The 576,716-nt window shown below is 39.0% G+C and overlaps 2 protein-coding genes and 1 pseudogene across 3 annotated transcripts; 1 reads left to right on the plus strand and 2 right to left on the minus strand.

Moving 5' to 3' along the window:
* Nucleotides 1–12,083: 12,083 nt before the first annotated feature.
* Nucleotides 12,084–12,452, minus strand: LOC149187175 (uncharacterized). Its single transcript, XM_089409582.1, has one exon. The coding sequence runs from the start codon at nucleotides 12,450–12,452 to the stop codon at nucleotides 12,084–12,086; it is 369 nt and encodes a 122-aa protein (XP_089265708.1).
* A 97,095-nt stretch (nucleotides 12,453–109,547) lies between these two features.
* LOC149187176 (uncharacterized) lies at nucleotides 109,548–469,026 on the minus strand. 2 transcript variants are annotated; one of them, XM_089411302.1, is made up of 5 exons: nucleotides 468,442–469,026; nucleotides 468,100–468,342; nucleotides 298,675–298,740; nucleotides 297,789–297,825; nucleotides 109,990–110,111 (listed from the first exon to the last, which is right to left on the minus strand). In XM_089411302.1, exons 1-4 carry the CDS (start codon nucleotides 468,622–468,624, stop codon nucleotides 297,811–297,813), a joined length of 507 nt encoding a protein of 168 aa, XP_089267428.1. In that variant the 5' UTR covers nucleotides 468,625–469,026; the 3' UTR covers nucleotides 109,990–110,111; nucleotides 297,789–297,810. The 2 variants fall into 2 exon arrangements, with proteins under 2 accessions (XP_089267427.1, XP_089267428.1); XM_089411301.1 differs by lacking the exon at nucleotides 297,789–297,825 and having other exon boundaries at nucleotides 109,548–110,111; nucleotides 468,442–469,022.
* LOC149187177 (uncharacterized) lies at nucleotides 338,413–339,091 on the plus strand (annotated as a pseudogene).
* Nucleotides 469,027–576,716: the final 107,690 nt, after the last annotated feature.

Raw genomic sequence — 576,716 nt, forward strand, 5'->3', positions numbered from 1 at the left:
TTTCTACTACTCCTTGGTTTTTTGTCACTTGATTATCCAAAAACTGAGATAGTAGGGGCCTATGCTTCTTACTACTAGTTTCCCTATTATTTTTTTGTACAAAAGTATTGAAAGAGCCAAGATTATGTATTTTGCTCCCTTCAACACCAAACCTATTACCAACAGTCAAACCATTGTTACCTAGATTGTTTATGGCCTAGAAAATGAGTTGCATAATTTGTTGTTGTACTTGGGCTATATGTTTCTCCCTTTGTATTAGCATATTGGTCCTTTGGTGTTGTGATTGAATTAGTGCATGCAACAGATCAATAGGATCTTGTTCTCCTTATCCACCCTTGTCACCCATAGTTTAACAATGGGTGATCCTCTTTCTTCTTACTGTAATGTTTCTTGTATCTTAAAAAAGCACACAAGGCTCATTCACTCACAAGATGGTAGGATGCACAACTCTGATACCACTATTGTATCATAAGGAGATTTTTTCCCTTATGGTTCAATTTTTCTAAGCTTTCCAATAAATCAAAAAAAGATCATGTAAAAATAATGTACATTCAAATAACATTAAGTATCCTTCTATGTATGCATGAATACAAAGATTTCAATTCAGAAACAATATGATGCTTCAACCAAATCATAATAAATTAGGGTTATCAACCCAATGAACAATATATTCATTCAACTAATAATTTCATCAATATTATGTTGTCAATGTTCAATAGATCAACTCTCTAGCTATAACTGACACAAATTATATTGAATTATGTGGACACTAAAATAATTAATAACTCGTTTATTTAAATATTGTTGCATTGTGTCTAACATATTCCCTGTCAAGAGCGTTTATGATAGTGCCTCTCTCCAAGCTTCCTTGTGTTGGCCTTGTTGTAACAAATTCACTAGGGAAATGATTGTCCCTTTCTGACTTGAGCTTATGCTATGGAACTACATACCCCTAAAGGATATACCTATTTCATTGAGAACTCTTCAGTGAATACCCTATTGTTATTCCTTTCTCATTGTTCCCATTCTAATGATACACTTCCCTTAAAATACCAATAAGGACTCATCCTTCTTCTAGTAATCCTAGGTCACACTTTCTACCATCGAACTAGCTGACTCATTGGTGTAAGCATATATCGATTTCCCTATAATGTTATTTGTTGTGCTAGAAGGGATTTATTTCCACCAATCGAATATATGGGTTGTCACTGAATGGCCTTCCAAGATCCCTGCAATCTCAAATAGGTAAAAAAATGGGATCAATTGCTTCCCTAAGTAGCCTTAAGGAGGAAAACGAAATGCCCTAATTACCTCAACGAATCTCCTGTCTAACTGAGGAAAGCTCTAATAGATCAAAATTCGAAAGTTGGAAATGCTGATTTGAGACCACAAAGTTCAAACAAATAAGAACAACCACGAAACCAATGGTGATATAGGAAAAAGTGTTTGGGAGATGTAAATGATAATTGAAAATGGAAGAAAAAGAGTGGCAATGTCAATGGTTTCAATAAATCTAAATTATGCCCATTATGCCTAGATGAGTTTGTTCTTTTGAACAAGGTGAGGTTCATTAAAGACTACCAATTATCAGGCTCATCGGATTTCTTGAAATGGACTGAAAGAATAAGAAACATGTTAGAATTCAGATGATGGTAGAAATGTCTGGCCTAGAATTTTATTCAATATAATAGAATAGAAAGAGGTGCAACAATGGTTCACTTATAGTTATTTTCCCACCATGATCGTTTCTTAATCATCGTTGCACCACCCCACTAAATATCCATTCTGGGAAAAGAGATATGGAAATTGATTTAGGATAGTGGCTCTTAGCATCGGTGCTTGCAATGGTTCAGTTAGTGGTCATGTGGTGCATGGATTAGTTATCTCCAACTTTATCTTTCCCACATATGAAATACAATATGCTCTTGCATTTTAGTAAGGTGGAATTTTCATAGTATGTATCTATCTTGGGATTAAAAATAGATTTGCATTAATGTATTGTTTTATTCATAGAAAAAATATGACCAATTCGGGATCAATCAGTTACATCAGGTAGAAACTCTCCATGAGAATTATTTTTGGAACTATAAAATCCATGGCAAGCTACGAATATCAATCTAAAAAAGATAAGAAAAACAAAAACATAGACAAAGTTGCTTCTCAGGAAACCAACTCAACCAAATGATATAGAGATTCGTGATCCAAGCATGAGGGAAAATGTGTGGCTCAGCACCTTTGAAAACATAAAGGACGTGGCATGAACTTATGACAAGGTTGCATACAAGTTCGAAGGGTCACAAGAAAAACTAAATTTCCCAAACAAGTTGCACCAAATCCATTGAAATGCTCATCACCCTTGTTGCTCCTAGTAAGCAATGGAATCACAACATTTCAATGCAACAAGATATTCAAATCTAGTCGTGAACGCCTCATTTCCTATAAGCCTAATCTTCTAGCATACTCTAGGTCTATCTTCACTACTTTGTATAGAGCAGTGTCTAGCAATATCGCTCTCTAATCCCTTATTGTGACAACCCACTTCTAATTTTGTTCTTATTGGCTATGATTACCAATTATTATACTAGTTCTAATAATTATTTCCAAGCGGAAAAAACCTCAATCTTTCATTGAAAAAAAAAACAGTTACATATGCATATTTTTGATATGCATCAGTGCCTCAAAAATGGGATCATGAGTCAAAGAAAACATATAGGTTCAAAAACACAAAGCACAAAACAAAGCATGTGATAACCAAAAGGTCCAAAAGACCAACAAGACCACCAGGAGAGGAATATAGGAATAAAGAAACCAACATCAAGTAGTGCATGCCTAGATTGAATCCACATGTTTTAATAATTGAGATGTCTTATATGAGTAAAAGATATATATATATATATATATATATATATATATATATATGATATATATATATTTGTGTTGTTTTACAATTAAAATGGCAATAAAAACAAAAATTCTTAGATCTATAGAAATGCTTAGGGCATTTCCCCTATTAGAAAAATATTAAAGGGCTAATCAACCACCCAACAATTGAATATAATAATAGCCAATAGAAAGAGAGCTTAAAAGAGATCAATCAAGCTATAACTTACCCATGTTTGTCTAAATATTTTACTTTGGATTGTCTTTATTCTAACATTATCTTAATCTTGACATTATAGTTATTGATTTTTTCTTTTTTTTTTAGGTTAAGCAGGTGGGACCACCCATGGGGGATTTAAACCAGTGATCTATTGCAAAGAGTGCCTTAACAACACAACCATTCATCATCAATCCAAATCCCTATGGGCTAAAACTGGCTTCCATCATTAATTTGTTTCCATAATGTTTAAACTTCCACAAATGTCACTCATCCCAGTACTACTGCCCAAGCATCCTTAACTACATAGTTTTGATGGGATCCAGTGTATTAACACTAATATGATCACACCCTATGCTTATTTTTTTTATTAGGCAGGTGAAACTACCCATGCTTTTTTAACTAGTGAATTTAACATCAATTGACTTAACATTACATATAATCACCATCTATTGAAAGCTTCATGGGCGAGTTATTGTTATTATAATAATAACATTCCCTATGAGAAGAAAAGTATCGAATGTAGCGATAGGGCAACAATGAAATCTGCGGTGAGTAGTAGCAAAATAGTACTCGGTGATACTCCCACACTTATATGGACACTCCTTGACATTAAAATGGAAATGATTATGCAAATGGAATAAAAGTTACATATATTGAAAAACTTAGCTCAACCTATGTTTTCCAATTTAGAAAGTCCCACATAAAAAAAATATTTAATGTGAGGATTTATGCATTATTGTTATTATAATAACAACATTCCCTATGAGAAGAGAAGTGTCAAATGTAGCGATGAGTGGACAACAAAGTTTATGGTGAGTAGTGATAGTGAAATGTGCAATATGTAGTAGCAAAAATGTACTAGGTGATACTCCCACACTTATTAGGTGACCGTGACACAAACACTCCTTGACATTGAAATGGAAATGATTACACAAATAAAATAAAATTTACATACATTGAAAAACTTAGCTCAAGTTATGTTTTCCAATTTAGAAAGTCGCACATAAAAATATTTGATGAGAGGATTTATACATTATTGTTATTAAAATAATAACATTCCCTATGAGAAGAAAGACATCAAATGTAGTGATGGAGGAAAACAACAATGAAATGTGAGATGAGTAGTAGCAGAAAAGTACTATGGGTCGGGTGACAGTGACAATGAAATGTGAGATGACTAGTAGCAAAAAAGTACTCTTGTTATTCCCACACTTATCAGGTGATTATGACAAGAACACTCCTTGATATTGAAATGGAAATGATTATACAAATAAAATAAAATTTACATACATTAAAAAAATTAACTCAACCTATGTTTTCCAATTTAGAAAGTCCCACATATAAAAATATTTGATGAGAGAATTTATACTAATATAATGTTATTATGAGAAATATAAATAAAGAAGAGCAAAGTACACAAAAACACTTGAAATTCAATAAAAATTAAAATAATAATTATCTTATTATTATTTATCTGAATAAAAAAATATTTCTTATATCAAATATTAACATTATTTATGTAAATAAAAAAGTGTTCCCTATATCAAATATTAACAACAATGTAAAAAATATATAATCAAATTGTAATTCCTATTACATGAAATAATAAAAATATTGAACTATTGTGATAAGCATATCAAAGTGCATGTGGTGCTAATTAACCATGAATCACATTGAATAAAAAAATGGAAAATATTGAGAAGAGAGATCTAAATAGTAAACAGTGTACGAGATAATAAGCATATCAAAGTGTACGAGATAATAAATATATCAAATGGCAAGTGGTGTTCATCAACCATAAATCACATTGAATAAAAATAGAAAATATTGATAAGAGAGATCTAAATAATAAACAATGTACTAGATATATGATCAAATTGTAATAATGCTGAGTGAGTCATAAATTTATCATTATTATTCTGAAATTAAAAAAATAAAAATAAAAAATACCAATAAGAAGGATCTAAATAGTTTAAAAACAGAAATCAAACTTTAAATAATGTTGGGTCAGCCATAAATTTATCATTATTGTTTCAGTTATATGAAATTAAAAAAATAAAAAATATTGATGGAAAGGATCTAAATATTGGATACTTCCTCTTTTTTATTGACTTAAAACCGTTATCATAGCACGTTTAACAACGTTTCTTTTTAAAGTATAAATTACATCACAAAACATAGAATCCGGAAACGGCTACTTGGATTCTTCCCGCAGACACATTTTCTACACAAAGCACAGTGGCTACATATTCCAAGGTTCTCATTAAACACGGTGTTGAAGGTTTGGTCACTGCCAGTAGAAATAATAATAAATTTAATATAAAATGTTCATTTCCAAGAATGTTTGCGTGCACATCCAAAAATGCATATTTTGTGGGCTCATGCACTAAATTACTCCACCTCATATAGGCCTGTGTTATTCAGTCCTTTGTTATAGGACGCACTATTTCAATTATTTGTAATATGGTGAAATGTATTAATAGTATTAGGTATCGAAAAATATATGTATCAATAAAATTGAATGGGAAAATTGTCGTATTGTTAATACTATCAATTGTCCCAAAAGGTACAAAGAGAGGTCGATAGGATTATTAAATTGGAATTGTTAAACTTTTCTAGAAGAGTTAATTGGTTTGTGAAATCTTGTTTTTTTGGACTGGATCATTGTGCAATTACTTTTCAGGAACACATTGAATGTCTTATTTCATTTTAGAGTAAGTTAATTACCCAAAATCAAGAGGTTAAGTTAATTACCCAAAATCAAGAAACCTCTATAGATGGCCAAGCATATACGAAGAATACATCTCATTCATATGCAATACTAAATCCATCTTTTCTTTTCTCTGAGTAAAATTTCAAAAGCATGAACACATGCCATTTCATATGCACAATAAACCCAACTTCTGAAATTTCAATGCTTGGATGCATCCCATTCATATGCTACAGTAAACCCATATTTTCCTTAAATTTCAATCCATAAACACATCCATTCATGAGCCATAACAGAACCACAAAAAACAAAACCCAACCCTGCAATGCCAGAGCATTATCCCCATTTAAAAGCAAAGAAGTAGCAAATATAAACGAAGTGCACTAATCTCCACTTGGCAGTGAGATTGGTATTCTACTGCAAACATGTAAAACAAATTTTGAATCTGAATGCAAACAGAGTCATTCCTGCATGTTATTCATTAGCATCTTGTTTATTACTTGACTTTATAATGATTTGGCAGATGTGTTGATGAAAAAAGTGATACATTTAAATGAACAATGTGGTATTTTAGCTGACATTTGAAATGGAATCAACATGTCTCTGTTGTTGGGCATTAGACTTGGCACTGTTAAACAAATAAAAGTAGCCTTGAAACCAGATCTGGAACAGAGCTATTCATCACGGGATGATCTGGAAGAAGCTTGAACTCAGTTTTATAGTGATTGCAAAGACGTACATTTTTAATTCCACAGAGAAGGACCCATGTTGGCGAGACAGACAGGCAGGCCTACCGTTTATGGATCACTTGGTAATTGCCCATTTCTAAAACACTAATTGTAGAAGAGCGTCAAGTTGATTTCCAACAGTCAAGTTGAAGGGTGGAAAAATGTCCACTCTACTATTGGCATTTATAAATGCCGAGAAAAATAATGTGACAGACATCAATAAATATTGATCATTCATGCCAGAAACGAAGAGCTACAATCAGGTAACAGTGACGGAAGAATGCAATACAAGAACTTGAAGTTGCAAGGCAACTCATGCCATAAATGATAAAATAATATAAAGATGACATGAAAAACGTTGTGACCTCAGTAAGACGGGAAAAAGATTTGAATTACCTTCTGGCTGGAGGGAATGCCTTTGAGATAAGGTGAGCTCAATACCTGCAAAACAAGGCACAGGTTCAAAAGGATTATAAAGGATTATAGCAAAGCTTTGTAAATTTTATCGCTACAGAAGAAGAAACCCTAACTGATCAAATCTCCAAAGAAATTTGAACCAAAGAATCTACTTTTTGTTTTAATTGTCCTGTGTAAAGGAACGAGAAAATGTGAGGTAAGCGATGGAGAAGCCTGGCGACTAAGAGGAAACATGGCCACAAGAATGACCTGGTTCACTTCCGGGGTAAGGAGAAATTGTTGCCGCCACAGTTGCACTGTGGAAGCCATCGACAGTATAGACCTGTAGCTTTCCCCTGCAAAGAAGGGGAAAAGAAAGTACCAATCATCCATGCATAATAAATTACAGATCATCTGCAAACTCTTAATAAGTGACTAAATGTTGCCACATTAAATTTAAGAAACCTAACAAGTATCTCCTTTTAATTACCTTAGAACTTTACGAATAGGGAAAACAAGGTTTTCATCTGGTTATTTCTTACTCATCAATAAATGAATTCATTACCAAAATGTACTGGAAAGTGGCAATAAATAGATGAAACCATGATGGAACTTAATCTACTTTATTGGCACTGAAACCCACACTATTTGGCATAAAGAAAGGTATTGGAAAACACATGTGGGTATGTTAAATTTTAGTACCAGCAAAAATATCAATTAGTGGGGTAGACAGTATGAGAGGCCAAAATCTGACAAGGGTCCCAGAGAAAGCAGTCACAACAATTAACACAAACAACGAAGTTTCAAATCAAAGCACAGGCACCGGATGGAAATCAGACAAAACAAAAAATCCACAACTTAAACTAATTTGGGAAGCAGATGAATATAGGATAAATATGGTTGTTTTAATAAAAAAAGATAAATATGGTTGATCAATCCAACAGACCAATAACAAATACCAGCAAATGGGAGGAATGATATGATAGATCATAGAACCAATCAGCATGAACAACATTAACAAACATTCAAAATATGCAAGGTGTCAGAGGACAAAGATAACTGATCAGACCAACAGTTCCATGAGACAGGATCTTGCAACAAGGGCACAACAAATGATGATGAATATCGCTTGTCCTAGCAGCACATTAGAAGCTCTCAATTTAGTGTCTACTCATTCATGGCTATATCATCAATACCTGGTATGCATGGAGGTCTTTAGTCAGTTTTTCAGTTCTTTAACAAACATTCAAAATATGCAAGGTGTTAGAGGACAAATATAACTGATCAGACCAATAGTTCCATGAGACAGGATCTTGCAACAAGGGCACAGCAAATGATGATGAATATCGCTTGTCCTAGCAACACATTAGAAGCTCTCAATTTAGTGTCTACTCATTCATGGCTATATCATCAATACCTGGTATGCATGGAGGTCTTTAGTAAGTTTTTCAGTTCTTCTGTCGCAGTCAATATTTTTGTAAGGTTGAGAGTTGTAGCCACAAGTCAGGGTAATTCATGGAGTTCTTTCAAGTTTCAAGCACCTATGTATGTGACTATTTTTCTGATTAATGTCTATTAAAAAATGCTTTACTGATCTCTTGAATGAATATATGTGAGAGATGAATTTTGCAAGCCTAAGGAACTGAACTACGGTACAAGCCTAAGGAACTGAACTATGGTACAATGTAAAATATTACAAAAAAATTATACAAATGAAATAGCAATATAGATACAGAACTAAAATTCTATAGCAATATAGATATAGAATTTATCTCAGGTAAGAAATTACATAATAAGTGCGTCATAGCAAAATGAAGAAGATAAATCATTCAAGAATTACCTATAAGATTGAGTAGAGGCGTGAAGGCTTTTTGTAGAATGTGAATCATTCCATGAGTGGAGGAGGCGTGGAGGTTTCTTTGTTGATGTGAATGACATACTTGCTGACACTCATAATGTATCACTTTTAGAACCTTCATTGAAGAATATGGGGCTCCAAAGACTTGCCAAAACCATTTTAATTTTTACGATGCAACTGAAGGAGTGGTTCTTGTCTCAGAAAACTATTGCAACATTGTTCCATCAGGTTTCACAAAAGATAAATTCAAAGTTCATGGTATATGAGAAGAAATAAAGAAGAAATTGTAGCATATTACATTGAAGAAAGTGGAAAATGCTCCATGGCAATCCAACAGCCTGCAGAAGAGCTATGTGAAATATAAAACAGAACATTTAATTACTACCTTGAGTTAAACATCCTCATTTCATAAATATAGAAAGATGCTTATTAACGGATGTAAGTATGACACTTGCTGAAAGCTCCATTTTCATCTTTACTCTTCACCCTTTTTGAGGTATCAGTAACTCCAAATACTTGCCAAAACCTGAGTGTTTCATCTGTTGCAGCTAATGCAACTGTGTACCCATCAGGGCTATGAAGAGGTAAGGCATAAGAAGGATCATGAGGACAAATCCATTCATAAAACGAAAGATGAATGCATAAGGACTCATAAAAATAAATCAATTTCCATACCTGTGCGAGATGAAGAACTCGAGAAGTATGACTTGTAAGTTCAGTAATCTTCACCTCATATGGGTTCTTCCATAAGGTTAACTGGTTCTGACTAAATCCATGTGAACTCAGTAACTCACGTTCATGCCTATTCCAGAGTAATGAACAAACTTGGGAATGAGTGTCTATGGTATTTAAGCAAGCACCTGTGTGAGTATTCCAAAACTTTATAGACCTGTCTGCACTCCCTCCACCACATGCTAAAAGATTGCTTTGGAAGGGGCACCATGCCAAGGCCTTGATTGTTGCACAGTGTTCATCTAAGCGGTGGAGATATTGAGAGGTAGAATTATGGGATGCCATGCTCTGATCCCAAATGCACAGTAGATTGTCATTCCCCCCACTTGCAAGTTGTTGGCCAGAAAGAGACCATTTCAATCCACAAACCTCCTAGTCATGCCCTCTGTATGTTTGAACAATGTGCTCTCGCATACGAACATCATGATGGATTATGATCCCATCCCGTCCTCCTATCGTAAGAATAGGACCATTCCAAGCAAGGGCACCAACACGTGCATGATGACCTTTCAATGTTCTTAACTGCAATTTTATCCATGTCAAAATTTGGAGTTTTCCATTACATTGGAATGAAAAAACCTTGAAGAGATAAGGAGATTTTATTTACCTGTTTATCATATGAAGAGTCCCATAGTTGTATAACAGAATTATTCAACCCAATGGCAATGTGCCTCCCATCAGGTGCCCAGCTGACACTAGTAACAGGGCCTTCTTCAACGTCTGCAATCAGAAGCTCCAATATAGAACTATTTGAAGCATTCCACAGGTATACAGTATTGCCAAGGGCTATGGACAACACATTGTTCAAACTCCAGTCTAGTAGGTTCAAGTAATAATCATCCACAAGGTCTGGTGCATCCAGAGTTCTATCTGCAGACTATAATCAACATGGATAAGTTAAAATATTAAGAAAAAAAAGGTAAATGGCCCTCCTCCTTGCGTCACATAATTGACTAGCCCTAAGATGTTACAAATAATAGCCTGCACTTGGCATAAAGGTTGATTCCTTCTCTAGACAGATTTGAATCGCTTCATCGTAATCTTCAGGTACAACAAAGGGCAATGTCGAACAAGAACCGACGTGGCCGGTGTAGTAGGGAAAATCGTGGTACGGCGTTGAATCACTGTGGTCGATGCAATGAGTATTCAAATCTTTTGACCATGGACTATCAATCTGCAGATTCTCTTCACACAAAAGGCTTTCAGTGGAACTATCCATTTTAATTGTCAATATTGTATCGGTTGCCGACAAATTTCTTAATGCCTTTGCAATGGAAAACAACTGGACCAAGGTGTTTCAGTTCAATGATAATAAAAAAACAGCTCGACGTTTGCTTGCTTTGAGCCTTCTGCCTTCTAGCTGAAGAATATGACAAGCTTTTGCTCAAAATTAAAGAATATGCAGCCAGAATGTATTTAAGCTTCAAATTAGGAAATCCAAGCAGATCCAACTGAAACTTTTCAGTTCTTGTAATTGTCTCTACAATCTGTCCAAACATTTACTCTTTTAGAACAAAACCGCAGATTCTTAACCCTTAACCCGCAAACTAAAGCATTCGCAATCCTGCTAGCTGGTTTTAGGTTCAAAAGACTACAGGCGATCAAAGCTTAAAGGTAAAACACAAGACAGCGTGCACTCCAAAATTTACCGAAAAGAAAATCTATTTCCTTAAAACGCAAAAAGGTAAATCCAGGATTAAAGACTGAAGAATCAAAAAACTCGCGAAGCCCAGCGACACAAAAATTACCTCATATGGCGTTAAGTTCTCCTTTCATTTAAAGATCGAAATCCCACAGCGAATATTTGCTGCCTGATGTATAGGCGACTGCCCTACCGCATGGTAGGAACAGAGAATGAAAGATTTGGCTATCGAACTGTACAGAATTGCAGTGCGAATGGCATCCTTTATTACTCACTCAGTCTGGATCCACGGAGCTCCAAATAACGAAAGCCCCAAATACTATTCTGTTTGACTGGACTCCACGGGTATATTTAGAATGCAAAAGCAGGTAAATATCAATGGCTGGGTTTAAAGTTTCATTCACGAAAAGTATTTTTCAGTGCTGATATAGTTTGTAAATATTTTTAAAAATTGGATTGGGGTGTGGTAGCAAATTCAGCATTAAGTGAAAAAGTATAAAGAGACTGTAAACAATCCACCAAATGGACTATTACTGCATTAAAAAACACAAGCCATTTTGTACAATCTAAAAGGGCTTAAGGGTTTGGGTTTCTTACACAAGTAAACATCAACGGAAGATCCGGTTCTCAAAGCATTATATATAATGGAATATGATAGTGACCCTTTTTCTGGCCTTCTTCATGCTCGCACACATAAAGAAAAATGTCGACTTCAAAAGCTGCAACGTTGTCCTGCGGTGGAACAAAATTGGACAACCCAGTTCCGGAAATAGGATCTGCCTAAGATTTCCCCCAGTGGCTATCTGATCAGAGTTTTTGCATAACAGGGCCAGGTACTTTATGCGCCCTCTACTTTATAACCCATATACAATTTGCGCCCCACCCCTAAACCCTGGAAAACCTTGTTTTACCCACACTTAGGTCATTTTTTTCCTGAGAATATACACATCAATTTCTTCATACGCATACTCCGGATGCAAATCCTCATGGGGTACTTTCTCCACAGTGAAATAATTAGGACAAATCTGCCAAAAAAGCTGATGGGCTTCTGGAGATCGTATCTGATAACCTAATAGAATTACAGTATTCGCTCCAGAAAGGGCATTCATGGTGGAAATCAAAGGCTCCACAGTATTCTCCAAATAAACAACATCCGTGACAACAATGAAATCAAATGGAGGCTTCAGTACCTGAATCTGCTTCTCGTTGTTCCAATAGAGCTGAGAAATCTTCACTCTTCCAATGCCGGATCCTGAGAATATACACATCAGTTTCTTCATACGCATACTCCGGATGCAAATCCTCATGGGGTATTTTCTCCACAGTGAAATAATTAGGACAAATCTGCCAAAAAAGTTGATGGGCTTCTGGAGATCGTATCTGATAACCTAATAGATTACAGTATTCGCTCCAGAAAGGGCATTCATGGTGGAAATCAAAAGCTCCACAGTATTCTCCAAATAAACAACATCCGCGACACAATGAAATCAAATGGAGGCTTCAGTCCCTGAATCTGCTTCTCGTTGTTCCAATAGAGCTGAGAAATCTTCACTCTTCCAACGCCGGATCCCGGTTTTCCGGCCGAGGCGAGGGAGGTCGCCACCGTGTTTTTCTTCACGTTGCGTTTGAGGGCGGGCAGAACGGGGGCGATGTCGGTCAAGACCACGTCGAGGCTGAGCAGGGCACAGAAAGCATGCCTGGGTGTGAGTAGAGGCTGGCCCGAGTGACTGTAGGCCATGGCACCGACATCGCCCAAGTTAATGCAGACAGTTCCAGAATGAGCAGAAACGAATAATTGAAGGAGACCATGATGAATATCTTGAAAATGTGCACAAATGTCAGTGGAAAGCAGAAGGGTGGCGCTTGTTCTCCGAAATTGTTGAGAATAAACAGAAATTGCCCGACACATATGAACAATTTCCCGCTGAATGTGGACGCCAAGTGTCAACGTTAGAAACAAAAGGACGATGAAAGTCTCTTTCAAAGGAAGGCCTATCGGCCTAAATATAATAAATTTTTGAATTAATTAATTTTATTTTTTTTAAAGGTTATGCAATCGGTAAAACCTTTCAAATTTCACAAGTGATTTTGTTTTGAAATTTATGTTTAATTTTATATATCTAGTTAAAAAAAATATAATTTTTATAATAATAAAAAAGTATTCTATTTATTCAAAATAATAAATTTAAAAACTCTACTCTATTTTATGTAAAAAAAACATGTATGTCTTGCGTTGTGTTTTTTTTTAGGATGCCCTTTTTCTTTCAGCTGCGTTCTTTTTTTGAGGATGCATTTTTTCTTTCAGCTTCCTCACTTCCCCATGGCCCCTTCGGAGTTTAATTTAGAGGGTACACGTTTTTCTATTGCGCCTCATCTTAACATTGTTGCTTTGGCTTTTTCCAGTCTCGTTACCTCCCTGGTTGCCCCTCGAGACCATCTTGTAATCTCCAAGTTTGTTAAAAAACTTGAGGACATCCCTGAAATTGTTTTACTTCCAGCGTTGCCTCAAAGAGATGCTCTATCTTTATCTAAGAAGGGTCTGGTTGGGCACTTCACAGGCCTATGGCCCTCTCCAAAAACAGTGCAAAAATGGGTTGAAAGAAACTCGTCTCCTTCAACTCAAGGAAAAATATCCATTCGCTTTTGTGGTAGAGGCTATTTTACCTTCTATTTTGAATCCAGAGAAGATAGAGATCTCATATTTAGAAATAGGCCATACTTCATGGATACTAGAGACCTATACTTGAACAGATGGACATCGAACTTCGACCCCATGCTTGATGTTCCTAATGTTGTTCTAGTTTTGGTTTGCCTCCCTTGCCTCCCTCTTCATTGTTGGGGAGATGAATTTTTCAAAGCAATAGACAATGCATTTGGAAAATATATAGACCAAAGTAAACCAAAAGAAAATACGCACTCCTGTGCTCGAATATGTGTGGAAGTAGACTTAAGAAAGGGTCTACCAGAAGCAGTGAAGATCAAGGTAGATAATTGGGCTCACATACAATAATTGGACTACGAGAAGCTTCCTTTCAAATGTAAGGTATGTCATGAATACGATCATTTTGCAAATAAATGTTCAAAGAAAGAAGTAGAAGAAACAATTGAAACTCAAGACCCTCATTGGGAAACTGTCAAACGAAAAAAATATAGAACCAAGCCTTCAAAGTCATCATTTCCTTCCTCATCAACTCCCCCTCCTTGGGATGTCCCTCCACCCTCCTCCTCACTCTCCCATCCTCCAGACTCCAATCCCTTTGCCTCTCTAGCTCCCCCTCTCGAATCCTCCCCCGCTAGAGAGGATGCTCCCCCTCTCCCCCTTGAATCCTTGGTCTCCCCTCCTCCCTCACATCTTCCCCCACTTCTCCCTCACCCTACTTCCCCTGGTCCCCCCTTGAGCCCCCTTCCTCCTCCCTTTGAAAGGATTCTAACAATAAATCAATCCAAGGAATCTCTCTTTCCTTTAGACAGTCATAAGAAGCCAGGAAGGAAAACCAATAAGGAAATAAGAGACAAAGCAACAATAAAATAAATGGCCATGGGGACCCAATAACCAATGGAAACATACGCAGAAAAGGGTATTGGAAACAAAGAAAAACCATATCAGACAGTTCGAGGGAAAGACCCCTCTGTTCCATCCCAAAGAAAATAATGTATTTGGTCTCCTAGAACTGTAGAGGCCTCAGACATCCCTCAAAAATCAATATAGAAAAAGATCTTATTAAATCTGAATGTCCAAACTTCTTCCTAATTCAGGAGACCAAGTCATCTGAACAAGAAATGAATCAGATAATCCAAAAAACAAAACATTATGAAGGAACAACAATAAATGCAATAGGTGCTTCTGGCAGTATTTACACATTGTGGAAACAATCCTCTTGGGAACTTATATGTCAGTTCAAAGAGCAACACTGGATAAAGACTGAATTCAAAAATAAGATCTTCGGATATCAAATTAGTATCTTCAACATCTATGCTCCCACTCATTTCAGAGACAAGGAACAATGTTGGCAATCCTTGGTTGATTGCTTAAACTTAGAATCCAATAAAAAACTTATAGTTGGAGGAGATCTAAATTTGATTTTGAACGTAGATGAAAAACAAGGAGGCAATTTTCAGGCAAACCCTTTTAGAGATAAGCTCAAAAACATCATAGAAGCTCATAGTCTAATGGACATAGTGCCTAAAAATGGTAAATTCACTTGGAGCAACAAAAGATTAGGTTCGCGCAACATCAAAGAGAGATTGGATAGGTTTTTAATTCAAGACAACATTATTTCAAATTATAACTCGGTGATTTCAAAAATCATCCCATCGGCAGCTTCAAACCATAAGCCCATATTAAATTTGAGGACAGTGAAAATCTGGGCTCTCTCCCTTGATATAATCCACTTTGGGCCAACTTCGAAGAAGTTATAACGTTGGTCTCCTCAACCTAGAATCAAAGCATTAATGGCTCCCCAAGCTTCGTTTGGGAATCAAAGTTAAAGAATGTCAGAAAAAATCTAAAGGATTGGGTTCGATTGCATTATAAAGAACCACACCAAAAGAAATTTGAGCTACAAATGGAGTTAGAACATGTCCAGAAGAGCATGGAGGAAGGAGAAGTTACAAAAGAAAAACAATTAAAAGAAAAAGAAATACATTGGGAAATATATAAGAATAACATAAATGAGGAAGAGACTTGGAGGTTAAAGTCCAAAAACTTATGGATACAGGCCAATGATAAGAACACAGCCTTCTTCCACAATACCACCAAAATGATAATGGTCAAAAACCACATAGAGTCAATCAAAGGAGAAGGGGATGTTGAAATAAAGGGGCAGGAAGAAATAAAAAAGGAAGCACATCAACACTTTAAAAGTTTTCTTTCAGCTGATCTTGGGACTTCAAATTATGAATATTTCATAAAACATATTCCTAAATTAATTTCAAAGGAGACAAACTCAGTTCTCACCAAACAAGTGGAAGAAGAGGAACTTCAGTCTACCATTTGGAATCTACAACCAGATAAAGCATCAGGTCCTGATGGCTTCTCCATTGCATTCTATCACTCATTCTGGTTGCTCATTAAAAAGGACCTTCTAAAGATGATTTGATGGGTCTTTAGAAAAAATAAAATAGGTGGCAATACCAACTCCACCTATCTGGCCCTTATCCCTAAAGAATCTAAACCCTCCTCCTTTCATCACTTTAGACCTATATCTCTATGCAACTCTTCCTACAAAATTATCTCCAAGGTTTTAGCAAATAGGATTAAGCCTCTCCTTCCCAAATTGATTTCTGAAAATCAAGGAGGCTTTGTCCCAAATAGGAAAATTGTTGATAACATTATGCTTGTCCAAGAATCTATTCACTCCATCTTGTCTAGAAATGAACAAGGCTTCATTTTGAAACTCGATATGGCTAATGCTTTTGATAGAGTCAACCTCTCCTTTCTAATTGTTGTCCTTCAAAATTTTGGCTTTGCCTCAGATTTCGTTGATCTCATAAAAGCTTGCATTCTAGGCCCCTGGATTGCCCCCCTTATTAATGGAAGACCAGGAAGTTTCTTTCAAAGCTCAAGAGGTTTAAGACAAGGTTGTTTGTTATCTCCTTTCCTCTACATCATCATGGTTGAATCTCTTAGTAGGAATTTAGAGCACAGCAAACAAAGTGGCACCATCACCAACATCTATTTCAGCAGAGGAGTCAAGAGCATAAACCACTCCCAATTTGCCGATGACACCTTATTCTTGGGGGGAGCCTCATGTATTATTGCAAAAAGATTCAAAAACATTTTGGACAGATTCTTGGAGGCCTCTAGTTTCCTCCTAAATAATGCTAAAAGTAGCATTTATGGATGGAATACCCCTGCAAGAACTCTTCAGTGCATTTCTCAAATTTTCAGAGTTCCTTTCAAAACAAATTGGAGTCATTTCAAACACTTGGGTCTGCCTATCTCAAAAGATGTTTTGAAGTCAGAGATTTGGCATTCTTCCATAGACAAAATGAAAAAGAAAATTCAAAATTGGGGTATGCTTTGGCTCAATCTAGCAGGGAGAATCACATTGATTAAATTTGTCTTATCAACCCTTCCTCTTTATCAATTTGTTGTCATACAAGCTCTTGTAGGAATACAAAATCAAATAGAGCTAATTATAAGAAAATTATTGTGGCAAGGGGGCAAAACAGAGACCAAGAAATTCAGCCTAGTAAATTGGAAACAAGTCACTGCCCCATATGAGAATGGAGGCATTTCTATTTGACTTCCTGGTTTAATGAACATCGCCTTTGGAGAAAATATCATATGGAGATTCATAATAGGCGAGACCACTTGGTGGAAGCAGGTTCTGGAGGTGAATTATTTGAATTCCTCTCGACAATATCTTCTCACAGAACAAAAATTCCCATCAAACCTTGCACTCAAATCTGGAAATTACTAAAAAAAGCTATGCCTCTAGTTAAAGAAAACACATCCAGAATTCCAGGTGGTGGACAGGACATAAATTTTTGGAGAGATAGCATCATGGGTAAATCCCCACTCTCCGACCTTCAAGGCATTCTTCCTCTCAAGACTTGGATGATAAATAAAGGAATCTACTCTCTTGCTCAAATCTCAAATTGGAATCAACAAGACAACTCTTGGAATGGTTGGTCCCCTTCGGCCTTTCCACCTGATCTTGGTAATGAATGGAATCTACTCCTTACTCATGTCAAGGGAGCAACACCAATTAGTCTTGGCGAGCAAGATAAATTCAAATGGAACCCATGAGGTAGGGAATTTTCTATAAAATGAGGTTATGTGAAGCTCCAAGAAGATTATGGCAATTCAGAATGGCCTCTCCAAAAATAGTTTGGAAGATTGTGAGGCTTCCTAAAATAAAACTTTTTATTTGGACTATGCTAAAAGGAAAGATCCTAACTGCATAAAATCTCAAGAAAAAATGAATTCATGGTCCCTCAAGGTGCCCCCTGTGTCAAAGAGAGGAAGAAACAATCCAACACCTATTCATAAGTTGCAAATTCACTGAAGAATGTTGACTCTTGTTGGTCAACCCGATCGAGGTCATCATCAATTTAAATATCGCCCTCTCATAATTTTATGCTAAATGGAAAACAAGTTATCCCTACTCTTTAAAAAATAAGAATTTGATAAAGAGATTTTGGAGAAGTCTTCCATCATTCTTATGTTGGCAGATATGGCTTGCTCGAAATAAACAAATATTTCAAAATATAAAGTCGGAAGTTAGGAAAATTTTGGCCAAAACATGGAGTTTGGCATTTGAATTATTTTTTGCAAAAGGAGCAAAGAATTTGGATGATAGTCTCCTCCAACATGAAGAGAAAATTTGGCTTAAATTTGTTTTAGACAAACCTCAAAACATGGTCAGCTCTCCCAAAATTACCCCCTTCAAGTCCAATGACTAGAAAATTCGTTTGAATGAAAGGGACTTGTTGATATGGTTAAAATCCCTTAAGAGACCATGCCTCTTTTTTTATGGATCTTCAAAGTCTAATCCAGGTAACGCAGGTGTTGGAGGTTACATCATTGATCAGGAGAATGTAAACGTGATCTCCTTTGAGTGTGGCCCTAGTATAGATAAAAACAACAAAGCGGAAGTGTATGGGTTTTTGTTGGGCTCCCAAATCCTCAACGAAAAAAATTATATGAACCCAGTCATCATTGGGGACTCTTCAATCCTAATTCAAAAAATGGTTAAGAACTCAAAGCCAAAAAATGTTGATCTCAATTAAATCATATCCAGAATCCAACACCATCTCAAAAATATAGGAAATGTATCTTACTATCATGTTCTTAAAGAGAACAATAAGATTGTTGACAAGCATGCAAATAATGATTGTGTCAGACCTCAAGGAGAAGTAAGAATTAACAATGATATTTACTCCAAATTCATTCCCTATTCCCTCCCTCTCCTCCCTTCCTATGCTTTCTTATCCCGTGATTAGTAAAAATCTCTCTCAGTTCTCATCCTTTCTTTCAAAGGTCAGTGTCAAAATTGCTATGAAACCCTAATTAGTCAAAGCACCTCTCTCAAAGTTGATTTGTATCCTTCCTCGATCTCACTCTCTCAAAGTTGATTTGTATCCTTCCTCGATCTCATTTCTCTGCCAGTTGTGCTTCTCAAAGCCATCGGAATTATTACTTCAAAGACTCTCGGGCTTCTCACTTGACTCATGTATCCTTTATTTTCCCTCTCACTCCTCCATTTCCTTGTGCTGCCCTCTTTCTCCCATTATCCTGATCTACTTCTCCTTTCCTCTTTGACAACCCCTCTTTTGTTCATCCTTCCCTTATCCTTGCTCCCCTAGTCCTTCTACTCCACTAATTCCCTCAATATGGATCTCACTGAGTTGTATCCCAAGGCCCAGTCATGCCCGCATTGCAAATCTCACAAAGTTGTATTGGAACATATTCGATCCATGCACAATCAATGGAAGGACAGATGCAAAACTGAAATGGGGTATCTATATCACCAGTGTAATGAACACGCGAAATCTATTAGGCAACTTAGCAATAGATGTGCACATCTTGAAAATGCACTCAATGCTCTGCAAGAAATGGTATCTAAAAAACCAAGAGAAAGCTCCAACTCAATGGACTGTTGCAGCAAGAATCAACAGATCGAGGAGAAGTCAGTTAACAAAGGATAAGAGGAAAGTCAACTCCATGAATCACCAGGACACGCTCTGCACATCGACAGAAAGCAATCCTTGTCTCAGAAATATACTCTCTTTCAATTTTAGATATGCTCTGTAAATGTATTTTGATTCTACAGTAGTTTGTAAGAACTTTTAAGTTAAATGGAGTAGGAAAACTAGGAATATTTGAAGCAAATGTAAAAGTTGGAAAAGAAGGATAGGGTTTTTTTCCTCTCCTTCTTCCCTTAGTGTTTCAACCTCCATGTACTTGGGAGTTCTTCTCCCTCTTTTTTGAAATGAATATAATATACCCAATCTTATATAAAAACATTATATATATTTATCTATCTATATATCTATATATATATATATATATATATATATATATAAATTCTAAATCTTTTTTATTTTTTTAATTAAAAATTTACCAACAAATTATCACTCAACTTAAAATACAATTTTTTTTAATCATTAAAAAAAATGAAATTAAAAAAAAAAAAAAAAAACAAATACACAACATTAAATAACTATTTATTTAAAACTTTTTTGGCTCTGGACTGCGGCTGCGAGGATGAACCATGGTGGAACCCTAGCTAGGGTTTCGGATCAGGGTCCCCGTTTCATGGCGGTTGGCACCTGGAGCTTCACAGAAACGACAGCTCTGACCGCCTGAACACCGACAGCGGTTTCGATTTCCACGGGATACCTTTTGTCTTTCTCTGCCGCGGTCCCCTCCCCGTTTACCTTCTGGCACTGACCTCCGTTCTTCCCGCTGGACGGTTCCCGTCTCGTTCACGGACTCAGGCTCTACACTCCGACAGCTACAATGGGCGAAGAGGATATAGTGGATTATGAAGCGGACCCCATGCCCCATCAGGAAATCTGGGCACACACTAGCAGACCGTGCTTAATACCGAGGAGTGTCGCGCTCAGGGTCGAGACAGGTGCTTCTTCGCGGCACCCGCACTTGCCGCTCAAAGGAAAGGAAAAATCCCCTGAGTATACTCTCGCAGACGCTACCCCGCTGGATTGCCCGCCGTTATCTCCTGCTACCCTTCAGATTTTGGGTTCTTGTTTCCAATCCTCGCCATCTCTGGACGCTCCGCTTCAGCTCCACAACAGACCTGACTTCCCTCCGCCCCCGCCTCCTCCGCCCCCTTCTAGCTCCCACTCCCTCTCAGTCTCCTTTATGCCGCAGACCCAACGGCTCCCCCCCCACTCCTCCCTTCCCTTTCTCCCGGGTACTTCTACCTCGGCTCCCCGTTCCCCTATTCGGTCAGGCTGTTTCACTACGCCGTTGATACCTGCTCGCTCTGCGGGTTCCGCTCAACACAGCTCCTCGGACCCGTGCCGCAGACTTCTGAAGGAGACCCCCTTTGGCAAGCGCTCTGAGAAGGTAAAGAAAGGCAGATGCCTACGTGCTATTGATGCTGATTTCAGTGTTATCTTTGGGCCTGAAGCTCCGCTGCCAGACGTGATGGACGCCTCTCGCAAAGTCCTGGTGGGTCGGGTTCGTGGGCGCACCTACACGGCCGAACGATTAAAGCTCTGGGTGGAGGAGATTTGGGGTTCACTGCTTAAGGATTTACCAGAAGTCATGGTCCTCACCCGGGGCTGGTTTGCTTTGCACTTCAATCGGCCTGATCTCAATTATCACTCAACTTAAAATACAATTTTTTTTAATCATTAAAAAAAATGAAATTAAAAAAAAAAAAAAAAAGCAAATACACAACATTAAATAACTATTTATTTAAAACTAAATAATATAATCTATATTAAATAAAATATGTATATAGAAAATTCCTATTTTGCATTTATATTAAATATTTCTTATAGTTATAAATTGTATTTTAAAAAAATATGCAAGTTTATGCATATGTACAATACAATAACACTCATAAGTGCTGGCTATAATTTCCTTTATAATTTAAATATTATTATAACTCTAATCTAATTAATTATTACTTTCCTAAACATATGTCTTCGTAATTAAGAAAGATGGAATGGAACCAACTATGTGTTTATAATCTTTACCATTATTTAACCTTTACTAAAAATTATAAAATTTTCACTTAAATTAAAAATTATAAATTTTTCACCTAAATTAAAAAACACTAGGACAAATTCTTATTAATAATCTTCTAAAGATATTGAAATTCTTATATTTTTAAAAAACTTTGTTTAAATATCCATGTATTCTATCTAATCAAAATGGAAAATTTCGGTGATTAAATTACTATTTAGATATTGTACATATAATGGTGTTAAAATAATCACTGAATTATGGTTTAGCTTAGTTGTTTTGAAGTGTTAGTGTTTGCACTTCTTTTATGATTTTGAAGTTTTTATGGAGCTAGATAATGTTGGAAATGAATAATTTTATTTTTATATTTTATAATTCTAAAATATTTCAAAATATGTTAAAATTAAATTTATTAACAATATGTATTGATCTCAATTAATTAGTGACAATTAATTAATGACATGATTACTTTTAGAAAAATTCTAAAAGTGTAAAGCTGTGTAAAGGTGTTTATACTTTTAACAATAACAAGTCCATAGAAATGCATAAGGTGTGTAAAGGTATTTTTAATTTGAACAGTAACAAGAATAAAAAAGAATGCAACAACCTTAGTATGCCTGTTTAGCTATGGCTAAAATGTAATAAATAAATTTACATAAAAACAAAAAATAATATTGAAATTAAAATAGTGCAATATTAGTTTGAGAAAAGAACTTCAAATAATGTAATAAAATATATATGAGAAGAGCAGAAAATATAATAACTATTATGAAATCAGTTTACAAAAAGATAGTTGAACGCCTTAGAATTCAACCTCTTAAAGGGAGTAACCTCCTTTACATTACACGAATGAACAATTCTTGGATGATTCAAATGACAAGACCTCATTTCTATATATAGGAGTCTAAGGGGTCATAATATAATCAGAGCCGGCATAACAACAGTAATGTAAGGGCACAATAATAACAATAGTGGGTTTCTATGGCACACAATAGTAACAATATGGGACTACATGGGTACAACAATATAATAAGGGGGTTTTACTAATAACAATATGGGGTTACACTAGTAGTATAGGGGCCTAACATGCACCTCTCCTTCAAAAATTGTTGTTCTCAACGCTTAAGTAGTTTTTTATGCTTCTGTATAAAATTCTTGTCCTCCCATGTGGAATCTTCAGCAGGTAAGTTCTTCCACTTGATGAGATAATCTGAAATTGATCGATTTCGTAGCTGTCGGGTTCTTGTTTCTGTGACTGCTCCAGGTTCCAATATGATTTTTCCTTCCTCTTCAAGTTCTGGCAATATTGTTTCAATTGGGATCTTCTGTAAATTTTGAATGAGTAGCCATACTTTTTCATCCTTCTTCCATTCATCCCTTGCGTCGTTTATCCCATCTAGTTGGATAATAGAAATATCGCAAACCAATGCTTCCACATACTCATCCTTTCTTGATAGTGCATCTGCAACAAAAAATTTCTTGAAGTGTCTTCCCATTGGGTAAGGTTGCCATTTCTTAAGTCCATGTAGTATTGCCAACATTTCCTTCTCATAAATAGCTTGCTTGAGATGTAGCCGTAAAAATACCCAATCGCCTACGTCAAAACTTTTTTCACTGTGATGTTGATCTACTTGTTGTTTCATTCGATTCTGCACCAAATTGGTGTTATCCTTTAAAAGTTGGAGAACTTGTTTTTGATGCTCGATGTGATATTTCACTGCTTGAACATTTTTCTTCTTGATATTTCATTCTATCTTGAGAGTTTGAGGAGTGGTCATTTCTTCCATTGCTTTACAAGATATGGTCGGATTCATTTCTTCTTTCTCTGGGAATGGGTCCTGGTGTATATCCTCTTCTTTTGATGTTTCTTGATCCTTTTCTTCCTCCTCTTCATACTTTATGTAAAATTATTTATTCTCAGCACACTTATGACCTTTAGTGCATTTTCTATCACAATTGTAACAAATCCCTTTTTCTCTTTTTTCTTCCAATTGTTGTGGTGTAAAGCCTTGTAGGTTGTGGAAGGCTAGGAGAATAAACATTTCCATAATTATAGTCATGAGTGGTGGGATTCCTTGTTTCCATAATTTCGCTTTCAATTTTTCTTGCCAACTCGAATGCCTCCTCCAATGAATCAGATTCCCAAAACCGAACCTCATGTTCAATGTTATCCTTTAATGTCCCTATGAAGACATCAATCCTTTGCATCTCTGGAATATAATTTACCCTTCTATTCAATTTTTGAAAGTCCTCAATGTGCTCTTCCATTGAACCCTTTTATTTGAGATTTATCAATTAGCTAAAGAAGGAGTTTCTCTCTATATCCTCATAATGTGCTATCATTTCCTCCATAAAAATTGACCACGTAACAAGTGGTTTACGAGAACAAAGGCCTTTATACCATAAAAATTGATCCGGTTCTAAATATGAAGATGCAATACATACCTTTTGTAATAATGGTACACCATGTAGATCAAAATAATGCTCCATCTGACGTATCCAATTTACCGGATCCTTGCCATCAAACTTCCTCATATCGCCTTTTCTTGACTTTAGGAGCTTGATCTTGAAACGACTATAACTCTGTAATTTCGGTTCTTCTAGTTCTGAAATTGCGACTTGCAGTAGCCCTCTGCGTCCTCTTTCGAGTGCCACCAGTTTGATTGAATTTAGATTCTCCAAGAAAGAGTTATGCACAATCTCCCAAGATGACCTGATTATATACCTTTTCAAAAGAGCGAACTTGTATGAAGTGCCACGTGTCACTGTTTTGACCTTCGGGTCTAAAAAATATACATAGGAAACTACAATCCATCCTCTTTCTATAACTTCTTACGAAATTTCAATTTGATGCTCAAAACAGAAGTTATGATGATTTTCCCGAGGTCACCTATTTGGAATGAAATTTGGGAGTCTGCAAAAAGGCAAACTTCCTCAGATCATATCTCTGCAAATATAGTGCGAAAAGCTCTGAATTTCGGACTCGAGGCTCAAAATGATTTCGTCTCAAATGGGTTTTTTTTTAGCTTCTGAAACGTCGCAAAAAAAAAGTTATAGCGAAAATGCCACAATGACCTATTTGGAGCAGCGAAACCCTAGAATCCAAAGCTCCGATACCAAATGTTATGAAACCAATTCACAAAAAGATAGAAAAAATAGTTGAACGCCTTAGAATTCAGCCTCTTCGAGGGGGCAACCTCCTTTGCATTACACAAATGAACAATTCTTGGATGATTCAAATGACAAGACCTCCTTTCTATATATAGGAGTCTAAGGGGTCATAATATAACTAGAGCCGATATAACAACAATAATGTAAGGGCACAATAATAACAATAGTGGGCTTATATGGCGCACAATAGTAACAATATGGATATTACATGGGTACAACAATATAATAAGGGGGTTCTACTAATAACAATAAGGGGTTACACTAGTAGTATAGGGGTTTAACAATAACAAACAAAATTTGTATTGTTAAACAAAAATTGAAAGATTAATACTATATATAATATGTTTTTGTTATATTAAACATTAATAAATATGTCAAAAATATAAGCAAATTGCAAATAATACTCTATGAATGGTCATGGAATAAAAAGATATTAATAAGAAAGATCTAAATAATGAACACTCTAATGAATTTATCCCTGTAGTTTTTATTTTATGAAATTAAAAAAAAATTAAAATATCGATAATAAGAATCTAGAAAGCAGAATTCCCTTTTATGGTAATAAATTACCGTACAAAACATAACAGAAACAGAAACTTCGATCTTTGTACTCGAATCATTGACCAGATACTCCTGAGTGTTGCATTAAATGCGGTGTTGGAGGCTTCGCCACTACCCACCGGCCACCCTATTAACAATAAATTTAATATAAGATTTTCATTTCCAAAATTCACCATCTTCGTAAACTTCTAAAACAAAGCCAAAACATTTTATGACACTGTATTGCATAACATCGTTCTACGCAACGTGGCAACGCAACCAAAAAACTTTAACAACTTTGAGATGTGAAAATCCTAAAGCTTAAAAGACTGAGTTGAAACCCAGAAATTTAAACAAACGAAAACCATCAAAGAATTGCTATTCGGTAGATAGAAATGCCGATTGAGATCCGTTCATGGCAGAACATCGTTCAACTGCACTGTGCAACGCGGCAATGTAATGGAAAACTTTAGCAGCAGCACCGACAGCTCAAAATTCGAAAGCTGAAAACGCGGAGTTGAAACCCCACGACCATGAAGCCAGCGGTGTTATAAACATCAGTGCTTCGCAGATGTTAATTCACAGCGGAGAGGAATGGTGGTGAGGTCGACACTTTCAATAAATCCAAACTGGCCCTTTCATTGGAGCAAGGCGTGGTTGACTGTAAAGGCTCTCAATCGACAGGCTGGCCGGATTTCTTGATGCAGACTGAAAGAATAAGACAAAATATACGACTTGGGGTGATGGAACAAATGTCAGGCCTGGAATGTATGTTCCATGAAGTTGAAATGCCCGGCCTGGAATGTTTGTGCCATAAAGTTGAAGAGCAAGAGGTGCAACCGATTATAGATGAAATGTCCGCCCTTGAATGTCTGTTCCATGAAGTTGAAGAGCAAGAGGTGCAACAACATTATAAAATCATTACAGCGAATAAATAAAATAAAATGCATTCAGTTTTCTAATTTTTTTAATTTTAATTTTTATTAAAAATATATATTATTTTAAAATAAAATAAAATATTATAAATCTAAAATCTATAAACAAATCATCACTCAAATGAAACTATAATTTTAAAAAAATCATTAAATTTGAAATGAAATTAAAAAAAAAAAAAAACAAAACAGAAAAAACAAAAATACATACCCACATACCTATCTATTAAAAATTAAATATTAAAATTTTTATATATAACATGTCCTATATTAAATGCATTAGATATATGAAGCATTGGTTTAAAAATTTTCATTTAAAATATATGTAATTTATATCCTAAATTATTTTTCAGAATAATACTCATGATATTCCGTGAATATTCTGGTTACTATAAATTCATTCTAAGATTCAAATATTAATGTAACCTTAATCCAATCTATCATTACATTCCTCAAGTTATTTTAAAGAGCGGAAGGACCAACTGCCTGTTTATAATCTTTATCATTATTTAACATTTAATTATTAATAATATTTCAGAGATATTATATTAGATTGAACCACTGTTACAATTCATCGGTTTTAAATTTTGATTTAAATTTGCATGTGTCCAAAAAAATACTAGTACTGATAAGCGCCTTAAAAGATAATCTTGGTTTCGTTGTTTTGAGTGGCCGTGTTTCGTACTGTTGTCTTTATTTTTAAAATAGTTTGGAAATATTACATATAGTGAAGTCAAAAAAGTCAAGTTGATTTTAAAAACATTCAGTTTTAATTTTTTAAAAATTTTGCTGGAATTTATTGAAATCACATGCTTGATGGGTAACTCTACACAATCACAGTGCCCTATGATTTTTCAAAGTGCTAAATCTATATATGCAGTCAAAAAACCAGTATAAATAACAAGAATTAATATTTCACCTCAATTTTATCAAAAAACCAAAAATCCGAAAAATCGCACTCAAAACAACTCCCAAATTTTTAACCGTCCCAAATCGGCCATAGTAAAGTTCAAATTTCTAAATATTCCAAAATCCGCCAGAGTGAAGTTCGTTAATCCCAACGACCCCGTGTCGCGTTCAAACGTGGGAAAAATCCAAATCGTAGCATGTGCAAACTAGGCACACGGTCTCGAAAAGTAAAAGCCGTAGTCTTTAACGCGACTTTTTGAAAGCCTTTCCGGCGATTTTTTCCGGTGAAAATCCGGCAGTAATTTATTGAAATCCAAGTTTGATAACTAGTTTTTGCACAATGAAAGCGTCCCAGGGGTTTTTCAGGGTGCTGAATCCGAATATGCAGTTAAAAAACCATTTTAACTGCAACAAATCATGATTTCATCTCAATTTCTTCCGCCGGATTCCGTCACCGGAATCTCAAAAAGTCCCATTATAGACAACTCCAAAGTAAAATAAGATAATAAAATATAAAAATATCAGTGACCACCATCGTTCAAAATCTTCCAAAGTCCATGCAAGCCGAAGTGGAGTAACGGCAGGCCACCGAAACAGCGGAAGAAAAGATAGTGAACGAAGAGGAGTAGTCGGGAAGGAAATTACATTTTTGTCTCATGTTAAGTTGAAATTGAACGACACATTTTCCAATTTGTACTTTATTTTGGAATTATATATATATATATATATATATATTTTTTTTTTTTTTTTGAAGTGATATTTCATATTTCATATGTTATTTTTTTTCAAATGAAAAATTGATTTTTTAATAGAGATGCATGTTTATTTTTATTGTTGTAGATCACTCAATATTTTATGTAACCAAACTATTTGCCAATTTGTTATTGTTGCTATTACATATTTACCTTATGTTAATGAGAAAGACAATGGGTTGTTTCTTGGATGTCCATAAAATCACACCTAAAACAAGACATTTCCATGAAATCACACTTGAAACAAGATGGAAAACATACCCTAAAATACTTTATCGTCCTTGTTACCTTCAAATTCCTTGTGAATATATCTGCCCAAAAAATCATTAATAGTGCTAGAGTATATTTCAAAATTCTTTATCCAGTTTTGCTAATAATAGTCTTTTGAATACTACAAGAGCCTACAAATCAAAATGAAAACATACATAACATGTAGTCTAGTGGCACTGAGATACATAATACTACGAAGAAATCTTTGAAATGAAGTTGGATTTACATTGGATCCCATAACCTCTTTTCAAGATTTCATGTTGCAATTGGAGGTGGTGTTGATTTGCAATTCATCATACTAAACCTCTTCAACACATCCCTTGGCTACTTCACTTGAAAAACAAAAATAATTAAGTTCACTTGAAACTAAAAAATAATTAAATAACTTCAGTGCCAAGGAAATGACTCATTAACCCAAAATTAGAAATTTCAAATTCTTGCTTAATGCGTGATTTTGTTTTGTGGAAATCATATCATAAATATATAGATGGACAATTATAATTTGATCTTGTTCATTCACCTTTGTATAAAATGTAGGCTCACTACTATATATGTTAAATCTTGAACTACTTATCATATATGAATTAATCCTTCTATATCTATTGAAACTTGTAAGTGAGAAACCATGTTCTAAGAATAGCAGTGACGTCTAAAGACATTGTTTGTGCTAAATGTAACAGCCCTAGTTAAAAATCCATGTAAAATATATAAGACCACGATTGATGGAACACTCATTCCAAGCTTAATATTGCGCAAGACATCCTAGTGTGAGTGTTCATTTTAGTTATTATGGCTAAAGGGAAAAGGCATTGGCAAAGGCTTTGGAAAATCAAAATGACATTTTTGGGATATTTATTTATGAGAATAATGGAAATTAGGAGAAAAGGAAGGTGAAAGGTCACAGGTTTCATGTAAGGAGGAAAATGAAGGAAAATAATGGAAATTGAAGAAATAAAGGCCGCATTGATAAAAAGGCTTCTAAGGATAATCTAGGTGGATCTCCAGACACTAGTGGCATGAAAAATGCTCAAAATTCAAAGTGGCAGAAAGTCGATTAACTTGACATCAAATCAAAGTGCTCATCACCCTGATTCCAATGGTGCGAACGACACTCCAATCCGAATCCGTATGAAGAAGATAGAAGCAGTCAAAGTTTGGAGTTGAATTACCCATGTGGCAGGCTTAAGGAGGGCGCAATTTGGCAAGAATCAGGCACCAGAATTCGGCCAGTTTTCCAGGCGAATTGTGGGTCAATTAATTTGTCTAATATCGCCTAAGGTTCTGGAAAATTTCTAAGTGGGTGGTGGTTATAAAAAGTATATATAAAAATATGGAGCGAGCGGCCATGACCCCGTCGCCCCGTAACTGCCACAACAAATTATATTTAAAAAAAGGGGCAAGCGGCCATGACCCTGCCGCCCCGGAACTGCTACAACAAATTATATTTAAAAAAAGGGGCAGGCAGCCATGACCCCGCCACCCCCGCAACCACCTTAAAAGAATGATAAGGGCGGGCGGCCATGCCCCGTCATCCCCATAACCATCATAACAATATAACTTTGGGGGGCGGGCAGTCAACCCCACCTCCCCCTCCAAAGCCTCCACCTTACCATATGTGTGAACAATCAACGGAAGATGGGGGCGCGGACCACCAAAACAGCGGACCCGCCGCCCATAATTAAAAAACAATAAAATTGTGTTATGTTTAATTTGGAGGGGATGGATTTGATCCCCCAACCCCTCCTCAACAAATTTCCATGTTTTTCATTGCACCCAATGGTCCTCCTTTGGTTTATACACCCACCAATTTATATTTAAACACTTATGCATAATGCGGCAGGGAGGAGAGATCGCACACGTATTTTGAGGTAGATGAATTGTAGGTGGTGGAACTGTGAGCAGGCCTGTGACAAGGGGTGAAACCTTGCCTGAGCACATTTTCTAGGGGGTCAGTTTTGGTCCAGTGTCAGAATTGGGCAAGTTTATATCGATTTTACACCTCTCGGCAATAGGAACTCAATGGTGATGCCAATTTCTGCAACAGAACTCTCCATTTTTCGGCCATTTTCCAGATTGGAGGTATAAGACTCTTTTTTGTAAATGTTGATTGTACTTCTTCTTTCTCATGCCACTTAATGAATGAAGGTCTCCCCATTGATTGAGCAAGGCCCAGAGACGTAGTCCAAATTGGATGAACTCTGTTATCAAGTCTCTTGTCCTCTTTCATGCTTTTATGTGTTTCTCCTCTTCTCTCATGTGCACATTAAATTTCTATGGTTAAGCTGCAATTTATCCATGTAATTATTTAATACATCTAAAAGCAAAAGATCCTGGATCAGAGGATTAGTTGGCAAGCTTGGTCAATGTAACCTTTTTTCAGTTTAGTTTTGGAGCTCTCTCATTATTTTCTCTCTCCCTCACTCACTCTTGGACATTTATAGTTTTCTTGGAGCACTTTGGCATTGGAGGAAGAAAGGCAAAAGCAGGCAAGAAGAAGGAAGGAGCAAGAAAGGAAGAGCAGGAATATTTGCAAGTATTAATTTGCATGGGTGATTTCCTTACTAGATTTTGCATGCATGGTATTACATGTGGTTCTTTTCTTTCATGGCATGGGTTTTTCCAGGTGTGACAGTGTTTTCAGCCTAGCCTTGCCATTTCTGGATAGCCTTGATGAGATGGGTTCTCATACTTCGATTGAGATGAATTGTTGGATGGATTCGAAGCTAAGTGGGGTGGATCTCCAAAATCACAAACACATGGCCTAGTGGTCCCTGAACCAAACTATAGATCATGGTAAAGCCACTGGCCTAGTAACCCCTGAGCCAGACTGTGGGTTGCGATAAAGCCAAGATTGTGTGCCTCGATGGGCCTAGGAATCCTTGCCAGTGAATGGCGGGATATACAGTAAATCCAAGAGGTGGATTGCTCTTTGTTGGGCCTAATATTATCGAGATGGGATGTACAATAAAGCCTGGAGAGTGGGTCTCGGTGTAGGGCTTAATGATCCGTGGATCAGACTATGGATTACGATAAAGCATGAGAGACTATGAGGCACTAAAATTCCTCACGGTGCAGGTAGAGAACTCTAGTAGAATCCATGCTTGTTTGGTTCTTTTTGGTTGGTTATGAGTCCCACATTCATGCTTCAATTATGGCATGGGGGTGATTGGTTGAAGAGAGATTTGTCTCAACCAATCTATGGTTGGGTGGAACGTGGTAGTCCCATCCCTGGTTGGTTTCTACATCCATTAATGAGAAATTCATTCCCTTGGTTTTTCATGGGTAAATGTATTGTTTTATATGTGGATCCTATGGCTGATGTATTCATGGTGTTTTTGCTGTTATTATGTTGGTTAAGTATATGAATTATGACAGTAGCTATGTATGGCTCTCATCATGTTTTTACTTGTAAATGAATGAACAATGTATCTATGACCTAATAGATGATAATGCAGCAAATGATATGAGGGAACAATGCTTCATAGAGATTCTCATATAAGTATGAGACCCCTATGCTTAAATCTGTTGTTTACACCTGTAGATTACATATTTGTGACATGTTTGACGAAATGTATGTCATGGCTAGTAGAGGTTTGGTTAAGGGCTTGTTCAAGTATTTTCATTTGCATCATTGTTTCCTTGTTATCTTTCTATTCTGAAGGTGTCATTGAATTCTGGGAAGTGACCTAAGCTCTGGGCCTGAAAAAGTGGCTAAAATACCGGGGGCACTAGCACAACATTGAGCAAAATAGTCCCTGGATGTTGGCATGCCTTTTCATAAGAGCATACAGAGCCTCCTGGACATTGTCAGAGCGTCCAGAGGTCAAGTGGCCTAAAACCTCAATGGGACCCAGGGGCTGGTTACCAGAAGTATTGGAATGGTTCTTAAGGGTCATGTAGCTAATGTGGAAGTTATTTATGATGTGTTTCAGTTGATTCCATTTCCTTAACGTCACCTAGGAGGTTGAATCCAATCATAGTAACCTCTCATCACATGTTTACCCCAGTTGGCAAACTACTTGGGTAGATGTGGGAGGAGGGTGTTACAAAGTGGTATCAGAGCATGGTTCACCCCTTGGACTAGATGGATTGTGTTTTGGTCATGCATTCATGTCAGTTGCATAGGTGTTTCTTATGCTTGTAGTCCATGTGCTTGTTGTATTTGCATGGTGTTTATCATGGTTGTAGTGATGTTGCTATGTGAAGGTTGATGGTGTTATTGTGGGATGTATCATCATGAGTATATAGTTGTATATGAATTTTTTATGCAGGGCAGTGTCTATATGTGGTTATGCATGCATTTTCATGGTGAAAGTTGTTGTACATGAGGTCGTTGTATGAAATTAGGTTATCATGATATTGTTGGTTGTTATGATGATGATGTGTTGGCTGATATAGAGCAGGAGATGCATAGCATTAAAGAGAAGTTGCAGCATTAGACCTCGAGGCAAGAGCATGTCGTCCTATAGGTTGTATGTTGGGCATGCAGGTATGTAGGTTAAGGATTTTTATATGCATTATGGTTATGTGTATTCCTTTCACTCTATTGATGTTATGGTTACATGATACATGCTAGTTGATTAGTGTAGTTATATGGACATGTGTCGGATAGTCACGAATGATAGTAACCTATGGTTGTATGCATTTCTATTGTTGTTTTATGTTAGATAACTTGACATTTATGTTATATGTTGTTGTTGAGTATGTTATAGGTTAACATGTTGTTGTTATATGATAGTTAGCTTGATGATTAGGTTATATGTTGTTGATGAGCATGATATATAACTTGTTGTTTTTAAATGCTAGTAACTTGATGATTAGGGTTATTACATTAATATATTGATGTTATATGTATCATACTAATTTGGATTGGTTTATGCAAATAGTTAGGGTTATGACATTCAGGTATCAATTAATATGTTGTGATATTATGTCATACTAATCTAAACTCACTATGTAGATGTTATTATTATGTATGAATGATAATTGTTTATGATTTTATGATGTGAACATGTTAGCTTGTGACTATTATGGATATCATGCCTTGTTTATGTTTGAGATGATATGTTGTGAAGTTATATCATTCTAATATAGCTTGATTGTGTAGACAAGATAGCCTCCCCTGAGATACATGAAGGTATGAGTTTTCTTATGTCGTATACTTGGTTCTTGAATGTTTGATTATGTTATTTATTTGGTGTTGAGTGTTTGGTGTCTATTATGTCATCTAGTTGATTTATATAACATGGTACATTTGTAAGTTGGTTGAATTTTTGATGAATTTCATAATATGAGTATGTGTTCAAATGATCTTGTTTTAAGATGATTGTACTAACACATATGTGTTGAGACAGTTGATATGTACTTGAGTGTAGTAGGTGACAGTTGTAGCATTATGTCTAATGACTATGAGTTGACTATGGATTATGACATGATTGTTAGTATTGATAAAGGGGTTCATTTCAAATTGATAGATATGATTGTCTTGATATTTGGAACATGTAGCTGACATTTGTAAACAGTTGCAAGAAACGAGCTTGGTATTAGCGTGACAAGGTAACAATTGATGTGTTTATATAACTAACAGTTGGGTGATGTGACAATACATAGTAAGCCTTGATTGCAACAAGGTAAAATGGTAAAAGAAAGGAAATGGGAAAGAATTCCTTTGGCTATGTTTGGAAACCCTAATTCCAAACAATTGAGTGCTTTGCATACCATAAATTTTCTTAACCTTGATTTCCTCTAACAGTATGTGGGTATGTGCTATATTCACGGACATGTATTTGGTAGGTATAATAGCTAGTGTCTAGTTATAGCTAGGTATGTCAAAGGAATTGGAGTCCCTTGAGAGATGGCATGGATGTGTTCAGTTGCAAGACATCATGCTTGACACAACAAGGTAAGGTAACAATGTATTTTTATGTTTATTTATGCACCGACAGTTTTGTGTTGATGTCAGTATGATGCAGGAGTTGCATGGCAAGAGAGGTTGCCATGAAATCTTGAAGAAGGCTCGGGTTGAGCTTTCCTTGGGAACCATGGGAGTGAGTTGTGGTGTTTGTTGCTAGTCTTGTGCTTTTGGTCTTTTGTGATTGTTGTGCCTGATTTCTAATTTTGATTGTGTCTAGTGCATCATCATGTGATCCAGGTGGATATTGGTGGCCACCAACCAATTCCACTTAGACCCCCACCATTGTTTCTTTCAGTTTTTCAGTTTCCTTAATTGTAGCACAGTTTACTATTTTTAGCAGTTTTTCAGGTCCAGAAATTCCGGAGCCGTTTTGAGGCCCTAAACGATGTTTTTTGGGAAACATGGGTCCATGGAATAATGTTGCTCTTCCCAAAGTTGTATTCCTCGAATAGATATTTCTAACGAGGTATTGTGCGCGTCAAACAAAGATCATATGCCAAAGTTACAACCCCGAGAAGTTGATGTACCAATTTACCCAAAACAGGGCCCATAGTTTGGCACTTCATCTCCTAGGGTTAGGTTTTTGGATGTTTAGGGTTTTCCATTGTTTCTCAACAATAAATAGGCCTTCGAGCCTCATTGTAAGATGGTTTAGAGGCATGTAGCCGCTACATCTCTTCTTAGAGATAAGCTACCATCGCCCCAGCTAGTTTATTTACATTTCTATTTGTAAGCATATTTCAGTATTTTACAGTAATTAAATGAAGTATTGTTTCTATTGCATCTTTGTATGTATGGTTATATCTGTAATTTGTTGCGTTCCTGTTTAAATTTGGATCATCATGCCACTTTTTTTGCAGTGTCGTATTATTATTGATTTTCATGATTTTCTTCTTGTTTGTTTCTTATCTTGCCTCTTATGTTTTGAGTCTTGAAATTGGTTTGGAAAAGAGGAAAGTTAGTAGATCTCGGGGTGAGCTGAATGAAATCCAACGTAAGACTCAGATGAAGTTGGTGCATGTATAAGGGTCAATGAAGGAAAGAGTATGACAGTTAGTTGGATTGGTTGGGTCCATTGGGGTAAATGGACAATGGCAGGACAGTCATGAGAAAGGTAATAGGAAAGGTGAAGTAAATGGATCTGAGGCATCAAATGCCTTGGCTATGTTGGGAACGATTGTTCTCAATGTTGTGCATGGTGTGCACAGATAAAGGGAGTTCTCTTAACCTTGACCTTATGATATCTAGTAATTATGTTATGATCATGATTATGTTGATGTCTATATATGTATACATGTATGTATGTATGTATGTCATGTCTGACAGGGTCATCATGGATCATGATTGTTTTATGCTAATGTTTATATGTTCATATGTTTGTATGTATGTCGTTGACTAACTAGATCATTATTATTTTATGTTGATATTTATATGTATGTATGTGTATGTATACATATCGTTGTCTAACATGATCATGATTGTTTATGCTAATGTTTATGTATATGTATGTATGTATCCATGTATCTATGTCACTGTTTGATAGGGTCATCAGGGATCATTCTTGTGGAATAATCATTGCTTAAGTAGGTGAATTACATGAAGAGGTTCATGGTCTTACAAGGAATCAATTGGGAGGATGAGCCCTGAAAAATATATGAGGTCAGTATCATGTGCTTATGAGTTGATATTATATTATGTCTATGTCATTGATATGCTGTACTGAGGGATACATCAGCGAAATGGAAGCAGTGTGGTCTGCGGCATGCTGGGACAAGCATGGATAAGACACTAGAAGCAAGGTTGCTTGGTAGAGACAGTGTGGTTTTGGATGTGTGGTACTACTATTGTGCATATGTTTTATATGTTGTACATGTTGCATCTATGATGTTGTGCGCATGTGGTGTGGTGTATATATATAATGTGTACATGTTGTTTATGTAATGTTATGTACATGGTGGTGCAGATAGTGTTGTACAAATTCAGCGACCTCGCTCCCTTCCCCCTGATAACTTCATCGAGGAGACCCGCCTTCAGCGACCTCGCTCCCTTCCCTCTGATAACTTCATCGACCTTGCCTGCCTTCAGCGACCTTGCGACCCTTACGAACGAACTGCCTTCAAGGAATAATCTATGATGATGCGGCCATTTGCAGTGTTGGGTATAGATGGTGCTATGTACATGTTGGATATGCGGTGTTGTGTACATATTATACAATGTGGATGATGGATATGTGGTGTTGTGTGTTAGTGTTACTGCTTTCACACAGCCATCAGTGATCAAAATTTATCTTTTTCATTTCATATTAGGTGTCCCATTCTGATGAGCTGCACTCCATTAGGTCATTGATCAACTAATGGTAGTGTTTCATTTCACTTGTCCCTCATGCTATATACCTGCTAGCCTATTTCACATATTTTTTCAGTCATTCATAGTCATTCCCGTTCACTTCATTTACAAAAATTAGTCTTAGACTTTAGTTTCACTAGGTCTTAGGGTTTTCACTATGGTCATTCAAAAGAAGTAATAAATGTCAACAGACACATGAGGGGGTAAATAAAGTTCAACAAATCATAAATTTCCTTTTTGTAAGATAAATAAAGACAGATCATTTGTATTTTATTATTTTATTTCCATGTAATTTGATGTAATTTTATGGTTCCTATATGTAATAAGTATTATTCAGCTGCTCCTGGTCATCTTGCCAATTCCTGCCACTGCAAAAGCAAAACATCAAAGCATCAGTTCATCAAATTGCCAAAGAAAAAGGTCAAACTTCAAAACAAAAAAACAGAGCATTTGAAAAGGTCATCAAAACTTTTAAAAAGTGGGTTTTGAAAGGAGGAAAATTTAAATGAAAAGGTATATAAAGAAAAATCATGGTAGAAAGCCATTTCATTGTGAAAAGGTCAAGTGGAGAGAAAAAATCATGATTTCTGAGCAAAAGAGGGAGAAAAATTGAAATTTGAAGAAAATTGGCAGGCGTTGCGCATTGGGAGGCTGGCGCTACACATCAGGCCAGCGTTGCACATCAGAGGAGTTTTTCCAGTGTAATTTTACATTGGCGCTACGCATATAACTGGCGCTGTGCACTTGTCTACAAAGCTTCAAAATGGTTCAAATCAACCTAATTCACTTCAAATCTCTCAATGGCCCTCTAATCAAGTAAGTTAAGCTCCCTTCCTAGCTAAACAAGGGTTTCTCATTAATTATGGTGATTGTTATCTCTTAAGAAACTAAACCCTAGCTATCCTCTACACTCTCTCATACATTTGCAAAGGGTATTTATTTTCCATTGTGATTTGCAAAAGGTTTTAGTTTTCTGTTGTTTTGATTCCCTAATCCATTTTCTATAAACCCTAATCCTCCATAGAGATGCATGTTTATTTTTATTGTTGTAGATCACTCAATATTCTATGTAACCAAATTATTTGCCAATTTGTTATTGTTGCTATTACATATTCACTTTATGTTAATGAGAGAGACAATGGGTTGTTTCTTGGATGTCCATAAAATCACACCTAAAACAAGATATGTCCATGAAATCACACTTGAAATAAGATGGAAAACATACCCTAAAATACTTTATCGTCCTTGTTACCTTCAAAATCCTTGTGAATATATCCGCCCAAAAAATCATTAATAGTGCTAGAGTATATTTCAAAATTCTTTATCCAATTTTGCTAATAATAGTCTTTTGAATACTACAAGAGCCTACAAATCAAAATGAAAACATACATAACATGTAGTCTAGTGGCACTAAGATACATAATACTACGAAGAAATCTCTGAAATGAAGTTGGATTTACATTGGATCCCATAACCTCTTTTCAAGCTTTCATGTTGCAATTGGAGGTGGTGTTGATTTGCAATTCATCATACTAAACCTCTTCAACACATCCCTTGGCTACTTCACTTGAAACACAAAAATAATTAAGTTCACTTGAAACTCAAAAATAATTAAATAACTTCAATGCCAAGGAAATGACTCATTAACCCAAAATTAGTAATTTCAAATTCTTGCTTAATGCCTGATTTTGTCTTTTCGGAAATCATATCATAAATATATAGATGGACAATTATAATTTGATCTTGTTCATTCACCTTTGTAGGCTCACTACTATATATGTTAAATCTTGAACTACTTATCATATATGAATTAATCCTTCTATATCTATTGAAACTTGTAAGTGAGAAACCATGTTCTAAGAATAGCAGTGATGTTTAAAGACATTGTTTGTGCTAAATGTAACAACGCTAGTTAAAAATCCATGTAAAATATATAAGACCACGATTGATGGAACACTCATTCCAAGCTGAATATTGCGCAAGACATCCTAGTGTGGGTGTTCATTTCAATTATTATGGCTAAAGGGAAAAGGCATTGGCAAAGGCTTTGGAAAATCAAAATGACATTTTTGGGATATTTATTTATGAGAATAATGGAAATTAGGAGAAAAGGAAGGTGAAAGGTCACAGGTTGCATGTAAGGAGGAAAATGAAGGAAAATAATGGAAATTGAAGAAATAAAGGCCGCATTGATAAAAAGGCTTCTAAGGATAATCTAGGTGGATCTCCAGACACTAATGGCATGAAAAATACTCAAAATTCAAAGTGGCAGAAAGTTGATTAACTTGACATCAAATCAAAGTGCTTGTCGCCCTGATTCCAATGGTGCGAACAACACTCCAATCCGAATCCGTATGAAGAAGATAGAAGCAGACAAAGTTTGGAGTTGGATTACCCATGTGGCAGGCTTAAGGAGGGCGCAATTTGACAAGAATCCGGCAACAGAATTCGGCCAGTTTTCCAAGCGAATTGTGGGTCCATTAATTTGTCTAATATCGCCTAAGGTTCTGGAAAATTTCTAAGTGGGTGGTGGTTATAAAAATATATATATAAAATATGGGGCGAGCGGCCATGACCCTGTCACCCTGAAACTGCCACAACAAATTATATTTAAAAAAAAGGGGCAGGCGGCCATGACCCTGCCGCCCCGGACTGCTACAACAAATTATATTTAAAAAAAGGGGTAGGCAGCCATGACCCCGCCACCCCCGCAACCACCTTAAAAGAATGATAAGGGCGGGCGGCCATGACCCCGACATCCCCATAACCATCATAACAATATAACTTTGAGGGGCGGGTAGTCAACCCCACCTCCCCCTCCAAAGCCTCCACCTTACCATATGTGCGAACAATCGGCGAAATATGGGGGTGCGGACCACCAAAACAGCGGACCCGTCGCCCATAATTAAAAAACAATAAAATTGTGTTATGTTTAATTTGGAGGGGCTGGATTTGATCCCGCGACCCCTCCTCAACAAATTTCCATGTTTTTCATTGCACCCAATGGTCCTCCTTTGGTTTATACGCCCACCAATTTATATTTAAACACTTATGCATAATGCGGCAAAGAGGAGAGAGCGCACACGTATTTTGAGGCAGATGAATTGTAGTTGGCGAAACTGTGAGCAGGCCTGTGACAAGGGGCGAAACCTTGCCTGAGCACATTTTCCAGGTGGTCAGTTTTGGTCCAATGTTAGAATTGGGCAAGTTTATATCGATTTTACACCTCTTGGCAATAGGAACTCAATGGTGATGCCAGTTTCTGCAACAAAACTCTCCATTTTTCGGCCATTTTCCAGATTGGAGGTATAAGAATCCTTTTTGTAAATGTTGATTGTACTTCTTCTTTCTCATGCCACTTAATGAATGAAGGTCTCCCCATTGATTGAGCAGGGCCCAGAGACGTATTCCAAATTGGATGAACTCTGTTATCAAGTCTCTTGTCTTCTTTCATGCTTTTATGTGTTTCTCCTCTTCTCTCATGTGCACATTAAATTTCTATGGTTAAGCTGCAATTTATCCATGTAATTCTTTAATACATCTAAAAGAAAAAGATCCTGGATCAGAGGATCAATTGGCAGGCTTGGTCAATGTAACCTTTTTTCAGTTTAGTTTTGGAGCTTTCTCATTATTTCTCTCTCTCTCTCTCACTCTTGGACATTTAGAGTTTTCTTGGAGCACTTTGACATTGGAGGAAGAAAGGAAAAAGCAGGCAAGAAGAAGGAAGGAGCAAGAAAGGAAGAGCAGGAATATTTGCAAGTATTAATTTGCATGGGTGATTTCCTTACTAGATTTTGCATGCATGGTATTACATGTGGTTCTTTTCTTTCATGGCATAGGTTTTTCCAGGTGTGACAGTGTTTTTAGCCTAGCCTTGCCATTTCTGGATAGCCTTGATGAGATGGGTTCTCATACTTCGATTGAGATGAATTGTTGGATGGATTCGAAGCTAAGTGGGGTGGATCTCCAAAATCACAAACACATGGCCTAGTGGTCCCTGAACCAGACTGTAGATCATGGTAAAGCCACTGGCCTAGTAACCCCTGAGCCAGACTGTGGGTTGCAGTAAAGCCAGGATTGTGTGCCTCGATGGGCCTAGGAATCCTTACCGGTGAATGGCGGGATATACAGTAAATCCAAGAGGTGGATTTCTCTTTGTTGTGCCTAATAGTCTCGAGATGGGATGTACAATAAAGCCTGGAGAGTGGGTCTCAGTGTAGGGCCTAATGATCCCTGGATTAGACTATTGATTACGATAAAGCATGAGAGACTATGAGGCACTAAAATTCCTCACGGTGCAGGTAGAGAACTTTGGTAGAATCCATGCTTGTTTGGTTCTTTTTGGTTGGTTATGAGTCCCACATTCATTCTTCAAATATGGCATGGGGGTGATTGGCTGAAGAGAGACTTGTCTCAACCAATCTATGGTTGGGTGGTACGTGGTAGTCCCATCCCTGGTTGGTTTCTACATCCATTAATGAGAAATTCATTCCCTTGGTTTTTCATGGGTAAATGTACTGCTTTATATGTGGATCCTATGGCTGATGTATTCATGGTGTTTTTGTTGTTATTATGTTGGTTAAGTATATGAATTATGACAGTAGCTATGTATGGCTCTCGTCATGCTTTTACTTGTAAATGAATGAACAATGTATCTATGACCTAATAGATGATAATGCAGCAAATGATATGAGGGAACAATGCTTCATAGAGATTCTCATATAAGTATGAAACCCCTATGCTTAAATCTATCGTTTACACCTGTAGATTACATATTTGTGACATGTTTGACGAAATGTATGTCATGGCTTGTCGAGGTTTGGTTGAGGGCTTGTTCAAGTATTTTCATTTGCATCATTGTTTCCTTGTTATCTTTCTATTCTGAATGTGTCATTGAATTCTGGGAAGTGACCTAGGCTCTGGGCCTGAAAAAGTGGCTCAAATCCCAGGGACACCAACACAACATTGAGAAAAATAGTCCCTGGATGTTGGCATGCCTTTTCATAAGAGCATACAGAGCCTCCTGGACATTGTCAGGCCCATAGCATGGGAGCATCTAGAGGTCAAGTTGCCTAAAATATCAGTGGGACCCAAGGGTTGGTTACCAGAAGTGTTGGAATGGTTCTTAGGGGTCATGTAGCTAATGTGGAAGTTCTTTATGATGTGTTTCGGTTGATTCCATTTCCTTAATGTCACCTAGGAGGTTGAATCCAATCATAGTAGCCTCTCATCACATGTTTACCCCAGTTGGCCAACTACTTGGCTAGATGTGGGAGGAGGGTGTTACAAAGTGGTATCAGAGCATGGTTCACCCCTTGGACTGGATGGATTGTGTTTTGGTCATGCATTCATGTCAGTTGCATAGGTTTTTCTTATGCTTGTAGTCCATGTGCTTGTTGTATTTGCATGGTGTTTATCATGGTTGTAGTGATGTTGCTATGTGAAGGTTGATGGTGTTATTGTGGGATGTATCATCGTGAGTATATGGTTGTATATGAATTTTTTATGCAGGGCAATGTCTATATGTTGTTATGCATGCATTTTCATGGTGAAAGTTGTTTTGCATGAGGTTTTTGTATGAAATTAGGTTATCATGATGTTGTTGGTTGTTATGATGATGATGTGTTGGCTGATATAGAGCAAGAGATGCGTAGCATTAAAGTGAAGTTGCATCATTAGACCTCGAGGCAAGAGCATGTCGTCCTATAGGTTGTATGTTGGGCATGTAGGTATGTAGGTTAAGGATTTTTATATGCATTATGGTTATGTGTATTCCTTTCACTCTATTGATGTTATGGTTACATGATACATGCTAGTTGATTAGTGTAGTTATATGGACATGTGTCGGATAGTCACGAATGATAGTAACCTATGGTTGTATGCATTGCTATTGCTGTTTTATGTTAGATAACTTAATATTTATGTTATATGTTGTTTTTTAGTATGTTATAGGTTAACCTGTTGTTGTTATATGATAGTTAGCTTGATGATTAGGTTATATGTTGTTGATGAGCATGATATATAACTTCTTGTTGTTAAATGCTAGTAACTTGATGATTAGGTTTATTACATTAATTTATTGATGTTATATGTATCATACTAATTTGGATTGGTTTATGCAAATAGTTAGGGTTATGACATTCAGGTATCAATTAATATGTTGTGATATTATGTCATACTAATCTAAACTCACTATGCAGATGTGATTATTATGTATGAATGATAATTGTTTATGATTTTATGATGTGAACATGTTAGCTTGTGACTATTATGGATATCATGCCTTGTTTATGTTTGAGATGATATGTTGTGAAGTTATATCATTCTAATATAGCTTGATTGTGTAGACAAGATAGCCTCCCCTGAGATACATGAAGGTATGAGTTTTCTTATGTCGTATACTTGGTGCTCGAATGTTTGATTATGTTATTTATTTGGTGTTGAGTGTTTGGTGTCTATTATGTCATCTAGTTGATTTATATAACATGGTACATTTGTAAGTTGGCTGAGTGTTTGATGAATTTCATAATAGGAGTATGTGTTCAAATGATCTTGTTTTAAGATGATTGTACTAACACATATGTGTTGAGACAGTTGATACGTACTTGAGTGTAGTAGGTGACAGTTGTAGCATTATGCCTAATGACTATGAGTTGACTATGGATTATGACATGATTGTTAGTCTTGATAAAGGGGCTCATTTCAAATTGATAGATATGATTGTCTTGATATTTGGAACATGTGGCTGGCATTTGTAAACAGTTGTAGGAAACAAGGTTGGTATTAGCGTGACAAGGTAACAATTGATGTGTTTATATAACTAACAGTTGGGTGATGTGACAATACATAGTAAGCCTTGATTGCAACAAGGTAAAATGGTAAAAGAAAGGAAATGGGAAAGAATTCCTTTGGCTATGTTTGGAAACCCTAATTCCAAACAATTGAGTGCTTTGCATACCAGAAATTTTCTTAACCTTGATTTCCTCTAACATTATGTGGGTATGTGCTATATTCACGGACATGTATTTGGTAGGTATAATAGCTAGTGTCTAGTTATAGCTAGGTCTGTCAAAGGAATTGGAGTCCCTTGAGAGATGGCATGGATGTGTTCAGTTGCAAGACAACATGCTTGACACAACAAGGTAAGGTAACAATGTATTTTTATGTTTATTTATGCACTGACAGTTTTGTGTTGATGGCAGTATGATGCCGGAGTTACATGGCAAGAGAGGTTGCCATGAAATCTTGAAGAAGGCTTGGGTTCAGCTTTCCTGTTATAGACAATTTTGTGCCTTACAGCAACAAGCATGAATTGTCAATAATCCAAGGGATCCAAAGTTCCCTAAACATGATGTTCCTACCCCTAGAGGAACAAGGTCAGCAAACCAACAGCTCTCAGATCAGTTCTCCACCTGAAAACACTCAAAAACAAGCAATCCTGAAATCAAAGCAGGTGCTCCACTAGGCTTCTGCGCTGAAACACAACTGCTCCATGGTGTACCTACGTTGCAAAGCAGGCAGAACAAAGCCCACCTACGTTGGGCGAGTTTGGACATGTGGCACAGTGTGTCATTGCTTTGGAATCTTCCAAAAATGACACTTGGATCAGGTATTTCGCCTTGTGATGAGTCAAAGGCTTTGTTTCTCCAAGTGGAAGCAAGGTTCACCAAGTGGACTCAAGAACTGAAGATCAACTAAAGATTAACTGAAGAGAGAGAGGACACAAGGCAGCTACACATCAGTTGCAAGCTGACTCATCCTTTCTCAGTTCATCTATATATTGAGCTCTCTCCTATGAGCTCAGGAGGCTGGAATTTTGTGCAAAGTAATGATATGCTGTTGGTTTCATCATTGAGCTATTGGGTGATTGTTTGAGAGAGGTGAAGAAGAGCAATTCTTTCTACTGGGAGGTGTTGCTGGGTTGGAGCCTGCAATGGTTGTAATCCTCTCAGAACCTTTATTTCTTCATTAATAAAAGCTATTGAGGTTCTTCTATGTGCTCTTGTTTCAATTATGTATTGTGATGATTGCATGTTTGGTTTACACTAATCCATGAACCAGTTATGATTGCATGCCTCTTGTAGTTTCCTTCTTTGTCATTGTGCAGGATCTCATTACAGCTGGGCGAGCAGAAGGACAAAGAGCTAGGAGCAAGCGGCCAAAGAGAAGAGTTTGGATTCGACATTAAGCGCAAGGCAACGGTTAGTGCTCTCTCCATCCTCTTTTGCTTTCATAAAGAAGTAAACCTTCAGTAGTTTGTTTTACAGTTGTTGCTAAGGAACTGTCACCCTTAGAGTGGGTTAGGGTCATCCAAGTCGGATACTTTTCCCTACAACATTTCCTTGGGAACCATGGGATTGAGTTGTGGTGTTTGTTGCTAGTCTTGTGCTTTGGGTCTTTTGTGATTGTTGTGCTTGATTTCTAATTTTGGTTGTGTCTAGTGCATCATCATGTGATCCAGGTGGATATTGGTGGCCACCCGCCAATTCCACTTAGACCCTCACCATTTTTTCTTTCAGTTTTTCAGTTTCTTTAATTGTAGCACAGTTTACTATTTTTAGCAGTTTTTCAGGTCCTAAACTTCCAGAGCCATTTTGATGCCCTAAACGGCGTTTTTTTGGAAACATGGGTCCATGGACTGATGTTGCTCTTCCCAAAGTTGTATTCCTCGGATAGATATTTCTAACGAGGTATTGTGCACGTCAAACAAAGATCATATGCAAAGTTACAACCCCGAGAAGTTGATGTACCAATTTACCCAAAACAGGGCCCATAGTTTGGCGCTTCATCTCCTAGGGTTAGTTTTTTGGATGTTTAGGGTTTTCCATTGTTTCTCAACAATAAATAGGCCTTCGAGCCTCATTGTAAGACGGTTCAGAGGCATGTATTCGCTACATCTCTTCTTAGAGATAAGCTACCATCACCCCAACTAGTTTATTTACATTTCTATTTGTAAGCATATTTCAGTATTTTACAGTAATTAAATGAAGTATTGTTTCTACTGCATCTTTGTATGTATGGTTATATTTGTAATTTGTTGCGTTCCTATTTAAATCTGGATCATCATGCCACTTTGTTTGCAGTGTCGTATTGTTATTGATTTTCATGATTTTCTTCTTGTTTGTTTCTTATCTTGTCTCTTATGTTTTGAGTCTTGGAAATTGGTTTGGAAAAGAGGAAAGTTAGTAGATCTCGGGGAGAGCTGAATGAAATCCAACGTAAGACCCAGATGAAGTTGGTGCATGTATAAGGGTCAATCAAGGAAAGAGTATGACAGTTAGTTGGATTGGTTGGGTCCATTGGGGTAAATGGACAATGGCAGGACAATCATGAGAAAGGTAATAGGAAAGGTGAAGTAAATGGATTTGAGGCTTCAAATGCCTTGGCTATGTTGGGAACGATTGTTCTCAATGGTGTGCACAGATAAAGGGAGTTCTCTTAACCTTGAGCTTATGAAATCTAGTAATTATGTTATGATCATGATTATGTTGACGTCTATATATGCATACATGTATGTATGTATGTATGTATGTATGTCATGTCTGACAGGGTCATCATGGATCATGATTGTTTTATGCTAATGTTTATATGTACATATGTATGTATGTATGTCATTGACTAACTAGATCATTTTTATTTTATGTTGATATTTATATGTATGTATGTCGTTGACTAACTAGATCATTATTATTTTATGTTGATATTTATATGTATGTATGTGTATGTATACATATTGTTGTCTAACATGATCATGATTGTTTATGTTAATGTTTATGTATATGTATGTATGTATCCATGTATCTATGTCACTGTTTGACGGGGTCATCAGGGATCATTCTTGTGAAATAATCATTGCTTAAGTAGGTGAAGTACATGAAGAGGTTCATGGTCTTACAAGGAATCAATTGGAAGGATGAGCCCTGAAAATATATATGAGGTCAGTATCATGTTCTTATGAGTTGATATTATATTATGTATATGTCATTGATAGGCTATACTGAGGGATACATTAGCGAAATGGAAGCAGTGTGGTTTGTGGCATGATGGGACAAGCATGGATAAGACACTAGAAGCAAGGTTGCTTGGAAGAGACAGTGTGGTTTTGGATGTGTGGTACTACTATTGTGCATATGTTGTATATGTTGTACATGTTTCATCTATGATGTTGTGCGCATGCGGTGTGGTGTATATATAGTGTGTGTACATGTTGTTTATGTAACGTTATGTACAAGGTGGTGCAGATAGTGTTGTACGAATATTGCATTTGCAGTGCTGGGTATAGATGGTGCTATGTACATGTTGGATATGCGGCGTTGTGTACATATTATACTATGTGGATGATGGATATGCGATGTTGTGTGTTAGTGTCAGTGCTTTCACACTGCCATCAGTGATCAAAATTTATCTTTTGCATTTCATATTAGGTGTCCCATTCTGATGAGCTGCACTCCATTAGGTCATTGATCAACTGATGGTAGTGTTTCATTTCACTTGTCCCTCATGCTATATACCTGCTAGCCTATTTCACATATTTTTTCAGTCATTCATAGTCATTCCCGTTCACTTCATTTACAAAAATCAGTCTTAGACTTTAGTTTCACTAGGTCTTAGGGTTTTCACCATGGTCATTCAAAAGCAGTAATAAATGTCAACAAACACATGAGGGGGTAAATAAATTTCAACAAATCATAAATTTCCTTTTTGTAAGATAAATAAAGACAGAGCATTTGTATTTTATTGTTTTATTTCCATGTAATTTGATGTAATTTTATGGTTCCTATATGTAATAAGTATTATTCAGCTGCTCCTGGTCATCTTGCTAATTCCTGCCACTACAAAAGCAAAACATCAAAGCATCAGTTCATCAAATTGCCAAGGAAAAAGGTCAAACTTCAAAACAGAAAAACAGAGCATTTGAAAAGGTCATCAAAACTTTTAAAAAGTGGGTTTTGAAAGGAGGAAAATTTAAATGAAAAGGTATATAAAGAAAAATCATGGTAGAAATCCATTTCATTGTGAAAAGGTCAAGTGGAGAGCAAAAATCACGATTTCTGAGCAAAAGAGGGAGAAAAAATGAAATTTGAAGAAAATTGGCAGGCGTTGCGCATTGGGAGGCTAGCGCTGCACATCAGGCCAGCGTTGCGCATCAGAGGAGTTTTTCCAGTGTAATTTTACACTGGCGCTACGCATATAACTAGCGCTACGCACCTGTTAGGTGGCGCTATGCACTTGTCTACAAAGCTTCAAAATGGTTCAAATCAACCTAATTCACTTCAAATCTCTCAATGGCCCTCTGATCAAGTAAGTTAAGCTCCCTTCCTAGCTAAACAAGGGTTTCTCATTAATTATGGTGATTATTATCTCTTAAGAAACTAAACCCTAGCTATCCTCTACATTCTCTCATACATTTGCAAAGGGTATTTATTTTCCATTGTGATTTGCAAAAGGTTTTAGTTTTCTGCTGTTTTGATTCCCTAATCCATTTTCTCTAAAACCTAATCCTCCATATATGAACTTCTCTACACACTATTTTCATAAACCCTAGACCCTACATACAAAACCCTCCAAACCCTAATCCCATTAATCTCTTCATTCATCTCACCTATTTCCTTTTTTTGAAAAATCTCTTCATACTCATTTTCATTCACCCCATTCCTTTATTCGCCATCAGTATTCATAGTCATCAAAACCAATGGAGAGGGATAGTGATTATGACATGGAGGAAGATACCCTTAGTGACAGTTCTAGGGAAAGGAATTTGCAGCAGAGGAAGCCTCAAAAAGGGGGTAAGATTATCAGGGAGGAGCCCATTAGTATGAAGGAATTACTTGCTTATCCACTAGCCATCTCATGCTTTAAACATCAGTCATGTTTTGAGTTTTGTGAAATGGTTGAGAGGGTTAATTTCCATCATGAATTAGCAAGGTTGTTTAGAACAAATCTGGACAACAATGTAGTAAATCTTGTTGGAGTCACATTTACTTTGTCACCTACTATTATCTCAGAGGCTACAGGCATTCCAGATGTAGGTGAGAAATGGAACAAAAGACAGAACATTGACCGGGAGTACTATGGGCCTTATAATAAGGCTAAATACCATAGCGAAATCAGCAGAGTGTTTCCTTTCAAATTTTTGGAGGACGGGTTTGCTTCACTGATGAAGGTCATCGTCAAGTATTTTACTTATGAGGGTAGGTTCTCCAGATTGTATGCTTATCATATTAGATTGTTGATGCACTTTACTATGGTGAGAATGATGAATATCCCCTACTTCATATGAAAAAACATAGAGAATATGGCACTTTTTGCAAAGAAGAAACCCTACCCACAACAACTCAACAACATTTATCATTTCTTTTTAATTAAAATTGTTGTTTTACATCAGCTAAATCAGTTCGGAATGCCATGGGAAACCTTCATTTCTCATGAAGTATTCAAATGCCTCAAATATTTTCATCAATGCATCAGGAGGAAGGTGGACCTTCGAGACAACAAAAGATTCAAGAAACTGAAACTGTGGGGATACCTGTGTTTTTGACTTATGAAAGAGGCACTAGGATGCTCTTTGCAGCTGCCAAGCGAGTCCTATCTCCACCTAGAGTGGAAGGGGCTTTGCCTTCTTCTCCAGCTAAACAGGTACAGGTTGGGCAACAACAGAAGGGCAGAGATAAAGGAAAGAAATATATGCATGAGGATGATCCTAGTGATGGACAAGAGAGAGATTTTGTCCTTGTTGACCATGAGGAGACACACGAAGTGAATGTCATGGACTTGGGACCTCAAAATCCAAGGAGTGTCAAATATTTGATCATAAAGGAGCAAAAGGCTTACATTCAAGCCCTATCAGTGAATTTGGAAAGAGAAAAATGGATCATCAATTACCTTGAGTAGGAAAACAAACAATTAACTGACAAGCAGGTTATCATGGAGTTGCAAATGCTTAGAGAAGAGAGGCAAGAAGCAAAGAAGGCAAAGGTCAAGATGACCTCTATTGAAAAAGAAATTGAAGATGACCGAGAAACTTGGTTAGAGAGGGTGAACATTCACCTTGAGAAGTTGCTAGAGAAGGCCAATAAAGAAAAGAAAATGCTTCCCCATATGGCTTATCATTATTTGACCTAGAATAGGATATGCAACACAGGAAATTGTGGTATATGCGCAGCGCCACTGGTGTTGCGCACTTGATTGGTGCATCCATAGGAGAAAACTTATAGATCTGGATTCAACATCAAGAGGACATTAATCCCTTAAAGTTTCATCTCATTTGGAGCAAAAATGGGTCACCTAAACAGCAAAAAACACTAAAAAATTGCCCTCTTTGCCACTTTTTGCACCCACAAGAAGCAGTTTTGGGAGAATTCATTTTTGAAGGGGCAAATGACCTCCAAATTAGGAAATTCAAGATGTTTCAGAAACTAAACAGACAGAGCTTTCCAACAAGCTATCTTGGGTTTGATTTGGTGGAGTATAAGACCTTCAAAAGTAGGCTAGAGGTGGCATTGCGCATACAGGAGATGGCACTACGCATATAGCTGATTTTGCCAATTTTTCCCAGAACTCTGAAATTTTCCCTAGTTTGATTGCCAGTTGACTTTTTCTCTAATCCTTGGTAAATTTATGATTGTAAATTATGTAATGCAATGTAAATATGAATGTAAAATGACTTGAGGGGGTAGATACATCAATTAAAAGTGGTTTGGAAGTGAATGTATTAGTTTCCTTGGTTTTAGAGGCAAGCTGTTCCACTGCCTATTTTCTTGTTCCTAGTTTAGATGTGGTTGAAACAACTCCTGATCTCTTGGATTCGACCCCTGATGGCTAGCTCAGGTGGTTTTCTTGCCTATATTATGTACTTTCTTAGTCATTTGTAAAGGTTGGACTCTTTTGGAAGTGGTGCACACATTCTATACTTGTATCAGCAGATTGGAAAGGAATAAAACCAGGTTTTGCAGCTATTTTTGTGGGATTCTTGTGATACTGTGTTTTTGTATTGTTTCTTCTTCTGTAATAAGTTATTCTTATGTGTTATATGTTTCAAAACCTTTTCCATTCTTCTAAACTAAATGAATCAAGAGAAATAGGCAAAATACATTGTTAACAATGCTTTGCCTTGGGAATGCATTTAGTTCTTAATGTTTTCAGCAATTTGAAGAGGATTCATGGTCTCCACATGCCCTCCCCAACCCCTCAGAAGTCTTGAACTAACCATCTCACTCGATTAATAGTGCATAAACACTTATCTATCTCGCCCCACAGAACATGTCTGCATCCCTGATTTGATTTCCCAGACCTAAGCTGCCTGCTCCATTTGATCCAGCAACCAAACCTTCAAAATCAAACAAAAACCCTAGAGCTACTATACCTAGCCTAAAATCTATCCTTATTTCAGTCATCTCAATTGAGATTGACAAGGATAGAGCCCTCTCCCGACCTAGTATGGCTAGCTACCAGGTTAAGCGTGGTTTGTGGTTATCCTAAGATTGCCTCTCTTCAGCCTAAGGTCGATCTAGGCTCTAACATAGTGGCGACTATGCTGGGAAACGTAGTTTTATGTTCCTCATCAAAATGTATCAAGTTCAGATCTGATTGTTGATGGTGGATAACGATCAGACACTGGAAGGCTGAAATCATTCACCTGGCGACTCCGGTGTCGAAGAATCCCACGGTTCAGAATTTTTATGCCATCTCTACTCTTCAAGAATCAGTAACCTAAAGAATTTCTTGGTGAATTCATTGTTATCAAAATGGATTCACTGGATCAAAGGTATGCTCCCATGAGCTGAGATCACATTCCATGTTTCCCAAATAAAATTCCTAAGGTAGATTGGCAAAGGAATTTGCCTATGTTTAAATATGATGATAGGAATGATGCTGCTTTACATCTGGTTAGATTTCACATGCATATTCACAAGTTGAAGGTTGATTTTCCTGAAGATTGCTTGATGAAGATATTCATGGCCACTCTGGAAGGTGAAGCCCGATCTTGGTATGAAAGTTTGCCACCTGCTAGTATTTACTGTTTAAAATATTTTCATACCATATTCTTTGAAAGGTATGAAGAATCTTGTCCATCCTTAATATTAGTTCAGAACTGTTGCAAACATGTTTATAGTTTTATTGAAAGTCTTGAGAAAGTTTCTGAAGATGATGAGATCACAGAAGCCTTGTATGAAAATCCATTTCACCAGCATAAAGAGAGATTAGAGGATACTTGTCAAGATGCTCAGGAAACTTTGCAGCAGGATCAAGATCTTAGTACAATGGAAAATGATGAAAGAGAAGGTCTTATTTTAGATCTGCTCATAGCAGAAGACAGTATGCAGGAAAATCAAGTTTCAATTTCAGATTGTGATAAAGTCAAGTTGGCTATTCCAGATCTAGATTTAGATCGTGATGATGAAGAAGATTCAGATCGTGATGATGAAGAAATCATTGCAACCTTCTTTGATTTTTCCCTTCAACAACAGTCTCAAAGAGCCAGTCACTTCATTACACAAGATCATAGTCAAGATACTGTAGCTTCTTCTTTGCTTGAAGATGAAGGAATTTTGCATCTTGATAGTCAACACGAATCACATGAAATAAATCAACAGTCTGAGGAAAATTTATATACTCCTTTGCTTGAAATTAATGAAGATATTCAACAACCTTGTGAATCTTTAGGAGGGAAAGAAGACAATTACTATTTTAGCAAAAGGGAACAAAAAGTACTTTCTCCTCTATCTGAAGATGAGATAGATCAACTCCTGAAAGGTCAGGTTACAGCCCAAGCTAATGCAGGTTTGCAGTGTTCGCATCGTCAAGAAGGTGTAAGTGAAGCTTCTTCCACTTTTGAAAGTGAGGACAATCTTGAAATTAGACTTATAGATCAACGAACAGATATTGTTTTCCTTCATGAAAATGATAAGGCTGTCATGTTTGATAATCTTGAAGATTGTTTTCTATTTAAGAAAGGCTTAGACTATGAAATTGAGGAGTATGAGCCTAAGAGAGACAGTATGCCAGAATTCAAGTCAGAATTTCTCATGGTCAAGGAATTTACTATCAATCAACAACCAACTGTTCTTTCAGATCAGAATGAAGGGAGTACTTGTATTTTTGCTGCTGGATCTCAACACAAGCTAGTGCTTTAGGATTTTCAAGATCCCTTCAGCATTCTTTTGAAAGCATTAGAGAAGATAAATGTTGCCTGGTTCGTTAGCATAAGCCTTAGTTTCAATTGTTATTTTGAGTTGCCTACATGTACATCACTCTACCTGCTCGAGGAAAGTGAGAGCAGGCTTTCAGTAAGTAGCCATTTTCTGGATTGGTTACATTGGAAGGCTCATTTCACATGATTGTACATATTTCATCAATGGGCAAGTGGTTGTCATCATGACTTGAAAGCCCTCAAATCTTGATGGTCTGCTACCATTAAAAAGCTCAGTAAGTACCTTGTTTTAGTTAAGTAAGTCTTGAGTCAATTTTAAGATAGTTTCAATAATTTCAAGTTAGTTTCAGAGTCAGTTTGTGTCGTCAAGTCATCAATTTTGAGTCATGCATTTCAGTTTGAGTTTTTGACTCCATGCCCAATGGATAAGGCTACTTGGTCTACGGTGTTCTTGGCACCTCCAAGGAGCTACCATCCCCATTGGAGCCAATGTTAGTGTCAGTGATTTCACACTGCCATCAGTGATCAAAATTTATCTTTTGCATTTCATATTAGGTGTCCCATTCTGATGAGCTACACTCCATTAGGTCATTGATCAACTGACGGTAGGGTTTCATTTCACTTGTCCCTCATGCTATATACCTGCTGGCCTATTTCACATATTTTTTCAGTCATTCATAGTCATTCCCATTCACTTCATTTACAAAAATCAGTGTTAGACTTTAGTTTCACTAGGTCTTAGGGTTTTCACCATGGTCATTCAAAAGAAGTAATAAATGTCAGCAGACACATGAGGGGGTAAATAAAGTTCAACAAATCATAAATTTCATATTTGTAAGCTAAATAAAGCTCTTTAACCTAAATAAAGCTCCTTAACCTCAAAACTTGTTTTGAGGTAAAACAGAGCATTTGTATTTTATTGTTTTATTTCCATGTAATTTGATGTAATTTTATGGTTCCTATATGTAATAAGTATTATTTAGCTGCTCCTAGTCATCTTGCCAATTCCTGCCACTACAAAAGCAAAACATCAAAGCATCAGTTCATCAAATTGCCAAGGAAAAAGGTCAAACTTCAAAATAGAAGAATAGAACATTTGAAAAGCTCATCAAAACTTTTAAAAAGTGGGTTTTGAAAGGAGGAAAATTTAAATGAAAATGTATATAAAGAAAAATCATGGTAGAAAGCCATTTCATTTTGAAAAGGTCAAGTGGAGAGCAAAAATCGCGATTTCTAAGCAAAAGAGGGAGAAAATTGAAATTTGAAGAAAATTGGCAGGCGTTATGCATTGGGAGGTTGGCGCTGACATCAGGCTAGCACTGCCCATCAAAGGAGTTTTGCCAGTGTAATTTTACACTGGCACTACGCATATAACTAGTGCTGCACACTTGTCTACAAAGCTTCAAAACAGTTCAAATCAACCTAATTCACTTCAAATCTCTCAATGGCCCTCTGATCAAGTAAGTTAAGCTCCCTTCCTAGATGAACAAGGGTTTCTCATTAGTTATGGTGATTGTTATCTCTTAAGAAACTAAACCCTAGCTATCCTCTACACTCTCTCATACATTTGCAAAGGGTATTTATTTTCCATTGTGATTTGCAAAAGGTTTTAGTTTTCTGTTGTTTTGATTCCCTAATCCATTTTCTCTAAACCCTAATCCTCCATATATGAACTCCTCTACACACTATTTTCACAAACCCTAGACCCTACATACAAAACCCTTCAAACCCTAATCCCATTCATCTCTTCATTCATCTCACCTATTTCCTTTTTTTTTTAAATCTCTTCATACTCATTTTCATTCACCCCATTCCTTTATTCACCATCATTATTCATAGTCATCAAAACCAATGGAGAGGGATAGTGATTATGACATGGAGGAAGATAGCCTTAGTGACAGTTCTAGGGAAAGGAATTTGCGACAAAGGAAGCCTCACAAAGGGCGTAATATTATCAGGGAGGAGCCCATTAGTATGAAGGAATTACTTGCTTATCCACTAGCCATCTCATGCTTTAAACATTAGTCATGTTTTGAGTTTTGTGAAATGGTTGAGAGGGTTAAGTTCCATTATGAATTAGCAAGGTTGTTTGTAACAAATCTGGACAACAATGTAGTAAATCTTGCTGGAGTCACATTTACTTTGTCACCTACTATTATCTCAAGGCTATAGGCATTCCAGATGTATGTGAGAAACGGAACAAAAGACAACACATTGACCGGGAGTACTATGAGCCTTATATTAAGGCTAAATACCATAGCAAAATCAACAGAGTGTTTCCTTTCAAATTTTTGGAGGATAGGTTTGCTTCACTGATGAAGGTCATCATCAAGTATTTTACTTATGAGGGTAGGTTCTCCAGATTGTATGCTTATCATATTAGATTGTTGATGCACTTTAACAGGGTGAGAATGATGAATATCCCCTACTTCATATGCAAAAACATAGAGAAGATGACACTTTTTGCAAAGAAGAAACCCTACCCACAGCAGCTCAATAGCATTTATCATTTCTCTTTAATTAAAATTGTTGTTTACATCAGCTAAATCAGTTGGGAATGCCATGGGAAACCTTCATTTCTCATGAAGTGTTCAAAGGCCCTCAAGTATTTTCATCAGTGCATCAGGATGAAGGTGGACCTTCGGGACAGCAAAAGGTTCAAGAAACTGAAACTGTGGGGATACCTTTGTTTTTGACTTATGAAAGAGGCACTAGGATGCTCTTTGCAGCTGCCAAGCGAGTACTATCTCCACCTAGAGTGGAAGGGGCTTTGTCTTCTTCTCCAGCTAAAAAGGTACAGGTTGAGCAGCAACAGAAGGGCAGAGATAAAGGAAAGAAAAAGATGCATGAGAATGATTCTAGGGATGGACAAGAGAGAGATTTTGTCCTTTTTGACCATGAGGAGACACACGGAGTGAATGTCATGGACTTAGGTGCTCAAAATGCAAGGAGTGTCAAAGATTTGATTATCAAGGAGCAAAAGGCTGACATTCAAGCCCTATCAGTGAATTTGGAAAGAGCAAAATGGATCATCAATTACCTTGAGCAGGAAAACAAACAATTAACTGAAAAGCAGGTTATCATGGAGTTGCAAATGCTTAGAGAAGAGAGGCAAGAGGCAAAGAAGCAAAAAGGTCAAGATGACCTCCATTGAACAAGAAATTGAAGGTGACCGAGAAACTTGGTTAGAGAGGGTGAACATTCACCTTGAGAAGTTGCTAGAGAAGGCCAATAAAGAAAATAAAATGCTTCGCCATATGGCTTATCATTATTTGACCCGGAATAGGATATGCAACATAGGAAATTATGGTATATGCGCAGCACCACTGGCGTTACGGACTTGATTGGTGCATCCATAGGAGAAATGGCTTATAGATCTAGATTCAGCATCAAGAGGACATTAATCCCTAAAAGTTTCATCTTATTTGGAGCAAAACTGGGTCACCTAAAGGGAAAAAAACACTAAAAAATTACCCTCTCTGCCACATTTTTCACCCACAGGAAGCAATCTTGGGAGAATTCATTTTTGAAGGGGCAAATGACCTCCATTTTAGGAAATTCAAGATGTTTCAGAAACTAGACAGATAGAGCTTTATAACAAGCTATGTTGGGTCTGATTAGGTGGAGTATAAGACCTTAAAAATTAGGCTAGAGGTGGCACTACGCATACAGGAGATGGCGCTGCACATATAGTTGATTTTGCCAATTTTGCCTAGAACTCCAAAATTTTTCCTAGTTTGACTACCAGTTGACTTTTTCTCTCATACTTAGTAAATTTATGATTGTAAATGATGTAATGCAATGTAAGTATGAATGTAAAATGACTTGAGGGGGTAGATACATCAGTTAAGAGTGGTTTGGAAGTAAATGTATTAGTTTCCTTGGTTTTAGAGGCAAGCTGTTCCGATGTCTATTTTCTTGTTCCTAGTTTAGATGTGGGTGAAACAGCTCCTGATCTCTTGGATTCGACCCCTGATGGCTAGATCAGGTGGTTTTCTTGCCTATATTATGTACTTTCTTAGTCATTTGTAAAGGTTGGACTCTTTTGGAAGTGGTGCACACATTCTATACTTGTATTAGCAGATTGACAAGGAATAAAACCAGGTTTTGTGGCTATTTTTGTGGGATTCTTGTGATACTGTGTTTTTGTATTGTTTCTTATTCTGTAATAAGTTATTCTTATGTGTTATATGTTTCAAAACCTTTTCCATTCTTCTAAACTAAATTAATCAAGAGAAATAGACAAAATACATTGTTAACAGTGCTTTGCCTTGGGAATGCATTTAGTTCTTAATGTTTTCAGTAGTTTGAAGAGGATTCATGGTCTCCACATGCCATCCTCAACCCCTAAGCAGTCTTAAACTAACCATCTCACTTGATTACTAGTGCATAAACACTTATCTATCTCACCCCACAGAACATGCCTGCATCCCTGATTTGATTTCCTGGACCTAAGCTGTCTGCTCCATTTTATCCAGCAACCAAACCTTCAAAATCAAACAAACACCCTAGAGCTACTATACCTAGCCTAAAATCTATCCTTATTTCAGTAATCTCAACTAAGATTGACAAGGAGAGAGCCCTCTCTCGACCTGGTAGGGCTAGCTACCAGGTTAAGCGTGGTTTGTGGTTATCTTAAGATTGCCTCCCTTCAGCCTGATCTAGGCTCTAACAGTGTGTACATATGGTGTTGTCTGCATGTTGGATATGCAGTGTTGTGTACATCGGGCACTATGTACATATTGTATATGCAGTCCTATGTACATATGGTGTTGTGTGCATGTTGTACATTGGTACTATGTACATATGGTGTTGTGTGCATTATTGTACATGTGGTGCTGTGTGCATGTGGTGCTATGTACATGTTGTACATTTGGTGTTGTGTGTGGGTGGTGTTGTGTACATGTTATGCAAATCGTGTTTTGTACATGTGGTGTCATGTACATGTCATGCATGTGATGTTGTGCACGTCTAGCATTGCGTACATGTTATATAGGTGGTATGATGTACATGTGGCATTGTGTACACATTATGCAGGTGGTGTCGTGTACATGTGATGTGCACGTTGTGCAGGTGTTGCTTTGTACAGGTGGTAATGTGTACGTGTTGTACATATGGTACTAGTGTACATGTGTATTGTGTCCATGTCGTACATGTTGTGTTGTGGACATGTGGTACTATGTATGTGCATTGTGTAGTCATGGTATCATGACATGTGTATTTGTTGTTGTACTCTGTGCACGTAGATGTATTGTGTGGTGGTGTACATTGGGTGTAGGCACATGTATTGTGTTGTGTTGTACATTAGGTGTAGGTGTATGTATTGTGTGGTGGTGTACACCGGGTGCAGGTGCATGTATTGTGTTGTGTTGTACACTGGGTGTAGGTGTATGTGCTGTGTGTCAGGTGTAGAAGAATGTATTGCATGGTGTTGTATGTCATGTGTAGTTGTATGTGTGTGATGTACACTATGTGTATGTGCACATGGTTGAGGAGAAGGCACTACGTGTTTGTCGGGTGTGGCAACCAATATGATGTGCGTACAAAATAAGGACAAAGGTAGAAGCTAAGGATTGATTAAAGGATAAGTATCAGTATTTTATTTCAGTTTTATTATGCATGAGATTTATTATTATGGTCTATGATGATTACATGCGATCTATGATTCTGGTTTATGATGGTTACATGTGATTTATGATTTTGATCTATGATGGTTGTATTTTGAGCTAACCTAATGTGATATCTTTATACATGATGATTTGGTCAAAGATTCTAGTTTAACTTGTTGTGATAGGAAGCGAACAAAATTGCAAGTATACCTTATTGATGGGCCACCAATGAGGTATGATTTGAAGCTATTTCAATTTAGTTTGAACTGAATAGAAATTATGTGTTTGATACAAGAAAGCATGAAATTCCTGGTTGGGTGTTTGAAACTAACGAAAAACATTAGCAGCAATAGCAAAAGGAATTGGAATAGGCAATAGTATGTTAGTAAAGCACTTCAGGAGTAGGGCCATTATGGTACACTGGTACCCAATAGTGTCCATTGATTTCCATGAGCATATTATGATTGGTATGATGGTTTTGACGCAAGGATATGACTTGGTTTTGTATCTTCTGATGTGAGGAAGCCTTGCCAAGGGATGGATTTCCCGGGATGGGGGTTCCAATGGAACTAGGAAGGTGTGGGACTGCACGGAACGGGGGTGACCGGATTTCCTGAGGGACTATGTAGCAGAGAAGGGGAGGTCGAGGATGGATTTTTTTTGGTCATTATCATTTCTAGATGGAATCAAATGCACATTGGGAGTGCACCCGGAATAATGAGTAATTGTTTGTTGAGAGGAAAAATGGTGCAGGATTATATCATTAGACATTAGATGTAGTTTGACTATGGCAGTGGATTTTGGACTTCCTGAGAAGGAGGTGAATCCTAGTATTACCTTGAGGGTGGAGGTGTGAGCCTATGGATTCCCTTATTGTGGATGTAGGCATCGTATCCTTTTATTTGTTGGTTGAGAAAATGTGCATATGTGTATATGTGTGTATTATTGTAAATATTGTATCGAGTTGGATTTATAAATCTCCATAGACAGTATGATTATTTGTTGGGTGAAGAAAAAGTGCATGAGTATATGCGATTATTATTGTAAATACCATAATGAGTTGTGTTATAAAGCTCCAGTAAATAGTATGATTGCCATGTTTCAGCAGTGGTCATTGTAAATACTGCAACGATTTGTGTTATAAAGCTCCATGGGAAGTATGTTTTGTTTTCATCAGTCGTGTTGATTATAGGTGTCATTGAACACAGAGCTCATTATTTCCCCAAGGGGAAGGGTTCTGTAACATCCTTAGTTAAAAATCCATGTAAAAATATATAAGACCACAATTGATGGGACACTTATTCCAAGCTGAATGTTGGGAAAGACATCCTAGTGTGGGTGTTCATTTCAGTTATTATGGATAAAGGAAATTGGCAAAGGCTTTGGAAAAGAAAAATGACATTTTGCTTTTCTTATTTATGAAAATAATGGAAATTAGGAGAAAGGGAAGGTGAAAGGTCACAGGTTGCATGTGAGGAGGAAAATGAAGGAAAATAATGGAAATTGAAGAAATAAAGGCCTCATTGATAAAAAGGCTTCTGAGGATCAGTTGGCAAGCTTGGTCAGTGTAACCTTTTGTCACTTCTGTTTTGGAGCTCTCTCATTATTTTCTCTCTCTCTCTCTCTATCTCTCTCTCTCTCTCACTCATGGACACTTAGAGTTTTCTTGGAGCACTTTGGCATTGGAGCAAGAAAGGAAAAAGAAGGCAAGAAGAAGGAAGGAGAAAGCAAGGAAGAGAAGGAATCTTTGCAGGTATTGATTTTCATGGGTGATTTTGTTGCTATATTTGGCATGCATGGTATTGCATGTGGTTCTTTTCTGTCATGGAATGGTTTTTTCTAGGTGTGACAGTGTTTTCAACCTAGCCTTTCCATTTTTGGATAGCCTTGATGAGATGGGTTCTCATAATTCACTTGAGTTGGATTGTCGGATGGATTTGAAGTTGAGTGGGGTGGGTCTCCAAATTGACAAACACATGGGCTAGTGGTCCCTAAACCAGACTATGGATCAAAGTAAAGCCACTGGCCTAGTAACCCCTGAGCTAGACTGTGGGTTACGGTAAAGCCAGGATTGTGTGCCTCGTTGGGCCTAGGAATCCTTGTTGGTGAATAGAGGGATATACGGTAAAGCCAAGAGGTGGATTTCTCACCGTTAGGCCTAGTAGTCCCAGGATGGGATGTACAATAAAGCTTGGAGAGTGGGTCTCATTGTAGGGCCTAGTGATCCCTGGATTTGGACTATGGATTACAGTAAATCCTGAGAGACAAGGAAGAACTAAAATTCCTCACTGTGTAGGTGGAGAAATCTGGTAGAATCCACGCTTGTTTGGTTCTTTTTGGTTGGTTATGAGTCCCATATTCATGCTTGGAATATGGGACGGAGTGATTGTCTAAAGAGAAATTTGATTCAGCCAGTTTATCATCGGGTGGAACGTGGTATTCCCATCCCTGGTTGGTTTCTACATTCATTAGTGAGAATTCCATTCCCTTGGATTTTCATGGGTAAATGTATTGGTTTATATGTGGATCCTATGGCTGATGTATTCACGATGTTTCTATTGTTATTATGTTGGTTATGTATATGTTTTATGACAATAGCTATTTATGGCTCTCATCATGTTGTTACTTGTAAATGAATGAACTATGTATCTATGACCTAATAGATGATAATGCAATAAATGATAAGAGGGAACGATGATTCATAGAATTTCTTAGATAAGTATGAGACCCCTATGCTTAAATCTATTGTTTACATCTGTTGATTACATATTTGTGACTTGTTTGATGAAATGTCTGTCATGGTTAGTAGATGTCTAGTTAAGGGCTTATTCAAGTATTTGCATTTGCATCATTGTTTCCTTGTTATATTTTTGTTCTAAAGGTGAAATTCAATTATGGGTAGTCACCTAGGCTCTGGGCCTAAAAATGTGGCTCAAATCCTGGGTATGTTGGCACAGCACTAAGAAAAATAATCCTAGACTCTCGCATGCCTTGTCATGAGAGCGTTGACAGCCTCCTGGACGTTGTCAGGCCCATAACATGGGAGTGTTTGAGGTCAAGTAGGCTAAAACCTCAATGGGTCCCAGGGGTTGGTTACCAGAAGTGTTGGGATGGTTCTTAGGGGTCCTGTAGCTGATGTGGAAGGTTTTATGATGTGTTTCCGTCGATTTCATTTCCTTTAGGGCACCTAGGAGGTTGAATCTAATCATAGTAGCCTCTCGTCACATGTTTACCCCGGTTGGCCAGTTACCTGGGTAGATGTGGGAAGAGGGTGTTACACTAAAGCATTATAAGTGACCTCCATTAGAACACAAATGATCTCCAATATTCTTCATACCCCACAATAGTGATAGATCTGAAAGATCATCTATACATATGTTTGAATATGGACCTAACTAACCACCATGGAACCACTTTCCACAAAAAGTGGAACTTGAATCTATATGTGGACATGATCAACCATATTCCAACAAGGCTAGGTTACAAGGAACCCAAGGTTCCAATACCCATCGTAAAATCAAATTAGAGGCAAAGAAATTTACATAACGCACTCCTCAATTTTTTCAAACTACAAGGTGATCAAACACAATACAATAACACTTCTATAAGACTATTGAAAAACACTACCACCATCGTCGCATCAAACTATGTATTAAAACATTATCAAATGCAACCATCAATCCAGTTTCCAATTTTGTTTTTCCAAAACATAGTCCCATTTGATTAGTTGACTAGACAACAAGACATCATGGGTCAACTATGTTGGAGAATGTAACTAGTTTTGGTCTTGACAATTTTTACTATTATGTATTTTATATAAAAATAAAATAAAATAAAATAAAAAGAAAAACTATTATTATTTTATCTAGATAAGCTTCTTCTTCATGCTTTTGGCTTTTTGAGTCAAAAGAGTCAAAGTCCTATTTGGACCTATTGTAAAGAAAAAGGAAAAATATTTTTAAATATGTAATTTTGGGTCAAAAACCCCTCTAGATAACAAGTTGGCCTACATGTCAAGTCATCCCTGCCCCAATGGACATGTTTATTCGCACCCCTCTGGACTATATATATAGAGGAAAGATGGAGCTCATTTGGATACAAACACACTTGATGAATTGTGGTATGAAATATCACAGAGAGAGAAGAGAAGAAGTGGAGGGACAAAGTCTAACTAAAAGGATTTCTTCTTGAGCTAGGATTTGTGGATGATCTGCCTTGGTATATCTATTGTTGCTAGTCTCTTACTGATGGATCTGCTAGAAAGAAGGAAGGATTGAATTTGCATCTATAGGTGGAATTTTTCTATGGTTATGGGTCTTGGATATCTTATTTGATTTGATTCTATAAGAAGAGTATTTTTGGGTTTTCTCCTTGGAGGGGTTTTTCCTTGGCTTGGGGCCTATATCTTGTGTTCTTTTGTTTATGTGATCTTCATTTTCACTTTATGGTAATTATTTGATGAAATAATCAAAATAAATATTAATTAAAAAGAGCAAACTAAATTCACAAGAAATTAATATGGAAAGAAAAATATAAACTGAACTATAGGCCTCCTGATTTTCCAAGTTGATCAATCTATGTTAATCCATCAGTTACATTTATCAAGCATCAAATACTACTAAAATATGCAATAGTGCTCAAGTACATCTCTAAATAACTCAACCAAACATAGTTTAGCAAGGCTTGATCCAGTCATCTGTCTTGTTGGTGACACAGTCAACTACTAGTCAAACTAATGACCAGCTTGACAACAACTCAATTGAGCTAATAAGAGGCCATGAGTTGGGTTTAGATACAAATAAATTCAATTCCTTCCCCATTAACAATTTGAGGGAACAATACACTAAAAATAAAGTAGAAACAATAATTGAGTTAAAACTCTAGTTGACAAGCATCCTAGTTAAAACTCCGACCAATTGTCATTTCCAGTTGAAGCATAATTAACCACACTAGGTGAATTAATAGCAAGAAAGAGGAACATTATACAACTATATAGTTGATGATACACAAAAATATGCATTCTTCAAGCATCTATTCAAAATTTTCCACAATCATTCATTAATCCAAACACAATTTATCTTGATAGTAAACACTAGCCCATGATTTTTCATTTCTTGTCTTCTCTAGAAATATTTGACAACATACTAGAAAATGTATAAGAATTTTGATTCTTGAGTAAATTTCTTGGATTCATATAAAGGTGATAATGTGACATAGATTTCTATTTTTTCATAACATAAAATATCAAATCAGACTCTAATTCACTTGTAGGAATAAAAAAACCCTGCATATCAACAACAATGTCATCTGTAATAACATTCTCAACTTTATGCATGGTAGGAACAACCATCTCATCAATATCCTCAACACACTTTGTAAGGGTTTTCTCTTCTAGGAACTCAATGTAAACTCTGCCTACAACAACAAATAACACTTTCCTAGACTAAATAAATCCAGATGTAGGTAGTCAAGTAGTAGTAATAGAAGTATATCTAATACAAGTTCTAGATGTTTGTATCTCAAGGGAATTAGGAATAACAATGCCATGTCCATTCTTCCCAAGTCCTCCTTTGATCTTGCTCAATGGTCAGGATCATCTTGCTCAGTGGTCAGGATCCAATACCTGTAGTTTGGTTTTCAAAGATAGGAAAAACATCATTAATAGTCAATAAATATTGAGATGAAATAGAAACACGAAAATTAGTTTTCTTAAAAACATTTAGACTTTAGCTAAGATTATCAATAGGTGAGATTGGAAACACAATAGTTTTCTGACAACCCTTTTTTCTAATCCCTCTTGTAAATGCTACTATGAATTGTGATTCATGTAACTAATGTGGAAATGTACCACATTGATTGGTTGAGAAAGTGGAAAAGGATTCATAGGACCGAGGAGGAGGAGTTGCTTGTAAACTCAAGCCAATGTATTTATTTCACCACCTATCTCCCTAATGGATTTATGGCACCGTTGGTGCAACATTGAATTTAGGGAATAGGCTCCCTAAGTGAAGGATGAGCACGCGGTCTCAATTCTCATAGAGACGTGGGCATGGTCAACACATGTGACTTATGAGAGGAGAAGCCCAATGTGATACAAGTTGTGAGAAAGGAGAAAAATATTAAAGATTATTCATTTAATTGAAAAGAGAGACTGGGTAGTAGTTGAGCAAGGAAGAAGGGTCATTGAGAAAAGGAACAAGGAGATGCGTAAAAGAAGAGAATGCATAGCATGAATGGGAAACATATTGAATATGCCAGGAAGAGATAACATGTGAAAGCCTTTGTTTTGTTGAGAGGTTATTACCTATGTTTCATGAGTCCTATGAGTGTTCTTATGTATTAATTGGCCAGAAGAGAGTTCGGTGGAGTTGAGACATTTAATTTTTATCCAGGGTTTATAAACCAATTAAGTACTTGCTCACAAATTTGATAAGCACCTGAGTAGTGGCTAGCCTTGGGGCTAAGAAACCACTGGGATACTAGTTGGGGTTGATAAACTACTTGACAAGTTGAGATACCCAAGAATTAGTTGAAAGGTATGGTAAATCCCTGAGTGGCTAGACTTGGGGTTAATAAACCACTTAAGTACTTGCTCATTAAGCTAATAAATCTCCTGGAAGTGGAATCCTGCACTACTAATCCAGTCAATATCCCTCCCTTTATACATATATATTCATTCTCATAGAACTGATATGAAACTCTCTAAGCCTTGGATGAACCCTTTTGGTTGATATTCAACTAAACATAGAGTCATTATGGTGTTATTACTGGGGGCTGATGAGAAATCACCTAATAATTTTACTCTGCCTCTTACCATCTGTTGATTAGATGTTGGTGAGAGTACTCAGGGGTGGTCAACTACAAGAAAGATTATAGTGTAGTTGACCTACAATTGGGTGGAGAGTTGAAGTCCCTCCCTTAGTTAAGCTGAATAGTTAAGTGTATTTACTTGTACTTATGTTGCATTATGAATGTTGAATGTTATTGTTATGGGTTATAACTATAAATGTAATTGCATTTCTTATGGAGGAATGGTGTTATTCTTGTTTACTTGTAATGAGTTTTATGTGTGATTACTTTCATAGTTTGGAAGGGATTTGTAGATCCCTTATGATTGTTGATAAAATCTTGAATGCATGGACACTCACCTAGTATGTATAGCTAAATTGTTGAATTCAACTAATTGTCACTATGTGTGACTTCTATTGTTGATACACATGAAAAATATGGATATATGTTACTTATATACTAGTAGAGGTTTGTGGTCGATGTGTATGTATCAGTAAATTTGATGTAGCCTATTGATAAGCACGATTATAGTTTTATTTCCCTAATGTGGCTAATTATGTTTAATGACTGAGATGTTGTTGAGGAGATGCGAGATTTATCCTTGTTATGTTAATAGTGCAGAGCATCACTTGCCACTCATAATTTCTTCGTAAGCCATTGGATTTTGTAAGTCTTTAAGCCCGGTCGTCACTGAACAAAGCGATTGTCCTTAGGATCATGAATAAGTCTTGAATGTCTCCCAGAAGACGAAGATATTCACGTCCCACAGAATAAAGATGTGTCTCCACAAGATAGGAACTTGGTTTTTAATGACCAACTCATGGATTGATGGGAGTGAAAAATAGAAAATTTCCCATTACTTGTCATAGGTATTCATGTCACACCACACCAAGGTTGATGACTAGCTTTAAGGAGAAGTGGGTGTTGTCAACAGAGGGCGCAAGATAGGAAAATGCTTGTCACCTACGGTTGAGATTTATATTGCGCTATGGAGAAAGGTAATTGATGTGCCTCCCATGTGGATGCATTGGCGCTATTGATGGAGGGAAGGACGAAAATTTCTCCCCCATTGTTAAATTGGAAAATGTTAACTCGTATGAGGTCCGGGAGTCTAGGTATTTGGAAGGAACAACAAGTGTTACATCGTTGTGGGTCCATATTTTGGATGGTTCGAATATAGTTGAATGCGGGAGTTAATGGGACCATATAAGACATATCTTGCATGGGGCCCTCTAATGGAATAAGGACATAGACTAGATGGGCGTTAGTTTGGAGGTTTGGATTTCCAAGGTATTTCCACGCGAAAAGTCATTCGAATGTTGAACTTCCCTACATCTGGATATAACGTGAAGTGTTGACATAACATGCTAAGAGACTACACTTGTGGGACCCTTGGTTTAGCAGATGAGTCACATGCCATGTGGACTTAGCCATGGCCACGTTGAGAACAATGTGGAACCACCTAGGTAAGGTGGGGGTGCCACACGAGTGTCACATGGCATGTCCTTGCCAACATGGAAGAGAATGTGCAACCACCTAGGTAATTTGGGGGTGCCACGCGAGTGTCACGTGGCATGTCCTTGCCAACGTGGAAGGGTTTTAATATTGAACCTTAAATGACTATAACTTTTGATCCAGGTATTATATTTTGATAAAATTTATATCATCAGAAAACTCTTGACAAGCTAAACGTGATGGTGTTTTCCAAAGTATATTCTGCTAACTTTGGGAAAGGAGGAATTTTATAACCCCATTTCTATAACGAGACCTTGGAGGTCAGGTTAGAACAAAGTAACACCTCCCACTAGTCTTGGGAATTCCAAAGGGGTGGGAGGGACCATTAAAGAGTCCTACCAGAGCATCCAGGTTCAACATGGACTGGATGGGCTTAAGACTGGTGAAATGAAAAGTGAAGGTTCTTCACTGGACATTCGGATATATGATTTGGAGATTTATTACAATGTGGCAATGGAGTGCCCAAGTTTAGCACTTGGGTTGAAGAGGTCTAGAAGGATGAAACATGAACTTTATCATAAAGTGTAGTAATTATGTTGATTGTATTCTATGGGCTATGCTTAGCATTTAATTGTGGACATCATGTTGTATGCAAGTATTGATTTTGATGTAACTATTATTTTCTAACAATTATACTAACCTAAAATGTGATGTCTCAGGTAGCCTCACAACCATATGCTTATGGAATATTTTCCAAGGTGATAATGAGCATGTTTTATTTGTATTGTGGATTGGCTAACAGTTATATGTGTATGAAAACACATAAGAAGACACTAGGGATGAATAATAGGATTAAGCAGCATGATGTTGATAAATTCCAGCATTGTTAGGAAGAAGAGTCAGTTGGAAAGAGGATAGAGAAAGACTCTAGAATGGATGGACACCATTAGAAGAATAAGAGATGAGTTGATAAGTTACAAGGTTGGAGATGAAAGGATTTTTATGTCTTAGGAGAAGCAATCAGAAGTAAATTCCATCATATTGCATAGTTTTTCAGACTTGCAAATGTGGATGCAACATGATTTAGGTGTCAGCCACCTAGGAAGAGATAAAGACAAGAAAAATCCATTAGGACTTGGAAGGCATGAATTACATTTTGATGGTGTTGAAGGAGTAGATTCAAGAAAAGGCTTAGAAAGGAAAGCGAGGATATAGTGAGAGGGTAAAATACACTAAGTACTCTAGAGAGGAGTTCAAAAAGCCATGAAAGATCATATAGTGTGGTAACTAAGAGACATTCCCAACAAAAAAGGAAAGGAAAATATTTCATGCCAGAATATTTTAAGAAGGAAAAACCTCCTACATTCGATGGAGAAGTGAAGAAGGTCAAAGAAGTAGAGTCATGGCTACTTGGAATGAAGAAATTTTTAGGGTGCATGACTATTCTAAAAATATGAAGGTGAGAGTAGCCACCTTCAACATGAGAGGCAAGGTTGATATCTGATGGGAAGACCTAATGAATGTTAAGAAAATTCTGTAGGAGGATCCATATTAGAGGAGCTTTGAGAGATACTTTTAGGATAAGTGCATATCTAAAAGGCACTATGGCAACAAGGCCAAATAATTTTATGAAAACAAGCTAAGGCAGCTAACAGTTGATGAATATATAACTGTATTCTTAGAGTTGTTAAGGTACGTGCCCTACCTCATGGGCAAGAATGAAAGTATTCAAATGTGTCTTAGTGGGTAGCCATAAGAATTCATGAATAAAGTAGAGTTTGATAAGCTATAACCTCTAAATGATGCTATTAGGAAATGAAGTAGTACTACAAGCAATCCAAGCACAAGTCTGAGCAAAAGGTTGATTTTGGAAAGCAAGAGGCAAGCCCAAGTATAAAGGAAAAGGGTAGAAAATTGTAAGATGTTAGCAAGGTGGAAGTGTGAGGTTCACCGATTCTGCAAGAGGTGATTTTCAAGTAAAACCCACTACTACTAATTAGGACCAGCTCCCTTTGTCTACAAGAGAGGAAACATATGGGTTTAAGAGAAAACCCATAGTGTTGGAAATGTGGGGAAGACCACTTATGGAGGTATTGTCCTCAGCTACAAATGAACTGTCTAATACTATACAATGTGAAAAAAGTAGAGACATTAAATGATATGGCTTTGGGAATTCAACACATCTATGTAGTGTTGGATAATATGTAGGCCGATCTCCAAGCTTTAGTGATTGAAATGGAAGGTACAATTACTAACCATTTTTTTCTAGTATGGTTGACCTTGGCTCCAATTTTAGTTATGTAAGTCCACAAGCTGCAAAAAGTGTGTTGCAAATCACAACCCGTGAGAGGGCATGGTTGGTCCAGTTGACCACGGGGACTAAGAAGCGAGTTGAACATGTGGAAAATTCATGCCTAGTCATGCTAAACAACATGCCCTTGACTGCAAATCTAAACCTATTACCGTTGAGCTTGTATGACGTACTGGTCAGGATGGACTAGCTAGCAGCCCACAAAACCAAGGTTAATTGCTACAAGTCGATAAAGTATCTCAATGAGGAAAGAGAAAAGATGACATTACACGGAAAGGGGAAGCTCATAATTGTTTGGAAAACCATTACACTACAATTGAAGAGGTGCAATAAGAAGGGGTGTGAATTCTTTATTATTCAAGTGATCAATGAATTCGAGGTTGATAAGGATAGAGTTGAAGAGCACCCAATAGTAAAATAATGCAGTGATGTGTTCCTTGAGGAAATCCCAAAATTGTAACTGAGGGAAATTTACTTTACAATTAAATCATTGATGGGATCAGTGCTAGTATCTAAACATCCATATCAAATGAGTACAATAGAACTAGTAGAGTTGAAACTACAATTAAAGATATGTTGGACAAAGGATACATCACACCCAGTGTATCACCCTAGGGAGCACTTGCATTACTTGCAATGAAGAAGGATGGAAAATTAAGGTTGTGTATAGAGTATAGACAACTCGATAAAGCCACAATCAAGAACAAATGTCTCCTACCAAGGATTGATGATCTGTTTGACCAACTAAGGGGAGCTACAATCTTCACAAAGATCGATTTAAGGTCTTAGAATCATCAAGTAGGCATCAAAGTTGAAGATCCACAAAATGACATTTAGAACCAAGTTTGGGCACTATGAGTTTTTAGTTATGCCATTTGGGCTCACAAACGCCCCAAAAACCTTCATGTTTTTATAGAAGAATGTTTTAAGTCCATATTTGGACAATTTTGTGCTAGTTTCTATCAATGACGTCTTGGTCTATTCAAAAACCAAGGATGAGCATGAAAGCCATTTAGCAGCAATATTGCAAGTGCTAAGAGAGCAGAAGTTCTATTATTATTTGGGACATATTGTTTCCAACGAAGGAATAGTAGTGGATCCAGAGAATATAAAAGCCATTATGGAGTGGGCCCCTACTCCTTATAATGTGACAGAGGTAAGACCCTTCATGGTTTTGGTTGGGTACCATCTGAGATTCATCCACAATTTCTCAAGGATTGGGCATCCAATCACAGTGTTACAAAAAAAGGAGTTAAAATCTAGTGGACACTATAATGTTCAGTCAACATTAAGAAATTGAAATATTTTCCCATGCATGCACCAATATTAAGGATAACAGACCCAGAGAAGGATTATGTAGTGTGGGCGAGTGCCTGCAATGAAGGGATCAATGGAGTCCTTATGCAAGAAGGGAAATTTGTATGATATGAGTCAAGAAAGATAAATTAGCACAAGCGCAATTATGTCACCCATGATCTGGAATTAGCATCTATAGTGCATGTGCTAAGAATGTGGAGGCATTACTTGCTCAGAAGAAAATTCATATTGATGTCATGCACTAGTAGAAAAGCATAAATTAGCGACTAAAAAGACTACTAAAATCACATATAAATGACTATGTTTGGTCTCGTGGCCATTAGTGCCTAACTTATAATATCTTATCTATTTGACCAATTTAGTCATATTTAACTTAGTCATTAACTGACTATCTCAATTTTATCGTCTAGTATCATATTTATTTTGAATTTGTCATTAGTTGCCGCATTTAATGATCAAACACAACCAAATATACTCTACGTGATCACTGGAGGAAACCAATTAACGACCAAAGAAATATGACCATAATATTGGTCGTGAGATAAGATATTATAAATTAGCCACTAATAGTCATTTATATGCATATTTTAGTCATCGTTACAAACCAATTAATGACTAACGAAATATTACTAAAATGTTGGTTGCAAGATAAGATACTATAAATTAGCCACTAATAATCATTTATATGCAAATTTTAGTCATCATTCATAGTCACAAATTTGTCATTTACAACAGTCATTTATCTGTTTTTTATAGTTTCATACTCATTATATAAATGACTAATTTAGTAGTGTATATTCATTTCATTAACTTTCATTAATAATCATTATAAATGTATATTCATTTTATTTGTTTTCATTATTAATCAATATAAACTACTAATTTAGTAATTTTTTATTCATTTTATTTGTATTCATTATTAATCGTCATTAACTAATTACTATGATTTTGCAACTCTATTAAAAAATAGTGTACAATATTCATGCTCATATAATATGAAAACACATGTGAATCATGCAAAATCTCATAGGTTGATTACAAAACTAAAAAATATCAAGTACAATCAACTAATTTCAAGCACAAATTTTATTATATGAATTGTCAAGTATTACAATATATGTTTCCAACAAAATATTAATTGGGCTACAATTTACATATGAAATATTGTTTAATCACTTCAAAGCATTATCACTGTGTTGTTAATGCATTACGCATATGTCCCTCCACCTTTTAAATCATTCAATCGTTTGCCTCTAAAAATCATGTAATTGATAGCCTCCACCATTCGAGAATGTTGAGGACTACAAGCTCCATTCTTTGAATAGTATGGGGCTGGAAGATGAATCTGAGCCCTTTGATATGCAACCAATAGATATTCATCTAAATATTAATAATGTTATGTCATCTACTTTTTTAATTAAAATATCTACAAAAAATCTTATCACTATTTGCTATATAATGAGACTACAAAAATTCCTTTACAAAACATGAAAATTTTCACAGGAACAATGAATACAAACAAAATATGCATACCTGGGTAGTTCATGTTCTAGAATACCTTTTAACATAGATATCTATGCACAAACTAAAACAAGAAGATAAAATCAGCCATTTCGAAATAAAATACCTCCTTTAACAATTAATATGATGAAACATATACAAGCCATTGAAAAAAATGGTTTTTTAAAGCAAATGTCGTGAGAAAATAAGTCCTATCGCTTAAGGCATCAAATTTTGAAATAAAAAATGTGCCACAATGCCACATCATGTGAAAACAAAATAGTCATGAGGAAAGTACCATCTATTATAGAAAGCATAAAATAGAAAGACCAGTTGGTCTGCACAAACATAGAAGAATTTCAAGCCATAGTCAAGGTCATAATAGAACCCAATAATGGGTATCTTCATCTTTGAGACTTGGCAATAGAAAGAAAAAAAGGATCAATATCTTCTAGGAAGATACCATAAATAAATAGATTAACTTCCTACAATATAATCAATCCATCAAATTATAATAACATTAATTAAGCACAATGACTAAAAGCATTCACTATACATGTTCCCGTTGGGTGGGTTGTTGTTGATAGTATGAAGTATTGTGAGGTTACTATAAAAATTCAAAAAATAAATAGAATCATGGCCCTTATCGGTAGTTTAAAGTTCATATACCACACAATCTTTTATTCAAACAAAGAGATTTCTAAAATAATAAAAAGGGGCTTAACATGGCTCTGTTGTGGCTATTGTTGAAATTGTACATAATTTTGTGCTAGTTATGCATAATAATATCCATAAGGTTGTTGAGAATGTTTTCCAACCACATATTTGATTAAAAGAATCAAACATTATTCCATATGTCTGCATATGATCTTTAATTCATAAATTCTTCAAGATATAGCCATAAATTAGGGCACTTCATACTACTTTGGATCTCAGCCTTTAGGAATTTCTTAGAGCATTGATAATACACCAATATATATGTTACAAGTAAAAGATTTGAATAAATAAGCCTACAAAAGCATTTTAGGGTGAAAAGAAATATTGGGTACTTAATCAACAAATGCTAATACAACAACAATGTTTTCATTTAGGATATAACATTTCAATCAAGGCTTCAAAAACATTTCCAGAGTGATTATCCTCTCATAGAGCAGGTCAGGTTAAACTAATTGATCAAGCTAAATATATGCTACTTAAAAAAATCGTTGTTGTCTCCAACTCATATGCGTTCAAAATTTTCTAGGAATCCTTCCAAGGGAGGGAAAAATGAGATCAAACCCTTCTTGAAATGGCTCAAACTGAAAATCCTTTAAAAATAGCAACATACCAAACCATTTTTATGGCACTGCAATCAAATAGTAACATAAGCTTTTACACGAAACAGTCCAGATGCAACCACACCATTCATCGATGAAAGTGGGCCCAATATAAATGAATCATCAACAAAATAAAAGTAGTGAATAGATACAACAAGTAGCAAGGATGAAATGAAAAACCATGAAGCAAGTATATACACAGAGGTTAACTATGGGTTCCATCATAGGTTTGCAAAATTAACACTTACTATATGTATATGTATCTATTTGTGTTGGGAGCTCCTTTGTGTCACCTTCAAAATGTTCTTGAACATAAAATAGAACGAAATATATGTTGGAAAATTATTGAATCTATAAAAAGCATGATATGAATGATGCATAATAACAAAGGGTGTCATCATATCACTCTCCGGGGCAAAGAAAAACATTAATAGTTTTTGAATAAACTATTCAATAAGGCAGTGCCCGGCTAAGCACATCTAAGTCAAAAGCGGAGGAAACAAATGTAATTTCAAGACCTTTTGTACCAAATCTACTAGCCCTTTGAACCTACATCAAAACAACACTCTTAGTTTTATATCTTAAAATTAGAATAAAAGATTATAAATATCTTAATACAAAGTACAAACATTTTTTGATGCTATATATGTAAGTATACCCTATGCAAGTATCTGCAGAATATGGCATGCCGTATTTAACAACAATATTTACATGTTGAATGTCGATTCCTCTGCCAACCAAATCAGCGCCAACTAATATATGTTGGCAATATTTTCATTGATGGAAAAGAAGAATTGAAGCAATGCAAGGAGCAGCAAGAAGCAGCAAGGCAAGGATAAGCAATAAGCAGTAAGGCAAGGAGCAGTAGCAATGCAAGGAGCAACAACAATACAAGGAGCGGCATTGATGCTAGGAGCAGTAAGCAACAAAAGAAGGCAAAGGAGTAGAAGGACGAGGAGTTATGAAACATTGAAATGTTTTGATAATGTTGTAGAGATTTATATATTAAAGAATTTTTTGTGATGTAAAATTGTTGATTGAGCTTCATTTTTGTGATGCAAAGGCAAGATTCCAATGCAAAGGCAAAGATGTTGCAAATATTGTTGTGATACATTAATGATAAATATTGTTGTTTGATATTGGCATTAGGTTGATGCATTCAATCATTACATGTGGCTTAAATTAATGTTGGATGGATTATTTATTTTTGTGCTCTAATATTCAAGATATGAAGAATTTGGAAATGAATGAATGGAAGGCAAAGAGTCAAGCCTATTCACCTCATATTCCTATGTGGGATACAAACAACCAACAAGCTATCTTTATAAAATAGGTGATTTTGGAAAGCATTGTGAGGTTAGAGAATGGGAGAATGTGAGAGAGTTGATTGAGCTATTATACATTAGTTACCTGGAACATTTGAAGTGTATGTGATGTAGATTTGAAGGGAAGAATGGGAAAAAATGAAGAGGGAGACGTGCAGAATTTATGACCAGATAAACCCACACATTGTTGTTTTTTATTTGCATCAGGGGATGGTATTCCCCTTTCAAGTTGTGGCTTGATAAATATCAAGTTGTAGTTGGTTGAGGTAGGAGCCTCCTGTGGGTTGTAGCCTACAGAAAACATATAGGAGTTGGAGCTTCCTTGCATGTTACATCTTGCGAAAAATTGAGGTAGCAGCCTCCTATAGGTTGGAGCCTACATAAAATCAGATGTAATAAGGAGTATGAGCTTGCCTTTGCATCACAACAATAATAAAATTATGGTTTTCTCCCTTTATGGGTTTGCACATATATCTGGTGTGAATATGTGTTATTATTTAGTGTTGATATGATGTTTTGGTTTGCTTGTTAATTGTTTTTCATATATTCAATTTGTTGGTCATCATTTGTTAAGTTGCTCATGTAATGTTTCAGTTACTGAGATTAATGAAAAGAATTTTAGTGTCCATGAATATACTAAACTAATTCATCCCCACAACCCTCTCAGTTTAGTTAAGTTTTCATCAATTGGTGTCAGAGTGGGTTCGTTCTATATAAGTCTAACAACCTGAAGGTAGATTTGGTTGAGTCATGGACGATCAAAGTGTACGTGTGTGGAGTACAACAAAATTTCATGAATGGAGAGATAAGGTAAAACCTGAACTAATAACTTGCGGGTCTAGTGTATGGAAACTTGTATGTGATGGTTAATGCAAAGGTTCTCCATATTTTCTAGAACAACAGTGGAATGTTAATGCAAAATGTGTCATGTATAACAATATTCATAATAAGGATCTTGATACAATAATGGATTTAACTTCTGTAAAAGAAATCTTGGATAGACTACAGCACATGCATGAAGAGGCTAGCATCAATAATGTAGAGAACGTAAAAAGAAAGAGGAAAGGGAAAAAACCAAGTCAAAAGGAAAGTGTTTAATTAAATGAAACCTCTACTTGTGTGAATGTGCCTAACTCTCATGAAGAAAAAAAATACGAAAATCAAGCTAGGCTTGACTTATCATTGGCTAGTATAGAAAGATTGAAGAATGGAAACAAAGATTTGAAGAAACTGGTGCATATATGTAATGAGAAGAGCATGAGTACAAGGAGGAGAGTGTTAGCTTGAGGACACAACTTGAAGAAGCAAAGAGACTAGAAGAGGTGATGAGCAATAAAATCAAGGAGAGAGACCTACAGTGTAAAGGATTAGAAGTTGAGGTTGATTCAAATAGAAATAAGTTAGAATAAAATAATAGGTTGTGTAAGCGGTTAGAAGATGACCTTTCCTCGATGAAGAACTTAGAAAAGGAAGACATTAAAGATGATAATGAAGCTTTCCTAAAAGGACTTGTAGGAGAAGGGACAAGCACCATGATTAATAAAGAAGAAAACAAAAACAAGCAACAACATCAAAAGCAAATGAATGAGATGAAGAAAGGGTTCACTACAAGAAGATCATTCTATCCTAAAAATGAGTTGAACAAATTCAGAAGATCTCAAAGGAGATTCTTTGCTCCTGGGAAAAATATCAAGTGTTTTTCTTGTCATGAACGAGGACATGTCCAGCAGAATGTAAGACCAAGAAAATAAAGTTGTATTAGCAAAAGATACATCAAATGAGAAGACTCCCTCAAACAAGCAAACAAAAAGGACAGTCATTCACAGGTACACAAAACACTTCCATGGTTATTTTTATTTGTTCAATGAATTTGGACATAGATCCATTGAATGTAAATTGTATGGAAAAAAGAGCACAAGAGTTCACACACCATTTCTGCCATATCTTGGTCAAAAAAGGTGTTATTTATGTAGAAATCTTGGACACAAAGCCAAATACTGCAAACTACCAAATACCCTAAAGAACTCTAGATAGATTATGAAAGATACCAAACACTAGATCAAATAGAAATGCACAGAGTAGAAAGCAACCTACTAAAGTGTGGAAGAGGAAGAATAAAGAACAACCATTGACCTAGCTTGGTCTCAAGGGGAGTTGCTCAAAGAAGCAAAGAAAAAGCTAATCAATGGTAGAGCAGTTGTATCTTAGGGGAGAGCAACCCTTAGAATGTCTTGAAAGAGACAATAGATGTGACAATACTTGTGTATGAAGTGTGGTGGAGATGATTTATATGTGGAATAACAAAACAATGAAACAAGGTTACTTTCTTATTTGAAGTACTTAAAAAGAATTAAAGCAAGACTCTACTAATAGATAATGTTATTTCAAAAGTCTTGCATCTCTTTTAGATGAAGTAAATAATATGGCCATTTACCAATGAAAGCACATTGACATGGGGATCGTGAAGTAAACAAATATATATATAGAGGCAACAATGAAATCAATGTTGTTCAGATATGATATTATCAATCACATGGGGAGTGGCATATTGAAACCATGACACCTTGACAAATGAAAAGATATATTTCACATCCCAAATCGAAATTATTGGACAACTAAAATCGAAAAAAAACTAATAGCATGACCATAGTCCTTCAATGAAAATTGCACAACAGAGGGTAACAATGATTTTGGAGCATTGCCACTAAAAAGAAGAGGAGGTGATTATTTTCATTAACCACCTTAAAAAGGGTTGATATTGTATTGGTAGCAGCATTTTGAGAAAACTAATTCTGGTAGCAGTGCTGCAAGGCAGCATTGAGCTAAAATTACAAGCAACATTCCAAGCATTAACGCAAAATTCCAAGTATTAACGCAGTGGTATTCCAAGCAGTATTCTACAAGCATCATTCCAAGTAGTATTCCAAGGAGCATTCCAAACATTAACGCAAAATTCTAAGTATTAACGCAGTGGTATTCCAAGCAGTATTCTACAAGCAGTGTTCCAAGGAGCATTCCAAGCATTAACGCAACATTTCCAAGTATAACAAAGCATTCATGTGTATTATAAGCATTGTTCACAACATTCATGTGTTCCAAGCATTTATGGTATTAACGCAACCTTCATGCATATTGTAACAAAGTGTTATATAAGGAGCATTGATGGAGCATTGGCACAAAACATTGGTGGTAGTGCTGATAAAAGTCGTTGGAACGAAGTGTTAATGGAATGAAAAAAGTGTGAGACCAAGCATTGATGAACCAAGCATGAGTTTGTAGTCAGGCATTGATGGAATCACATACAAAAAAAATTATGGTTTGTGCCCTAGCAACATCGAGATTATAGGGTATGATTAGATGGTTTTTGTACAAGATTAATGGACAAGAATGAACTTCGTATGCTATCAATGATAAAGTGTAGTAGAGGGAATACTCATCTGACAGGTAACGCATGACAGAAATGCATGGAAGCTACCAGAAGATAGAAGGCCACAAAATATTATGGTGCTTTGACAGATTATTATGTGTTACAGTGTGTTGAATGGGATTCTGGGTGCGTTCATATGGGACACATTACAATACAATATTCATTATTCATATGACAGTGCTCTAGACATCATGTTGGTAGCATTGATTGTTGGGAATTTCTGATAATTCCAAACAAAAACTGAACAGAGAATGATGCTCTGTTTTATCACAGGATCTTAACACAGGGAAGCTAAAATTGTTTTCTAAAGAACAGAGTCTTACACACACATAAAAACTTTGTATTTATTAATAAGACTGAGTTTACAAGATTCTTCCTCTAACAGAGGGATTACAACAAGACACTTCAGTTCCAGTTCCAAAAAAAAATTACTCTATCTCTCCAGAAAATCTTACACTGCTGTGTGTAAAAATTTTCTTTACATTCATGCTGCTGCATATTCCATTACAAAAAAAAACTTACACGCTCCTGCGTTTTTCACATTACACATCATCATGAAACAGGGCATACCATTACATATTCAACGAACAACTTACATTCACGCTGCTGCGTGTATATTTCATTTCATGTTTTACAAAACAAAACAGGGGAATACTTCACCTTCGCGCTGCTACGTGCTTCCCTTGCCATATGCAATGAATAATAATAAAAAACATAACAATACTATATCCTATGCCCATACTTCCCGTGAATTAAAAAACTAATATAATTAAAAGCTTTTACCAACGTTTACCATTCACATTAAATTTCATTAATGTTTCTTTTCTAACAAAGCTGGCGGTCAACGAGAATTGCACTTCATGTCAATTCATGGTGCAGGCATGTATCAACCGTTGATCTCATTGGACGGTTGATAAACCATATCGCACGGCCTTTTCTGCTGAAGTTTACACTTCGAGAAAAAACCTGTTTTGAAACATTGCTCATCCACGTGTCCGCTATTGATTTTAATCGCTGCCCTCTGGAGAATACCACTGCTCGGTGAAAACCGGTGCGGGAAAAGACTGGCGGTTTCCTGGAAAAGTTTTACGGTTGCCGTTTAATGGTCGCTGCAGTTGGAATTACATTTCAACGCTCCCCTTTAATTTCAACTGCTAGGTTATCAGTCATACCCAGACATTTCCTCAAAAATTCAAAACTTTTCTGCCCCAATGGTTTGGTCAGAATGTCTGCAATCTGCTCCTGAGTTCTGCAGTGTTGTAAAACAATTTCTCCATTGTTTACCAATTCCCTGATTTAATGAAACTTTGTGTCAATGTGTTTGATTCTCTTATGAAACACAACATTCTTGGATAATGCAATAGCTGAACTATTGTCACAAAAAATCACAGTTCCTTTTGCTTGTTCTTGGCATAAACTCCTTAACATCCTTCTCATCCAAACTGCTTGACATGCTGCTGCTGTAGCTACCACATATTTTTCCTCTGCTGTAGACAACACTACAATAGGTTGTTTTTTAGAAGCCCATGAAATGGCTCCTGAACCCATGTGCAAAACATAACCGGATGTGCTTTTCCAATCATCTACACTTCCAACCCAATCACTATCAGTGTATCCAATTAAATCTAAACATTCTGAAGTAGTATATAAAATGCCAAACCTTTTAGTACCTTTAACATACCTCAAAATCCTTTTTGCTGCCTGCCAATGTGCTTCTTTTGGCCTCTCCATGAATCTGGAAATTAAACTAACAGCATGCATTATATCCAGCCTAGTTGCAGTCAAATACATGAGGCTTCCAACTATGCTCTTATACAAACTAGGATCAAAATCCTTGCTGTTGTCCTCTTTGCTGAGTTTTAATCCCATCACTGTTGGAGTGATTGTTGCTTTGCTCTCCTGTATATTAAATCTTTCCAACACTTCATTAACATATTTTTCTTGTGAGATGAAAATCCCATTTCCATTTTGTTCTACTTCTATTCCTAAAAAGTATCACAGCAAACCCATGTCAGTCATTTCAAATTCTTCTTTCATGAATGTTTTGAAATTTTCAATAAGGTAATCATCATTACCTGTGAAAATAATATCATCAACATATAACACAACAATTAGAATTTTACCATCCTTTTCTTTGATGTATAGGGTGGGTTCTCCCTCACATTTTTCAAATCCATTTTCTAGTAGATAGGAATCTATCCTACTGTACCATGCTCTTGGTGCTTGCTTCAGCCCATAAAGAGCTTTATTCAATCTGCACACTTTGTGCTCTTGGCCTTTCTTTTCATATCCCAGAGGTTGTTCAATGTAAACCTCTTCCATTAACACTCCATTTAGGAATGCTGACTTCACATCCATTTGGTAAACTTTCCACTTGTTTTGTGCTACTATGGACAACACTACTCTCACGGTTTCCATTCTAGCAACTGGTGTGAAATTTTCCTCATAGTCTCTCCCATACTGCTGCTTATATCCTTTGACAACAAGTCTTGTCTTGTGTCTTTCTATTTTACCTTCAGCATTACTCTTGGTCTTGTAAACCCATTTAACTCCAATGACTTCCTTTCCTTTTGGTCGTTCAACTAAATCCCATGTCTTGTTTCTTTCTATGGCATTAATCTCCTCATCCATAGCTTCTATCCATTTCCTATCCTTAATTGCTTCTTCGAAATGAACAGGGTCATCAACATAACAATATAAAGCAAATAAAGAGTTCATACCTTCATTTGTTGCCTCTTGTTCATAAATATCACTTAAATTTCTGAACTTCTTACCTCTTTCATTTGGTGTACAAGTGCTTGAAGAAGCACTTGAATTTCCTCCTTGTGGTGTGCTTGGAGAAGCACTTTCATTTCTCCTCAAGGGTGTCTGTTGCTACCCTTGTGTTGGTGTTGTTGTTTGGGGATGTATTTCAGCCACCTCCTCATCATGAGACAAAGAGTTTTTAACATTTACTGTTTTCTCTATGCTTCCATCCCAAGCTTCCTCCTCAATGAACTGAACATCTCTACTCATAATAAGCTTCTTGGTGGATGGGTTATACAACCTATAAGCTTTGGATTCCTCACTGTATCCAATGAAAATACATTTCTCCCCTTTGCTGTTCAACTTCTTCCTTAACTGGTCTGGAATGTTCGCATAAGCCACACATCCAAAAACTTTCATGTGGGTGACTCCTTGCTTTGTCCCACTCCATGCTTCTTCCGACACTCTATTCATGACTACTTTTGTAGGGAATCTATTCAAAATGTACGCTGCATAGTGTACAGCTTCAGCCCAATAATCATTTGGCAAATGCTTTGCCTTTAACATGCTCCTTGCCATATCCATGATTGTCCTATTCTTCCTTTCGGAAACTCCATTTTGCTGCAGAGTGTACCTAGTGGTAAACTACTTATGAATTCCATTTTCTCTACAAAAACGTAGAAATTCTTTGGAGATATACTCACCTCCTCTATTAGTTCTTAAAACTTTGATATGTAGCCCGCTTTGGTTTTCTACAAGTTCTTTGAAATCGCAGAATCTTTCAAACACTTCACTTTTGTTTTTCAGAAAATAAACCCAAGTTTTTCTAGTAAAATCATCAATGAATGTTAGTATATAGTGGCTGCCTGCAAGTGATGGAGTTTGCATCGGTCCACATAAATCTGAGTGGACAATCTCTAAGGGTGCTTTTTCCCTTATGCTTTTCCCAAATGGAAAACTTTCTCTGTGTTGTTTCCCTAAGATACAACTTTCACAAAGGTTGTCTGGTTTCTCTATCAATGGTAATCCTCTTACCATTCCTTTTCTATTCAACAAGTTAAGACCTCCAAAATTGAGATGTCCAAATCTCAAGTGCCACAACCAATTTTCATCTTTTGGTTCGCTTTGGAAAGCCTCTTGTGTCACTGCTGCTATTTCTTCTTTATTTTTCAAATCTACTTTCATTCTGAGAGGGAACATCCTGTTCCTTGTCATCTTCACTTCAGCAATACATCGTTTGCTGGGTGCTCTATCCATGATGGTGCATACATCATTCAAAAAGAAAACATTGTAACTCTTTTGAGTAAGCTATCCAATACTTAAGAGGTTACATTTCATTCCAGGAACATAATAAACATCTTCTATGGTTTTCTTTTTACCTTTCTTTGTTAAGACATTTACTTCTCCTTTTCCCATAACAGAAACTTTATTATCAATCCCTAGTGTGACTTGTGATTTCACACTCTAATCTAACATAGAAAACAGGGCTATGTTTCCTGTCATATGGTTACTGCAACAGGAGTCTAGAACCATACATCTTCACTCTTTTCTTCAGCCATATTACAATCTATAAACAAATTATTTTGGCTGATATTTTCTCCAGTGAAATTTGCACTAGTTCTATTATTCATATCATGCTGCTTCTTCCTACATTCATTTGCATAATGCCCATATTTTTTACAATAGTGACATTGGACATTGGATTTATCATACTTTTGTCTTTGAGCATGATGTTGTCCACTTTGTTGGCTGCTGCCTTGGCCTTGGTTCTAATTTGGATTGCTACCTCTTCCTTGAGCATTTGCTGAACTATTTCTTCCACCTCTGTTTTGGCTTCTGCCTCTTCTTCTCTTGTTTCCTCTGCCTTGACCTCTTCCAAAGAACATCTGGGTCTTAAAGGCATGTTGTAGAGATGAGTTTTCATTTCTACTCAATCTCTGCTCATGTGTTATTAGTGATGCATGTAGTTCATCAACTGAGAAGTTTGTGAGATCCTTTGTCTCTTCTATGGTAGTGACAATCACATCGAACCTTGAAGGTAGGATCCTCAATAGTTTCTCCACAATCCTCCTTTATTCAAGAATCTCTCCATGAGACCTTACCTGTGTGACCAGACCAATCACATGTGTGAAGAATGAGTCAATATTATCTGACTCCTTTATGCAAAGATTCTCAAAATCTCTTCTCAGCAATTGTAGTTTTGTTGTTTTCACTTTCTCCATGCCTTGATAGGCTGTCTTGAGAGTTTCCCATGCTTCTTTGGATCTCTTAGCTGCTGCTATCCTTGAAAACACACTCTCATGCACTGCTTGATACAAAAAGTAGAGGGCTTTAGAATCCTTCTTCTTATTGCTCTTCAACAGATCTTTCTCTGCCTGAGTTAAATTATTAAACTCATTTGCATCTGCTGGTTCTTCAAAACCATCCTCAACAAATTCCCATAAGTCCTGGTAAGCAAGCAAAGCTTTCATGGTTATTGCCCAATAATCATAGTTTTTCCCATTAAACTGTGGGAGCTGGGTATTACAAATACCCATGCTAGTGCTGGCTCCAGCCATTCTTGCACTCTTAAATATGCTTCAAAATACTTGATTGTGTATTTAAAAGCGTTGATTGTCCTCAACAGTAGCACAAGAACTATCTTGAGAAATACTTTGGATTCTTTCTTGATTGAGTCTTCACTCTGCTGGAGAAGCTGTTGCAGCAAGAAATCCTTCCTTTAGCTTCTTTGACACCTTCAAAGAGCCTGGACAAGCTCTGATACCATGTTGGGAATTTCTGATAATTCCAAACAAAAACTGAACAGAGAATGATGCTCTGTTTTATCACAGGATCTTAACACAGGGAAGCTAAAATTGTTTTCTGAAGAACAGAGTTTTACACACACATAAAAACTTTGTATTCATTAATAATACTGAGTTTACAAGATTCTTCCTCTGACAGAGGGATTACAACAGGACACTTCAGTTCCAGTTCCAAAAAAAACTTACTCTATCTCTCCAGAAAATCTTACACTGCTGTGTGTAATTTTTTTTTTTACATTCATGCTGCTGCATATTCCATTACAAGAAAAAACTTACACACCACTGCGTTTTTCACATTACACGTCATCATGAAACAGGGCATACCATTACATATTCAACGAACAGCTTACATTCACTGTGTTGCGTGTATATTTCATTTCATGTTTTACAAAACAACCTTCGCGTTGCTGCGTGCTTCCCTTGCCCTATGCAATGAATAATAAAAAAAAAAAACATAACAATACTATATCCTATGCCCATACTTCCCGTGAATTAAAAAACTAATATAATTAAAAGCTTTTACCAACGTTTACCATTCACATTAAATTTCATTAATGTTTCTTTTCTGACAAAGCTGGCGGTCAACGAGAATTGCACTTCACGTCAAGTCATGGTGCAGGCATGTATCAACCGTTGATCTCATCGGACGGTTGACAAACCATATCGCGCGGCCTTTTCTGCTGAAGTTTACGCTCCGGGAAAAAACCTGTTTTGCAAAACTGCTCATCCACGTGTCCGCTGTTGATTGTAATCGCTGCCCTCCGGAGAATACCACTGCTCAGTGAAAAGCGGTGCGGGAAAAGACTGGTGGTTTCCTGGAAAAGTTTTACGGTCGCCGTTTAACGGTCGCTGCAATTGTAATTACATTTCAACATTGATTACAATTGACAGGGTTCAATTCATTAGTTGATGATGCATAGCGTTATAATACAATTTTCGAGCGTTTCAGAGGGTTGTAGTTTGGGGAGATAGTGTTCAAAGGTTGAACAGGCTCAATACTTGATTGGAAACATTACTATTAAGCGTTACCTATTGGAGAACGTTAGAATTTCCAAACTTTACAATTGGGGAGCGTTATTTTAGAAGTAGAAGCATTATTGGTTTATGCGATATCTTGTGGAGGATGCTGACAGAATTCAGAATCGTTATATGGCTCACGTGATTGTATGGTTTACAATTACTCACGTGAACATATTTTTATCAAACGTTTACGATGTGAAATACCACTCAAAGGAGATAGAGGTCACAACGTGCGTATTCCATTAACTGTATTGACCAAGGTATCTCTCTTACTATTGTATGGAAATTCCGAAGGTGACGTTATATATACTGCTTAGGCTATATATTAGAACATCGTTGATATTTATATGCAGCAATATATATCCATATTGTCGACACAAGATTTTAATAGGTGGTTAGAAATGATTTTTTAAAGAAACCCTGTGGTAATTGATAAGAGAAAATTTGGAGCACCCAGCATTGCGATAACACCCAACTATTAAATCAATTGAATCAGAAATTGAGAGTAAATGCTAAGTTGCACTTTCTAACGTTGAACGTAAGCCTTATTCGAAAACCTTGGATATTCAATTTGGAACCCAAATCTTGAGTGTTTCATGAACGATTGGTTTATTTTCATATTTAGGATAAGTGAATTTGAATGGATTATATGGGGAAGCTCTCACATAAAGATGAATAAATGAAATCTTATTCCATTAGTGGAAGGAGAGATAATGAATGATGACAGAGAATGTGTCGGAAAAACCATTACCTCGTTGGGGCTGAGGTTCCTTGAATAAAGAGGCTAAATCTCTCTTATTTTGAAGTCCTATGTTTGCTTGAGAACGAGCTATTTGTTTTAAAGGGACGAGTTGTTGTAGATTTGGGTTGAGTTTATTGGGGTAGAGCTTCTCAATGTGGAAAATAGGTCAAATATTCTTATTAGTTATTACTTTATTACTAATGTTTAAGGATATCAAAAAAAATCAATCAGAGTCTCTGAAATTTTTTAGAATATGAAATGGTGTTTTCAACCGAGTTAATAAGCCAACATAATTATGAAGAAAAATACATATAAAAAAAATTAAACAAATAAAACACAGTTACTGTGTGAGCTAAAAACTGTTGTAAATCTCATATATTAATTGAACCTTTAACTACATTCTTATATAGTAAAATTGTTACTAAAATGATTATCAATCAACTCTGAAACAAATCTAGTGACACTACTTCTAGCACTTATCACCCTAACAATTTGTTGCTCTAATTTTGCAGAGAACACAAAATGTGTTGACTAATTTGTTAGCAATTTATATAACTAATTAAACATTATTCCTTACACTCCTCCTTAATGATTAATAAGGATTTACTATCTTATCTCGTAGTGCCAAAAATTGAGTTTTTGCAACTGCTTTGGTGAAGATATCTACTAGCTAACGTTGAGTATTTATATGCTTCAATTCAATATCCTTCTTACGCACCAAATCTCTAATGAAGTGATATTTCATGTCAAAATGCTTTGTCCTGTTGTGATGAACTGGATTCTTTGCTAACTTGATGTCACTTACATTATCACAATAAATCACTGTAGGCTGAATTTGTTTTTCTCCAATTTCTTACAAAAAAAACTTGAGCCAAAGATCTTATATCCCTGCTGAGGTAACTACAACATACTCCACTTCTGTGGATGAGAGGGCAACAATGCTTTGTTTTTTTGAGCTCCATGTAATCAAACCAAAACAAAAGAGAAACAATTTCCAGATGTGGACTTACAGTGATCAATACTACCTCCCCAATCTGAATCACTAAATCCAACAATATTGAACTTTTCAGAAGAGTAGTAATGAATACCAAAATTTAGAGTGCCTTTCACATACCTTAAAATTCTCTTGGTTGCCTTCATATGTATTTTAGATGGATTTGTCATATACCTTGAAACAGGGAAAATTTTAAGAACCACCCTAAATTTATATGTATGATAAATGGGCTAATCCCCATGATACATAGGAAAAATGGGAGGCGATTTTATCAATAATATAATATGTATATATAATTTTTTTGGCAAATCTCTCACCAGATTATATTATCTTGTACAGTGAATGAGAATCTTTCACTGAATTATAAAATCTTGTAAGATCTTGGCAAATCTTTTACTGAATAATAAAACATTGTGAAGTCTTGGCGAATGTTTTGTTAAAGTATGAAACCATCTATGATAATAAGAGAACATATTCATTAAACTGTAATATACTAACATACATGTTTGAAAAAATGAAACATAATTTTCTCTTCCTACAAACAATGTTCCAAGTATCAGTGGCCGTGTTTGTCAAGGTTCTTACAATACACTCTTTCATATCCTTCTATTAGTTTTGATAATATTCCACAACAAAGTTCTTGTAAGTGTTGATATTGAAAACGAGTTCTGTCAAGGTAGGAGAGATTAATCTTTTCTCTACAACTTTTGTCATGCTACCACTTTTTTCAAGTTATCAAATTTCTTTCTTATTCCATAGACTCCAACTGCGAGATAAAAAAAAACACATCAAGTTTGTTTACTCCAACATGCCAACAAGTAGCAAGCCCCAACTATATTATATAAGAAAGTATTAGGTATCACAAAGGCTTGAAGGGGATCTAATTGAAAGAAGTGACCATTGTGAGAATCCTTTCAATCAATAGAAGAATATATAAACGTAGATTTATTACTATTTTAATTGGAAATCTTCAATTAAATAATAAAATTTAATTACGTCTCTCCCAATCTAAATTGTTTATTAGAATAATTCACTACCTTCATAAGTCTCGCATTTTTTAATAGAATTGTAACATGTAGATTAATTTCTTTTTTGGTGAACAATATCCACCTTTTAGGAAAATATGGTGCAGTGGCTCCAACCCCTACAAATAATTAGGACAAACTAAGAATAGCACAGAAGATGAAAGGTTGTACAAACCAATTTATTTTTCAAACAACTAATCCAACATCAATACCTAAACTTTTTCATGAAGATATCATATTAAGAATGTTTGAAAAATGATGAGAAATCTTCTACGAGGGTGATGCGGTAGGAAAATATGGTGCAGTGGCTCCAACCCCTATAGATCATTAGGACAAACTAAGAATAGCACAGAAGATGAAAGGTTGTACAAACCAACTTATTTTTCAAACAACTAATCCAACATCGGTACCTAAACTTTTTCATGAAAATATCATATTGAGAATGTTTGAAAAATGGTGAGAAATCTTCTACGAGGGTGATGTGGAAAGAGTGATAAGTTTTCATTGTTTTGATTTTTTTTTGTTAAATCAGAAAAAAGTTAAAAACCAATATTAATGGAGATATTGGTATTTCTTATTAAATTTTGTGAAGTGACTAAATGTAGCTTTAACCATTCACCTTAAGATGTTTTTACAATATAATTTCCTAAGTCTATTTAATATCTTCATTATCATAAAAACCAACCTATATCCATCTTAACTCCACATCTACCACTCTTAGGAGGATGAAATCTATTTATCCCTCTAAGCACTTGGTAGACCCAAAATTAAGATGGATCTAAGATGATGGAATTTCCCCTTTAAATAGTGTAAGCTCACATGAATACCATGGTATTACCATGGGTCAATACCATGGGTTATCATAAACCTGGTGCTTAAAAATTACTATTAGTAATTTATAAAAATTAATAAAATTAATAGTTGATTTTTATTTTATTTTTTATTTTAACCAAGTTAAAATGTTTAACATACATTAAATTACAACATCCTTTTTTACTCTTCATCCACCAAGCCCCGAGAGGGATCAAATATTTTTTCACTCTATGCTAGTTTGCATATCACGATATTTGATACCTCTTGGGACTTAGTAGATCTAGAGTAAAGATGGATCTATGTTGGTTTAATTCCCCCATTTAAATAGGCTACATTCCACGTGAATACCATGGGTCAATACCATGTGTCATTTTTATTTTTATTAATACTAATATTAGGGTTAATAATGTTTTTTTTGCATGGTATTAATACTAATCTATCCCATGGTATTTGGTCCATAGTATTTTGCCCATACCTTTCATCTAAATATAACGCATTTTTTCAGTGTTCGTAAATATAAGGTGACTAATGGAGTAAATATAAAAAAATATTTTATTTGTATTTTTATTAATTTACCATACATCTTTTACAAATATGGTATTTTCCCATAGGATTCACTTAAATAAAGCCTCTTTTTTGAGCCTTCATAAATAGAAAGAGAGTTATGGACTAAATATAAAAAGAGGTTTTATATTTACCATACATCTAGTTTATTTTTATTTTTATTTATTTACCATACCTTTTGAGTAAGTATAAAAATAGGTTTTATTTATTTACCATACCTCCACTTTATTTATCTTTTTATTTGTTTACACCCTTGTATGTATATAAGATGACTTGTGGAGTAAATATAAAAAATGTTTTATTTATTTACCATACCTCTCATTTATTTATATTTTTATTAATTTACCATACCTCTTTTATAAATATGGTATTTGGCCCATAGGATTCACTTAAATAAAACATATTCTTGAAAATTAGGGCGAATGGAAGGTTGTAACTTCTAATTTCAAGGGCTAAATTTACATTTTTTACCCTCTCCCTTAATATAAGGTGGGCTATTTGAGATGATTTGTAAAAATGTATTATGATACAAAATATTTGCCCACTAAAAATTTAAAACCCCTTAATTTCTCCTAAGGGCGAACATTCGCCCCTAAAATTTTCTATGCCTTGAAACAAGTGAAACTGAGTATGTAATATCAAGCCTTGTGTGGGTTAGAAATATCAAGCTCCCCACAATACTTCTGTAAGTTTTCTCATCAACTAAATCAGCACCATCATCTTTACATAACACCTTTCCATGAGCACTTAGAGTAGGGGATGGATTACAATCAAGCATATCAAATTTATTTAGCATATCATGTGCATACTTTGTCTAACAAATGAAAATCTTATCCTTACTTTGATAAACCTCCATTCCTAGAAAATATTTCATGATGCCTAGATCTTTCATCTCAAATTCATTCATCATAGCAACTTTGAATTTATCATTCATCTTAGAACTACTACCCATATAAAATAGATCATCAACATACAAACTTATGATTTGAATATCAATACCTTCTTGTTTGTAGTAAAGGATAGGATCACCCTTACTTCTCTGGAAACCATTTTCCTGAAAGTATCCATCAATCCTAGCATACCACGCTCTTGGCACTTGCTTGAGGCCATACGAATCCTTCTTCAACTTGTAGACATTATTCTCCTTTCCTTCCACTTCAAAACCTTGTGGTTGCTCCACATATACTTCCTCTTCTAAGTATCCATTCAAGAAGGCACTTTTCACGTCCATACGATGTATGCTCCACTTTTTTCTTAGCTGCTAATGAAATCAACATTCAAACGGTCTCCTGTCTTGCCACTGGTGCAAATGTCTCTTCATAATCAATTCCATACTTCTGTGTGAATCCTTTAGCAACTAATCTTGCTTTGTGTCTTGCAACACTCCTATCACTGTTAAATTTAGTCTTATAGACCCATTTGGTTCTAATATTTTTCTTGTCATGTAGAAGCTCTGTCAACTTCCAAGTGTCATTCCTTTGAATGGAATCCTTCTCTTCTCGCATGGCTTGCATACAAACCTCATTAAAACATGCATCTTCAAAACATGATGGTTCAAGATCAGCCTTGGCTAATGAAGCAAAATTGACTATCTCACCTATTGGGATTTCTTCATGTGCTTGATTTGCACTCTTCTGATAAATATCACTCAATCTTCTTACCTTCCTTGTAGAACTTGGAGAATAAGTTGGACTTGAACATGATGTTCAAGAAATTGATGAAGCGTTGCTTGGTGGAGTCAACCCACTAGTTACAGAAACATTAGTTGGATTCTCATGATCAATATCAACAATTATATCATCATTCAAAACAGATTTTGTCTTATCAACATGGCCTTTTTAATGACCATAAACTCCCCCTTCATCCAAAATTACATCTCTTGAGACAATAAGCTTGTTAGTTAGAGGATTATACAATTTATAACCCTTGCTTGTCTCACTATATCCAATAAAAATACATAAATCACTCTTTGCATCTAACTTTTTTCTATTCTGATCAGATACATGCACATAAGCCAAACAACCAAAAACTTTGAAATGATTAACATTAGGCCTTTTTTCAGACCAGGCTTCATAAGGAGTCATATTTTCCAGTGCATTGGTTGGGCTACGGTTGAGAATGTACATTGTTGTAGCAACTGCATCTCCCCAATAAGAATTGCTCAACCCCTTAGTTTGTAACATGCATCTTGCCATTTCAACCACAATACGATTCTTTCTTTCAGTTATGCCATTCTGTTGGGGTGTGTATGTTGTAGTATGTTGCCTCCTTATGCCATTCATATCACAATAACTCTGGAATTATTTTGAGCAGAATTCTCCTCCATGGTTAGTCTGCAAACATTTGATCTTGCACCCTTTCTCATTTTCTACAAGGGCTTTGAAATTCTTGAATGTATCTAGAGCTTCACTTTTGGCCTTCAAAAAATATACCCAACAATTTCGTGAGTAATCATCAATAAAAGTGATGAAATATGATGACTTACCCAAACTCTTAGTCTGCATAGGACCACATATGTCTGAATGAACAAGCTGAAGTGGGTGATGAGCTCTCCATGCAGTTCCCTTTGGAAACCTTTCCCTTGCATGCTTTCCTTTAACACATCCTTCACAAACCTCCTTATGCTCTTTTACCTTGGGAAAATGAGAAACTAATGTATGTGAGGTTAGAAACTTCAAACTGTGAAAATTTAAATGCCCATACCTGAGATGTCATAACCGACTTGAATCCTCATAAGCCATATTTGCAAGATTGATGTTATGTTCATCAAACCTTAAGGGAAGAATCCAATTTCTTGTCATAAGCACAACAATGATCACCCTATTTCCCTTATTCTTATCATAGATAGTACATATCTTATTTTCAAAGCCTACTTTCTCACGTAGTTGACCAACACTCAACAAATTATGCTTCAATTGTGGAGTATAATAAATGTCATGAATACTCTTTATACCTTCTTTTGTTTGGACTTCCATAGCTCCTTTGGCAGCAACCTCCAATGATTTATCATCACCAAGCTGGATCTTGAATTTGAAACTTCCATCCTTTGTTGAAAACAACTTCTCATTCCCTTTCATATGGTTAGAGCATCCAAAATCTAGGTACCAAACTTCTTTATTACTATTTTCACCTTTGGCATAAGATAAAAATAAGTGATATGGAGGATACTCACCACTTTCTTGAGCATAATTAGCATTTTTAGCTTCTTTCAATCTGCATTCTTTTTCAAAGTGGCCATACCTGTTACGAACATTTCTCTTATCAAATCTACCTCTACCTCTTCCTTTGAAACTACCTCTTCCTTTGAAACTACCTCTTCCACTTGAGCCACCTCTTCTTCTACCTCTTGAAGAATTTTGGCTTTGCCATTTACCTTGACCTTGATTGATTTTGGCACTGTTGTTGCTTGCATCTTCATTCTTTGTAATTTATAATTTAGAGGAAAAAGCTTTCTCTACACCTTCAAAAGTGTCATTCAATCTTTCTTCATGAGATATCAAAGACCCAACCAATTGATCAAACTGTAGTTTTGTCAAATCCTTACTTTCTTTCGTGATTATGGCAATATGATTCCACTATGTGTTAAATATATCAATACTTTTTTAAATAAAACTTCATTACTTACAGTTTCTCCAAGTGTAGTCATTTTATTGACCACATCTTTGACTCTCACACAATAGTCACTCACACTTTAAGCTTCTTGCATCTTCAAATTCTCGAACTCTCGCTTCGATGTCTGAAGCTTCACCACCTTAACTTGATCACTACCTTGGTACGTTGAGTCTCCCACACATCTTTGGTTGATATTCTTGGAAATAAGCTCTTATCAAGAGCTATCTGAATGTGAAACAAAGCTTAAGAATTCTTCTTCCTTGCTTCCTTTCTTGTTGTTCTTTCATTGGCTGTAAAGGCATTCCAATCAGTTGGCTCCTCATATCCTGATTCAACAATCTACCACAAATCTTTTCCAATAAAAAAGGTTAGCATCTTAATGCACTAATAATCATAATCATTCCCATCAAATTCTGGAACTGGCATCTGGTTAGAATTCGATATGATTAACTTTGGCAAAATTCCAACAACAAAAATTTAACCCAAAACAATTTTACCTGCTTCGATACCACTCTTAGAATATGAAATGGCTTTTTTAACCCAGTTGATAAGCCAACATAACTATGAAGAAAAATACATATGAAAAATAAATAAAAATAAAAAAATTAAACAAATAAAACATAGTTATTGTGAGAGCTAAAAACTGATGTAAATCTCATATATTAATTGAACCATTAACTACATTCTTATATAGTAAAATTGTTACTAAAATGATTATCAATCAACTCTAAAACAAATCTACTTATACTACAGCTAATTTCCAGCAGTGACCACCCCTAACAATTTGCTGCCCTAATTAATTTCGCAGATAACACAAAATCTGCGGACTAATTTGTCAGTTATTTATATAACTAGTTAATCATTGTTCCCAACAAACCTGTAGAATGTTACCGTAATGACAGAATTAAGCTATGTAGAAAAACGCCAGACTTGTGGAAGGATGCGAGAGACTAACAATTCATACAAACTAAGTTATTATCAATCATGGCATCGACAACATGCAAAAAGTTCTCTGATAACACCAGCGAATTCATCGTGGATTGGGTGGAGAATGTTGATATATATAATTTATAAGCTTCGTACAATGTATGGTTAGGTTGCATCATGATGGTTCATAATTTATAAGCTGAGATCAGAGTGTTACATATAAGATATAAAATTACATGTTCATGTTGATATGGAGCATTCATATCCTGGAAGTTATATGAATATATATCTGGTTGGTTGATACGTTATGCAAACTAATATTCTTCATAATTGATGTCGGGCTCACAAAGCTCCGCGAAGGCATTTAGGCTGTGGCCTCTTCCATATCGCAGATGCGGCAGGTGGTGAAGCGCCTAAGACTGGAAGAAGAAGAAGGGATGTTTTTGGAGTGTCGGTGTTCGTCACGTGTTTCACGTCTCCTCACTCCCATTTACTGTGAATTTGATGACTGATCCTGTAAGAATTTTGTAGCAGGTAGCAGACTAGTTCTTGGTATTTTCTCATCTACTGATTGGACTGCCTTAATGTTCACACCACAATTTTTGTGAAGACGCTCGCCACATTTGCTGAGGCAATTGTAGTCATTGTTCCTTACTGTTGGAATCAATCTGGCATGTGATCCCTGGTATTCTTGGCTCTCCCTATCGTAGGACTTTGTGAAGTGGGTAATTGCCATCAAACCATAGGATCTGGAGTTCTACGCAGCAGTGTTCGGCCAACCATCAACGCCAACATTAATTTGGAGACTTCTACTTCATTGGTATGCCAATTGCAGTTATGATGACATTTGTATGAATTATTGAGGACAGATTAGATTCTACAGGAGTTTGCAAAGGGTCACTAACTAATCAACATTTAGAGGGAGACTTTGTGCACAAGCATTAAAATCTCAATCTACAGTCCTAAATCCTGATCTTGTGAAAAGGACTTGGCTTAGTATCTATATTGTTGGAATTGCTTATCCAGAATCTTTTGGACCTTTTATATTTATTACTGAAAGTGCAATGTCTACATCCCCATAGATAGTACACCTTCAAAAGAACTAATCCTCTAGTCGATAATGGTGATAGCCATAGCCATGCCTTTGTATTGTGCTCTTTCTATGCTTTCAGAATATATGATTGAGAATGGTTAGACAAAGTGTTTTTCCAATATAAATGAAGTTGGGTGGCCTTCTTATATTTTATTAACTATTCTATAGTAGTGTTGGTCAATTTATTTTAAGCGCACGCATCCCAATCAAAGAGGTTCCACTCAATTCACTTTGTTATCATTTTGGTGTGGATTACATATGATAGGGGAACCTTTAGCATACATGTGTTCTTTGCAGTGCTCAATATAATGCATTTCACATGCATGTCATGCTTTCCCTACAAAGTGTTCTCTCAACAATGTTCTTGCAATATTTTACAGAGTGTTCTCACAATAGTATTTTGGAGCGCTCTTACAATGTTAAAAATTTATGAAACGTATATGGAGCAATGTTTATATGTCATATGGAGCAGCATTCATTCAATATGGAGGAGCCCTAATAAGCCATATAGAGTGCCATTCATTCAATGATAGTGTCAACATTTTTTATGCATAACAATACATTGTAGGTTAGAGAGCCTTAATGCAATGATGACAGCTACACTACGGACTCTTTTACTAGCTACAAGACATATGTAACCCCCTTGCCATTGATTTCAAAGGGGGAGGTAATCAGAGGCAAAGGAGCATTGAAGGAATAGGAGAAGCAAGGAGTAGCAATGCAAGGAGCAACAAGAAGCAACAAGGCAAAGAGCAGCATCAATGCAAGGAGCAGCAATAAGCATCGAGGCAAGGAGCAGCAGCGATGCAAGGAGCAACAATAAGCAGCAAGGCAAGGAGCAGAAAGCAGCAAAAGAAGGCAAAGGAGCAACAAGAAGTAGCAACACTGCAAAAAGCAAGAGCAACAAAAGAAGGCAAAGGAGCAGAAGGAGGAGGAGTTGTGATATATTGAAATGTTTTGATAATGTTGTAGAGATTGCTATATTGAAGAATTTGTTGTGATGTAAAATTGTTGATTGAGTTGAATTGTTGTGGTGCAAAGGCAAGACTCCAACGCAAACTCAAAGGTGTTGCAAATATTGTTGTGATGCATTAATGATAAATATTGTTATTTGATGTTGGCATTAGGTTGATGCATTCAGTCATTACATGTGGCTGAAATTAATAATGGATGGATTATTTATTTTTGTTCTTTAATATTCAAGATATGAAGAATTTGGAAACAAATGAGTAGAAGGCAAAGAGTCAAGCCTATTCACCTCATATTCCTATGTGGGATACAAACAACCAGCAAACTATCTTCAAAAAATATGTGATTTTGGAAGGCATTGTGAGGTTAGAGAATGGGAGAATGTGAGAGAGCTGATTGAGCTATTATACATTAGTTACTTGGCACATTTGAAGTGTATGTGATGCAGATTTGAAGGGAAGAATGGGCAGAAATGAAGAAGGAGACATGCAGAATTTATGACCAGATAAACCAACACATTGTTGTTTCTTTTTTGTCTCAGGGGATGGTAGTCCCCTTTCAAGTTGTGGCTTGATAAATATCCAGTTGGAGTTGGTTGAGGTAGGAGTCTCCTGTGGGTTGTAGTCTACAGAAAACATATGGGAGTTGGAGCTTCCTTGCATGTTGCAACTTGCAGAAAATTGAGGTAGAAGCCTCCTGTAGGTTGGAACCTATAGAAAATCAGATGTAATAAAGAGTAGGAGTTTGCCTTTGCATCACAACAATAATAAAATCGTGGTTTTATCCCTTTATGGGTTTCCACATATATCTGGTGTCAATATGTGTTATTATTATGTGTTGATATAATATTTTGGTTTGCTTATTAATTGTTGTTCACATATTCAATGTATTGGTCATCATTTGTGAAGTTGCTCATGTAATGTTTCAGTTAATGAGATTAATGAAAATAATTTTAGTGTCCATGAATATACTAAACGAATTCACCCTTCCCGACCCTGCCCTCCCCCCTCTTCAGTTTAGTCAAGTTTTCATCAATATCCTCTTATGAAACTCCTTGAAACCTTTGTATCTTGTCAATATGCACATAGAGAGTTATCATGAATTATTGATCACTTAATATGTCACAACAAATCAATGAAAATAATTATAATTAATAGCCTAATAAAGAGGAAACTTTATCAAAAGCATGAAATAAGATAGGTTTAGCCATAAGGATGAAAGCTAAAATTTTAAATTCATGGATATCAAAATATGGTGTAACAAATTAATGAGTTCTTAATATGATAAAACTAATATATCAATAGGGCTACCTACTAAATATATGATTGTTATAATGATATTAAAATAATTTTTAAATTATGTCTAGATTTGGTGGTTAATTGAAGTTGGTATGCCCCCCATCCAAGTACAAATTACACTTGTGACATGTTTGGCAAACTGGGCACTAACAAGATACCCAGAATCTCATATTCTCATTCAAGTGCTCGATGGTGAAACAATGTTTTTGAACATTTAACCCCAAAGGGTGGCCCAAGTACTCATGATCTATGAGATCTCTCCCAAGTTCAACTCTCTACACGCCATGGGTTCAACTCTCTCGATCATTAAGGGTCAGTCATGCTTCCATACTCAGGAAGCTTATGCTTATATATATATATATATATATATATATATATATATATATATATATATATATATATATCTCTATATATATATATATATATATATATATATGGGGAGTAAAATTATTGGGAAAAACAAAATATCATGTATATAAATTATGCTATCTCCCCATTGCCCCAAGGTCCCCCACACTCTCAACCTTGGGAGCATCCGAGGGGACCTACAAATTCTTGATACATAGAAAGTGGAAATTCAAGGAGCCATTCTTCAATCTTCCCAAAATCATCCTTGCAAAATTAGGTAAGGATTTGCATTCTCTCAACAGCCCCAACTGGATCAAAGGCCAGAAGCCCAAAGTTGAGGGGCTAAATAAGTCCTAATTTGAACGTAAAGGTCGGGTACAACCACTCATTAAATAGGATTGAATGTCAACCTTACCTTTTATCCATTTATTATGGATTCCCTTAATGATTTTGAGGTAGAAATAAAAGTAGATAGAAGAATTATTCAACACCAAAAGTATAAATAGAGGTAAGATGTTGGGGAGAATAACATGGCTCTTCCTACATACCAAAAGATAAAAGGGAAATTAGAGGTAGAGAGTAAGATGAGGAAATACTACAAAGAAAATCACTTCTCATCATAAAAGTAGAGGTCATGATTTAGATGTAGTGTAGGCAAGCTAGCCCTGCCATCGTCAATCCTTGTGTACTAATTCAAAACCTTCTATTTTAAAATGGCAAGCTATGTTGGAACTCAAATTAGTTACATTAATTCCAAAATTTCCCGTAAGGCTTGATAAATTAAAGAAGTCTAACACAAGCCACTCTAAAATAATACAAATACAAATAAGAGTTTCGTATTCCATTAGTTAAAGTTTTGAGAAATAAAAGAAATTTAAAAATTTAAAACCATACTAAAGCATTTAAGGCCATGCAAAATCAGTACACCTTAGTGTAACCAAATATAGTAATCTATCAGCATAATAAAACATAATTAACAATCATCAAACCCCAACAGATTTCTTTGGTTGGTTTGACCCTATATGCTGAAGCATAATGTCTAGGGAAGTCATGGGATCCATTTCCATTGAGTCCTACAGAGCTAACAACCACATTGTGGCCTTTAGTTAACACCACCAAGAATCTAGAAACTAGGGATGAGGAGTGAATATGGAACTAGCTAAGAAACAAGCTTCCTTGCTCTAAAGGTTCAAATGCAAGAAATACAATGGTGCTAAACCAAAACAAAATAGTAAATATTATGAAAATACATGAAAATATACACACCTTTCTTCCTGTATCATCCCAGAATGAATTCATATGGAAGGAAAGTTAGACTCTACAAGTAGCTTGTTTAGCTCCCTATATTAACAAATATCACCACTTTGTTGAAGTGTAGCACATCGAGAAAATCATTCAATTTACAATTATTTTCCAGCTCACTCAACTTGATGTAGTGTTGAAACACTTACAAGATGGAAGTATTAAAAATTTTCAGTACAATAAATGATTGATAACAACGTAAATTTGATTTGCATAGTACACTTGTAAATAAACACCTGAACTAGTCCATGAAGTGTCAACTTTACCACATCAACAATGTATATCTCCATAGGCTATAAATGGAAACAAATGTCAGGGCAACATTAGGTGAGGTGTTGCGATGAGGAGCCAAAAGTGCCACAACACTTGTTTCTCCTTGATCCAAGCATAACATATGTGGAATGAAAAGGACTTAAATGTTCAACTCGCAGCATTGTGGTCCAACATATTATCTCTGAGTTCCTAATTTAATACTTTACTACTACAATGAATTAATTATTTGTATTGTTGTTACAAAATCTAGTAATTGAGGCCACATGTAGCCATATCTCCATCACATGTGCAATGGCCACCATTATAAAATGCAACCTTGCATTCCCCCTAATGCAACTCCATTCTTGAGAATGCAAAGAGAAGCCCAAAGTAACAAGAAACCCAAACATCAAATATTTATATTACAATAATAACAAATCTTAGATTCTTCACAATTGACAGACAACAAGAAAAATAACTACGAATTAAGAACATGCTACTTAAAAGGAATTTTTAAACACAAACATTGGCATCTATATAAATTTGTCCAAAACCTAATAAATATGTCTAATTATATGTGCATAAATAAGCTAGAGAATTTAAATAATGTTTTCTAAAACAAATAGAAACACTAAACTCAATTGCATGTGACTAATAAAACTAATGTGCATGTAACTAAGAAAATTGAACACATTAATCATCACCCACTAACTAGCTTCCTTGATAAGGAAAGAACATGATGTCAGTTAACATGAAATCAATTGGACAAAATACTTTACATCTTGCATAAATCTTTTGCAGACATGCCAAATTTCCTTGCTCAGTGTGGTTGGGAACATCATAACTTGCTTATTATGAAGGGTCATCTTGAAAATATCTCAGACATCTTTATGCATGTCTACACAAGAAGTAATGTCAAATATAGCAGCATAAGTACTTGGATGTATAAAAATATAATAACTAATATAGCGTGACAAAAAAGGTATATCAAAACATGTTTAAAATAGTGGTTATCTAGCATACCGAGAGATTCTAGAATTATTTCACATTCATCCATAATAAAATGTTGAACATTTTTTAGATTCAAATATTTCTCTTTTATTACAGTGTCCTTCCAAGGGTTCCAACAACTATATGGGGGCATTCATTTTTTAGTAATGATTTATGCTTTTAAAAAATTTCACCCCTGTAGAATACAACCACTTTCAAGTCTGTCAAGTAGGTGATAAACCTCTCGAATTCATGGCATATCTACAAAACAAAAATTCAGAACTCCCAATCAAGATATATATATATATATATATATATATATATATATATATATACCATGCATGGGTAATTAAGCAATAAACCATTAGTGAAGTCAATGTGAAAACCTTTTTTCAGAAAGCTATTAAATCATATATATTCTTCAAAATACCTGATATGTCAATTCTCTAGAGTGACACAAGATAAGAGAAACAAATTTTCCTACAATAGGTTCAATCTCCTGCAATGTTGAAAGTACAAAAACAATAGTCTTCCCCATTCCAGACTTTACTTGGAAAATTAGATCCATCCCAAGGATTTCCTGGGGAATACACTTGTGTTGTACTAAGAGAACCAAACAAAATAAAGTTACATTGTCCGTTAGGGCTTATATGACATTCATTATTGTTTGATGCAGAATTCTTTAAGATAGCCATCATTATGCTCCAACTTGGTGCAAGTAAATTACTTGCACACATCATCAAATGAACTTTTTAGATCATATAAAACATCAACTTACAAATATTTTCCACAAAGCCTTTAAAAAGGATTTATTTCTTATTTTGATACACCAAAATGTTGAGTACATTTCGTATGTAGAACACTTCAATATATTACATTCACAACACCAAACACCAACTCTTTCTACAAAATTAAATAAATTTATATTTCCTATCTTTACGATGTTCGGCACAAAAAACACAACAAGAGTTCTAACAATAGAGCACATTATACCAAATTAGAGGCCTAAAAAATTGGTACGATATGTTACTTTAAATTCATTCTAAACAAAAGAGAGAAATTGTTACAACATTTCCACTATAACACATCTATCTTTGGCATAGAGCAACAATTTATGGAGATTTATTTTCCTATTACACTTAAGGAATAGTTTTGATTAGAGACCCAAAATATTTATTATTGAGGTTGAGAAAGGAATACAAAAGAAATAACAATAAACAATGCAATCTCCAGTCAATTTAGAAGGGTTTTATGGCAACATATTATTTGTGAAATTTAAATTATAAATTTAGTTTAATTAAACTACATTGATTTAAACACAATCTAAAATTTTTAGTAAGCAACACTTTCATTTGCCAAACTATCGTCAAAACAATATTCAAAGATAGCATGAAATCGTTTGTTGGAAATGCACAAATCTATACTGATGTACATAATATTGTATTCATAGCGCACCCATCTCCTTGGATTACATTGTGATTAAATCAACACAAGGCCTCTTTTCAAACTCACTCTCTTAACTAGAACTTAACAAGTATTTTAAATATAGTTCCATACAAAATTTATCATAAATGAGAATCTAATAATTCTTAAACAACCTTATCGAAAATGAGATAAGTTTGGAGAATCTCCATGACATGGTTCCTTGCTTTAGGTTTCATAAATCAAGTTGCATAAATATCTTCATGTGATCATTCTTGCGCAGTTTTGCCACTCTATTCTATTTGGATAAGGATGAGCTATCATCTCACCGCATCCTATCTTCAAATTTGTATACTTTGTATAGTTTGGTTTGACTAGAAATAAAGATTTCACCAACCATAACAACTAAAATTATCTCTGAGGATTATTATTTGTATGCTTTGTATAGTTTGGTTTGAATAGAAACAAAGTTTTCACTAACCATAACATCTAAAATTATCTTTAAGGATTGAATCCACAGGTGTCATTTATAAGTCAACATTTCGAGTCACAAACCGGACTCATCACCAGGACATGATTGTCGAGAGAAGGAAGCGGAAAATGAATGAATGAACAAATTGAGAAAAATACTAATAAGAAAGGAGAAAAAAAAAGGAGAAGGAATAAGTCGACAATTAGGAAATTAAAAGAGAATACTGAAAAGAAAGAAATAGAAGAGTAAAAAAATATAAATAAAGAATATAGAAAAGAAATAAAAAAGGGAGCAAGAGAAAGGTAAAAAATAGAAAAAAGAAAAAAGAAATAGTAATAAAATAAACAAAAATAATATAAAAGTAAAATAAAAAAACAATAAAATAATAAAAGTAAAATGCAATAAAATAATAAAACAAGGAAAAAGAGAACTCAATAATAATTTAAGTAAAATAGAGTAAATTAGGTGAAACAAGATTAAATAGACAAAAGAAAAGTAAATAAATTAAATTAAAAATAAAATAATAAAGAATAAAATATAATTATAAATGAAAAATCAAAGAAAAAAGAGGGAAAATGGAGGGGAGAGGGAAGTAGGAAAGTAATGAGAGAGGAAGAAGGAACAAACTGAAGAAAAGGAAAGAGAAATAAAGAAAGGGAGGAAGAAAAAAAGAAAAAGAAGGGGGGTGGGAACGAAGGGGAAGCTCAAAGCATGAGAAACAAGAAGAGAAAGGGGAAAATGGTGTTAAACGTGAGAGAGTAAATGAGTCAAGTTGTTACTAACCTCAACACCCCTATTCCTGTTTAGATTGTTGGGATGTTTGATGATCTATAAATCATTTCTAAACATATGCTTGAAATAGTGATCTTCTTTCATGATGATTTCAGTATCTTCCAGGCACAAGTGATGTTTAGTTTTGAATGAGTATTCAGCCAAGGCAGAGGGGTGATGTTTAGTTTTGAATGAGTGTTCAGCCAAGGCAGAGGGGTGAATTCTTTCTTTCTTTATGTCTGCCCTGTGTTCCTTGAGTCTTATTTTGAATGAATGACTAGTCTCTCCAAAGTAGCATTTTCCACAAGATAAGTTAATCTTATAAACCCCTTTGCACTGAAATTGGTCAGCCTTATCCTTAACAAATCTCATTTTATGACAGATGGTTTCCAAGGGCTTGAATGATGTAACAAAATATTTTCTTTTAAAATTATCTTTGTAGATAGTTGAAAATGTTTTAACCTTTCAAAGCACTAGATTGACTAGGAATTTTATTTGTTTTATTCTTTGTAGCAACCAAAGAATTTATATATGCATCGAGAGAGAGAAAATTACATCGCTAATCCTAACAACTTGGAAGTCCAATGCTTATTCTTTCATAAATTTTGTTATCAAACAGGGATATACTTTTCTTTATTTCTTTACATTGACTTACAATTTGAATTCTGAGTGAATTTTTCCTTATGCCCTTTTTTATCTATGCAATAATTTGAGTCTTATTTGGTATTTCCATAGCCCTTAATTCATTTCCAGTATGGTCACTTAAATACTTGATATCTGGTTTTCCTTAGTAATCTTATAACTCAACTCATCTTTAACTTTTTCTATGGCTAGTTTAGCTTTAATGAGTAGATCCTTTTGCTCTACAATGACACCAACACATCCCCATATAGTTTTCACTTCTTATAATATTTCATCCCATATAAGTCACTTTCCTATGTTAAAGGCACATCTCCTTTCAATTTTCTTTTCAATTTTTCTATATCTTCGAATGCTCAATATTTGTTAGCTTTTGGGTTGTTTATATTTTCTTCTACAAACCTTATTGATTATTTCCTCATGTTGACATTGAATAATCTTCTAATTTTTTCTCATTTCCATTTCGGTTAGCTTAAAGTGTGAAAAAAGTATTAGCTAGCTTCTCTAAAGGATCTTGGGGAGTCTGGACATCTCTAGAAATGAAAGAGGAAGCTATGCAAACATGGATTTTTTGCAATGCTCCAGATCTTGAATATTCTTTTGTGATTTTACAATCTCATTATTCCTCTCCACAAGTTTTGTTAGTAACTCCTCTTTCTCTTTCTATACTTGGAGGATTTTGAAGGTCTGAACATGTTATGACATTGGCATTTTCAGCTTCCTTTTTAAGACTTGTGTTTCTACCTCCTACTCCTATTGGATAGTTTTAATGGCTTCCATGTCTGCAAGGTCAACTCCTAGTTTTACTATTAGTTCCTTGTATTTCTCCAGCTACAATTGTTTGGCTCTAAAGCTGACATTTTCCTGCTTCAATTGATATGAAACTTTATGAAGCAATTTCTTCTCTTTTGAAAAAGTCAATTATTAAGATCATAATAAATCATTTTTCCAGTTTTACTATGTAAATTAATTTTGTCAGGCAAAGGGATGTGATTTAGTCTAGGCCATCTTGAATGGATTGAGTAGTAGGATAGATAAGTGATAAGCTCAACTGATTCCTCTACACATCCATTGTTGATAGTAGTTTGGTTTGATATTCCCAAGTTGATTGTGACCAAAATTGGGTTCTTAGATTTTCCTCTACCTTTTTACTCTTTTCCCACAATTCTTGATATTTCCCTTGCAGAACTTCTATTTCTGATGGAGAAGTCTTTGTAAACCTTAGAATCACTTCACTAGATGGTTGTGTTGGAAAATCCAGATTTGAGAACTTCATTTGAAAGGTTGGCTCATGAGAAGGTGGGTGTCTCAATTGAATATCTAGGATATCCACCTATGTTTCCTCTTCAATTCTAGATATCTTCCCTTCATGATGATCTCTCATTTCAATTTTAGGTTGCTCTAACCTGTCTCTTTTTAAACTTTTCTCCTTCAACATAGGAGTCTCCATAGTTATGTTATGTTGTTCCTCTGTTTCTCCTACAACTTTCCCTTGAAACATTCGACCACCCATTTAAAATTCTTTGTTTTCCAATTTCTCCATATCTGGTCTACTATCATGAATATAGGGTCTTGAACCAATTTTAACTCTTTTATCTGAAATTACATGGTGAGGATCATAATGCCAAATGCTCCCTTTGTTAAAATTCATTTCATTCAATAGATTATCCACTTGCTCCAAAGCTTGTATGGTGTTGATGATGAACGGTCCCACTGTTTTCTTGAGCTTGAAAGTGTGTTCCTTGTGCCTAGACATGAAATGAACTTGATCTACATGGAGACTTTGCCTTATGAACTCCAAAGAAAAAACCCTCATAGGCAAGAAAATTGGAAGCTAATAAGGTGGAAGTTCTAGACCATACAACCTGATCTCTATATAATTTTCAAACACAACCCAGTCTCCTACCCTTATGTCAGGACTAAGCCATAGACATTTTTTAATTTTAGGCAGGATTCTAGGTGGAGGATGATCATTTAAAATAGTAAAGATAATGGACATGAAAGTAGAAAGGTATAGAGAAAAGCCTTGCTTTTGATTTTTTCTTCTAATAGTACCAATCCAAGAAAGAATGGATTGTGGTTGTTTTTTCATATTAAGAGTATTCAGGTTTAGATGAATGGACTTTTGCACAAGCAAGTATAAAAATAGATGTACAAGGTAAGAGGAGTATATGAAATATTTAATGTCCTAAAAATTCTTGATCTAGAAGTTGTTGGATTGGGGAAGATATGATGGAATGCCCATAATAATTCCAAATTTCATCATTAAACCAAGAAACCCCAAGGCATTTTCATCTACAGTTTCAACCTTGTCTTCCCCAAGTACACATAGGGTAGTAGATAGAGTTTGTTGGCCAACTTATGAAAAGAGTGTGAGAGGATAATTAATAGCCAGCTGGGGAATTGACGCATTTGAAGGCATTTCCTTAGCAGGCCTTCCTTGTCACTTTGAGGTGTAGACTTATAAATCTAGAATAAGGTTTCATCTGTGAATTGTTGTATGTTTTCAATGATTGGGAAATGAAAGGAATTTCGGATTAACTCTGAGGTTACTTGAATAACATTGTGTCCTTGTTTGGAAACGATGGAGTGTCTCTGAGGAATATAGGCAAAGCTAAGCCAACTTATAAATTCGGGAAAATTATAGACTGGAGGGACAATAATAGAAAATAACCCTGACTGAACAACATTAAACAAATCATTTGACCAACTAAAAATGTATAGGGCTCACTCTCGTAAAAAAAAGTAGGTCGAAAGGGAATTGAGTATCATAATGTTTGATTATTGGTCTATTAGAGGCATATTATCAAAATTCTAAGACTCTTTGCAATGCAATTGTTTTCTTTTAACCATTTTGAACAAAAAAAGTAAACATCAATTGTAGGGGAGGGAAGGAACATAGCTACCCGACTATTATTGTGCAAATTAAAGCTGACTTGGAAGCTTGGAAGTCACTTTGGATGATTCAAAAAACTGAGTTGTCGACCTGATCACTATCTGGTTGCAAAAAAACTTTGTTGCTTTCTTTTCCTGGCATACAAAAACCCTTTTTCATTTGAAAAATTGGTTCGTTTTGTTTTTAAATGGCTTGGTTGGGTGACGTCATGCTATCGTGGCATTGACGTGGATAGCCACATCAACGTCCGTTGAGGGTAATGTCGAATCCTCAGTGGTGTTGATTGTTGATTGGCCAAGCTTGCTTGGTGATGTATTGATCACGTTCTAGAATTCTGAAAACCAAAAACGATTTTGCAAACCCCCTAGTGGTTTCAAGCTGGGTAGGGGGGGTCCACATTTAACCTCCGTTGTCAATTGATTGATGGTTTTTTTAATTAAAACCACTGAACACAGATTCCCTCCTCCCTTTAAACTTCAATGGGGCAAGGGGATCCGCAATATGTCAGATATGATCTCTTGTACACGCGTTGCTGGATCTGAGCTACAATAAGCACCCCATTTAACTTTAATCTTTTTGGCTTACAACGACCCACTTTTACATAGTTTAGCATTATGAACTATACATGCTTCAATGAGATATAGATTTTTTTATTCAAGATAAGGGGGATATAAGCCAACAAAATGACCATGAACAATAACAATAACAATTTTGAGTTGATGGTAGGTGAGGATGATGAAGTTACCAGAAGTTGAAACTGAGGACATCATGATGTGGTGGTTTTCAATATGTCAAAAGGTGCTAATTCTTAACTGGATATAGATAGATGACTAAAACTTAAGAGAGGCCCTCCCTTAAAAACATGCCTTCAATGTACTTAGGATATAATTAATCAATATGTAATTTAGAAGGTTGCATCGTTCACAATGATGAATGGCATGTCATCTCGCACCCAAGGTAAGGGAATATGGAATTTAATGTTACTAATAAGAGACATGACTAATGTGAGTGGCAGAGATATGAATGGCACATTACATCGATTATAAGGTGGCTCTCAAGGGTTGCTGGCTATCGACCGGAAGAGATGAATAGGAGAAAATTTTCTCCTAGGGGTCACCCACTTTTGGTGGGTAACAAGATCTACTTATATGAGTTTGGGGCAACAAGGTGGGAACCACTGTTTGTAGCATGTTTAATTTGATATCGCTGTTGGAAGGTGGTTGACCATTGTAAGTCTATTAATTGTTTGTTGAACCAATCCTATCTTATAATGGTTGCCTATGGAGTCTATTGTTGCTTGGGTTCTTTACTATAGTACTTGTGTATTAAATAAAGAGCATCATTATTTCATAGATTAATTAATATTGCAATGTTGTTATGAAATACAATTCTTTCATGGTTTAAAGAAAGCCCTAGCTTAGAATTGCACCATAAGGGTAATCTCCCCAAGAGGGATATTACACAATAACCCTCCTAGGGAGTGTACCCCTGTTATGTGAGCCCAAAACCCCCCTCTTAGGAGGACACCTTAATTGAATTATATATAAATACAACTCACACTCTCATTTGTATTTTTGCATTTTGTATTCTTGTTGATCTAGCATACAAAGTTGTAAAACTAAGGATAGTTTTTGTTTTGGTGTATATCTTGTCATTATTAAGTTCCTCTTAGGCACACTTGTCATATATGTTTTAACTGCACCTATCCTTAATTCTTGCACTCTCTTTCTAGCATAAAAGACATATCTCTCTCTACCACACTTGTGAGGAGAATATTTCAAATCTTACACAAGATTGGTTCCATTGATTTTCTTATTAACCCTTATAGATCCCAACAAACTGAAGTAATTACAATGTCTTGTTAAATAACTAGCAACCAAACTCACAATATCTCTCTTTTATGGGAAAATTGCACTTGCATCATTTGTTGAAAGATGTTTGGGAACGACAAAAATGGATCCTTGAAGAGATGTTATTGGCAATTCTTTGCAATATAACTCATAATCAGGTACAACCACACTTCACAAGACAATTTCCTATCGTTGAGTTGGCAAGAGCAATAACATCAAGTTCTTGTAACCCATGAGATGTAGATCAGTTGGTTTATGTGGGGTTTAGTCCCCATCAAATCACTAGTTTAAATCTAATGGGGAGCGATTGAGGGTGAGAGCCATCCAACAATGAAGTTGGCCCAGCCTAGCAAGGAAAAAGAAAAAACATGATCTTGTAAATAATTTTTTTTTTTAATTAAAATGACTTTATAATCTTCTACCCATTCATGACACTTAGTCCAGACAACTTTTTATAGAAAATTCTAACCAAGGTAAATGAACTTGCAATTTTCCATCATCTCTTTCAACTTGGCTTTTAGAAATTAAAACTTTATTGCAGTTCAATTTTTTCAATGTGCTAGCTACAAGGTAAAGCAAGATTGCAGCATAATGAGTTATGGTACCAATGAGTAGGCGATGAGATCTGAGAATCTCAACTTTGAGCTAAAGCAGTAAATAACCAGTGCTATATTTACCTCAATCTATTTAAGAGGGCAACAGAAATTAACAGGAATAATATAGCAAGCCGTTGCAGTTGATAACCATTAATATTCCATGCATGTTCACAGCCTACTCGTGTAAATTCTAATAACACTAAAATAAAGGATCAATCGTCCAAATCAATAAAATAGCCACATAAATCATTTCTTTGCTCATCCATAACATGCTATATGTGTGCACGTCTTTGACTGTAGAGTAAGAGCAAGAGAAGCAAAGTTGGTGAGTTTGCCATTTTAAAATGGACTATCTGATATTGTGATTAGAGTACAGTGACATAAAAGACTAAGCATTGAGGATTTTGAATAGAATAGAAAATGCCGCCTCTTGGTGATTTGTCTATAGAACTGCTCTCTAGCTTTAGTGGTCTTCATGAAGCATAAAACTATGTTAAAGCAGTATATTATAATGATAACAAAAATTAATAAAAGGATATGATCATATCAACAATGAACTATGACTAGGTGGAAGTAAAATTGGTTGCACCTAACATCGTTGTTAGTTCCCGTCTTATCATCTTTAAGTAAGAGTCCAATGCCTTCTTATTTTCAAGTTACAAGTCCTTTCATACTTTTGATACATAGGCCCTTTTAGAGTAGAAGATATGACCACATAATAAAACACGTGATATAACATGGATACATATTAGTTCCCGTCTTAGTGTCTGCTATAAGCTAAGACACTTATGACATGGATATCCTACAAAATTACTATTATTCGTTTGCTTATTTTAGGTACGATAGAATAAACCCTTTATACTCCACGTTCAAGAGAAAAAAATATAATATAAATAATTTGAAGAAAAGGCTATTCAAGAAGTTCATGTCATGATGTAACCTGGTGAGTACGAACATCTGGTTTTTTCCAGAAATGAAATTTCAAATAGGCTAGTCGCAATCTTGTTTATAAGGTTTGAGCACCATTGTTTTAGTATGGCACATGTATACAGTTATACAAAACAATGAGAAGGCTATCTTGGGCAATCATTGCTATTGCCAATTCCCGATTTAAAAATGACTGCTTTGGTATGAGGTTCATTAAAGGTAAGCAGAAAGGAAATTAAAGGGAGAACCATTCTAGAATTTGTTCCTTCCTTAGAGACTGGTTTGTTGCCAACTTGATCAGAGTTGGAGAAAAGAAAAGTCTTGCCTCATTGAACAAAAGGAAAAGACATATCATGAAGAAGAAATAAAGTGCGTGCATACAGGCAGTCCAGTTCAATCTCCCTACTTGCACTTTTCTATTTTCATTTAAGCTACAGGTTCATACTGGACTGGAGATGTCTTACTCCCTCCCTTACTCTATTTATACATGTTAAAAGTTGTAACTTACAGTTCCACTAAAAGGGAACTATTCTGGAATTCATTCCCTTCCTAGAGACTCGTTTGTTGCCAAATTGTTCATAGCTGGAAAAAATGAAAGTCCTGCCTCTCAATGAACTAAAAGGAAAATGCATACCATGAAGATGAAATAAAATAAGTGTGTACATTCAGGCAGTCAATTTCAATCTTCCTACTTCCTCTTTTCAATTTTCATTTAAGCGAGAAGAGATGCCCCACTCACTCCCTTACTATATTTATACATGAAATGTCATAATTTACAGTTCTGCTGATCCTTAAGTTTTGGTCATTTGTTACATCAATATATTTTCTTTCTTTTCTTCTATCTCTAGCTATTTATGAATGGCTTCAATCACAGTGTTCCTGCTACATAGTAGACAGCCAAAGAAGATGACCATGGTTTGATTTTCAAGAATTAAAGGCGTTCCCAAATTTCATATTACATGAAATCTCAAAGAACTGGATAAAGTGATCCCATCTGTAGGCTGCAAAGTTCACAAAAATTAGGTTGCAGGCCGTGATGCACTGTATGAACTATAGCCATTGTCCCCATGGAACTTGAAAGTCTTGCCACCTTTTCTTATGTAAGCAATTGCAGACCAAACCAAACGAAGCAGTAAAATGGTAACAAACACTACACTTCCAAGTGTGCACAACACCTGAAAACAAAGCCAACAATTTGCAGTAAATAAGACAGTGAACAATCCATTCAATTTAATCTTTTCAATGGCTAATTTCTTTTTTCTGAAAAATAAATCATTTATTTACAGACAAATATTTACATCAGCAAATGAAAGGGCAGAAGGGTATGGATAATGGAACTTATATCCCCTCAACAATAGTAAAGTTGAAATAAAATCAGAATAAGCTATTGCATCTAGAGACTTTGCATCCTTACTCAACAACGAACCTTTGGGAAATGACTACATATGTACTACATCCTGCCACATCGTATAGCAAGCAGTCAAAGAACTTACCTCATTATGAAAAATCAACCTACAATAGATCTTGTAGAGTTTTATAGAGCAAAGATCCTCAAACAATGCCAAACGCCTATGAATTCTTCCAGGAAGAGGAGCATACCGCACACTATGAAGCCAACAAACCCACCCATTCTCTGAAAAGTGGAAACCAAACACACGTTGAGGACAAGGGATAGGACATGACTCTGATGCAAAATGGAATATAGCCTTTGAGAATCATATCACAGTAAGTGACAACCAAAGCTCCACCCCCAATCCCACCAAAATGGTCCTGGCATCACAACTTCATTTTATACACATCCTCCTAAAACGATGACCCCAACAAACTCTGTGATAGCATGTCAGTTTGAGAGGAGAAAAACATACTCATGTGCCAAAGTATGTCAATCCTTTCAAGAACATGCCACTGAGTCCCATGGATTCTGCCAAAAGAGGATGCCTTTCCTGGTCAAGAAACAGGCTAGTTCCTTGGGACATGTGTATCATGCCCAGGGATAATGGTGGGCTAGGTTTGATTGACATGGCTACCCAAGGAAGCACCCTTGCTTCAATGGATATAGTATCAATTACAACCCAGATGAATTCAAGGTTCTCAAAATGTGGATGAAAGCAAATACTCACAAGCTTAGTTGTATGAAAAACACATCTAAAATGAGTAAAATACACCTATCATCTTGAAATGGAAAGGAGTTAATTCAATTTCCACGAGTACCCATAACATTAAAGAAAAACATGTTAGATGACATAATTGTAATTGGCAATTAATTAGTGAAGGTCTTGTTACTTCACAGATTAGCAGCCTTGACAAGATCACGATCAAGGTGCTAAAGGGGAAGCACACAGAAGATATACCCACTGTCATCTCAGCACTATCTCCCCACACTTTAGGCCAACTCCTAGAAAGCCATGGGGGGTGTCCCAAATATACACACTTAAACAAGTTAGAGAGATCAATGCCTGAAAACACCTATGTATGACAAAGGTTATGAATTAATAAAACAAGTAGTATATCTGGTGTATGAATAAGTACAACCAAAAATACAAACCAGCACTTGAAATCCCACTCAAATTGTCTCCAAAAACCTATGTATGATGAAGGTTATTAATTAATAAAACAAGTAGTAAATCTGGTGTATGAATAAGTACAACAAAAAATACAAACCAGCACTTGAATTCCCACTCAAATATCACAGGAAATGATTACCTTTGATTCTCAAGAGTGAGGATAAGTCACATACACCAAGAAAGATGATTATCTTTTGATTACCACTTGATAATATGCTCTCATCTGGACAAGCTTGTTGCTGTCCTGCACTTACAGATTTGCAAAATGACAAAAAATGCAGAAAAATCTAGATTTGGAGTGTGGAAACACACTAGGATGAAAGATGTTTGGGTGTTTTTGCTTGACCACTCACTTAAGAGTGAAATAACAGCCCATCAATGAAAATATTCAAGTAAATAAAAAGCTACAGAAATCTGGAATCAAACTTGCATAGAAAATAGGGCTAATCTCCCTAGGGTTAAGCCCAAAAATCTCCCAATCAAAGTAAAACGATCCCATCACTTTGGGAGGTATAAATCACTTCCAAATATGAATAATATGTGTTGACCTCTACTGGTCAACTACCCATGCAGTACACCACCCTTTTCTTGGCAAAAAAGGGCAGCACCTGATCGACATATCCGTGCCATCCAGCAGTCATCAGCAGCTTGATCAATCTAATTGTAAACCCAGTCTGCATATATGAATTGTAAATAATCTTAGCAGACATGAGTCATGTATGTAAATTGCCTAGGTGGACCTAACTTTCTAGTGGTAATCTACGTCCCGGAAGGTTTTTCGTCTCACCGATCCATGGATCGGCAGAGTTTTCCTTCAAACCTGACCCCAAAGCCGGGATGGATTTTGTCATTAGAACTTTAGGAGAATCCTAGTGTGTTGATCTGCTAGATTATAGTTGTGTCGCAGAACTGGGTGTTTTGTGAGGGTCTGTATTAAGTGGGTTTGTCCCCTTGAGATGTAAATTGTAAAAAGTCATCATGAAATGTGTCTTGAGGGTTGAAAATGTTTTAAATCCCCTCGTGAGTCCTAAGTCCTAGGTCCTAGGTGATGTTTCCAAAGGCTTAGTTCGATGATCCATTTAAAAAATGAAATAAAATAATAAAATAAATAAAAATTAAGAAATTTAAAAATTAAAAAATAATAATAATAATAATAATAAATAATAAAAAATTTAAAAAATGAAATAAAAAAAAAATAATAAAAAAAAAAAATTTAATAAAAAATAAAAAAATTTAAGTGAATAAATCGACGGATGAGATCAAGAGATGTCTTGATCCTCATCAACGGTCGAGATCATTTCTACATGGATCATTCGAACTAGCCGTTGGGATCATTTCCTTTATATAGGGTCTTAGGTGGTCATTTCAGATCATTCGATCTGTGAGTCTAAGACTGAAGAAGCTCTCTTGTAAATCTGTTTCTGGTTAATAAAAGAAGACTTTGGGGTCCATATCTTGCTGGTGTTACTCTCTTAAAATGCTGTGAGATTGTTTCATTTTCTGCGTATGTTATTTTCCGCTGTTAATAATAGCTTTTTGTAGAGTATTGTGAGCACAGGTATCTTGTTCACTTTCTGGGGTTTGAGTGCTGTTAGGGTTTCTGAAGTAATGGCAGGTATCTCCATTACTGTTTGAGATCTAGCAGCATTTTTGCCCTCTTTATTGATGGTTGTTTTGAGCTGTGCAGAAAACATCATTGAAGGAAATTCTGTGGGCGTTCGGGGAAGTTCTCGGCTGAACCAGCCAACCCCCGCAAGCATTTTTTGCTGAGCCCAGTTGGATTTGATCCTGGGTCTATCATTCGGTTTATTTTTCTGAATCTGCATGAGAGATTTTCTGAAGTTTTTCACAGTGACAATCTGAAATTTCTGTTCTTTAAATATTTTCCGTGCTTATTGCCAGATCTGGCTGTTAAGGGGCCAAATCTGTACATTAATAAACTGTTCTAGGGTTTTAATTTTTCTGATCTAGGGTTTCAAATTTCAAGATTCTTGTTTTGTACAGTTTTTATTAGGGCTTAGGGTTTTTAGGTTAGCTTCTGGCATACTCCATCTTAAGTTCTCTTTCTCTTGCAGGTTACAGATAAAATCTACAAAAAATAAATAAATAAATAAATTTTGCAGGGTCATTCTTTCGTTGTCCAAAGAGCTATCTTTCCACGCTGCTGTTAGTCATCCTGTGGGCATTTGCCATTTCAAACGACGCGGGGTTACGGTGCCTCTTTTCTCCTGCGGCTATGACGAAGCTATCACATCCATTCAAAACAAAATCGATCGACCTTTTAAAACTGATGAGGATGCGTGCAAATTGAGGTCGTTCCAATTCAAATCGGATGCAGCATTCACCTCCGCCGTCTAAATCGCACCTGCAAATGCACAAAGAAAAATTCTTCGACTCATGCACTGCATCAAGGTCCCTGTAACATCCGAGCTCTGTCGGGTTTCCTTTCAGAATTTCGGCAGGTTTTTCTCGGCCCGCATTGTCTCTTCAGAATTTACGCAGGTAAGATCTCGTCATTTGGCTTTATGTTTCATCCTTAGGGTCGATTCAAAGCAACCATCGATCACTGCATCCAGCATCGTGCCCATTTCTCAACGACGGAACAGGTAAATCGAATTTTTATTGTGCATATTCTCTGCATGGTTAAGTCTGCGGCTAGGGAAAAGTTGTTCCAGGTTCCACTTTCACTGCGTTTCGATTTTCTCTGTCACGTAATTGAGGGTGAGGGTATTATTTTTAAAACAATATGCATTGATATCCTTCCTGCAGTTAGTATCAGGTAAATGAATTGGTGTTTTATGGTCATCTATTCAGGGTCGCGCTCCTTCCTCCGGCGGTTGAGACGTCATAGTTTCAGCGTTTATTCTGGTCTTTCGATATGTTCCCTTTTACGTAGTTTTAATATTTTTGTTTTAGATTCGTTTTAGGGTTTGATTTAGGCTAGCGTAGATTTTATTTTTAATTAGATTTCAATTCGTTTTATTTTAGTAACGTATTTAGATTTTAGTCTTTTTAAATAGTTTCATATAAATTCATAAAAAATCAAATAAAAAATGCATTTGTTGTTTAGGATTTAGTTAGAATTTAACTTAATTTTAAGTTTTTTAAGTTTTTTTTTTTTTTTTTAATAAATCGTTTTCTTTTGTTTAGATTTAAATTTTATGAAAAATAAAAAATCTAAAAAGATTTATTTATAATTCTTAGATTTAGTTTTATTTTTAAAATGATTTAGTTTTATTTTTAAAATAGTTTAGTTTTAGATTAACTTTTTAGGTTTCATTTTTTAGATTTATTTAAAAAAAAAAAAAAAAATTGAAAAAATTATAAATTAAAAAAAAAAAAAAAATATATATATATATATATATATATATATATATATATATATATATATATATTTGGTGGAAAATTTTTGCCTGTTTCAGTTGTTTATCATGTTATATATTTCATGCTGAATTTTCAAGTCGAGATACGAATACGATATCTGGTTAAAGATTTATGACTCGTGGTGGTTTAAAGCATTCATCTTTTTTTTTAATTTTCAGTTGTTGGATATCGTTTTGGTCATTGTGATTTAGCTGATATCTTTTGATGACAAATGATTGCTGTTTATGGTTTATGTTTCTATATCATTTAAACAAGTAATCATTTTGACAACAGTCTCATAAGGCACTGATCTGCTAACTAATCAAATCATTTTAGTGCTTATCTTAATCGTGTCTTGTGTCTCCCAACCAACTGGTCGACAGTTGGTCTCATCATCTCACAGGGACTACCCCCCTTAGCCGCGGGAGACAGGCTTAAACGGAGGGACCGGGGATCAGAGTGACAGCCCCCGGTCTGAGGGTTGTCGTGTCAATCCGCGTGACAACATTTTTTGGCGCCGTTGCCGGGGACATTGTTTTCTCGGCGTTTCATCATCTTTTCATCATTCATCGTTCATCTGTCTATCATTCATTTGAGCCGGCAACGCCAACATTTTTTGGCGCCGTTGCCGGGGATACTTTGTTCTCGGTGTTTCAACGACAATCATCCTTCTCTTTTTTATCTTTTCATCTGGCCCGGCAACGCCAACATTTTTTGGCGCCGTTGCCGGGGACAGAGTTTTTTCTGTTCCTGGAGTTTCATCGACATTCATCTTCTCATCTCTCATCTCTCAGTTGAGCTGGCAGATTCATATTTTTGGCATCTTTTCATCCCATCTCAGCAGAATCTCTTGGGTTTGTTTCTTGTTTGGGTGGCGACTCCATTTTCTTATTTTTTCCCAGACAAGAAGCCTACCGCATATCTGTTTGTTGATTACTTCTTGGATCTTAGAATCAAATTCATTGTTCAAGTGGCGACTCCACTTCTTTCATCTCTTGATTTTCTTGAGCAGAGATCTAGTTCTATCATTCATCTAATCCCTTATCATTCATCATGGATTATTCATTTAAGCCATGTCGTTTTACTGAACGTCTCCATGATTTTCCGGAAGATGCCATTCCTAAGTTACCTATGTTCTCGGGTGGTGATCCAATCGATGTTAGAAGGCATCTAGTCTTGTTCACTCGCATCATGATCATATACTGTAGATCCCCTCAGTTTAATCACGAAGATATCAAAATGCGCCTATTTGTCCTTTCTTTAGAAGATGATGCTTTGAATTGGTTTAACAATTTTCCAAAGGAATCTTTCACTTCTTTAGAAGACATTGTCGATGCTTTTAAAAATAGATATGGTTATCCAAATAGCTTGCCTTCTGCCTCTAAAATTGTGCAACAGAATGAAAGTAATTTGATAAGCGGTCCAGCTGAAAGATCCCAAGACGATTCATCATGTCAGAATGTGTCATCCACTGGAAATATTGCAGATCAAGTTCATGATAGTGAAAATTCAGGGACAAATGACAATGAAAAAGAAGAGCAAAAGCAAATTTTATGAGATCTAATGATGCTGGTAAGAAATATGGAAATCAATCAAACTAATTATGTCAACGATGTGAAAACTTTATGCACCCATCTGGAAAAACGTAACAGGGAGATTGAGGTCACGCAAAGTCACCATGCTAAGGAAATTGAGGCCATGAAAACTAAATATGAAACAGAAATTAGAAGCATGCAAAGCAAGATGTCAGTCTTAGAGGAAAATATGGTGACCATGAAAGCTGATCATGATAGGGAAATTGACTCTATGCAAAACAAGTTACTAACTATGGAAGAGGAAATGACTATCATGACGTTCAATCATAATAATCAGTTGACTGACATACAAGCGAATCATAAAGAATAAATAAATTTCATGCAGCATTACTTGATGGACATAAAGGAAAAGAACAATAAAATGATAAAAGACATGGAAGAACATCATGCCAAACAAATCGGTGATATAAAGGTTGAACACTATAGACAGATGGATGCCATTAGAATACAGGTTCAAAGGTTTCAGCAATTGGAAGATGAAAGAAACCAGGTGACATCAATAGATCAGGAGTCTTCTCATTTGCTGCAACAAGCTCCATCTTATTATGAGGAGGTTATTGATTCGATTGAAAGATGGTTAATTGAAGGTGATCCGGATAGACTTAAGAATGATAAAGATCAGATGCGGGCTAAAGAAAGACATATCACGCATACTTCATCTGATAGTTTTGAAACAGAAAGTTCCAGGTCATCAGTAAGTCAACCTGCCAGAAGGAAGAAGCGCAAAAGAAAGAAAATGAGAAGAAGATTTGATGCATCAGACGGCCGTGAGCAGCTTGATTTTCGGATAAGAAAGAGTCCTACCATATGCAAAATTGGACATGGCACATCCGACAAGCAGCTGACAGATTTGCCTGAAAGCAGGCAAATGCTCAGTATGCACTATATTGAACACATCTGATGCCATGGGGCATTTTTGTATCGTATTTCTAACCCTACTCCTTGTTTTTTCCGCATTTTCGTTTCTGCTTTAGATAGTTAATAAATGAAGAGCTTTTATCTTTATTGTGCTTAATGTATATGATGATTTTGGATGGACGCTACTTATTTTTGTGTTGTATGGATGCAGATTCTGGATTCTCACATTCCTGCAAGCAGCAACGTGTCCCCAAGTAGAGCCAGATGTTGACCTCTACTGGTCAACTACCCATGCAGTACACCACCCTTTTCTTGGCAAAAAGGGGCAGCACCTGATCGACATATCCGTGCCATCCAGCAGTCATCAGCAGCTTGATCAATCTAATTGTAAACCCAGTCTGCATATATGAATTGTAAATAATCTTAGCAGACATGAGTCATGTATGTAAATTGCCTAGGTGGACCTAACTTTCTAGTGGTAATCTACGTCCCTGAAGGTTTTTCGTCTCACCGATCCATGGATCGGCAGAGTTTTCCTTCAAACCTGACCCCAAAGCCGGGATGGATTTTGTCATTAGAACTTTAGGAGAATCCTAGTGTGTTGATCTGCTAGATTATAGTTGTGTCGCAGAACTGGGTGTTTTGTGAGGGTCTGTATTAAGTGGGTTTGTCCCCTTGAGATGTAAATTGTAAAAAGTCATCATGAAATGTGTCTTGAGGGTTGAAAATGTTTTAAATCCCCTCGTGAGTCCTAAGTCCTAGGTCCTAGGTGATGTTTCCAAAGGCTTAGTTCGATGATCCATTTAAAAAATGAAATAAAATAATAAAATAAATAAAAATTAAGAAATTTAAAAATTAAAAAAAAATAAAAATAATAATAAATAATAAAAAATTTAAAAATTGAAATAAATAAAAAATTAAAAAAATTAAAAAAAAATTAATAAAAAATTAAAAAATTTAAGTGAATAAATCGACGGATGAGATCAAGAGATGTCTTGATCCTCATCAACGGTCGAGATCATTTCTACATGGATCATTCGAACTAGCCGTTGGGATCATTTCCTTTATATAGGGTCTTAGGTGGTCATTTCAGATCATTCGATCTGTGAGTCCAAGACTGAAGAAGCTCTCTTGTAAATTTGTTTCTGGTTAATAAAAGAAGACTTTGGGGTCCATATCTTGCTGGTGTTACTTTCTTAAAATGCTGTGAGATTGTTTCATTTTCTGCATATGTTATTTTCAGCTGTTAATAATAGCTTTTTGTAGAGTATTGTGGGCACAAGTATCTTGTTCACTTGCTGGGGTTTGAGTGCTGTTAGGGTTTCTGAAGTAATGGCAGGTATCTCCATTACTGTTTGAGATCTAGCAGCATTTTTGCCCTCTTTATTGATGGTTGTTTTGAGCTGTGCAGAAAACATCATTGAAGGAAATTCTGTGGGCGTTCGGGGAAGTTCTCGGCTGAACCAGCCAACTCCCGCAAGCATTTTTTGCTGAGCCCAGTTGGATTTGATCCTGGGTCTATCATTCGGTTTGTTTTTCTGAATCTGCATGAGAGATTTTCTGAAGTTTTTCACAGTGACAATCTGAAATTTCTGTTCTTTAAATATTTTCCGTGCTTATTGCCAGATCTCGCTGTTAAGGGGCCAAATCTGTACATTAATAAACTATTCTAGGGTTTTAATTTTTCTGATCTAGGGTTTCAAATTTCAAGATTCTTGTTTTGTACAGTTTTTATTAGGGCTTAGGGTTTTTAGGTTAGCTTCTGGCATACTCCATCTTAAGTTCTCTTTCTCTTGCAGGTTACAGATAAAATCTATTAAAAAAAAATAAAAAATTGCAGGGTCATTCTTTTGTTGTCCAAAGAGCTATCTTTCCACGCTGCTGTTAGTCATCCTGTGGGCATTTTCCATTTCAAATGACGCGGGGTTACAGTGCCTCTTTTATCCTGCGGCTACGACGAAGCTATCACATCCATTCAAAACAAAATCGATCGACCTTTTAAAACTGATGAGGATGCGTGCAAATTGAGGTCGTTCCAATTCAAATCGGATGCAGCATTCACCTCCACCGTCTAAATCGCACCTGCAAATGCACAAAGAAAAATTCTTCGACTCACGCACTGCATCAAGGTCCCTGTAACATCCGAGCTCTGTCGGGTTTCCTTTCAGAATTTCGGCAGGTTTTTCTCGGCCTGCATTGTCTCTTCAGAATTTACGCAGGTAAGATCTCGTCATTTGGCTTTATGTTTCATCCTTAGAGTCGATTCAAAGCAACCATCGATCACTGCATCCAGCATCGTGCCCATTTCTCAACGACGGAACAGGTAAATCGAATTTTTATTGTGCATATTCTCTGCATGGTTAAGTCTGCGGCTAGGGAAAAGTTGTTCCAGGTTCCACTTTCACTGCGTTTCGATTTTCTCTGTCACGTAATTGAGGGTGAGGGTATTATTTTTAAAAATATATGCATTGATATCCTTCCTGCAGTTAGTATCAGGTAAATGAATTGGTGTTTTATGGTCATCTGTTCAGGGTCGCGCTCCTTCCTCCGGCGGCTGAGACGTCATAGTTTCAACGTTTATTCTGGTCTTTCGATATGTTCCCTTTTATGTAGTTTTAATATTTTTGTTTTAGATTCGTTTTAGGGTTTGATTTAGGCTAGCGTAGATTTTATTTTTAATTAGATTTCAATTCGTTTTATTTTAGTAACGTATTTAGATTTTAGTCTTTTTTAAATAGTTTCATATAAATTCATAAAAAATCAAATAAAAAATGCATTTGTTGTTTAGGCTTTAGTTAGAATTTAACTTAATTTTAAATTTTTTAAGTTTTTTTTTTTTTTTTTTTTTTTAATAAATCGTTTTCTTTTGTTTAGATTTAAATTTTATGAAAAATAAAAAATCTAAAAAGATTTATTTATAATTCTTAGATTTAGTTTTATTTTTAAAATGATTTAGTTTTATTTTTAAAATAGTTTAGTTTTAGATTAACTTTTTAGGTTTCATTTTTTAGATTTATTCCAAAAAAAAAAAATTTGAAAAAATTATAATTAAAAAAAAGAAAAAAAAAAAAAAAAATTGGTGGAAAATTTTTGCCTGTTTCAGTTGTTTATCATGTTATATATTTCATGCTGAATTTTCAAGTCGAGATACGAATACGATATCTGGTTAAAGATTTATGACTCGTGGTGGTTTAAAGCATTCATCTTTTTTTAAAATTTTCAGTTGCTGGATATCGATTTGGTCATTGTGATTTAGCTGATATCTTTTGATGACAAATGATTGCTGTTTATGGTTTATGTTTCTATATCATTTAAACAAGTAATCATTTTGACAACAGTCTCATAAGGCACTGATCTGCTAACTAATCAAATCATTTTAGTGCTTATCTTAATCGTGTCTCGTGTCTCCCAACCAACTGGTCGACAGTTGGTCTCATCATCTCACAGGGACTACCCCCCTTAGCCGCGGGAGACAGGCTTAAACGTAGGGATCGGGGATCAGAGTGACAGCCCCCGGTCTGAGGGTTGTCGTGTCAATCCGCGCGACAACAATATGCACTTAAAACAATTCCAAAATGAAACCACATTTAAGTAGCGTTAGAGACAACCTTTCACCACCAAACCCTAGGCTAAGGTTTTCACCAATCCTTGAAAGAGCATTGCTGTAATTAATTTCCAAAATTGAAAAAACACCTTAAACACCCTCAAAACAATGTTAGATCAATTTTTTAAACACAAATAAAGAGGACCAAATTTCTCCTTGGGCCAATTGATCAATAATTTAAGCACAATTCCCAACTCCAAGACATCGAGCTTTTAGTTGCAATTTAAGCTTGAACTAGATAAATATTTTTAGAATTTTATATTTTTTCTATTCTTTTGTATTTTTTGAACTTGCGGAAAAATAAATGACAAGAATTAAAAGTTTGAAAAAAAAAATTTAGTTGTTGTGATTAGGGCTTAAGTGCCTTATCTAGACTAGGACAATTAGAGTTAAAATGAATGCCCCTTGTAAAGTTGGTTATCCAATGCTTGTGGATTAGGGCAACAGGATAGAACCCTAGAAAATAAATTAGCCCCTTATGTAATCAAGACAAGTTATGAAACTAAGGCCCCACTAGAAGGGATCCCTCCAAAGGAGAAAGCCTTCAACCACAAGATCAACTATGGCATGAAATAAGACCATTGCTAAGGAACCCTCGAGGATATGGCCTAACAAGGAGGATTAATGATTACCTCAAACCAATAAGGAGAGAGTGAAAGAACAAACCCTTGATGTCTCCTTCCATGTGACAATGTTTCCCTTCAATGGATCAATCTTAGTAGACTTGTAGTATTATTGTATTATCACATTAATGCCCTTGAAAATGTAGAAGAATAACAAAGAAACATTACCTCCAATAGTCAACACCAATACTTTGTTGGGCAATTTAATTGCTTAAAATGACAACATTAAAATGTCGATCTGGGGTCCATAGACTTCGAGATGCAAACACAGGAAATGCAGGGTTAAAGCCCTAATCTATCGTACTCTAATACCGACAATCAAACAATCAAACTTCACACTTGCAGGAAATTAACACTAGAGGAATCTATCACTAGAATGCAAAACAACTAATCCTATGAGGGTTATCAATCACAGTTCTTGTGATCTTTCTAAAGTAGCTTATTAGTTATTTAGATCCTTCAATGACTATTTCTGGTAGTGGCTGCAGGAAATTAAAGTAATAAAAAGCAATCTAAAAAATGCACTCTTAAATAAATACACACTAATTTTGAAAACCAGTTACCAGTCATCGCCCTAAATCTCCTTGTAAAGTTCAGGATGCGATCTTTCACTCTATGGTTCAGTGTTCTTGCTATCAAAAAGAAGGTTAGATCTAAGAATCAAAGCATTCTAGTGATTGTTTCTAATCACACAAAATTGTGTATTATAAGTATGAAGTAGAGCATCCACAATAAGATCATCAAATACTACTTGAATAGAGCATTAAAACTAGAGTATTGAAACTATAATAAAAATTTATATCAGTCCTCTTGACCTGAACTTATAAAGACTCGAAACATAATTCTTTTCTCAAAGCATTATTGTACCTGTAACAACCACTGATTTAATTTGAGAGGCTATGTAATATCCCAAATTTTGATTTTCATTATTAGAGATGAGTCTTGGGAGAGGACGCAATTCTGCAATTGGGACTTAGGAGGAAAAGGTAAAATTTGCAACTCTAGTGGAATATGGGGCCCACATGAAGTGCGCACTTGGGGAAGAAGGAATTTGAATTCCTTGAGGCAAATCGAATTGGTGGAGGGACCCACAAGGAATGCATGGCCAACAATTATAAGAGGAAGGAATGAGGGAGCAATAGGGGTCTTTTGTCTATTTGAAAATCGAAATTGCCTGTGTTGTTCAGCTGAACCAACATTGCGTTGTTTAGCACAAGAGCTTCCCAAGGAGAAAAGCTCAACCTTTCTTCGGTGGACTTCGAGTGCCACCCAAGGAAGGCTTTCCTTCACCACCGAGACCAGAAGAAGCATCAGTTGCAGGTCATACGCATTTCTGGAGCATAACACACAGTCCAGGAGCCACCACTACGCAGAGGGAGAATTCATTGGTCATTTGTAGAGCAGGGTTGTAGGGAAATTGTCCGGAGAAGCTACAAGAGCATCCTTTCACCATTTTCAGGAGTGTAGAGGGTAGCTACATACAAGAGGGTCATCCCATATGCAACTCTCATTTCATCACATGCAGGACTGTGTCATCTCCTCCATGACTGCGTAGTCATTAGAGTGAGATTTGTTGGGGCAGCATTATCCCAAGGATTTTGGAGTTGGGGATCTGGGAGATCATTTGGAGGGCCATTTGAGGAGGATTGTTGGATTTGGGAGTGCAGAGATTGACAAGATCAGTCACAGCAACAAAATTCGTATTTGGCGGAGGGCCAAGTTGTGAAGGGTCAATTTATGAAGGTTGGAACCAAGGGAAACCTTTTCTGGGTTTTTTTGGGTTTTGGGCAAGGATCATAATCCCAAATTCATAGAATTTTCTGGGCATTCTAGAGTGGGCAAATCAGGGGGTGAAGTCAGGCAGCAATGCAGTTTTGGAGTAGCAGCGAAGTTTTCTGGAGGAGTTGATTATTGTAGCCGTTGGGCTTTCTTGTACTCATAGCCTAGTGCTTGTAGCTTGCCTTGTGCAAGCCCAGGTGCTCTTTCTCCAATTCATTTGTACCACAACAAATATTATTAATAAAATTTGGCTAGTTTGGGGATTTGCAGAAATTTCTGGTTTATGTGTGTGCATTTCTGAAATTTTCTGTGTTATTTAGTTTTGCATGTCCTTGTTATCATTGTAAAATTTCCACTAGGAATATTACAAGCTAGCTATAATCATTTCAATTTCATATTGAACCACAGTGAATCAGACCAAAAAAATGAGCTGTGTGAAGGTGTATGAATAGGTGAGTGAACTGGAATGTTACAACAAATGACACCAATTGCATGAGTGATAAATTAAGATGTTTACATAGGTATTCAAGCCACAACTAAGCTGCAATTGAACAACATTGAACAGAAATACAAGGGGGCGAATTGCAAACAGAATAGAGGAATTATAAAACAAAGCTGATCGATGCATAATGATGAAACCAAACCACAAGAATTTATGATTGCTGAGCCAAGTTAAATGACATTTAATTGGTTATGAGCCGGGTTTGAAATTGCATTGACCAAACACATCAGAATTGAAATTGCACAACCAACTAAAATTGAAAAGCAATTGAAATCAAAACATTTGCAACTAATATATTGGAAATGAAAACAATAGGACATTACCTAGATCAAGGGGCCCTTCTTGACTTGGGAAATGTGTGGAAAACTAACTCAGATTCAAAGGACTCGAATGTTTAAACTTTAAGCAAAGAATAAATTTCATTGATGAAGAAATTTCAGATTACAAAGGGGAAGACTCGGCACTCTGACATTGTTGATATTTCTAGGGCAAACAAGCTAAAACAATTTTCTTCAACAGTGTAATATTCCTAATTAGCCATGGCTAATTGGAATATTCGAGTTTGCTCAATTTTTTCCTTCTATAGTTATTTATGAATAAAAAGGTGAGGAAGGAGGACATAACTCACTTTTAGAATAGAAAGTCACTTCCTAGTAGCACAACGTTGTGACTTAAAGGGGAGCCAAGGGGGCCAAAGGGGGACGCAGAGATGGAGCCCACACAGACACTTGGAGGGACTGCGCAGGAGGAAAGAAACACGTGGCAAGAGGGGAATTACGTTGGAGGAGGTGAGCCTTGGGATTGAGAGAGGCAAAGGCTATAAAAGAGAGAGAATCCCCTTCATTTTGATCATTCAGTTATAAGCATTTGTGATAGTCATTTCGACTTAGAGCACGCTGGCTGTTTAGCTAGTCTGCAGCACTGTTTAGTGCATTGAGTGTCTCCGTTCGGAGATCTCACCCTTAGCCCCGAGGGACTTCGAGTGCCTGCTCGGGCAAGGTATTTCCATTGGCATTTCAACAGTAGTTTCATCAACATTTCAGTAGCAGTTTCATCAGCGTTTTGGAGGACTGCGCAGCACTGAGAGAGGGACACAGTTCTTTCTGGCAGGAGTCTGAGTTGAGGGTTTGCAGTAGGATTTGTGCTGAGAGATAGAGCAGGGGATCAGCCCTTGCATATTGGAGAGTTCTGGCAGAGGTTTCAGGCAGATTTCTGGAGGGTATCATTCAGTGGCAGCGCAGAGCATTGAGGGACTGTGCAGAACCCCAAGGGGGTGATTTTCGGGGGTCGGCCATTCCAGGAGAGCTTTTTGGGTTTTTCTGGGTTTCTTGAGTAGAGTCTGATTCTAGAGTTTCAGCCTTTTCTGAGGAGGGGAGCAGCCCCAAATCCTCATTTGATTTCTAGCAGCAGCAGCACGACAGTTCTCCAGCAGCTTGGACGCAGTTCAGAGAGGGGCCATTCCTTTGCTATTCTGAGTGTATATCTTCACTTGCCTTGTGCAAGTCGAGGTGCCATCTTTCTGATCACCTCCTGTACTCATTCTATTACTTAGTATAATAAAATGGCTTAGCATTTCTCTCTGCATTTCTTAAGTATCTGCTTATGGTTATATTGTTCTATGTTGCACCATTGTTATTTGCATCTCTTTGAGCATTCTCGGCTATTATACCACTTGTGTGTTCTCCTATACTCTTAGACAGAGTCTGGAAAGGGCCAAGTAGCCTCTGGAGCTCGTCCTCTTTTCAGAGGCGACATATCTGGTAAATACCCTCCCAGTCCATCTCTGGTTGGAGTTTGCTTGTGTTTGAGGAATATTCCTGGTAAGGGATATTACAGTGGTATCAGAGCATAGATCTGGCTCAGCCTGTGGAGCTAGCAATCTATGACACCGGGGGAAAAACCTTACATCTGTTACAAAGGTCAGAGATACAGAGACACTGGGCATAGATCGGAGAACACTTACGGAGAGGGAGACTGTGTTCCGGAGGTGGACGCAGAATAGGAGGAGCCTGTGGTGAACGCAGGACAGGAGGAGCCTGTGGTGGACGCAGAGCAGGAGGATCAAATGGCAAATGATGACGGGAAGACATTTGCGAATATGCTCCTCAAATCAGTGCAGGATCTGTCAAGGCAGATTGAGGTGATGGGGCAGAGATTCACGGCAGTAGAGGCCAGACAAGCATGAGAGCCCACAGGTTTTCCAGGTTGGTGAGGGGTCTGGCGCATCCCACCGTTTGCCGGAGCAGCGTGATACTGCGCAGCAGGTGGCCTCACATGCCCCTACACGCTCTACCATGCCCACTTTCTTAGGAGCCGACACGGGGGCCGTAGCCCAATAGGAGGCAGAGCCCGGGCATATGGGCGATTATTTTGTAGAGTACTAGGCCTATGGGCAGGAGTTCAGGGAAGCCCTCTCATTCAGAGATTTTGTTCAGCTCCAACGGGATAGTAGACCCCGCGACCATCACAGAGGGTACCGACATTACCATGATGGTGACACCCACTGTGCAGCGAGTAGATTCCACTTGCCTACGTTTGATGGTTCATCAAACAATTCGGCAAAGTCTTGGGTGGAGAAGCTGGACATTTATTTCCAGCTTAACCAGATGTCGGAGACAGAGGCCATCAAGGTGGCAACATTGCATTTGGATGGTGAGGCCCAGGATTGGTGGTTTCATGGGATGGTTACACTCGGGCACTCCACAGTGACGACATATGCCGAGTTTACCAGGAGATTGATGGAGCAATTTGATCAGAGGGATCCAGAGCAGCATTTTGTTGAGCTGACAAGGCTCAAACAGACAGGGAGCCCAGAGACCTACATTGCAGATTTCTTGAGGGTCTCTGTGATGGTGCCAGACCTATCCACGACACGGAGGGTCTATATGTATGTTGAGGGGTTAGCAGAGCCACTTCAGGGTCTAGTCCGATCCACTAGACCAGCCACACTCCAGGACGCTATTAGCAGGACCCGAGACTTACAGGATGTCTTACCCAGGACCCGGACACCTTACCCCCAGAGACAGACTTTTCAGTCTAAGGGGAAGGATGTGAGGATTCCACCTCCAAAGGGGAATCCAGGACGAGTACAGCTTGATGACGATGCCAGGAGGGAGCTGAAGAAGAAGCGGTTGTGCTTCACCTGTCAGGAGCCATGGGCACCAGGACATAGATGTGCTGCTGGCAAAGCACACTTTATTGAGGTCTTCTCCGAGAGCAATGGAGAAGAGGATGATGAGGATGATGTGGAGGCAGGAGATAGCCATGCCGTACAGGGACCTTTGCCACCTCCACTGCCAACAGCAGGTGGTGCATCTTTTGCACCCACCGGAGGGGCCCTTGCAGCGTTGCGAGGAGTTCCCAAGTATCTGACGCTACGCATACGGGGGACAGTACGTGGCCAGCGAGTATCAGTTTTGGTTGACAGTGGGGCAACCCACAACTTCATCGATGTACAGATGGTTGAGCGGAGAGGTATACAGACAAAGAGCTTCGATGGGTTTTCAGTCTTGGTCCCAGGAGATCAGACCATGACGTGTGCTCGTTATGTTCTTGAGCTTTCAGTGACGATGGGCACCTACACACTGACTGACCACTTTTTTGTGGTCGATATTCCGGACACCAACATGATACTGGGTGTTCAGTGGCTTATCACTCTAGGGAAGGTCACGACGGATTGGAAGACCCTAGAGATGGAGTGGGATGATGAGTAGACAGGGAGGCATGAGAAGATACAGGGACAACACACATATCCACCACAGACTGTTTCGGCTCATCAGATGGAGGCAGTCTTCCGGAAGGGAGACATAGAGTAGGTAGTAGAGTTGCGTGCATCAGAGGTAGGGACTACAGGGCAGACGGTACATCCAGAGATACATCCCATCCTTGATCGCTATGCCATAGTGTTTGGGGAGATTCCACCAGGACAGCCACAGGATTGGGGGTTTGAGCAGACCATCGAGCTTGAGCAGAGCATACAGGCAGTGATTACCACCACCTATAGGCACCCCAAGGCCTATTGGGATGAGATAGAGCGAGCTATTCAGGAGTTGTTGGCTCTTGGGTACATTCGACCGAGCACGAGTCCTTTTGCTTTTTCCGTGGTGTTGGTGAAGAAGAAGGACAGTACATTGAGGATGTGCATTGACTACAGGGCCTTGAACAAGAAGACCCTGAAGAACAGGTACCCCATACCCAGGATCGATGAGTTGATGGACGAGTTGAGAGGAGCATGGTTCTTCTCAAAGATTGATTTGAGATCTGGGTACCATCAAATTCGCGTGAGGGAGTAGGACATTCCCAAGACCGGCTTCAGGTGTCACTATGGGCACTTTGAGTTTTTGGTGATGCCCTTTGGGCTAACCAATGCCCCCGCTACATTTCAGTCCTGCATGAATCACATCTTCCACAGTCACTTGAGGAATTTTGTGTTGGTATTCTTTGATGATATTCTCATTTACAGCAGGACCTGGGAGGAGCATCTCCAGCACGTTGAGACAGTATTGCGTATCTTACAGGAGCAGCAGTTCTATGCCAAACTATCCAAGTGAGAGTTTGGGTTGACGAAGATGTGGTATCTGGGACACATCATAGGGGTGGACAGAGTGAGAGTCCACGAGGAGAAGATTAGGGCCATCAGAGAATGGCCGAAGCCGAGAAATGTGACAGAACTCCGGGGATTCATTGGCATTTGTACTTACTACCGAAAGTTTGTCAAGAGTTTCTCCCAGCTTTCTGCACCCCTGACAGATTTGACGAGGAAGGGGGCTTTCAGTTGGTCGGATACAGCGCAGCGAGCCTTTGACAAGCTCAAGGAGGTTATGAGCAGCTGCCCAATGCTTGCATTGCCAGATTTCACGAAGCCATTTGTTTTGGAGTGTGACACGTCGGGAGAGGGGATCGACGCAGTATTGATGCAGGGAGGTCACCCTATAGCCTATGAGAGCCGGAAGCTCCTTCCACACGAGAGGTTGTATCCCATATACGACAAGGAGATGCTGGCCATCATGCATGCATTGGCCAAGTTCCGGCAGTATTTGGTAGGTAACAGGTTCAGGGTGAGGACTGATCACAACAGCCTCAGATTCTTTTTGGAGCAGAAGCAGCTACAGGAGAGGCAGCAGAAGTGGATCAGTAAGATCCAAGCATATGACTTTGACATTGAGTATGTCAATGGTAAGAACAACGTGGTAGCAGATGCCCTTTCACATAGACCAGCCACGTTATCTCTTATGAGCTTAGATACAGACTGGAGGGCTCGACTCTTAGTAGAGTACTCCAAGGACAGGTTTGCATGTGAGGTGTTGGATGGGCAGGTGGCAGATGACAAGTATCGGGTGATCGATGAGATCATCTATTACAGGGATCAGATCTTCTTCATTGAGGGATCTCAGCTCAAGAAGAAGGAACTCCAGGCATCACATGATTCACCATTGGCAAGCCATCAGGGGTTTACCAAAACCTACAGGGCCATTAGAGAGAGGTTCTCATGGAAGGGCCTCAAGGAGGACGTGCTCCAGCATATCAGGGAGTGCAATGTTTGCTAGAGGAACAAGGGAGAGATGAGCCATCCCACGGGATTATTGCAGCCTCTCCATCCTGAAAGGGAAGTGGAAGAGTATTTTGATGGACTTCATCACAGGGTTGCCCATGGTACAGGGCAAGGATTATATCTTTGTCGTCGTTGATCGACTAACGAAGTACGCACATTTTTTTGCCATATCCGCACACTATATAGCAGCACAGGTGGTCGAGCTGTTCTTCAGAGATATCTTCAAGCTACATGGTCTTCCTAAGACCATCGTCGGTGATAGGGACAGCCGCTTCATAGGCGGGTTTTGGCAGGAGCTTTTCCGGTTGGTGGGGACGGAGTTGACACCAAGTACCAGTGATCACCCACAGATGAACGGGCAGACAAAGATAGTTAGCAAGTAGCTGGAGGGCTACTTGCATAACTATGTCAGTGGGTAGTAGCGAGCATGGCTGAAGTGGCTGCATTTGGGGGAGTACTACTACAACACTTCCCATCACATGTCCATTGGTATGTCACCATTTTATGCCTTATATGGATATCATCATTTATCTTTTGCTGACGTGATGTTTAGTGATAGAAAGGCTCCTAGAGCCAAGATTTGGATCTAAGAGAGTCAGGATATCCTCCGAGCTCTCAAGGATAATATGGCTACAACGCAGAACCAACAGAAGCTGTATGCCGATAGGGGTCGGGTGGAGAGATAGTTTGAGGTAGGGGACATGGTCTACCTACAATTACAGCCCTACTGACAGCCGTCACTGAAGCAGAAGGGGGATGATAAGCTCAAGCCCCGCTTTTATGGGCCATACAGGGTGATACGCAGGATTGGACAGGTTGCATATGAGTTGGAGCTGCCCCAAGGCAGCAAGATTCATAACGTTTTTCATGTATCATGCTTGAAGAAGGCATTGGGGCAGCAGGTGATAGTGACAGATGAGCTACCACACATGGATGATGAGGGGCATTTGGTATTCCAGGCAGAGGCTATCATTGATACCAGGGAGGGGCAGCTGCGGAGCAGGATAGTCTGGAAATTCTTGGTGAGGTGGAAGAATTTGCCGGATGAGGATGCCACTTGGGAGAGTGAGAAAATATTGCAGCATCCATCACTTCAGTTGCTTGAGGACAAGCAACATTTTGCCAGGGGAGACTGTAATATTCTTAATTAGCCATGGCTAATTGGAATATTCGATTTTGCTCAATTTTTGCCTTCTATAGTTATTTATGAATAAAAAGGTGAGGAAGGAGGACATAACTCACTTTTAGAATAGAAAGTCACTTCCTAGTAGCACAATGTTGTGACTTAAACGGGAGCCAAGGGGGCCAAAGGGGGACGCAGAGATGGAGCCCACGTAGACACTTGGAGGGACCGCGTAGGAGGAAAGAAACACGTGGCAAGAGGGGAATTACGTTGGAGGAGGTGAGCCTTGGGATTGAGAGAGGCAAAGGCTATAAAAGAGAAAGAATCCCCCTCATGTTGATCATTCAGTTATAAGTATTTGTGATAGTCATTTCGACTTAGAGCACGTTGGCTGTTTAGTGCATTGAGTGTCTCCGTTCAGAGATCTCACCCTTAGCCCCGAGGGACTTCGAGTGCCTGCTCGGGCAAGGCATTTCCATTGGCATTTCAGCAGCAGTTTCATTAGCGTTTTGGAGGACTGTGCAACACTGAGAGAGGGACGCAATTCTTTCTGGCAGGAGTCTGAGTTGAGGGTTTGCAGTAGGATTTGTGCTAAGAGATAGAGCAGGGGATCAACCCTTGCATATTGGAGAGTTCTGGCAGAGGTTTCAGGAAAATTTATGGAGGGTATCATTCAGTGGCAGCATAGAGCAATGAGGGACTGCGCAGAACCCCAAGGGGGTGATTTTCGGGGGTTAGCCATTCCAGGAGAGCTTTCTAGGTTTTTCTGGGTTTCTTGAGTAGAGTCCGATTCCAGAGTTTCAGACTTTTCTAAGGAGGGGAGTAGCCCCAAATCCTCATTTGGTTTCTAGCAACAGCAGCACGGCAGTTCTCCAGCAGCTTGGACACAGTTCAAAGAGGGGCCATTCCTTTGCTATTCTGAGTGTATATCTTCATTTGCCTTGTGCAAGTCGAGGTGCCATCTTTCTGATCACCTCCTGTACTCATTCTATTACTCAGTATAATAAAATGGCTTAGCATTTCTCTCTGCATTTCTTGAGTATTTGCTTATGGTTATATTGTTATATGTTGCACCATTGTTATTTGCATCTCTTTGAGCATTCTCGGCTATTATACCACTTGTGTGTTCTCCTATACTCTTAGACAGAGTCTGGAAAGGGCCAGGTAGCCTCTGGATCTCGTCCTCTTTTCAGAGGCGACATATCTGGTAAATGCCCTCCCAGTCCATCTCTGGTTGGAGTTTGCTTTTGTTTGAGGAATATTCCTGATAAGGGATATTACAAACAGATAACTACTTCCAATGAATAATATGCATTAATAACATCCATACAGCATTCAATATTATTAAGCAGTTATACAGAAGAAAATTTCAACCATTAAACATGAAAGAGTAATAAAGATAACCTTGAGATAAGAGACAGAAAATTTAGGCCCGAGTCCAGGGTAAAACCCACAAGGGGATAACCTAGAAATCTTTCCTTATGAGAGAGAGAGTTCAATACATCCAGAAACACAACATCAAGATAACATCTAACCAGAGACAAAAGCTTCCAAGCCTCTCCTCCTTCCTTCTGAAATTTTGTCCCCCTCTTTCTTCGTCTTCTTCGTTGGAACAGAGATAATCACATCACAAGTTGATGTGTCAAATGAGGAGAGGTCTCTTATTTATAGACTTTGCAAGCGGGTCAAATAGGTGCCTCCAAGGGGCCCAACCGACTTTAATAATAGGAGGCTGACTTGAGCAATTTAGGAGGCATAATATAAATTCATTTTTTCTATTTTGTCACATGATGAAAATATTGACCATAGCTACCATATTTCTAGTACTCGCTCTTAGACAGGGAGGTGTTTTCATTCTCTTTCAAGATCAATCTCCTCGACCAAACCATAGGTCTCCCAGTAAGCACCTAAGGGAGAGATCAGATGTACAAGTCTCTCTCTCTCTCTATCAAGATCAATCTCCTCGACCAATCCATAGGTCTCTCAGCAACTACCCAAGGGAACTTTCCAACCATATGCAAAGGTTGCACAGGGTCCATCTCTCCAACCATAAACAAGGTCTCTTCGTCCACGACCCAAGGGAGGAATCCCTATCTCAATCCCCAACTATACAGTCTCTCGGTCCATGACCTAAGGGAGATTACTCATCCTTCCCGACCAAACTCATTGGCCTCTCAGTCAATGACTCAAGGAAGAAACTCGAGATCAATCTCCTTGACCAATCCATAGGTCTCTCAGCAACAACCTAAGGGAGAAATCACAAAATCAGTGTCCCTGACCAAAATGGTCTCCCGGTCAAAGCCTGACGGATCACTTCAGACCTCAGAATCAAACTCCCCTACCAGACCCACTGGCCTCTCGATTAACTGACCTAAGGGAGTGACAATCTCCCCAACCGTAACCATGGTCTCTCATACAATGCTAAAGGAATATTCTCATGATGCTATCAATCAGTGATCCCTCTCCAAGAGGGGTTCTCAACCATTTCAGACTTCTCAGAGAAGCAAACATCAACATCCTACTCAACAACAAAAAAGTAGCCATGGTGTATTTCAACACTCGATCAATCATTCCAACAGACAACAATAGGTTAACAACCAACTATGTTTTAGCTTCAGTCATAGCTTCTCACAAAAGCAGTCATTAGAATATGCAACAAGTAGTTCAACGAGTCAATTAGACAATCAACTAGGTCAACAACAGAGACTTGTAGCTTCTTCAAATCTTTCATCACAGAGATGTTCATGGACTTGCAGTACATTATGCCAAATTGCAACAAGGATTTCACCAGGCTCATGCCTTTATGAAAATAGCTCCCTCTTACACAGAACATAGAAGTACTTAGCCCTTGTCAAAAACATATCATCAATACATAGCAGAAAAATCACGAGCTCATATTTAGCATATTTGGATCAACATCATTCTTCAAGACATCTAGCCAACTTCATCTTGGAAGTCACAACTGACTTCTTTTCGTCATAGATCAAAACATGCTTCAATCAAGTTGATCTTGTCTGCTCCCTCTAAGTCCAAAGCCCATCCAATCACGAGTCTTCTTGTCACTTTGTTCTTCCATCTTTTCAATGATTGCCACAACCTTGACAAACTTCATCATGTACCTGCAATCCTTACTAGGAGGCCATGGAAGAACGAATACAACCAAACAAGATCTACAAGGACAAGAAGAAAAACAACATCAGTAATGAAAAAATAAAAGAAATACAAGATACTTATCTTTTGAGAACATGTCAGCTCCCTCTTAATCTTTAGCCTTCTTGCATCCAACTTGCAAATCAACCTCATCATCAAGATGTCAAATCTTCTAGGAGCTAGGGTTTCTTCTTTCAAGCAGAAGCAATTAATTCATAAGCCCTAGGATTTCATTTCTAACCCTATTTGTCTAGATAGGGTTTGCAATTCATATAGCTAAGGTTTTGACTCTAAATCCTAAAATTTCTTCAAGCTTAGTCTAGGGTTTTACTCATTCGTGCATTCTTTTCCAACCTCATCATTCCTTTTGTTCAATATCAGCATTATGAAAGATCAGTCCTAGGTTTTATCCCACAAATCCTAGGGCTCCCTTGTTAGGGTTTACAAATCCAAAAACATTTCACTTCCAAACCCTATATTTTGCAGTCTCCTCAAATTTCAATTGCTCAACAATAATCTGATTAGACTTCAGGCTTTGAAGGGGAGTTTCAACCTATTATGTGACTCAACAATTTTGCATATACTCCAAAGCTAGCAATGAGCAGTATTTCCTTTCGCAAAATCATGCATATCTTAATCAAATATTCATGTAAGAAACCTCCAGGCCTTATTTAATGCTTGAGATTGTTGAGATTTTTTTGTTTTAGATAAAATGGGAAAGAATCCCAGTGTGTGACAACAATAGATATCTGTTGCTGGATTAGCTCCAGGTTGTTGGGAGAAAATTAATGCTTCCTAAATTTGATGTGAGAGGCAGTTAGATTCTCCCTGCTATAAAAGAGGTGGTCATACGGATCGCTGGGTGGGTGAGTGTGAGAGTTTTATTGATGTAATCTCCTGTTTAATTAATAAGATTGTCGATGCCTTAGTTTGGTGGACGTAGCCCAGATTGGTTGGGTGAACCACGTTAAAAAGTTGTGTTCCTGTGCATGATTTTAATTGCTGTGTTTATGTTTTATTGTTAGCTGTGCATCTGATCTCCAACAATTGGTATCAGAGCAATGTTGGAGGCCTGGCGCAGCGGAGGAGGTCGTTTTTTGTAGCAGAACTGAAGTGCGTTTGAGAGCTGATCTGGTGCTGGTGCGTTATAGTTGCTGTTGAGTGCGCGCGCCTGAGTAAAGTCAAGCTAAGCGTGGAACGTCTCCAATCCTGGTGCGTTAATGTTCAGCGTGGAGCTGTGTGGCGTAATCAGCGCGGGCGTTTGTCTGTGGACTCTCAGAGGCGCGAGGCGTTTGGTGTTTCAAACTCTGCGATCTGCCATCGGATACTTCTCCGCCCGAAACAGCGATTGTATGCGGAACCGAACAGTTGGATATCAGTGTAAAGGACGCCCGGTTTAGAGAACTTCGTTTTGTGGGAAGCCTGCGGAAGCGTGGATTCTGTATTGGCGTATTACCTGATTGCTGGAGCCGTCCATTGCCCTGCGCGCTGGTAAAACACTCTTTTGCTGTGAGTTTACAGCGTGGGTATGTATTTGAAACAACATGGATTTATATTTTAAAAAATGGCGTGGATAGATCAAATACATGCGCTGTGTTTTACATATATATGTTAACATAAAAGGTTGAAACGCATATGATATATACCATGTTACAAACCATATGTTACACATATTGTATAAACCATGTTAACGTAATGGAAAGTGTGAACATTTGTTAATGGTGGATTAATATTAAAGTGGGTGAAAGCATATGGTGGAGTAGTTTTTTTTGGTGGAGTGGATCAATCCTTACATTGGTGATTCGAACTTTTTTATAAATTGCAGAATTGGTACATTGTGATTCACACAGCAGAATATTGTTTTTTGTTTTATTTAAAGGCAAAGACAGAAAGGCATAGGCAGTTGGTTTTGCTAATTGCTGGTATTTAATCACAAACTTCATTAAAAGTTGGTTTTTTGGAGATTATTGTTTTTTGATTGATACAAATGGCGAAAACTCAAAGTGCCCGGTTCGAAATCGAGAAGTTTAATGGGAAAAATAATTTCGAGATCTGGAAGGTAAAAATGCATGATCTGCTGGTACAGCAGGGCGTGGCAAAGGCATTGTTGGGCAGGTCTAAACTGCCTTCCCCCGTGACAGATGATGAGTGGAGTGAATTGGATGGCAGAGCCTTGAGCGGAATTCGGTTGTGTTTGGCTGATGATGTTTTATTTAACATCGTGTCAGAGAAGACTGCAGCTGGTTTGTGGACGAAGTTGGAGAAGCTGTATATGACGAAATCCTTGACAAATCAGATTCTCCTGAAACGACAACTTTACGGTTTGCGGATGAAAGAAGGTACCTCAATCACTGATCACCTGAATGTTTTTAATACCTTACTGGTGCAATTAGACAGTCTAGATGTGAAATTTGATTCAGAGGATAAGGCAATAACTCTATTGTGTTCATTGCCTGAATCCTGGGATCACTTTGTTACTTCCATAAGCTTTAGTACAGCAGACATTCTTGAGTTTGACGATGTTGTTGGAGCCTTGTTGTCTGAGGAGACGAGGAAGAGGTCGAATGCAGACACCTCTACGTCAGAGGTAATGATGGCCAGAGGTCGCTCAAGAGAGAGACACTCCGGGGCAAAGCATAGCGACTCTCGTTCAAAGTCCAAAGGAAAGAAGACAAAGGTGAAATGCTGGCATTGTGGCAAGGCTGGACATCTGAAAAAGGATTGCTGGAAGCGGAAGCAGGCTGCTAAAGAAGGCTCTTCAACAGAAAAGAAGGAAGCCAACACCACAGATACAGGTTCAGTATCTAGTTCAGGTATGAGTGATGAGATATTGTCTGTTAATGTATCAAAACATGATCAACATTGGTTGTTAGATTCCGGGGCATCTAACCACATGTGTATTCATAAAGATTGGTTTAAGACATATAGATCAGTTGATGATGGAGTCGTGTACATGGGTAATGATGTCACTTGCAGTATTGTTGGAATAGGAAGTATACAACTGCAAATGTTAGATGGCACAACCAAATTGTTAACTGATGTGAGACATGTACCAGTTCTAAGAAAAAATCTAATTTCATTAGGAGCACTGGATATGAATGGATATAAAACTGTAATTCAAGGTGGAGTTATGAAAATCTATAAAGGTATTTTACTAGTGATGAAGGCTAAGAAGGTAGGAAATCTTTTTCAATTAGAAGGTAGAACTGAGTCAAATCATGTGTCGGTGTCTGAACAGGACAGTAGTTCCATTCGCCTATGGCATCAAAGGTTGGGCCATATGAGCGAACGAGGGTTAAAAATTTTGGCTGACCGCAAGTTACTTCCTAATCTAAGATCTGGAAAGTTAGATTTCTGTAAACATTGTCTGTTTGGTAAACAAAGTAAGCAAAAGTTTAAAACAGGCAAACATACTAGTAAAGGCATACTTGATTATATCCATTCAGATGTTTGGGGTCCAGCCCCTACAGTGTCATATGGTGGCTCGTCATATTTTGTATCGTTTATTGATGACTTTTCTAGAAAAGTGTGGGTCTACATGTTGAAAAGGAAGTCTGATGTTTTTACAGTTTTCAAGCAATTTAGAGCATTGGTAGAAAACAGCACTGGTAGAACTATAATATGTTTAAGAACTGATGACAATGGTGGTGAGTTTTCCTCCAAGGAGTTTGACAGCTATTGCAAGGATGCAGGGATCGAGAGACATAAGACCACGGTTTATACTCCTCAGCAGAATGGAGTTGCTGAACGCATGAACATGACTCTTCTAGAGAGAGCAAGGTGTATGCTGAGTAACGCCGGGTTGCAAAAGGAGTTGTGGACGGAAGCAGTGGCAACAGCTTGTTATGTGATAAACCGATCTCCATCAACAGCGATAGGCTGCAAGGTTCCGCAAGAGGTATGGAAAGGACACCCTTGTGACTATTCTAAACTCAGAGTGTTTGGTTGTGATGCATATGCTCTAGTGCCTAAACATCAGCGAACTAAATTAGATCCAAAGTCTAAAAGGTATATCTTTGTTGGGCATGGTGATGGAACAAAGGGATATAGATTGTGGGATCCTACTACCCGCAAAATCATCATCAACAGAGATGTAAAGTTTAATGAATCCTCTCTTGTACAGTTAGATGTAGATAGTAGATTGAAACATGATGATGTATTTGATTTCCAGCACATTCAGTTTGACAGCATTTCTAATGATAGTCATAACGACCATAGTTCAGATTCTAGTCATGAACAGGTTTCAGAATCAGATTATGAACAGGGTTCAGATGGAGGTCATGAACAGGTCTCAGATGGCGATCATGAAGAAGTTCCTACAGATGATAGACAGCCAATTGTGGAAGCACCAGAAACATTCTTAAGGAGGTCTACAAGGATCAAACGCCCTCCGAGAAGGTATGATGATCATGTTACTTCAGTTGTTTTGACCACTAATGATGATGAACCTTTGTGTTATCAGGAAGCTGTAGAAGGTTCAAATAGTGACAAGTGGAAAGCAGCCATGAAGGACGAAATGATGGCCTTAGGTAAGAATGGCACGTGGGATCTGGTTGAACTTCCCAAAGGCAGGAAAACTGTGGGATGTAAATGGGTTTTCAAGGTAAAACGGGGTGTGAATGATACGGAAGACAGGTACAAAGCGAGGCTGGTTGCAAAAGGGTTTTCTCAGAAAGCCGGTATTGACTTTCATGAGATTTTTTCGCCAGTGGTTAAAATTGTTTCAATTAGAATTGTGTTAGCATTAGTGGCTTTGCTTGATTTAGAGTTGCAGTAGTTAGATGTTAAGACTGCATTTCTACATGGTGATTTAGATGAGGAAATACATATGGAACAACCGGAAGGGTTTGTTCAGCATCGCAATGAGAAATTTGTCTGCAGGCTCAAGAAGTCATTATATGGCCTGAAGCAGTCGCCTCGGCAGTGGTATAAGAAGTTTGATTCTTTCATGTTGAGTCAGAAATATGTAAGAAGTGAATATGATCATTGTGTTTACTTTAAGCAGTTAAATAATGGCATGTTCATTATCTTAGTGTTGTATGTTGATGATATGCTTTTAGCAAGCAAAAGCATTGAAGAAATCAACAGGTTGAAGACTCAGATGGCAAGGACGTTTGATATGAAAGATCTAGGAGCAGCAAGACAGATTTTGTGCATGGAGATTTTCAGAGACAGGAGTAATGGTAAGCTGTGGCTATCACAACAGAAGTATGTTGAGAAAATACTTTTGAGGTTTGGTATGAATAATGTGAAGCCTATGTCAGTCCCTTCAGCTTCCCATTTCAAGCTTTCTTCCAGTTTATGTCCTAATACAGATGAAGAAAAGGATTATATGTCTCGAATTCCGTATGCCAATGTAGTAGGATGTTTGATGTATGCGATGGTGTGTACGCGACCAGATATTTCACATGCAGTTGGGGTTGTCAGCAGGTATATGGCAAATCCGGGTAAAGAACACTGGTCAGCAGTAAAATGGGTGCTTCGGTATTTGACAGGCACAAGTAGTTATTGTATAACTTACAATAAGAGTAGTGAATCTGTTTGCGGATATGTTGATTCTGATTTTGCAGGAGATTTGGATAAGAGAAGGTCAACTTCAGGATATGTTTTTACTCTTGCAGGTGGAGCTATTAGCTGGATGTCAAAGCTACAAAACATTGTTGCTTTATCCACTACTGAAGCAGAATACATTGCTGCTTCGCATGCTTGCAAAGAGGCGGTTTGGTTGAAAGGTTTGCTTGGTGAGTTTGGTAGGTTACAGGACAACATCAGGTTACTTTGTGATAGTCAAAGTGCAATACATTTGGCTAAGAATCCGGCCTATCATAGTAAATCAAAGCATATTCCAATTAAGTACCATTTTGTAAGACAGGTTATCACTGAAAGGGGCGTTTCTCTTGAAAAGGTGCATACAAAGGAAAACTGTGCAGACATGTTCACGAAACCAGTTTTGTTAGAGAAGCTACGTTGGTGTTTGGCTTCTCTTGGCTTGCAGAAAAGATAAAAATAATAAACAAACAGGGCATCAGGCTAATTGTTGTCAAGGTGGAGATTGTTGAGATTTTTCTGTTTTAGATAAAATAGGAAAGAATCCCAGTGTGTGACAACAATAGATATCTGTTGCTGGATTAGCTCCAGGTTGTTGGGAGAAAATTAATGCTTCCTAAATTTGATGTGAGAGGCAGTTAGATTCTCCCTGCTATAAAAGAGGTGGTCATACGGATCGCTGGGTGGGTGAGTGTGAGAGTTTTATTGATGTAATCTCCTGTTTAATTAATAAGATTGCCGATGCCTTAGTTTGGTGGACGTAGCCCAGATTGGTTGGGTGAACCACGTTAAAAAGTTGTGTTCCTGTGCATGATTTTAATTGATGTGTTTATGTTTTATTGTTAGCTGTGCATCTGATCTCCAACAGAGATTTCACAGTAATGTTCTGACATTATTTGCAGACTTGAAACTTACCATTCATTATTGTTGATTTCTCCAATGGATAGAACAAACCACAAAGGGACACTAGACATATGTCAGTGCCTTCAAACATTTTACATACTCTGGATTTACAACTTCTATTCTTCTTAGAGAGAATATATATCAGATTAGTCAGGTCGACTTCAGTGCATTTCGACTAGGTCTTTTATGTATAGAAAGGAGTTCATCAACCATCAACAAAAGATCAATCTTGGATCATGCTTCAGAGATGCAAATCATAGTAATCACAACAATATCAGACTTTCGGTCTACCACAGGATCATAATCATGTTTCACACTTGATCTTCTTATACTCATCAAATATATGCCTTCAAGATTGCTTCAAACCTCACACTTTTCCTTCACTTCAGGAGAACAACATTTTTAGATGATAATGCTTTACAAAGGTCAAAAGGTACTGGAGATTTCTTTCCTCTGAGGAGTAATGTCAGCTTCTTACAATGTGTTTCGTTAAGCATATAGCAATCTCCTTTTTATGTATAGAAACATTCTCGGTTCATGAACTTATGTCACAGGGATGAGCTCAGATTACTTTGTCTACAAATGTACCATTTCAAATGCCACAAAGATGAGGTTCGATACAAACTTCAGACAGACTTCATATATTGGACACTTGATAGTAACCATGGACTTCTAGGTTCAACCCAAAATTCTTGTCAAGAACATAATGATCACAGGCTTTGTTCCACAGATTCATAGCTCAGACTGTCGCCTTAGACCTAGATCAGAGAAGGGCAACATACGAGCCTTGTTCCATAGATGGTTTAGAAAACTTTGTCACTAAAATTTTCACAGAGAGAAGAAACTCAGGTTTCTTGGATCTTAACACAGAGCAGAAAATCGGATGCCTATCATAGAGAAAAGAGTAAAGCTCAGATCTCCTCTCCATTGCTCAGACTACTGGACATGCAGAGATGGACTAGGACTTATTAGCCTTTGGATGCCACCATATACTTATGCACAGAAAACAAACAGACCTTGACCTTGTTATTTTTCTCAGAGATAAATAGGTTTGGACTAGAACAAAACTAGGTGTCAGTCATCATTCTTTAGATTGGATACGAGTCAAAACCTCATAGATATAACAATACCACAGTGACTTTGAGTCCATGGATGTAGCTTGGATATCATAACTTGAATTTTATAGAGGGGTAACGTAACTTGTGTTCTTCTTCAATTTTGGATCACTGAACCTTCCACAAAGGTTTGGACTCACATGCTCGGACTTGATACATTTCCTAGATTGATTTCATATTTGCATAAAAATACTACCACAGAAAATTTGGATCACTTACCTCAGAAATTTCAGATGAATAGAGGAAAGTCGGATGCCATAGGGATCTCAGATACCTCCTCATAATTCACATAGTTCCATAGTGTAATGTATCATAGACTTCACACTCCTTCCACAGAAACAAAATACCTCAGGTCAGCAAGGTTTGAACAGAAAAATAGGTGCCTTAGATCTTCAAATTTCCACATAAACTAGATGTCCCGGGTCTGCAAGAGGATAGTTGATTTTGCCTTCTATGCGGTCTTGATCACAGAAATAATTTTGCTCAGAGGTAACTCGGACCTCATCAACAAAGATTAGATTAGAGATAACTTGATGGGTTCACAACAAATATTCTCAGCCTCATTTCCATATCAGCTTGAGTGAGGGCAGAACGAGAGATATGATGCCACTGTACTCACATATTTCCACAAAAAAATTGACACATAACTTGCATAAAGGCACCACAGAGCTGCTTGCACAGACCTTTGGCTCTTACTGAACTTCGGCCTAAGTCACAGCAGGTTCAGATCTTATCACTCTTCCACATAGATAATTCACTCGACCACCATCATTTATCTAAAGCAGTTGTCACAAGGGTTTGGTTTGTCATTACAGAGGAACTCAGATCATCAGAATTTTAACCCAGAATTCGAATCATACTTGACATTACAAAAACACAGAACTCGGATTATGTTCCTCAAATCATAGTGAACTTGAATCACACCACACAGTTAGGAAGGAGGATATTATCACAGTTGCTTGGACTAGTTCACTACCTTCAGACCTCTTTCACAGACCTCAGGACTTCAGACTTGAATCATGCCTCAACCTCAATAACTTCTTAATTCGGATCAGCAATGGCCCTTCTTAGATAAAACTTGGATTACTTTCACCACAAAGAGAATTTGGGCTTGGTGATAATTTTAATTTGAGAGAGCTCGAACCATCATTATTTAGATTATCAGTATAGGTCTCCAAACTTGAATTAACTAGCAACAGACCTCGTCCTCAATCTAGCAGTAAATCTCAGAATCTCGGTCTTCTTGCACACAGGAATTTTTCGTCCTTCTTTCACATAGATGATTACAAAACTTGGTTTCTTGGGTTCATAAAATTCGACTTTGTTAATTTTAGTTAACAATGGTATGTTCTATGCTTTGCATAACTACTTCAATGTTCCTTTAGTAGCCCAATGACAATTTCCAATTTAGTTTTCCAATAGAAATCACATTAACCATAAATCACATTGACAGTAACTATAGATAGACCATGAATAACAAAATGCAGAGACAAGCTAAGACAAGAGAACACCAGATTTGGAAAATGCCAAGGAAAAACCCCAAGATGGGGAAAACCCTTTGATCAATTCTTCTTATTATTATATCAAAATGTTCAGCAGAGAGAGAGAGTACAATAAAGTCAAAATTGACTTACCAAATGATAATCAAAGAAGCCCTGTCAAATCTGAAATTTTCTTGCAACAGTCAATAGCCCTAACCAGAAAGTCAACGTTGGTCAAAACAGCAACAAACTGTCCTCAATGCAGCTCAGTCATACTCGAAAAGAGGAATTTAGTACAATAATCATCTCCATCAAATGAGCTGTCCAAAGCGGAATTGGACCTAGTTGCCAATTTTAACACTCCCTCTCAACGAGGGAGAATTCCCCCTGTCAAGCCATCCATCATCATGCCATCTTGTACCATCTCTGCATCTCATCTCTACTTTGTTGAACACTGATATAGATAATGAAGAAGAATCGATCGAGAGTGATTCACAAGACCTTGCCACTCTCCACTGACAAAAGTCAATCCAGGGTTAGAACCCCAATCAAATTTGATCCCAGATCAAGTTTTTGAACACCATGCATCCTAGACATAGGAAGTACGATAGTACACGATGTGTCCATCTGTAGTGTTATGGTCCCTATCCACTTTTCCGAACTCATTGACTAGATGAGAGGTACTTCTCATGAGTCCCGGAGTACATGGGTAGGATGTATGTTGGGACATCCGCAGGAGAAGGTGAACCAATCACCCCTACACTCATGTGTCATCAATCAGAGGGGAAGTTGAACCACTCACCCTACACACATGTCAACCATCATGGGGTATCACAGGGGAAGGTGAACCACTAACCCTGTACACAACGCACCTATAGGGGAAGGTGAACCACTCACCTGATGGTCATTCATAGCTCCAAGAAGTACCCCAAGCCCCCAGGAGCTCCCAGAGCTCTATGTCCAACCCAAGCTGGACACTCATGGGAGGGTCCTTCCACAACTCCAAGTCTCTCTCGAAAGGCTAAGAATCTGACTTCCCCCAGGGCTTTGTGAGGATGTTTGCAACCTGCTCATCAGTCCTGATGTGTTGGAGCCTTATTACTCCCTGTTGTACCATATCCCGAATAAAGTGGTACCTAAGTCACCTGACACGGGGATTCGGGATTCGTAGGGTATGGGGTTCAAGTGTCAGATTTGGACACGTTGACCCCCCAGAATAGGACACGTAGGATTCGTTATATATTATTTTATTAAAATATATATATTTAATATATATATATATATATATATATATATATATTATTAATTAGGTATTTCTCACACAAATTCTAATTAACGATACAAATTCATTGATTTCAAACATAGATCTTCATCTATAGCATGCATAGTACATACAAAATTCAAATACATGTTAGTGGTTACATAAATCATGATTCATAAATGAAAGACAACTTACAACTACAAGATAGTAAGATAAAGACACTGACAGCTGTAGTTTTCTCATTAAGTCATCATTAAGGCTGATCTCATCATTTAATTGACTGTTATATACTTGGCAATAAACTGCAGCAGTCTGATCTCTTGTTGACAGTGGACTAACATTGGTATATCTTAAAGTCTGGTGCATTCATTAGTCCTTCATTGGTTTTCTCATGCATTATTGTGTCATGTTGAAAATATATTGGACAGCAGATTGCATTGATTCTTGAAGATAGCCTTGTTGGATTACTATTTGTCCCTCTCTCATTTCTTCACTAGTTGAATTGCACATTTCTTCTCTCTTGCATTTCATTACATGATTAGCTTATCCTATTGATTGTGCTTAAGAAATCTTGAAGACTTCTCTTGTTCTACTTGATAATCTGGTAAGTAAAAGAGAAATCCTAATAAAGCACACATAGGCAACAGGGAAGTATTGCTATCACCGTTTTATTATTTGAATCCTGATTGACAAATGGTATTTGGTTAAATTAGATACAAGCACTTTTCACATTTGCAGTTTCATTAAAGCAGATCCTAATTGTGATCTCCTCTTGCATTTCTCTCTTGATAGCTTGTTGTATCTCATCCATCCTTGTCATCTCTCATTGATTTGTGAGCTTTTCTAATTCACTTGCAGGTTGCATTATTACTTGCTTCTTTCAAATACATTTGTGCACATCCTTTCTGCAAGTATGTTTATCTAGTAGGTTTGTAAACGTTTGTAACAAATGACTAGGACTTTGAACCTTCAAAATATTTGTGTAGGAACTATGTCAAAACCTTACAATATGGTACAAAGCAATAGTAAATTTCCCATTTTTTTCATTTTGCATCTTCAAGAATGGCTTGCAGAGTGAAGATATGTCCTGCAGAATTGGGACATGTTGTGTCCTAACGGGATTCGTACGAATCCCATTAGGACACGACGTGTCCCCTTTTGGGATTCGAATCCCCAGCGAATCATGTCCGATTCGCAGGATTCGGACACGTGGCCCCTATATAACGAATCCGGTTACTTAGAGTGGTACTTGATATCAATGTGCTTGGAGCAGTCGTGGAACACAAGATTCTTTTAAAGGAGAATCCCACTCTGGTTGTTGCAATAGATCACGATGGTATCCAGCACATGCTCACATAGCTCACTAAAAAGCTTCCTCAACCAAACAACTTCACAGCAGGCCAAACTAGCAGTAATATATTCGGCCTCGGCCGTGCATAGAGAAATCGATTTCTTCTTCCTGCTCATCCAAGAAATCGAAGCAGATCCCAATAAGAAGCAACATCCTGATGTGCTCTTTCTATCTACCACATTGCCAGCCGAGTCATCATTAGAATATCTATGTAGTCTCAAATTCCCAGCAGTGTATCTCAGCCCATAGTTGATTGTGCCACAGAGATGTCTCAAGAAATTCTTAGCAGCAATCCAATGCAGTGTTGAAAATATCGGTATCGGCAAAATATCGGCGAGGGTCCAGAAAATATCTTATCGGCAATATCGGCAAAAATATCGGCAAAATATCGGCAAATATCGGCAAGCATAAAAAATAATTTTTTCAAATTTTTAAATATAGCTAATATTTTGCCGATATTTTCAAAATATCGCGATATTTTGCTGATATTTTCCGATATTTGCTGATATTTTGAAAATATCGCGATATTTTCAAAACAGAAAATATCGCGATATTTTCTCGGCGATATATCGTTTTGCCGAAAATATCGCGATATTTCCGAATATCGCCGATATTATCAACAGTGATCCAATGTATGTGATGAGGCTCAACCATAAATTGACTCAAAGTATTTACAGCGAAGCATATGTCCGGACGGCAGTTTACCAAGAACATCAAGTCCTCCACAAGTTGTTGATACTCGGAAGGGTTTGCCAATTCAGGCCTAGCAGCACTTCCACATAGATTCTTGAAGTTGAGTTCCATCGGAGTAGACATAGACTTGCAATCGACCATCCCACATCTCTTTAGAAGCTTCACAATATATTTTACTTGTAAAGAAAAATCTCTCCTGGCTTTTGCTAGACCTCCAAGCCTAGGAAGTAATGCATCAGTCCTACGTCCTTCATCTCGAACTTGAAAGAAAACTCCCTCTTGCATTGATAAATGAGAGGGTCCGCACCAATCAGAAAGAGATCATCAACATAAAGGACCAAAATGAGAGGCATGCCATTTTCAACCTTGAAGTATGGTTTGGATCAGCATAGCTCCTTATAAATCCCAACTTCATAAGATAATTGTCAATCCACTCACACCAAGCCCTAGGGGCTTGCTTCAATCCATAGAGGGATTTCTTCAACCTGCATACATGTGTCCTTCGATCTTGTACTTCCAAGTAAACTTCCTCCTTAAGCGAGCCATGCAAGAAAGTAGTCTTGGCATCCTTTTGATGTAGGCTCCATCCTTGGTTGGCACCGAGATAAATAATAGATCAGATAGTGGTATATTGCGAAACCAATGCAAATATCTCGTCATAGTCCACTCCCTTTTGAGAGAAGCCATGAGCAACGAACCTAGCCTTGATTTTTCAGCACTTCCATCAGCTCCATGTTTAATTTTGTAAATCCATTTTGAGGTGACGACAGACTTGTCCTTGGGTCTACGCACCATGTCCCAAACATCATTCTTCATGATCGATTCATATTCCTCATTCATTGCATCCTTCCATACTTGGTATTTTACAACTTCTTCAAATGTGCATGGTTCATCTTGAACGATAGTACTCATAGCAGCGAAGTACCCTTGATCAGTGTTGTAGGAAATGCCCCCCCCCCAAGGATCTAAACTGGGATTCGCGTCCCATATGGATCCGTGGGGGATCCGCAGTTCGGAAATCCAGAACCGCGGATCAGGTCAGAAAACATGGTTCCTAGAATTTCAGAACCATGCCAACCTGATTCGCAGATGGGGGTGGGTTTAGGTTGAGTTAGGGAAATGAGAGATGGGGATAAAGCTCATTTCCCCCTCTCATTTCCTCACTCTTGTATTTTTGGAGAGCTTGGATAAGAGAGGAGAAAGAGAGGAGAAGAGAGGCTTGAGGAGAGCTTGGAGGAGTGAAGGAGGAGGAGCTAGGGGCAATGAAGGAGGAGGAGCTTGGAGGAGTAAAGAAGGGCTTCCATTCTTGTCATTGTTGTTTGTATTTTTTCTCCTCCCTCTCCTACTCTTTCCCATTCTTTCTTCTTGCTCATTTCATTTCAGGTTGTCCATCTATATTCATATTCCAAAATGTTGTTCTTTTGGCTTCTATGTATCATTCCACTTTTGGTTTTCATGATGGAAAGGGGGAGTAGGAATAGAAAGGAAGAAGAACAAGAGGATAGTGGTCCCCATATGAGTAACCCAATGTATGATGAGGAGGAAGGGGATGAAGAGAACACTGAAATGCTAGAGGGGAAAGTTGCATTGACACCCTTGTGGAATTTTGTGACCAAACTAGAAGGACGAAAAGGTGGTGGAAGCTACAAGTTTGTTTGCCGTCATGGTTTTCATGGAGGAAGACCATATAGCAGTTCATATACTCGTGTGAGGTGGCATCTTTGTGGGGTGTTGGGCAGTGATGACAAAAAGGGTGTCGTGGGCATAGCAATTTGCCCAAAGGTTCCAGCTGAACAAAGAAGAAAATACATCCAAATAGAGGAGGTTGCACAACAGAAATACAAGAAACAAAAAACTCATTATGAATCAAGTGCAACCTCTAGATTTGGTAGCTCATCTCCTCATGCTACTTTTGCAACCTCTAAAAGTAGAAGAACAATAGGGAATTTCCTGTTGCTAGGAGGGATGATGTGGATGGAAAGATAGTCCAGTTTCTTTGTGCTTGCGGTGTACCATTTGTTGAAAAGTGTAACTAGGTTCGGTCTTCATAATGACATGTAATTGTGATTTTATGTAAAGAGATGTAAAGAAAACTCAAAAATATAGTAATGCTTGCATCATGGGTTTCATGAGCAAGAGAGTTTATTTTATCTAGATGGCTCCCATTGAGAGCCTTAGGATTTATCACTAGAAACAGAGAATTAATGTTATGTATGAAGAGCTCTTCTTGAGCATGTGTAAATTGTATATAAGTCTATGTAGCCCTCCAACGACAAGCACATAGTCCTCTCTTCATGTCGGCTTCAAGATAAGGTGACAAACTCATGTCGGCTCACCCTATGGAGACACACCTATTCATAAGTATAGGTCGACTTAATATGATGGAAAAACCACTATAAATAGGCACCTCGGCCTATTCCCCAAACACAAAATTTCAGTCATCTCTCTCTAAAGTTTTCGGATGGGAAAAACAGAAAGAAGGTTTGGATATCCAGTCTAGAATTCGCATATACTTCTGAGATTTTCGGTGGATAAGACTGAAAGGCAGTTTGGATCTCCACATAGAAGACAGTTCAGATGTCATTCTATATTTCGAATGGGTAGTAACATATGAGATGATAGTTTGGGATGGCAGAGTGTTGAAGGGAAATCGGATCCCTCTAAAGCTCGAATCACAAAGGCAACAAGACTAAAGCTTGGATCACAGTAGCAGTAATCTCAGTTAAGAAGTTCGGATCTATGAAGTGGATATAATCATAGTATAGATGCTACCTTGCAGTACCTTTGTCTCGGTGTTACATCAAGTGCAGTAAGGTATCATTGATGACATAACAGTTCGTTGTTGGTAATACTATTGTGATAAGGTATTATCTCTGTGATAAGGGCTCATAAAGGAAACAGTATTGTCAAGGCAGTGATGAAGATCTCAGTATCAAGGCAATGATGAAGATCTCGGTGGAAGAGGAGTCAAGAAGAGGATTGACTAGAGAACATGTGTCTTGGTCTTGGAGTGACTAGTAGGTCAAGGGTCATGGTCTTGGTATTTGTCAATTGGAATCTCTATAAGAATAATTTTTGTGGGTTTTCCTCTCAACGAGTGAGAGGTTTTGGCCCTGGCTCATAGCCTACATGCTGTGTCTCTTGTCTATTTATGTTTATGCATTGGTTGTTATTTGATGAAGAAGAAAACTAATAATCTAACAAGAAGAAGATCCTAATCTAAAGAAGTAAAAAGCATTCACAAGTAGTCACTAATAGAAGAGAAATCACCTAATGCCAATGCCCTAGATTTCTCAACACCATTCAATGTGCTTCACTCTCCCCATTGGCATGATATTGTTAAGGCCATCAATGAAACCCCAAAAGGATACAAGAGCCCCAACTATGATAAAGCTAGAACATTGTTATTAGAAAGAGAAAAAGCAAAGGCTCAAAGAGCTTTGACACGTTTTACAAATGAGTGAGTGGATTGTGGGGTATCCATTGTATCAGATAGGTACACAAATGTAAGAAACCAACATTTGATAAATGTTCTTGGTGTTTCTGCTAGTGGTGCAGTGTTTATTACATGCCATGACTCCATCAGTGCAACTTCCCAAAACATTGCAAATCTCTTATTGCAATCAATCGAAGATGTTAGTCCTAATAATGTGGTTCAAGTGATCACTGATAATGCAACAAATTGTAAGGCAGCAAGAAAAATTATTGAGCATACTCATCCACACATCTTTTGGCCTGGGTGTTTGGTGCACACATTGAACCTTTTGAAGCATGATATTGTGAAGCATAAAGAATGTGGATGGATTAATAAGCTTTACAAGAGAGGGAAGCAACTCATTAAATTTATCACAGGGCATACAAAGGTAAACTACTTTTATGGCACTTACTCCAAGTTGCAGTGGTTTAAACTTGCAAAAACAAGATTTGCAATTTATTACCTCACCTTTAGGCGGCTAGTGAAGGTGAGACAAGCTTTAACTAATATGGTGACTTGTGAATCATGCGAGGAAATTAACATTGATAGAGATGGTGCTAATGTAACCAAGGACACTATTCTTGACAATTACTTTTGGTCACAGATAAAATATGTTTTGCAATTCACCAAACCAATTTATTACATGATCAAGTTTGCAGATTCAAATCAGCCAATAATTGGGGAGGTGTATGAGAAAATGGATAGAGATATCACCTTGTACAATTATATTCATGCAGAGGTGGAAAAACGATGGGATATGCTAAACATTCCACTACATGCCTTAGCATATGTTCTGACTGTTTAATTTCCATGACCTTGGGTCTAGGTTAGAGTCTTAAAATCATTGACACTACCAAACCAAAAATCTCAACCATAAAATACTTTGCACAGCGGAAATATAAAGCAGTAAATCACATATGCACAATATACACAGTTTTAAACAAAATTGTACAATAATGTACAATCACCAATCTTCGTTATATTAATCCAAATATGATAAATACAACAGTCTATGGTTATAAGATACAATGACAAACTTGGTTGTAGCACTTCTATGTTGTATCTTGTCCTATAGGTCCGTCGCACCCATACTGCTCACTAGTAGTGCCTTAGTCCATCAAGGCATCTACACATCGAGACTCCAAGAGGGTTGCCTCCTATCACAGCTGCAAGTCACGTCTACTACAATGAATACAGGCTCATCAACTGTTCTCTGGGTAGGACTAATTCCGAGCTCCAATCTGCCAGGCAAGCAACTACTTTCATCCATCAAAGTGATGTAATTCGGCACCAAAACTTCACCCAAACATGCACCAACAAAGTCCTTGTCTGCTGCTCTACGACTACTTTGGGTAGCTAACTCATTGCCCTCCAACCAGCGCTATGACACCCAATCCTGTCATTGTTGATTCTGCTCCTAGGAAAGACTCTTCTCCTCGGAAGACCCTCCACTTGGCATCAACAGACTGCTAGAATCACGATCCAATTCTGGTCAATACTTTGACTCAACACACATCAATTTCTGCTCCAAGTCTGTTGTTCTTTTGCTGCCCTTGACTGTCACTGGTTAGGGCATATTTTGCAGGTTGCAACAGCCACTAACCAACCCCTGAACAACCCTCAAACAACCCTCATTAAATGTGGCCTAGCCTTGGGATAACCCTCCTCTACCACGTTGTTGTTGTAGGCTTGAACCAGCCCACTGAAACCTCCCTTCACACACCTAGCTATGGTGTTATGGCTTGCGACCTAGCACACAACAATCCTGTAGCAAACGACCAACAAAATGATAGAGATCTATCTCTAAAACATTGCCCAACAGACCTTCCTTTACCCTTACTTAACTCGGCCTCCTTGCAAGACAAAACAGGACCTAAAACAGTCACCACGAAGCTCTCACACTACCTCTTCTCCACGTTGTCTTGTCCTCTATCTGTGGTCAAATCAAGCTAGGAAATCCGAGCTCTCTTTGTCCTCCAACGAGTTACTCTTTGATGTATATGTCTTGATCTTTTTGGATAATTCAAATGACTCCATATCACTTCATATTTATACACATATGAAGGTTCAACATCACATTTGAAGTGACACATCCATTGGCTCTCAAGTTGGCCTACTTGACAACCAATAATTACTAGTCAACTTCAAAAATTCATATCTCTCTAACGAAAACTCGGATTCAGATGATTTTCGATGCGTTGGAATCGTCTTTACGAGCACTATCATCCTCATCCATCACATGTCGTGAATCCATCATGGTTTTACCCCAAAACACGATGAGTTCCAAAACCCCACACTTGGGTTCCAAGCCTGCAAGCTGCCCTTGTGGTGCTTTGCCCTCCAAACCTTGAACCTCGAGGCTTCAAGTACCTCCCAAGCTACACAAATCAACACTCCCTCTTAGCGAGGGAGGTAATTCCAAGACTAGGCAGTGTTTCATCATGGTCATCACTGCTCGCAACACTTGCCCAACTCTTGGTGCTCACAATCACAACAATCCCTGTACAGTGAACTACGCCCTTCTCGGAAGTGTCGTTGTCACTGTTGGAAGCAATTTGCTTCTTCTTCTTATCCTGTAACGTCTTCCACTCTTTCCATGATTCCTTCTTGGCAGTTGTAGGAGCACCCTTGCTCACCACTAACCATGCGCTCTTCTTGGGTTGCAGAGTCTCCCTCTGAATCTACAAGCTCCCTCTCAAAATAGACTCCCTTTGAGTCTCTAGAACCTGGACCTTCTCTGGAAAGTGTACCTTCTTCTCGGGAACCTGTACCTGTTCCACCTGCTTCTTTCCATGATCCACAAGCTTGGTCGTCAACCTGTAGAGACCATGCTCTCTAACTACGAGTACAATCCCATCGGACTTAGAGCCTCTGAGCCTGAGTCTTGCCTTTCTATCCTAGAACAGCACCTCAAACCCTTCTTCTCCATCATCGAGACGGAGAACACATTATAGTTGAGTCCTGATACAAACAGTACATCTTAGACCCGCATCATACATCCTGTCTCCATCCTGAATGGCACCACACCCGATCCTCAGATCTCCAACTGACTCTTGTCGCCCAACACCATGTGCAACTTCGAGTCCCATCCAGCTAGAGTCTCAAAAATATCCTGTGACCTTGTCATATGCTTTGTCACACCACTTTCCACGTACCATCCATCCTCTTTGATAGTACTCTGTGAGAAATGAGAAATCATAGCAAAATCCTCCTCTTCATCTTCCAATCTTCTAGCGAGCTCATCCATCTCTGCTTTATTGGCAATAAGGGCAGCCTGCTTCCCTTTTCTTTTCTCATCATCTCCCTTTTTCTTCATAAATTTCAACGAAAAATGACCCATCTCACCACAGTTGAAACCCTTGACTTTACTCAAGTCTTTCTTGTGCTTACTCTTCATTCGTGATGCAAGTACCACGTCATCATCTGAAGCTTTCTACTTCGGCTAAAGATCCTCGTCTCGCATCTCTTCCTTAATGAAGTCATCCCACAGCCTATCCCAGTCTAGTAGCTTCTCCCTGGCAATGATTCCTTTGATGAAGGGCTTCCATTCCTCAGTGAACCCTTTCAAGGCAATCCTTACCATATCTCCATTTGACACCGATGGCAGCAAGCTCATCTTTGACCTGAGACAATCTCGTCAGATACAAGGCCGCGCTTTCACCCTTTGACATCTTGGTGGACTTCAACTTATCCCCCAAAATACCAATAACCAGTTCTCATTATTATTCTGGAACAAATTCTGAAGGGACACCCACATCTCGTGTGCGGTGTTCTTCCTGGACAAATGAGGTATTAAGGCATCCCTCACACCATCAAGGATGATCAATCTCGCCCTCGCATCCAAATCTTCCCATATTTCTAGCTCCTTAGGGTCAGTTGGCTTCTTGATTTCTTTCTCGACAAAATCCCAGATCCTGTTGACTTGCAAGATCAACTTGATCATTTCCTTCCATGGACTATAGTTGGACAACCCGTCCAATCTTTCCTCATATCGAATACCTGCCTGCAACTTCAACATTGTAGTGAACCCTTCACTCACAATGTGACCAACTCCCTCTCACGTTGTACTTTGTTGCACACAACTCTGATTTACTTACTTCCAAAGTATCTCAGACATGCTCTAATACCATATTGAATTTCCACGACCTTGGGTCTAGGTTAGAGTCTTAAAATCACTGACGCTACCAAACCAAGAATCTCAACCATAAACTACTTTGCACAGTGGAAATATAAAGCAGTAAATCACATATGCACAATATACACAGTTTTAAACAAATTGTACAATAATGTACAATCACCAATCTTCGTTATATTAATCCAAATCTGATAAATACAACAGTCTATGATTACAAGATACAATGACAAACTTGGTTGCAGCACTTCTATGTCGTATCTTGTCCTGTCGGTTCATCGCACCCGTATTGCTCACTAGTAGTGCCTTAGTCCATCAAGGCATCTACACATCGAGACTCCAAGAGGGTTGCCTCCTATCACTGCTACAAGTCACGTCTGCTACAATGAACACGGGCTCATCAACGGTAGGCCTAATTCCCGAGCTCCAATCTGCCAGGCTAGCAACAACTTTCGTCCATCAAAGCTCTACAATTCGGCACCAAAGCTTCACCCAAACACACACCAACAAAATCCTTCTTGTCTGCTGCTCTACGGCTACTTTGGGTAGCCAACTCACTACCCTCCAACCAGCTCTATGACACCCAATCTTGTCACTGCTGAATCTGCTCCTAGGAAATATTCTTCTCCTCCTTGGAAGACCCTCCACTTGGCATCAATAGGCTACTAGAATCACGATCCAATTCTGGTCAATACTTTGACCCAACACACATCAATTTCTGCTCCAAGTCTGTTGTCCTTTTGTTGCCCTTGACTGTCACTGGTTAGGGCATATTTTGCAGGCTGCAACAGCCACTAACCAACCCCTGAACAGCCCTCAAAAAACCCTCATTAAATGCGGCCTAGCCTTGGGATAACCCTCCTCTACCATGTTGTTGTTGTAGGCTTGAACCAGCCCACTGAAACCTCTCTTCACACACCTAGTTGTGGTGCTATGGCCTGCGGCCTAGCACACAGCAATCCTATAGCCAACTACCAGCAGAATGATAGGGATCTGTCCCTAAAACGTTTTCCAACAGACTTGCATTTGCCCTTACTTAACTCGACCTCCCTGCAAGACAAAACAGAACCTAAAACAGTCACCAAGAAGCTCCCACGTTGCCTCTTCTCCACGCCATCTTGCCCTCTATCTGCAACCCAATCAAGCTAGGAAATCTGAGCTCTCTTTCTCCTCCAATGAGTTCCTCTTTGATGTATATGTATTGCTCTTTTTGGATGATTCAAATGACTCCATATCACTTCATATTTATACACATATGAAGGCTCAACGTCACATTTGAAGTGACACATCCATTGGCTCTCAAGTCGGCCTACTTGACAACCAATAATTACTAGTCAACTTCAAAAATTCATATCTCTCTAACAACAACTCGGATTCAGACGATTTTCGATGCGTTGGAATCATCTTTCCGAGCACTATCACCCTCATCCATGACATGCCGTGAATCCATCATTGTTTTACCACAAAATATGATGGGTGCCAAAACCCCACACTTGGGTTCCAAGCCCACAAGCTGCAGTTGTGGTGCTTTGCCCTCCAAACCTTGAACCCTGGGGCTTGTAGTACCTCCCAAGCTACACAAATCAACACTGACACCTAGATACTATCATCCATCATGGCTTTCAACACCAATGCCTGGGGGAGAGTAGGATAAAACCACACCTAGATCTAGAGGTTCTAAATGGTTATATGAAAGAATTGGATAAATTAGTCCCTGATGAGGAGTTTGCCATGCTACAAAAACATTTGAGCAACTATACGCTTAGCACTGGTCCATTTGGGAGCATGCATGCAATTAGAGATCAAGAGAATTTTTCTTCTCTTGAGTGGTGGAACATGCATGGAGGTGCTACTCCACTTCTACAAACTTTAGCATTACGGGTGCTATCATAGGTGGTAAACACTTCTTCTGCAAAGAGGTGTTGGAGCTCTTATTCTTTAATCCACAATGTTAAAAAGAACAGGTTGAGTTTAGACCGGGCAGAGAGCTTGCTTTATGTTCACTACAACTTGCGATTATTGTCCCATTACTGTGATGATGCAAAGACCAATAAAGACCTTAAGATTTGGGACAGAAATCCAGAGGAGCCCAATTTGGAGGATGGAGTGTTGCGATTAGAGCAATTGGAGGATGCTCTTATCCAGAATTGATGATGATCGAGTTGAGATGTCACCCCCATCGGTTAGTTTTTATAGCATCGGATATTTTCTAGCACAAAATTTGGTGGAGAGGTTAGCATACATGAGATCTTCAAAATCCAGAAAATCGTTTCTGGAAATTCCGCCTAGAAGTGTCTCAATTAGATTATTAATCGATTTTTAAATATTCCCTAAGTTTAAACTTAGGGAATATGGTTAATTAATCAGTATTAATTGAGATAAGGTGAGAATCATCTAGAAACTCACATGGATCAATCCAAAGATGATCCTAGCTGTAACGACCTATCTATAAATATAGAGAACGCAAGAATAATAGCAGGGATACGATGCATGCATATGATAGCTACATATGCATGTGTCGCATACACCGCACTAGTATTTATATACTAAATTCACTGTAAGTATTAAATATCATGACACTTCTTCAAATGGAGGTTCTACTCATCCATTAACATCCATATTGCTTAATGTATCATGATTAATGGGTAAAATATTAAAAGAGGGCTATATAATTTATATATTTCAAATTATTAATAAAAATAAATTATATTAATTAATAAAATGATTTAAAATATATATCTATATATAAGAAATTAATATAATGTTATAATCTTGATATTAAAAGTACTTTAATAAATCATAAAGAAATAAACTTAATTAACTTATAAATGAAATACTTATATATACGTGACCATAACAGAGTTATAGAGGAGATGCGACATGGAAGGTGTCACCCAAAGATTAAGCGGTGGGCTGCTGGTGGAAGAGCAGCCACCGCCAAGAAACTTGATAAAAACCACCGAGCAGAATGTTAGAGGGCATCGGGCAAGGAAGGTAGAGAATGGAGGAAGGGAAAACTGAAGGAGGAAGGACATCATAAACTGAAATTATCCACAGGAAGAGTGCAGATTGTTTTGGGGTTCTGGGCACGAGGGAACAGTCAGCTTAAACTCAGAAGCTTACTGGATTGAGTAGCCAGGTTCTGCTCAGTTTGGCTTGGTGGATTCGGTCTTTTGGGTAACTGAAGCAGGGAGTTGGAGGCATCTTCAACCGCAGGGGCACAGGTAGGTACCTCAGCAATTCTGTTAGTTGATTTTGTAAGATTTCAAGAAATTGTTTACAGGTTCATGATATAAACTCCTTTACTGTATTTACATCTATTTTACGGTCTTTACATTTGGTATCAGAGCCAGGTTAAAACCCTTTGACCTTATAGGGCTTACACCCACCTGCATTTTCCTGAATTTTGACTTGAATAATGGTATACAATGGTATTATTGTTTGTAAATTCTTCACTGTAAATGTAAAAACCGTAAAACAGATGTAAATACAGTAAAGGAGTTTATACCATGAACCTGTAAACAGTTTCCTGAAATCTTACAAAATCAACTAACAGAACTGTTGAGGTACCTACCTGTGCCCCTGCGGTTGAAGATGCCTCCAGCTCCCTGCTTTAGTTACCCAAAAGACCGAATCCACCGAGCCAAACTGAGTAGAACCTGGCTACTCAGTCCAGTAAGCTTCTGAGTTGAAGTCGACTGTTCCCCCTTGCCCAGAACCTCAGAACAATCTGTGCTCTTCCTGTGGATAATTTCAGTTTATGATGTCCTTCCTCTTTCAGTTTTCCCTTCCTCCGTTCTTTACCTTCCTTGCCCGATGCCCTCTAACATTCTGCTCGGTGGTTTTTATCAAGTTTCTTGGCGGTGGCCGCTCTTCCACCAGCAGCCCACTGCTTAATCTTCAGGTGACACCTTCCACGTCACGTCTCCTCTATAACTCTGCTATGGTCATGTATATATAAGTATTTCATTTATAATTTAACTAAGTATATTTCTTTATGATTTATTAAAGTACTTTTAATATTAAGATTATAACATTATATTAATTTCTTATATATATATATATATATATATATATATATATATATATATTTAAATCATTTTATTAATTAATATACTTTAGTTTTATTAATAATCTGAAATATATAATTTATATAGCCCTCTTTTAGTATTTTACCCATTAATCATGATACATTAAGCAATATGGGTGTTAATGGATGAGTAGAACCTCCATTCGAAGAAGTGTCATGATATTTAATACCTACAGTTAATTTAGTATATAAATACTAGTGCGATGTATGCGACACATGCATATGTAGCTATCATATGCATGCATCGTATCCCTGCTATTATTCTTGTGTTCTCTATATTTATAGATAGGTTGTTACATACACTCCCCCTTCAGAAAACTTCGTCCCGAAGTTAGAGTTTTTTTTTTTTTTTAATCTAATTACTTATGATAGAAATTAGTACATTCTTTTTAGGATTGTAAATCGAGGTTAAATTTTTATTTAATGTAAGGATACTATAAAAATGGTGTTTTGAATACTTTTAGGTTTATGATTTTTATGGTCATGCCTTGCCTTAATCAGGTTCCCAAGCTATTCTAAAATCATCTTATCCTTCCTAATCTCTTATGCTCCCATCCTATCTGTCCTCTACTAGAGTATGCCATGGCGTCAGTTTTACTGACCTAACCATTCATAAACTCTAAGGATGACAGCGTCGGTTATACCGACCTGATTCTTAGTAGGCATCCGGCAGTCATCATCTCATTTCTAGGGGAGCGTGATTCGCACAGTCCTCCCATGACTCTAGGGTTCAGAGGATAAATGGTGGGCAATACCTCCACCCCTCCCAATAGAATTAGGGTTAATACCCTATCATAGAATCTCTTTGAGCCTTAATTGTTCTGAGGTTCTGTCATCACGTGGTCATTTTGGTAACAGATATTATCTGCAATCATAAACACTTGCCCATGCGTTTATAAAATGTGCATTAGCATATTCAAAAATATCTTATGTATAATTTACATATATTAACTACAGTATAACCTATTTTGCCATATTCTATTCATGTCATTGAATTTCATATTAAAATATAATTATTCTTTGATTTCTATCTCATCAATCATATTGATATGCATAATTAAAACAGAATTATGATATCTTAATTCCCATCAAAAGCAAAATCACTTAAATATTTTAAACTTTACTTTGACAACTATGATTTAGTAAGATCAATAACATATTCCGTCTTGGTATCCATGTACCAACGAAATTTAAACAGATATTATGTCATAAAAATTCACGTTTATATATGATCATTCAAAATGGTTCTGAGTCTCTGATTTGCAGTAAAGTAAATATATACAAAACATAGTTTAAAGTTCTTCAAAATTGACACAGATTAGGGTATTTTTGACATATGTTCTTTGTATCTTCCCAAGTAGCTGATCCAGGACTATACTTGTCCCACTGGACCTTAACTTGGTCTACTAGACAATTCCTGAGCTGTCGAACCCTACGTTCCAGTATACATAATGGTTCGACCGATATGATTCCCTCGTCCGATACCTGCAGTTCCTTCCATTGAAGGTTATGAGATTGATCAGCTATATAATGTCTTAATACAGATACATGAAACAAATGAATTTTATGCAAGTGAGGTGGCAGTGCCAGATGATAGGCGACAAGTCCAACTTTTTCCATGACTTTAAATGGTCTAATAAATCGGGGTGATAACTTTGTCCCTTTTCCGAATTGAATAGTACTTTTATTTGGTTTGATGCGGATGAAAACCTGATTCCCTACTTCATACTTCCTATCTGTTCTGTGAGCATCAGCATAACTCTTTTGTCTATCTTGCGCTTCCTTTAACCGTTGTCTAATTTGTCTTACCTGCTCTACCATTTCTTGGATTAACTCTGGTCCTATTATCACTCGATCTTCTAACCTGTCCCAACGGTGTTCTGCAAGGTCTGCCGTATAACGCTTCAAATGGAGGCATTCCAATCGAAATGTGGTAACTATTATTGTATGAGAATTTGACTAAGGATAAGTAATTTTCCCAGTGTGATTGTTGATCCATAACATACATTCTCAACATATCTTCAAATACTTGATTTACCCTTTCTGTTTGCCCATCAGTCTTAGGATGATAAGCAGTGCTCAAATTTAGTTGAGTTCCTAAGGCTGACTGCATGCAAGTCCAGAATCTTGAAGTGAATCGTGAATCTCTATCGGATATAATCTTCTTAGGTACTCCATGAAATCTGATAATTTCATTTATGAATACTCGCGCTACGTCAGCAACTTCGTAAGTATCTCTTACGGGAATGAAATGGGCGCTTTTTGTTAATTTATCCACTACTACCAGAATGGCATTGTGTCTTTGAGAAGTAAGAGGTAGCCCAGTGATAAAATCCATAGAAATAATCTCCCATTTGGTCATAGGAATGTCGTGAGGTTGTAAGAGACCCGCTGGATGACAATGATCTGCTTTTACTTGTTGACATTCCAAACATTTTGCAACAAATTGAATGATATCACGTTTCATGCCCGACCAGAAGAAGATTTTTTTAGTATCCGAATACATTTTCGTTACTCCAGGATGTGCACAATATACTGCTCTATGGGCTTCTTTAAGGATAGTGTCTCGAAGATCCTTATTATCAGGAATATACATCCTTCCATGGAATCGTAAGATTCTATCATCTTCTAGTTCATATCCTTCAAACTTAGATTCTTTTGGATTTTTACCCTCAAAACCAAATCTCACCTTTAAATACCAGCTATCTTTTATGAGATATTCTAGTACTCGTTGCCTTAAGTCTACTTTGATTGGTACGAGAGAGAATATCCGTGGTCTTCTGCTTATAGCATTTGCTACTACATTTTCTTTTCCCTTAATATATGATATTCCAAAGTCATATTCACTTAGGAATTCACTCCATCGTCTTTGTCTAGCATTTAAGTCTCTTTGGGTGAACAAATATTCTAGACTTTGATGATTGCTTTTAAGCGTAAAACTTCGCCCTACTAGATAGTGTCTCCAAATCTTTAAAGCTAGTACTACAGTGGCTAACTCTAAATCGTGAGTAGCATAGAGTTTTTCATGAGGTTTTAACTTTCTGGAGGCATATGCTATTACTCCTCTATCCTGCATCAATACTGCACCTAACCCTTGTTTGGATGCATCAGTACATACCATAAAATCTTTGTCCATATCAGGGACTCTTAAGATTGGTGCACTGGTCAGTAGTCTTTTGAGTTCAGAGAATGCTTTATTACATTCCTCAGTCCATTCATACTTAACACCTTTACGCTGAAGGGTTGTAATCGGCTTTGCAATTTTGGAGAATCCCTCCACAAATCTTCGGTAGTAACTGGCTAAACCCATAAAGCTTCGTACTTCATGTGCATTTTTTGGTATTGGCCATTCCATGATTGCTTTTACCTTTTTAGGGTCTACTGAAATCCATTCACCTGATATGATATGACCTAAGTAATGAATATTTTCCTGAAAGAATGAACACTTGAATAATTTTCCATACAACTGATGTTTTCTAAGGCAGGATAACACTATCTGCAAATGATCTTCATACTCTTTCTTATTCTTGGAATAGATGAGAATATCATCTAAAAAGACTTGTACAAATTGATCAAGATATTCGCAGAAAACACTGTTCATAAGATTCATGAATACTATTGGTGCATTTGAATCCAAATGGTACCACAGTCAATTCATAATGTCCAAAACGTGTCCGGAATGTGGTCTTAGAAATATTGCTTTCAGAAATCCTTAGCTGATGATAACCTGATCGAAGATCAATTTTTGAAAAGACAACATCTCCCTTCATTTGATCAAAAAGATCATCGATTCGAGGCATAGGATATCGATTCTTTACTGTAGCTTGATTCAAGTCTCGATAATCTATGCATAATCTTAAGGATCCATCTTTCTTCTTGACAAAAATTACAGGAGCACCCCAGGGTGATATACTGGGTCGAATATGTCCTATATCCAATAGTTCCTTCAATTGAATTTGCAATAGTATGGTGTCTTACTACTAAACTAGGGGCACAGGTAGTGAAGAATTTAAAAATAGTAATACCATTGTATACCATTATTCAAGTCAAAATTCAGGAAAACGCAAGTGGGTGTAAGGCCTGTAAGGTCAAAGGGTTTTAACCTGGCTCTGATACCAAATGTAAAGACCGTAAAACAGATGTAAATACAATAAAGGAGTTTATATTATGAACCTGTAAACAATTTCCTGAAATTTTACAAAATCAACTAACAGAACTGCTGAGGTACCTACCTATGCCCCTGTGGTTGAAGATGCCTCCAGCTCCCTCCTTCGGTTACCCAAAAGACCGAATCCACCAAGCCAAACTGAGCAGAACCTGACTACTCAGTCCAGTAAGCTTCTGAGTTGAAGCCGACTATTCCCCCGTGCCCAAAACCTCAGAACAATCCGCGCTCTTCCTGTGGATAATTTCAGTTTATGATGTCCTTCCTCCTTCAGTTTTCCTTCCTCCGTTCTTTACCTTCCTTGCCCAATGCCCTCTAACATTCTGCTTGGTGGTTTTTATCAAGTTTCTTGGCGGTGGCCGCTCTTCCACCAACAGCCCACCGCTTAATCTTCGGGTGACACCTTCCATGTCACGTCTCCTCTATAACTCTGTTATGGTCACGTATATATAAGTATTTCATTTATAATTTAATTAAGTATATTTCTTTATGATTGATTAAAGTAATTTTAATATTAAGATTATAACATTATAATAATTTCTTATATATATATATATATATATATATATATATATATAGATTAATCATTTTATTAATTAATATAATTTATTTTTATTAATAATCTGAAATATATAATTTATATAGCCCTCTTTTAGTATTTTACCCATTAATCATGATACATTAAGCAATATGGGTGTTAATGGATGAGTAGAACCTCCATTCGAAGAAGTGTCATGATATTTAATACTTACAGTTAATTTAGTATAGAAATACTAGTGCGGTGTATGCGACACATGCATATGTAGTTATCATATGCCTATATCGTATCCCTGCTATTATTCTTGCGTTCTCTATATTTATAGATAGGTCGTTACACTAGCCATTGAGTAAGTTTTAATCTTGGTCGTTGGTGCTCCAACAGTGGATTATAAGAGGAGATCGATGTGGTGATAGAGAATACACTAGTGCAAATACTTAGTTGCCCAGGCAGTTCGATTTTCTCAGCAGCAGCCGCTCAGCAAAGAAGATAGAGCCAGAGGGTGAGTAGCAGGTAGAAGAGGAGGACAGCAGCATTCTGGGAGCAAGGTTTCCAGTCCCGGGAAGAGGCAAAGGAAGGAAGGCCGAAATTCTCAAAGGGCCAACATACGCTCTGCGCAGAGAGTGACGCAGGGAGTTCAACGCAGAGGCTAGGGAGGCAATTTTGGAGGCAGAAAATAGTTGTGGGGTGAGAGAAAATTACCAGGATAATTTTGCCAGTATTTTCCTTAGATTAGATTTCCAGTTAACCATCTAAATTATTGTATTCAGAATTGTTTCTGAAGAATAATAATAAAACCCTCATTTGTTGCACTGGCTTTCCCACATTGGGTTTTTCCAGGAACAATTGTCCAAAAATAACTGTCAAAATTCTTCTGTGTGTGCTAGAATTTCTCAGTTTTCAGTATTTTATTTTCTGCAGTAATTTTATGGTGAAAATTGCAATTGTGATTTTATTCGTTGTTTGTCGTAGCAAATAATTTGCATAATTAAATTTTTTGTTAGAAGAATAATTCCCAGTTGTTGCAATAGATAAAAATTTCACATGGTATCAGAGCTCAATTGATCATCCGAAGAGCTAAGGAAAACGAAGGAAAGGAATTTCGCTGCTCAGCAAGGGCAGCAAGCCAAAATTCCCACAGGTAGCGCAATATTTTGCTAAGGGGTCGAGTTGCTTAAGGAAAGACCGATTTTTTCTGAGGGGCAAAAAAATTTGATCCTTCCAAATCGAGTGATTCCAAAGGCAAAGGGAGAAACTCAGTACCTTCGTTGGGTTTGATCTCTAGCTAGACGCAAAGGGTTTTGAAGCAGTTTGCTAGAGCAGAGCCAGCATCGGGGTGGAAAAAAGGAATAACATACTATAAATTTTTTAGCATAACCATGACAGAAGTAACATTTAGGAGACTTCAAATTTTTCTTCTAGATTGGAAGACGAAATTGCTTGCTTAGTAAGATCAACTTCACAAGGAGTCTGGTATATATACAATGGAACATCAACTCACATGATAGGGGTTAGAGAATATTTCTCTAGCTACAAAGAGGAGCAGATGGACTTCCAGATTACTATGGGAAACAGAACGAAATGTACTCCAGTAGGGAGAGGTACCATAGATTTTCAGAGGGAGTCAGGAGCAAGCACCAACGCTACAGATGTATTGCATGTGCCAGGATTGGGTATGAACTTGATTTCAGTATCCCAGTTACAAGATAAGGGGTATGATATTCACTTCGTAGGGAAGAAAGTGTATGTCAAACACCCAAGCTGGAAAAAGGTAAGACAGATTGGAGTTCGAAGTAACAGATTGTACTAGTTACAGATTGATTCTCCAATGGCACTAATAGGCAGTGACAGTAGTAGTGGGAAGGAGCTGAATGAGTTATGGCATAGGAGAATGGGACATCTACACCATGGAGCACTCAGGATGCTCAGAGAAACGGTAACAGGGGTTCCAAAACTTGGCACGGAACACGATGATGTGTGCAGAGGATGCGTACTTGGGAAGTATGCTAAGGCAGCATTTCCAAGAAGTGACAACAGAGTTGATGGCGTGTTAGGACTCATACATTCAGATATTTGCGGCCCGATGTCCACTAGAGCTCTCAGCGGTGCCGAATATTTCGTCACCTTTATTGATGACCATTCCAGGAAAACCTGGATCTACTTCTTGAAGACCAAAGATGAGGTCTTCAATCGTTTCAAAGAGTTTAAAGCTCTTGTGGAGAATGCAACAGGGAAGAAGATCAAGGTGCTTCGCTCAGATAATGGTGGAGAATATATTGATAAGGACTTCATAGATTTCTGTGCAAAGGAAGGCATCAAGAGAGAATGGACAGCTCCATATAATCCACAACAGAATGGTGTAGTAGAGCAGAAAAACATAACCATTGTTGGAGTTGCAAAGGCTATGTTATATGACCAGGATCTACCTAGATTTCTATGGGCAAAAACATCTAACACGACAATATATATTCAAAACAGGACTCCTCATAGAGCATTGGGGAAGAAAACGCCAAAAGGAGTCTTCACAGGGAAGAAACCAGGAGTTAACCACTTCAGAATTTTTGGCAGGATTACTTATTGCCACGTGTCAGATGATAAACGTACCAAATTGGATCAGAGTGCAGAGAAGGGGTTCTTTGTCGGGTACAGTGAAACCTCAAAGGCATACATAATCGACATTCCTAGCAATAGGAAGATTGTAGTAAGGCAATACGTGAAGTTCATGGAGGACTGAGCTTTCAGGGGATCTCGTGAGATGCCTACAGGTGATCAGAAATTAGAATCAATCAGCAAAAGATCCTTTGGTCCAGCAATAGGGGTAGCCACAGCGGCAGCTAGTGGGACAGGAAGGAGGACAATCACAAGGATCGAGTACTGTGACCAGTACCAGTGTTTCCTCCATTGCAGGAAATCCATGGAGTTCTCAGCAGATGGAGCAGTAGAGGCAAGATGAGGAGGAGTTGGTTGAACCTCCCACAACTAGTGGTTGAGCACAGAGAGGTTCGTCAGACATTAAGAGATGCAGAGGAGTTTATTGGAACTCCTAGGACGAACAAAAGACAATGCAGACAACCTGATAGATACCAAGCATTGGTGGCTCAGGTTGCAGAACCTTCCAGCTTTCAGGAGGCCGCACAGCATCAAGTGTGGGTAGATGCCATGGTAGAAGAGTATAGCTCTATCATGACGAATGATGTTTGGGAGGTAGTGCCAAGGCCAGAAGACAAATCAATTGTAGGTTCTAGATGGATCTATAAGATCAAATATGCGACAGGCGGCAGCGTGGAAAAGTACAAGGCTAGGTTCGTGGCAAAGGGGTATGCACAAAAAGAAAGGATAGATTATGAAGAGACGTTCGTCCTAGTTGCCAGATACACTTCTATTTGATTAGTTATATCCTTGGCAGCTCAGATGGGATGGCAGATTCACTAGATGGACGTCAAGACAACCTTCTTGAATGGGGTGATAGAGGAAGAAGTGTACATAGAACAGCCAGAGGGCTTTGAGACTCATGAGAGGCACACTCATGTGTGCAGATTGAAGAAAGCTCTATACGGACTCAAGCAGGCTCCCATGGCATGGTACGGTAGGATTGACAACTACTTGCAATAGACGGGATTCGTCAAGAGTGATGTAGATCCCAACCTTTACTATTTTATGGTAGAGGGTGAGCCACTCATTCTAGTTTTGTGTGTGGATGATCTCTTTTAGACATGATCATGAGGGCTCATAAAGGACTGTAAGAGGAACCTAGAAGCAGAATTTGACATGAAGGATTTGGGGTTGATGCACTATTTCCTAGGATTGGAAGGGTGGTAGAAGGACGAGGAGATCTTCCTTAGGCAAGGAAGATACGGAACAGATATTCTGAAGAGGTTCAGAATGCAGGATTGCAGACCCATGTCTACGTCCATGATCACCAACTAGAATAAGATAAATGCATCAGATGACAAGGATGTTGATCCCACCTTGTATAGACAACTTATTGGGTCTCTCATGTATTTGGTCAACATTAGGCCAGATATCTGCTTTGCAATCAATACCCTAAGTCAGTTCACTATAGAGCCAAACAGGGTACATTAGGCAGCAGCGAGGCATATTCTGAGGTATGTTCACGGCACAGTCAAGTATGGGTTGATACATACTCGAGGGGATGACGTCAGACTTTGTGGGTACATACATGTAGATTAGGCAGTGAATTCAGTGGACAGGAAAAGTACCTGTTGTCGCGCAGATTGGCGCGACAACGCTCGGACCGGGGGCTGTCACTCTGATCCCCGATCCCTCCGTTTGAGCCTGTCTCCCGCGGCTAAGGGGGGTAGACCCTGCGAGATAGTGAAGACCAACTGCCAAACAGTTGGGTGGGAGACACGATACACGATATGATAAGCACTAGATGGATTTAGAGATTTAATAGACCAGTGCCTCGTGGAGTTAATGTTTAAATGATTACTTTTTAAATGATGTAGAAACATGGACCATGAATAGCAATCATCTATTATCAGCTAAGACACAATGCTCTCAGAATGACAAAAACGATATCCAGCAGCTAAAAATTTGAAAAGATGAATACTTTAAACCACCACGAGAATCATAAACCATCAACCAGATATCAATTTCACATCTCGGCTTGAAAACTTTAGATCTCAGCAATAAAGATATAACGCGAAAGCTCCTGAGACTTGCAAAAATAATTTCCCACAAAATTTTTATTTTTCAAAAAAATTTTAAATCTTTTTCCAATTTTTTATTTTTCAATATTATGGAAATTAAAAAATCAAAAAAGGTTAAAATTCTAAAACTAAATTCTAATCATTAAAAAATAAAACTAAAAATATATTTTTTCAGTTTTTATTTTTTTTATTCAAAAATAAAAAAAAATAAAATAAAACAAAAATGAAAAGCTAATTAAAGCTAAATCTAAAAATCTAAAATCTATATACTATACAAAAATATAAACCTAAGCCTAAATTATAAACATTTTTTTTTTGATCTTTTATAAAAACTAACTATATAAAAAATAAAAAGAACTTTAAACTAAACTAAAACAATAAATTAAAATCTAATTAAGATCTACGCTAGCCCTTTTATTTTTTATATTAGAAAAATCTAAAAAAAAAAACGATCTATGTGGAAATTTAAAATCTAACATTTATAAATTTTAAACTTAAAATCTAAAAAGTAAAACTAAAACAATAAACCTAAATTAAACATACGATGCCTAAGTCTAAACTAAAAAAAAAGAAACGAAACTTAAAAACTATACATCGTAACCTACACAGCAATGCATATACCGTAAAACTCAAAACTGTTGAACGTGAGCCAAACGAAAATTCCAGTGTGTGAAACATAAGCCCACGACCAGGAAAAGCGTGCTTGGAAACGATGATACTCAGTCAGCCAGAGGCAAGCGACGGCGGCAGAAAAAAAAGATTTGAAATCGATTACAGGTTACACAAGCTCCTGAAAGATATTACCTTGCCCAGCGACGTGTTGATAGCAGACAACAGTGAATGAAGAGGCGTGAATCGATAGCTGATACGCAGGTCAACAGCGTGGATAAAGGCACATTCGTTTTTTAAAAAGAAAAATGTTCATCGTTTGTCCAGAAATCTGAGGGTTTTGAGCGATTAGATCTGTTATCTCACTCCTCGTGAATTTGCTTGACCCATCCGTGTGTGAATGGGGATCATACACCAATGAAAATCCACTGTTTGTCTGACTGATGAAAGACTTATGATCGAAATTTTGCTGAGGCCCTTTGCTCGGAGGTTTTGGCGCGCTCTTTATTACCAGCCAAGAGTTCTGACGACAGCTAAGGATTTTTCAGGGTCACAAAATTTTTTCCAACGGCCTCTACATATTTAACTTGGAGCTATCAATACCTTCTACGCAAAAATGCTCACTGTCGTCACACAGGAATGATGGCTCTAAACAGTGAAACACGCCGTCATTTACACATTCTCGATAGATCAAACTATTGCAATTACGTTGAAACTCTTTGTGCGCAGGCAAAGAAAGGCTTCCATACGCCCCCACGGCTAAATCAGAAATAGGAGTATTGGCGCATAATAGTCATTTTAAGCTGCTGGTCAAGAAATGAGAAACTGCCCCAGAAGTAAGCCGGTATCTGCAATTGCAAAAAGACAAAACCCTAATGAAAACTGAACAAAATCAAAAAAATTAAAAAATAAAACCCTAGGTCAGCCTAATAATTTACAGATTATGGCCCCTGAAATGCCAGATTTAGCTATAACAGCAGTAATATTTCAAAGAAACAGAAATTTGAACTTGGGTGTAAGCAGAAAGAAAATCTCTCATGTAAAACAGGAAATAAAACTCTTAATGATTAACCCAGGGCCAAAATCAGCTGGGCTCTGCAAAGAAAAGCCTGTGGGAGTCGGCTGGTTCAGCCTAGAACTTCCCCAAACGCCCACGATTTCCTTCAGAAAGGTTGTCCTGCACATCTCAAGCAACCATTAGCAAAGAGAGAGAGAATGCTGCTAGATCTCAGGAAATAATGGAGATACCTGCCATTATCCCAGAAACCCTAGCAACACTCAAACCCTAGCAAGTGAACAAGATACCTGTGCTCACAATACTCTAAAAACAAGCTATAACTAATGGCTGAAAACTGAAATATGCGGAAAATTAAAACAATCTCACAGCAATCCCAGAGAGTAACACCAGCACGATTTAGACCCCAAAGTCTTCTTTTATTAACCAGAAATCAGATTACAAGAGAGTTTTTCTCAGTCCAGACTCACAGCTCAGATGAATTGGAATGACCCCCTAAGACCCTATATAAAGGAAATGATCCTAACGGCTAGTTCGAGTGATCCATGTGGAAATGATCTCGACCGTTGATGAGGATCAAGACATCTCTTGATCTCATCCGTCGATTTATTCACTTAAAATATTATTATTTTATTAGTTAGGGTTTTTGCTTGATTTTTTTAATTTTTTATTATTTTTCATTATTTTATTATTTTTATTCATTTTTTAATTTTTTAATTCATTTTAAAATGGATCACTGAACTAAACCTTCGGAAACATCACCTAGGACCTAGGACTTAGGACTCATGAGGGGATTTAAAACATTTCTCGACCCTCAGGACACATTACATCATGACTTTTACAAAATTACATCTTAAGGGACAAACCCATTTAATACAGACCCTTACAAAACACCCAGCTCTGCGACACAACGATAATCTAGCAGATCAACACACTAGGATTCTCCTAAAGTTCAAAGGACAAAATCAATCCCGGCTTTGGGGTCAGGTTTGAAGGAAAACTCTGTCGATCCGTGGATCGGTGAGACAAAAAACCTTCCGGGACGTAGATTATCATCAGAAAGTTAGGTCCACCTAGGCAAATTACATACATGACTTCATGTCTGCTAAGATTATTTACAGTTAATACATGCAGACTGGGTTTACAATCAAAAAGATCAAACTGCTGATGATGGCAGGATGGCACGGACATGCTGCTGAGGAGCTACCCCTCTCTGCCAACAGAAAGGAGGTGTACTGCATGGGCAGTTGATCAGTAGTGGTCAACATCTGGCTCTACTTGGGGACACGTTGCTGCACTGGTAGGAATGTGAGAATCCAGAATTTGCATCCATAGAACACACAAATGAAAATAAGTAGCGTCCATTCCAAAGTCATCATATACATTAAGTACAGGAAAGATAAAAGCTCTTCATTTATTGACTATCTAATAACATGAAAAGTAAATCTAATCCCAAAAGCAGAAATGAAATGCTGAAAAGACAAGGAGTAGGGACAGAAATACAATACAAAAGATGCCCCACGGCATCAGATGTGTTCAATATAGTGCATACTAAGCATTTGCCTGCTTTCAGGCAAATCTGTCGGCTGCTTGTCGGATGTGCCATGTCCCATTTTGCATATGGTAGGACTCCTTCCTATCCGAAAATCAAGCTGCTCGCGACCGTCTGATGCGTCAAATCTTCTTCTCATTTTCTTCCTCTTGCGCTTTTTCTTTCTGGCAGGATGAATTACTAATGAGCTGGAACTTTCTGTCTCGAAACTATTAGATGAAGTACGCGTGATATGTCTCTCTTTAGCCCGCATCTGATCTTTATCATTCTTAAGTCCATCCTCGATCAACCATCTTTCAACTGAACTAATAACTTCCTCATAATAAGATGGATCTTGTTGCAACAAATCAGAAGGCTCCTGATCTATTGATGTTATCTGTTTTCTTTCATTTTCCAATTGCTGAAATTTTTGAACCTGTATTCTAATGGCATCCATCTGTCTAGAGTGTTCAACCTTTATAGCACTAATTTGTATGGCATGATGTTCTTCCATGTCTTTTATTACTTTAACATTTTCTTCCTTTATGTTCATCAAGCAATGCTGCATGGAATTTATTTCTTCTTTATGATTCGCTTGCATGTTTCCAATTTCCGTTTCATGTTTAGTTTTCATGGCCTCAATTTCCTTAGCATGCTGATTTTGCGTGTCCTCAATCTCCTTATTACGTTTTTCCAGATGGGTGCGTAAAGTTTTAACATCATTGATAAGATTAGTTTGGTTGCTTTCCAGATTTTTCACCAGCATCTTTAAATCTTGTATTATTTGCTTTTGCTCCTCCTTTTCATTGTCATTTATCCCTGATTTTTCACTATGATGATCTGCAATATTTTCGGTGGATGACACATTCTGACCTTGACATCTTTCTTCAACAGCTGAATTACTTTCTTTCTGTTCAACAATTTTAGAAGTAGAAGGCAAGTTGTTTGGACTATCATATCTATCTTTAAAAGCATTGAGAATGTCTTGTAAAGAAGTGAAAAAATCATTAGGAAAGTTATTAAACCAATTCAAAGCATCACCCTCTAAAGAACGGACAAATAGACGCATCTTGAAATCTTCATTATTATATTGAGGAAATCTACAGTATAAGATCATTACACAAGTAAACATGTTTAAATGCCTTTTAACAGCGACCGAATCATCACCCGAGAACTTAAGTAATTTACCAATGGCCTCTTTCAGAAGATCATGGAGATTATCAGTAAAATGACATGGTTTAAATGAATAATCCATGATGAACAATAAGGGATCAGATGGATGATAGAACTAGCTCTTTGCTCAAGAAAATCAAAAGATGAAAGAAGTGGAGTCGCCACTTGAACAATAAAACTGATTCTAAGATCCAAGAAGTAACCAACAAACAGATATGCGGGAGGCTTCTTGTCTGGGAAAAATATATAAAAAATGGAGTCGCCACCCAAACAAGAAACACACCGAAGAGATGCTGCTGATATGTGATGAAAAGATGCCAAAATATTGAATCTGCCAGCTCAAATGAGAGATGAGAAGATGAGAAGATGAATGTCGATGAAACTCCAGGAACAGAAAAACTTTGTCCCCGACAACGGCGCCAAAAATGTTGTCGCGCAGATTGGCACGACAACGCTCGGACCGGGGGCTGTCACTCTGATCCCCGATCCCTCCGTTTGAGCCTGTCTCCCGCGGCTAAGGGGGGTAGACCCTGCGAGATAGTGAAGACCAACTGCCAAACAGTTGGGTGGGAGACACGATACACGATATGATAAGCACTAGATGGATTTAGAGATTTAATAGACCAGTGCCTCGTGGAGTTAATGTTTAAATGATGTAGAAACATGGACCATGAACAGCAATCATCTATCATCAGCTAAGACACAATGCTCTCAGAATGACAAAAACGATATCCAGCAGCTAAAAATTTGAAAAGATGAATACTTTAAATCACCACGAGAATCATAAACCATCAACCAGATATCAATTTCACATCTCGGCTTGAAAACTTTAGATCTCAGCAATAAAGATATAACGCGAAAGCTCCTGAGACTTGCAAAAATAATTTCCCACAAAAATTTTATTTTTCAAAAAAAAATTAAATCTTTTTCCAATTTTTTATTTTTCAATATTATGGAAATTAAAAAATCAAAAAAGGTTTCCCGGATGCGAGTGATTAAGAGACGCGAGCAAGACACACGCCATCACGTGGCCGGGTGTCACGACCTCAATGAATGGCGGTACCACGCGTTAGGGGCTTTTAATGGAGTTGAGGGCAATGAAGTGAAGGCATTAATGCCTGTCTTCTCGGCTCGAGGGAGGCAGTTGGGAAACAGGGTGATGGAGGAGTTTAAGCTGGGGAGGATGGCACGTCCGCGAGAGTATGGTGAGTCTGGTAGGGAGACCCTCCTCTGCGCAAGCAGCAATGTGAATGCAGAGTCGAGGGGTGAGACTGTTGTCTGTGAGCACGCTGTTTGTGAGACCGCTCTCCATCGCTGGAGTGTGAACTGGTGCTATATGCTGAATTTCCTGTTACTGATTCTTGTTGTTCGAGAGGTGAATTTGCTCCGTCATTTGGCTCGAGGGGCGGATTCAGGTAATTGGAACTGGTTCTGGAAGTGGGTTCTTGGAGCTAGTTCTTGGAGCTGGCTCTCGAAGCTGGTTCTTGGAGCTAGTTCCTGGAGCTCGGGCGCGTTGCGGCAGTGGACTCTTGAGGCCGGAGTCAGAGCGTGGTAGTGGAATTCGCTCTTATTACTGGGAGCTGCTCTGGCCCTGGTGAAAGCTCAAAGTATTGAAATTGAAAGGAAATTAAGGATGCCGAGGGATAGGCCAAGAATGGGTAGCCGGAGGGGAGGAATTCAGGGCCGAGCGCCGCCGAGAGACGACCATTACTCCCCTTCTTCATCCATAGAAGTCACCTCGCAGCCCCGATGGTTCCAGGACAGCAACGATGAAGTTGGAGGGCAGAAGGAAAGCAGCCCTATTGATGAAGATAGCCAGAGAGAGCTTCCCATGCTCAGGTATCGCCTCCCCTGTCCGCATGTCAATTCCTCTTTGATTGTAACAATTGCTGTGGAACCTGGTATCGAGCCTCAGTCGGATAGGCAGCGTTCCAGTAGAGACGACTCCCCTGTCGCTTGCCTTCCGGTTGACGCAGAAATTGGTTGGGACCAGCCCGAGCGCATTCCAGGGCCGGGTTGGTCGGTTCCTTGTCACGCGGGTGGGCTGAGACTGGAGCGCCCTGGCCCCAATTTGGACCCTGAAGCTGGCCCTTCGGTGCGCGCGGCTACTCCTCTGCCTGGTCCGAGTAAGGGTTGGTTGACACCTCGTCATGAGGGTGAGCAGAGACTGGAGCGCCCTGGCCCCAATTTGGATCCTGAAGCTGGCCCCTCGGTGCGTGCAGCTACTCCTCTGTCTGGTCCGAGTAAGCCTGCCCGAAACGACAGTCCTCATAAGATCATTTAGCTCTCGGATTCGGAGAATACGCTCCACTTCGGCTGCCGAATAGCAGAGGAGCTCCAGTCTACTGATGAAGAATGAAATTGTCATGGTAACTTCTGTTTTGTATGGGATTTTCAGGTGCAATTCGGTTATATTGTCAATGTGTCGGCTTTATTGTTCAAATGTCGCATGTAAATGTCCAAGTGTCAAGTGTCTTTGTCCAGTTGTTTGTGTCTTTGTCTGGGTCAGCAAAAGGCCCTGGTGTGTTTGTGTTCATCAAATGTTCAGTCCAGCTATGGACAGTCTTTCAATGTTATGTAACAGTGTCAGCGGTGGAACAGCAACTTACCCAATTTTGAATACATTCAATTTGGGTGCTGTAAAATGGGCAAGGCCAGGGCGTATACGAAAATCTACTTAAGCCTTGCCCTTTGTACACTTTTTTGTATATTTGCTTTGTAAGATAATAGAATTAGTCAAATTTAGAAAAAAAAAAAAAAATCAAAAAAGGTTAAAATTCTAAAACTAAATTCTAATCATTAAAAAATAAAACTAAAAATATATTTTTTCATTTTTTATTTTTTTTATTCAAAAGTAAAAAAAAAAAAAAATAAAACAAAAATGAAAAGCTAATTAAAGCTAAATCTAAAAATCTAAAATCTATATACTATACAAAAATATAAACCTAAGCCTAAATTATAAACATTTTTTTTTTTGATCTTTTATAAAAACTAACTATATAAAAAATAAAAAGAACTTTAAACTAAACTAAAACAATAAATTAAAATCTAATTAAGATCTACGCTAGCCCTTTTATTTTTTGTTTATTTTTTATATTAGAAAAATCTAAAAAATAAAATCTAACATTTATAAATTTTAAACTTAAAATCTAAAAAGTAAAACTAAAACAATAAACCTAAATTAAACATACGATGCCTAAGTCTAAACTAAAAAAAAAGAAACGAAAATTAAAAAAACTATACATCGTAACCTACACAGCAATGCATATACCGTAAAACTCAAAACTGTTGAACGTGAGCCAAACGAAAATTCCAGTGTGTGAAACATAAGCCCACGACCAGGAAAAGCGTGCTTGGAAACGATGATACTCAGTCAGCCAGAGGCAAGCGACAGCGGCAGAAAAAAAATATTTGAAATCGATTACAGGTTACACAAGCTCCTGAAAGATATTACCTTGCCCAGCGACGTGTTGATAGCAGACAACAGCGAATGAAGAGGTGTGAATCGATAGCTGATACGCAGGTCAACAGCGTGGATAAAGGCACATTCGTTTTTTAAAAAGAAAAATGTTCATCGTTTGTCCAGAAATCTGAGGGTTTTGAGCGATTAGATCTGTTATCTCACTCCTCGTGAATTTGCTTGACCCATCCGTGTGTGAATGGGGATCATACACCAATGAAAATCCACTGTTTGTCTGACTGATGAAAGACTTATGATCGAAATTTTGCTGAGGCCCTTTGCTCGGAGGTTTTGGCGCGCTCTTTATTACCAGCCAAGAGTTCTGACGGCAGCTAAGGATTTTTCAGGGTCACAAAATTTTTTCCAACGGCCTCTACATATTTAACTTGCAGCTATCAATACCTTCTACGCAAAAATGCTCACTGCCATCACACAGGAATGATGGCTCTAAACAGTGAAACACGCCATCATTTACACATTCTCGATAGATCAAACTATTGCAGTTACGTTGAAACTCTTTGTGCGCAGGCAAAGAAAGGCTTCCATATGCCCCCACGGCTAAATCAGAAATAGGAGTATTGGCGCATAATAGTCATTTTAAGCTGCTGGTCAAGAAATGAGAAACTGCCCCAGAAGTAAGCCGGTATCTGCAATTGCAAAAAGACAAAACCCTAATGAAAACTGAACAAAATCAAAAAAATTAAAAAATAAAACCCTAGGTCAGCCTAATAATTTACAGATTATGGCCCCTGAAATGCCAGATTTAGCTATAACAGCAGTAATATTTCAAAGAAACAGAAATTTGAACTTTGCTGTAAGCAGAAAGAAAATCTCTCATGTAAAACAGGAAATAAAACTCTTAATGATTAACCCAGGGCCAAAATCAGCTGGGCTCTGCAAAGAAAAGCATGTGGGAGTCGGCTGGTTCAGCCTAGAACTTCCCCAAACGCCCACGATTTCCTTCAGAAAGGTTGTCCTGCACATCTCAAGCAACCATCAACAAAGAGAGAGAGAATGCTGCTAGATCTCAGGAAATAATGGAGATACCTGCCATTATCCCAGAAACCCTAGCAACACTCAAACCCTAGCAAGTGAACAAGATACCTGTGCTCACAATACTCTAAAAACAAGCTATAACTAATGGCTGAAAACTGAAATATGCGGAAAATTAAAACAATCTCACAGCAATCCCAGAGAGTAACACCAGCACGATTTAGACCCCAAAGTCTTCTTTTATTAACCAGAAATCAGATTACAAGAGAGTTTTTCTCAGTCTAGACTCACAGCTCAGATGAATTGGAATGACCCCCTAAGACCCTATATAAAGGAAATGATCCTAACGGCTAGTTCGAGTGATCCATGTGGAAATGATCTCGACCGTTGATGAGGATCAAGACATCTCTTGATCTCATCCGTCGATTTATTCACTTAAAATATTATTATTTTATTAGTTAGGGTTTTTGCTTGATTTTTTTAATTTTTTATTATTTTTCATTATTTTATTATTTTTATTCATTTTTTAATTTTTTAATTCATTTTAAAATGGATCACTAAACTAAACCTTCGGAAACATCACCTAGGACCTAGGACTTAGGACTCATGAGGGGATTTAAAACATTTCTCGACCCTCAGGACACATTACATCATGACTTTTACAAAATTACATCTTAAGGGACAAACCCATTTAATACAGACCCTTACAAAACACCCAGCTCTGCGACACAACGATAATCTAGCAGATCAACACACTAGGATTCTCCTAAAGTTCAAATGACAAAATCAATCCCGGCTTTGGGGTCAGGTTTGAAGGAAAACTCTGCCGATCCGTGGATCGGTGAGACAAAAAACCTTCCGGGACGTAGATTATCATCAGAAAGTTAGGTCCACCTAGGCAAATTACATACATGACTTCATGTCTGCTAAGATTATTTACAGTTAATACATGCAGACTGGGTTTACAATCAAAAAGATCAAACTGCTGATGATGGCAGGATGGCACGGACATGCTGCTGAGGAGCTACCCCTCTCTGCCAACAGAAAGGAGGTGTACTGCATGGGCAGTTGACCAGTAGTGGTCAACAGTACCTTTGGGTACTACTTCAGTGTTGGATCAAGGATGGTTTCTAGGTGTAGTAGAAAGCAGAAGTCAGTAGCATTGAGCTCTGTAGAAGTAGCATATATGGCAGCCAACACTGCTACGAAGCTATATGGCTTAAGAAGCTGCTAGTAAACTCGTTTAGGCAGAGAATGTAGGCAACCAGTGTCTACTATCATAATCAGAGTTGCATAAAGCTCTTTGAGAATCCAGTGTTTCATGACAGGTCGAAGCACATCGATATTCGGATGTTATTTCATCAGAGACTATATACGTGGAGCAGTCCAGCTATAGTATGTTCCCACAGAAGAACAGGTTGCAAATATATTCACGAAAGCTCTAGGGAGAGCTAAGTTCGTCTATTTTAGAGAACAGATGGGTATGGTGGAGAACCCGTTTCAGTAGCAGGACAAATTACCTTGGATGACTCTCAGTTGCAGCAGCAACAAATGAGAGGGATTTGCAGTGCAGATGCAGTGTATGGCAGTGTCAGCAGCAGCACAGATGCAACGTATATCAAAGTTGCGTAGTGGTTGGTAGGCAGTAGCAACCAGACTTCAGCAATGTCACAGGAGATGATGCAGAGACAGGGTATGCAGTAGCACTAGAACACATTCCTCGCTAAGAGGGAGTGTTAGTTTTTGTAGCATCAGATGTGTTCTAGCCATGAAATTGGTGGAGAGACTAGAATACATGAGATCTCCAAAACCCAAAAATCATTTCTGTAAATTCCACCTAGAAGTGTCTCAATTAGATTATTAACCGATTTTTAAATATTTCCTAAGTTTAAACTTAGGGAATATGGTTAATTAATCATTATTAATTGAAATAAGGTGAGAATAATCTAGAAACTCACACAAATTGATCCAGAGATGATCCTAGCCATTGATTAAGTTTTAATCTTGGTCGTTGATGCTCCAACAATGGATTATAAGAGGAGATTGATGTGGTGATATGGAGAACACACTAGTGTAGATACTTAGTTTCCTAGGCAGTTCGATTTTCTCAGCAGCAGCAGAGAAGATAGAGCCAAAGGGTGAGTAGTAGGTTGAAGAGGAGGGCAACAACTTTCTAGGAGGAAGGTTTCCAGTCCCCGGAAGAGGAAAAGGAAGGAAGGCTGAAATTCTCAGAGGGCCAGCATAACCTCTACGCAGATGTTGACGTAGGGAGCTCAGCGAAGAATCTATGGAGGCAATTTTGGAGGCAAAAAATAGTTGTGGGGTGAGAGAAAATTCTCACGATAATTTTGCAAGTATTTTTTTCAGATTAACTTGTCAGTTGAGCATCTAAATTATTGTACTCAGAATGGTTGTTGAAGAATAATAATAAAGCCCTCATCTGCTGCACCGGTTTTCCCACATTGGGTTTTTCCGGGGACAATTGTCCAAATATAACTGTGTCAAAATTCTTGTGTGTGCTAGAATTTCTCAGTTTTCAGTATTTTATTTTCCGCAGTGTTTTTATGGTGAAAATTATGGTTGTGATTTTATTCGTTGTTTGTCATAGCAAATAAACTGCATAATTAAATTTTAATTTAGAAGAATAATTTCCAGTTGCTGCAATAGATAAAAATTTCACACCATCCGGTCCCTTTAATCTAGGTGGATATTGGTGGCCACCCGCCTATTGCACCTAGACCTCCAGTCGGTTTCATCTGTTTCCTTGTTTATTGCAGCATTTACTATTTTTAGCAGTTTTTCGGGTCTTGAACTTCCGGAGCAGTTTTGAGCCCCTAAATGCATTTTTTTGAGGTCCACAACAGGCCCATAGCCATAGGCAAGGGCCTGCCACAAATCTTGTAGTACTCAGAGAGATATTTCCAACAAGGTATCATACACGCCAAACAGAGATAATATGACCAAGTTACAACCCCGGGAAGTTGGATGCCCAACTAACCCCAATGAGGCCCAAAAACTCTTAGCGTTCCATCTCCTAGGGTTAGGGTTTTGGTTGTCTAAGGTTCTCCCTTGTTGTTCAATAATAAATAGGCCCTTGAACCTCATTGTAACACAATTCAGAGGCATGTAGCCATCACATCTCTTCTCAGAGATAAGCTACCATCACCCGAGCTAGTTTATTTCCATTTTTGTTTGTAAGCATATTTCAGTATTTGATATTATTGAAATGAAGTGTTATTTCTGCTGCATCTCTGTATTTATGATTATATATGTGATTTGTTGTGTTCCTGTTTAAGTTCGGATCACCCTTGGTTCCCAGGTTTTATGCCTGAACACCAACAACAGGGGCTTCATCTTCATCAGTTCCACTGCCACAACTTCCAGAGCCACTATCTTCTTCATTGCCACTACATGGAGGCTCACGTCCTATTCGTGGCGGAAGGAGGAGAGATTAGTAGATATATTCACAGTTTACTACTTTGGTCATAGATTAGACTCGTAGTCTTGTTGTGAATTTGAATTTTTTTGTCCTACTCTTCCTAGTTCAGTGTGTACTTGAGTCTTGGTGGTGGCTAAGTGGCCTATTTTGTAAACATTATTATTTGAATTTTGGACATGACTCATGTTGACAATTGCTCACTTGCTAGATAAGTTACTTGCATGTTTGATGATTTTATCTTCTAAATGTTTATGTTTTATGATATGCTTAAAAATTTGATGTATGTTTGTAATTGCTAGAATCTAGATGGTTAATGCTCGAATAATTAATCATTGACATACAATGTAATCATGGATGCCATATCTATCTTGATTTATGTAAAAATATGCATGTTTTCATGTATTTTATAACTAATTTGGTATTTGGGATGTTTTTTTTAATATAAATGAAAAAATTTATAATATATATATGTATATAGTAGATGCTTCTAAGACACTTCACTTCCTAGATTTTTGAGAAATGATGCTTCCGCGTCCCCACTTCGTGCAACGTTGCCCTAGATACCTATTCAACTTCTTACTTTCATGAAATGTCCCTCTTGGAGCAGTTTGTCTTTCAACATCTTTGAGAGTATCTTTGAGCCATAAAGGTTGTTTCCTTGAGGTAGATGGATCTCCAAGAGGGGGATCAATAGGATCCATTGGACCATCAACATCGGGCATAGGCTCATCCATCAGAGATTCATCTTGTTTTTTGGCAGCATCATCATCATCCTTCCTTGGAATAGGGAGATCTTTGGCTTTCCCAAGGGCAGTGTCTTCATCAAAGGTGACATCACGACTTACTTCCACATCTCTTTGACCAGGCACATAGATTCTATATGCCTTTGAATTTTCACTGTAGCCAACAAATATACCTTTCTTCCCAAAAGCTTCCAACTTATTTCTTTTCTCTTTAGGGACATGAAAATTGTCAGGCTAGGAAGTAACTCCTCAAATGTAATCGTGTTATTCATTCAGGTAGTTCATTATTATATACAATAGGGAGTGATTGTTCAGTTCATCTCCCGATGGCTCTTCATTTCCTTTATTATGTATTTACACTAATTACAGTTGTTCACCCAATCCCTATGATTAGGTGTCAACATTCCCCCCCTTAATCTGAAGGGATGTTGGTGAGTCCAAGCATCGTTCTAAATTTTTCAAGCTTTTCTCTTCCAAGCGCTTTGGTGAAGATGTCTGCAATTTGCTCATTAGTGAAACAATGGCGAAGATGGATTGTTTTGGCCTCAACATGATGTCGAACCAGATGATATTTTGTATTGATGTGCTTAGTTCGATCATGGAACTTTGGGTTCTTGGCCAACTTTATTCCCGAGGTGTTGTCAACCATGAGTGGAGTCGATTGTACTTGTTTTACCTGCAAATCTTCCAGAATTTTCCTAGGCCACACAATTTTTTTTGTTGCCTCAACTGCTGCCACATATTCTGCGTCTGTTGTGGAATCTGTTGCAATTAATTGTTTGTGTGATCTCCAGGAGACAGCTCCTAATCCAAGATTCATATCATAACCTGAAGTAGATACCCAATTTCTTTGTCTCCATCGAAGTCTGCATCAGAGTATCCAATTAAGCTGAAGTCGCCCACCTATGTATACTTGATTCCAAAGTCTTGAGTTCCCTTCAAGTACTTTAGAACTCCTTTTGCAGCAGACCAATGTCCCTCACAAGGCTTTTGCATAACCCTGGAGAGGATTCCAACAACAAACAAAATGTCTGGTCTAGTAGTAGCTAGGTAATTGAGACTTTGTACAAGCTGTCTCTACTTTGTTGCATTCTCAAATTCTTTTCCTTCAATGGATGTGAGCTTTAAGTTTTGTTCCATTGGAGTAGTCAAAGGATTGCATTCAGTCATGCCAAACCTGTTCAACAGATCTCCAATGTACTTCTTTTGAGAAAGAAATATGGACTTCGGATGTTGAGTTAATTCAATACCAAGATAGTAATGAACATAACCCAAATCAGTGATTTCAAAACCTTTCCTCAATTCCTTCTTTATGGATGCAATGTAGCTCTCATTGTTCCCTGTCATCAAAAGATCATCTACATATACCACAAGATATACAACTATTTTTCCAACCTTCTTGACAAACAAAGTTGCGTCATCAAGATCATAATGTTTGAAATTGAGTTTCAGAAGATGCTCAATTAGCTTTTCATACCAGGCTCGCGGTGCTTGTTTGAGGCCATACAAGGATTTCACAAGTTTGCATACTTTATGTTCATGTCCTTTTACAACAAATCCTTCAGGTTGGGACATAAAAACATTCGCCATACAAGGATTTCACAAGTTTGCATACTTTATGTTCATGTTCTTTTATAACAAATCCTTCAGGTTGGGACATAAAAACATTCTCTTTTAGATCTCCATTCAAAATCGCAGTTTTTACATCCATTTGATGGACTTTCCAACCGTTCTGAGCTGCTAGGGAAAAGAGTGTTCGGATGGTAGCCCATTTTGCTGTGAGAGCAAAAGTCTCCTCATAATCGACCCCTTCCTTTTGTGCAAAACCTTTTGCCACAAGCCTGGCTTTGTGCTTGTCAAGTGAGCCATCAGCTTTATACTTGTTCTTGTAGACCCACTTGCAACCAATTGGTTTGGTTCCCAATGGAGGATCAACCAGCTTCCAAGTACCATTCTTTATCAAGGCATCATACTCCTTTTGCATTGCTTCTTTCCATTCATCATGAGAAGCAGCTTCTTTGAAGAAAGTTGGTTCAAAATCTGTAGACAAATTCAATTCACAATCATAAGAAACATCCATATCAACAGGTGAATCAGAGTCATCTACATCACCTCCATTTTTCCGGGTTGAATTTCTAGTTCCTGTCTTTCCAACCTCATCAAGATGAACACTTTCAAGTGTCTTTGTCAGCCACTTTGGGGGACCTTTCTGAGATGGTCCAGGCTGCTTCGTTGATTGAGTTGGGACTGAATCAAGATTGAGTCTCCCAATTCTGTCAATCACATCACTCAAAGTATCATCCATTGTTGGAGTTTCATGTGGAGGGGAGAGTGCTTCAGAAGAAGATTCCACAGGTTGATCTAGTATAGGAATCCCCCTTCAAGATGTGGAATCTGATTATCAAATTCTTGAAATGATTTTGCATTTGTGAATCTATCCAAGCGATCAAATTGCCGCTCAACAACATTGTCAGTTTTGGATGATTCAAGAAAGATTACATCTCTAGATACAACAAACTTTTTATTGACTTCATCATAGAGACGGTACGCTTTTGAGGTGTTTGAATACCCCAGGAAGATACACTTACGACTTCTTGCACCAAGTTTGTTTCTATGTACCTTTGGTATCAAGGCATAACATGTGGAACCAAAGACCCTAAGATGCTTTACTGAAGGAATGTGCCCATACCACATTTCATAAGGAGTCTTGTTTCTAATAGCATTAGATGGACATCTCTTCTTTACATATACAACACATAGAATTGCATCAGCGCAAAACATCATTTTTATATTTTTGAAAAACATCATGGAGCGCACCATATTTAAGATTGTCCTATTCATTCTTTTAGCTACTCCGTTCTGTTGGGGATTATAAGGCACAGTTGTTTGATGTTTGATCCCATGTTGGTGAAGATAGTTTTCAAATTCATTTGAAGTGTATTCTTTTCCATTATCAATGCGAATAGAGCCAATATGATATTGTGCATCATTTTCAATCCATGAATGAAAGTTCTTAAATGTTTGAAAAGCATCAGATTTGTTCTTCAATAAATAAACCCAACATACTCTGGTGTAGTCATCAATAAATGTCATCATATATTTATTTCCATATGCAGAAGGAACAGGCATTGGACCACATAAGTCTGAATGAATGAGTTAAATTTTTCTATGTGCTCTGGAATGTGAATCATGAAAAGACTATTTGTTATGCTTTCCTAGAATGCAAGCATCACATTGCTTAAGTTTCCTAGGAATTGTAGGCAAACCAGTAACACCATTTTTATTCAACAAGCGGAGACTGTCATAGTTCAAGTGTCTGAATCTAGCATGCCATAATAAACTTGATGGAAATGTACCTTCTTCATAATGAGAATTGTATGAGAAATTTTTTGCACGAGCAGAGGTACCCTGCAGCTTGAGAAGCCTTTCTTCTTCTATCCCCGTCATGACAAGTGAGTGATCTGATACTTTTCTCACCTCAAGCTTGCCATCAAACATATGAATGGAGTGTCCTTGCTAGCGGATGTGGACCAAGGACAGCAAGTTTCCCCTCAGTTGTGGGAGATATAAAACATGATGCAGAAGAAAGTCTGGATGACCAGGCAATTTAAGCCTGATTTTACCAAGCCCTGATGGCTTGAGTTTTGATTTGTCTGCAAAGTATACTGCTCCATCAACATTGTCAGTAAATTCTTCAAAAAAATCTCTTCTAAAAGTCATGTGGCAAGTTGCTCCTGAATCAAGAAACCAATCATTTTTCCAAGAACCAAGTGAAGCATTAAATAAGTCTTCATTTACTCCAATATTACAGTGTGCCACAACATAGTGAGTGGATTCAGGTGCTTTACCTTTCTCTTTATCATTAGTTTTACCTTTGGGTTGGTTTCTTTCATGCTCAATTCTGTCCCAAGGCAACTTGCATGTGGATGCATCATGTGATCCATCTCTTTTGCAGCGTATGCAGTGAAAATCTGACTTTTCTCCTTGAGAGTATCTACCCCCCCTGCCTCTGAAATATCTTCCTCTTCCTCTTCGACCACCTCTTCCTCTTGAAGAATCTTGAGCAAGATTCTTCTCTCTATGTGCAAGGCACACAGCCTCTTCAGAAGACTGAGGAGCTGTCTTCTTCGCAAAAGCTTTCTCTCTTGCAACAATTTTTTTCACAAGGGAGTCAAAGGTAATATCTTTGAGGTTTCCATTTGCTTGCAATGACTCAAGAAAATTGGAGTAAGTGGGATAAAGTGCCTTGAGGAAAGCTATCAAAGGAATGTCCAGTTCAACATTAGTGACTTTGATATTATGCATAATAGATTTTACTTCTGATGCAAGAGCAAGAGGATCATCATTTTATAATTCAAGGGTGAACAATTTAATCATGAGTTGAACAACTTCAAGTGCAGAGTGTGAGTCATAGAGTTCCTTCAGTTTTTGTAAGAAAATGGCGAAATATGGCGACTCACCTCTTCATTTACTGATGTTGCAATCAATGCACAAGCCTTGTTGTTCTTATTTTCCCAAATGGCTAATTCCTTGTCCGAGGTAGGCTGTTCTGGCTCTTGGTCTCCATTTCCAACACACACTCCTTTCCACAGCTCATTATAAATGAGAGTGTGTTTGACTTTCCATGAACATTCAGGATAGTTCTCCTTCCCGGTGAAAACCACTCCCACAATAGATATCAATGAATGCATTTCAAAAAATGTGTACTGTGTAATTCGACTGCTGGTTAACTTTGTAACCAATCAGCTACGCTTAAATCCGGTTTTGTACGTGGATTTTCCCCTTGAGGGTCCCACTTATCTAACCAATCACTGTCGGTCCCTCGTTGACTTCTCCTTTTATCAAGTGCTTCAATCCGTGCCGTTGATCTCACTTCTCCAGATCCAATGGATATCGCATCCAACGGAACCAAAAGGAATTAAAACTCCAGTTCATAACCTTATCGCGTCCATTTTTAACATTAACCTGCGCGCACTTTCGAAAGCGATATGCATCCGATCAATCAACCAATGAACGGTCTTGATGGCTGGAACTCAACGAGGTTTTAATCTCGTTGTCCAAAATTTAAATTAACTCACATGCATCTTCCGACGCGATCACCGTCAGATCTGACCCGTCTAATTGAATGGCTATCGCGTCACCCGCTCACCAACTAGCTTGGCCAATCTCCACCGTTGATCAATCCCGCTTGATCCAACAGCTATCGCGTAATCTCGCGTGAAATCTTGCACAATGCATAACAAGTCGAGAGCACACGAGAAAAGTGGTTTTCTCGTGCTATGTGTCGCCCGCTAAGGTTAATCGCGTGAAATTTTGGAATTCCGCTTACAGCCTTTAGGGCACGCAAGATACTGCTTACACTTATCAATACCACCCACGTGCTTAATTCATATTTATAATAAAGGCGCGCTTAAGGAAAGGTTTAGCGCTTAAACTCAGTATTAATGCTTAAACTCAGTATTTAGCGCTTAACACTAATTGACTGTGATTTATAAATAAAATGTATGAACAGAGAAAAAATACCTGATAACCAGCCGAACGTCTGCAGCAGTTGCCAGAGAGGGGCAGCAATTGCGAGAGAGGGGAAAACCTGTAGAACGGTTATCAAATTCTTGAGAGAGGCACACCTGTGGTCAGTTCTGCAAAATAGACAGAACATAGGCAGAAGGGAGTTACAAAGTAGAGAGGGAAGCCAAAAATGGTGTTGGCTCTGATACCATGTCAGACCAGGAGGTAACTCCTCAAATGTAATCGTATTATTCATTCAGGTTGTTCATTATTATATACAATAGGGAGTGACTGTTCAGTTCATCTCCCGATGACTCTTCATTTCCTTTATTATGTATTTACACTAATTACAATTGTTCACCCAATCCCTATGATTAGGTGTCAACATTGAAAATACACAGGACAACCAAATATTCTAAAATGAGAAACATTAGGTTTCTTATCAGTGAAGACTTCCTCGGGTGTCTTGAAATCCAAGGCTTGATGCGGGCTCCTATTTTGAACATATACGGCAGTGTTGGCAACTTCTCCCCATAAGAACTTTGGTAGACCTTGATCATGGAGCATGGCATAAGTGGCTTCCATGATTGCTCGATTCTTCCTTTCAGCAACGTCGTTTTGCTTAGGAGTGTATGGGATAATTGTCTCCCTTTTAATGTCAACCTCTCTGCAAAAGTCATTGAATTCATTTGATTCATATTCAGTTCCATTGTCAGTCCTCAATATCTTGATCTTCTTCCCTGTTTGATTTTCCACCAATGCTTTGAAAGAATAGAACCATTTGAACACTTCATCCTTTCTCTTCAAGAAATAAATCCATGTTTTTCGAGAGTAGTCATCCAAAAATATTACAAATATAAGTATCCTCCCAACGATGTTATGGGCAACATACCAGACAGGTCAGAATGGACCAATTAAAGAATATCAGTTGTCTTTCTTTCACTAGAAGGGAATGGTCCCTTTGAATGTTTACCAGGTGCACAACCCTAACAAACACCTTCATGGTTCATGTTAAACTTGGGCATACCTGTGACCATCTTCCTTACCCCAGGTAGGTGGGCAAATCTCTGATGCCATAATTCATATTGTAGAGAAGTATCACTCGCCAAAGCTCCCAAATGACTTCCTCCAATTTGATAGAGACCATCAATCATAAATCCAAGAGTAAATGCATCTTTAGGATTTCTTTGCCAGATACGTACCTTTCCATCAATGAATGCTACCTTGAATCCTTTGTCTTCTATCACAGAAATAGACACCAGGTTCTTCTTCAAGTCGGGCACATACAATACTTCTTGTAAATGAATTGTTTGACCTTGATTCAAGTGAAGAGTGACAGTACCTATCCCTTTCACGAGGTAGGTGGCATTATCTCCAAGTCTGATGTTTAGATTAATCTTCTTTTCAACCAAATTTGAGAGGACCTCCTTGTACCTAGTGAAGTGCCTTGAGGTTCCACTATCAATCAACCAATGATCCAAATTATCTGGAGGAGAGGCAGTAGATAGAGCAGAAATAAGATAGAATTCATCTTGTTTTTCTACAACATTACTTTCATCATATACCAGGCATTTCTTGTTCTTTTGGGAGGTCGACCATTTCCATTTCAAGTAGTGGGAGCATTCCTCTTTCCTTTGTTGTTGAACCTGTTGTTCCTTTGATTGCCTTTGAAATCATTGCGCTTTTTGTTGTTGTTGTCATCCCTTGGAGAGTTCTTCTTGTGAGGACACTCTCTAGCATAGTGACCAAACCTGTTGCAATTGTAGCATCTTCATTTCTTTCCTTCTTTGAATCCCTTCTTAGATCCTTGACCCTGTCTCCTCCGACCAGCGTTATTCTTCCTCTTTGCATGAGCAAAGAAAGCAGTAGGCTCATTTCCATTTGAGGGCTTATCTCTCTCCATCATCCTAGTCTCCTCTTGAGTGCATCTAGCCAATAACTCATCGAAACCAGGTATCCTGTCATTTTTTAGAATAGTGGTGATAAATACATCCCAAGGTCTTGAAAGACCTCTAAGTGCAAAGAGAGTGAGTGCCCTGTCAGCAATAACTTCTGTAATAGATAGCAAGTCATTCTTGATTTGAGTTATTCTCATGAAGTAGGATTGGATAGACTCCCCTTTATCCATCTTGATATCCTTCAACTTGTTCTTGAGAAATAGGATTTGATTTGCATTGTTCACCTTGAACATCCCATCCAGCATATCATATATCTCCTTAGAAGTTCCCAAATTGTAAATATAGGCAACCAAATGCCTTTGAATAGAGTCAATCAAAATTTTCTTTACTTTGACCTCACCTTTCCTATACTTCATCTTAGCAACAGTCGGTGCATTTGAAGGAGGCTCCATCACTTTTACCTGCACATAGTCCAATACTTCATGCTCCTCCAAAGTCAAGTCCAAAGTCATCTTCCATGCATGATAGTCAGATTTGTCATTGAGCTTGTCCTCAGTCTTGAAGTAATATGTAGAAGCCATTGAGACTTGTCCAATAGATCTATCTTAGTGATTGTTTTTCTCTCTCTAGCTTGGGCTTTGTCTTCACCTGGGCTCTGATACCATGTTAATTTTAGTTAGCAATGGTATGTTCCATGCTTTGCACAATTACTTCAATGTTCCTTTAGCAGCCCAATGACAATTTCCAATTTAGTTTTCCAATAGAAATCACATTCACTATAACTGTAGATAGAACATGAATAACAAAATGCAGAAGACAAGCCAAGACAAGAGAACACCAAATTTGGCGAATGCCAGAGAAAAACCCCAAGATGGGGAAAACCCTTTTGATCAATTCTTCTTATTATTATATCAAATGTTCAGCAAAGAGAGAGAGTACAATAAAGTTAAAATCGACTTGCCAAATGATGATCAAAGCAGCCCTATCAAATCTGAAATTTTCTTGCAACAGTCAACAACCCTAACCAGAAAGTCAACATTGGTCAAAACAGCCGCAAATTCTCCTCAATGCAACTCGGTTATCTACACTTGAAGTTTGTCGTCAACCCTGCAGTCAGCCTTGGTTAACGTGCCCAAAATACCTTGGTTTCTATGCCAATATGAGCAGCCTCCAAAGATCAAAATTATGGCATAAAATCACAGTCAAATGTGGTCAAAACACGCCTAGTCAACGTTGGTCAAACCTGCAACAGATTCTGAAATTTCGACCCTACAATTTGTCTTCCTTGCCAGGTGTGAGAGAATTTGGCTGCCCAATAGCTGTATGAACCAATCATATGAGGACAGAGAAGATATGAGTGAGTGAGTGAGATGCCAAATGAGGTTGGAGGTCACTCTTATTTATACAAGTCGTTGGGGGTCAAGTGACATGTCCATTGGGCTTCATGAGCCTACATGATGATGTCGCCAACCTTGACAATTTGCACGTGTGGGCTTGACCTCAAAAACATATTTCACCTTGTCCAAATTTGATGATCTTTAGGTCGATTTTGGTCCTCTCAAAAAGAGGAGTTCAATGCAATAATCATCTTCATCAACTACGCTGTCCAAAGTGGAATTTGGCTCTAGTTTCCAATTTTAACAAACCTGCTAGTCCATAGAGAGATTCGAAATTTCCAAGAGATATGATCTTCAACTGCTCTTCAAGCAGGCTCCAATACCATGTTGATATTTCTAGTGCAAACATGCTAGAACAATTTTCTTCAACAAATAACTACTTCCAATGACTAATATGCATTAATAACATCCATATAGCATTCCATATCATTAACCAGTTATATAGAAGAAAATTTCAACCATTAAACATGAAAGAGCGATAAAGATAACCATGAGACAAGGAGATGAGACAAAAAATTTAGGTCTAAGGCGAGGGCAAAACACATAAATATTTCCTTGTGTGAGAGAGAGAGAGAGAGAGAGAGTTCAATACATCCAAAAACAAGACATCAAGATAACATCTAACTATAAATAAAAGCTTCCAAGCCTCTCCTCATTCCTTCTGAAATTTTGGCTCCCTCTTTCTTCTTCTTCTTCATTGGAATAGAGATAATCACATCACAAATCGATGTGCCAAATGAGGAGGAGATGTCTCTTATTTATAGACTTTGCAAGGGGATCGAATAGGTGCCTTCAAGGACCCCAGCTAACTTGAGCAGACATCAATCTATTCTCCACCATTGATTGATTGAACCATCTGTTTCCTAATTCATGATCAATTGCTTTTGATAGCAAATCAATTTCTCTATGATTACATCACCTGCCCCTTTATTTATACATGAACATAGAAGTAGTGATTCCTTTCAACAAATTCCCAATAATTTGCAATAATTAGAAAAACTATACAAAACAACTTATATGCAATTTTGGGTGATTCTGGCTCATAGAGAGAGCTTAATAATTAATTACAAACCATAGAAGATCTAAAAAAAAATATGTCTTCTCCTCAAATCTGGGTGATACTTTTGACTTTTCTATAAATTTTGGGTAAAATTGTGCATTTTGGGCAGATTCATATTGAAGAACCAAGCATAACTTTCAAACTGTAGCTCAATTTTGAAAATTGCTCACATGTTACTCAAATTTCCATGCTACCTACAAAACACATGTCATGGGTTGTCTAGATCAATCTTCATTTACTTGGAAATCATGTCGCAAGTTGGCAGTTTGGGAACTTTTTCCAATTTTAACCAAAAACTTGACTAAGAGCTTGGAACCAAAACGTGTGACCTGGGTGCATTATGAGGGGTGTAGAACCATGTTGAGGTCACTAGAAAGTAGGAACACAATCAAAGCGGCATAATTCCTCCTCGAGTTGCACAAGTGTGCGAACGAATGATTTCACTGCTAGAACTAAACATTGTGAGCTACAAGAATCTCATTGTTAACCATCTTCGGAAAAACTTTGGTAAATTATTCCTTAATCATTGAAAACATAAAAGAATCAATACAATTAACCACAAATGTGTAAGTGAGGTGTTTGATGATGGTTTAAGGCATAATGGCCATGAATCGTAGATGGAATGTGGAAAGAAGATTTATGAATGGTGACTGTATTTGGCAAAAAAATATGATAAAAGTGGGGCCCAACACCCTCCCCCCCCACATGCCTAAGAGTTTGCATGTCCTCATGCAAACAATGTAGACAACTAATTTGATTGGTCCTCAACTAATTTGACTGGTGAGCATCGGCAGGACAATATAAAGGAAAGAACTGAGTTGTTTGTAAACCTTTGTTGCTATCTGTTTATGATTTCGTGGCATTGTCTTTGTGCATGTGTTGGTTCTTGTGGAGCAATTCTTTGGAGGTTGAAGGTGTTGGTCCTTGCAACACTCTTCATACTTGTCAAGGTCTTAGGTGCATCCTAGTGTTTTAGTCAAGTCTATTGTAAAAGTGATTTGGGAATAATTTAAGCTAATTGCCCAAATTATTTTATTACAAACCACTTGGTCTATTAGATCATATTGTGTTGTAGAATTGGGTAAATATTTTGAGGGTCTATAACGAACAGGTGCTCCCCCTTTGAGGGTTGAATTTGTAAAATTTTATATAAAAAATATTTTAATTCATGGTCCCTCATACTTAGACACCATGGCTAGAATATTTCAGAGTGGAAAAAATAATTAATCCCCTCAAGAGTCAATTAATTAATTTTTCTGGCAAAAATAAAATTAGATCCTAAGCCAGAAAAATTAATTAGTTTAGAGTCAAAAATTAAAATGTTAGAGAAATTAAATTCTCCAAGTGGAAAAATTCGTGCGTCTAAAAGAAATTAATTTTTTGAGGCCCCCGCCAAGGGAATATGGTAAATTTCAAGAAAATTTGGACCCTTGGACGTTGGTGGTTAAGTCAAAGTCAATTTTTTTAGGAAATTAGCTCAAAATAATTATTTTTGGACTATAAAAAAACGGCTTTAATGAGAAATTCAAAAAATCATCAAAAATAAATATTTTCGACAACAAAGATTATAAGTTGATCAATGACTTATCAACGATCGAAATTATTTTGAAGCGGATCAAACTAACTAGCCATTTTTTCCACTTAGAGGAATTTCTCTATAAATAGAAGGCTTTTTGCTTCCATTTTCATCTCATGATGAATAGAGCTCTCATGTAACTTTGTAAACACTGGTGTAAAGCCACTATTCTGTTGGGAACGTTTGAACTTCATAATAAAATACTTTTGGGTACAGTTCATGGTGTCTTTGTTTCATTGATCTGTGGTATGTGCTGGGTATGTGCTTTCATATAATGTGCTTAAAATATTATCTAAATCATTATTGCATTTGTAGATGATAGGAACATTTGATTGGTAAGTTGTGGGCTTATCTTAGGTGATCCGATTCATTATATGTTCTAACGATTTTTTCTTGAGAAAATATATAGAGTTTGCAGGTTCCCCAACCCTTGGGCTCCAAGTTCATACACTGTGGGCACAAGCTGACCTTGTTTGGACTTCGAATATTTTATGTGACGTTCTTACTTTGCTAAGGTTGTGGTTGAATATCTATCTTTCGAAATACATCTAGCCATCATCATATAAAAAATTTAATTCTCCAAAAATCTTTTCAAGCATTGTATATTTGTATAATTTTAAAAACATTTTGTATAATAAATTTTGTAAATAGATTTTATTCTCTAACACTTTTTTTGCAGCTGGGTTTTGAGATTTTGAAATTTTTGTATATATTGGGGTTTTGGGCACTTGTAATGTGCAGGTGAGATTCAAGAAGATTTTTTGGATTAGAGATAGATCTAGGCCCTTGAGGGTAAGATCTAGTCTCTAAAAATTTTGCAAGCCCAGCATCAAGGATTTTTGGGCAAATATTGAAGATCTGAAACAAAAATTCAATTTTGTGACGGTTTTGAAATTTTTTAGGCCTACTAGTCCCAGCGTCATCCCTCCTTGGCCTAGCATGGTCCCTTCTAGCCCCTGCGTCAACCTTTCTCCCTTGGTCATGGGTGTTTTTTGGCCTTTCTAGGCCTAGTTGTGACCCTCTAAGGCCTTGGATTTCTTCCAGGAGCTAGATGGCAACCCTTTAGGGCTTGCCATCATCCAATTAAGGCCTCTAAGGCGTGGTCGCAGGTTTGAAAAGGAATTACCTCCGTCTCCCCTCTTCTCGGCCTCCCCTGCCTCCGTTCAACCTCCTCAGTCCTCTTTCCTACTTTGTCTTCCTTTTCTTTCTCCTCCTGCTCCTTTTTTCTCCCTCCTCTCCTCTCATCTCCCTCTCCTCCCTAGGTCACAACCTCCTTTGGCTTGCGGCAGCCTCTTGTGAGGCCTCATCCCTAAGTCGCAGCCCTCTTAGGGCTTGCGGCAGGCCTTTAGGGCCTTGCCTACCCTAGCCACAGGCCTAACTAGGCCTTGCAACCCTCTTCCTCCTCAATGCTAGCCCTCTAGGGCCTAGCGCAGTGTTGCGGGGGAGCGCCCCCCCCCCCTCGAACCCGCTCCCGAAGCGCGCTCCGGGCCGGAGCGGGTCGGGAGCGCGCTCCCAAAATCGCTCCCGGACGGGAGCGATTTTCGGGAGCGCGCTCCCTTAAAAAAATTTACGCTCCCTGCTCTGATAGGGAGCGTTTCAGGGAGCGATCGCTCCCGAGCTCCCGGAGCGCTTTTTAATGCCCGGGAGCGATCGGGGAGCGATCGCTCCCGGGCATTAAAAAACGCTCCGGGAGCGATTTTTAACCAGCCGGGAGCGGTTCGGCGGAAAAAAATTCCGCCGGACCCGAAAAATCAAAAAAATTTAACTAATTTTTTTTTGTTTATAAGCCCAATGGGCCAAAAAAAACTCATTTCAACTTCATTGAGCTTGAGATTGAGAGTTGAGCAAGAGCAAAGGAGCAAGGAGCAAGAGTTGAGGAGCAAGGAGCCAGAGCTGAGGAGCGAGGAGCAAGTGCCAAGGAGCGAGGAGGAAGCTTGCAGAGGTAAGTAACTTAATCATTTAGTTAGTTTAGTTGGTTAGGTAGTTAATTTGGTTAGTTTCATTTACCTGTTTGAGTTTAAAGATCATTAATTTAAATTAAATTAATAAATTAAATGAATTAATCCCAATAAACTAAATTAATTTGCAGATTCAAGACTCAAACCCTACAAACATCAAACACGATGGACCTGAGGATTTTTATTGGCATTTCCTCTTCCTGGTCCCCTTTCTGGTTATTATGGTGGTGGAGAGTAGGAAACGGAGGGGGCCTGAAACTGAAGAGGTGGATGAAGAAGCCGAAGGAAGTCAAATGGGTGAAAACCCCAGTGAGGAGGATGTGGAGGAGGGTGAACATGAGGGTCAAAAAACTAAACAAGACCAAACTCCATTGTGGAAATATGTTCACAGGGCTGAAACAGGGAGAGGGGGTGGAACCACTAAATTTCATTGCCCCCATTGCAACACTGACTACACAGGCTCATACACCCGTGCTAGAAGACACCTCTGCGGGAAAAGGCCATGGGATGGAGAGAAACAAATAGGAATCAAAACTTGTGACAAGGTGTCAACAGCAGATAGAGCCAAATACATAAAGGAAGAGGAGGACGCCCAATACAGAGCAAAAAGATCAAGGGGTTTCTTTGAACCAAGCTCACAAAGAACTCCTTCAGCATCCTCCCAAGGCAGTGGATATGGACATGGAGGCACAGGGTCATCATCTTTACGCCGTAGAACCATATCAGATTTCCTTGATGAGGGGTGTAGGAATGATGTGGATTCAAAAGTTTACAGGTTCCTCTATGCATGTGGGATACCATTCAATGTTCTACGCTCACCTTATTGGCACGAAATGGTTTCTGCCATAAATGATGCCCCTAAAGGATACAAGAGCCCTGGGTATGACAAGGCAAGAACTGTTGGCCTTGATCATGAAAAAGCAAAAATATCACATTCTTTGAATAAAATGACAAGTTCTTGGACTGACAATGGGGTGTCCATTGTATCTGATGGATGGACAAATGTAAAAGGCAAGCCATTGATAAGTGTTCTTGCTGTGTCTGTTAGTGGTCCCATCTTTCTAGCTGCACATGATTACTCAGACAAGTTCAAGACCGCTATCAACATTGCAGAAGCATTGCTTGAAACAATTGAGCGTATTGGCCCATACAATGTCATCCAAGTCATCACTGATAATGCTCCTAATTGTAAGGCAGCGGGAGCAATTATTGAGGATAAATACCTGAACATATTTTGGTCTGGATGTTTGGTTCACACATTGAACCTTCTGTTGCATGATATTGTCAAAAACAAAAATGAACAATACCAATGGATTGGTGATTTGTACAAGAAAGGAAAAAAAATGATAAAATTTATTACAAATCATAGCAATACCCATGGCCTTTTCCGCAGTCACTCGAGATTGGAGTTGCTGAAGATTGCGAGGACTAGATTTGGTAGCTATTACCTCACCTTCAGGCGCCTTTTGAAGGTAAGAGAGGCATTAGCTAGCATGGTATCAATTCCACATTGGCAGGTGTTAAAGGAAAGGGCTACAAATGTAGCTGACATTGCAGGTTTTGAAACGGTGGAGGAGGCCGCTCTTGATGGGCAGTTTTGGACAACTGTGAGACAGGTATTGGATTTCACCAAGCCAATTTATAACATGATTCGGTTTGCAGATACAGACAAACCAGTGATTGGCGAGGTGTATGAGCAAATGGATACCATGTTGGGGGAAATAAAAGACATTGTTCATAACAAAGATCCCGACTTGTACAAACTGATTCACGATTGTGTTTGTGAACGGTGGAATAGGCTTAACCTTCCACTACATTGCTTGGCGTATATCCTTACGCCAAAATACTACTCAGATTCTTGGTTGGGCAAACCTGCAGCAGGGGGTGGTGTTAGGACCAAACCCCATTTAGATCGAGAGGTAACTAGAGGATATCTGGAAGCATTAGAAAAGTTGGTGCCTGACAGGGAGGAATGTGCAGCTGTGCGCCTTGAAATAGGCAGATACTTCACTGGCAGTGGTTTGTATGGTAACTTCCATGCAATGGATGACAAAGATAAATTTGATTCTCTCACATGGTGGGAAACATATGGCGGCCACGGACTTTTGCGAAAATTGGCAATAAAAGTTCTTTCACAGGTTGTAAATTCTTCTTCTGCAGAGAGGTGTTGGAGCACCTACAGTTATATACATAATGTGAAAAGAAACAGGCTCAACGAAAACCGAGCAGAAAGCTTGGTTTATGTGCACTACAACTTGAGGTTGTTGAGCCATTACTGTGATTGGGCTAATGAAGATCCCACATATAAAATTTGGGACAATCACCCTGAGGACGACAATTTGGAGGATGGCATTGTACATATGGAAGAACTAGAAGAGGAGCTTGTACGGGATGAAGCTGAAGCAGCTGCAGCAGCCATGGCACCTCCACCTCCACCATCCAGTAGCAGTTCTCGGGGCCTGAGTCTTGTTCCATTGCTGTCGCCACCTCCATCGGCACCCTCGCGTGGAGGCTCTAGTTCTGGTCGTCGGTCTGGGCGGGAGACTCCTAGAAGACCACCACGACCTACTTATACTCCTGGAGACTCTCGTGGCAAGGGCCACTTGTAGATTTACAGTTTACTTGTCTTTTTTAGTTTCTATTAGACTTGTCACTTTAGTTTTCATAACTGTTCAGTGTTGAGTTTTGAGTCCTTGACTCTTGACTCTTGACTCTTTCCTATCATTATGACATTATGATATTTTTTGTAAACATTATATCACTGTGACAATGAAAATTTGAAGTTTGAAGTTGGGCCTTGGCAATTATAACTCATTGGTAATGATTGTGAATTATGAATATGATGCTTTGTGAAAGACTAGTCACTAAAGTTGTTTCATTTCATCTCATTATTCATGTTTCATTTTATAAATTTTTAACATTTCATATCATGTTAACAGTTAGAAGTTAGGAGTCAGGACTTAGAAATATCTTCGATATTACTTCTTGTAATGGTTAAACTTGGCTTACAAGTACAACTTGTTACTTTGGTGATCAATGATGATAAATGTTATTGAATTTTCAATTCTGAAAGCTTGAAGTTGAAACTTTAATATTGAATTTGATGAATCATGATTTATAAGACTCAATATGTTGCAGTTGTAATATGTATTTTAATTTTACTAAGGTTGATGACGATTATAATTTCTAGATGATTGATGTGATATGGTTCAATGATCAATTTATGTTTTTTTATGTTTTTTATGTCTATTTCATCATTCTACATGTTTTTGTTGACATATATGTATCAAAAATTAAAAAATATAAAAAATATATATATTTTTTAAAAATCGCTCCGGGATTCGCTCCCAAACCGGGAGCTTCTGAAAATGGTCGCTCCCGCTCCCGCTTCCGCTCCCGCTCCCCGCTTCCGCTCCCGCTCCCAAGTAACATTGGCCTAGCGTTTCCATTCCTTAGCCCTCATTTCCCTTCATCTCATCTCTGTGGGTGCATTTGGTTTTCTAGACTGAAGATTGGTGTGTTTTGCAGAGGTATTGGTGTTTTTCAGGTGACCTTATAATTGGACAAAATTTTGGCAAGTGGACTAGTTCTTCCAAGGCCCCAAGGCCTAAGGGTTTGACCTCTAAACCCTCCCTTGCTCACTGTTTACCTACAACAGTCATATCTGCATCATAACAGTGATATAATCCTCATGAAAGTGGTCTAAAAGTCACTCATAATTTTCCTAATTAATTGAACACATTGGGCATTTTGCTTTAAGTTAAATTGTATAATCTTGATGACTTTTATTTCTGATTGCAAATACATCTGAAGTCTGATTTCTAACAGTGGCATTGGCATCCTAAAGTGGTTAAGAACATTAAAGATACTTTGCATTTTAAGTGCTCTTAAGAAATTGGGTATTTTGGGCTTGTTGGATACACTTGGTGTTGAATAATTCATTCGTAGCTCACTGTTTTCATAATTATCTCACTACTGTCATAAGATTTGCATACCGCTGTCCTAAAGGGTCTAATAATTGCTCATTTGAATGTGATTGGGACATAAGTAACATAAGATATTTCCTTGCTCATGCTCTATAGGTCACAATTGTCTTGTTCCATGGTTTTATAGCAAGTTGGTTTCTAATTGTTGCAAGTGCATTAACACATTTGTGCTTGTGAGTTTAATAAAGTTTTCAGAAGATGGCATCTAACTCACTCACTAAAACACATGATCTAATGACCTTGTTCCCCTAAGTGAAATAATCTAAGAGTTCATTAAATCTTGGTATCTTGTCAATTGATCTAAGTCACATTGCTTCTCTTTTGATATCTAATTAGAAACTTGGTGAATAAGTGCTCTCATATTATCATTGATGAATCTATGTTGGCATTGAAATTCTAAGTGTGAAAATTCCACAAACCAAAATCCTATTGCAACAACTCGAAATTATTCTCCTAAATGTTAATTTAATTTAACAATTTATTTGTTGTTTGCTACAGAAAACACTGAATAAATCACACTGCATCTACACAAATAAAATTGTGGAAGGATAAACGCTGGAAGAAATGCTAGCGCACACATAAAAATAACACAGCGATTTTTTGACAAAACTCCCCAAAAAACCCCAACTTGGGAAAACCGATGCAACGGCTGAGGGTTTTATTTATTAAGAAGTAGTGAAATAATCTGAGTACAATCTGGATGTTGAAAACTAGCAATCATGCAGAGAAAATACTGACAGAAATCTAGTGAGGAATTTTCCTCACCCCACAAGCAAATCCGGGCTCTGACTGTAGCTCCAAGTGAGCTTCCAAACTGCCTTTGTGCTGGCTCTGTGTCACCCTAGTACATTCCCTTCTACACTCAGTCTGGATCAGCCTCTCCTCAAGCCGTCTAGTCTTCTGTTGTCTGGGAAAATGTCTCTCCTGGCCCGCAGAACCTCTGTCCAGCTTTTGGCTCTGAAACTCGGTTTTCCCCAGAAGAATTGAAATTGCCTCTAGAGGCTACTCCATTGCCCCAGCGTTAGCCTCTCTGTGGCTCTTCTGCCTCTTTGCAAATGCACTAACTGGATCTAGAAATCTTCCTCTGACTTCCCTGTCTCTGCCCCTCTCTTATTACTTCAATTGCTGGCCCTCTCTCCAGCAACTGGCTGTTGCTACTCTGGAAATCGATCTACTCATAAATCGAACAGCTAAAGTGTTCTCTCCATAACCACATCGACCTCCTCTTATAATCCTCTGTTGGAGCACCAAAGGCCAAGATTAAAACATAATCAATGGCTAGGATCATCTCTGGATCAATCCGTGTGAATTTCTAGATGATTCACGCCTTGACTTAATTAATACTGATTAATTAACCATATTCCCTAAGTTTAGACTTAGGAAATATTTTCAAACTGGTTAATAATCTAATTAAGTAATTTCTAGGCAGAATTTCCAGAAACAATTTCTGGGTTTTGGAGATCTCATGTATTCTAGCCTCTCCGCCAAATTTCATGGCTAGAACACTTTCGATGCTACAAAAACTAACACTCCCTCTTAGCGAGAAATGTTTTTTAGTGCTGCACTTCCTGCCACAACACCCTGTGTCTGCATCACCTCCTGTCATGTTGCTGATGTCTGGCCATACTGCCCACCAACCACTGCACAACTCTGATATACACTACATCTATGTTGTTGATGACCCTATTGTACTGCTACCAACACTGCATGTCCGTCTCATTTGTTGCTGCTGCAACTGCAACATCTGCAACTGAAAAGCATCCAAAATATTGAATCAACTGTGATCATTATAATGCATCTGTCATCTGAGTCTCTAACCGCTGCTAGTATATGCACTGTCACTGAAGAATTTGCGTTGTTGCTGACTCTGCATTGTGACAAATGCACTGTTGCCAACTCTGCACTGTGGTCCCCAGCATCTGGCTGCTACTAGTCTCTACAACTGTCACTTTGGTATCTGACTGCATCAACCGTCACAAATCCATCCTACCACTGAATACTGTGGGTCCCCGTAGCAAGGTATTGATCCATGAGGTGGACTCCTCAAGGATTCTACCCAATCTCTATAGATCTCTGGGGCTACAGCACCAAATCTCCCCACCTCACTCCTGGAAGTATATCAGCAAACATGGCAAAGTCTTCCTCTAACCTAGAGGATAGCCTATCGATCTCTGCTGAAGCTGCCTATTGATCTTTCTTCTCCTCCTTGTCCTTCTTCCTGAGAGGACACTGGGTACTGTAGTGACCAAGTTCACCATACTAGAAGTCCTTCTTCTTCTTCCTCTGCTCCCCCTGTCCCTGACTGGGACCCTTTGATGCGAGGGCCACATTCTCCTCCTCCTCCACCTTCTTCGATCCGCTAATGTTGCCACCGATGGAGCTCTTCAATAGAGCTCGTCTCAACTCCTCCTGTTGCAAATCGGCCCACATCTCGTCCCACCTTGGCAAGGTATCTATGCCCAAGATACTTTGGACAAATACCTGCCACTCCTCTGAGACACTATTGAGTGCCAATTGCACTAGCTCCATGGGTTGAGGCACTGCACCAACAGCTGCAAGCTGGTCCCGGATCTCTTGAATCCTGGTGAGGAAGGGGTCTATACCTTCCCCCTTCTGCATCTTGACACACCTCACTTCTCCTCTAGGTACATCTCCCGCTACTCGGAAGTACCCTAGCATAACATGGAGAGGGCATCCCACATCTCATTGCCAGCTATGTGTAAAACAACATGATCCTGGACTCCATCGAGGATCAATTGTTTCGCTCGTGCCATCTCCTTTCTATACTCCTTCAGTTGATCTACATCCTGGGGAACTGCTACCACTGCATCAATATATGTTTTCAAGCCAAACTCATCTAGAAGGAAGGACATCCTTGCCTTCCAGATGACATAGTTGGAAGGCACATCCAACATGTCCTAATCACAAAGCCCAGCAGTGGCCATCTCAATAAAATTTCAAAAACCTCCTCTACTCAGTTGTTGCTCAGTTATTCGCACTCCCTTCTGGAGTGAGAATATTTGCTCACAACGACTACTAATCTACAAGGAAAAATCGAACTTCTTGAGACTAGAAGTTCCCTGAGGAAAATTTTCCCTCTATGTGTGCTCTTCTTCCTTCCACCCGACGTTGGATTTAATCTAGCAAACTACTACAAAAAACCACTGCGTCCAGCTAGAGATCTACTCCACGAAAAAGAATATGGGCTGCTCCCTCTACCTCTAGAATCAATCGATCTGGTAGGATCGAATTTTTCTGCCCCTCACTCAAAAAAATCGAACCTCCTCAAGTAACTCGGCCTCCTGAAAAAATGATTGCACTGCCCCTGCGGATTTCGGCCTACTATGTACAATGAATAGTGAAATTCCTTCTCTCTTCACCTCTAAGCTCTCTAGTTGATCAACTACGCTTTGATACCATGTGAAGATTCCACAAATCGGAATCCTATTGCAGCAACTAGAAATTATTCTCCTAATTGTTAATTTAATTTAACAATTTATTTGTTGTTTGTTACGACAAATACTGAATAAATCACTGCAATCTACACAAATAAAATTGCGGAAGAATAAATGCCGGAAGAAATGCTAGCAAAAAACATAAAAATAACACAGTTATTTTTGGACAAAAGTCCCCGAAAAAACCTAACTTGGGAAAATCGATGCAGCAACGGAGGGTTTTATTTATTCAACATGAGTGAAATAATATGAGTACAATCTAGATGTTGAATACTGGCAATCCTACAGAGGAAATACTAGCGAAAATTTTCCTCACCCCACAAGCAAATCCGGGCTCTCACTGTAGCTCCAAGTGAGCCGTCCAAACTGCCTCTGCACTGGCTCTGCGTCACCCTAGCGCAGTCCCTTTTGCACTCAGTCTGGATCAGCCTCTCCTCAAGTCGTCTAGTCTATTATTGTCTGGGAAAATGTCTCTCCTCACCCTGGAACCTTTGTCCATCTTTTGGCACTGAAACTCGACTTTCCCCAACAGAATCGAAACTGCCTCTAAAGGCTATTGTGTTGCCCTAGTGTCAGCCTCTATGTGGCTCTTCTGCCTCTCTACAAATGCACTCACCGGATCTAGAAATCTTCCTCCGGCTTCACTGTCTCTACCCCTCTCTCACTGCTTCGATCTCTGGCTCTCTCTCTGGCAACTGACTGCTGCTACTCTGGAAATCGATCTGCTCAGAAATCAAACTGGTGAAGTGTCCTCTCCATCACCACATCGGCCTCCTCTTATAATCCTTTGTTGGAGCACCACCGGCCAAGATTAAAACTTAATCAATGGCTAAGATCATCTCAAGATCGATCTGTGTGAGTTTCTAGATGATTCACGCATTGATATAATTAATACTGATTAATTAACAATATTCCCTAAGTTTGGACCTAGGAAATATATAAAAATTGGTTAATAATCTCATTAAGTCATTTCTAGGCGAAATTTCCAGAAACAATTGCTGGGTTTTAGAGATCTCATGTATTCCAGCCTCTCCACCAAATTTCATGGCTAGAACACGTCTAATGCTACAAAAACTAACACTAAGCATTCCTTGTTTAAAGGCTTCTAATCTATTTGGATTGGTGCTAATTTACATTGAGCATATCTGGAAAAATATTGGCATTTATCTCATTAAAATATCTTGGAAGTTTTTATTTGAAGCAAGAGCATTGATAATCTTGTGGTAATAATCGTTGTATCTTGTTAAGCATTGATTAAATTATTCTAAATGCTTTAACTATCATTATTACGGGATTTGGGCACATCCCGTAACTATTGGGTAATTGCATATTGTGGGTATCTATTGTATCTTATTGGCACTTGGTAACTTGGCACATTCTCTTGTGGTTAAGGATTGTCTCTTAATTTCCATTAATAAGTACTTATTGTCATAATTGAAGATTAATCATAACTAAAGTACTTAACATAAACAATCTTAACTCAAGAATCACTCAATCCATCTTGCATTGCATTCTAAGTCTAGTTGCATTAATAATTTACCTCCAAGCATAAGCTTGGTTGATAGATATTTAGGGCCACCCTTTCTCAATTTAGCTTGAGGAATTTAGACCCTCTTTAGTGGTTAACACAATGACCTTGTAGTCGTTAGAGCCACAACCTCTGCAGTGCTGGAGGCATCGGATGGTTGGAACACGGGGGGAGGTATCGTTAATCAAGCCTCTACTTGTTTCCCATTGGCTTCCATCCCACAACCTACTCTAGAGACTAATTCCAAAACAATTAAGAGGAAGGTTACACTTAGAATAGGCATCTAACTTAAAATCAACCAAGATTTTGCATTTCACCTAGCTGTTAGAATTTGCATAGCATATAAGTTAGTGAAGCATCCAAGAAATGATTGTTCATCTGGCTACTTGGTCTCTAATTGATCTAAAAGAAAGTTAGTTGACTCCATAAGGCACTGGTCTCATTAATAATTAAATCTAATCCTTTGAAACTCGCTAAAATCAACCAAGTGGCAACGCCATTTAATCGTGTCTCCTAGACTCGTTGGTTGCTAACTTGTCTTTCACTTCACATTTCCATAGGGACTACCCCCCATAGCTTGTTGTTGGGAGACACCTAAAACGGAGAGGTCCGGGATCAAAGTGACAGCCCCCAACCTAAGTCGTTGTCGCAGTGCCTGTACAGTCTAAACGACAACATTTTTTGGTGTCGTTGTTGGGGATATTTTATTCTCAACGCCTCAATGACATTCTCTCATTTCTCATCTTTTCATTTATCCCATCAACGCCACATTTTTTGGCGCTATTGTCGGGGATATATTTTTTTGTCCTTGGTCGTCATGACACTTTTTCCATCATTTCCTTCATCTTTCCATCTTTTCATTTGAGCCGACAACCCCACATTTTCTAGTATCATTTACGGGGAAATTTTGTTCTCAGCGCCTCAATGACATTCTCTCATTTCTCATCTTTTCATTTATCCCATAAATGCCACATTTTCTAGTGTCGTTGTCGGGGATATTTTATTCTCGGCACACAGTGACATTCTCTCATTTCTCATCTTTTCATATATCCCATCAACGCCACATTTTCTGGCACCATTATATCTCTTCATATTTTCATCACCTTATACCTTTTCCTCTCACTAACCCTTTCATCTATTCTATCCGCACCTTTAGCACCTAGACATTTAGGTTGGTTTCCTGTTTGGGTGGAAACTCCACTTATTCATCTATTCACAAGAGCCTACTCTAGAAGGAATCCTAGTAGCTTGGTTAACCCCGCTCCTAATCCTGAAAATGTTCTAAGAGCCTGGTTAAACAAGTTACATTCTAGAAAGATTTTATTTTTTCTCAGACAAGAAGCTCTCCCTGATTACCATTTTCTATTCCCTAATACTATAAATCAAGACTTCATGGTTGATTACTTCAGTCCCTGTAGCTTTGCCAACATCCAAGGTTATTCTCATGATCTTCCAGAGGACTCTGCGATGCACAAGCTTCTAACTTTCCAAGGGAACAATGCAGTCAATGTTTTCGATCACATAAAGAAGTTCAAAACTTTTATACAAAGATATGCTCATGAAACTGCATACAATCATGAAGATGTTAGAATGAAGTTATTTGTCCTTTCATTGGAAAAAGTCGCATTGGATTGGTTTTAGGACAAGCCAGATAATTATTTTGATTCATTGCACGCCCTCATTGATGCATTCAAAGATAGATTTGGGGACAAAAGAGAAAAAAAATATTTGGTCAAAGAGCTTAATTCCATTAAGAAAAGGGAAAATGAAACAGTCGAAAATTTTAAATATTTAATAGTCTTCTAAAGGATATGACTCAAGATTACAAGCCTCCTAATAAAATAGTGTTAGAACAATATCTTGAAGCCTTCAATGTTGACACTCAATATGAGATAAGACGTGCCAAGCTTGTTACTTTAGTCATTGCCCAAAATGTTGTTGAAGAATTAGAAAAGGATAAGAAAGCTTTGGGTAAGTCAGAGATTCTTGGTTTTGACAGAGGTCCAATCAAGAGTAAAGGAAAAGAAGTTAAGGAAGAAGAGCCTGACCCAATCAAAGAATTAACTCAAGTAATTAAGGAAATGAGAACTGAGCATGCTAGACAAACCAGTGACATATAGTCTAGGATGATTCAGATGGAAAGAAATCAAGTGCAGAATGTGCAGCCTAGAAGTAACAATAATAATAGAGGCAACAACAATCCTTGGCCAAGGAGGAACCCCCCTAATGATCAAAGTCCTCCTACCCCACTTGATTATGCTAATGTTCTTGTGTGAAAATTCTGAAAATTGGAATCCTACTGTAGCAACTGATGATATTCTTTTATTTGTTAAATTAATTAAACAAACTATTTACAGTTTCCTACGACAAATATTAAAACATATATGTTGCAACCTTCACAACACAAATAATGCGGAAAAATAAATGCTAGAAAACTAGAGAAATTCTAGCACACATAAAAATATTGACATAGTTATTTTCGGACAAATGTCCCTGGAAAAATCCAACTTGGGTAAACTAGTGCAGCAGATGAGGGTATCTTTATTTATTCTTCAGCAGAAATTCAAGTACAAGAATTTGAACTTCAGAACAGAGGAAAAATATTGAGAGAAATTTAGTGATAAATTTCTCACTCTCCACAGCAACTCCTTGACCCCGAGATGGACCCTCTGTCCATACGCTGGGTCTCTGCATCACTCTCTACCCAGTAACTGCGCAGAGCTCTAGTGGATTGCGTCTCTCCTCATGCTGTCTCTTTCGAAACTCGTTCTGCACTTCTCGGATCACTGTTGATACCCTCTCTCTCTCCCTTGCAACTCACCCTCTGGCTCTATCTCCTCTGCTAAACTTCAACCACTGAGAAAATCGATCTGCCTGGGCAACTAAGTAGTTGTTGGTGTGTGTTCTCCAAGTCCCATCGAGTTTCTTCTTATAATCTCTCGTTGAGACATCAACGGCCAAGATTAAAACATAATCAATGGCTAAGATTAACTAGAACTCGATCCATGTCTTTTTCTAGAAGATTCTCACCATGACTTAATTAATACCCTTTAATTAATCATATTCCCTAAGTTTAGACTTAGGAACCATTAAAAAATGATTAATTATTTTAATTAAGTCGTCTCTAGGTGGAATTTCCGGAAATGATTTCTGAGTTTTGGAGAATACATGTATTCAAGCCTGTCCACCAAATTTTGTAGCTAGAACACATCTGATGCTACAAAAACTAACACTCGCTCTTAGCAAGGAAGTTGTTTTAGCGATGCAACTCATTGAAGCAACACCTTGTCTCTGCACCATCTCCTGTCACGTTGTTGATGTCTAGCTGTTGTTTCCCACCAAATACTGTACAACTCTGATATACATTGCATCTATGCTGCTTCTGGCCCTGCTAACCTGCTGCCAACACTGCATCTACACTGCAACTCCCTCTCATCTGCTGTTGCTGCAACTGAGAATCCATTTGTTTTTGTTACTGAAATGGTTTCTCCACCATACCTATCTATTCCCTGAACTAGATGAACTTAGCTCTCCTCAGATCTTTCGTGAGTATGTCTACTACCTGATCTCCTGTGGGAACATACTGCAGCTGGACTACCCCACGCTGAACACAGTCTCTCATGAAATGACATCTGATATCAATGTGCTTTGACCTATCATGGAATACTGGATCCTCAGAGAGTTTTATGCAACTCGGATTATCACAATAAACATTGGTCGCTCCCATCTTCTTTCTAAACAAACTCACGATCAGCTTCCTAAGCCATATAGCATCACACATAGTTGTGTTAGCTGCCATATATTCAGCTTTTGCTGAGCTCAGTACTACTGACTTCTGCTTTCTGCTACAGCAAGAGACCATCCCTAATCCAACACTAAAGTAGTACCCAAAGGTACTTTTCCTGTCCACTGAACTACCTGCCCAATCTGCATCTGTGAATTCACATAATCTAACGTCATCTCCTCGAGTATATTTCAACCCATATCCGACTGTTCCACACACATATCTAAGAATGTGCCTAGCTATTGCCCAATGTACTATTTTCGGTTCTTACATAAACTAACTAACGGTATTGACAGCGAAACAAATGCCTGGCCTAGTGTTAACCAGATACATTAGCGACCCAATGAGTTGTCTATACAAGGTGTAGTCGACTTCCTTGTGCCCTAATCCATCTATCTTCTTCCAATTGGTGATCATGGGCATCGTCATGGGTCGGAAATCTTGCATTCTGAATCACTTTAGAATATCTGTAGCATATCTCCCTTGCCCAAGGAAGATCTCCCCATTCTTCTGCCACACTTCCAATTCTAGAAAATAGTGCATCAACCCAATATCCTTGATGTCGAATTCTGCTTCAAGGTTCCTTTTGCAGTCCTTTATAAGCCTTGATGATCCTGTCAAAAATAGCTCATCTACATACAAAACCAAAATTAGAGGCTCATTCTCCACCATCAAATAGTAGAGATTGGGATCTCCATCACTCTTGATGAATCCAAGCTACTGTAAATAACTGCCAATTCGACCATACCACGCCCAGGGTGCCTATTTGAGCCCATATAGGGCTTTCTTCAACCTGTAGACATGAGTGTGCTTCTCATGAGTTTCGAAGCCTTAAAGTTGCTCTATATACACCTCTTCTTCTACCCCCCTCTTCAAGAATGTTGTCTTGACGTCCATCTGGTGAATCTCCCATCCTAGCTGCATTGCTAGGGATATAACAGATCTGATAGAGGTATATCTGGAAAATGGGGTGAAGGTCTCCTCATAATCTATCCCTTCCTTCTGTGCATACCCCTTCGCCACGAATCTAGCCTTGTACTTCTCTACACTTCCATCTGCAACGTACTTGATCTTGTAAATCCATTTGGAACCTACAACTGATCTGTCTTCTGGTCTAGCCACTACCTTCCTGTTGACCACTACTGGTCAACTGCCCATGCAGTACACCTCCTTTCTGTTGGCAGAGAGGGGTAGCTCCTGAGCGACATGTCCGTGCCAGCCTACAGTCATCAACAGCTTGATCATTTTTGTTGTAAACCCATTCTGCATGTATAAATTGTAAATAATCTAAGCAGATCAGAGTCATGTATGTAAAGTGGCCTAGGTGGACCTAACTTTCTAATGATGATCTGCGTCCCGGGAGGTTTTTCGTCTCACCGATCTACGATCGGCAGAGTTTTCCTTCAAACCTGACCCCAAAGCCGGGATGGATTTCGTCATCAGAACTTTAGGAGAATCTTATATGTTAATCTGCTAGATTATAGTTGTGTCGCAGAACTGGGTGTTCTATGAGGGTCTGTATTAAGTGGGTTCATCCCTTTGAGATGTAAATTGTAAAAAATCATGATGAAATTTGTCTTGAGGGTTGGAAATGTTGTAAATCCCCTCATGAGTCCTAGGTCCTAGGTCCTAGGTAATGTTTCCAACGGCTTAGTTTGATGATCCATCTTAAAATGAATTAAAAAATTCAAAAAATGAATAAAATTAATAAAAATATATATATATATATAAAAAAAAAAAAAAAAAAAAAAAAAAAATAATAAAAAATTAAAAACATAAAGCAAAAACCCTAAGCAATAAAATAATATTATTTTTGTGAATGCATGCAAAAATAACTTTTTTAAATAAAATCGACGGATGAGATTAAGGGATGTCTTAACCCTCATCGACGGCCGAGATCGCTTCAACATGGATCACCCAAAACTAGCCGTTGGGATCATTTCCTTTATATAGGGTCTTAGGGGGTCATTTTACAGTTTTATCTGATCTGTGAGTCTGTACTGAAAAAGCTCTCTTGTAATCTGATTTTCTGGTTAATAAAAAGACTTTGGGGTTCAAAACTGGCTGGTGTTACTCTCTGGAATTGCTGTGAGATGTTTGTTTTTCTGCATATTTCAGTTTTCAGCAGTTAAAAATAGCTGGTTTTCAGAGTATTGTGAGTACAGGTATCTTGCTCACGTGCTAGGGTTTGAATGTTGTAGGGTTTCTGGAATAATGGCAGGTATCTCCATTATCTCTTGAAATCTAACAGCATTTCTTGCCCTCTTTACTGATGTTTGCTTGAGGTGTGCAGGAGATCTTTAGGTGAAGGGTATTTGTGGGCGTTTGGGGAAGTTCTGGGCTGAACCAGCCGACTCCCACAGGCTGTTCTGTGCAGAGCCCAGCTGATTGTGCCCTGGGTTAATCATTTAAAATTCATTTTCTGTTTTACATGAGAGATTTTTCTTTATTTTCACAGTAAAGTTCAAATTTATGATATATTGAAAATGTTACTGCAATCATGGTTAAATCTGGCTGTTCTAGAGCTGTAAAATTTTGATTTTAGGCGAATTTTCAAGGGTTTTACTGCAAAATTTTGTGTATGTCCGCCAGATTTCGTTTTCATCTTTGCAGATTACAGATATATCTGAGCTAGGAATTTTCAAGGTTTCTGGAGCGGGAAGAAATTCAAAATTTTGTACTGGGTTCAAAGCATTATCATAGTTCTGCCCCTCAGCCTACAGCCGTCATCAGAGCTGGGAATCTATGGGTCGTGTCTCATAATGCCTTTAGCACAAACGAACACTGTCAAATCTGGGTGAGATATCTGCAAACTGATGTAATCTCTCAATCGATTTTCATAAGGTACGCTTTCAGTTCACTTGCAAACCAGTTCTTGTTGGAATGTCTGCATAAAATCGTCTTGACCTGAGTTCTGTACGCCAAAGCATAATCCCATCGCCATTTTTCTTTCTTTTCTTGCCTCGGTTTTACTTGCAATGCATATGATCAGTTCAAAAATTTCTGCTTGAGATAGCGTTCATATCTTTTTCATTAAGCTGTAAACCCTCAGGCAAAGCATAATAGCGTAATCCCAGTGCCGCAGCATTCAGCTCATCGCTCTGATGCCTCATTCTCTCTGCATTTTTTTGTTTTAACGGCTGGTTTTGTCGACATTCTGGTAGCCATTTGTGCACAGTGACGGTTCATTTTTTTGATTAAATGCACTTTCGATTTTTCAGTTTTTAGTGTCGTTTTCATTTTCGGATTGTTCCTGGATATCACCGCATTTGATCTGGTATGTGCCTGCTGGCCGTTTTTCCTGAGGTTTCATCCGACACTCTTTGTTGAATCCCCGTCTGCGTGTTCGAGCCTGAGTCGCATTACCTTTTTGCAATTTTGATTCACGCCCAGCCAGCAATTACGGTTTAGCTTGTTTAATTTCTCGCGTTAAAAGGGGGCACACGTTCATCGTTTTTGCCTTGCTTTTCTTTCTGCCGTCGCATGTTGCTGGGGAACGCATCAGCGTTTACCTTTCCAGCCCGAAAGCCTTCGTTTCATATCTGAACCCTGTCACCAAGCATCGTTTTCGCGTTTCTGAGGCTGAGTTTCATCTCATTGCAGTCGTTTTCATATTTCTTTTGGCTGTTTGTTATGCGTGGTTAGGGAGGCGTGTAGTTAGGTTTAGGTCTTCATATGATTTTCGCTATCCATTACGTGTTCATTTTTTGATGCGTTCCCTTTTCAGTTTCGTTCCCATTTAATTAGATTTTGAATGAATTTGATGTGTTTTTGATAGCGTAGGCGTAGGTTTGTAATTTTTGTTTTACATAGTTTAGGTTAGGTGTAGAGTTTGGGTTTATTTTTATGATAAAAATCTAAAAAAATAAAAAAGGATTTGTTAGGATTTTAGTTTCTTTAGTTTTAGTTTAGATTTATTAGAATTTAGTTTATTTAAATTTTCATATAGTTTTAAATTTTTTTAGTTTATAGTGTTGTAGTTTATTTAGTTAATGTTTTAGTTTGTTCCTTTTTTAAAGTTTTAGATTTTAAAATTTTCAAATATAAAAAATAAAAAAATGTTATATTTTAATTAGTTTTTAGGCTTAGTTTTAAACTTTTTATTTTAGATTAATTTTAGTTTAAATTTCTTAGATTTTAATTTAGGTTTTAGATTGTATTTAAAAAAAAAAAAAATTGAAAAAAGCATAAAAATTTCTTTTTTTTGTGGAGAATTGCTCTTACCACCTTCAGTTGTTTATCATCGTATATCTTTCGTGTTGTGGTCTGAATACGAAATAAGTATCTGGTTTCTCTGTTATTTAAAGCAATTTATTTCTCTTAGTTTGTCGGATATCGTTATTCGAGGAACTTTGTGGTTTTTACTGGATATTTAAAGCATTGTTCTGATCATTTGATGATAGGTGATTGCTGTTTATGATTTATGCTCTTATATCACCTAGAAAGTAATCATTTAGGCACCAATCTAACAGGGCACTGGTCTATCAAATCAATAAAACCATTTTGGTGCATCTCGTCTCCCGGTCCAACTGTTTGGCAGTTGGCCTTCATCTTTCCTCAGGGTCTACCCCCCTTAGCCGTGGGAGACAGGCTTAAACGGAGGGATCGGGGATCAGAGTGACAGCCCTCGGTCCGAGCGTTGTCGTGTCAATCCGTGCGACAACATTTTTTGGCGCCGCTGCCGGGGATAGAGTTTTTCTGTCCTTGGGTTTTTCATTTCAAGCTTGTTTGTGCTTAGCTTCTTGTTCAAGTGGCGACTCCACTTCCCATATTATCTGCAAGAGTGTACACTAGGAGACATCCAGGCAGTCTGTGCAACCCCACTCCTGATCCTGAAAAGGTTTACAGGGTGCGATCACACAAACTCGCTTCTCGTACACTCCTTACAAATCTTGGACAAGAAGCCCTTTCTGACATCCATTTGCTCTTTAGGGGTCAAGTTAGGCGCAACACCATGAGTCTGTTGGGCCCTTGTGATTTTTCTAACATTCCTGGAGCCCCCAATGATATTCCATCTGTTGGGATAGACAAATTGCCTAGCTTTCATGGAGATAATGCCATTACTGTTAATTCCCATTTGCGAGATTTCAACATATGGATGGCTAAGTATGCTAGATCTCCTGATTTTGATCATGAAGATGTCAGGATGACCCTTTTTATCTTGACTCTAGGAGGTGATGCTCATGACTGGTTTACAGAAAAACCTCCTAATTCTTTTGACTCTTTACAATCAATCATTAATGCATTTAGAGAAAAATATGGAGATAAGAGAGAGGGAAGACACCTTATAAGAGCTCTTACTCTGATGAAAAAGAGAGAAGACGAAACTGTTGAAGAATTTAATAGAAGGTTTAATGGTATTATTAGAGAATTACCTCAAGACTATAAACCTTCAGATAAAACTCTCCAAGATTTTTATATTGATGCCTTTGGTCCTGAACCATCTTATGAGTTAAGGCGTGCTAAACTTACTGATTATCGAGATTGCCAAGCCTTAGCTGTAGAACTTGAGAAGGACAAGGCAACTTCTGGGAAGTCTGAAATCCCAGGTTATGACAGGGCTGCTACAAAACTGAAGGAACCTAAGGGAAAAGCAGTCCAAGAGCCTGAAAATGAACTTGTTCTCAAATTGCTTCAGAAAATTGAAACCATGGAAATTAATCATAACAAGGAGATAAACACTTTGCAGAATAGGTTAATTCAAATGGAAAGAGCGCAATCGCAAAATTTTCAACCACGAAATAATAATAACAGAAATAGTAACTGGCAAAGAAAGGGTCAATCCAGTGAGCAGAGGCCTCCTAATCCGCTTACTAATCTGGTTGATAATGCTCCTCCTTATTGTCGTGCTTGCGATGCTTTTCACGAAGAGTCCTCTTGTCCCACTATCAGAAGACTCCTAGACAATGGAATGTTTGGGACAGGTGAGCAAATAAACGTAGTAGGGGGCAAGTTTCCTTTGCCTATGAATGATTGGATAGATGTTAAGGAAAGGAGTTATGATGTTGGGAATCCTCAATCCGCTTTTAGTATAAATAACCTTGAAGACGAAGATGACATTTTGGCTAGGTTATATGGTGAGAAACCCTCTCCTGAGAAAATTCTGGAAATTGCTAGAGATAAGGGTTTAACATACCAGAGAAGGGATAAAGATCAGAGCGGGAATCAAATTCCTCCTCGAACTTTAAACCCTGGTATAAACTCTGGAATAGATGTCGATTTGGGGAGTTGGTTTAATAATGCTAAAATCTGGGTTCCCGTATCTGAGATTGCTAAGATCCCTTCCCAAAGAGACAAGTTACTAAAAGCAATTCAGGGTCCTCAAGTCAATGCTTCTCAACAGAAGATTCGTGAGGTTGACTATCAGGATGCTCCTATTTACCTGCAAAGCGTAGATGCTGATAACAAGGATCATCAACCCTTCTTTATCACCTTGTTAGTCAATGGGTATAAATTGAATAACTGCATGTTGGATTCAGGTGCATCTGCTTGCGTTATGACTAAAAGGGTTATGGAACAGCTTAACTTAAGAGTTTCCAGACCCTACTATAATATATGTGCCATGGATTCTAAGAAAATCGAAGTACATGGTTTAATCAAGGATTTGCAAGTTCATCTTTCGGTTTATCCAGACATCATGGTTGTTATGGATATTGTTGTCGTTGATGTACCTGATGCTTGGGGTATGCTGTTATCTAGGAAGTGGGCCTCTGATCTAGGGGGAAGCATTCAGATGAATTGGTCATATGCTATGATTCCTTCTCCTAGCGGTGATGGTTTCGTTAGACTAAATAGAGAGCCTGAGAGGAAATTTCATGTTGAAAATCCTAAAAAGCCTCATAACGAAATAATTAGAGAGCAATCTGACATCGGGAACTATGCTATCCTTTCTAACTTCATAACTCCTCCCAACGAAAAGGTCAAAAGTCTTAAAGATGAAGTCTGGTATATGTATTTCGATGGTGCTTTCTCTAGTCATGGTAAGGGTGCTGGAATTGTGCTTAAGTCTTCCCTTGGTCACGTGTTCAAGTTTGCCTATCGTCTAGAATTTGAAGCAACCAACAATGTCGCTGAGTATGAAGCCATATTGTTGGGCCTTGAATTGGCCAAAGCCTTGAAGATTAAGTTGCTTAGCATAAAGGGGGATTCCGATCTGGTTATCATGCAGCTTAAGAACAAATTCACATGTAGAAATCAGAGATTAAGAAACTATCGAAATGTTGTGGGATACTATGGAGCACTTCGATGCCCTTAGCCTTGAAGCAATTCCTAGAGAGCTGAATAGTTCGGCAGATGAACTTGCCGTAGCTGCTACCACTTTCCAGTTGTCTGATGAGTTAATTAACGATAAGATTAAAATGGAAGTAATATTCAGACCATCTATTCCAGACAACTCAGAGCATTGGCAAGTTTTTAATGATGAAAAGCAAGTCGTTCGTTTTCTCAATAGTTTAGACGAGTTTGAGGATTTCCGGTTAGTTTCTGACGAGGATGGGTCTTTAGATCATAGACATATCATAAATCCCACTCCTAGAAATGTGGTTGCCTTAGAGCAACATTTTGATCGGCATGATGCCACGAAGTTGAGAGAAGAAAACAAGATGGACCCAGGTGAGTACCTTGACGTCAACATGGGCACTTCTGAAAATCCGAAAATAGTTAAAATCGGTAAAGGTACTAGTTTGGAGGAAAGGAAAAAGTTAACCGATTTACTTCGCGAATATCGAGATGTTTTAGCTTTTTCCTATGATGAATTGAAGGGCTATAGGGAGGATATTATGGAGCATACTATTCCATTAAAGGACGAAAATGCTAGACCCTTCCGGCAGAAGCTTAGGCAGATTAATCCTAAGTTAGCCCCCCTGGTCCAGAAAGAGCTTACGAAAATGCTTGCAACAGGGATCATCGCTCAAACTAGGCATTCGACATGGTGTTCGAATTTAGTGATTGTCAGGAAAAAGAATGGTACGATAAGACTTTGCGTCGATTTTAGAAACCTTAATCTAGCATGCAAAAAGGATAATTACCCTTTGCCAAAAATGGAAACTTTGTTGCAAAGAGTAACTGGGTCTGGAATGATGTCATTGCTGGACGGTTTTTCTGGGTATAATCAAGTTTGGGTTAAAAAGGAAAATCGACACAAGACCACATTCACAACACCATGGGGCGCTTTTGAATACATCAGAATGCCATTTGGGTTAACAAATGCTGGGGCTACTTTCCAGAGGGCCATGGATTATGCCTTCAAAGGGTTAATCGGGAAAATCATCGAAATTTACCAAGACGATCTTACTGTTTTCTCTAAAGATGGTATTAGCCATATAGATCATCTTAGGAAGGTTTTCGATAGATGCAGAGAATATGGAATTTCTTTGAATCCGGCTAAATCTGTCTTTGGGGTAACTGAAGGGAAACTTCTGGGTCATATCATTTCTAAGGAAGGAGTCAAGGTCGATCCTGAACGAGTTGAAGCAATTCAAAAGATTCCTCTCCCGCATAACCTCAAGTCCCTTCAGTCTTTCCTTGGAAAGATAAATTTTATTAGAAGATTTATCCTGAATTATGCGGAAATAGCTAAGCCCATTCAAAGTCTTCTGAAGAAAGATGTGAAATTTGTCTGGCAAGAAGAGGGCAAAAGGGCTTTCCAAGAAATCAAGTCTGCTATCGCGAAGGCTCCTGTCCTTGTTAGTCCTGATTACTCCAAAGATTTCATGATTTTTTCTTTCGCTTCTGAAGATACCATTGCCGGTGTCTTGCTTCAAAAGAATAAAGATGGTCATGAGCAGCCTATCGCTTTCATGAGTAGAGTGCTTCAAAACTCCGAATTGAAGTACAATACCATGGAAAAGCAGGCTTATGCCCTGGTCAAGTCTCTTAAGCATTTTAAAACATATGTGGGTTATTCTACGATCATTGCTTTCGTCCCACATTCTGCTGTTAAGGACATATTAACTCAAACTGATTGCTTAGGGACTCGTGCTAGGTGGGTTACTAAGATACAAGAGTATGATTTAGAGATCAGACCCACTAAGCTGATCAAAGGCCAAGGTTTAGCTCAAATGTTAGCTGAAAGTAATGAAAAGACTCTTGGTTTGTTCTGCCTTGACGATCTATCTTCACCAGAATTAAGAAGGTTAGCTGAGCATGAATGGTATAAGGACATAGTTTACTACTTAACAAACCTTGCATGTCCTAACCACTTAGTCGCTCATAAGAGAAGGGCTCTTAGACTAAAAGCCACTAAGTACTGCCTTATGAAGGATGGCCTTGGATGGAGAAATCCAAAGGGCATAGTGCTTAGATGTGTTGACGATGTTGAGTCCAAAAGATTAATCTCCGAATTTCATTCAGGATTTTGTGGTGGTCATTATGCCGCTAGAACTACTGCCCACAAAATCCTAAGAGCTGGCTATTATTGGCCTTCGATTTTTTCTGATGTGCACAAGTATGTTAGAACGTGTCAGGCCTGTCAACTGTTCACTGGGAAACAGAAGCTTGCTGCCCTTCCTCTACAACCTGTTATTGTAGAGGCTCCTTTTCAGCATTGGGGTCTGGACTTCATAGGGAAGTTCCATGAAAACTCTAGCAATGGCTACTCTTGGATTTTGACTGCTACTGATTATTTCACTAAATGGGTCGAAGCCATTCCTGCTAAGAATGCCACTGAAAAGGTGATTATGGATTTCATTGAGAATAATATCATTACTAGATTTGGTGTCCCCGCTAAGATCACTACGGACAATGCCAAGGCTTTTAGTTCTTCAGAGTTTACATCTTTCTGTTTCAAATATGGCATTGTCTTATCTCATTCGTCGAATTACTATCCTCAGGGTAATGGTTTGGCTGAATCAAGTAATAAAAATCTCATAACCATTATCAAGAAAATAGTAGGAGATAACAAGAAGTCTTGGGACAGCAAAATCAAGTATGCTTTGTGGGCAGACAGAATTACTAAGAAGAAATCTACTGGTAAATCTCCCTTTGAATTGGTTTATGGCTTGGATGTTACCTTACCTGTGCACCTAAAATTGCCAGCCTATCAGCTTCTCCAAAATTTTTCCACTGATAAAGATGTTGTTCAGAATAGGATAGATCAGATTGTGGAATTAGATGAGACTCGTCGGACAGCTTTTGAAACTATATGTAAAAATCAATCTAATATTAAGAAAAGCTTTGATAAATGCTCTAGATCTAGATCTTTGCAGGTTGGAGATATGGTTTTACTTTGGGATCGCAAAAATGAAAAACCAGGAAAGCATAAAAAGTTTGACAGCTTGTGGCTGGGACCATACATCATTAGAGATATAGTTGGGCCAAACTCATTCTACTTGAGCAGATTGGATGGCGAACCACTTGATCTACCAGTGAACGGCCAAATGCTCAAGCTGTTCTTCAGAGATGATATCTGATGCCATGGGGCATCTTTTGTATTGTATTTCTATCCCTACTCCTTGTCTTTTCAGCATTTCATTTCTGTTTTTAGGATTAGATTTACTTTTCATGTTATTAGATAGTCAATAAATGAAGAGCTTTTATCTTTCCTGTACTTAATGTATATGATGATTTTGGAATGGACGCTACTGATTTTCATTTGTGTGTTGTATGGATGCAGATTCTGGATTCTCACATTCCTACCAGTGCAGCAACGTGTCCCCAAGTAGAGCCAGATGTTGACCACTACTGGTCAACTGCCCATGCAGTACACCTCCTTTCTGTTGGCAGAGAGGGGTAGCTCCTGAGCGACATGTCCGTGCCAGCCTACAGTCATCGACAGCTTGATCATTTTTGTTGTAAACCCAGTCTGCATGTATAAGTTGTAAATAATCTAAGCAGATCAGAGTCATGTATGTAAAGTGGCCTAGGTGGACCTAACTTTCTAATGATGATCTGCGTCCCGGGAGGTTTTTCGTCTCACCGATCTACGATCGGCAGAGTTTTCCTTCAAACCTGACCCCAAAGCCGGGATGGATTTCGTCATCAGAACTTTAGGAGAATCTTATATGTTAATCTGCTAGATTATAGTTGTGTCGCAGAACTGGGTGTTCTATGAGGGTCTGTATTAAGTGGGTTCATCCCTTTGAGATGTAAATTGTAAAAAATCATGATGAAATGTGTCTTGAGGGTTGGAAATATTGTAAATCCCCTTATGAGTCCTAGGTCCTAGGTCCTAGGTAATGTTTCCAACGGCTTAGTTTGATGATCCATCTTAAAATGAATTAAAAAATTCAAAAAATGAATAAAATTAATAAAATAAAAAAATATATATAAAAAAATTAAAAATTAAAAATTAAAAAAATAAAAATTAAAAATAAAAAATTAAAAACATAAAGCAAAAACCCTAAGCAATAAAATAACAATATTTTTGTGAATGCATGCAAAAATAACTTTTTTAAATAAAATCGACGGATGAGATTAAGGGATGTCTTAACCCTCATCGACGGTCTTAGGGGGTCATTTTACAGTTTTATCTGATCTGTGAGTCTATACTGAAAAAGCTCTCTTGTAATCTGATTTTCTGGTTAATAAAAAGACTTTGGGGTTCAAAACTGGCTGGTGTTACTCTCTGGAATTGCTGTGAGATGTTTGTTTTTCTGCATATTTCAGTTTTCAGCAGTTAAAAATAGTTGGTTTTCAGAGTATTGTGAGTACAGGTATCTTGCTCACGTGCTAGGGTTTGAATGTTGTAGGGTTTCTGGAATAATGGCAGGTATCTCCATTATCTCTTGAAATCTAGCAGCATTTCTTGCCCTCTTTACTGATGTTTTCTTGAGGTGTGCAGGAGATCTTTAGGTGAAGGGTATTTGTGGGCGTTTGGGGAAGTTCTGGGCTGAACCAGTCGACTCCCACAGGCTGTTCTGTGCAGAGCCCAGCTGATTGTGCCCTGGGTTAATCATTTAAAATTCATTTTCTGTTTTACATGAGAGATTTTTCTTTATTTTCACAGTAAAGTTCAAATTTATGATATATTGAAAATGTTACTGCAATCATGGTTAAATCTGGCTATTCTAGAGCTGTAAAATTTTGATTTTAGGCGAATTTTCAAGGGTTTTACTGCAAAATTTTGTGTATGTCCGCCAGATTTCGTTTTCATCTTTGCAGATTACAGATTTATCTGAGCTAGGAATTTTCAAGGTTGCTGGAGCGGGAAGAAATTCAAAATTTTGTACTAGGTTCAAAGCATTATCATAGTTCTGCCCCTCAGCCTACAGCCGTCATCAGAGCTGGGAATCTATGAGTCGTGTCTCATAATGCCTTTAGCACAAACGAACACTGTCAAATCTGGGTGAGATATCTGCAAACTGACGTAATCTCTCAATCGATTTTCATAAGGTACGCTTTCAGTTCACTTGCAAACCAGTTCTTGTTGGAATGTCTGCATAAAATCGTCTTGACCTGAGTTCTGTACGCCAAAGCATAATCCCATCACCATTTTTCTTTCTTTTCTTGCCTCGGTTTTACCTGCAATGCATATGATCAGTTCAAAAATTTCTGCTTGAGATAGCGTTCATATCTTTTTCATTAAGTTGTAAACCCTCAGGCAAAGCATAATAGCGTAATCCCAGTGCCGCAGCATTCAACTCATCGCTCTGACGCCTCATTCTCTCTGCATATTTTTGTTTTAACGGCTGGTTTTGTCGACATTCTGGTAGCCTTTTGTGCACAGTGACGGTTCATTTTTTTGATTAAATGCACTTTCGATTTTTCAGTTTTTAGTGTCGTTGTCATTTTCGGATTGTTCCTGGATATCACCGCATTTGATCTGGTATGTGCCTGCTGGCCGTTTTTCCTGAGGTTTCATCCGACACTCTTTGCTGAATCCCCGTCTGCGTGTTCGAGCCTGAGTCGCATTACCTTTTTGCAGTTTTGATTCACGCCCAGCCAGCAATTACGGTTTAGCTTGTTTAATTTCTCGCGTTAAAAGGGGGCACACATTCATCGTTTTTGCCTTGCTTTTCTTTCTGCCGTCGCATGTTGCTGGGGAACGCATCAGCGTTTACCTTTCCAGCCCGAAAGCCTTCGTTGCATATCTGAACCCTGTCACCAAGCATCGTTTTCGCGTTTCTGAGGCTGAGTTTCATCTCATTGCAGTCGTTTTCATATTTCTTTTGGCTGTTTGTTATGCGTGGTTAGGGAGGCGTGTAGTTAGGGTTAGGTCTTCATATGATTTTCGCTGCCCATTACGTGTTCATGTTTTGATGCGTTCCCTTTTCAGTTTCGTTCCCATTTAATTAGATTTTGAATGAATTTGATGTGTTTTTGATAGCGTAGGCGTAGGTTTGTAATTTTTGTTTTACATAGTTTAGGTTAGGTGTAGAGTTTGGGTTTATTTTTATGATAAAAATCTAAAAAAATAAAAAAGGATTTGTTAGGATTTTAGTTTCTTTAGTTTTAGTTTAGATTTATTAGAATTTAGTTTATTTAAATTTTCATATAGTTTTAAATTTTTTTAGTTTATAGTGCTGTAGTTTATTTAGTTAATGTTTTAGTTTGTTCCTTTTTTAAAGTTTTAGATTTTAAAATTTTCAAATATAAAGAATCAAAAAATGTTATATTTTAATTAGTTTTTAGGCTTAGTTTTAAACTTTTTATTTTAGATTAATTTTAGTTTAAATTTCTTAGATTTTAATTTAGGTTTTAGATTGTATTTAAAAAAAAAAAAAAAAAAAATTGAAGAAAGCATAAAAATTTCTTTTTTTTTGTGGAGAATTGCTCTTACCACCTTCAGTTGTTTATCATCGTATATCTTTCGTGTTGTGGTCTGAATACGAAATAAGTATCTGGTTTCTCTGTTATTTAAAGCAATTTATTTCTCTTAGTTTGCCGGATATCGTTATTCGAGGAACTTTGTGGTTTTTACTGGATATTTAAAGCATTGTTCTGATCATTTGATGATAGGTGATTGATGTTTATGATTTATGCTCTTATATCACCTAGAAAGTAATCATTTAGGCACCAATCTAACAGGGCACTGGTCTATCAAATCAATAAAACCATTTTAGTGCATCTCGTCTCCCGGTCCAACTGTTTGGCAGTTGGCCTTCATCTTTCCTCAGGGTCTACCCCCCTTAGCCGTGGGATACAGGCTTAAACGGAGGGATCGGGGATCAGAGTGACAGCCCCCGGTCCGAGCGTTGTCGTGTCAATCCGTGCGACAACACTTCCAAACATCATTTTTCATGATAGAATTTTATTCTTCCACCACGACATCCACCCACACCTGCTCACATGCAGCTTCCTGGAAGTTGGAGGATTCTGGAACCTGAGCTACCAAAGCTTGATATCTGTCAGGCTGCCTGCGTTGTCTCTTGTCTGTCCTAGGAGCTCCAACAAACTCCTCTGTGTCCCTCAAGGTCTGACGCACTTCCCAATTGGATCTGCCACAAGTGGTGGGAGATTTAGTCAGTTCCTCCTCCTATTTCTATTGCTGCGTCTGCTGAGAACTCCCTGGATCTCTAACCCCCGAGGAGATACTAGTACTAGTCACCGTACTCGACCCCTGTGACTGTTAGTTTTTGGTAGCATCGGAAGTGCTCTAGCCTTGAAAATTGGTGAAGGCGCTAAGGCACATGAGTTCTAAAGAACCCAAAAACCATTTGGTGAAATTCCACCAGGATTGTATTATATTAAAATAATTAATATTTTTAATGGAGTTCCTATGTCTAAACTTAGGGAAATTAAAATATTAATGGGTATTAATCAAAATATGGATGAGAATGATCTAGAAGGCAGATCAAGACATGTTTTAATCTTAGCCATTGATTAGAGACTTAATCTCGGCCTTTGAAGACTCAATAGGAAAGGTATAAAATGGAGGCTTGGGGTTCACTTGAAGATACACAGAGTGTTGATCAGTCAGTTCGATTTTCCTAGGGCAGGGTTTGCTAAGGAATTCAAACCAGTGATCAAATAGTGAAGATCAGAGGCAGTACTGGAAGGAAGTGATTTCCAGTTCTAGTGAATACATAGAAAAGGATAATAGATCCAACGTTGGTCCAAGAAGGGAAAGCGCAGCAGCTGAAGGAGATTGACACAAAGGGTCAGCGCAGAATCTGGAGGAGGTTGATGTAGAAATGTTTGGGATGAGCAGAGATCAATGTCGGGAATTACGGTAGTTGATTGTCAGGAGAAATCTCGATTTCTCAGCAGCAGTCTAGGTTGACGCAGTCAAAGGGAGCCTCCACGCAGAAATCACGTAGAGGCTACGTAGGCTCACACAGGGACTGCGCAGTGGGTCATCCAGGAGCTGGGGACAGAGCAAAATCTCCAGAATCAGTGTGAGAGAATTCTCAGTTATCTTCTTTGAGTGGATTGTCATTTTTCTCTAGGGCATCCAAATTGTATTAAGATATTTACTGCCAATAATAAGAACCCTCAGATCTGTTGCACCGGTTTTCCCACATTGGGTTTTTCCGGGGATGATTGTCCAAAAACAAGTGTGTCAATGTGATTGTTCATATGCTGATGTTTCTCTTGCCTTTTAATTTTCAGTTCCTAATTTGTGAAGTCTGCAACTAAATTTATTTTGATATTTACTGAAATATTGGTGAATAACTTATTATAAATAAGTAGGAGAAATAAATCAATTATTGCAACAAATTTTCACATGGTATTAGAGGGAGGTCCAGGCAAGATGGAAGCAAAGAAAAAGGGCATGGAGAACAGTAGGGATCAGAATATTTCCAAATTAGCTTCCAGGCTGGAAGAGGAGTTTGCTTGCTTATCGAGTTCTGCATCAACCGAGGATTGGTACATTGATAGCGGGGCTTCAGCTCATATGACTAGAGAACGAGAATATTTCTCGAGCTATTAGGAGGAACAGATGAACTTCCAAATCACAATGGGTAACAGGACGAAATGCACCCCAGTAGGAAAAGGAACCATTATATTCCAGACAGCAGCAGGAGATAGTCTTCGGGCCACGAACGTACTACATGTGCCAGGTATGGGAATGAATTTGATTTCTGTCTCTCAATTACAAGATAAGGGATATGATGTATACTTCATTGGTAATAGAGTATATGTCAAGCATCCAAAGTGGAAAAAGAGGGCCCAGATTGGAACTCGAAGCAACAGATTATACAAGTTGCAACTCGAGTTTCCTATGGCATTGATAAGCAATAATGTCGATGGAGAAAAAGAATTAAATGAATTTCGGCATAGGAGGATGCAACACTTACATCATGGGGCGTTATGGATGCTCAAGGAAACTGTTATGGAAGTTTCAGTGCTTACTATCAAGGATGATGATACATGCAGAGGTTGCGTGCTAGGCAAGTACGCCAAAGCAGCATATTCCAGAAGCAACAATAGAGCTAAGAGTGTATTGGGGTTAATACACTCAGACATATGCGGTCCAATGTCTATAAGGGCCATCAGTGGCGCTGAGTATTTTGTTACCTTCATAGATGACCATTCCAGGAAAACATGGATCTATTTTTGAGAACCAAGGATGAGGTCTTTGATCGGTTTAAAGAGTTTAAGGCTCTAGTGGAAAACCTGACAGGAAGGAAGATCAAGATATTGCGCTCAGACAATCGCAGAGAATACACAGATAAAACCTTCATTGATTTCTATGCAAGGGAAGGGATCCGAAGAGAATGGACAACACCTTATTATTCAGAACAGAATGGAGTCGTAGAAAGGAAGAATAGAGCTATTATTGGAGTAGCAAAGGTGATGTTATATGATCAAAATCTACCCAAGTTTTTATGGGCAGAAGCATGTAGCACAGTTGTACACATTCAGAATAGGACTCCTCACAGGGCTTTAGGAAAGAATATGCTAGAGGGAGTTTTCACAGGAAAGAAGCCAGAAGTAAGTCACCTCAGGATATTTGGAAGTGTAGCTTATTGCCATAATCCAGAAGAGAAATGGAGCAAGTTAGAGCAGACTACCGACGTTGGGTATCTCGTGGGTTACAGCGAGACTTCAAAGGCGTATCGAATCTACATTCCCAGCAGTAGGAAGATTGTAGTAAGGTGGGATGCAAAGTTCATGGAAGATAGAGCTTTCAGGAAATCTCGTGAGATGTCGTTTGAAGAACAGGTTGAGGATGCTCCTCTAGTCCAGCAATAGGGATCAAATCTGGCATGAAGAAAAGTGTCTGGTTCAAGCACGGTAACCAATACTAACATCTCCTCAAGAGAAGAGTAGCCAGGAGTGTCACAACAGGAAAAGGAACAAATGGAACCTCCCACCACGAGTGGAAGAACTAGCCGAGAAGTACGACAGACTCTGAGGGACGTAGAGGAATTCGTTGGAGCTCCTAGAGTTGAGAAAAGGCAACGTAGACAACCTAACAAGTACCAAGCATTGGTAGCTCAGGTCGAAGAACCTTCTAGTTTTCAAGAAGTCGTACAACACCAGGTATGGGTGGATGCCATGGTAGAAGAGTACAGTTCTATCATGACAAATGATGTCTGGGAAATTGTACCAAGACCAGAGAATAGATCAGTTGTAGGTTCGAGATGGATCTACAAGATCAAATATGTTGCAGATGGCAGCGTAGACAAGTACAACGCTCGGTTTATCGCAAAAGGATATGCACAAAAGGAAGGAATAGACTATGAGGAAACCTTTGCCCCAGTAGCTCAGTATACCTCTATTAGATCTATTATATCCCTTGCAGCACAGATGGGATGGGAGATTCACCAAATGTATGTCAAGACAACGTTCTTGAATGGGGTGATAGAAGAAGATGTATATATCGAACAACCAAAAGGTTTCGAAACACATGAAAAGAGAACTCATGTGTGTAGGTTGAAGAAAGCCTTGTATGGGCTAAAACAAGCACCCAAAGCTTGGTATGGTCGAATTGACAGCTACTTACAGCAATTGGGATTCATCAAGAGCGATGTCAATCCCAATCTTTATTATCTACTAGTAGAAGGTGAGCCGTTAATTCTGGTATTGTATGTGGATGATCTATTTTTGACAATATCATCCAAACTCATAGAGGATTTTAAGAAGAACCTGGAAAATGAGTTTGATATGAAGGATTTGGGGCTAACACACTATTTTCTAGGAGCAGGATGGTGAGATCTTCCTTGGCCAAGGAAGATATGCATCAGAAATTCTGAAAAGATTCAGAATGCAGGATTGTCGGCCTATGGCTACACCTATGATTACCAATTGGAAGAAAATAGATGCTTTGGGAGACAAGGAAGTGGACCCCACCTTATACAGAGAACTCATTGGGTCGCTTATGTATCTGGTCAACACTAGGCCAGACTTATGTTATGCTGTCAACACCCTTAGTCAGTTCATGGTGGAACCAAAAAGGGTGCACTAAGCAGCAACAAAGCACATTCTCAAGTATGTGTGAGGAACAATCAATTTTGGGTTACGATACACCAAGGACAATGATATCGAATTGAGTGGATTCCCTGATGCAGATTGGGCAAGAAGTTCAGTAGACAGGAAAAATACCTCTGGGTATTGCTTCGGTATTGGATCTAGGATGACCTCCTGGTGCAATAAGAAGCAGAAGTTTGTAGCTCTGAACTCTGCTGAAGCTGAGTACATGGCAGCTAGCAAAGCAACATGTGAAGCTATATGGTTCAGGAAACTGCTTGTAAATCTATTCAAGAGAAGGATGGAACTGACAAGGATCTTCTGTGATAATCAGAGGTGTATCAAGCTCTTTGAAAATCCAGTATTTCATGATCGCTCCAAACACATCGATATTCGGTGTCACTTTATCAGAGACTGTGTTCAACATGGAGTGGTACAATTAGAATACGCTCCCACAGGAAATCAGGTAGTAAACATACTCACCAAGATTCTAGGAAGAGCAAAGTTTGTTCAATTTCAGGAATAGATGGGTTTGTTGGGAAATCCCTTTCAATAGAATGATGCAGCGTTTGAGAGGGAGTTGTAGTACAGATGCAGCAGTGGCAGTGGTAGTGTCACGGGCAGCAGTACAGAAGCAGCAGCAGCACAGTGTTGGTGGCAGCTACAGTGCAGAAAGGTGGTGCTTCAGAAATAGAGAAGCATGCAGGTGGACATTGTTGCTAGAGCACTTTCCTCACTAAGAGGGAGTGTTAGTTTTTGGTAGCATCGGAAGTGCTCTAGCCTTGAAAATTGATGAAGAGGCTAAGGCACATGAGTTCTAAAGAACCCAGAAATCGTTTGGTGAAATTCCACCCAGATTGTATTTATTAAAATAATTAATATTTTTAATGGAGCTCCTAAGTCTAAACCTAGGGAAATTAAAATATTAATGGGTATTAATCAAAATATGTGTGAGAATGATCTAGAAGGCGGATCAAGTCATGTTTTAATCTTAGCTGTTGATTAGAGACTTAATCTCGGTCGTTGAAGACTCAACAGGAAAGGTATAAGATGGAGGCTTGGGGTTCACTTGAAGATACACGAGTGTTGATCAATCAGTTTGATTTTCCTAGGGCAAGATTTGCTAAGGAATTCAAACCAGTGATCAAGCAGTGAGGATCAGAGGCAGTACTGGAAGGAAGTGATTTCCAGTTCTAGTGAATACACAGAGATGGATAATAGAGCCAGTGTTGGTCCAAGAAGGGACAGTGCAGCAACTGAAGGAGATTGATGCAGAGGGTTAGCACAGAATCTGGAGGAGGTTAACGCAGAATTGGTGGGGATGAGTAGAGATCAGTGTCGGGAATCACAGTAGTTGATTTGCAGAAGAAATCTCGATTTCTCAGGAGCAGAAGCAACAGCAGTCCAGGTTGACACAGTCAGAGGGAGCTTCCACGCAGAAATCATGCAGAGGCTACGTAGTCTCACGCAGGGACTGCACAGTGGGTCATCCAGGAGTTGGGGACAGAGAAAAATCTCTAGAATTAGTGTGAGAGAATTCTCAGTTATCTTCTATGTGTGGATTGTCGTTTTTCTCTAGGACATCCAAGTTGTATTCAGATATTTACTGCCATACCCTCGAACCATTGTACCGGTTTTCCCACATTGGGTTTTTCTGGGGATGATTGTCCAGAAACAAGTGTGTTAATGTGATTTTTCATATGCTAATGTTTCTCTTGCCTTTTAATTTTCAGTTCCTAATTTGTGAAGTCTGCCACTGAATTTATTTTGATATTTACTGAAATATTGTGAATAACTTATTATAAATAAGTAGGAGAAATAAATCAACTGTTAAAGCAAATTTTCACAGTGATTGTCCTCCTGCTTGTCCCACTAGCTGTCCCTGTCACTGGACTAACGAAACTTCTACTGACTGATCACTTGCAGGCATTTCTCGAGATCTTCTGAAAGCTCTGTCTTCCATGAACTTTACATCTTGTCTCACTATAATCTTCCTACTGCTAGGAATGTAGATCCTGTATACCTTTGAGGTCTCGCTATACCCTACGAGAAACCCCTTCTCTGCAGTCTGATCCAATTTACAACGCTTTTCATCTGGTATGTAGCAGTAAGCCACACTCCTGAATATCCTCAAATGAGTTACTACAAGCTTCTTTCCTGTGAAGACCCCCTTTGGTGTTTTCTTCCCCAATGCTCTATCAGGTTTTCTGTTTTGAATGTACACCATTGCGTTGCATGCCTCTACCCATAAAAATCTAGGCAAATCCCAGTGATACATCACAGCCTTTGCAGCCCCAACTATTGTTCTGTTCTTTCGCTCCGCTACTCTATTTTGCTGAGGATTATATGGAGTTCTCCATTTTCTTTTGATGCCTTCCTTTATGCAAAAGTCTGTGAAGTCTTTATCTGTGTATTCTCCACCATTATCTGAACATAGCACCTTGATCTTTTTCCCTATTGTGTTTTCTACAAGAGGCTTGTGTTGAAGTTTCTAAGTTTACTTAGTTAGAAACCCTCCATGCATTTTATCTGATTTATTCCTACCTACTTGTTATTTTACTTAACAAGTTATTTACAATGTAAATACTAAAAATAAACACTAGTGCATGCTCAACATATTACAGATCAGCAACTAAAGGAAACAGAAACAATCACACCATATGACACCATTATTTTTGGACTAATGTTCTCGGAAAAACCCAATGTGGGAAAACCGGTGCAACTATCTAAGGGTTTTCTTATTAAGCAATATCAGAGTACAATTTGGGTGCCGAAACTGGCCTACCCAACAGAGAATTTCCTTGGCAGTAATACCTCTCAGTTTCTAACAAATCTCTTGGCTGAAACCCTAGATAATCCTTCCGACAACTCCTCTGCACCAATCTGCCCCAGAAACTCCAGCGTCAGCCTCTCTCTGGACTGCGTCAGCCCCTCCCTGCCCAGCGCTGGCCCTGCGTCACCCCGGATGGGACTGCGCCAGCCTTAGGAGGCCTTGGGTCAACCCTTTGGCCCTCTGCGTCAGCAACGCTGGCCTCTCTAAGGCTCTGCGTAGCTCCCGACTGCCTCTGTGTGGCCCTGCGTGAGCACTGGCTAGCTCTACATCACTATTCCCAGCTATTGCGCTGCACTCCTAGCACTATCTTTGCCTCTCTGTCTCTCTGTACTCGGTGCCCCTCAACTGCAACTCCCGATCACTAATTCTATCTCTCTTAGCAAACCCCGCTCTAGAGAATAGAATGACTGATCACTCTAGTGTGTTCTCCAAGTGCCCCTCAAGCCTCCTCTTATACTTTTTTTGTTGACATATCAACGACCGAGATTAAGTCCCTAATCAATGGCTAAGATTAGATCTGGCTTGATCCATGTCTTTTGGACCATTCTAACACAATTTCATATTAATACACATTAATATTTTATTTTCCCTAAGTTTAGACTTAGGGACTCCATTAAAATATTAATTATTTTAATATCTGCTGAACTGTTTAGAATGTGCCCAAACCCTTTCTGGGTATTAGAGATCTCATGTGCCCCAAACTCTCCACCAAAATTTGTGGCTAGAGCACATCCGATGCTACCCGAAATTAACACTCCCTCTTAGCGAAGACTATGCTCTAGCAATACTCCTTACTAAGTATTACTTTGATCATCCAGCATCAATACCCATGTTGATGCTAGTCCTTCCTGCCGAACATCCTCTACACTATTGCATCCTGTACTGCTGCCCATGGTTCTGCCACTGCCACTGCTACATCTGTAAGACAGCTCCCTCTGCATCTCTGTTGCTGCTAGTCCTTTCTCCCAACACTGCATCCGCATTGCACCTCCTCTCATCATGCTGCCCACTGCAGCATTGCAACTCAGTTACTAAAAAGTAAGTAACTGATCTCCCAATCTAACCTCCCTGTTGGGCTAGAGACACTCACTGATGTTGAAGCTCCCTCTGCTGCTGACAAGTGCTCCCTCTCTGACCTCTACGCTGCTGCAACAACTCCCTACATCTCGCACCATTGCACACCTCTTTGTGTCATCCTGTACTGATGCAACACTCCTGTGCCTCTCGCACTACTGCAACCTACTAGCCTTGCACTGTCTCGGGACTCCTGCACTGTAGCTCTCTTTGTCGCTCTATCCACATCCGTATCTACCCACATCAGCCAATCCTGCTACTCCTCGTCAGGGCTCCCGTAGCAAGGTCTAATCCAAGAGGCTGGGTACCTCAAGGATCCTGCCCCTCATCGCCGGTAGTCCACCTTACTACAGCTTGATATCTTCCCACTTTCGCTCAAGTCGTGCGTGTGCACTCATGGCATAGTCATCGTCTATCAGAATTTCCTTCTCTGCCCATGCTGGCGCTACCTTAGTCTCGGAAGACTCTCCCTTACTCTTCTTCCTTGGACACTGGGTCGCATAATGACCTAGCTCCCCACAGTGGAAGCACTTGATCTTGGAGAGATTTTTCTTCTTCCACTTTCCCTGCTTTCCCTTAGATGCTAGGGCAACATCTTCCTCCTCCTGCTTGACTTTGATCCCCTTGTTGCTGCTACCCATCTTCGACTGTCGTCTGATCTCTTCCTGGCGAAGAGCCGCCCACATCTCGTCCCAAGGTGGGAGAGTCCCTCTCCCTTGTATACTCTGGACAAATACCTCCCAATCTTTTGAGACAGCATTCAAGGCTGTCCTCACCATCAACTCCTGATCCGACATGGCTTCTATAGCAGTCAACTGATCTCGGATCTCATTCAGTCCTCCGAGGAAGGTGTCAATCGATTCTCCCTTCTTCATCTGATACGACCTCAACTGATTCTCAAGTAGCATTCTTCTCTGCACAGAAGTATGCTGTTACAATTTCTTGAAAGCCTCCCACATCTCAAATGTCATTTCCTTCTAGGCTATGTGTGGTACTACATGATCCTTGACCCCGTCAAGGATGATGCTCTTGGCCCTCGCCATTGCCTCCTCATACTTGTCGTTATCATTGGGGTCGACTGGGATAGCTATTACCTTCAAGGCGAAGTTCTTGACACGATTTCTGTCAAGTACAGATAAGATTTTGGCCTTCCAGACTACAAAGTTCGATGCTCCGTCCAGTATCCTGGTCTCTTACTCCGTGTAGTGCCATGATGCTCTACTTCCCTCCTGGAAATTATCTTCTGGACTCCTTATGAGTCTTGATTTCCCTCCTGGAAATCCTTTTGACGTTGTCAACATGCCCCCTACTCTGATCGTCTTGTGCAACCGCACCGCTAATCCAGGTTCCTCGGCTAGAAACCCTCAGTAGCAGCTCCTCTTGGCCTTGCTTTGTCAGGTACTGTTTTGACTACAATACCTCACCACTCCACTCTGCAATATTCCCACAGCCTTCTAAACCCCAGCAACATGAAGGTGAGAGCTCCTAGCCTCTGCGCAATCCCGGCACCAACAACCCAACCTCCTCAACCAACTCCGTCAGCCCTCCCAGCTACTGCATAGCTCTACGTGAGGCTCACTTTACCTTCCTTGGCCTCTGCGTTGTCTCTTCCCGGCTCACCCTTGTTGACGCAGGCATTGCGTCACCCTTCCCTTGTTGCTGCTCTGCTAGAAACAGCTTCTGTCACCTCGATACAGCTGCTTTCTGTTGTTATTGCTCGCTCGACTGATGTCCTTAGTCCTCCTGTGATCTACAATCACCCTCTGATACCATGTTGAAGTTTCTAAGTTTACTTAGTTAGAAACCCTCCATGCACTTTATCTTATTTATTCCTACCTACTTGTTATTTTCCTTAACAAGTTATTTACAATGTAAATACTGAAAATAAACACTAGTGCATGCTCAACATATTATAGATCAACAACTAAAGGAAACAAAAACAATCACAGATATGACAACATTATTTTTGGACCACTGTCCCCAGAAAAACCCAATGTGGGAAAACCGGTGCAGATATCTAAGGGTTTTCTTATTAAGCAATATCAAAGTACAATTTGGGTGTCGAAACTAGCCTACCCAACAGAGAATTTCCTTGGCAGTAATACCTCTCAGTTTCTGACAAATCTCCTGGCTGAAACCCCAGATAATCCTTCCTGTAGCTCCTCTGCACCAATCTGCCCCAGAAACCCCAGCGTCAATCTCTCTGTGGACTGTGTCGACCCCTCTCACCCCGGACGAGACTGCGTCAGCCCTTTGGCCCTTTGCTTCAGCAACACTGGCCTCTCTGAGACTCTGCGTAGCTCCCGGTTGCCTCTACGTGGCCCTCAATGAGCACTAGATAGCTCTGCGTCACTCTTCCCAGCTTCTGCGCTACTCTCTTGGCACTATCTCTGCCTCTCTGTCTCTTTGTACTCAATGCCCCTCAGCTGCAGCTCCCGATCACTAATTTTATCTCTTTTAGAAAACCCCGCTCTAGAGAATAAAATGACTGATCACTCTGGTGTGTTCTCCAAGTGACCCTCAAGCCTCCTCTTATACTTTTCTTGTTTACATATCAACGGCCGAGATGAAGTCCCTAATCAACGGCTAAGATTAGATTTGGCTTGATCCATGTCTTTTGGACCATCCTAACACACTTTCATATTAATACACATTAATATTTTATTTTCCCTATGTTTAGACTTAGGGATTCCATTAAAATATTAATTATTTTAATATCTACTGAACTGTTTAGAATGTGCCCAAACCCTTTCTGGGGATTGGAGATCTCATGTGCCCCAACCTCTCCACCAAATTTCGTGGCTAGAGCACATCTGATGCTACCCTAAATCAACACCTTGAACTCTCTGAATCAATCAAAGACCTCGTCTTTGGTCTTTAAGAAATAGATCCAGGTCTTCCTCAAATGATCATCAATAAAGGTGACAAAATATTCGCCACCGCTAAGAGCTCTAGTGGACATAGGACTACAAAAATCTGAGTGTATCAATCCCAACACTCCATTTGCTCTGTTGTCACTTCTAGGATATGCTGCCTTTGCGTACTTCCCAAGTGCGCATCCTCTACACCCATCATCATGCTCTATACTGAGAACTAGAACCCCTGTTACAGTGTCTCTGAGCATCCTAAGTGCTCCATGATGTAAATTTCCCATCCTCCTGTGCCATAGTTCGTTCAGCTCCTTCCCACTGCTATTATCACTGCCTATCAGTGCCATTGGAGAATCGAGCTGCAACCTGTATAGCCTATTGCTCCGAGCTCCAATCTGTCTCACCTTCTTCCAGCTAGAGTGTTTGACATACACTTTCTTCCCCACGAAGTGTACATCGTACCCCTTGTCCTGTAATTGGGACACTAAAATTAGATTCATACCCAATCTTGGCACATGCAGTACATTAGTAGCGCTAGTGTTGGTTCTTATTTCTGTCTAAAATTCTATGGTGCCTCTTCCTACTGGAGTACATTTAGTTTTGTTGCCCACAGTGATCTGGAAGTCCATTTGCTCCTCTTGATAGTTAGAGAAATATTCTCTAACTCCTGTCATATGAGCTGAAGCTCCACTATCAATGTACCAGACACCAGATGATGTTGAACCTGACAAGCACGCGAACTCATCCTCCAACCTGGAAGATAATTCTGCGTCTTCCTGCCTGTTGATTCTATCCATGATTTTCTGTGTTATTTCTCCTTTCCTTCCTAGCGTTATTTTGCATTGCCAAACTGCTACAAAATAACTACGTCCCAACTGAAGATCTGCTCTGCAAGGAAAATATTGTTGCTCCCTCTGCCTATGGTACTCTTTGATCTACAAAATTTATTCTCTGTCAAAAATTTATTCTCTGTCGACTCTCAAAGAAATAAATTTTTCCTCAAAAAAATGACCTTCCCGGTCAAAGGAACAGTGTTGCCTCTGAGGGTTTCGAACTACTACCTACGTAGAGTTTCGAATTTCCTCTCCCCTTCTGCCACTGAGCTCTTCGGCTTCCAAGCTGAGCTTTGATACCAAGTGAAAATTCTGAAACCCGGAATCCTACTGCAGCAACTGATGATATTTCTTCTATTTGTTAAATTAATTAAACAAACTAATTGCAGTTTCCTACGGCAAATATTGAAACATATACGCTGCAGCCTTCACAAAACAAATACTGTGGAAAAACAAATGTAGGAAAATTAGAGAAATTCTGGCACACATAAAAATATTGACACATTTATTTTTGGACAAATGTACCCGGAAAAACCCAACTTGGGAAAACTGGTGCAATAGATGAGGGTTTCTTTCTTAATTCTTCAGCAGAAATTCAAGTACAAGAATTCGAACTTCCGAACAAAGGAAAAATACTAAGAGAAATTTAGTGATAAATTTCTCACTCTCCACAACGACTCCCTGACCCTAAGATGGACCCTCGGTACATACATTGGGTCTCTGTGTCACCCTCTGCGCAGTAGTTACGCAGAGCTCTAGTGGATTGCGTTTCTCCTCACGTTGTCTCTTTTGGAACTCGTTCTGCACTTCCCAAATCACTATTGATACCCTCTCTCTCCCCTGCAGCTCACCCTCTGGCTCTATCTCCTCTGCTGAATTTAGCCACTGAGAAAATCGATCTGCTTGGGCAATTGAGTAGCTGCTAGTGTGTGTTCTCCAAGTCCGATCGAGTTTTTTCTTATAATCTCTCGTTTAGACATCAACAACCAAGATTAAAATATAATCGATGGCTAAGATTAACTAGAACCATCCATGTCTTTTTCTAGAAGATTCTCACCATGACTTAATTAATACTCTTTAATTAATCATATTCCCTAAGTTTAGACTTAGGAACCATTAAAAAATGATTAATTATTTTAATTAAGTCATCTCTAGGTGGAATTTCCAAAAACGATTTTGGGTTTTGGAAAATACATGTATTCAAGCCTCTCCACCAAATTTCGTGGCTATAACACATCTGATGCTACAAAAACTATCATGTTGATCATCCTATCCCTTTCTGCAAACCTTGCGAAAGTTTCCATGAAGAAAGTGCATGTGCTTTTGCTAAAAAAACCCTGGAAGAGGGCAAAAGTCAACAAATAAATAATGTGAGTCAAGATGCTTCTAAGGAAAGTCGTTGTACAAACATGATTTCTTCATCCTTCACCATCCATAACTTCAGTGACAAAAAGGATCCCATCACGCGGGCATATGGTGAAAAGCCATCTCAGGAACAAATTCTGAAAATTGCTAGAAGTAACTGATCCAGGTGGATGTTGGTGGCCACCCACCGATCCCACTTGGACCCCCACAACTGTCCCTTTCAGTTTTTCAGTTTCCTTAATTGTAGCACATCTTACTATTTTTAGCAGCTTTTCGGGTCCTAAACTTCCAGAGCCGTTTTGAGGCCCTAAACGATGTTTTTTTGGCAATCTACTGCCAACAATTTTGAGAAAAGATTGTTTTTTCGTCATAGTCCTCGAAGAGATCTTTCCAACGGGGTATCATGTGTGTCAAACGGAGATAATATGAACAAGTCACGACCTCGGGTAGTTGGTTGTCCAACTAACCCGAACGGGGCACATAAACTCTTGGTGTTACATCTCCTCGGGTTAGGGTTTTGGTTGTTTAGGGTTTGCTCTTATTGTTCAATAATAAAAAGGCCTTTGAGCCTCATTGTAACACAGTTCAAAGGCATGTAGTCGCCACATCTCTTCTCACCTACTATCGCCCGAGCTAGTTTATTTCAATTTTTTCCTGTAAGCATATTTCAGTATTTTACATTGATGAAATGAAGTATTATTTTTGCTGCATCTCCGTATTTATGGTTATATCTGTAATTTGTTGCATTCCTGGTTCTCGTTTAAATTCGGATCAAGTAAGGGTTATACTTATTAAAGGAAAGGTAAAGAACAAAATCAGACTAAACAAATTGCATCTGAAAGGTATAAGTCGGGTTTAAAAGTCGATTGGGTCGCATGGATTAATAGTATTAAGATGTCAGTCTCAGTCTTGGAACTGTTGAAGATCCCGTCACAGAAAGCTTCATTCTTCAAAGCTTTAGGCATTGCTCAACAGGAAAAGATTGACACTCACCCTAAAGACGAAGAAATCAAGTTAAAGGATCTAAATTGCTACATGATTAATGAGGATCATCAGCGTTTCTTCTTGACTTTGGATGTTAATGAATTTCTGCTTCATAATTGTGGATTTGGGGTAGCATCGGATGTGCTCTAGTCACAAAAATTGGTGGAGAGGCTAAAGAACATATGATCTCCAAGACCCAGAAATGGTTTGGGCAGAATCTAACTGGTTTGGGAGATATTAAAATAATTAATATTTTTAATGGAGTCCCTAAGTCTCAGAGAGGCTGACGCTGGGCCAGAGAGGCTAATGTAGGGCCTAAAGGCAGTGCTAGGAGATTTTTCGTGGGACAGATTGGGAGTTGGAGAGTCGGATAGGGTGACGCAATCCCTATCAGAGTGACACAGAGCAACAAAAGCTGCATTGTTGTTGTGGGATCATTCATCCGGTGATTTAGCCAAAATATCTGTCTCCAACTGAGAGGTACTATTGTCGAGGGCATTCTTTGTTGGGTGAGCCATTTTTGGCACCCAGGTTGCACTCTGAAACTGCATAATAATAAAACCCTCTAAATAGCTGCACCGGTTTTCCTACATTGGGTTTTTCCAGGGACATTAGTCCAAAAACAACGGTGTCACTTGTGTGCTTGTTTACTTTCAGTTGATGATCTGTATGTGTTGATATTGTACTTGTATTTATTTTCAGTATTTACATGGTAAATAACTTGTTAAGTAATTGAACAAGTAGGAAGAAATAAATCAGATAGTACAAGAAGAATTTCTAACGGGTTAAACTTAGAAATTCCAACATGGTATCAGAGCATGGTTACAGATCACAAGATAACTGAAGGCATTATCCGAGTAGAGCAGTAGCAACAGAAGCAACTATCCTGAGTGACAAAAGTTGTTCCTAACAGAAAGCAGCAAGGAAGGGGTGACGCAAAGGACCTGCGTCATCAATTTAAGCCAGGAGGAGGATCAGCACAGAGGCAGAGAGGAGAAGACCTGACCTACGCAGTGCCTGGTCATATTTCTCAGTCAAGAAGGATCGACACTGTGGCCAGGAGGTACAGATTTTGCCATTGCCAGGATTGTGCAGAGCCTAGAGGCTCTAACCTTCAGATTGCTGGGGCATAGGAGGTTGTGGGTAAGTTTCGTTGCGAAGCTAGGGGGGTACTGTGGTCAGAATAGTACCTAACAGGGCAAGACCAAGGAGGAGGGAGTTGTTGCCGAGGATTTCTAGCCAAGAAATCCGGATCAGTGGTGCAGTAGCACAAATGATCGAAGTGGGGCATCTCGACGTTGGCAGAGGGGTTTCCAGAAGGGAAATCGAGACTCAGAGGGAGTCAAACCGAGAACTTCCATGCGGGAAGTTGAGAGACTCAATAGGAGTTGACCAGAGGGCTTCCAGGAGGGAAGTAGAGAGACTCGGAACAGTCGAAAGAGTAGCAGTGAAATGGCAGTGAATGGGCTGAGAGATCAGGATAGACTGGGCGGAGCTTCCAACTTCGTAGTCTGGAAGGCCAGGGTCTTGTCCATTCTAGACAGGTATCACATCAAGCACTTCGCCTTGAAAACAATAGCGATCCCAGTTGACCCGGCTGAAAATGAGAAGTACGAGGAGGCAATGGCCAAGGCTAAGTGCATCATTCTTGACGGGGCCAAGGATCATGTGGTACCACATATTGCCGAGAAGAATACGGAAAATGAGATGTGGGATGCCCTGAAGAAGTTGCATCACCATACTTCCGTGCAGAGGAAGATGCTTCTAGAAAATCGGCTGCTATCATACCAAATGCAGAGGGGAGAGCAAATAGATATCTTCCTCGAGCGATTGACGGAGATCCAGAACCAGCTGACTTCCATAGGGGGCCACGCCGGATGAGGAAATGGTGAGGACTGCACTGAACACAGTCTCAAAGGACTAGGAGGTATTTGTCCAGAGCTTACTAGGCAGGTTAAACCTTCCGGATTGGGAGGAACTGTGGGCGTCTTTTCGTCAAGAAGAGATCAGATGGCTAACCAATGCGGGAAGTAGCGGTAAGGGGGTCAGAATCAAGAAGGAGGAAGAGGAGGATGTTGCTCTAGCATCTACGGGAAAGCAGGAGAAACAGAAGAAGAAGGACCTCTCCTAGGTCAAGTGCTTCCACTGTGGGGAAATGGGTCACTATGCGAACCAGTGTCCGAGGAAGAAGAGCAAGGGAGAGGCTTCTGAGACCAAGGCAATGCCAGCGAGGGCGGAGAAAGAAGTGGAGACAGATGACGACTATGCCATGAGTGCTCATGCGCCACTTGAGAGGAAGTGGGGAGACATCGAGTTGTAGTCAGACGGACTACAGACGATGAGGGGTAGGATCCTCGAGGTGCCCACCTCTTAGATTTTACCTTACTACGGGAGCCCCGAGGTGGAGTAGCAGGACTAGCAGATGTCGGTAGAGACAGATGCAGATGGAGCGACAAAGAGTGCTATAGTGTAGGATTCCCGGGACAGCATGGGGCAACAGTGCAAGATGCATGGAGTTGTTGCAGTAGCGTAGAGGTCAATAGAGAGAGCACTTGTCAGTGACAGAGGGAGCCTCAGCATCGAGAGTGTTTCTAGCCTGACGGAGATGTTAGAGTTGGGAGGATCAGTTACTTACTTGTCAGTAACTGAGCTGAAATGCAGCAATTAAAAGTGGTAATGCTATGGGTAGCACGATGCAGCATGATGAGAGGGGATGCAGTGCAGATGCAGATGCAGCAGTGGCAGGGCCATGGGCGGTAGCACGAATGCAGAAGGAGTTGTCGTACGGATGCAACAGTTGCAGTGGCAGGGCTATGGGTAGCAGTACATGATGCAGCAGTGCAGAGGATGTTGGATGGGGAGGCCTAGCATCAACACAGGAACCAATGTTGGATGATTAGGGTGATATTCAGTGGGGAGTATTACTATAGCACAGTCCTCGCTAAGAGGGAGTGTGGATTTGGGGTAGCATTGGATGTGCTCTAGCCACGAAAATTGGTGGAGAGGCTAAAGCGGATGAGGTCTCCAAGACCCAAAAATGGTTTGGGCAGAATCTAACCAGTTTGGTAGATATTAAGATAATTAATAATTTTAATGGAGTTCCTAAGTCTAAACTTAGGAAAAATAAAATATTAATGTGAATTAATATAAAATTGGGTTAGAATGGTCCAAAAGTCATGGATCAAGCCAAATATAATCTTAGCCGTTGAATAGAGATTTAATCTCAGTCGTTGATGGACCAATGAGAAAAGTATAAAAGGAGGCTTGAGGGTCAGTTGGAGGACACACCGAGAGAGATCAAGAACTCGATTTTCTGGGGCAGGGTTTGCTGAGGAAATTGAGTGAGTGATCTGAGTTGTAGCTGAGGGGCAATGAATACATAGCAGAGAGGCAGAGTTAGTACAATGAGGATCAGCGCAGAAGCCGGGAGAGGTTGACGCAGAGCAAGATATAGGCATGCAGAGGCAGCCAGTAGCTGCGCAGAGCTAGAGAGGGCCAACTTGTGAGACGCAAAGGCTCCAGAGGCTGACGCAAAGCACAGAGAGGCTGACGCTGGGCCAGAAAGGCTGACGCTGGGCCAGAGAGGCTGATGCAGGGCCTAGAGGCAGCGCTGGGATATTTTTCGTGGGACAGACTTGGAGCTGGAGAGCCGGATAGGGTGACGCAGTCCCTATCAGAGTGACACAGAGCAACAAAAGCTGCATTGTTGTTGTGGGATCGTTCATCCAGTGATTTAGCCGGAATATCTGTCTCTGACTGAGAGGTACTATTGTCGAGGGCATTCTCTGTTGGGTGAGCCATTTTTGGCAACCAGGTTGTATTCTGAAACTGCATAATAATAAAACCCTCTGAATAGCTGCACCAGTTTTCCTGCATTGGGTTTTTCTAGGGACATTAGTCCAAAAACAACGGTGTCACTTGTGTGCTTGTTTACTTTCAGTTGATGATCTGTATGTGCTGATACTGTACTTGTATTTATTTTCAGTTTTTACATGGTAAATAACTTGTTAAGTAATTGAACAAGTAGGAAGAAATAAATCAGATAGTACAAGAAGAATTTCTAACGGGTTAAACTTAGAAATTCCAACAATAATTGTATGCTGGATTTCAATGCTTCAATGAATGTTATGACTAAGAAGGTTACAGATTAGTTGAACTTCAGGATTTCTAGGCCTTATCACAACATCTATTCTATGGATTCAAAAAGGATTAAAGTCCTTAGTGTGGTCAAACACTTGCAGGTTTCCTTAGCTGATTATCCATACAAGATCATCACCATAGACATAGCTATCATTGATGTACCAGATGTATGGGGGACGCTCCTCTCACGGAAGTTTGCAGTCAAACTAGGGGGATGTATTCAAATGGATTTATCATATGCCGCTATTCCCGCAGCTACAAGTGGTATGGTCAAGTTATATAGGGAAGTAGAAAGAAGATACCATGTTGAAGTTCCAAAGAAACTGGAAAATGGTGAAGAAGTTGTACCACATGATAATCCACCATTATATGAGGTAGAATTCATTCAGCCAGTTTATCACTTTTCCTCATCTCCTCTGCCATCTTATCTCCTGACCAGAAAAAGAAGAAGGTTTTAGATTGACAGAGATATGCACCATAGTTATCACATGCTTCATCAACCAAAGAGGGTCAAGTTTCAGCAAGGGACATCAGATAAGCAACCTATTGATCTACGTGTCAGCGAGCGAATGTTTCAAATCGTGCCACACAAATGATATCTGATGCCATAAGGCATATTTTGTATAGTATCTCTAACCCTACTCCTTTTTATTTTGTTAGCTAGTTTTATTTCACGCATTTAAGTCATATGATCTTTCATTTCAGTTTGTTAGAGTAGATTTTTCTATTCCAGCAGATATTCTATGTATGAATGATGATTTCGATTTTGATTGGATATCTAACTGATGGACTTTTGTTTTCTTGGATACAAGATTCTGGGATTCTCATGTTACCCCATATAGAAGCAACGTGTACCCATATGGAGCCAGATGTTGCACCCATTTTTTCAACATTCAAAGCAAGTAGGATCTGGGAGCCTGAAGAAATTTTTTCAAAGTCAGAATCATCAACCAAATCTTTATTATGTCATTGTAAATCCATTTTGCAAATTTGTAATGTAAATGATGCTAGTAAGACCGTGTATTATGTAACAACCTAGGTAAGCCTATTATTTCGGAGACGAATTTCATCCTAGGAGGTTTTTCATCTCACTAATTATCTATTTTTCTAAACGCGGATGATCGGCAAAGTTTTTCCCTCTAGCCTCACCCCAATGCTAGGGTGGAATTTATCGTCAAGGTCTTAGGTGAGTCCTAGTGTTTTAGTTGAGTCAATTGTAAACTTGATTTCGGAATCATTTAAGCTAATTGGCTAAATTATTTGATTACAAACCACTTGGTCTACTAGGTCATATTGTGTTACAGAAGTGGGTAAATATTTTAGCGGTCTATAGTGAACGGGTGTTCCCACTTTGAGGGTTGAATTTCTAAAATCTTATGTAAAAAACATTTTAGTGCATGGTCCCTCATATTTAGACAGCATGGCTAAATATTTCAGGGTGGAAAAAATAATTAATCCCCTCAAGGGTCAATTAATTAATTTTTTTGGCAAAAATAAAATTAGATCTTAAGCGAGAAAATTAATTAATTTAGAGTCAAAAATTAAAATGTTAGAGAAATTAAATTCTCCGAGTGGAAAAATTCGTGGGTCTAAAAATAATTAATTTTTGGAGGACCCCCACCAAGGGAATATTGGAAATTCCACAAATATTTAGACCATTGTTCCTTGATAGTTAAGTCAAAGTCAATTTTTTGAGGAAATTAGCTCAAAATAATTATTTTTGAGCTAATAAAAAATGGTTTTAATGAGAAATTCGAAAATTCCGCAAAAATAAATATTTTGGATGGTGGAGATTAAAAGTTGATTAAGGATTTATCTACAGTTGAGATTATCTTGACAGGCATCAAGCCAACTAGTCATTATTTTCCACTTGCAGGAATTTCTCTATAAATAGAAGGCTTTTCGCTTCTCTTTTCATCTTATGATGAGCTGAGTTCTCATGTAATTTTGTAAAGGCTAGTGCGAAGCCGCTGTTCTACGGGGAATGTTTGAACTTCATAACAAAAAACTTTGGGGTACAGTTCATGGTATCTTTGTCTCATTGATCTGTGGTTGTGATGGGTATGTGTTTTCCTATACTATGCTTAAAATATTATCAGAATCGTTATTGCATTTGTAGATGACAGGAACATTCTATTAGTAAGTTGTGGGCTTATCTCAGGTGATCCGATTCATTGTATGTTCTAACGATCTTTTCTTGAGAAAATATATAGAGTTTGCAGGTTCCCTAGCCCTTGGGATCCAAATTCACAAACTGTGGGCACAAGCTAACCTTGTTTGGACTTCGAATATTTTATGTGACGTTCTTACTTTGCTAAGGCTGTAATTGGATATTTATCTTTCGAAATACATCTAGCCATCATCATATAAAAATTTTAATTCTCCAAAAATCTTTTCAAGCATTGTATATTTGTATAATTTGTAAATAAATTTTGTATAATATTTTTTTGTAAATAATTTTTCTTCTCTAACCCTTGTTTTGCAGTTGGGGTTTGGGGTTTTGAGATTTTGAAATTTTTGTATATATTGGGGTTTTGGGCACTTTTAAATTTATTTGTGCAGGTGAGATTCAAGAAGATTTGCTAGATTAGAGCTAGATCTAGGCCCTTGGGGGTAAGATCTAGTTTCTAAAAATTTTGCAGGACAACATCAAGGATTTTAGGGAAAATATTCAAGATCTGAAACAAAAATTCAATTTTGTGAGGGTTTTGAAATTTCTTAGGCCTCCTAGTCCCAACGTCATCCCTCCTTCGCCTAGCATGGCCCATTCCAGCCCCTGCAGCATCCTTTCTCCCTTGGTCGTGGTTGTTTTTGGGCCTTTCTAGGCCTGGCCGTGACCCTCTAAGGCTTCAAATTTCTTCCAAGAGCTAGATTGCAGCGCTTTAGGGCTTGTCGTGGGCCAATTAGGGCCTCTAAGGCCTGGCCGTAAGCCTGAAAAGGCCTTTCCTCTCCTTCCAACCCTTTGTCTCCCCTCTTATCGGCCTCCCCTGCCTTCGTTTAGCCTCTTCGTCCCTCTTTCCTACTCCGTCTCCCTCTTCTTCCTCCTCCTGCTCCCTTTTTCTCCCTCCTCACCTCCCATCTCCCTCTCCTCCCTAGGTCGTAGCCTCCTTTGGCTTGCGACAAACTCTTGTGAAGCCTCATCCCTAAGCTGTGGCCCTCTTAGGGCTTGCGGCAAGCCTCTAGGGCCTTGTCTACCCTAGCTGCAGGCCTAACTAGGCCTTGCAACCCTCTTCCTCCTCAATGCTAGCCCTCTAGGGCCTAGTGTTGCCCTTCCTTAGCCCTCATTTCCCTTCATCTCATCTTTGTGGATGCATTTGGTTTTTTGGTCCTTACAAAGATATTGGGAATTTTTCAAGTGGCCTAATCATTGGACAAAAATTTGGCAAGTGGACTAGTTCTTCGAAGGCCCCAAGGCCTAAGGGTTTGACCTCTAAACCCTCTCTTGCTCATTGTTTACCTACAACAGTCATATCTACATCATAACAGTGATATAATCCTTATGAAAGTGCTCTAAAAGTCACTCATAATTTTCCTAATTAATTTAACACATTGGGCATTTTGTTTTAAGTTACACTGTATAATCTTGATGACTATCATTTATGATTGCAAATACATCTGAAGTCTGCTTTCTAACAGTGGCATTGGCGTCCTAAAGTGGTTAAGAACATTAAAGATACTTCACATTTTAAATTCTCTTAAGAAATTGGGTATTTTGGGCTTGTTGGATACACTTGGTGTTGAGTAATTCATTCGTAGCTCACACTTTTCATAATTATCTCACTTATATCATAAGACTTCCATACCGCTGTCCTAAAGGATCTAATAATTGCTCATTTGAATGTGATCGGGACATAAGTAACATAAGAAATTTCCTTGCTTATGCTCTATAGGTCACAATTGTCTTGTTCCATGGTTTTATAGCAAGTTAGTTTCTAATTGTTTCAAGTGCACTAACATATATGTGTTTGTGAGTTTAATAAAGTTTCCATAAGATCACATCTAACTCACTCTCTAAATCACACGATCTAATGACCTTGTTCCCCTAAGTGAAATAATCTAAGAGTTCATTAAATCTTGGTATCTTGTCAATTGATCTAAATCACATTGCTTCTCTTTTGATATCTAATAAGAAACTTGGTGAATAAGTGCTCTCATATTGTCATTGATGAATCTACATTGGCATTGAAATTCTAAGCGTTCCTTGTTTAAAGGCTTCTAATCTATTTGAATTGGTGCCAATTTACATTGAGCATATCTGGAATAATATTGGCATTTATCTCATTAAAGTATCTTGGAAGTTTTTATTTGAAGCGAGAGCATTGATAATCATGTGGTAATAATCGTTGGTATCTTGTTAAGCGTTGATGAAATTATTCTAAGTGCTTCAACTATCATTATTACAGGATTTTGGCACATCCTGTAACTGTTGGATAATTGCATATTATGGGTATCTATTGTATCTTATTGGCACTTGGTAATTTGGCACATTCTCTTGTGGTTAAGGATTGTTTCTTAATTTCCATTAATAAGAACTTATCGTCATAATTAAAGATTAATCGTAACTAAAGTACTTAACATAAACAATCTTAACTCAAGAATCACTCAACTTGTCTTGCATTGCATTCTAAGTCTAGTTGCATTAATAATTTACCTCCAAGCATTAGCTTGGTTGATAGATATTTAGGGCCACCCTTTCTCAATTTAGCTTGAGGAATTTAGGCCCTTTTTAGTGGTCAACACAGTGACCTTGCAGTCATCAGAGCCACAGCGCCTGCAACACCTGAGGAATCGAGTGGTTCGAACACAGGGGGAGGTATCATTAATCAAGCCTCTACTTTCTTCTCGTTGGCTCCCATCCCACAACCTCCTCTAGAGACTAATTCCAAGATAGTTAAGAGGAAGGTTACACTTAGAATAGGCATCTAACTTAAAATCAACCAAGATATTGCATTCAACTAGCTATTAGGATTTACATAGAATATAAGTTAGTGAAGCATCCGATTGCTTGGTCTCTAATTGATCTAAATCCAAGTTAGTTGACTCCATAAGGCACTGGTCTCATTAATAATTAAATCTAATCCTTTGAAACTTGCAAACAACTAAGTGGCTAGGCCATTCAATCGTGCCACCTAGACACATTGGTTGCCAACTTGTCTTTCACTTCACATTTCCATAGGGACTACCCTCCAGACCCTGTTGTTGGGAGACAGCTAGAATGGAGAGGTCCAGGATCAGAGTGAAAGCCCCCCACCTGATTCATTGTCACAGTACCTATACAATCTGAGCAACAACAGAGACTATACAAAATCATTAGAAATATGAATATTTTTACAAAAGTGTCACCAAGCCTTTTACAATTTGCATATTAGGGACTAGTAATATTTGCCAATATTTCTAAACTTTAAGATAAATTTCTATCCTTAAAATTTTCCCTAGGTGGGCAGCAATGACTTCATCCTCTATTGAGAGCATTCAAATGGTGATTTTGGGAATGTTTTATGATATGCAAGGAGAAGGCATTATGTGTTGCTTAACTTTTACATTTGTGTACCAAAATGGATTTGCTTTAATTCTTTATGGTATTATGCTCAAAGTGATGAACTGAAATGGAGGGTTGTGTTGGAGAATGCACCTAGTGTTGGTCTTCATAATTGTATTTGTCAAAAGAATGAAAAACAAATTTATTTATAAAAGAAAATTATTTATTAGCATGGTTTCATGTTTTATTATTTTACTTTTCGGTCAAAGCCTCCATTGTAGGCTTCTAAGCTTTATGTCAAGAGTGCTTTTCCTTGTCATCATGTAATAGACCCTGTTGGCGCGCAGATTGACACGACAACGCTCAGACCGGGGGCTGTCACTCTGATCCCCGATCCCTCCGTTTAAGCCTGTCTCCCGCGGCTAAGGGGGGTAGTCCCTGTGAGATGATGAGACCAACTGGTCGACCAGTTGGTCTCATCATCTCACAGGGACTACCCCCCTTAGCCGCGGGAGACAGGCTTAAACGGAGGGATCGGGGATCAGAGTGACAGCCCCCGGTCTGAGCGTTGTCGTGTCAATCCGCGCGCCAACATTTTTTGGCGCCGTTGCCGGGGAGATTGTTTTCTCGGCATTTCAACGACTTTTCATCATTCGAGATTCATCTTCTCATCTCTCATTTGAGCTGGCAAATTCAACCTTTTGGGTTATCATTTGGATCTTTTATTGCTTTATTTTTCGCCATATCAGTAGCATCTCTTCGGTCTGTTTTTTGTTTGGGTGGCGACTCCACTTTCTCATTTTTCCCAGACAAGAAGCTTTCCTCATATCTGCTTGTGGTTACTTTTTGGATCCTAGAATCAGATTCATTGTTCAAGTGGCGACTCCACTTCTTTCATCTCTTGATTTGCTTGAGCAGAGATCTAGTTCTATCATTCATCTAATCCCTTATCATTCATCATGGATTATTCATTTAAGCCATGTCGTTTTACTGAACGTCTCCATGATCTTCCGAAAGAGGCCGTTGGTAAATTATTTAAGTTCTCGGGTGGTGATTCGGTCACTGTTGGACAGCATTTAAACAGGTTTACTTGTGTAATGATCTTATATTGTAGATTTCCTCAATATAATCATGAAGATTTCAAGATGCGTCTATTTGTCCATTCTTTAGAGGGTGATGCCTTGAATTGGTTTAATAATTTTCCTAATGATTTTTTCACTTCTTTACAAGACATTCTCAATGCTTTTAAAGATAGATATGATAATCCAAACAGCTTGCCTTCTACCTCTAAAATTGTGCAATAGAATGAAAGTAATTTGATAAGAGGTCCTGCTGAAAGATCCCAAGACGATTCATCATGTCAGAATGTGTCATCCACCGGAAATATTGCAGATCAAGTTCATGATAGTGAAAAATCAGGGACAAATGACAATGAAAGGGAAGAGCAAAAGCAAATTTTACGAAATCTAATGATGCTGGTAAGGAATATGGAAATCAACCAAACTAATTATGTCAATGATGTGAAAACTTTACGCACCCACCTGGAAAAACGTAATAGGGAAATTGAGGTCACGCAAAATCAGCATGCTAAAGAAATTGAGGCCATGAAGACTAATCATGAAATAGAAATTAGAATCATGCAAAGCAAGATGTCAGTCTTAGAGGAAAATATGGTGACCATGAAAGCTGATCATGATAGGGAAATTGACTCTATGCAAAATAAGTTATTAACTATGGATGAGGAAATGACTATCATGACATTCAATCATAACAATCAAGTGGCTGACATGCAAGCGAATCATAAAGAAGAAATAAATTTTATGCAGCATTGCTTGATGGACATAAAGGAAAAAAATATTAAAGTGATAAAAGACATGGAAGAACATCATGCCAGACAAATCAGTGCTATTAAGGTTGAACACTCTAGTCAGATGGATGCCATTAGAATACAGGTTCAAAGGTTTCAGCAATTGGAAAATGAGAGAAACCAGGGAACATCAACAGATCAGGAGTCTTCTCATTTGCTGCAACAAGATTCATCTTATTATTGGGAGGTTGTTGATTCGATTGAAAGATGGTTGATTGAGGGTGATCCAGACAGACTTAAGAATGATAAAGATCAGATGCAAGATGAAGAAAGACATAGCACGCATATCTTACATACTTCATCTGATAGTTTTGAAACAGAAAGTACCAGGTCATCAGTAATTCAACCAGCCAGAAAGAAAAAGCACAAGAGAAAGAAAATGAGAAGAAGATTTGACGCATCAGACGGCCGCAAGCAGCTTGATTTTCGGATAGGAAAGAGTCCTACCATATGCAAAATGGGACATGGCACATCCGACAAGCAGCCGACAGATTTGCCTGAAAGCAGGCAAATGCTCAGTATGCACTATATTGAACACATCTGATGCCGTAGGGCATCCTTTGTATCGTATTTCTAACCCTACTCCTTGTTTTTTCCGCATTTTCGTTTCTGCTTTAGATAGTTAATAAATGAAGAGCTTGTATCTTTATTGTGCTTAATGTATATGATGATTTTGGATGGACGCTACTTAATTTTGTGTTGTATGGATGCAGATTTTGGATTCTCACATTCCTGCAAGCAGCAACGTGTCCCCAAGTAGAGCCAGATGTTGACCTCTACTGGTCAACTTCCCATGCAGTACACCCTCCTTTTTTGGCAGAAAGGGGTAGCACCTGAACGACGTGTTCGTGCCAGCCTACAGTCATCAGCAGCTTGATCATTTCAATTGTAAACCCAGTCTGCATGTATGAATTGTAAATAATCTAAGCAGATCAGAGTCATGTATGTAAAATTGCCTAGGTGGACCTAACTTTCTATGATAATCTATGTCCCGGAAGGTTTTTCGTCTCACCGATCCATGGATCAGCAGAGTTTTCCTTCAAACCTGACCCCAAAGCCGGGATGGATTTTGTCATTAGAACTTTAGGAGAATCCTAGTGTGTTAATATGCTAGATTATAGTTGTGTCGCAGAACTGGGTGATTTATGAGGGTCTGTGTTAAGTGGGCTTGTCCCCTTGAGATGTAAGTTGTAAAAGTCATGATGTAATGTGTCTTGAGGGTCGAAAAATGTTTTAAATCCCCTCGTGAGTCCTAAGTCCTAGGTCCTGGGTGATGTTTCCAAAGGTTTAGTTCAATGATCCATTTAAAAAATGAAATAAAATAATAAAATAAATAAAAAATTTAAAAATTTAAAAAAATGAAATAAATAAAAAATAATAAAAAATAAAAATAAAAATTTAGAAATTTAAAAAATAATAATAAAATAATAAATAATAAAGAAAAAAAATTAAAAATTTAAAAAAATGAAATAAATAAAAAATAATAAAAAAATATTTAAAAATTTAAAAAATAATAATAAAATAATAAATAATAAATAATAAAAAAATTAAAAAATTAAAAAATTAAAAAAAAATGAAATAAAAAAAAAAATAATAAATTTTTTTTTTAATAAATAATAAGAAATTTTAAAAAATTTAAAAATAATAATAAAAAATTAATTGAATAAATCGACGGATGAGATCAAGAGATGTCTTGATCTTCATCAACGGTCGAGATCATTTCTACATGGATCATTCGAACTAGCCGTTGGGATCATTTCCTTTATATAGGGTCTTAGCTGGTCATTTCAGATGGATTCGATCTGTGAGTCTAAGACTGAAGAAGCTCTCTTGTAAATCTGTTTCTGGTTAATAAAAGAAGACTTTGGGGTCCAATATCTTGCTGGTGTTACTCTCTTGGAATGCTGTGAGATCATTTCATTTTTTGCATATGTTATTTTCAGCCATTAATATTAGCTTCTTATAGAGTATTGTGAGCACAGGTATCTTGTTCACTCGCTGAGGTTTGGGTGCTGTTAGGGTTTCTGAAGTAATGGCAGGTATCTCCATTACTGTTTGAGATCTAGCAGCATTTTTGCCCTCTTTGTTGACGGTTGTTTTGAGCTGTGCAGAAAACATTTTCTGAAGGAAATTTGTGGGCGTTCGGGGAAGTTCTCGGCTGAACCAGCCAACTCCCGCAAGCATTTTTTTGCTGAGCCCAGTTGGACTTGATCCTGGGTCTATCATTCGGTTTATTTTTCTAAGTTTGCATGAGAGATTTTCTGAAGTTCTTCACAGTGACGATCTGAAATTTCTGTTCTTTAAAATGTTTTCCGTGCTTATTGCTGAATCTGGCTGTTAAGGGGCCAAATCTGTAAATTAATTAGCTGATCTAGGGTTTTAATTTTTGCTTTATGCAGTTTTTTATTAGGGTTTAGGGTTTTTTTTTGGGTTTCATTTTAGCACATTCATCTTTTCGAAGTTTTTTTATCGCTGGATATCGTTTTGGTCATGTGATTTAGCTGATGATAGATGGTTGTTGTCCATGGTCCATGTTCCTATATCATTTAACAAGTAATCGTTTCTACATCAATCTCTTAAGGCACTGGTCTGCTCAATTAATCAAATCATTTTAGTGCTTTTTATATCGTATCTCGTGTCTCCCAACCAACTGGTCGACAGTTGGTCTCATCATCTCACAGGGACTACCCCCCTTAGCCGTGGGAGACAGGCTTAAACGGAGGGATCGGGGATCAGAGTGACAGCCCCCGGTCTGAGCGTTGTCGTGTCAATCTGCGCGACAACATTTTTTGGCGCCGTTGCCGGGGATGCTTTTTCTCGGTGTTTCAAACGACAAATCATTTTTCTCATTTCTTATCTCTTCATCTGGCCCGGCAACACCAACATTTTTTTGGCGCCGTTGCCGGGGATAGAGTTTTTATGTCCTTGGTTTTTCACATCTTTTCATCATTTATCGTTCATCTGCCTATCATTCGTTTGAGCCGGCAACGCCAACATTTTTTGGTGCCGTTGCCGGGGAGATTGTTTTCTCGGCATTTCAACGACTTTTCATCATTCGAGATTCATCTTCTCATCTCTCATTTGAGCTGGCAAATTCAACCTTTTGGGTTATCATTTGGATCTTTTATTGCTTTATTTTTCGCCATATCAGTAGCATCTCTTCGGTCTGTTTTTTGTTTGGGTGGCGACTCCACTTTCTCATTTTTCCCAGACAAGAAGCTTTCCTCATATCTGCTTGTGGTTACTTTTTGGATCCTAGAATCAGATTCATTGTTCAAGTGGCGACTCCACTTCTTTCATCTCTTGATTTTCTTGAGCAGAGATCTAGTTCTATCATTCATCTAATCCCTTATCATTCATCATGGATTATTCATTTAAGCCATGTCGTTTTACTGAACGTCTCCATGATCTTCCGAAAGAGGCCGTTGGTAAATTATTTAAGTTCTCGGGTGGTGATTCGGTCACTGTTGGACAGCATTTAAACAGGTTTACTTGTGTAATGATCTTATATTGTAGATTTCCTCAATATAATCATGAAGATTTCAAGATGCGTCTATTTGTCCATTCTTTAGAGGGTGATGCCTTGAATTGGTTTAATAATTTTCCTAATGATTTTTTCACTTCTTTACAAGACATTCTCAATGCTTTTAAAGATAGATATGATAATCCAAACAGCTTGCCTTCTACCTCTAAAATTGTGCAATAGAATGAAAGTAATTTGATAAGAGGTCCTGCTGAAAGATCCCAAGACGATTCATCATGTCAGAATGTGTCATCCACCGGAAATATTGCAGATCAAGTTCATGATAGTGAAAAATCAGGGACAAATGACAATGAAAGGGAAGAGCAAAAGCAAATTTTACGAAATCTAATGATGCTGGTAAGGAATATGGAAATCAACCAAACTAATTATGTCAATGATGTGAAAACTTTACGCACCCACCTGGAAAAACGTAATAGGGAAATTGAGGTCACGCAAAATCAGCATGCTAAAGAAATTGAGGCCATGAAGACTAATCATGAAATAGAAATTAGAATCATGCAAAGCAAGATGTCAGTCTTAGAGGAAAATATGGTGACCATGAAAGCTGATCATGATAGGGAAATTGACTCTATGCAAAATAAGTTATTAACTATGGATGAGGAAATGACTATCATGACATTCAATCATAACAATCAAGTGGCTGACATGCAAGCGAATCATAAAGAAGAAATAAATTTTATGCAGCATTGCTTGATGGACATAAAGGAAAAAAATATTAAAGTGATAAAAGACATGGAAGAACATCATGCCAGACAAATCAGTGCTATTAAGGTTGAACACTCTAGTCAGATGGATGCCATTAGAATACAGGTTCAAAGGTTTCAGCAATTGGAAAATGAGATAAACCAGGGAACATCAACAGATCAGGAGTCTTCTCATTTGCTGCAACAAGATTCATCTTATTATTGGGAGGTTGTTGATTCGATTGAAAGATGGTTGATTGAGGGTGATCCAGACAGACTTAAGAATGATAAAGATCAGATGCAAGATGAAGAAAGACATAGCACGCATATCTTACATACTTCATCTGATAGTTTTGAAACAGAAAGTACCAGGTCATCAGTAATTCAACCAGCCAGAAAGAAAAAGCGCAAGAGAAAGAAAATGAGAAGAAGATTTGACGCATCAGACGGCCGCAAGCAGCTTGATTTTCGGATAGGAAAGAGTCCTACCATATGCAAAATGGGACATGGCACATCCGACAAGCAGCCGACAGATTTGCCTGAAAGCAGGCAAATGCTCAGTATGCACTATATTGAACACATCTGATGCCGTAGGGCATCCTTTGTATCGTATTTCTAACCCTACTCCTTGTTTTTTCCGCATTTTCGTTTCTGCTTTAGATAGTTAATAAATGAAGAGCTTGTATCTTTATTGTGCTTAATGTATATGATGATTTTGGATGGATGCTACTTAATTTTGTGTTGTATGGATGCAGATTTTGGATTCTCACATTCCTGCAAGCAGCAACGTGTCCCCAAGTAGAGCCAGATGTTGACCTCTACTGGTCAACTTCCCATGCAGTACACCCTCTTTTCTTGCCAGAAAGGGGTAGCACCTGAACGACGTGTTCGTGCCAGCCTACAGTCATCAGCAGCTTGATCATTTCAATTGTAAACCCAGTCTGCATGTATGAATTGTAAATAATCTAAGCAGATCAGAGTCATGTATGTAAAATTGCCTAGGTGGACCTAACTTTCTATGATAATCTATGTCCCGGAAGGTTTTTCGTCTCACCGATCCATGGATCAGCAGAGTTTTCCTTCAAACCTGACCCCAAAGCCGGGATGGATTTTGTCATTAGAACTTTAGGAGAATCCTAGTGTGTTAATATGCTAGATTATAGTTGTGTCGCAGAACTGGGTGATTTATGAGGGTCTGTGTTAAGTGGGCTTGTCCCCTTGAGATGTAAGTTGTAAAAGTCATGATGTAATGTGTCTTGAGGGTCGAAAAATGTTTTAAATCCCCTCGTGAGTCCTAAGTCCTAGGTCCTGGGTGATGTTTCCAAAGGTTTAGTTCGATGATCCATTTAAAAAATGAAATAAAATAATAAAATAAATAAAAAATTTAAAAATTTAAAAAAATGAAATAAATAAAAAATAATAAAAAATAAAAATAAAAATTTAGAAATTTAAAAAATAATAATAAAATAATAAATAATAAAGAAAAAAAATTAAAAATTTAAAAAAATGAAATAAATAAAAAATAATAAAAAAATATTTAAAAATTTAAAAAATAATAATAAAATAATAAATAATAAAAAAATTAAAAAAAAAAAATGAAATAAAAAAAAATAATAATTTTTTTTTTAATAAATAATAAGAAATTTTAAAAAATTTAAAAATAATAATAAAAAATTAATTGAATAAATCGACGGATGAGATCAAGAGATGTCTTGATCTTCATCAACGGTCGAGATCATTTCTACATGGATCATTCGAACTAGCCGTTGGGATCATTTCCTTTATATAGGGTCTTAGCTGGTCATTTCAGATGGATTCGATCTGTGAGTCTAAGACTGAAGAAGCTCTCTTGTAAATCTGTTTCTGGTTAATAAAAGAAGACTTTGGGGTCCAATATCTTGCTGGTGTTACTCTCTTGGAATGCTGTGAGATCATTTCATTTTTTGCATATGTTATTTTCAGCCATTAATATTAGCTTCTTATAGAGTATTGTGAGCACAGGTATCTTGTTCACTCGCTGAGGTTTGGGTGCTGTTAGGGTTTCTGAAGTAATGGCAGGTATCTCCATTACTGTTTGAGATCTAGCAGCATTTTTGCCCTCTTTGTTGACGGTTGTTTTGAGCTGTGCAGAAAACATTTTCTGAAGGAAATTTGTGGGGCGTTCGGGGAAGTTCTCGGCTGAACCAGCCAACTCCCGCAAGCATTTTTTTGCTGAGCCCAGTTGGACTTGATCCTGGGTCTATCATTCGGTTTATTTTTCTAAGTTTGCATGAGAGATTTTCTGAAGTTCTTCACAGTGACGATCTGAAATTTCTGTTCTTTAAAATGTTTTCCGTGCTTATTGCTGAATCTGGCTGTTAAGGGGCCAAATCTGTAAATTAATTAGCTGATCTAGGGTTTTAATTTTTGCTTTATGCAGTTTTTTATTAGGGTTTAGGGTTTTTTTTTGGGTTTCATTTTAGCACATTCATCTTTTCGAAGTTTTTTTTATCGCTGGATATCGTTTTGGTCATGTGATTTAGCTGATGATAGATGGTTGTTGTCCATGGTCCATGTTCCTATATCATTTAACAAGTAATCGTTTCTACATCAATCTCTTAAGGCACTGGTCTGCTCAATTAATCAAATCATTTTAGTGCTTTTTATATCGTATCTCGTGTCTCCCAACCAACTGGTCGACAGTTGGTCTCATCATCTCACAGGGACTACCCCCCTTAGCCGTGGGAGACAGGCTTAAACGGAGGGATCGGGGATCAGAGTGACAGCCCCCGGTCTGAGCGTTGTCGTGTCAATCTGCGCGACAACATTTTTTGGCGCCGTTGCCGGGGATGCTTTTTCTCGGTGTTTCAAACGACAAATCATTTTTCTCATTTCTTATCTCTTCATCTGGCCCGGCAACGCCAACATTTTTTTGGCGCCGTTGCCGGGGATAGAGTTTTTCTGTCCTTGGTTTTTCACATCTTTTCATCATTTATCGTTCATCTGCCTATCATTCGTTTGAGCCGGCAACGCCAACATTTTTTGGTGCCGTTGCCGGGGAGATTGTTTTCTCGGCATTTCAACGACTTTTCATCATTCGAGATTCATCTTCTCATCTCTCATTTGAGCTGGCAAATTCAACCTTTTGGGTTATCATTTGGATCTTTTATTGCTTTATTTTTCGCCATATCAGTAGCATCTCTTCGGTCTGTTTTTTGTTTGGGTGGCGACTCCACTTTCTCATTTTTCCCAGACAAGAAGCTTTCCTTATATCTGCTTGTGGTTACTTTTTGGATCCTAGAATCAGATTCATTGTTCAAGTGGCGACTCCACTTCTTTCATCTCTTGATTTTCTTGAGCAGAGATCTAGTTCTATCATTCATCTAATCCCTTATCATTCATCATGGATTATTCATTTAAGCCATGTCGTTTTACTGAACGTCTCCATGATCTTCCGAAAGAGGCCGTTGGTAAATTATTTAAGTTCTCGGGTGGTGATTCGGTCACTGTTGGACAGCATTTAAACAGGTTTACTTGTGTAATGATCTTATATTGTAGATTTCCTCAATATAATCATGAAGATTTCAAGATGCGTCTATTTGTCCATTCTTTAGAGGGTGATGCCTTGAATTGGTTTAATAATTTTCCTAATGATTTTTTCACTTCTTTACAAGACATTCTCAATGCTTTTAAAGATAGATATGATAATCCAAACAGCTTGCCTTCTACCTCTAAAATTGTGCAATAGAATGAAAGTAATTTGATAAGAGGTCCTGCTGAAAGATCCCAAGACGATTCATCATGTCAGAATGTGTCATCCACCGGAAATATTGCAGATCAAGTTCATGATAGTGAAAAATCAGGGACAAATGACAATGAAAGGGAAGAGCAAAAGCAAATTTTACGAAATCTAATGATGCTGGTAAGGAATATGGAAATCAACCAAACTAATTATGTCAATGATGTGAAAACTTTACGCACCCACCTGGAAAAACGTAATAGGGAAATTGAGGTCACGCAAAATCAGCATGCTAAAGAAATTGAGGCCATGAAGACTAATCATGAAATAGAAATTAGAATCATGCAAAGCAAGATGTCAGTCTTAGAGGAAAATATGGTGACCATGAAAGCTGATCATGATAGGGAAATTGACTCTATGGAAAATAAGTTATTAACTATGGATGAGGAAATGACTATCATGACATTCAATCATAACAATCAAGTGGCTGACATGCAAGCGAATCATAAAGAAGAAATAAATTTTATGCAGCATTGCTTGATGGACATAAAGGAAAAAAATATTAAAGTGATAAAAGACATGGAAGAACATCATGCCAGACAAATCAGTGCTATTAAGGTTGAACACTCTAGTCAGATGGATGCCATTAGAATACAGGTTCAAAGGTTTCAGCAATTGGAAAATGAGAGAAACCAGGGAACATCAACAGATCAGGAGTCTTCTCATTTGCTGCAACAAGATTCATCTTATTATTGGGAGGTTGTTGATTCGATTGCAAGATGGTTGATTGAGGGTGATCCAAACAGACTTAAGAATGATAAAGATCAGATGCAAGATGAAGAAAGACATAGCACGCATATCTTACATACTTCATCTGATAGTTTTGAAACAGAAAGTACCAGGTCATCAGTAATTCAACCAGCCAGAAAGAAAAAGCGCAAGAGAAAGAAAATGAGAAGAAGATTTGACGCATCAGACGGCCGCAAGCAGCTTGATTTTCGGATAGGAAAGAGTCCTACCATATGCAAAATGGGACATGGCACATCCGACAAGCAGCCGACAGATTTGCCTGAAAGCAGGCAAATGCTCAGTATGCACTATATTGAACACATCTGATGCCGTAGGGCATCCTTTGTATCGTATTTCTAACCCTACTCCTTGTTTTTTCCGCATTTTCGTTTCTGCTTTAGATAGTTAATAAATGAAGAGCTTGTATCTTTATTGTGCTTAATGTATATGATGATTTTGGATGGACGCTACTTAATTTTGTGTTGTATGGATGCAGATTTTGGATTCTCACATTCCTGCAAGCAGCAACGTGTCCCCAAGTAGAGCCAGATGTTGACCTCTACTGGTCAACTTCCCATGCAGTACACCCTCTTTTCTTGGCAGAAAGGGGTAGCACCTGAACGACGTGTTCGTGCCAGCCTACAGTCATCAGCAGCTTGATCATTTCAATTGTAAACCCAGTTTGCATGTATGAATTGTAAATAATCTAAGCAGATCAGAGTCATGTATGTAAAATTGCCTAGGTGGACCTAACTTTCTATGATAATCTATGTCCCGGAAGGTTTTTCGTCTCACCGATCCATGGATCAGCAGAGTTTTCCTTCAAACCTGACCCCAAAGCCGGGATGGATTTTGTCATTAGAACTTTAGGAGAATCCTAGTGTGTTAATATGCTAGATTATAGTTGTGTCGCAGAACTGGGTGATTTATGAGGGTCTGTGTTAAGTGGGCTTGTCCCCTTGAGATGTAAGTTGTAAAAGTCATGATGTAATGTGTCTTGAGGGTCGAAAAATGTTTTAAATCCCCTCGTGAGTCCTAAGTCCTAGGTCCTGGGTGATGTTTCCAAAGGTTTAGTTCGATGATCCATTTAAAAAATGAAATAAAATAATAAAATAAATAAAAAATTTAAAAATTTAAAAAAATGAAATAAATAAAAAATAATAAAAAATAAAAATAAAAATTTAGAAATTTAAAAAATAATAATAAAATAATAAATAATAAAGAAAAAAAATTAAAAATTTAAAAAAATGAAATAAATAAAAAATAATAAAAAAATATTTAAAAATTTAAAAAATAATAATAAAATAATAAATAATAAAAAAATTAAAAAATTAAAAAAAAAATGAAATAAAAAAAAAAATAATAAATTTTTTTTTTAGTTAGAGAAAGATTTCGGCGTAAATCACATGAAGAGTCATTTGTCGACGCGTTTCGAACCAACCAGTGTGGTTCATCGTCAGGACAAGATGAAGAAAACAGATCTAGCTTAGCATGCTATATAGACCGAGTAGAGCCTCCAACGGCTAGTTTGACCCAACCGCTAATATTGACCAAAGGACCAGGATCAAATCCAATAAATAATAAAAAATTAAAGGTCAAATTACTAATAAAAGAAAATTAGATGCAATGGACCGTTTCTAAGAACGGACTAAGGGAGAATAACTAAGTAAACTATTAAAATAACATATTAAATAAATAAAAACCCGAACTAAAAATAGTAAAAATAAAACAAATACACAAACACAAAAGTAAAAATAAATAAAATAAAAGATAAATCAAACAAAAATAAACCACGAGAATAAAAATAAATAGATAAAATAAAACGCACAAAAAATAAAAATCAAGTGATAATAAACTAAATAATTATTAAAAATTAATAATAAAATAATAAAAATAACTAACTAAATAAAAATACTAATAGAACAACGAAAAAATGAGATAAAATAATAATACATATATAAGAATGAATAACTAAGAGGGAATAGAATAAAATAATTAGCTTAAAAAATATATAATAAATTAATTGAATTAATTAATTAATAAAAGCTAATAATAATAATAATAATAAAATAACTAACTAAATAAAAGTAAAATAATAACAAAACACGAAATAAAAATAAAAATGAAATAAAATAATAATGAATAAATAAAACTGAAGAAATGAACAGGGGACTAAAACATAACTTAAACAGTAATAATAATAGTAAAAATAAATAAATAAACGAATAAAATAAATAAATAAATAATAAAAATCAAAAAATAACAAAATAAATAAATTAATAATAATAAATGAAATAACTAAATAAGAATAAAAGGGAAAAAAAAGATGAATAGAGTCCTGAATACAGCTAAATAGCGAGTTAAATGGTATCAAAGTAAGGAAACAAGTTACCACCAGGCCCTTAACTAATCAGAAACATAAAGGAAAGGCGATTAGAAGGATGACAATGACAAAAATAAATACGAGACAAAACAGTAAAAATCACAGAGGACGGAAAAAGGACTAGGAGGAGAGGGCAGGGACCCAGCATCTACTGATTTTCCAACCATCGTCTCTATTGAGATTGCTAGGTCTCTTTTCGATCTCCAGAGCTTCCCTGAATTTTCGATGATGGAAATGCGGAACCTTAGCAATAACACTGGCTTCTTCGATACAAACCTGATGCTTGGTTTTCTCCACATGTTCAGCCAAAGCGGAAGACTTAAATCTCCTATGCTTCAGATCCGCTGCGTGCTCACTAATCCTCTGATTAATGGAACGACCAGTCTCCCCAATATAGGGGGTCCCACAAGAACAGGGGATCAAATAAACACCTTTCATATCTTTAGGGTCGATGGGATCCTTCACCGATCTGAGAGACGAACGAATGGTGTTCAGGGGCCTGAAGGATACCGGGATACTATGTCTCCTGAGAATCCTACCAATTCTATCAGTGGTCCCTTGAACATAAGGAAGAAGGACACCAGGAACACGATCTTTTGGCTCCCTTTTCACCAGAGAATTCTTGGAAGCTTTAAGGAAAGCCCTATGACCCATGTATCTACTGTAACCATTCTCCACAAAGACATCCAGCAGATGGGATTTCTCTTTCTCAAAGCTCTTCTTGTCCGAGATCCTCAGGGCCCGAGTAGCAAGGGTACTAAGAACCCCCATCTTTTGAGCTGGGAAATGGTGGGAACTGGCATGAAGATACTGCTCCGTATGAGTTTTCTTCCGAAAAACTTGATGGGCTAGGGAACCATCCTCATTCCTAGAAATGAGAATATCAAGGAAAGGGAGGCATCCATCAACTTCCTGCTCTTTAGTGAACTTAATGGCCGATGACTGACTGTTAAGATGATCAAAGAAGCGATCAAGCTCATCCTGGTCGAGAGACCAAATGACATTGGTGTCATCCACATACCTCTTCCATAGCTTAGGAAGGAGCTGGGAAGAGTACAAAGCCTTGGACTCGAAATCTTCCATAAAAAGATTAATAATAAATAATAAGAAATTTAAAAAAATTTAAAAATAATAATAAAAAATTAATTGAATAAATCGACGGATGAGATCAAGAGATGTCTTGATCTTCATCAACGGTCGAGATCATTTCTACATGGATCATTCGAACTAGCCGTTGGGATCATTTCCTTTATATAGGGTCTTAGCTGGTCATTTCAGATGGATTCGATCTGTGAGTCTAAGACTGAAGAAGCTCTCTTGTAAATCTGTTTCTGGTTAATAAAAGAAGACTTTGGGGTCCAATATCTTGCTGGTGTTACTCTCTTGGAATGCTGTGAGATCATTTCATTTTTTGCATATGTTATTTTCAGCCATTAATATTAGCTTCTTATAGAGTATTGTGAGCACAGGTATCTTGTTCACTCGCTGAGGTTTGGGTGCTGTTAGGGTTTCTGAAGTAATGGCAGGTATCTCCATTACTGTTTGAGATCTAGCAGCATTTTTGCCCTCTTTGTTGACGGTTGTTTTGAGCTGTGCAGAAAACATTTTCTGAAGGAAATTTGTGGGCGTTCGGGGAAGTTCTCGGCTGAACCAGCCAACTCCCGCAAGCATTTTTTTGCTGAGCCCAGTTGGACTTGATCCTGGGTCTATCATTCGGTTTATTTTTCTAAGTTTGCATGAGAGATTTTCTGAAGTTCTTCACAGTGACGATCTGAAATTTCTGTTCTTTAAAATGTTTTCCGTGCTTATTGCTGAATTTGGCTGTTAAGGGGCCAAATCTGTAAATTAATTAGCTGATCTAGGGTTTTAATTTTTGCTTTATGCAGTTTTTTATTAGGGTTTAGGGTTTTTTTTTGGGTTTCATTTTAGCACATTCATCTTTTCGAAGTTTTTTTTATCGCTGGATATCGTTTTGGTCATGTGATTTAGCTGATGATAGATGGTTGTTGTCCATGGTCCATGTTCCTATATCATTTAACAAGTAATCGTTTCTACATCAATCTCTTAAGGCACTGGTCTGCTCAATTAATCAAATCATTTTAGTGCTTTTTATATCGTATCTCGTGTCTCCCAACCAACTGGTCGACAGTTGGTCTCATCATCTCACAGGGACTACCCCCCTTAGCCGTGGGAGACAGGCTTAAACAGAGGGATCGGGGATCAGAGTGACAGCCCCCGGTCTGAGCGTTGTCGTGTCAATCTGCGCGACAACAGACCCTACTTGGGATTTGTATATCAAGAAAGAAAAATATTGTGATTTAAATTGAGTCAAATAGGCCTCCTCCACCAAGTCGGCCTCAAAGAAGATAGTCGGCCTCAACAAGAGCCTCAAACCACTGTATATAGGCAGCAACTCGACCTCATTTGGAGCACAAGACAAGCAAGTTTGATTTGCAATTGTTAGAGGAGAAAAAGAAGAGCAAAATACCTAAGGAGAAGAAGAAAACCCTAGCGAAGGAGGAGACATTTATCAAGCAAGAAGAAGCAGGTTTTTTCTCTTTTCTACCACACGTGCGAGTTTTTAGGTTGCTACAGGAGGGCCGAAAATTCAGATCTGTAGTGGGGCCGAATTTTTGGATGTTGGAAGACCAAAATTATGTGTAGCAACTGGATTGAAGTTAGTTGATGAGAAGAAACTACTGAAGTTTGCATAATCATCTTGGAAGGCTGACTTGGTGGAGTGAGGAAGGTCTTTTGGTCTAGTCAAAGGTCTTGGTTTGTCTCAATTTGATTTGAATCTATTAGTGGAAGAGTTTGACTGGGTTTTCCCCTACATAGGGGTTTTAGCCCTGGCTGAGTGCCTACTTCTGGTGTCATTGATCTTCATGTTTTTGATTTGATGATTGTTTGATGAGAAGAAGATAAAGAATAACATAAAGAAAGTTAATAAGAATGCAAGGATATCAAAAGTAATTGTCAACATAAGAAAATCTTTTTGCCTTTCTGATTTTCTAACATGGTATCAGAGCTAAGGTGAGAAGAGGAAAAGGGAAACTTGAAGATCTATTGAAGAAAGGGTTAAGATCTCTGTTTTACAACCCGCCCGTTTCGACTCCGACTCGGCCGTTTCGAACCGAGTCATTACCCTGAACTTTGACCCGGCCAGCTAACCGGCTCGGTTGACCGAGTCACATATGACTCGGCCAAGTCATCCAATGACTCGGCCGAGTCATATGTGACTCGGTCAACCCGGCCGGGTCCGTTATGACTCGGTCGAGTCAATGCATTCCGGCTGGGCAGCGAAACAGTTAGAAAAATTTCAATTTTTTTGTGATTTTTGATAAAGTTAAATTCAGTTTATGGATTCCAAAGGGTCATGCTTCTGTAGACTGTGATGGAAACTACTTAGTGTGAATACAATGTTATATCTTCTGGGTAGGCTATGTAATAAAATAGCCTTGGTGTCATTTTCTTCTTTTTTATGTGTCTGCTTATTGTATTAATGCATTAAGATGACAAGATAGTTTCTAACTTTCTCCTTTAATTGTAAATCCTAAAAACAGTTTTGTAAAAGGAAACTCTACATTGTGAACCTCCAATCCAAATGATATATTTAACTGTTCTGAGATTTTTTGTTGTTTTTAAATAAACGTAAATGGTGAAGTTGAGTATCTGTCATTTCAAACCAATATTTGATTTTACATTGTCATCTTTTAACCATGTATTGTTAAATTTAAAAGCAACAGATATTTTTGATCTTCTTCAGCTAGTTGAAACAGGATTGGTAAGTGATCAGAAAGTCCTCCAATTACTAATCATGACTTATGCCTGCTGGCTTCCTCCAAAAGCTTACTGTTGACAAGAAAATTGTCCAACCTTTTCAAAATCTTGGCTCTTCCTCTTTTGGAGGTTCTTCATGTAGGAATAAATTTTATAGGCTTTACATCCATCAGCGTAAGCTCTCCAAACAACTGTAAGAACTTTTGGAGTCTGGTCACCATCACAGTTTACTTTTGTTGTAGAGGCCATTTCTAGCCTCCTTGGTTATTTGTATTTTGTTTTGAGTCTTTGATCATGTATGACAGTTGACTATGTATTGCCATTGGGTACCATTTTGATATAATGGATTGGTTCATGAGCCTACTTTGATCATATGTTGTCTTCCATCTATATTATAACGCTGTGTGTTTGGAAACATGAATGAAAATCTTTAAAATTATGTTTTTTTATAAAAAAAATAAATATTTAATGTATTTTTTACAACGACCGAGTCATTGAAATCGAGCCTGCCGAGTCATTACCGTTTCAGAGTCGGAGTCGGAGTCGGAGTTGGCCGAGTCGGAGTCGGAGTCCGAGTTGTAAAACATTGGTTAAGATAAGGTTTCAAATTAGACCATAAGGAGAACGACAATATAAAGAAGAGGAAGGACTATTATGGCCACATCAATGAAGACAGAAAACAAACTAGAAGAAGCCACCAACTATAGAGCATGGAAGAAGAGGATAGATCTCATCCTTGCAAAACACAAAGTATTGGATTTTGTACTAGGAAAAGTCAAGGAACCTTCAAATGATGCAGGAAAGGAAAAGTACAAGGAGACAGACATCTTGGCTTCATCATCTCTGCCCTCTCTCACTACTTTGATCTCACTAGCTCTCTATCCGGCAACTGACTGCTGCTACTCTGGAAATCGATTTGCTCATGAAATCGAACCTCTCAAGTGTCTTCTCCAAGTGCCCATCGACTTCTTCTTATAATCCTTTGATGAGACTTCAACAACCAAGATTATATTTTAATCGATGGCTAGGATTAACTTGAAGTCGATCCGTGAGAGTTTCTAGAACATTCACACCTTGACTTAATTAATTATGATTAAATAGTCATATTCCCTAAGTTTAGACTTAGGAAATATTTAAAAACCTATTAATAATATAATTAAGTCATTTCTAGGCAAAATTTCCAGAAACGATTTATGGGTTTTGGAGATCTCATGTATTCTAGCCTCTCCACAAAATTTCAAGGCTAGAAAACATCTTATGCTACAAAAAATAACATTCCCTCTTAGTGAGGAATGTGTTCTAGTGCTCTACTCCCCATCATGTAGTTGCACCCTATCTCTGCATCATCTCCAATCACGTTGTTGATCTCTGGCTGTTGTTGCCCACCAACCACTACACAACTTTGACATCTATTGCATTTGTGTTGTTGTTGACCCTGCTGAACTGCTGCCAACACTGCAACTCCCTCTCATTTGTTGTTGCTCCAACTGCAACTGAGAATCATCCTAAATACGGAATCAACTGTGATCAGTATGATGCATCTGTCTTCCAAGTCCTGACTGCTACTGGCTACTGCTCTATCTACTGAAGACTCTGCGCTTCTGTTGACTCTGCACTGTGCCAACTACACTGCTGCCAACTCTATACTGCGCTCCCCAACATCTGAATGCTACTAGTCTGCAACTATCACTCGACCTATGACTGCATCTACTACCACTGATTCATCCTGCTACTGAAAAACTGTGGGCCCCCGCAAGGTACTCATCCAAAAGGTGGCCTCCTCAAGGATCTTGCCCATCTGTAGCACTCTGGGGCTACAAAACCAAGTCACTTCACCTCATTCTTGGAGGTATGTCAGCAAACATGGTGAAGTCTTCCTCTAGCCTGGAGGATAGCTTATCAATCTCTGTTGACATTGCCTACTAGTCCTGCTTCCCCTCCTTATCCTTCTTCCTGAGAGGACACTGGGTACTGTAGTGACTGAGCTCACCACATCTGAAGCACTTGACCTTCGACAAGTCCTTCTTTTGTTGCTCCACTTGTCCCTGATTAGGACCCTTCGATGTGAGTGCCGCATTCTCCTCCTCCTTCACCTGCTTTAGTCTGTTTCTGCGGCCACTGATGGAGTTATTTAAAAGAGCTCGCCTCAACTCCTCCTATTGCAAATTGGACCACATCCTATCCCAACTTGGCAAGGTATCTCTACCCAAAATACTTTGGACAAAATCCTGCCACTCCTCGGAGACACTATTTAGTGCAAATCGCACTAGCTCTGTGGGTGGCAACGTTGCCCCAACAATTGACAGTTGATCTCGAACCTCCTGAATCCTGGTGAGGAAGGGGTCTATGCTTTCCCCCTTCTGCATCTTGACGCATCTCAGCTTCTCCTCTAAGTACATCTTTCGTTGCTCGGAAGTGCCCTGGTACAGCGTGGAGGGAGTCTCCCACATCTCTCCGACAGTCCCTTTGCCATCTATGTGTGAAACAATGTGATCCCAAATCCTATCTAGGATCAACCTCTTCGCCCGTTCCATCACCTTTTTGTACTCCTTCAACTGATCTACATCTTGGGGTATTGCTACCACTACATCAATATATGTCTTCAGGCCAAACTCATCCAGAAGGAAGGACATCCTTACCTTCCAGATGACATAGTTGGAAGCACAATCCAACCTATCTTGATCTTGAAGCCCAGTAGTGGCCATCTCAACAAATGTCGAAAATCTCCTCTTCCCTTCTGCTCAGCTGCTACTAGGCTATTCGCACTCCCTTCTGGAGTGAGAAACTCTACTCACAACGATTGTTGATCTGCAAGGGAAATTGAACTTCTTGAGACTAGTTCCCTGAGGAAAATTTTCCCTCAGTGTGTGCTCTTCTTCCACTCGACGCTAGTTCTACTCTAGCAACCTGCTGCAAAACTACTGCATCCAGCTAGAAATCTACTCTGCGAAAATACTGGGCTGCTCCCTCTGCCTCTGGAATCCCTCGATCTGGAGAAATTTAAATTTTTTGTCCCTCTCTTAGAAAAATCGAATCTCCTCAAGAAATTTGGCCTCTTGGCAAAGTGACTGCGCTGCCTCTAGGGTTTCAATCTACTGCCCTCACTGAACAACGAAACTCCTTTCCTCGCTGCTGAGCTCTCCAGCTAATCATCTGCGCTCTTATACCATCTGAAAATTCAGAATCCGTAATCCTATTGCAGCAATTGGAAATTATTCTCCTAATTGTTAATTTAATTTAACAACTTATTTACTATTTCCTACAACAAATATTGAACAACTCACACTGCAACCTATACAAATAAAACTACGAAAGAATAAACGCTAGAAGAAATGCTAGGACACACATAAAATAACACAATTATTTTTGGACAAATGTCCCCAAAAAACCCCAACTTGCGAAAACCAGTGCAACAGTTAAGGATTTTATTATTATGCAACAGTGAAATAATCTGAGTACAACTGGATGTCGAAACTGGTAATCCTACAAAGAAACACTGGCAAAAATCTGGAGAGGAATTTTCCTCAGCCCAACTTGCCTTCAGAATTTCAACCCTCTAAGCCTCTACGTCAGCCTCTACGCTGCTCTGCATAGTTGGTTGCATGTCTAGCCTCAAACTAGTCTCTGATGAAGTCATTCTGCCTTTTGCTGACTGGAGAGATCTCCGACACACTGGCACAAATTCCCAGCCTCTGGAACTGAAAATTCCAATCTCTCCTAGCAAATCGACTTTGCCTCTAAAGACCACTGTGCTGCCCCAACGTCAACCTCTCTATGGCTCTCATGCCTCTCTGCAAATGCACTCGCCGGATCTGGAAACATTCCTCCAACTTCACTATCTCTGCCCCTCTCTCACTACTTCGATCTCACTAGCTCTCTCTCCGACCACTGACTGTTGCTACTCTGAAAATCGATCTACTCATGAAATTGAATCTCTCAAGTGTCTTCTCCAAGTGCCCATTGATTTCTTCTTATAATCCTCTGTTGAGACTTCAACGACCAAGATTAGATCTTAATCGATGGCTAGGATTAACTTGAAGGCGATCCGTGTGAGTTCTAGAACATTCACACCTTGACTTAATTAATTTTGATTAATTAGTCATATTCCCTAAGTTTAGACTTAGGAAATATTTAAAAACTGACTAATAATTTAATTAAATCATTTCTAGGTGGAATTTCCAAAAATGATTTATGGGTTTTGGAGATCTCATGTATTCTAGCCTCTCCACAAAATTTTAAGGCTAGAACACATCAGATGATATAAAAACTAATACAATGATACCCCAAAGTTTTTGTTTTATTATCAAAGCAAGTATACAAATTGGAAGAGTCTCCTCAAGCCCAATAGCTCATAACATGAATACATAATGAGAGCCAAAGCTCACTTAAATAAAACTGTGGGAGCTAATCCCAAAGCAAAATGGTAAAAATCCCAAGGCAAATGGGTGACAATCCCAATGCCAAGACATACAATTCGAATTTCCCAAGTGGTCATTTGATTTCCTCTAGAGAGGCCTGTTACCCACCACTTTGTGAGTGATATCCCCAGGAGAAAAAATTTCTCGATGATGAGCCTCAACCAGCAGCCAGCAGCCCCTTGATGCCTCCTACTAGCTCGTTGTGCCATTTCTCTGCCACCTGAGCCAGCCATGTGGTCCCTCACCCACCTGTACTGATCATATGTTTGAAGATGGGCCTCCCGAATCTAAAGGTATGTCTTGTCATTTGGTAATTGAGTATTGGGTTTACTTATCATGGATACTTCTGGGTATGGATTGGTGGGGGGATTTGGCGGAAAGAGTGGGCTTAGTTTGTGCTCCTATCCCCTTGACCCCTTTTGGTTGTTACCCTTAGATCTTAGTCTCGTGGGATCTCCTTTATTGGCCATTTGGTTCTAGGGTGGTACTACTTGGGAAACCCCGACTTTGGGTGTGTGGTCCCGCTCCTTTACCCGCACATACTACTCCCTTTCCACTCACTATACCCCCATTCATCATTTCTCCCACCTGGGTCCACATAGGGCTAGCCTCCCTATCCCCTTTGCCCCCACCTTGGGTCAAGCCTAGAATGATGCCCCGAAGGTTGAAGCAACTAAAAAAAGAAGAAAAAGCATAATTGGCCACATTTAATAGGAAATTGTACCACAAAATGCAAAAGATGGTTGGGACAAAAATAATTAGCACGTGGGCAAAAGCCGACACATGAGCTCTACCCCATCCATGGCCATCACCCTGGTTCCATAGGCCCTAGATGAGCCTCCTCTATCATTCAAGAATCCATGATTGTCCCAACCCTTGGAGGGCAATGAACTGCCCTACCTCAAAAGGGGTAATCACTACTATATTATACACATTATGCTCTTGTCCTTTGAGCCCCGAGCAGTTAATTAAAGAAAAATCATAAAAGGCAAAAGGCATATAAATAAGGGTCAAAAATCAAAGCCGGGGCACCTCATGTACCATGACTGCTCCCTCCTATACATTATATACCCAGGTGTGGACTTCCCCTTATTTAGCTACCCCTATGCCCCATTATGTGGCCTACAGTTGCCCCTCTCATTCCCTAATCCATCTCACCTATTTGTCACTTGCCACCCCCATTAGAAGAGTGTACCTTGGACATACTATCCCCTCTAAGGGTTGAAACCACCTAATAAGGTACTTGGCTAACCCCCTTTGGAGTCTGTAGGCACTAGCACATGCCAAACCCCACTATGGAAGGGCATGCTATTATGAAGTGCCCACTTTGTTATCCATGGTTTGTAAGCTCCTTTAACCGATTATTCTAATGACTTATTGTACTGGAAGCCTAGGGGACGCATTGGATCTTATGCAGGATTGCAAGTGGTTTCCATTTGAGTTTGGCTTCCCTATATGGGATCCTGACCCCCAGAAGTCCACATTGGCACATATAGGGTGTGCATAGAGAGCCATGGGCCTCCACAGCAGCAGACAACACTCCACAAATCTTCATGGATGTTCAGAGACTACTAGCAATCCACTTTTGGGACGATGGTGATATGATTGGTACACTATGCCCAGCAAGCCCCCACATGAGCCCCACACTCCTCGCAGATGGCCCAACAGTTGTACAATGTCATGGCAGTGTTCCTTCCACCACTTGGACCATTGCAGAGGATCTACAGGCATCTTCAATCCATATGGAGACCCATGGGATCATTAATGTGCCCTCAAACCCACTAAGAGCACCACAGGGCTACTACTTGGAGAACAAGGGCCCACCCACTTGTCCATCATATTCCAAGGAATTTTAAATTTATTCCTCAATATGGCAATTCAGGATGTTATTGAGCCTTTAGAGGACCTATGACATGAATACATCATTATTTGGCCCCTTATCAGGCTTGTTTTTACATTATGAGGTAGTATGGTGGGCTTGTCATCATTAAGAATTATTATTTGCACATTATTTTATCTTTAGGGGCCCACAGGGTAATTCAAACTCATTAAGAGCCTATATATTGACATTAGATACATTCATTTTTATCATCACTTGACTTGGGATATCTCTAATCATAGAGAATTTTCGCACTTTTTCCTTGGTGGATATTTTTGGAGATGGATCAATTTTGATGTATGGATTTGGGCTATTTGTCGTCTTGGAACTTTATTGTGCAAACAAAATGTTGGTTGGATATACTCTATAACATTGTAAGCAAATTTTGGTGCTATTATTCTTGTTGTTGCATACTGCTAAAATTAGGGCTAGTTGTTGCATTATCGAAATGTGGAATTGAGCATGTTTTAGCTAATTTAATGTATGGTCCAATGTTATATGAATGAAATGTCCTAGAGATTTATTTATCTCGAGAATCTTGCATCATTTTCTTTGAAGTATAAATGCTTGAAGGTCACTTTTCTTTTCTTTCTCTCAACATTGGACGAAGTTGACTTTCTGGGCCTCCTTGATCAAAGAAACCAAGTTCTTACTCATCATTATCCTTGACTCCATATCCCCAAGTGAACTAGGCATCGATCCCTCAAAAAGGGTGATCATTTTAACCCTCTTTTTACCATTTTCCCCTTTTTCCCCAAGTCTAGCCCTAGTGGGTCACCTAGGGCATCAATTTCCCGGCAATTGGCCCAAGGAAAAATTTCAATCTCCTCTAGGCTACTGCGCTGGTGGGTCCCCTCCCTCTCCTCCAAATTTGAGGCCATTCTGATGGTGGAATCTCTAGGAATCTCAAGCCCTAGCTCTAGGACCGAATTTTGCCTAGGCATCCCCAAGGCTAGACACTAATAGGATCAATTCAACCTTTTGAAGTAAATATTCTTGTTTGGTCCTTTCCCCTCACCTGTCCAAGATAGGAACATCATTGGTTGCTATATTCCATCCCCGAACCTGGGCTGGGTCCACTTGGCCCTGTGTGGTCCCACTTCTCAATAAAGACTATTTGTCAAAGACCATTTGGGAATCCAAGTTTCCAAGGATTATAGGGATTGAGAAACTCCTTTATAAGCCTATTCTTTCTCCCTCAACCCTCCAATCCTCACCCCTTACCCCTGGTGGACCAAGTCCCTTGCTTAAAGAGCAAGCAAGTTCCATTTTTCATTCCATCCTTGGGAAAGGGTTTTTAGGGTCACTTCTCACCTATCCATTGACATCTACTTTACAAAGTGATCCCTACACTACTGGGACTTCTCTCGTCGATGAAAGTCCATAAAGAGTAGGGGACTTAGTTGTGGTGACAGTGGGCTAAGCCTCCACCGTTGCCCTTGGCCTAACAGTTGCCCTCTTAGGAACCCCTTTTAGGTCCCTTGTTGGTTTTAGTGGTAACAAGGCCCACGCAATCCCTTGATGGAGTGACTTTGTTGAGATGAGGGGACATGTGGGATAGTGAAGTGGAGTGGTAGGAGACCACTCTCCACCTCACTCAAGTGAACTTTGTCAAAACTCCAACCAAACTCAAGACTTGTGCTTGAAACTCGAGCTAGCTTCCACAAATCGTGGGATATGTCACTAGAATTCGTTGTCTTCTCAACAAAAAAATTGATTTGCTTGATTTGTTGCTTATTTGGAGTCCACATCACTTGGTAACTCAACTTTGACCTTCAGATAAATTTCCACCTCATTTCCACATCATTTTAGCATGTGTGGATGTTTATTTTTCTCCATTTATTTAATTGTTGGGCTAATTTATTGCCACATTTTCCATAAAACTTGGGAAAAGTGGGTTTTGAGGGTCTAGAACTTATTTTTTACCCCTCAAAGTGTGTCTTTGAAAAACGTTGAGGGTGAGAGGTGTAATTTTGAGCACACATGCCACATACAATTTCTCTAGGCATCACTTATTACATTTTAAAATCACAATTTATTATAATTTCCATCGAGTGGGAAATTTTAAAAATTAAAAAACTGACCCCTAGACCTAATTAAATTTCGTAAAACTTTACAAGTGATCTAGTATGGTAATATACAATGACTTTAGAAAGTACGACTCACCCAAAGCCTCGCCATCAAGCTGCACTCCGGCTTTGGGGTTATGCTTGGAGGAAAAAACTCAATTAATTATTAAGTCCTCGAAAGTACCTAATAATTAACTAAGTAAAAGAAAACCTCCCAGAGTAAAATCACTTGATGACAAAGTCCCAAGCTACCTAGGCTTGTTACATGACTCAATTCATCACACTAACATCACTTTACATCGTCCCCGTAGGGCTTGCAGAATCTGAATACAACATAGAAGAAGATGAAAAGCATAATATAAGAGTTAAAAAACTATGATGATATATGAACTCTGATGCTACATGAAGCCTCTGACATATCCTCGGGCATGGATTCGTAAAAAAAAAATCAGGTGCAACTTCAGTGGTCAACACGTGCAACTAAATCTAAGCCCCAAAGAGACAAGGAACCAAGTCGTATCCGAGTCATCCATGTTGAATAGTGTAACTAGGTTCAGTCTTCATAATGACGTGTAAATTGTAATTTTATGTAATTGATGTAAAGAAGAAAAATAAAATTAATTTTGTGATGCTTGTCTCTTGAGTTTCATGAGAAAGGAATTTTAATTTTAATAATGGCTCCCATTGTGAGCCCTTAGGATTGGTCATAAAGTCAAAGAGAGTCAATGTCATATATGATTAGTGGTTGTCATTGATGTCAACCCTAGCAGCACCAAGGGCTACCCCGATATTACATGGGTATGTTGACTTGACAACTCATATTATTTTGCGTCAAAGATCTTCTCGATGGATTCTACTCGTTGAGATGTTTCCGTTGATATATGGTACGCCTCCCAGTTCTTCACGGTTTGAGAGTTATCTGCGTTTGAAGTCGGAAACCCTCATTAGTGGGTTAAAACCCCAGGGGTTGAGACATCACTTTATTCCCCAACGATTGTCAATATATGACAGGGATTCTCACTGTAATCTCACCTCGTATAAGTTGAATAAATTGAAAATCCAAAGATAGTAAACCAATCATTGACTTTACTCTCAGGTAGGACCATATGCACTAAGCCAATCATTGACTTCAAATTTTTAGTGGACAAATATTAATAAGCATTAGTAATTAATTAAATTAAGGGTAATTATGAAAGCATCATCTTAAGAAGCATTTTAAATTAATTCTATCCCATAAAAAGTATCCCTCCTACCTTAACAAATACTATCTCTTCCCATAAGGCTCATGGCCTCCCTTCCTTAGCACACAAGACATAAATAAAATTAATATTTTAATATGTTAATTCCTATTCCCTCTCTAATATCTAACAGTTACCTATAAAGCCCTTTCCCAAACCTTAACGGTAATCCAAGTAATCTATAAAAAGAAGCTTTGCCTTGCCTAATGTGCACGGAAGAAAAAACGAATGATTTTGTGAAAATTATCTATCTGAACTTTTCAGTCACCCTATAAGAGTATTAACGCAGGTATCTTAAGGGATAGGGTTTGGTAACTTTGATTTGCTTGGAGATTCGATTTATTGCAGGGTATGTTTGTTATGAGCAGCGAATGATTAAAATATTTAGGATAGTCATCAAGGGTTTCGGACCTGTAACAAGATATTTTATTTAAGGCATGAGCACAGTCAATTTTGGAGCGAACCTACAGCCAAGACTAGAGACTCGGACCTGTAATTTGACTTGAAAATTTGTCACAAAAATTCTATATTTGTTGACTGTCAAGGAAAGCGAAGTCATTTGGAGCATGTTGTAAGCAGCCATGATGCAAGTCTAATTACAGATTTTTACAACAGCAAAGGTTATCCTACAAAAAGGAGCGAAGGAAGGATAACAAGCCAGTTAACAAATCTATTTACAGTCTTCAACAAATGGACTACAAGGAACAGCACACCTAAAGATCTTAGCACTTAGGAAATTGCATTATTTCAGGACAGCGAGGGTATCCAAAGGTTGTTTCAGGTCTCGGTCTTCCACAGGTCCTCATTGAAATACATGTGAACTTCTGCAAGCAAATATTCGTGGCACTAGTCTCCAATTTTGGTAAGTTGTGTTGCATACAATTTGTGTTTAAGTTGTATTTGAAACAAGTCTCAATTCATGTCTTGCATCAGGACAATTCTTTTGAGCCTCATATTTAAAATTCAAGGTTTGTACATATTTAAATTCCTTTCAATGTGTACTTTAATGACTGTTGTTATATTAAATTGAGGACTGCACAATAGTGTGTAGTAGGCTAGTTTTGAGTTAAGCTGCAATTGAATTAGTATTGTAAGTTGTGTTCAGTTTGATAGCTATTGAAATTTCTGTCCTAAGTGTGTCTAGACTGCCTTGTCATCGTTGTGTCTAAGGCTTATAGCTACAGTCTTCATTGGTGTCTAGTCCTGCTTAGAATCTAGGTCAGTGTCGTGGTCTGTTTTGGTTAAGAACTAGTTGAATAAGAAGAGTGTAGGCTGCTGCAACAAGTCAAGAACAAAAGGGACATACTCAAAAACCAAGCACATCTCAGGTACGTACTGTAATGATTTAATTTTGTACTTTCACTATTATGTACTTACATGTGTATTGTAGGCAGGGGTAAGTTAAAGGGTATTTTGTTTTTCTTTTTGGGATTGGGTTTCGCTAGGCAAATTTGCATGCAGGTAGAAGAAGATTCAAGGACAGCATCAAGCAAGCATTCAAGAGTTGAAGTATCAAATCAAAGGAAGCATTGCAGCGGGACATCCTTTGAAGACATGACAACCATCCGTATATTGTGAAGAAGTGTCAAGGCTAAGAGTCATCATTGTAAAGTTGTAAAAGAGTCATTTGTAAAGGTGTCGTCATTGGAAGAGTCATTATTGTAAAAGAGTCAATCTGCCTAAAGTTGAAAAGGCATTGTTGAGAGGTATAGGAGTCTCTGTTGGGATGATGTCATGGTCGGGTTGTAGGTCATAGTGTGATTGGGTGTTCAGTCAAAATCATTGTAAATCATATTGTATCGTGGATTGCTGTCCCTAGTATGGGAATCCACAATCTTGTCTCATTTCAGTTATTATAGGGTGGCAGGGAGGTGCCAAGCAAGTGCATGAAGTCGCCTATAGGTTGGAGCCTGTGAACACTTCAAGGTGGTAGGTTGGTCTAAGATGTTGGGGCATCCATTTAGTTGACTACTAAAGAAACCAGGGCGTTGGGGCGTCCTTCTAGTGGTCGCTAGGAAAGAATGTTTTTCTAGAATTCTAGGAAGTTGTAACTTTCATTTCAGTTGGGGATGGAGATTAAAGAATTTATTAGACAAACGTTTGATGGTTTTTGACCTGGAGGGGGTTTTAACTTTTCCACCTAAAATTCTTGTGCCTACTGTGTTCTATTGTTTACTGTTTTTACTGCATACACATTAATCATAATTGAAGATTAACTAATGCTCTGAAAGATTTAAAAAGTACTAATTTCTAAGGAATATTGATTCCCCCCCCCTCTCAGTATTTCCAATAGAAAGCCCTCCAAAGACAAGCACAACACCTCTCCTTCAAGTTAGCTTCAAAAGAATAATGAAATATTTCAAAAGGACACGTCGGTCCACTCACACTTCATGTCGCCTTATTATGGAGCTTCCAACCACTATAAAGAGGGCACCTCAGCATCATTTTAGGCAAAAAAAATTGGTCAAGGTCTGAAATTGGAAGAAGTGCGAAAGTGTAACATAAGAAGGCTCCCAACCAGCGAATTAAAGAGAAGGAAGAGTGAAGTCCTTAGGGTTATTTTTGGGTCTGTTTTAAGGGTTGTAAACCTCCACACGCGTGAGGAAATAACAGAACATTTGCAGCAGAAGGAGCCGAGAAGAATAGCAGTCCTCTTGGGTAGCCAAGTTGGAAGAAGGTCAAGTCAAGAAGGAAGTTGAGTCAAGCTAGAAGAAGACCCTATCCATAGTGAAGAAAGTTAAGGCATAAGATAAGGCCTTGTGCATGAGCTAAGGTTTCTGAATTAGATTGCAGACCTAATTCAAGGAGGCCAAAGGTTTGAAGCAGAAGGAGGTCGAAGTCGAAGAGGAGTCAAGAAAATGGAAGGAGCAGAAGGTTGACTATCATTGTCTAAGGATCTCATAAAGGGAACTTGTGTCTTGGTCTTGGAGTGGAAAATAGATCAAGGGTCTTGGTCTTGGTATTCGTCAATTGGGATCTCTATAAGAAGAAGAATTTGTTCGGGTTTTCCTCTCAAGTGGGAGAAATTTTGGCCCTGGCTGATAGCCTATATTCTGTGTCTCTTGTCACCTTATGGTTTATGCATTGGTAGTTGTTTGATGAAGAATAACACTATAATAACATAAGTGAAATAAGATCCTAACCTAAGAAGTAAAAAGCATTCACAAGCAGTTATCTAACTAAGAGAAATCACCTAATGTCGATGCCCTAGATTTCTCAATATGGTATCAGAGCTAAGGTGACTAAGTCAAGGAAGGGCATCTTATCAAGGACACTCAAGGATAAAATCTCAAGGAAGGCATCAAAGCAAAGATCATCTTGAAGTCAAGATCTACAAAGAAAGCATCAAAACCCTAGATCAAAGAAGTCTACAAAGAAGTATTGGGATCACCATCAAGAAAAGAAGGCCAAAACCCTACATCTACTCAAGTTGAAAAGATCTACGAATCAAGTTAAGTGTTTTGAAGACTATTCATCCAAAGGAAGATAGATCAAAAGGCATTGTCATCAAGACTCTAAGGTGATCTCTCTCAAGCAAGATCCCTACCATTGAAGACATCATCATCATCAAAAGATCCAAGGGATCTCCCTCTCTGTGGGATCAAGGATCATTATTGAAGAAAACTATCTTCATCAAGGAGAAGTTTTCTATCCTCTATATCATCATCAACATCAAGGAAGCAGCAAGAAGAAGGAGCATTCTATCAAGTAAGTATATTTATGTCCACATATGAATCTGTCATAATGTCTTTTTGCAAGGAAATCAGCAAATTGGTTAGGGCTTCAAACTATCTTACATGGAAAAAAATGACAGATTTGAATCTCATTGAAAATGAGGCTATGGAACATGTCAAAGGATATATCACTAAACCAAGAAAGGAAGATGCTCAAGCTATTGCAGAGTATATGACAAGGAAAGTTAGGGCTCAAAGGATTTTCATAGGATCTATCAAGGACCCCCTCATCCCATATGTATCCAAAAACTTCAAAAGAAATCTATGACAAACTGGTAGAGTTGTATTCCGTAAGCACCTCTGGAGAAGTCATCTCATTAAGGAAAGAACTCTACAAGCTGAAGATGTCAAGGTAAGATGGAATAGCCTCATACTTTATGAGGATATTTGAAATCCAAGATCAACTATAAGATCTGGGAGAAGTAATGTCTCATAGAGAAATGACTACAATTGTATTAAATGCACTACCAAAAGAGTGGGGTAACTTTAATTCAAGTATTTATGGGAAGAAAGAAGCTACTCCATTCCAGGATCTATGGTCATTATGCAAGATTGAAGAATCTAGACTAAAGGCCAAATCTGATGTGGGAGCAGGTGAGCAAAATCAAGCATATGATGCAATGACAAAAATAAAGGGAAAATTTGGAAAATTTGATCCTCAAAATAAGAAGAAGGACATGGCTAAAATACAATGTTATGGGTGTCAAGAATATGGGCACTGTTGACCACTACCGGTCAACTACCCATAGCAGTACACCCCCTTTTCTTTGCAAAAAGGGTAGCGCTTGATCGACATGTCCGTGCCATCCTTCAGTCATCGACAGCTTGATCAATTTATGTTACAAACCCAGTCTGCATGTATAAATTGTAAATAATCATAGCAAATATGAGTCATATCTATAAATTGCCTAGGTGGACCTAATTTTCTAGGTGATAATCTACGTCCCAGAAGGTTTTTCGTCTCACCGATCCATGATCGGCAGAGTTTTCCTTCAGCCTAACCCCAAAGCCGGGATGGATTTTGTCACTAGAATCTTAGGAGAATCCTAGTGTGTTAATCTGCTAGATTATAGTTGTGTCGCAGAACTGGGTGGTTTATGAGGGTCTATGTCAAATGGGTTTTCCCTCTTAAGATGTAAAGTTGTAAAAGTCTTGATGTTAAGTGTCTTGAGGGTTAGAAAATGTTTTAATCCCCTCATAAGTCCTAAGTCCTAGGTCCTAGGTGATATTTCGAAAGGCTAAGTTCGAGGATCCAATTAAAAATAAATTAAAAATTAAAAAAATAAAATAAAATAAATAAATAAAAATAAAAATAAAAAAAATAAAGCAAAAACCCTAAAAATAAAATAATAATATTTTTGAGTAAATAAATGTGAATTTTCATTTTTTAATGAATTAACTAATTCGACGGATGAGATTAAGAGATGTTTTGATCCTCATCAACGGTCGAGATCATTTCGACATGGATCACTCGAACTAGCCGTTGGGATCTTTTCCTTTAAATAGCGTGCTAGGGGTCATTTGAGATCAGATTAGATCTGTGAGTCTTGTGCTGAAGAAGCTCTCTTGTAGTTCAATTTTTTGTGCAATAAAGAAGACTTTGGGGTTAAAAATCTTGCTGGTGTTACTCTTCTGAAAATGCTGTCAGATTGTTCTATTTGTTCTGCAGAATTTTATTTTCAGCCATTAATGATAGCTTAATGAAGATTGATCTAGGCACAGGTATCTTGTCTGATCTTTGGGGTTTGAATGATAGTTTAGATTCTGAAATATATTGGCAGGTATCTCCATTTGATCAGGGTTTCACTATTGTTTTCTCCTTCTACGTTGATGGTTGATTTTAAGTTGTGCAGGAAAGCCTTTTTTCAGATTACCGGGCGTTAGGGGAAGTTCTCGGCTGAACCAGCCAACTCCCGGGTTGTGTTTTCTGAAAGAGCCCAGCCAGTTCTTGATCCTGGGCTTATCATTCGAAATATTTTATATGAATGCATGCAGGGTTTTCTGAAGCGTTTTATATTAAAATTAAATTCTGATAATATTACTGTGATTATTGCTAAATCTGGTTGTTCTAGAGTTGTGAATTTTTGTGATTTTAGGTTAGTTTTGAAGGGTTTTACTTTAAAATTTTTGCATATATCTGCCGAGTTTTGTTTTCTGCTTGCAGGTTACAGACCTGAGATAAGGTCTGGAGGAAAGTTTATTTTTTCGCAGAGTCTTTCTCTCAATTATCCAGGGTTTCCAAAAATCAGCTTTTCAACTCTTCCATTTTCAGTTTTCTCGGTCCTCTGGGTGCTGCGTTGATTGTTTGACCATCTGCTTGGCTGGTCGTCAAAGCAAGGCTCAGAAATCACGCATCGAAGGGAACATATTTCGACTTAAGGGTTTTGTTGTTCTGTTACCCATGTAAAAACGTCAGGCTACCTGCAAAATCTGTGCATTTCCTTCCACGCTGTGGCTTCATATAGCTGATAGTCGTCAAGAGAAAAACTGCAAAGAACGAAACATATGTGTGGCCGGTTTGTATATGCGCAAGTAAGAAAGCCATCATTTGAGAACCATTCGACGTGATCCACTCCTTGCCAGGTAGCAGATCTGAGTCGATATTGTCCATCAGAAATGCTCAGGTATATTTTCTAGATGTTCAGCGTAAGTCTGCCTACGTGATGCATATTGATGTTTTAAGTCAGGCACGTTAGAGCAGCAAGGACGTGGGTATTGCACTGCCAGTCCGCATCGCTGACCCGCCATCAGCTCCAGTTCAAGCAGCGTGTGTTGAGGGGCGTATGTCTGCCATCCAGCGTGGGTATTTCTCTTCCGCCGTCAAACCTCAAAACTACACCTGCGTGCGTAACCCTCTCCGCCTACTAGCTGCATCCTTCCATATCCACACGGACCTGCAAACACAACGATTTCACGTTTTGATATAGTGTGTGGGCTTTTGGTATAGTTTCATAGCGTAGGTTTGATAAAGTTTTAAAAAATCGATTTTTTCTTTCTTTTGTTTAGGTTTAATCACGTATTCGATCTTTTTTTAGTTTTAGTTTGTAAATATATATGCGTTATAGATTTGAATTTTTGAGTTTAGTTTTGTTTAAAAATTAAAAATTCATAATTTTTTTTTTTTCATTTAAAGAATAGATTTAGATTTTTCATTTAGTTTTAAATTTTATTTTTATCTGAAAAACGTAAAAATATTTATTTTTGGGAAATATTTTGCCAGATGAAGTCTTAGCTTGGGAACTTATCATGTTCTATTTTTCTTGCTGAGGCTAAAATTTTGATGTGGGATTAATGTTTATCTTTTATGTGATTTGGCATGCTTGAATATAATATCTGGTTAATGTGCAAGTTTACATGGTTTACTTTTCTGCAGCATCTGATAATCAATCATTTAAACATTAACTCCACAAGGCACTGGTCTGTTAATCTAATAAAATCTATTTAGTGCTGGTTGTCTTTCGTGTCTCCCAACCCAACTGGTTCACAGTTGGTCGTCCTTTTCCCTACAGGGTCTACCCCCCTTATCCGCGGGAGACAGGCTTAAACAGAGAGATCGGGGATCAGAGTGACAGCCCCCGGTCTGAGCATTGTCGCGACAATCTGTGCAACAACATTTTTTGGCGTCGTTGCCGGGGATACTTTATTCTCGGTGTTTCAACGACTTTTTATCATTCATCGTGCATCTTTCTCGTTTGAGCCGGCAACGCCAACATTTTTTGGCGCCGTTGCCGGGGAACATTTAATTCTCGGCGTTTCAACGATAATCATCCTTCTCATTTCTTATCTTTTCATCTGGCCCGGCAACGCCAACATTTTTTGGCGCTGTTGCCGGGGATAGAGTTTTTTCTGTCCTTGGTTTATTCGACATTCATCTTCTCATTTCTCATCATTCTCTCATCTTTCTCATCTCACGTTTGAGCTGGCAGATTCAGCATTTTTTGGCGTCATCTCATCTTTTATGCCATTCATTAGCCTGTCAAACGGCCAACATTCTTTGGCGTGTTTTGATCTTTTCGTCACCTTATCTTTCGTCATATCAGCAACTTCTCTTCGATTTGTTTCTTGTTTGGGTGGCGACTCCATTTTCTTATTTTTCCCAGACAAGAAACCTCCCTCATATCTACTTGTTGGTTGCTTTTTGGATCTTAGAATTAGATTCATTGTTCAAGTGGCGACTCCACTTTTTTCATCTCTTAATTTTCTTGAGCAGAAATCTCTTTCTATGATCCTCTTGATCCCTTATTATTCATCATGGATTTTTCATTTAAACCATGTCATTTTACTGATAATCTCCATGATTTTCCAAAAGAGGCCATTTCTAGATTATTTAAGTTCTCGGGTGGTGATTCGGTCGCTGTTAGACAACATTTAATCAGGTTTACTTGCGTAATGATCATATATTGTAGACTTCCTCAATATAATCATGAAGATTTCAAGATGCGTCTATTTGTCCATTCTTTAAAGGGTGATGCTTTGGACTGGTTTAATAGTTTTCCTGAAGATTCCTTCATTTCTTCGCAAGACATTGTCAATGCTTTTAAAGATAGATATGGTGATCCAGATAGCTCGCCTTGTGCCCCTAAAATTATGCAACAAAATGAAAGTAATCTTGAAAAAGGTCCAGCTGTCCAAGACAATTCTTCATATCAGAATGTGCCATCCACTTGTACCATTGCAGATCATAGTAGTGTTGACAATGAAAAGGAAGATCATAAGCAAATTATACAAGATCTATTGCTACTGGTAAAAAATATGGAGATAAATCAAACTAATTACGCCAATGATGTGAGAACTTTATGCACTCACCTGGAAAAGCGTAATAGGGAGATGGAGATTATGCAAAATCAGCATGCTAAAGAAATTGAGGCCATGAAGACTAAATATGACACAGAAATTAGATTCATGCAAAGCAAGATGTCAGGATTAGAGGAAAATATGATGACCATGAAAACTGATCATGATAGGAAAATTAATTCTATGCAAAACAAGTTATTAACTATGGAAGAAGAAATGACTATCATGACGTTTGATCATAATAATCAGTTGGCTGCCATACAAGCAAATCATAAAGAAGAAATAAACTCCATGCAGTATTGCTTGATGAATATAAAGGAAAAGAACGATAAAGTAATAAAAGATATGGAAGACGACCATGCCAGGCAAATCAGTGCTATAAAGGTTGAACACTCTAGTCAGATGGATGCTATTAAAATACAGGTTCAAAAGTTTCAACAATGGTCAGAGGATAAGAGAAACCAGGGGACATCAACAGATCAGGAGCCTTCTCATTTGTTGCAACAAGTTCCATCTTATTATGAGGAGGTCATTGGTTCGATTGAAAGATGGTTAATTGAAGGTGATCCACATAGACTTAAAAATGATAAAGATCAGATGCAGGATAAAGAAAGACATATCACGCATATCTTACATACTTCATCTGATAGTTTTGAAACAGAAAGTTCCATGTCATCAGTAATACAACCTGCCACAAAGAAAAAGCGCAAGAGAAAGAGAATGAGAAGAAGATTTGATGCATCAGATGGCCGCGAGCAGCTTGATTTTCAGATAGGAAAAGGTCCTACCATGTGCAGAATTGGACATGGCACATCCGACAAGCAGCCGACAGATTTGCCTGAAAGCAGGCAAATGCTCAGTATACACTATATTGAACACATCTGATGCCAGGGGCATCCGCTGTATCTCTAACCCTACTCCTTGTTTTTCCGCATTTTCATTTCTGTTTTAGGATTAGATTTACTTTTCTAGATAGTTAATAAATGAAGAGCTTTTATCTTTCCTGTGCTTAATGTTATATGATGGTTTTTGGATGGACGCTACTTATGTTTTATTGTGTGTTGCGTGGATGCAGATTCTGGATTCTCACATTCCTACAATGCAGCAACGTGTCCCCAAGTAGAGCCAAATGATGACCACTACCGGTCAACTACCCATAGCAGTACACCCCCTTTTCTTGGCAAAAAGGGTAGCGCTTGATCGACATGTTCGTGCCATCCTTCAGTCATCGACAACTTGATCAATTTATGTTACAAACCCAGTCTGCATGTATAAATTGTAAATAATCATAGCAGATATGAGTCATGTCTGTAAATTGCCTAGGTGGACCTAATTTTCTAGGTGATAATCTACGTCCCGGAAGGTTTTTCGTCTCACCGATCCATGATCAGTAGAGTTTTCCTTCAGCCTAACCCCAAAGCCGTGATGGATTTTGTCACTAGAATCTTAGGAGAATCCTAGTGTGTTAATCTGCTAGATTATAGTTGTGTCACAGAACTGGGTGGTTTATGAGGGTCTATGTCAAATGGGTTTTCCCTCTTAAGATGTAAAGTTGTAAAAGTCTTGATGTAAAGTGTCTTGAGGGTTAGAAAATGTTTTAATCCCCTCATAAGTCCTAAGTCCTAGGTCCTAGGTGATTTTTCCAAAGGCTAAGTTCGAGGATCCATTTAAAAATAAATTAAAAATTAAAAAAATAAAATAAAATAAATAAATAAATAAATAAAAATTTAAATAAAAATAATAAAATAAAGCAAAAACCCTAAAAATAATAAAATAATAATATTTTTGAGTAAATAAATGCAAATTTTCATTTTTTAATGAATTAACTAATTCGACGGATGAGATTAAGAGATGTCTTGATCCTCATCAACGGTCGAGATCATTTCGACATGGATCACTCGAACTAGCCGTTGGGATCGTTTCCTTTAAATAGGGTGCTAGGGGTCATTTGAGATCAGATTGGATCTGTGAGTCTTGTGCTGAAAAAACTCTCTTGTAGTTCAATTTTTTGTGCAATAAAGAAGACTTTGGGGTTAAAAATCTTGCTGGTGTTACTCTTCTGAAAATGCTGTAAAATTGTTCTATTTGTTCTGCATAATTTTATTTTCAGCCATTAGTGATAGCTTAATGAAGATTGATCTAGGCACGGGTATCTTGTCTGATCTTTGGGGTTTGAATGATAGTTTAGATTCTGAAATATATTGGCAGGTATCTCCATTTGATCAGGGTTTCACTATTGTTTTCTCCTTCTACGTTGATGGTTGATTTTAAGTTGTGCAGGAAAGCCTTTTTTCAGATTACCGGGCGTTAGGGGAAGTTCTCGGCTGAACCAGCCAACTCCCGGGTTGTGTTTTCTGAAAGAGCCCAGCTAGTTCTTGATCCCGGGCTTATCATTCAAAATATTTTATATGAATGCATGCAGGGTTTTCTGAAGCGTTTTATATTAAAATTAAATTCTGATAATATTACTGTGATTATTGCTAAATCTGGTTGTTCTAGAGCTGTGAATTTTTGTGATTTTAGGTTAGTTTTGAAGGGTTTTACTTTAAAATTTTTGCATATATCTGCTGGGTTTTGTTTTCTGCTTGCATATTACAGACCTGAGATAAGGTCTGGAGGAAAGTTTATTTTTTCGCAGGGTCTTTCTCTCAATTATCCAGGGTTTCCAAAAATCAGCTTTTCAATTCTTCCATTTTCAGTTTTCTCGGTCCTCTGGGTGCTGCGTTGATTGTTTGACCATCTGCTTGGCTGGCCATCAAAGCAAGGCTCAGAAATCACGCATCGAAGGGAACATATTTCGGCTTAAGGGTTTTGTTGTTTTGTTACCCATGTAAAAACGTCAAGCTATTTGCAAAATCTGCGCATTTCCTTCCACGTTGTGGCTTCATATAGCTGATAGCCGTCAAGAGAAAAACTGCAAAAAACGAAATATATGCGTGGTCGGTTTGTATATGCGCAAGTAAGAAAGCCATCATTTGAGAACCATTCGACGTGATCCATTCCTCGCCAGGTAGCAGATCTGAGTCGATATTGTCCATCAGAAATGCTCAAGTATATTTTCTAGCTGTTCAGCGTAAGTCTACCTGCGTGATGCGTATTGATGTTTTAAGTTCAGGCACGTTAGAGCAGCAAGGACGTGGGTATTGCACTGCCAGTCCGCATCGCTGACCCGCCATCAGCTCCAGTTCAAGCAGCGTGTGTTGAGGGGCGTATGTCTGTCATCCAGCGTGGGTATTTCTCTTCCGTCGTCAAACCTCAAAACTACACCTGCGTGCGTAACCCTCTCCGCCTGAAAGCTGCGTCCTTCCATATCCACGCGGACCTGCAAACACAACGATTTCACGTTTTGATATAGTGTGTGGGCTTTTGGTATAGTTTCATAGCGTAGGTTTGATAAAGTTTTAAAAAATCGATTTTTTCTTTCTTTTGTTTAGGTTTAATTACGTATTCGATCTTTTTTTAGTTTTAGTTTGTAAATGTATATGCGTTATAGATTTGAATTTTTGAGTTTAGTTTTGTTTAAAAATTAAAAATTCATAAAAAAAAAAAAAAAAATTTCATTTAAAGAATAGATTTAGATTTTTCATTTAGTTTTAAATTTTTAGTTTTTAAAAATTTTATTTTTATGTGAAAAACGTAAAAATATTTATTTTTGGGAAATATTTTGCCAGATGAAGTCTTAGCTTGGGAACTCATCATGTTCTATTTTTCTTGCTGAGGCTAAAATTTTGATGTGGCATTAATGTTTATCTTTTATGTGATTTGGCATGCTTGAATATAATATCTGGTTAATGTGCAAGTTTACATGGTTTACTTTTCTGCAGCATCTGATAATCAATCATTTAAACATTAACTCCACAAGGCACTGGTTTGTTAATCTAATAAAATCTATTTAGTGCCGGTTGTCTTTCGTGTCTCCCAACCCAACTGGTTCACAGTTGGTCGTCCTTTTCCCTACAGGGTCTACCCCCCTTAGCCGCGGGAGACAGGCTTAAACGGAGAGATCGGGGATCAGAGTGACAACCCCGGTCTGAGCGTTGTCGCGACAATCTGTGCGACAACAGGCACTATAGGAGATATTGTCCTAAGCTCAATAAGGATAATAACAAAAGAGGAAGAGAAGAAGCCCACATAACCGAGGAAGTGGAGGAAGCTGAAAAGAAGAAGTCCAAGAAGAAGGAAGTAATAGATCTCCACTATTGAGATTTTCTTCCTCACCTGGTTCTTTTCTAGTTTTTGTTTCTAAGTTTTCTTCTTGTAAAGTAGGAGCATGATAAAAGAATTAAAAGCAAAAAGCTCGTGACATCATCATAGGGAAGCATGAATGGTAGTTGAATTAAATCTATGGAAAGATATAGCTCTTGAAAACCTCATATGTAATAAGGTGGCACTTATGGGAAAGAAATAAAAAGGTCATCTAATACAAGGTTCATCATACATCTGTCAAAAGGAAACATCTGTCGGATGGGAATACTCTAGATCCTCAAGATTCTCTGATGGAATCTTCATCAGGTTCACCGATCAAGAGAGGAAGCAAGTGTTTCATCAAGAATTCTAAACTTGTGGAATTCATGGGATGATGGTATGATGACATAAAAGGAGAAGCAGATCAAGGGATTGAAGCTCTTTCAATCAAGGAAGCTGTTGCAAGAAGTCTGGATGACCCAAAGGAAAATGAGGTATGCATGTTTACAGTCTATATTGAAGAGTCATGTATTATGGTTGCAAGTAACGTGGATCAATGCTCTATCTTGAGACCATAATCAAAGGAAGGATCTCCTCCTTCGAAGGAATGCAGAAATGCATGGGTCACACATTCACTAGATGAAATCAACATAATATGTCCACATATGTAATATGAGGTGGTTGACTATAATTAAGGAACACTAATTGGAAGTTCCTGGGAATGAAATGTGTGAAGAAAGGAAGGAAGGGACCGTGGAATATGCAACCATGGTAAAGGCAATCAACATCTGAAAGACCAAGAAGATTTGACTAGGATATTTCCTTGAAAGAAATGAAGACTCTGATGGAGTCTGAAAAAGAAAGAAACCCTTGGCAATATATATCTTTGGGAGATGTAACGATATGTATGCAGGATGTTGATGCAAACTAGAAGATGTCATGATGAAAGACCATCACAAAGGTAACTTTGATTTAAGTGTTCATTTCTTATTTTTGAACAAATATATGCATGGGCTTATGCAAGGCTGCCGAGGAAAGATCTATGGATATATTCCACCATCGATGTCCATGTAGTAGCATGAAAAATCCTTATGAAAACATGGCATGAAGGAAGGCCAAATATGAAAAGATGGATCACTTTCCAATGATGACATGACTGACTCATGGATGAAAGTGATGGATGGTTTGTGCCCTATGAAGAAGTCTCAAACAAGAAGACTCCTAAATAACGAAAGGAAGTTCATGACATCGTGAGGAGGAGTTCTTCAAGCAGCTGGTTGTCCCATCATGTCCACCTGAGGAGTTGTTGTAGATCCCTAATTAGGAGGGAGCCAGGAAACAAGTTTCTTACTTGGTAGAAACTTGGAAGAAGAATTCCTAAGCCAAGACGGAGCTTAGGTACATTCCTTCAATAGGAATGTGTACATTCCTTTATTGGAATAGATATGTCCTCCCTAATTAAAAGGTTAAGAGGGAGAGATAGACACATCATTCTTGTCTTCACTCGGGAAGATATAATGGAGGATTGGGTAAACATCTAGCATCCGATGCTCTTTGAGAATGTGTTAGGGCATCCAAGATAAGAGTAGTCGTAGAGGACCGATATTCTTTGAGGACTGGGAATCCAAGATAAGAATAGTCCTGGTGGAACACACCCTGAGAACCCAGGTGGGGTATGTTCCGAGAGAGACAATGATGAGGGTGTCTATACATCATTGGTCTCACCAGCATTGTGCTCAAATCTCGTGGAGAGATAGAGTTGTTAGTCAAGGCCTTGCTATGTGACAATGCTAGTTGATATGATGTTACACAAATGGGTTACCAATATGACTCTTCTTATGAGAAATTCTTCAGATTGAGAATGACCAAGTACCATTATGAATACCTCCCTAGTTAAGAGTGTTGAAAAGTGTAACTAGGTTCGGTCTTCATAATGACGTGTAAATTGTGATTTTATGTAATTGATGTAAAGAAGAAAAATAAAATTGTTTTTGTGATACTTGTCTCATGGGTTTCATGAGCAAGGAATTTTATTTTTAGTAATGGCTCCCATTGTGAGCCCTTAGGATTGGTCATAAAGTCAAAGAGAGTCAATGTCATGTATGAAGGACCCTTCTTGGACATGTCACATTTTGTATAAGTCATTAAATAAGTATGAAATCCCTCCAAAGACAACCACAAGACCTCTCCTTCAAGTCGGCTTCAAAAGAATAATGAAATATTTCAAAAGGACATGTCAGTTCACTCACACTTCATGTTGGCTTATTATGGAGCTTCCAACCACTATAAATAGCGCAGCTCGGCATCATTTCAGGCAGAAAAATTCGGTCAAGGTCGGAAATTGGAAGAAGTGCGAAAGTGTAACATAAGAAGGTTCCCAACCAGTGAAGTAAAGAGAAGGAAGAGCGAAGTCCTTAGGGTTATTTTTAGGTCTATTTTAAGGGTTGTAAACCTCCACACGTGTGAGGAAGCAAGAGAACAATTGCAGCAAAAGGAGCCAAGAAGAATAGCAGTCTTCTTGGGTAGTCGAGTTGGAAGAAGGTCAAGTCAAGAAGGAAGTTAAGTCAAGCTAGAAGAAGACTCTATCCATAGCAATGAAAGTTAAGGCATAAGATAAGGTCTTGTACATGAGCTAGGGTTTCTGAATTAGATTGCAGACCTAATTCAAGGAGGTTGAAGGTTTGAAGTAGAAGGAGGTCAAAGTGGAAGAGGAGTCGAGAAAAGGGAAGGAGCAGAAGGTTGACTATTGTTGTCTAAGGATCTCATTAAGGGAACTTGTGTCTTGGTCTTGGAGTGGAAAATAGGTCAAGGGTCTTGGTCTTGGTATTCGTCAATTGGAATCTCTATAAGAAGAAGAATTTGTTTGGGTTTTCCTCTCAAGTGGGAGAGGTTTTGGCTCTGGCTGATAGCCTATATTTTGTGTCTCTTGTCTCTTTATGGTTTATGCATTGGTAGTTGTTTGATAAAGAATAACACTATAATAACATAAGTAAAAGAAAATCCTAATCTAAGAAGTAAAAAGCAATGTTGCGAAAATCGTTATCGGGAGTAAATCGGCGAGGGAAAAAAATCAGAAGAAATCGGAAAAAAATCAGGAAAAAATTGGGAAAAAATCGGAAAAAAATTGGAAAAAATCGTAAAAATCGGGAAAAAATCGTAAAATACAAAAATATTCATTTTTTTCAATTTTTTTAATATCTAAAGCATCTACAACATAAAATAAATACATTGACACATAAATATGATAAAATAACTAATATTTAAGATGTGTAATATCATTTCTAGTGCTACATCACACATAACAGTGAATCATGTCCTGAATAGTAAGTCCTGACTCCTGAGTCCCAACTCAGCCTCAAAATATCAACAAAAAATATAATAATGTATGTCATATCATGAGTTATAATGCAATATACAATGAAATGAACCAAATAACTAATATTATTGATTTCCTCTGCCCCTCTTGCGAGAAAATGCAATAGCTTTCCCTTTCCCTCTAAATGTAAATGTCGGTGGAGTTGGTAGTGGACTCTGTTGTGCTCTAGAAATTGAAGAACTAGGAGCTGCAGGAGGTAGACCACGTCCTCTACTAGTGGCAGGGGTAGCCTGGCTAGGTGGTGTCACCTCCTCCTCCAATTGCTCCTCCTCTTCCTCCTATTGCTCCTCCTCCTCCTCCCCCTCTACGCCTTCCACTACCTCATGCTCTTTTCAATCATTGGCAGACTCCATGAGAGGCCTCTCGGCCTCAACCCTCCATGCAGCAGTGGTGTCAATCCCATCCAATGAGATGGCCTCCATATCAGGTATCCTCTCAAGTTGCTTCACCCACAATCGAAGATTGTAGTAGACATAGACCATGTCATTAAGTCGCTGGGTCTCCAACCTGTACAAAGATCATAAAATAATAATTATAAAAAAAATTATTTAATGAATTCAAAAAATTAATTGGAAATTTGGAATATTTTAAGTTTTAAGTTTAACCTGTTGCGCTTCTTGTTGTGTATTTTTCCAAATACACTCCAGTTGCACTTGCATCCTGAGGAGCTACATGTTTGGCTAAGGATTCGAATGGCAAGCTTTCGCAGATGGGTACTCTGGCACTATAGCGAGTCCACCATGCATCTACAACAAAAATACAAATAAGATAAACATAAGAAAAAAATGAAATTTGAAAGTTGAAGCAAAGTATGAAGTTATGAACTTGAAGAGACAATGAAATTTGAAAATACCTGGCATTGTAGTGTTCCTATCAGTTACAACCATCTCAAAGCCAAATGTGCCACCTGCCATCCTATATATCTCCATTTCTTTGGAGATTTTTGCACATTCTGCTGGAGATCGCACCATCCTCTGAACACAAGTTAAGAATCCATCCATGATCTCAACATCAAATAAGAACCCACATGGGTAAGAAAATGCGGGGTTCAGGTAGATCCTTGTAGCATGAATGGGACGATGGAGTGTGTTGTTCCATCATTCATCAATCACTTCCCATAGGAGGAGTTGTTTCTGAAACCCCTCATCTCCCTTATCATCATAGTAGGCCCGAATGGATTCTTTGGCCCTGTCCATGGCCTCATACAAATAGCCCATTGTGGGCTTCTCACCATCAACTAATCGAAGAACCTTTACCAAAGGTTCAGTAACAGTGCACACCTCCTGCACTCCCGCCCAGAAGTCTTCCTGGTATGAAACTAATCTGCATATGGCCTCTCCCTCTGGTTTGCAGCTCATTGTCAAAGCACACCACTCCTCTGAAAGAAACATTTTCTTCACATCCCACATAAAATTCAAGAGGGATTGAAGAGATATGAAACTGGTGGAAAACCGTGTAATGGCGGGGCGCACCAACTCCTTGTTGTTGGTGAATTTTCTCATCAAGCTAAGCACAGATGCATGATTATATATAAATTTTGTAATGCTTTTTGATGAGTCAACAATATCTTTGACAAAGGAAATTTTTCCTATGTCCTCCAACATCAAATCAATACAATGTGCAGCACAAGGTGTCCAATAAAGTAGATGCCTCTCCATAAGCATCCTGTCAGCAGCAACATAATTTGCAGCATTGTCCGTTATGACTTGGACAACATGTTCTGCACCCACCTCCAAAATAAACACATCCAGCAAATCACATAATAATTTTGCATCTTTGATATGTGAAGATGCATCAACAGATTTCATAAACATTGTCCCCTTGGGACAACTAACCAAGAAGTTTATAAGGGTTCTCCCCTTTTGGTCGGTCCAACCATCTGACATCATGGTGCATCCTATTTGTGCCCATGATGCCCTAAACTTTTCCAATTTTTTGGTGCAGCCAACCTTTTCCCCTTGAAGAATGTGGCCTCTAAAGTCATCATAAGAAGGGATTTTGTACCCTGGGCCAACAATTGCAATAGCATCAATAGCAGGCTAGAAAAATGGATTATTCCTTGCAACGCTGAAAGGAATATCACTCTAAAGGAGAAACTTGCCCAACAACTTGTCAGCTTGTTCTTTCTCTTTTTTTTAAGTATTGAAGTAATAGATGGTTGTGAACCAGATGTGGTTCTAGTAACAAAAAATGATGAAGCAGCTACAGGGTTGGTTGTAGACATTGATGCTGAAGTAAAACCAGTGCCACTTCCATATTCACCTCCTAACACCTTCCCTGCTAGTTGCTTCTTCAGTTCTACTTTGAGCACTCTCTCTTGCTCTAATTCTTCCAATGATCTCATGGCTCTTCGAATGATTTCTGCATTTGTATTGTTGCAAGGCCCTACATCATGTCTAGGGATTTGTGCAAGGTTATACTTCAATTTATAAACCCCCCTGACATATGTTGCCCACACAACTTGCAAAACAAGTTCAATCTATCAAACCCTCCATCAGGTTAACCATATTCCCACAGAGAGTCTAATTTCCTTGGCATGTTTGTAACTTGGTTGAACTCTTGAGTTTTAATGTAAGATGAAATTTGAACTTTGAAGTTGAACCTATGGCACAATAAGAATTGCAAGTTACAAAAATAAAAATAAAAAATTACATACATGACACAACACATTGAATTTTTGACAAACAAACAAAAAAACCTCAACTCAATACAAAATGAACTCTCTCCACTCTATGCAACAAAAATGAAAACAAAAACACCATCAAATCCACTAAAAAATCTTTGATAAACAATGGGTTATAGAAACCCAAGCAAAAACAAGAAAAAAACCAAAACAAAAGGGCCAAATTTGGTGCCAATACCTGGAAACCACGGTTTTCCGAAAAAATTTGATCCAAAGACAAAGTTCTCTTGCTTGGGATGCTAAAATCTCCAGGATTCCTCCTCCTCTGCCCTTGTAGATACCTTCCAGGGTTCCTCTCCTCCTCAACTCTCAATCCAAGTTGCTGTCTGTTCAAAATGACAAAAAAAATTCATGTTTTCCCTTATAAAACATGTTGTCTGCCACCCTTGTGATAACTTCCCATCAAATTGCGATTATTTCGAAATTATCGCACTTTTTTGAAGTTATCGCAATAATTTCACCGATTTTTGAAAAAAAAAAAACGCGTAGTAATCGGGCGAGTTTATCGGGAATTTGAAAAACTCGCGATTTTTTCATGTTATCGCGATTTTCGCAACACTGGTAAAAAGCATTCACAAGCAGTTATCTAACTAAGAGAAATTACCTAATCTCGATGCCCTAGATTTCTCAACAATCCAGACCAAATTTCTAGCAAAGGAAATTAAAATAATCCATGTTTGATCAATCTGGTAGAGTATAAATAAGCCAAGGAGATTGGCAAATATGGGGAATGAAATATCTTCAATCATCTATGAAGTTTGTAAAAAGACTTGTTTGCAGTATTTTTGTGGAACGAAGGAACAAAGGAAAACAATGAAATGAAGCCTGTGAGAGACATGTAATTGCAAGAGAATGTCAGAGGATGAAGCTACATGGAGAATTTAGAACAGGAAGAAAATTACAGAACAAGAAAGCCATAAAAATGAAAATACTTGCGGATCTGAGTTTGAAAATATTATGAAAGAGGGATCTGCTAGGTAAAGTAGGTTGGCTCTTGCAAATTGTTTAAGTGGGTGCCTCCATTAGGTTGAAGCCTATAGAAAGTTGATGCTTGCATATTTCTGAAGTTGGTGCCTCAATCAGGTTGTAGCCTAAAGTAATTTGGTGCTCGCATATTTCCGGGGATTAGTGCCTCCTTCTAGTTGGTACCAGTGAATTATTGTAAACAAAGATTGAAGAAGAAAATAAGAAGATTTGTGGTTTTCTCCTAAAAGAGTTTCCACGTGTTGGAATTTCTAAGTTTAACCCGTTAGAAATTCTTCATGTACTATTTGATTTATTTCTTCCTACTTGTTCAATTACTTAACAAGTTATTTACCATGTAAATATTGAATATAAACACAAGTACAGTATCAACATCTACAAATCATCAACTGAAAGTAAACAAGCACACAAGTGACATCGTTATTTTTGGACCAATGTCCCCGGGAAAACCCCAACTTGCAAAAACCGGTGCAGCTATTCAAAGGGTTTTATTATTATGCAGTTTTCATAATACAACCAGGGTGCCAGAAATGGCTCACCCAAAAGAGAATGCCCTCGGCAGTAGTACCCATAGTTTTAAAATTCGGCCGATTCGAAACGGAAACGGCCGAGTTGATCCGTTTCATTGCCCGAGGACTATGCTCTAGTAATACTCCACACTGAGTATCACCCTGATCATCCAGCATCGGTCCCTGTGCTAATGCTAGGCCTCCCTGCCCAACATCCTTTGCACTACTGCATCCTGTACTGCTGCCCATGGCCCTACCACTACCACTATTGCATCTGTACAACAACTCCTTCTACGTCTGTGTTGCCACCCGTGGCCCTGCCATTGTTGCATCTGCATCTGCACTGCGTCCCCTCTCATCATGCTGCATCGTGCTGCCCATAGCACTACCACTGCTAATTGCTGCACTACAACTCAGTTACTGAGAAGTAAGTAACTGATCCTCCCAACTCTAACATCTCCGTCAGGCTAGAAACACTCCCGATGTTGAAGCTCCCTCTGCAGCTAACAAGTGCTCCCTCTACTAACCTCTGCACCGCTGGAACAACTCCATGCATCTCGCACCATTGCACACCTCTCTGTGCCATCCTGCACTAGTGCAACACTCCCGTGCTTCTCGCACTGTTGCCTCGCGCTGTCACGGGACTCCTGCACTGTATCACTTTCTATTGCTTCATCTACATCCGTCTCTACCGACATCTTCCAGTCCTGCTACTCCTCTTCGGGGCTCCCGTAGCAAAGTATAATCCAAGAGGTTGGGTACCTCAAGGATCCTGCCCCTCATCGCCTGTAGTCCGTCTGACTACAGCTCGATGTCTCCCCACTTCCTCTCAAGTGGCACATGAGCACTCATGGCATAGTCGTCATCTGTCTTGACTTCTTTCTCCGCCCTCGCTGGCGCTGCCTTGGTCTCAAAAGCCTCTCCCTTGCTCTTCTTAGGACACTGGTTCACAAAATGACCTAGTTCCCCACAATGGAAGCACTTGACCTTGGAGAGCACCTTCTTCTTTCGCTTCTCCTCCTTTCCCGCAGATGCTAGAGCCGCATCCTCTTCTTCCTCCTTCTTGATCTGACCCCTTTGTCGCTACTCCCTGCCTTGGTCAGTCGTCTTATCTCTTATTGACGAAGAGCTGCCCACAATTCCTCCCAATCCATAAGTCTCGTCTAGCCCAGTATGCTCTGGACAAATACCTCCTAATCCTCAGAAACTGCATTCAATGCGGTCCTCACCAACATCTCTTCATCCGGCGTGGCCCCTATGGAAGTCAGCAGGTCCCGGATCTCCGTCAATCGCCCGAGGAAGATATCTATCTGCTTTCCCTTCTACATCTAGTATGACCGCAGCACATTTTCAAGTAACATCTGTATGCTTGTACAATTTCTTTAGTGTTGGAAATAATACTGAGAGGGGGGGGTGAATCAGTATTATTAATTTCTTTTCAATAAACCATTCAAATTTATGCTTTAAATTATTCTTCCGAAATTGATAATTAACTTGTATGTCAGTACCATAAAATGATGAACAAGAACAATTAAAAACAGATTGTCACACAACGGAACACCAGATATAAGGTGGAAACCCAATGTGGGTGAAAACCACCTGTTGCAATATGTCTCTATCATCTTTCAAATAGAATTTCTTTTACAATGAATTTGTACTGGTGCAGTCCTTTACCAGTACGCAGGCTGCAACCTGCAGAGAGCTACAACCCTCTCTCGTTTTCCAGTCTCTCCTGGAAGGGAGCTACAACCCCCTACTTCGTTCAAGGACTCAGATTGGATCTAGAAAAATCAAATGGTCGTCAAGTATAAACAATTCTTCAGAATTACCCAAGCATCAGATCAATATATATTTTCTTTATACAGCAGATCTTTCAAAAACACCCAAGCGCCAACCCAAGCACTAGATCAAAATAAATGCTCGATCTGGTCACCCATTAAAAACAGAGGTTATTTATGCCGAAATCAGAACACAATGCAGAGGAATATAGCAGTGCACCCGGAGGCTAGACACAAGACAAACCCAATATGTGCACCCAGAACCTGAACTGCAATACACCCGCAGCAATGCGATTTCTCTCGAAGAAATGTCTGAACTTCAAGCCTGCGATCCTTTGCTTTGTTCTGCGCGCATTCTCCTTGATTTAGATTCAGTAATTGCTCCTTAACCGATCACAAGAATGCCAATCAATTCTCCCTTAAGATCTTCAATTCATAATCGATGCCTTGCCAAAGGATCTCTTTTCTTCTTATATAGTCATGCTTTTGATAAAACCATGAGTCGAAACCAGAGGATCCGAAATCCTGAGGCTCGCTTGCTTTGACCGATGATTTAAGTGAAAAGAATAGCGGGAAAACGAAAAAACAAGTCCAAACAACAAAAGGCGGACTTTAAACTTAATGCACCCATAACAATAATAAATCGGGTCCGCTCCTCATCGCTAACAACGCATGCCCATATCATGGCTTATTCCCGACTTCCGATCCGATGGATCGGATGCGACATGCCCATTAACCATGTTTTATATATATATATATATATATATATATATATATATATATATATATATATATAGATATAGATATATATATATATATATCGGGTCCGCTCCTTTTATCGCTATCGGCGATTAGATGTGGGATGCCTTTATAAAATGGGCGAGATGCGATGTTAATATATGCTGCCTTTAATGCTTCCATCGGGTCCGCCACCTCTTATCGCAATCGGAGGATTGGGGTGGGAAACCCTTTATGCATTGCGATATACTGCGGATGCGATATTATTATAAACCAAAAGCGATATGCCGTCAGGTCCAATGCAATCGGAGGTTTCAACGGTGTTACATACCCGAACCACCGATGCACATATATGCCGAAATACATGTATTAACACATATAACTGTGTTTATCCGCCGAAAGGGGGAAATGCATACATGCTATTGTTTATTATGTAATACACATATATATATGGGTTTTAAACGCCCAATCACCTCCCGATAGTATTAATGAATGCATATATGGGATTTGATCGCCCGAACAACTCCCGATAGAGTTAAAGCATGCATATATGGCCTGATGACTCCCGATAATGAGTAAGCATGCATCCAAGGGTTATATAGGCCCGATTCCTCCCGATAAGCTCTTTATATATGAGAATGCGCCTCTATTGCTCCGATAAGCTCCCAATGGCTCAATGGCTCCCGATAACTGCTTCTTTGGCATATATAAGTGAGATGTTTGTCTATGACAAGGTTGCCATCAAGTACAACGCATGCATCATAATGCCAACATTTAGGGCCTCCCACATCTCATTTGTCGTATTCTTCTTGGCAATATGCGGTACCACATGGTCCTTGACCCCATCAAGGATGATGCACTTCGCCCTGGCCATTGCCTCCTCGTACTTCTCATTTTCAGCTAGGTCAACTTGGATCGCTATAATTTTCAAGGCGAAGTCCTTGATGTGATATCTGTCTAGAATAGACAAAATCCTGGCCTTCTGGACCACAGCGTTGGATGCTCCGTCCAACCTATCCTGATCTCTCAGCCCATTCACGGCCATCTCGCTGCTTTTTCGTCGACTCCTTCGAGTCTCTCAACTTCCCTTCTGGAAGTTTTCGGTTCGACTCCCATAGAGTCTCGATTTCACTTCTGGAAATCCTTCTGCCAACGTCGAGTTGTCCCACTCTGATCGTCTATGCAACTGCACCACTAATCCAGATTCCTTGGCTAGAAATCTACCTCAGCAGCAACTCCCTCCTCCTTGGTCTTGCCCTGTTAGGTACTGTTCTGACCACAATACCTCACCAGCTTCGCTCCGCAAACTACCCACAACCTCCTATGCCCTAGCAATCTGAAGGTCTGAGCCTCTAGGCTCTGTGCAATCCCGACACCAGCAAAATCTGCACCTCCTGGCCACAACGTCAATCCTTCCTGACTGAGAAAGATGACCGGGCACTGTGTAGGTTAGATCTTCTCCTCTCTGCCTCTGTGCTAATCCTCCTCCTGGCCCGAACTGATGATGCGGGCCCTCTGCATCACCCCTTCCTTGCTGCTTTCTGATAGGAACAACTTTTGTCACTCGGGACAGCTGTTTCTACTGCTACTGCTCTACTAGCTGATGCCTTCAGTTATCATGTGATCTGCAACCATGCTCTGATACCGTGTCGAAATTTCTAAGATTAACCCATTAGAAATTCTTCATGTACTATCTGTTTATTTCTTCCTACTTGTTCAATTACTTAACAAGTCATTTACCATGTAAATACTAAATATAAACACAAGTATAGTATCAACATCTACAGATCATCAACTGAAAGTAAACAGGCACACAAGTGACACCGTTATTTTTGGACCAATGTCCCCAGAAAAACTCAACTTGGGAAAATAGGTGCAACTATTCAAAGGGTTTTATTATTATGCAGGTTTCAAAATACAACCAAGGTGCCAGAAATGGCTCACCCAACAAAGAATGCCCTTGGCAGTAGTACCTCTCCCTCGAAGACAGATATTATGGCTGATAAATCACCGGATGAACGATCCCACAGCAACAATTGCAGCTTCTACTGCTCTGTGTCACTCTGATAGGGACTGTGTCACCCTATACGGCTCACAAGCTCCCAGTCTATCCCACAAAATCCTCCCAGCGCTACCTCTAGGCCCTGCGTCAGCTCTACTAGCCTCTGCGTCAGCTTCTAGAGCCTATGCATCGGCCCCTAGACCCTTTGTGTCTCACATGCTGGCCTCTCTGGCTCTATGCAGCTCCTAGCTGCCTCTGAGCCTCCAGCTGCCACTGAGTCAACCTCTTTGGGCTCTGCGCTACCTCTCTGGTACCAACTTTGCCTCTCTGCTATGTATTCACTGCCCCTCGCTGTTAATCGTCGATTCTATCTCTCTTAGCAAACCCCGCTCTAAAGAATAGAATGACTGATCACTCTAGTGTATTCTCCAATTGACCCTCAAGCCTCTTCTTATACTTTTCTCGTTGGTCCATCAACGGCCGAGATTAAATCTCTAATCAATGACTAAGATTAGATTTGGCTTGATCCATGACTTTTGGACCCTTATAACCTAGTTTTATATTAATACCCATTAATATTTTATTTTTCCTAAATTTAGACTTAGGAACTCCATTAAAAATATTAATTATTTTAATATCTCTCAAACCGGTTAGAATCCACCGAAACCATTTTGGGTCTTGGAGATTTCATGTGCTTAAGCCTCTCCACCAATTTTCATGGCTAGAGCACATCCGATGCTACCCCAAACCAACACCACGTATATCTGGTGTTCCCATCTGTTGATGTAATGATTGTTTTATTGATGCATTGTTATGTTTTTAGTTATGATGAATTGTGAAATTGTTTGCATTGTCCACTGTACTGATTCACCCCAACGCCCTCCCCCTACCCCCTCTCAGTATAATCATAATTCCAACAAATAGTCTATTAATATTCTAATTTCTCCATTAACATGAGAAGTTACCAGTGGAAATTATAGCTTGGTGGGTTTGTCTTAATGGGTTCACATATATTGAGGTCATGGGAAGCAAAGTGACATCAAATGGAATCATCTCTATGGACTTGTCTCTGGTAGATTTACTCCTGTGGGATTGTCTTTAACAATTAGTATTCAAAAACTCGTAATTGAAACAATTTCTCATGCCAAAAGTTTTCTTCTTCCTGATAACCTCAAGAAATTATTGTCCCTGCCTTATATCTATCTGCATTACACGAACAATTTCAACGTTTTTAATTAAATTTAATCCTTTTCTGTATCATCTTGACCTTTGCTTCTGTGTATGCTATAACATAGATATCCATTCCTCCCAAAAATTGCATCAAATAATTTAAAGCCCCATTCTCATGTCAGTCTCTGCCCGTAATATGATGAACCCATGATAGAATGTCCTGGTCGGTTTTCATATGTTTTCCAAAAAGGATTTTAATCACCATCCTTAGCAGCATTTATGCTATCATAACTGGCCAGGTCCACATCGTCTTTGTATGTTCATCCTACATTTCCATACTTCCTCCTGCAAAATCACTCTGAAAACTGGGTCCACCTGGTCTTTGTATGTTCTTCCTACATTTCCATACTTTCTCCTGCAAAATTATACCGGAAACCATTCTACATCTCTCTCATAGCCTCTTAGTTTTATAGTTGCTATTTGAGTTACTTTTTTCACTGCCAATGACATTGTTAATATATGGATAAGGTGCCTCTGTCCCCATTTTATCACTTCATGCAGCAAACAGAATAACATAGTAAGAAAGCAATGCAAATGCGTTGTATATTGATAAGAAATATAGTCTAGTATGACTTTGGCACTATCCTGGTAGGTCAGAATAATAAACACTATGACATTCCAGGCTGTGATTCACTTTCAAATATCCATCTGGGAAACTAATTCTAGGGGCATGGAAACATTAGCTCTAGGTTAGTCCACTTGTAGAAGACTATACATGTGGAGGCATTCTGATGTGCCTGATACCATTTTACACTTAAAAGCAACATAAAACAGCTTCTTGGTAGTGCTGTTCACACTCTCATTCCACCAACTGCAGTTCATGCAGTTCTTTCAGAACTCGATTTCTTCATCATGCATCTAGTTAGAAATTTGGAATCCAAGTTCTACAATTACCATTTAATCAACTCCAGTGATAATGATTGATTCATAGTGTCCTTGCACCATATATTGAGTAGTAGTGCTATTTCTGCAGAGCTACTCAATTCCATCATGAAAAATATTGGGCTACCTTCGAAAAATGAAATGAACCGCTTGAAAAGTCATTATGGATGTCAATCAGCAATTTCCGATTGGATCTTGGAAAACTCATTTTATTGCATACGCAATTATGGCTCTTGATGGTACTCCCGTGAATAATCTACTTTAGAAAAGAAAAAGTATGGCTAAAGGACTGAAACAGATTGTAAACTGAAAGAGGTAACTGGATTATTATGAAAGACATGAAATAATCTCAAACAAAGAATCCTTATAATTCATTAAAGCAGTTTTCTCAACAACCTCAACATCATAACATAAAGCAGTTGCAAGGTTGCTTTAGGCTAAACAAAGATAATATAGCAGGGCATTTACCTGCATCATAGCCCTCACATTCTCAGACAACCTGCAACTGCTATTAAAACCATGTTAAAGCAACAAAGGCTGAAAGAATTTCATGGTGATTGGTGTAAAAACTATAAGCTCACACAGGTAGTATCAGGAAAACTTGGAAGTATAACCACAAACACGATTTTCTTCAATACCAGCAATATTAACAAGAATCCCAGACCTGAACAGAGCCAACATGGAAAAGACTAGAAAGACGCTTGCATGCATAACTGCATATGTGCAAAAATGTACAAGAATATAATGGCAAACAAACACATCTTCGAACCAAACATATCATTGAGTTAATTCTGTAACCAATAAGCTTATTCAATAATGGCAATGTAATGAGATCATGAACCTGCCCAAGATGCATGAAATAGCAAAAGAGGTCAATCACAAGATAACACTATCGGAAACACAGAGAAAAGTTCTTCGTGGCAAATCCTAAAGTCAAAATGCAACTAAATTTGGTGTTGAAGTGCATATGGAACAACTCAATCACAGTGGGCATTGACAAACAGGCTTAGAAATGGGGCAGGTTGCAGACACGTAAGGCAATCTAAGGAAATAATACAAATATCTCAATTTTCATGCATAATCTCAAAATTAATAATCCATACACAAGCCTCCAATAGCAAAAGGAGGCATATTTATGCATGTATGTAGATACACACACACACACACACACAATGCATGCAAAAACCAAACATCTGCATAGTTCTGCAAAAAAACATGCAAAAGCAGCCATACTCCATGTTCATGAAATCAATATTACTAACAGATCTCTTCAGTAAACATTGACAACTTAAGAGCTCCAATTATGGAGATGGGTTGAAGGGAGTATTCTTATAGAAGTCAAATTGATACTTACCTGAAGAAAAGCCTTGAGGATTGAAAGAGAGGATAAGATAATGACACCATTTACTGAGAAAGTTACCTGGAAACCACATAGAAAAACATTTTTAGCGGAAGTGCAGAAAAGAAGAGACACCACCATGTTCATGCAATATTTATTACTTACTAATAACTCTCAGAATATACCTAATGCTTCCAATGACGGGAATATTATATAAAGCAAAGAGACATTCTGCTACTCTGAGTGGAAAGAAGAACTTCATTACAGTAATAACAAAATTTAAGGATTTAGCATGTCAATAGTATTCACTGGCATTAGATATTCATAACCCATTTTGCAGGTTAATAACTAAACAAGACAATTTATTTCAAGAACAGTCCTTATCTAGTTTAAAGGTCCAATAATGTTAAACGAGGATAGGCTTTCCAAGCAAGAAGACAGTTTCCCAGACTAAAATATAGTACATCATTCATGCTCGCACTACATTTCATTTGGGCTGTGTTACCCACCACCTGTGGGTAGTGTATACAGGAGAAAACTTTTCTCCTAGTTGGTCCTCAGCGGGCAGCCACCAGATAGCTCAATGTGCCATTGTCTCTGCGAACTGAGCCAGCCATATGGTCCCTCGCCCACTTGTTATGATCGTATGTTTGAAGATGGGCCTCCTGACCCCGATGGTATGGATTTTCATTGGTATAGTTGAGTAATTTTCCTTACTTGTCATTGGCACTTTTGGGCATGGATTGGTGGGGGGGTTCGGCGGAAAGAGTGGGCTAGGTTTGTACTCTTGTTTCCATTGCCCGATACCGTGGTTGACCTTGTATCCTAGTCCCGTGGGATCTCCTTCACTGGCCATTAGCGTTAAAGTTGGCACTACATTAGAAATCCCAGATTTGGTTTCATGGTCCCACTTCCCGTCACCACATACATCACCTCCTTTCCACTCATTTTAGCCCTATTCATCTCTTTTCCCATCCGGGTCCACATGTGTCCACTAGGTCCACATAGGGTTAGCCTCCCCCTCCCCTTGTCCACACGTTGGGTCAGACTGGAATGATGCCTCGGAGATTGATGCAACTAGAAAAAAAAAAGAAAAAGCATAATTTGGGCACTCTCAACAAGAAATCTACCACAAAATGCAAAAGATGGTCGAGACATACAAATTTAACACGTGGGAAAAAGCCAAACATGAGCTCTACCCCTTATCCATGGCCATCACCCTGGTTCCTATGGGCCCTAGATGAGCCCCCCTCCATCATTAAGGAACCCATGATTGTCCCAACCCCTGGTGGGCGATGAATTGCCCCACCTTAAGGGGGTATCCACTGCTATGTATTACACAACATATTCTCATTACCTGTAGCCCCGAGCAATTATGAAGAAAAATCAATCAAAGGCAAAAGGCATATGAAGAAGGGCGAAAAAACAAAGGTCGGGGTAACTCATGTACCATGATTTTCTCCCTCCTACACTCATATACCCAGGTGTGAGCTTCCCTCATTATAGCTACCCTTGTACCATGACATGTTGTCTGGATGATTCCCCTGATCCTCACTCCATTCCATCACTATGTCATGTGCCACCTACCACTTGAGGGATGTACCATGGACATGTCAACGCCTTTAAAGGTTGAAACCACCTAATAGGGTCCCTGATTAACCCCCTATTGAGCTTGGAGACACTTGTACATGCCAAAGCCCACTGTGGAAGGGCATGCCACCATGAAGCGCCCCATTGATTCCATGACTTGTAAGCTCATTTACTTGATTATTTTAATGATTTGTTATATTGGAGGGCAAAAGGATGCATTGGATCTTATGCAAGATTGCAGGTGGGTCTCAATTTGGGGCTTGGTCTCCCTATAGGGGGTCCTAGCCCTCCAAAGGGCCACATTGGCACTTGTAAGGTGAGCATTGAGAGCCATGGGCCTCCACCACAACAGAGAGTACTTCATGGATCAACAACAACAGTCATTGATTGCTCATGTGCCACCTTTTGGATGAGGATGATGCACCTAGTTCACCACACCCAATCGGCTCCACACTTGCACCATACACTTGGCAGATGTTTCAAGGTCTAGAGGATGTCTCTCGCTACAGAGAGATGGTCTACAGGCATTTTCGATCCACTTGGAGACCCATGAGGATGTCCTTGTGCCCCCACACCCACTTGGGAGCACCACACTTGGAAAACAAGGGGCCAACCCCTCATCCACTATGTTTGGAGTCCACCTTCACATCATGGCATCCCTTAGACTTCATTTGGCCTTCTCATGGACCAACAACTCATTATGTTGATCATTCTGCCCTCTTGAGAGGTTTATCGTTATGTTATTGAGCTATTTGGTGCGCTTGTCACCAAAAGTATTGTTATTATGCACATTATTTTATTCTAGGGACTTAATTAGGCCAAACTAGCTAAATTGAATTCATTAGTAATCGTATAAATACAAGTGAGGTGATTCTTTTTCATCATCGTCATTTGGATTGGGTCATTTTCTCTTGTGAGATTTTCGCTATCCCATTTGGAGGACGAGTTTGGATGTTATGGATGAATTTTGATGTTTGAATATCTCTCTCTTGTCTTGGAGCTCCATTATTGGCATAAGTTGATGATTGGATATGCTCTTTGTACATGTAAGTTCTCTTTTCATGCTTATTCTTGTTATTTACTTTGTCACATGAATGTTGTTGGGATTTTCGCTATACAACTCTGAAATTCACTACTTTTCTATATGAATTAGTGGAAATTGTGATCGTTTATAGCGTTGCATCATGTCATGGGCCATGTATGAATAGGCAAATGTTCCGAGAGATAATTTGTGATAAATACATCTCAATAAGTAATCAATTATTGCAAATCAAAGTATAAATTCTTTGAAGCAACTGCTCGCATGCTCTAATGCCATGCGAAGTTGTTTTAAGGCCTCCTTGATCGGGTGAACTCTTTCCAAACCTTAAATTCTCCTTGACTCCATCTCTCCCAAACGACAAGGCATTAATCCTCCATAGGTGATGACTTTCAAAACTTATTTTTCTCACCTTACGCTCTTTTTCTAGGCCTAGCCTCCAAGGTCACCTAAGACATCACTTTTCTCACAATTTAGCCATCAAAAGAATTCAATGTATTGCCCAGAGCTAGGTTAGTGTGTCCTCTAGGCCTGCTACTACCCAAACTAGCAGGGGACTTAAAGGGGATTCGTAAAGGGGACAACTACTAGGCCAAGGGCAACAAATGGAGAATTAGCCCACTGTCACCTCAGCTAAGATTCCCTACTCTTTATGGACTTTCACTGATGGGAGGAGACCCGATATATGGAAGTCACTTGTGAAGGATGAATCAACAAATGGATGTGGAGTGACCCTATTGATCCTTCTCCAAGAAGGGGTAAAGAATAGAGCTTACTTGCCCTTCAAGTAAGGTACAAAGATTTCTAGGATAAGGAGGTGGGGATTTGAGGGTTAGGTTAGAGTAATATGCCTTGTAAATGAGTTTCCCAATCCGAAAATCCTTATTGAACTTGAATTCCCGAATGGTTCTTGAAGAATTGACCTTTCAAAGGTATGGGACCACACAGGACCAAGTGGACCCAGCCTAGGTCAAGGGGAGAGAATCTAGCAACCAATAATTTTCTTAACCCAAACAAGGAAGGGGAAAGGATCAAAGCAAGAATTTCCAATTAAAAGTATCAAATTGATCCTATGAGGTGCTAGCCTAGGGAATACCAGGGCAAAGTTTGATCTTAGAGCTAAGGCTTGGGTTATCTCACAACTCCACCGTCATAATGGCTTCAAAAATGGAGGAGGCCTTGAAGACACACTAGCGCAGTAGAGGCTTGGAGATCAAAATTTTTCTTGGGCTATTTTGTCAGGAAAGTGATGCCCTAGGTGACCCAACTTGGCTAGACCTAGAAGAAAGAGGGAAAGGTGGAGAAAAACGTTCTTTGAGTAATCACCTATTAATGGACCAGTGCCTTAATCCCTTGGAGAGAATGGAGTCTAGGAGAATGATGAGAAAGGAACTTGTATTTCAGTCAAGGAGGCCTTAAGGACTACTTCACTTAGCCTTTAGGGCAAGAAGAAGAGACCTCAAAGCTTTTATACTTCGCTTGGAAAAAAGAGATGGCTTATCAAGATAAATTCACCAGTGGAATTATCCCTAGGATATTTCATTCACATACATGGCCCAAACATTGAGAGATGCTATATAGAAACAATAATTCCACAAATTTGCAATTATGCAATGCAACAATTAGCCCTATTATAGCGAAAATCCCATTCAATGCATATGACAAAAGTAAAACAAGAATAGCATTAAATGTGTGTACTTATATGTAATAGAATATATCCAACCATCAACAATTTGACAACCCAGATAAAATACTCCAATCCAAACATCAAAATTCATCCATGCTCCAATTCTTCATCCCAGAAAAAGTGTGAAATTCTCTAAAGAGAAGAGTGATCCAATCCAAAGTGATGATGAGAAAATGAACTCATCTCACTTGTATTTATACACTAATTAGGAATTCGAATTAGTCTCTTAGGCCTACATAAGCCCCAAAAATAAAATGATGTGCTAATAACCTAACTTTTGGTGGCAAGCCCACCAAACTAGATCATGAGTGAACTTATAAGCCTCTCAAGAGGTCAAATGATAAACAATACATGTCATAGGGACCTCCAAGAGGCCTGATGAGGTCCATAGGAGTCATAATGAAGAATAGGACCTGCAAAAGTGATGGACAAGAGGGTGGCCCCTTGTTCTCCAATAAATAAACCTATGGTGTTCCCAGTGGGTGTGGGGGCATGATATTAACCTCATGGATCGCCAAATGAGTCAAAGATGTCTCTAACCTATCTGTAACAGCTCAGATGATGGTGTAGGTGATGCCACATCATCCTACAAGTCTTGGGTCAGCTGCCAAGTGCATGGTACATATGTGGGGTTGGCTGGGCAAAGGTGAACCAGGTGCATCCTCTTCATCCAATAGGTGGATCTCGAACCAATTTCTGAACATCTCTGGGGATCCATGGAGTGTTGTCTACTGCTGTGGAGGCCCATGGCTCTCAACACACATCCTACATGTGCCAATGTAGCGCTCTGGGGGGTTAGGACCCTGTATAGGGAGACCAAACCCAAGATGGAGACCACCTGCAATCATGCATAAGATCGAATGCGTCCCCTAGCCTTCCAATAAAACAAGTCTTCAAAGAAATCAAGTAAAAGAGCTTACGAACCATGGACCATAGGTGGGGACTTCATAATGGCTTGCCCTTCCATAATGGGCTTGGCATGTGCTAATGTCTCCAAACTCCAAATGGGGTTAACCAAGTATCCCATTAGGATGTTTCTACTTTTAAAGGGGATAATATGTCCAAGGTACATCCCTTAAAAGGTGGTGGCATGTGATAAAGAGGTGAATAGAATAGGCGATGAGAAGGGGCAGCCTTGTGCCACATGCTGGGGTACAAGGGTAGCTAATAAAAGGGAAGCCCACACTTGGGTATATAATGTATAGGAGGGAGCAATCGTGGTACATGAGGTGCCCTGACCTTGATTTTTCCACCCTTCTTTATATGTATTTTGCCTTTTTATGATTTTTCTTTAATTAACTGCTCGGGGCTCAAGGGGTAAGAGCATGATGTGTGAGATATAGCAATGGATACCCCCTTTTAAGGTAGGGCGGTTCATTGCCCACCAAGGGTTGGGACAATCATGGGTTCCTATATGATGAAGGGGGCTCATAGAGCCTGTAGGAACCAGGGTGATGGCCATGATGATGGGGTAGAGCTCATGTATTGGCTTTTGCCCACGTGCTAAATGTGTTTGTCCCGGCCATCTTTTGCATTTTGTGGTACGTTTTCCTGTTGAATGTGGCCAATTGTGCTTTTACTTTTCTTTTTAGCTGCATCAACCTCCGAGGCATCATTCCAAGCCTGACCCAAGGTGTGGGCAAAGGAAGGGGAGAGCTAGCCCTATGTGAACCCAATGGAGGAATGTGGACCCAAGTGGGAGAAATGATGAATGGGGTAATAATAAGAAGAAAGGGGATAATATGTGCAGATGAGGGAGCGGGACCATGCAACCAAAGTCAGGGTTTCCCATGAAATACCATCCCTAAAGCCAAATGGTCAGTAAAAGAGATCCCATGGGACTAGAATCCAAGGTTAATATCCAAAGGGAGTCTAGGGGACAAGAGTACAGACTTAGCCCATTCTTTCCGCCAAATCCCCCCATTAATCCATGCCCAGAAGTGTTCATGATAAGCAAAATACAATACTCAATTACCAAATGACAAGGCATATCTTTAGGTTCAGGAGGCCCATCTTCAAATATACGATTATGACAGATGGGTGAGGGACCACATGGCTGGCTCGGATGGCAGAGAAGTGGCACAATGAGCTCGTTGGTGGCTGCAAGGGGCTCTTGGCGACCAACTGAGGACCATCTTGGAGAAAAATAAATCTCCTAGGGATATCACCCACGAAATGGTGGGTAACATCTGGTTCCAACTAAGACGTGATCTCTCAAAGAAGTGGACGAAGCTACTCGAACAGGAGGTCACGAGAACTCCAGCAATCTCTTGGTTACTGTAGACCTGTTACCTGCACATATAATATATGAAGAATACGGGGCATCATGCTTTCGCGGCATCTCATTATCGCACATGCTTAATGTTAGGCCATAATCAACAGAAAAATAAAATATGCAAATTTTAATTCAGATGCATCTACTCTACCATGAGAAATATCATATGATGTTATTTCTAATGCAAAATCAACATGCAATGCATCCTACTCTACCATGCATATGATACAATATCAAGTCTCAAGGAAAGGGGTGATATGACTTAATTTGACCGCTCGGGCCAAAGTTTGTCGTTGAGTTTGGCAATGTAATAATAATCCTCCCCAACTTTTCCATGAATCTTGATAGGCATTGGATCTCTATCAACCAAGACCAAGTCCCCGGCCTTATATTCCTTTTTAGGCTTCCACTTTTTGCTTGCTTTAGAGATTGGTCGCTTGAGGATACAGACTTCTTGAGTCGGGAGAATAGGAGAAGGCTTCTCAATTTCATGTGTTTCATAGTATGGTCCAGGCTTGATCACATGAGATAGGTAGGTGGGTTCCCTATAAAGGATAAAAGGGGTTCCATCAGATTGTGGAATGGTAGCATATGATAAGTCCATTTGAACATGACCCCCAACAGTAGCCCCCCATTTCCTAGATAATAGCATCCCCCACACATCAGGAATATCAATGACAACAACATCCATGAGGAGGGATATGTCAGGATTCCTAGCCAAAGAAACCTTAAGGTCCTTGATGAGACCTTCTACTTCCATAGGCTTGGAGTTAAAACCACACACCTTCTTGTACAGCCAAGTGATGCGAAGACCCAAATTGCTTCATAACTTTTAAGGGCATGATATTCCCGGAAGCCCCTGAGTCTAACATACAATTGTGTAAGAAGAGGTCATTGATAGCCAAAGTGAGAATAAACGGTTCATACCCAGGGTTTCGGTCAGGAATATGAATGTTTTGTAATTCTTCAGGTAATTCTTCTTCCTGAATTTCCAGGGACTTCTTGATTTGTTGTTGTTTCTCGGGAAGTTTAGCAATCTCTTTCAAAGGAACGGGTATGGTCATTCTTCCTACAACAGCTCCTATGTCAATGTCAAGTTTAACCTCTTTCCCTTTTTCCTTCTTCTTGATGTTTTCCTTCCTCAGAGGATTCTTTTTTGGAGTAGCTTTGGTTGAGGGATCCTTCTTAGGAGGAATTTCAGGGAGAGATTCTTTGGGAGGGGCTTGCTTAGGCAACGAGTCCTCTCTATATGGTTCCTTATAGATTGCGAGGTCTTTATTGTTTTCCTTTCATGATTATTGGACCCCTTTGAACCTTCCCTGCTATCAGAGTTAAGAATAGATTCTTCCTTTCCCTCCTTTAGGGTGACCTCACTAATGGGAGGATGTGTATATGATCCTCCTAGCAAAATGTTGAAGATGTCAGATTCTGCAACGTTAGCTTGTTCATCAATTGGTTCATCCTCACTCTCTTCCTCTTCACTTTCCTCATCCTCAGATGATGGGTCTGGCTCAACAGCATTAGTTGGAGCCAAAGTGTTTGGGAATTGAGAAGAGCTTGGCTTATCTTCTTCACTTTGCTTTTTGGGAAATGGTTTTCCCTTTGGAATGTAACTAGATTTTTGGGAATTTTCCAAGGTGGTGATTTTGTTCATGATAACCTTGTCACGTGCATTGGCTTCTTCAATGAACTTGTCCATTCCCTTGAGGATGGCAAGGAGGGTTTCTTCATGTTGATCTTTGGACTTCTTCTTCTTGACCTCAGCTCTAGCTCTAAGGTGGTCATTGATATGAATATCTACCTTCGAGATCCGTATGTTTTCTTCAACTTCCATTGCTATCTCTTTAGCTTCGACCAAGGTGGAAGGTTTCTTATCCCTTAACACATAGGCAAAGTGGCCACCCACTGCTTTTATGAACTTATTAAGAATATTGGTTCGGATGGCTTCAAATGATCAAGTATGTCCTTGACTACCCTATCAAATTTTTGAATGAATTCTCGTACATCTTCCCTTCCCTTGGTTATTTGGTAGAATTTTTTAATGTTCAAGGTCCCTTGGGCATTACATGACCACCTCTTCATGAATAGGTCTTCGAAGTCATCAGAGTCTTCTATGCATGATGGGGGAAGGCTAAGGTACCAATCTCTTACTTGTCCCTCAAGTGATAGAGCAAAAAGCATCATGAGCCTATCTTCACCTAAGATCATTCTAGGGGACATTTGCCAACAGAATTCCACAGTAAAATGATGGGCAATCCAAGTAGCATCCCCTTTGAACTTGGGTAACCATTGGTTATATTTTTCAGGTAGTGGTTTGGGATCATCACTCAATTTCAAAGGGGCAAAGACACTAACCAAGTGTCTTTCACTTTTGGTCATCTTGGGTTGATCTTGTTTTGGTCAGTGTTAGAACCAGATGGCATCTTTGGAGATGGATCATTGACTTTCTCAAATTCAGGGAAGAGGGCGTTTCAAACAAGTGAATGAGTTCGCTCCCCCCTTTTTGTAGCAGCCCTAGTTAAAGGAGGAATGTTGTCGCCTTCAAGAAAACTAGTGGTTTGGACAATGAGTGGAGTCGCCAGAGAAATGCTTATAGATGTTTTCAATGAGTCAATTCCTCAATAATTCACTAGGGAGGTAGACCTTCTTCCTCCTCGGCAGCGGCGCCAAAATGTTATTGCTCAAACCAGAAGGGACCTAAACGAGATTCCTAAAGGGGACAACTGCTAGGCCAAGGGCAACAAATGGAGACTTAGCCCACTGTCACCTCAACTAACACTCCCTACTCTTTACGGACTTTCATCGATGGGAGGAGACCCGATATATGGAAGTCACTTGTGAAGAATGAATCAAGAAATGGATGTGGAGTGATCCTAATCATCCTTCTCCTAGAAGGGGTAAAGAATAGAGATTACTTGCCCTTCAAGCAAGGTACAAAGATTTCTAGGATAAGGAGGTGAGGATTTGAGGGTTAGGTTAGAGGAATATGCCTTGTAAAGGAGTTTCCCAATCCTAAAATCCTTATTGAACTTGACTTCCCGAATGGTTCTTGAAGAATTGACCTTTCAAAGGTATGGGACCACACGGGACCAAGTGGACCCAGCCTAGATTAAGGGGAGAGAATATAGCAACCAATGATGTTCTTAACCTAGACAAGGAAGGGGAAAGGATCAAAACAAGAATTTCCAATTAAAAGTATCAAATTGATCTTATGAGGTGCTAGCCTAGGGAATACCAGGGCAAAGTTTGATCTCAAAGCTAGGGCTTGGGTTATCTCACAACTCCACCATCAAAATGGCTTCAAAAATGGAGGAGGCCTTACGGACACACCAGTGCAATAGAGGCTAGGAGATTGAACTATTTCTTGGGCTATTTTGTCAGGAAAGTGATGCCCTAGGTGACCCAACTTGGCTAGACCTAGAAGAGAGAAGGAAAAGTAGAAAAAAATGTTCTTTGAGTGATCACCTAGCGGTGGACCAGTGCATTAATCCCTTGGCGAGAATGGAGACTAGGAGAATGATGAGAAAGGAACTTGTATTTCGATCAGGGAGGCCTTAAGGACTACTTCGCTTGGCCTTCAGCCTTCAGGGCAAGAAGAAGGGACCTTAAAGCTTTTATACTTCGCTTGGAAAAAAGCGATGGGTTATCAAGATAAATTCACCGATGGAATTATCCCTAGGAGATTTCATTCACATACATGGCCCAAACATTGAGAGATGCTTTCCACAAATATGCAATGCAACAATTAGCCCTATTATAGCGAAAATCCCATTCAATGCATATGGCAAAAGTAAAACAAGAATAGCATCAAATGTTTGTACTTACATGTAATAGAAATCGTCAACAATTTGACAACCAAGATAAAATACTCCAATCCTAGAAAAAGTGTGAAATTCTCCAAGGAGAAGAGTGATCCAATCTAAAGTGACGATGAGAAAATGAACTCATCTCACTTGTATTTACACACTAATTAGGAGTTTGAATTAGTCTCTTAGGCCTACATAAGCCCCAAAAATAAAATAATGTGCTAATAATCTAACTTTTGGTGACAAGCCCACCAATATAATCTAATCTTATCATTGACCATATATTCTCGTGAATCCTCATATACCAGGACTCCTCCCATTGGTGAAAGTCTGTAAAGAGCAGGGAGCCTTAGCTGAGGTGACAGTGGCCTATCGCTCCACTGTTGCCCTCGACCTAGTAGTTTTTCTATAGGAATCCCTCCTAGGACCCCTGCTAGTTTGAGCGGTAACAGGTTGTTCATTAATTTTCATCTAAGGATTTCAAGAAAATGTATTCATCATCCTCAAATAAAAAATAAGTTTCTCCCATCTTGCACATAAGCGGTTTAGTGGTAAATGAATTTTTCGTTTGGTTGAGAGGATGACAACAGGGACGGAGGAAAAATCAGCTTCAAGACCCTAGGATTGGGGTAGGGTTTCTGAACCAGAAGAGACAGGAGAGAAAGGAAGGTTCCAAAGGAACAGGGATTAGGGAATCTTCTATACCCAAGTAGGTAGAGGAGAAGAGGAAGGAGGAGAAACAAAATTAAGAAGGAAAGGTACAAGGGCAATGTTAACCACCCAAGTGGGTAACCCCTAGGAGAAAATATTTCTCCTATTTGAGGACCCTTAAACTGAAGTTGATCATGATGCTTGGATACTCATCCAGCCATTCCATTGCACCTTTGGAGCATTTTGAGCCCTAAAAGGGCATGACGTCATGATTATTGAGGGCTTACGACTCACACGTATGGGAATTTATTCACATATATTATTGTTGAGCTAGTGGGTTGGCTTGTAACCCATTTTATTTTATGTCTACTCAAAACTAAACTTGCTTTAGGGTCTTTTGCTGAATTATTGGAAGTGAAAACCTCCTATAAAAGGAGGATCAATCCATTTCATTTCTCATCATCACACTTGTGTATTTCAGCCTCTCTAGAAGAACTCAACTTAGCCTATTGTACTTCACTACTTGAGGAGATGTGATCTTATGTGGATTTTTGCTATTGAACAATGAAGACTAATCTGTGTATCGGAGACAGCTTTTTGCGATTCAAAAAAGGCATGTTCTTGGAAAATTTGTGAGTATTTACTGCATATCTTTTTTGGTTTTACATGTAATAAAATATTGCTAGGGTTTCTATTTGTTCCTTGTCTAAATGCAAATTTTTATTGGAAATTCTTGGTAAATTGTTGCATGTTTAATCTATTTTTCTTGAAATCCTTAGAAGACCTTCTAATGAGCATTCTTCTAGTTAATTTCTCCGCTCATAAAAAGATAGTTAGAGTTTGGAAGTGAAAAATAGGGTTTTCCCCTTTACTCCATGCATAAACTTGATATCTCTATGGTCTAAATCCCTAAGTCTCCATCACCCAAGTAGGGAAAGACACTGGGATCCAGTGGTTGATCAAGACTCTTGAAAAATTTTACCTTTTTCCTCTCTCTTACTTTTTTGGCCCTTCAATGCAAGCTGCTAGGGCTAGGGCAAGGGCTGAATTCAACTAGGGCTTGAGTTATTGAAGCATTTGAGCTGATTTGGCATATTTTGATCTTGTTTGACCTTACCAAGTCAAAATCTAGCATATTTATTGGTCGAAATAGGGCTGACATCATCAACCTTAGGCAATTTTGTGCCCTAGTAAACCCTATTTCTATACAAGGCTTCAACTTAGGGTTTTTTGAAGGTTTACCATCCCTTATTGTTGATCATGTTAAGAAATCAAGTTGCTTCCATATTGGGGTAGATTTCTCTTTCATGATAATTACTTGTGACTGTTCATTGGCTTTTTATTATGTTATGTTCTTCTTCATCAAGCAATTACCAAAATATACATAAAGATCACAAAGAAACAAAAGAACACAAGATGTACGCTCTCCAAAACCCCACTAGGGGGAAAACCAGAAAAATTCCTCTTCTTATAGAATAAGATCAAAGTGAGATATCCAAAACCCAAGACCAAAACAAAATTCCAATCTCCAAAATGCCTAGTCAAGCTCTCCTTCAAGATTTTCTTGTAGTATTAAGTCATCAACAAATCTAGCAGCAATAGTAACCTTCAATCAACAAAAAAACTTGTTTTGACAGAGTTTCCACAAGTGCGAGTTCAAGATATACTTGTTTTCTCATGCGAGGCTGAGAGAGATCAATTTTCAGCCTTATCCTTTTCTTCTAGACTTCGTCTCCCTTTTACTTACAAGGAGTCCAAATAGGACTTTGACTCAATTGCAGATCTTTGACTCAATAAATCCTATGAGCATGAAGAACATGCTTTGACTAGTGAAAATAATAACAATAATAACTATTTTTCTTCCTTCTTCTTTTACAAAATACATTTTGATACAAAAATAATGTACAATTATGAAAACCGAACCTAGTTACATTTCCAATACTCCCTCTTAACTAGGGAGGTATTCATAATTACACAACGGGATACTAGGATACTCTCAAATTGAAATATTCTCATAAGAAGAGTTCAGACTGATAAGCATATTCATCATCATAACCAACATTATCAAATATAGCAAGGCCTTGACTAACAAGCTCTATCTCTCCACTAGATTAGAGAACAATGATGGGAGGCATAAATTTGGACACCACCGCCACCTCTCTCTAGGCACATACCCCATCTAAGTGTTCCCCAGGTATGTCCTCATAGGACTATTCTTATCTTGGATGCCCAGTCTATCCTCAAAGAATATAGGTCCTCCTCAGGACTACTCTTATCTTGGATTCCCTATCCTCAAAGAGTATCATTCTTGGGGACTACTCCTATCTTGGATACCATTCCTCAAGGAGTATCGGTCCCAAATGCTTATCCAATCCTCCATTCTCCCTACTAGTGCCTTCACTAGACTTATGGTTGTTAGTCTTGGTCTAATGCATGACACATGGAGAATATGGTGTCCACCATCACTTCATCACCACTCCCTCTCAACCAGGGAGGAAATCCTCACTCCCTCTCCAACAGGGAGAAACATCCACAAGCTCAAGCTTGTCTCAAAAAGCTACAAGTTCTTCCATGGAGATCTTTGTTGTAGCTATTGGGCTTTACAGCTCCTAACAACATTACACCATATTGAACTTCGACCTTCCTGGATCATGTCAATCTTCATGCAACATTGTCATCAGATGGTTCATTTATCATCTTCAAGGAGCCAAACTTGTTCACAGCTGCTAGCACATGCCTTCTTCATTATATAACATAATTTTTCCTTCATGCTCTTGTTATCCACTCAATCCATGTGCTTCCAAATCGGATCAAACCAAACAGTTGGTGATACATCAATATCAGCCTCTACACATACTTCTATGATATGTCCTTTCTAGGGAGCCAAACCAAATCCCAAACAAAGGATCATTCAATCAAAATAGCCTCTAGTCAAGATGTGGGATTCTTCATGTCAAATTCTTGTTGCTTGCTCCCTTTGAGATCAACATTCCTTTGTATGGTCTATCTTCGTATTGCAACAAATTTATGCTTCATTGTTGTTAACCAATGTGTTTCCGAAATGAACCAATGAGTTGTTGGTACAACATCATTAGGACTCTTCAACTCCTTGCTTGAGGATCAATCATTTTCCTTTTGATCACAAGTTTCTCGAGGTTTTCTGCCAAACTTCAATTACTATTGTTTTCACCCAGATATTTACAGCTCCTTCTATTCATCTGAGGTAAGTGAACTTCTTGCCATCTAGTTATCTTCTTTGATGCATACATCAAACTACTCCTTCATATTCTTCATGCTATGCCACATTCTTTCAGATCATTCATCTAGTAGTCAAGCATTAGATAGAACTTGCATTGACCTGCAACTTTTATTAGAAGACTAATACCGCTCAATTTAGTAAGGGTCCTAGGAGGGCCTCCTAGGGGACTACCACTAGATCAAGTGGCAACAATGGGACAAGGACCCAGTGTCACCTCAATGGATGTCCCCTGCTCTTTATGGACTTTCACCGATGGGAGGAGTCCCAATATGAGGGAAATCACTAATGAATGATAAGTCAATGATAGAATAGGTAGTGATTTCTAGAGCCCATTCATAGGATAGACTCAAATAATAGGGTTTTCTTGCTTTTAAAGCAAGGTGTGGGGCTCTCCAAGAAGGGCTCAAAGGAGGCCTAGACTTAGGGTTAGAGATATTTCTTGATAAAGGATGTCCCAGACCTAAGATTCCTAAGGGAAGAAGGTTTCTAGGTGGCCTTGTGAGATAAGGAGTGATTAAGATATGGGACTACAAAGAAGCCCAAGAGGACCCAAGCAAACCTAGGGTTTAGGATGAAACTTCAAACAAAAGATCTAGGTCAAGCAAGGGAGGAGGGATCAACGATAAATGAACTTCCTTTGAGTTTTCTAGCAAAGTAGATCCCTTTGAAGGCCGCTAACCTAGAAGGACCAAGAACCTAACGGTTTTTGAGCTAGGGCTTGGTGTATCTCGCAAACCAACCATGGGATTGACCTTGAATTTGGAGGGCAAGTGGAAGACCACCCAGCGCAATTCCTGGCCAACTCGTTGAGCATGATGATGGCTCTAAAGGATTTCGCTGCAAGCCCTAGGTAGGTCGTCTAGGTTTAGGGCAGGAAAATTGGAGGAGGTGAAATTATGGTTATCACCAAGGACTTGTGGACCAGTGCCTAGCCAATTGTGGAGAATGGAGTCAATGTGAGTTTGATTAAGGATTTTCGCTCTATCAAGGATCCTTATTGCAACTTCGTATGCCCTAGAGAAGCAGCTACAAGGTGGCAACAAGGATTTATACTTCGTTGTACAAATTAATGGAGTTTCAAGGTGCAAAGAGATAGCCCGCCCCTAGGAATAGTTCAATCTCCTTGCCAAGATGAATAATGTATACAACAAGCCAATATTATGTGTTTATGAATTTCCCATCATTAATTAGGGCACAAAATTAATCAAGCATAGCGTTCCATACATTAGAAAAACACTTACATGAAAAGAAGACTATATCCATCCATCAAAATTGGAAAATGAAGCTCCAAGACAAGTAACAAATATCCAAACATCAAAATACATCAATTAATCTCCAATTCGTCCATCAAATTGCAGGTTTGAGTTCTTTTTCCAAAGAGATACAAATCCAAGAGATGATGAGAGATCAAATGATCCTCTCTTATATTTATATGATCCTCCAAGGGATTTGAATGGCCTAATTGTGAAAATTCAAAATCTTGAATCTTATTGCAGCAACTGGAAATTATTCTCCTAATTGTTAATTAAATTTAACAATTTATTTATTGTTTCCTACAACAAACACTAAACAACTCACACTGCAACCTGTTGATTTGGGGTAGCATCGGATGTGCTCTAGCCACGAAATTTGGTGGAGAGGTTGGGGCACATGAGATCTCCAATACCCAGAAAGGGTTTGGGCAGATTCTAAACAGATCAGGAGATATTAAAATAATTAATATTTTAATGGAGTCCCTAAGTCTAAACTTAGGGAAAATAAAATATTAATGTGTATTAATATGAATCTGTGTTAGAATGGTCCAAAAGACATGGATCAAGCCAGATCTAATCTTAGCCATTGATTAGGGACTTAATCTCGGCCGTTGAGATGTCAGCAAGAAAAGTATAAGAGGAGGCTTGAGGGTCACTTGGAGAGCACACCAGATGATCAATCATTCTATTCTCTAGAGTGGAATTTGCCAAGAGAGATAGAATCAGTGATCGGGAGAGCAGCTGAGGGGCATTGAGTACAGAGAAATAGAGAAGGCAGATATTGTGTCGGGAGAGCAGCGCAGCAGCCAAGGAGAGTGACGCAGAGGCTCCCAGAGCTGACGCAGGGCCTCTTGGGGCTGACGCAAGCCTAGAAAGGCTGAAGCAGGGCCAGCGTGAGATAGAGAGGGGCTGACGCAGTCCAATTTGGGCAGACGCTGGGGTTGTAAAGCAGTTTTGTGTTTTGGAGCTGCCAGAAGGGTTTTCCGAAGTTTTAGCCAGGAGATTTCTCTCAAACTGTGAGGTATAGCTACTAAGGAAATTCTCTGTTGTGTAGGCCAATTTCGGCACCCAAATTGTACTGATATTTCTTAATAAGAAAACCCTCAGATAGTTGCACTGGTTTTCCCACATTGGGTTTTTTCCGGGGACATTGGTCCAAAAATAATGGTGTCATGTCGTGTGTTTGTTCTTGTTTCTTTTAGTTGCTGATCTGTAATGTGTTGAGCATGCACTAGTGTTTATTTTTAGTATTTACTTCGTAAATAACTTGTTAAACAAAAATAACAAGTAGGTAGTGTTGACCACTACTGGTCAACTACCCATGCAGTACATCCCCCTTTTCTTTGCAAAAAGGGGCAGCACCTGATCAGCGTTTCCATACCATCCTGCATCATTAGCAGCTTGATCATTTTGATTGTAAACCCAGTCTGCATGTATGAATTGTAAATAATCTTAGCAGACATGAGTCGTGTATGTGTATTGCCTAGGTGGACCTAACTTTCTAGTGGTAATCTACGTCCCGGAAGGTTTTTCGTCTCACCGATCCAAGGATCGGCAGAGTTTTCCTTCAAACCTAACCCCAAAGCCGGGATGGATTTTGTCATTAGAACTTTAGGAGAATCCTAGTGTGTTGATCTGCTAGATTATAGTTGTGTCGCAGAACTGGGTGTTTTGTGAGGATCTGTATTAAGTGGGTTTGTCCCCTTGAGATGTAAATTGTAAAAAGTCATCATGAAATGTGTCTTGAGGGTTGAAAATGTTTTAAATCCCCTCGTGAGTCCTAAGTCCTAGGTCCTAGGTGACGTTTCCGAAGGCTTAGTTCGATGATCCATTTAAAAAAACGAAATAAAATAAAAAATAATAAAAATTAAAAAAATTAAATAAAATAATAATATTTTAAGTGAATAAATCGACGGATGAGATCAAGAGATGTCTTGATCCTCATCAACGGTCGAGATCATTTCTACATGGATCATTCGAACTAGCCGTTGGGATCATTTCCTTTATATAGGGTCTTAGGTGGTCATTTCAGATCATCTGATCTGTGAGTCTGTACTGAAAAAGCTCTCTTGTAATCTGATTTCTGGTTAATAAAAGAAGACTTTGGGGTCCATATCTTGCTGGTGTTACTCTCTTAAAATGCTGTGAGATTGTTTTAGTTTCTGCATATTTTATTTTCAGTCATTGATAATAGCTTTTTTTAAGAGTATTGTGAGCACAGGTATCTTGTTCACTTGCTAGGGTTTGGGTGCTGTTAGGGTTTCTGAAGTAATGGCAGGTATCTCCATTACTTCCTGAGATCTAGCAGCATTCTTGCCCTCTTTACTGATGGTTGTTTCTGAGCTGTGCAGAAAAACCCTTGCTGAAGAAGATTTGGTGGGCGTTAGGGGAAGTTCTCGGCTGAACCAGCCAACTCCCACAAGCATTTTTTGTTGAGCCCAGCTGGATTTGATCCTGGGTCTATCATTCGGTTTTATTTTTAGTTTGCGTGAGAGATTTTCTAAAGTTCTTCACAGTGAAAATCTGAAAATCTTTATTTCCTTAAAAAAAATTATGTGCCTACTGCTGAATCTGGCTGTTAAGGGGCCACATTTGTAAATTAATCAGCTGTCTTAGGGTTTCAATTTTTTTGTTCTAGGGTTTCAAATTTTTGTTCAATTTTTCATTAGGGTTTTGTCTCCTTGTAATTGCAGGTGTAAGGTTTTTCTTCAGGGGTTTACCAAATATCGATTTGTGAGGAGCTTCACTGTTTTCTGGGCAGTCGGCTTGCCTGTTCACGCATATTATTACCCTGTGCTCGCTGCTTTTCAATGCACGCTGCTCTTCAATGCAGTCTCACTTCTATTTACCTCAGCGGCCTGCCATTTTCCCACACCCATCCGAAAGCAAAATCTTTTACCTTCATCTGCAAATTTTAAATAGCGGCATGAAATAATTTCTGAATCGAAAGCCTGTTGCCAAAGCGCTGCCGTCTGGTACCGAAGATCATTCAACGCCGCATTCGAAATCGATTCTTTTTTTACGCTCAGTGGCATTATTGCAGCATCAAGACGTTTAGATGAAATTGCACTTCGTTAACACATTGACCATCGACCAAAAATGCCCACGCATTTGTTATAAATCACTGCTTTCCGATTTGCTGGAAGTCGTGGACCTGCAAACGACTCCCCTCTGCCGTCGAACACATCACTCCTGCGGATTTGTCTCAGTTTTTTTCCTACACGTGATTGCAAAACAAATCGATCCGCTTCACCCCAAGCTCCTCGTGCATTTTCGATTGTTTCCTCCATCGCCGTCCAATCCGTCCACACACAAATAAAAAGGGAAAACGCATCAAACGCCGGCAGGAGGGGTTACCATTCCAATCCTAACGCACGGCATCAATGTCCAGGTAAATCACGCCAGGTAAATAACCGTAAACTGAGTTCCTTTTTTTTTTGCTGAGAGAGATCACGTCGGTCTGCTTGCGTCTCCATCATAAGTCTGCGTGAGGTTTCATTTTTGAGTTATATGTGCAGACAGATGAATTATTTCATAGCGTAGGTAATAAAATCGATTTCATTTTAGTTACGTTTTATTTCTTAGTTTTAGTTTCATTTAAATGTATATATGCCTTAGGTTTAGTTTTTTTAGTTTAGATTTTTTAATTTTAGATTTAAGTTTTTTTTTGTAATATGAAAAAGTTCATTTATAAAAAATATAAAAAATCGAATTTCGTTAGGACTTAGGCTTTGTTAATTTGTAATTTAATTTTTTTGATTTTAATTTTATTTTAGATTAGAGTTTTGTTTCTTTTATGGATTTTAATATTATGTTCTAGATTTAATTTTAAATAGATTTTAAAATTTTGTTTTATTTTGGTTTTAAAATTTAAAAAAAAAAAAAAAAAAATGATTCGTGGTGGTTTAAAGCATTCATCTTTTTTAAATTTTCAATTGCTGGATATCATTTTTGTCATTCTAAGAGCATTGTGATTTAGCTGATTCTAGCTGATGATAGATGATCGTTGTTCATGGTCCATGTTTTTATATCATTTAACAAGTAATCGTCTTATCCGCAATCTCTTAAGGCACTGGTCTGCTCAATTAATTAAATCTTTTTAGTGCTTATCCTAATCGTGTCTCGTGTCTCCCAACCAACTGGTCGACAGTTGGCCTCATCATCTCACAGGGACTACCCCCCTTAGCCGCGGGAGACAGGCTTAAACGGAGGGATCGGGGATCAGAGTGACAGCCCCCTGTCTGAGCGTTGTCGTGTCAATCCGCGAGACAACATTTTTTGGCGTCGTTGCTGGGGACATTGTTTTCTCGGCGTTTCAACGACAATCATCCTTCTCATTTCCTATCTTTTCATCTGGCCCGACAACGCCAACATTTTTTGGCGCCGTTGCCGGGGACAGAGTTTCTCTGTTCCTGGAGGTTTCATCGACTTTCACCTTCTCATCTTTCTCATCTCTCATTTTGAGCTGGCAAATTCAGCCTTTTGGGTTATCATTTGGATCTTTTATTGCCTTATTTTTCGCCATATCAGTAGCATGTCTTCGGTTTGTTTCTTGTTTGGGTGGCGACTCCACTTTCTCATTTTTTCCCAGACAAGAAGCTTTCCTCATATCTGCTTGTGATTCCTTTTTGAATCTTAGAATCAGATTGATTGTTCAAGTGGCGACTCCACTTCTTTCATCTCTTGATTTTCTTGAGCAGAGATCTAGTTCTATCATTCATCTAATCCCTTATCATTCATCATGGATTATTCAATTAAGCCATGTCGTTTTACTAAACGTCTCCATGATTTTCCGGAAGATGCCATTCCTAAGTTACCTATGTTCTCGGGTGGTGATTCAATCGCTGTTAGAAGGCATCTAGTCTTGTTTACTCGCATCATGATCATATACTGTAGATCCCCTCAGTTTAATCATGAAGATATCAAAATGCGCCTATTTGTCCTTTCTTTAGAAGATGATGCTTTGAATTGGTTTAACAATTTTCCAAAGGAATCTTTCACTTCTTTAGAAGACATTGTCGATGCTTTTAAAAATAGATATGGTTATCCAAACAGCTTGCCTTCTGCCTCTAAAATTGTGCAACAGAATGAAAGTAATTTGATAAGCGGTCCAGCTGAAAGATCCCAAGACGATTCATCATGTCAGAATGTGTCATCCACCAGAAATATTGCAGATCAAGTTTATGATAGTGAAAAATCAAGGACAAATGACAATGAAAGGGAAGAGCAAAAGCAAATTTTACGAGATCTAATGATGCTGGTGAGAAATATGGAAATCAATCAAACTAATTATGTCAATGATGTGAAAACTTTATGCACCCACCTGGAAAAACGTAAAAGGGAGATTGAGGTCACGCAAAATCAGCATGCTAAAGAAATGGAGGCCATGAAAACTAAATATGAAACAGAAATTGGAAACATGCATAGCAAGATGTCAGTCTTGGAAGAAAATATGGTGACCATGAAAGCTGATCATGATAGGGAAATTGACTCTATGCAAAATAAGTTATTAACTATGGATGAGGAAATGACTATCATGACATTCAATCATAATAATCAGTTGGCTGACATGCAAGCGAATCACAAAGAAGAAATAAATTCCATACAGCATTGCTTGATGAACATAAAGGAAGAAAATGTTAAAGTAATAAAAGATATGCAAGAACACCATGCCAGACAAATCAATGCTATAAAGGTTGAACACTCTAGACAGATGGATGCCATTAGAATACAGGTTCAAAGGTTTCAGCAATTGGAAGATGAAAGAAACCAGGTGACATCAATAGATCAGGAGCCTTCTCATGTGCTGCAACAAGCTCCATCTTATTATGAGGAGGTTATTGATTCGATTGAAAGATGGTTAATTGAAGGTGATCCGGATAGACTTAAGAATGATAAAGATCAGATGTGGGCTAAAGAAAGACATATCACGCATACTTCATCTGATAGTTTTGAAACAGAAAGTTCCAGGTCATCAGTAATTCAACCTGCCAGAAGGAAAAAGCGTAAGAGAAAGAAAATGAGACGAAGATTTGATATATCAGACGGCCGCGAGCAGCTTGATTTTCGGATAGGAAAGAGTCCTACCATATGCAAAATTGGACATGGCACATCCGACAAGCAGCCGACAGATTTGCCTGAAAGCAGGCAAATGCTCAGTATGCACTATATTGAACACATCTGATGCCATGGGGCATCTTTTGTATTTCTAACCCTACTCCTTGTTTTTTCCGCATTAGATTTGCTTTTCTAGATTAGTTAATAAATGAAGAGCTTTTTTCTTTCTTGTGCTTAATTTATATGCTGATTTTTTGGATGGACGCTACTTATTCTTGTGTTGTATGGATGCAGATTCTGGATTCTCACATTCCTGCAAGAAACAACGTGTCCCCAAGTAGAGCCAGAAGTTGACCACTACTGGTCAACTACCCATGCAGTACATCCCCCTTTTCTTTGCAAAAAGGGGCAGCACCTGATCAGCGTTTCCGTACCATCCTGCAGTCATTAGCAGCTTGATCATTTTGATTGTAAACCCAGTCTGCATGTATGAATTGTAAATAATCTTAGCAGACATGAGTCGTGTATGTGTATTGCCTAGGTGGACCTAACTTTCTAGTGGTAATCTATGTCCCGGAAGGTTTTTCGTCTCACCGATCCATGGATCGGCAGAGTTTTCCTTCAAACCTGACCCCAAAGCCGGGATGGATTTTGTCATTAGAACTTTAGGAGAATCCTAGTGTGTTGATCTGCTAGATTATAGTTGTGTCGCAGAACTGGGTGTTTTGTGAGGGTCTGTATTAAGTGGGTTTGTCCCCTTGAGATGTAAATTGTAAAAAGTCATCATGAAATGTGTCTTGAGGGTTGAAAATGTTTTAAATCCCCTCGTGAGTCCTAAGTCCTAGGTCCTAGGTGATGTTTCCGAAGGCTTAGTTCGATGATCCATTTAAAAAAACGAAATAAAATAAAAAATAATAAAAAATTTAAAAATTTAAAAAATTAAATAAAATAATAATATTTTAAGTGAATAAATCGACGGATGAGATCAAGAGATGTCTTGATCCTCATCAACGGTCGAGATCATTTCTACATGGATCATTCGAACTAGCCGTTGGGATCATTTCCTTTATATAGGGTCTTAGGTGGTCATTTCAGATCATCTGATCTGTGAGTCTGTACTGAAAAAGCTCTCTTGTAATCTGATTTCTGGTTAATAAAAGAAGACTTTGGGGTCCATATCTTGCTGGTGTTACTCTCTTAAAATGCTGTGAGATTGTTTTAGTTTCTGCATATTTTATTTTCAGTCATTGATAATAGCTTTTTTTAAGAGTATTGTGAGCACAGGTATCTTGTTCACTTGCTAGGGTTTGGGTGCTGTTAGGGTTTCTGAAGTAATGGCAGGTATCTCCATTAATTCCTGAGATCTAGCAGCATTCTTGCCCTCTTTGCTGATGGTTGTTTCTGAGCTATGCAGAAAAACCCTTGCTGAAGAAGATTTGGTGGGCGTTAGGGGAAGTTCTCGGCTGAACCAGCCAACTCCCACAAGCATTTTTTGTTGAGCCCAGCTGGATTTGATCCTGGGTCTATCATTCGGTTTTATTTTTTAGTTTGCATGAGAGATTTTCTGAAGTTCTTCACAGTGAAAATCTGAAAATCTTTATTTCTTAAAAATATTTCTGTGCCTACTGCTGAATCTGGCTGTTAAGGGGCCACATTTGTAAATTAATCAGTTGTCTTAGGGTTTCAATTTTTCTGTTCTAGGGTTTCAAATTTTTGTTCAATTTTTCATTAGGGTTTTGTCTCCTTGTAATTGCAGGTATAAGGTTTTTCTTCAGGGGTTTACCAAATATAAATTTGTGAGGAGCTTCACTGTTTTCTGGGCAGTCGGCTTGCCTGTTCACGCATATTATTACCCTGTGCTCGCTGCTCTTCAATGCAGTCTCACTTCTATTTACCTCAGCGGCCTGCCATTTTCCCACACCCATCCGAAAGCAAAATCATTTCCCTTCATCTGCAAATTTTAAATAGCGGCATGAAATAATTTCTGAATCGAAAGCCTGTTGCCAAAGCGCTGCCGTCTGGTACCAAAGATCATTCAACGCCGCATTCGAAATCGATTCTTTTTTACGCTCAGTGGCATTATTGCAGCATCAGGACGTTTGGATGAAATTGCACTTCGTTAACACATTGACCATCGACCGAAAATGCCCACGCATTTGTTATAAATCACTGCTTTCCAATTTGCTGGAAGTCGTGGACCTGCAAACGACTCCCCTCTGCCGTCGAACACATCACTCCTGCGGATTTGTCTCAGTTTTTTTCCTACACGTGATTGCAAAACAAATCGATCCGCTTCACCCCGAGCTCCTCGTGCATTTTCGATTGTTTCCTCCGCCGCCGTCCAATCCGTCCACGCACAAATAAAAAAGGGAAAACGCATCAAACGCCGGCAGGAGGGGTTACCATTCCAATCCTAACGCACGGCATCAATGTCCAGGTAAATCACGCCAGGTAAATAACCGTAAACTGAGTTCCTTTTTTTTTGCTGAGAGAGATCACGTCGGTCTGCTTGCGTCTCCATCGTAAGTCTGCGTGAGGTTTCATTTTTGAGTTATATGTGCAGACAGATGAATTATTTCATAGCGTAGGTAATAAAATCGATTTCATTTTAGTTACGTTTTATTTCTTAGTTTTAGTTTCATTTAAATGTATATATGCCTTAGGTTTAGTTTTTTTAGTTTAGATTTTTTAATTTTAGATTAAGTTTTTTTTTGTAATATGAAAAAGTTCATTTATAAAAAATATAAAAAATCGAATTTCGTTAGGACTTAGGCTTTGTTAGTTTGTAATTTAATTTTTATGATTTTAATTTTATTTTAGTTTAGAGTTTTGTTTCTTTTATGGATTTTAATTTTATGTTCTAGATTTAATTTTAAATAGATTTTAAAATTTTGTTTTATTTTGGTTTTAAAAAAAAAAAAAAATAATAAAAATAAATAAATAAATAAATGAAATAAAAAAATTCTTAAAGGGATTTTTAGGGTTTAGGTTTAGATTTAAAATTTTGCTTTTTAGTTTAAAAAAAAAAAAAAAAATTAAAAAATATAAAAAAAATTTGTGGAAATTTTTAGATCCAGTTATTTTCGGGAATTGTCATATTTTTCATGCTGAGATCTAAATTTTCAAGTCGAGATGCGAAGTTGATATCTGGTTGATAGTTTATGATTCGTGGTGGTTTAAAGCATTCATCTTTTTTAAATTTTCAATTGCTGGATATCATTTTTGTCATTCTAAAAGAATTGTGATTTAGCTGATTCTAGCTGATGATAGATGATCGTTGTTCATGGTCCATGTTTTTATATCATTTAGCAAGTAATCGTCTTATCCGCAATCTCTTAAGGCACTGGTCTGCTCAATTAATTAAATCTTTTTTTTAGTGTTTATCCTAATCGTGTCTCGTGTCTCCCAACCAACTGGTCGACAGTTGGCCTCATCATCTCACAGGGACTACCCCCCTTGGCCGCGGGAGACAGGCTTAAACGGAGGGATCGGGGATCAGAGTGACAGCCCCCGGTCTGAGCGTTGTCGTGTCAATCCGCGCGACAACAGGTAGGAATAAATTAGAAAAAGTGCATGAAGGGTTTCTAAACTAAGTAAACTTAGAAACTTCAACATGGTATCAGAGCGTGATTGTAGATCACAGGAGGACTAAAAGACATCAGCGAAGCGGAGCAATAGCAGCAGAAAACAGCTGTCCCAAGGTGACAGAAGCTATTTCTAGCAGCGCAGAAGCCAAGAAGTGTGACGCAGAGCCAGCATGAGGAAAAGAGGGGCTGACGCAGTTCACAAAGAGACAGTTGCTGGAGTCTAGAATAGTACCTGACAAAGCAGGGCCAGAGGAGTTGTTACCGAGGGTTTCTAGCCTAAGAACCTCGATCAGCAATGCAATTGCACAAGACGATCAAAGTAGGGGGCATCTCGACAAGCGGCAGAAGGATTTCCAGGAGGGAAATCAGGACTCAGAGGGAGTCCAGAAGAGAACTTCCAAATGGGAAGTAGAGACTCAGAGGAGTCGAACAGAGAACTTCCAGGAGGGAAGTAGAGGAGCGTCATGGCACTACACGGGGTAAGAGACCAAGATAGACTGGATGAAGCATCGAACTTCGCAGTCTGGAAGGCCAAAATCTTATCAGTGCTTGATAGGAATTGTGTCAAGAACTTCACCTTGAAGACGATAGCGATCCCAGTCGACCCAAATGATAATGACAAGTACGAAGAGGCGATGGTGAGGGCCAAGTGCATTATCCTTGACAGGGTCAAGGATCATGTGGTACCACATATAGCCAAGAAGGAAACGACAGTTGAGATGTGGGAGGCTCTCAAGAACCTGTACCAACATACTTTTGTGCAGAGAAGAATGCTGCTCAAGAACCAGATGAGGTCGTATCAAATGAAGAAGGGTCAATCGGTTGACACCTTCCTCAAAGGACTAAATGAGATCTGAGACCAGTTGACTGCTATAGGAGCTACACCGGATCAAGAGCTTATGGTGAGGACAGCCCTAAATGTTGTCTCAGAAGATTAGGAAGTGTTTGTCCAGAGTATCCTGGGCAGAAGGACTCTCCTACATTGGGACGAGATATGGGCAGCTCTTCGCCAAGAAGAGATCAGATGGCAATCGAAGACAGGTAGCAGCAGCAAAGGGATCAAAGTTCAGCGGGAGGAGGAGGATGTGGCCCTAGCATCTGAGGGAAAGCAGGAGAAGCAGAAGAAGAAACATCTCTCCAAGATCAAGTGCTTCCACTGTGGGGAGATAGGTCATTATGCGACCAAGTGCCCAAGGAAGAAGAGTAAGGGAGAGTCTTCCGAGACTAAGGCAGCGCCAGCACGGGCAGAGAAGGAAGTTTTAAAAGACAATGACTGTGCCATGAGTGCACACACGCCATTTGAGCGGAGATGGGGAGACATCGAGTTGTATGTAGGCAGACTACAGGCGATGAGGGGGAGGATCCTTGAGGTACTCAGCCTCCTGGATTAGACCTTGCTATGGGAGCCCTGACGAGGAGTAGCAGGACTGGCTGAGTGGGGAGAGACGGATGTGGATGGAGCAGCAGAGAGAGCTACAGTGCAGGAGTCCAGAGATAGCATAGAGCTAACAGGCTGTAGCAGTGCGAGAGGCACAGGAGTGTTGCCCCAGTGCAGGAAGGCACACAAGGTGTGCAACAATGCGAGACGCAGGGACTTGCTGCAGCAGCGCAGAGGTCAGAGAGGGAGCACTTATCAGCGGCAGAGGGAGCTTCAGCATCAGTGGGTGTTTCTAGCCCAACAGGGAGTTCATTTGGGAGATCAGTTACTTACTTCTCAGTAACTGAGTTGCAGTGCAGTAGTGGGCAACACGATGAGAGGAGGTGCAATGTAGATGCAGTGCTGGGAGGAAGGACCAGTAGTAGCACGGATGCAAAATGAGTTGTCGTACAGATGCAGTAGTGGCAGTGGCAGAACCATGGGCAGCAATACAGGAGGCAGCAGTGCGGAGGATGTTGCGCAGGAAGGCCTAGCATCAACACAGGTACCGATGACGAATGATCAGAATAATACTCAGTGAAGAGTATTGCTAGAGCACAATCCTCACTACAAGGGAGTGTTGATTTGCAGTAGCATCGGATGTGCTCTAGCCACGAAATTTGGTGGAGAGGTTGGGGAACATGAGATATCCAATACCCAGAAAGGGTTTGGGCAGATTCTAAACAGATCAAGAGATATTAAAATAATTAATATTTTAAAGGAGTCCCTAAGTCTAAACTTAGGGAAAGTAAAATATTAATGTGTATTAATATGAATCTGCATTAGAATGGTCCAAAAGCCATGGATCAAGCCAGATCTAATCTTAGTCGTTGATTAGGGACTTAATCTCGGCCGTTGAGATGTCAACAGGAAAAGTATAAGAGGAGGCTTGAGGGTGACTTGGAGAGCACACCAGATGATCAGTCATTCTATTCTCTAGAGCGGGGTTTGGTAAGAGAGATAGAATCAGTGATCGAGAGAGCAGGTGAGGGGCATTGAGTATAGAGAAACAGAGAAGGCAAAGATTGTGTTGGGAGAGCAGCGCATCAGCCAAGGAGGGTGACGCAGAGCTAGCAAGAGCTCACGCAGGGCCACGCAAAGACAGCTAAGTGCTGCGCAAAGCACCAGAGGGGCCAGCGCAACTAACGCAGAGGCTCCCAGAGCTGACACAGTGCCTCTTGGGGCTGATGCAGGCCTAGAAAGGCTGACGTGGGGCCAACGTGAGACAGAGAAGGGCTGACACAGTCCAGTTTGGGCAGATGCTGGGGTTGCAGAGCAATTTTGTGTTGAGGAGCTACCGGAAGGGTTTTCCGAGGTTTTAGCCAGCAGATTTCTCTCAAACTGTGAGGTATAGCTACTAAGGAAATTCTCTGTTGGGTAGGTCAATTTCAGCACCCAGATTGTACTCTGATATTGCTTAATAAGAAAACCCTCAGATAGCTGCACCGATTTTCCCACATTGGGTTTTTTCCGACATTGGTCCAAAAATAATGGTGTCATGTGGTGTGTTTGTTCTTGTTTCTTTTAGTTGCTGATCTATAATATTTTGAGCATGCACTGGTGTATATTTTCAGTATTTACTTTGTAAATAACTTGTTAACGAAAAATAACAAGTAGGTAGGAATAAATCAGAAAAAGTGCATGAAGGGTTTTTAAACTAAGTAAACTTAGAAACTTCAACACAACCTACACAAATAAAACTGCGGAAGAATAAACGTTGGAAGAAATGCTAGCACACACATAAAATAACACAGTTATCTTTGGACAAATGTCCCCAGAAAAACCCAGCTTGGGAAAACCGGTCCTGCAGCTGAGGGTTTTATTATTATGCAACAATGAAATAATCTGAGTATAACTGGATGCCGAAACTAGAAATCCTACAGAGAAATACTGGAAAAAATATGGAGAGGAATTTTCCTCACCCCACAAGCAACCTCCCAGCACAACTTGCCTTCAAAATTTCGACCCTTTGAGCCTCTGTGCTAGCCTCTACGTAGTTGGCTGGATATCTAAACTCGGACCGGTCTCTGAAGAAGTCGTTATGCCTTCTACTGACCAGAAAGACATTTCTCTGGCACTCTAGGACTCCTTCCCATCCTTTGGAACTGAAAACGTCAATCACTCCCAACAAATCGACTTTGCCTCTAGACACTGTTGCGCTGCCCCAATGTCAGCCTCTCTGTGGCTCTCTTGCCTCTCTGCAAATGCACTCACCGGATCTAGAAACCTTCCTCTGGCTTCACTGTCTCTACCCCTCTCTCACTGCTTCGATCTCACTAGATCTCTCTCCGGCAACTGACAGTTGCTACTCTAGAAATTGATTTTCTCATGAAATTGAACCTCTCAAGTGTCTTCTCCAAGAGCCCATCGACTTCTTATAATCCTTTGTTGAGATTTCAACGGCCAAGATTAGATCTTAATCAATGGCAAGGATTAACTTGAAATCAATCCATGTGAGTTTCTAGAACATTCACACGTTAACTTAATTAATTCTAATTAATTAGTCATATTCCCTAAGTTTAGACTTAGGAAATATTTAAAAACTGACTAATAATCTAATTAAGTCATTTCTAGGCGAAATTTCCAGAAACGATTTATGGGTTTTGAAGATCTCAGGCATTCTAGCTTCTCCGCCAAATTTCGTGGCTAGAAAACATCTAATGCTACAAAAAGTTAAAAACTAACACTAATTATGCATAATAATGCCCCTACAATAAAAATTTAAAATAATGTGCAAAATAACATCCTTTTGGTAACACGCCCACAAAAAAGCTCCATAATATGAAAAAAAAACCTCTCAAGAAGGACAAAGAGATAATAAAATAGCTAGGAGGGTCGTTAGAAGGCCTAGTAAAGTCCCTCATGTGCCATAATGGATAGGAGGGCTCCAATAATAGTGATGAAGGGGGTAGCCCCTTGATCTCCAAGAAAATGACCTGTGGTGCCCCCAAGTGGTTGTGCAAGCACAAAAACATCCTCATGGGTCTCCAACTAAATCAAACAAGCATGTATTTTTAGTTTTCGCAGCATCAGATGCCGTTCTAGTCTCAATGGTTGTCAGAGAGGCTAAGAAACACTAGGACTCCAAAACCCCGAAAAGATTTCAAGAAAATCCACCTAGAAATGCCTTAATTAAGTTAATTAATCAGTATTTATAATTTTTCCCAAGTATAACTTAGGGAAAATGATTAATTAACAACAATTAATTGAGGAAGGTGATATTTATCTAGAAATTCACACGGATCGACTAGGAAATGATCTCAGCCATTGATTAAGTTTTAATCTTGGTCGTTGGAGTCCCAACTGGAGATTATAAGAAAAAGTCGATGGGTAGATGGAGGAACACACTTGAGATCAATTTCCTTGGGCAGTTCGATTTTCCAAAGAGCAGCAGCATTCTACCAAAAGAGTTCGAGCCAGAGAGGGGACGTAGAGATAGAGAGGGGCAGAGACAGTGATTCCAGAGGAAGTATTCCAGTTCCGGAGAGTCAACTACAGGAGGGTTGAGTTTCCTCAGTGAGGATGCGTAGTGCCAGCGCAAAAGCTTCAAAGGTAGAGTTCGATTTGGCCAATCAGAGGGTCGATTCCGTTATTGGAGGCCAGGAGAATTTTTGAAAGGTGCCAGCAAGTCATTCTCAGAGGTTGAATTGGGCAGACAACTTCATCAGTTGCAATACTAGGTAGAGTGTACAAGTGCTTATGCAGATTTGACGTAGAGGTTGACGCAGGGGCTTCGTGGAGCCTAGTATTCACCAATTTTGGAGCTGGATTAATGTCGAGTGAGACAAAAACTGTCTCACTAATTTTTGTGGCCAGTTTCTTGTAGAGGATTTCCAGTTTTGGGCATCAAGTTGTACTCATAATTTTGTCATTGCTGCTTAATAATACAAACCCTCAACTGTTGCACCAGTTTTCCCACATTGGGTGTTTCTGGGGACTTTTGTCCGAAGACAACGGTGCTATATTTGTGTGTGTGTGTGCCAGTATTTTCTATGTTTCTAGTTTATCTTCAACAGTATTTATTTTGGTGAAAATAGCAGTTATGAATTATTCGTTGTTTGTCGTAGAAAATAAACTGTTAATTAATTTACAATTAGAAGAATAATTTCCAATTCTTGCAATAGTTAAAATTTTCACATGGTATCAAAGCAAATTTGATCAAACAGGAAGCTCAGAAGCAGAAGAGGGAAATCGTCCAAATTCAAAGGGAGTCTGGCAGTTCGATTTCCAGATTTGTTCAGAGTCTGGCTTGGCAGTTCGAAGTTCGAACTGCTGGGCAGAGGGTTCGATTTTTCTAGTGCATGGGGCAGGAAAATTTCGCAGAGTCCAGTGGCAGTTCTAGTAGGAAGTAGTAAATCCAGTACGCAATTCCGGTAAAGTAGATCACTATTTTGGTTGTGCAGATTCCTTGTTTGGGTGTAGAAGGGTTTTGCAATAGTTCTGCTATAATGGAATCAGCTCTAGGTGGAAGAGAGTGCACATAGAGGGAGGAATTTCCAGATTTTCCTAGAGGGTTTCAAAGTTGCAGTTTTCTGGAGGAGATTCATATTTTTTTCCAGTTGCAAAAGGTCGTGCGCGTTTGCTTGAATAGCCAGTTCGAGTTGATGGGGTTATAGTTTGAGTGCCAGTTTTTTGAAGAAAAAAAAGACATTTGGAAACGTTGAGCGAGTAGTTCCAGAGGGCAGTTGAAGGCAGAGAGAGGTAGACAAAGCAGTTTTGTGCATTCAAGAAGGGAGTGCAAGTTTCAAAACAGGCAGTCGAGCAGGGAATTTTTGATATTTTGCAGAAATGGCCATAGTTAGGCTAAGAGATCAAGAAAGATTGGATGGTGCCTCCAACTATGTCATTTGGAAGACTAGGATGTCCTTTCTCTTTGATGAACATGGTCTGAACACCTATGAAGAGCACATTGTGGCAGAACCTACTAATGCAAATCAACTGAAGGAATTCAAGAAGGAGATGACTCAAAGGTGAAGCAAATGATCCTAGATGGAGTCTGGGACCATAAGTCTCGCATATGTTGGCCAAGAATATGGCCAAGGATATGTGGGATGTTCTTGCATAGATACACTAGAATGCTTCCGAACAGCGGAAGATGTTCTTGAAAGAGAAGCTGAGGAACATTAAGATGCATAAGGGTGAAGGCATTGATCCCTTTCTCACCAAAATTCAGGAAATCTGAGATCATCTTGCAGCCACTGGGGAAGCGCCTCAAGATACAAAGCTTGTGCGTTTATCCCTAAACAGTGTCTCAAAGGATTGGGAAATTTTCGTCCAAGGCATTTTCGGACGAGATACTCTACCTAGGTGGGACAGGATGTGGTCGGACCTGCAACAAGATGAAATGAGGCGAGCACTAATGAAGACCTCCATCAGCGGAAGCAGCAGTAAGGGATTGAAAGGTGAGAAGGAGAAAGATAATGTGGCCCTTGCATCAAAGGGTCCCAGTTAGGGACAAGGTTCACAAGGGGGAAAGAAGAAAAAGACGGACCAATCTAAAGTCAAGTGCTTCAGGGGTGGCCAATTTGACCACTACAATACTCAATGTCCTCAAAGGAAGAAGGACAAGCAAGAGAACCAGGACCAGGCAGCAACATCTGCAAAGATAGACAAGTTGTCCTCTAGGTTAGAGGAAGATTTTGCCATGTTTACAGCTATACCTCCAGGAGTGAGGTGGGGCAATATGGAGCTATAGTCCCAAAGTTGCGCAGAGGTTTGTGTAGGGTCCATTGAGGTGAGCGTCAGTCGGTGTTTTCTCATGGATCATTACCTGGCTACAGGGGCCTACAATATTCAATAGCAAGAGGATCAATGTCAGTGATATAGTCAGATTCCGGAGTGACAGTTGTAGACTAGTAACAGTCAGATGCTGAGGAGCATAGAGCAGTGATGACAGCAGAACAAGAGGCTCAGTAGCAGAGTCAGCAATGGTGCAAATTCCTCAGTGGACAATACATAGGCTAGTAGCAGTCAAATGCTTGGAAGACAAATGCAACACGAGACACAGTTGATTCGGTATTTTGGAATCTTCTTAGTTGCAGTAGTTGCAGTAGCAACAACAATAGTTGAGAGGGAGTTGCAGTGCAGATGCAGAGTTGGCAGTAGTATAGCAGTGTCAGTAGTAACACAAATGTAACATCAGAGTTGCACAGTGGTTGGTGGGCAGTGGAAGGCAGTCACAGTAGCCAAACATCAGCAGCGTGTATGAAGGATGATGCAAAGACAAGTTGTTGTAGCAGTACGGCACTAGAACACCTTCCTCGCTAAGAGGGAGTATTAGTTTTTGTAGCATCGGATGGAGTTATAGTCTCGACAGTTGTCAAAAAGGCTAGGAAACACTAGGACTCCAAAACCCATAACCTAGAAATGCCTTAATTAAGTTAATTAATCAGTAACTAAATTTTTCTTAAGTCTAACTTGGGGAAAATGATTATTAAGAGCAATTAATTGAGGGAGTTGACATTTTTCTAGAAACTCACACGGATAGACTAGGAAATGATCTTAGCCAATGATTAAGTTTTAATCTTGGCCATTGGAGTCCCAACTAGAGATTATAAGAAGAAGTCGATGGGTAGATGGAGGAACACACTTGAGATCGATTTCCTTGGGAAATTCAATTCTCTAGAGAGCAATAGCATTTTGCTAGAAGAGTTCGAGCCAAAGAGAGGACGTAGAGACAGAGGGGCAGAGTTAATGAGTTCGAAGGAAGTCTTGCAATTCCAAAGAGTCAGCTACAAGAGGGTCGCATTTCCTCATTGAGGATGCGTAGTGCCAGCGCAAAAGATTCGAAGGCAGAGTTCGATTTGGCCAGTCAGAGGGTCAATTCTGTTGCTAGAGGCCGAGAGAATTTCTGGATGGGGCCAAAGAGTCATTCTCAAAGGCTGAATTGCACAGAAGACTTCATTAGTTGCAGTTCCAGGTAGAGCGTACAAGTTCCTACGCAGAGGCTAACAAAGGGATTTCGTGGAGCCTAGTATTCGCTAATTTTGGAGCTAGATTAGAGTCAGGTGAGACAAAATTTGTCTCACTAATTTTTTTGGCAAGTTTCTCCTATAGAGGATTGCCAGTTTTGGGCATCCAGTTGTACTCAGAAGTTCTCATTGCTGCTTAATAATACAAACCCTCAACTGCTGCACCAGTTTTCCCACATTGTGTTTTTTCGGGGCAGTGTTGCGAGGGAGCCCCCCCCTCGATCCTGCTCCCAATCCATGCTTCAGGTGGGAGCGAGTCGGGAGCGCACTCCCTAAAAAAAATGCTCCCTGCCTTTTCGGGAGCGTTTAGCCTTTTTTGCAAAAAACAATTTGCAGTAATGTTCCAAATGCAATTTGCTTTCAAAGAAACAAATAAGTTTTGAGTGGGGCAACTTAATGATCAAACCTATGGCCCTAGTATTGATATGCGATTCATGGTAATGTTACATGTTAAATTCTTAAAGTAAAAGTGACATTCTCCTTAATCTTCATTTTCATCCTTTTACTTAAATTTTTAACATTACCATGAAATGACTCAGGATGTTTGAGAGTGGTTCCGACGTCATTGGATTTCATATGGAGAAAGTAGAATTTTAGATTTCATTCAAAATCCAGCAGACTTATCATTTTTTCAGGATTTCAAGATTGTAATGTTTCCATTGAATTTTGTTATGTTTAGGGTATGGAACTCGTATTTAATCAAGAGCACCAATCCCTCTATGTACCTTGATGTTAGTGACATTGGTTGTCGAACTCCCCTATCATGACCCTCCTAAAAATGTACGCATCACTCAAACAAAATCTTGACTTGACATGCTATGCTTTTTCTATCTTATGTTAATGCTTAGAGGATGATATTAATGACAAAGATGCCTATATAGATATAGAGGTAATGACAAAGATACCTCTGGATATTAATGCTTAGAGGGTGATATTAATGACAAAGATCGTGATTTTCCAACAAGACTAAAAAACTAGACATTTCTCGTGGTGGCAAGAGGCCCAAGCATAAGCATAGATAATAGATTTAGTTGTTTTTTCTAGTTTCTAGTAGTTTTTATAACTATTGACTCTTTCATATTTATTATGATATTCTTTTAAAGTTTAAACAATATATGAGAATTTAAGTTTGAAGTTGGCAATTATAACTCATTAGTAATGAATTATGAAAATGATGCTTCATGAAAATTGAAAGTTGTTTCATTTCATTTTATAACATTTCATTTCATGTTAGATATTATTTGTTGTAATGGTTACACTTATTACAAGTACAACTTTGGTGATCAATGATGATAAATGTTATGTATTGAATTTTGAAAGCTTGAAACTTTAAGATTGATGAATCACGAGACTCAATATGTTGTATGTTACTATGTTACTAACTTGTGTACGTGGTTGATGAAGATTATAACTTCTAGATGATTGTTGTTATATAGTTCAATCTATGTTTTTTTATGTTTTTTATATCTAATTCATAATTCTACATGTTTTTTTTGACATATATGTATCAATATATATATATATAAAACACTTCGGGATTTGCTCCCAAATCGGGAGCTTTTGAAAATGTCGCTCCCGCACTTGTTTTCGCTCCCGCTCCCCGCTTTCGCTCTTGCCCCCAAGTAACACTGTTCCGAGGACTTTTGTCCAAAAATGTGTTATATTTTTTTTGTGCCAATATTTTCTCAGATTCCAGTTTATCTTCCGCAGTATTTATTTTGGTGAAAATTGCAATTGTGAATTATTCGTTATTTGTCGTAGCAAATAAACTGTGAATTCATTCACAGTTAGAAGAATAATTTCCAGTTGCTGCAATAGTTGAAATTTTCACAAGTATCCCATCTGCAAGGGCTAGAACAATGATGCAAGCCCTCCATTGTCTCCCATGGTTAGACTAAACCCCATCCAGGCCCTAGATCAACTCCCAAGTGTGTGGTGAAAGTGTGTAGCCGGTTGGGCAAGGTGGTCCAGGTGCATCATCATCATCAAATAAGTCGGACACGAGCGAGTAATAAATGGTGTTGAAGGATCCCATGACATGGCTATCTGCTCTCTGCTATAGTGGACGCCTATGGCTCTCAACGCACACCCTACAAATGCCAAGATGACCCTCTGGAGGGCTTGGACCCCGTATAGGGAGACCAAACCCAAAGATGAAGACCCACCTACAACCCTATATAAGATCCAAAGCTTCTCCTTACTTTCCAATACAACAATCCATTAGCGCAATTGATCAAATGAGATTACAAATCATGGAACCAAGTGGGAACTTCATAGTGTCATGCCCTTCCATAATGGCCTTTAGACTGTACAGGTGTCTCCAAGTTTAAGGAGGTTAATCAAGAACCCTGTTAGGTGGTTTCAACCTTTAGGGGAATGACATGTCCATGGTACATCCGTCATATGGTAGTTGTCATGTGATATAATGGAACGGAGTGGGGCATCAGGGAAAGGCTCCAACCCACTTGCCATGGTATAAGGGTAGCTATGATGATGGAATCCACACTTGGGTGTATAGATGTAGGAGGGAGCAATTGTGGTACATGAGTTACCCCAACCTTTTTTTTCCACCCTTCTTCATATGTCTTTTTCCTTTAATTGATTTTTCTTTTGATAATTGTTTGGGGCTCCAGCGAATGAGAGCATGATGTGTAAGATATGGCTGTGATTACCCCCTTAAGGTTGGACAGTTCATCACCGACCAGGGGTTGGGACAATCATGGGTTCTTTAATGATGCAAGGGGCGCATATAGGGGGCCCTAGGAACCAGGGTGATGGCCATAATGATAGGGGGTATAGCTCATGTTGGCTTTTGCCCACGTGCTAAATTTGCATGTCTTGGCCATCTTTTGCATTTTATGGTACATTACCTGTTGAGAGTGGCTAATTTATGCTTTTTACTTTCTTTTTTAGCTACATCAACCTTCGGGGCATTATTCCAAGCCACACCCAAAGAGTGGAGAAGGGGAGGGGGAGGCTAACTCCTTGTGGGCCCAATGGACAAATGTTGACCCGGATGGGAAATATGTGGAAAGAGTTTATAATGAGCGGAGGGGAGAGATGTATGTGGTGTCGGGAAGCGGGGCCACGCAACCAAATTCAGAATACCCATGTAGTGCCACTCCTAAAGCTAGTAGCCCATAAAGGAGATCCCATGGGACTAGGATACAAGAGTAACAACCAAATTGGGCAAGGAGACAAGAGTACAAACCAAGCCCATTCTTTCCGCCAAATCTCCCCACTACTCCATGTCTAGATGTGTCCGTATTAAGCAAAAAAAACCAATTACATAATAAATGATCCATACCTTCAAGGTCAGAAGGCCCACCTTCAAATATACGATCATACAAAATGGGTGAGGGCACATAATGGTTGGCTCAAGTGGTGGAGATATTGGCACATAGAGCTATTTGGGAGCTACAAGGGGTTGGTGGCTGTCGAATGAAGACAATCTAGGGGAAAAATTTATCCTTTGGGTGTCACCCACTGGTGGTGGGTAACAAAGACCATGAAAGAACAAAAAGGACAAGACACAAAGATACTAAACAAGGAGATATAGAGTACTTATAATTTGAGAAGGATTAGCTTCCTCTTAATCTAGGACCTGTTCACTAGCCTTGTTCTCATATTAAACATCAAGGGTTAGAACTTAGAACTACTTCTAATAGTGGATATGATTAGATAGAGTCTTGCTCCTAGGGTTCTTCTTATTCCAAACTATGCCAGGTTTCACAAACCCTAAACGCCAAAAGTCTTCAATAGCTCACAAACTACAAGTTCTACAAACCCTAGATTCTTCATACTCATCAAGACCTACCGTACAAGTATTGCAAAACACTACAAGCATGTTGCTAACTGCAAAACTTTAATCATACTATTGACATGTTTTTTATCCAATTCATTTCTTGATCTAGTCTTCATATTCAGTGATCTTCTTGGTGTGCTACCAAATCAAAAATATTTCATTGTCTCTAGTCTATATTTATGCAGGCCCTTTTTCTAATTATTAAATTTCCAACTGGTTAGGAAATTTAATAATTTGAATGTAAATTATAAAATCAAATGATCGTAAAAGATGAAGGGGGTAGAGTACTCATAATTAGAACCTTTACACCTCAACTTTGTGTTTAGACATCTTTTGATGGTTGAAATAATGTCTTTCCCCTCAAATTATTTTTATTTTTGGTTTTCTGGCAAAAAGGGTAAAAAATTAGCGAGAAAACAATCTAAAAATTAAAATTGAGAGAAAATGAAATTCTCTCCAAGTGGAAACAAATTTTGGAGAAGGTGGCCATTCTCAAGGAAGAATTAAATTGAAAAACTCAATTCCAAGGCAGAAAAACCCACAAGAAATTCTTTGGCGTCAGAAAAGAATTATTTTAATTTTTTTCAAGAAAATTAATTTTTTTGGGTCCAGTTAGTTGAAGAAAATTCGTGGGTCCAAAAGAAATCATATTTTCAAGGTCCTTTATAAAGGGAAAAATCATTTTTTTAACAAAAATGGAACTTATGAACTTAAGTGGTTAATTCAAAAATAGCTTTTTGAGGAAAAAAGGTCAAAATAATATTTTTTGGACCTGGAAAATAGGGAATTATTATGGAATTCGAATTTCTTCATCAAGATCAAAGGACAGGATTTAATTTTGGCATGGTTCAAGCAACAACTAGCCATTATTCTCCAGGATCAAGTCAAAATTGTGCAACTTCTTGGACCTAGCCGTTTTGTAGATCTCTCATTTTTTCTATAAATTGAACTTGAGGCTCCTCATTGTAATCATCTTCGGATGTTGTAGTTAGCTCTAGAAGCTCTGTAATTTCTTCTTTGATTAATAAAAGAAAAGTCTTTGGGGGCAAAGCCATGTGTGTACGTCTTCAACTATTTATGGTAAATTTATTTTGGCTTTGTGCTTAGTTTTCTATTGAATTCTAAATGTTATTTTCATATGCCTTTGGGATTTATGAGTGTACAGATATCTTGCACTGTTATTTGGGTTGAGCAAGCACTAATGATTTGGCAGATCTATTGGTTTTCGGTTAAACCCTTTGATTTCCCTTTTACAGTGTGAATCAATCCCATTTGCATTTAGCAAATTTTTCGAGTGTTTGTAGAAATATCTTTTGAAACGGATCTCAAGCATGCAGTTTTCAACTAAACCATCCCACTCTTGAGCATGAGGGCATAAGAACCCATGGTGGGATATCTCAATGACTGATCATAAGTACATTGTAAAGGGAGTTTTCTTGCCTTTACTCAGCCTAGATCACTCATTTTAAAATTAAATCTCTTACTCATTTTTAAAGAATTTCATTGGTTTATCTACTATTTGAAGAGCTAATTACTTGACCTAAAGGTGGAGGTGTCCTCATACCCTTAGGATCAAGCCTTATAAATTACTTGTAAATATTCATAGATAATTTTATTTTTTTTATTTTTTTTATTTTATTTTTATTTTTTATTTTTTTGTAAATTTGTAAATATTTGCTCCAACACTTGTATATAATTTCTTCATATGTGTGTGTGTGTGTGTGTGTGTGTGTGTGTGTGGTGAGCTTTATTTCCTTTTTGCAGATTTGAAGAGGAAACAAGGGCTTTTTCCTTTGATTCATATTGTAGGTGGACCTAACATCAAAATAAAAACGAGGAATCAAATTCTCTTTTGAGGGATAACTCTCCCTTTCTTATGTGGCTCGGGTTATTAAATTGAAATATTAATTAGCCGTAGTCTTCCAAAGCTTAGTTCCTTGCTCAAGAAAAAAAATAAAAATAAAAAATTAGTTTGGAGACCAAAAAAAAAAATGGAAGTGTTTTTTTATAGCGAAGGTGTCCCTTTTTGGAATTGGTCAGGCTAGGCATTGTCTACCTTTTCCATCTCCTTTTGACATATGTCCATCTGCTATGTTGCCCACTAAGTGACATTCGTTCCATCACTCTTTTAAAATTGGAGAGCCAAGGAAGATGGTGCTAACAATTCGTCAAAGAGAAAGAAGATTCTTCACAGATCCAAAGTGATATGCGCCTGACTGATCTCTCTCTTCCCATGGTATCACTGGTCGTAGCAGAGGGCCTGGCTCTATAAATTACAGAATTATTTTTACTATTCTTGGGTGCTGACATTTCTGGCAATGGGGGTGGGAATGCAAGTTAATCATTTATTTGTTTCCCGTATTTGGTATTCGTACCTACATAAGAAGTCATGAGACATGCACTGGGAGTGGCCGCCATTGCCAGGGACATAGGCATCGAGTTTTGCGGGGATTTGATCAATGGTCATCTCGAATATTCTTGGCCTGCCCTGGGCATGGCCGCTCACGAATCTATTTCTCTACCCTCTCCTCGTCTTGCGGATGCCTAGCTTTAGGAACTCCGTGACTTTGAAAAATTGAGTAGAGGGTTCTTCGGAGTTGAAAACCTTAGCCTCCCAATTTCGCCTTGTAAATCTTATTCTAATTCTCATTCAAATTCCAAGAGGCAGAGAGAGAGAGGGAGGTCTGGGTCTTTGGGCGTGAGGTTGAACAAGGAATTGATAGATAACATGGACAAGTTACCCAGAGTCATGGCAGGCGCTAGATGGAGTATGTTCAAGCTGAAATCCACAGACAAGATGTACTATGTTTACAGGAAGGTTGATTTCAAGCGTTGACTTCAGTGGGACAGTTCGAACCCTACACCTTCTCCTGTGTTTAGAGCCCGGATGGTTGCCAGAATTGAATCTTACCAATGCTCCAACTGAGATCTTGGAATATGTTCTTCTCATGATAGATGATCTTTTCTATCTCAACCACAAACCCCCTTGTGCTTCCTCCAGAAGAAGAGGCAACTTTCCTGCTTGTAAAACATAAAGCTAATTTATCATTAGCATTGCAGCTAAAGGTCCATGGTTGCTTAAACAGATATATAAATATATCTATATTGTATTCAATGTTCATCAATTGGGATGATTCATCTTTGTACACATGCATTGTATATTTCTCTTCAGTGCATCTAATGAAAAGGATCCAAATCAGGATTTTTTTTAATGGCATGCTTTTGTTCCTCTCTTATTCTGCTATTTTATTGTACTTTCTCATGCTGAAGGGTGAATATGCTTGTGAATTTAACAGCACTTCTTGCATGCCATTTGTTTTCTTCCAATATGTTTATTCATTTTGGGCTTTTTAATCCTTAAGATTTGAATTCACCCTTGAATCCCTGAATGGTGAATATGCTTGTGAATTTAACAGCACTTCTTGCATGCCATTTGTTTTCTTCCAATATGTTTATTCATTTTGGGCTTTTTAATCCTTAAGATTTGAATTCACCCTTGAATCCCTGAATGGTGAATGTGCTTATGAATATAACAGTAGAGAATCTAGATTGCATGGTAGTTGTTTTCCTCCAATATGTTTATTAATTTTGGGCTTTTTAATCCTTAATATGGATTTGAATTTCACATCATTTATTTCATTCCATTGGTTTTATTCCAAAATTTTGGACTTTTCGATTCCTTAAAATGGATTTGAATTCCCTCACATGCCAAGCTTTGAAAATATGGACCTCGTTTGATCAGGAATTGTGGCACAATTTTTTAAATAGCTCTTTTGTTCAATTTAAACCCTGGAAAACTGAATTGGAGTTTTAAAGACTGCACCTTTGTTTCTGTTGATCAATTTGAGATCTATACTTTCACGCTTTTTTTAAGATCTCTTATTAAACTGTAGATGTGGACCTCTCAAGCTATGGTGAGAAAGTGGATGCCTAATAACCATGAGTTGTGTTTGAGCCCTGAGCTCAGTCAGCTCAAAATTTAAAAAATTAAAAAAACATTGTGAAGGAGTTACAGTTCCACTTCAGGAATCTGGATTCTGAAGTAGGACAGGGAACTAATCTAGCCTAGAGCCATCTAATCCTGGATCTGATATGCACCTTTAGGTTGCATACCTGAGTTACAGTATTTGATATATCAGTTATTTGTTTGTATGAGCTCAAGATCCATTGGTTTGTACGAACTCAAGAGATGTAGCATCAAGCTTCACATGGTGCTTATTGAATATGGGTTTAGATGTGTCTAGGTTTGTGTGCATATTCAATAGTGCCCAGTGTACCATCAAAATTAAATGAATTATTCCACAAGTTCAAAGAGTTGATGTATCACCACACTCACTCAGGTTGTAGAATGCACCTTGCTTCTGTCTGTGCAAATAGGCTCCTCTACGATTAGATCTACATTGCATAGCATTTTGTTAATGCTGTCAGTTAGGAGCAATGTCAAGTAAACCAAAGTTGTGCAAATTTCAACACTCTCTTAAAGTTGCTCATGAGTCACTCTAAGAAACTTATTATTCCTTGTTTTATTTAATTTGCTGCAGTGCTCTGACATATCAGTCTATTTGAAATTCAGTTGAGACAACCAAGATCTCGTAGCCTACTGTATTGTTCATTCCAAATGTAGTGATATCTGTTCCAGACTCTAAGGAAAGTCATTGTTCAGAAGCCCACCTTAAACAGTAAGCCTTATATTTTGTTTTCGGTGGATTAGGCTTCAATCATGTGCTTGGTGATCTTGATACTGAGTTCACCCCTATGGGGATTTTTTTACACCATATTGAAATTCAATTCAATTCCAAGAGAAACAGAGAATGCTCCTGGGGCCCATCCAAAAATGTTTGAAAGAATGCACCATGCCCTTTGAGAGGCTGATGACTTGATCATTTGTGCCAAGCAACAGCCATGGTGTCTCGGCTGTTGTTCCCTCCACAACCCCAAGTTGTCCACCTAAATTAGAGATTGGAAGACGGGATTTGATTGATTATTTGAAGAGCTTGAAAGGGTATTTTCAATCTCAGTGAATACTCAACAAATTGTGTCCAACCTGTTCCAGACTCTGGCTTCGTAGGGTCGACCATTGAATCCGCTCATATGCACCTACATTGGTGTTAGTACATCTCTGTTTTTTAGCACTGGTGGGTCTCGGTTGAGGTGGAGCGATTATATGTTGGCTCGATTCAAAATTTATATCACACAGTGCATTATCAGTTAAGATTTGAGTTTATTTACTTTTAATCTTTGTGCACCATCAACATTGAATTGAACTTTTTCAGACTATATGAGCATATTCTACCATTAGTTATTACTTTTTAATAATATTATTTGCTTTTGTTATTAATGTCAACTCCATATAGAGTTATAATCTGGAATGAAAATGGCCTTTGTATTATAAAGTGGATTTAGGTCCATGTTCATGTCATGAGTACTATTTTTGATGGCACACCCATTGAAATATTTGTTTGATATCAATCTCAACTTCTTGCAAAAGCTAATCTTATTCTGAATGCCTTATTTTTTTGTTTTTTGCTCTTTACATTCAAGTCCATGAAATGAGTATTATATATTTTTCATTTAGTTATTAAAATCACTGTAGTACATGGAAATCCTATTAAGAGGAAAGCTTAAAAACATATGGGTCTTGAGACACTATATGAAGTTTTTTGAGTTCTTTAAGTTTGTTTCTGGGAAATTTTAATTTGATTTATTGACAATATATTATTGATTATGACCATATGGATGACAAGCTTCTTTGGCAAGGTCTTTTATTAAATGATGAATTACAAAGCATGCTTGCAAAACATGACACTACAGCCTTAAGTCCTCCTTTACCACAACAACTTGTGATTTCCAGCTCTCAAACATCATCTTCCAGTGCCCCTTATGAGGAAGATGAGGCTACTGATGATTTTGCACAATGGGCATGCAAGTAATGTGAAGATGTTTTCTATTTTACACTGCTAGAGATAATTGAAATAAAGATTTCACTGTTGTCTTCAAATGACATATAGCTGTGGAAAAACAGCTTAAGAACAAGTGTTTTCTTTAGTTACCTAACTAATGTGAAGAAGTGAAATTGCCTGGACATTAAGCCTTTTGAAATGAAGTTTTGATTGATGTAATTTCATTTTCTCTCTAAGCTTTATTTCTCCAATTTTGAAATGCTTATCATGTGAAAATCTTTACAGTCAAGCTCCAAAACACTAAAATACACATTATCGTGTACTTTGTGACATTGGAATTATTCTCTAGATCTGCATTTTTGTAACATGATCCCTTTCTATAGTCAGTTTCATCTAGCTTAGAAAGTTTAAAGTTGAGCTAAAGTAAAATTAGCCTCATCCACCTATTGGCAGATGAAACTAAAGTCATCAGAAAAGATGCTAAAGGAGCTGTGGAGTGACTTTATGAAGAGGTGATTTTATTTGCACTTATATTTATTCAGTTTACTATTTCCTATGATCAAAATAGTAAAATTTTCTCAGCTAGAAGAAAAAGTAAAGAATGTTAATTTAACTGCCTCAGAAATTCAGCCCTAAATAAGGAGTTTGTAACTTAGCATCTAGGAGTGCCTTAACAACCTGCCCAATCACCGTCTACCCAAGGCCATATAGACCAATTAGATATCTAAAGACTAATGTTTCTCCTCATTACCCTACATGTTATAGATTGGATATAATGTGTATATAAGATTTTGACATAGTGATTTGATTGGAAAAGAATGACTTAGCCAAGAATAGTGATTCAAGCAACATATGTCAGACAAGCATTGACACAAGTGTGAGATTGTTGCAAGCCTGAACACATTTCCTCCCCTCCATTTTCCACCCTTTGTGTTGTTATGTTTCTTTTGCTGCAACACTTTTGCAGTAACATCATAGGCATGTTCTATTCCTTCGATGTATCTTTGCACCTTTAGGGGCAATTGCTAGTATATTGATTTTAAAAGAAAACCTTTGAGGAATCCAAAAGCTTCTCCTGCCTTCCAGAATGGAGATCCACATTTATTTCATAATTTTATGAGGGTTGTTGTCGCACAAAGTGTTTAGGCACCGCGACAACGCTCAAAGTAAGGGTTGTCACTCTAATCCTTACTCACTCCGTTTAGACTCTTTCCTAGCAGGGAGTCGGCTAGGGTTTCAGGTTTGCAGGAAAGATAGCACACGTTTTTGCACGCAGCGAAAAATGGATGCGTTTGGAGCTGAAAAGGAGAAGGACGCAGCAGAGGGATAGCAGATGGAGAAAAAGAGGGCCTAAGGATTTTGCAGGCAGTGAAGAAATTCGAAATTTACAGCAAACAGTTAGAAAAGCCCTGGCAGCAAAGGAAGATGAAGGATGGAGTAATCGAGGGATAAGGGGTTTCTAAAAAAAATTTGAAATTTGCAGTGAATCAAAAGCCTAGGTAGAAGAGAAAAGGTGGCCCACAAACTCAAGAAAAAAAAAAAAAAAAAAAAAAATTCACACCAGTGTATTTTATGTTTCAAATTTGGCCTTGAAACCGTTATAAAATTTCCAGATCTAAAAATTTAAAACCCTTTTGGACTATAAAAAATTTCCTTAAAAAATGTCCCTGCAAAACAATATTGAAGCCAGATCTTACCCTCCATGGCCTAGATCTAGCTTCAAATAGGAATTCTCCTTTAGATCTGTACCTGTAATGACAAAAACGAGACACCTAGAAACAAGATATACAATGATAAAAAAAATTAAAAATTAAAAATAAAATTAAAAAACCAACTAAATTACAATAATTACGAGTTGAAGGCTCTAAGTAGCCACATCTATCATTATGTTGCACAAAAAATAGATTTTTAAATTTTAAAAGGAGGTGCTAACTCGAAACCCTTTTTGTATCACCAGCAAAATCTTATGATAAGCCCACAGCTAATTTAGCTCGGCTCTTTAGAAAACACAGATCGGGAGTTGGCTGGTCCAACTAAAAACTTCCCCTAACACCCGAGGATCTAAAATCAAGATTTCCCTACAAAACTCAATCCAGCCATCAAAATAGAGCGAGAAAATAATAATAAAATTCAAACAAATAGAGATACCTACTATTACGTTCAAAATTTAAATTATTATTCAAACCCCAGGAACTGAGGTAGATACCTGTACTCAAATCACTCTTTAGAAGCTATCATCAATGGCTTTAGAAAAATTTATGCATGAAAACAACACATCTTACAGTATTCCCATGAAGAGTAACACCAGCAGAATTTAACCCCAAAGTCTTTCTTTATTATCCAGAAAAAAGATTACACCAAAGCTTCTTGCTAACCACACGACTCAAACGTCAGATGGATCAATTGATAAATGACTTTCTATTTAAAGATAAATCCTCCAACGACTAGTTTGAATGGTCCTCATCAAAGCAATCTCGACCGTTGATGAAGATTAAAATTTCTTTTAATCTCATCCGTCGAAATATTTAAATATTTGGGAAAATTCAAAATTTTTAATTTAATGCATTTTAATTAACTCAAAAATTAAATTTTTGAGTTAATTTCCCAAAAAAATTGACTTTGACTTAACCCCCAGGAATCAAAGGCTTAAAATTTATCAAAATAATTAATTTAACTTATTCCCGAGACCTTTTATAATTTAATTTTTTAGGATCGACGACTTTATCCTTTGGAGAATTTAAATTTACCTAGGACCTAGAATTAATTAAATTTCTGGCTTAGGATTTTATTTAATTTTTGGTTGGAAAATTTAATTATTTAACCTATGAGGGAATAAATTATTTTTCCAACCCTCAAGACACTTTACATCATGATTTTCATATTTTTTACATCATAAGAGGGAAAACCTATTTGTGATAGACCCTCACACACTACCTTTTTTTGCGACACAAATATAATTCAGCAAACCAAACAATTTGTAATAAAATAACCTAACCAAATAGTTAGGACTATTCCCAAATTACTTTTACATATGCTCGATCTAGAACACTAGGACTCGCTTAAGATCCTAGCGACAAAATCCGTCCCAACTTTGGGGTAAGACTGAAGGGGAAAACTCTGCCGACCATCCGAAAATGGATCGGTGAAACAAAAAACCTCCCAGAATGGAGATCGTCACTATAAAGGTAGGTTTACCTAGGTTGTTAGATACATGACACGGTTCTCCTAAGATTGTTTACATCATATGCATGCAAAATGGGTTTACATTATAACATGATGATCAGGTTGATGATGATATCTGGACGGCACAAACACATCGATCAGGTATTATCCCTTTTGCGAAACAAAAGGCGGTGTACTTCTACGAGTCGTTGACACGTAGTGGTCAACAAGGGCATCACAGTAAAGTAATTTTTGGAAGAAACCCGGCGTTTGACTTGCCTTAGTCGAATTTTGTTTAAGCCTACAAGGACATCTAGGGACTATTTTCTAGGCCGCAAGCTTAGAGGGTTTTGTGGTTTGTATCAAATTTTAGCTAATCGTTGGTTGTTTCTACATATATCCATTGTTCTAAAGCCTTGGGAGTTATTTGCAAAGACCGCAAGCCATTTTTGTGGTTCTTGCTAGCTTCTAAATCAAAATTCGAAGCATTTTATTTCGCAAAAATTTCAAAGGGAGCCCCTATCTTTGAAGCCCTGCTTTCACTGCAATTTTGGAAATTTTGGCAAGGGTTTCATGCCTAAGAAATTTGCAAACATATTCTAAGTTATTTCTCCATTTTTCCATCAAGAATTCAACCTGGGTTAACTGTTGCATGCATATCCCTTCAACGAATTTTTCAACTATAACTAGGGTTTTAGGTCTAAAAATCTCAAAGGAAATTTATTCGAAACTTTTTCAAATTTTAAAATCCCCTTTGGTTCTATTAAACAAATCCTGCAGTCCGAAAGGGTTTTGGAAAATCAAAATTTTGTAAGCAAAATCCATCAAATTTTTTGGTAAATTTCCTTTAAGATTATCCTTGGGATTTTATTGTTTCGATTTTGCAGGCCACAAAGTATTTTTTGGTGGCAGACCGCAGGCAAAAGAAAGAAGGGATTGTTAAGATTTAGAAAAAAACGCGACTATAATTTTCAATGAATTTTCCTAAGTAGAGAAGCTACTAGCTGGGAAGCCTTCTCTCATCGATTCTAGGCATAATTTTGTGCCTCAATAATTTTAATTTGTATTATTTTCTGAGGGCCACAATCTTGTATTTGTTCATTTTGTTAAACCGCGGGTTTTCTAGCTTATCTTTTGCCTTTATTTCTTGCAGAGATCTAACATTTCTTGTTGGGGTTTCATTAAAGTTTGAGGGCAGTGAGAAAGAAATGAAATCCTGAGATCGGTTTCATTTTTTTTTAAGTTCTTGGTGCAAAGAAATCAATTTTCAAGAGCTATTGTCAACTCTTGTTTGGGGCTCGTTACCCGCCATTTTGTGGGTGATATCCCTAGGAGAAACAATTTCTCCAAGATGGTCCTCAGTCGGCAGCCAACAACCCTGTGCGGAAAACAGCTAGCTCATTGTGCAATTTCTCCGCCACCTGAGCCAACAATGTGGTCCCTCGCCCATCTGCCATGATCATATGTTTGAAGGTGGGCCTCCTGAATCTAAAGGTATGCCTTGTCATTTGAAAATTGAGTATTGTAGTTTGCTTATCATGGACACTTTTGGGCATGGATTAATGGGGGTATTCGGCGAAAATAATGGGCTAGGTCTATGCTCTTGTCCCCTAGACCCCTTTTGAATATTAACCTTGGATTCTAGTCTTGTGGGATCTCTTTTACTAACCATTTGGCTCTAGGGATTGTATTTCATGGAAACCCCAATCTGGGTTGTGTGGTCTCGCTCCCTTATCTACTTGTATTACCCTCTTTCCTCTCATCATTACCCCATTCATCATTTCTCCCACTTGGGTTCAAATTCCTCCAATTGGGTCCACATAGAGTTAGCTTGCCCCTTCCCCTTACCAACACCTTGGGTCATGGCTTGGAATGAAGCCCGGAGGTTGATGCAGTTGAAAAAAGCATATTTGGCCACATTCAACAGGAAAATGTACCACAAAATGCAAAAGATGGTTGGGACAAACACATTAAGCATGTGGGCAAAAGCCAATACATGAGCTCTACCCCATCATCATGGCCATTACCATAGTTCCTACAGGTTCCATGAACCTCCTTCATCATATAGGAACCCATGATTGTCCCAACCCCTGGTCAGCAATAAACCGCCCTAACTTAAAAGGGTGTATTCACTGCTATATCTTATACATCATGCTCTTACCCCTTGAGCCCCGTGCAGCTAATCAAAGAAAATCATAAAAAGGAAAAAGGCATATAAAGAAGGGTGGAAAAACCAAGGTCGAGGCACCTCATGTACCATACTTTCTCCCTCCTATACATTATAAACCCAAGTGTGGGCTTCCCTCTTATTAGCTATGCTTGTACCCCAGCATGTCACCTAGGGATGCCCCTTCTCATCCCCTACTCCATTCACCTATCTTTCACATGCCACCACCTTTTTGAAGGATGTACATTGACTATATTATTCCCTTTAGAAGTAGAAACCACCTAATAGGATTATTGGTTAAACCCATTTGGAGTTTAGGAGACACTGGCACATCTCGAAGCTCATTATGGAAGGGAAGGCCATTATGAAGTCCCCACCTGTGGTCTTGTTGGCGGTGCTAGACCTGCCAACATGTCAAGGGATCTCCTTGGTAAGAAGTCCCAATTAGACCTCAGACCATTTGGTGTAGGAGTCCCAGCAGTGGGTCGTACGGTAATGCCTTGACCGCGATTTCACACAAAGGCAAGTAAGAAAACTCTGTTGGTAGCAAGGGTGTGACATATGCAGTGAGCCAAGAAAGATGCATGAGAGGTTCTAACATGTGGGGGTTGAGATGAGTGCGCCCCTTGGAAACCTTAGATAGCACGGAGTTAAGAAGGGAACACACGACCAAAGATGCATCACAACATGGAAGGTGAGTTAGCTAGCAGTCCAAAGTGATGGTTAAACCAACAGCAAATTTCAGAAAGATTAATACATACATACATAGAAATAGCTATACATGCATGCGTAATCAAACAAATACATATATCATTTAGAGTAAACAAATCGTTGAAATACAATACAACATATGCATGAAACGTGATGGCTTTTGTTATATTAAGAAGTGTAAGTTCCAGTCATACAATACATCCATGTCCAACCACTAGTTCCGACAGCGGAACGTTACAGCCACAACCACCTGCTCCTCCAAAGAAATGTACTATCTCTGTGTAGTGGAGAAGCCAAGGCTCATTACAATACTGTCCAAGCTCTCTCTAAGATAGTCCTATCGGAAGCTTGGCTGACCAAAAGCCTTTACAATGAGTTATGAGGGACTATTTATAGCAAAGGGTGGGGTGACCCTTGACATTCCCCTTTGTGACAATTCATCTACCCTCATGACTCTTCATCTACTCTATGATTGTTACATCCAACTATCGACACTTGAACTTACACTTGACAAGATGTTACATTACAATGCACATGTACCCATGTGAGACAAAACAGCTTGAGCAAGCCATGCAAGACATCACTATGACTCGGACAACCGTGGGAAGTCCAACTCTTCAACATCCTTGTGATGATCAACAGTAGCGTACTGATGCCAAGATCAGTAGTCTGTGATGGTGTCCGTGTACTCCAAGGTGACATCTTTCTGGAACCTAACTCTTGCCTCCATAGCATCCGGGTACACTGCTCAGGCTCCTCTATCCAACTCGTCTGAAAGCATGTGCATCATTGTCTTCAATGCAGCCGAACTAGCAACATACTTGTGCCTGATGTCTGCATTGATTGGCAAGTCTGGGTGGCTGGCTATGCGCATCAACTCATCAAAGTACGAGTCAATCTCTAGTCGGACATGTGCCTTTGTCTTCTCCTAGGTGAGAGTCCCAATAGATGGGATCGCATGTGCACGCACCACAACATTCATACTCTTGAATACACGTGCATGGGAAGCCTGTAGACTAGTGATGAGCTACGGGAGCTCTTCATAGTTCTGGATCTGACTTCGGATGCGTGCCTTCAGCTCAACCACTTTGGGCTTCATCATCTTAGGAAAGTGAAGCGGGGCTCCCTTGTATCTCATCATCCATGTTTGCATGTAATCAACAACAGCATGTACGTTCGACAAGATATGTGCTCTTCTAGCACATCACTGCTGCCATCCATTGAGATGGACGACTGCCTTATTCACAGTACCAAACTTGGAATACAACGCCAGCATAACTGTGTTAAGGGACATTACTTCATCTAGTATTGCCTTCTTCAGTTCTGCTCGGCCAGACATTGTCACCAACTCTCCTCCTTGCTTGGTTGTCTTTAGCTACTTAGCCATTCGCTCATTCTCAGCTATCAAAACGCGAACACTTGAGCTAGTGGCTTTAGCATATGCTCTAGTGGCATTGGCCAGGGTTGCTAGATGTTTGTGCACATCAGACACGATCACTCGTTCCTCATACTACGCAGGAGATGTATGATCTTCCGAAGTTGACACTCTACGAAATTGCACAACCCTATATTGAAACTCGTCGAATGAGATGTTGTGCATCTCTCCTTCCAGCTGATCTCCAAGGATCTCAGTGTCTCCTTGGTCACTTGGGACTTGCTCATCTTCTGGATGCAGTGAAGCTGGTGGGTCAACCCTTGGTGGTGAGGCATGAGGTCGATGTCCTGCTCTAACTCCCGCTCCTCCATGTCCATATCCATCTATTCAAGTGCTTGCTCTATCTCCTGAATGAAGTCCTACTCCTACGATGGTTCACCCTGTTCGCCTGATGCCAGCTGTTCTAATGAGTCCACTACATGTACGGGCGTTGTTTCATCCATCTGCACATGTTGCACACCCTGCTATACCTGTTGTTGTCGCGCTTCCCTCTCATGTTTGCGCAGCTCCTGTTCCTTTCAGAGTTGCTCCTTCAACTCATGCAACTCCTTCTCTATTTCCTCCATTCTCCATTTCTCTCTCTGCCTTTGCGCGTTTCGCTTGTCGCGTTGTTGCCTCTTTGCCTCTATGGCCAAAGCTGCTTTCTCCACAAGAGAATTTGCTCAAAACTTACAGCTTTGCTCTTCCTCCATGCGATCAACAATCTTCCTCTTGCCCTTGTCGCGCACTGGTATGTTCGCCTCTACTGTTGTTGCTGCTTCTGGTGCTCTTCGGGATGCTGCTTCACATTGCTTTGCTAACCATTCCACAGTGAAGTTGACCTGTTCATTGGGTCTGGAAAAGCTGTAGCAACATCTCCATGGGTCCTCCTCCGCCCAATGAAATGCCCCGTGGATCCAGTTGAACTGTACTCTCGTGCAGTGATCTTTCACAAGACAATGTGGGTCATACGGATTGTAACTTTGGAGGTCGAATGGATACTTCTTCATCTACTCTACTTCCACATTCGCATGCTTGAAACTCCGGATCTTGTATAACCCAATGCGCAGCGAAAGAGTGGGCCAAGGTGTCGCCTTCTCCTGACGCAGCCTAGCTGTCAATTCTGTCGAGATGTGATATGCTATTTCCTGCATGACGAGCACATTCAAGGCAAACTTCGGTAGAACATGCGAAGGCTTCTCCACACTATACATCCGTATGAAAGTGTCGGACGGTGACACATACCAATCAGCTATGTCTATCAGTGCCTCCATTGTTGCCATCAACATGCAGGGTGGATCTTGTTCGAATATCATCTTGTAAACCGAGGTGACAAAATGATCAAACAGCCGTGTGATAACTCCTCTAAAGCTGCATTTAGACAACATCTTACAATAAGTGTTCACAGCAGTCTCCGCTGGTGACCATGCCCACTTCAAGCCCGGGAACTCCTGTCGGGCACAAATTGCATCCAAGATGTAGGTGGACATGTAGATTTCTGCTTGCATACCTTTGGGCGGCTGTCGAGCCCTTGTTACCTATTCCTTCAGCTGATGAGCCAACATGTCGAACCAGTTGCATGGTTTGCCCTCTCTGGCCAGTTGGTCCAGCCAGTGTTTTACAACTCGGACTCGGATTCGGACTCGGCCGAGGATCGACTCGGACTCGGCAATGACTCGGCCGGCTCGATTTCAATGACTCGGTCGTTGTAAAAAATACATTAAATATTTATTTTTTTTATAAAAAAACATAATTTTAAATATTTTAAACATAATTTTAAAGATTTTCATTCAAGTTTCCAAACACACAACATTATAATATACATGGAAGACAACATGTGATCAAAGTAGGCTCATGAACCAATCCATTATATCAAAATGGTACGGTGTACCCAATGGCAATAGTAAATACATAGTCAACTGTAGTCTGTCATACATGATCAAAGACTCAAGAGTCAAAACAAAATACAAATAACCAAGGAGGCTAGTAGCTACTGCCAGAGGAGCCAAGATCATCTCGACCAATCTCTGGATCATCATCATCAGAGTCAGACAAGGGGCCCCATGGCTCCTCCTCATCATCATCGTCTCCAACTGCAACTGTAGAAGTGGTGCCAGTACCAGTACCACTAGGCTGTGCAGCAGATGCAAGCTGAGATAGAGTACAAATGCGGCTGCGCTTCTGTCGTGGCTGAGCAGAGGAAGGCGAAGCACCTACAACTGGAGTCCTACTAGCTGGCTGTGAGACTGAGGCTGGTGGATCGGGATCTGCATTCAACTGAACACGCTGCAGTGGATCTCCAACATCAATTTCATCAAGATCCTCATCAGGATCAAACTCTAGTAGACGACTCTCCACTACCCAATCTGATGTTGGATCAATGTCTTCCAACACAATGGGATCTGAATCAGGTCTTTTGTTCAGCAATTGGTTCCGTCTGAGCCGAAGGTTGTATTGGACAAAAACTAGATCATTCAACCGTTTTTGCTCCAAACGGTTTCTCTTCTTTGTGTGAATCCTCTCAAAGACAGACCAATTGCGCTCACACCCAGATGCACTGCAAGTTTGACTCAAAATACGAATTGCAAACCTTTGCAATTCAGGGCACTGGCCACCAAAGGCCTCCCACCATTGTGCTGCAAAAAACATAGGAGTGTAATGAATTATGAGTTAGATGAAGGCTGAAGCTCAACAAAATTACAAATTATATCTAACTTTCAAATTATAAATGATTTAACAAACTTTAATAAAAATAGTAAAACCATTAAGAAATTGAAAATTGAAATTTTTGTTTACCTGGCTCATCTGCTTCTCTTGCAATCTTTGCTAGGTTCTTCCCAAAGGTACCTGTTGCATTGCTGAAGGATGTGACCTGCTGATGTATCAGCAGCTGATCAGACTCCGATAGGACCATGCGCTCAATGCAATCAACCAGTCCATCTCTGACCTCCCCCCTCAAAGCTCCTGACTCCTTAGCTTTATAATGATACCGTGGGTTCAAAAAATACCCAGCTGCATGTATAGGGCGATGGAGTTGATTGTTCCATCTTTCATCAATGATTGCCCAAATGGGCCCATACTTTGCCACTCTATCCTTGTATGTTGTCTTTATTTGCTCCTTTGCTTGATCCATAGCCTCATAAATGAAGCCCATAGCCAACCTTTCCCCATCCACCAACCGCAACACCTTAACTAGTGGCTCAGCAACCTTCACAATTTCTGTTGCCTTTCTCCAAAAAGTTTCATCATGGACTTTCCTTTTCAATTCTCTGCCTTCTGGTTTGTTAGACCAACTGCTATTATTCCAATCATCACTGGAAAACATCTTTTGCAAGTTTCTATGTTGGGAAAGCATAGAATGCAATGTCAAAAAATGTGTAGCAAATCTAGTGATGGCAGGCCTAATAATATCCTTGCCTCCAGTGTGTTTCCTCATGAGACTCAAAACCAGTGTATGATTGTAGATAAATTTTGTTATGCTTTTGGCATTATCTACAGTGTTTCTGACCCAATCTAATTTTCCAATATCCTCAAGCATGAGGTCTATGCAATGTGCAGCGCATGGGGTCCAAAAGATGGTCTTGTGTTTTTCCTCTAACAGTCTACCAGCAAGAACATAGTTAGAGGCATTGTCTGTGATGATTTGAACAACATTAGCCACCCCCACACCCTGAATAACCTCATCCAATAGCTGAAACAACAAGTGGCCATCTTTTACCTTATCAGATGCATCAACTGATTTTAAAAACATGGTTCCCTGTGGGCAGAAGACAAGAAAGTTTATGATGGTACGGTTTCTTTGATCAGTCCATCCATCTGACATGATGGTACACCCTGTTCTTGCCCATGATTCCTTGAAATCTTGCAAATACTCATTAATTGATGTAATTTCTTTCTGCAAACGAAACCCCCTTAGCTCTTGCATAGTAGGGCCTTTGAAGCCTTTTCCAGCAGCATGTATGGCCTCAAACATAGGCTCATAATATGGTGAACGAGCAGCATTAAAGGGGATATCAGCATCATACCACCATCTAGCTATGTAGTCACAAGCAGTCTCCCTCAATTCTTTCTTCCAATGGTCATCTAAAGTGGGCTGAGCAAGACCTTTACTAACTTCAGGACCATGTGCATCTGATGGAGAGGAGCCTGAGTGAGTGAAAAAACTTTTGATAGTCCCATCACCCTTCATTCTACCCTTTCCCTTATCTTGAACAGAAGCAAAAGAGGGAGGAACATAACGGAAAGGGTTTGATGCATCAGTTTGAGGGATAGAGGAAGAACCCTCAAACTCATAGTGGGGGTTGGCAGCCATCATTCTTTGTATCTCCCTCTTCCTCCCAATTTCAGCCTGTATCTCTTTTTGCCTAGTCTTTTCTTCTTTAAATTTTTCAAAGCTTTCCAACAAAGTCTTTCTAATCTCCCCAATTTCCTCAGATTTACATGCAGTAATATTGCCTTTAATCCCTGCCAAGTGTTGTTTCAGCCTATGAATCCCCCCAGGACCTGACTTAATTTTCCTATGGCAAAACTTGCAACACATCTCATCATCAACCATTTCAACATATGCCCAAGCAGCATCTTTTGCTCTAGGTGCCATTTTTTGACTAGGAAAACAATCTGAAAATGAAAAAAAAAAAAAAAAAATTGATTCAATGTTCATTTATTTGACTAAAAACACTCTCTAAGCTATCTTGATATGCACCTAAAATTTACTAAGTAAAAACAGATTTATAGAGGTGGAAAAAAATACCTCCAGGCACAAACTGCCTCCTCAAGCTTGCTCCAAAAATCAGCTCCTCAATGCTGCTCCAAATGGCTGCCCAAGAAGCTCCTCACTCCAGCTACAATGCTCCTCCAAGACTCCTCACTGCTGCTCCAAAACAAGCTCAAGAACTGCTCACTAACTCTCAAAGAAGACTCTCACTCAAATGCATAAGACTGCTGTGAGTGAAATGAGAGCATTTGGCTGTCTTAAATAGAGTTTGGGAGGGGGAAATGGACCCCAAAAGCATTTAACAATATTCCATTACCCTTTGGAATCCACAAACCCTAACTAACTCAGCCAAAAATCAGCAAAAAAGTGATTTATTTTTGGTAATTACGCTGCCCAACCGCACTTGAACGAAACGGCCGAGTTATGACGGGACCCGGCCGGGTTGACCGGGTCAGCTATGACTCGGCCAAGTCATTGGCTGACTCGGCCGAGTCATAGCTGACTCGGCCAGCCGAGCCGGGTCAAAGGCCGGGTCACCAAAATTTGTCATGAAACGGAACGAAACGGCCGTTTCCGTTTCGGTACGGCCGTTTCGTAAAACACTGGGTCCAGCATGATCACCCAACTCTGTGGGAAGGTTTCCGTGCTTTCTTGGCCATACAATCGACATGCAAAGATGACCAAGTATTGATATGCCTTCCACAATATCTTCGTCTTGTAGATCTGGTTGGGTGTCATCCTGAATCTAGCCAGCTCCTTTACCCAGTTCTTCAAAATGTCTCTGGAGTTGGCATTGTTGCTGGAAAAGCTGAAGAGAACCTCCATGATAGTTACGAGCTCCGACATCTGATACATCTCATCATAATCATGTGCTTTGAAGGTTGCAATCTTCGTCTCGATGACACTGCTCAACGTCATCGTCTCGGAGTAAGTGTAAGAGACGATCTAGTGTATCATGTCCGTGCATGGGAACACGAGGTATCTGCATGCAATCCGGTACAAGCCGGACTTGTGGATGTTCACGTATTCCTGACGGTCTTCGAGGTCTTCCCCAAATGTGCCTGCAAATGCATCATTGACCTCTTTCCATTTTAGCTTGATGTCCTTGTCTAGAATCAGCTTGGTATCTTCACAGATCAGTAGACTTGTGGATACTCGTTCAACCACTGCTCCAGTTGCACTTCCATAAGTGTCCTTTGATCCTGCTCTCTTGGAGGCCATTGATCCTGAACTGTCAAGAGGCGGATGAACACCTACTAGATCTGGAGACAAAGCGACAAGCATGGCAAGAAATCTATCCGCGAAAACCAAAGCAAATTCGGGAACGACATAACACATACATGGGGACTGATAGGCAAGGATAGCACAATTTCTTTTGGGAGGATGGCTGACTAGCTGCCAGAATTGTGCAAAAGGCCGTCTGGATTGTCTGGGAGGCATGATTGGCTGTTGGAATTGCGCAATGCGTAATCCAGGTTGACTGCTTACTGCTAGAATTGCGCAATGCGCAATTTCAGCTGGAAATGGTTGCAGGCTCAGTGACTGCATTGCGCAATTTTCTAGGCCAGTGGTCACTGTCCCTTAGAATTACACAAAGCAGACCTGAAGGACAATTACTGGGCAGAAATGTGCATTTCCTGAGGGGAAGAGAGAGCCTTCCCTCTTAGGATTGTGTAATGTTGTCTTGGTGAGGCAAAGTCCGAGCCAAGGCTGCCCAGACCCGCCAACGGGCAACTGAAAGCAAATGTGAAAGTGAATGCATGGCAATACTGAGTGTAAGCAGAAGCAAATGATCATGCATGCAAACAATGAATGAAAGATTCAGAAAATGGAACAACATGCATGTGGGTGAAGCGAGTCGTCGAATCGGCGACCGTTCGTGCAAAACAGTTTCATGCATGCGACAACAGTGAGATAGTAACGAAAACTGAAACGGTGCTAGTACAAGCTAGTATGCATGTAAATGACAACAAGTGCTCAAAGAGATCAAGCAAACAGCACTCACACAAGCGAAAACAAGAAAAGCGACTGAAACGCTGCAAAAGACAACAGTAGACCACTTACCGGTGAATCGTTGAGCTGGATGTGTCGAAGAGTCTTGGATGTGTTGTGGGATGTCAAAGCTCCAAGATCGATGTGAAGAAATGAGCTCTGAAGCATCAAATAAATAAGTTTGAAGCTCATGATGCACATGCCACAAATCTAGGAAAAAACGACACTTGAAGGAAAGATTCCGAAACAATCTTTGCATGTAACCTCCAGTTGCTAAAAATAGCTCCCTAAAATCTAGGGATGTTTTTTGCATGTTGCATTTTCTATTCTAGGAAAAAGCAGCCCATGCATGCAGGTCAAGTTTCCTTGGTCCTGGGTGGAACTGGTCAAACCAACTGCACATGAAAGACCCTGCTCAACTGCTGGGAGAAAATGCGCATTTATGGAAGCGAGCTGAGCTGACTGCCCAGGACATTTGCGCAATTTTTGGGCAGAGCAGCTGACTACTGCCCAGGATTGCGCAATTCCTAGGCTAAGCAGCCCTTTTGGGAGGAATTGCGAAATTTTCTAGATGAAGCTTCACTGGTAGAATTGCGCAATTTTGGAGCCCAGCAGGCTGCCAGACTGAATTACGCAATTTCTGGAGGGAAGGTTGGTTTCCCTCCAAAATTGCGCAATTTCTTGAGGGAGTTGTTCAGCCTGCAGCTGGACCAAGTCCGGAGAAACAGCCGGTGAGGGGAATGCATCAATCTTAGATAGACTGTTGTGCTTCTGCAAGAAAATCATTGAAGCTCGTGTACTTGACGAAGCAAAACATGCTGCTGTGAAAGGTTGGTAGGGAGGATCCAAAACAAAGCTAAGGCAAAATTTGGAGGGTGGTTGTAGCCGCTACAACACTTGGCGACACACTAGTAGAACTCCAGTTCTCTGAATGGACCTTGTTCGTGAAAAACAACTCTAACACCTCCGAAAGTATTGTTCATTTCTTAATTCATCTTGGTTTCACACAGTTGTTTCGATTGGGGTTGAGGGGTATATTGGTGCACAAGCAATATAATCGTCAGAGTCTTAGTCTCATCTCTGGTGTTACTCTGTTGCCAGCAGGCCTGGACAGTACCCCGGCGGAGTCACACAGGAACACAAACATCGCTCCGCTGCCAGCGAGCCTGGTCAGTGCCCCGGCGGAGTTACTTGCATCACCTCTTTGCGCTGAAAACCATTCTCTTCTTTAATTCATTTTTCATTTTTCACTTTTCATTTTTTTCATAACTGTGCATAGCACTTATTCATTTCAGAGGCGGAAGAGGGATCCCGACTTATTGAGAGCAGAAGAGGTTGTTCCTTCAGAGAAGTAGTTTATTATATACCTCTGACGTGCTTGTTAAGGTTTTCCCCCTCACCTTACTCTACTTGACTAAGCTGACAAGGGTTAACCCAAAAACAACCAACTAGAGTAGGTGACACTAGTTAACGCGTAGGCATTGTGTTTTCACCAAGGTTCACTTCGAACAATACGTATTTTCCTTCGACGTATCATGGACTAAAGGTAACAAGTTCATCATACAGAGGCAGGATGACAGATAACCAAGTAGTGATAGTAGTACAAGACCTCTTGTACTTTACCCAGCTTGTCTCAAGAGTCATACATGGTTTCATGTGAAACTAACCTACGAACAACAAACAAATAACAACAAAGCAAAGCAGAAGCAGAAGCAAATGCGAAAGCAAAGTAAGCAAACAAGCAAGAAAACAAACAAACGAAGCAGGTAAGCAAACAAGCATGCAAGCAAACAAACTGAAAGCAAAAACTACTCCTACTCCTAAGCTAACGATGCATGGGCCTAATCACGTGAAGTGATATTTCCAATGTAGCCACCGGCGCATTGGTTGACCCATGTTGGTGAAGGCTTGGTCCGCGAGCAACCCGGTTGTGCAAACCAACAAACAAGAAAGATATAACAATGAAGACAAACACACTTCATGTTTAAAAGTGTCCACGGGACATAAGTGAGTGCAAGTGCATGACATGTGGTTCGTGGACTTGTCACAGTGTTGTGTGACACTGCGTGCAGCTTTGAAGCATACGCATACTCTTGACTGTGACATGCAAGCAAACGAAAGGAAAAAAGACAACTTGCGTCGTGCACACGTGCTTGCAATGTAAGATTCCTCCAATGCATGACCGATGGGATCGTGCAGTTCGAGTGGAGGAAGCATGATTTGTGTGTGAGATTGATCTTCAATGCATATAGATGAGTGATGAGGAGCCTCGGGTGATTGAACAATTTCCTGATCGGAAGTGAAACTAACCTCAAGAGAGTAAGGGCCTGACATAACCATCAGCTCGGGCTGAAGTGCCTTGACAGTCTTAGGTGTTTCAACTTCATTGTCAGATAGATCATCATAAACTAGTGGCTTTGAAAAATCAACTGCGATAGAATCATGATTGTGATCGAATATGGGAGTAAATGGATCACGACAGCCACGATCAGAAAAATCAATGATTTCATCGGCATCCTCATGATCTGATGAATCAAACATAGGGTAGATGAGAAGCGAACAAATTCATCCTCTGTGTTTCTGGAAAAGGCAGATGAAAGATCAAGTGGATTTTCAATGAATGACTTATCCTCTCCGTTGTCGGATGATGGACTGACATCCGGTGTCCTGCGAGTGATCAACAATGGGTGTATCCGTGGATGATACACATGTGAAATCATGGATGGCAGGTTCACCAAAAATGTCAAGAAAGAACAGAGGAGGCTCGGACGAAAGGGAGTCATCCTTCGTCGAGTGTTGATGCTCAAGCTCCCAGTCATACTCTTCATGAATGATAGCGCATGTTGGTTGTGCAACACCAACTTCGTCAATGGCTTGTTCCTCGTTCACAACAAGTGTAGAGTCTGGAATGGAAGAACACAAGACAGTATCATCCGGAGGATTAGCCGAGTATGAAGACGGAGGTTGTGGAACAAAATGCATATGACAACTCGATGGACTCACAACCAAATCTGCGCGAAAATTAAGCGAAGTGATGTTGGGAGAATGTGACAGCTGAACAGATGTGCAAGCATGATCTCCTGCATCACTTTGCAGTGGTGGAGTTGTTTGATGAGGGGATGGCGGACAGTCACTTGTGACAGTGACTGTATCCGTCTATGATTGTGCAGCTCCATCACTGAAGAATGCTGAGCAAGGCTTGATTTCAAACTTCTTCTTGGGATGAGAAGATTTCTTAACGCAATACTCGAATCAGTCCCAAAGATAGAAAAAATTTCATCTTGCTCTTCGAAGCTTGAAATAGCAAATCACGGAAACGCTGCCAAAAATCCATAGGCGATTCATGCGTAGCCTTCCGTTGTTGTAATAGTTTTTGGTCAAGATGGTCTAGATCAAAATGATAGAAAGTGTCTTCAATGAGATCATAGAAGTGCTCAAGTGAGTGCACGCTATGAGTTGGTAGGTTGCACAGCCATCGATGTGGAGATTCGTGAAGTCTGTATGCAAGCAGCAAACTGGCCTGTTCGTTAGAAAATCCATCTTCCTCATGAAGCATGGAAAGAAAGTTATGCAAAAAATTAGACCAAGCCACTTCACCTTCACCATCATACGTGTAAGTGGACAAGTGATCGAAAAACTCCCTCATGATGGTAACAGATTCGACATTCGAAAAACATTGTGGAGGGAGAACAATGCAAGACTCCATGATAGATATGCAAAGGTTCAAAACAGGATGAGAGGACATAGCCTGTCATCTGGCCCTCCTAGCGCCAAAAATGTTGACAGCGCTGGACTCGCCAACATGTCAGGGGATCGCCCCCGTAAGAAGTCCCAATTAGACCTCAAACCGTTTGGTGTAGGATTCCCACCAGTGGGTCGTACAATAATGCCTTGAATATGATTTCGCACAGAGGCAAGTAAGATAACTCTGTTGGTAGCAAGGGTGTGACATATGCAGTGAACCAAGGAAGATGCATGAGAGGTTCTAACACACAAAGTTTGAGATGAGTGCACCCCTTGGAAACCTGTGATAGCACGGAGTTAAGAAGGGAACACACGAGCAATCCAAATTGATGGTTAAACCAACAACATATTTCAAAAAGATTCAACATATATACACAGAAATAGCTATACATGCATGCATAATCAAACAAATACATATATCATTTAGAGTAAACAGATCGCTGAAATAAAATACAACATATGCATGAAACGTGTTGGCTCTTGTTATATTAAGAAGTGTAAGTTCCAATCACACAATACATTCATGTCCAACCACTAGTTCTGAAAGCAGAACGTTACAGCTACAACTGCCTGCTCCTCCAAAGACATGTACTAGCTCTGCGCAATGGAGAAGCCAAGGCTCGTCACAATACTATCCAAGCTCTCTCTAAGATAGTCCTATCGGAAGCTTGTCTGACCAAAAGCCTTTACAATAAGTTATGAGGGACTATTTATAGCGAAGTGTGGGGTGACCCTTGACATTCCCCTTTGTGACATTTCATTTACCCTCATGACTCTTCATCTACTCTATGATTGTTACATCCAACTATCGATACTTGAACTTACACTTAACAAGATGTTACATTACAATGCACATGTACCTATCTGAGACAAAACGACTTGAGAAAGCCATGCACGACATCACTATGACTTGGACAACCATGGGAAGTCCAACTCTTCAAAATCCTCGCGATGATCAACAGTAGCGTACTGATGCCAAGATCGGTAGTCCGCAATGGTGTCCGTGTACTCCAAGGTGACATCTTTCCGAAACCTACTTCTTGCCTCCATAGCATATGGGTACACTGCTCGGGCTCCTATGTCCAACTTGTCTGAAAGCATGCGCATCATTGTCTTCAATGCAGTCGGACCAGCAACATACTTGTGCATGATGTCTGCACTGATTGGCAAGTCTGGGCTGGTGGCTATGTGCATCAACTCGTCAAAGTACGAGTCAAGCTCTAGTCGGACCTGTGCCTTTGTCTTCGCATGGGCAAGAGTCCCAATAGATGGGATTGCATGTGCGCGCACCACAACATCCATACTCTTGAATACACGTGCATGAGACGCATGTAGACTAGTGATGAGCTGCGGGAGCTCTTCATAGTTCTAGATCTGACTCCGGATGTGTGCCTTCAGCTCGACCGCTCTGGGCTTCGTCAACTTAGGCAAGTGAAGCGAGGCTCCCTTGTATCTCATCGTCCACGTTTGCACGTAATCAACAATTGCATGTATGTTCGACAAGGTATGTGCTCTTCTAGCACATCGCTGCTACCATCCATTGAGATGGACAACTGCCTTATGCACGGTACCAAAATTGGAATACAACGCCCGCATAATTGTGTCAAGGGACAGTACTTCATCTAGTATTGCCTTCTTCAGTTCTGCTCGGGCGAATGTTGTCACCAACTCTCCTCCTTGCTTGGCTGCGTATAGCTCCTTAGCCATTCACTCATTCTCAGCTATCAGAAAGCGAACACCTGAGCTAGTGGCTACGGCATATTCTTTAGCGGCATCGGCCAAGGCTGTTGGATGTTTACGCACATCAGACATGATCACTCGTTCCTCATACTATGCAGGAGATGTATGATCTTCTAGAGTTGACACTCTGCGAGATTGCACAACTCTATGTTGAGACTCGTCAAATGAGATGTTGTGCATCTCTCCTTCCGGCTGATCTCCAAGGATCTCAGTGTCTCCTTGGTCACTTGGGACTTGCTCATCTTCTGGATGCGGTGAAGCTAGTGGGTCGACCCCTTGGTGGTGAGGCATGAGGTCGATGTCCTGCTCTAACTCCTGCTGCTCCATGTCTGTATCCATCTGTTCAAGTGCTTGCTCTATCTCCTGAGCGAAGTCCTTCTCCTGCGATGGTTCACCATGTTTGCCTGATGCCAGTTGTTTTGATGAGTCCACTACCTGTACGGGCGTTGTTTCATCCGTCTGCACATGTTGCGCCCCCTGCTGTACCTGTTGCTGTTGCGCTTCCCTCTCCTGTTTGCGCAACTCCTGTTCCTTTCGGAGTTGCTCCTTCAACTCATGCAACTCCTTCTCTGTTTCCTCCATTCTCCGTTTCTCTCTCTGCCTTTGCGCATTTTGCTTGTCGCGTTGTTGCCTCTTTGCCTCTATGGCCAAAGCTGCTTTCTCCACAAGTGGATCTGCTCGGAACTTGCAGCTTTGCTCTTCCTCCATGCGATCGACAATCTTCCTCTTGCCCTTGTCGCGCACTGGTATGTTCGCCTCTACTGCTGCTGCTGCTTCTGGTGCTCTCCGGGATGCTACTTCATGTTGCTTCACTAACTATTCCACAGTAAAGACAACCTGTTCATTGGGTCCGAAGAAACTATAGCAATATCTCCATGGCTCCTCCTCTGCCCAATGAAATGCCCCATGGATCCAATTGAACTGTACTCTCATGTAGTGATCTTTAACAAGACAATGCGGGTCATACGGATTATAACTTCGGAGGTCGAATGGATACTTCTTCATCTGCTCTACTTTGACATCTGCATGCTTGAAACTCCAAATCTTGTATAACTTGATGCGGAGCAGAAGAGTGGGCCAAGCTTCCTTCTTCTTCCGGTGCAACCTAACTGTCAATCCTGCCAAGATGTGATATGCTACTTCCTGCATGACAAGCACATCCAAGGCAATCTTCGGTAGAACATGTGGAGGCTTCTCCGCACTATACATCCGTATGAAGGTGATGGACAGCGAGGCATGCCAATCAACTATGTCTATCAGTGCCTCCATTGTTGCCATCGACATGCAGGGTGGAATCTGTTCGAATATCATCTTGTAAACCGGGGTGACAAAATGATCTACTAGTCGTGTGATAACTCCTCTAAAGCTGCATTCGGACAACATCTTACAATAAGTGTTCACAGTAGTCTCCGTCGGTGACCATGCCCACTTCAAGCCCAGGAACTCCTGTCGAGCACAGACTGCATCCAAGATGTAGGCGAACATGTAGATTTCTGCTTGCATACCTTTGGGCAGCTGTCGAGCCCTCGTTACCTATTCCTTCAGCTGATGAGCCAACATGCCGGACCAGTTGCATGGTTTTCCCTCTCTGGCCAGTTGGTCCAATGCGATCACCCAACTCTATGGGAAGGTTTCCGTGCTTTCTTGGCCATACAGTCGACATGCAAAGATGACCAAGTATTGATATGCCTTCCGCAGTATCTTCGTCTTGTAGATCTGGTTGGGTGTCATCCTGAATCTAGCCGACTCCTTTACCCAGTTCTTTAGAATGTCTTTGGAGTTGGCATTGTTGTTGGGTAAGCTGAAGGGAGTCTCCATGATAGTTACGGGCTCCGACATCTGATACATCTCATCATAATCCTATGCCCTGAAGGTTGCAATCTTCGTCTCGCTGACACTACTCAAGGTCATTGTCTCGGGGTTAGTGTGCGAGACGATCCAGTGTATCATGTCCGCGCATGGGAACACGGGGTATCTGCATGCAATCCGGTACAAGCCGGACTTGTGGATGTTCACGTATATCTGGTGGTCTTCGAGGTCTTCCCCAAATGTCCCTGCAAATGCATCATTGACCTCTTGCCATTTCAACTTGATGTGCTTGTCTAGAATCAGCTTCATATCTTCATATATCGGTAAACTTGCGGACACTCGCTCAACCGCTACTCCAGTTGCACTTCCATCAGTGTCCTTTGATCCTGCTCTCTTGGAGGCCATTGATCCTGAACTATTAAGAGGCGAACGAACACCTGCTAGATCTGGAGACAAAGCGACATGCATGGCAAGAAATATGTTAGCGAAAACCAAAGCAAATTCGAGAACGACATAACACATACCTGGGGATTGATAGGCAAGGATTGCGCAATTTCTTCTGGGAGGATGGTTGACTGGCTACCAGAACTGCGCAAAAGGCAGTCTGGGCTGTATGGGAGGCATGACTGGCTGCTGGAATTACGCAAGGCGCAATCCAGGTTGATTATTGACTGTTGGAATTGCGCAATGTGCAATTTCAACTAGCAATGGCTGCAGGCTCAATGACTGCATTGCGTAATTTTCTGGGCCAGCAGTCACTATCCCTCATAATTGCACAAAGCAGGCCTAAAGGACAGTTACATGGCAGAAATGCGCATTTCCGCCAGGGGAAGAGAGAGCCTTCCCTCTCAGGATTGTGCAATGCTGTCTTGGCGAGGCAGAGTCCGGTACAAGGCTGCCCTGACCCACTGACGGGCAACAAAAAGAAAATGTGAAAGTGAATGCATGGCAATACTAAGTGTAAGCAGAAGCAAATGATCATGCATGCAAACAATGAATGAAAGATTCAGAAAATGGAACAGCATGTATGTGGGTGAAGCGAGTCGCTGAATCGGCGACTATTCGTGCAAAATAGTTTCATGCATGCGACAACAGTGAGATAGTAACAAAAACTGAAACGGTGATAGTACAAGCTAGTATGCATGTAAATGAGAGCAAGCATTCAAAGAAATCAAACAAATAGCATTCACACAAGCGAAAACACAAAAAGCGACAGAAATGCTGCAAAAGACAAGTTAAGACCACTTACCCATGAATAGCTGAGCTAGATGTGTCGAAGAGTCCTAGATGTGCTGTGGGATGTCAGAGCTCCAAGATCGATGTGAAGAAATGAGCTTTGAAGCGTCGAATAAATAAGTTTGAAGCTCATGACGCGCATGCCACAAATCTAGGAAAAAGCGACACTTGGAGGAAAGATTCTAAAACGATCTTTGCATGTAACCTCCAGTTGCTAAAAATAGCTCCCTAAAATCTAGGGATGCTTTTTGCATGTTGCTTTTTCTATTTCGGGAAAAAGAAGCCCATGCATGCAAGTCAAGTTTCCTTGGTCCCGGGTGGAACTGGTCAAACCAACTGTACATGCAAGAGCCTACTCAACTGTTGGGAGAAAATGTGCATTTTTGGAAGGGAGCTAGGTTGAACACCCAGGAGATTTGCGCAATATCTAGGCAGAGCAGCTGACTGCTACCCAGAATTGCGCAATTCCTGGGCTAAGCAGCCCTGCTGGGAGGAATTGCGCAATTTTCTGGATGAAGCTTGACTGGCAGAATTGCGCAATTTTGGAGCCCAACAGGCTGCCAGACTGAATTGCGCAATTTCTGGAGGGAAGGCTGGTTGCCCTCCAGAATTGCACAATTTCTTGAGGGAGTTGCTCAGCCTGCAACTAGACCAAGTCTAGAGAAACAGCCAGTGAGGGGAATGCATCAAGCTTGGATAGACGGCTGTGCTTCTGCAAGAAAATCACTGAAGCTTGTGTACTTGACGAAGCAAGACATGCTGCTGTGAAAGGTTGGTAGGGAGGCTCCAAAACAAAACCAAGGCAAAATTTTGGAGGGTGGTTGTCGCCGCTACAACAGGTCCATGACTGGTAAGCTTAGTTACTCGATTTCTCTAATGACTTGTCGTATTGGAAGGCTAGGGAACACATTGGATCTTATGTAGGATTGTAGATGGTTCCATCTTGGGATTGGTCTCCCTATACGATGTCCTAATCCTCCATAGGGCTACATTGGCATAGAGCCATGGGCATCCACAGCAGCATATGGCACTCCATGGATCCTCATAACCATTCAAAGATTGCTCGTGGTTCACTTATTGGACGAGGATGATGCACCTAATCCATCATGCCCAGTTGGCCCCAAATTTGCACCATACACTTTGGATATGATCAGGGACTCGCACAATGGCGTGGCACCACCTACACCATCATCCTAGCCCTTGCAGTCGATCTACAGGCATCTTCAACTTGTTTGGAAACCCATGAGGGCACTTGTGTGCCCCCACATCTCATTTGGATCACCACAGGTTATTACAAGGGGCCAACCCCTTGTCCACTGCTTTTGAGGGTCCTACTTTTCATTGTGGCACCCATGGACCTCATTAGGCCTCTTAGGGGGGCTTACGACATGCATAGATTATTATATGACCTCTTGAGAGATTGATTCTTTCATTTATGAGCTAGTTTGGTGGCCTTGTCACCAAAAGTTGAATTATTAGAACATTATTTTATTTTTGGGGCTCATGTAGGCCAAGGAGGCTAATTCGAACTCCTAATTTGTGTATAAATACAACTGAGATGAACTCATTTTCTCATCATCACTTTGGTTTGGATCTCTTATCTCTCTTGAGATTTTCGCACTTTTTCTAGAGGATGAATTGGAGCTTTATGGATTAACTTTGATGTGTCGATATTGGTCTATCTTCTCTTGGAGCTTCTCTCTTGTCAATTTTGAATGGTTGGATATACTCTGTTACATGTAAATACGTGCTTTTTAATGTTATTCTTGTTTACTTTTGTCATATATGTTGGACTGGGATTTTCGTTGTTCTAGGGCTAATTGTTGCATGCATTTACTGCTTAAAATTGTGGAATTTCTCTTTATTATAACATCTCTCAATGTATGGGTCATGTAATATGAGCGAAATATCCTAAGGGTAATTCCGTTAAAGAATTTGACCTTGATAAGCCATTTCCTTTGCACGTCGAAGTATAAAAGCTACAAGGTTGCTTCTCCTTGACCTAGAAGTCTAGCAAAGTGATCTTGGGGCCTCCTTGACAGGGAATCAAGAAATCCTACTCATATTCATCATAGACTCTATTCTCCCAAATATTAAGGCACTAATCTACCTAGGGTGGTCACTAAAAATCGCATTCTTTCACTTCCCTCCAGGTCTAGACAAGTTGGGGTACCTAGGACAAGCTAGCCCTCCAAAACGTTCGATCTCCTAGAGTCTTCTCTGCTAGTGTTTTCTCAAGCTCTCCTCCAATTTTGAAGCCATTCCAATAGTGGAATCGGGAGAAAAGCCAAGCCCTAGCTCTGGGATCAATCTTTGCCCTGGCATCCCCAATGCTAGTACCTCATAGGGTCAAACCAACACTTTCAGGTGAAAATTCTCTCTTTGATCCTTTCCCCGACCTTGTCTAGGGTAAGAATATCATTGGTTGCTACATTCTTTCCTCATACCCTAGACCGGGTCCACTTGGTCCCGGTTGGTCCCATTCTTTTGAAAAGACAATTGTTCAAGAAGCATTTAGGATACCAATTACAATAAGGATTTTAGGGATTGGGGAACCCTTCACAAGTCTTATCCCATAAACCTAACCTTCAATCCTCTCTTCCTTTCCCTAGGATACATTGTACCTTGCTTACAAAGCAAGCAAGCTCCATTCTTCAAGCTCTTCTAGGAAAGGGATTATTTGGGTCACTCCCATCCATTCATTGACTTATCCTTCATTGGTGACTCGATAACATACCGGGTCTCCTCCCATCGGGGAAAGTCCGTAAATAGAAGGGAGCCTTAACTGAGGTGACAATGGGCTAAGTCTCCATTTGTTGCCCTTGACCTAGCATTTGCCCTTTAAGGATCCCTTTCAAGCCCTCTGTTAGTTTGAGCAGTAACATTTTGACGTCGTTGTCGAGGACACGAAACATGTGTTTTGTTCCCCATACGACATATTGACATATTATTGGCAACTCCATTGGAAGAACGAAGCCTTAGTACTTCATTAAACTTTAAGGTCAATGCTTGTAGAGTGGCAAGCATTTTCCTAGGCATCTTTAATTTCACCTTGGCAACTCCTACATATTTTTCATGTACACCTCAAATAGGTTGTCTTTCGTTGATAAATTTCCCTCTTTGGACATTTCTAGCATCCATGGGCATCCTAATCATGTTGCAGGAAGGATGGTACGTGGGGTCCTCGTGTTTGATGGTGATCCATTCTCCGCAATTGACCACATAGAAAGCTTTAATGCACATGCTTCAAGAGAGAAGGATGTCCACCAAGATGTCCTTATGTTATTGTTCATGGGATCTCTCGGTGGTCATAACTCATGGCTACATGATCATAAACCTAAGAGCATCTAATCTATTAAAAAGTGCGTTGATGGCTTTCTTAGACATTTTCAATTACACCCTACATTAAGCATCCAAGAGGAAGCCTGCGTCAAGCATCATCAAAACATTAAGAATCTAGGTAATGAGCAAGAAGACGAGTCCTCCTTAGGTCCACATGATGAAAATGATGATTTTGAGGACACGTGTTGTGAAGGATGAGTTTATGGAAAGTGAAATTGAGGCCAACCTTACCTTTCTCAAGGATATTACTCTCGATGAATGCTCTTTTGAAAACCTTGAGAAAGATGATCCCATTAGCCCCTTAGAAGATGACATTGAAGATTATTTCCACATTGAAAAGGAGAAATGGGAAATTGTTGGTCCTCAATTTGATTGTGATCCCATTTACAACACCGACAACGAGGATGAGGATGAGATTGGTCTTCCATTCCCCTCAGGCACTATTTATGATGACACACCCATTGATACCCTTGGGAAGAAGAATTCTCATTTGCATAAAGAGGGGCAGTTGGAAGTGATTGATTTTCCTTTCAGGAAAGACCCAATCTTTGATACTAAGGAAATTGATAAGGATCCCACTTCTCCCGAGTCTGATTCTATGTTCAAATCACTTGAGCCTTTAGATTATGATTTTGGAAAAGCACAACCCATTGAATACAATACTTCTTTCTCCCTTTTTCCTATTGGTCATCATCTTGAGTCTTCATCAAGTGATTCCCTCACCCTTGGTCATATGATCTCAAGTAACTGTGAGCCCTTCCCCCCTCCCGAGTATAGTGTCAAGGAAAAGCCCTTCATTGATTATACTTTTCCTCCTTGGACGCACCCTTAGGGTTTTGATCACTCCATAGTCTCCCCTCTCTAGTGTAATCATCATGTGCAACCTACTTGTGTTTCTCCATCTCGTCGGCCTCCCTTTCCTACTAATCATAACCCGATGAAGGCCATAAGCCATGACGTAAATAATAAGGACAATGGTGGAAGTGATATGCCAGAGGTTTCCATCCATCAAAAGTTTATGAGCTTGGTTGTTGACATCTCTATATTTTGGTTGCAAGAGAAGATCTCATGGACTAGATTACATCCTTTTCTTACCTCTTCTCACATAATCATCCATGTGTGGGCATCATATTTTCCCACCTCCCGCCCACAGCATCCTCCATGTGTTTGGGTTTGCATTCGCTTTGGGATTTGTTGCATAAGTAATCATATAGGCAGGCATATTTATATTGACTTAATGATATGTTGGTTGCACTTCTTTTATGATTACACTTAATAATAGCTTCACTATATGCATGTTAGGGTAGGATGCATTGCATGCTCATTTTCACATTAGAACAGTGTTACTTGGGAGCGGGAGCGGGAGCGGGAGCGGGAAGCGGGAGCGGGAGCGACCATTTTCAGAAGCTCCCGGTTTGGGAGCGAATCGGGGAGCGATTTTTTAAAAATATATATATTTTTTATATTTTTTAATTTTTGATACATATATGTCAACAAAAACATGTAGAATGATGAAATAGACATAAAAAACATAAAAAAACATAAATTGATCATTGAACCATATCACATCAATCATCTAGAAATTATAATCGTCATCAACCTTAGTAAAATAATAAATTAAAATAACATTCAATTCAATAACATTTATCATCATTGATCACCAAAGTAACAAGTTGTACTTGTAAGCCAAGTTTAACCATTACAAGAAGTAATATCGAAGATATTTCTAAGTCCTAACTTCTAACTGTTAACATGATATGAAATGTTAAAAATTTATAAAATGAAACATGAATAATGAGATGAAATGAAACAACTTTAGTCTTTCACAAAGCATCATATTCATAATTCACAATCATTACCAATGAGTTATAATTGCCAAGGCCCAACTTCAAACTTCAAATTTTCATTGTCACAGTCACCAGTGATATAATGTTTACAAAAAATATCATAATGTCATAATGATATGAAAGAGTCAAGAGTCAAGAGTCAAGGACTCAAAACTCAACACTGAACAGTTATGAAAACTAAAGTGACAAGTCACAAGTCTAATAGAAACTAAAAAAGACAAGTAAACTGTAAATCTACAAGTGGCCCTTGCCACGAGAGTCTCCAGGAGTATAAGTAGGTCTTGGCGGTCTTCTAGGAGTCTCCCGCCCAGACCGACGACCAGAACTAGAGCCTCCACGCGAGGGTGTCGATGGAGGTGGCGACAGCAATGGAACAAGACTCGGGCCCCGAGAACTGGATGGTGGAGGTGGAGGTGGCATGGCTGCTGCAGCTGCTTCAGCTTCATCCCGTACAAGCTCATCTTCTAGTTCTTCCATATGTACAATGCCATCTTCCAAATTGTCGTCCTCAGGGTGATTGTCCCAAATTTTATATGTGGGATCTTCATTAGCCCGATCACAGTAATGGCTCAACAACCTCAAATTGTAGTGCACATAAACCAAGCTTTCTGCTCGGTTTTCGTTGAGCCTGTTTCTTTTCACATTATGTATATAACTGTAGGTGCTCCAACACCTCTCTGCAGAAGAAGAATTTACAACCTGTGCAAGAACTTTCAATGCCAATTTTCGCAAAAGTCCGTCGCCGCCATATGTTTCCCACCATGTGAGAGAATCAAATTTATCTTTGTCGTCCATTGCATGGAAGTTACCATACAAACCACTGCCAGTGAAGTATCTGCCTATTTCAAGGCGCACAGCTGCACATTCCTCCCTGTCAGGCACCAACTTTTCTAATGCATCCAGATATCCTTTAGTTACCTCTCGATCTAAATGGGGTTTGGTCCTAACACCACCCCCTGCTGCAGGTTTGCCCAACCAAGAATCTGAGTAGTATTTTGGCGTAAGGATATACGCCAAGCAATGTAGTGGAAGGTTAAGCCTTTTCCACCGTTGACACACACAATCGTGAATCAGATTGTACAAGTCGGGATCTCTGTTATTAACAATATCTTTTATTTCCCCCAACATGGTATCCATTTGCTCATACACCTCACCAATCACTGGTTTGTCTGTATCTGCAAACCGAATCATGTTATAAATTGGCTTGGTGAAATCCAATACCTGTCTCACAGTTGTCCAAAACTGCCCATCAAGAGCGGCCTCCTCCACCGTTTCAAAACCTGCAATGTCAGCTACATTTGTAGCCCTTTCCTTTAACACCTGCCAATTTGGACTTGATACCATGCTAGCTAAACCCTCTCTTACCTTCAAAAGGCGCCTGAAGGTGAGGTAATAGCTACCAAATCTAGTCCTCGCAATCTTCAGCAACTCCAATCTCGAGTGACTGCGGAAAAGGCCATGGGTATTGCTATGATTTGTAATAAATTTTATCATTTTTTTTCCTTTCTTGTACAAATCACCAATCCATTGGTATTGTTCATTTTTGTTTTTGACAATATCATGCAACAGAAGGTTCAATGTGTGAACCAAACATCCAGACCAAAATATGTTCGGGTATCTATCCTCAATAATTGCTCCCGCTGCCTTACAATTAGGAGCATTATCAGTGATGACTTGGATGACATTGTATGGGCCAATACGCTCAATTGTTTCAAGCAATGCTTCTGCAATGTTGATAGCGGTCTTGAACTTGTCTGAGTAATCATGTGCAGCTAGAAAAATGGGACCACTTCGGGACACAGCGAGAACACTTATCAATGGCTTGCCTTTTACATTTGTCCATCCATCAGATACAATGGACACCCCATTGTCAGTCCAAGAACTTGTCATTTTATTCAAAGAATGTGATATTTTTGCTTTTTCATGATCAAGGCCAACTGTTCTTGCCTTGTCATACCCAGGGCTCTTGTATCCTTTAGGGGCATCATTTATGGCAGAAACCATTTCGTGCCAATAAGGTGAGCGTAGAACATTGAATGGTATCCCATTTGCATAGAGGAACCTGTAAATTTTTGAATCCACATCATTCCTACACCCCTCATCAAGGAAATCTGATATGGTTCTACGGCGTAAAGATGATGACCCTGAGCCTCCATGTCCATATCCACTGCCTTGGGAGGATGCTGAAGGAGTTCTTTGTGAGCTTTCAAAGAAACCCCTTGATCTTTTTGCTTTGTATTGGGCGTCCTCCTCTTCCTTTATGTATTTGGCTCTATCTTCTGTTGACACCTTGTCGCAAGTTCTGATTCCTATTTGTTTCTCTCCATCCCATGCCCTTTTCCCGCAAAGGTGTCTTCTCAAACGGGTGTATGAGCCTGTGAAATCAGAATTGCAATGGGGGCAATGAAATTTAGTGGTTCCACCCCCTCTCCCTGCTTCAGGCCTCTGAACATATTTCCACAATGGAGTTTGGTCTTGTTTAGTTTTTTGACCCTCATGTTCACCCTCCTCCACATCCTCCTCACTGGGGTTTTCACCTATTTGACTTCCTCCGGCTTCTTCATCCACCTCTTCAGTTTCAGGCCCCCTCCGTTTCCTACTCTCCACCACCATAATAACCAGAAAAGGGACCAGGAAGAGGAAAATGCCAATAAAAATCCCCAGGTCCATCGTGTTTGATGTTTGTAGGGTTTGAGTCTTGAATCTGCAAATTAATTTAGTTTATTGGGATTAATTCATTTAATTTATTAATTTAATTTAAATTAATGATCTTTAAACTCAAACAGGTAAATTAAACTAACCAAACTAACCACCTAACCAGCTAAACTAACTAAATGATTAAGTTACTTACCTCTGCAAGCTTGCTCCTCGCTCCTTGGCACTTGCTCCTCGCTCCTCAGCTCTGGCTCCTTGCTCCTCAGCTCTTGCTCCTTGCTCCTTTGCTCTCAAACTCAAGCTCAATCTCATTGAAATGATTTTGTTTTGGCCCATTGGGCTTATAAATCCAAAAAAATAAGTTAAATTTTTTGTTTTTTTCGGGTCCGCGGAATTTTTTTCCGCCGAATCGCTCCCGAATTTTTAAAATTCGCTCCCGGAGCGTTTTTTAATGCCCGGGAGCGATCAGGGAGCGATCGCTCCCCGATCGCTCCCGGGCATTAAAAAGCGCTCCGGGAGCGCGGGAGCGATCGCTCCCTGAAGCGCTCCCTCACAGACCAGGGAGCGCAAATTTTTTTACGGGAGCGCGCTCCCGACCCGCTCCCGAGCCGCTCCCGCCCGGAGCGCGCTTCGGGAGCGGGTTCGAAGGGGGGGGGGGCGCTCCCCCGCATCACTGCATTAGAACTAACGTAATATGATATTTTTCTCATGATAGATAGATGCATATTTGCATATTTATTTTTCTGTTGATTTTATGGCCTAACATATAGCATGTGCGATCATGAGATGCCCCGAAAGCATGCTGCCCCGTGCTTTTCCACCTATTATATGTGCAAGTGATAGGTCTACGATAACCAAGAGATTGTTGGACTTCTCATGACCTCCCGTTCGAGTAGTTTTTCCCAATTCTTCGAGAGATCTCATCCTAGTTGGAGCCAGATGTTATTCGCCATTTTGTGCATGATTTTCCTAGGAGAAAAAATTTCACCAAGATGGTCCTCAACCAGCAGCTCCTTGCAGACACCAGCTAGCTCATTGTGCCATTTCTCTGCCACCTGAGCCCGCCATGTGGTCCCTCGTTCATCCGCCATGATCGTATGTTTGAAGGTGGCCTCCCGAATCTAAAGGTATGCCTTGTCATTTGGAAATTGAGTATTGTAGTTTGCTTATCATGGACACTTTTGGGCATGGATTAACGAGGGGATTCGGCGAAAAGAATGGTCTAGGACTGTGCTCTTGTCCCCTAGACCCCTTTTGAGTATTAGCCTTGGATTCTAGTCCCGTGGGATCTCTTTTACTGACCATTTGAATCTAGGGATGGTATTTCGTGGGAAACCCCGATCCAGGTTGGGTGGTCTCGCTCCCTTATCCACTTGTATTACCCTCTATCATCTCATCATTACCCCATTCATCATTTCTCCCACCTGGGTCCACATTCCTCCATTGGGTCCACATAAGGTTAGCTTGCCCCTTACCCTTGCCCACACCTTGGGTCATGGCCTATAATGAAGCATGGAGGTTGATGCAGCTGAAAAGAAAGATAAAAGCATATTTGGTCGCATTCAACAGGAAAATGTACAACAAAACGCAAAATATGGCCGAGACAAACACATTTAGCATGTGGGAAAAAGCCAATACATGAGCTCTACCCCATAATCATGGCCATCACCCTGGTTCCTACAGGTTCCATGAACCTCTTTCATCATATAGGAACCCATGATTGTCCCAACCCCTGGTGGGCAATGAACCGCCCTACCTTAAAAGGGGGTATTCGTTGCTATATCTTATATATCATGCTCTTACCTCTTGAACCCCGAGCAGTTAATCAAAGAAAATCATAAAAAGGAAAAAGGCATATAAAGAAGGGTGGAAAAATCAAGGTCGGGACACCTCATGTACCACGATTTCTCCCTCCTATACATTATAAACCCAAGTGTGGGCTTCCCTCTTATTAGCTACCCTTGTACCCCAGCATGTGACCCAGGGTTGCCCCTTCTCATCCCCTACTTCATTCACCTATCGGTCATATGCCACCACCTTTTTGAAGGATGTACCTTGACTATATTATCCCCTTTAGAAGTGTTGTCGCACAAATTGTCACAACAACGCTCAGACCGGGGGCTGTCACCCTGATTTCCGATCTCTCCGTTTAAGTCGTCTCCCGAGGCTAAGGGGGGTAGACCCTATGGGACAAAGGAAGACCAATTGTGAACCAATTGGGTTGAGAGACTCAGCAAGGCAAGACAAGCACTTGATTGATTTTAGAAGTTAATGTACTAGTGCCTTATGATTAAATAATTGTTTATTAAATGTTGCGGAAACATGAACTCTGTAATTCCACCATTAACAATCATTTATCATCAAATATCCCAAGCGATACAAGCTATTCAATAAACACACAATGCTTTATCGATGATCCAGCAATTAAACTTCAAAAAATCAAATGCTTTAAATGACCATAAAATTTAAATGTTGACCAGCTACCACTTTCATATAGCCAACTTTAAATAAACATTTAAGTGCATTTAACTATAGACAAGTGGAACATAGATACCACAAAAGAAAAAGAAAAAGACATTAAAATAAATTGTCAATTTTTAATTAGTCTTTTTCAAAAAAAAATAATTTTTATATATTTTTTATTATTTTTTCTTATATCAAAATAGACCAAAATATCTAAATGAAAATGAAATTTAAATATATACAAGTGAAATGGAATTTAAAACTATATATTATAAAATAAAGTTTAAAATTAAGATCTAAATTATAATTTATATACACTATAAAATCTAATTTCTAAATAAAACTCAAACCTGAAAAAAGAAACTCTTTTTATGATTTTTATTTTTTTATGATTTTTTATTTAAGAAAAAAAAAAAAAAAAAAAAAACTTGAAACTAACAACTAATCTAAAAGAAATGAAAATCAAATTTTCCTTTTTTTTATGATTTTTATATTTTATGATTTTTTATTATTAAAATCTAACTTTAAACAAAATTAAATCTAAAATTTAAATCTAAATCTAAAACTAAAACTAAGATTTAATAAGTCTAAAACTAAAATGAACTAACGGCTAAACCAAAAATAAAACTAAACTCTAATCTAAACTAAGATCCCGAAAAAAATGAAAAGCAACCCTTTTTTAAAACATTTATGATTTTTTTATTTTTTTATGATTTTTTTTGGAAATTTTAAATACAAGTTAAATAAAATCAAAAGTTAAATACATGTAAAATTTACATCTAAATTAAATAAAATCAAAAGTAAAAAATATAAAAAAATCTAATTCTAACACCTAATCAAATTAAATACATAACAAAAGAAAATCGAATTTCTTAAAATTCTTCTTTTTTTTAATAAAAACTATACTAAGCCTAAACTAAAACATGACACGTAACTAAAAAAAAAATTCGAAAAAGTCAAAACCTGCATAAAAGAAACAAATTAAAATATGAGCGTATTGCTTATGTGCAAGAAGCTAGATGACGGCGGGGGTTTCTTGACAGCGCAGGATGCAAGAGAAGTGGATTACAGGGCTGTAGAATTTGGGACGCAGGGGTAGCGGGATTTTGAATGAAGAAAACGCAGCGTGATGGGGATGTGAAGAGCAGGACGACAAGCATAGGGAGAGCTGAAAGGCGCCGACGCGGAGGAAGAAAGCTAGACATGAGAAGCAGCGATGGGAAGCTGCGTTTGAAGGCAACGTAGGGAGAGAAATGCGTAGGTGGACAATGGGTGCTATGGAAAGGCAGCACGCAGGTGGGGAAGCTGACTGCGCGGAGGGGAGCCGAGGTGTCCTGATTGCGGGCAGTTCTTTTCTTTTTTTATTTTTTATTTTTTTTATTTGTGCTTTGTAGATTATAGCAACGTGAGAAAAAAATGTGTGAGAATGAGCTGATAGATGGGAAAAAGAAAATCGAATGGAATCTGCGTGGAGATTGATGGAGTAGAGGCAGCGTAAATAAGAAAGACTGAGGCAGGTGGCAAAAGGTTGATGCAGCCATACATGCAGAAATCCCCCAAAAAACCCGTAGTCCAGAAACTTGATCAAAGTTTTAAATCTTTCCTACTCTAGATTGCCTGATGGAAACCCCAAAAAAATTCTCAAAACCTATACCTGCAACCTGCAATGGCAAAAAACAAAACACCCAAAAATAATGTGCAAGAAACAAACTGAAAAACCCTAAATCAGGTAAATAATTACAAAAATTACAAACTGAAGGCTAAGCAGCCAGATTTATCATTATGCCACAAAAATATTTTCAGAATTTTAGATTTACTATGAAATGCTTCAGAATACCCTTCATGCATCTGTAACAAAAATTCTAATGATAAGCCCGGGATTAAAACTGGCTAGGCTCTTTCAGAAAACGCAATCTGGGAGTTGGCTGGTTCAGCTGAGAACTTCCCCTAACGCCCGGTAAACTCAAAACTAAAGATATCCTGCACAACTTGAATCAACCATTAACATAAAAGGAGAAAACAACAGCGAAATTCAGATCAAATGGAGATACCTGCCATCATATTTCAGAATCTAAACTATCATTCAAACCCCAGAGATCAAACAAGATACATGTGGCTGAATCAATCTTCATCAAGCTATCATCAATGGCTGAAAAATAAATTATGCAGAAAAATAAAACATCTTACAGCATTTCCAGAAGAGTAACACCAGCAAGATTTTCAACCCCAAAGTCTTTCTTTATTGCACAAAAAATGACTACAAGAGAGCTTTCTTTAGCACACCATTCTCAGATCGAATCTCATCTCAAATGACCCCTAACACCCTATTTAAAGGAAAATTTCCCAACGGCTAGTTCGAGTGATCCATGTCAAAATGATCTCGACCGTCAATGAGGATCAAAATCCCTTTTTAATCTCATTCGTCGAAATTTTTAAATGCATTTTAATATATTAAAAATTTAAATTTTGCATTTATTTTCTCAAAATTTTTGACCTATTATTATTTTATTATTTTATTTTATTTTTTCAATTTTTTATTTATTTTTAATTTATTTTATTTTAATTTTTAATTTTTTAGTTATTTTAATTATTATTATTTTTTTAAATTTTTTAATATTTTTTATTTTTATATTTTTTATATTTTTTATTTTTTATTTTTGGATCCTCGAACCTAGCCCTTTGGAAAAATCACCTAGGACCTAAGACTCAGGACTTATGAGGGGATTAAAACATTTTCTAACCCTCAAGACACTTTACATCATGACTTTTACAATTTTACATCTCAAGGGGGGAAACCCATTTGACATAAACCCTCATAGACCACCCAGTTCTGCGACACAAATATAATCTAGCAGATCAAGCAATTTGTAATAACCTAACCAAATAGTTAGAGTTATTTCCAAATTACTTTTACATAGACTCGAAGCACACTAAGATTCCCCTAAGATTCTAATGACAAAATTCATTCCGGCTTTGGGGTTAGGCTGAAGGAAAACTCTGCCGATCATGGATCGGTGAGACAAAAAACCTTCCGGAACGTAGATTATCACTAGAAAATTAAGTTTGCTAGGCATTTACATACATGACTCAGATCTGCTAAGATTATTTACAATTTACACATACAGACTGGGTTCACAACATAACATGATCGTGCTGATGATGACAGTCGAATGGCATGGACACGTCGATCAAGCACTATCCCTTTTGCAAAAAAGGGGGTGTATTACTACGGGTAGTTGACACGTAGTGGTCAACAAGAAGTAGAAACCATTTAATAGGATTATTGGTTAACCCCATTTGGAGTTTAGGAGACACTGACATATCCCGGAGCCCATTATGGAAGGGCAGGCCATTATGAAGTCCCCACCTGTGGTCCATGACTAGTAAGCTTATTTACTCATTTTCTCTAATGACTTGTTGTACTAGAAGGCCTTGGGACACATTGGATCTTATGCAGGATTGCAGATGATTCCATCTTGGGTTTGGTCTCCCTATGCGGGGTCCTAATCCTCCTGAGGGCTACATTAACACATATAGGGTGCGCGTTGAGAGTCATAGGCCTCCACAACAGCATATGGCACTCCATGGATTTCCATAACCATTCAAAGATTGCTTGTGGTTCACTTATTTGACGAGGAAGACGCACCTGATCCATCATGCCTAGCTGGCCCCAGATTTGCACCATACACTTGGCAGATGATCCAGGACTTGCACGATGATGTGGCACCACCTACACCATCATCCTAACCATTGCGGGCTATTTACAGGCATCTTCGACTTGTTTGGAGACCCATGAGGATACTTGTGTGCCCCCACATCTCATTTGGAGCACCACAGGTTATTACAAGGGGCCAACCCCTTGTCCACTGCTTTTGAGGGTCCTACTCTTCATTGTGGCACCCATGGACCTCATTAGGCCTCTTAGGGGGGCCTACGACATGCATAGATTATTATTTGACCTCATGAGAGGCCAATTCTTTCATTTATGAGCTAGTTTGGTGGGCTTGTCACCAAAAGTTGAATTATTAGAACATTATTTATTTTTGGGGCTTATGTAGGCCAAGGAGGCTAATTCGAACTCCTAATTTGTGTATAAATACAACTGAGATGAGCTCATTTTCTCATCATCACTTTGGTTTGGATCTCTTATCTCTCTTGAGATTTTCACACTTTTTCTAGAGGATGAATTGGAGCTTTATGGATGAATTTTGATGTGTCGATATTGGTCTATCAGACCTCTCTTGGAGCTTCTCTTTTTTCAATTGTGAATGGTTGGACATACTCTGTTACATGTAAGTACATGATTTTTAATGTTATTTTTGTTTACTTTTGTCATATATGTTGGACTGGGATTTACGTTGTTCTAGGGCTAATTGCTGCATGCATTTACTGCTTAAAATTGTGGAATTTGTCTTTATTATAGCATCTCTCCATGTATGGGCCATGTAATATGAGCGAAACTCCTAGGGGTAATTCCGTTAAAGAATTTGACCTTGATAAGCTATTTCCTTTGCACATCGAAGTATAAAAGCTGCAAGGTTGCTTCTCCTTGACCTAGAAGGCTAGCGAAGTGATCTTGGGGCCTCCTTGACTAGGAATCAAGAAATCCTACTCATATTCATCATAGACTCCATTCTCCCAAAGATTAAGGCACTGATCTACCTAGGTTGGTCACTAAAAATCGCATTCTTTCACCTCCTTCCAGGTCTAGGCAAGTTAGGGTACCTAGGACATCAATTTCGCGACAAGCTAGCCCTCCAAAAAGTTCGATCTCCTAGAGTCTCCTCTGCTGGTGTTTCCTCAAGCTCTCCAATTTTGAAGCCATTCCAACAGTGGAGTCGGTGGAAAAGCCAAGCCCTAGCTCCGGGATCAAACTTTGCCCTGGCATCCCCAATGCTAGTACCTCATAGGGTCAAACCAACACTTTTGGGTGAAAAGTCTTTCTTTGATCCTTTCCCCCACCTTGTCTAGGGTAAGAATATCATTGGTTGCTACAGTCTTTCCTCATACCCTAGACCGGGTCCACTTGGTGCCGTGTGGTCCCATTCCTTTGAAAAGACAATTCTTCAAGAACCATCTGGGATACCAATTACAATAAGGATTTTAGGGATTGGAGAACCCTTCACAAGTCTTATCCCATAAACCTAACCCTCAAATCCTCTCTTCCTTTCCCTAGGATACATTGTACCTTGCTTGAAAGAAAGCAAGCTCCATTCTTCAAGCTCTTCTAGAAAAGGGATTATTTGGGTCACTCCCATCCATTCATTGCTTATCCTTCATTGGTGACTCCATAACATACTGGGTCTCCTCCCATCAGTGAAAGTCCGTAAATAGAAGGGAGCCTTAGTTGAGGTGACAGTGGGCTGAGTCTCCATTTGTTGCCCTTGACCTAACATTCGCCCTTTAAGGATCCCTTTCAGGCCCCCTGCTAGTTTGAGCGGTAACAGGGCCGAAAAATTATAAGGTCTTGATTTCCTGTTCCAATGTTTTGTGGTGACTTTAAGTATTTTGGGTGAAGTTTTTGTATCAGAGTTTGGCTCGAGAAGATCATTTGAGTTAAAAAGTTTGGAGAAACCTTTTGGCTGCTGCTTAAAGAGGATTGGCTCTATTGTTTAGGGATCTACCATTTATAAGTCCTCTTCAATATCTTTAAAAGCCCTCTCCTGTCTGAGAGAGACTTCCTTAGCACTGCAAAGCCTCACATTTGATAAACATATTAATTAAGGGTTTAAATACTTAAAACCAATAACAAAGGGGATTTGAAATGACTAAGATCCATCACACAATTCATAAGTGCTAATTTGACATGTCTAGCCTTGCTTCCTTACTTGACTGTGGATCTCATTCACTGTTTTGGAAAGGTTTCTGTGGTCTAAAAATTCATCACACATAACTCACAGCTGTTGACTTAAAGTTCTTCTAATCTTGTTGCTCACCTAGCCATGGGCCAATTTGACTGATTTTTGTTAGACCTTGAGAGCTTTCAGTGGGCTGATACCTTGTTGACAAAGGTGCCTTATGAGGTTTGATGCATTCTTTCCATCTCTGAGATTCACTGCTTGTCTCTTTATGCTCTAGCATTTATGAACAGCTTTTGGTGACTGACTGCTTGTTTTGATCTCTCCCTAGCTTAGAATTTCATTTGCATTATTAACTAAATCTGATTGTTAAGTTGCTTCCTACATAAATCACTGTTAGCAATCTCATCTTCTTGAAATAATTGTGCTTGCATACTTTTAGAACTTTTGTTGGTTCCTAATCTGCTTTCTTATAAAGTGAAAGAAACATTCTCAGCTATCACTCTAAATAAGTAATATATGTGGCTGCATATCATAGGAAAAGTTTGTGTTTTTTCAAAGTGACATTTCATAAGTTGCAAACATTGGGCTAGCAGTGTGCTTAATTGAAGTAACCTAACCTAACTTCCTTACTCACATTCTCTAAAAGGTTGCTACTTGATCTTGTTTCACTTGCTTGATTTAAGTAGTGTTTCCCTTTTCATTTGCAATCACATTTGCCATCCATAAGTGTTTATTTGGCTAAAAAGATCTTTATAAAGGCACTGTGTTTATTTGGCTAAAAAGATCTTTATAAAAGCACTACTGGCATTGTGAGAATCTTGAAATTGCTTCATTAAGAATATCTTGCAGTCATTCTCTCAAAGCTTATTTCTCATATATCTGATTATCTTGACTCATTGCACTAACATAATCCTGGCAGCATCACCTACTTGGTAGCCTGGGGTATCATATATTGTTGTGCAAGTACTTTAATTTTCTGTGAGCATTGTATCTAGGCACTGGTCTCTTATTGTTTCTTCTTAAGTGTCATATTAATCTAAATAAAGTTATTCATCTCACCTTGCTCAATTTAATAACTTTCCTTGTAATCTTAATTCAAGCTACTCAGAAAAGTGATTGCCCTCCCTCAAGTCTCTTAGAACTCGTTTCATCATTAAGGACTACACCCCTTGACTCAGGTAGGAGAGAGTCTAAACGGAGTGAGTAGGGATTAAAGTGACAGCCCCTACTTTGAGCATTGTGCTTTAGGTGTACACTTTGGGCGACAACAGATATCATTATGAGTGTTTGTTTTTGTAGATTGCAATTATATCATAATATCTTTATACAGAGAATGCCATCATTGTTCAAGAGTCTTTTAGCAGAATGCTCAGATGTAACATAGAGGGCTCGGATACCTCTTGTTTATCATAGTTCAGACTTATTTATAATTCGGATCACCAAATGCTATTATAGGTTTGTATTTTTCAAATCTTCAAACTTTGTTCTCAGATCTAGGGTTACCATAGAGACTTTGCATATCTCAAGGCTTGGTTTCAGAGATTGGATTTTCCACGGATCTTTGCTCTTAAATGATGCAAATCTCAGAGTTTTCAAAGTATTTCGGTTACAGAGATAAATTTCCTATAACAATAAAATTAGTTCTTCAACACAAATGGGTGTCATAGTTCTAAACATACCCTTTTCTTGTGCTCAGATTTCAAACAGGAACAAATATGAGTTCTCAGACTTTCTGAAGTAGCCTTGTAGCTTGGATGCAGTGACTTGCAAGCCTTTCTTCCTTTTGATGGAAAGAGAGATAATTGTTGCAAGGAGAGTGCCTTAAAAAAATGCCAACTATAGTAATCTTCAAGTTGTCCTTCCTACACCTTAGCTCTGATTCCATGTTGAGAAATCAAGTTGCTTTCATATTAGGGTAGATTTCTCTTCAATGATAATTACTTGTGACTATTTGTTAGCTTTTTATTATTATATTATGTTTTTCTTCATCAAGTAATTACTAAAATGTACATAAAGATCACAAAGAAACAAAAGAACACAAGATGTAGGCTCTCCAAGCCAAAGCCAAAACCTCACAAGGGGGAAAACCCAGAAAAATTCCTCTTCTTATAGAATCAAATCAAAGTGAGATATTAAAAACCTAAGACCAGAACAAAATTCCAACCTCCAAAATGCAAAGTCAAGCCCTCCTTCAAGATTTTCTTCCAACATTAAGTTCATCAACAAATCTAGCAGCAATAGTAACCTTCAATCAACAAAAACCTTGTTCTAACAGAGTTTCCACAAGTGTGAGTTCAGGATAGACTTCTCCTTTTCTCATGCAAGGCTGAGAGAGATCAATTTTCGGCCTTATCCTTTTCTTCTAGACTTCGTCTCCCTTTTTCTTACAAGGAGTCCAAATAGGACTTTGACTCAATAAATCCTATGAGCATTAAGAACATGCTTTGACTAGTGAAAATAATAATAATAATTATTATTATTATTTTTCTTATTTTTTATTTTACAAAATACGTTTTGATACAAGTATAATGACAATTATGAAGACCGACCCTAGTTACATTTTCTACAGACCATACCTTTAAGTAAACCCTTTTCTTGTGCTTGTATGCCTAGATATACTTTCAACATAGTTACTGATCAAATGAGAAAGTGAACTGGTACCCCTTTTTTTGAGATAGCAAAAAATCACCCAATTTTGAAAACTGGTGATGCTAGAATACACTCTTTTTTTTTGAGCATATTTTTGGCACTTTAAATTTTCTTATGTCTCAAGTATGAACATTTTTTTCGATGTTAGTGATTTTCATGCTGATTTTGTAAAGTGTTGATGCAATATCAACACTTTTTTTAAATGTTAGTGATTTTCATGCTGATTTTGAAAAGTGTTGATGCAGCATCAACACATTTTTTTAGAGGGCTTATTTTTTACATTTTAAATTTTTTTGTGTATCAAGTGTGAACATTTTTTTTTGTTAGTGATTTTCATCTTGATTTTGAAAAGCACTAATGAACATAAACCCTTTTTGTTTAGAGGGCTTAGTTTTTACACTTTAAAATTTTCTAATGAATTAAGTGTGGATAATTTTTTTTAAAAGCTGGTGATTTTCGTGTTAGTAATAAAACATAACAAAAAATAATAATAAAAACATAACAAAAAAAAAATTAAATACAAAAAAATATATTTCAAAAAAAAACAAAAAACCTATAAAAATGTAAAAAAAAAAACATAAAACATAAAAAAAAAACATAAAGCATGACAAAAATAAAAATAATAAAAACATGTTAGTAATAAAACATAAAATAATATAAAAATAAATTAAAAAAACATAACAAAAATAAAAAAACATAAAAACAAAAAAAAAACATGACAAAAAAAAATAAAAAATAAAAACATAAAACATGTTAGTAATAAAACATAAGAGTATAAATATAAAAAACATGACAAAAAAAATTCAAATACAAAAAAATATATAACAAAGGAAAAAAAAAACTATAAAACTATAAAAATGTAAAAAAAAACTAAAATTAACTCGTAAAAATAAAAAATAAAAAGTTAATGAAAAAAAAAACAAAAAATAAATTAAAAAATATCAAAAAAAATTATAAAATGAGTTTTTTTCAAAAATATTTAAATATGTATATAATTAAAACAAAAAAACAAATTGATCCACACAAAAACAATTTAAAAACAATATTTTTAAGTTAAAAAATAATAATAATAATAATAAAATAAACCTCATTACAAAAAAAACTTAAAATAATTACCAAAAAAATTTAATAAATAAATAATTAGAAAAAATTTAATGAAAATAAAAAATAAAAAATATTTAAATTAAATAATTTAAATAATCAAAATTAAAAATAAGAACTAAAATAAAATAAAAATCTAAGAATTATTTTTTTTAATTAAAATTATAAAAACAAAGAAATAACATTAAAACAAAACAAAAACAAAAAAAAATAAAAAAAAATAAAAAAAAAATTCAAAAATTCAAAAAAAAAACATTTAAAAAAACAGTTAAAAAAAAAACAATTAAAAAAACAAAAAAAAAAAACAATGTAAAAAACTATCAATTAAAAATAAACCATTGAAAAAAAAACAATTAAATTTAAAAAAATATATATATAAAAAAAACAATTAACGTCATTACTAAAAAGTGTTGAAAATGTACCTTGAAAAAAAAAACGTTATTCCAGCATCAACACTTTTCGATTTCAAGGTGTTTTTTGCACCAAACAAAATGGCTTTTATTGTTTTTTATTGTTTTTTTTTTAAATATTGAAAATTTACTTTGAAAAAAAAACCTACTTTATTCTGGCACCAACACTTTTCGATTTCAAGGTGTTTTTTCATTTTTTTTTGGGGATTATTGGGCTCGAGTACCCGTTTTGAGGTAATAGTTCCTATTTGATCGATAACTATGTTTTTCATTGAACCATATCTTAAAACCCTAGGCCTCAGTACTCTTTTGGCTTAGTTTATGGTATGTTGCTTTGTGACATACAAATTTTGTTGAAGAATCTAGGGCAATTAGGTTAATAAGATTCTTCTCACGATGATAACTATTTGTGAGGTACCTTTTACCTTTTTCTTATTAGCACAATCTTCTCTTGTTATTATTAAGGTGTGTTTTCTTACTTCATCAAATAGTTACCAAAATAAAAGAGACAAGAACACAAGATGTTGGCTTTCTGCCAACGCCAAAACCTCTTACTTTTTGAGAGGAAAACCCGCACAAATTCTTCTTATAGAGATTCCAATTGACGAATACCAAGACCAAGACCCTTGACTTATTAGCCTCTCCAAGATCAAGACACCAATCCTCTTTTTTGTCATTGCTAAGATCATCATCACTATTACTAAAGTCATCACTACTGCAACACCGAGGCCATCACTACTGCACCGAGATCATTACTATTGCATCATTATTGCACCTTTACCGAGATCTTCATCATAAGAATGAGATATCTATATTGAGATATGTATATATATATATGAGAGTTGCACAGAGATCTTCATTAAGATCCTGACCTTGTAACTACATTTTCATCAAGATCATGACCGAGACAATGATTACAACTATGTCGAGATCATGACTGCGTCTAGCTGAGACAGAGTGTGTCACTGTGGGATCACCAAGATCCTCCTCATCACAAATATGCTGAGACCGTGATTGTGTCTAGAGTGCATGTCGTGAGTGTATCACTGCGAGATCACCTAGATCCTCCTCATCACAGATATGTCGAGACTGTGACTGCTTCTTGTATGCCAAGACAGTGATCACCAAGATTGTGAGGAGGTCGAGACTTCATCTCTATGGTACCCACCCGAAAACAAAAAGATGCTCGTCCGAATTCTCTGCCTTTTGTGGTGACCCTAGTCGCATATATATAGTGGTTTGCCTCCACACTTGAGCCGACATGTCACACTGAACAGGTGTGTCTCCATATGTGAGTCGACTTGACTTCCTTTGTTTATTGTTTGGAGGCTAACTTCCTCAAGAGGGATTTTTCTTGACTTTGGAGGGGTTCTAGACATTTCTATAGACTTGTATACATTAAACATAGGCTCAAGAAGAGCTCTTCATACATGACATTAATTCTAGACTCTAAATGACAAATTCTATTATTCTAAAATCACTTGCTCATGAAACCCATGAAGCAAGTTTACAATAATAATTTTGTTTCTCTTTATTACATCATTTACATCAGTGATAATTACATGTCATTATGAAGACCAAACCTAGTTACACTTTCTTCAACACTCCCTCTTAACTAGGGAGGTATTCATAATGGTACTTGGTCATTCTCAATCTGAAGAATTTCTCATAAGAAGAATCAGATTGGTAATCCATCTGTATAGCATCATAGTAACCAACATTGTTTCCACAGCAAGGCCTTGACTGACAGCTCTATCTCTCATCAGATCAGAGCACAATGTTGGCGAGACCAATGACTATAGACACCTTCATCATTGTCTCTCAAGGTACATACCCACCTGAGTGTTCACTGAGTATGACTTTCTAGTACTATCCTTATCTTGGGTTCCCATCCCTCAAAGAATATCGGTTCTCTTGCCTACTCTTATCTTGGATGCCCTACACATCCTCAAAGAGCATCGGATGTCAGATGATTACCCAATCCTCCATTCTTTTTCTCAAGTGAAGACAAGAATGTTGTGTCTATCTCCCCTCTCAACTAGGGAAGATATGCCTATTCCTGTAAAAGAATGTACCCAAGCACCTTCTAACCAGGAACTTGCCCAAGGTCCCTCTTAATTAGGGACTTGTCAGAGCTCCCTCTTAAATAGGGACTCTCCCTTTCATCAGCAACTTCTTCTTCATGGGTCCTTCAGCTACTTGATCAATTTCTTTCCTTGATGTCATGAAATTCAGTCGAGCTTCTTCCTTGTAGGGCATTAGCCATCGATCACTTTCCTCCTTGGTTCGTCATGTCATTCCTTTCTTCATGGAAAGTGGCCTTCTTGGTACATATCTGGAACCTTCTTCATATGGCTACTTCTTTCTCATCATGCTTCTTTCAAGAATTTCCATCCACCACATGAATGCTAGTTGTACTTGTGCTTACAACTCTTGTTCCAGTAGCCCTGCATGAACTCATCTAGATATTATTCAAGAAATCAAAACATAACATTAAATCAAATAGTACCTTACGAGATGGCTCTTCATCATGACATCTTCCTATAGGTATTAGCATCCTGCATACATGTTGACACATCTCCCAAAGATATCCATTGTCAAGGGTCTCCAATTCAGACTCTCATTAGAGTCTTCATATCTTTTCGGGATATTTCCTAGTCAAATCTTATTGGTCTTTTGGATGTTGATAGCCTTTATCATGGTTGCATATCTCACGATCTCCTCCTCTTACACATTCCATTCCCAGGAGCTTCCAATAAGAGTTCCTTAATTGTATTCAACCACCTCATACTTCATATGAGGACATATTATGTTGATTTCATCTAGAGTGACTTTATGCCTTCCTGTATCCTTTCAGAGGAGGAATCATTTTCCCTTGATCAAGCTTCTCAAGATAGAAGTAGTGGTCCATGTTACCTGCAACCATATGACATGACTTTATAATATTAAATACGAGCATACATACCTCATTTTACCTTTAGGTCATCTAGGCTTCTTCTAGAAGCATCCTTGATTGAAGTGCCTTCAACCCCTTGATCTGCTTCATCTCTTATGTCATCATACCATCATCCATGAATTCCATAAGTTGGAGTTCCTGACGAAACACTTGCTTCCTCTCTAGATTAGTGAACCCTCTGATGAGGATTCCATCAGAGAATCTTGAGGATCTTGCATATCCCCATCTGGCAGATGTTTCCTTTTTGACTTGATGTATGATAAGTCTTGTCCTGGATGACTTCGTCCTTTCCTTCAATGTCCAATGAGGTTCCCAAGAGCTATATCCTTCATGTTTGACTGTCATGGATTTTGTTCCTTCTGTCCTTCGTGATTCCCATGGTGATGTCACGAGCTCTTGTTTCTAATGCTTTATGATGCCACAATGCATCTTATTACTTATCATGATCATATCTATAACAAAAGATTTAGGAGCTTATGATAAGACCATTTTGTGAGGGATACCATCTCAATCATAGTACAGATTTGTTACTCCCTCTTTCCTTGGCCCCTTTTCTTCAGCTTCCTCCATCTTTTCGGTGATATGAGCTTTCTGTCCATAACATTGACTCTTAGCTATATTGTTCTGTCTTGTTTGAGGACCAAAACTTCCCTTTCCTTTTTGCAAACGTTTGAGTCCTTTAACCCTCAACATTTTTGCCCTCAACTTGTCTTTTTCTATCTAGCATAGAGACCACAAGTTGTCAAATGAGGTAACTTTAGTGCATTTAAGAACAATGATGATTATATTCGTATCAACTCTCCCAAATCTCCCAATTGAGATCTTATAAAGATATACCTTCATTCTATGATACCTTCAATTTTGTGTAGATCAGGGCTAAGTGATATAACCTTCTTTACTGCATTTTCAGAGAATATATCTTCTAGCATTTCATATATCTCTTTGATGTCTCCTCTGCTACATAGGGATGAGAGGACCTTTGACTGACTTCATAAGAATCTTATGAGTCCCTTGATCCTTTTCCTTGCATTCAGACAATGCTTGACCTTCAGATACTTTTACATAGATATCAATGACTTCTCTTTCGGGGACAATATCTATCCTCCTTTCTTATGCAAGGAATTTTGAAGACCCATCAATTTATAAATCTCCTTGCAAACACAAAGTCTTTTAACCAAACTTGATTATAGAATGTAAGATACTTAATTGGCAAGTGAAGATGAACTCTTCTACTTGATCACTTTGATGATGGTTGAAGAAGATGTATTAGAGCTTCCTCTTGGATGATCTTCTTTCAAATGAAAAAGCCTTTCTCTAATAGAAAAGGTTACTCCTTTTGATGAGGATGATTTGCTTCTTCCTTGGAAGATCTTCTAGGGCAAGGAGATGATCCTTGCTTGTTTTATAACCTTGAAGATGATGACAATGCCTTCTCACCTTCAATATGCTTCACCTTCTTTTGTAGTGTAGATCAGAACTGCTTCTAGGGTTTCGACTTTCTCCAAGATGATGTGATCTTCATTTTTAAGGTCCTTCGAGCTACCTTGCTTTGTAGACAACTTGATGAGGGTCTTGGTGGCCTTTTGATGATGACTACGGAAACAAAATCTCTTGCTATTGTAGACTACTTCTTCGATCTAGGGTTTGATCTAGGGTTTGATCAAAATCAGGGTTTGATTCTTCAATGTAGATCTTGATCCTTTTCTTTGATAACCTTCAACTTGCTTTGATGCCCTTCTTGAAACTTGATCCTTGAATGTCTCTTTGTTGCCCTTCCTTTGACTTCAGCACCTTAGCTCTGATACCATGTTGAAGAATCTAGGGCAATTAGGTTAATAAGATTCTTCTCACGATGATAAATATTTGTGAGGTACTTTTACCTTTTTCTTTTTAGCACAATCTTCTCTTGTTATTATTAAATTGTGCTTTCTTACTTCATCAAATAGTTACCAAAATAAAGAGACAAGAACACAAGATGTTGGCTTTCTGCCTAGGCCAAAACCTCTCACTCTTTGAGAGGAAAACCCACACAATTCTTCTTATAGAGATTCCAATTGACGAATACCAAGACCAAGACCCTTGACTTATTAGCCTCTCCAAGATCAAGACTCCAATCCTCTTCTTCGTCATTGTTGAGATCATCACCACTGTTACTGAAGTCATCACTACTACAACACCGAGGCCATCACCACTGCACCACCGAGATCATTATTGTTGCATCATTGTTGCACCTCTACTGAGATCTTCACCATAAAAATGAGATCTCTATACTAAAATATGTATATATATATATATATATGAGAGTTGCGCCGAGATCTTCATTAAGATCCTGACCTTGTAACTACGTTTTCATCAAAATCATGACTGAGACTGTGATTACAACTATGTCGAGATCATGACTACGTCTAGCCGAGACAGAGTGTGTCATTGTGGGATAACCGAGATCCTCCTCATCACAAATATGCCGAGACTATGACTGTGTCTAGAGTGTATGCTAAGAGTGTATCAATGTGAGATCACCTAGATCCTCCTCAGCACAAATATGCTGAGACTGTCACTGCTTCTAGTATGTCGGGACAGTGATCACCAAGACTGTGAGGAGACCGAGACTTCATCTTTGTGGCACCCATCCGAAAAACACAGAGATGCTTGTCCGAATTCTTTGCCTTCTATGGTGACCCTAGCCGCATATATATAGTGGTTTGCCTCCACACTTGAGTTGACATGTCACGTTGAACGAGTGTGTCTCCATATGTGAGCCGACTTGACTTCCTTTGTTTATTGTTTAGAGGCCGACTTCTTCAAGAGGGATTGTGCTCGTCTTTGGAGGGCTTCTAGACATTTCTATAGACTTGTATACATTAAACATAGGTTCAAGAAGAGCTCTTCATACATGACATTAATTCTAGACTCTAAATGACAAATCCTATTATTCTAAAAAGACTTGATCATGAAACCCATGAAGCAGGTTTACAATAAAAAATTTGTTTCTCTTTATTACATCATTTACATTAGTCACGATTACATGCCATTATGAAGACTAAACCTAGTTACACTTTCTTCAACAGATTTGTTCCCTAATCCAAACAAGAAGTACCTTGATTAAGCCTTAGAAGACCCTTTAGATGATATATACTGAGAAGTCTCCCATGTGGTGAAATTCCATCAAAGAGCAAGAGGTGGAGTACTAGGGTGATAGTGGCAACCACCTCATTGTTGTATCTTAATCTAGTTATTACCTTGTGAGGCCTCTCACAAGGCCTACTAGATTTTGAGGCAACAAAGACCTCCTTTGAGGCCTTAAGGTTTTAGGAAGGACACTACTGGGGAGGTAATGATTGAAGTAGCATGTCCAAGATATTCTATACTTACCCCTTAACATATTTCCCCCTTTATTCATCTACATTCTTTGAGTTGCTTGACTCTAGTAGAGACAGGCTGATGACATGAATGAAGATGAATGAAGTAGATTCCCAGTCAGAGGGAGAATCTCTTCTCAAGATTCTTACTCATTACTATTTGCATTCTGTACTGTTGAAGTATGATTTATGTGCATCTGACATTATTGATCTGCAGCAAAGTCTCAGATCTGAAGCTTGTACAAAATTAGGGTTTTTGCTCCGAACGCGGGCACAGAACTGGGAAATCTCATCCCTAGACGCACGCATGCTAAGGCCCATGTAGCATCCAAGCAGCTAAAGACGCTCCCATGCTAACCTGAAGGGAGCGTCCAAGGGTTTGACTACAGTTGACCATCATCTGAAGCTTTTTGAAGTTGTCTGAACTCTGAATCAAGGTGTCTCTAACATATTCTGCCACTGTAATCTGATTTCTGAAGTTGTTGGGTTAAATTGTTGATCACATACAAAAAAAATTGAAGTATTGTGCATGAAATCGGATGGCCACCTAGAAGATGTCAATTCCACAAATGATCATGCAGACTAAACTTGTGCTTGCAAGTGTTGGGGACATACATATAGATATGTCACTATGTTTGTGCTAAAAGAGGTTGGCATGATTTGGCTTACTGATATATATGAACAGTGTTTTGTCATGATGCTTGACAATAACTTTGAATTGAGGATTGAGATATGCTTTGACTATAGATCTCTCTACGATAGCAAATTTGGACTTGACCTAATGTCTAATGATTTGATCTGACGATTGTTGATTTGCCCTGATGCCAATGCTATGGGCACAATGACTTATGTGGGTATTTGGAAATTGGCCTCCTTGCTACCAGCACAATGGTTGAGGTAATGATAGTTGTGATTCAGTGTGAAAATGGAACCTGCGTGACTCATCCTTGATATATGCATTTGCACCTAGTGACAGAAATGACTTGTATTATGATTATGAGAATGACTTGATAAAGTTTGGATTGATAATGCGTGGTTGATGACAACTTGTTGGCATAATAATAAATGAAATCACGACTTGATATGAGCTCTCTCTATCACCCAGTAGAAAGAATTGATATTGTGATATTGATGACTTTGATAATGGCTGTGATCTGACTTCTAAACTTTGGTGAGCTAACTTTGTTGATGTGATGATTCACCATTGATGTATGTAAGGTTGATTATGCTGGCTTTGTAAGGCATTATAGAGAGCATTGCATGAAGCAAGCTCCCTTATCCAGATATGTCCATAGTGGACAGTCATTTGATGAAGTCAGGATTGTTGATTTTTGTAGCTTGGGAGGTACTCCAAGCCCTAGGGTTCAAGGTTTGGAGGGCAAAGCACCACAAGGGCAGCTTGCGGGCTTGGAACCCAAGTATGGGGTTTTGGCACCATCGTGCTTTGGGGCAAAACCATGATGGATTCACGGCATGTGATGGATGAGGATGATAGTGCTTGGAAAGACGATTCCAACGCAACGAAAATCGTCTGAATCCAAATTGTTGTTTGGGAGAAATGAATTTTTGAAGTTGACATAATCATTATTGGTTGTCAAGTAGGCCGACTTAAAGAATCCAATGGACGTGTTGCTTCAAATGTGACGTTTGGGGCCCTTGTATTTGGTATAAATATAAGGTGATGTGAGTGTTATTTCATTAATCCAATCTTGTGCAACACATACCTTATAAAGAGAACTCGTTGGAGAGAAGAATTTTGTGCCCTAGCCGCAGTAAAAGAGGATCTGAAACAGCGTGGGCTAAGCTTTGCTTAGGTGTCCATTTTTTAGGACAGAACTCTTGGTGGGAGGGCTGAAGCCCTGTTCTTGTAGGCCGCAACCAAGGCAGGGACAACGAGTTAGTTTGGAGGTTGTTTGGTGGGTGGACAGTCCTCATAACAGGTTGCTACAAGTCTGTCTATACACCTGTAGGATGCTGCTGTCTTTTAGGAGAATAAGTTTGTGTTTAAGGGCTTGAATCTACCCTAAAAGAGCAACGTGGAGGGGCAGCCTCCCATTGAAGGACAGTCACATTTCATAATGGCAATTCTGGGCCAGATTTGAGGACGGTTAAAGACTGTGTTGTGTGCCCTAACTAGTCCCAGAAATTGCAGCAGCGCAGGAATCGCAAACAACACTGTTGTAGTATGTGTTGGACCAAAGGAGTTGACCAGTTTTGGATCAATTTATCTAGCAGCTTATTGGAGCCAATTGGAAAACATTCAGGGGAGGGTAGGTGTCTTCCTAAGAGCAGATTCAACAGTAAATTATTGGGTGTCATAGAGCTGATTGGAGGGCAATGTGTTGATAGCCCAAAATAGCCCTAGACGAGCCATCTTGAAGGACGAAGAGCAAATGAAGGTTGGGTGAAGATCGGTGCCTAAGTGCAACACTTTGATGGAAGAAAGTTGTTGCTAGCATGGCAAATTGGAGCTCAGGAATTAGGCCTACCCAGCAAGCAATTGATGAGCCCGTGTTCATTGCGGTAGACGTGACTTGCAGCAGTGATAAGAGGCAACCCTCTTGGAGTCTCGAAGGATAGATGCCTTGATGGACTAAGGTACTACTAGTGAGCAATATGGGTGCGACGGACCGGCAGGACAGGATACGACATAGAAGTGTTGCGGCCAAGTTTGTCATTGTATCTTGTAACCATAGACTGTTGTATTTTTCAAATTTGGATTAATATAACGAAGATTGTTGATTGTACATTATTGTACAATTTTGTTTAAAACTCTGTATCATTGTGTGTATTGATTTACTGCTTTATATATCAGCTGTGAAAAGTAGTTTATCGCTGAGATTCTTGGTTTGGTAGCATTAGTGATTTTAAGACTCTAACCTAGACCCAAGGTCGTGGAAATTCAACATGCCATCAGAGCGTGTCTGAGCTACTTTGGAAGTAAGTAAATCAGAGTTGTGCGTAGCAGAGTACGGCGTGAGAGAGAGTTGGTCATGTTGTAAGTGAAGGGTTCACTACAATGTCGAATTGCAGGCAGGTATCCAATATCAGGACAGGTTGGAAGGGTTGTCCAACTGTAGTCCATGGAAGGAGAGGATCAAGTTGATCTTGCAGGTCAATAGGATCTAGGATTTTGCCGACAAAGAGATCAAGAAGCCAGCCGACCCTAAGGAGCTAGAAATATGGGAAGATTTGGATGCCAAGGCGAGATTGATCATCCTTGATGGTGTGAGGGATGCCCTGATACCTCATTTGTTTGGGAAGAACACCGCACATGACATGTGGATGGTTCTTCAAAATTTGTTCTAGAATAAGAACGAGAACCATGTACTGGGATTAGAGGACAAGTTGAAGGCCACCAAGATGTTAAAGAGTGAAAGCGTAGCCTCGTATCTGACGAGATTGTCTCAGGTCAAAGATGAGCTTGCTACGATCAATGTGACTATCTCAAATGGAGATATGGTAAGGATTGCCTTGAAAGGGTTCACCGAGGAATGGAAGCCCTTCATCAAAGGGATCGTTGCTAGGGAGAAGCTGCTAGACAGGGATAGGTTGTGGGATGATTTCATTCAAGAAGAGTTGCGAGACAAGGATCTTCAACCGAAGCAAAAAGCTTTAGAAGATGACGTGGCACTTACATCACGAATGAAGGGTAAGCATAAGAAGGACTTGAGTAAAGTCAAGTGTTTCAACTGTGGCGAGATGGGTCATTCTTCGTCGAGATGTCCGAAGAAGAGGAAGGGAGATGATGAGCAATGAAAAGGAAAGCAGGTCGCCCTTATTGCCAATAAAGCAGAGATGGATGAGCTCACTAGAAGATTGGAAAATGAAGAGGAGGATTTTGCTATGATTTCTCATTTCTCGCAAAGTACTATCAAAGAGGATGGATGGTACGTGAACAATGGTGCGACGAAGCATATGACAGGGTCACGAGATATTTTTGAGACTCTAGCAGGATGGGACTTGAAGTTGCACATGGTGTTGGGCGACAAGAGTCAGTTGGAGTTCCGAGGATTGGGTGTGGTCCCATTCAGAAAGGAGACAGGACATATGATGCGGGTCCAAGATGTACTATTTGTACCAGACTTAGATATAATGTTCTCTCCGTCTCAATGATGGAGAAGAAGGGGTTTGAGGTCTTGTTCCAGGATGGAAAAGCAAGACTCAAGCTCAAAGGCTCTAAGTCTGATGGGATTGTACTCGGAGTTAGAGAGCATGGTCTCTACAGGTTGACGACCAAGCCTGTGGATCATGAAAAGAAGCAGGTGGAGTAAGTACAGGTTCCAGAGAAGCAAGAGCAAATGCAAGCTTCAAAGGAGAAGGCACAGGTTCTCGAGAAGAAGGTACACTTTCATGAGAAGCTCCAGGTTCCAAAAACTCAGAGGGAGTCTAATTCGAGAAGGAGCTTGCAGATTCAGAGGGAGACACTGCAACCCAAAAGAGCACGTGGTCAGTGATGAGCAAGGGTGCACCTACAACTGCCAAGAAGGAATCAATGAAAGAGTGGAATGTTGATTTGGGGTAGCATCGGATGTGCTCTAGCCATGAAAATTGGTGGAGAGGCTAAAGCACCTAAGATCTCTAAGGCCCAGAAATGGTTTGGGCAGATTCTACCCAGTTAAGGAGATATTAAAATAATTAATATTTTTAATGGAGTTCCTAAGTCTAAACTTAGGAAAAATAAAATATTAATGGGCAGTAATATAAAACTGGGTTAGAAGGTTCCAAATGACATGGATCAAGCCAAATCTAATCTTAGCTGTTGATTGGAGATTTAATCTCGGTCGTGGAAGGACCGATTGGAAATGTATAAGAAGAGGCTTGACGGTCAGTTGGAGAACACACCAGAGTGATCAGTGATTCGATTTACTAGAGCGGGGTTTGCTAAGTAAAGACGAATCAATGATCAGTTTGTAACGAGGGGCAGTGAGTACTAGACAGAGAGGCAGAGATAGTGTCGAGAGACCAGCGCAGAGGCAAAGAGGCAGACGCAGAAGCCAGAGCAGGCCACGTAGAGCCCAGCAGAGACAGAGCAGAGACAGCGCAGAGCCAGAAGGGCCTGCGTCATCCACACAGAGGGCAGCAAGAGTGACACAAAAGGCCGTAGAGGCTGTGTAGTTCCTCAGAGGGCTGACACAGAGGGGTTTGAGGATGACGCAGAGGCCAGGAGGGCTGACACAGTGCTTTAGTGTTGTTGGAGAGGATTTCGTGGGGCGGATTTTCTGAATATCTTCTTTGAATAGAGAGGTATTACTGTCGATTATTTTTTCTGTCGGGTGAGCCAATTTGGCACCTAGTTGTACTCAAGGATATACTGCATAATAAAATAACCCTCAAAATTATTGCACCAGTTTTCCTGCATTGGTTTTTTCCGAGGACGAGTTGTCCAAAAATAACGGTGTCACTTGTGTGTTTGCTATTTCTTTCAACTGTTGATCTGTAGATGGTTGAGACTGTATTGTGTTTATTTTGATGTTTATATGTTTAAATAACTTGTTTGTAATTAACAAGTAAGAGAAATAAACTAGAAGAATACAAATAAAATTTCTAACGGGTAATACTTAGAAATTTCAACATGGTATCAGAGCGTGGTTGCAGATCACAGAAGAGCTGAAGGCATCAGCTGAAGCAGAGCATTTGTAGCAGAAACAGTTGTCCTGAGTGATAGAAGTTGTTCCTTGTAGAAAGCGACAGAAGAAGGGTTGACGCAAAGGGACTGCGTCATCAGTCCGGGCCAGAGAGAGGCCAGCGCAGAGGCTAAGGACAGCAGAAAAAGGCTCACGAAGAGCCACGAAGAGACCAAGAGGGTTGACGCAGTTGGCTAGGAGAGCATTTCAGCCAGTGTCGGGATTGCGCAGAGCCTAGAGGCTCAGTCCTTTGGTTGTTGGGGCTTAGGAAGCTGTGGGCAGTTTGCGAGGAGTGAAGCTGGTGGGGTGTTGTTGCTACTGACACAGAACAGTACCTAACAGGGCAAAACCAAGGTAGAGGGAGTCGCTACCAAGTCGGATTTCTAGCCAAGGAATCCATATCCGTGTTCCAGGTGCATAGGAGATCGAAGAGGTGCGACTCGACAATTGGCAGGCAAATTTCGAGGAGGGAAATCGAGACTCAGAGGGAGTCTAGCAGAGAACTTCTAGATGAGAAGTAGCGACTTAGAGGGAGTCGAAGAGAGAACTTCCAGAGGGAAGTAGAGACTCAGAGGAGTCGAAAAGAAGAGAGGAGTGAAGATGGTCGTTGATGACGACTGTGCCATGAGTGCTCATGTACCTCTAGAGAAGAGGTGGGGAGACATCGAGCTGTAGTCAGAAAGACTACAAGCGATGAGGGGCAGGATCCCTGAGGTACCCAACCTCTTGGATTATACCTTGCTACGGGAGCCCCGAAGAGAGAGTAGCAGGACTGGCAAATGTTAGTAGAAACGGATGCGGATGAAGCGGCGGAGAGTGCTACAGTGCAGGAGTCCCATGCAGCGCAGAGCTCGCAAGCTGCAGTAGTGCGAGAGGCATGGAGAGGGTTGCAATAGTGTAGGATGGCACAGAGAGGTTTGCAGCGATGCGAGATGCAGGGAATTGTTGCAGTAGTGCAGAGGTAGTAGAGGGAGCACTTGTTAGCGGCAGAGAGCTTCAGCATTGGGAGTGTTTCTAGCCTGATAGGGATGTCAATAGTTGGGTGGATCAGTTACTTACTTCTCAATAACTGAATTGCAGTGCAGTAGCAGTGAGCAGTAGCACGACGCAACATGATGCGAGGGGGTTGCAGTGCAGATGCAGTGTTGGGAGAAAGGACCAGCAACAACACGGATGCAGAGGGAGTTGTTGTACGGATGAAGCAGTGGAAGTGGCAGGGCCATGGGAAGCAGTACAGGATGCAGCGATGCAGAGGATGGTAGGCGGGAAGCCTAGCATCAGCACAGGTACCGGTGCCGTATAATCAGAGTGATGCTCACTGTGGAGTATTACTAGAGCACAGTCCTTGCTAAGAGGGAGGGTTGATTTGGGGTAGCATCGGATGTGCTCTAGCCATGAAAATTGGTGGAGAGGCTAAAGCACATGAGATCTCCAAGACACAGAATGGTTTGCGCAGATTCTACCCGGTTAAAGAGATATTAAAATAATTAATATTTTTAATGGAGTTCCTAAGTCTAAACTTAAGAAAAATAAAATATTAATGGGTATTAATATAAAACTGGGTTAAAACGTTCCAAATGACATAGATCAAGCCAAATCTAATCTTAGTCGTTGATTAGAGATTTAATCTCTGCCATTGAAGGACCAACTGGAAAAGTATAAGAAGAGGCTTGAGGGTCAGTTGGAGAACACACCAGAGTGATCAGTCATTCGATTTACTAGAGCGGGGTTTGCTAAGTAAAGTCGAATCAGTGATTAGTTTGCAACGAGGGGCAATGAGTACTAGACAGAGAGGCAGAGATAGTGCCGAGAGAACAGCGCAGAGGCAGGGAGGTAGACGCAGAAGCCAAAGCAGGCCATGCAGAGCCCAACAAAGACAACGCAGAGCTAGAAGGGCCTGCGTCATCCATGCAGAGGGCAACAAGAGTGATGCAGAAGGCCGTAGAGGCTGCGCAGTGCCTCAGAGGGCTAACACAAAGGGGTTTGAGGCTGACGCAGAGGCCAGGAGGGCTAACATAGTGCTTCAGTGTTGTTGGAGAGGATTTCGTGGGGTAGATTTTCTGAATATCTGCTTCTGAATAGAGAGGTATTACTGTCAGTTATTTTTTTCTGTCGAGTGAGCCAGTTTGGCACCCAATTGTACTCAAGGATATTTTGCATAATAAAATAACCCTCAGAATTGTTGCACCAGTTTTCCCGCATTAGGTGTTTCCAAGGAGGAGTTGTCCAAAAATAACGGTGTCCCTTGTGTGTTTGCTATTTCTTTCAGTTGTTGATTTGTAGATGGTTGAGACTGTATTGTGTTTATTTCGATGTTTATATGTTTAAATAACTTGTTTCTAATTAACAAGTAGTAGAAATAAACCAGAAGAATACAAATAAAATTTCTAACCGGTAATACTTAGAAATTTCAACATGGAAGACGTTACAGGATAAGAAGAAGAAGCAGGTTGCTTCCAGTAGTGACAACGACACTTCCGAGAAGGGCGTAGTTCACCATACAGGGATTGCTACGATTGCGAGCGCCAAGAGTTGGGCAAGTGTTGCGAGCAATGATGATGATGACGAGATACTTCCTAGTCTTGGAAGTACCTCCCTCACTAAGAGGGAGTGTTGATTTGTGTAACTTTGGAGGTACTCCAAGCCCTAGGGTTCAGGGTTTGGAAGGAAAAGCACCACAAGGGCAACTTGTGGGCTTGGAACCCAAGTATGGGGTTTGGGTTTGGAAGGAAAAGCACCACAAGGGAAACTTGTGGGCTTGGAACCCAAGTATGGGGTTTTGGCACCTATCGTGTTTTGGGGCAAAACCATGATGGATTCACGACATGTAATGGATGAGGATGATAGTTCTTGGAAAGATGATTCCAACACAATGAAAATCGTCTGAATCTGAGTTGTTTGGGAGAAATGAATTTTTGAATTTGACATAATTATTATTGGTTGTCAAGTAGGCTGACTTGAAGAATCCAATGGACGTGTTGCTTCCAATGTGACATTTTGGAACCCTTGTATTTGGTATAAATATAAGGTGATGTAAGTGTTATTTCATTAATCCAATCTTGAGCAACTAATACCTTAGAAAGAGAACTCATTGGAGAGAAGAATTTTGTACCCTAGCCGCAGCAAAAGAGGATCTAAAACAGCATGGGTTAAGGTCTGTTCAGGGGTTCGTTTTTAGGACAGAACTATTGGTGGGAGGGTTGAAGCCCTGTTCTTGTAGTCCGCAGCTAAAGCAGGGATAGCGAGTTAGTTTGGAGGTTGTTTGGTGGGTGGACAGTCCTCATAAGAGGCTGCCACAAGTCTGCCTATACACCTGTAGGATGCCGCTGTCTTTTAGGAGAATAAGCTTGTGTTTAAGGGCTTGAATCTGCCCTAAAAGAGCAGCGTGGAGGGGCATCCTCCCATTGAAGGATAGCCGCATTTCATAAGGACAATTCTGGGCTAGATTTGAGGTTAAGGACTGTGTTGTGTGACCTAACCAGTCCCAGAAATTGCAACAGTGCAGGAGTCGCAAACAACAGTGTTTTGGTATGTGTTGGGTCAAAAGAGTTGACCAGTTTTGGATCAATTTATCTAGCAGCCTGGTGGAGCCAATTGGAAGACATTCCAGGGAGGGAAGGTGTCTTCCTAGGAGCAGATTCAACAGTGAAGTATTGGGTGCCATAGAGCTGGTTGGAGGGCAACGTGTTGATAGCCCAAAGTAGCCCTAGACGAGTTATCTTGAAGGACGAAGAGCAACTGAAGGTTGGGTAAAGACCGGTGCCAAAGTGCAACACTTTGATGGACGAAAGTTGTTGCTAGCGTGACAGATTGGAGCTTGGGAATCAGGCCTACCCAGAGAGCAATTTATGAGCTCGTGTTCATTGCAGCAGATGTGACTTGCAGCACTGATAGGAGGCAGCCCTCTTGGAGTCTCGAAGTGTAGATGCCTTGATGGACTAAGGTACTACTAGTGAGCAGTACGGGTGCGACAGACCAACAAGACAAGATACGACATAGAAGTGTTGCAACCAAGTTTTCATTGTATCCTGTAACCATAGACTGTTGTATTTATCAAATTTGGATTAATATAACAAAGATTGGTGATTGTACATTATTGTACAATTTTGTTTAAAATTGTGTATCATTGTGCGTATTGATTTACTGCTTTATATTTCTGCTGTGAAAAGTAGTTTATGGTTGAGATTCTTGGTTTGGTAGCGCCAGTGATTTTTAAGACTATAACCTAGAACCAAGTGTTGAAATTTCTAACTCTAACCTGTTAGAAATTTTCCTGCACTATTTGGTTTATTTCTCCTACTTGTTTAATTACTGAACAAGTTATTTAACCATATAAATACTGAAATAAACACAATGCAATCTCAACCATCTACAGATCATCAACTAAAAGAAATAGACAAACACATAAGGGACAATGTTATTTTTGGACAATCGTCCACGGAAAAACCCAACTTGGGAAAATCGGTGCAGCAGTTCTGAGGGTTTTATTATTAAGTAGATTTTCTTGAGTACCACTGGGTTCCAAACTGGCTCTCCCGACAGAGAAATCTATCTAGCAGTAAGACCTCTCTTCGGAAGCAGATTTTCTGAAAGTCTGCTCCACGAAACTCTCTCCAACGCCTCTACGTCAGCCTGAAACCCTCTGCATTAGCCTTCTAAGGCTCTGCGCAGCCTCTCTGGCCCTCTGCATCACTTATGCAGCCTTTGCGTCACTCACGCAGGCCCTCTGGCCCTCTACGCAGTCACTCTGGCCTCTGCGTGGCTCCTGTAGGCTCTGTGTCTGCCTCTCTGCCTCTGCAGTGGTCTTCTGGCACTATCTTTGCCTCTCTGCTATGCACTCACTTCCCCTCACTGCAACTCTGATCACTGGTTCAATTTCTCTTAGCAAACCCCGCTCTAGAAAATCCAACTGACTGATCAATCTGTGTATCTCCAACTAACCATAAAACCTCCTCGTATACTTTTTTTGTTGAGTTTTCAACGGTCGAGATTACATCTCTAATCAAAGGCTAAGATTAAATTTGGCTTGATCCACGTTATTTAGAACCTTCTAACCTAGTTTTATATTAATACCCATTAATATTTTTATTTTCCGAAGTTTAGACTTAGGAACCAATTAAAAATATTAATTATTTTAATATCTCTATCACTGTGTAGAATTTCCCCAAACCATTTATGGGTCTTGCAGATCTCATGTGCTTTAGCCTCTCCACCAATTTTCATGGCTAGAGCACATCCGATGCTACCCCAAATCAACACCAAGGTCGTGGAATCGTGGAAATTCAACATGGTATCATAATGTACCTGAGCTACTTTGGAAGTAAGCAAATCAAGTTGTGCACAGCAAAGTACAGCGTGAGAGGGAGTTGGTCACATTGTAAGTGAAGGGTTCACTACAATGTCGAAGTTCTAGGCAGGTATCCAATATGAGGACAAGTTGGAAGGGTTGTCCAACTATAGTCCATGGAAGGAAAGGATCAAGTTGATCTTGCAGGTCAACAGGATCTGGGATTTTGCCAACAAAGAGATCAAGAAGCCAACCAACCCTAAGGAGCTAGAAATATGGGAAGATTTGGATGCGAGGGCGAGATTGATCATCCTTGATGGTGTGAGGGATGCCCTAATACCTCATTTGTCTGGGAAGAACACCACACATGAGATGTGGATGGCTCTTCAGAATTTGTTCCAGAATAAGAACGAGAACCGGTTACTGGTATTAGAGGACAAGTTGAAGGCTACCAAGATGTTAAAGGGTGAAAGTGTAGCCTCGTATCTGACAAGATTGTCTGAGGTCAAAGATGAGCTTGTTGCCATCGGTGTGACTGTCTCAGATGGAGATATGGTAAGGATTGCCTTGAAAGGGTTCACCAAGGAATGGAAGCCCTTCATCAAAGGGATCGTTGCCAGGGAGAAGCTGCTAGACAGGGATAGGCTGTGGGATGATTTCATTCAAGAAGAGTTGCGAGACGAGGATCTTCAGCCGAAGTAGAAAGCTTCATATGATGGCGTGGCAATTGCATCACGAATGAAGGGTAAGCACAAGAAGGACTTGAGTAAAGTCAAGTGTTTCAACTATGGTGAGATGGGTCATTTTTCGTCGAGATGTCCGAAGAAGAAGAAGGGAGATGATGAGAAAAGAAAAGGGAAGTAGGCTGCCCTTATTGCCAATAAAGCAGAAATGGATGAGCTCACTAGAAGATTGGAAGACGAAGAGGAGGATTTTGCTATGATTTCTCATTTCTCGCAGAGTACTATCAAAGAGGATGGATGGTACGTGGATAGTGGTGCGACGAAGCATATGACAGGGTTACGGGATATTTTTGAGACTCTAGCTGGATGGGACTTGAAGTTGCACATTGTGTTGGGCAACAAGAGTCAATTGGAGTTCTGAGGATCGAGAGTGGTGCCATTCAGGATGGAGACAAGACATATGATGCGGGTCCAGGATGTACTGTTTGTACCAGGACTCAGATATAATGTGATCTCCGTCTCGATGATGGAGAAGAAGGGGTTTGAGGTCTTGCTCTAGGATCGATAAGCAAGACTCCGACTCAGAGGCTCTAAGTCCGATGGGATTGTAATCGAAGTTAGAGAGCATGATCTCTACAAATTGACGGCCAAGCCTGTGGATCATGAAAAGAAGCAGGTGGAGTAGGTACAGGTTCTAGAGAAGCAAGAGTAGATGCAGGCTTCAAAGGAGAAGTCACATGTTCTCGAGAAGAAGATACACTTTACCGAGAAGGTCAAGTTTCCAGAAACTTAGAAGGAGTCTAGTTCGAGAAGGAGCTTGCAGATTCAGAGGGAGACTCTGCAACCCAAGAAGAGAGTGTGGTCAATGGTGAGCAAGGGTGCTCCTATACTGCCAAGAAGGAATCATGGAAAGAGTGGAAGACCTTACAGGATAAGAAGAAGAAGCAGATTGCTTCCAGCAGTGACAGCGACACTTTCGAGAAGGGCGTAGTTCACCATAAAGGGATTGTTGCGATTGTGAGCACCAAGAGTTGGGCACAAGATACTTCCTACTCTTGGAAGTACCTCCCTCGCTAAGAGGGAGTGTTGATTTGTGTAGCTTGGGAGGTACTCCAAGCGCTAGGGTTCAGGGTTTGGAGGGCAAAGCACCACGAGGGCATCTTATGGGCTTGGAACCCAAGTATGGAACCAATCCCAGAAATTGCAGCAGTGCAAGAGTCGTAAACAACAGTGTTTTGGTATGTGTTGGGTCAAAGGAGTTGACCAGTTTTGGATCAGTTTATCTAGCAACTTGTTGGAGCCAATTGGAAGACATTTCGGGGAGGGAAGGTGTCTTCCTAGGAGCAGATTCAGCAGTGAAGTATTGGGTGCCATAGAGTTGGTTGGAGGGCAACGTGTTGATAGCCCAAAGTAGCCCTAGACGAGCTATCTTGAAGGACAAAGAGCAGTTGAAGGTTGGGTGCAGATGGGTGCCGAAGTGCAACACTTTGATGGACAAAATTTGTCGCTAGCGTCGCAGATTGGAGCTCGGGAATTAGGCCTACCTAGAGATAAGTTGATGAGCCCGCGTTCAATGCAGCAGACGTGACTTGCAGCAGTGATAGGAGGCAGCCCTCTTGGAGTCTCGAAGTGTAGATGCCTTGATGGAGTAAGATACTACTAGTGAGAAATACGGTTGCGACGGACCGGCAGGACAAGATACGACATAGAAGTGTTGCAACCAAGTTTGTCATTGTATCTTGTAACCATAGACTATTGTATATATCAGATTTGGATTAATATAACAAAGATTGGTGATTGTACATTATTGTACAATTTTGTTTAAAATTGTGTATCATTGTGCAAATTGATTTACTACTTTATATTTCCGCTGTGAAAATTAGTTTATGGTTGCGATTCTTGGTTTGGTAGCGTCAGTGATTTTAAGACTCTAACCTAGACCCAAGGTCGTGGAAATTCAACATGGTATCAGAGCGTGTCTAAGCTACTTTGGAAGTAAGTAAATAAGAATTGTGCACAGTGAAGTACAGCGTGAGAGGGAGTTGGTCAAATTGTAAGTGAAGTTTTCACTACAATGTCGAAGTTGCAAGCAGGTATCCAATATGAGGACAGGTTGGAAGGGTTGTCCAACTATAGTCCAAGGAAGGAAAGGATCAAGTTGATCTTGCAGGTCAACATGATCTAGGATTTTGCCGACAAAGAGATCAAGAAGCCAACCAACCCTAAGGAGCTAGAAATATGGGAAGATTTGGATGCGAGGGCGAGATTGATCATCCTTGATGATGTGAGGGATGCCCTAATGCCTCATTTGTCTGGGAAGAACACTGCACATGAGATGTGGATGGCTCTTCAGAATTTGTTCCAGAATAAGAACAAGAACCGAGTACTGGTATTAGAGGACAAGTTGAAAGCGTAGCCTCGTATCTGACGAGATTGCCTCAGGTCAAAGATGAGCTTGCTGAAATCGGTGTGACTGTCTCAGATGTAGATATGGTAAGGATTGCCTTAAAAGGGTTCACCGAGGAATGGAAGCCCTTCATCAAAGGGATCGTTGCCAGGGAGAAGCTGCGAGATAGGGATAGGCTGTGGGATGATTTCATTCAGGAAGAGTTGCGAGATGAGGATCTTCAGCTGAAGCAGAAAGCTTCAGATGATGACGTGGCACTTGCGTCACGAATGAAGGGTAAGCACAATAAGGACTTGAGTAAAGTCAAGTGTTTCAACTGTGGCGAGATGGGTCATTTCTCGTTGAGATGTCCAAAGAAGAAGAAGGGAGATGACGAGAAAAGAAAAGGGAAGCAGGCCGCCCTTATTGCCAATAACGCAGATATGGATGAGCTCACTAGAAGATTGGAAGAAAACGAGGAGGATTTTGCTATGATTTCTCATTTCTCGCAGAGTGCTATCAAAGAGGATGGATGGCACGTGGACAGTGGTGCAACGAAGCATATGACAAGGTCACAGAATATTTGAGACTCTAGCTGGATGGGACTTGAAGTTGCACATAGTGTTGGGCGACAAGAGTCAGTTCGAGTTCTGAGGATCGGGTGTGGTGCCATTCAAGATGGAGACAGGACATATGATGCAGGTCCAGGATTTACTATTTGCACCAAGACTCAGATATAATGTGCTCTCCGTCTCAATGATGGAGAAAAAGGGGTTTGAAGGTCTCGTTCCAAGATGGAAAGGCAAGACTCAGGCTCAAAGGCTCTAATTCCGATGGGATTGTACTCGGAGTTAGAGAGCATGGTCTCTACAGGTTAACGGCCAAGCCTATGGATCATGAAAAGAAGAGGGTGGAGTAGGTAAAGGTTACAAAGAAGCAAGAGAAGATGTTGGCTGTAAAGGAGAAGGCACAGGTTCTCGAGAAGAAGGTACACTTTCCCGAGAAGGTCCAGGTTCCAAAAACTCAGAGGGAGTCTAGTTCAAGAAGGAGCTTGCCGATTTAGAGGGACACTCTACAACCCAAGAAGTGTGCGTGGTCAGTGGTGAGCAAGGGTGCTCCTACAACTGCCAAGAAGGAATCATGGAAAGAGTGGAAGATGTTACAGAATAAGAAGAAGAAGCAGGTTGCTTCCAGCAGTGACAGCGACACTTTCGAGAAAGGCGTAGTTCACCGTACAGGGATTTCTGCGATTGTGAGCGCCAAGAGTTGGGCAAGCGTTGCGAGCAATGATGATGATGACGAGATTCTTCCTAGTCTTGGAAGTACCTCCCTCGCTTAGAGGGAGTGTTGATTTGTATAGCTTGGGAGTTACTCCAAGCCCTAGGGTTCAAGGTTTGGAGGGCAAAGCACCACAAGGGCAGCTTGTGGGCTTGCAACCCATGTATGGGGTTTTGGCACCCATCGTGTTTTGGGGAAAAACCATGATGGATTCACGGCATGTGATGGATGAGGATGATAGTGCTTGGAAAGACGATTCCAACGCAACAAAAATCGTTTGAATCCGAGTTGTTGTTTGGGAGAAATGAATTTTTGAAGTCGTCATATTTATTATTGGTTGTCAAGTAGGCCGACTTGAAGAATCCAATGGAAATGTGACGTTTTGGAGCCCTTGTATTTGGTATAAATATAAGGTGATGTGAGTGCTATTTCATTAATCCAATCTTGTGCGACACATACTTTAGAAAGTGAACTTGTTGGAGAGAAGAATTTTGTGCCCTAGCCTCAGCAAAAGAGGATCTAAAACAGTGTGGGTTAAGGTCTGTTCAAGGGTCCGTTTTTCAGGACAAAACTGCTGGTGGGAGGGCTGAAGCCCTGCTCTTGTAGGCCGCAGCCAAGGCAGGGATAGCGAGTTAGTTTGGAGGTTGTTTTGGTGGGTGTACAGTCCTCATAACATGCTGCCACAAGTCTGTCTATACACCTGTAGGATGCCGCTGTGTTTTAGGAGACTAAGTTTGTGTTTAAGGGCTTGAATCTGCCCTAAAAGAGCAGCGTGGAGGGGCAGCCTCCCATTGAAGGACAACCGCATTTCATAAGGGTAATTTTGGGCTAGATTTGAGGACGATTAAGGATTGTGTTGTGTGCCCTAACCAGTCCCAGAAATTACAGCAGTGCAGGAGTCACAAACAACAGTGTTTTGGTATGTGTTGGGTCAAAGGAGTTGACCAGTTTTGGATCAATTTATCTAGCAGCCTGTTGGAGCCAACTGGAAGACATTCCGGGGAGGGAAGGTGTCTTCCTAGGAGTAGATTCAGCAGTGAAGTATTGGGTGCCATAGAGCTGGTTGGAGGGCAACATGTTGATAGCCCAAAGTAGCCCTAGACGAGCTTTCTTGAAGGACGAAGAGCAATTCAATGTTGGGTGCGGATTGCTTCCGAAGTGCAACACGTTGATGGACGAAAGTTGTCGCTAGCATGGCAGATTGGAGCTCGAGAATTAGGCCTACCCAGAGAGTAGTTGATGAGCCCGCGTTCATTGCACCAGACGTCACTTGCAACAGTGATAGGAGGCAACCCTATTGGAGTCTCGATGTGTAGATGCCTTGATGGACTAAGGTACTACTAGTGAGCAATACAGTGGCAATGGACCGGCAAGAAAGATATGACATAGAAATTTTGCAACCAAGTTTGTCATTGTATCTTGTAACCATAGATTGTTGTGTATATCAGATTTGGATTAATATAAAAAAGATTGGTGATTGTACATTATTGTACAATTTTGTTTAAAACTATGTGTCATTGTGCATATTGATTTACTGCTTTATATTTCCGCTGTGAAAACTAGTTTATGTTTGCGATTCTTGGTTTGGTAGCGTCAGTAATTTTAAGAATCTAACCTAGACCTAAGGTCGTGGAAATTCAACATGGTATCAAAACATGTCTGAGCTACTTTGGAAGTAAGTAAATCGGAGTTGTGCACAGTGAAGTACAGCGTGAGAGAGAGTTGGTCAAATTGTAAGTGAAGGCTTCACTACAATGTCGAAGTTGCAGGCAGGTATCCAATATGAGGACAGGTTGGAAGGGTTGTCCAAATATAGTCCATGGAAGGAAAGGATCAAGTTGATCTTGCAGGTCAACAGGATCTAGGATTTTGCGGACAAACAGATCAAGAAGCCAACCGACCCTAAGGAGCTAGAAATATAGAAAGATTTGGATGCGAGGGCAAGATTGATCATCCTTGATGGTGTGAGGGATGCCCTAACACCTCATTTGTTTGGGAAGAACATCGCACATGAGAAGTGGATGGCTCTTCAGAATTTGTTCAAGAATAAGAACAAGAGTCGGTACTGGTATTAGAGGAGAGAAGTTGAAGGCCACCAAGATGTTAAAGGGTGAAAGCATAGCCTCGTATCTGACGAGATTGTCTTAGGTCAAAGATGAGCTTGCTGCCAATAGTGTGACTATCTCAGATGGAGATATGGTAAGGATTGCCTAGAAAGGGTTCACCAAGGAATGGAAGCCCTTCATCAAAGGGATCGTTGCCAAGGAGAAGCTGCCAGACAGGGATAGGCTGTGGGATGATTTCATTCAGGAAGAGTTATGAGACGAGGATCTTCAGCCGAAGCAAAAATCTCCAGATGATGATGTGGCACTTGCATCACGAATGGAGAGTAAGCATAATAAGGACTTGAGTAAAGTCAACTGTTTCAACTGTGGCGAGATGGGTCATTTTTCGTCGAGATGTCTGAAGAAGAAGGGAGATGATGAGAAAAGAAAAGGGAAGCATGCCGCCCTTATTGCCAATAAAGTAAATATGGATGAGCTCACTAGAAGATTGGAAGATGAAGAGGAGGATTTTGCTATGATTTCTCATTTCTCGCAGAGTACTATCAAAGAGGATGGATGGTACGTGGACAGTGGTGCAACAAAGCATATGACAGGGTCACAAGATATTTCTGAGACTATAGCTGGATGGGACTTGAAGTTGCACATTGTTTTAGTCGACAAGAGTTAGTTGGAGTTCCGAGAATTGGGTGTGGTGCCATTCAGGATGGAGACATGACATATGATGCAGGTCCAAGATGTATTGTTTGTACTAGGACTCAGATATAATGTGCTCTCCATCTCGATGATGGAGAAGAAGGGGTTTGAGGTCTTGTTCCAGGATCGAAAGGCAAGACTCAGGCTCAGAGGCTCTAAGTCTGATGGGATTGTACTCGGAGTTAGAGAGCATGGTCTCTACAGATTGATGGCCAAGCCTATGGATCATGAAAAGACGCAGGTGGAGTAGGTACAGGTACCAGAGAAGCAAGAGCAGATGTAGGCTTCAAAGGATAAGGCACCGGTTCTGGAGAAGAAGGTACACTTTACCAAGAAGGTCCAGGTTCTAGAAACTTAGAGGTAGTCTAGTTCGAGAAGGAGCTTGCAATTCAGAGGGAGACTCTACAACCCAAGAAGAGCGCGTGGTCAGTGCTAAGCAAGGGTGCTCCTACAACTGCCAAGAAGGAATCATGGAAAGAGCGGAAGACATTACAGGTTAAGAAGAAGAAGCAGGTTGCTTCCAGCAGTGACAACGAAATTTCCGAGAAGGGCGTAGTTCACCGTACAAGGATCGTTGTGATTGCGAGTGCCAAGAGTTGGGCAAGCATTGCGAGCAGTGATGATGATGACGAGATACTTTCTAGTCTTGGAAGTACCTCCCTCGCTAAGAGGGAGTGTTGATTTGTGTAGCTTGGGAGGTACTCCAAGCCCTAGAATTCAAGGTTTGGAGGGCAAAGCACCACAAGGGCAGCTTGTGGGCTTGCAACCCATGTATGGGGTTTTGGCACCCATCGTGTTTTGGGGAAAAACCATGATGGATTCACGGCATGTGATGGATGAGGATGATAGTGCTTGGAAAGACGATTCCAACGCAACAAAAATCGTCTGAATCCGAGTTGTCGTTTGGGAGAAATGAATTTTTGAAGTTTACATAATTATTATTAGTTGTCAAGTAGGTCGACTTGAAGAATCCCATGGACGTGTTTCTTCAAATGTGACGTTTTGGAGCCCTTGCATTTGGTATAAATATAAGGTGATGTGAGTGTTATTTCATTAATCCAATCTTGTGCAACACATACCTTAGAAAGAGAACTCGTTGGAGAGAAGAATTTTGTGCCCTAGCCGCAGCAAAAGAGGATCTGAAACAGCGTGGGTTAAGGTCTGTTCAGGGGTCCATTTTTGAGGACAGCACTGCTGGTGGGAGGGCTGAAGCCCTGATCTTGTAGGCCGCAGCCAAGGGAGTGACAGCGAGTTAGTTTGGAGGCTGTTTGGTGGGTGGACAGTCCTCATAAGAGGCTGCCACAAGTCTGTCTATACACCTGTAGGATGCCACTATCTTTTAGGAGAATAAGTTTGTGTTTAAGGGCTTGAATCTGCCCTAAAAGAGCAGCGTGGAGGGGCAGCCTCCCATTGAAGGACAGCCGCATTTCATAAGGGCAATTCTGGACACGATTTGAGAATGGTTAAAGACTGTGTTGTGTGCCGTAACTAGTCCCAAAAAATGCAGCAGTGCAGGAGCCGCAAACAGCAGTGTTTTGGTATGTGTTGGGTCAAAGGAGTTGACCAGTTTTGGATCAGTTTATCTAGCAGCCTGTTGGAGCCAATTGGAAGACATTCCGGGGAGGGAAGGTGCCTTCCTAGGAGCAGATTCGGTAGTGAAGTATTGGGTGTCATAGAGCTGGTTGGAGGGCAACGTGTTGATAGCCCAAAGTAGCCCTAGAAGAGCTATCTTGAAGGACGAAGAGCAGTTGAAGGTTGGGTGAAGATCGGTGCCGAAGTGCAACACTTTGATGGACGAAAGTTGTTGCTAGCGTGGCAGATTGGAGCTCGGGAATTAGGCCTACCCAGAGAGCAGTTGATGAGCCCGTGTTCATTGCAGCAGACATGACTTGCAGCAGATAGGAGGTAGCCCTCCTGGAGTCTCGAAGTGTAGATGCCTTGATGGACTAAGGTACTACTAGTGAACAGTACAGGTGCGAAGGACCGGCATGACAAGATACAACATAGAAGTGTTGCAGCCAAGTTTTTCATTGTATCTTGTAACCATAGACTGTTGTATTTATCAGATTTGGATTAATATAACGAAGATTGGTGATTGTACATTATTGTACAATTTTGTTTAAAATGGTGTATCATTGTGCGTATTGATTTACTGCTTTATATTTTCGCTGTAAAAAGTAGTTTATGGTTGAGATTCTTGGTTTGGTAGCATCAGTTATTTTAAGGCTCTAACCTAGACCCAAGGTCGTGGAAATTCAACATGGTATCAGAGCATGTCTGAGCTACTTTGGAAGTAAGTAAATCAGAGTTGTGCACAGCGAAGTACAACGTAAGAGGGAGTTGGTCACATTGTAAGTGAAGGGTTCACTACAATGTTGAAGTTGCAGGCATGTATCCAATATGAGGATAGGTTGGAAGGGTTGTCCAACTATAGTCCATGGAAGGAAAGGATCAAGTTGATCTTGCACGTCAACAGGATCTAAAATTTTTCCGACAAAGAGATCAAGAAGCCAACCGACCCTAAGGAGCTAGAAATATGGGAAGATTTGGATGCGAGGGCGAGATTGATCATCCTTGATGGTGTGAGGGATGCCCTAATACCTCATTTGTCTGGGAAGAATATTGCATATGAGATGTGGATGGCTCTTCAGAATTTGTTCAAAAATAAGAACAAGAACCAGGTACTAGTATTAGAGGAGAAGTTGAAGGCCACCAAGATGTTAAAGGGTGAAAGCGTAGCCTCGTATCTGACGAGATTGTCTCAGGTCAAATATGAGCTTGTTGCCATCAGTGTGACTGTCTCAGATGGACATATGGTAAGGATTCCCTTGAAAGGGTTCACCAAGGAATGGAAGCCCTTCATCAAAGGGATCATTGGCAGGGAGAAGCTGCCAAAAAAGATAGGCTATGAGATGATTTCATTCAGGAAGAGTTGCGAGACGAGGATTTTCACCCGAAGCAAAAAGCTTCAGATGATGACATGGCACTTGCATCACGAATGAAGGGTAAGCACAATAAGGACTTGAGTAAAGTCAAGTGTTTCAACTGTGGCGAGATGGGTCATTTTTCGTCAAGATGTCCGAAGAAGAAGAAGGGAGATGATGAGAAAAGAAAAGGGAAGCAGGTCGCCCTTATTGCCAATAAAGCAGATATGGATGAGCTCACTAGAAGATTGGAAGACGAAGAAGAGATTTTGCTATGATTTCTCATTTCTCACAAAGTCAAAGAGGATGGATGGTACGTGGACAGTGGTGCGGCGAAGCATATGACAGGGTCAAAGAATATTTTTGAGACTCTAGCTGGATGGGACTTGAAGTTGCACATTGTGTTGGGTGACAAGAGTCAGTTGGAGTTCCAAGGATTAGGTGTGGTGCCATTCAAGATGGAGATAGGACATATGATGCGGATCCAGGATGTACTATTTGTACTAGGACTCAGATATAATGTGCTCTCCGTCTCGATGATGGAGAAGAAGGGGTTTAAGGTCTTGTTCTAGGATCGAAAGGCAAGACTCAGGCTCAGAGGCTCTAAGTTCGATGGGATTGTACTCGGAGTTAGAGAGAATGGTCTCTATAGATTGACGGCCAAGCATGTGGATCATGAAAAGAAGCAGGTGGAGTAGGTACAGGTTCCAGAGAAGCAAGAGCAGATGCAGGCTTCAAAGGAAAAGGCACGGGTTCTCGAGAAGAAGGTACACTTTATCAAGAAGGTCCAAGTTCCAGAAACTTAGAGGGAGTCTAGTTCGAGAAGGAGCTTGCAGATTCAGAGGGAGACTCTACAACCCAAGAAGAGCGCGTGGTCAGTGGTGAGCAAGGGTGCTCCTACAAATGCCAAGAAGGAATCATGGAAAGAGTGGAAGACCTTACAGGATAAGAAGAAGAAGCATGTTGCTTGCAGCAGTGATAGTGACACTTCCGAGAAGGGCGTAGTTCACCGTAAAGGGATGGTTGCGATTGTTAGCGCCAAGAGTTGAGCACGAGATACTTCCTAGTCTTGGAAGTACCTCCCTCGCTAAGAGGGAGTGTTGATTTGTGTATCTTGGGAGGTATTCCAAGCCTTGGGGTTCAGGGTTTGGAGGGCAAAGCACCACGAGGTCATCTTGTGGGCTTGGAACCCAAGTATGGGGTTTTGGCACCCATTGTATTTTGGGGAAAAACCATGATGGATTCACCTCACGTGATGGATGAGGATGATAATGCTTGGAAAGACGATTCCAACGCAACGAAAATCATCTGGATCCTAGTTGTCGTTTGGGAGAAATGAATTTTTGAAGTTGACATAATTATTATTGTTTGTCAAGTAGGCCGACTTGAAGAATCCAATGGACATGTTGCTTCAAATGTGACGTTTTGGAGCCCTTGTATTTGGTATAAATATAAGGTGATGTGAGTATTATTTCTTTAATCCAATCTTGTGCAACACATGCCTTAGAAAGAGAACTCGTTGGAGAGAAGAATTTTCTACCCTAGCCACAGCAAAAGAGGATCTAAAACAGCGTGGGTTAAGGTCTGTTTAGGGGTCCGTTTTTAAGACAGAATTGTTGGTGGGAGGGCTAAAGCCCTGTTCTTGTGGGCCGCAGCCAAGGCAAGGACAGCGAGTTAGTTTGGAGGCTGTTTGGTGGGTGGAAAGTCCTCATAAGAGGCTACCACACGTCTGTCTATACACCTGTAGGATGTTATTGTCTTTTAGGAGAATAAGTTTGTGTTTAAGGGCTTGAATCTGCCCTAAAAGAGCAGCGTGGAGGGGCAGCCTCCCGTTGAAGGACAGTCGCATTTCATATAGGCAATTTTGGGCCAGATTTGAGGACGGTTAAGGACTGTATTGTGTGCCCTAACCAGTCTCAGAAATTGCAGCAGTGTAGGAGTCACAAACAACAGTGTTTTGGTATGTGTTGGGTCAAAGGAATTGACCAGTTTTGGATCAGTTTATCTAGCAGCCTGTTGGAGCCAATTGGAAGACATTCCAGGGAGGGAAGGTGTCTTCCTAGGAGCAGATTCAGCAGTGAAGAATTGGGTGCAGTGTATATAATATCGCCGAAATATCGACGATTTAAGTAAATATCGCGATATTTTGCCGATATATCGTCGATATCTCGGAAATATCGCGATATTTTTGGCTCTCGAAAATATCGCGATATTTCTGAGATATCGGCGATATATCGGCAAAATATTGCACAATGATGCAAAAAATCGCCCAGCGACAGTCAAAAAATTTTGTGCGGCTATAAAAGTCAGATTTTGTTTTTTTTTCAATCATTTTCATTTCTGATTGCTGGAGAAGGAAGGGGAGATCTATGTGCTTGATACCAAGGAGGGTTTGAGCATTGAATAGCTATTATCGCCACCAACAACGAAGATTTTGTTGATCTAAGCTTGAAGAACAGTGAGACAATTTCATTTCTTCCATTAACAGGTATGTTCAAATAAACCCCTATATTAATCAATTTTTTGTTAGTATTAGGATTGTTCTTGCTTGCCTATTTGCCTACAATCATTTTGTTTGTTTTTTTTTCCATTTGAAAAGATTTTCATGCCCATGAGCAAATGCAAGGGTTTTAACTTTTCTCCATATTTGGAGAGCAAACTCCATTTTTTTTAAACTTTCAAATACACCCTCTTATTGTCATTTATGGTTTTTCATTGAATTCACATTGCAAAATTGCAAATAATGTAGCAAAAAAATTATTTTGTAAAATGATGTGGTTATTACTTATTAAGTTATTAATTCCAATTTTTTTTTGGTGCCCTAGGTTTGAGTTAGCCCACTACAAAATTCAAATAAGCCAAAAGCCTTGGACCCATTTTGGGAGTATGGGAACCCTGAGGGTGGGACATATTGGGCATATCTTACATGCAAACTGTGTGGGACTAGGATGACAGGAGGGGTTACACGACTGAAATACCATTTGGCTAGACTCAGTGGACATGATGTTGGGATTTGTACAGTTTCTAGTCTGGAGCTTATACAAAAAGCTCTTGAGGCAATTGATGAAAAAGACAGAAAGAAGGAAGAGACAAGGCTGACCGTGCAGGTAGATCTTTCAAGATATCTTCTCCTGATTTTGATGTTGAGGGTAGTGGGAGGGGCACCACAGCTGGCACATCATCACCTGCTACTGCTAGTGCGAGGTCATCATTTTTTGTTCCACGAACAGGACATCGATCATAACCTGGCATAAAATCGCTTGTTAAAAAAAAGGAGAAGCAAGAAGCAGATAGAGTCATGGGGAGGTGTATTTTCTGGAGCGACTTACCTCTCAGCATCACCAAAACCAATCCATTTTGGCAGCCAATGTGTGATGCTATTGCTGTCGTGGGCCCAGGGTGCAAAAGTGCTACATATGAGGAGTTGCGAGGGCGAATTCTTCAAGCAGAAAAGCAGGACATCAACTCTAGATTGGGGGAGTTGAAAAAAACATGGGAAGTTACCAGATACACAGTGATGTCTGATGGTTGGACAGATAGGAAGGGTAGGGCCCTTCTAAATTTCTTGGTACATTGTCCTAGAGGTACCATGTTTATTAAAACGTTGGATGCATCAGAACATATTAAAGATGCAGCGACGATATGTGAGTTGTTAGATGGGTTCATTCAGGAGATTGGTGTGCAGAATGTGGTGCAAGTCATAACAGACAATGTAGCTAATTATGTGTCTGCCGGCAAGATGCTTATGGAGAGGCATCGCACATTGTTCTGGACTCCGTGTGCAGCACCTTGTCTCGATTTGTTACTTGAGGATATGGGGAAACTCTCCCTCATCAAGGAGGTGGTTGATATGGCTAGGAGCGTCCCCAAGTTTATTTATAACCATGCTTTTGTTCTTAGTCTCATGAGGAGGTTCACTAGAAACAAGGAGTTGCGGCGTCCTGCGATCACACGTTTTGCCACAAACTTTATTACTCTTCAGTCTTTGCTTCGATGTCAGTTCGAGTTTAAGCAAATGTTTGTGTCTGATGACTAGCGTAATTGTAGATACAGTAGGAGACAGGACGGGAAAGCCATTGCAAAAATGGTGTACTCTGAGACGTTTTGGCGTGGAGTAGAAGAAGCATGCTTAGTTAGTGAACCTATAGTAAAGGTTCTTAGATTGGTAGATGGGGAGAAGCCTGCAATGGCTTATTTGTCTGAGGGCATGGATAGGGCCAAGGAGGCCATTCATTCTTATTATGCAGACAAGGGTTTTGTTGGCCTTGATAGGCAGATGATGTTATAAGATGTGATTGATAATCAGTGGACAGGGATGCTTCATCGACCCATTCATGCAGCAACACTCTTCCTCAACCCCACATTTTCATACAAATGCGGCTTTGATTTTGATGGCGAGGTGATGGAAGGGCTCCATTCCTGTATTCATAGGATGGTACCTGATCCTGAGCTTCATAGCAAAATCAATCGCGAGATACAGTATTATCGGGATTGTGTTGGCCTATTTGGCTTTGATGATGCTATTAGGGAAAGGACCCTCTTCATGCCACGTAAGTGACAAGTCATCACTCATTAGAAATTAGAATTTTCAATTTAGAATTTCCTTACTTATAATTCTATTTTTTTTAAATTCAATTATGTAACTTTTATTTGAAAGCTTAATTATGTTTTAAGTTTTTGAATTTTTTATTTCTTTATTTTGTTGTAGATATTTGGTGGCGAAGCTACGGTGCAAAGGCACCAAATTTGCAGAAATTGGCCATACGAATCTTGAGTCAAACATGTAGCTCTTTACGGTGTGAGCGCAATTGGAGTGTATTTGAGAAAATACACGCAAAAAAGCACAACAGGTATAACTTTGAGCTCCAGCCTTCAGTTGAACAATTACACTTATTGTAATTTTTAATTTTTAATTTATGACCTTCAAGTGTCAAGAGTCAAGAGTCAAGACTCATTAGTTTTTTTGACACTCTTACAGGTTGGAGTTCGCATGCCTCAATGATTTAGTGTATGTGCATTACAACATCCGACTTCGAGTGAGGAAAATAGAATCACCAATGGATCCAGATGCCATTTCCTTAGACAATATTGATGTATTGTCTCAATGGAGGGTGGAGTCTGAGGAGCCCATCTTGGAGGAGTCACCTTCATGGTTAGAGCCAGATGATCCATTAGAACAGGGGCAACAAGAGGAGGAGGACTCGGAGGAGCAGTAGCACTCGGAGGAGGAGCAGCAGGAGGAGGAGGACACTGTGGGAGCATCAGCATCAACACCATCTGCTATAGATATAGGAGAGCACAGCCCCATACCTAGCACTCATTATTTGACATTAGGTGCAGAGGCAGGGCCAAGGCCTTCTACTACTAGGGGCAAGCCTGGCAAACAACCCATCATGTTTTCCCGTAAAAGGGGGAGAGGGCAATGATTTCAGATAGATAGTTGCTAGTTTTATTTGTTATGCTACATATAACTCATGATGATGAGATACTTTTATATATGTGATGTTATTTTGTATTGGTTCTCCACATTTGAGTCCTTGAATGGACAATTATCAGGGATCAGTAGGATTTGGTATCGCCTTTCATATATCATTTCTATTTGACATCATAGTGCTTTCTTCATATTTATGTGCCAATGTGTTTATTTCATGTTGTTATTGCTTTATATGTTCAAAAATACGAAAAAAATGAATATATTATGCATTTTTTATGCTTGCCGATATTTTCACCGATATTTCCAATAAGATATTTTCTGGACCCTCGCCGATATTTTGCCGATACCAATATTTTCAACACTGATTGGGTGTCATAGAGTTGGTTGGAGGGCAACGTGTTGATAGCCCAAGTAGCCCTAGACGAGCTATCTCGAAGGACGAAGAACAGCTAAAGGTTGTGTGAAGATTGGTGCCGAATTGCAACACTTTGATGGATGAAAGTTGTTGCTAGCGTGGCAGATTGGAGCTCAGAAATTAGGCCTACCCAGAGAGCAGTTGATGAGCCCGTGTTCATTGTAGCAAACGTGACTTGGAACAATGATAGGAGGCAACCCTCTTGGAGTCTCGAAGTGTAGATGCCTTGATGGACTAAGGTACTACTAGTGAGCAGTATGGGTGTGACGGACCGGCAGGACAAGATACGACATAGAAGTGTTGCAGCCAAGTTTGTCATTGTATCTTGTAACCATAGACTGTTGTATTTATCAGATTTGGATTAATATAACGAAGATTGGTGATTGTACATTATTGTACAATTTTGTTTAAAACTGTGTATCATTGTGCATATTGATTTACTGCTTTATATTTCTGCTGTGAAAAGTAGTTTATGGTTGAGATTCTTGGTTTGGTAGCGTCAGTGATTTTAAGACTCTAACCTAGACCCAAGGTAGTGGAAATTCAACAAGGATGATGAGTTCCAAGGTATGGCCATGATTTAGACTATGGTTTTGGTTTTATATCCTAATGATCTACTTTTGATAGGTGATGAGTCTCTAATGATCTAAATCGAAGAGAGATGGGTTCTGAAGCCCGAAATGATGTATCATGGCATGATGGATCGATTTATGGAATATGAAGAAGAAATTCTATATTGCAAAGCTATTGGAAAATGTTTTTGGATAATGGAAAAGCAAATCCTTGGATACCCCGATTTGAAGTTCAAAGATGTTGAACTTGACATGTCACCCGACTGTTGATTGAAGCATTGATGTTTTGTTTTGAATATCCATCTATATATATATGATGTGCATACAACCAGAATAAATTCATGATTGAGCCACTTCATTCACATAGAGTTGCCACCGAGCATCCTTTGAAATATCTGCAGGAGATATTCTATTTTTGAGGCTGAGATATTTCTCCTTTGATATGTCACTGCATGGATGTACTGTTGTTGATAGAGATTATTGTTAAGCACATTTGGATGTTGCTTTAGTATGAAATCTGCCATGATATCTTGGATGAGAGGTCCATAATACGATTGAGGATGAGTGCAATGTTTCTAGCATGGCTAGTTGTGAGGCAGGAAGAAGAAACTTCTTAGAGAGTTGTCTAAGCATGATCTGGATATGACATGAATACATTGTGATGACATAAGTGAAATCCGTCTGGCAGAAAATCCCATATTTATAGTTGGGACCGAGATACTCTCACAGTGCAGTTGTTCAAAACAAGCTCAGGCTTGTGGTTGGCACCTCCTTGAGAGGGAGGATGATTATGGTATCCTTTGGTGATTTATATGATTATTTATGTTCTGACATGATATTTGATTTTATGTCCTATATGAATAGGAAACAACCGCTATTAAGACAAGATGACACCAGATTTGAGTATGATGAGAGCAGCGTTGATCAAGGACACTGAGACAACACTTCCTCCCTTTCAAATCTCCTGGGGTTGTGGGAACTCTGGACAATATGGTATGACCCCTATCTGTTACCCATAGGGTTGAAGATGTTGCTCCCCTATCTTCATAGGGTCAGAGAATGTTGCTCCCCTATTTGGTCTTTGCAGAGTATACCCCAGTTGGCATCATACCCATAAGCTAGGCTTGTCGAGAATACCGCTCTTCGTTTGGTCAACGAGTTGAGAGTGTACTTGGGGTGTACAACCCAAGTCGATTATGATGCAGGTGTTCTACCACATGACTATTCAAGGTCATCGATGGGAAGATCAGTAGGCAATAGGATGGGTTGAGATAACCCTATGCAATTCCAGGTTGAGATTGAGCTCCCTAATGAGATCCCAGGGTCGAGATGTGCTCCCCTGTGTGATTAGATATCCTATTGCTCGATATGGGGTTGTAGATGTATAGCTCCCCCATGAGATTTTGGGTCGAGATGTGTTCCCGATGTCGTTCCAAGTTGAGATGTGCTCCTTGATGATATGCTCTCCGATGATGATTGATGATGATATTATGGGTAGTAGCCTGTTGGCAGAGATTCTAGGTAGCAACTTGATGGATAGAGGGTGGTAGCTTAAGCTCCCCTTCGGTAACAAATTCTTCTTCTTCTAGATTCGAGAATGTCCAGCATACGAGCAGGAACAATCAAGAGACAAACAGGAATAAGCAAGGGTTAGATCGAGATGTACACTGATGATCTGTGATGATGAGATGCTTGAGGTGGTCATGACATAATGACTACATGATAGGGATGATCAATGATGATACGTGATGACACTTGAAGATTCAAGAATGGCATATTAATTGATGGACAAATATTGGCAGGTGGAAATCTCCCTAGTTGAGAGGGACTGTTAATTTTTGCAACTGCAATCAACTTCCACCTTGGACAATTCAAATGACCGAGATAATGATTGCATTAGATTCCTCTTTTCGAGAGGACCAAAATAAACCTAAAGATCACCTTATTTGGACAAGTGAAAGTTGGTTTTTGAATTCATTTATTCACTCATGTATATTGGGTTAGGTCGGCCTCAACCCCAAGTGGACCCTCGTGAAAGCCTATAAATAGAAGAGACCTCAAGCTCATTTGGACAAATTGATCAAGCCATCTTCTCTTCTCTTATTGTCTTGGTTCGCATAGGTCTGACAGAGGAAATCTCGCGCAAAGGGTCCAAAACTACAGGGTTGAAGCTCGCACTGAACTAAGGTTTTCTGATTCCTAGACGATGGCACAGAACTGGGCATTTTAGTCCCTGGACGCTGCCACACAGTGGTCCTAACAGCATCGAGGGAGCCTTGGATGTTCGCACAAAGTGCTTATGGGAGCGTCCGGAAGGCTAAGGTTTCCACTGCTTAGTTTGGTCCCCAACGCACGCACAATATGGTCCTTGTTTATTTGGGGTAGCATCAGATGTGCTCTAGCCACGAAAATTGGCGGAGAGGCTAAAGCACATGAGATCTCTAATACCCAGAAATGGTTTGGGCAGATTCTAAACAGTTTGGGAGATATTAAAATAATTAATATTTTTAATGGAGTCCCTAAGTCTAAACTTAGGGAAAATAAAATATTAATGTGAATTAATATAAAACTGTGTTAGAAGGGTCCAAAAGTCATGGATCAAGCCAGAGTTAATCTTAGCCATTGATTAGGGACTTAATCTCGGTCGTTGATTTGTCAACAAGAAAAGTATAAGAGGAGGCTTGAGGGTCACTTGGAGAATACACTGAGGGAGACCAGTCAGTTCAATTTCTGGAGCGGGGTTAGCTGAGAAATTCGAACTAGTGGTCTGGTGAGCAGTCAAGAGGCAACAAGTACGAAACAGAGAGAAGAGATCAGCCACTGGAGACCAACCTGAGGCAGGAGAGGCAGACGCAGGGCATTTCAGGCAGACGCAGAGGCAGCAGGAGACTGCGCAGTCACTAGAGGGCCTGCGTGGGTGACACAGAGAGGCCCAGGGCTGACGTAGAGTGTTTGGGAGCCACGTAGAGGTCAGCCAAGCTGATGCTAGGACTAGGAGAAGTGCTAGAGAATTTTTCTCTTTGTGGGTAAGCCAGTTTGGCACCCTATTGTACTAAAGAATTGCTGAATAATAAAATCCTCCCTTGCTGCACCGGTTTTCCCACATTGGGTTTTTCCAGGGACTATTGTCCAAAATATCTGTGTCAATGTGTTGATTCTTGTACATGTGTTTGTTTCTGTATTACGGTGTGATATCTGCAGCAAAATTTATTTTAATGTTTATTGAAGGAATTTCATAAATAACTTATTGAAGAATAAGTAGGAAAAGTAAATTAGATGTTGCAGTGATAGAATTTTCACATGGTATCAAAGCGAGTAATCAGAGACAGGAAGGGAAAATCAGTTATGGGTCGAGACCACGATGCAGAGGCATCCACGTCAGGGGACTCGCACAGATTTTCAGAAGATTTTACAAGAGAAATAGACTTTGATTTCTCTATGTTGGCTTACAGGGTGGAAGAAGAAGTGGCTTGTATGACTAGTTCTGCATCATCAGAAGTGTGGTATATAGACAGTGGAGCCTCATGGCATATGACGGGAATCAGGGAATGTTTCTCAGAATATCGAGAAGAGAAGATGAACTTTCAGATCACCATGGGGAACAAGGCAAAGTGTACTCCAGTAGGGAAGGGTACCATAGTTTTTCAAACAGAATTGAGAGAACGGTTCTATGCTACAAATGTGCTGCATGTACCAGGATTGGGGATGAACTTACTTTCCGTGTCGCAACTTCAAGGCAAGGGCTATGACGTCTACTTCATCAAGGAGAAGGTATACGTCAAACACCCGAGCTGGAAAAAGAAAGTGCAGATCAGGATCAAAAGTAACAGGTTGTATAGATTACAACTAGAATCACCAATGGCACTAATAGGCAATCATGGAGACAAGGACTTGAATGAACTATGGCACAGAAGAATGGGTCATTTGCACCATGGAGCTTTGAGAATTCTCAGGAGCACTGTAACAGGAGTTTCGGATCTGAGTACGGAACGAGATGATGTATGCAGAGGATGCGCTCTAGGAAAGTATGCCAAGGCAGCATTTCCTAGGAGCAAACACAGGGCCAAGAGTGTACTAGGATTGATACACTCAGATATCTGCGGACCTATGTCCGTCAAAGCTCTTAGTGGTGCCGAGTATTTCCTTACCTTCATTGATGACCACTCAAGGAAAACTTGGATTTATTTTCTGAAAACTAAGGACGAGGTTTTCTGTCAATTCAAAGAGTTCAAGGCTCTGGTGGAGAATCTGACTAGGAAGAAAATAAAATTTTTGCACTCAGATAATGGTGGAGAGTATATCGATAAGGACTTCACTGATTTTGCGCTAAGGAGGGCATCAGAAGAGAGTGGAAAAGCTCCCTAGAATCCGGAGCAGAATGGAGTAGTAGAAAGAAAGAACATGACTATTGTAGAAGCAGCTAGGGCCATGATGTATGATCAGGTTATGCCAAAATTCCTGTGGGCGGAAACATGCAACACAGCAGTCTATGTTCAGAACAGGACTCCTCATTGGGCATTGGGCAAGATTACTCTAGAGAAAGTTTGCACAAGGAAGACACCTGAAGTCAGTCATTTCAGGATATTTGGGAGTCTAGCATATTGTCGCATACCAGAGGAAAAGAGCAAGAAGCTGGATCAAACTACGGAAAAGGGATATCTGGTGGGATATAGCGGGAACGCTAAGGCATACAGGATCTACCTTCCAGGGAGCAAGAAGGTAGTAGTTCAACGAGATGTAAAGTTCATGGAGGACAGGGCTTTCAGAAAATCTCATGAGATGCCTTCCGAGGAGCAGTCAAAAAAAGGAGCCACTGGTTAAGCCTCTTCAACCAACAAAAGTAAAAAAATCTTCCTCAGGTCAGGAAGATTCTTAGGATGAGGAGGAGGAGCTAACAGAAGCACCTACTAACAGAGGAAGAACTAGCAAGGAACTTCGTCAAATTCTGCAAGATGCAGAGGACTTCATCGGTGTGCCAAGAAACAATAAGAGGGAGCGAAAACGGCCAGATAGATATCAGGCATTAGTAGCTCACGATGGGGAGCCTGCGAGTTTCAAGGAGGCAGCTCAACATCAGGTTTGGATAGACGCAATGGTAGAGGGGTACAACTCCATAATGGTGAATGATGTCTGGGAGGTAGTGCCAAGGCCTCAAGACAGATCAGTGGTAGGTTCAAGATGGATCTACAAGATCAAATACGCTGCAGACGACAGTGTTGAGAAATACAAGGCCAAGTTTGTGGCTAAGGGGTATGCTCAAAAGGAAGGAATTGACTATGAGGAGACCTTCGCCCCAGTAGCCAGGTATACATCTATTAGGATCGTGATATCCCTTACAGCTCAGATGGGATGGGAGATTCATCAAATGGATGTCAAAACGGATTTTCTGAACAGGGTAATAGAAGAAGAGGTATACATTGAACAACCAGAGGGCTTTGAGACACATGAGAAGAAGTCTCATGTATGCAGGTTGAAGAAAGCCTTGTATGGGCTGAAACAGGCACCTAGAGCATGGTATGGTCGAATCGATGGCTACTTGCAGAAGATGGGATTTGTCAAGAGTGATGCAGATCCAAATCTCTACTATCTGGTTGTAGAGAATGAGCCGCTAATCTTAGTATTGTATGTGGATGATCTCTTTTTGACAGGATCATCCAGGCTCATCGGGGACTGCAAGAAGAATCTAGCCACAGAATTCGATATGAAGGATTTGGGACGAATGCATTATTTCCTAGGGTTGGAAGTTTGGCAGCAAAAGGGAGAGATCTTCCTTGGGCAAGGGAGATATGCTACAGAAATCCTGAAGAGATTCAGGATGGAGGACTGTAGACCCATGGCTACTCCAATGATCACCAACTGGAAGAAGATTGATGCATCAGAAGACAAGGATGTTGATCCCACCTTATACAGGCAGCTCATAGGGTCCCTGATGTATCTGGTCAATACCAGGCCAGACATTTGCTACGTTGTCAACACCCTCAGTCAGTTCATGGTGGAACCGAAGAGGGCGCACTGGGCAGCAGCCAAACATGTTCTCAGGTATTTACAGGGAACAATCGATTATGGACTCTTGTACACCAGGAGTAAGGATATCAGATTGAGTGGATTTACTGATGCAGATTGGGCAGGAAGTTCAGTGGATCGGAAAAGTACCTCTGGGTACTGTTTCAACATTGGATCAAGAATGACCTCCTGGTGCAGTAGGAAACAAAAGTTCGTGGCTCTGAGCTCATTTGAGGCAGAATATATGGTGGCAAGCACAACTTCGTGTGAGGCCATATGGCTTAGAAAACTGCTTGTGAACCTATTCAAAAGGAATATGGAGGCAACCAGGATCATGTGCGATAATCAGAGTTGCATCAAGCTCTCTGAGAATCCAGTGTTTCATGATAGGTCGAAGCATATTGATATCCGGTGTCACTTTGTCAGGGACTATGTCTAACGAGGAGCTGTACAGTTGAGCTACACTCCTATAGGAGAACAGGTGGCAGACATCCTCACCAAGGCCCTTGGAAGGACAAAGTTTGACAATTTAAGGAAAAGATGGGGATGGTAAAGAACCCATTTCAGTAGCATAAATGGGAGTGATAACAACACGATTGCAGAGGGAGTTGCAGTGCGGATGCAGTGTTGGGAGAAAGGACCAGCAGCAGCACGAATGCATAGGGAGTTGTCGTACAAATGCATCAGTGGTAGTAGCAGAGCCATGGGTAGCAGTACAAGATGCAGCAGTGCAGAGGATGTTGGGCAGCAGGCCTAGCATCAGCACAGGGGCCGATGCCGGATTATCAGGGTAATGCTCAGCGAGAAGTATTACTAGAGCACAGTCCTCGCTAAGAGGGAGTGTTGATTTGGGGTAGCATCGGATGTGCTCTAGCCACAAAAATTGGTGGAGAGGCTAAAGCACATGAGATCTCCAATACCCAAAAATGGTTTGGGCAGATTCTAAACAGTTTGGGAGATATTAAAATAATTAATATTTTTAATGGAGTCCCTAAGTCTAAACTTAGTGAAAATAAAATATTAATGTGAATTAATATAAAACTATGTTAGAAGGGTCCAAAAGTCATGGATCAAGCCAGTGTTAATCTTAGTCGTTGATTAGGGACTTAATCTCGACCATTGATTTATCAACGAGAAAAGTATAAGAGGAGGCTTAAGGGTCACTTGGAGAATACACTGAGGGAGACCAATTAGTTCAATTTCTAGAGCAGGGTTAGCTGAAAAATTCGAACTAGTGGTCTGGTCAGCAGTCAGGAGGTAGCAAGTACGGAACAGAGAGAAGGGATCAGCCACTGGAGACCAGTGTTGAGGCAAGAGAGGCAAAAGCAGAGGAAGCAGGAGACTGGGCAGTGACTAGAGAGCCTGCGTGGGTGACGCAGAGAGGCCCAGGGCTGACGCAGTCAAGCAGGCGCTAACGCAGAGTGTCTGGGAGCCACGCAGAGGTCAGCCAAGCTGATGCTGGGACTAGGAGAAGTGTTGGAGAATTTTTCTCTCTGTGGGTAAGCCAGTTTGGCACCCTATTGTACTGAAGAATTGTTGAATAATAAAATCCTCCCTTGCTACACTGGTTTTCCCACATTGGGTTTTTCTAGGGACTATTGTCCAAAATATCTGTGTCAATGTGTTGATTCTTGTACATGTGTTTGTTTCTGTATTACGATGTGATATCTGCAGCAGAATTTATTTTAATGTTTATCGAAGGAATTTCATAAACAACTTATTGAATAATAAGTAGGAAAAGTAAATCAGATGTTGCAGTGATAGAATTTTCATAGTCCTGAAAGCATCCGGGCTGCCATAGACGCTCGCACAGAAGCTTTATGAGAGCGTCTAGGGTTTGATGCAGATCTGGGTATGCTTGAGCCCGGACACCCTCATCCAGTTCACCTGGGAGCGTCCAGATCTATTCCGGATGCAATGTTCTAGTTCTGCAGAGACCGTTCAAAACTGCTATAGACACTCGCACATCCCCTCCTCCCTGCATCTGGGACTCAAAGATGAGATTTCAGTATTCCGAAGATTCCGTTCAGTGACAACAATGTTCAGCTCAGTGACGGCAGTATCCAGCAGTTGACTTCAGTCAGTGACAACACATTACAGTCATCAGAATCAGGGTTTTGATTATAAGCATGATTAGATCTGTTTCATGGATATCATAGTTGTTTTGTTGCATAGATAAAGTTATGGATCATTGTACTCTCTTTTGTTGAATCATTTGATGGTGATCTAAGAAGAAGAAGATTTGCAAGGGTTTTTCCCATAGTGGGTTTTTCCCTAGTCTCAGACCAATCCTGGTGTCTCTATGTGTGTGCATGTTTTTCTTCTATTATTCCTTTATGTTTCATTGCATTGATGATGATGATGTTGTTCTTTCTATATAATTGCATACACTGATGAATAAAGGTGTAGATCTGAATAATGTAATGATGATATGGGGTGAACTTAATGTATTAATGAAGAAATGCAATTATCAAAGCAAAGAACAATATAGCCCTATGAAAAATTAACAGGGAGTTCTCAGCAGATGGAGCAGAAGAGGCAAGATGAGGAGGAGTTGGTTGAACCTCCCACGACTAATGGTCGAGCCAACAAAGACGTTCGTCAGACATTGAGAGATGCAGAGGAGTTTATTGGAACTCCTAGGGTGAGCAAAAGACAACACAGACAACCTAATAGGTACCAAGCATTGGTGGCTCAGGTTGCAGAACCTTCCAGCTTTAAGGAGGTCGCTTAGCATCAAGTATGGGTAGACGCCATGGTAGAACGGTATAGCTCTATCATGAAGAATGATGTTTGGGAGGTAGTGCCAAGGCCGGAATACAGATCAGTTGTAGGTTCTAAATGGATCTACAAGATCAAATATGTTGCAGGCGACAGTGTGGAAAAATACAAGGCTAGGTTTGTGGCAAAGGGGTATGCACAGAAAGAAGGGATAGATTATGAGGATACCTTCACCCCAGTTGTAGATATACTTCTATCTGGTCAGTTATATCCCTAGCAGCTCAGATGGGACGACAGAGTCATCAGATGGACGTCAAGACAACCTTCTTGAACGAGGTGATAGAGGAAGAAGTGTACATAGAATAGCCAAAAGGCTTCGAGACTCATGAGAGGTGCACTCGTGTGTAGACTGATGAAAGCTCTATACAGACTCAAGAAGGTTCCCCGGGCATGGTATGGTAGGATTGACAGCTACTTGCAGCAAATGGGATTCGTCAAGAGTGACACAGATCCTAACCTTTACTATTTGACAGTAGAGGGTGAGCCACTCATTCTAGTTTTGTATGTGGATGATCTCTTTTTGGCAAGATCATCGGGGCTCATAAAGGACTGCAAGAGGAACCTGGGAGCAAAGTTTGACATGAAGGATTTTGGGTTGATGCACTATTTCCTAGGATTGGAAGTGTGGCAGAAGGATGGGGAGATCTTCCTTGGGCAATGAAGATACACTACAGATATTCTAAAGAGGTTCAAAATGCAGGATTGCAAACCAATGTCTACGCCCATGATCACCAACTGAAGAAGATAGGCGCATCGGATGACGAGGATGTCGACCCCACCTTATATAGACAGCATATTGGATCTCCTATGTATCCAGTCAATATGAGGCAAGATATTTGCTTCGCAGTCAATACCCTTAGTCAGTTCATGGTAGAGTCGAAGAGGGTACATTGGGTAGCAGCGAGGCACATTCTGAGGTATATGCGTGGCACAGACGAGTATGGGTTAAGATATACCCGAGGAGATGACGTCAGATTGTATGGATTCATAGATGCGAATTGGGCAAGCAATTTAGTGGACAGGAAAAGTATCTTTGGGTACTACTTCAGTGTTGGATCAGGGATGGTTTCTTGGTGTAGCAGGAAGCAAAAGTCAGTAGCACTGAGCTCTACAGAAGCAGAGTATATGGCAGCAAGCACAGCTACGTGTGAAGCTATATGGCTTCGGAAGTTACTGGTGAGATTGTTCGAGCAAAGGATGGAGGTGACCAGTGTCTACTATGATAATCAAAGTTGCATAAAGCTCTCTGAGAATCCAGTGTTTCATGATAGGTCAAAACACATAGATATTTGATGTCATTTCATTAGAGATTGTGTACAACATGGAGCAGTCCAGCTACAGTATGTTCCCACAGAAGTGCAGGTTGCAGATATACTCACGAAAGCTCTAGGAAGAGCTAAGTTCGTCTATTTCAGAGAACAGATGGGTATGGTGGAGAACCTGTTTCAGTAGCAGAGGCAGATTACCTTGGATGATTCTCAGTTGCAGCAGCAACAGATGAGAGGGAGTTGTAGTGTTGGCAGCAGTACAACAGGGCCAGCAGCAGCACAGATGCAGCGTACACAGAGGTGCGCAATGGTTGGTGGGCAGCAGCATCCAAACGCAACATGACAGGAGATGATGCAAAGACAGAGTGTTATCGCAGGATGTGCAGCACTAGAACACATTTCTCACTAAGAGGGAGTGTTAGTTTTTGTAGCATCAGATGTGTTCTAGCCATGAAATTTGGTGGAGAAGCTAGAATACATGAAATCTCCAAAACCCATAAATTGTTTCTAGAAATTTCGCTTAGAAGTGTCTCAATTAGATTATTAACCATTTTTCTTTTAATATTTCCTAAGTCTAAACTTAGGGAATATGGTTAATTAATCAGTGCTAATTGAGATAAGGTGAGAATCATCTAGAAACTCACACAGATTGATCCTAGCCATTGATTAAGTTTTAATCTTGGTTGTTGGTGCTCCAACAGTGGATTATAAGAGGAGGTCGATGTGGTGATGGAGAATACACCAGTGCAGATACTCAGTTGCCTAGGCAATTCGATTTTCTCAGTAGTAGTAACTCAGTAGAGAAGATAGAGCTAGAGGCTGAGTAGCAGGTGGAAGAGGAGGGCAGCAACATTCCGGGAGGAAGGTTTCTAGTCCCCAGAAGAGGCAAACAAAGGAAGGTCGAAATTCTCATAGGGTCAACATAAACTCTGCACAGAGGGTGACGTAGGAGGCTTAGCGCAGAGGCTAGGGAGGTCATTTCAGAGGCAGAAATTAGTTGTGGGGTGAGAGAAAATCCTCACAATAATTTTGCCAGTATTTTCCTCAGATTAGATTGCCATTTGTGCATCTAAACTTTTGTACTCATAATTGTTGTTGAAGAATTATAATAAAACCCTCATCTACTACATCGGTTTTCCCCCATCAGGTTTTTCCGGGGACAATTGTCCAAAAATAATTGTGTCAAATTTTTTTGTGTGTGTGCTAGAATTTCTCATTTTTCAGTATCTTATTTGTTAGAAAACTAGAGAGAAAAACATTAATTGAATTAACTAGCAGCTCTCATGTGAGCAAGTTGCACCTGGAGACTGCACAAACTGGAGCATACACTCTCATATTACATTAATCAAAGATGAGACAATAAATACATCTCAAAAGAATAGGGAGGTGAGAACAAACTCCTACAACCTAGGAACTAATCCTAACTTAAGGAGTTACGTTACAACCATGTAACCATTTCTCCATTAATACAATATAATATTAATTATTTTCAACTCTCCCCCTTAATGGAGAAAGGATTATCTTGAAGTCCTAACATCCCCTAAACAATTCAAACTTCACTTTCCCAAGAGGCTTTGTAAAAATATCAGCCATATTGTCACATGTTTTACAATATTCAATAACAATTTCTTCACTGGACTTTTTCCCTTACAAAATGAAACTGAGTATCTATGTGTTTTGTGTTCTTATGAAACACTGGATTGTTCGCCAGCTTAATGGAACTCTGGTTGTCACAATTTATGACAGTTGCTTCTTTCTGCTCTTCTCCTGCATCATGGAGAAGCCTCCTCAACCAGATAGCTTCACATGTCACTGCGCATACTGCTTGGTACTCGGCTTCAACTGAAGATAAAGACACAGTGCTCTGCTTTTTGCTGCTCCATGCTATTACCCCAGATCCAATACTGAATGCATAACCTGTGATAGATCGTCGATCATCCAGGTTACCTGCCCAATCAGAGTTTGAAAAACCTGCTAAAGTAACATCAGATGTATCAGTGTATAAAATACCATAATCACAAGTACCATGAAGATACCTCAGTACACTTTTTGCCGCTACCCAATGACTTTCAAGAGGTTTAGACATAAACTGGCTCAGCACACTAACAGAGTATGCTAAGTCTGGTCTAGTTGTAGTCAAATATATCAGACTACCAACTAGCTGCCTATACAAAGTAGCATCCACCTCCTTAGAGCCATCGTCTCTGCACAATTTCAGGTTCTGCTGCAAAGGTACTGATGTTGTCTTACACTGTTCCATTCTGAACTTTTTGAGAAACCCTCTGACATACTTCCCTTGAGTAAGGAAATTTTGCCCAGAGTCTCTCCACACTTCTAGACCTAGACAGTAATGTAAACTTCCGAGGTCTTTCATCTCAAAAACTTGTGACATTTGCAATTTGATTTCTTTGATTAATGCATCTGCATTACCTGTTATAATCATGTCATCCACATACAAGGAAATCAAAATTATCTGCCCCTGTTCATCATACATGGTATATAGATTTGGGTCATTCTTGCTCCTAAGAAAACCATGTCGTGAGAAAAATGAATCAATCTTCTCGTACCAAGACCTGGGTGCCTGTTTTAAACCATAAAGGGCCTTTTTCAATCTACAAACTAAATGCTCCTACCCTTGTTTAACAAACCCTTCAGGCTGCATTAAATAAACCTCTTCCTTTAAATCACCATTTAAAAATGCAAACTTAACATCTAACTAGTGTAGCTTCCATTGATGTTTTGTAGCTACAACAATTAACATTCTAATAGTATTCAGTTTGGCTACAGGAGCAAAGGTTTCTTCATAGTCAATTCCCTCTTTCTGTGAATAACCCTTTGCTACCAGTCTAGCTTTAAACTTTTCTATACTCCCATCTGCATTAAATTTAGGTTTATAAAGCCATTTGCAACCTATGGGTATTTTTCCTTCAGGCAATTCAACTAGTTCCCAAGTATTATTTCTGATAATAGATTCAAATTCTTCATTCATTGCAGCCCTCCACTCATGAGATTGACTAGCTTCTTTATAATTTGTGGGTTCTATAACATCTAAAATGTTTGACATTAAAGCATAGTCTCTCAATCTGGCTGGTAGTTGAGTCTACCTACCTGATCTTCTCGGTAATGGACTCACCTCAAATCTGTCTGCTTCAGACCTTAGGGCTCGACTTACTAATCACATCACCTGCATCCTGTTCTTTCTGCTGCCGTTGTTGTTGTTGTTGCTGCATGTCCTCACTGCTTTCTTCCATCAACAATGGAATGTGCCACTCTTCAAGGTTGTTCTCTTTATTTCCTTCCTCAGTCTGCTCATGAAATAGCACATCTCGACTCGCAAAAACTTTATGAGTCAAAGGATTAAATAATTTATAAGCTTTAAACTTAGTGCAGTATCCTACAAATATGCATTTCGTGGCCTTAGGATCTAACATTTTCCTGTCATCTTTGGGAATATGGGCAAAGGCTTTTGACCCAAAGACCCTTAAATGATTCACTGCAAGAATATATCCATAAATTGCTTCAAAAGGAGTTTTACAATTGAGACTTTTAGTTGGACTCCTATTTTTCAAGTAAACCGCAATGTTGATGGCTTCAACCCAAAAACCATTAGATAGACCCTTACCTTGAAGCATACTTCTTGTGCACTCCACAAGGGTTCTATTCTTACGTTTAGCAACTCCACTCTGCTGCGGAGTGTGAGGTACAGTGTACTGTTGAATAATCCCATGATTCCTGCAAAATTTCATGAACTCTCCCAACTTGTATTCTCCCCCTTGATTAGAGCGGAGAATCTTGATGAATTTCCCTGTTTGCTTTTCCACCATATTCTTGAATTCTAAAAAGCATTGAAATGTCTGACTCTTCTTTCTAATAAAATATACCCAAGAGAATCTAGTGCAATCATCAGTAAAGAGTAGAAAATAATATGCACCACCTAGCGACCTAGTCTACATAGGTCTACATATATCTATATGCACAAGCTCCAGAATATCTCTTTTCTTCCTATCAGCATTCAAAGGAAACTCTTCTCTATGCATTTTCCCTAATGCACATCCATCACAATCTAAATGAACATTCTGAAAAGCAGGTAATCCATCAACCATACCTTTTCTTTGTAGTAGCATGAGATCTTGTAGGTTCAGATGACCGAATCTTTGATGCTAGAGATTCTCGGTTGTCAGTCCTGTTGAAGCCAGAGCTTGGTGTGGCATGCTCTTGACATTCAACCTATACAGGCCTCCCATACGCAGTCCTAATGCAACTGGTTCCTTCTTGTTGTCCTTTATGACACAATATAATCTGAAGAATTTGACTTCCAGGGCCTGATCTGCCATCATTGACACAGAGATCAAGTTCTTCTTGATCCCGGGTACATACATCACATTTTTAATATATCTGATATTACGATCAGGTAACATCATCGGAATATCACCATACCCCTTGATTTGATAACCTTTGTCATCACCTAGATATATGTTAGCTCCACAAGTAGTTTCTTCAAAATTTTCGAACTAGTGTCTATTACCTGTCATATGTGAAGACGCGCCTGAATCTACGAACCATATTTTGGACTCATCCTCCTCAATAGCTGAAAGAGCATAATTAGCTACAAATAATCGAAGATCATGACTGTGACCTTCATCGGCAAAATGCCTTGTGTGCTTTCTCTGTTTACTTCTAGCCTCATCTTCATGTTTCTTAAAACAAAACTTAGCTAAGTGATCGGTTTTCCCACAGTAAAAACATTTAATATCAAATTTATTTGGAGACATACCTCTAAATGGTCTCTTCTGAAAACTGCCACCACCTTTCTGTCCCTGTGGTTGTTTCCCTTTGTATGGCTTCTTCTTCGCCATCAGAGCAAGATCGGCACTCTGTGGTCTCAAATTCTGCCACCACTCTTCTTCCTGTATCAGGATTCCTGTTAGCTCTTCAAATGCAGGGGTATCCTTCCTTGCAGACAAGCCTGTGATGAACATCTGGTATTCATCCATCATCCCGTTCAATGTAATTGTGACAAGATCGGAATCAGACACCTTCTCCCCGATGTCTCCCAATTTGTCCTTCTGGTCCTTGACCCGTGCAATGAATCCGACAACGGATTCATTCTCCTCCATCCTCATGGAAAACAACTTGCCTTTGAGTGACAAGATGCGATTGGTGTTCTGTGTCTAGTAGAGGTTCTTGAGTGTAGTCCATATGTCACTGGACGATTTACAGTCTCTGATATGCGGGATAATATTGTCTTTAACAGACATCTTCAATAAGACTTTTGCCTTATTCTTATTGAAATTTCTAAGTCTAACCCGTTAGAAATTTTCCTGCACTATCTAGTTTATTTCGCCTACTTGTTTAATTACTGAACAAGTTATTTAACCATGTAAATACTGAAATAAACACAATGCAGTCTTAACCATCTACAGATCAGCAACTGAAAAAAATAGACAAACACACAAGGGACACCATTATTTTTGGACAAACGTCCCCGGAAAACCCAACTTGGGAAAACCGGTGCAGCAGTTCTGGGGGTTTTATTATTAAGTAGATTTTCTTGAGTACAACTGGGTGCCAAACTGGCTCACCCGACAGAGAAATCTATCTAGCAGTAATACCTCTCTTCGGAAGCAGATATTCTGAAAGTCTGCTCCACAAAACTCTCTCCAGCGCCTCTTTGAGGCACTGCATTAGCCCTCTTGGCCTCTGCGTCAGCCTGAAACCCTCTGCGTCAGCGCTCTGAGGCTCTGCGCAGCCTCTCTGGCCCTCTGTGTCACTTCTGCAGCCTCTGCATCACTCACGCAGGCCCTCTGGCCCTCTGTGCAGTCACTGTTGACCTCTACATGGCTTCCTCTATTTCTGTGTCTGCCTTCCTGCCTCTGCACTGGTCTTCCGGCACTATCTCTGCCTCTCTGCTATGCACTCACTGCCCCTCGTTGCAACTCTGATCACTGGTTCGATTTCTCTTAGCAAACCCCGCTCTAGAAAATCGAACTGACTGATCAATCTGGTGTATCTCCAACTGACCCTCAAGCCTCCTCTTATACTTTTTCTGTTGAGTCTTCAACAGCCGAGATTACATCTCTAATCAACGACTAAGATTAGATTTGGCTTGATCCATGTCATTTAGAACCTTCTAACCCAATTTTATATTAATACCCATTAATATTTTTATTTTCCTAAGTTTAGACTTAGGAACCCATTAAAAATATTAATTATTTTAATATCTCCTTCACCGGGTAGAATTTCCCCAAACCATTTCTGGGTCTTCGAGAATCGAGACCTCATGTGCTTTAGCCTCTCCACCAATTTTCATGGCTAGAGCACATCCGATGCTACCACAAATCAACACTCCCTCGTAGCGAGGAATATGCTCTAGTGATACTCCACCACTGAGCATCACCCTGATCATCCAGCACCGGTACCTATGCTGATGCTTGGCCTTCCTGCCCAACATCCTCTGCACTGTTGCATCTTGTATTGTTGCCCATGGATCTACCACTGCTACATCTGTACGGCAGCTTCCTCTACATCTGTGTTGTTGCTGGTCCTTTCTCCCAACACTACAGCCCTCTCTCATCATGCTACATCGTGCTACCCATAGCACTACCACTGCAACTCAGTTACTGAGACGATGGTAACTAATCTACCCAACTACTAATATCCTTGTCAGGCTAGAAACCCTCTTGATGTTGAAGCTCTCTCTGCTAGTATCCTGTGCTCCCTCTGCTATCGCTGCGTTGCTGCAACAACTCTATGCCTCTCGCACCGCTGCAAACTCCTCTATGCCTTCCTTCACTACTACAACCTCCTTTGTGCCTCTCGCACTGCTGCAACTTCCACTGCACTGCTACAGATCCCTGCACTCTAGCACTGTTTTGCGCTTCATCCCCATCCACTTCTACTAACATCCCCATCCTGCTACTGTCACTTCAGGGCTCCCGTAGCCAGATATGATACAAGAGTTTGGGTACCTCAAGGATCCTGCCACACATCTCCTGTAGTCCTCCTGACTACAGCTCGATGTCACCCCACCTCTTCTCTAGAGGTACATGAGCACTCATGGCACAATCATCATCATCCTCTACCTCCTTCTCCGCCTTCGTTGGCGCTACCTTGGAGTCAGACGCCTCTCCTTTATTCTTCTTCCTAGGACACTGGGTTGCATAATGGCCCATCTCCCCACAGTTGAAGCACTTAATCTTGGAGAGGTCCTTTTTCTTCCTCTTCCCTTGCTGCCCCGCAGATGCTAGAGTCGCATCCTCTTCCTCCTCTTTCTTGACTCGGGCTCCTTTGCCGCTACTTCCTACCTTGGTCAGCTGTCTGATCTCTTCTTGGCAAAGAGTTGCCCATAATTCTTCCCATCCTAGAAGATTTGCTTTGCCCAAAATGCTTTGGACGAATGTCTCCCACTCCTCAGAGACTGCATTCAGGGCGGTCCTCACCATTAACTCCTGATCCAGCGTGGCCCCTATGGAAGTCAGTTGGTCCCAAATCTCCTGCAACCTGCTGAGGAAGTGATCTATCTGCTCCCCCTTTTGCCTCTGATCCGACCGCAGCTAATTCTCCAGTAGCATCTTCCTCTGCACAGAAATGCCTTGATACAATGTCTTCAAGGTATCCCACATTTCCTTTGCCATATTCTTATCGGCAATATGTTGAACCACATGATCCTTGACCCCATCAAGGATTATGCACTTTGCCTTGGCCATCGCATCCTCATACTTTTCGTTATCAGTTGGGTCGACTAGGATAGCCACGGTTCTCAAGGTAAAGGCCTTGATGCGATGTCTATCCTCAGTGCGTTCATTGCCATCTCTGCTCTTCTTGTCGACTCCTCTGAGTCTCTACTTCCCTCCTGGAAGTTCTCTTCTAGACTCCCTTTGAGTCTCGATCTCCCTCCTAGAAATCCTTCTGCCAACAGTCAAATCGTACCTCTCCGATCTCCTTTGCTCCTGCAACACTGATTTGGATTTCTTGGCTAGAAATCCGCCTAGGTAGCGACTCCCTTCTACCTTGGTTATGTCCCGTTAGGTACTATTCTACCTCAACAACAACAGCACCCCACCAGCTTCACACTCCACAATCTGCCCACAGCTTCCTATGCCCCAGCAACTGAAGATCTGAGCCTCTAGGCTCTGCACAATCCCGACAGTGGCTGAATCGCTCCACTAGCCAATTGCGTCACTCCTACTTGGCTAAGCAGGATGACGTGGCTCTTGTGAGCCTCTTCTGCCTCTCACTACTTCTGCATTGGCCCCTTTCTAGCTCAAAATGATGACGCAGGCCCTCTGCGTCACTCCTTCTCTGCTGCTTTCTGCTAAGGAACAACTCTATCTCTCGAGACAGTTGTTTTTGCTGCAAATTCTCTGATTTAGTGGGTGCCTTCAGCTCTCCTCTAACCTGCACCACTCTAATACCATGTTGAAATTTCTAAGTCTAATCCGTTAGAAATTTTTCCTGCACTATCTGGTTTATTTCGCCTACTTGTTTAATTACTGAACAAGTTATTTAACCATATAAATATTGAAATAAACAGAATGCACTCTCAACCATCTACAGATCAACCGCTGAAAGAAATAACAAACACACAAGGGACATCGTTATTTTTGGACAAACGTCCTCGGAGAAACTCAACTTGGGAAAACTGGTGTAGCAGTTCTAAGGGTTTTATTATTAAGCAGATTTTCTTGAGTACAACTGGGTGCCAAACTGGCTCACCCGACAGAGAAATCTATCTGGCAATAATACCTCTCTTCGGAAGTAGATATTCTGAAAGTTTGCTCCACGAAACTCTCTCCAGTGCCTCTCTGAGGCACTGCATCAGCCCTCTTGGCCTCTGCGTCAACCTTGTTGACAACTACATATCAATGACACATAGCAGTACACCCCCTTTTTCGCAAAAGAGATAGTGCTTAATCGATGTGTTCCTACCATTCAGCTATCATCATCAGCCTGAGGATCATCTTATAATGTAAACCCAGTCTACATGTGTATAATGTAAATAATCTCAGCAGATCCGTGTCGTGTATGTAATCACCTAGGTAAACCTACTTTTCTAGTGACGATCTACATTCCGGGAGGTTTTTTGTCTCACCGATCCATTCTCAGATGGTCAGCAAAGTTTTCCTTCAGCCTTACCCCAAAGCCGGAATGGATTTTGTCACTAGGATCTTAGGGGAATCCTAGTGTTCTAGATCGAGTCTATGTAAAAGTGATTTGGGGATAATCCTAACTATTTGGTTAGGTTATTTTATTACAAATTGCTTGATCTGCTAGATTATATTTGTGTCGCAGAACTGGGTAGTCTATGAGGGTCTTTTGTAAATGGGTTTTTCCACTTGAGATGTAAAAAATGTAAAAATCATGATGTAAAGTGTCTTACGGGTTAGAAAAATAATTTATCCCCTCATAGGTTAATTAATTAAATTTTCTGGCCAAAATTAATTAAAATCCTAAACCAGAAATTTGATTAATTCTATGTCCTAAGTGAATTTAAATTTTCCAAAGGCAAAATCCATGGGTCCTTTAAAAAATTAAATTTTAAGAGGTCCCGGGACTAAGGTTAATTGATTATTTTGCTAAATTTTATGCTTTTGGTCCCTGGGTTAAGTCAAAGTCAAAAATTTGAGGAAATTACTTCAAAAATTTAATTTTTGTAAATTTTTGAATTAATTAAAATGCATTTAACTGAAAAATTCGAAATTTCCTCAATATTTAAAATTTCAACGGATGAGATTAAAAGAAATTTTGATCATCATCAACGGTCGAGATTGCTTTGACAAATATCATTCGAACTAGTCGTTGGAGGATTTATCTTTAAATAGGAGGTCATTTGTCAGTCAGTATCATCCGATCTTTTGATCGTGTACTAAGCGAAAAGCTCTCTTGTAATCTTTTTATGAGCAATAAAGAAAGACTTTGGGGTTAATTTCTGCTGGTGTTACTCTTCGTGGAAACACTGTAAGATGTGTTATATTCATGTATAGATTTCTTTTTAGCCATTGATGTAGCTTTCTAAAGAGTGCTTTGAGTATAGGTATCTTGCTCAGTCGCTGGGGTTTGAATGATAATTTAAGTTTTGAATATAATAGCATGTATCTCTATTGAATTTGAATTTTATTATCGTTTTCTCGCTCTATGTTGATGGTTAAATTGAGTTTTGCAAGAAAGTCTTCATTTTTAGATCATCGGGTGTTCGGGTAAGTTCTCGGTTGAACCAGCCAACTCCCTGTCCGTGTTTTCTAAAGAGCCCAACTTAAATTTGATCCCAGACTTATCATAAGATATTTTTTATGGGTGATGCATGAAGGGTTTTGAGCTCATCACCTCTTCTAAAATTCAAAAAATTTAATTTTTCTATGCTAAATCGATAGATCTGGTCGTTGAGAGCCTCAGATTATCAGATCTGGGAAAGGAGTTGGACTCACACTCCCTAGATCTGATAGATCTGTCACTCATGTACATAGATCTGTAATTATTTTCAGTTTTCTAACTTGGGTTTTCTGGGTTTTAGTTTTTTGGGTCATTATATATATCGTTTGGGTGTTTCTTGTTGTCCTGTAGTTGCAGATCTGAAGCTGAAAATTGTGCAGAGTCCAGATCTAAGCCCTGGAGGGTAAGATCTGGATCTGTGGAGGTCCATTAGCATCATTTTTGGCAGGGTTTCTGTCCAGAGATTTTGCAATCCAAGAGTTTTAAATTTTCTTTTTTAAATCTCGAAATTTTATAAGGGTTTCATTGATAAATTTGAAGCTGAAGCATAAGAATCTAATCTGGAAATTTCTCTTCGGTTCTTGGGCTACAATTTCTCTGCTGCCTAGGGTTTCCTCAAGACAATATTTCGAATTTGTTTTCACTGTTGTTTTCTGGAAAATTTCGAAATTATTTTTTGAGTTTGGGCTTTGAATTTTTTTTAAAAAGATCTAGAGAAATTTGAGTTTCTTCCTGAGTTCTTTCTGTTAGCGCTTGGATTTGGCCTCAGGCTGAAAAAGACAAAATCCAAGGCAACATCAAACCACTTAGCCTCGTAGCTAGCCCTACCGGGATAGGAGAGGGCTCTCTCCGGGTCTATCTCGGCAAAGATCTTCAAATGACTGAGATGACCAATAAAGAACACTGATTTTAGGCTAGTAAACTGATAGGGAAAGTTTGATTTAAGATTTTTAGGGTTTTGTTGGAACGCTGAGCACGGCAATTTTGGGTGCGGGGATGAGACACAGTTTTTGCAGAGGTCATTTTGGGGCAAGATAGGAGATTGTCTTGATGCCTTTGAAATAAGTGAATGGATAGATATGACCGGTGAGGAGTTAAGGAGAGCAAGAAACCATCGAGAGTTCTCCTTAAACAGATGAAAACATAGATATTAAGCAAACTTAAAGGCAGAGCATAGAAACCATGAATTCTACCTTAACACTTCATTTACTTAATTTGCAGAAGAGAAGAGTAGGAAAATGATACACATAACAAAATTACAAGCACATGATAGAAACACACCATCAACACAAATCACCACAGGAATCCCAAATAGTGCTACAAAACCCTGGTCTTTCCTTTGCCAAAATTGCAGAGATACAAAGAGTAATACAGTCTAAGCTTATCCCTCAAGAGTCCAACCTCTCCAACCTCTGAAAATGATTGAGAAAATACATAATATAGACCATGCCAACCCATTCCCTAGCCTCTAGGGGTCGAGCTCATCATCCTAGGAGCTGTTTCAACCAATTCTAAACAAAGCACTATAATCTAGGCAGTCAAAACAACTTGCCTCTATAAGCTAGGAAACCAATTCATTCATTAAATGTTTGCTATTTTATGAATGAATCTTCTAGAATAGGTAAATAAATGTCATGTCAACATGAAATTACATCAAGGAGGATGAAAAATCCCACCAAAAAGTCAAAACTAGTCAATGCTGCGTTTTCCTGAGCTGAAGGTGCAAAACTGGCAAATTTTCCCAACGCGTAGCACGCCTTTCAGCCCACTTTTGGGGCACTTCCCGGCATCCAAATGAGGCACAAGTGGGCTTGTTGGAAAGGTCTGGATGTCTACTCTCCAGCCCAAGTGGAATTTCTCAATTTGGTGGCCATTTGCCCCTCCAAAAATCAAATCTCCCAAGACTGCTTCCTGTGTGTCCAAAAAGGGGCAGTGAGGTCATTTTTTGCATGTTTTTTGACCTTTTGGGGGCCCAAAACTTGATGAAATGTCTTGGCAGTGGCTGAGCAGGTGTATTTCATCATGACAAATCCAAAAATGCAAACCTTTCTTGAATTGGACCTCCCCAACTTAAGGGTAGCGCGCGGCGCCAAAACCCTGACGCGTAGCGCGACTTTCAGATGCTTTTTGGAGGCCTTTCCGGTGTCCAAATTGGGCGCAGGATAGCTCGTTGGAAAGGTCTTTGAGTCTACTTTCCAACACAACTGGAATTTTTCAATTTGGGGTTCATTTGCCTTGTCAAAAATCAAATCTCCCAAGACTGGTCAAAATGTGCCAAATGAGGCTGCCTCAAGGCAGAGTGCTGGTGCAGCCAACTTTTGAATGCCTTCCTCAACTCCAAATTGAGCTCATGATAGCTCATTGGAAAGCTCTTTGTGTTTAGTTATCATTTGACTCATCAAGAAAGTCATTTGGCCAACCAAGCTAGGAGAAAACTTGATTTTCCCAAGGTCACTTCAGAGGTGCATTCGATTCTCCTGAAGTAACGATATTTTTGACATTTCTCTAAAACCATGACACCTGTGTAAAAAGTGAAGGAGGTTTTTCTTCCTTGGCATGTTGTGGACAAAAACCTCTCTCAGTTTTCCAAAATTCATCTTTTATTGCTCTGAAACATCATTTGAGTGCAACTTATCCCGATGTGTGGAACAAGGGATTTTGTCGAAATGAAGCGGATAAGGGGCTTCTAAATTCTTGAGGAAATTTTTGGAAGTAGGGAGGGATGTTAGGAAGCAGGGGAAAGTGGAATCTCAGAGATTGAGTGAGGGGAAGGGGTCCAAAAGGGCAAAACACAGGCCCAACCTAGAAAATTGCCAGGTTGTAGCAAGAAACTAGGGTTTGTGCGAAAATGAGGAATTTGCGGGATCTCAGAGATGGGAAGTGTTTGATAAGGTACTTTAATGATAGGGGAAGGTGTATGAACATCAGGATATAAGTTTTGCAGATGATTTGACCGTCCAAGAGAAATTGCCTTCAAAACCCTAGGAGAGGGAAATTACCTTACCTAGGCTCAACTGAAGCATGAACAAGGTGTAAAATGACTCATTGGACACTGACATGATAACAACAACCATATGAATGATGATAGACTCAGCTGAATAGTGACATAGACTGACATTTGGACAACTTTAGGAGTGAAAGCAAACCCTAGACCTAATGCCTAGTGACCAAATTTTGCTTGAAGACTCTTTGAAATGACAAAATTTGACCTTGACACTCTGAGACCACTTTGTAAGAGCATATTTGATCACTGGAGGAAGGCTGGAAAGACTGACACTAACATTGGCTCCAATGGGGATGGTAGCTCCTTGGAGGTGCCAAGAACGGCAGATCTTTGGGATAGCAGACCAGCGCCTTATCCATTGGGCAATGGAGTCAAAAACTCAAACTAAAATGCAAACCGACACAAACTAACTTAACAACAAGACTGAAAATTGACTCACAAAGGACTCATGACTCAACTAAAAACTGACTCGATACTTAAACACAATCGACCAACTGAAAATGATGCTCAAAGTGGAGCTTATTCATCAAAACCTACTCTAACAGTTTCATTCATCACCTGATCAAGTGAAATGAAACAACCAATGCAACCAAGTAAGTATCCCATCTGCTGTTCGAATTCTCTGCAAGTGCTCATTTATGAACAACAAGAGAGAGCTATTGAAAGGCAACTCCGATGGCAACTTGGGAACAGCTCCATTGAATGATATGAATCCTCTATCCGCCTCCAAAAACACTGCATAAGGATCTTGAAATTCAAGCACACTGGAACTTAGCTCATCCAATGGATTACTTCTCTTTTCCTCATACCATAAATGCAAACTTTGATCTGAGCCTTGTGACGAGACCTCTACTGAAAATGACAAAGAAACCGGCTGCCGGATCAAGTTCATATCAGCACATGTTTCAAGCTCACATATAGACAATGGAGAAAAACTTTGACTGCAAACCTCATCCAAAACATCAGCTATTGGATCATGAAAAACTTGAAAAGACTATTGCAACCCATTTTCTATTGGTTCCAATGTGATTACATGATTGCCTACATGCTGCTCATTCTTCACTGAAGATGTACTATGCAAATTTCCCTTCAAAAACTGAAATGATTCGAAACAAAATGGTATGGAATCATCTTGCTGAACATATGTTTCACTTCCAAGTCTTTATTTGCAACTTGATAATCAATGGCTTTCGGGGGTTGCAAATCTGAATATGAGAAGTATTGAACAAAATTTTCATTGCTCTGAAGATGATTCAAATCAAGACTTGTTGACATTTGATTTCTGATTGCGTGGTAGTTATCTCTGATGAACTGAAACGAATCAAAACAAAAAGGCAAAGATCCTCCACTTACTTCAAACTTTGCTGCACTTTCCTCGTCAATGTCATAGCTGATATGCATCATTTGATCATTGTACTCGAGCTGCTGTAAGTGAACTTCTTCCTCCCACAAACTAGCTGCTTGTTTGATTGCAAGATTAGCTTCTGTTTGGAGAACATAATCATCATCATACTGATCAAAATGAGGCAAATCATCACTATAAAACACATCATCAAGCATACATGTCATATCAACAGATCTCTCTTCTCCAAGATGATTAATAAGACAATCATCATCAGATCTATAACAATTGGCATCAGAAAGAAAATGATTTGAATCAGCAACTTGTTCTTCTTCAATCAGCGAGCCATGAGCTTGAACATCATAATCATTCCTTGCGTTGATCTTGTCCATCATCTCTTCTACTACACTTACCAAAATGTCAAGCTTCACCTCTAGAGATGTTGATTTGGCTGGATCTATGTTTTTCATCTCTTCTTCTTTCAACCTTGCCCTTCGAATCAGTAGATGTGCCTCTACATTTACTGCACTGTTTTGCATCTCATGAAGCATTGCAATATCCCTTTCTCTCAGCTGAAACTCCATCTCCGGATCAAAGGCACCCGGATAGTGCAAGAGAGCCGATCTAGGAGTAGGCCTTATATCAACTGGCATCGAATAATAAACTTGGTTAAATCTGGCTGAAAACTGTTGTACTGTCTCCCCTGGTAATCTTTTCAGCTGGTTATACTCTTCTACAATCAAGAAAAGGTTTTGCCCGATCATCCACCTGTCGAGAAAAAATTTGACAAACTGCTGGAAATCTGAAATGCTTGCATCAGGCAGGGCTTTGAACCAACTCTTGACTTTGGCTTGCAAAGAAAGAGCAAAAAGCCTAATACTAACATCCTCTTCATCAACTTCAAAAAGATCTAGAAAGGACTCAAAATTCTGCACATGTTGCTCAGCGTTGACATTCTTACTTTCACCATCAAACCTCGGCAGGTATAGATCATAATTTTTGGGGAAAACATGGAGAACAGAAGGTGAAACAAGAGGTTTATACCGATCTGGAATTTTACAAGGTGTAGGGGTATGTACAGCAGGTATAGAATCAGTCTTGGTCTCTTGAGATTCATCAATTTGAATATGGTCATCACAAAATTCGGAAAAAGGATCTTGATCAAGCTCAAAGGCATGCAAATCTTTGGTATTCACAATCTTCAAAGGGAAAGAATCAACTGCAAGCCTGGGATCTTTTCTCAAGCATAGTATACTTTGCAACGCAGTCTTGACATTCTTGGGAAAAGAGAAGAAATAATTTATGACAAAGAACAAAATGTCTTGGATGAAATTCCAACTTGAGTACCTGATCTGTCCATATTGTCCTTTCATGTTTTTGCTGGTCGGGATCATCCTCCAGTGGAGTCTTTGGATCTGATCTTGAAAATGATTTAGAGTCGCCAGGTGAATGATTTCAGCCTTTCAAGTGTCTGATCGTTGTCCACCATCAACAATCAGATCTGAACTTGATACATGTACTGGGGCAATTAACAAGTTAGATGTCACGATTACAAGCTAGACCGGAGATTGACTGAAGCAGCGTTTATCTACTTCCGCTAATGCAAAGCAAAAGCGTTTCGAAGGCTACCTGGCATAACTTCAGGCTCCGTCTGTAGCTTATAAAACAAATGACATCAACAAGCAAACCATTTGTTCTTCCCCAGTATGGTCGCCAATATGTTAGCGCTTGGATTTGGCCTCAGGCTGAAAAAGACAAAATCCAAGGCAACATCAAACCACTTAGCCTCGTAGCTAGCCCTACGGGGACAGGAGAGGGCTCTCTCCGGGTCTATCTCGGCAAAGATCTTCAAATGACTGAGATGACCAATAAAGAACACTGATTTTAGGCTAGTAAACTGATAGGGAAAGTTTGATTTAAGATTTTTAGGGTTTTGTTGGAAAGCTGAGCACGGCAATTTTGGGTGCGGGGATGAGACACAGTTTTTGCAGAGGTCTTTTTGGGGCAAGGTAGGAGATTGTCTTGATGCCTTTGAAATAAGTGAATGGATAGATATGACCGGTGAGGAGTTAAGGAGAGCAAGAAACCATCGAGAGTTCTCCTTAAACAGATGAAAACATAAATATTAAGCAAACTTAAAGGCAGAGCATAGAAACCATGAATTCTACCTTAACACTTCATTTACTTAATTTGCAGAAGAGAAGAGTAGGAAAATGATACACATAACAAAATTACAAGTACATGAGAGAAACACACCATCAACACAAATCACCACAAGAATCCCAAATAGTGCTGCAAAACCCTGGTCTTTCCTTTGCCAAAATTGCAGAGATACAAAGAGTAATACAGTCTAAGCTTATCCCTCAAGAGTCCAACCTCTCCAACCTCTGAAAATGATTGAGAAAATACATAATATAGACCATGCCAACCCATTCCCTAGCCTCTAGGGGTCGAGCTCATCATCCTAGGAGTTGTTTCAACCAATTCTAAACAAAGCACTATAATCTAGGCAGTCAAAACAACTTGCCTCTATAAGCTAGGAAACCAATTCATTCATTAAATGTTTGCTATTTTATGAATGAATCTTCTAGAATAGGTAAATAAATGTCATGTCAACATGAAATTACATCAATTACATCAAGGAGGATGAAAAATCCCACCAAAAAGTCAAAACTAGTCAATGTTGCGTTTTCCTGCTCTGAAGGTGCAAAACTGGCAAATTTTCCCAACGCGTAGCGCGCCTTTCAGCCCACTTTTGGGGCACTTCCCGGCATCCAAATGAGGCACAAGTGGGCTTGTTGGAAAGGTCTAGATGTCTACTCTCCAGCCCAAGTGGAATTTCTCAATTTGGTGGCCATTTGCCCCTCCAAAAATCAAATCTCCCAAGACTGCTTCCTGTGTGTCCAAAAAGGGGCAGTGAGGTCATTTTTTGCATGTTTTTTGACCTTTTGGGGGCCCAAAACTTGATGAAATGTCTTGGCAGTGGCTGAGCAGGTGTATTTCATCATGAAAAATCCAAAAATGCAAACCTTTCTTGAATTGGACCTCCCCAACTTAAGGGTAGCGCGCGGCGCGCTACGCGTTGAGCCAAAACCCTGACGCGTAGCGCGCCTGAGCCCTACGCATAGCGCGACTTTCAGATGCTTTTTGGAGGCCTTTCCAGTGTCCAAATTGGGCGCAGGATAGCTCGTTGGAAAGGTCTTTGAGTCTACTTTCCAACACAACTAGAATTTTTCAATTTGGAGTTCATTTGCCTTGTCAAAAATCAAATCTCCCAAGACTGGTCAAAATGTGCCAAATGAGGCTGCCTCAAGGCAGAGTGCTGTTGCAGTCAACTTTTGAATGCCTTCCTCAACTCCAAATTGAGCTCATGATAGCTCATTGGAAAGCTCTTTGTGTCTAGTTATCATTTGACTCATCAAGAAAGTCATTTGGCCAACCAAGCTAGGAGAAAACTTGATTTTCCCAATGTCACTTCAGAGGTGCATTAGATTCTCCTGAAGCAACGATATTTTTGACATTTCTCTAAAACCATGACACCTGTGTAAAAAGTGAAGGAGGTTTTTCTTCCTTGGCATGTTGTGGACAAAAATCTCTCTCAGTTTTCCAAAATTCATCTTTTATTGCTCTGAAACATCATTTGAGTGCAACTTATCCCGATGTGTGGAACAAGGGATTTTGTCGAAATGAAGCGAAATGAAGGGGATAAGGGGCTTCTAAATTCTTGAGGAAATTTTTGGGAGTAGGGAGGGATGTTAGGAAGCAGGGGAAAGTGGAATCTCAGAGATTGAGTGAGGGGAAGGGGTCCAAAAGGGCAAAACACAGGCCCAACCTAGAAAATTGCCAGGTTGTAGCAAGAAACTAGGGTTTGTGCGAAAATGAGGAATTTGCGGGATCTCAGAGATGGGAAGTGTTTGATAAGGTACTTTAATGATAGGGGAAGGTGTATGAACATCAGGATATAAGTTTTGCTGATGATTTGACCGTCCAAGAGAAATTGCCTTCAAAACCCTAGGAGAGGGAAATGACCTTACCTAGGCTCAACTGAAGCATGAACAAGGTGTAAAATGACTCATTGGACACTGACATGATAACAACAACCATATGAATGATGATAGACTCAGCTGAATAGTGACATAGACTGACATTTGGACAACTTTAGAAGGAGTGAAAGCAAACCCTAGACCTAATGCCTAGTGACCAAATTTTGCTTGAAGACTCTTTGAAATGACAAAATTTGACCTTGACACTCTGAGACCACTTTGTAAGAGCATATTTGATCACTGGAGGAAGGCTGGAAAGACTGACACTAACTCTTTCTTTTGTCTATCCTACTTGCTGTCCCTCCACACCCTCCAGATTAGCGCCATACATCATCGCTGCTCCATCTGCTTGCGTCCCTCGTTGCTACCTTCTCTCCAAAACCTCGAAACCCCTGCCATCGTTGTCCCTCACACAGCCTTTCTTCCTCAACCCACCGCTTAATCTCCTCCATACGCTATCTGCTCTACCCTCGATAGAACCCTCATAACCCCAGCCATCTCTCCCTTGCGTCCGTCTCCCTCACGCAGTTGCCCATAGTTGCTCCAACCTGCAAAAAACCTCCTCCTTCATACGCTGCCTCCTTGTTGCATCTGCGTCCTTCTCCTTTTCTGTCTGCCTGCTTGCTTCCCTCATTACTGCTCTCCCTCTGCCCATACGCTGCCTGCAAAGCATGCGTATTTCCTCCAAACCTCAAACTTCAGTCCCTCATCTACTGCCTTTCCCTCTATCGCTCCTTCAAACCTGCGCCCGTTCCCTTGCTAAGCCTCAAACCCCTCCGCGTAGCTGTTTCCACCCTCCCATCGCAGCCTCCTTCCTCCTCAACTTGCTCATTTCTCCTTTCCGTTGACCTCCTCTCAGCCTTCGGGCTCACCTACGCACACCAAACAACAAGCATTCAATGCTTTTTTTATGTATGCGTATGATAAGGGTTAGCGTATGCACATTCTTTTCTTTAAGTTTCATTTGATTTTCATTTGTATATTTACGAGTTAGGTTTAGAATTTAACATTTCAATTTTTATTTTATTTTCATTGGTATTGTTGTGATCTAGGTTTGTTTTTATTTTCTTTTTCTTTTTTTTATTTATTTTGTAATTTATGATTTTTATTTTTGGCTTAAATTTCTAAAACTAAAAAATCTAAAATATTTAAAAAATTTAAAAAAAAATTAAAATCTCAAAATTTAAAAAAAACAAATCTAAAATATTTAAAATCCTAGAAATTAAAAAATTAAAAAAAAAATAAAAATCTAAAAACATTAAAATTAAAAAAATAAAAAATAAAATAAAAAAAAAATAAAAATAAAAATCTTTAAAAAATTCTAAAAATTCTAAAAAATTTAAATTTGTGATTAAGGATTTAAAATGAAATAAATTAAGGGGTTTTCGCTTAAACATTAAAAATTTTAATGTGGCCTATGGCCCATTAAAAATTTCGATTTTTTAACTCGTTGATTTGTTTTACTTCATTAATGTTTATTGCCTAAATTAAAGTCCTTTGGTGTTTCTGATGTTAAATGCTAAATCTTAAATTTTATGATTCTTCTATGGTCAAGGTGCGATAAATCATATTGACTGTTGGAAAAGGTTAATTAATCCTAGATCTGGGCAGTTGACGAAAATCATTTTAAATCTAGAATATCTTGCATGATTTTGGGCATTATTGATTATTCATGATTGTCATTATTCGTCACATATTTGTAAAGTGTTCTGGATAACTTGTTTTACTTTATCTACGGTTGATTAAATATAAAAGGCACTGGTCTGTAATCATTTCTATCTTGTGGTCGTGTCTTGGATACATTAGCGTTTAATCTTTTCATTTAAGTTAATTGAGATTCGTTTACTTTCATCAGGTTGTCCATCATTAAAATCTCCTAGAGCCTGTGATTCATAGTTCACCCTCATCTATTTACCTAGGGACTACCCCCCTTGACTTGCCTAGGGGGGAGTCTAAACGGAGTGAGTAAGGATCAAGAGTGACAACCCTTACTCTGAGCGTTGTCGCGGTGCCTAGACACTTTGTGCAACAACATTTTTGGTGCCGTTGCCGGAGAACATTTTATTCTCGGCATTTCAATGACATTTCCTCATCATTCATCATTTCATCTTTTCTGCCATTCATTAGCCTGTCAAGCAACCAGCTTTTCTTAGCATCATTTGATCTTTTCATCGCCCTATCTTTCATCATCTCGTTAATCGTTTCATCTACACTTTTAGCACCTGCACATTTCGGTTCGTTTCTTGTTTGGGTGGCGACTCCACTTCTTCCATTTATTATTTCTCAGACAAGAAGCCCTCCCTTATTTCCGGTTGTTTGTTGTCTTTTGGATCCTAGAGTTAGATTCATGTTCAAGTGGCGACTCCACTTCTTTCATTTCTTACACGAATTTCTACTAGAAGCTTGCTTCTTGTGGATCTCTTGATTTTCTTGAATAGGGGTCTCTCTCTACCATCCATTTGGTCCCTCATTATTCCTTCAGGCAATTCATCATGGATGATTCGTTTACCTTGTGTCATTTTACTGATCTTCTCCATGATATTCCGGAAGTGGCCATTCATAAATTGTCTTTGTTCTCGGGTGGTGATTCAGTCGCTGTTAGAAAGCATCTATGCAGGTTTACTCGTACAATGCTCATATATTGTAGTTCTCCCCAGTATGATCATGAAGATGTCAAAATGCGTCTATTTGCCTTTTCTTTTGAGGGTGATGCTTTGAATTGGTTTAATAATTGTCCTGAATATTCTTTCGCTTCTTTACAAGACATTGTCAACGCTTTTAAAGATAGATATGGTTATCAAGATACCTCGCCTTGTACCCCTAAAATTATGCAACAGAATGAAAGCGATCTTATGAAGGGTCCAGCTATTGATGAAAGATTTCAAGACAATTCTCCATATCAAAATGTGCCATCCACTTGTATCGTTGCAGATCAAATCCATGATAGTGGGAAAACATGGACAAGTTATCAAAACAGTGTCAATAATGAAAGGGAAAATCATAAGCAAATTATAGAAGAACTAATGCGGTTGGTAAAAAATATGGAGCTTAATCAAGAAAAATTTGTAACTGATTACGTCAAGGATATGAGAACTTTATACACCCACCTGGAAAAACGTGATAAGGAGATGGAAATCATGAAAATTAAACATTCTGATCACGTGACCAACATGCAGAAGGAAATGGAAACCATGAAAGCTAATCATGGCAGACAAATTAATTCTATGCAAAACTGATTGTCAACTATGGATGAAGAAATGACCATCATGAGATTCGATTATAATAGTCAGTTAGCTATCATACAAGCAAACCATGAGAAAGAGATAAACTCTATGCAACATTGCTTGATGACCATAAAAGCAGATAATGACAAAGTAATAAAAGATATGGAATCTAGTCAGATATGTCTTCAGAATAAGTTATTGAGCATGGAGGAAGACCATGCCAAGGAAGTCAGTGCTATGAAGGTTGAACACTCTAACCAGATGGATGCCATAACAATACAGGTACAGAAAATTCGGCATCAGTCAGAGGATGAAAGAAATAAGGAAACATCAACAGATCATAAGCCTCCCTATATGTTGCAGCAAGCTCCATCTTATTATGAGGTTCTTTGTTCCATTGAAAAGTGGCTAATTGAAGGTGACCCGGATAAAATTGAAATTGATAAGAATCAGGTTGACGCTCACATGGTTAATCCACCAGTCCTAAAATATCAAGTTATAAATCATGACAACTGTGAGACTGATCCATCATTCTTGACAGAGCAGATGCAGAATGAAGAGAGACATGTCATGCATATCTTACATACTTCATCTGAGAGTTTTGAAGCAAAATGTTCCATGTCATCAGTGATACACCCTGCCACAAAGAAAAAGCGCAAGAGAAAGAGAATGGGAAAGCAATTTGATGCATCAGATGGCCGTGAACAGCTTGATTTTCGAATAGGAAAAAGTCCAACCGTATGCAGAATTAGACATGGCACATCCAAGAAACGGCTGACAGATTTGCCTAAAAGCAGGCAAATGCTCAGTATGCACTATATTGAACGCATCTGATGCCATGGGGCATCTTTGTATTGTATTTCTAACCTTATGCCCTGTTATTTCAGTATTTCATTTTGTAGTTAGATTTGGTTTTTCATGTTGTTAGAATAGTTAATAAATGAAGAGCTTATATCTTTCTTGTGCTTAACGTTATATGATGATTTTTGGATGGACGCTACTTATGTTTTGTTGTGTGTTGCGTGGATGCAGATTCTGGATTCTCACATTCCTCCAGTGCAGCAACGTGTCCCCAAGTAGAGCCAGATGTTGACCACTACGTGTCAACGACCCATAGCAGTACACCCCCTTTTTCGCAAAAGGGATAGCGCCTGATCGATGTGTTCCTGCCATCCAGCTATCATCATCAGCCTGAGGATCATCTTATAATGTAAACCCAGTCTACATGTGTATAATGTAAATAATCTCAGCAGATCTGTGTCATGTATGTAATCACCTAGGTAAACCTACTTTTCTGGTGACAATCTACATTCTGGGAGGTTTTTTGTCTCACCGATCCATTCTCGGATGGTCAGCAGAGTTTTCCTTCAGCCTTACCCCAAAGCCAGAATGGATTTTGTCACTGGGATCTTAGGGGAGTCCTAGTGTTCTAGATCAAGTCTATGTAAAAGTGATTTGGGAATAATCCTAACTATTTGGTTAGATTATTTTATTACAAATTACTTGATCTGCTAGATTATATTTGTGTCGCAGAACTGGGTAGTCTATGAGGGTCTTTTGTAAATGGGTTTTTCCCCTTGAGATGTAAAAAATGTAAAAATCATGATGTAAAGTGTCTTGAGGGTTAGAAAAATAATTTATCCCCTCATAGGTTAATTAATTAAATTTTCTAGCCAAAATTAATTAAAATCCTAAGCCAGAAATTTGATTAATTCTAGGTCCTAAGTGAATTTAAATTTTCCAAAGGTAAAATTCGTGGGTCCTTTAAAAAATTAAATTTTAAGAGGTCCAGGGACTAAGGTTAATTGATTATTTTGCTAAATTTTATGCTTTTGGTCCCTGGGATTAAGTCAAAGTCAAAATTTTGAGGAAACTAATTCAAAAATTAAATTTTTGAATTAACTAAAATACATTTAATTGAAAAATTCGAAATTTCCTCAATATTTAAAATTTCGCGGATGAGATTAAAAGAAATTTTGATCCTCATCCACGGTCGAGATTGCTTTGACAAGGATCACTCGAACTAGTCATTGAAGGATTTATCTTTAAATAGGAGGTCATTTGTCAGTCAGTATCATCCGATCTTTTGATCGTGTACTAAGCAAAAAGCTCTCTTGTAATCTTTTTATGAGCAATAAAGAAAGACTTTGGGGTTAATTTCTGCTGGTGTTACTCTTCGTGGAAATACTATAAGATGTGTTATTTTCATGTACAGATTTCTTTTTAGCCATTGATGTAGCTTTCTAAAGAGTGATTTGAGTACAGGTATCTTGCTCAGTCACTGGGGTTTGAATGATAATTTAAGTTTTGAATATAATAGCAGGTATCTCTATTGAATTTGAATTTTATTATCGTTTTTTCGCTCTATGTTGATGGTTAAATTGAGTTTTGCAGGAAAGTCTTGATTTTTAGATCATCGGGTGTTCGGGGAAGTTCTCGGCTGAACCAGCCAGCTCCCGATCCGTGTTTTCTAAAGAGCCCAGCTTAAATTTGATCCCAGGCTTATCATAAGATATTTTTTATGGGTGATGCATGAAGGGTTTTGAGCTCAATACCTCTTCTAAAATTCAAAAAATTTAATTTTTCTATGCTAAATCGATAGATTTGGTTGTTGAGAGCCTCAAATTATCAGATTTGGGAGCGGAGTTGGACTCACACTCCCTAAATCTGATAGATCTGCCACTCATGTACATATATCTGTAATTATTTTCAGTTTTCTAACTTGGGTTTTCTGGATTTTAGTTTTTTTTGGGTCATTGTATATATCGTTTGGGTGTTTCTTGTTGTCCTGTAGCTGCAGATCTGAAGCTGAAAACTGTGCAGAGTCCAGATCTAGGCCTTGGAGGGTAAGATCTGGATCTCTAAAGGTCCATCAACATCATTTGTGGTAGGGTTTTTGTCCAGAGATTTTGCAATCTAAGAGCTTTAAATTTTTATTTTTTTTAAATCTGGAAATTTTATAAGGGTTTCATTGATAAATTTTAAGTTGAAGCATAAGAACTTAATCTGGAAATTTCTCTTCGGTTCTTGGTCTGCAGTTTCTCTGTTGCCTGGGGTTTCCTAAGAACAAGATTTCGAATTTGTTTTCACTGTTGTTTTCTGGAAAATTTCGAAATTATTTTTTGAGTTTGGGCTTTGAATTTTTTTTAAAGATCTAGAGAAATTTGAGTTTCTGCCTGAGTTCTTTCTTCTGTCTATCCTACTCGCAGTCCCTCCATACCCTCCAGATCCGCGCCATACATCATCGTTGCTCCATCTGCTTGCGTCCCTCGCTGTTGCCTTCTCTCCAAAACCTCGAAACCCCTGCCATCGCTGTCCCTCACGCAGCCTTTCTTCGTCAACCCGCAACTTAATCTCCTCCATACGCTGTCTGCTCTGCCCTCGATAGAACCCTCATAACCCTGCCCATCTCTCCCTTGCGTCCTTCTCCCTCACGCAGTTGCCCATAGTTGCTCCAACCTACAAAAAACCTCCTCCTTCATACACTGCCTCCTTGTTGCACCCACGTCCTTCTCCTTTTCCGTCTGCCTGCTTGCTTCCCTCATTACTTCTCTCCCTCTCCCCATACGCTGCCTGCAAAACCTGCGTATTTCCTCCAAACCTCAGACTTTCATCCCTCATCCGCTGCCTTTCCCTCTATCGCTCCTTCAAACCTGTGCCCGTTCCCTTGCTAAGCCTGGAACCCCTTCGCGCAACTGTATCCACCCTCCCATTGTAGCCTCCTTCCTCCTCGACCTGCTCATTTCTCCTTTTCGTTGACCTCCTCTCAGCCTTCGGGCTCACCTGCGCACACCAAACAACAAGCATTCGATCCTTTTTTTATGTATGCGTATCATAAGGGTTAGCGTATGCGCATTCTTTTTTTTAAGTTTCATTTGATTTTCATTTGTATATTTATGAGTTAGGTTTAGAATTTAACATTTCAATTTATTTATTTTTCATTGGTATTGTTGTGATCTAGGTTTGTTTTTATTTTCTTTTTCTTATTTTGTAATTTATGATTTTTATTTTTGATTTAAAATTCTAAAACTAAAAAATCTAAAAAAAAAAATTAAAATCTCAAAACTTATAAAAAAAATCTAAAATATTTAAAATCCTAAAAATTAAAAAATTAAAAAATTTTAAAAATCTAAAAACATTTAAAAAAAGAAATTTAAAATCTTTAAAAGATTCTAAAAATTCTAAAAATTTTAAATTTGTGACTAAGGATTTAAAATGAAATAAATTAAGGGGTTTTCGCTTAAACATTAAAATTTTTAATGTGGCCTATGGCCCATTAAAAATTTCAATTTTTTAACCCATTGATTTGTTTTACTTCATTAATGTTTATTGCCTAAATTAAAGTCCTTTGGTGTTTCTGATGTTAAATGCTAAATCTTAAATTTTATGATTCTTCTATGGTCAAGGTGCAATAAATCATATTGACTGTTGGAAAAGGTTAATTAATCCTAGATCTGGGCAGCTGACGAAAATCATTTTAAATCTAGAATATCTTGCATGATTTTGGGCATTTATATTGATTATTCATGATTGTCATTATTCGTCACATATTTGTAAAGTGTTCTAGATAACTTGTTTTACTTTATCTATAGTTGATTAAATATAAAAGGCACTGGTCTGTAATCATTTCTATCTTGTGGTCGTGTCTTGGATACATTAGTGTTTAATCTTTTCATTTAAGTTAATTGAGATTCGTTTACTTTCATCAGGTTGTCCATCATTAAAATCTAATCTATCTGGCAGTAATACCTCTCTTCGGAAGTAGATATTTTGAGAGTTTGCTCCACGAAACTCTCTCCAGCGCCTCTCTGAGGCACTGCGTTAGCCCTCTTGGCCTCTGCGTCAACCTGAAACCCTCTGCATCAACCCTCTGAGGCTCTGTGCAGCCTCTCTGGCCCTCTGTGTCACTTCTGTAGCCTCTGCATCACCCACGCAGGCCCTCTGTGTCACTTCTGCAGCCTCTGCATCACCCACGCAGGCCCTCTGGCCCTCTGTGCATTCACTACTGGCCTCCGCGTGGCTTCCTCTGGTTCTGCGTCTGCCTCTCTGCCTCTGCGCTAGTCTTCTGGCACTATCTCTACCTCTCTGTTATGCACCCACTGCCCCTCGTTGCAACTCTGATCATTGGTTTGATTTCTCTTAGCAAACCCAGATCTAAAAAATTGAACTGACTGATCACTCTGGTGTATCTCCAACTGACCCTCAAGCCTCCTCTTATACTTTTTATGTTGAGTCTTCAACGACCAAGCTTGAATCTCTAATCAACGACTAAGATTAGATTTGGCTTGATCCATATCATTTAGAACTTTCTAACCCAGTTTTATATTAATACCCATTAATATTTTTATTTTCCTAAGTTTAGATTTAGGAACCCATTAAAAATATTAATTATTTTAACATCTCCTTCACCGGGTAGAATTTCCCCAAATCATTTCTGGGTCTTGGAGATCTCATGTTCTTTAGCCTCTCCACCAATTTTCATGTCTAGAGCACATCCAATGCTACCCCAAATCAACAAGTCTCCCTTTTATCCCAATCCTGCATTAGTGTTGTCATGCTGCTTGCTGCCATGGTCGACTTCTTCTCATTGCCACTGACGATCGACCAACCGCTCGATCCCTCAAGCAACGTTTGTAGCTTGAATTTCCAATTGGTATAATTGGTCCCATTGAGTTTATTAGACTCGTTGAGATAAGCTTCTGTAAAATTGTTCATTTTCGACTGATCAGAATCCCAATCCCTCAATCTACAGTCGATTCTCAACAAGTGAACAATAACAAGCTACAAAAAAAAAAATCTCAAAACATACCAGAACCTTTGAATCAATCATAGATCTGCCACCAAACTGCTCGATCTGCCTTTGATCTGGTCGATCTGCCACGAATCTACCACGATCTCTGTGTTTGCAACTCAGATCTGCCACCAAACTGCCCGATCTGAAGCTCAGAACCATAAAAAACACGCCATCACTCTTTTAGACTGAAAAACAGTGATGATTTAAAATCCCTCTAAGGAGAGGTCGATCATCACGGGTTTGACCCTGAGATCGCGATGATCATCGCTATTGTCAAGCTAAAATCCGCAATGATTGCTTTGTGCTCAGCTGGAGAAATGTCAAGACCTGTGAGAAAATGAATTTCTCTTGTGAGTAAGGTACGTCACTCCGACCACCTAGACTCCGAAATTGTGAGCACTGAGGCTCCTTTGTTGCCACTGGGGCACTATAGCCACAAAGGCTCTACAGTCATGAAGGCTCTGTAGCCACTAGGGCTCTAATGTAGCCAATAAGGCTCTGCAGGTAAATCAAGCTCACCAGATTTGAGCTCTGATACCATGTTAGAAAACTGGAAAGAAAAACATGAATTGAATTAACTAGCAACTCTCAGGTGAGCAAGCTACACTTGGAGACTACACAAACTGGAGCGTACACTCTCATATTACATTAATCAAAGATGAGACAATAAATACATCTCAAAAGAACAAAGAAGTGAGAACAAACTGTTGACACCTAATCATAGGGATTGGGTGAACAACTGTAATTAGTGTAAATAAATAATAGAGAAAATGGAGAGTCATCGGGAGATGAACTGAACAGTCACTCCCTCTTGTATATAATAATGAACAACCTGAATGAATAATACGATTACATTTGAGGAGTTACCTCCTAGTCTGACATGGTATCAGAGCCAGCGCCATTTTTGGCTTCCCTCTCTGCTTTGTAACTCCTCTCTTGCAACTGTTGCCCCTCTCTGGCAACTGTTGCAGATGTTCGGCTGGTTATGTGAGGCAACTGCTCCACAAGCGCAGTTGAGGTATCACTCTCTTGGTTTCATAGTGTTAAACACGGGTGCGATGAATGAAATTCTCTTATGACTATGTATCGGCGTTCTGGACCCTAATCGGGTATTTTTCTCTGTTCATACATTTTATTTATAAATCACAGTCAATTAGTGTTGTGCATTAACACTGAGTTTTAGTGCTAAACCTTTTCTTAAGCGTCTTTATTAAAATATGAATTAAGCATGTGGGTAGTATTCGACAAGTGGTAAGCGGTATCTCGCGCGCCCTAAAGGTTGGAAATGGTATTCCTAAATTTCACGCGATTAACCTTAGCGGGCGACACGTAGCACGAGAAAACCACTTTTCTTGTGCGCTCTCGATTTGTTATGCATCGTGCAATATTTCACGCGAGATTACGCGATAGCCATTGGATCAAGCAGGATTGATCGACAGTGGAGATTGGCCAAGCTAGTTGGTGAGCGGGTGACGCAATAGCCATTTGATTAGACGGGTTAGATCTGACGGTGATCGCGTCGGAAGATGCATGTGAGTTAATTTAAATTTCGGACGTGATAAGGTTATGAACTAGGGTTTTAATTCCTTTTGGTTCCGTTATGAGATTGCGCGACAATTGTTCGATTGGACAGGTCCCATCGACGGTGGAGATCGTTCGGGCTAGTTGGTGAGCGGACGACGCGATATCCGTTGGATCTGGAGAAGTGAGATCAACGGCACGGATTGAAGCGCTTGATAAAAGGAGAAGTCAACGAGGGACCGACAGTGATTGGTCAGATAAGCGGGACCCTCAAGGGGAAAATCCACGTACAAAACCAGATTTAAGCGCAGCTGATTGGTTACAAAGTTAACCAGTAGTCGAATTACAGACTACCACCTCATTTTCGTCAACCTCCTGCGTCATTTTTTTACCAGCAGAAGAGCGATTTTTTACACAGTACATTTTTAAAATGCACTCATTGATATCTATTGTGGGAGTGGTTCTCACCAGGAAGGAGAACTATCCAGAATGGTCACGGAAAATCAAACACACTCTCATTTATAATGAGCTGTGGAAAGGAGTGTGTGTTGGAGACGGAGACAAAGAGCCAGAACAGCCTACCTCAGACAAGGAATTCGCCATTTGGGAAAATAAGAACAGCAAGGCTTATGCATTAATTGCAGCATCAGTAAATGAAGAGGTGAGTCGCCATATTTCGCCATTTTCAAATGCTTTCGAAGCCTTACAAAAACTGAAGGAACTCTATGACTCACACTCTGCACTTGAAGTTGTTCAACTCATGATTAAATTGTTCACCCTTGAATTACAAAATGATGATCTTCTTGCTCTTGCATCAAAAGTAAAATCTAATATGCATCATATAAAAGTCACTAATGTTGAACTTGACATTCCTCTGATAGCTTTTCTCAAGGCACTTTATCCCACTTACTCAAATTATCTTGAGTCATTGCAAACAAATGGAAACCTCAAAGATACTACCTTTGACTCCCTTGTGAAAAAAATTGTTGAAAGAGAGAAAGCTTTTGGGAAAAAGACAGCTCCTCAATCGTCTAAAGAGGTTGTGTGCCTTGCACATAGAGAGAAGAATCTTGCTCAAGATTCTTCGAGAGGAAGAGGTGGTCGAAGAGGAAGAGAAAGAAATTTTAGAGGCAGGGGGGCAAACACTCTCAAGGAGAAAAGTCAGAGTTGCACTGCATATGTTGCAAAAGAGATGGATCACATGATGCATCCACATGCAAGTTGCCTTGGGACAGAACTGAGCATGAAAGAAACCAACCCAAAGGTAAAACTAATGACAAAGAGAAAGGTAAAGCACCTGAATCCGCTCACTATGTTGTGGCACACTGTAATATTGAAGTAAATGAAGACTTATTTAATGCTTCACTTGCTTCTTGGAAAAATGATTGGTTGCTTGATTTAGGAGCAACTTGCCACATGACTTTACAAGAGATTTTTTTTGAAGAATTTACTGACAATGTTGATGGAGCAGTATACTTTGCAGACAAATCAAAACTCAAGCCATCAGGGCTTGGTACAATCAGGCTTAAATTGCCTGGTCATCCGGACTTTCTTCTGCATCATGTTTTATATCTCCCACAGCTGAGGAGAAACTTGTTGTCCTTGGTCCACATCTGCCAGCAAGGACACTCCATTCATATGTTTGATGGCAAGCTTGAGGTGAGAAAAGCATCAGATCACTCACTTGTCATGACGGGGATAGAAGAAGAAAGGCTTCTCACGCTGTAGGGTACCTCTGCTCGTGCACAAAATTTCTCATACAATTCTCATTATGCATAAGGTACATTTCCATCAAGTTTATTATGGCATGCTAGATTTGGACACTTGAACTATGACAGCCTCCGCTTGTTGAAGAAAAATGGTGTTACTGGTTTGCCTACAATTCCTAGGAAACTTAACCAATGTGATGCTTGCATTCTAGGAAAGCATAGCAAACAGTCTTTTCATGATTCACATTCCAGAGCAAATAGAAAACTTGAACTCATTCATTCAGATTTATGTGGTCCAATGCCCGTTCCTTCTGCAAATGGAAATAAATATATGATGATATTTATTGATGACTACACCAGAATGTGTTGGGTTTATTTATTGAAGAACAAATCTGATGCTTTTCAAACATTCAAAAACTTTCATACATGGATTGAAAATGATGCACAATCTCATATTGGCTCTATTCGCACTGATAATGGAAAATTATACACTTCAAATGAATTTGAAAACTATCTTCGCCAACATGGGATCAAACATCAAACAACTGTGTCTTATAATCCCCAACAAAACGGAGTAGCTGAAAGAATGAATAGGACAATCTTAAATATGGTGTGCTCCATGATGTTTTTCAAAAATGTAAAAATGATGTTTTGCGCTGATGCAGTTCTAAGTGTTGTATATATAAAGAATAGATGTCCATCTAATGCTATTAGAAACAAGACTCCTTATGAAATGTGGTATGGGCACATTCCCTCAGTAAAGCATCTCAGGGTCTTTGGTTCCACATGTTATGCCTTGATACCAAAGGTACATAGAAACAAACTTGGTGCAAGAAGTCGTAATTGTATCTTCGTGGGGTATTCAAACACCTCCAAAGCATACCTTCTCTATGATGAAGTCAATAAAAAGTTTGTTGTATCTAGAGATGTAATCTTTTTTGAATCATCCAAAACTGACAATGTTGTTGAGCGGCAACTTGATCGCTTGGATAGATTCACAAATGCAAAATCATTTCAAGAATTTGATAATCAGATTCCACATCTTAAAGGGGGGATTCCTATACTAGATCAACCTTTGGAATCTTCTTCTAAAGCACTCTCTCCCCCGCATGAAACTCCAACAATGGATGATACTTTGAGTGATGTGATTGACAGAATTGGGAGACTCAATCTTGATTCAGTCCCAACTCAATCAACATAGCAGCCTGGACCATCTCAGAAAGGTCCCCCAAAGTGGTTGACAAAGACACTTGAAAGTGTTCATCCTGATGAGGTTGGAAAGACAAGAACTAGAAATTCACCCCGGCAAAATGGAGGTGATGTAGATGACTCTGATTCACCTGTTGATATGGATGTTTCTTATGGTTGTGAATTGAATTTGTCTACAGATTTTGAACCAACTTCCTTCAAAGAAGTTGCTTCTCATTATGAATGGAAAAAAACAATGCAAAAGGAGTATGATGCCTTGATAAAGAATGGCACTTGGAAGCTGGTTGATCCTCCATTGGGAACCAAACCAATTGGCTGCAAGTGGGTCTACAAGAACAAGTATAAAGCTGATGGCTCACTTGACAAGCACAAAGCCAGGCTTGTGGCAAAAGGTTTTACACAAAAGGAAGGGGTTAATTATGAGGAGACTTTTGCCCCCGCAGCAAAATGGGCTACCATCCGGACACTCTTTGCCCTAGCAACTCAGAACGGTTGGAAAGTCCATCAAATGGATGTAAAAATTGCGTTCTTGAATGGAGATCTAAAAGAAAATGTTTTTATGTCCCAGCCTGAAGGATTTGCTATAAAAGGACATGAACATAAAGTATGCAAACTTGTGAAATCCTTGTATGGCCTCAAACAAGCACCGCGAGCCTGGTATGAAAAACTAACTGAGCATCTTCTGAAACTCAATTTCAAACATTATGATCTTGATGATGCAACTTTGTTTGTCAAGAAGGTTGGCAAAACAGTTGTATATCTTGTGGTATATGTATATGATCTTTTGATGACAGGGAATAATGAGAGCTACATTGCATCCATAAAGAAGGAATTGAGGAAAGGTTTTGAAATCACTGATTTGGGCTATGTTCATTACTATCTTGGTATTGAAGTAACTCAACATCCGAAGTCCATATTCCTTTCTCAAAAGAAGTACATTGGAGATCTGTTGAACAGGTTTGGCATGACTGAATGCAATCCTCTGACTACTCCAATGGAACAAAACTTAAAGCTCACATCCATTGAAGGAAAAGAATTTGAGGATGCAACAAAGTATAGATAGCTTGTAGGAAGTCTCAACTACCTAACTACTACCAGACCAGACATTTCGTTTGTTGTTGGAATCCTCTCCAGGTTTATGCAAAAGCCTTGTGAGGGACATTGGTCTGCTGCAAAAAGAGTTCTAAAGTACTTGAAGGGAACTCAAGACTTTGGAATCAAGTATACACAGGTGGGTGACTTCAGCTTGATTGGATACTCTGATTCAGAATTCGATGGAGACAAAGAAACTAGGGTATCTACTTTGGGTTATGCTATGAGTCTTGGATCAGGAGCTGTCTCCTGGAGATCACGCAAACAATCAGTTCCAACAGATTCCACAACAGAGGCAAAATATGTGGCAGCAGCTGAGGCAACAAAAGAAATTGTGTGGCTCAGGAAAATTCTGGAAGATTTGCAGGTAAAACAAGTACAATCGACTCCACTCATGATTGACAATACCTCGGCAATAAAGTTGGCCAAGAACCCAAAGTTCCATGATCGAACGAAGCACATCAATACAAAATATCATCTCATTCGACATCATGTTGAGGCCAAAACAATCCATCTTTGCCATTGTTCCACTAATGAGCAGATTGCAGACATCTTCACCAAAGCGCTTGGAAGAGAAAAGCTTGAAAGATTCAGAACGATGCTTGGACTCACCAACATCCCTTCAGATTAAGGGGGGGAATGTTGACACCTAATCATAGGGATTGGGTGAACAACTATAATTAGTGTAAATAAATAATAGAAAAAATGGAGAGTCATCAGGAGATGAACTGAACAGTCACTCCCTCTTGTATATAATAATGAACAACCTGAATGAATAATACGATTACATTTGAGGAGTTACCTCCTGGTCTGACACAAACTCCTACAACCTAGGAACTAATCCTAACTTAAGGAGTTACGTTACAACCATGTAACCATTTCTCCATTAATACAATGTAATATTAATTATTTTCAACTTTATTTTCCACAGTATTTTTATGGTGAAAGTTGTAGTTGTGATTTTATTTGTTGTTTGCCGTAGCAAATAAACTACATAATTAAATTTACAATTAGAAGAATAATTTTTAGTTGCTACAATAGATAAAAATTTGACATTCGTAAAGCAGTACTTTGATCTATCTTGATTGAATTGTATTTGAAGTATTTTGAGCCTAGGAGGATTGGCGTCCTCGTATAGACCAGGTTGGTGTCTGGATTTGCCTAGGAGTATTGGCGTCCTCGTATACACCAGGTTGGTGCCTGGATTTGTCTAGGAGGATTGGTGTCCTCATTCAAGGTTGGAGCCTTGTAAGAATTGAAGTATTTGTAATGGTTGGAGTCAGAATTTGAGGATTGGTGTTCTCATCATTTGAACTATATTTATATAAGCTATTTTTGTTTTATTTCTTGTGTCCTAGTATATCTTGTGCTTCATATTGTGAAAAATATTAACTGGCATAATATAACAATTGAAAGAAATACTGATTCACCCCCCCCCCCCCCCCTCTTAGTATTTCCAACAGGCCATACCTCATTGTTGTCACTTAGTCTAGTGCTTGCCTTGTAGGCTACCCTCTACAAGACCTGCTGGATTTTGAGGCAACAGGGATCTCCAAGGCAAATTGTGCGTCCATGGTGTTTTATGGTGTGTTTTACTAGTGCAGTTCTATCCTTATATCTTACTTAGTTTAAAGAATACAATGGTGTGTTTGAAGTACTGTTAAAATCTTATACATAAGTAAATCACAGCGCAGCAGAATATAGCCACCTTGTATCTGTAGAGGCAATATTAAGACCTGTTGTGACAAATTGTGCTATAGAATATCCAAAGCAGTTTACAAATCGACAAACTGTGCTATAGAATATTCAAAGCAACTGTGCTATAGAATATCCAAAGCAGTTTACAAATTATACTTATGCTTGGCATTCAACTTTTTCTAACTCCCTTTTCTTGGAAGAAGGAAAAGTGATAAATACTTTCAATGTTCCTAAATCTCTATATGCAACGTTCAGGAATTTGTATTACCCAATTAAAGGTCATAGATGAAACTCAACCATGGTATACATAAGTTGCATGGAAATGGAAACAGATACAGATCTGTAGACAGATCAGTTGTATTTTTGGTAATGTTGGTATCTAGATATAGGGAAATGATATATGTACAAAATATATATATAACATGAAAAGAAAGGAAACTTTGAAAATTCATATCTCTGGATATATTTCACTCCAAATCAATCTCACAAGCTCATAAATGCAAACTCCTGTGAAGAACTCAAATTTGTGGTACTTTAGGATGGGGAACGGGGCTATTTCATAGGAAGAAGTTAGGATTTTAGGGCCCTACGATTTTCCTTTTTTATTTTTTATTTTTTAATATGTTTTTAAAGAAAAATATTTTCTTTTGACTCCTTAGATAGACTTTTCCACCAAGTTGGAAAACAATCCTGAGTGGATCCTGAAACATATCCAAAGAGGATTCAGATCAACAAAAATGTGGATCCTAGACCCTCCATTGGTGGATCCAGTGACATAGTGACATACTCATCCTTACAAATGATATAGGAAATCACCATCATTATAGGGGTAAACTGGTCAAGAAAAAGGATTTTATTATTATAGGCAAGGCAAATTTCTCTTTCTCGCACTACCATGGAACCCTTTCCTCTATAGGAAAAGGTCTGGCCAATCAGACTAATCATGACCTTACCACTGTTTTAAAATGGAAATTGTACGTGGATGGAAAATATGTCACCAAACAATTTACAAAATACCATGTGAATGGATCCCAATAAATTCCATATGAAACACCCTTAATGGAATATCAACATGGGTGAGACAAAATGTTCCCATATCCTTACTTTAAAGCAAAACTATATCTTTACAAAGACAATCAACCCATTGGTCTTTGTGCCAAGCCGTTGTAGAAGATCAATACTCCATGCACCGCCACCTAAGGAACTCTGCTTATACCTCCAACTCACATCCAATCTCTCCTAGAACTAGTCTTACCATAATTGGCTCAAAGAAAACTTCACAAGGCCGAAGACCCAAAAGTTGACTCCACAAAAAAAAAAATCAGCAAGTACAAGTGAAATTGAGATTTGGCAGGTTTCTAGGCATCTGTCGACAGACTAGCAAGTCAAACTCAGGTTTGCTAAGTTTGACTTACGCTCAATTGTGTTTGACTCATTTGTAATCATTATGTTTCTCCTCTAAAGCATCTTCTTATTTTGATGTTCCATGAAGTGTTACCAAGTTTCGTGAGTAAATTTGTCAAACTCAGTTGACCTAACTCAAAAACAGTGAACCTGACTTTGACAAAATTGCTAGTTTGAAGATCAAGCCAAGTCAAAGTTCAAACTCGTAGACTCATGAACTTGGCAACACTTCTTGGAACATCAAAATAAGAAGATGTTTTAGAGGAGAAACCTAAAATGAATAATGGGATAAAAAGGACAAATTTCTCAAAAGAGATTCTTAACATTTTTCATCTTAAAGTAGAAAAGAAAATAATTTATATTATTGGCAACACACATTCAACAAAAAATAACGTTGATAGAAATTCTCAGAAGACCCATAGATCTTGCGACGAGTCCAACTCAGTTGACCTAAATCAAACACAGTCAACCTGACTTTGACTCACAAACGAGTCAAAATTGCTAGTTTGAAGATCAAACCAAGTCAAACTCGTAGACTCATGAATTTGACTCATGAACTTGGTAACACTTCTTGGAACATCAAAATAAGAAGATGCTTTAGAGGGGAAACCTAAAATGAATAATGGGATAAAAAGGACAAATTTCTCAAAGGAGATTCCTAACATTTTTCATCTTAAAGTAGAAAAGAAAATAATTTATATTATTGGCAACACATTCAACAAAGAATAACATTGATAGGAATTCTCAAAAGACCCAGAGACCTTGCGACAAGTCCAACTCAGTTGACCTAACTCAAACACAGTCAACCTGACTTTGACTCACAAACAAGTCAAAATTGCTAGTTTGAAGACCAAGCCAAGTCAAACTTGTAGACTCGTGAATTTGACTCACGAACTTGGTAACACTTCTTGGAACATCAAAATAAGACGATGCTTTAGAGGGGAAACCTAAAATGAATAATGGGATAAAAAGGACAAATTTCTCAAAAGGAGATTCTTAATATTTTTCATCTTAAAGTAGAAAAGAAATATATTATTGGCAACAAATATTCACCAAAGAATAAAATTGATAGGAATTCTCAGAAGACCCAAAAACCTTGCAGCGAAAGGTTTCCCATTGCCAATAGGGTGTTGGTTCAATGATGAGAATGATGGCCTGTTGCACCATCTACCAGGTTCAAATCTGGGGGAAGCCCCCCCACTCCCAACAAATCAAATATGACCAGGGGAAAGTCCCAAATGACTTGTAGTAGTCAGCCCCCTAAATAGTCACCTCCCTGTCATCACATCTTAGCTGGAAGTAAGTTTGACCCTTTCTAGGACTTGACGCTGAGGGCGAAAGAGTCCACAAAAGCGGACCATACCATAATTCTTTTAATGTAACCAAGCATCACATAGATAAAGTGGGTTTCCCGTCTTATCATAGATTAAGATAAAGTTGTGCTTTATGCGTTTCTTCTCCCTTCGAAATGCTTATTATTCAATCCATTTTCATTCTTTACTCATTATCAAGCTCACAATAGTTAGCTTATACTAGCTCATTAATGTCATCAGTTTCATGCCAACAACAGAATCCTTTGCATTTAATCACGGATAAAGTTTACATCGGAAAAGGGCCCGCAAATCTAGTTGGTTTGTCATATGACCATATTCCTCTTAGGTATGTGAAATTATTTCTCATTTCACTATTATAAGCTGAAAATCAACATGGTGCCAATTTTATTATCCTAGCATATCACTCATGATTCATAATGCGTCAATGCAAACCTCCCAAACTAGGGTCAAATTGCAGGTGCTTGATAAGCATAGAGCTATTATGAAGCCTTGAATAGAAATAAAAACAAGCAACGTCTTTAATCTACCAATTTTATGTAGTATGGTCTTCTAGTTGCAATAGAGATATAAAGTTGATCTCATGCCCTCAAATTTATTATCCCGACAAGTGACCCATCAGAACAAACCCAATTATACCCAATGTTTAGTAGGGATGTGTTTCCTGTGTTTCCTACCAAAGGGAGACACGAGTATGCACCTCTCACGTCCCCCGGCATTTCCAATTGCAAGGGATGCCATTTCCATGTCCACGGGACATGAACGATACAGGGGACATATTAGGGATGTGAAAGCGTCCCTCAACCCCCTCAAGGGACATTTGGCCATCCTCGATAAAAGTCACAAAAAGGTGTCATTAGAACACTTTTAATGATGGTATTTTTTCTTCTTTTTTTCCGTTTGCTTTGCAGCAAAAACAAAGGTTTTGCAAACCAAAAATCTGTCAATTGCATCATTTTCAAGTAGTGAAAAAGTATCAGCAGAAGCAGGCACTCTAATTCAGAAACATATCATTTAGGAGAGAAACCTCCTTGAACAGCAGCACAACTTCAATTCTAGTACATTTATGACTGGGTTAATGGTGAATTAAGACATCTATGATGCAAATCAATATCATTCATTCATGTTCTCAGTTTCAAAAGATGCAGACAACGGGTATTTTTCAGCTGCATCAAAAATAGCATCAGCAACAGCTAAGAGGAGTGTTTTTCAGCCACAGCGTGCACTGTTAGCCCAGGAAAGCACTCTCTTTTGTGTTTCAATCTTTTTCCTGTTCTTTGAAGTTGATTTGAGAAACACACCCTGCTGTCAGAGACTGCAAATAACACGACTTCATCTCAGGTGCCAGTTCTCAAGAGTATCAATTCCACCAAATTCACTTAGGGAGTTGCAGTGGATGTTATTCCTTTTTAGCATACTATTCTGGTGAGGCAGACCACAACAAGAATGGAACTTTGGTGGATGGCTTCTTTCCACCCACCAGCGAACTGAGGCCCAATTGATTTTGTGTTTGACATGTGAATGGAACTTTGGTGGATGGCTTCTTTCAACCCTACCAGTGAACTGAGGCCCTGTTGGCTTTGTGATTAAGATTGGATATCCATATAACATGTTAAAATTTGTCAGTTCTTTTATAATTATTTAGGTTGTCTTTCCCTTGTGCCATCCTTGAAATTTGGGGGATCTCTCCAACCGAAATTGGTGCCCCACTCGCCAAACCAGGGTGAAACATAGATTTATAACTAGCTAATGCTATTCAAGATCACTAGAAAGCCAAAAAACAAATTTATCACATCAAACAGTCTAGACTGAAAAATATTATCATGAGAATTATTTAAGTTTTTCTCCGTAGGGGTGGAAGAGGAGTGGCATACCAGTTGTGGGGAGATAGCCGAAGGCAAAACTGTTTTTGCAGCTTTTCTGGCTTTTCTGGAAATCTTCTTAAACATATGATGCATAAATCTGGCCAGTAAATCAAGGCTTCTGTCCTCCTCTTCCTCATCCTCCTCTTCTTCCTCATAGTAAGCCTCTACATTGTACCCCTCTTCCTCTTGAAAACCACTTCCATCTTCATTATTTCTCTCCCAATCATTCTCTTTCGGCCCATATACGCATATCTGTCAAGTGAATTCACAACGTAAACCCAAATTTCCTAAATAATCATCTATTAATCTCGTGTTACAACTTACAACAGCTTGGGTTTAGCACATAATTACCCTGCGATAGTTTGAGATTCTCCTGGAATCTTTGCAATTAAAATTCAATGGGAACCTGCACGTACGACAGAAGTATGACAGACCGGAAACCGAGGAAGTTACTCCATTAGATGGCAGAGGTGATAGAATAGATTTTGGTAGCTGGCAGGGCGTGGGAAAGGTGATCATCGCAGCCATCAGCATCTTATTTTCATGAAGTCACAACGCATTATAGCTGTGTGGGGATAAATTGAGAGGCTCTGCCTATCTGTTAGACAAATAGACATCAATCTATTGCTTAATTTGAAGGTGCCGGACAAATACCAGGATAGGTTCTGTTAACACAGATTTATCAACGGGAGATGATCCTATTATCGGAATTGTGATGTACTTTATCTGGATAGTTGCTTTCAACATGGAATTATTATCGGAATAGTGATGTCCTTCTCTGAAAGCCGGCTTGAGAAGTCCTGATTTTTTTTTGAGGAAGTCTCTCATTTTTCACAGACCAGTTGATGTTTTTGAAAAATTTAAAAACGAAGCCCATCAGAAGAGGAACTTTAGTTTTGCTGAATCAAATTTTAACATCGGATAGATCAGAAAGAAAAAGAGTCGAAAGGATAAAAGAAGACATCGGATAGGTTAGGAAGAAAAGGAGTTGAAAGGACAAAAGAAGATTCAATATCCAAATATTAATTAACTAATATGTCATTAGTAAAGGGTTATTATAGTTGTGGAGGTAAGATACTTATTGATTATTATATAGGTGAGATTATAAATAAGTTTAATGTTTACAAGGCTAAAGATAATTTATGGGACAGATTGTTTTTTTACTTGGTTGATGTATTTGGCTCTTTTCCTGTGTGACAGATTGTTTTTTCATTTGGTTGATGTATTCAGCACTTTTCCTATGAAGTCTCACAATAAATGCTCCTAGCTTCTCAACAAACCCCTTGCTAAATAGATTATCCCGAGGGCTAGCTGCCAAAATATCTACATAACTTTCCCTATTGTCTTTGAAGGCCTCACATTCTAAAATAAAATGCTTTTTTGTTTCCACTTTTCCGGAAGAACAAAAAATACACTCTTTCCTCACACACTTCTTTTGGTCTTTTCCAGCGCTCTGTTTCACAACAGAGTTGATGAGAATTAGTCCTTAACTAAGCAATAAGAATTTTAGCTCTTCAAGAAATATTGGCCTCTATGTACGCTTTTTGTTGATGATTATGAGTGGGTTTAAACACTTTGATATAGTGCTTTTTCTTTCTCCCTAGCTTCTTATCCCAAGTACGCTTATGGAACTTATCCATAACAAAATATGTTATCTCTTTACTATTTATGGGACACATGTTCAAGCAAATACCCCATTTACTATACCATTTGTTATTTTGTTGCATCCAAGTCTTCTTTCTTTTGCACAATATGTCATTGAAGACAACCTTAGGCCATCTACCCTCTTCCATGTAGAAATTCCTACTGTAGATCAACAGATTATGCAATATACTAAAGCAACATACAAGATCTACTTCTACAACAAACTTTGCGGAGGCTTAATCGAATTGAGCAAGATCAATGAGAACACATATACCTGAGAATGAGAAATCAATCACACATGACACAGAAGAAATAACCCGAGGAAAGCCTCAGCCTAAAACCCCAATCTCTGTATTATCATACAAGTGAAAATATGTTCAACTTACAAAAAGAATCAGCTCTCAAGCTATCCTGCTCTCTCTTCAATCAAACAATATAGCTCATAGATTGAATAGACACAATATATGTCCTCCTCAAGCCCTCTAAGCCTCCTATTTTCTTGCGCAGTTTTTCTTGGGGTCCAGTGATGCCACATGTGTGAATTGGCCTCATCACACTCACAAAACCTGAAGAAGTAATTGCGCAATCCTCAAGGAAAGAATTCCTTCTGCATGCAAGAGATATTCATAATAGAATATTCTAGCAATTGATAGTACAATGTCCCTCCATCTGATCTCAACTAGGTCTCTGTCTGAACTGACATGCATGAGTTATTTATGAGAGAATATTCAGTTATCTGAAGTGCATCAGTTACATGCATGCATACATTAACTAACAGAACTCACAATTAATTCAACAAACTATTTGAATTAATCTAACTGGAGTTGACTCAGTTAACTGAGCCAACTAATTACAACTCAATATTACAACTCATCCTTATCTCTTTAACTGATGGATAAATTCCTCAATTAATGGAGAAACTGTTGCATGTCCCCACATAGACTTCATGTTTGATTTTCTACAACTAATTAACTCATGGTGAATTAATTAATTATTTTACAAACAACTGTTAAGATCAAATTCGAATTTTTACTTCTATATTTTAGCTCAGGGACTAACTAAAATAGGAAGGTATCCCGAAATGTTATTTATAGTAGTACTAAATTTAGCACTTCTATATTTAGCATTTCTTGTTGCTATTTTCAACACTCCCTCTCAACAAGAAAGGGATTATCAGTAACCCCAATCCTGTCTCTATGGAACTCGAACTTGCATTTTGACAATGCCTTCGTCAAAATATATGCATCATGTTTCTCGGTCGAAACATACAGCAACAACATGATCCTCTTGACCACACAGTTTCGAAGATGATGATACAGGATATCAATGTGCTTGGACCTGTCATGAAAAACTGGATTCTCAGAGAGTTTGATACAAATCTGATTATCACAGTAGATCGTGGTTGGATCCATCCTCTGACCAAACAATCCCACTAGAATCTTCTGCATCCAAATGGCCTCACATACAGCCTGACTAGCAGCCATGTATTCAGCCTCTGCTGAGTTAAGTGCAACTGATCTCTGTTTCCTGCTGTACTAGGAAACTGTAGCTGAACCAAGGTTGAAGATTCCTCCAAAAGTGCTCTTCCGATCTGATGGACTCCCTGCCCAATCCGCATCTGTGAAGCCTTGAAGCTTCACTCCCTCTGTCCGTCTATACCACAATCTGAACTGAGATGTGCCTCTGAGATATCTCAGCACATGCTTTGCTGCCTTCCAAAACAACTTGGTAGGTTGAACCATAGCTTGACTCAGCTGGTTCACCGCAAAGCATAAGTCGGGTCATGTGTTCACCAGATACATAAGTGAACCCACCAGCTGCCGATAAACAGTAGCAGCTACTACCTCACCTAAAGTAGCATCCTCCTTCCTCCAGTTCCCAGCTAGAGGAGTCTGCATGGGCTTGCACTTCTCCATGTGAAAGCGTCTAAGTATCTCATTGGCATACTTGCCTTGAGACACAAATACTTCACCATCTTTCTACCACACCTCCATGCCTAGAAAGTAGTGCATAAGACCCATGTCTTTCATTTCGAACTCTCTTGCAAGGTCCTCCTTGCAAGACTGTATCAGTTGATCATCACCTATCAAAATCAGATCATCGACATAAAGAACAATGATCAATGGTTTACCTTCTACCATGATGTGGTAAAGGTTCGCATCTGCTTCACTCTTGGTGAAGCCCAACCCGGTGAAATAGCTGTCGATCCTGGTGTACCAAGCACGGGGTGCTTGCTTCAGCCCATACAAAGCCCTCTTGAGTCGGCACACATGCGACTCACGATCGAAGGTCTCGAAACCCTCTGGCTGCTCAATGTACACCTCCTCCTCAATCTTCCCATTGAGGAATGATGTCTTCACGTCCATCTAGTGGATCTTCCACCCTATCTAAGCTGATAGTGCCAACATTGATCTAATCGATGAGTACCTTACTACGGGAGCAAAAGTCTCATTGTAGTCGATCCCCTCGACCTGTGAGAAACCTAGGGCAACAAACCTTGCCTTGTGTTTCTCAACACTGCCATCAACTGCCTGCTTTACTTTGTAAAGCCATCTAGAACTCACCACTGACTTACCCTGAGGTCTTGGGACAACATCCCACACACTGTTCCGAATGATAGAGTCGTACTCCTCTACCATTGCATCAACCTAGACTAGTTGTTGCACTGCCTCCTCGAATGAAGAAGGTTCGGTATCTACACACTCCCCAACCAAGGCCATGTACCCAGTGTACCGCTCGGGCAACCTCCTCTGTCTGCACTGAGAAGATGGTTGTCCCACATTCTCCCACGCATCCAGCATCAACCTATCAGCTTCCCTTGAGCGTTTCCGCCCATCTCTGGAAGTCTCAGCATGAGTGGATGTCTCCACTCCCGAATCCTCTGCATGTGGCTGCTCTGCATCAATCTGAGGCTCCTTCTCCTTAGGAACTGAAAGTTCCTCCTCTGCATGCAACTTGAACTCCCTCTCAAGTGATAATCGCATGGCTTTCTGCGCGTCGAACTTCAGATCCTTGCGAACCACTGTCCTCTTACTGGTAGGCAGGTACACCCGATAGTTGTGGGGTGTATCCATGTACCCCACAAGTATTCCCAACTTAGTTGTTGGATCCAGCTTCTTCCGGCATCTTTGGTCACATGACAGTAAACTAATGATCCAAAGATTCGGAAGTGACTCACATCTGGTCACTTGCTGGAAAAGGCCTCCATAGGTGTCTTCATTCCCAGTATACGGTGCGGGCTTATGTTCTGCAAGTATACTGTTGTATTGCATGCCTCAGCCCACAAATGTAGTGGTAGGCTTTAGTCATGCAATATCGCTCGAGCTGCTCCCACAATCGATTTGTTCTTCCTTTTGGCCACCCCATTCTACTGTGGGTTATGGGGTGCTGTCAACTATCGTTTAATTCCTTCTGCAGCGTAGAAGTCTTTAAACTGTTGGGAGACATACTCTCCACCATTGTCGCTACACAAGGCTTTTATTTTCTTTCCAGATTCTTTCTCTTCCAAGGCTTTAAACTCACAAAACCTCAAGAAGGTCTGATCCTTCTTTTGCATAAAGTAGATCCAGCATCTACGAGAAAAATCATCAATAAAAATAACATAGTACCTTTGTTTAGCAATGGAGGCTGTAGAGAATGGTCCACAAACATCTGAGTGAACTCGCTCCAAGATTGCTCCAGCTCTACTGTCTTGATCCGGAAAGGAAGATTTCGCATACTTACCCAAGGTACAACCTTTGCATGTATTCGTCTGCTCCAGTTTTCCCTTGGGAAGTCTGGTAGAAATTTGCTGCATGATCTTCAGGGCTCCATGGTGCAAGTGGCCCAATCTTCTATGCCATAGCTCGCCAACATCTTGGCTCTACACCATCTCAGCTTTGGAACTCAATGCAACACAGTTGTCTACCTCCAGCTTGTAGAGATTCTTTACTCGAATCCCAATTCGCTTTGTCTATCCAATACCGATATGCCTCAGAAATACTTTTCCTTTACTAAAGACTACATCATAGCCTTTATCTTCTAGCATAGCGACATACACAAGATTCTTCTTTAGACCTGGTACATACTTTACATCATTCAGGGTGAGGGGAACTCCATGCTCCCTCTAAAACACAACCATACCTTCACCTAAAACACGGTACTTTCCATCATCGCCCATCTCGATTCGCATCTGGAGATCCTTCTCCTCTAAGGTACTGAAAATATTCTTGTCACCTGACATGTGGAATGAAGCTCCACTGTCCAGGTACCACACATATCCCACCATGGATGAAACCATGCATGCGATAAGCGAGAAATCCAACTCAAACTATGAGGCCAGTGCCTCACCATCAGATCCCTTCGAGGAACCCTTCTTGGATTTCTTCTGTGGACAATTCGTAGCATAATGGCCCACTTCATGACAATGAAAGCATCGCACTTTTGATTTGTCAAACTTCTTCCCACCATGGGAAGAATCAGATTTGGGATGGGATGCCTTCCATTTCCCTTTCCTCGCCTTACTCGCTAAGGCTAGATTTTCCTCATCATCTTGCTTCGATGAGGATCCATCTTTAGTGCTTCTTCTTATCTCCTCCTGCATCAAATCCGACCAAAGTCGTTCCCAATCTGGCAGTTTTTCTCTTCCATTAACCAAGTCTTGGTAGCTATGCCAGCTCTTAGGAAGACCGAGGAGTGCAAGACTCACCATGTCATCATCAGCAGTCGTGATCCCTACACTTCCAAGCTCATCCCTGCATGTGGTGAGCTTGTTCAAATATGTAGAGATCGTGTCGCCCTTTTCACACTTGATTTTCCGAAGCTTGTCTTTCAGCGCCAGCTTCCTCTGATCGCTACTGTTCTGATATAGATCTTTCAATGTTTTCCACATCGAAAACGGTGTCTCCTTCCCATGGAGACTCAAGACTATGTGGTCTCGAACTCCCTCCAGAAGGATTCTCCTTACTCTAGCCACACATTTCTTCCATTCCGCCAATTGAGTAGCATCAGTCGGCTTGGGGACTTCTTGATCAATGAAGTCCTTTAGACCGTTATCCTCTAATACTGCTTCCATGCGATCCTTCCAGGATATATAATTCGAGCTGCCATCAAGGGCATACTTGAGTCTTAAACCGCTGAACACCATTGGTGAAATTGAGATGTGATAAGAACTCGATTTCTATATTCAGGAACCTCAAACTTCAAACTTCTCCCTTCTTGTATATGTTCTTCGCCTTGATCACCTTTGCTCTAATACCATGTAGAAATTCCCACTGTAGATCAACAAATTATGCAATATACTAAAGCAAAATACAAGATCTACTTTTACAACAAACTTTGCGGAAGCTTAATCGAATTGAGCAAGATCAATGAGAACACATATAACTGAGAATGAGAAATCAATCACACATAACACAGAAGAAATAACCCGGGGAAAGCCTCAGCCTAAAACCCCAATCTCTGTATTATCATACAAGTGGAAATATGTTCAAATTACAAAAAGAATCAGCTCTCAAGTTATCCTGCTCTCTCTGCAATCAAACAATACAGCTCACAAACTGAATAGACACAGTATATGTCCTCCTCAAGCCCTCCAAGCCTCCTATTTCCTTGTGCAATTTTTCTTGGGGTCCAGTGATGCCACATGTGTGAATTGGCCTCATCACACTCACAAAACCTGAAGAAGTAACTGCACAATCCTCAAGGAAAGAATTCCTTCTGCATGCAAGAGATATTCACAATGGAATATTCTAGCAACTGATAGTACACTGTCCCTCCATCTAATCTCAACTGGGTCTCTGTCTGAACTAACATGCATGAGTTATTTATGAGAGAATATTCAGTTATCTGAAGTGCAACAGTTACATGCATGCATGCATTAACTAATTGAACTCACAATTAATTCAACAAACTATTTGAATTAATCTAACTGGACTTGACTTAGTTAACTGAGCCAACTAATTACAACTCATCCTTATCTCTTTAACTGATGGATAAATTCCTCAATTAATGGAGAAACTGTTGCATGTCCCCACATAGACTTCATGTTTGATTTTCTACAACTAATTAACTCATGGTGAATTAATTAATTATTTTACAAACAACTGCTAAGATCAAATTCGAATTTTTACTTCTCTATTTTAGTTCAGGGACTAACTAAAATAGGAAGGTATCCCGAAATGGTATTTATAGCAGTACTAAATTTAGCACTTCTATATTTAGCATTTCTTGTTGCCATTTTCAACATTCCATTTGCTCAATTTCTTTTAAATACCTTATGACTCGTACCATAGCAATTGCTTCAATAGGAGCAGCCCCTGTTTCACTTAACAAGATAGCATAAGGGACTGCACTTTTAATTTTGAATTTGTTTGTAATCAAACGCTTCTGAATTTTCTCAATTTGTTTACACTGCATGTCTAATGTATTGTTGGCCCACAATTCACAACCATAGAGAATCATCAGAATCACTAGAAACCCAAAAGAGTTTGACTGGTTTTGCAATCCCATAACTTTGCCTCTCTACACCTATTTTGAAAAGCATAAAATGCTTTCCAACCCCGCAAAGTTCTTTTCTTTCTACAACCATCCTAGCTTAGATTTTTGTTGAAGTCAATTCCGAGGTATTTGTAATCCACAACTTCTTCCAGAATGTTGGCTTCAAAGTAGAACTTACACTGGTTATGTTTTCTTTTTTAGAGAAAACCACTACTTTCGTCTTGTTAATATTGATTTGCATCCCCACCCTTCTACAAAAATGCTCAAGGGATAGTAAGTGCTCTTGCAAACCAAAAGCAAATTTAGCAATCAGAATAAGGTCATCTGCATACAAAAGAAGTCTTATAACAAACTTGCCCAAATGGATACCATCCCCCCTTGCAAATTTAACCACTCCTCAAGTTTGTCGATATATAGACCAAAAATGGTAGGATACAATGGGCAACCTTGTTTGACCCCAATATCGCTTCTAAAACTTTTAGAAATGCTTGCTGAAATTCTAATTTTGACTTTCACCTCTTCATAAAGCCTATGCATAGTTGCTCTCAAATGTTTAAGAACCCCAAGTTCCTTCATTTTGTGCCAAAACTTATCCTTAGGAACCATGTCAAACACTTTTCTGAAATCAACGAAGCAACAAAAGACTTCTTCCTTTTTCTCCCAAACTTTTTTAATGATGTGCCTTAAAGTTATACAATGATCAACTATGGAATGTTTAGGTCTAAAACCTGTTTTCCCTTTAGCATGTGTATCTATTTCTTTTGCCCACTTGCTAATTTTATTTTCTAGCATGCTTCCAAATAACTTTGCAAACAAGGGGTTTATCATTATGGTCCTATAATTGGAGGGATTATTGACGTCATCACTCTTGAAAAGAGGTATTGTCAGACTAGTTGTCCAATATATGGGGAACCCCTGTTGTATGATGTTGTTGAAAATTTTTGTAATGTGAGTTGCAAGAATCTTTGAACCCCACTTTAGATACTCTGCTTGGAGTTCAACCAAGTCTTTTTCTTTTCCAACACCCAACTTCTTGATACCCATCTATACTTCTTGCACTATGAAGGGTTCAGTATCAGTGTTGACCAAGGGGGGAGGGTCAACCTTGGGATCCTGCTCATAGAGTTGTATTGCATAGTCAAACCAATTAGAAGTTGTAATATTATTTTCAATTTGCATCTTTCTTGGTTGGAGCTCCTTCCAAAATAATTTGGGATTATTTTTCCCAAGGAAGATTATTTCTTCTCTCCTTGAAATCATGAAATCAACCATTTTCTTTCTTAATATCTGCTTGTAAGCTTTGAGCTTTATGTTATCCTTGTTTGACTCTTTCCACATTCTCCTTGCCTTTTTGCATTCCTCGTCAAACCAAGCATTAACGGAAAGCAATTTGTTTCAGACTTCTTAATTTTTGCTCTTTTGCATTCTACAAGTGCGCTTTGAATTAATTGTGTTAATCCTGACCATGAAGACCGTGAATTGGGATTTTCTCCTTCTCAAAGAGCCTCTCTATCGTCATTTTGAAGGTATTATAATTTTCTGGAGTCAAAATAATTCTGCCTTTTGGAAGATTTTGTTGAACACACTGAGTTTTTTACTCTAATTTCTTCTTTCCAGTCCAAGAGAAACTTAAATAAATTGGCTTGTGATCTGATTTTAAGTCCCAAAGTTGATCTCCAATCAAAACTTCCTCCATTTTCTCACACAAACCATGCGAGCAAATTACATAATCTACTACACTTGCTCCATTGTAAGTATTGCAAGTGAAATAACCAAACTTTGCACATCTTTTCAAGCCATTACAAATGACTACATCGAAGGCCCCACATAGAGTAAGCAATTGTTCACCAAAGAGATTGCAACCCTTGTCCTCTAAAATTCTTTCCCACTGATGATTACTCTCTTATGTAAGCCAAATAGGGTCGCAGTCTTCTTTACAATAAAGAATGCTAGCTTGCTCACTTGCAGTCCTAACATTGAAATCACCCACTATAAGGAATTCACCTAGCTGAGAATATGTTGTAATATCTACTTTTCAGGCTACAAAGCAATCTTTGTAGTCAAGCCCTCTACTTTTGTAAATATTTTAAACTTGCGGTGCAAAATAGCATGTTGCAATTCTGATGTGATTTCCAATTTTTGATATTTTAAACCAAATGAATTGTTTATTTGTGTCTCATTTTTCTCACTGAATGAGACGACCATCTTTTTCCCTCACTAATACCATGATACCTCGTGCCCTTTACCATTCCCTGCTGCCTTGTTCCACGCTGCCATATTCTAGTATCCTTCAAACAAAGGTGTCTTGCACCCTTCATGCTCATGTGTTTCTATGAGGCAAATTATGTCTCTATCTTCAGCAATAGGCCCTAACCCAGGTCCTTGTCTCCATGGGTAACCTCTACAGTTCCGACAAACTAAGCTTAAGGAAACTTGGGTATGACTTGATTTCTATTTATTTTGACATGCAAGACTCACAGTTGAGTCTCTGTTCTTGCTTTCCCATACTGACCTTCGTTCCTGATTTCTTGTTGAAGAGTTTGTTTCCTCTTCTTTATTACCATCTTGATGCTCTATTTTGGAAGGAGGTCCAAATCGTGCTATCATAGCTTTACCCTTATAAATCCATTCTCTCTTGCCTTCATCTCTTGCTTCCCTAACCTTTGACATTTCCTCCCTCATTTCCTCTTATTGTCTTATAGATAAATCTTCTTCTAGAAAAAAGCAAGAACCCCTCAAGTGATGTTTCTTTCTTAGAATGATATGTTTATCGCGCAAGCTAGGCATGATGAATTTTATGGGCCTAACTCTCTCACCATTAATCTTACCGGCCCTCCATGCTTGGCATATTTTTCCTTGCCATAACAACTTGTCTTTCAAGAAGTCCCTTGCAAGGTCAAGAGTACATTCATTTTTCCCATAGTCTTTCACCCCTTTAATAATTATGTTTGTTGCTATATTTTGTCTTTCCTTGCTTTCTCTATCTTGCATGTTGTCAACCCCAATGTTTGTTTCTCCTTCCCTATTAGCAGAATTGTTAATAACTTGAGCCCAAGTTTTGGAAACTTTTGTTGAATCTCCTTTCCTATTTTATCTTGCTTTCTCTTCATGGTTGTCTATTTGGGAAACCACTTTCCCTTTATCCTGGTATGGTCTTGCATTCACCACCTATGTACTTTCTACTACAAAATTCTTTATGTTCTGCACATCCGCCTCTATCATTTGCCATTTTGTCTTCCCTATTAGGAGAGCTTCCTGTAGCAATGCCACTTGTTCTTTCAAAATTTTATTGCTTTCTACTAAAGCCTTGTTTTCAACGGTTATTATATAAATTTTATGACCTCTTTCTTGCTCTTTAGCTTTTAAAACCTCCAACCTTTGTTTTGCGTTTAACAATTCTTTCACATAGAGATCATATGACCAGGTGAGAGGTGTGGATGTGGGACTATAGAGGGAAAAGTCATCAATGAATTTTCCTTTGGGCTTGTTGTTGCCACATGCTTGCAGAGGGGCTTTGTTTGAATGCTTATTGCGAAAGGCCCAAGCACTTTCCCTTTGAGATCGATTTTTCCTCGCCTGCTCCCATTTTAGACGGGCTAGTCTTCGTTTTAAAATGCCCCAATACTATTTGGCATTGACCCAAACCCACTTTTCAACTTTGGTGGATGAGGCAATTTCCACTTGTCCTAGATCATTTGTTTCCACTGGGTCTGCAATTTCTTGTCTCGTTGTCATGTTTGAATGTATTTCTAGATGATTCAATTCTTCGGTGTTTAAAACAACAAATTTTAAATTTTTTCCAAAAAATAAATTGCTAAATGCATAAGCTTGTTGTATGAAATTCAATACAAATTCAATTTAACCTTCCAGAAATTAGTAGAAGTTTTATCACAATGACAACCTAGCATGTCACACTTTGCATGTCCTTACTTTACTGCCCTAAGATTTTTACTTAGGCCAACGACTATTCCAAACCAGTAAATAGCGCAAATGCACAATGATCCCTGGAAGTTACGGCACCATCCCAGCCAAGGCATCTTCTCCCGCACATTCTCCTCGAGATTCATCCACGCACTGGTTACCTCAACAGTCCCTCGACCACTCTAGTTTGATCGTCGAAATTTCACCCAAAAGAAAAATTGTGCTCTCGAGATGGAGGTTCTCATAATGTTTTCCATATTTCATCCATCACTCTGCGTATTGACTACATATTGTAGATCCTCTCCGATGTTCTGTATGAAAAGACTACCCTCGGTGCTACCTTCGCAAGAGCCAGAGTCACTTATGGACTGACCTCGGTTCTGTTGAGATATTTTGGACTTTTACTATGGCAGTGCCCGAGCTTCATAAGATTTGAGTCACAGAGTCACTCTCGCATATACGCCAATCTTGCACAGAAGATGCTTCCTTACATAGAAGGGCATTCGACCTACATAGAAAAATGTACCTTACCTCAGCTAGGTTTTTTCTTGACTTCGCATTCCACTCAGAACATCTGATCCACAGAGGCTGGCAAAGGCAACAATAATTCCACTTAAAACGTTTGATGCACAAAATCTTCAAACCAGCTGTGACATGTGCTAATCCTGGCTATCTGCAATTAGTATAATATAAAATTCAAAATATTAATATTAATGAAAAAATCAATATAATTAGATGTTTTTTAAATTAAAATTAATTCATTATAATTATATAGGTTATAAAATACCATATTTCTTTTATAAGAATTAAGAAAATAATCTTTTCAAAAAACACTTACTTGAATTTAGTAAATAACAACATTTTTATTAAATTAACTGAAATCATATTTAAAACCTAAGAGATTTATTTCTTAATATTTTATATTTATGTTTACAGATATACACATTAGTTTAGTTTTCACATTTTTTTTTTAAGAGAAGTTAAATATATTGGAATCTCTTATAAAAAAAAGAAGAAGTTAAATGTATTGGAATATTTTATATGTGGAAATAAAATGATTAAAACACTTCCATATATGGCAACCATTTAAAATTATAATTGATGGGTCTTTACATGGTTTCTCTTTTAATGTATTATCTTCAAAAAATACTTATCTCACTAGGGATTCATTAACATCCTTGCATGGTTGCTCATCTAATGCCTTACCTTCAAGGAACACTTATCTCACTTGGGATTCATTGATGATGCACATTTGCATTGTGTTTAAGTTGAGACGTTTTATCATTTATTCTTGAATTGTAATTTTATTTATGGGTGTTTATAGTTTTATTTGGAACAATTATTTTTTTTAACGAGATCAATTCAAAAGTTGTATTTTTATTAGTCATTTGATTTTTGAGAACATTATTTCTTCCTTATAAATTGGAATATAAAGGGACAGAGTAGAGACAACTTTATAAATTAAGTAATTCAATCATCATGTAATTCTAAAGTCATATAAATCTAGTATGTTAAAGGTCTTTGTGCAAAGGTTGGCCAAGCATTAATAGATGCAAAATGATATATGATATTCATAAGTTATAAATAAACAAAATAACAACCCTATATTTATAAGATAAAATAAATTTGGGGTTTGTTACCGTAAAATATAGAAGGCCTAGTACAAAGCTCTACTAAACAAATCTAGACTTTATGGCGACAAGAGATTGACCACCACTACCACCTTAACAACCTTTCCCCTATTATTTAGTGGTGAATTAAATCTCGCAAGGGAGGCTTCCTTATAACATCACCTAAAGGTATTCAATAGCATGGTTTAAGGTGATGCAAGGTATAATGATTGGGGAAAGGTATTAGCGAACATAGAAAGTCTAAGATAAGGATTAATGTGATCAATTAAGTAAGCATGTTTTAGGGTAGGAAAGTGAGTTTTTATGGTTGAAACATGCATAGAACAACAATAAAAGAGATGATGTTAACCATAATTACAAGGTTTTAATCATGCAATTAATGCTAGATTTAGTCTTTTTCAAGTTAGTGAATGCAATCCCTATTAAGAGAGAAATAACACATCAAATAAAATTGCTATTAAATATGATTTCAATAAAAACCCTTACTTTAAATGCTTAGAAATTAGAGAGCATAGAGAGAGAATATGAATAAAGAAGGGGTTGATCAACACCTATTAGAATAGTGCCTTGATCTAATTGGGCAATGGAGTCTTCTAGGGCAAACTTTATGAAGATGACCTTGATGAAGATGGTGAGATAGTGAGAATATCTACTTAGAAACCCTAGTGACTTCCTTATATTGGTGATTTTAAGTTCAAGAAAGGCATATATCAAAGTTATCTTGAAGGATTCAATGAAAACAATTTTACATACCACAAAGAATTAAGATTTTAGGAAAAATATTGCAATTTTAATATGGCACACAAGGAAACCTATTTCACACAAGATAGCATGCAAAAAAGGAAGAATATAGAGAATAGACTAACAACAATTCCACAATAATATCTTCGATCGATCCAAAAGAAGTCTCCTCATGCAAAATTCCTCCTCAAAAGATAATTCACTTCATAAAATTACTTTGTAGCCATGTAGAAAAACAACAATAGCTAGTGCATGCTTCCAAAGAGACAAAAGTGTGATGAATGATGATGATGAATAAGTGAGTGAGACTCCCATCTATTTGTATGGGAGAAACCAAGTCTAGTTTCACTAATTTTACAAGGAAAAGTTGTAAAACAAGTTTACTTGAGCATCAACTTGGTCAAAGGCCACAAGTTGATCGTGAGATAGTTTATAACATAGTAATATGTCAAAAATAACCCACATGTATTGGAAAAATGTTCTCCACCATGACATAATTCTCCAAGAATGGTCAATAATGCATCAAGTAAGTGAGGCAAGCATCTGGGAGTACTCCTCACTCCAAAAAATCCTCAAAGTGCATGTGTACATCTCCAAAAGGCACCTCCTCTACCATAACATCATCAAAACATAGGCATATGTCACCTTCCTAAGGAATGTAGGGATGGTGTGGCACCATCTAGGGAATTGTTGGCATCAAGGAATAGTGTGCTAGCCTTGCCAAGTCATCTCAGTAATAACCATCCTCAAATGGGATCTGAAACAAGGCATCCTCCATCAAACAAGTGCAAGGTTGACCTAGGAGCATCATGGGTCCATCCAGGCATATCATCAAATAGTCCAATGCCCAAGCTCTCAAGGTCAATAATTTTAGCATCTAGAGGCACATCAAGAGGTGTAGAAGCATGTGGAAATTGTTAAAGTCCTAACACTCATCTCTAGAGGGGAAACGTTGGGACTTCAAATTCATATATTTTCTCATAACAAGGAAAAGTACCCCTTAGAAGGTGTTGTGAAGGAGTCAAGCTATCCCTCAAAGTATCTCTATTGCATGTGTGAAACGACCAAAACAAACCTCTCAAGATCAAGTGAAATCAACTTCATTAGGGACATAAAACCATTAAGGAATCATAATGGACCATATCTAATGCTAAGGGCACGAGAAAAACTTTACACAAAAATTATCTTCAAATGTCTAACTAGCTCAAGACTTGTAAACAAGTTGCATCGCTTATGTTAGGGATGATAAGGTCAACAAACATATTAGGTGTTTTCACCCCCAATGGGAATGACATATCCTAGGTAGACCCATCAATCCATAGGTATATGTAATAATGTGGTCATTATTTGGTAATTTAATTGATGTTAAATTACTTACATGAATTGTCAACCAGGGCTAGTAAATTGATGAAATGTATGTGCACTGTATGTGCTAGGAGTCGTTGTCACTCATGCAATTCCTAAGTTAATTTGAGATATCAAAATGCACATGTTTCTCTACCGTTATGTAAGTAAATAAATTGCTCATAAAAATGGAATCAATTATATTTCTCTTACTTAAAAAAAATTACACTCACACTTTGCTTGAAATAAGATCACTCACACACTTGCTTTAAAATGAAATCACTCTTGTTTATAAATTAAATCTCACTTGCTTAAAAGAAAATCACACTTGCTTATAAGTAAATTCACACTTGCTTAAAAGAAAATCACACTTGCTTATAAGTAAATTCACACTTGCTTAAATGAAAATCACACTTGCTTATAAGTAAATTCACACTTGTTCTCTGCTCAGGATGAGGGATGCGGCGGGGGAGCAGTATTATATATAAATGAGTCCCATTGCTTTAAGATCCAGATTAAGCTTGAAAATGGCACCAATAACTTTGCAGAATTAAGCACCGCAAAACATATCATACTTTTTGCAATCCAAAAACAATGCAGACACCTTCAACTATTTGGAGATTCACAGATAGTTTGCAATTGGCTAAATTCTGCATCTCATTGTTTTGCTTTCTCTCTGAGACATATTCTTGACGAAGCCAAAAGACTGATTACATCTTTTGAATCTTTTGTCTGTCGCCATATTTACAGGGAACAGAACACTGAAGCTGACCAACTTTCCAAAGAAGCAGCGCACAACCATCTAGATCAATGGCTGATACAGGAGGAGATTGATGGAACCTTCCATCAATACTATCACAGGCCTTATATGGATCTTAATAGAAATGGGTCTCAGACCCGTACATAATCAGTCACAGCTGATATGTTTCTTTTTGATACACGTACTCATGATTGTACAGTCTATATACAGTAACTGTCTATAACAGTGCTCTCTGCGTAGAGCAAGTTTTGATATTAAATTTTGGTTTTTATAGCAGATCTACAAGACTCCCTGCGTGGAGATCCAGATCACTCAGGATCATTTTTGATAACTTGACTGGCCTATGGCCACAAACGAATATGCGACCAGCATCTACAAAATGTAATTTCTTTCTTTTAATAGAAATTACGACTTTTTCCTTATGGGAAAAAAAAAAAAATTCACACTTGTTTAAATGAAAATCACACTTGCATTCAAATGGAATCACTCTTGCTTATAAACAAAATTACACCTACAATAAAATCACACTATAAATGAATCCTCTTTAACAAAAATAAATATTAGCTCTGTAAATGAAAATCCTATCTATATCACTACAATGTAAATCTATGCTTCTAATATATGTTAACTCATACTTTGTCCATGTGCACTAGAAATCTCGCTTCTCTTCAACAATAACATGATTATATAAACCTACTGCAAGACAATCTCAAACCTCTATGGAGCAATCAAAACTTAAATCATTAAACAAAATGATAGAAATATACAGGAAACATAAAATGAATTACTAACTGTAAACAAAAGGAAAACCTTACTATCTCAAGGGGGGCCTCCTACAAGAAGCAGGTAGCACTATAACTCTTTCACGAGATGATCAACCACACATTGAGATCGCATGGTAAGAAAATGGAACGAAATAGAGTTTGTATAGCAAAACAAAGTTTTTACAAATAAAATTCAAGTCTGTCCCAGCTATGCCGAGAGGCATATTTATAAAACCCTTACGCAATAAATGTTTTAGAGCATTACGCCTATGCTAATCGACATTAGCTATAATTAAATGTAAAAGATAAGATATCGTGATCTGCTCATGATTTTCTATCAACACAACAAATCATGAGACGAAAAATCTGCATCTCGCTTGCTTGATTCACCTTCTACGATGGTTGACTTATCCTTTGACCGAGTTGTTAGAGTGCCTTCTTTATCGATCCAGCTTCTACAAATAGGAACAAATCATTGTCCCAGCTAATTTCCAACTACCCATATGCCATGTTTCTCGGCTGAAGTTCCGCAACCTATCAAACCTTCGACTTAGTTGCATAAACATAAATCAGTTGCAGAATCGATGTAATTCAGTAGCTCAAGTAGATATTAAGTTAAATAATAAAGGAAAATGATATTTATGAAATAGAAGACGATTATGTAACTACTATGCTATAAACCTTGTAAACTGATACCCAAATTGTAGTTATTGATGAGCCCCAAAAATGGATAATTATATGGGCTCATTCAACCTCCTAATTCGACTTAATCCACCATTCTCATTAGTTTATTGCATGTTTTTGATTATATTTATGCTAATAGAGTGAATTGGGTTAGTCATTATGCCAACAAGTCTAATGTGTGCTTTGTGTAGTCTTTTTGGTCAATTTGGAGACAAAATCAAAGGTCTTAATGAGCACTTGGCAGCCAAATTCGTGGGAGAACAAGGGAGAGGATTTGTAGGAAGGTGTCCCCTTCATTTATGGGCCCTTACCTTGAATTCTCCACCATCAGCTCGGAGTTCAAGGGCCACCAAATCAATCATCACAAGGGCAGCCGAGCAAGTGCTAGTAAAAGTGCTGTTAACTACAAGTTTTGGCAGCCAAGTTCCTAAAGTTTAGGAGGGTTGTTGGGGTCCTCAATTTGTATAAATAAGAGGGCTTAGGGCCTCATTTCAGTTAGTCACTTTGTAGGTAGAAGTTAGCTAGTTTGTAGTTCGATTTTAGTCAGTAGATTAGCTTTGCATTTCAGCACATTTTCAAGCTTTCCCTTGTGGACAGTTTTTGATGTAACTCTTCTTTTCTTGCTCAATAAAGATGAATCCAGCTTTGCACCAGCTCTAAATCTCTCTTAGGAGGCTGTAGCTCTTGGGGTTGGGCCCATCTCAAGTGCCCAGTACCTCCTTTGTTTACTTTCATGTGTCTTTGCTGCATTCTTAGAATAAAATCTGCTATTTAGATTTAAATCTTGCTTTGTTATTTAGATTGCTTTTGATGATTAAAAAGGCTTTTTATGTTCAGATTGATTTGATAGGTTATTAACAGGGAAGAGCTTCAGAAAAAGGCCATCAAGCACCTCTAATTTCACCTCTCCCTCACTGGGATCAGGAGCTGGGATCAAGGTGACCTTGCTGCCAACAAAAACACAGTCTTTGCTTCGCTATGCAATCATTAGTGTTCGATTTTTATTTGCAGAAGTTGGTTACATGTTCAGAGTCTTGATTGCTTAGTTTGCATAGCATTTCACATTATTTCGTTGCAAATAAACTGCTGTTCATTTTCCTTGCTGTTATTTAGGTCAAATTAGGTCAAGATAGCTAGATCTTGGGTTTGCATAGCCTTTGTTTGGTCAGTTTTAGAAAATTGTGTGCAGATCACCTGTATTACCTCTCTATCTACCTTTCCTCCATCAGATAATCTGCTCCAACCCTTAATCCATGATTCCTACCCTTCATTTGCCATACTTTTCCCACCTTTCCCTAATTTCTACATTCTTGTGCATCATCGCTTCCTCCATCCTTGAACCAAATCCAATCGCTCCTTAGCCTCATGCGCCAGGTCCTAAACCCCTTAACATCATTATCCAACCCCCATTTCCAATTTCCCACCATTTCTCCTCCATCAACCCTACAAAATCCACTTTTCGGAACATCCTGTAGAAAATTACAGAACATCCTGTAGAAATTCTAGAACATCCTGTAGAACCCCTGCAGACTTCCTGTAGAAGTTCACGAATGAGGTTTCTTGATAGCCAAACTTTGTGAAACTCTCTGGAAGGGTGTTAGGGACCCCTTAGGCCCTCTCTGAACCTTCCCGCCTCCTCCAAGCATTTCCTCTAGCCAATCCACCTCTGCACAGTCAAAAACAGTTAAAGCACATGCATGATAATTCTGACAATTTATTCAAAAATACAAAAAGATGTTTTCTTCAGATAGTGATAACTTAGACACATGCATTTTACCTTCAGGGAAGTCAATGGCATCTCTTTCAATGGCTTGCATCCTCTTTTTCGCATCAGTAGGGCTAGCTGGTAAAATTAGGGTTTGCTAGGGTTTGCATTTCCTTTCAACTTTTCAGTTTCTTTCTGCAAGTAGATTAGCTTCCTTTGAGTTAGCTTTCATCCATCAGTTAAAAAGCTTCTTCTCAGAGCTCATCGAAGTTGGCTTAAGCCCCTAGTGGACTTGTGCCAGCTGACCAAGTGACAACTGCGGCAAGAGCTAGTACTTGTGCATACAACATCGTCGCTTCCAAGTTTGTTACGAACTACCGGGTTGATAAAATTAAAGAAGGGAGTTCCAGGAGTTGCAGCATTATTGCTGCAATACTGGGGCTCACCAGTTATGAAGGTCAAAAAGGGAGGAATGGAGTGAAAAAGAGTTGTAAAAAAGAAGTAATTCTAGGGTTCAACATTCCCCCACACGAAAGACATTGCATGTCCTCATGCAAAATTTCAAAATTTGTGAGTCCTTCCTGTTACTGAGCCTCCTCAGATACCTGAACAAGGACATCCAAGTTACTCCTCCTTGATTTCTTAGCAGTGACTGCCATCCTCGGTTTCTTCATCAAAATTTTGTGTTTCATTCAGGCCTATAATCTTCCTCTTAAGAAATTTGTTTTGAGCTGTCAATTTCTTTTTTTTTCTTATACCACAAACCAAGATGTAGCAGGATGTTGTCATTCTGGGTTTTGTGAATTTCATTTTGTGCCTTTACTATTTCATTCTCCTGCTTCAGATGTCTATTCAGTGTTTCCAATTCATAAATTTCTTGCTTGAGGGTGTCTTCAACTTGAAGTTCTCCTGAAATATTAGAATGGATTGCTTCATTTTCTCCTTGGTTTGAGGATGATGCAATATTTTTACCTGTAGCTCTTCTTTCCAAATATTCTATATAGTCATAAATTTCCTGCTGCACATGATCAATCTCTGGAGTTCTTCTAACTGGACTGGAAACTGGTGATGGAATAAGTGATGATGGAACTCTAGGTTCCATTTCTTCTTTCTCTAAATCAACAAATTATGGGGAATTTCGAGGTTGTTCATGCATTGTTTTATTGAGCCTTGCACTTCTTCTTATGGTAGATGATGGTTTAGATGGTGATTTAGTAGTAAGAGACTGCTTCTTAACTTTTCCTTACTTAGTTTTCTTTTTAGATGAACTTTCTTCTTTAGTGCTAGCTATCTTCCTTTTAATATTTTTCTTTTTAAGATTTACTAACATATCTGCAAGAGGAGTCTCATCCTCTGAATGTTGCTCTTGTTGTGGAGGTGAGTTATCTTCTATGGGCAACTTCCTTCTACTTTTCTTTGTCTTACCACTAGGCTCTTCTATTTCTGCTTCCTTGAAATGATTTCTGACTAAGAAATCTTCCCAATTGTCTCCTATGTTTCTCAGATGTGCTTCAATCAAGATTTTCACTAGGCCATGATGGTATAGAGCATTATCTATAGATTGTATTTTTCTTTGAACATTACCAACCATATTTCTTAAACTTTGAAGTAGGAAATATGATAGGTTAATTTCATTTCCATCTAGAAAATTCATCATTAAACGTGCATGATAAAAGAACATGTTATCGAATCTTCCTTCACAAGTTATAAAATTTTGAATGATTAGCAGCAAATTCCTCCATTTACTCTTCAAAGCCGTGATTGGTATTCCCTTTTTAAACACAGAAATGTCCATACCTGGATTCTTGAGAAAAACTCTCCATTCTTTTTCTTCAATTCTTCTGTTCTTAAACCAACTCTCTCCAATTCTTGGCAATCTTGTGGCTCCTGCTATGAAAGACTCTGTTAACACCAGCTTCACGTCCCCAATTTCTACTTCAATGTCGTCATATGCCCTAGCGAAATATTTTGTTACCTCCTTCTCATGCCCATCAAATTTCTCCACAAATTCTAGCCATCTTGCCTGCTGCAACAATTGTTTGACCTGTGGGTATCCCTCAAGAAACCTAATCCCATTCAGCTTTGACCTTACAATGACTCCCATGGTAGAGAAGTCTAGCCTGTAATTTCTCTTTTGACAGGGTTAAGGAGTAAGATAAATTTGAGTATGGAATGAATTAGAAAACATAGTTTAGGTGAGGGTGGTCTCAGAAATAAAACAGGGTTGAGTGAAATGGAAGTGTTTCGACATGAAGAGGAATGATGAATGGAGAGGAGAGGGCGATATTTGAATTATATCATGGTGAAACCCCGACTTGGTTGACAAGACATTGATATTTTTGTTAAAACCGAAATCATGTGAGAGTAATTAAGGATAATCCGTATTTAGTATAGAAATAACAAAGGTTACTCATCATTTATTTCATAATTCAAATACTCTGCCGTTATTATATAACTTAATATTTACGTACCTTTGATCCTTTGCTTACTGATTTTGATTTGCCTTTTGTAGGATTTCATGTTGATTCAGCTACAATCTTCATTGGATTTGATTTTGCCATAATTTTCATCTGCCCTGGTTGCAATCTACCAATTAAGCTGCTGAATTCTATTAGAGCTGCAGATTGTTGACAATTCCGTAGCTGCTTTATTTTCAAAAGAGAAAAGAGGAATAAAAAGAAAATGGGACTAGAATAGGGAAAAGAAAATCTAGGTTGCCAATAAGTCTTGGTTTTCAACCTGGATTTTCTGTATAAACATGCCAACAATGTTGGTTTTCATGTTTATATATATATATATATATATATATATATATATATATAGATATATCTATATATATATATATATATATATATATATATATATATATATATATATATATTTATTATTTTTTTGAAAAAGAAAGTAGAAGACTAAGTTGGAGAGGAAGAAGAATCTTCCTTGACCAACTTCAAATCAAGATTATCTTGCAGATTTCTTATAAATTCCTCCCTTGTTAATGGTTTATGATATATTCGTAATCTATGACCATTTACAAGGAAGGTCACTTTCTCTTCATCAATGGTTCTGATTCTGACTACTCCATTATCAAAGACAGTTTCAATCTCATAAGGACCAAGCCAATGAGTTTGAAATTTTCCTTGAAAATCTTTAAATTTTGAATCAAAAAGAAATGCCCAATCACCAGGCTAAAATTTCCTTTCTTTGATAAACTTATCATGCCACCTGGATCTTTTCTGTTGGACTATATTGGTTCTTTGAATAGCATCTTGTCTTATCTCATCAAGTTCATTCAATTGCTCCATTCTTTGTCTTTGGGCTTCTAATAGATCAAGACCCAATTTGGTTGTTATTTTAAAAGTCTTTATCTGGAACTCAATAGGAAACATGACTTGTTTTCCATAAACAAGTTCATAAGGAGTGTGTCTTGTTGTATTTCTCCATGTGGTACGGTATTCCCATAAAGCTTATGGAAGCTTTTCTGCCCAATCCCTTCTATGTAGATGCACAGTCTTGGTAAGAATTGCTTCAATTACTTTATTGGTTATTTCAACTTGTCCATTAGCTTGTGGATGATATGGAGTTGACTTCCTATGCTTGATTTTTCACTCCTCCATTATCTTCTATACCAAATTGGATGTAAATTGAGTGCCTTGATCTATCACAATTTCCCTTGGGACACCAAAACGAGTGAAAATATCCTCAAACAGAAATGAAACTACAACATTTTTAGTAGCAAAATGAAGTGCTTTAGCTTCTACCCATTTTGTGACATAATCTGTACAAACAAGAATGTACCTTTTTTTGTCCTAATTATGGATTGATTGGACCAACGAAGTCTAAAGCCCATTTCTCAAAAGGTTTAATAAGTACCTGAGGTTGTAGAGGCATTTCATTTGAAGGAACATGTTTCCCCATTCTTTGGCAATTGTCACACCTCTTAACATATTCATTGGCATCCTTAAAAAGAGAAGCCCAATAATATCCTAGAGAAGGATTTTATAAGCAGTTCTTTTATCAGCGAAGTTTCCTCCACATGGTTCATCATGACAAGACTTACAATTTTTGGCACTTCATCTTCTCTAACACACCTTCGAATGATTAAGTCATGTCTTATCTTGTACGATTCTTCATTTATCCATGAATAAGATGCACTAGTTTGAATAACCTTCTTTTTCTCTCGAGGAGACAAGTATGATGGTAGTTTCCCTGTAGCTAAATAATTAGCAATATTTGCAAACCAAGGATATTTAATAGATACTGCAAAAATATATTCATCAGGAAAATTATCTTCTACAGGAACATCATTATTATCATTTTGGATTCTAGATAGAAAATCAACAATTATGTTTTGTTTTCTTGGTCTATCCAAAATAGTAATATTTAATTATTGTAATAATAATAACCATATTGTAATTCTGCCATTAGTAATTGGTTTATTCATTAAATATCTAATTGCAGAATGATCTGTGTGTATGAAGGTTTCATAACCAGTGATGTAATGTCTGAATTTATTGATGGCATGTACAACAACTAAAAACTCCTTTTCTGTTACAGTATAATTCAACTCTATAGGGGTCAAATTTTTGCTTGTGTAATAAATGGCATAAGGAGTTAAATCTTTCTATCCTAATACAACTCCTAAAGTTGTATTTGAGGCATTAGTCGAAATGTGAAAAGGTAGTTTCCAATTTGGTCCTCTTAAAATGGGTGCTTCAGAAATCTTTTCTTTCAATGTTTCAAAAGCTTTTTGGCAGTCAGAATTCCAGATGAATTCACAATCTTTTGTAAGCAATTTGAAAAGTGGAGAGGAAATCTTTGTAAAGTTTTCTATAAATCTTCTATAATATCTAGTAAAACCAAGAAAACTTCTAACATCCCTTTGACATGTAGGAACTGATAACTTGGAAATGACTTCTACCTTAGATGCATCTACTTTAATTCCATCTCCTGAAATATGGTGGCCTAAAACAATTCCCTCAGTAAACATCATAAAACATTTTTCATGGATTAATGAGAGATTTGCTTATTTACACCTAATGAGAACTTTTTCCAAATTTTTAAGAGCTTCAAAAAAAAAAATCCATGGACACTAAAATCATCCATGTAAACTTCCACACAATCATGAATTAGATTAGAGAAAATACCTAGAACTGCCCTTTGGAATGTTGCAAGTGCATTACATAACCCAAAAGGAAGTACTCGGTATGCATAGGTTCCCCATGGACAGGTAAAGGTTGTTTTATCTTGATCTTCTGGAGCTACTTGGATCTGGTTATATCCACTAAAACCATCCAAGAATGAAAAGTACTTTTTCCCTTCCAATGTGTCAAGAAATTGATCTGGAAAATGATATTTTAAAGTAACTTTATTCAATTCCCTGTAATCAATGCATACTATCCATTTTCCATTTTTCTTCAGAACAATTACCAATGGTGAAACCCACTGGTTGTTTGATATTGGATAAATGAAATTCACATTTAACAATTTTGTAATTCCTCTTTAACAATTTCCCTTAAATTTGGATTCATTCTCCTTTGTGGTTGTCGGATTGATTTGGAATTTTCTTCAATATAGATATGATGCATACAAGTGTTAGGATCAATTCCTTTCATATCAATGTATTCTCTTGCATAAGCAAAAATGTTCTTGCAACATATTTATTAATTCTTTCTTTTGAGATTCTTCTAGATTATCATTAATATTCAAAGTTTTCCCTGGAAAAAATTCTATTAAAGAATTGCCAAATTTCTCCATAGAATGTAAATCCATTTGACAAGATGATAGATATTCAATAGTACATTGTTCCTGTAAACTATGATTTTGTTCATAATATGAGGAAGATTCATGATTTTCTATTAAATTCAAAATTTGATCTTCTTCATCTATTTGTGAAGTGGCAAAAATTGGTTGTATGTCAAAGTTTTCATTATCATCATCTATCCATGCTTCACTTTCTACTTCTATCATTGTTTTTGTAGGAGGATATAATGTGAATTTCTTTGTCGAACTTCCATTAAAGATAAACATATCACCATATCTACAACTTATAAAAGCATTAGTTGTAGCTAACCATGGTCTTCCTAGAATCAATGGGTGTCCTCCTAGATTATTCTTGGGTGTTAAGATCATAAAGTCAACAAGATACTCCCAAGAATCTAAGGATACAAATACATCTTCTAACACACCATCAGGTTTGATAACAGATCTATCTGCTAATTGTAATAGTGTAGGTGTATATTGAAGATTAGGAAGTTTCAATTGATCCATAGTTTGTTTACTCATGATGTTGATAGTTGCTCCTAAATCAATCAATGTGTTTGGAATCTCAACACCATTGATGTGTGTTTTCACAATGGGACTTCCTAGATCTAGATATTTTTGAACTGTTGTCTTTCCCATCATGATATCTGCAATTTTTCCAACTAACTGGATTCTTTTAACTTCTTTCCTTTTTCTTCCTAGTTTTTTAATACTTAACTCCTTGATTGTCTTTGCAAATATTGGTATTTATTTGATAGCTTGTAACAAAGGATTTTTTATACAAACATTCTTCAGTTCATTTATCATATCATAATTAGGCAACACAATCTATTCTAATCCTTTGTCAATTTTCAATCTTTCAGGAAAAGGTGGGGCTTAAACAAAAAATGAAGGTTGTTCTATAATGGGAGTTGAGTTTATTGGAATATCATCAGAATGTATAGGGGTGGTTTGTTTTTGAGAATTTTCTTTTTGATGAGAAGATGTCTCTTTCTCAGAGATGTCATATTTTTCAGACTCCTAGATAACAACAGATGGTGACTTCTTTTCCAATACTCTACCAAATCTAAGTTGGACATTGTTTAGATCTAACAGAGTTATCATGTAAGTTTGGAAATTTTGTCCTTCCATGTTGTAAACAGGCTGTGAATTTTTATTGTTTGGATTTGGAAGTGGCTGAGCAAGCAGTTGATTTGGTTTTTGTGGAAATGGTAGTGAAAGTTGTGGGTTTGGATTTTGTGGTTGAGAGGGTTGAACAGGCTGAGGAAAATATTGTGGTGGAAAAACAGGGTAAGGTTGAGGATATTGAGGGTATTTTCCATAAGGATTTTTCCATCCTTGTGCCCAAGGTTGAGGCTAAGGTTTCCAAGGCATGGGTGCAATCCAACTGCTTTGTGATGGTTGTGCATATGTTTGAGTGTTGAAACCTTGGGTCATACTCGATTATGGATTTTGCCATGGTATCTTGGCAATAAAACAAAGATGTTCTACTTGATTTGCCATTACTTCCTCTTGATAGACAACTTTAAGACTCGGTATTGAAGGACATTCCTTTGTATCGTGATTTTCTACATATATGACACAAGTTTATATACTTTTTAAGTCAAGAGGGCATTCTCTCAAGGCATGCTTCTTTCTACATTTTGGACAAAACATAGATAATGTAACATTTTCAACTTTTTGCTTGTTTTGTACTTTAAGGGTATCTATTTGTTAACCAAGACTCCCCAAAATATTAGTTTTAAAGTTGTCAAGAAAATTGCCTATTCCAACCCTACTTACCGTCCCAGTTGCAAATTTATTAATCCTAGACATAACAGGATCTCTTGGATTTTTCCCAGTTCTTGTCTTTCCTCTTGAAATGTGTATGCATAACTCACAAATATCTCCAAATGATAACTGAGAAATATCTCCTTTACCCATCAGATTGAGAAGTTCTATCGACTCATCTTTGATAGATTTTAGTAAGAAAGTTTTCAAAGTTTCTTCATCTAGATTGTGCATTTTAACCCTTTTTACATTATAAATAAATCTTTCAACGAATCTTCAAGATTTTCATCTTCTTTTTGCATCATTTTAAAGACTTCATCTTTAAGATTATGAGGCATACAATAATCCTTATATTTTTCTAAGAATGCAGTTTTCATTTCTTCCCATGTTCTTATAGAGTGTACTCCTAAGCCCATAAACCATTTTAATGTTGCATCCTTAAGAGTGGCTGGAAACGATTTCAACTTTTGAGTATCAAGCAAGTAGTCATAAGATCTACACAAAACTTCAAACTCAAAGAGAAATGTTTCAGGATCCTCATTTCTTAATCCATGAAAATTAGGAAGGATGGAGGGTGAGATATTTTTCATTGTGGCTGTGGTATCTTCATTGAGGATGGGAAATCCAAAAGGTTCTGGACCTCCTCTACCACCTCCTCTTCCTCTTCCTCCACCTCTTCCACCTCCTCTATTTCCTCCTCTTCCACCTCCAATCCTAGGTTGTTCACCATTTACATTATGTACTTCCCCTTCCCCTTCTCCTACCATTGTAGATTCTTCAGAACTAATGTAAGGTTCTAAAATTGGATTTTCTAGTTCCTCCTCTAGCTCTTCTGGTTCTTCTATCAATGGAATGTTAAAATAGGTTTCTTCTTCTTCCTCTTCACTAGGGATTTCTAGTTCTTGTCCTAGAAGTTGTTTTCTAGTTGAAGATAGAAAAATACTCCTTCAGTTGGGGATGTAGGATCTTTTTCTTCTATTACAACTTCAGTTAAAGAAGTTGGTGAATTTTTAGGTTAGATTTTAGATCTAAGTACTTCAAGAAGTCTATGTCTGCCTACAATTGATGGAATATGAGTTTGGGTGGATGGTGTGGCACTACGAGGTTGTGGTGGGGTGAGTGATGATGTTGGAATCGAAATCCTACCTCTACCTACAAATCTACCTCTAGAATATCTTTCCCTATGCATATCATTTTTATTATTATTATTTTAATGAAAAGAAAAAGAAAAAGACTCCTATATACACTTCCCTGGCAACAATGCCAAAATGTTTGGTAATTTAATTGATGTTAAATTACTTACATGAATTATCAACCAGGGCTAGTAAACTGATGAAATGTATGTGCACTGTATGTGCTAGGAGTCTTTGTCACTCATGAAATTCCTAAGTTAATTTGAGATATCGAAATGCACATGTTTCTCTACAACTATGTAAGTAAATAAATTGCTCATAAAAATGGAACCAATTCTATTTCTCTTACTTAAAATAAAATCACACTCACACTTTGCTTGAAATAAGATCACTCACACACTTGCTTTAAAATGAAATCACTCTTTCTTATAAATAAAATCACACTTGCTTATAAGTAAAATCACACTTTCTTAAATGAAAATCACACTTGCATTCAAATGGAATCACTCTTGCTTATAAACAAAATTACACCTACAATAAAATCACACTATAAATGAATCTGCTTTAACAAAAAGAAAGATTAGCTCTGCAAATGAAAATCCTATCTATATCACTACAATGTAAAGCTATGCTTCTAATCTATGTTAACTCATACTTTGTCCATGTGCACTAGAAATCTCACTTCTCTTCAACAATAAAATGATTATATAAACCTGCTGCAAAACAATCTCAAACCTCTATCTAGCAATCAAAACTTAAATCATTAAATGAAATGATAGAAATCTACAGGAAACATAAAATGAATTGCTAACTGTAAACAAAAGGAAAACCTTACTATCTCGAGGGGGCCCTCCTACGAGAAGCAAGTAGCACTATAACGCTTTCACGAGATGATCAACCACACATTGAGATCGCACAACAAGAAAATGGAATGAAACAGAGTTTGTATAGCAAAACAAAGTTTTTACAAATAAAATTCAAGTCTATCCCAGCTATGTCGAGAGGCATATTTATAAAATCCTTACGCAATAAATGTTTCAGAGAATTACGCATATGCTAATCGACATTAGCTATAATTAACTGTAAAAGATAAGATATCGTGATATGCTCATGATTTTCTATCAATGCAGCAAATCATGATACAAAAATGCATCTCGCTCAGTTGATTCACCTTCTACGGTGGTGGACTTATCCTTTGAGCGAGCTGTTAGAGTGCCTTCTTTATAAATCCATCTTTTGCAAATATGAAAAAATCATTTTCCCAACTAAAATCCAACTACCCATATGACATGTTTCTTGGCTGAAGCTCGCAACCTATCGAAATTTGGACTTAGCTACATAAACATAAATCAGCTACAAAATCGTTGTAATTCAGTAGCTCAAGTAGATATTAAGTTAAATAATAAATACAAATGATATTTATGAAATAGAATATGAGTATGTACCTACTATTCTATCAACCTTGTAAATTGATACCCAAATTGTAGTTATGAAGGTCAAAAATGGACGAATGGAGTGAAAAAGAACTATAAAAGAGAAGCAATTCTGGGGTGCAACAGACATGGAGTGGGAAAGAATTTAAGGAAGATACCATATCCATGAAATAATTGAGGTCCAACATCCAAAGTAAGGAGGGAGCAATTGTGGAGGCATGAGTTGCCCCTTTCCTCGACCCACTTTTCCCACCCCTCTAGTGTGCCTTTTAATTTAATGATTTTATCATTCTTTGGTGCATATCTTAGGTTTCCAAGCTTGCTTTGTGCCTTTCCAATACCCCTTAAAGATTTAGTATCTTCTCATTTATGCAGCAAAGTTATTTTCTGGTTCACGCACTTTCACGCAGAGAAAAGTTCACGCACTTTCATGCAGAGAAAAGTTCCTTTCATGCAGAGAAAAGTTCACGCACTTTCATGCAGAGAATAAATTATAGTGCAACAAAGTTATTTTCTGGTTCACGCACTTTCACGCAGAGAAAAGTTCACGCACTTTCATGAAGAGAAAAGTTCCTTTCATGCAGAGAAAAGTTCACGCACTTTCATGCAAAGAAAAGTTCACGCACTTTCATGTAGAGAAAAGCGCACGCACATGGGAAATCTTACGGTTGGTTCATGGTATTAGTCCGACAGTTTTTGATTCTATGGTTTTGGTCTGTGGTATTGCATCCAAAAGAGTTGAACCCAAGTATTGGGTCCGTGGTATTGTTTTGTTATGGTTTTGGACCATGGTATTGAGTAAGGCCTAAGACTATAAAAGGAGAAGAAGATCATTAGGCAAATGCATGGAAAAAGACTTGAATATCTGATGTAGTATGAGATCCAGTATGCAGGATATGGGTTATGATGCATTGCTTGATCTGAGCTAAGGAGGGATCTCACCGGTTGATGGAGAACAAGATCTAAGGATAGATTGGGATCAAATGGTTTGAAATGAATCATCTTTATATGGTTTTATCATGGATAGACTAGATCTGAATTATTGATGCATGTTTTATTGTACACATGTTATGATCTGGGTATGACTGATGTCTGAAGCAGCCTCAAAGTCATGATTGAATATGTATAGATTTGTACGCGAGTTGGCTTTGACGAAAGTGCGTATATACGCGGGTTTGATTCATTGTAGTAGCGTATACATAATAAAGTATGATGTTTGAAGTTGCAGTTGGGTTTGATTGTTATTGCAGAGTTCTGTAGTCTGCTCTGTGTTCTGGTGACTGTGTTGTTGACAGGGTTTCAGTGTTTCAGTGATTCAGAAATTGATGATGCTAGTATTGATTGTTTTGTGCTTCAATGATATTGATGGGTCCAGTATGAAAATTGGATGAAACGTGGCCTTCAGATTATAGTGTTGTGCTTCAGGAGTATCCAGTCTAAAAATGTATGAAACGTGGTACCTGGAGGAAGAAAGAGAAGGCTGTTGCCTTCTGTAGGTCGGCACCTACGTACTAGTACATCAGCTAGTACAAGAGCTAAGGGGGTGGTAGCTCCCTTCCAGTAGCAGCTGGAGAACGAGTAAAGGTTGGAGCATTTCAGTAGGCCAGCACCTACGTACTAGTAAGTGGATCGGCTAGTACAAGAGCTAAGGGGGTTGTAGCTCCCTTCTAGGAGAGTCTGGAGAACGAGAGAAGGTTGTAGCCTTCTACAGGTAGAAGCCTGCGTACTGGTATAAGACTGCACCAGTACAGAACTGTGTAAAAGAAGTTTCTTATTAAAAGAAGATAGAGACGACTTGCAGCAGGTGGTTTTCACCCACATTGGGTTTCCACCTTATATCATGGTGTTCATGTGTGCTTCTTGTGTGTGATGATCTGTTCTGTTTTACTGCACCTGCTTACTATACATATGGTTAAAGAAGTTCTGATGCACTAACATTTAATGGATTAATTGAATCATAAGTATTCTGGATATACGCTAGTTTCATTAGACACAGTTGCGTATATACGCGGGTTCCCTTAATTGAAGTAGCGTATATGTATCTAAGTATGGAAATGAAAAAGTTTTATTGATTTGATAATACTGATTCACCCCCCCTCTCAGTATTATTTCCAACAATTGGTATCAAAGCAGGTCCTTTTGGTAGAAGCTTGATCGCTTGAAGGAGATCCGTGGAACTATGGGAAAGAAGCTTAAGAAGAAAGCACCTAAGAAGAAGAAGACATCTCAGAAGAACTATGACAGTGGGTGTATGGATTGGGGAATATGTGGAAGAAGCACATCAAGTTCAGAATCACTTCAGAATGAAGATGAACAAGATCTATCAGGTATGAATTTGTTATCCTCTAGTGATACATCTATTTATCCTCTTAAAGATGATGAAAGTGATAGCGAAACAACTGAATTTGCGCTTATGGGTGAACAAGAAAGATATCAAATAGAGGCAGAATTTAAAAGGCTTACAGACAAAATTAGAGATCAACAAGATCTGTTGAACAAGAAGGAATGTGCCTTCAAAGAAGAATCTACCAAACTAAAAGCTCAACTAGAGGAGGGAAATAAGGTAAGGAAGTTATTCAAGGAAAAATGTCAAAAGTTGCAGGATGAAGTGACATCATTAAGGAATGAAGTCAATGAAAGGAGCACAATCATCAAGAAACTCAGAGATTGATCCAGTTATTATGAAAGGCTTGAAGCTACAATCTGCTCGCTAAAGGAAGATCTTGAAGAATCAAAGAAGCAGAATAAAGGACTACTCCAAGCTATTGAAAAACAAGAGAACAGAGTTCTTGAATTAAGACATCAGTTGGAAGAAGGAAGGAAAGCTGAGGAGAACATAAAGAAGCAATATCGTGAAAAGGAAGAGCATCTTCAGATTGAGGTAAATATTCTAAATAATAAATTAGAAGAAAAGGATAAGCTCTTATGATTTCAAGACAGTACTAAAATTTTGGATGATATTCTTAGTAGTCAAAGGTCTCCTGCTATCAAAACTGGTCTTGGTTTTTATGAATCTGCTGAAGATGAATCTAGCTCACAAGGAAAGGCAAGGAACTCTAATGAGAAATCTGAAATGCTCAACAAAGAGATGAGAAGAAAACCCCATCAACATCCAAGGAAAGAAATACTTCAAAGAAAATCTTTTACTCCTCCGATGAATAAGGTTGAATGTTATGTATGTCATAATCTTGGACATGTTGTAACCAGATGCAGAAGAAGAGTGGTTCAAGACTGTCATGCAGAAAGATCATCACATTCCAGGTACTTTAATGGATACTGTTTTTCTTGCAATATGTTTGGTCACAAAGCTGCTGATTGCTACAGGAGGAATATGAAACATGTAAGATGTTATGCATGTAAAAAGCTTGGACATATAGCAAAGGAATGCAGGGATAAAGTACGGGCACCATAGCAAAAGGAGAAAACTTCATCACGCTTGAAGATATGGAAGAAGAAGGAAGTACAGTCAGAAAGATGTGACACAGCACAGTATACTCAGACACAACACAACACAGACATAACAGACTCAGGGGGAGCTGAAAATATAAAACTGCAGTGTTCTGAATCTCATACGCAAGTTCCATAAATAGAAGTCGCGTATATACGCGAGTTATACACTGCACAGTCACGTATATGTCAGTTTGAAGAAAGGCAGTGGGACAGGCTCAGAAAAAGGGTCTGATATGATTCAGTCCATTATTTGCCTTGTTTGATAATGGTTACAATCTGCTGATGATGTGTGGAAATGTCTTGATACTTGTAAGATGTTTAGAAGTGTTTTGATTCTAACTTGTTGATGATGATGCCTTGATACTTAATGCTGATATATGCATGATTAGATCTGATTGTTGGCATAGGTTCAGGGGGAGCATATGCATTTAATAATGCATTGTTGGCATTATGGTTAGTATTCCTTAGTGATGATGATTATATGGCTAAATGATACATCCTGCTATGATATGGTTATGAGTTGTCCATGATAAAATCTCATATGATTCTTGGGGTTACATAGTTGATGTTCAGATCATATTTGTGGATTGATTCTTAGATGGTGCATATATGATGCTTACATGGTGATCTTCTTAAGGATAAGGAGAAGTACAAAGCTTGAATACACAACTTCATTACTTGATGATGAGTCACTCATATGTTGTTGTCGTCATATGCATAAAGATCATATAATACAGTTATGATGCAGGATTCCTATAGTTCTTGGTGCTCATGTGGATGAGGATTGTTGATGTTGATGATATAAAGAAGCCTTGACAAATGATCTTGAGCTCAAGATACATAGTGCTGGATACATGAATGATTACTCAAAGTTGCATTGTTGGAGACATGATGATGATGAGTTCTACCTATATGATGATAGGTTGATACTTACATATGATGATTGATGCAGATGTTCCCAAAGTGATGATACTTGGATCATGCAGATCTTGATGATGATGAGATAACTATGGTGATGAGTTGATATTTATATGCATACATACCTTGTTACAGGACATTTACAGGTTGTTGATCTGGAAGTAGTTATACGTGAGTTTTATGAGGAATATCCGCATATATACGTGTGTTTCTGTGGATACAGTCGCGTATATGTTGGTTTGAATGAAATCAGTGGGCCAGACTCAGGGTGAGAAGAGTCTGATATGGGTCTGACAGAGACCATCTGGCACAGCTTCAGGGGGAGCAGATAAACTTCTAATAATGCATTGTTGGCATTAGCTTAGAAGCTCTTGGTTCGTGTACACAAGCTGTTTTTGGTTTCAGGTAGATCAGGTACAGAAGGAGAACAGAAGGAGAACATGGTTGCTGATCTGAATAGTGATTGACAGATGCTGCTGATATTAGTTATTGATAACTTTCATAGTCTTGCTCTAGATATTTCGTCTCTATGTCATATATGTCTTTTGTTATCAAGGTCATGTAACGGCCTATTTTGGTTTCCCCACTATGCCTGGGATGAATGATGTAATGTACTTGTTTATCATGAGTAAAACTTCTGGTGTAAGCCCACTTGGATGGGTGGATGAGTCAATATTTGTATATCCTCACTTGGTTGAGAGATGGATGTATGTATGAGTCTTTGGTGATAGGAAGGTCATTTAAGATAGAGTCATGTTCTTCTTGTAGAACATCTTTTTGCAGATCTTGCCTACAGTCAGGGGGAGCATGAACAGCACACTTCAGCAGTGCAGAGACTCAGCATGTACTCAGGGGGAGCATGGACAGATTGGTACACCTTGGCATATACAAAGGGGGAGCTCATTCAGAAATTTTAGCAGGCACTCAGGGGGAGTATGGATAGCAAAGGAAGAGAATATCTTGGTCCGCCCTTTGCCCTTGATGTCAAAGGGGGAGAGTGATTTGGTATTGTTGCCATCAAGTCCAAAGGGGGAGATTTTTGGCATTATGATGCATGTGTTGTACTTGATGGCAACCAACTCGTAGAAGATCAACTCACTTATATATATCTAGATGAATCTACGGAAGAGATATCAGATGTGACAGAATGCATGGGATGCCGAACAACTCAAAGGAATCAGATGACAGTTCTCAGTATGACAAGTTAGCTTTGCCATCAAGTCCAAAGGGGGAGATTGTTGGCATTATGATACATATGTTGTACTTGATGGCAACTCACTCATCTCAGATGATAAATTATAGTGCAGCAAAGTTATTTTCTGGTTCATGCACTTTCACGCAGAGAAAAGTTCACGCACTTTCATGCAGAGAAAAGTTCCTTTCATGCAGAGAAAAGTTCACACACTTTCATGCAGAGAATAAATTATAGTGCAGCAAAGTTATTTTCTGGTTCACGCACTTTCACGCAGAGAAAAGTTCACGCACTTTCATGCAGAGAAAAGTTCACGCACTTTCATGAAGAGAAAAGTTCCTTTCATGCAGAGAAAAGTTCACGCACTTTCATGCAGAGAAAAGTTCATGAACTTTCATGCAGAGAAAAGCGCATGCACATGGGAAATCTTATGGTTGGTTCATGGTATTAGTCCGACATTTTTTGATTCTATGCTTTTGGTCTGTGGTATTGCATCCAAAAGAGTTGAACCCAAGTATTGGGTCCGTGGTATTGTTTTGTTATGGTTTTGGACCATGGTATTGAGTAAGGCCTAAGACTGTAAAAGGAGAAGAAGATCATTAGGCAAATGCATGGAAAAAGACTTGAATATCTGATGTAGTATGAGATCCAGTATGCAGGATATGGGTTATGATGCATTGCTTGATCTGAGCTAAGGAGGGATCTCACCGGTTGATGGAGAACAAGATCTAAGGATAGATCAGGATCAAATGGTTTGAAATGAATCATCTTTATATGGTTTGATCATGGATAGACTAGATCTGAATTATTGATGCATGTTTTATTGTACACATGTTATGATCTGGGTATGACTGATGTCTGAAACAACCTCAAAGTCATGATTGAATATGTATAGATCTGTACGCAGGTTGGCTTTGGCGAAAGCGCGTATATACGCGGGTTTGATTCATTGTAGTAGCGTATACATAATAAAGTATGATGTTTGAAGTTGCAGTTGGGTTTGATTGTTATTGCAGAGTTCTGTAGTCTACTCTATGTTCTGGTGACTGTGTTGTTGACAGGGTTTCAGTGTTTCAGTGATTCAGAAATTGATGATGCTAGTATTGATTGTTTTGTGCTTCAATGATATTGATGGGTCCAGTATGAAAATTGGATGAAACGTGGCCTTCAGATTATAGTGTTGTGCTTCAAGAGTATCCAGTCTGAAAATGTATGAAACATGGTACCTGGAGGAAGAAAGAGAAGGTTGTTGCCTTCTGTAGGTCGGCACCTACGTACTAGTACATCAGCTAGTACAAGAGCTAAGGGGGTGGTAGCTCCCTTCCAGTAGCAGCTGGAGAACGAGTAAAGGTTGGAGCATTTCAGTAGGCCAGCACCTACATACTAGTAAGTGGATCGGCTAGTACAAGAGCTAAGGGGGTTGTAGCTCCCTTCCAGGAGAGTCTGGAGAACGAGAGAAGGTTGTAGCCTTCTGCAGGTAGAAGCCTGCGTACTGGTATAAGACTGCACCAGTACAGAACTGTTGTAAAAGAAGTTTCTTATTAAAAGAAGATAGAGACAACTTGTAGCAGGTGGTTTTCACCCACATTGGGTTTCCACCTTATATCATGGTGTTCATGTGTGCTTCTTGTGTGTGATGATCTGTTTTGTTTTACTGCACCTTCTTACTATACATATGGTTAAAGAAGTTCTGATGCACTAACATTTAATGGATTAATTGAATCATAAGTATTCTAGATATACGCTAGTTTCATTAGACACAGTTGCGTATATACGCGGGTTCCCTTAATTGAAGTAGCGTATATGTATCTAAGTATGGAAATGAAAAAGTTCTATTGATTTGATAATACTGATTCATCCCCCTCCCCCCCCCCCCCCCCTCAGTATTATTTCCAACAATCCAAAGTAAGGAGGGAGCAATTGTGGAGGCATGAGTTTCCCCTTTCCTCGACCCACTTTTCCCACCCCTCTAGTGTGCCTTTTAATTTAATGATTTTATCATTCTTTGGTGCATATCTTAGGTTTCCAAGCTTGCTTTGTGCCTTTCCAATACCACTTAAAGATTTAGTATCTTCTCGTTTATTGGGGTTGGGAAATTCAAGGGTTCCATGAAACATTAAATGCTTAAGAAATTGGGTGATGGCTAATGAGGGGAGTAGAGCGTGTGTTATGATTTTACCCATGTGCTAAATAAGTCTCATCCATCTATTGCATTTTACATTTTCTTTCTGTTATGGCTTTATATACTTTTATCATTGTTTCAACATCATCAACCTCCAAGGTTAATTTTTTAGGTCTCGACTCAAGGATGTGATATAGGGTACCAATCCCAATGACTATCAACCGAAATGAATGGATGTGAATAATCAAGGAGGATGGAAAGTGGTAAGTAAGGCATCAAAGTAGGTCCCACTAAACTAGATTCAAAGGATAATCTCCCAGGTGGACTGTGGGAACAAGGATACAATCATGAGTAGTCAATTATCTAGTTTTCCCTTATTCATATTAATATGTTGTTGTTGTTGCTACAACACCCTCCAAATTTTGACCTATTTTCAAACTTTGGAGCCTCCCTTTGATCATGTGAACTGTCATTTCAAGTTATTAGAGTCATCACATGCTTCGTGCTTAAATTCTTAAGTCCCTTTTTGAAGGAATTCCAAGTGTCGCCTTTTGTTAAGGGAAGTGTCGCTCTTTGTCAAAGGAAGTCATAATACACCTTTAAGAGGAAGTTTTGGTTCTTTCTCTTGCGTGAATAGATTTTATCTATCATAGGGACATGCATTGGACTCATTCTTAAGGTATTGCACACTTTCTTGTTGCAGTCGACATTTGTGTTGAAAGGTGTATCTTAAGTGTCACACTTGGAGATAAGTGTCGTTTTTTTTGTCATTTCAAAGGATGCATATTGGTTTTGGGTGTTGAGTGTTTCATTGTTATGTGGTTGGTCGTTTGTGAGTGTGAGATCATGTTAAAGTCTTGTTACATGCTCTGGTCCCATCTTTTTGCCTTACTGATACTACACTTAGTCAATTTTGGATTTTTCTTGTCTTCACAACTTGCCCGACCAAGAAACTATCCTTCTGTCCCCTGGAACTACACACTACATAGTCACAATCCACATTCAAGCATCCTCTGCCTCCATGAACTATGCACTACATAGTCATAGAGAATTACCTCCATCAACGGTGCACTGCACAATCACAGTGCTCAGTCACTGTCAGTTACTTTTTCCCACTGTGTAGTCCTTGCCCAGTCTTGCCTCCACTGTACATTGTGAATTTTTAGTCAACATTCAGGTCATGCCTGGCTCCATTTAGTCCATTAAATCTTTCCTCTAGAACTACACACTACGAAATCACAATGAGCAAGTATGTCATCCCTACCTGCTTAACTACCCCAAGTGCGTAGTCATGCCTCCTTATCTCTCAGCCACTGCGCAGTCACATAGCCTAGCCCCCGACTCCCTGCCTCCTACTCCTATGCACTATGCAATCCTTAGGCCTCCTCATCCATCCTGCAGACAATCCCAGCTATATTTGAACTATATTTGCAGGTGTTATTATATTAACATGACAAGATGCTGCTCAAGGAGGATACCAAGTAGATGTTACAAGAAGACACTTGTGAAGTTGAAGACACAAAGAGATCATCAAGCAAAGAGATAAAAGGACACTAGATCACGATGGAGGAATGAAGATCAAGGTCATATGGAAGACTCTATATCCTTACCTCTTCAAGGATGAAGATGAATTACATGTAATACATATCATGAAAATATGAAGATAGCAGCAAAAAGAAAAGCTTGGCATTAACACACCACAATGGAGTTCCATGTCATCATCATCAAGTCATGGATTCTCAAACTGCCACCAAAAGTCATATGTGTCATTGCATTTTTCCACAATTATTTGGAAATGTAATATTGTATTTTTGAAAAATGAGAAAATGTAAAATGTATGGAAGCCAAAGGGTCACACATAGAATGTGAAAAGTCATGTAGAAGCTCAAAGGTCTCATAGGAATTTGAAAAGTCACATGGAAGCTCAAGAGTCACGATGGAAGCTCATGGGTCACAAGGGAGGTGGATACTCACCTCATTTGTTATATATACACCTTCATAGCTCAAGCAAAGGACTTTTTGCCTTGGCTTTTCAAGATAGGCATAGGAGAGAAGATTAGTCTTTTGAGAAGCAATTTGTTTCTTAACATTCCACTATTGGAACTAGTGTTGTATCATTGTAATGGTGTATCTTGGGACTTTCACTTTATAATTTGAAGCTCTTGGAGTCGGCATACTTTCATGCATATGTCATGAATGATTGTAAGACTATTATTTCATTGTTTGTGGTGTATGTTTATGTTTCTACATACTAATGAAAATGAAATATTTCGTTGGTTTTAATATGAACCTTTGAACTACGGGTCCATGTTTTCATGATCGTTATTTCTTTGTGAACTATGTTTAAAGATAACAAACAATTCTTTCAGATGTGTGTGTGTGTCTTTATTAGAATGGTACCAATACTTTTCTCTTAAAGACCCATTTTCTTTCCCCTTCCGTGAAAGAACCATTATACACTTTACAATTGCATACATCACAATGCTAACTTACTTGATTATATCGAAAGTATATGCATTTTCTCTTGTGTTGTTTACTGCAATCAAGGAAAATCATTAAGGATGTGGAAGTCAGACCTTTCCTCGATGGGGCTCGTACTCTAAATGGTGTGAGGTCTAACTGGGACTTCATATTAGGGAGACCCCCTAATTGTTGGCAATATCCAACACTGTCAACAATTGTGGCGCTAGAGGGAAACCTTTTATGGCTGATAATTCACCACATTCACACAAAGAAACTTTTGTGCAAGGTAGTAATTGTCTGAGTCCGACTCCAACTCCTATATCTAAGAAAGAAGAGTCCCCTCGCCAAGGTCTGGAGCATGCATATGAAGTTACTTACTATCATCTCAGTTAGATTTAACCTATCACTTGATGGTTTCCTAGAGCTCTTGGTTTACATCTTATCTCATCTATTCTTCCTCATAAGCAGTAAAAGAAAGAGACCACCAGCCATGGTATTTTAGTCTCTTTAATGGAGGAATTGGTCACTGCTACTCTTGAGGATTTGGCTATCTCACTTGAGGATTCCATTCATCAAGGAGACCTTCTACCACCTATTGGGGAATATATGGAAGGATACGCAGATGATTTTCATTTTTCTGACGAAGAACAACTGAGAGATTACGAACAACTCAATAACAATGAGAATTTGAATGGCGAAGGAGAAGAGTCTTAAAAATTAGAGAGTGAGGAGGAGGAGGAGAATAGAGGCATGGATGATGACCAATTAGATTGGATGGACAAAGGGATTATTTCTCTTCTAGTCAATCTCCATCACTTACCAAAGCAACTGGAAAATCTACTTATAAAGTATGATCCAGATAAGAAAGCAAAGGCCGAAGATCAAATTGACAAATTGTACTTGCATATACGGATGTTAGAGGTACATTTTGATGACGTTGCTTGTAGATTATTTTTGTACACTCTTGAAAGTAGAGCATCAGTTTGGTATCATATCCTTCCACCAAATTCAATCCATAATTGGAGGGAGTTTAAATAGTTATTCTTAGAAATTTTTGTTGATGATAAAACTCCTGCCATGTTACTTAAAGAACTTGGAAACATTAAGATGGGGGATAAAGAAAAGGTTAAATATTTTAATCAAATATTTACATGTATTTTGAATAATTTCCCCACTGATGTGCAACCTCACGATTCAATCACTAAGGATTATTATATTGTTGCCTTTCCCACTAACATTTTCGTTTTTGTTAAGTGTATTGCGAAAGAAACTTTGGCTCTTAATTTTGCAGAAGCAATTTTTGTTGAAAAGGACTTAAGGTCTATTGGGGTCATTATTGATCAGGAAGATTCAAGGACTCCAAAGAAACTAGTAAAAAGTCCCAAGCCTCTTCCGCAAAAGCTAAAGAGAAAGATCCTTTTGTGTAACAACCCCTGGTTGATTTTCTATGTAAATAAAATAAGACCAAGATCATGGGACACATATTCCAAGCTGAATGTTGGGAAAAACATAGTGATTGGGTATCACTAGTGATTAATTAATGGTTATGGAAATTGGCAAAGGCATTGGCAAAGGCGAAATGGCAATAATTGACATTTTATTTATGAAATAAAGGAAAATAGGGGAAAAGGAAGATGAAGGGTCACATATTTGCATGAGAGGGAAACTGAAGGAAAAATGAAAGAAAATGAATAAAGTAGAGGCCTCAATGATAAAAAGGATTATGAGGATTAGTTGCTAACCTTTTGACAATTTTTGGTGGAACTCTCTTCTATTCTCTCATTCTCTCATACTCTTGCACATTTAGAGCATTATTGGAGCATTCTAGTTTCACTTGGATTGGAGAAAGAAGGCAAAGGAAATTATGAAAGTGTAAGGGAATATGTTGATCAACAACTACAATTGGATTACTTTATAGGTAACAGGTTTCATGTGCGATTTCCTTGCTGATTTCTAGATGCATGGTATATGCATGTGATTTTCTAGTTATGTGTTGTCATTGGCATGGAGATTTGCATGGATTGACAGTGGTTTTAGCCTTTCCTTGACATTTCTTAGATAGCCATGTTGTTGTGGAAAAATTGATTTTTTTATGGTTGTTTCTCATAATTCCTTATGGTTGTGGGTTGGAACAAACACTCTGGAAGCCCTGGAATGACTTGGGTTGAGTTACTAGTTCTGGAGCCTAGGTTGGGACAAATTCCATGGAGCCCTTGGTGGGTTGAGTTACTAGTCTCTAGAGCCAGGTTAGACAAATTATTTGGAGCCCTAGAAGGTTGTGGGTTGAGTTACTAGTTCATGGAGCCCTGGACATCTTAGGTAGAGACCAATCTGGTTGGTGTTAGTGATGTTAGACCGTGGAGGTAGAATCATTGTGGATGAGGGTTGAGGTGGTTTGGCCTATGGAACCCTGGTTCTTTTATCTTGGTTTATTCCATGAGATCCCAAATTCATGCTTGGAATATGGCACGGGGGTGATTGGTTGAAAGAAATATTTGGTTCAATCTAATCTATGGTCGGGTGGTACATGGAAGTCCCTGACTTGGTTGGTATTTTCCTATGTTAATATGAGACATTTCCTTATTGTGATATATGAGCATTAGTAATATTATATTGGTGGTATTATGGCTGAGTTGCCATAGTTTCTATTCTGGTTATTTTCTGGTTATATGACGTGTGCCATCAATTGCTCTTGTCATGAATCGTTTAGTTATTTATTGATTGATGAATGTATGGAATAATAAGTGTTGTTGCAACTATGTGGAGAGGGCATAAAACCTTATTGGTCATTCTCAGATGAATCTTAGAATCTTATGATCAGATATGCATTCATGACCTGTAGCTTACATGTTTGCCATGTGTTTGATGAAATGTCTATTATAGATTAGGCATTTATGGGTCTAATTCTTGTTCAAGTGTTGTATGATTAGATTTATCATTATGTTATTTATGATTTTGGAAAGTCTCGGAAAGTTTTGGGTGGTGGTTTGAAGGCTAGGCTGAAATTGTGGCTCAGATCTTGGGACCACACCCTCTGAACTGGATATTTTGTGCTATAACCACATGGAAGCAGTGTCACGCATGCGGTTGGAGCCCTATAACCACACCCTTTCATTGTTGTGCATGTGGTTGGGGCTTAAGGTGTGAGAAAAGCAGCCTTATATTAGGGTCTAGTCACCTGGGGTGGTCCTTTGGCCCCTTAGTGTCTTGTAGTGTTGGGTAGTGGATCCCCCGCATAATGGTTTTGGGGCTTAAAGCCCACAATTTTGGGTAATGGTATTGTAAAGGCTCCGTGAAGTGGGCTGAGCACGAATTGTAAAGAGTCAAGTCAAAGGGCTATCTGCCTAAAATATTTTAGTTTAATATAGAATGGGCCGGCCTACCCATGGTCCGCAGACCATGGGAATGTATAAATAGAGCAAGGCTCTAAGTGTAGAGGCAATTTTTTGGATAGTTGTGATCTGAAGTGTTATGGGTTTATGAATGCGATATTTGCTCTGAGTTTATAAGTCTGAGTTGTGGTTGGTAGTAGTAAGGGTAGGCTCTGCAGTTGTGTGCGCAGAGGCTTGGTAGAGTCCGCAGCTGTGTGCGTGGACCCCTGCAGCTGAGTGCGCAGGGTGAAATTGGATTGTACTGGAACAGAAGATTAATAAAAGATAAATGTTTCTGAAATATTGTGCATTTGATCATAGATCTGTGTGTTTGTGCTTCTGTTATGGTTTTATGCATCTCTTTAAGGTTTATGTTTGCGTGCACTGGTTTTGAATATTGAATGATTGATTAGACTACCGAATTAAGTCAGATCTATAATAATAACATATTAAGGGTAAGGGATATAGAAAGTGCCTCTTCACAAGAACTACGTGAAGGCCAGACAACTGCATAAGGCAATGCGAGCACGTATGATCGGTTCGCGACTTTTCCAGACCTCATCAAGACATCCCTAGGGTGCAGAAACCTGGTTCCAGCACCCTCCCATACTACCTCGGGTGAGACTTCAGTCTGCTCTCCGAGGATTGTTGCCGAAAGGGCTAGTAGTGCGGGATATGTTTGGCTAAACACTTCTAAACCTGGGTCAGGCCCCAATAAGCCAACAAATGGTTCCGTTGCCGGGACCGATATCTGCCTAAGGGATGTTTGATGTCAAAACACTGGAACCCTACTAAGAAGGAAATTGAAGAGTGGTTAGATCAGAAGCTTCACAAATTCGTGGTACAAGAAAACAAAACTCCGCAGATATCTGAGAAGAGGTGGCTGGATCGCTACATATATACGGAAATCCACGAGATCTTCTTCACGACCTTCTCCTTAGAGCTGTATGATTGGATCGTGAGGCTAGCCGACAGCCAGGGAAGGTACAAGCTCGATCAACCGATAGTGTGGACTCCGGAGTTAGTGCGCAGACTAGAAGCATCAGAAGATAAGATTGCGTGGGCTGTGGACCATTAGCTCGATCGGATAATAGGAGGGTTTATCACTGAGTTCGCGATAGACGCGACCGTGAGCTATAGTGAAGCAGAACGACGTTTTCTCAAGGGATCGCGAGGTAGGTACATCAAATCCTTGAATACCTGGATTAAGATGTTGTTATGTGAGAAGAGGGTTATGCAAATACATTAATGAGTGGAACGACGCGAAGTGGAAAGATCTACAAGGGGATCGAAGGGTTAGGAAATAGTCATTAATTTCACCTCCGTGAGCGAGTGAGGAAGAGCACACTTGGGTTTCCCCGAGAAGTGCGGTCAGTTTGATAAGGCAACGCATTCCACAGTTATCACCTCCACTTACGCCATCACCCACTTCACCTACTTCGCCTCCATATTCAACCACCCCACCTCCACCAAACCCGCAGTTCAGCATGGCGAGCACGATCAAGCTACCTGTATTCAAGGGAGTAGGGAATGAGGATCCAGATCAGTTTTGGTTCGTAGTAAGAGCAGTGTGGGAAGCACACGGGGTTACGGATGACAACATCAAGAAGGCCACATTGGTGAGCGCACTGCAGGATCACGCGCTGACATGGTATATCAAGCACATGAACGATTACCCAATGCAGGAATAACGGAAATCCAGACTGTGCTGAACAGAGAGTTTAGCTGGCCGAAGTTAGAGACTCAGTCAACCATTGGGTTTAAAGAAATCGTGATGCTTCCAGGCAAAACCCCCTGGGATCTAGATCAGAGGTTGAAAAGTACAATCCGTGAGGCTAACATGACACTGACGGATGCGCAGCACTGCACGTGGTTTGTGGCATCTTTGACACCACACCTGAGGATGACGCTGTCATAGCAGAAGCTTTCAACCCAAGCAAAAGCATTGGAAATGGCAATGAGGTTGCATGAAACTCCGATATAGGATCCTGGGTTGGGAGTCCAACAGATCCACGCGCAACTACAAAACCTATGCTTGGAAATTCAGAGTTTGAAGCAGGATAAGGCACCCCGGCCGGGAGCGCGCGAAGAAGTGTGGTGCATAAAATGTAAAGGCCAGGGCCACGATAAGGATCACTGTCTGGTATTCGTGAACTATTTGGCAGGAGGGGGACCAATGCCGTTGAGACCAGAGGTACAGGAACCATCTGTCAGGTGGGAGGAAAGCACATGATGGACAACTGTCACTTGTTGCAAAAGTATACACAGACTCCGTAGCAGCTGTTTTGTAATTTTTGTAGATCATTAGGCCACGATGAGCGAAACTGTCGAAGTTATGAGCTGTTGATGGATCGAACACTTACCTACAGGATGCAGATCGAGGCACGAGGTCAGGATCTAGCCGCAGCAATAATGTACGGTGGATTTCAAGGGCGAGGTCGAGGACGAGGAGGAATGGGGCCTGGAAGGGGCCGCAGATAGCTAATCTGTTACAATTGCGGAGGACCAGGGCACTACGCTCACGATTGTACCAACCCAACAAGAATATCTTGTTCGTACTGTGAGCAGTTTGATCATGAAATGGTAGATTGTCCTACGCTGATCGCTAAGATGCGTGAGAAAGGGGTACTACAGCCTACTCCGACCCAGAACATCCAAATGATGAGGTCTGAACCTCACGAAGAAGACCCCAATGTAAACATGGTGCTCAGAAGCGGTGCGACTACAGGGGAAGATAAGAGGAAGCAGCTCGAAGAAGATAAATGGGTTCACAAGGCTCCTACAAAGGAACCTGAGTCTGACTCGGAACGCGCGAAGGAGACGTTTATGGAAGCTAAGAAGAGCTTCGCGAAGGCCTCTACTTCAGGTAGTAAGGATCAACCAGAGATAGGGATGGATCCTTCTATGCTAACTACCTTTCTAGAGATGTGCATGAAGCTGCTGCACGAAAATAAGGTAGTCAAAGGACTACAAGAGCTGATCACTAGGTGCGCAGGGTCAGGTGAACCACGCGTAGTCCGGAAATTGGGAAAGCATGCACTGCGCACTGGGAGGGAAATGAGACTGACGACACAGATTGGCGAGTATGAAATGGATCCTGGACTTGGGTTCAGATGCGAATGTGTTACCAAAGCAGACGTGGGAGCGCATGGGTAGGCCTGCGTTACAGTGGTCTCCTATTCAATTAAGGATGGCGAACCAACAAAAGATCTTGCCCATGGGGAGATTGCAAGGAGTAACAGTGGATATCGAAGGCTTGAGCACACAAACGAACTTTGAGGTAATAGAGATTGTGGATGACAGTAACCCTTACCCCGTGTTGCTAGGAATAGACTGGGCCACTAATATGAATGGAGTCATCAACCTGAAGAAGCGAAAGATGATTTTCGAGAAAAAGTCCCTACACGTGGTAGTTCCGCTAGATCCAGCCAAAGGAGCGCGCTACACTGAACCTGTGCACGATGAGGACAATGACGATGAACTGGACTGCATTTACCAGATAACGACACACGACCAGGATCGGGTGAATCCGACAATGGATGGGAGAATCTCATGGGAGTGTGACAGTTCTTGCACTTCAGATTTAGATGAATAAATAAAGCAATGGCAGAACCGGTTGCATGAAGTAACAATGCCAAATTACAATATGATGGTTAGATCACTACGACGCGTGATGACCGAAGAAAGGGAATTTCCAACAGATGATGGCACAACAAACATGGAGGAATCCTTAAATCAACATGAAAATGCGATACCGTAACAGCAATAGTATGGTGTGCAAAAAGGGGCGTTGCGTGTGACAACTGCACAATGGTGGAGCATGCATCATAAGACTAAGTGGAACTAGCACGAATGTAGAAGGTGGATGCAGCGTCGAACACAATCTGGGTAGCAAAGACGAAGTGGTTCAAGCGCCCACCTGCGTCGAGGGATGCAGATGTGTGTTGTGCAACCACCTCCCAAACTAAGGATAAAAAATTAGAACTTGATGCGGCAGCAGGGAAGGAGACACACTCCACAAGTAGTCCACGATGGAACATTCAAAAAGCTATGCAGAGCAATGAACAAAGTTCACCAGATGAGACAAACCAACTGGGACCTGCACGTACTAGCGGTTCGATGGGCTTATAGGACCATAAGCAAAAAGAGGAACGCGGAGATTACCCCATCATTGATAAGAAGAGATGAAACCAGAAGGACAGAGAGGAATCCCCAGACAATAGCTCCCGCAGTTGGGACAGGACGCAAGGACTTGGGTAAAGGGATTAGGAAATTACAAGAAGCCATTCGGCAAGGGAGCTTGAAACTTTGCGAACTCGATGAAGAATGGGCACGGCTGAGGTAGAAAAGCGTGACATTAGATGGAGAAATTAGCAAACTGGAAATGAGAATCACACAAGCGGGCCACAACATGATGGGACCAAGTCTACCTGGCCCTACTACGACATTGGAAAAAGTCGCGACCCTGCTAGCATGGCTGTGACCGCACCTTACTAAACAAGGGAATGTACCATACAAAGAAGAACGTGATGCACTACCAGACACAAGGGTATTTGAAGGGTGCCCACAGCCCGGGCCAATAGGAAAAGTGAGACCCCGCACCAGGGGTGAGACCACCTGACTATCCGTAGGAAGCATAGTCTCAGTGCTCCAAGCAGTTGGAAGAGAGCACGGGACTATAAAAGAGTCTGTATGGGAGTTGTGTGGCCCAGACGTGGTGCGCAATATTAGTATGAAGCACAGATCGCGTTTGCGTATAAGGGACTATGCTACCGTGCGGATGGGATGGAAAGTGACCGTTGGAGACACTATTCATGACAAGATGTCCAATTTAAGGCACCGAGGAGCGGACGGTGGAAATTAAGACACGGGGTCAGAACTAGATTTGAAAGGATCTGCCGCCAAAATCGCATTAATGAGCCAAGAAAGGGGGGAACATCGAATTTGAATTCAAAGAGGCCTATAAATCATAGGTGGCCCGTCACCAAACGACCCTTGGCATTTTTAACTTGTGGCGTTATCAAGCGAGCATGAACCTGATGAACTTGGAGGTTGTAAAAGCAAGTCTATGGTTTGAAGCATTGCCAAAGGATACACAAGAGTCCCTGATCAGAATAATGACAACAACTAGGGGAGCCACCCAGAGTTCTACGCCGTCGGTAGGTGATGCACCAGAAATCCCTAAATCGCCCCAGACGCTGAGGCCCAAAAAGGACCCACAGGCAGCAGGACCAGTCTGTATGTCTCCATGAAATCCACAGTTCGGTAAACTGTCGATGGAAGAGAAGGGAAAAACAGTTAATATTGAGAGCGATGATGAGGAAGAGGATCCTCCAACCTTTGTCGAAGAAATGGAACTAGAGGAAGAGATAGAAGAAGACATCCAGCCAGTATGTGCCACAGCAAAGCTACCCAAGTATGTTCCGCTGCAGAAAGGGAGGGTAAAGGTCCCTAAAGATTTGGACGTCGTTAAGAGCACACTCAACACCCCATTCCTCCCTGAGGGGGTTCTGTTTGAAGGCACAACTGTGGGCCGCATGCCCACTATGAAGTTTGAAGACTGGGACCTCGCGGATAGCGAGAAGTTTCCTCATCTGGAAACTAGCCAGCTAATGGAACAAAGCACGGAGGGGGTAGTTACAACACTACAGCCATGAACATGGCTATGCAGGGTGGAGGAGGCCGGGCTACTCCACCTCCTATCGATTCCACACTTCCATCGGGCCCCAATCACGATATTTGTTATCAGGCAATTGCTTTGCCTGGTGCACGATGGGTACTTGTGGCTGGAGGAGCCCATTCCCATCACAACGGAGCTCATTCATAGGATTTCTTTGCTTCCCTGTTTGGGAAGGGACCCTGCGGAAATTGCCAGCAGAAGTGGGGACTTAGTGCTTGCGGAGGCTATGAAAAAGAAATATAAGTTGGAGAAAAAGCAGAGGGGGTACGTTATTACTAGTATTTAGAACAAAAGGGTCCACATCACTACCCAGTTGTTGGCAGGCAAGGTGATGAGAAAATTTTGGGGCAATGAGGTACCAGCAACGGTCATCGCGTTGGCCGAGCAATGCGCAGAAAGGGTACAGTTCAACTGGGCGCAGTTCCTTTGTGACGAGTTTCTGACGAACTGCAGGGAGGCCCAAGAATAGGGTAAGACCTTCCACTATGCATGGTTGCTCTTATCCATCCTGTTGGTTATAGGTGAATTTCCTGAGGATAATAAGTTTCCTCCCCTTGACCAGGACTGGCTAGAGGCAGCAAAATACGCATCACTATGGGCCACGAAGGATGTTATGTGAATTAGAGAAACCAAGATCTTCTGGGTACTAATGGAGGCAAGCATACGACTGTGGATCAACAAACGGCCATGCCTATCTGCCTCGGTATACGATAGTCTGAAGAAATTTGCAGACTTTAAAGCGGATATGCATAATGTATATATCAGGGCGCGAAGGGATCCAGAGCAGAAGTGGACCACACTCCCCTTCATCACCATAGATGACGCTGTTTTTGCGGTGCTCGATACATGGCCACTGGAATGGTGTGCACTAGATGTGGTAGTGCGCGACGAAACAGAGATTCAGAAACAAAAGGCTTCTGCCAAGTGGCTAGCACAACAGAAACAGAATGAACAACTAGCTGCAGAAGTACGGGCGTCTCGGGAGGCAACGAAGGCCACTACAGAAAAGGTTGCAGTAGTAGGGGCCACTACGCTGTAGGAAGAAAGATGCCCGGACATAACCACAGAATAAGGGACAGATGCAACAATGCAAGGCGTGAAACCAAGCACCACCTCGGCCCAATTAAAACGACCGCGTGCAACAGAACGAACAGGGCCACGGAAGAAGACCAAGGCTTCCAAGTTGGAGGGGGAGCCTATTACATTGGTTGAGGGTGACCTATATGACATCGGCGACACAGTTCGTGAAGTCACCAGGGAGGTGCTCCAGGAGGCAATGACGGAGCAGCAAAATGTGTTGGGGGAGCTCCGGGCGCAACTCCAGGAACTTCAGGTGCAGGCCCCACAGCAAGCAACGGTAGCCGGGGATACGGGTACATCGGCAACCAAGCAATTGTTGCAAGCCAAAATGGAAAATACCGTTGCGCTGCTGGAAGGAGCACTGACAACAGCCGATATGAAGGACAGAGCTACGATAAGCCGGCTCAAGGGACTTGGTTTAAACTTGGCTGCCCTGCCGCGAGAAATCTTATACCAATTGTAGGATGGAGTGATGACAGAGCTCCGTGCTAGGGAAGGATGTGCAGTCCAGGTACTCAGTGAACAACAAATCAACATCGAGCAGCTGAGCCTACAACACAATGAAGCGATAGCATAGGCTCAACAGTTGGAGAAAATCGTCGAGGAAGCATGTTGCCATGTCCCCAAGCTAGAGATTGCAGTAGACTTACCAATGGGTATCAGGATCCACAAATTGGCCAATGGATTCCGCCAGGCACAGGAGGAAGCAACAAAGATCCAGCTAGACCTAAACCTATAGATCGCGGAGTTGAGGCTGAAAGCGCAGCCCGCTACACTACCGAAAGTCAGAGAGCAACAGAACCATGACATTCACTCAGGTTTGGAAGCAATAGAGAGCGCCACACAGGACTGCACAAGCTTGTTATATCAGTCACTCTCCACCCTCACGTCACTACAGGAGGATCCCACACTAAAACGGTTAAAGACAGAAGCGCGGGAATTGCAGCAGGCCTACGACAATGTCCGGGGGACCACGCAGACGGTCGCCCTTACTCAGCCACTGGCCAAGATGCGGGAGGCCCAGGCTCTCAAGGCATAGGTGGACGCCACACATAAAAAATAAGCAGTGCTTAAAGAACGCATCCAACCTTGGCTCGAGGAAGCATTCACGAACAACCAAGATCGTGGGAAAGTTGGTACACATGCAGGGCATATACGCACTCGGGCAAGGAATTGCACCCGCCAACGAAGCATCGGAGATACGCGCACAACGTGTACAACAAACATCGAAAGAATGTGCTGCGGATGTAAGCGAAGCACAGATGTTGTTGGATGGACTTCGAGCGAAGATCACTGCATCAACCGAGTGACTTGGGACGAGTCACGATGATTGTGTTGGGGGCCCGTTGGGTAGCAGATCCCCCATGTAACAGTTTTGGGGCTTAAAGCCCACAATTTTGGGTAATGGTATTGTAAAGGCTCCGCGAAGTGCGCGGAGCACGAATTGGAAAGAGTCAAGTCAAAGGGCTGTTCGCCTAAAATATTGTAATTTAATATAGAATGGGTTGGCCTACCCATGGTCCGCAGACCATGGGAATGTATAAATAGAGCAAGGCTCTAACTGTAGAGGCAGTTTTTTGGATAGTTCTGATATGAAGTGTTATGAGTTTATGAATGCGATATTGGCTCTGAGTCTGTAAGTCTGAGTCGTGGTTGGTAGTAGTAAGGGTAGGCTCTGCAGCTGTGTGCGCAGACCCCTGCAGCTGAGTGCGCAGGGTGAAATTGGATTATACTGGAACATAAGATTAATAAAAGATAAGTGTTTCTGAAATATTGTGCATCTGATCGTAGATCTGTGTGTTTGTGCTTCTGTTATGGTTTTATGCATCTCTTTAAGGTTTATGTTTGCACGCACTAGTTATGAATATTGAATGATTGATTAAGACTACCGAATTAAGTCAGATCTATAATAATAACATATTAAGGGTAAGGGATCTAGAAAGTGCCTCTTCACAAGAGCTACGTGAAGGCTAGACAACTACGCAAGGCAGTGCGAGTACGCAGGATCAGTTCGCAACCTTTCCAGACCTCATCAAGACATCCCTAGGGTGTGGAAACCTGGTTCCAACACCCTCCCATACTACCTCGGGTGAGACTTCATTCCGCGCTCCGCGGATTGTTGCCGAAAGGGCCGGTAGTGCGGGATTTGTTTGGCTAAACACTTCTGAACCTGGGTCAGGCCCCAATAATCTAACATGTAGCCTTGAGTGATGTTTGAGAGAAGTTAGTTGTAGGCCCCACTTCCTTAATTGGAGCTTGGAGGTCGGCTCCTGTCATAGTAACTCTTTGTCTCATGTTTACCCTAGCAGGCTGGTGAAATTGGATAAATGTGGGAGGGGGTTGTTAAATTTTGACATGGATAACTTGACTAAATCCTTGAAGTTGTTAACTAATGAAGTATATGAACTCAAAAGGAAGTCAAGTGAGGCTTCTACAAATAACAAGTCTTTTAAGTTGTTTCTTAAGAAGAACATCAATCAACTGGCCAAGTCTGCACAAAGTTCTAATGTTGTATTCAATGTTGAGAACTTGGGCATGGATAACTACTATACTTTTCATCAAGAAGCACATTCAGAGAAAACATGCCCTCAATGGAAACACAACATGAATGTTGTGGTTTCCAATGTTATAGAAAGTTTTTCAGCAAAATAGCATTCAGAGCAGACTCAAGAGATTGATGAACCAACCTCGATAGAGGAAAACATAACTATTGATTATTCAATTTTCACTTTTGATCTTATCTTGAATAGTGATCAACAAGGTGCAAGTGATCCCCCAGTGGATGATGCTCCTCCCCAATAACCTGCTAAGCAATACAATTTGAGGAGAAAAGGATTGATGCCTAAGTAATATGTGTCGAAGTAATTGTTGAGAAAGATTTTACCACCTAGTAATCTTGCTCAGAGCACTCAAAAAAAATTCAGAAGTGCACATCCTCAGAAGAATTCTTCCAGAAATAATAAGAACAAGTCTGTCACTCCCGAGGTATCAAACAAAGTCACACCACCTATCACTTCACCACACCCTGCCTAGGTTGAAGATATAGATTACAATGTTCTTGAAGTCATGAAGAAAGATCATGCTAATATTTCCATATTTGAGCTAGCAAAGCTGGCACGACAATGTGAGTTGATCATCCAAGCATTTGCATCTCAGCCTCCGTAAGGTAAAATGATGTATGCTTGTCAAGCATCATCTGGTAAGTTTCCTACTATTCTCGAATCGGTTGTTAATGCAGCTAATGTAAATTCTAGATCCACTATTTTAACTTTTGAGATTTTCAAGTATAATGTCCATAATTGCTTGGTTGATTTTGGTGTGTCGGAAAACGTCATGCCCTTATCTATTGCAAATAAACTCAATGCTAAATGGGAAAATATTGAATCCAGAATCATACAGTTAGATATATATTTAGTACAAGAAATTGGTGAAATTAACAATGTTATAATTCATTTATCATCTGATCTTAGATTCCAACAATGTATTGATATTGTCATTTTGGACATTCTAGAAGCTTATGGATTGCTTTTAAGTAGAGATTGGTCTAGCAAGTTGCAAGGATACTTTGCTATTGACTGGTCACATTTTTGGCTTCCTTATAAGGGAAAGAATAATCAAATTCGAGTTGAGAGTGAACCCTTTGTGAAGCATATCATCACGACGCTTGAAGCCCCTAATGAGCCTATTAGTTATGCGCAAGTAACTTTCGGAAATTGTTTTTTAGAAATTGATCATGGATGTTATCTTGTGTAACCATCCCCTATACCACCAATTGATGAAAACTTGACTTAACTGGGGGGGTGAATAAGTTTAGTACATTCATGGACATTAAAAATTATTTTCTTTTAACTGATTAATTGGAACATTACATGAGTAGCTTAACACATAGTGAACAACATATTTAATATGTGAACAACAAGTAATAAATAAACCAAAACATCACATAAGCACATAACAATAACACACATGGACACTAGGTATAAGTGGAAATCCATAAAGGCAGAAAACTATGATTTTTTTATTGTTGTGATGTAAAGGCAAGCTCCTACTCCCTTATTACATCTGATTTTATGTAGGCTCCAACCTACATGAGGCTACTACTTCAATTTTTCTGCAAGCTACAACATGCAAGGAAGCTCAAACTCCCATAAGTTTTCTATAGGCTACAACCCACAAGAGGCTCCTACCTCAACAAGCTACAACCTGTTCTTTATTAAGCTCCAACTTGAAAGGAGACTACAATCCCCTGATACATACAAGGAACAACATGTTGGTTTACCTGGTCATCAATTCTACATACCCCCATCTTTATCTGTACCTATTCTCCCCTTCAAATCTACTTCACATAAGCTTTATATGTGACAGGTAACTCACGAACAATCAACTCTCACATGCTCCCTAACTCTCTAACATCTAACCTCTCCTTTGCCTTCCAAAATCACATTTTTTATAAAGATAGTTTGTTGGTTGTTTGTATTCCACATAAGAATATGAAGTGAACAAGCTTGACTCTTTGCCTTCCACTCATTTGTTTCCAAACTCTTCATATTTTGAATATTAGAACACAAATAAGTGCTCAAATATTATTTTCAACCACCTGTAATGATTAAATACACCAACATAATGCCAACATATGCAAGCAAGTAACACATTATAACATCATAACACATGTAAAACATTCACTCTCCAATGAAAGCAATATGCACACAACATATGAAAGCAATGCATCACTCTCCAACACCATATATCTGTTCTACAACATCTTGTATCACTACTTCTTCATGCCATTTCCTCAGTAGCCTTGAGTCTTACCTTGTCTGCCATAGCGTCTCGCCTTTGTTTTCATGAAGTCTTGCATTTTCCTTGCATCACAACAATTTCTTGCATGCCCAAGTCATCAAACAACAACTACAATGCTATATCTCTTGATGCACCTTTGCCTTTGCTGCTCTTTTGTCATTGTAGTACAAGCCATCAACTCTAATAGTCATACACTTTGTTGTTCCTTGTTGATCACAAAATATTCTCAGTTGCATCTCTTCTCATCTCTACAAGTTGCATCTCTTCAGCCATGCATCACAATCACAAGTGACCCATCTTGCTGCTCTTTTTCCATGAATGACAATAATGCCAGCAATCTCCCCCTTTGGCATTGATCTAAAAAACACTTCTTTGCCTACCTCCCCCTTTGACATCAGTGGGAAGGGGTACAGTGAAGAGCAAAAGCTTCAGTAATCACTTGCCTCAATATCACAATAGATTATGGTACAAAACAAAAGTATTTCTCCTTTTGAGCATATGAGAAATCCTTTAGTGTTGTGGCAATTAATTTAAAAATAAATAAATAAATAAATAGATTCATTTAGGTTCTACTATGTAGTCAGGAAACAAATTGGCTATCACTTTAAATAGGTTATTGTTAAATTTTTTATTTAAGTCTCAAAGTGTGTGTCCTTATTGATGTCGATGACTACATTCAACATACCAAGCTTACCATCAGCTTCATTATTGGATCAAATGAAGACCAAAGTTGCAGCTGAGGAAGTTCAAGTATCTGTTGGTCTAATACACGTCTAATACCAATGCTACAAACAATTTTCCAGTGTGATTTTCCTATTGGAAGAGGGAGAACACAAAATCCAATACCTATAAAACAAGGAATCTAATTTCTGCTATACACTTGGTTGGAAGAGCATGGGCCAAAGAAATAGGAATGAACAACAATACTAAAACTTGTCACAATTTTTGTAGAAAGAAATATATAGGAATGCATGCAGTAATCGCTCCCAAGCATATCTCCCAAAGGTTTATATCATTTTACTTTAGAATCTCTAAAAATGAACCCTTTTTCATGCATCCTATGTATGTTTGAGGAGAAGAGCGCTCCTTTTCCATCAGTGTTTCTGCCATTTTGAGTCCATCCTTGTTTGTCCAATTACAAATCTGAAAAAAACTCTTTATTGTTGAAGTGTGCACTAAGTATTTACTTCATCCCATCCATCGGGCCTTAACTTTATGAAATATTTTCACCATATCTTTAGATTGAGGTAGATTGCATATACTCCAAAAGCAATGTTGCAACGAAGATACCAATTGATGGAAACAACATTTAGCACATCGATGACTTCGAGTTCTCCCCCCAACTTTGTGCAATCCATCATCATCTAAAAGTAGAGATTGTGTTATGCTAGCAAAAGATCCTATACTCAACACCCTTAGTGCCTTCCACATACATGATAAAATAATACACTCATATTTGCTACCTTATTGACACGATCGAGTGTTGTTATGAATCTGCAATGTCTAAATCATCGACTTCGTCTCCAAATATGTTGTTGTTCCTACTATAACTGATTCTTTTTTGTTTCATGATCATAAGAGACAAGATCAACATCACGATCTAGATATTCACCACATGTACCTGGAGTTGCTGCTACAAGATATCTAATGCTCCGGGAAGGTTGTTGATGATAGCAATTTACCTCACCTAAGGCACGACCTCGTATAGGCCTTCCTCATGTATATAATCGTGGAATATCAACAATATAATCAAGTATAATATAAGATATGCATATAATTGTTGCATATTGTTCCATAAAATCTTTACACTTACATGTTAACACTGCATATCATTCCATATTTACATATCGTTCCATATAAGCCTTGCAACTATATATTAACGCTGCATATCATTCCATATAAGTCTTGCGACTATATATTAATATTGCATATCTTTCCATATTTACATATCATTCCATATAATCCTTGCAACGGTTGGCTTTGTAATGCTTGAGTAAATATAATGAACTATATTCTGCAATTATATATAGGTTTCTCCAAATACACTTCATTAATAGACAATATTCTCTCTAACGTATTAAATGAGAAATATGCTTTCCATTTGGGAATTGTTTTATTGTTGTCCAATAATGTGCTCTCTAGTTTTAACGCTCCCTGATGTAATAAACTAATGCTCCAATGTATTACCAATGCCAAAAGAATGTATCCGCGAGAAATATGGTACAAGAAGGCATGAATGTAGTATAAGCCCCACTATATCATTCACCAAAGAGTACTCATTAAATGCACGATGCCCACATTCATGCGTGATAATCCATATACCAAACAAAACTCTTCGAACTCTACTGAATAACTTTCTAATGTTTGAACTCTTCAACCAAAAGTTTTTAGTAATGAGATCATTAAAGCAAGACTGCTGAACTAGCATGCAAAGAACTTGGCCTTCGGATTTTGTTTTTCTTTTTCAAACCATACATAATAAATACCAAATGTTAACCAACAAAAAGCTTGCATATATACACGCCAAACGCGATGATTTATTCAGAAATATACAAGGCAACCCATATATTAACAATGACACAAAGTAAATATATCAACCTTGTATATAATAAATGTGCCAACGTAATATTTCAGTGCCACTATAGTGTCATATCAACGCCACGGCACATATCAACCTCATTGTGTCAGGAACGCTATCATTGACCAAAGAACCAGATAAACTCGTTGTCTAAGCCCCAATTGGCACATGGGATGCCTCCAATGTGGTTGTTCATGGTGACGTCGGGGATAGTCGGTCGTCCCTTTGGCATACGTAGCATGTCCCTGGTGTTCTCGTCTTCCCCCTCCATTGACCTCATAATTGGCATGGTGATAGAACTTGAAATTGTACGAGGAAATCCTCATGGTGCCCTTATGAGGATTAAATTGGGTGAGTGTTTGCATTGTTCCAATAAACTTTGACAAAGGAAAATTACGTATGTGTTTTAACGAGGGGATGTGCAAGGTGGACGCCATTGCTCGAAAGGTTAATATAAATTTCAATCTGCATTTTGATAAGCGATGAGGCATAACAGCAACTTTGCAAATGTTCATGTATCTGAACAGTTCCGCATGTCATTCTGGAGGTAGCAAGGGGTGTCATTCTGTTCGTTTTTCATTTCCGAAATCGATGACGTGTTTGCTTTGCTGCTCTCCACAAATTTAACAACGCAAGTCTGTCCTCCTCCAACTTATACAGTTGGCATGGAATCTCGAAGGCTTGTGACACATTGAGTATTGGAATTTTTTATGATGTGTATATGTTCTCACCAATTTTATGCTCTGCTCCGCCTTGGAGATAAATATGGGTGTATTTGCAATGAGGAACTATTTTATATAATGTTTCCAAAATATAACTCCAATATATATAATGCCACTATATGCCAATGTACAAGGAAGTAACGCACCATATATACCAATATATAATGCCCATATATATATATATCTGGATGTATTTCCTGGATGCAGCGAGAGAGCATGGAAGGTCATTGATATTTAACAAAGCCTCTGCCATGTTTCCTTCCCTGCTTGTTCATGCTCACCTCTCGGTCCCCTGAGCTCTCTGGTTCTGCTGCTATTTATTGTCATGATTTTCCCTATTATTATATGAAACAAGACTGGGTTTACTTCCATAACAAATTCTAGATGAGTAGACGATTTAGCATATTCACCAACTCCTCTCACTTTGAATTTACTTACAACCCAATGTAGCTATCCATAGTCATCGTAATGATCACCATCTTCATATCTAAAACCATGCATGAAACTTCTTGACACTAACAACGAGATAGTTTCAAGCGCTTGTCCATTATGGCATTGTAACAAAACCTAACATGCCCCTTGTGCCTCCCACAATGCAACAAGCTTTTTTTAAAGTATGCATTTGTCTTGGAATTTTGTTACAATCCAATTTATTTTCCAATATGTGAGCTTATTCCGTTTGAGCCTTTGCTCGCCTTACTCTAGCTGTTGGATTTGCTTAATCCACTACCGCTAGATTTACTAAAGAAGGGTATGGCCATAGGATTATATATGGGTGGTTTAGGAGCGCATAAGGGCTTGCTTGCAGGGTTCAACACACGAAATTTCCAAGCCTTCCTAGGTTATCCCGTAAGTCCTTCCTTAGTATATTCTTCCTTAGTAATATAAAATAAACATAGGCTGTTGAATTGACATAAACAACAAAGTCCGTTTCTCTCTCTTTTTTTTATACTCTCCTTTATTTTCTTTGGATTTACTTACATGAATGTTCACAACACCACTTAGGCAATGACCACTATACTTACAAGTGAATATCCACAACAACACTTGGGCAATGACTACAAAACCTGTAAGTGAATATCATATCCTTGCCGATCGGTGGGATTTACCAATTGCCCTATGTCGAGCTTGTTGGTTCTCTAGCTCGAGAATTAGTTCCAACACATGAGTTTCCTATTAAGTTTTCCAAAGCACATGACCTCCTCCATTAAGTTTTTTTTTTTTTTTGAATCCATTAAAAAATCTTTAGTATTGCATTGCAGTCATGATTCGTCAATGGTACTGCATTCCAATCCTTTGTAGAAACCCAAATTGAGTTTCCTATTAAGTTTTCCAAAGCACATGGCCTACTCCATCAAGTTTTTTTTTTTTTGAGTCCATTAAAAAATATTCAGTATTGCATTATAGTCACGATTCGTCAATGGTACTGCATTCCAATCCTTTATAGAAACCCAAATTGACTCACTTTCTCCCATTCTTCTTTTGTAGAAAATGTTATATGGAGTGATGGCATATGAAAATTATTAGTTGAGGTCTTGAACCCATAGAATCATAGTTTGATACCAGCCCATCCATCTTCGGGAAGAGCCTCATTCATTTATGAACATGGTCCTTACGGGGGCTTAATAACTCCTTCGCTACGCTAATGTGCCATTAAGGGCAAGCCCCTATTACTCATTTACCACTGATCAACATGAGAGTTGTCCGATCAAGCCCTCGATTGGCTTTACCCTTAAGTTCCATGGATTGCATCGAATTCAATGATTTGAATTGGAGGAATAAACAACTTCATGGCAGTGACAAGCTTGTTAAAAATCTGCATGTATCGACTTCGATTATGGATACAACTAATTCTTCACAAAGATTCTCAGTAATTCAAACATGTACTTATTATGTCACTTCGTTGAATTTTGTAAGATGTTGTAATGCTGCGAAAGAGATGCATTCTGCCAATCTTGGAACAGATACTTTTTTTTCTAATGAGTACATTTTGCTGTTCTTTGGATCTAGATTTCTTTAACCCACTATGTCAGGACATTCTAGGGATTACTTTCCTCCTAAGATGTTATTTCTCTAACACTGTCATTACCAAGATTCTTCATTGCTTTCATGACCAACTCTCCCTGAGGTCGAGCCATGTTGACTTCACTTTTTCATTGTAGTCATAGCTTGCTCCTTTTTCTTCCTTTTCCATACTTTAATAGATAGTCATTTGTTATTTGCATTTCCTTAATTGTTCGGTCTACTTGGAGTTGCTTCCATATTTTGTGTAGAGTTCTATAGGGTACATGGAAGCTTGTAGTCTTTGGTTTTGTGGCCAATATTGTTGCATCTATAACATCTCGTTTGGGCAAGAAATGGATGAAATGATGTGTATTTTCTTGTGTTCATATTCTTTTTTGCATACATTTTGCATTTAATAGCTTTATGTACAAATCCATTACACAGAAAACGATAACCATAGAAATGATTTGTGTATCTAGTGAATGGTTGTCTTCTCTGCTTGCTTGCTTGAGGGAACTTTCTTGTTTGCTTCTCTTTTTGTTGAATAGTCTTGGTTTTCTCTCTCTTACATTGTGCTGTTACATGTCTAGGTCCATGAAAAAAAAAAACATTTGACATCTTTTAATGGAACACATAATTTCCTTTGAGATTTTCCAAAGTTGTTCAATTAATTTTTAGGAGTAAATGAGCTTGTTGCAAAGGACCCTTTACTAATCATACTACTTGTCCTTTCCCTTATAGGTCTTTTTAGTGCTGCTTCATTATCCTCTATGGTTTCCTTTGAGCTACTGTTCTTTTCTTCTGAATACTTCATGGATACACTCTCTTCTATTTTCCTTGCATCTTCAAGTTGTGTCTTCAGATTAACAATTTCTTCCTTGTACCAATGTTCTCTTTCATCACATATTTGCACAAGTTTATTCAGTTTTTTTTTTCATTCTTATCTGCACAAGTTTATTCAGGTATTTTTTTTCATTCTTAAGTTTTTCTATTTTCCTTGCCTCTTCAAGTAGTGTCTTCAGATTAACAATTTCTTCCTTGTACTAATGTTCTCTCTCATCACATATTTTCACAAGTTTATTCATTTTTTTTTCATTCTTCAGTCTTTCCATTTTAGTCAAGGCTACGTCAAGCTTGTTTCATTCTTCAACTATCTTTTCGTCATGGCAATTAGGTCCATTCACACTAATAGAGACCTCGTTTGACTAAACACTTTCTTATTGACAATGATTTTTCTTCTTCCTCATTCTCTTCTCTTTTTCTATGTTGTAATCTATCCCATATTTCTTTTGTAGATATTAAGTATATAAGAATATCAATATATTTATTGTGAATATTTATATAGATTACACATTTTTCTTGAGCATTCCATAGTTGTTCTTGTACAGAGGGAGAGTCTTTATATTAACCATCACATACTAGTTTCCATACACTAGGCTATCAGTTATGTTTTAACCTTATCTTTCCATTCATGAAAGTTTGTTTTACTAAGAACAGGTACACTTTGATAGTCCATGAATCAACTAGATCTACCTTCAAGTTTTTAGACTTACACAGAAGGAACCGACTCTGATACTAATTGATGTGTTGTAGCTCCTAGAGACAACCCCTGGGTGGAGGAGAGGTCAGTGCCTAAGACATCTTAGTCTCTCTTGAAGATAAATCAGTAAAACTCAAGATATGGATGTAAAGTGATTTGGATTTTGGTTCAATTACCTTTCTCAGAGACAACTTCAATATACACATGAACAATGTATCATTCCAAGAACAAATGCTCAGGTCTGGTGGCCGACACAAAGAGAATACAACTTAATTTGTCGTTGCAGTAAAGATGGAAAGGAAAAATGGAAGAGGGAAACCTGATACAAAGGGTTGGATAAACAAAAAATCCTAGGCAACAAGTCCTGACAGAACCATGAAAGAATAAAAGGAGTGAAGTGCATAAATTATGGAGCACATTTTAAGGTTTTCAACTCTATCTCTCATAGGTAATATCAGCTATTTCGTAACATAGGTAAATCTGCAATTTCATAGGTATCATATGCTCATGCATAACATAGATAAATCTACAATCCCACAAGTACCATTTGTTATCACATAACATAAGTAAATCTATGACTTAAGAGTGAATCCAACAGCTACAATTACACAATTTCTAGAGAAGACAGAAATTGACATATTAAATGACATACCTCTAAAGAACACATACTGCATATCCCAAATTCTTGGAATCACTAAATTTTTTGCATTAATCTTCCAAGATGAAATACATGTCACTGCCCAGGCTAGTGGGATTTGCAAAACAATAACAACCCTTGAAACCAGGAAAATTGAACCCCTCCTATTAAGATCCTCTTCCCTTTAATAGGGAGAGAGTTCAAACAAGCAATTACAAAATATCTTAAATGCTCCAGTTGTCTGAGCATGCAATTGGCCTAGCTGTCCTAACATATTTTGATTCCACTTTGAAATGAAATCTTTACAAAACATAAACAAAACATGAGGTCTCATGATTGACACAACAAAATATCTCCCTTTCCGATTCCTCTAATTTCCTGAGGTGGAATCAAGCTCCATTATCCAAGTTCATGGTGGGATGATGATTTAGAATTGTGGGGCATTGAAAAACTGCTCTTATTTATGCATCATTAATAATTGAGAATCAATATTTGAGTGATCTCCATACGAAGAATTAATTCTCAGTCACACTACACAAAGATCAACTCTACAACAACATGACTTCTCTAAACTGATGGCACTATTCTTTATTTAATCCCCTGTAACATGCATGTTATATCAAGGACGACTCACTTCTCAGCACAAGACAAGACCAAACTTCTAGCTGCAGATCATGGTCCTTCTCTCCTTGACCGAATGATCTTTGCAGTTGAAATTACTCTTGCGACACCAACCTTTTGGCATACATTTACTAAGCTGCTGACTCATTCGTCTTCCATACTCCCTTGTACCACAATATCAGAGCCTTATTATATCGTAACTCTTATTAAAAGAACATTACAAAATCTCAACATCTTGATGCCCCTAGCTCCTCTTAGTTTAGCTCCTTATTGCTTATTCACCATAGAACCACTACTTGTGACAGAAGGCTTTCATACAATACAACATTCGATATCTTGGAGCCCCTGTGCAGCGTAACTTTATTCAAAAGAACGTTATGAATTATGGAGTCCAGATTGGATTTCAACTCTTTGTTTCCCTTAGCCCCCTTTTTGTTTTTCCTCCATGGGACCACTACTTGTGACCATCGGTGTAGTGCTTAGGTGTTGAGGTATCAAAGCCTTCATTCATCGTGACTCTATTAAAATAGAAATTATGAAATCGTAACCTTCTGATGCCCTTAACCCCCTTTCTATTGGCCTTCTTATTGCAACTCCGCCATAGAACCGGGTGTCATGACCAGCAACTTGGCACTTTGGTGCTAAGGTCTTCAGGCTCCTGTCAGGGGCCTATTTCCCTTTATAATTTCTCTTCCACCCCTGGTTCTTTGTATTTCTCACAACCATGTGCTAGTCCTCATCGAAACCCCTCTCATCGAAACTTTACGAAAAACCCTTATAAAGGTGTTCCGATATTTCCAACCTCCTATATACTGACCTCTGAGGTGACGTTACACTGATGCCATCATTTCCACGTGGTGCCACTTGAGTGGGGACACTTTTCACCCAAATTTGCCCCATTTGGCCCCTAAAAATGCCGAAACTATCTGCCACGTGTCCACCATATGACCATGTCATGTTGACGTCATTTGCCACGTCTGCTCCTCGGGGAAAATCACCAGATTCCATGTGCCTTCTACGAAAGAGAGAGAAAGGGTCCCTCGGGTTCTTAGTTTTTCAACGATTTCCTTTGTATTCCCTTTTTTCAGCAACCTTAGGGCTTTCAAAGGAATTACATTTGTTAAGGAGTTCCGAAACTCCGATGTTTCGATATCACTTTGCTCTGAGGTCTTCTCCTTCCGATATTGGGCTCTGAAATTCCGAGGCTTTGATATGCCATTTCGGGCCTGCTTTTACAATAAATCATCGAGGTATCGATGTTCCTTCCTCCGATATCCCAAAACCCCAATACACTGCCTGTTGGTCCGTCTGATATTGACTCCAAATATTTCAGCCTTCCTTGTGATTTCAGCCTTGGAAATCTCAACTCTCTTTTATGGCTTTGGGACTTAGGCTCTCCCTTTTGGTTTTCCCTTTGGAACACCAAGACTGCACCTGTCCTTCCCTACACCAGAGATGGAAAATAAGACAGTTTGACACAAATATAAGAAGGTATGATAAGTGACAACATCGGCTCTAATTAGGGACAGTGCCTTGCTAGCAAGGTGCTGAGAACTTGCAGATTAGTGCCTTCTATCCATTAGGCATGTAGTCACTTTTCTCAAGCACATAAAAAAAAAAAAAAAGTAGTAAAAACTTAAAACATTACTGGTATGTACAATGGCTCACCGGTATATACAGTGCGTGAAAATGGACCTCTTTAATGCTGAAAATAGAGCTTGAGAAACTTCCCATTCATAGGCAGTTGAAGCACCTCACTATCTAAGTTTTCTAGCAAGAAGGTGTTATTTCCTTTTGTTTCGGATATCCTGAAAGGTCCAAACCACAAATGATCAAACTTCCCATTTTTTTCTTTGTCCTCTCTCCTGAAATCCCATCTGAGCACCAAATCTCCTGGCTGTAAGTGTCCATCCCTTGCCTTTTTGTAAAAAAGAGCCTTTATATTTCTTGATATTTAATCAGATTATGAGTTACCTCTCCTCTAATTTCTTACAGTTCTACCAGCTGATTTATCCTCCCGTTCAGAGAATTTGCCTCCTCCTCAACATCTTGAAGAATTTTAGCCACTGGCATGGCTAGTTGGACAGGGAAAATGGAAGCGTTTCCATATACCAATTGAAAGGGAGACTTCCCGGTTCACCTCTTGGTAGTGAATCTGTTGGCCCATAAAGAAAATTTCAATTGTGAGTCCCAATTGATCCTCATTAGAGTTTTATTTGAAGACTCAACCAGTCCATTCCCATATGGATAGTAGGTGGTGGAGTGCCACACGATGATGTTGTATTTTTGGCAGAAGCTAAGAAAATTGGCTAACTTAAATACCTGGGCGTTATCAATGATGATCTTTCTTGGAAAACCAAATCTAGGAAGGATGCTATCCTCCATAAACTTGATGACCACTACAATGGTTGCATTTCTGGCTGGGATGGCCTCCACCCATTTTGTGAAATAGTCAGTGGCTGTAATTATCCATTTGTGTTGACCGCTGGATGGTGGAGGTATTTCTCCTGTGAAGTCTAGCCCCCATTGTTTGAAGGTCTTTTCCACAAAAACATGGATCAAGGGAAGGGGTGCTAACTTCTTCTTATTTGTGAAAATCTAACATTTCTCACAGGCTCGAACATATATACGTACCTCACCAAATAGTTTGGGCCAATAGAATCCGACTTTGAGGATTCTATGGGTCATGGCTCTCTAGCTGTAATGTCCCCCACAAACATAGATGTTGAATTCATCAATTACCTTGGAAATCTCCTCTTCTATTAGGCATAACAACAAAATCCCCACTGGGTCCTTCCAATACAACTGTCCATTTGAGATAACAAACTTCTAAGCTTGCAACCTCAAGGCCCTGTATTTAGATTTGTCAAAATTTATTGGGAACTCCAGAAAAAGTAAATAATGGACAATGTATTTGTACCAATGTGAGGCGAGGTACTTCAACTGAATTTTCTGTGTTAAGGATAAAATGATTTTATGCTCCTTTTCTCTTTCGCTTCCTCCTCCATTATCTGTCAGCAAATTTATGCCCAGGGCCTGGAAGTTAGCCTCATATAATATTTTAGCCAATCCCTTCCCCTTGATCAATTTAGTGGGTTTGATCTCCATGTCATATTCTTGAATTTTGGCAATCCACTTGCCTCTCTTACCTTCACTATCTCCTTGCACGAGAATGTCTTTTAGAACGACAGTTGGGACATATGTTATTATATTGGATTGTAGGACATAAATTCGAAAGGCCTTCAGGGCTTTAACCAATGCATAAGCTTGTTTCTCTAAGTAATATACTTCAGATCTGCATATCACAACATCTGGCTGAAAAATGCGATCAGTTGTTCATGTCCTTCAATACTTTTCTGCAATAGAACAACTACCACCGTGTTGGGAGAGGTGAAAGAGAAAATGAAGAATGGCCTCTGATAATTTAGGTTGGCTAGGATAGGGGCTTCTGCAAAATATTTTTTAATTCTAGAGAATGACTCCTGTGCTTCTATGGTCCACTTGAATTCCCTATCCTTCTTCAACATTTATGTGATTTCTTTGACAATTTCAACATAGTTTGGTATGAATCTTCTCAGAAAATTTATTTTTCCCAAGAAAACCTGAATATCTTTCCTATTTCTTGGTAAAGGAATATTATTAATAGCCTCCACCCTTTTGGGATCAATCTTCACTCCTTCCTTTGCTACAATGTGGCCCAAAAGCTTCCCTTCACTTAAAGCGAATTGTGATTTCTTGGGATTTAAGGACATACCGTACCTTCTACATTTTGCAAATGTGCATTACAAGTGCTTGAGGTGCTCTTCATCTGATTTAGAGAAAACAATTATGTCATCCATATAGATTACTACAAATTTATCCCGCTCTCCAACAAATTTTATATCCATCGCTCTTTGGAAAGTAGCTCCAACATTTATGAGGCCGAAAGGAATTCTGGCATACATAAAATTTCCCCAAGGTGTAGTAAAAGTTGTCTTCTTCTGATCCCCAAGGTGTACAATGACTTGATTGTATCCATAGAAGCCATCTACCATGGACATTCGGGTAGACCCTACCACTTTATGTAGAATATAATCCATTTTAGGTAGAGGATAATTATCTTTTAGCGAGGCCTTATTCAAATTTTTGAAATCTACGCACCAAATTATTTCCCCATTTTTCTTCATGATAGGAACCAAATTTTCTACCCAATATGAGTATCTCAAAGGCACAATTATCTAAGCTTGTAACAATTTCTTCACCTCCTTTTCAATGGGTGGAAGTAATAGGGGATTAATATGCCTGAGCTTATGCTTTTATGGCTTCACCCCAATTTTTAGGGGAATTTTGTGTTGTACGACACTGGGATCAAAAGTCTTCAAATCATAATATGACCAGGAAAACACTTCCGTGTACTATTTGAAAAGGTCAAGGTACCTTCGTTTTTATTCCCTAGGAACTCCTTTAGCTAATTTGATGATTCTTGGATCTTCTCTTGTGCCAATATTACAATCTTCCACCCCCTCCTCAAGCTCTTGTTTAGTAGTTTTAGTAGCACATCATTTGGGTTGAAAATACTTTCTATGGAAGTAAACCCCTGGGGATGATATTTCCATTTAGCCGCAAGAGTTTGTGATCGATCACCAAGTTTTATCACCATCCTCCTAATCGAACACCGAGTTTGAGAATTCCCTAAAAACCTCCATGAAGCACTTGATCTGTTCTTCATCTTTGAACACCTACCAGTGCCTCACATTGTCTGGTACTGAAGGTTTGTACCTAATCTCAACTTCATATCTAAGTAAGGGGTTTTGGGGAGGTATGAAATTACCAGAAGTAATTTCCAAAGAGCTAGCCATCCGATTTCGTTCTCTGGGAAAGAATCGAATATTGAAGGCTAAGAATTTTTTTTCAACCAAATCCCATACTTCGTTCCTGTAGAACTTCAATGTTGGGTGCTTGGCTTGGCATTGCTTCACCACTAGCTCTGAATCCCCAAACACAGACAAGAACCAAATGTTAAGGTTTTTAGCATCTTGCAGGCCCAACATCAAAGATTCATATTCAGCCACATTGTTAGTGACCTCAAACTCCAGCTTGAAAGAGAGAGGAATCAAGCTACGTTCGGGAGGAACCAATAACACACCTACCCCATTTCCTTCCCTAGAATAAGCACCATCAAAATACAACTTCCATGCCTTGTCACACTCCAATTATTGTTTACTCAGCTGGGTTGTATATTCCACTTGGGTGTCACCCATGATTTGATCATCTTCTTCTAATAACAGACTAGAAAAACCCTTCTCCTTACCATACACAAGGGCATTGCTTGAGCAGTCTGCCTATGTAACTGTCTTCAGAAATCTAGATTCCTTGTACAATTGATGCTCTTCCCCACCAGACACGGGAATGGTAGCATATGTTAGATCCAATTTGATGAAGCCCCAATTTTTGATCCCCATGACCTGGACAAAAGCATACCAAATATTGCAGGGATGTAAGCAATTACAATGTCCATAACTACACTTTTAACTGGGATTTGGACTAAATTGACCACTAAAACTTTGATCATTCCCATACACTTTACTCTTTTGGAATCAAAGGAGTACAGATCTTTGTATGGTTTTGTTACCTGTAGTCCCAACTTCTCCATCACAAATAATGGCATTAACTTATGAGACGCTTTTGAGTCAAGCATACAATTATGTAGCAGTAGGCCATGAATCGCCAAGGTAACATAGAATGGGGTAGTGGAAGAGTCCTTCTCCTCCACATGGGGTCCAAACACAACCATGGGCCTCTCTTCTTGTAGGTTAAGGTTGTCCTGCAAGGGGGTAATGGTGGGTGAAATCATAAACTGAGACATTTGAGCTTTATAACTGGGTTGTGTCAATAATTCAATCAAAGGGACGCATATCTTGACTTTCTCCAACTTTCTTTGAAGATTGAAGGTAGATGATTTCCTATAAATTTTATCAAACTCGACAAGCTCTTTATTCTCATTGTGGATTGGCTTTATTAGTGGGGGAAATTTTTCTTCTTTGGTGGCTCTAGACTCACTAGGAACAAGGATAGAGGATTCTTTTGTTGTTGGTGAGACAGGGTTGAGTGGTTTCTTCCCTTTATCGGCTGGCTTTGGAAAACTCAGATGAAGGGTTTCTTCAGTCTGATCTTTCCCCTGGACCTTTTTCTAGATGACCTGAGATCATATTTCCTGTGCAACTGGGCTTGCATGAAATAAACAAATTATTTGCAGTAACTGTTTATCTCCTCATCATCTAGTGGGGTGTCCAACTCAACCCCTTCTCCTACATGTTCTTCTATTTCATTCTCTCCTTCCGAGAGAGAAGACGACTGGTTTTCTTGAACTTCGATAGTTTCTTCAACAGTCTCCTCGAGATCATCTTCTAAATACAGAGGAGGCTGAATATGGTCTGGTTGATCCTTTCTTTCCCTTTGCAAGAGCTGCAAAGGTGGCCTCCTGTATTGGGGATTAAAATTTCTGTTGGGAGTTGGCTGACTTGGTCAAGGGGGGTTCTTGTTTTCCAAATCTAGTTTTATGAGTTTGTTAGAAAAATTCATTATTAGCTTGTTCATCTCATCTAACTTATGTTCTTGGGTTTCCTTTGCATACCTCAAAGAACTGGCTTCTTCCTTTCCCCGCCTCCTATCACCATATTCAACCTTCCCTTTCCACTTTCTAGTGGAGGTGAAATTTGCTTCAACTTCTAGGGCATCTATTTGGATTTGATCTAGAGTACGTGACCTTCTTTCTCTAAGAGTAAACCCAAATTGTGGTTCAAAGGCCCCAACAAAAACAACTTTGGCAGCAACCTGTGGGGGTTTAATTTCAACAATAAGATTGTTATATAGTTTATCAAACCTCCTTATAAACATTGAGACATCTTCATTGTGTTTTTTCTGCATTGCATTGAATTATGAAAAGATATACCCATGGTCCCTTATTTCTCCCCATTTTTGCATCAAAAAGTTCTTCATATCCTCCCAGGTATTGATTGAAGCATCTGGTAGATTCTTAAACCATTTCCTAGCCTCTTTGTCCAAAGACTGAACAAAGAGTCTTAGTACCACATCTAGATGTTTTACATTCACATTTTTAGCAAATGCACATAAGGTTTCCGTTGGAAATACTAAGAGGGGGCGTGAATCAGTATTTCTTTTCAATCATTATTTTTATCAGTTAAAAACATTTATATTTGGAACACATAAATAGATAACAGTAATAGATGCTTTTATTAATGTTATCTTTGCAGTAAATCAAAGTACAATATATATATATATATATATATATATATATATATATATATATATATATGGTTTCAAACAGTTGCCAAGCACCAACTTGGACTCTTTGTGAGGCTCCAACCTCCAGAGCACCAAATCTATCTTGTCAAGGCACCAACCTTGAATTTAGGAGCACCAACTCCCAGGACACCAATCCTTTCAGTTCTGAGGCACCAACCTCAAGGGCTCCAACCCTCTATTGTAAACTGTCTAGATCTGTTTCGTTGTAATTCTCTGCTCCCAACCCTGCTAGACCTATGACTTACTTCTATGCTCCTGTTACTTCCACTTTTTCTAGAACTTTGGCTTCCTTTTTTTTCTTACACTTCACCCGCAACACTAAAATTTCCTTGTTCTCTATTTTATATGCCTGATACGCCTGACCTTTGGCTTCCTACTTTCTCGCATGAGCTTCGGCTTCGTCAATGCTCGCTTGATCTTTCAGCTTCCTCTACGCTCACTCTTCGACTTCCTCTATCTCTTCGAATCCATCAATACTCACAAGACACGTTAATGTGGAAGAGAGGCCGAATTACAATAATGTTGCATATTAAAGAAAATATTAGAGAGGCCCCCTTTTTTTTAATATTCATACAATATACATTGATAATCCCGCAATCGCAATCGAAAACTAGCCGATGCCCCATTAACATAGTTAGAAATATATAATGGGTGGTCCCACCGGCCATGTCAATATCTCAATCGAAATCGCAAGTTTCTAGAGGTCTTCTATACATCATGCCTATAACATCACCGATGGCCGATTGCCGATTTCCCCTACTGGATGCGATATGATTAAAGTTGTTTTTAATAATTCCATCAGGTCCGTATATATATATATATATATATATCGCAATCCCAGTTTATAGTGTGCCATTCCTTTATAACTTGTGATGCATAACCTCCAATATAGCGAATGCGATATAGCGTTTGGGCATATTACAATGGTGATGACGTAACCCGCTCAGACACAGTTTCCGAGGTTTAACTTTATCGGGTTCATTCTCCACCATAAATTTAAACCCCCAAAATCTGATGGTCTACAATGATTTCGGGTGGACTACTTGCACGAGAGTAACCCACCCAAAATGAGCAGTTTTTCTCTCTCTTCTAGTTTCTACGTGTCAACCATTGAATGGAATCGGGCGCTCTCCTCTAAATACCACTTACCATTTTTCATCCGCTCGAAATCCCGCTTATAGCTTTAAATCTGCCTTCCTTCATTGACTAACGCCCAAGCTTGTTTGTACCTGATGACCGTAGATATTCTACCATCGACAACTGCGATGCCTTCTCCGGATTCCTCTTCTGCTACTGCTTAAATCAATCTTCGTCGTTCATTTCTTGACACCAATCTGCATGATTTAATATTGGTCGATCATTTCCTTCGACCTCATCCGTTGATCTCCGAGATCCAACAGTTCCTGTGCGTTCAATCTTCATCTGTCTCCTCACTTTGACTTTGATTCATTTCTTCAGTGTGTTTCCTGTGGTTTCGGGTTTTCTTCAGGGTTTCAGCCTTTCACTTTTTTGCTGCTCAACTCTCTCTGAGCCTGCCTTCTGCGAATTCGTACATCGTTGATTCTCTCTGAGCTTCACTTTAATTCTTCAACCAGATTCAAAGACCTATTATGATTCCTCTTTACTTCTCTTGATGAATTCTTCCTCTCGGTTCTTCTTGGGCATACATTACACGCAATACTCCTGATATGGCTCCTCTGATGTGGCTTCTTCTCAATCTTCCGCTCTTACACTTGCTTCTCTTCTTTGCTTTGATAGCTCTGTTCTGATAGCTCTTTGGCTTCATATTAACATTAATGACAATCTAGATCAACAATCTCCCCCTTTGTCATTTATGGAAATATTCTTCTTCTCTCCCCCTTTGACATCAGTGGCAAAGGAGTGTACAAGGACTCCCCCTGTCCTGCAACATATTTATGAATCAACTTAAGTGATGCTAAAGAGATAACCCCCAGCTTTTGACAAAGATGTTCAAATGCTTCTTGAGGAAGAGGTTTTGTGAAAATATCAGCTATCTACTCCTTAGTATTGATATATTCCAAGATGATATTTTGTTCAGCTACTTGTTCACAAAGGAAATGATACTTGAAAGATATATGTTTTGTCTTTGAGTGCATCACTAGATTTTTGTTGAGGCTAATCGCACTTGTGTTATCACAATAGATGGTAATTGGTTGATTTGTACTTATGTTGACATATTTTAGAGCTTCCTTCATCCATAGTATTTGAGTACAATAATCTGCGGTAGCTATATAATTGGCCTTAGCTGTAGATAGTGATATGGATGTCTGTTTTTTGCTGAGCCAAGATACTAAACAGTCTCCCAGGAAGAATGCATTTCCACTAGTACTTTTTTGATCATCGACACTTCCGGCCCAATCAACATCGGTGTATGCAGTCAAAGTAAGAGTTGAGCTCTTAGGGTACCAAAGACCGAAATCAGGAGTTCCTTTCAGGTATCTAAGAATTCTTTTTACAACCAACAAATGGGATTGTTTAGGAGCTGATTGAAATCTTCCCACCATTCCTACTGCTTGCATAATGTCGGGTCTCATAGCAGTTAAGTACAGAAGGGCTCCAATTATTGACCTGTAATGAGTTGCATCTACTAGAGGGGAGTCATCATTTTTGCTCAATTTGCAACTTGTGGTCATAGGTGTACTCATGGGTGCACAGTATTCCATTCCATATCTTTTAAGCATGTCTTTAAGATATTTGGCTTGAGATATAAACATGCCTGCCGTGGTTTGAGATACTTGTAGTCCAAGGAAGTGAGATAACTCTCCTATCATTGACATCTCGAACTCTTTTGACATATTTTGAGAAAACTCATGGCTCATATCATCATTATTACTAGCAAAAATTAGATCATCAACATAAACAAGTGTGACTAGTAACTTATCCTCATCCATCTTTATGTAGAGATTACTTCTTGCCACCCCCTTCTTGAAGCCTTGTTGTTGTAGATAGTGATCCAATCTTGCGTACCAAGCTCCAGGAGCTTGTTCCAACCCATATAATGCCTTTTTCAACTTACAAACAAAGTCTTTTCCTTCTGTTAGATTAAACCCTTCTGGTTGCTCCATGTAGACTTCTTCCTTGAGTTCCCCATTTAGAAATGCTGATTTTATGTCCATTTGATAGATTTTGAATCCTTTTGAGCAAGAAAATCTCAAAAACATCCTGATAGCTTCCACACGAGCTACTAGTGCAAATGTTTCTTCAAAGTCAATTCCTTCAATTTGTGAATAGCCTTTACAAACAAGCCTTGCCTTGTTTCTAATGATTTGTCCATCTTCATTCATTTTGCTTTTAAACATCCACTTGGTTCATATTATGTTTTTTTTTCCTTTGGATGAGGTACGAGCTCCCATGTCTCATTCTTCTCAATTTGAGACATTTCTTCTTCCATGGCTTTTACCCAATGAGGATCCTTACTTGCTTCAGTAAATGTTTCTGGTTCTATCATGGATAGAAGAGCAATATCATTTTTCTTTGGTGCATTTGTCATCCTTCTTTGGGTTTGCATCCCTTCATCTATATTGCCAATAATCTGCTCTTCCGGGTTGATATTTTTGGAGAAGTTTCATCTTTGAAGGAGTTTGAGATGGTTCTTTTTCCTTGGGCATTTCTTGATTTTTTCCTTCTTCTTCAGGTTCTTCTTCTTCAATGAGAGGATCAACTTCATTTTCTTCAATTTCTTTCTCTGGAAGGTCTTCATCAATCTTCACATCATTGCTTTCCACTATTTTCCATAGTCGGTTATTGTAGCACTTGTACGATTTGCTCCGCGTAGAATATCCAAGGAAGATCCCTTCGTCAACCCGAGAATCAAAATTTCCTGGTGAGCCATCATTGATTTTTATGAAGCACTTGCTTCCAAAAATCTTGAAGTATTTTACTGAAGCAGGTCTTCCTTTCCATAATTCATAAGGAGTCTTTTCATTATTTGGTCATAATTGAGTTCGATTCAAGGTATAGATAGCTGTCCCGACTACTTCTCTCCAGAATTTTGGCTGCAAGTTAGCTGCTATTAACATTGTTCTTGCCATTTCTTGAACTGTTCGGTTTCTTCTTTCAACTACCCCATTTTTCTTGGGTGTTACAGCAGTAGAGATTTCTCTTTTAATTCCATGTATTTTACAGAATTCATTAAATGCTTTTGATGTGAATTCTCCCCTTTTATCTGTTCTGAGGCACTTAATATTTGAGTCCTTTCCATTTTCTACAAGAGCTTTAAGATTCTTAAAACACTCAAATGCTTCGGATTTATATTTTATAAAAGATATCCACATCATTCTAGTATAGTCATCAACAAATAAAGCAAAGTACCTTTCTCCTTGGAGTGCCGGAGTTCTAGTTGGTCCACATAAATAAGCATGGATGATCTCCAAAGGCTTTGATGTAGAAAACTCCTTGGTCTTATGGCTGGTTCTGTTTTTCTTTCCATGTTGACATGGACCACATATTCCTTGATTTGGTTTGAATAACTTTGGAATGTCTCGTACTGCTTTAATCTTGCTGATATTGATCAAGTTATCGAAGCTTGTATGTCCAAGTCGCTTGTGCCACAACCAAATTTCACCTGTTTGACTTAAGTAGCATTTATCTTCTTGAATCTTGTTCAGAATGTAGATGTTGTCTGGTGTTCTAACCCCTTTTGCCATGAGTTCCCCTGAGGAATAGTTCCTTATTTCACATTCTTTGGTGCTAAAGACAACATTATGTCCTTGATCAGAGATTTGGCTAAGACTCAGGAGGTTGTGTTTGAGCCCGTTTACTAGAAAAGCATTTTGAGCTTTTCCTTTTCCATTAATAAGAGTAATAGTTCCTTTTCCAGCAATTTTTGCAGATCCACTTCCAAAGGATACATTTCCTTCCTTTTTGTTCAATGAGACAAACTTCCTTTTGTCCCCTGTCATGTGTCTAGAGCACCCACTATCCACAAACCAATTATTTTCATTATTTTGAGCACATAGAGCTAGGCCACATTTATCCGTGTTGGGATTCTCACTTCTTGCTTTTCCTCTTTTGAGTGGGCAATTTTGTTCATTGTGTCCATTATTATTACATAATGAGCAAATCAGATCAAATTTGGCCAAGGGATCAAAAGAATTGTAGGTCTTGATTTGTCCTTGCCCTTTGGGGCCATATGGTTTGTTTATTTGATCCTTCAGCCTTGGTGTGTCATTCTTACGAGCCATGCAATGTCTAGCTTGATGACCAAAATTTTTACAATGGAAACAATGCCCAAAAAAGATAGTTTTGTACATGTTGTAATAGCCATGATTTGAATCAACATTCTTCCTTGGAGTTACTCCCACTTCATTCTTTGGATTTGAGATGGGCTTTTGATGAAATACTGTTTTGTATTTGTTGTAACATCCATGTTTCGAATCAACATTCTTCCTTGGAGTTACTCTCCCTCATTCTTTGGATCTAGGATGAGCCTTTGATGAAATAATCTTTCTTCTTTTGGGTTGCTGGAAAGTACGTCGGCATAGCTTTTCGCATTATTCTTAGTACTTGATGATTCTCCTTTAAAACCTATTCCAGATTCGTCATGTTTAGGTTTTTGATTATTTAGGATAGTGTCAAGTATTTGAGAGCTTTTCCAACCCTTTTTAACTTGCTCCAATTCCTTCCTCAGAGATACTATTTCGGCTTCATGTTCTTCGCAAGCTTATTCTTTTTCTTTTAGCTTATTTTTAAAGAGATCTTCCCTTCTTTTTGTTTCCTTGTTTTCTACCTTGAGAGAAATGATTTTATTCCGTAATTTCTCATTTTCTTCAATGGCACTTATTAATAATTCATCTACATTTCCATCTAGCCCTGAGTCATCATCATTTGTGAATGCCATGAATAATACTTCTTGGCTTCTAGCATGGTCATTTTCAATATCTGATTCTTCATTACCTCCTTTGTAGTGAGGAAACTGGTTAGTTGATTCCTTTTTGATAACTACAATTTCATCTTCATCAGACTCATCTTTCTTAGAGAGGAAATTATTCTTATTGAACCCTTTCTTTTTATATACCATCCTTTTAGAATTTTCTTCATCATAACTATCATGCTTATGAGGACATTTTGCAGCATAATGACCCATTTTTCTACATTTGAAACAAATAAGAGTGTATTTACCTTTTAGCTTAGACCCTTTCTTCAGCCTTCGTACAAATTGCACCAATTCAGATTCAACATTGGAGTCATCACTACTGACATTCCTTTCTTTCCCCTTTTTTGATTTTGAGGCCTTGAATGCTGCATCTTTGGAACTTGGGAAACCTTTTCTCATCTCATAGGCAATGAAGATTCCATGGAGTTCATCCATCTTGAGAGTATCTAGATCCTTCATTTCTTCTATGGCACTTACTTTAGAGTCAATTCTGTATGGGAGAGATCTTAAGACCTTTTTAATAATGGTGCTTTCTTCAATGTTTTATTCCAATCCTTTAAGAGAGTTGACCACTTCAGCTACTCAGAGAAAGTATGATGCAATATCTTCTTCATCATCCATTTTTAGACTTTCAAATTTCCTTCTATGAGTTTGAAGCTTCGCCTTCTTGACTTTGGAGTCCCCGTCGTATAATCCAATTAGCTTATCCCATACTTCATTGGCAGAGTTACAATTCATGACTTTTGTAAATTCAGAATCAGTGATTACACTAGTGATGGAGTTTAAGGCTTTTGCATTTGCAATGTAGAATTTCCTCTCGTCTTGATCTGTTGGAAGAGTGGAAGGAGCTATGTGCTCATTTAAGACCGAATGCCAAACTTCAAGTCCAAGGGACATTAAATAGTAGGACATTCTTTTTTTCCAGAAACCAAAATTTGTGCCATCGAACAGAGGAGGTCTTCCTGACACTTCTTGATTTCTCATCATGACTAAGAATCCTTCTTCAAGCTGTTAGGCTGATATGAAGAAGCCCACTCTGATACCAATTGTTGGAAATACTGAGGGGGGGGGTGAATCAATATTTCTTTTCAATCATTATTTTTATCAGTTAAAAGCATTTATATTTGGAACACAGAAATAGATAAAAGGAATAAATGCTTTTATTAATGTGATATTTGCAATAAATCAAGTACAATATATATATATATATATATATATATATATATATATATATATATATATATATATATATATATATATATATATATATATATATATATATGGTTTCAATCAATTGCCAAGCACCAAATTGGACTCTTTGTGAGGCTTCAACCTCCAGAGCACCAACTCTGTCTTGTCAAGGCACCAACCTTGAATTTAGGAGCACCAACTCCCAAGACACCAATCCTTTCAGTTCTGAGGCACCAACCTCAAGGGCTCCAACCCTCTGCTGTAAATTGTCTGGATCTGTTTGGTTGTAATTCTCTGCTCCCAACCCTGCTGGACCTATGACTTACTTCTATCCTCCTGTTCCTTCCACTTCTGCCAGAACTTTGGCTTCCTTTTTTTTCTTACAGTTCACCAGCAACACTAAACTTTCCTTGTTCTCTGTTTTATATGCCTGATATGCCTGACCTTTGGCTTCCTCCTTGCTCGCTTGAGCTTCGGCTTCCTCAACGCTCGCTTGATCTTTTATCTTCCTCTGTGCTCACTCTTAGGCTTCCTCTGTCTCTTTGAATCCATCAATACTCACAGGACACGTTAATATGGAAGAGAGGCCGAATTACAATAATGTTGCATATTGTTGAATTGAGACTTCTGTGATCCATAACAGTTATAAGAAGAGCTTCGGCGTAAATCACATATAGAAATACCTTTGTCGACGCGTTTCGAACCAGAAAGTGTGGCTCATTGTCAGGACAAGTTGAAGAAATAGATCCAGCTTTGCATGTTAAATAGTCTGAGCAGGGCCTCCAACGGCTATCTAGATCAACGACTAGCTTTGACTTAGGGACATTCAAAAAGTCAAATTGATCATTAAAAGGAAGATGACCATACCTATATATAAATATATAATTATATAAATGAAATAATTTTAGAAGGTGTTTACGTTATTAATTAGTTAAAAATGTATAATTTAATAATTAAAAATTTTAATTAAATGGGAATTAGTTAAATTGAAGACCTAACTTTTGTATAAAATATAAATAGGGTAAATGTAAGATGATAGTTAAATAAAACAAACAAATAAATAAATAATAATAATAATAAAAATAAGCAAATAAATACATAATAATAATAATAATAATATATCTTCGTTAATTAAAATATATATAAAATTAAAAATAATATATATAAATTAGTTACGAAAGAAATAACAAAATAAAAATAATAATAATAATACAAATAAGAAAATAAACAATGATAATATATATTTGTTAATAAATAAATCAATTGTAAATTAAAAATAATAATATATAAAAATTAGTTACGAAAAAATTAATAAAATACAAAAATCAATAAATAATAATAATAGTAAAAATAAATAATAATAATAATAATAATATATATTCGTTAATAGATAAATAAATAAATTAAAATATATATTAAGATATATATAATAACAATATATATAAATTAGTTACGAATAATAATAATAATAATAATAATAATAATAATAATAATAATAAAATAAATAAATAAATAATAATAATAAAAATAAGTAAAAAAAAAATTTTTGTTAGGATTATAAATACCGATAATAATCAGGGAAAAAGGAGCGACTCAAAATAAAAATAAGCAAATAAATATATAATAATAATAGTAATATATATTTGTTAATAGATCAATTAACAAATATATATATTTATTGATCTATTAACAAATATATATTACTATTATTATTATATATTTATTTGCTTATTTTTATTTTGAGTCGCTCCTTTTTCCCTGATTATTATCGGTATTTATATTCTTAACAATTTTTTTTTCTACTTATTATTATTATTATTATTATTATTATTATTTTCGTAACTAATTTATATATATTGTTCTTATATTTTTTTTCACCTAGGTGGAAAAACCTATCAACTCAGGTGTCAAAACCAACAGTGAGGACAGCCATCTCTGGCTGCTATCCGCGAATGTCGGTTTGACTCATCATAGTTAGATAGGAAAACCACGCCACCTGAAATAACCCGCTGGTGGTCCGTAAGGGAGCAGGCTCATCACTCCTGCCAGATGCCTCTGGGTCTTAATATATATTTTAATTTATTTATTTATCTATTAACGAATATATATTATTATTATTTATTTATTTTTGTATTTTATTAATTTTTTTGTAACTAATTTTTATATATTATCATTTTTAATTTATAATTGATTTATTTATTAACAAATATGTATTATCATTGTTTATTTTCTTATTTGTATTATTATTATTATTTTTATTTTGTTATTTCTTTCGTAACTAATTTATATATATTATTTTAATTATATATATATTTTAATTAACGAAGATATATTATTATTATTATTATGTATTTATTTGCTTATTTTTATTATTTATTTATTTATTTGTTTTATTTAACTATCATCTTACATTTACCCTATTTATATTTTATACAAAAGTTAGGTCTTCAATTTAACTAATTCCCATTTTATTTAAATTTTTAATTATTAAATTATACATTTTTAACTAATTAATAACGTAAACACCTTCTAAAATTATTTCATTTATATAATTATATATTTATATATAGGTATGGTCATCTTCCTTTTAATGATCAATTTGACTTTTTGAATGTCCCTAAGTGAAAGCTAGCCATTGATCTAGATAGCTGTTGGAGGCCTTGCTCAGAGTATTTAACATGCAAAGCTGGATCTATTTCTTCAACTTGTCCTGACGATGAGCCACACTTGCTGGTTCGAAACGCGTCGACAAAGGTCTTTCTATATGTGATTTACGCCGAAGCTCTTCTTATAAATGTTGCATATTAAAGAAAATATCAGAGAGACCCCCCCCCTTTTTTAATATTCATACAATATACATTAATAATCCTGCAATCGCAATCGCAACCTAGCAGATACCCCATTAACATAGTTAGAAATATATAATGGCTGGTCCCACCAGCCACGTCACTATCTCATTCACAAGTTTCTGGAGGTCTTTTATACATTGTGCCTATAACATTGCCAATGGCCGATTGCCGATTGCCCCTACTGGATGCGATATGATTATAAGTTATTTTTAATAATTTCGTCGGGTTCGTATATATATATCGCAATCATAGTTTATAATGTGCCATTCCTTTATAACTTGTGATGCATAACCTCCGATACAGTGGACACGATATAGCGTTTGGGCATATTACAATGGTGATGACGTAACCCGCTCGGACACAGTTTCCGAGGTTTAACTTTATCAGGTTCATTCTCCACCGTAGATTTTAACCCCCAAAATTTGACAGGGTACAACGATTTTTGGTGGACTACTTGCACGAGAGTTACCCGCTCGAAATGAGTGGCTTTTCTCTCTCCTCTAGTTGCTACGTGTCAACCATTGAATGGAATTGGGCGCTCTCCTCTAAATACCACTTACCATTTTGCATCCGCTCGAAATCCCACTTATAGCTTTAAATCTGCCTTCCTTCATTGACTAACGCCCGAGCTTGTTTGTACTCGATGATCGTAGATCTTCTACCATCGACCGCTGCGATGCCTTCTTCGGATTCCTCTTCCGCTACTGCTTAAATCAATCTCTGCCGTTCATTTCTTGACACCAGTTTGCGCGATTTAATCTTGGCCGATCATTTCCTTCGACCTTGTCCGTTGATCTCCGAGATCCAACAGTTCCTATGCGTTCAATCTTCATCTGTCTCCTCACTTTGACTTTGATTCATTTCTTCAATGTTTTTCCTGTGGTTTTGGGTTTTCTTCAGGGTTTCGGCCTTTCACTTTTCCGTTGCTCAACTCTCTCTGAGCCTGCCTTTTGCGAATTCATACATCGCTGATTCTCTCTGAGCCTGCCTTTTGCGAATTCATACATCGTTGATTCTCTCTGAGCTTCATTCTGATTCTTCAATCGGATTCAAAGACCCATTATGATTCCTCTTTGCTTCTTTTGATGAATTCTTCCTCTCGGTTCTTCTTGGGCATAAATTACATGCGATACTACCAATATGGCTCCTCCTCAATCTTTCGCTCTTACACTTGCTTCTCTTCTTTGCTTTGATAGCTCTGCTCTGATAGCTCCTTAGCTTCATATTGACATTAATGACAATCTAGATCAACAGTTTCTATGTGATTCTGGGCCAGGATCTCATCCTCTCCCATGAATCTGGGTAGGATTTTAAGGTAATCTTGTGGCATCCCATTCATAGGTTGTGGTAGGTTGAGTGGAGCATATCTATTAAGTAGAAAACTAGGGACAACCATGTTTTACAATGGAGGTGGTAGAAGATTTACTGCAGGACCTGGTTGGGGAGCTATATGGATTATGGCTGTCTGGAGCTAAGTAGTGCTTTGAGTCAGACTATTAATGAGGATATATTTAATTTCCTCAACTTCTGGGGGGGTCCGAAAAGTGAAAAGAGGTGTACTGACAGAAGCCTCTTCAGATTTGGTTCTTGAGGAAAATGGGCTGAATAGTTGACAACGTTCTCCTGAATGTTCCAAGGCTTTGGAAGAGGGCTCAGAGGAGTTTATCTCAGCCTTTTGAGAGTTGGAAGTTGTCACTTTAGGGAACGAGATCACAAGATTTGGAGTAATAGGGGCCCTCTCTTTCTGAGTCCTCCTGGATATGATTTTTTCAGGGTCGAATATAGGAGGAGTTTTCTACTGAGAAGTATCAGAACGAGTGTGAGGCCTTTTGAAGGCTAGAATGATCAAATAAAGATTTAAACAGTGGAGTTGCCAAGGTGAGATATCTTCAACCCACACTTCCTTTTCTCACCCGACAGAAGGAATGTAAAAATGGCGTATCTAGGGAAGAATATTCTAATTCACTCCCCGACAACGACGCTGAAGATGTTCTAGCTCCTAGAGACAACCCCTGGGCTGAGGAGAGGTCAGTGCTTAGGACATCTTAGTCTCTCTTGAAGATAAATTAGTACAACTCAAGATATGGATGTAAAGTGGTTTGGATTTTTGTTCAATTACCCTTTCTCCTAGACAACTTCAATATACAGATGAACAATGTATCATTCCCAAGAATAAATGCTCAGGTTTGGTGGCCGACACATAGAGAATGCATCTTAATTTGTCATTGCAGTAGAGATGGAAAGGAGAAATGGAAGAGGGAAAAATGATGCAGAGGGATGGATAAACACAGAATCCTAGGCAACAAGTCCCGACAGAACCATGAAAGGATAAAAGGAGTGAGGTGTAGAAATTATGGAGCACATTTTAAGGCTTTCAACTCTATCTCTCACAGGTACTATCAATATTTTGTAACATAGGTAAATATGAAATTTCATAGGTATCATCTGATCATACATAACATAGATAAATCTACAATCCCATAGGTACCATTTGTTATCACATAACATAAGTAAATCTATGACTTAAGAGTGAATCCAACAACTACAATTACACAATTTCTGGAGAAGAAGGAAATACACATATGAAATGGCATACAAAGAAAGAAAACATACTACGTATCCCAAGTGCTTGGAATCGCCATAAATTTTGCATTAATCTTCCACGATGAAATACATGTCACCGCCCATACTAGTGGGATTTGCAAAACAATAATAGCCCTTGAAACTAGGAAAATCGAACCCCTCCTATTAAGATCATCTTCCCTTTAATAGGGAGAGAGTTCAAACAAAAATTTACAAAATATCTTAAATAATCCAGCTGTCTAAGCATGCAATTGGCCTAGCTGTCCTAACAAATTTTGATTCCTTTTTGAAATGAAATCTTTAAAAAGCATAAACAAAACACGAGGTGTCATGATTGACATGACAAAATATCTCCCTTGTTGATTCCTCTAATTTCTTAAGGTGGACTCAGGGTCCATTATTTGGGTTTGTGGTGGGGTGATGATATGCAATTGTGGGGGGTTGATGAACTAATCACATTTATGCATCATTAATCGCTGAAAATGGGTCTTTGAGTGATCTCCATAGTGAGAATTATTTCTTAGTCACAGTACACAAAGATCAACTGTACAATAGCATGGCTTCTCTAAACTGATGGTACTGTTCTTTATTTAATCCCCTATAATGTGCATGCTATATCAAGGATGGATTACTTCTCAGCACAAGGCATGACCAAACTTCTCTCTGTAGATTGTGGTCCTTCTCGCCTTGACCCAACAATCTCTACAATTGCAATTACTCCTGTGACACCAACCTTTCTGCATGCATTTACTAAGTTGTTGACTCATTTGTCTTCCATACTCCCTTGTACCACAAAATCATAGCCTTATCTTATCGTAACTCTTATTAAAAGAACATTACAAAATCTCAACATCGTGATGCCCCTAGCTCCTCTTCGTTTAGATTCTTATTGCTTATTCTCCATAGAACCACTGCCTGTGACCAGAGGGTTTCATACAATACAAGATTCGAGATCTCAGAGCCCTTGTGCATCATAACTTTATTTAAAATAATGTTACGAATTACAGAGCCCCGATTGGGTTTCAACTCCTTGTTTTCCTTAGATCCCTTTTTGTTTTTCCACCTGTGTACCACTGCTTGTGACCACTGTTGTAGTGTTTATGTGTTGTGGTATCAGAGCCTTCATTCATCATGACTCTATTAAAATAGAAGTTATGAAATCGTAACCTTTTGATGCCCTTAGCCCCCTTTCTATTGGCCTTCTTATCGCAACTCCACCATAGAACTGGGTGCCATGACCAACAACTTGGCACTTGGGTTCTAAATCCTTCGGGCTCTTGTCGGGGGCCTATTTCCCTTTATAATTTATCTTCCACCCCTGGTTTTTTGTATTTCTCACGACCACGTGCTAGTCCTCATCAGAACCCCTCTCATCGAAACTTTATGAAAAATGTTTATAAAGATGTTATGATATTTCCAACCTCAAATATGCCCACCTCCGAGGTGATGTCACACTAACGCCATCATTTCCACGTGGCACCACCTGAGTGGGGACACTTGTCACTCGAATTCATCCCTTTTGTCCCTGAAAAATGACGAAAATATCTGCCACGTGTCTTGTACGACCATGTCAGGTTGACGTCATTTACCATGCCTGCTCCTGAGGGCCAATAACTAGCTGCCATGTGTCTTCTACGGAGGAGAGAGAAAGGGTCCCTCATGTCCTTTGTTTTTCAATGATTTCCTTTGTATTCCCTTTTTTTAACAACCTTGGGGCTTTCAAAGGAATTGAATTTGTTAAGGAGTTATGAAACTGCGATGTTCCGATATCACTTTTCTCCGATGTCTTCTCCTTCTAATATTGGGATCTGAAATGCCGAGGATTCAATATGCCATTTCAGGCCTGATTTTAAAATAAACTGTCAAGGTCTTCATGTTCCTTCCTCTGATATCCCAAAATCCAGATACGCTACCCACTGGTCCTTCCGATATCAAATCCCAATATTTTGGCCTTCCCTGTGATTTCGGCCTCTGAAATCTCAGCTCTCTTTTATGGCTTTGGGACTTAGGATCTCGCTTTTGGTTTTCCCTTTGGAACACCAAGACAACACCCATCCTTCCCTACACTAGGGATGAACATTTGACACAAATATAAGAAGGTATGACAGGTGACAACATGATCAAAACTTGACTAAACTAGGGGGGGGTGAATCAGTTTAGTACATTCATGGGCATTAAAAAATCTTTTCATGTAACTGATTAATTGAAACACTACGTGAGTAGCTTAACACGTAGTGAACAACATATTTAATATGTGAACAAGAAGTAATAAATAAACCAAAACATCACATAAGCACATAACAACAACACATATGGAAACCAAATATAAGAGGAAACCCATAAAGGGAGAAAACCATGACTCTGTTATTGTTGTGATGCAAAGGAAAGCTCCTACTCCCATATTACATATGATTTGTTGTAGGCTCCAACCTACAGGAGGCTATTACCTCAATTTTTATCCAAGCTACATGCAAGGAAGCTCCAACTCCCATAAGTTTTATGTAGGCTAAAACCCATAAGAGGATCCTACCTCAACAAGATACAACCTGTTCTTTATCAATATCCAACTTGAAAGGAGACTACAATCCGCTGATGCATACAAGGAACAACATGCTAGTTTACGTAGTATTCAATTCTACATATCTCCATCTTTATCTCTGCCTCTTCTCCCCTTCAAATATGCTTCACATAAGCTTCATATGTGCCAAGTAACTCACGAACAATCAACTTGGCACATTATTTCTAACTATCCTTTTGCCTTCCAAAATCACATCTTTTCTAAAGATAGTTTACTGGTTATTCATATTCCACATAAGAATATGAAGTTAAGATGATTGACTCTTTTCCTTCCACTCATTCATTTCCAAACTCTTCATATTTTTAATATTAGAACACAAATAAGTGTTCAAATGTTATTTTCAACCACCTATAATGATGAAATACATCAACATAATGCCAACATATGCAAGAAAGTAACACATTATAACATCATAAAACATTTAAAACATTCACTCTCTAATGCAAGTAATATGTACACAACATATGAAATTAATGCATCACTCTCCAATGCCATATATCTGTTTTTCAACATCTTGTATCACAACTTATTCATGCCATTGGAACTCCTTCCTTTCAATCCAAATGGTGCTAATGACTTTTGTAATATAGATGTAAATAACAATAGCACAGGAACTAACCTTGTTGCTGCTAACATTTGGACTTTATATTTTGATGGCTCGAAAACACTGGAGGGTTCTGGAGCTAGTTGTATTTTGATTGACCTATAAAATAACAAGTATTTGATCTCATGCCAATTGGAATTTGAGTGCATGAACAATATTGATGAATATGAAGCACTCATTCTGGGACTAATGAAGGCCATAGACCTTAAGGTGGAAGCACTAAAGGTAATAGGTGACTCAGAGATTGTCACATGCTAGATACATAACACTATTAATTATGTGTCACCTAATATGAAAAACTACCAATAAGAGGTATGACATCTTATTTCTTTCTTTCTAGCTTTTAATATCAAATTTTCTCCTAGGATTCACATAGCAGCCACAGACACACTATCTAACACTACTGCTAGGTTGTCACCACTTAGATATGGTTTTTCCATTGAGATTATTTATAAGCCATCTGTACCCAATAATGTTACTAATTTTCATGTTTTCAATAATGACCAATAAATACTAGATTTTATGGCTAATGCTGACATGTTTAAAGGTGTGGGGATAGATGAGGATGAGCACAAAAGGGATTTATAGGAATCAGCTCAGACACATAAAGAGAATACCATGCCTAAGGACGTGGTATCTTTAGAGAGGATTTATGACCTGTAGAGCCTCTTTAAGGGGCCAATCAATGCTAAGACCCACAATTCCAAACTATCGTACAAAGAAGTTAACTTGGGTACAAAGGAAGATATGAAATATTTGAATCTTAGTATATGTTGCTCTCCCAAAGAGTGACAATCTTTTGGCTGTCTTTCAAACATTACTGAGACGTGTTCGCGTGGACATATCATGATTTGAAGACCTATGATACACGAATTATCCAACATGTGATACCTATTAAGGAGGGGGTAAATCCATTTCAACAGAAGTTAAGAAAATTCCATCCTATGCTCGAACCCCTTATTCAGAAAGAACTGAGAAAACCACTATATGCTCAGATCATATTCAAAGTTTGTCATTCTACCTGGGTCACAAAATTGGTTCATGTTAGAAAAAAGACTGGAGAGATACACTTATGTGTTGATTTTCGCAACTTGAACCGGGATTCGGATAAATATAATAATCCCCATGCCATATATGGAGTACATACGATAGACGATATTTGGGTTAGAGATATTCTTGCTATTAGACAGATTTTTTGGATACAACGAAGTTCTAGTAGCGGAACCTGACAGGTTAAAAGCTACATTCATGACTAAATGGGGTACATTCACATTTCAGTAGATTCCATTTGGACTTATAAATGTTGGTGCTAATTTTCAGTGGGCTATGGACATAACACTTCGTGGTTTGATTAGACAAATGTGGTCCTATCCTTAGATGATGCTACAATATTTTCGAAGAAAATATCTAATCACTTCTGTCATCTAAGGAAAAATTTTGAGCGATGTCAAAAATGTAGTATATATTTAAATAAAAAAAGAGCATCTTCAAAGTGTCTAAAGGGAACCTCTTGGGACACATTATAGCTAGAAGTGGAATCAAAGTGGACCTAAAGCCAGTCAAGGCTATTGCTCAAATCCATTTTCCCATGAATAAGAAATGTTAAGATATGGTATGTTCTATGCTTAGAGCAGTTTACTTATCTTTCTTATTATTATCCACAGATTAGTAATCACATGTTCATAAAGTAAAGTGTAGATAGAACATTAAACCATCGACAAAAAACAAGCCAAGACAAGAGACACAAGATGTGGCGGCTAGCCAGGGACAAACCCCAATGTGGGGAAACCCTTTGATCAAATCTTCCTTTATCTTCAATAATTCAGCAGAGAGAAATAGTACATAAATCTGATTTACATCAGCAGCAGCTAACCCTAGATCAACAGCATCACCAGCATCAATATCATCTACATCACCGGCACCAGCATCATCGGCATCACCAGCATCATCATCATCGACACCATCGGCATCACCAGCATCACTGGCATCATCATCATCGGCATCACCGGCATCATCATCATCAGCATCACCGGCATCACCGACATCATCATCATCGGCATCACCGGCATCATCGACATCATCATCATCAGCATCACCGGCATCACCGACATCACCGACATCATCATCATTGGCATCAACGCTAAACTAGGGTAGTCAATATCTTGCAAACTGACCGTCGGATCGGCTTGATTCCTTCACCAAAAAAAGCGGCCTTCTAAGGAGAGTCAGATCCACCTACAGTGAAGTTCAGATAGGGAGAAAGATGGTCAACGTTGGTCAAACTTTTGATCTGCAGTTGCTGCCCTAAATCTGCGTCCTTCCTTCCACACATGTGAGAGAAGATTCTCTTTCTGCGCAGTAGGAGAAGAGCCTCTTTTCTGCATAGGAGAGAGAGAGAGATGTGATGAGAGAGTGTGTCCAAATGAGGAAAAGACCTCTTGTATTTATACACAAATGTTGATGTTTGAACAGATGCGACTGTTGGGCTTCTGAGCCTACATAAGTTGTAGGTCGGCTTGATAATTATTCTATAATCAAAATAAATTCATATCTCCATAAATACTTATCGGAATCGGATGATATTTAGATCAATCCTACACCTCTCGACGAGAGGAATATAATAAAAATATTATCAGCCATGAATAAGATGACCCACATGGAGTTTGGCCCTAGTTTCCAATTTTAACACTCCCTCTCAACTAGGGAGAACTCCATCTACAATCTGTCAGTCGGTCGCTACTATTCATCCATCAAGTGCACTGCCCTGTACAGCTTGACCCTTGCTCTGCTCTACTCTATCCTGCCTACTCTACTCTGTTCTATTCTGCCCTATTCTGATCTGCTCTGTTCTGCTTTTTCCGAATTATGAAGCAGAAGAAATGATTGAGGATGTATCATACTGACTCAAAGTCAGTTTCAGAGTGTGTACCACTGGTCCCAGACCAGTCTCAACTGACCAGAAGTCAGCGTCATAGTGGGTACAACTCCTACCACTAGTCCTCGACCAGTATCATCCTCCACTGACTCAAAGTCAGTCGCAGAGTGTGTAACACTGGTCCCAGACTAGTCTCAACCGACCTGAAGTCAGCGTCATAGTGGGTACAACTCCTACCACTATTCCTAGACCAGTATCATCCTCCACTGACTCAAAGTCTGTCTCGGAGAGTGTACCATTGGTCCCAGACTAGTCTCAACCAACCAAAAGTCAGCATCATACTGGGTACAACTCCTACCACTAGTCCCAGACCAGTATCATTGATCCCAGATTAATGAAGGTCATCTTAGCATAGGGAGTATGGTAGATACAATGATGCGTCCATCGGTACTATTATGGTCCCTATCCTCATTTCCCTTCTCATTGATCAGATGAGAGGTACTTCCCATGAGTCCCAGACTGCATGGGTAGGATGCCTCGACAGGAGAACTAATCAATCCTATCCACAGGAGAGCGAATCATCCTGTCCCACAAGAGAGCGAATCATCTTGTCCACAGGAGAGCGAATCACCCTATCCACAGGAGAGTGAATCATCCTGTCCACAATCGCCATGGAGAACACATCATCCAGGCCTCATAGGAGAACTAACCATCTTGCTACACAACCGTCATGGAGAACACATCATCTAGGCCTCATAGGAGAACTAATCATCCTGCTACATAATCGTCATGGAGAACACATCATCCAGACCTCACAGGAGAACTAATCATCCTGCTACATAAATCATCATGGAGAACACATCATCCAGACCTCACTGGAGAACTAATCATCCTGCTACATAATCGTCATGGAGAACACATCATCCAGACCTCACAGGAGAACTAATCATCCTGCTACATAATCGTCATGGAGAACACATCATCCAGACCTCACAGGAGAACTAATCATCCTGTTACATAATCGTCATGGAGAACACATCATCCAGACCTCACAGGAGAACTAATCATCCTGCTACATAATTGCCATGGGGTATCACAGGAAAAGTTTGATTCTTTTTCCCTGTACATGTACACCACCAGGGGATGGTGAGTCACCCTGTGGTCATATGTTTCTCCAAGAAGTACCCCACCCCCCAGAGCTCCTAGAGCTCAATACATCATACAGGACTCTCATCAGAGGGTCTTTGAATGACACCAAGTCGTTCTTGGAAAGTCAGGAATTTTACTTTTCCTAAGGGCTTTGTCAGAATGTCAGCGACCTGTTCACCTGTATCGATATGCTAGAGCCTTATAGCTCCCCGTTGCACCATATCTTGAATATAGTGGTACCTAATATTGATATGCTTGGAGCGATCATGAAATACAGGATTCTTTGATAAATGAATCCCACGCTGGTTATCACACAGGATCACAGTGGTATCCAATGTAAATCCAAATAGCTCACTGAAGAGCTTTTGTAACCAGACTGCCTCTCAGGTGGTCATGCTAGTAGCAATATACTCTGCCTCAACGGTGCTCAAAGCCACCGACTTCTGCTTCCTGCTCATCCAGGATATCGAAGCAGATCCCAAGGAGAAACAACACCCAAAAGTGCTCTTACGATCCACCACACTGCCTGCCCAATCAACATCAGTATATCCAAGTAGTCTCACATTTTCGGCAGTGTATCTTAATCCATGAGTGATTGTGCCACGAAGATCTCTCAGCAGATTCTTGGCACCAATCCAATGTGAGTGACGAGGCTCAACCATATGTTGGCTCAAAGTGTTGACTGCAAAGCATATATCCGGATGGGAGTTCACCAAGAACATCAATGCTCCGACGAGCTGTCGATACTCGGTAGCATTTTGTAAAATGGGTCCGGCAGCACTACCGCTTAACTTCTTAAAGTTAAGCTCCATCGGGGTAGTTACGGGTTTGCAGTCCACCATGCCGAATCTTTCCAGTATCTTCACCACATATTTTCCTTGAGATAGGAAAATTTCCCCTGGCTTCTGCCAGACTTCAAGTCCTAGGAAATAGTGCATTAGTCCTAGGTCCTTCATTTCAAATTCAGAAGCCAACTCCCTCTTACATTTGTGAATGAGAGGGTTTGCACATGTTAGAAAGAGGTCGTTAACCTTAAATTAAAGGTTGGGATCGGCTTCACTCCTAGTGAATCCCGGCTTCATCAAGTAGCTATCGATCCTCTCATACCATGCTTAGGGTGCTTGCTTCAGCCCATAGAGGTCCTTCTTTAACCTACAAACATGAGATTTTCGATCATAAATCTCAAATCCTTCAGGTTACTCCATGTAGACCTCTTCTTTGATCGAACCATGCAAGAATGCGGTCTTAACATCCATCTGATGTAGTTTCCATCCTAGTGAAGCCACAAAGGCTATGATCGAGCAGATGGTGGTATATCTGGCAACAGGTGCAAATATCTCATCATACTCTTTTTCTTTTAGTTCCCTGGTGTCAGCTTCTTGAGAGCTCCTCACTGTAGGAAGATTGTTCATCTTGTTGAGAGCCATATCTTCATCAAAGGTGACATCATGACTAATCACGACTTCCCTTTGATCAGCTACATAGATTCTATAGCCCTTAGTATTTTCACCATAGCCCACGAAGATTCCTTTCTTTCCAGATGCACCCAATTTATTCCTTTTCTCTTTTGGCACATGAAAATATACAGGGCTTCCAAAAATTCTAAAATGAGATACATCAGATTTCTTACCGGTGAACATTTCTTCAGGAGTGTTGGAACCCAATGCTTGATGAGGGCATCGATTTTGTACATATACGACGGTGTTTGCAGCTTCGGCCCATAGAAACTTCGGAAGTCTTTGATCATGGAGCATGGCACGGACAACTTCCACAATCATACGGTTCTTCCTTTCCGCCACAATATTCTGTTTAGGAGTATATGGTGTAGTAGTCTCCCTCTTAATGCTAGCCTCTTTATAAAAGTCATGAAACTCGTTAGATTCATATTTAGTCCCATTATCAGTCCTTAAGATCTTGATCTTATTTTCGGTTTGATTCTTGATCAAGGCTTTGAAGTGTTGAAACCAAGAGAACACTTCATCCTGATTCTCTTTTTCAAGAAGTATATCCAAGTCTTTCGAGAATAGTCATCTGTAAAAGTATAATATGAATATCCTCCCAAGGATTTCACAGTTATCATACCAGATATGTCTGAGTGAACCAACTGTAATATATCGGAGGTCTTGCTTTGGCTTGAGGGGAATGGTCCCCTTTTGAGATTTCCTTCGGCACATCCCGAACATACACCTTCTTTCTATACTCGGAGTTCGGGCATCCCTGTCACCCTTTGTCTTACATCGGGTAGAGATTTATAATGAAGGTGGGCAAACCTCCGATGCCAAAGTTCAGACTGAAGAGATGTGTCACAAGACATGATACCTAGCGGACTTCCACCGACCTAATATAATGAATCAACTCGAAACCCAAGAGTAAAGGCATCTTTAACATTGTTTTTCCATACACGTACCTTTCTATCGCTGAAGGTCACCTTGTAGCCTTTGTCTTCCATTGCCGAGATGGACACCAGGTTCCTTTTTTTTTTTTTTGAGGTCAGGTACATATAATACATCCTGGAATTTCTAGCTTTCTTGAATGGAGGCCACCAAGCACTTGTCGATAGAGTCCCAGATGATCTTCTTTGTTTTGACTTCATCGGTTTTCCATTTTTCCTGGCAACAGCGGGTGCATTTGATGGAGGCTCAACAATATTGCCTCTCACATGGTCCAACACTCCTTGATCTTCTTTGTTTAGATCGAGAGACATCTTCCATCCATGATAGTCAGACTTCTCATGGAGCTTGTCTTCGGTGGGGAAGAGTGTTGAGGACCCCATAGTTCTTTTAGGATAGCCTTGCCAATCTTCTCTTCGGTGATTGCTCTTGCTCTTGCTCGAGCTTTGTCTTCACCTCAGCTTTGATACCATGTTAAGTTATGGTATGTTCTATGCTTAGAGCAGTTTACTTCTCTTTCTTATTATTATCCACAGATTAGCAATCACATGTTCATAAAGTAAAGCGTAGATAGAACATTAAACGATCGACAGAAAACATGCCAAGACAAGAGACACAAGATGTGGTGGCTAGCTAGGGACAAACCCCAATGTGGGGAAACCCTTTGTCAAACCTTCCTTTATCTTCAATAATTCAGCAGAGAGAAATAGTACATAAATATGATTTACATCAGCAACAGAAAACCCTAGATCAGTGGCATCAGCATCAGTGGCATCAGCATCATCGGCATCACCGACATCAGTATCATCGACATCACCGACATCATCAACATCACTGGTATCAGCATCATCGGCATCAACGACATCATCGACATCACCGGAATCATCATCATTGGCATCATCATCATCGACATCACTAGCATCACCGACATCATCATCATCGACATCACCGGCATCATCATCATCGGCATCACCAGCATCATCATCATCGGCATCACTGACATCATCATCACCGGCATCATTGACATCATCATCATCGGCATCACCAGCATCACCAGCATCATCGGCATCACCAACATCATCGGCATCATCATCATCAGCATCACCGACATCATCATCATCGGCATCAGCCCTAAACTAGGGCAGTCAATATCTTGCAAACCGATCGTCGGATCGACTTGATTCCTTCACCAAAAAATGCATCCTTTTGAGGAGAGTTAGATCCACCTAGAACATAGTTCAGAGAGGGAGAAATATGGTCAATGCTGGTCAAACTTCTGATCTGCAATTGCAACCCTAAATCTGTGTCCTTCCTTCCACACATGTGAGAGAAGAGTCTCTTTCTGCGTAGTAGGAGAAGAGTCTCTTTTCTACGCAGGAGAGAGAGAGAGATGTGATGAGAGAGTGTGTCCAAATGAGGAAAAGACCTCCTATATTTATACACAAATGTTGATGATTGAATAGATGCGACTGTTGGGCTTTTGAGCCTACATGAGTTGTAGGTCGGCTTGATAATTATTCCATAATCAAAATAAATTCATATCCCCATAAATACTTATCGGAATCAGATGATCTTTAGATCAATCCTACACCTCTCGACGAGAGGAATCTAATAGAAATATTATCAGCCATGAATAAGATGACCCACATGGAGTTTGGCCCTAATTTTAACAAGAAATCCATGCAATCCTTATTGGGGAAAATCAAATTCCTCTGGAAGTTCATGTTGAATTATGCACAAATTGTTAAGCCATTATAAGAGATGATTAAGAAGGATGTTGTTTACAAGTGTGACCAAAGAGAGAAATATGCCTTCACTTGGATTAAATAAATAATTGTTGATGTCCCAATGTTGTATAGTCTGGATCTTAACAAATGTTTCTTGTTACATAAGTTTGCTTCTGACACATCTATTGCAATCATTCTTACTCAGAAGGACAATTAAGGAAACGAGCGACCCATATCATTTATGAGTGCTAGTTTACAGGGATCAAAATTGAATTATCCCACCATACATAATCAAGCCAATGTAGTATACAATGCGGTGAATCACTTTAGTCCTTACCTCTTGAATATCCATGTTATCATCTTTGTGCCTCACCCAGCGGTTAGATTGCTTTTTGTGCAACAAAAGTTGGGTGAGAGGAAGATGAATGGATGACAAGCCTTCTAGAATATGATCTATAATTCAAGCTAATTGATACAATAAAAGGCCATGGTCTCTGTCATCTTGCAACAGAAGTAGTCAATTCGCCAGAAGAGGATTCTTTTGAATGAGAACAAGAAATCTAAATGTATAACATTGAGAAAGCTACCCCTATAAATGCAGCCATGTATTGTCACACTGATGTATGTCAGTATCTAGAGCACAACACCTTGCCCTCACACTTATCAGCGAAACCAAAGAGGGAATTCGAATTAAAGCTTTATATTATCCACTTGTACATGGTGTGTTTTTTAGGAATTACCACAATGATATCACGTTCAGATGCCTGGAAGCACAAGATTCAGAAAGGGTATTGAAAGACCTTCATGACATACCAACTGGTGGGCACTATGCAAGCGACACTAATGCTCATAAAGTCATGTAGGCTGGTTATTATTGGCCCACACTATTCAAGGATACACACCCCTACACCCGTAAGTTTCCCATATGTCAAAGATGTGTTGGTTAAGATAAGAAGTCAACCACCCCATTACATACCACTTTCGTTGAAGAACCATTTCAACAATGAGGATTAAATGTTATTGGTGAAAATTTTCCTCATTCATCAAGGAAACACTGATATATCTTAACTAATACAGATTAATTTACTCGATGGGCTAAAACTGTTCCATTGAAACAAGTGAACGAATAGGGAGTCATCCGCTTCCTTAAGTAAACTATTATCACCATGTTTGGTGTTCCCAAGTCACTTTTTTTCGATAATGTAACTTACTTTTCATCTCTAAAACTTTATGATTTTGCATTAGAGAATGGTATTGCTTTAAATAACTCATCTAATTACTACCCTCAAGGAAACAATTTATTTGAGTCTACCAATAAGAATCTAATTCACATCATTAAGAAAATCGTTTACTTTGGGAAAAGGAAGTGGCATAATGCATAGGTGAATGCTTTGTGGGCTAACTGTGTCACACTAAAACCATCATTGAAGTCCGACCCTTACTTCCTCATGTATGGAAAAGAAGTTATCCTTCCTCCAAACATATAGCTCCTGGCCCTTCAACTCTCTCAATAATCTCGTGGTAAACCATGTCTTTTTGTTTAGAGTAGGATAAAAACCCTTCTTAAGTTAGAGGAAGAAAGGCGAAAAACAAAAGAAAAGTTTGTTATGCATAAGAACTATTTCAAGCACTGGTTTGACAAGAAATTTGTAGGGAACAAGGAGTTCGGTGTGGGAGACCTAGTATTGAAATGAGATAAATTACATGAATAGAAAGGTAAACACATCAAATTTCAATCCATGTGGATATGACCCTTTGTCATTCATAATAAACTTGGCCACCATACCCATCGTCTCCAATCGTTTGATGGGAAGGTTGAATCTCTTCTTATCAATGTTCAAGACCTCAAGCATTACTGTCAATAGTAGCCTAGGGTTGTGTTTTTACCTATGTACATATTCCTTTCCTTGTCTGTTTTGTTTGTTTCATTTTCTTCATGTCATGTCTTATCCCTTCTTTCCTTGTTTTGTTTTGTCCATCTCTGTAAATAAGACCTTATGTGAAAGTGTTTTGTCTAGTTTTGAAAAACTTAGAAAAAGTTTTGAAGGGCTTTGTGACATCCAACAATACTTGGTTAAATTTCAATACTTCTTCTTTGCTTGGGTTTGATATGCTTAAGGTCAATGATGTCTGAATGGAAAATACGATCCATTCGAAAAGGAAGCTTTGAGCAGAACCATGATACTTGTATCTATTTTAGGATCTTCATTTCTTGACTTGGTATTGTAATTGAATGGTGTTTTGCATGTTGATGCAATCAATTAGAGAAGGGAAAGGAGAGAATTAAAGGTGAGCATACTAATTTCATAGGTATATAATAGTCTTTAAAGGAATAACCTCTTTTTCTCTCAATAAGTTGGGATCCCTCTTCCACCCTGGCAATGTAAACGTTGATAAAATGCCAATGAGCATGTTGTGTTAAAGTTTCTTAGGGATATATTGTTATTTGCTTTAGATAATTGCATTTCATCATTTATATATTAAATTCACCCCACAACATCATAAAATTATCTAGATTTAGAACATTATTCAACAACATATGCAACTATATAGAAAGAACAATATCATCATCAATGCAACAAAACATAAAGGAACAATAGAAGAAAAGCATTCACACATAGAGACACTAGGATTGGTTGGAGACCAGGGAAAAACCCACTACGGGGAAAACCCTTTCAAATTATTCTTCTTATTATATTGTCATTAAATTATTCAACACAAGAGAGTACAATGATCCATATCTTCAACCATAAGCCTATCTAGCAAAAAAAACTAAACAACATCCATAAGATGAACCCAATAATGCTAATAATCAAAACCCTGGTTCAGAATCTTGCGATCAACTATCACTGTCTTTAGTTAGCCGAAATCTGTGGTCAACTGATGAAATTTGTGGTCAACTATAAAACTCAAACCCTAGTTCCCAAGCACATGCAGAGAGTGAAGTGCGTGCGGTTGAAACCCTTAAACCACATGCATGAGCTCGCGTGTCTGCAATTATAGCCAAAAATTTCCTAAAGCATGCCTGTGGCTGGAAACCAAAACTCTAAATACACGTGTAAGCTTGAGACCTTGCAATCTCGGACTTGTATGAACCAATCTCCACGTCCCAGCCTCAGACCTGTGTGAGCCAAACCCAAAGAAAGAAGAATGATCATGACATCCAAATAAGGATCACTTGACTTGTATTTATAGCCATCCATGGGTGTCCAATTTCTCTTTTCGGCCGACCTATCCTTTTGTGCACATGTGGGATTTAATTAAAAAATACACTTTCCCTTGTCCAACATGAGCACTTCAATAGTCAAAATTGGTCCTCTCGAAAAGAGGAATTTAGTCCCATGATTGGAATTTGTCACTGAGCTACCAAATTAACACTCCCTCTTAGCTAGGGAGAAATTCCAACTACATCATGTAATCATCGAAAGTATCATGTCGTCAAATCATATCCAATCTCAACTATCTTGAAATCATCTAATGTCACTGCTCATCTCTGTTCATTTCTGCTTATCCCTTCTTATCTCTTGGTTGTCTTTTCTCATATGCTAAACATTCTCGAATCTAAAAGAAGGATAATTTGAAATTGGAGGGGAGCCTAAGCTACCACCCTCTATCTATCAGGGAGCCACTGATACCACCTGAAATCACTGCCAGCCCAATGCTATCACATGGGAAACATCAAATAACTTATCATCAGGGAGTCTTGCTCAACCTGGAACCACATCAAGGAGCACACCTCAAACTAGAATCTAATGACAATGAGGAAGGTCCTATTGGAAACTCTCACCTCATGTCTATGATAGTGGGGAAGGTCCTATGGGGCACTCTCACCTCAAGTCATCTCATCAAGTAATAGGCGAGAAACAACTTACCAAGCAAGGATCACAACCATCCTATTACCTATTGATTTTCCCAACAATGACACACAATAATAATGTGGTATAACACCTTCATCATAATTAGATTGGGTTGTACACCTATAAAAACTCTCTCAACCCATTGGATAGAAGGGTAGTGGTATTCCCAACAAGCCCAACCTATTGGTATGATGCCATCTTGGGTATACTTTGCATAGACCAAGATAGGGGAGCAACGTCTCCGAACCTATGGGTAATAGATAGGGGTGATACCGTATTTTCAAGAGATCCCTCAACCCTAAGAGCCCTCCATCTCAATTCCACACCCTGGGAGTTCGGACAGGGGGAAGAGTTGGCTTAATTTCCTTGATCGACCCTGCTCTCTATAGATCAGAAACATATCATCATGCTCATATCTGGTATCGGCTTAAACAATTCACTAAAGAGTTCAATCATAATGTCTCAATAGCAGCAGCCTTTTGTTCATGCAGGACATGAAATCAAATATTATATTAGAACAAATATATATCACAAAAATGATACCTTATTTGTCCTCCCTCTCACGGAGGTGGAAAACAAAAACCTAATCTTATTTCATATATAAGCACTAACTAAATATACGAAGATACCTCAGTCCCAAATATATATAAGATTATATGCCAATCAAATCCCACTCTTTATTATTGCAATGTATCACTGTCACATCCAGAACCTGTTCAAAATAGTTTTCCAAAGAGTTTCTTCAACCTGCCTCACAACTAGCCATGCTAGAAACATCACACTCAACCTCGTCCAAGCTCAAATCTATGGACTTCTCATCCAAAATATCATGACAAATCTCATACTAAAGCAACACCCAAATGTGCTAATATCATTAATAATGATCCCAAACAATATTAGTACATCCATGTAGTCACATATCATAGGAATAATATCTCAGACCAAAAATTGATTGTCTAATGCAGATATATCGAAGCGTGCTTGGTGGAAACCCAATGTGTATGGAGTGGCTCAATCATGAATTGACTCATATTGTTCTATGCAAAACCTATATATAGAAATGAGAGTTCACATAGAACATCAATGCTTCAATCAACTATCAGTTGCCAAGTCAGATTCAACAATAACTTTGCATAACTTCTTGAAATTCAATCAGAGTGTACAAGGATTTGCATTTCCACTTTCCAAAAACTCTTAAACAACTTCTCATTATAGATTTGAATTTCCAAACTTCAGAAAGTAATTCATCATGCCATGATTCTTTATTTCAGACTTCAGAGGCCAAATACCTCTTACTTTGATCATCAGAGGCTCATTACCTATCAAGAATTTACAATCAACATATAAAACCAAAATCAAAGGCATACCTTGGACCACTTTTAAGTAGGGTTTTGGATTGACACATCCTTCAGGCTTTACTATGTAGCTGTCAATGTGGACATACCAGGCTTGGGAAGCTTGCTTCAAACCATACAATTCTATCTGCAAACATTATATTGATCAAACCAATATACCCATCCTTACGCAAATGGATATTGTGAAATCAAATCAGCTAAGTCATTTTATTAAGCCTTAGATGCCAAATAAAAACTAATATCAAAGTCATAAAAGTTTATGCCAATATCATTGTGACAAACTCTTTGGACAAGGTGTCAGTTAGAGCTTACATCCAAATACCAAGTTATGAATTTATCTATGGTCATGTCAACAAATTTTTATTAAGCAATATCAAACTCCATCAAGCCATCCACATAATCATAATATGAATTATTTTTGTCATTATACATCAAGAATAAGTCATATAAGTTTCATTTATTCATAATGAGATCACGACACATTGAGTCACAAATGTTTATACTTCAGCCAATGTTCCAAAGCCAATGATGCCAATATAGAATCACTATTTAATGCCAATATTAGTCATTGAAAAATCACTATTCCCACATATCACTATCATTAAGGAAAATCATTAGTTATTAAGTCAAAACCTAATTTTTTATCACTACGAATTCAATCAATCCATAAGCCAAAACATATCTATGAACTATCAAGCATCATGTCAAAACTCCAATACTTATAATCTATATTAAACTAATAAGTCAGATCTTGTCAAACCCTTGCAACTCTTATCAAATGTTGTCATATATTAGCTTCAATGATTGAAACAAAATAACATACTAATATGCATACTCCAGTCCCCTGCAAACACAAGCAGGGAAAATTTTAAGAACCACCCTACATTTATATGTATAAAAAATGGGCTAATCCCCATGATACATAGGAAAATTAGGAGGCGATTTTATCAATAATATAATATGTATATATAATTCTTTTGGCGAATCTCTCACCAGATTATATTATCTTGTACAGTGATGGAGAATCTTTCACTGAATTATAAAATCTTGTAAGATCTTGGAAAATCTTTTACTGAATAATAAAACATTGTGAAGTCTTGGCGAATGTTTTGTTAAAGTATGAAACCGTATATGATAATAAGAAAACATATTCATTAAATTGTAATATACTAACATACATGTTTGGAAAAAGAAACATAATTTTCTCTTCCTACAAACAATGTTCCAAGTTTCAGTGGCCATGTTTGTCAAGGTTCTTACAATACACTCTTTCATATCCTTCTATTAGTTTTGATAATATTCCACAACAAAGTTCTTGTAGGTGTTGATATTAACAACGAGTTTTGTCAAGGTAGGAGAGATTAATCTTTTCTCTACAACTTTTGTCAAGCTACCACTTTTTTCAAGTTATCAAATTTCTTTCTTATTCCATAGACTCCAACTGCGAGATAAAAAAAACACATCAAGTTTGTTTACCCCAACACGCCAACAAGTAGGAAGCCCCAACTATATTATATAAGAAAGTATTAGGTATCCCAAGGGCTTGACGGGGGTCTAATTGAAAGAAGTGACCATTGTGAGAAGCCTTCCAATCAATATATGAATATATAAATGTAGATTTATTATTATTTTAATTGGAAATCTTCAATTAAATAATAAAATTTAATTACGTCTCTCCCAATCTAAATTGCTTATTAGCATATTTCACTACCCTCATAGGTATCACATTTTTTAACAACATTCTTTTAGGAAAATATTGTGCAGTGGCTCCAACCCCTACAGATCATTAGGAAAAACTAAGAATAGCACAGAAGATGAAAGGTTGTACAAACCAACTTATTTTTCAAACAACTAATCCAACATCAGTGCCAAACTTTTTCATGAAGATATCATATTGAGAATGTTTTAAAAATGGTGAGAAATCTTCTACGAGGGTGATGCAGAAAGAGTGATAAGGTTTCATTGTTTTGAATTTTTTTTGTTAAATCAGAAAAAGTTAAAAACCAATATTAATGGAGATATTGGTATTTTTTACTAAATTTTGTGAAGTGACTAAATGTAGCTTTAACCATTCACCTTAAGATGTTTTTACAATATAATTTCCTAAGTCTATTTAATATCTTCATTATCATAAAAACCAACCTATATCCATCTTAACTCCACATCTACCACTCTTAGGGGGATGAAATCTATTTATCCCTCTGAGCACTTGGTAGACCCAGAATTAAGATGGATCTAAGATGATAGAATTTCCCCTTTAAATAGTCTATGCTCACATGAATACCATGGTATTACCATGGGTCAATACCATGGGTTATCATAAACCTGGAGCTTAAAAATTACTATTAGTAATTTATAAAAATTAATAAAATTAATAATTGATTTTTATTTTAACCAAGTTAAAATGTTTAACATACATTAAATTACAACATCCATTTTTACTCTTGATCCACCAAGCCCTGAGAGGGATCAAATATTTTTCACTCTATGCTAGTTTGCATATCACGATATTTGATACCTCTCGGGGCTTAGTAGATCCAGAGTAAAGATGGATCTATGCTGGTTTAATTCCCCCATTTAAATAGGCTACATTCCAGGTGAATACCATGGGTCAATACCATGTGCCATTTTTATTTTTATTAATACTAATATTAGGGTTAATAATGTTTTTTTGCATGGTATTAATAATAATCTAGCCCATGGTATTTGGCCCATAGTATTTTGCCCATAGGTTTCACCTAAATATAACGCATTTTTTGAGTGTTTGTAAATATAAGGTGACTTATGGAGTAAATATAAAAAATGTTTTATTTGTTTACCATACCTCTCATTTATTTGTATTTTTATTAATTTACCATACTTCTTTTACAAATATGGTATTTGGCACATAGGATTCACTTAAATAAAACCTCTTTTTTGAGCTTTCATAAATAGAAAGAGGGTTATGGACTAAATATAAAAAGAGGTTTTATTTATTTACCATATGTCTAGTTTATTTATATTTGTATTTATTTACCATACCTTTTGAGTAAATATAAAAAGAGGTTTTATTTATTTACCATACCTCCACTTTATTTATATTTTTATTTGTTTACACCCTTGCATGTATATAAGGTGACTTATGGAGTAAATATAAAAAATGTTTTATTTATTTACCATACCTCTCATTTATTTATATTTTTATTAGTTTACCATACCTCTTTTATAAATATGGTATTTGGCCCATAGGATTCACTTAAATAAAACCTATTCTTGAAAATTAAGGCGAATGAAAGGTTGTAACTCCTAATTTCAAGGGCTAAATTTACCTTTTTTACCCTCTCCATTAAAATAAGATGGGCTATTTGAGGTGATTTGTAAAAATGTACTATGATACAAAATATTCGCCCACTAAAAATTTAAAACCCCTTAATTTCGCCAAAGGGCGAACATTCGCCCCAAAAATTTTCCATGAACACAAGTTTAATCAACACGTTCATATTCTTTATAGTAAATTCAAACATTCAAACTTCCCTGCTCATAGGAATTTATGTTGTCTGCTCCATATCTGTAGGAATATCATACTCCATGTGTGCTCCTGGTTTTATGCATAGGGATTTAGATTTTGTGTCCTACATGCACAAATACACCTATAGGCCTTCTTCCATGTGTTTGGGAGGCCTATAACTAGACTCTTAAGCTTTTCTACCAATGGTCGGGGTTTAGACTAGGAGAAACATTCGCTTCTCACACCATAAATTGATGCAAACTAACAACATCAAATATTTGTCTATTTATGTCAAAAAAATTACTTCAACAATAATAGATATTTTGTACATTTAATGCAAATGATAATAGGTGTAGGGATCATATGGAGAGTTTCTCCCTCTGAATGGGAAGCCACTTCAGTTATCATCATTCAAAACATCAACCTGTCTATCATTACTGTCATGCATCAACATAACTGTTAGATCATAAAATCAAACTATATCAGGTTCTAAAAACATATATTCATCATGGTCATAACATGTTAGCATAAGCTACTTCATCATCACATGTGAAAATGACATCAAAATTTCATCAAGGGTTAGTGTCATATAATTAGGGTAGATTACAAGTGTATCACCATACTTCAAGAATCATCACCACTACATCATTTCTTTATTATATTATCCAACCATCAAGATAAGGCATCCAATTTTACCATATGTCATAATTACTAAGATTATCAATGTAACAACTCCTCTTTGATTTCCTAAGTAAATAAATAAAAATAATAAGACCAAGGTCACATGACACATATTCCAAGCTGAATGTTGGGCACAAACACAATGATGGGGATCACTGGTGATTAATTAATGGCTATGGAAATTTGCAAAGGCATTGGAAAAGGCAAAGTGACATTTATTGACATTTGGTTTATGAAAATAATGGAAAATAGGAGAAAATAAAGGTGAAAGGTCACATAATTTCATGTGAAGAAAATTGAAGGAAAAAAAGAGGAAAATGAAGAAAATAGAGGCGTCAATAATAAAAATGCTTATGAGGACCAGTTCACAACCTTTTGTCAATTTTAGATTGGAGATCTTTTCTATTCTCTCTCTCATACTCTTGCACAATTAGAGAAATCTTGGAGAATTGTTGGAGCATGCTTGGAGCACTCTAGTTTTCATTGGATTTGGACAAAGAAGGCAAAGGAAAGCGGGAAAGCGAAAGGGAATAGTGGGATCAATAACTACAATAGGATTTCTTTTCAAGTGTCGAGTTGCATATATGATTTCCTTGCTAGTTTTGGCATGCATGGTATATGCATGTGGTTATTTGGTTATGATTTGTCATTGGCATGAAGGATTGCTTGGATTGATAGTGGTTTTGCCTAGCCTTGCCATTTCCTATGTACATATTCCTTTCCTTGTCTTTTTTGTTTGTTTCAATTTTTTCATGTCATGTCTTATCCCTTCTTTCCTTGTTTTGTTTTCTCCTTCTATGTAAATAAGACCTTATGTGGAAAGTGTTTTGTCTAGTTTTGAAAAAACTGGAAAAAGTTTTGAATGGCTTTATGACATCCAACAACACTTGGTTAACTTTCAATACTTCTTCTTTGCTTGGGTTTGATATGATTAAGGTCAATGATGACTGAATGGAAAATATGATCCATTCGAAAGGGAAGCTTTGAGCAGAACCATGATACCTATATCTATTTTAGGATCTTATTTCTTGAATTGGTATTGTAATTGAATGGTGTTTTTCATGTTGATCCAATCAATTAGAGAAGGGAAAGGAGAGAATTAAAGGTGAGCATACTAATTTCATAGGTATATAGTAGTCTCTGAAGGAATAACCTCTTTTTCTCTCAATAAGTTGGGATGCCTCTTCCACCGTGGCGATATAAATGTTGATAAAATGTTGATGAGCATATTGTGTTAAGTTTTTGATCCGAATGGAAAATGGCATCAACCCATGGTATTCATCCACCCATGGAATTTACCCATGGTATTGTAAGTGGCATCCACCCATGGTATTGTAAGTGACATCCACCCATGGTATTCATTCACCCATGGTATTTGCCCCTGGTATTGTGACATCGAGCCATGGTATTCATTCACCCATGGAATTGACCCGTGGTATTTTTGGGTCTTGCCAACTTCTACCACAGGTTCGTCTTGGGATTTTCTCATATCACTTGGCCCTTGAGTCAAGTCACCAAGGGAGGAGCGAAAGAAAAATTCTTTTGGTCTGAATCTCAACAGAAGGCATTCACAGAGTTGAAAGATCGCCTCTGCTCGACACCAATTCTCGCATTACCAAACTTGCAACAACCATTTGAGGTCGAGACAAATGTCTCTGACTATGCTATTGGGGCAGTCCTTACTCAACACAGGCATCCAATGGCATATCATAGTGAGACAATTTCAGACACAGTCTGGAAGTATCCCACTTATGACAAAGAGATGTATTCCATTGTGTAGGCTTGACAACAATGGAAGCATTACATTTTGGGGAAGAAAACGGTCATCCACACAGACCACCGGCCCTTGCAGTTCATACAAACCCAGGGGAAATTGTAGAATGATCATTGTCAGAAGTGGTCCACATACCTGCAACAGTTCCATTTGAATATTAAGTATAAGAAGGGCAACACCAATAATGTTGCAGATTGCCTCAGTCGACCACCGATCATGGCGTTAAACACCGTGCTCAACTCTTGTGGGCATGAGACTTCTAATTGGCCACTTCTCTACAAAAGCAACCCAAAATTCAACCACACATACCAGACACTCTTGGAGGGTCAACATATTCCAGATTTTCACCTCCAGGATGCCCTGTTATGCCACCTGGGTCACCTTTGTGTTCCTTCAAGCGAGCGTGCCAAGATTATTTTGGAAGCACACTACAGTTGGGCTGCTAAGCATTTTGGGGTCGAGACAATGGTGGCAATACTGCAGGAGTATTTCTATTGGCTGAATCTTCGACAAGATGTCGGGAAGTACATCAGATCATGCACTGCTTGCACCATTGACAAATAGACCATCAAAAAGCAAGGCCTCTAGACCCCGCTGCCTACCCCTAGTCGACCTTAGGAATCCATCTCCATGGATTACATGTTGGGCCTTCCTTCTACTAAGCATAGAAACAACTTTGTTTTTGTGGTCGTCGACAGGTTCTCGAAGATGGCCATTATGGCGGCCTGCAAGAAGAATATCACAATAGAAGCCACTGATAAACTCTTCTTTGAACGAGTGTGGGTGAACTTTGGGATCCCACAGTCTATCATCTCAGATCGGGACAACAGGTTCCTCAGTACATTTTGGTCCAGTCTCTGGTCGATGCTGGACACCAAACTCACTAAGTCCACAACCTTCCATCCCCAAACTGATGGCCAGACAGAGGTTGTCAACAAGATGATCGTACACATTCTGTGCATGTACAACTCAAAGCATCCACGCACATGGGATGAGAGCCTCCCCTATGTTCAGCACAACTATAACCGGGCTCTCCACAGCTCGACTGGCCACAACCCTTTTTAGGTGGGCTTGGGATTCTAGCCACTATGTCCCATTGATGTGGCCATGCCATTTGCAGCTACTCAGGTAGATTCGACTCATGTCTAGTCCGAAACAGATAAGGCAAACAACTTCATTGAGCACGTCCAACATATTCGCTAGAATTTCCACGACATTCTAGAGAAATCAAATGCCAAGTACAAGCAACGACATGATCAACATCAGGTGCCACACAAGTTTCAGGTGGGCGACAAAGTCTGGTTGCATTTGCAAAAGGAACGCCTTACCGGAGCCTATCGGAAACTCAGACCACTTCGATATGGTCCTTACACCATTACCAAGGCTGTGGGAGATAATTCATTTGAGCTCACCATTCCCACATTCCTTTTCCTGCACCCAGTGTTCAATGTGGACTGCCTTCGGCCATACTTTCCACCATTACTCGACACATCCGACATTGTAGAACAACTCACACCCACAGAGTTAAATCCAGATTGCATGGAACAAGCTGCAACTGATTAGATCATGGACACACATATCAAGCACACTCGCCAGTAGAATATCCAATTGTATTGAGTTGTCAAAGCAGGCCAACTCCTTCACTAGGGACCAAGTTCAGCAGAAGTTTCCTCATCTCATGGAGGAACTCAACGCAATGGGGACCATTGCTTCTTAAGGGGGAGGAATTATCCAAGTGGATATTGGTGGCCACCTGCCAATTCCACTTGGACCCCCACCATTGTTTCTTTCAGCTTTTCAGTTTTCTTAATTGTAGCACAGTTTACTATTTTTAGCAATTTTTCGGGTCCTGAACTTCCGGAGCCGTTTTGAGGCCCTAAACGACATTTTTTGGGAAAACTGGGAGCAACATGGTTCCATGTCCCAAAGATGTAGTCCTCAGATAGATCTTTCTAGCAAGGTATTGTCCGCATCAAACAGAGATCATATGCCAAAGTTACGACTCCGAGAAGCTGATGTACCAATTTACGCAAAACGGGGCCCATTGTTTGGCGCTTCATCTCCTAGGGTTAGGTTTTTGGATGTTTAGGGTTTTCCATTGTTTCTCAACAATAAATAGGCCTTCGAGCCTCATTGCAAGATAGTTCAGAGGCATGTAACCACCACATCTCTTCTCAGAGATAAGCTACCATTGCCCTAGCTAGTTTATTTCCATTTTTGTTTGTAAGCATATTTCAATATTTTACAGTAATGAAATGAAGTATTATTTCTGCTGCATCTCTCCATGTATGGGTATATCTGTAATTTGTTGTGTTCCTGTTTAAATCCGGATCAGTTATTGCATGGTATGGTATTCATTTACCCACTGATCCGGATCTTGGGGGGAGGCCCCCAAGATCTAAAAGATTGAAATGGATTTTTGGGGAGAGGCCCCCAAGATCTGAAAAATTGAAATTCCAGAAGAAAAAGAGGAGAATGCCCAATAAACAAAACCACACAGATTTTTTTTATTAAAACGGAGAATACTGTAAAAGCTACATTGTGGCGGAAAAATTGTCCTTTTACAAAATGCGACTTGTTACGTATAGTATTTTTCAGTTAGAATACCACAGGTCAATTCCATGGGAGAATGAATACCATGGCTTGATGTCACAATACCATGAGCAAATACCATGGGTGAATGAATACCATGGGTGGATGTCACTTACAATACCATGGGTGGATGCCACTTACAATACCATGGGTAAATTCCATGGGTGGATGAATAACATGGGTGGATGAATACCATGGGTTGATGCCATTTTCCATCTGGATTAGTTTTCTTAGGGCTATATTGTTATTTGCTTTAGATAATTGAATTTCATAATTTATATATTAAATTCACCCCACAACATCATAAAATTATCCAGATTTAGAACATTATTTAGCAACATATGCAACTATATAGAAATACAACAATCATCATCAATGCAACGAAACATAAAGGAACAATAGAAGAAAAGAATTCACACATAGAGACACTATGATTGGTTGGAGACTAGGGAAAAACCCACTACGGGGAAAACCCTTTAAAATTCTTCTTCTTATTATATTGTCATTAAATGATTCAACACAAGAGAGTACAATGATTCATATCTTCAACCATAAGCCTATCTAGCAAAAGAAACTAAACAACATCAATGAGATGAACCCAATAATGCTAATAATCAAAACCCTAGTTCAGAATCTTGCGATCAACTGTCACTATATTCAGTTGGCTGAACTCTGTAGTCAACTGATGAAATTTGCGGTCAACTATAAAACTCAAACCCTAGTTCCCAAGCGCATGCAGAGAGTGAAGTGCGTGCGGTTGAAACCCTTCAACCACATGCATGAGC

This window comes from Pinus tabuliformis, chromosome 3_1 (assembly GCF_031772625.1).
Source record: "Pinus tabuliformis cultivar Carrire ecotype Pingquan chromosome 3_1, CPIR1, whole genome shotgun sequence".
Classification (NCBI taxonomy): Eukaryota; Viridiplantae; Streptophyta; class Pinopsida; order Pinales; family Pinaceae; genus Pinus; species Pinus tabuliformis.

Bases quoted from the DNA above. Each gene is read 5' to 3' on its own strand.
- LOC149187175 (XM_089409582.1), bottom strand. From the start codon at position 12,452: ATGCGTATGAAGAAACTGATGTGTATATTCTCAGGATCCGGCATTGGA.
- LOC149187176 (XM_089411301.1), bottom strand. From the start codon at position 468,624: ATGCTGATGGCTGCGATGATCACCTTTCCCACGCCCTGCCAGCTACCA. The intron at 468,343-468,441 runs GTAATTATGTGC...TTCACTTGACAG, and splicing joins GAATCTCAAACTATCGCAGG to ATATGCGTATATGGGCCGAA. The intron at 298,741-468,099 runs GTATGCCACTCC...TGTGGTTTCCAG, and splicing joins CGGCTATCTCCCCACAACTG to GTAACTTTCTCAGTAAATGG.